Source organism: Typopeltis vanoorti, chromosome 17, assembly GCF_054136105.1.
Source record: "Typopeltis vanoorti isolate ZY-2024b chromosome 17, IOZ_Tvanoo_1.0, whole genome shotgun sequence".
Lineage (NCBI taxonomy): Eukaryota > Metazoa > Arthropoda > Arachnida > Uropygi > Thelyphonidae > Typopeltis > Typopeltis vanoorti.
The window spans coordinates 72,681,278-73,257,993 of NC_143565.1; the positions used below are offsets into that span (position 1 = coordinate 72,681,278).

At 34.0% G+C, this 576,716-nt stretch overlaps 1 protein-coding gene across 1 annotated transcript; it reads left to right on the forward strand.

Annotated features, from left to right (window-relative positions):
- The first annotated feature begins 6,619 nt into the window (after positions 1–6,619).
- On the forward strand, positions 6,620–402,846 carry LOC150097489 (cell adhesion molecule Dscam1-like). Its single transcript, XM_090407275.1, has 22 exons — positions 6,620–6,814; positions 113,489–113,794; positions 208,187–208,351; positions 222,925–223,071; positions 254,574–254,867; positions 271,813–272,082; positions 311,382–311,792; positions 315,323–315,484; positions 315,663–315,950; positions 321,904–322,023; positions 331,843–332,022; positions 338,496–338,643; positions 364,640–364,788; positions 367,008–367,139; positions 372,229–372,390; positions 385,887–385,957; positions 386,389–386,626; positions 389,663–389,749; positions 394,637–394,822; positions 394,923–395,216; positions 397,916–398,089; positions 402,257–402,846. Exons 1-22 carry the CDS (start codon positions 6,637–6,639, stop codon positions 402,508–402,510), a joined length of 4,416 nt encoding a protein of 1,471 aa, XP_090263401.1. The 5' UTR covers positions 6,620–6,636; the 3' UTR covers positions 402,511–402,846.
- The last annotated feature ends 173,870 nt before the right edge of the window (positions 402,847–576,716 follow it).

Sequence of the window (576,716 nt, forward strand, 5' to 3'; positions counted from 1 at the left end):
TCCATGATTTACTCGGGGATCCGACTGTTTCTTTTTCTGTAAAAGGCTGTGATTTGCGTAACTGATGTTATTGTGTTTTTGATTTGGCTGGTAAGGTTGTTTATGTCCATGTCTATCTCCTCTTTATTGTGGATAATAGATGCTGGGCCGATGTGATCTGAGAGAGCTTATCCCAAGATATAAAGGAGTGAGGAGGAGAGAATTGCTCTTGTCTGCCGAGCTTAAGCAGAATGGGGTTGTGATCAGAAAATAACTCGTTTAACGTTTCCAGTTGATATTGATATCTGATGTTTCTGAGAATTGCAATGTTGTGAGCATCTGCGCTTCCAGCTGGGCTGTGATGGGTGGGCTCTGTGGGTCCGGTTATAACAATAGAGTTTCGTGTTGTATAATTGTTTAAAATATGACCTTTATCATTGATTGTGGAGCTGTACCACAATCAAGCTGTATATGCTTGGCGTTAAAGTCTCCCGCCATAATGAAGGAGTGTGTGGAGCCGAGAATACAGTCCAAGTCAGATATCACTAATGAAATGCTGAGTGGATTGTATACAGCATAAAGTTAGATAATACCAACATTGTTTGTATGAATTTAAATACCTGTTATCTCTGGGTCCGTGGTTTGCGGATTGGTCAGGACGTTGTGGCTTAGATAGTTTTTAATGAATATCGCTGTGCCTCCTCCACTGGCGGTGGGTCTATCTGTTTTGTACGACACGTAGCCCCATAATTTAGGGCTATTAACTGGCCTGAGATGTGTTTCATTTACTAAGACTACCAGGATTGTATCTGTGAGTGAACTCTTGCAGTACCAGGATTTTGCTGCTCAGTCCATTTGCGTTCCACGCAAATGGCGGTCTTCAGAGCGGGTGTGGCCTACACGACCATCAGACCTCTTGCATGTTTCATGCAGAGGGAGGAGACAGTAGGAATCAAACTGTGTGTAGCGCAAGTGCAATGTGAGTTTCCCGAAAAACCGTGTATAAAATTCAATCAGGCACAGACTAAGATAACACGTACGATCTCCAAAACAGTTCAATCATTCCTCACTATACTTTTTATCTCTATATCTAAAATGTTTTCGGGTAGATGTGTGAAGCAAAAATGTTTTTCATATTCCCCGTTATCTATAGAGGACAATATAAGGATAGGGTGTTATTGAGCAATTAAAACTCTGATCATGGCAGGAGGGTAACAGCAATAGCCTAGCCTCAGTTAGAACTTAATTGGCTACGACATTGCCATCCTTCCTGGGTACCCATTTTAGTCGCTTCATACGAGATGCATGGGCTGCAGTGGAGCTATTCTTATCCCGGCCACCACACGGGACATATCTAAAATCTTAAAGTTCTTTAAAGAACTGGACGATGGACCGAGTCCGTGACTCTTTATCCGGTCATCTGAATGAAGAGAATCTGTGTGGATGGAGTGTTATCGAGCTAAAAGCTCCAGTCATGGCTGGGTAACGGGCAATAGCCGAGCCTCAGTTATATGAAATAAAAAGTTGAATAATTATTTATTATTTTCATAAGCATTCTTTCATATACTGTACTTATAACAATGCTACGGTATTAATGTTTTCTTCAACCTTATTAATAATTGAATCTATTTCTACAATCTATATTATTGTTGCAATCGGAATGTTTTTAAATTTATTAGCAAAAAAATAGATTTCTTGGCTTAAGGTAGTAAAAATATGTAACCAGAATTGCAGAGACTATGTAAGATTGAGGTTACTTGAATCACTACGATTCGTAGTCATAGAAGAAATATCTATTAAAAATGATCACGACAATCAAATATTAACATTGTGCAATTGGGAAACGAAGAAGGATCGATCGAATTATTTAAGAATCGCTTGAAATTCATTTTTTCCCTTGTAGTCCTTGATGGTTAGAAGTAACTACCAACAAATGATAATTAAATTTAATATTAATAATAATTAATTTTATATTAATTTATATAAGTAGCTTAATTTAAATGTCATTTAATTTATATAATAAATATAGTAAGTTTATAAGTTAATTTAATTTTTTAATTTAATTTAAATTCTTTAAAGTAACTTAAGAAATACAAAGTGAACGTGTGTTGTACAAAAAAAAAAAAAAGAGTTGAAAACTGACTTCTGTCAGATACTGAGCATGCGCAGTTTATTTAAGAATTTAAGAAAAATTGCCACATTTTTCTCAAAGTAACTGTTACGTATGATTTTTATTTCATGAATTGCAGGTAAAATTGAAAATGATTTAGACCTTTCTTAGCGTTACGTTTACGTTTTAAATATGTATTAAGGATCATCCATAAATTAAAAGACTATTTTCAGATTTCAGACCTTCCCTTTCATCACAAATATTCGCTCAGGATGAAATCTCCCACGCAAAATGTTCTGAAAACATAGAACCTCAATCCGAATTAAAACTACAACAACAACTACAACTACTACTACTAATAATAGTAATAAATTATATATTATAATGGTAAAGAGTAATAATACATCAGTAATCTGTTTTATTTAATAATTTAATATGTAAGAAATCGTTCTTTGAAATAGTTTTTTTATACAAGAAATTCCTTCTTTTAAAATCTGGAAAATCAACAAACTCTTTCGTGGAACTCACACGAGTACATGAAAATAAATATTAATTACGGTTAAGAATATTTGCATTTACTTAATGCGTGATACACTTAGTCTCTGTAATGAAAAGATGTGCAGTCTAGCTGCCCACCGATTTCCAAAACGTTAGGTTGAAAAGAATGCCACGTACTTTCTTTGAAGAATGAAAGCGTGTGAATAGATTCTATTTCTATTCGAAAATAATGCATTATTTAATATTTTTACTTTATTATATGTTACTTGATTGAGTTACCGGACATTTAAGTAATCATCCAGAGAATAGTGTATATTGAAAGGTAATATTAGATTCACTTTATAGTTTGCCAAAGTTTCAAATGCATCCAAAACCAATACTTTTTGGAGTTATAGAAAAATATGGGCCCCATTTATTTAGTAATATAGAGTGAAATCATCATCATTTCCATCCGTTCAGGACGGATTGAGTGTTCCATGCATTCTTTTTCTACATTGGGTTCTGTCGTTCAGCTTTGCCATCTGTTGGAATGAGGTCAAGTCTGAGTGGATCTTCACAGCTTCACGCCATCTTCTTCTTGTTCTTTCTCTGCGTCAGTCGCTCCCAACCATTTCGTAAAGAAGGACATAAAAGAGTCTTTCTTGACACATCTTGGCTATGTGACCAAACCATTGCAACTATCTTTTGTGTAGCCTATTTAGGATGTTATCAGTATAATCCAATTGTTCCTTTTATAATTTGCCTTTTTTTTTCAGTCCACTTTATGCCGTTAATTAAACGTTATATATCTATATAGAAAGTGAAATATGTTCTACGTGTTTCCTTTGTTTACTGTATTTCGAAAAACAGGTAAACTGTGTGAAATTATTAATTTGTCTTTGCTCTTTATTGAAAACCCATGCCTTTATTTTTCTTTTATTAAACTCACATTTCATTTTCAGTTCGACGTTCACATGTATTTTATTAAAATGAGATTTTATCAATTAAATAAGAATCTAAAGGCTAGACATGAAATTCAGGATTAATTAAATTTCATTTAATATCTTCAGGAGTCAAAATACATTCTAAATCAAAGAACAGTAAAACGGCTTTCATTTAATAATGTGTTTAATTTTCATAAAACAAATAAATAAATGTGAAGATTCTGTCATAGATTGTATTAGAAAACTGAAATGAGAAATTGATTGTTTTCTCTTTTATTTTCTTAGTTTATTTTTAAACTTGATTGTTACGTAACAATATTATTTTCTAACTGACATGGCCATAAAATAATAAATCATCCCTTCTTCTCCTCTTCCTCCTCCTCCTCTTCGAAGAGCCTACATAGAAATATTCATCCCAATAATTTTGCTCATTTCAGCCATTCATTAAAATCAAATAAGTGCAAGTAAATTCTCATTTAATTAAGTCAAAACTTGCTATCAAAACTTGTATGTTGTAATTTAAGTGATCTTAAATTACAACATACATTATTATTATTTTTTAAAATTTCTAATTCTCTAACATACATTCATATGAGCAGGAGAGAAATAATATTTTCTTCCAGTTCCTAAGAAAATTAATTTAAAATTATGAAAATTTTAAATTATTTTTATAATAAATTTTGTATCATCAGCACCACAGAGTCAACTCAACTTGAGTTCTCCTAACTTTGTTTCACCAACTTCTTTACTGCCTCATCTGTTCTCAGCAACATGCCTACTCCTCTCATGAATTAATTCTTCTGGGAATCATGCTGTATCCATGTCTCAGAGAATATTTCATCTTTGTCTGCTTTAATCTACAGGGAATTAGACTACTTAGAGAACCACTTTACACGTCAACGTAGACATGCTTTCACTTATTCTAAACACTTAAACTCGATTTTTCTAATAGAAAGTCTGTGAAAGCAAGTGTTTTAAATCTTAAACCTTTTGCGACTAGTGGATTGAAACTGCTTGAATGAAAGATTTCCGTTTTAAACTATAAGGAATAGAAGAAACATTTAAACCTTTTCAACAGACGCTGATATAACTTGTCTCTGTTGGAAAAAGGTGATGATTATTTTTATTTTATTTTTGTTGTTGTTTTTTTTTTTTTCTCTTCAGGAAATAGAAAAATCCAAACAGAGAATCTTTGTTATACCAGACTGAGAAGCGGAGTTGATATACAAGTATCGGCCTCCACAGATTGACTGGTTGATTTATCTCGTCCATCCCTTGAGGGCGGATAGAGCCCCCCCCCCCCTCAAGGGGCTTTCCGAAGAATTTTTGATGCAACCAGTTCGTCACTCCTTGTGCATCCGTAACGACAGTATTCATGACTGTAAATCCGTGAGTGTGTTCACTGGGGCAGTTTGCCTGTTCTTGTGGGACAAAAACCCCGAGTTTCCGGGTTAAAAAGAACCCCTACCTCCTTATGAAACAGGCTAACTCACCTTTAGTAGAAAGAGACCAGATAAAGCTTCCTCACGTCATAGACGGGAATCGAACCCAGTTCTTTCCGACCAAAAGTGCTTCATCTATACCGAATGAGCTTACGGAGGCTCCTCTACAGATTCCGAACAATAATAAGCAACAGTAAACTGCATCCCTATTGAGCTAATCCTTGGCACAGTGTTTATAAAATATTTGTTTATCAAATTTATTGTTATCAGCTCTCTATCAACTCTTATAGCCGTGATATCAATCATTCCTCTAATGGATAAACACATCCTTAATATTTACTTTATTTACCAGAACTCTCAGCTTTGTTTCGAACAAATTATCATTAATATCGTACATCGTGTTGGCTTTGTTTTGAAGTCATTGCGCATGTTTCATTTGCAGCGAAATATTTCATTCTGTTTCTCCATAACTGAGTATAGTTCGATTCTTTCCATCTGGCGAAATTTATTTCCGCTTCTTCGAAACAAATGACTTAATTATTATGCGCGGGTGCTGATTTGGAGAAGGCGAAAGCCGTTTCTTTTTGGGACACAACATGTTCTCCAAATGACCCATTAATCACAAAGGGAGTGATGATTGTTCGCCCCGAAGTCCACTACATAAGGAAGAACCACACATTAGATGGAAATCTATATTTATCATCCACAAATAACAGGGAAGTCTCCCCCCCCCCATTTTTATAAGGGAGTGAAATAGCACTTAAATATTGGCATATATTTGTCTTCTCTTTTAACAAAGGAATGGGAAGCGGTCGATAGTAGAGCTGAGGAGGAGGAGCCGTTCCAAATATCTAGGGCATCCCACTGTGTTACAGCAAAAGATAAAACATATTTGTCATACATAAACAGTTTACCAAGAAGCATCTTTTCTTCTTATCTTGCCAACTATGAAATGTTTCTATTATCTAAGCCTCCTTTCAAAGACACAAGAACGAAAAGAAACCGATCCGAGAACGTTCTGCTCCGCTAGGTCGAGCGCCGACAGCCGCCAACACGGTGGTGCTATAATTCGATATTTTTGATCGACACTCCGAGCAGAATAACGGGTAAGAGGTGGGGCGGATGGGGGGAATGCATAATCGCTGGAGTAATAGCTATTCATCCTTACTCAATTTTTATATCCATTCGTCTTCCAAAAAGTTCTTTTTCTTGAAGCTCAAGAGATGGAAGTGTTTGCAGAAAGAGCAGATAGATCCAGAATCCATTAACTTTCCTGATGCAGAAGTGCATCAGCCTCTGTTGATCCTCATCTTCTCTATCTTTTTTCCCCCTCGTTTTTTTTTCTTTCTTTTCTTCAATCTAAAAAGGTGTGCCGAAAGATCTGCTATATTTTAAAATAGACCCCTATTGGTTTCACTTGAGAAATGCTATTTCTCTCCATTTCTATTCCCTTCCCCTCCCCCCCAATTCCCCTTCCCATCTTCCGAACACTATAGCCGAAGTCAGCAAGTGTGTGCGTGAGTTTCCCGGAAAAGTTGCGCATGCGCAAAGAGTTACCTGCCCTCTGTGAACGCTACACAACTACCGCCTCTGAGCCATCGCTAAAGGTTGCATTGATCCGAACGGGCGCGTAGCTTTCTGTCCGGCACAAGAGTAGTGACGAAAGCGCGGGGTGGTGTAGTGCATGTGCAGCTGGAGAACCGAGATAGTAGCCGAACACGTGCAATACAGGTGTCTGCTATCTGCTGAAGACGAAATTTTCACCGTTTATGGGATGCGTACTCCAGTGGGTGAAACCATGGTGTGGCGTGAACAAGGAACCATCCTGTTGATAAGTAGTGTTTCTCTTGTCTTGGCAACAGGTAACATTAAATTGTTTTTAACCATAAACTTTATTTTAAAATCACTTGCCTCAGACTTAAACTTCTGCTTTTGTTAATGTAGTTACGAAGGTTGACTAGAGTTAAGTTTATAAACAAATGAAAAGGTTAGACTGATACACAAATGAAGTGTATCATGTTTAGGTTGTGTACTTTACAGTCATAATTACTTCTATTTGTTCGATTATTCAAGTCCGAAATACGTTAATAATTGAGGAAGAAATGTAAGAAGAATTGAATGCATGTGTTGGTTCGATTTCAGTTGAAGTTTGACAACAATAATTAATCCCGTCCATTCCGTTAAGTCCTTATAAGGACTGGCTTAAAGGGGCGAAGCAGAATGCTTTTCATCTTCCCCGTTATCTGTAGAGGACAGTGTAGGGATAAGGTGTTATTGAGCTATTAAAGCTCTGATCATGGCAGGAAGATACAGAAAATTATAATTTAAATATATGTTATTCAAACAGGTGTTGGAAACACCGATATAAAATTATTGTTAATATTATTCTTTTCTTAATTTTATTGTGGGGGTTCGAATTAATTGAAATATCCGAAATTAATTTATATACTTACTAAGGAATTTTATTTTAGAAAGTTTACAGTGAATGAAACAGTTATTGAAATACCAATTACAAGTTTAGCTTTGCTCAAATTGAAACGTGATATTACTTGTTCCAGCATCTAAATCTTCAGCTGATATTGGAAAATTTTAGATCACAATATTCGTTGAATGTGTACCATACACTGTATCATATCGAAGAAGGAAAAAAAAAGAATTTTAGGACTTCATTAATTAAACAAAAAGCGAATACTTCGGTCGTTACATTGCGAGAAGTTTATTAGCTATTACTATATCGCATTATTTTAATTCACTTGTAAAAGAGTTTAATAAAGATTGGAAACTGTATCGGAAAATTGGAAACTTATACGCCACTAATTATGTAGAAGATTTACGCCTTTAGATTATTGTCCTATACACCGATCGTCCATTTTCCGATGGCTATTGAAAGCATCCCTTTTTGTTTAATTTTCTGAATATTCATAATTTATCTTATTAGCACATTAATGGACACATATGAAGATATTCTCACGAAGAACATTCATCTCATAGAACATTCTTCGTGGAATGATCTCAGATGAAATGCATCTGTTGTCTGATGTTCTGAAGGAAAACGCATTATTTCCCAATACAGGGTATTCCATGAAATAAAGTGCTACCTCCACCCATATTGGCCAATGTAGAATTTTTTTTTTTGTTTATTATCTCAACATATTGCAGTCGATAGAAACTTCCTGGAATCCTTCTGTGTTGTTTTGAACCGAATGATCAGCTTTTATTTCTAGTGGAATAATAAGACATCAAACGTTAGGTTTCCCAAATGTTAATATCAGATTTCATCCTTTATATTAAGAAGCGGACTAAAGAAATACATTAGAAGAAATAAAGTAAACACAATTACCTGTGAAAAAGAATACTGATAAACTAGCTAATAAGTCAGAATAATGACACTGAAAAACAAGTAGCAAGCACTTCAAATGATTCGCTCATTATAAAATACGGAATAATGATCGTTATTTCTTCAGTATATAAACTTTTAATGTAAGCTCCAGTAGTCAATTCAGCATACTTTATCTATAAGAAGATTACCTTTATTAAAATAAAACAAAACATAACGCATATTGTATGAGAGAAGTTTGTTCACTACTTAAGGTCTACCGAGTTTAACGATCAATAAAAGTCTTCATGCATTTCTATCCTTTTATTTGTACTGTAAGTTTTGATACGGGAATGTTCCTTATATCATGTATGATTTTTTAAAAAACATTCGGTATCCTTTTTCAAAAAACATTCCGTATCCTTTTTCTTTACAATAATGTATAAGTTAGGCGCATATTGAAAGCAAATAGTAATGTAGTTATTTACTGAGCATTTATAACACACACACACACACACACACACACACACACACACACACACACACACACACACACACACACACACACACACACACACACACACACACACACACACACACACACACACACACACACACACACACACACACACACACACACACACACACACACACACACTTCATTAACTAAAATCGAGAATACTTTGATCTTTCTATGAAAAATAGCGCGACTCTTACGTTAGTCTGATTCAGCGTGAAAGAACCCAATATTCTTTCTATCCTTTGTGGAGAATCATATAAAAGAAGAAAAACACGAAAAAACATCAACCGGAATTTTGACTGAAAATTTAAATGAAGCTCAAAAAAATCATCATTTTTGAAGGATGAATTTCCTTGCTATTCGTCCAACAGACAAACTGGCCCAAATGCCCACGCTAGATGCTTCAACCTTAATCCACCTATAACCTTATCTGGCAAGTGATTGATAAAATTCGCTTGGTATACAAATCAGAAAAGATTTTGCAAAAGAAACATCGGAGTTAAAAATATTTACGTTATTTGACTAATGCAACTGCTGTCCTCATTCACAGTTGCGCTATTGGAATAACTCTTTCCTTTAGAGTATCTCCTGCTCTTCTTTTTGAACATCGGAGCAAATTAAATTCAATCAACCGTGAATTATATTACGGTGCATTTTACATGTACAAGAAGCATGCGCTGTTTTCTCTCAAAGCAGAAAGAAAACTATTTATTAGGTTCGTATTTTGTTGTGATATTTCCCAATGAGAAAGACCGCACTGTAAGGTGTTTGCTGGTATTTTTAATAGAAAGTTCGGGAAAAAGGAGACTTCAAATAAGAAATGCCTCCCTAAATGTTTATGCGTGTATGTGAAATGTATCATCTGCTTATAAAGTGGATAAATTCTAGTTAAAAGTATTCTAACATCGTTGCACAATTTATCGCAATTGTAAATAAACTAATTCGAATAATTTGCAAACACAAACATTTTTTTCTAAAGTTTTTCTAATCGATTTGTTAGAGGAAACATGTCAGACGTCTGACGTCACAAATTCCTCTCAACCCGTTCCGTTTATAATTGATTTCAAACGGGAAATTAAAATTTTCTCTGGGTGCTCCGGTTTTTTTTCAGTTATTAAATACGATACCCAGTTATAGCAAAAATTTCGGTGATATTTTCAAGAATCTGTTTCTTCTTCTAGTTCATATCAGAACTGAGAAAGAAAGAAAAATGCGAAATATATATATATATATATATATATATATATATATATATATATATATATATATATATATAACAGCGGACAGTTTTCGCTGGGGGTTCTTGGGCATTCTGATCTTTTACCATCTAATAAACTATTAGGTGGTTAGTGATAGATTTAGTGTGCACTGCGTGTTGTGGCGTTAAGTTCAGCTAAATCCATTGGTTTTTTTTTTTTATTCCCGTGATCCAATGGCTTCGTCTACTGCGATTTCTCCACAGATAGGAAGTGTTGATAGCTTACTTACATTGCCTTGTAATCAATTTCTTAGAAAGGTAGGTGGTCTTAGTACACAAGACAGCCAGGGCACGATTATATCTAGTGGTCAACGCTGCTAATCCATGATAAGATAATAATGACACCAATTTATGTCCAGTTACTCCCTAGCGAAGATGATTAGAAGATGAACGGTGTTTATGTCAAATCAGTGGTATACATATGGTGAATATATTGTCCACCAAATAATAACGAAATATGAACACATTTTATAACGCCTTTTATTCCCATAATGGATTGAGTGGAATTCTTTTAGATCTAACTAAATTCTAGACATCATCTGTTGTTTCTAATCTTAGTTGTTTCCGATAGCCGAGTTCATGGTGACCGATGATTTTGAAGACTTAGGATTGAGAGCACGACAGAAAACTGCTATCTCCAGGTCCTAAATCCTAACTGGTATTATTGCTGAAATAATATCGTCTGGGGTAGGTTTTTTTTTTTTTTTTTTTTTTTTTGAGGTTAAAACCAAAATATCAGAAAGAAGTCAACCTACTTAACTCCTGACGAGCAAAACTCGACTAACGTGGGAATTAGCTGAAAGGAGGCCTAAACTTTTCCTTAATGGCAACTACAATGGGATTTATTAGATCGTTTCATTCTCTTAGTATATTATTTTTCACACTAGGCAGGTAAGGCTTTTTAGCATCATGTCACATATCCGTCACGTTATCCTCATCGTAATTTTATAGTTATTTATTTATTTGAATAGATGGGTGAAGCAAGAATGCTTTTCATATTCCTCGTTATCTGTAGAAGAAAATGTATACATGGGGTAATATAATTGCTATAATATTATATTACCCTCCTGCCATGATCAGTGCTATAAGCTCTGATCATGGCAGGAGGGTAACAGCAAAAGAGCATCGTCAGAAAACTTCATTGACTACAGCATTGCCATCCATTACCCTCCCTGGGTACCCATTTTAGCCGCCTCGTAGGAGGTGTTGCTATCTTTATAAATATCAGTTACTATTAAAGTATTAAAGGTGTAGGAATGACATGCTATTTTTTTAGAAAAACATTTTTTTCAGAAAGATAATTTAATATTTTAAAATCAATTTAAATTCTTTAAAAATGTAGATTTAAATATGTAAAATTTATTTCACAATGAAAAACAAAAGATAATTTTTAACAAATTTTATTTAATGTGTTAAATTTAATTAAATTAAATATATGTAATATAATATATCGCGATTATTAATTTCTTAATTATTTAAATTAATTAAATTATGTATATCAAATATATTAGGCTTATTAAATATGAACTAATAATCGCAATAATAAATTAGATTATTTGATGACCACCTCCTACTTATTTGCATAGTTTTAAGTTTCACACGCAGTTAAAATTTCCTATTTAAAATGACAAGCATGAATGACCTTTATGACTTATAAACGATTCTATTCATCTTACATCATTCTGCTAAAACTAATCATGTTGCAAATACGTAATTCACACGTACACGCTGCGAGGATAACCAGTAAATTTCTCTAATTGAACGAAATGTCTTATTCACAGGACCAGTGTCCGGCAGTCTTACTTCTGACCAGTAGTCTTTAAGTAAGGATGGCTAAAGATGAAATTTCGTAATCATATGTTCCTAAAGTTCAAATTTAATTGAAAAGCAACTCTCTCGAGTTGCTTTTCAATTAAACTCTGTCTCTCTCTCTCTCTCTTTCTCAAAAGTGAATTTTAGGGTTAAACTGTTGAATAAGCAGATTGATGGCAGCGAATTCGATTCCTTCCTTTGATCTTACTGAATAGAAACGCAGTGGGTACAAATAACGCTTTCATCGGAAGTATGCCGCAGCTATGTCGATAAATGTCAATCGTAACATTCAAGGCGATCAAGGTAGTGTTGAGCACATCTTATTGTAAGATCGGGATGTATGAAGTTCTATCCTAAGTATATTTTCAAGACATTAAAAGAAAACAAAAAAAAAACTCTTTTCTCCTTACTCTTAAGCATATTAAGATTAAGAAAGAGAAGAAAATAAAGTTGTCAAGAGAAACAAAAAAGTAAAAGTAGTTTCCAATCTTCTTTATAATCGTAAAATAAAGTAAAATATTTTCACTTTGAGCAGCCTCAAGCTTATTACACTTAATGTAATTTAGAAAAAAAAAAAGAATTGAAATAGCAACAAAAAACCTAATTTTTTCTACACTTTAACAAAGAAAGCGAAGGGCAGAATATTCAAAGTAATCTTCATTCGTTCTTAACGAATCTTTCGAAATTCTCATTCCGTGTTCTAATTCAGTGACTACCCCTTTTGCAACTTCCCATTGCCTTAACGGTCGACTTCGTCGCCGCTGTTAATTTCACACGCCTGAACATCCGGATCACATAATAATCCACATTAGATTCCTGAAAAGTCATTTTCAGCGGGGACGAATTTCATCTCCGGACAGATTGTCAACCAGGCTTTATTTTATGGGATTTTCCGTTTTAGCGTTAGGACGATTACCTTTCCTAATTGGATTATTTCATGATGTACGAATGAATGTTCCATCTTCTACCTGATGCACTAAGGAAAAGTTCATTAAAGGATTTCTGTTTGTCGGACAAAGCCGATTAGAATGTCTTACGAGAGGTAGCGTACTCTCCCCCTCCACCTCTTAATGAAAAGCTGTTTTACTTTGAGTACGACACGGTCAAAAGTGCTCTTGACATTGCATTTCGCCTTGATGATCACATTGATTGTATTTATCCTGTTCCGTGCATAAGTTTTCTTCCGCTACTTCTTTTCCTTAAGACTTTGTTTATTGGAATCCTTCTCGGGGTGTGTAGTTTTCTGCTATCAGAGTTGATGCACCTTACGGCTGTTTGTAAGGAAACTAATTTCGCTAGTATCTTTCTTTCTCATTTTCTCTGCTCGTCTCTGTTTGGTCTTTATTTAAATAACTAAATGAATTATTCATGAATACCCCCCTCCCGTAGTAGATAACTATGTGTGTGCCTTTGCTACGAATCCTTGACACCTATAGCTGGTGTAATTAAGCAAACACTAAAATACTGTTGTTGTTCGTGTTTTTTTTTTTTTTAGGCCTAATGACTGTTATTTTTTTTGAAAACTAATAACTACTTTTCATTAGTGGGTTTAATTAAATGAGACGTTTTTAGTGTTTAGATGGCTACCACGTTAAGTTTTCCGAAATAGGTGCTGTCCAATCTTTGTAATGTATGCATGCGTAGGAAAGGAACTTAAGATTGTAGTAATAGCAGTTGTCTATGGATAGAACACGTAAATGAAACGAGAAATCCCACAGAAACTAGCTTCTCCTGTTACACGATTGAGAAACTTTTATTAGGCAACACGTTTTCATAACGTTATTGATGCTAAAACAGGTTTCCGTTTCACAAATCATTATTTGTAAGAAGTAACATAGTTTTACTAATTGCGGGGATAAATATAAGCGAGATATTATGTCATAAAGAAATATTCCAGAACACATTTGAACACTCTAAACTTCTGTTAAAGTCATGAAGTGACAAAAAAATTACCATTAAAACTGGAGTTTATCGTAAATATGATTTATTTTTCAGGTCTTAATTTCTCTGATTCTTACTTAGCACGTATTCCATGTGCTTATTTAATTTAAATATCGCATCTGACTGGGCCCCAAAAGACCCATCTTTAACTGCAGATAATTAACATTTTGAGATATTAAAGAGACTACAGGTAACATTTGAACCTCCATGGTAACTAAGAATACTCATCATTGCACAGGTGAAGCAAGCGTTTGATTATATAGGGAACATCCGAGTATTATATTAAGAAAAATTATTTGGGAACTCCACCAAAAGTACACACAGTCTAAAGAACACGTGAAGGTTATACAAATGACATCATTCTAGGAAGGTACGTATACAGAACTTTACTAAGCACCACATTAAGGTCGAAATATAATGGCACGGGAATAGATTAACAATTTCAAAAGTGTAAGAGTTCATGCTCAATGACGATATCGTGAGGTCTTCGCCATATTTAAAATACAAACTTTATCTTTTGCTCTGGATCAGTGGATAGAATGCTGAATTCAAACAGATTGTAGGTTCAAATCCTATTCAAAGATGTTTGTGATTATCTTTAGGTGGTGCATTAATTTCATCGCCTGGTATGAGGTGACTCTGTTTATTCAAGTCTTGAAGCCGTTTGAATAGCAAACATGTTTGATCTTTAGAAAACGATTTTCGGTTTATTCGCATGCTGCATTATAACATTTATATCTTGCAGGTTTACAACGTTTTATGAATGGGATTATCAGAGAAATTTCAGTTTTCGGCAGTATGGTGTATAAAAATAGTGGGATCTACTTCCGTTAATCACCAATGTCCACTACTTGAAATTGCGTGTGTAGCGTGTAGATGGCAGCACAGGTGAAGCTATGAAATAGTTGTTCATAAGTTTAAAATATGTACACAAAATTAGTATCATATTACGCTGGGCCTGACAACCCTTAGATCACGAACAAAGCTGTCATTATTACCACCTTCCAAACGTATATTCAGAGCAGCAAATTCTTTTATACTTCTTTAAATAACGTCTTGGCAGTAAAATTATACGTACTCAGTCCATGACAATGAGAAGACGACGTCGATTATTCTCTAGGACAGTGGAGGTGTTTTTTTTCGGCACGTTGTTCCGAATGGTGCCACAAAGCATCCCAAATACAGTTTAAACTGTGTCGAAAACGAACACATCAAGATTATACCAAAGGATAATAGAAGAATATAAAAAAAATCTTGCTGTGAAGAAGGTGTACCACATTTCCTTTAACCGTTAAAAGAAACAATTAAGATTTTTGAGTGAATTTTCCCTTTTGTCCGTTTGTGATTCTTGTTGAAGGATCTTCAAATAATGATTAATCCTGAACTTCATCTCGTAAGAGAAATCAACTAGCAGAGAACTTATCAAATGAATCCGATTATGTATCAATATCGTCATGGAAAAAAAGAGCCGTAGCAGTTTAACGCACTTACCGAAAGCAAGCCAGTTGCATCAAGTAAACAATAATGGCATAGATGAATGGAATTAAAGTGTTGCGATAGCGTATGTTGTAAACGAATCCGACATTACAGATAATCCAATAAATCAAGCGAAGCTGGAAAAAAAACACTCTCAAGAAAAAGAAGGCTTTCATTCGCGTGGATAAAAAAAATAAATATCGAGTTACTTCACTTGGCGGTAAAGCTGTTAAAAGAAACTGGAAGAGAATAAAAAAGGACAAAAGTTACATCTGCATAATTTTACGCTGCTCTTTTTTCAAAAAGAGCAGCGTAAAATTCATTCTTTGTTCATTTTGTTCCAAAAAAGGAACAAAATGAACAAAGCAGGATGATCCTTTTGATTTACTCATCCGAATCAAATTTGCTAATAACGTCAATAATCCAAACAGGAATTTCAGTATTAAGCGTTGTTTGATAAACTTTTAATCTGATGACACCAAAATACGAAGTTATTTATCCTTTAAGACCAACAAGCAGATTAGTGGCTGCACGCACTGGCACTTAGCTGTTGTACCAAGCAATGCACTTATTTACTAATTAGAATGTATTGAGATGAAATGAATCAAATCTAATTCTACTTATATCACATTAAAGTAATTTAATTACATCATAAATAGCGCATAGTTTTCCACGGAGAAGCCTCATTAGATGCCAAAATGGATTAACTGAACATTCAGTAATTGATGATGCAAAATGTTCCCTTTTTCATTTAACATGCACGCATGTAAGTCTCGTCAGTATTTAAAATGCTTCGTGGTAATCTCTTTAGCTCAACTACACCTTGTATATAGGATTTTTGTCTTGTAATTGCCTCACGTTCCTTACATTTTATGTATAAGTCGCTTTATTGTATAATTGTCCTAACAACAATTCTTAAAATCTATTTTTCGATGCAAATTTTATTGCATCTGACATTTGGGATATTATTTTGTCTAATTTATATTTATATTTATATATATATATATATATATATATGTAGGAAGTATTTTTACCTTGGGTATAAATATGTAAAAGATACCAAGCAATTTTAAACCTGCATCAATTGCAGGCGCAAACTTGACTTTTAGTCTGTTTGCTTACTTGGGAAATGGAGTAAAACCAGGTTTAAAATTGCTTGGTATCTTTTACATATTTATACCCAAGGTAAAAATACTTCCTACATTTATATCTCCTCCAGAGATTTATTTAATAAGGTTAAAACACCTTATGGTAACTTGTTTTGGCGAAATACTTACAAGCTCTGTATTGCTAAATCTTGGTATTTCTAGCCTAGCTCCCACTGACGAGACCTCAATAAAGGTCGAAACCGGTCTGGGTAGTGGCCCCTTGCCTTTAATACAAAACATCATACATCCCCTTCTTGGAGATGTGTTTTGGCATTAAGGGTAAATATTAAGACTAGTGATCGGAGCTTGTTCCACCTTTGCCACGAGTTGCCCTGGTCCTGCACTACCTGTGGGATCAGTTAGACTTGCATCAATTGCAGGCGCAAACTTGACTTTTAGTCTGTTTGCTTACTTGGGAAATGGAGTAAAACCAGGTTTAAAATTGCTTGGTATCTTTTACATATATATATATATATATATATATATATATATATATATATTTGTTACTGTATAGGACAATACCTGTTCTGGAACAATTCCCACAACAGGATGCCGGTTTGAATTCTGCTAGAAAAGCGAATGTTTGTCTTACTGATCGGCAAGTGTGAGGCTACCATCTCAAACTTGACAATGGCCCAAGTAGCTTGAAAAGGGTCCATGTTTGATCTCTAGAGAAGGGTTCAGAAGTATGAAAAACCAGCATAACTAATACTCAATTAAGGGAATTATGAAAAGCATCAGTTCACCTTCTTTATGAGCATCTATAAATGTTTTCTACTAGGATTTTTTGTGAATGTTAATTAAATAAATTTAGGCAATTCTTTTATTGCAAACAAAATAACATAAAATTGCTAAAAATAAACAAAACTATCCTTAGCTCACCTGCAGTCCTAGTGCACTATAGGTATACAACCTTTCTTAGGCAGGAATCATAAAAAAATGGTTTTATAATCATAAATAGAACGTGACGTCTAGAAACATTTAGATAGTCTAGGGATGTGGGATTAATAGTAGCAGTACTTTGTAATGTAAAGGAGCAATGTTGTAGTAGACAGAAGAAATAGAATGAAGTCAATTTCTGACTATAACAACGTGAAGTCATATGAGTTTGGAGAATTATGGTTAAGATTAGATAGCGCGCTCTTTGAAGTAATGAACACTAACTGCACTCCAGTTATTGTTCATAGCATGCGCTTAAGACCAATGATATCCCTTTAGATCACACAAAAATACTTTATAGATTAAATTTCCTAAAGACACAGACTGATAAGTAGGAAAAATCAGAGGCAATGCCTGATTAAAATTTGGTTTTAGTACGATTGTACAACAGGAGATATAGTATGTATATGATTTGATTATGAAGACTGGAAGTAGTGAATATTTCAGTACTTTAATATAGAATGTATTTTTTATCTAGAAAGATTATATTTCATCGTTATAACGGTGAAATATAATCTCTATTCCTTTCTCTTCCTGTCTCTCATCGACAACTATCTCATTAATGGTAATATTTTAGGAAAACATTTCATAATGCTGCAATATCAACAGTTCACTGTAATTCAGAAGATATATTTTTCTGTTTACTTGCGTTTTCTGCAGGCGATAACAAAATTCTTCCAAAAGGAACGAGAAAGATTAAATAAATATGAATACATACCAGGCAGCTGCTTATTTATGTAATTTAAACGAACACTAGTTGGGAAGTAAAGAGTCATATTTAGACACTTACAGAAAACCATTAGCAACAATCCTGAAAGGATAAACAAACAATTGAATTTGCTTTTTTATTGTTATTAATCAAACAATACCTACAGGAAGCAATTGTTAATTCTTGCTGAATGTTTGAAAAGTTAATTTCTATTGAAAGGCTAATCAAACTTGGTTACTAATACTCAATTAAGGGAATTTATGAAAAGCATAAGGTCACCTTCATTATGAGCATTTAGAAATGCTTTCTACTAGTATTTCTTGTGAATGTTAATTAAACGAATTTAGGCAATTCGTTTATTTTTGAAATTTGAAACTAATAATAGACATATCAAAAGAGAATATCTGTGGAGTAGTCTACTATTGACTAAATTATTCGAATAGTTCGCATATGGTAAGCATTTATTATTTTATTGAAGAATTATTCTGGGAAAAGTGAAAAACTATTATTACGATTAACTTTTGAGGTGTATTACGTACGTTCCGGATAGCCGAAAAATGTACTCAGTTAATATATACGGGTATCTTAGCTTGAGTTACTCTCATCGTCCCGAATAATCAGCGCAAGTTTATTATTATTATTATTTTATTCACATAATTGATACACAGTCAAAAAGATATCATATAAATAAAAATTTGACTGGTGATTCAGAACAATTCAGATTCTACCCAAGAATCTATCCAATTAACAACAACATCAACAACAACAACAACAACAACAACAACAACAACAACAACAATAATAATAATAATAATAATAATAATAATAATAATAATAATAATAATAATAATAATAATGATCATGATGATGATGATGATGATGATGATGATGATGGTGTCATCCTCAGATAAGCTTACATATAAGCTTCGAGGATGAAAGCAGAGAAATTAGTTCTCATCCAAAATGTATCATACGTAACCAAATGCATGCAATGTACATATCACATGTAAACTAATGTATGTAATGTAAGTATCATATGTAAACAAATGTAAGTAATGTATCATATGTAATCAAATATATGCAATGTATATAAATAACTGTAACAAAAGTATGCAATATAGAGTAATCATTGATATTGTATATATAGAGTGTAAAAATTGCAAAAAAACATCTGTAATAATCATCATTATGAATATTATAATAATATACGTTGTAAACAGTTATTGTTATTATTATTATTATTTAAAAAACTTCATGTACGAGAAAGTATTTGTTATGCATAATTATGTTCCTATAATGTGTGTAATTTATCTGAGAAATAATAAAAAATGTTAAAATGTTAAAATTATTACTATTATTATTATTATTATTATTATTATTCCACCCTACATAAAAAACTCCTATATCACGGTATCTGCGAATCCCTACTCAGATACGGAATAACAGTCTATGCAAATACATCAAACAGCCACCTAACAAAATTAGAAACACTATACAGGAAAATCGTGTCAACAGCGATTTGGACACCTTACACGCAACAACCAATATCCGACAAGCACATGGCGATACACAGAATTCTGAGCAGTAAAACCTGAAACACTACATGACATTAACAAGGAATTACTTCAACATCACCTATCGAAACAATAGTGACACATATCGTATAACACGACCCACAACAACTCTCTACATACCCACACCCTTCAACAACTCATACGGTTCTTTTGTGAGATCACATCAGATACCCACGCAACTCAAAAACCTACCAAGAAAGTTAAAACACGTAGATAACTACAGAACATTAAAAAACTAACTCTGGAAAATATACCAACAAAATTAATATACCATTAACACTAATATACACATCACAAATCACTAGCGCATCCAATGCCTACATCCCATACATAAACAGTAGCAACAACACAAATAGTGAAGGCTAAATCCCACTCTCTTCATAAAAGCTAACCTAGGCTTCGAAGTAGGTGGGATTAACTTGCCTTACTCATCTACAAGTAACCCTTATAAGCAAATGCAGAAATTTGTATGTATAATCACTCTTTCTCAAACTTTAAAAAAAAAACTCTTTCTCAAACTTTAGTAGTAGTAGTATTGTTATTATTATTATTATTATTATTATTATTATTATTATTATTATTATTATTTTTATTATTATTATTATTATTATTATTATAGCAATGACTGATAGCGTTGTTATGTATGCAAAGTCATATATAATTTCAATTATTTCTTTATTTTATTTTCATGTATTATACATCTGCTGATAGTTTGATATATCCTTCTCAGTATTTCCTTTGTTATGTTGCTCTTATACAAATGTAATTACAATCTAAAACATTTCAATTGACATACAAATCATAGTCCTTCAGTGTTATGCTGATTCAAGGTCTCAGCTATTAACTAGTTCGTATCTTTTAATTTTCTGTTGTTGTACAAGAACAAACTTCACCAATACGTGAATACGTGTTCAGGTGTTCAGTAGATAGGAAAATCTTGACATGAACTTGTACATATATTCACAAAAAATGTGGTTTTGAATTCACAAATTTCGTCCTATAGCTAGCGAAAATATGTTATATATATATATATATATATATAAACGTGATGTAAAAGAAGTATAGATTTAAAAATGACGTAAAAGATCCAATGCGTACAGAAATATATCCTTTCCTTACCCACTGCTACAGTAGGCATACGTTTGTTTTGAGGTTTTGCATTTCGTAAAAATATTCCAGATAATAGCAGTCGTGAAAATGCAATTAAATTTTCTTGAGAGTTTATTGGCAGAATTCTCTCCTTAAAATTTGTAGATATTCTTTTTTTTTTCGTAATTAAGAATCCTAATATCAATACTTCACCTGTTGAATAATAGTTAATGTATATTTCATTTTATTTTAAAAATAAAAATAAGAGTCCTCATCATCCAATTATAAAATTATGACAGGATCACGTGGTTAACTGATGGCGAAAGTTAATTTACTTTAATCATAGACCTTTGTTAGTAAATAAAAAAGGAACGAAAGTAATCAGATTACATCAAGCGCCTCCTACTGACTTTAACGTCTGCAATTTCTATTTTGCTTGTTATTTCCAACGTATTTTTATGTAATTTCGATAAACAGCAACCAGAATGCCATATCCATATTTTAATTAATAGTGACCGTTGAGATCCCTTGAACTCTCTTCTGCTGTTTTATTTAGCAACAGAACCTGCAACCGATCAATTTTCATTGTTGTATTAAAATATTAAAGCCATCCCTATCGTGTCTGAAATAATAACGACAGAAGCATACGTACCAAATTTCGAGCTTCAAGTTTTCCATTATTCCGGCTGGAATCACTATGGCAACAATACATAAAAAAAGAATACCTGTCGTTTAGAAGGCTCATAATTGAAAACCAAAACGGAAGCTGATATCCAAACCGTTAGGTTAATTTTTCATTTTCCATGTAACCTCACAACAGAGCAATATTTTCGAGAGCATTTATATATTTTGTATATTTTTTAATTGGAAATAAATAAATATATTTTATATTTTGGCAGACAACTTATTTACTTCAAAAAATTAATAAATTCAATCAGTTAATATTATACACCATTTTCTAGCTAGACAATTGAGGTCTGCTTTTTGTTACGAAACACATTTTTGTTTGAACTTGATTTAAATGCGCTTCTGATTACAAGTAATGCGACTGCCAATTCATTCTGCGATGTTTTTAATGGTCTAGCTCTTTCGGAGTTAATGGAACTTTATGGGGCATAGCGTTACTTTTATCAACGCGATAACATCATTTCGCATGCGGCAGACATTGTAAATCAGCGATTTCATGACAATAATGGGTCTTCTGCTTTTCCACGATCATTTTGAGAACTTTAGTTCTACTGACTCAACTTGAAGCGTACAAGAATTTCCAAGCTTGCTGCGAGGTAGTGAATCTCATCCAAATTAAGAGTGGAGGAAGTTATTCTCTTCTTTCAAGATTTAGACCATAAGGCTGTTTCTCCATCTAAAGGGCTATATTTTCTTAACCTACACCATCCTATTATCTTGTATCTCTTTAGGTTTATATTCAATTATTTCCTTTGTTATTCCGTTGTATATTTTTTCTCCGGTCATTTTTACATTTTTTTTAATATATTTTATGATTTATTCCGTTTACCTGTATTTCATTTCTTATATTAGAATTTCATTTTCTACGCTCCCGTACATTCCTTAATCGCTTCCTAATAAACATTCCTATCTTCAATATATATATATATATATATATATATATGTGAAACATAGTTCAAGTCTAAAGATGGTACAAGATCAGGGCTACTCATTGTAAAGGTGGATAAAGTTCTGATCACTATTCTTAGTATTTCCCATAAAGTAAAGCACATCTCACTAGAAGATGTATACTGCAATGCATTATGGGTGGGGTCACTACCCAGACGGGTTCAAACTTTTTTGAGGTCTCCTCAGTGAGTAGCGAGACCCTAAATACCAAGGTTTTATAGTCCTTATAAGGACTGGCTTAAAGGGGCGAAGCAAGAATGCTTTTCATCTTCCCCGTTATCTGTAGAGGACAGTGTAGGGATAAGGTGTTATTGAGCTATTAAAGCTCTGATCATGCCAGGAGGGTAACAGCAATAGCCGAGCCTCAGTTAGTACTTCATTGGCTACAGCATTGCTATCCATTACCCTCCAAGGCGGGGATTTCCAACCCTATGCCCGCGGGCACCATGGCTCCCATCGACCAATTTGTGTGTGCCCGCCGCTGTTGAGCCTTGTGCCGTATAGTTTGAAATAATCACGTAACAATTCATGGCATGCTATATGACGCATGCGTTAATGACACATGACGAGTATTAAACGCATACAATGTAAAGTAGACGCGCATTGGAAGTTGTTCATTCAAGTTAAAGAACTGGAATATCATCATATTCTCCTAATTATGAAGCACTAGCCAATGAAATGCAATGCCAAAGATTACACTAACTTACATATATATATTTAAATTTTTATATAATATAAACTTTTAAGTAATAAAACATTTGATTATAATGTAAACTTTGTATGTATTCATTTAACAAACGAATTCAAAAAATTTGCTTGAAAAAGTAGATGGTGCCCGTCGTAGAATGTGCTCTAGGAAACAAAAAGGTTGGGAACCCCTGCTCCAAGGGTATTAATCGCCGCATCTCTCGGTCGATTCTCTTCCTTCCCTTCATACCAAGGTTTAAGTAATACAGAGCCTTATCAACTTTACCTATACAAGTTGCTACAAGGTGTTTCTATTTTTAATAAGAATCTCTGGAGGAAATATAGATGTAATTGATTCTTTATTATTATTATTATTATTATTATTATTATTATTATTATTATTATTATTATTAGAGAGGGCGCTGTGTAGACATACGAACGGTCGCACGGTGATATCGCTACTCCAGTTTCTTATAGTTTTAAAGTGGTTCCAATTCCTGTTTTAAGTTGAAAGTGCTCCCAAGTAACCCTACTTATCACGCCGAAGACAGTAACATAAAATTCAACGAGATCGGCTAAGAAGAAACCAAATTTTGAAGTGTTGAAAAGGGAACAGAGAGGACCGTGGTCAACAACCAGCGAAGAACAAAGGACGTCGCCATCTTTATAATCACGCCTCACTGCCTAAGGGAAGAAAGGTGAGTCATGAAGTGTATCAAATGCCTGGAGGAGTTATCGTCCAACGGAAATAATATAACTTGTACGAAATGCAGTAGGATTCTACACTTAAAATGTGCCGGCTTTTCAGAAACAACCGGGCAACATAAATATGAACCCGATGTAACACGTGAGGAATGGAAGTGTGTAATCTGCATCAGGAACAAAGAAACGCACGTAAGGCAACCACCTACGATGCAGCCGATTATACCGGAGGCAAAATCAGATGACGAACTGAACAGACAAAAAAACGCAGGTGAGTCCTACAATTTAAACTCTTTAAGTATACTAATAGAAAACGGTCTAGTGACTATAAAAGCTAGCTTAGTAGATCTTGTGCAAGAACTCTTTAAGAAACAGAACGAACAAATAACAAAAAAATCTAGCGAATATGAAGATTTGGTAAAACATAATAATTTAGCAGTTATAGAAGTGTTGCAAAAGACGGTAAAAGACATTAAAATGAGCATTAACGCACTAAAAGACAGGCAACACAATTTGATGAAAGAGACATCCGAACTCCGTCAAGAACTTCATTCTCTAAAACTACAATACGAACGTTTAAATCAGCAACAACATAAAAAAGATCTTGTCATAAACGGTCTTCCTGAAACTGCACCTACAGAAAACCTCAGAGACGTGGTTTTAAAATTAGGCCATGTAATTGATATCCCCCTACAACTTAACGACATTCAGACCGTAAATCGGATTCCTAGGAAGAGCAAAAACCAAGGCTTCCCACGACCTGCACCAGTCATAATTCGTCTTAAGAGCAAGTCCACAAGAGACAATCTCATAAAAGTCAGCAGGCAGAAAAAACCAGTTGCCAAGGACTTGAATGCACAGCAAGACAATACACCAATCTTCGTATCCGAATATTTAACACCATTCAACCAGAATCTATTATACCAAGCAAGAAAAGCAAAAATGGAAACAAATTACCAATTTTTGTGGACCAGAGATGCCAAGATATTCATAAGGAAGTCACAAACTTCAAAGCCGATACAAATTAAAAGCACAGAAGACATAGAAAGGCTGTCACTGTGAAGAAAAAAGCCTCCTAAATAGTTCAAAAAGAAGCCCACAAACGATATATCCTGTGTTATTGCATCAAGACAGATGCAATAACACGGGATATATCGGCAATTTCACTTTGATCCGACCTTTCAGATTATTCATTTGACCTCCCAAAGATCTGCCTACTTCCAACACAGCAACCAAATCAATAACAAATATATGTATATATAACCAGTATCACCCTCAGATAAGCTAATTACAAAGCTTCGAGGGTGCAGTTGAGTTACATCCCAGTAGTAGTATTTATCTAACATTATTCATTTAACATTCTGTAATGAATTCTAGTAGTAAACAGAAAATGTGATAGTAATACTTCAGTTATATATTTAAGTTTTTTTAAAAAAATCAGCTAATGCCTTTTTATTCCCGTATACGGGAGTAGGCGAGGCCATTTAGCCCTATCTAACTTTTGGAGACCGAGTGGGCAGTTCAATCTCCACTGGTACCAATCAGAGATAGATGGCCCAAGGCTATCACTAATTAAGCGGTACTCAGTGAAGAGAGACTGCTCAAATGTGCCGCCATCTCGTGGTCCCTAACCCTAACACAATATATTTAATGTCTGAAATAATGTGGGTTCTACGGGCGATTTTCTTGAGTTTACAGGACGAAAAACCCGAGTTTCCGGGAGGAAAATCTTGCTTGCCCGTGCCAGAGATCGACTAACTCGGGAACCGGTCTAAAAAAGGCTTAGAAAAATTTCCTCTAGTCGCCGACTAGACTCGAAACCAAGTCTTCCTTCGTGCAGCCAAGCGCCGTGGTTGGCAAACGCCACATCCACTGAGCTACACAGGCTCACATATATATATTTAAGTTTAAAATTATATATTTAATTTACAATTTAAATTAAAAAAAATTATTATGATGTAAACTGCAACATAAGTAATATTGTTTAACTTGTGAGTCATTAATAATAAACACGATTACTATGATTATTATTAATGGTAATAATACACACTTTTTACTCTTGTGTCAATAAGAAATTCAGCAAATGATAATGATATTAAGAGTAATTATAATTCTTACTGAATCATTTTGCAAGAAAAAGATGCATTGTTGCCTAAATATTAGTATATTCATGTAATTATTTGAGAGATAATAAACTATAAAAAATTATTATTATTATTATTATTATTATTATTATTATTATTATTATTATTGCACCCAACATAAAAAAACTCCTCTATCACGGTATCTGCGAATCCCTACTCAGATGCGGAATAACAGTCTATGCAAATACATCAAACAGCCACCTAACAAAATTAGAAACACTACACAGGAAATTCGTGTCAACAGTGATCTGGACACCTTACGCAACAACCAATATCCCACAAGCACATGGCGATGCACAGAATTCTGAGCAGTAAAAACCTGAAACACTACATGACATTAACAAGGAATTACTTCAACATCACCTACCGAAACAACAGAGACACATATCGTATAACACGACCCACAACAACTCTCTACATCCCCACACCCTTCAACAACTCATTTTATAAGCTTGGTTATTTAACTCCTAATCTCAAGTAAGCAAACAGTTAAGTTTGCTCCTGAAACATAGTTCAAGTCTAAAGATGGTACAACACCAGGGCAACTCATTGTAAAGGTGGATAAAAGTGATCACTATTCTTAGTATTTCCCATATTGTAAAGCACATCTCACTAGAAGGTGTATAACCAAGCTTATAAAATTACTTGGTAACCCTAATATACAGTATCTCCAAGTTAAAGAATTAATTACACCTATATCTCCTCCAGAGATTCTCATTAAAAATAAAAACACCTTGTAGCAACTTGTATAGGTAAAGTTGATAAGGCTTTGTATGTATGTATATATATATATATATATATATACATACATACATATATACATACATACATACATATATATATATATATATATATATATATATATATATATATATATATATATATATATATATATATATATATATATATATATATATATATATATATGTCAGGAATTTGATGATGATGATATATATATATATCATCATCATCATCAAATTCCTGACATGTACCCTGAAGGGGTGTACAGGATATGATAGTACTATATGAAAAATTTACATCATTACTAACTTCCTATCTACAATTTTCCTCCAAATCAGTCTGTCTCTTGTCAAGACTCCAATATTATCATTATCAGATCTTATATTTCTATCGTCTAAGGCACTTTGTACCGTATCAATCCACCTATATCTTGGTCTTCCTCTGGGTCGTTTTCCTGCCAACCTGGCAGAGAACACTTGTTTTGCTAATCTTTCCTCACCCATTCTATTTAAGTGACCATACCACCTGAGATTAGCTCTGCTAACGCATTCCTGGATGCTGACAAAGTCAAGTTCTTTCCTAATTTCCTCGTTTTTAATATGATATTGCCATTGATGCCATCTGTTCACGCCTCTAATCTTTCTCAGGACTCTCATATCTGCGGTCTCTAGTCTTTGGTCAAGTGTTTTACTTCTGACCCAGCTTTCAGATCCATAAGTTAAAACTGGTTTGAAAACACTGTCTTGTATATATTTTGTAGAAATTAGCGTCCCGACTAATTTCTCTCTTATTCCATATGAATTTATTCAATTGACTTCCTACCATACCAGCTTTGTTGATTCTGTTGTCTATTTCCATATTAGTTTACCATCTTAACTAAAAAGCGTGCCTAAGTAGCTGATATGTTTTGCTTGTTCCACAGGTTCCCCGTTCACAACACAGTTGACATTTTCAACAATTCTACCTATTTTCATTGTCTTTTTCTCTTTAATTCTCACCTTCATATCATATCTATTAAAACAGTTATTCAATTCAGTTATTCAATTACATAAACAGTTATTCCACAGGTTCCCCGTTCACAACACAGTTGACATTTTCAACAATTCTACCTATTTTCATTGTCTTTTTCTTTTTAATTCTCACCTTCATACCATATCTATTAAAACAGTTATTCAATTTAGTCAGGGACGCTTGCAAACTTGTAGCGGATTTATTCAGAAGTATAACATCGTCCGCATAAAGCAAAGAGCTGGAATTAACATCTCCCATTCTGATATCATGTTTAATACCACTTTCCTTCATAATGTGAAACCATATAGATAATGAATAACAGAGGGGATAATGTACATCTTGTCTCACACCATATTTAACATTAAACCATCTTCCTGTACTTCCTTCAATTCTAACTGCTGACTCACAACTCAAATAAAGACTAAGTATTGCTTGATATAATGCCCCATTGACACCATATAACTGCAACGTATTGAATAGCTTCTCTCTTGGCACCTTGTCATATGCCTTTTCCAGATCGACAAAACTTAAATACAGATCTTTGTTACATTCCCATGCTTTCTCGACTATTTGTCGTAAAGTGAAGATCTGATCCTGACAGCTTCTATTTGGCCTGAATCCAGCTTGTTCTTCACCAAGCTTTTCTTCCACAATTCTTTTCAACCGTTTCTCAAGTATACTTGCATAGATGTTGCCAGGAACACTCAGTAGGGAAATACCTCTGTAATTCTCACATTCAGTTTTATTTCCCTTTTTATATATGGGTACTATCAGAGCTCTACTCCAATCATCAGGAATTCGTCTCTCTGTCCAGGCCTTCTGAACTATGCAGGGCAGCCACTGTAAGACTTTTATACCACCATACGTAAGCATTTCTAGTCGAATATCATCTACTCCTGCTGCCTTTCCACATTTCAAGCCTTTGATAGCTTTTTCTACTTCAGTATGGATATGTATTCCTGACTGTATGCCTGTTGAGTGTTTTTTACCACTGTGCTATTACTGCTTGTTTCATTTAGCAATTTTTGGAAGTAATTACTCCATTCTTCAAGGATATCTTTTCCTCCTGTTTTCATGTAACCATTATCATCTCTAACTCCTTTTACAGCACTCTTTCTTCCATTTCTAAGCTTTTTCAACAACCTCCAGAATATCTTACCACCTTCTTGATATTTATTTTCTAAGTTCTTGTAAAAGTCCTCCCATCACTTTTGTTTAGCTAGTTTTACACACTGTTTAGCTTTCTTACATTTGTCTCTGTATTCCCTAAGAGTACAAGCTGAATAAAAAATGATGGTACATATATATATATATATATATATATATATATATATATATATATATATATATATATATATATATATATATATATACAGGGTGTTCGGGATAAATTTGACAGTTTCGTAAGGAAAAAGAAAATCTTCTTTGTATCTATTAAATTTAATGAATTGACAAAAAAAACATTACAGGCAGAGTTAATTACAATACTATCAACAAGATTTACTCAAAATAACCACCATTAGCATCGATCACAGCTTCAATTCTGCTTCGGAACCTCGAACAAGCTGATGCTACAGTCTCCCTGGGAAGGGCCGCAAAAACTGTTTTAATTTTATCCATTAACTGGGCTTTTGTATTACTGGAAGTGCGATTGGTGTCTTTTTCAACTGCGCCCCATACAAAATAATCCATGGGGTTAAGGTCTGGGGAGTTTGGAGGCCAAACATTTGGACTGGTGAAGTCGTAGAAATTTTCAGACAACCATTTTTGACTTTTCCCAGAGGTGTGGCAAGGGGCCGAATCCTGCTGCCATACATACGGCCTACCATTGCCTACCCTTGTTATCCAGGGCTTGACTACAGTTAGCAACTCCACGAACAAAGCCCGAATTCCAATGCCAGGGTTCTTCAACACCTGTTCCTGCAGATTTGCGAGGAATTCTGCTGTACGAACGCAATCAGATCGTCTGCTAGGGATCTTTCTTCTTGCTACATCCTCGTAGTCACCATTGCAAGTCTCTAGTTCATGCCTGATTGTTTTTACTGTATTCAGGGAGCATTGGGCAGCAGTCGTAATATCCTTATTTTAATGGCGGGCACGAATCATCATGATACAAGTTATTCTCTTCCATGATTCAGGTGGGTTCCAGCTATCCATCCTTTCTGACATCTTGTATATGAATGAAGAAGGGTCCAAACTTTTAAATGAAGAGAAGTGTGTGTTAATACATGTAACTTACGGAAAAATATAATTAATTATAAATATGTCAAATTTATCCCGAACACCCTGTATATATAAACTATTTTAACACTACAATACAGAGATGAGACAACAACACCCAAAGAAAGAGTCCTTATCCTTATAAGGACTGGCTTAAAGGGGCGAAGTAAGAATGCTTTTCATCTTCCCCGTTATCTGTAGAGGACAGTGTAGGGATAAGGTGTTATTGAGCTATTAAAGCTCTGATCATGGCAGGAAGGTAACAGCAATAGCCGAGCCTCAGTTAGAACTTCATTGGCAACAGCATTGCCATCCATTACCCTCCAGTCACCCAAGCCAAAGAAAGACTGCTTCATTTTCTTTTATATAATAAAATTTGGTAATAATTAAAATGTGTATTAAGATTTATAAGTTTTTAAAATAAATTAATTTTTTTATCATCTTAGATTTAATATAAAATTAAAATTACAGATACAGATATTGTTTATTGTATCTTTAAATTTAATTTAAAATTTGAATTGCAGTATAAAACTTATGAAAGATTTGATTTTTTCCATACGTCACTGAATGTTTTTCTCATTCTAAAAATGAAGGGCAATTATTTAGCAGGGCGTCAGTGAAAATTTCATATTAGACAAGTAAGTTTTAACTTTAAATTTGCATGGAATAACCACATTAAACTTAAATGAACATATAGCTAAAAAAAGAAAAAAAAAAGAAAATTAGATTATAGTTGTGCTTGATACACACACACACACACAGGACTAACCACCTTATCTTCCATATATATATATTACTTGAACACGCTGCCGGTTCGAATCCCGCTGGGACATGAAATTCTTAGGAGGTATTGAATTTCCTCGCTCTGTATGGGACTACATCCCACTTACAGGAGACTGAAATGGCTTGAAAATATTACTGTTTAGTATCTGGAGCAGAATTTCCGCATTATGTAAAAATAAATAATAAAAATCCAATAAATTAAAAATAGCAATAAAAACGAATAAAAAATCCTACTGCTCACAGTACTCATGTAGTACATGTTTACAGCCGCCTTTCGTGTGCGAGAACCACATTAAAAAACGCATTGCAAAAGTTTCAATGTTGGCTATTCATAAAAAAACGTTTCAGCACAAAGTACTTCTCTAATCGCGTGTGGAAATGTTGGCAATTTCTATGAATGCTTTTTTTTTGAAAAGGTCATAACATATTTTGTAATTCAAAAACATACAAAAATAACGGTTTCGGTCTATGAACACGTTTTTTTTTTTGTCCATAACTGTGAATATGTGATTTTATGGAATTCCTTGTTGTATATCATCATAATATTCATTAAAATAATCACATAACCAATTTTAACAAGTCAGTTGAGGATAATCATTTAGATTTGTTGTCTTCTGTTTTATGCTTACACGCAGACCGGCAACATACCATGCAGACTTTCGAAACGCTCATCTTCAATGTCTGTATATTGCGAGTGTTCTTCTGGCTGATTAACCTGTTTTGCGGAATGAAAAAAAATAACGAGTTTACGAGAGCAAAATTCCTTCCAAATGCGTATGAGACTGGCTAACTTACCTTCAGATGGAAAGTTCTGATAAAGGTTCTTTTGTCTTAAACAGGATTCAGATTGAAATCAGATCTTTCCAACTAAAGGACCTTGTCGAAAGCATCTGAGCTACGGAGGCTCATCACTTACATAAAAAACTTATCTTATCGAAAAATGTAACTTGAGAATGGATATCGCTGTTCATCTCTAACCGTGGATAACTACGATAATTATAATAAAAATGTGCAATCTTCACCCATTAACTGTATGCGAGACATCAGAACATGTAATTTCCATATGTTCACCAAACGCTGTTTAATAGAATAATCCGAAGTATTTTTCAATCAATTCCTCATTTGTTTAAAGAAAAGCGACATTTTTTGGCCAACATTTTTTCTCGTCTTTAAGCAACTGAGGTATATAAATTTAAAATAATCTCTATTTATGTCTTATAAATGCGTATATATAAAACTGACATAAATACTCTCTCGAAGATCTATATGTGCTGAAATAAATTTCAAAATGTTGATATATATATATATATATATAAAAGCAAACGCTGACGGATGTCATTATTTCATCGCGTGTCACACTACATGCTTTGCGTGTCACCGAGAAGTATGCCAATGATTTGCTATCCCTGCCCAAAGTGTTGTATTTATTTTTGCGATAAACCAAGCAGTTGGCTAAGGAGAGTAGACGTCTAGAAAGCCACTCGACGGAAGACTTCTTTCCTGCCGCATCACTAACAGTTAACTTACCGATAAATGTTTGAAGTCTCTACGGTAAAGTAGATCGTAGTAGCTTTGTCATAAGTCAAGGATATTAATACATGATTTTACTTCTTAACTTTTTAACTCAACCTTTAAACAACACTAATCATTTAAGTGAATTATTATTATTATTATTATTTGGCTCCCTTCCACCAAACATTTTTGTTAACATTTAATACATTCATACAGTGAGCGGGCTAAAGATTTTTCAATTTTTTTTTATTAATTTATATATATAATATTTGCATTTTTATTTTATTTTTGCATAATCGGAAACCCTGTTCTAGAGACAAAACTTAACGTTTCCAAGCCACTTCAGGGCTCCAATGATTTAAGAAGGGTGGTGATCTCACTCCAGAGTTCATCTTCCACTACCCAATTGCTTCTGCTCTTCTAGTTTATTTACATGTTTTGCCGGAGTTTCCGTGAAGGAATAAACTATAATACCCCGGCATGAGATTGGCTAACTCACCCTCAACTGAAACTCTAGTAAATGTTCTTCATGTCTTCCAGGGAATTCGAACTTTCTCAAATAAGACGTTGAGATCGACTGAACTATGGAGACACTTTTTTACGGATGCAGTAAAGGTATTATTTTCTAATTGATAAAAAGAAAATCCTCTATATTGGTGAAAAGAAATACAACATTGTGATCATTTTCATTTATTGCCGTAAAGTGCTTTCGTATACTGGGAACTGGTACCCAGTCCCCAGTATAGGAAGGAGTAATGAGCAAGATAGTTTATCAGTAGGCATCCCCTCTGGATAACTCACATAAATTTTCTAATCCATGGTTAGGATCTCCTTTTATAATAAATAGAGATGCAGTGCTTATTACTTATTTTACAATAATTCTCCAGAAAATACAATTTTATGAGGAAAAAACGAGGTATTTAAGCCAGAATAAGTTACTTGGGTGGAATCTTGATATTCCAATGTCACATAACCATCCATGCAGGACACGTTCGTTAATTTTTAACTAAAATTGTTGGTTGCTATCTCTCTCTCTCTCTCTCTCTCTCTCTCTCTCTCTCTCTCTCTCTCTCTCTCTCTCTCTCTCTCTTGAGTGGATAGTATATTTCCTTCGTACTTGACTCCTAAAGGAATATGTGGGAAAGACAGATAATGATGGCTTTCATTATGCATGAACAGCCAGCTAGTTCAATTTCTCTCGAGGTCTCTTTATTGGCGTACGAAATGCGTGTCACTAGTCCGTACCGATATATTGAGAAATACATGGTATAGTGTGCAAAGTTTCTCTGTAATTACCGGCAGTTATAAATTGTGCGAGCCAAACTCTGATTGGTTGGCCGATGAGACTTTAGGATATACATGTACTACGGGCATATAAATCGCTATTTTCAATATTCACTAAAGTATTCAAAATTGTTTATTAAAAATAATAAAAATTATATTCATAAACAAAAGAAGGAATTTAAAAAAATAAAAGAAAATAAATTGGGGAAAAATACAGGATTTCTTTTTTTTAAATACTGTACCTATGACAATGAGTTACGAGAAATTTGCATTTAGATTTACAGAAACGTAATCGGGGTAAAAAACAGAGAAGTTCTTTTCCGAATAACTACGACAAAATGTTGACCTAATATGATAAGTGAGTAGCAAAGAACTGAACGAAGCATATAATTTACTTTGAGAAATCTTACAAGACACGCGATCGTGGTTAGTTTCAGTCTTTGGGTGACGCCTAATAAGTAAAGAGCAACCTCAGTGGCTTCTCACGCATATGTAAAAACCATTCGGATGCCGTGAACAAATCTAATGACTGTAAATGGTTAAAATAAGTCACAGAAGCGTTACAAGTATTTAAATAGATTTTGATTAGTTCAGAAATGGAGGTCTACTTGATATACATATTTAATTATTTTGGGGAAGAGTAAATGCATGAAACGTATTAAAAGTAGAGGAAGTTTAAAATCCAGAGGGGATTTTTTGAAGAGGTTTTTAACTCCAATCAATTCCTAGAATCCTCTACTTTGCAAACTCATCAGTTAATGGCAAAGACATGCAAAAGCTGATCGTGTAAGTTTGTTGCAAATAATGTGGATAAGCAAACAAACGCATAACAAACACAGCAACTACGATGGTATCTTGCAAAAACAGATTATCTGATCTTCAAAATAAATGGGTGAATTAATTGCAATACGCCGCCCCCCTTATATATATCATTATTGAAATGCGAATATTATTTTACTATTTTCCTGAATATCCTGAGTTCTTTATCTTTATGAGACTTTTTAAAAAGATCTTGAAGAAGAGCCAACGGCGATTTATATCAACAGCAATTTGCTAATGACAGTTGCCGTCTTTTTAAGTCGCCGTCAGTGCACTTTGGCGTCACGTGGAAGACGTAATTTTACGTGATTGTCTTCCTCGATTAAAGGAATGTCCCAAAGGATACCTGATAGTGGTTGGTATCTTTTCCTTTAATCATCTTAGTCAGATTCGATTCTTACATCGTTTCTACTCGGTTGGAAAAGTCTTGTGTATCAATTAGATTTTTTCCATTGTGTGTGTGTGTGTGCGTTTGAGTGAATTTTACAGCGATCTTAGAAATTCGTTGATTTTAGCGATCAATGAAGATGTTGTCTGCTAATGTTAACAACATTCTCGCGAAATTTTCCTTTGTCATTAAGAAACAATCGGAGTAAATTAACAACTGAACAATTTTTTTTTCATTTTCATGAATATTTCAAACTGGAATATGTAAGTTTCATTTACAAGTATCAGGGATTCTACATTATAATAAATAAATATTCCATGATGTAAAGAAGAGATTAATTGAATAGCTCCGTACGATGTGAAAAATAAAATTCTGTTGACCATAAAATCCTTTCTCGCTTGGAGTAAAGCATCACCATCTAAGTACTAACTACTTAGGCTCTTATTAAGTGAAAGATTCGACAATGCTCCAACAATATTTAGCTGAATTACGTACCTCTTCCCCTTGGTTTTACTGCAAGAAGAAGGTCCATCAACGTAATCATTATTTATTTGAAAACTTGAAATTCGACAGTTTATATCGAATAATTCTCTAGTGCCATATTGGAATTGTCATACCTGGCACAATTTCGAAATAATCTTCATTTTCACATTTAGGACATAAGTACATATCAAAAAGATGAACACTTAATTATTTGTTACTAAAATATCTCATTATAATATGTTAAATGAGCCGAAGTAGTTCTGTCCCCCCCCTCAACTGTGGATGGAATGATGTGGGTTAGAATCCTATCTATGGCTCAAAAAAAACCGTTCTGCTTTTCAATTAAAAGGTGAGTTAGCTATTCCTATATGGATATGGGGAAGTTTTTCAAATGAACACGCGTATCTGCAAACATAAATTATTGCTAGATCAGGAAACCAACGGATTTCCATCTTATTCGGGTTTTCCTAATATGGTAACAGTATGGATGTACTGTCGCCAGTGAGAGAGAGTGAGAGAGAGAGAATTGCATTCCAGCATACTTGTTTATGATTAACTTGATCTGAATGTTCCTCAAAGATTTTCATGGACAAAGATTTCCATGGCCATTGTGTTAGCTCTGGAGATGCCAACGTTACACTTGAAAACATTATTTCAGCAGTTTTAGTTCATTAAAATAATATTACGGTAATATGAACCTAACAATATTTATTTTTTATGAAAACTTCTCTGTCAAAGGTCACCAACTACAGCAATGTTTAATAAAGTTTGATAACCCTGGAAGCCTAATCTAGAGACCAATTAGGATAATTTTCGGAGCCATTTCACGCGTCCAGTAAACAGGATAGATGTTGTACATCTGACGATGAAAATCATCGACCACCTATACAACTTTACAAATATATATGTGGATTTAGAACTAAGGAGTGGTTAAATTTTCTTCTTGTTACCTCTCCCCATCTTCCTACGATGACACTGGACTCTCCTATACTCGTCTCCCTTAACTTCTGATTTGTAGTCTCTAAATCGTACCTCGTGCTCTATGGCTTCATTCCTGTATCAAACCTCGATTTATTAAGTTTCTATAATGTCGAAAGATTAGTGCTTTTTTAAAACAAATTCGCTGTTGGAGTACAATAAAAAAATGAAGCAGATTTAAGAATCAGGTGGGAGGGGGGGATCTCCAAACTCTCGCATGCCTTATAATCAATTACAAATGAAACGATGAATACTTTTGATTATCAGATTCCAAACTCCAGACGCGATACTCCATATTCGTTTTTAATTTCAAAATGCCAGTGTCTCTTTGAAAGTAATTAGAAATACAATAAATCTATGCATTGAATATTCGTCCATGATTTTCTAGTCCTTAAAGGCCTGTTTGTTTACTGAAAATGGAAGCCTGTTCTTCGAAAGATTTCTTATAATATATAAGCCATTATTTATGTGACGTGCAGTTGAATGGTTGCAGACTAGCGTAGTGCAACATGCTATAAATAAGTGTACAGTATTTTATCCAATATATATAGAGCGAAGGTATTTTATCTGGTGCAAATCCAATAAATCGTCACAATGTTCTCGTTAAAAATCAAAAGCATCAGTCGAAAGCAATTTGTCTAGATAGGAGATGGTTAGTGACAGTTTTATGGTACATTTATTGGCATTGCGGAATAGCGAAAAATACGAATGATTTTTTTTTCAATGGTGTGCAGTATTCGCTTCACCAAAACGGTCTTAATTAATCGACGTTTTGTCATTGCTTCAATATAAACAGTGGTTGATGTATTTTAGCTTTTAGTAAAGTGTCACTGTTTACAATATCCACAATTTATTGATTGAAATTAAAATAAGTTCGAGCGTTTGCAAATTCTCTTTATTCTCTATGGAAGCAGGGAGAGAATCTTTTGCGTCGAGTTCTTGAGAAAAGTAATAAGATTTTGATGAAAAAAAATATTTATCGTAAGGAATCTTCAAGAAAGTAAATCCTCATTCTAAGTTGTTTGGAATGTTTTCATTTTATAGTTTTATTTTCTGTTATTTATTTATGTGTTTTATAAAACTGGGCTTGGTGAAATCTCTAATCTAATTTAAGCTAAAAATTATTACTCGCTTTTATAAAAAAAATAACGATTATAGTAGCATCACTTTTAGTTATTTTTAAATTTAAAGTGAAGAGAATAATAAATAATGAGGATATTTATTTTGGCATGGTGGAAACGATGCAAACTAGCACAGACAGTAAGAAATATACATTTGGAAAATTAGTGTGAGTAAAATGTTGATTAACAAGGACCTGATTGGTTGATTTCCCCCGAATGCATCACACGTGATACGAAGTACTCTAGTGATTAGAAAATGTACCTCTAAGGTTCAAGTATTGCTATCTCCTTAATTTGGAATCAACAATTAGAAGAAAATCAGCCGTATTAGCAATACTTGCCTCCCGAGACAGAACATTAGCCAAAATACTAACTAATTTATCCTAAAATTATTACGAAGACCAACTTGGAGAGGCAGTAAGCCTCAAGGGCCTAAACGTAGTGCAGATTATTATTATTCATGTTTTTGTTGGGAGTTGACGTCACATAATGAGTACTTCTTTTGGCCATCTGTTTCCATTGGTTCTGTTTGTTATTTCTACCATTTGGGCAACCAGTTGTTTCAGACGAACGTTTGCAAAGAACTTGGCAGTTGCTTTACATAGAAATGTGTCGAAGTTAAAAAAAAAACAGCTTAGCGTGAAGTTGCGAGTTCCTAATGAATTACGAGGCATCAAATAACATACAAACATTTGTTCTGAATAGTATGGAGGTTTCCGATGTTGGAGATTGCCGTGTGATCTCCTTCTAGTGATTTATATGTCATTATTAGTCTGATGAGCGATCAGAGAAGTAGTTTATGCGTTTTACGTTTATGCGACTACGCTGATTGAGTTGACCAGTCTCCTTGCTTGCTTTATGGAAGATAGAACTGACTGATAGAATTGCCAACAATTGATAGAATTGTATTTTCAGCAACAACAACGGGAGTTGTTGTTGTGTCTTCTATCAGAGTCATTTGTGGAATGATTTGGGACGTAGCGAAGTGCAGTCTTTTGTCACGGTGTATTCCCCAGACAATTGAACATTTCGTGGATTTTCCACGAACTTGCTAGATTTTGTTAATCATGTAATTTATATGCCATTATGCTATTTATATAGAGTTAGTTTGCTGCGGTGGCTTTAGCCATTGAATTTGAGTACCGTAAGAATAATTTAAATATACCTCAGAAATCTCTTTGTGGATTCCTCTCTGGCGTCTAAATTCGATAAGCCTTGCTTACAACGTGGCTAGTTGCTTGGCCGAGTCTAGTTGTATGCTGTTAATCAGGTTGAGCTGTTTTCATCGAGTCTACTGCTTCTCATTATGTTTCGGCTGCTAATCTTTGCTTTTGGTGCCACTGGGGAGGGATTCCCGTGATATAGTAAATTCATGTTATCGAAATATTTTGTTAAGCTATAGTAGTCCACGACAATCTCCCTTTATTTTTTTTAGCCATTGGAAAATTTGGATATTTTGACTTTAATGGCGGTCGATACGGCTGTCCATTGATTCTTGGCATGAAGGATTCCTGGGGACACTCGCATCATGGTATTGCTGTTATTTGAGTCCGTAGTCGTTACAGTAGTGATACTTTCCGTCTCTTTTTTCTGCAAACCTTGTAATATCCGTCGTGCTTTACCGTAATATCCTGAGTTGTTACAACAGATTTGAAACAGGGCTCCTATTGGGTGATTTGATTTTCTGTAATCTTTCGTCCTAGTTTGGGGTGGTTGATGACGTAATGAATTGGACTCAGCTAGGTAACTTTATCTGCAGCAATTCGTCTAATTTACCAATAAGATAAGCGCCTGGTCAAGTTCGAGAATATTTTCACCTTTGTGATATGCACATCTATTTTTAAATAATTTCATAGTTTCTTTGCTCTATATGATTATTGTAGTATTAAGTAAATAGTTTAAAAGTGTATTATATATTTTTGAAATATAGAAAAAATATGCCGTATAAATAATAATTTGTTTTTAATTTTGAGGTAAAATATAATTAAAAATATGATTTTTATACAAAATTAAGGTTATTTGAATAATATCTTATATGAAAATGATATCTCCTATGCAGAAAAACTCTGTTGGTCATTAGATCGACAGCTGAGTTTTCTTATAAATCGTTCATGAACAACTAATGCGATAATCTGAAAGAAGTGAAATTGCTCATAGTAATTATGTCTCCAATTATTCTTGCTGCGTGACAAACGCCAAACAACAACTTTGCCATTTACATTTAGCAAGAGTTTAAAAGTCATGATATTAACAGCAATTTCCGACCATTAGCCGTGACAATTTTTTTTTTTTTCATTTTGATCTTAAATATTTTCGTTGAGATAATTAGCGGTTTGCTCTCCACCTTTCGTCAATGACGTACACGCAGCCTTGCGTGGCTTATTGAAATTTTCATTTGGCACACTTGCTTCTAAAAAATCATGTTTCCTGCTATTAAGTGAGGGTGATTGCCAGTTATTTTGGAGAGCTTCGATAGAAACCATTTAAGCGTAGGCAGCAAATACCTTCAAGAAATCATGTAATATCACCGTTCATTTTCTTAAAAGTAATTCGGAAGAGATGACTTTATAAAAGAATCAATGAAACATATGCAAAACGAATAAGATTAGCAAGTTTATAGTCCGAACGGTGTTAAATTGTTAATGTCGAGGACATTAACAATTTAACATGGATCATGATCTTTCGGAACAGTGGTTATTCGAATTTGTGTCACCAGGTGGCGCATATATATAATAAGAATCCCCGTAGCTCAGTTGGTTTATAAGAAGCCATTTGGCTACTGGAAAGAATCTGGGTTCGAATCCCGTGTATAATACGAAGAATATCTTTATCAGAGCTTTTGAAATCCTTTCTTTAAAAAAAAAGAAAACACCAGCGTAGCACTATTAAGTTACTAGGAGAAAATATAGTCTATCGTGTATCAATAGAAAAAATGTTTATTTATAAATGTATCTTCCTTTCACGAGATTAAAATCCACTTTTCACTCCATTTTTCAATCATCTCTGATGTTAATTTAAATTATAAAACCGCTTCATTTCTTGTGGAGAAATCTGTTCCTTTAGCAAAAGATTCAAACCAGCTCTTGTTTTTTTTTATGTACACTCATTTCTATTGTTAAAACGGATTCATTGTTGAATTGTAGCAGACAGACAGCCATTCAGGGCCGAGAATCAAAATGCAACTGTTACTGAAATATTTCATCTGCGGAGCTTTCATTTAATCGATTTAACAAACGTATGCTAAAAAAAAGATTTTCTGGCCATGTTTTCAATAACTGTCTTATTTATTTACTTTTCTCTTGGCATCGCCATCGAATATGCCTTCTTCCACTTTCTCACTTGCTAAACGCTTTTCCAATATGCGTCATTTCTCAAGTTTCTACAAAAGTTTCGATCGTGGTAAACTTTTAATGCAAGTGTGAAAGTCCCCTGTCGATTAAACTCAAGTTTCGTGTTTATTTGATGATATTCAAAGCCGTGGAAGCAAATAAAGTGAATCTCACTAGCAACGGGTCCCATGAATACTGGAGAATCCTTTTTCACTTTTTCTAGGCGACATTTGTCAGGAAAAGTAAACCGAGTAAGAAATCCGTGAAAGTAGATTAAAACCCATCTTGGCGAGCGATTCCTTAAAGTTAAAGATTCTGCTATTTCATGTGCTATCTAAATTTTTCCATGAATCAGACGATCTTTTATAAGTTTAACATATAAACCTGCTTGAATTTATATAAAAGTACCATAGGAAACATGAAGTAGTAGGACGATAATATATCTCACTGTAAATTATTTCTGTACTCTCTCTCTCTCTCTCTCTCTATCTATCTATCTATCTATCTATCTATATATATATATATATATATATATATATATATATATATATATATATATATATATATATATATATATATATATATATATATATATATATATATATATATATATATATATATATATATATATATATATATATATATACTGTATATATATATATATATATATATTTCTACATTATGTTCCTTTAATAATGTAAACTATGGGTCTCCTTAGAATACTCGGCATGACAATGTGACATGCATCCTTTGATTTGAAAGAATTAGCTTATATCTTAGATGTTATTTATCCATATAAGACTGGTTAACTAATTTATAAAGACTTTTTCAGTTAAGGTTAAGTTGACCTTAGCTGAAAAAGTCTAACCAGTCTCATATAGAGCTAACAGGGCTTCTATTTGTAATTTTTTCGATTTTTTTTCTCTCTTATAAAATAGGCAAACCAGCTTGAAAATACAAATAATTAGCATATATAGATTATCTAGAGAAGATTAACCTCTCTTTCACAGTATTAATTTAGGTTTATACTTTATCGCGGCATGTCTGAAGATGCAGATGATCATGTAATCTATAATGTCATATCATGTTGTATTCATTTTGATTTATTATCTTGCTCTGAGGCGAAAGAGTTACAGTCCTATCATTCATAGGTCATATGTTCACTGGGCATCGACAGATGCCGTTTGGTCACTCTGATGCTCGGTGATGTGCCACACCAGTCCTTCCCACGTGGTGCTATTGTATGCTTTTCTGGAGGCTTCAACTCTCTGAAGATCAGTCACTTGACACACACACCATCCATCCATCTCATTGACAGTCTACCCCTTCCTCTTTTCCCAGGAAATTTACATTCTAATAATGCTCTCAGAAGTCCTGCTTCCATCCTTTGAACGTGTCCAAAATACGCAAAACATCGTATCATTCAGTATACAAATTATAGTATGATTTAATCCAAGCAAAGTTTTTTGATAAGTCTTCATCAATATGACTTATCAAAAAAGACTAAGTAGTCTTTGAGATCGGATTTTTTTTAAAGAAAGATGAATGATATAAACGGCAGGAAAAAAACAACAGCCAACATTCAGACATATCCGTGTGTGAAGAAGATATCCGTCCACTATTGTTTGAGTAGAATTATAGTGAGCACGCTACAATGTCCTTCAGGGAGCAATTTCGGTTCTCTGTTAGAATTAGAATGAATGCCGAACAAGAAAGTTTATGTTTATGTCTATTTTCTTTGGTCTTTTTAATGGTATTGCGAAACATTGGATCGTTTATGACATGCAATACAGTTAATGATGCCATTGAGCTAGTATGTAGGTAATTATCACAAAACATGGTCTCATGTTTTCTCCTAAACGTTGCTTAAAACATTTCCTTTAAGAGTATTATCAATACAGTCCCTAGTGAGAGGATTCTCATCATGGTATTTCGTACTACTACCTACTATAAGGTATTTCATAACCGGTTTCAATGTTCATCTGTAGCAAACCAGGTCAGTATTGCTGAAAGTATCTTGCCAACAGTGGGTTCGATTTTGTAACTGTTCTGCGTACACGAAATGTAACTCATCGATTCTGAAATTAGACATATTATAGATGCAAATGCATTACAATGTCCATCCGAAAATACTGAACACTGCCAGCTGATTGCGCGTGAAGAGAGATATATGATTCCCCAAATGCCATATGAGTAATTTATTGTTACGCATAAATCACTCTGCATTTCCAACACTATTTTATGGAGATTGGCGCTTATGTTTCACGATAATGTCCTAGTCCATAAAACTAGGCCCGTTTCAGAATTGGAAAGCCAAGGTAACTGCGAAATGTTGTTCGGAATAGCGATGTGGATAATCACTAAACACATTATTGACGAAGATTCGGAACGAGGACGAATAAAGCCCTCTTAAAACTATTATGATAGTGACTGCGTTAAGGAATGGCGACAATTTCCAGAAAGTGATGGAAGCTGCAGCAAGAATGTTCCCCGAGGTGTTTTACAGGTGTGTAAGAATACGAACTGAAATAAAGTTGTATCAAATTGCAAAAAAGTATTCATAACTCCGAGTGGGACAAACGCTTTATTTTTCCAAAATTCAATCTGGCTTATCTTTGGCCATGATTGCAGATGCTTCCGATTCTGTATAGACTTTCCAGTCAATTGTGATAAACTAATATATTTTTGCCTATTCTTCCATCAAAATGATAATGAGTTAGGTGTGTTACTCTTATATTCAGCCGAAGATGTATCTCGCCCCGGAAAGCTACCTTAGATTCACCATTTGCACTACCCAACATAAACCTGAACACTTCTATTTCTTCAAAGCACGTGTCTACAGCTTTTCAGCTATGATATATATCACTGTAGAGGAGATGCTTTGAAAAAATGAAAAAGTCCTAAAGTTTACGCTGTCTCAAAAGTGTCCAGATCGACGCTAGACTGCACTCCAGAACGAGATACGTCTTTGATTGAATACAAGTTATAATAAAACCATCACTAATGGTTTTATAGAAAAGGTCCAATTGATAAGGATTATCAGTATGCAAATACAATGATTAATATTCGCCTTTTTGGCCGCCATGATAATGACAAACCAGGTCCAACAAAATATCAGTATTTTTAAATGCGCAGATCTCTCTCTCTCTCTCTCTCTCTCTCTCTCTCTCAGTCTATATGTCTTTACAGACTCGTACGTCAGAAGCCCATTGTGTATTATCCAACAGAAATATCAACTAACTCTAGGCCTTCTGCCTTTAAAAACTTCCCTAGAATTCGTATAACATCATAATTACTGTAATTAAGAATCCTAAAATTATTATTGTAAAGGAGGTACTCCGTTCATTTTAGAAGATCTTTGGGACGATCTGTAATTGCAAGAATGCAGTAATTCTCTTTCTAAGTGAGTCGACCTACGTTCATTTTAATATGCATAAAAATGTGAAATGCATCACCTCAAGAAGGTGACACCATTTGAGCAAAGTACCTTGAATTAATAATGCAGTAATAACTTCTGCAGATCATAATTACTATTATTATTATCAAATTGTAATATATCGTTTTGTTTGAATTCTCTGAAAAAAAATATATTCGATGAAAAAAAAGTAGCAGAAGTAAAAATGAAACCTTAGTAAATTTTTAATAGAAAATAATCACTCAAGGTTTTATTATTTTAGTTTAGTGGAAATTTTTTTAACGTTTCTAGCTTGAAAGGTTAAACAAACTGTTTAGTTTCATATTGTTATCAGTCGCTCGAAATGCTTTAACTTCATTCATTATATTTCAGTTGCAATTATTAGATTATTTCACATTACATGAACTGAAATACTGAGGAGAGTTAACTTTGAACAACAAACAGAAACATAATATACCCACTAGAATTATAAAAGAATACGAAGAAATAATAAGAAAAACAAAGATTCAAATTCACTCTTAAACTTCAGAGAACACATGCAATTGGCCAACTTGAAATGACGCAATCGTGACGCCATTGTGGAAACTGAAACCGAAGTCATTCATGAATTCATTTTATAATCCCCCCCCCCATTCACATTATACAGTTTTGTATGATTTAGAATTGTTATATTTAATTTTACCACCTAAACTATATGTAAACGAAACTTAAGGCAACCAGACACTGAAGATCCAAATATATCTTATTTCATTAAAATTAGAAGAAATGTTGGCACTATGCGTTCGTATATGTTTGAACGGAGAGACAAAAGTGAATTTAATAGAGATTCTTATGCAAAATACACCTGAAAGGGAATATTTTTTGTAATTGTAATTAGTTCACCAGAATGCTCTTTACTTTTGCTTCCGAAACAACATTATACAGAAAAATTAGTCCGTGTAGATTTGGTATTTAGGTTACTCTTCTTTAGTTCATTCAAGCAGTCGATTTCCATAAGATAGAGCATGATGGACAGGCTAAGTTCGATTATCTGATTTAAGACATTGTTTTCTATTTTCACAAGATGAGTCTATTCTATTATTTGTGGTTGTTTTATCATTTATCGAAGTCATTTGATTCTAACAATTTCAAAGTGCAATATATTCAAATACATCACACACGCATGACCTATATTTTTATATTTTTTAGTTCTTAATATATTCTACAATAGTAGAATTAAAATTTATTAATAGTTATTAGATGCTATATTATTATAACACATATACTGTTTACTTAGAAATATATGAAATATTGGCAACAACAAAAAAATCAAATAGTTCTAATATATCCGTGTGGATTATGGTAGGCAATTAACTTCCTAAATTTCGTGTTCCTAAAATCAATGGAACACGAAAAAAGCTTGGGAACATGACACGCGATCTATAACGAGACATCTGGACATTTAAGGAACACAGTTTTTTTATTATTATTTTTTTTTAGCTTTTCGTTAAGCTACCTTGATATCCATGATAGTTTTGATAGTCTTTAACTTCCTCATTAGATTGGGATATTCTGTTTATATATGATATAAACAATTCGAAAAAAGAATAGATCAAAATAGTATTCTATAGTAAATGGTTTGTAATCCAATGCTAACCTTAACTCAAACCAAAACCGTTTGGTAGATTTTGTTCAATTGCTTTTTGAGGTCATGTTAATTTTAATTTACTGAATTAAAATATACACTACTCATAACTGAATGCAAAAAAAAACTAGATTATTGTATAAATAATTACTATTGGCCTAATTATAAGAAATAGCGAACTTAGGAGCAGATGTCAATGACCGGTATTCTCCCTGGCATTGGTTCAACTGTAGTTGAATTCAACTACAAACAAGCAACAAGCAAGCAAGCAACCAGAATAAATCGTGATAGGTTTACTGTATAGGTTAAGTGACAGGTGTCTTTGGACGTCCACGGTGTATGTAATATCATCCCATTTGATGTGAGATTTACATGGATTCGCTACACTGTGTGCGTGTGTGTGTGTCAAATATTTATAGATGCACTTGCCTAGTTTTGCGTTCAACGAAATTCACATTCTCTAGCTTAACTCCTATAAAAGCGATTGAGGAGGCCGAAAATAGAGTTATAATGGATCTGAGAGGCTCTATTGCATAATTATGTTAGAAACAGTTCAAATATTTCCTTATTGATCTAAACAGAACGTCCCTAGTAAGTCTATAAAGAAATCAAGTTTGATATATGTATGTGAATATATTTAAGATGATCGCTAAATATATTTGTACACAAAATGCTGAGTTATTTCATGCATTGTAAAATATATCACGCTGTGGAATCTGCGGAGTCATGTACCTCTTGCAATTACTGACGATATTTGCTCGAATATCCAGCGGAGAATGGATATTATGCATTCAATAAAGTGTATGGGTTACGGGGAGTTAGGAGTAATCAAAGCATTTATTGAGTTACGAAGAATTCTACAATAACAACATTGAAATGAATTTGGAACAAACTGGAAATATTGTGAAAGACAAATAAATATAGACGGATTCTCTATTCTAATGAAATGTAATTAGATTTATAACTAACGCAAGATAAATTATAAATGTTTTAACGTTAAGTATGCATTTGGAAAGAAGACAACAATGAGAGAAACAGACGATAATTTTAGTAGCCCGATTGTTGGAAATTCATGACATGATATTGTTCTGAGGGAAATAAGTTTCGAATGTGCTTGAATTATGTATTATTGTTGCGTAGTAAATAATTTAAACGGAAATAATGTTTCTTATATAAAGACAACTTGACTGCGAGCTTTATTTTATCAATCAAATTATTTGTTGATTGATACAATACGAAACTTTTATAGAGATTAAAGATCTTGCTGATCTACGCAGAATGCACAAAATATATTCTGCGTAAAATTTACTTCTCAAGAGACCCATAGAAAGGGGGGGGGTTAGGGAAGAACAGCAAAGATTAAAAGCAATGCCTTATCGTTATTTCGATAAACCATCTCATTAATCATGTGATGTCTACCTTGAGGGGGCGGGAGGGGAAGGATGCTCAATATCTGATCGATAAAGTATCAGAAAAAAACTTCTCCTGTTTATTGGTTTTTCGATTCAGATTTTTTAAGGATTTTTTTTTCCGGTGGTGACAAATTGCACAGTATTGATATCTTCGGTGTTTTAAATAATCTATATTCTTGACTCTCTTATTTTTTGCTATTAACGAGTGTAAAATGTATTCGATATACGGTATCTACTAGCATCGCTGTTAGGATATTCGAAAACTGATATACTTTCAAAATCTTGCATTTATCGGACGAGAAGACAACCTCAGCTGGTTAAGGAATATTGTTTAGTGCATTGTTAACGATCCAATAGGCAATTAGTCACTGCTGTGCAAACTTCATCAACTTCCCTCTTCTGGGAAAGACATTGGTTACAGTAGTGCCAGCCAAACATGTCTGTATAGATTTCTGTTGGTCGTATTTTGATTCCAGATTCCGCTAGGAGATTAATGAAGAAATGGACTACCGTCTTGAATGTCTGTTCGATATATTGTATAAATGGTACAGACAGTCATCGCTTTTCTAACTTAGATTTGTTAGCGTAGAAGTCAATCTCTCAATACGTAATGAAGAGTTTCATAGTAACAGCAGTGCAAACTAACCCGTTTTTTACTAATGAGATATCGATGAAACTAACTGGTGAATTCCTATTGGTGTTTTTATTCAAACAGCGGCCAAATGACAAACAATGTTAATGTTTTTAATGGGCTTGTTCTCGAAAAGAGAAGACCATTTGAGAAAAACGTGTTGCTTATATAGCGGCAGTGAACTCTGGAAGCAACATTACACAGAAGACATTTTTTTCTCCTTTCTTGTTCTTCTTTATAATTAATTGTTTCCCGTTAATGTCAAGATTAGCTGGGGAAAGAGTAAGTAAAGAGACCATTGATTTATTGTGTGCATCTCATTAAGGTTTTATTCGATAACACTAGATGTCAGTAATGACACCCAGATGGGGTTAAAGATTAACTGTGTACTTAGAAACACTGTCGAAGTAATAGGCGTGGGAATAATTAAGAATGGCTAATGAAGAGGAATATAGTAGCATAGGATTTTTATTAGCTTGGCAAAGTGTCTACTTCTGAAGAATGTTAACTGGAAATGTTTGCCTTATCAATTACAATTGTTTACATCCGGGAAGTTTTGAAGTTTGTATATTCGTTATCAAACGAAGGTGATAAGCATCTTAGATATGTTCACGTAAGTTGCATGCATCTCCGGCTTGACTAATTATGATGAAATTTGAGATCGTGGTACTTTATTAAACTTTTTATTTTCTTAAAATTAAGCAGGTTTTACGAGAGAAGTTTGGATATAATGTTTGCATTTTTATTCATTTTTATTTTTATTCAATGAAGAAACTCGTTTTTGTGATCCTGAATTCATTTTCCTGTTTGTTTTCTTTTTATTCAAAATATATACTTTTTATATGATTCCTATCCACAAGCATGTAAAACCTCTATTGAATTAGAGCACAGTAGGATGGGTAAAGATTTTTTAATGTTTTTTATTATTATTATTTCATATTATCTCATATAATGTTTGCATTTTTATTCATTTTTTACAGCGTTTCAGGACTATTTAACTTTTTCAAGTCACTTCTTGTGACTTGAAAAAGTTAAACCGAGCATTTAACTTTTTCAAGTCACTTCTGGCTTCCAGTACGTTGGATGACGGTCTTTCACTAGGCGTTCAAAATTTATCTACCACTTAAAGACAGTCACAAACATTTATGTTCAGAGATTCGAACCCTCTGCCTGTTGGTTGAAGAGCGGACTAGAATATGTTTTTTTTTTTTTTTTAAATATTGTACTAGAATTAATCGTAGAATATATTTTTTTCTTTATAAATTTGCATGTACCAAAATTAAATTCCCCCTTTCAATCTAATGTTTATTTTTTTGAGTTGACATACCAGTTGGGGTTTGCTTCCATTCTAGCATTTTGCCTTTCCGAATGACTTTTCGAAGACCGATCAGAGAGACCACTTAATACCTCCGAGTGATTAAGGCTGATCACAAGCCAGTCACGTGATGCAAGGTTTAAAAATACAACGCACAAAAAGAATTAATAACATTCAACCATACAAACAGTGTTCGATAATAAAATATTTCTTTCTCCCCATTTTTTGACCTACACAGTCATGGGGGGGTCCGCAGAGGGGGGGAAAAGGGACACTTCCCCCCTGGGATCTACTTGAGAAAAATAAATAAATAAATAAATAAATAAAAATTTATTGATGTCATTATTTGTCTCCAAGCTCCCCCCCCTTGGAAAATTTTGCTTTGTCTTCCTCCCGTAGAACATCTTTTGCGGACGCCCATGTACACACTCGATGCGTTGACGATATTGCTCTGGGTTTTCAGCTACGGTATTGACTGTAAATATCGTAGAACCCCGCATAATACGTGCTTAGTTCATTCATCAGACGGTAGATTGCGATCTATTGTGTGTGTGTGTGTGTGTGTGTGTGTGTGTAAAAATCATACATATTATCATATTGTAATTTCATGTTTGGAATCTTCAGAACAATAACTTCTTTTTTAGCATATTCTGTACCAATGTTAACTAACAGCTGATATAAAAGTAGAGTGAACTGTATGAATATACACATTTTTGCTCATGAATATAAACAAAACATGTAATCCTCGCGTCTTAATTCCTCTAAGGATGATGAATCTCACTATTTAATTCTCATCTACGAGGAAATTTCATTTCAGCACTCCTATTCAGTAAATATGCTAGTGTTAGAATAATAAACATACTCTGTTTCAATATGTATTTATGATAGTTGGATGAATTCCACAAGTTCCCTGAACTTGGACGTAACAATGATATCAATAGGTTACCTTCTAGAAACGTTTCTAATACAGCTTTTACATCAGCAATTGACAACAATGAATGATAATAACATTGTTAAAATATGCGCGCTTAGATGTGCAGCAATACAAAATTGCTTTACAATACACTGCTGATGAAATCTGAAATATAATCAGGACTGTCATCAATGCAATATTGAAAATAATTCTATACCTTAGAGGGACGTATAATTCTACAATTATCTATAACAGTATTTGTATATTAATTTAGGGATTCCGATATTGTAGTTGTCATTAAATAAAGAATAATTATTAAAACTATATAATTTCAGTAATTTTTTAAGTGTTAGTTTTAGTAGTTCGTATTAAGAAATCAAGATCACACACAGTTAAATATAACCGATGAGCTAATGACAAAGAAAAAAAAAAGGTGAGAGAAAAAATAAAGCAAAAGCTCATTTCTAGATATCACAATTTTTATTTATTTCTCTCTTTGTCATGGGCAGTAATCGTTCATCATTGCACGAGTAAATCAGATAAAGTCCTTTTATTACACGATTGTTTTTCTAATATTGAAACAAATGAGCCTTAAAGAAATTAGAGTTCTCATAATGAGATAAAAATGTAATTTTCCCTTTGAAATATTGATGTACTAGCAGAAAATTACATTTTGTTTTTGTTAGGGAACGTACTTATACAAATGGATAAAATATCCATTAAGCTAGTAGGTGTATTTGTTACTACTAATTTGCAAAATTAAACTTTGTTTTGCGTAAATAAGAGAAATGCTTTCAATTTTTTTTTCTTAATAAAAAGAAAGATACGACTTTCTAACTTTGATATCTTATTACTTCTTTAAAAACGGAATAAATTACTGTTCGATGACAGTAAGAAATACAAAAATTAGTATGCAAGAGATTTTATGATTGCTCTCTGGCTTGTTTCATTCAATTCAACATAAATCGGAATATATATATATATATATATATATATATATATATATATATATATATATATATATATATATATATATATATATATATATATATATATATATACGAGCCTCCCCTATATATATAGGGGAGGCTCGTACATAGGCACTGCGGAAGTGCAGCACCCTAATTTTTTCTCGATATATAAATATATTAATTAATTTAATTATATTTGCTTGTAATATTTAATTTTATCATCAACAATCCTATGCCATTCTCTTATTTCGTATAAAAAATAATAAAAATCCATCTTGTAGCACTTTTGGAGGGCGAAGGACGCTAGCAGCACTGTGTTTACCACAGTGTCGTATTGCTATGCGCGCAAGCATATGCACGTCATAGTGAGATGCGAGCTATTAGCGTAATGAGGCACTGTCCGTCGCGCAGTTCCACTGTTGTTTGTATGCAGTTTGAGCCAGTAGTAGAGTGTTCGCAGTGCTTATCGTGTTTACTCCGTCTCTTTAAATATTTGGACATTACAATTAAAGACATAACATTTGTTATAGTTTTTATTTTAGAACATTATTGGGGTTATGATAATGGATGCTGTTTTTAAGTAATTTTGATTTATACTAAAGTGTATAATTTTATCGATAATAAACAATAATTTTTCATGAAACAAAACAAGAATATATTTTATTTTTAAGTAATTTTGAATTATACCAAACTGTGTGTGTATATATATATATTAAAGATACCAAGCAATTTTATAAGCTAGGTTTTTTTAATCTTTTTTTCCAAGTAATCAAACAGACTTGCTTACTTGGGAAAAAGGATTAAAAATAACCTAGCTTATAAATTTTGAAACGAAAGCCATACCTTCCTTCTCATTTAAACCAAAAGTTTGAAACCGATACGTTGATGATATTTTCATTATTTGCAATAACGGGCACACATCTCTCATAGATTTTCTTCATCATCTAAACATCCAACATCCTAATATAAAATTTACTGCTGATCTAGAAAATAATAACTCCTTACCTTTCCTGGGTGTCATGCTTACACGATGCTCTGAAAGACTAAACATCTCTATATACAGAAAACCTACTCATACCAATAGATATCTGCATAATCTTTCTCATCATTTTCCACCACAAAAACTTGGAAGTATATCTACCTTAGGACACAGAGCACGCTCTCTCTTGAATGAACTAGATGAACTACAAAAAGAAATAAATCACCTCATTCTTACCTTTAAACAAAATGGATACTCTGAAAAACCGATTAAGAAATTTCTTCTGGATCCTCCTAAGCAGTGCACAACAGGAACTATTAATTTTAAAGGTAGCATCTCCATTCCATACATTAGCACAATCTCTAAAAAATTAGCCACAGTCCTTAAAAAATACAATTTCAGGACGTTCTTCACCACAGTTCCTAAAATCCGTTCTCTAATCAGCCATCCAAAGCCTACTCATCACAACCTAAAATATCTAGGTGTATATAAATTATGGTGTGATTGCAATATCCCTTATTTTGGACAAACTAACAAATCTCTTGAACAACGTATAGAAGAGTATAAGAGATACAACTCTTACAAAAGATCTCATGCAACTGCGTTATCCAGTCATGTTCGTTTTTCAAATAATCCTAATGATGATCAACAAAGCCACTCCGTCTGCTGGGATAGATCAGAAAATATCTTTCGCTGTGATGATGAGTTTGAGAGGAAAATTGTAGAATCAAGGGAAATTCTGCTGAACCCTGTCCACTTAAACAACAATTTGAGTTATAACATCCCAGATACCCATGCTGCTGTTATTCAATATTGGCGTTCACGTGAGCCTTCACGCACACTTGCAATAGCACGCCTGTTGAAACAACTTGAAAAAATACAACTTTTTTATGTTTCAATTATGTGTGGCAATTTTACCTGTAATTTCCAGTTTTTAGATACTTCAATGTTTATTACTATTCTTTTTCTTTATGAATACCTGAGGAAGGCTGTTATAAGCCGAAACTAGTTGTATTATCTCATTAAAATCTTTATAAGTTATCTCGGTTTTTAAGTCGTTAAATCTATGTTTTAAAATGTATCACAACAACCGAGTAAAAGCCTATGATCACACACACACACACACACACACACACACACACACACACACACACACACACACACACACACACACACACACACACACACACACACACACACACACACACACACACACACACACACACACACACACACATAATATATGAGCCACCTGAAAGGAAGTTGGATAACTATTTGCAAATCATAAAGGCTGATCATAGGATGATAGTTTGCTGAGAAGACTGCCAAACCCGATTAAATGCCTTGATATGATCATCTGAGTCTCCTGAACCTTTTCATGGCGTGAGTCCCGAAGAGAGTGATAAATGCTGGAAGATTAGCTGTGGATCCAGAGTGGAAGAATCAATATTGCTAGTCAGAAATTAGCTCGTGGATCTCCTAGTGTAGAAGTTGACTGTCAATGACCTTCTCTATAGTTTTTGAGATTACGAAAGTAAGAGCAGTTGGAGGTTTTAAGTTGGGGTTTTTAGGACTGAATCTAGACTTGTTTTCATGCTATAGGATGAACCAATCGAGCAGGAAAGATTGAAGAGGCGATATAGGAATGATGTTAATTCCGAAAAGAAAATGTTTAGCACAGACGGTGGTTATACTCAGAACCCAGTGCCCCATTCGTGTCCAACGTATTTCAAGTTTAAACATTTCACTAGTTATTTATAACTTTTAACCCCCCCCCCAAAAAAAAAAAATTCTACTCATAGTTTTGCTGATGACAGGACATGCCATTTAATTTCTTCTTCGATAAACCTTGCAGTACTTAAATGATGCAAGCTTCAAGATCTCCTTGCCATTCTGTAACAAAGTCAAGTTCACAAAGTCAAGTGAACTTGCAAGCTGTCAAAAGACTTTTATTTCTCCTAAGAAAGATGTCACACGTCATTTTTGGAGGTGACACACCACCAGCCTTTTACTTGATATAAACAGATCAATCCATAGCTTCCTTAACCTAAAAAAAAGTGTTTACAAAATTCAAACATCCTTCTTTTCAATACAGAGGCCCAAGTCTAGATCTCCCTTAGAACAAAGGAGCTATCCGAAAGGACGATTCAGGGATAATATATTTTTATGTCCGCAAATTAAACATGCGCCCATATCAGTTTAGGCAAATGCACCGGTATTTCATTATGTCTATTTTTTACCTGTCCTTTCGACATAGGAAAACGGTTCTGCAATAAATCAGTTTTAGACCAAGACTGCTGCCCATACGACAGCAGTCTTGAAAACCTTTGAAAAGGACAACTTGAGTTTTAGAAAGCAACTACTATGGACAGCAGTCTTAGTCTAAAACTGATTTATTGCCGAACTGTTTTTCCTACAGAAAAATCCAAATAGCTAATAATGTCAACTAACTCCATTAAAACTTCAAGCTAAATATTTTGTTACAAAATATTTAGCTTGAAGAGTTTTCCCAGAAATAATATACATAATAATAATATTTCATTTCTCTCCTTACAGAATCCTTTCGATCTTTTGCCCTGATTAGGTCGGCAGAAAATTAAACTATTTTTCTTTACAGTTCATCTGCTTCAATTACTTGAAATGATTTCGATCGAAATATCCTTTAGCTGCCTTCGTCAGTTTTTATTCTTTCTAATTTGCCTTCTTTTCATCCCATCGAAGAACAAATCTTCATCTAAAAACAGATGTCCGTATAATTCGATGTCTTCAGAATACAGATTCTAGTTATCGGCCAAAAACAGAATTAGTATTAAACAGAATTAAAAAACAAAAAAGAAGAAGAAGCGAACTTAGAGTCACCGGATACACTAATTCAAATTACCACACACGACATTTTAAAGAGTTCTCTCCGAGTGTCCCTAACTTGTCTAAATTCTAGCGAGCCGTAAAATGGAATGTATAAGCAATTTGATGACACTAATGAACTTTTTATGAGTATTCTCCAGCTGAAAATACTTAGGCTGGTTCCGACGTAATCTCCGGTGAGTGTGGAGACTTGATTAGCTTCTCCTAGCGGGGCACTGCTCTGGCCTTCCAATTACACGATCATTCGTTTGCTTCAATCTTCATTCTTTCTTGTTTTCTGAGAAGAAGTAGCTTCCACTCTGAACAGAGAGAGAGAGAGAGAGAGAGACTCCAAATAAAAACAAAATACGAATGAAAATGAGCAGATACAAACATTAGGAATCTCATTTGCAAAGAGTTCAGTAATTCTAAGCAAGGCTATTTGGAAATTTCCAGACGACCCCTGCGATGTAAGGAGCTTTTTAAGCGTTTCTTTCTACGTTTCTGAAATACTTACTTGCATAATTCTCAAGTTTATTAGGCCTCGTTATTCTTAAATGCACCCTTGATTACTTTATAAGTAGAACTTATAGACTCGCGTGGAACGTTAAGATTCTTTATATCTAAGACTTCATTGAGGTTAAGCGATACAAAGATTTAAGTCTAATGTGAATTCATGAAATTTTACGTTTTATTTCGAAATGGACTTAATTTATGAGTTTCCGCATCATCATCATCCTCAAAGATTCACTAGGGATGAAATAATTTGGAACGTTGACAGTTCGAATAGTAAAATACATCATATTGAGCTACATAGGTAATGACATTCACATGTAATGTCACTCATCTATTTATAAAATATTTTAAATATTTAATTGAAACCTTTTAAATATTTCATTGTTGTATTTTTTAGACATTAATTAGACATTTGAATGAAATATCTGAAAATATTTTAACATATCTTAAGGAAATTTAGAAAACTGAAAAGTATTAAATACTAATAATAAATACTAGTAAAAAAGAAATATTTTATAAAGAAATAATGAATTAAAATATTTTTTTTAAAAAAAATCTTTGTTATATTTTATGTAAAATTAGAAAATTGATATAAAATAAGTGCACCTATTTTTGATTTTGAAAGAATATATATAAATATGACTGGATAACGCACAATTCATACAATGGATTAATGTTTCATTAATCTTTCTAATTAAATTATTAGTGAATCATTTTATTTGTTAATTGAATGGATGTTATCTGACGTAAAGACTTTATTTCATAAGATAAAAACAGAAAAAAGACGTTCACCACTGTGTGAGATGGAATAACTTAGTTTCGCCTGAGATATTATTATTATTTGACACCTCCATGGAGTCCAAGGATCATCGAAGGAGGGCACCTAGTCTCCACTTTGTCACCTCTCTGTCTCCACCAACTGCAACTACCTTCATCATGTACACCAACGCCATCTACCGCAGACCACCTCCACTGGTATTTTCACAGATAGTCACAAACATCCATGCCCACGGCGGGATTCGAACTCTCAGCCTTTTGGCTGGAGAGCAGATACGCTAACCACTCGACCAACCAAGCCGGTATATTCAATCTGATTTATTCAAAAGCAAGCTGCATTGTTTGGATCATGGAAGCATCTCATTAATTTATATAAGAATTATCGTACTTTTACTGAGAGTTCTGTTTTTGGAAATAATTTCCAAATCTTCCATACTTGTTCGAATTCCTTGAAGGTAGAATTCCTTACTTAGTTGACTCAGAGATACGCGAGGAATAATTTTATAACTACCAATAATCAGCTGTACTTATGGGCTCTTATAGGAACCAGGACCAGCACAGATTTTGTAACTAATACCTAAATATATATTTTTGTGTGTAAAATTACATGTGTTATTCTCATGATTAGCTTGCCTAGTTGCAGGATGAAAAATCCTAGTTTCAGGAGGAGCAAACCTTTGCATGAGACTGACTAACTCACCTTCGACTGAAACGTCCTGATATGAGTTCTTCACATTACGTTGGTTCGAATCTCATTTAGGATGAAAAATCTTTATTTTTTTCTTCCAGAAGCTCGTTTATAAGCTACAAAACAGGCAAACTAGCTGAAGAACAGATGCACTTAACAGACATAATATTAGTCGATTGTGTTGATTCGGTTTGTACAATCGAATTATTGAATGAACAATGAAAAATAAACCATATTTATACATTGTTATAGCTTGATTTTAACCTAACAATGTTTATTTAACAATTCTCATTAAATATGTAAAAAAAAAACTAAATCATCATTAAAATAAATTATTTGATTTCTCTTTATGCTGAGGATTTTACATTTAAAATATACTGAAGTATAAATTTATCTTATATTCAAATCAGGAAGCTATTTTTGTCATCTGATCACCGCACTACCATACATAACATGAATTTACAAACCTGTCACTCAATACTTACTTTCCTTGACATAGAGCAACTAATTAAATTTCAATTTCACACACGACCAGAGAGATTGAGACGTTGGGTTATTAATAACCTCGTGATTGCCGAATATGAAGCAGCCATGCGAAACAGAAAATTGGAGAAGTTAATGTTCTGCAATTTTTATGCTAAAGCTTTCCAAGTAGTCCTAATTGACCCTCATTTGCATACGTGATAACCCACAGGTAATGAGAAAGAGCTTTCAAAATCCTTCAGAGCGCAATGTATTAGATTTGCATACTAATGCACTCCATTGTTAAAAATATATGTCAGAAAAGGCTGTCAGTTTGTTGAGAAGTTCGATGTGTTTTTAAGAGAGCTGACATTCACTTACCTTATATTGGATAGTGTATATTCTATATTCGGACAACCTGTCACTTCAAGATCTAATCCCTTTCCTTTAAAAAGAGGTATCTGACATTATACGATGTACAAGAGAAGTTGCGATTGAATTTTGCAGCTCTGAGATGCCTGACAGTATACTGAGTGACAACAATCGACTGGATGACTGACGTCATCAAAAATGTAACACTGAATTTTGCAATATTAATGAGTACTTGATTGAAATTGATCGAGATCGCTCCATCAAAGATAACCAATGATTAGGTTTTGTTGTGCTTTTAGAAAATGAAAAAGTCATTAAAAATGAATCCACGTTCGGTTTAATTTTTGCGATGTCTTTGCTTTAATATTAAACTTAATATTTTATTTTTTAAGTAAAGCCGTATGAATTTTTTAGCTCAAAGACAATTTATATAAATGGGAATTTAATGGGTCTTATAAAGAAAGTGATGTTCATAGTGAATTTATATGCATATGGAATTTTTTTTTTCAATAACTCTCTGACACCAACATTCCATTTATATTTATATATATATATATATATATATATATATTATGAGATCATATATTCATTTCGTGAATTTGACTTATTTTACATGAATTCTTCATTTAGTTTAATGTTTCTATATTCCTAGATATCTCTGATAAATAAACAACTCGTGAACAATCTGTGCATCTGAGTTTGTTGCATGCTCTGTTCCCACATTGATTCGGACTTGTGCTCATTCTCGAATGAATAATTTCGATGGCACATTCTTCTGCTTTACAGGATCACGGACTGTTTTCAATTAAGGAGAAAAGAGGGGTGGGGGTGAACAACAGACACCGAGTTTTCTTTTAGTTGGCGCAAGTATTTAAGAACGTTTAAAGTTCTCGTACTTAGATAAAATATAAAATAAAACAACCAAGAAATTCTTTGCAAATGCAAAATACAAATAAATGCTTTGGCGTCATTGAAATACAGCAGAAAAACGAAAAGTTATTTCACTTTTTTCGTAGTGTTTCGCTCAAACTAATATAAGTATTTCGCTTTTTTCTTTTTATTATAATGTTTTGTATTTACAATTATTTTTGGTTGATTTGCAGAATTTCTGATGTTACTCTTGTAATCTATTTACTGCAGTAAATTTGATAAAATATTCAATTAGTGACTTATATGCTACGTTATTATATAAGACAATGCTTTATAATCTTCCATTATTTACACATTTCTGCACTAAATCAGTATCAATTACGAATATTGCTTCTTATCTCATATTACGAAATTTGCTTCTGATCTCATATATAGCAACATATTAATTTCATTTACTCGCTAACTTTATGCAATAGATGGCGCTGTTTTGGGAAGTCATTTGAGACTTATTTAATCAGCGTTATTAAATTGGCTTGAAATAACGCAAATGCTTAATGGGTATCATTATAAAATATGTCATTAGCGAATATTTGCTGTTATTTTGAATAACCTTTTTTTTACTGCCTAAATATAATCCAATTATAAAAAGAACAAATGCAAATTGACATTAATTAAACCGGTTCGTATTTAACTCGGAAGAAAAGACCATATCAATTACAATGAACTAGGGATAGCCGAAAACTGTCAGCTTAATTAATTTTTGCCATAAATTGTGAATAAACATTAACAAAGACTTCCAAATGAATTTAAGTCAAATTATGTAAGAATGAGAGAAACAAATTTAAATAAAGGGAGAAAAAAATTTTATATATCAGAATACATAGTAATTTACAAAACGAAAGACAAGAAAAACATTCGTTCTTCATTAATATAAACAAACTCGCGATTTGTTCATTTTTAAACATTCGTTCATCTCTGCTGGCTTATGTATGCAATCCAGAAGAAATCTGAATAGTTAGCACTCGCAAAAGTAAAGTAAATACAGACGTTTTTGATTAATTGTTTGAACATCACCTACGGAGTCAGAATTTAAAAACAGAAATCATGATGATGGCTTTTCACAAAGTTAAGGTCTTTTTTTGTTCTTTAGTTGGTATCGAGTGTGTTAGAAATCAACTGTGGCCACTGCTTTCGCGACGTGGAAGATTAAAGGGTGCCCCTGATCCCGACCATCGATCTGATAGTCCTACCCAATTACTCAAACAGACAGGCGGTTTCACAAACGGATTGTGAAACCGAACAGACCTAATCTCGAAGATCTTAAGCAAACATTTCGCGTGTAGTTAGTGAGTAATGTCAGCTGTAGTACAGGGAGTCAGAGATTACATTCCTTGAATTTCTGCGCGCGACCAGCTGAACCCAAGCCCTCTATTTAGTGTAGTAAATATAAGTCCAGCGATCCTCGGTGTTGAAAGAATAAATGAATGAGACTTGGGACTTGGAAAGTATTTTGGAGAAGGAATACTTGTTATATTCTAATAGCTGTTGTTACTAAGCGACCTTAAGAACGTCTATTCATTTTATATACGATCTTACATTTAATCTCTTGATACTTTTTCTGATATTTCGTGTCTCAGAGTCATTTTGAATTCTTCAGTTAAATGAGAACATAATGCTGGTTATTAACAACTTGCTTGAAGTTATTTAAAACTCAGTATGATCGGTCATTTGTAAAAGATTGATTTGAATCAAAAATAGCTTGAGATCTAGAAAAAAAATAACATTCAGTACTAAAAGAAAAAGAAATAAAACACATACGTGACTTTTTTGTTGTTTAAGGTAGATGAATAAATATTTATAACGAGCATTATATTTAACAGTCATCTGTTCTGCTTTATTCTTAGACCCCACACCATACTAAGAGTATATAGGCTTTTGAAACTATATTCGACGAAATAGGGGTCTTATTTCTTATTCTCTTTGTCTTCTACTTCCGTATATGTTGCTAACAGGTTTGCTTGTTTGAAAAAGCGGAGTTTCCAGAAAAGAAAAAAAAAAAACCATTCCCCCTATGAGACAGGCTACTTCGCCTTCACATTAAAAGGCTCTTTTCTCCTCTTAGACGGCATTCTAACCCCCGTATCCTTAACTAAAGTGCATCGAAATCGACTGAGTTAGCATTAATAGTAATAAAGCAAACAAACATAAATCGTCTTCCCATTTTCTTACTATCCAATAAAGTAATGACCTTGCTAACCAAAGATATGTTTCTGTGGTTATCAAAGATCATGAATTTATCAAGAAAAAGGAAACTATTACAATTACACATTAAGTTGCCTTGAAGCTTTACCAAAACGAATTATTTTTTCTTTAAAGATTTAACAAGAAAGTAAAAGTAATTTTCGAAGGTTATTTTCTTTATTATTTCATCTACTTTTTATGCAGTTACATTCACGACAATTTGTAAATCTATAGTGTAGTGGTGTTAGTAACTGACACGGTCTTCAAACAAGTATTCTCGCCTCTTATAAAATTGTTGGGATTGTCTTATTTTTAAGCTTAATAATCACTAAACGATGAGGTTAAGGTCCAGTGGATACCCAACATTTATACTCACAGAGCAGGAAGATTTTGAAAGTCTTTACGAGGTTGACAATTTTCATCACCTCATACGCGACCACCACCCTTGTTATTGGAAGCCTAAAGTTACATGAATCGTTGCATGTTTGGTCTTTAGAATAAGATTTCTGAATTATCTCAAGCATACTCACTACTACTGTATTGTAAGTGAGCCTTTAGTGGGTAGGAATCATATAGCAGATGAATCTGCTTATGGTTTGGATTAGTCTATAAATCATCTTCTAAACAGATGAATCTGCTAATGATCGATTATTTTTTGATCAGATGAATCTGATTTATGATTAGTCTATACAGACACATTCCGGTCATGCGACACGTTAGGTTTCAAATCATCGTCGTATAATAAATTTCGTCGTAAAGCGGATTTTTTAAAAAATTTTTCTCTTTTAGATGGATGGTCCGCGCAGTTAGCCTAGTGGCTATGCGCTTCGCAACCATATGCCTGGGGAAGGAGTGTCCTAGGTTCGATTCCCGTCGGAGATGTAAGGAGCTAATCCAAGGAGCTAATCCAAGTTAGCCGGTCTTGGGCGTAGACAGTAGGGTTTTTTTCCCCAGTTTATCTGGGTTTTTCATCCCACAAATAGGCAACTGGACCCGTGAACACACAGTATACAGCCATAGGATATAGTACGGCAAGGAAAGCAACGGAAAAACCACTTTGCTCATAGTCACTTCCCTAATATGGTAGCACCGCTGACCCTACCATCCGTATGGATGAAAGGAAACTAATCATCATGTAAATAGATGATGGGTTTATAACACTTTCAAGTATTTATCGGTTACGCAGATATATAATTACTTGAAAGTGTTTTATAACACTTTCAATTACTTGAAATTAAAGCATTTATGGAGATGCTTTAAATAAAACCATTACATCCATCTACAAGTGAAAAAAGAATTCGCTTTACGACGCAGTTTATTATACGACGACAATCATGACGTAATTAAAGAATTTATGTTAGTTACGCAAACGAAGAATTTGGAATAATTTTAAAAAATGAAAATGTTAAAAACGTTGAATGGAGATCGTATTTTCTTTTCTCATTATATTTCTCTATAAAGGCACATTGGTCTACGATATACTTGGTCACTAAATTTAATACTTTTAATTTTAGTGTTTAATGTAATAGGTTTACGAGACGAGGCTTTGTTATTTTTACTAAAAATAACATTACTGTTTATTTCGTTTTTATCTGCTATTATTAACAATAATAAAATAAGATAACATTTAGACCGAAACGCGTCCCCACGCACACACACGAAAATGCTCGTATGAACGACCGTCGTAAAACGAAGCGTCGTAAAGTGCAGCCTGACTGTAATCATCTTTTTAAGAGACAAACTAGCTTATGATCTGGATTTGTCTATAATCAAGTTTTGGATTAATAGAACGGACGTTGAGTATACAAGTATTACTTATCATGCAGGAAAAAAATATTAAGTATGCGAATTTCTTGGGGATTCTATTAAACCAGCTTATTTCTCTATCTTTATAAATAAAGAAGGTAAAATGCGCATAACATTTTACGTAAAACACGGTCTGAACACAGTATTTTTCATTGTATTCTTGAGCATTCTTTAGTTGAATAAACAGCTGGTTCACCTGAGAAGAAAATATATTTTTATGACAGCAGTTTGTGCTGGTTGTAAGCTGCTATATATGGAAAACGGAGACCTTGGTGCAGCGTATGAGATGCTGTGGTTGCCACGTGGGATTTAAATTTTAGATTTCGCAAAATATGAATAAATCAGAGCACCACCTTGTATTTTGTTATTCCGCCAAATTATTATGTCTCGTCATAGTGCAAAACAAGAAAGTTCTCTTTAAAACCAGGGTAGGTACTCTTAATGCATATATGTATAAGGCAGCGCACGTGATTAAATTCTTCATAAATAAAAATCTGTTTATAAAGTTCATCCACTAGACAAATTTGTAAATTTTTATAGTACAGCATTTTAAGAAAACATGGTTTTAAGAAAAACGTGTTAATCTGAAGAAGTGATGTTTTATGCTTATGAACTTTAAAAAAGGTTAGTTTAATCAATGAGCTGTAGGCAACGATCCATTTAGAAATGATTGATAGAAGAGAAAAAAATCAAGTCAGAATGCATTTTAAAGTTGATTTTAACTTTCTGGTTTTGATAATAGCTTTAGGGCAGATGTTATCTGAAACATTTTCAAATTTCGCAGGGAGATATTATTTTTTAATTATGGGGAAGTGCATATTTATTTGTTTATTTATTTATTTTATAAAACTAGCAACATATTGAGATGAAGTGCTTTTTTATTTATTTTCTTTACCGAGCTCTTAGCTTTTATGTAAGTTTTACGTGAATTCAAATAAAAAAGAGAAGAAATAAGTGAATTCTGTAAAGCGTTTTATTTTTCGAAAGGGCAAAATTCTTTACCAACTTCAACGTGCCTTAAAATTCTTTCTTTCTGTCTTTCTGTTTGAAATTGGAACTAATGTAGTAGTGAGTACAGCAGTAACGTATTCTGTATATCTAAATGCATTTTTTGCATTTAGATACACAGAATACATAGATATACATGATATACCAAATGATGATCCTAATCCTAACCAGTAGTATCGTTCGTGTATAGTCATGCCTGTTTCACGTCTGATATATGAGAATTAAAACTCAGATTTTTTTTTTCTAAGTAAGAAAGCGTACTTGCTGAGATAAGAATCTATCAATTTTAGAATCGAATAAAATTTGGCTCATAGGGAAAAAATCGAAGAAAAATTGGCTTAATGGAACTTATAAGAAATTCGTTTGCAGGCCTGAAAATCACCATCAGGTTATGCGCAAACCTTAAATAAAATTAAAAATCATTTATATCGTTTACTTAGAAAACATGTGCATGTATTCTTAAATTTTAAATTTCGTTTTTAAATTATTTTAAAAGTAATGCTTCAAGAGCGAACTTGTTTTAAAGACAAGTGTCTATATGAGTATAAATAAATCCCAAACATTCTTTAAAAAGCATTTCTTTGTTATAAAACAATCAAATATATTATGATTGGAAAATGCTCTTTTGAATAAGCCCACTTCATTGGATAAACTGTAAAGCCAAACTGTAACAGTTTTATCTGTATGTACGCTACTACAGACAAGAAAGCATATAATTGATGTGCAATTCACATCAATTATATGTGAATATAATTCACATATAATTGATGTGATTGTGAATATAATTCAACATCAAATTATATGTTTATTTTTTATTTGAAAATAAAAAATAAACATATAATTTTGAATCACAAAAAAAATGTTTATTTTTTAACTCTTGCTAAAAACTACTTAAAACTCAAACATTATTTAAAGCTATTTGCAAGTGCTATATTCAATTCGTTTCCTCTTCTATTTTAAAATAATTTAAAAAAAAATAATAATCCATTATATTCCCAGACTCCTAAGGCTTCCTCACCTGTAATATTGGCTTAAGTAATCATAATTTGATTACCTAAGCCAGTGTGTATAATTCGGATAAGGTGGTTAATGTTATGTCAAAATATACAGTACACTCATGAGCAAAAACAGTATGGCCACTTACCTTGTATCGGGTGTTTGGGCTCCTTTGGCTCCACGGAAGATGTCCTGAAGTATTCTGGACCAACTAGACGAAATAATGTCTCGGAGACTGTACGGTCATTCTAATGCAATTTCAATTTTCAGTAAGCAAGGTAATAATCTAAACATGTGCGAGGAAAGTCATTTCGGTTCCGATCCCCCCCCCTAAAAACCTACCCAAACATCAATGACATAGTAAGATTCAAATATGTGACCTGTTAGTTGTAAACACGTTACCATTCGACCATCCAAGCTCAAATATTTCTCTAAATTAATAGTGAAATCTTCTTTGAGTTTATGATTGCGAGGATATTCAGAAGATAGACGATTAGAAAAATAAATAAAACCGTTGAAGATAGTTTCTGACTTATATTACTTACTTAGGTTTAGACGAGTTCAAATCAATCATTGACGTCTATTTGAATGAACATTGATGTAAATATATCAAGAAGATTCATGCAACGAAAACTGGACATCTGTTTACAATGAAATACGAACAGGTGCAAAACATGTCAGTAGTCAACCAAATAGCTCTTTATATCTCTCTCTTTGGTACTGAGTTGCGAATTTTTAGGAAGCTCTTTGGGACGCCTAAAAGTCAAAACTGTATTCAATAGTAGGAAACATTTGTAATTTATATAAGTGTAAATTAACAAATTTCATATTTAAACAATATTATATTGATAACTAGTGCATAAGAAAGATCAGCAGAGCTGTGTGATACACATCCTGAGCTCCCCTCCTTCCAAATTGAAAAACTGCAACTGAATAATTTTTTACAGGCTGAAGATGATGTTAAGAAAGTTTTCTATGGAGTGGTCTGAGAGCCGTTTGGTTTTTAACCACTCTGGTTAATAACGAATCTCTTTTTCTCTACACTCAAATTGATAAGTATCGGAGTCCTATATAGACCAAATGAAAATAATAAAGTCAATTAAGTTACAAAATGCTACTTGGATTACGATTTTGTTTCTCAAATGATAACCTTATATTCATTTTATTTTTAATCAGGCTAACATTATCTTGAACTAGTCAGCATCTTATGATATGCAATTTCCCAAGCATTTTGGATATGCAATTTCCCAAGCCTAGTTCATGACCACGCACCGCAGTGGTCATGAACGAAGCAACAATCACGTCTCTTCTTCAAACTCGTTGACTGATGGTTCTTCTTGAAGTCATCGGCAAAGTAATATTTTTTTTGCACCTGAAACAAAATAACAATCATGTTTCTCGTTTCATCTTTCCCATAGAGAAAATTAGAAATCATGTATATCTCCAGATTAAAAATGTCTCACAAATTTTTCCTGTTTTTAAACATATTTTTATTTAAGAACCAAACTTAATATTCATTAGTATATAAAAATCATTTTCCCATTTATCAGATATTTATTCTCAACAGGTGTATAAGAATACTATACAGTACTATGCGATTAAGTATACATTATTACTAATCTTCGATCGACAATTTTTCTCTTAATCGTCATAACTGTAATATTGTCAGATCTTATATTTCTATATTCTAAGGCATTTCTCACTGCATCAATCCACTTGAATCTTAATATTCTTCTAGGTATTTTTTCTTGTCATCCTGGCACATTCTTGAATACTAATAATACCAAGATTCTTCCTAATATCTTCGTTTTTAATATGACTCTGTCATTGAATCCATATGGAGCTTATATTGCTCCTCATATGTTCTCAGAACTGTTTTATCTGTAGTCTTTGATCAAGTATTTTATTTCTAACACGAACATCTATTAGTTAAAATCGGTTTGAACAAGATCGTTATTTCTCATTTATTCTTTTGGCTAAGTTCTTTTTTATTCCATATACAGTTATTCAACTGAATTCCTACTATGCCAGTTTTGGTTATTTGATTGTCCATTTCCATATTTAATTTGCCATTTTCACTAAACATTTTACGCAAATAGCAGAAATATTTTACTAGTTCTATAAGGTATCTATGGAGAATGCAGTTGAAGTTACCCATGCAACTGCCTTCTTTTATAGCTATGCACGCTTATTGCTAATTTTTCATGACAAACTAGTTACATCAGTTGTTTAATTTTAGTTAAAGAATTTTGGAGAAGATTTGCAACTTAATGTCTTTTAGGAGTGCTTCATCATCACATGCATAAAGCCAAGAGATTCTGGTATTAAGTTTAATTCCACTTTCTGTCATAATATGATCCATAGATGACGAATAAGAGTAGACATAGAGCGCCCTCTTGTTACACACTTGATTTTAGATCACCCGCATTACTGTACTTCTTTTAATTGTAACTGCCGTCTTACAGCTTAAATAAAGATTATTTGTTGCTCTGTATAATACTCCATTTACTCTATTTAGAGTTTCTCTTGGCACCTTGTCATATGCCTTTTAAAGATCAACAATTTTAAATCAACTGTTTTAAGTAAAGATCGGATTCTGACTAACATTCTTTGTTCTGAAATCAGCTGACTTTTCATCTCCAACTATTCCTTCCACAATTTTTCTTAATCTCGTCTCAAATATGCTTGCATAAATCTTACGTAGAACACTTAAGAAAGAAATTCCTCTGTAATTCTCACATTCAGTTAAATTTATTTCCCCCTTTTATAGATAAAAACTATGAGAGCTCAATTCTGATCCTTCGAAATAGACGTCTGACTATGCCTTCTGAATTATTCAGTGTAGCCACTATAAAACTTTTATATTTCAACATTTCTGGTCGCATATCATCTACTCCAAATGTCTGTTCACATTTCTGGTTTTCGGTGGCTTTTCCTACTTCAAATATTGATGTGGATTCCTTACTGCATTCCTCTTACATATTTCCCACCACTGTTCTGTCACTTCTTGTTTCATTTAACAGTTTTCCAATGTAATTACTCCATACATCCAGAATATATTTATCGATAGTTTTCCTGTCAGCTTTATCATTCTTTTGCAGTGTGCTCATGTCCCCCATTTCCAAGTTTTTCAAAAAAAAGCCTCTTGATCTTCTATAATCCTTACCACAGTCATCCAATGACTTTTTGATTTTCTACTTTTACATATTGCTTCCCTTTTTACATTTTTCTTTGTATTCACTTGAGGAATATACCGATTATTTTTAGGACTTGGGTTTTCTTTCTTTCTTTCCAGGACCGCCTCTTTAATTTCTTGCGCCCGTCATGAGGTTCTGATTTTGCTATCCACGCAGATAATTTCACTACATATAATATTTTTTATACACTGTTGCTTGGGTTTTATTGCATCCGGTGAGAAACGGAAACTGGACCATTTTATTATTTTTTTTATTTTATTTTTAAGAGAAGTAAAAATTATTTTTAAGGGAAGTTTATGCAAAAATATTTTTCTGTTGAAAAATATTTTTGCAGAAACAAACCGTGTTTCTGAAAGGAACTATTGTTATGTTCTGGATAAGAAAGAAAGATGTATATCACCAAGCATTTGAATCACGCTGGTTAAATATATCTCAATCTATGAACTATTATACTCCGTAATATAAAGGAGAAAAATCCATCCTCGCACTTAGAAATAAATTAACCGTATTATTAAGATTTTTTGTTTGTTTATTTCCCTCCAACTAAATGCGTTATGTTGCTGTTAAACATTCGTAAACTGGAAACTTACAAATCGAGTAACCAAACTATGTTGAAATAAGCACTGAGACAACTGTTTCAAAATGAAACACATTGATATGTATATTCCTGTCGTTCCCAAGGGGCTTATATTGCTATATAAAGCACACAAATGTAATATATCTCGAGAATCTACTATACATCTGTATACGAGAGTGCAGCAGAACTTATGGTCTTCAAAAGAGGTATTATCGCTACATCATAGTTATAAATATTTGCTTTAAAATTTTAATAAGTAATTAAGAATACCGATTTACGGTGTCTCGAAGAGATAGCGGGAAGTTTAACTTATTTTTTATTTGAGATAACACATTTGGTTAACGACAAAAGTCTTTTCATGCACTTCTCTCTATTAACATAAATGAAACTTTTGAAACTGACAAAATTTTTTTTTCTGTTTTTAGAAATATGTCAAAGCATGTGCAGGCGTTTTGAACATTAATGATATTCCATTTGACCATAAGTCCCTAAATTCTCGGTATTCTCTTCAGGCTTTACATCTATCAACATAAAGGCGACAAGGAGATTGATTCAATGGCGGGGTGGGACAGGAGAATTGGAGTTAAACTCTTCCAGATCAGACAGCTGTGCTGCCTATTATATTATCCCAGCACAGATCATTATCACCGATATTAAAACTCACTACGACAGTTTTGTGCCCAACTCTTACAATATTTTTGGCACAGTCAACGATAGCGGACTGCCGAAGATTTCTTCTGCTCCGGTCCACTGCAAGGTGTACATGAACTACTCGGGCTCGTTTGTTCTATAAAGGATTAACAACAACCCTAAAATATTTGAACAAAGTTGCATAGGCATTACTGTTTGTAGAAGTTTCTTGCCAATATTGTTTTAAAGTTTTCGGTAATAGTATCTAACATTACCTAAGATGCTGATAACATAAATAGGTGGTCTTCGACACTAATTTTTGTTGTTTTTATAATTTAGACAATATTCTGGAAGTGTAACTTCTACTTCATTGTCTGGATGGTGATTTATCTCTAGACAAAAATTTAATTCTTCCTAATTTTTTCACAACAATAATGGTCGGATGGAAATCTAAATTAGGAAATTTTGATTGAAATCTTAACTACAAAATTTCATTAAATTTCATCCAGTGAAACTGCCATTCGATGAATTGTATTTTCGACTAATTGTTTTTCGGTAAATTGCCTTTCGGTGAATTGTCATTCGAAGAATTGTTTTTGAATAAACTGTTTTTTCAGTGTAGTCATGTATCATAAGTTCAATCTTTGTGGATGAAATTCTTATAAAAATAGGGTGCTTTGAATTCATAGGCGTGTTTCGGTATAGTGGATATGCCTGAAGAAGTGATCTTCCTATGAGCTGTATATGGTAATTTGAGGGTCGAACGTATCGACTGCCGACGCACGTGCCGTTCTCTTGTTTACTGAAGTGTGTGTGTGTGTGCTGTCTGGTCGAAAGAGTAGGACATACTTTATGTCCATTGTCCAGTTTGACAATGAACATAAAGTATGCTGTACACTTGTACAATTTCGCTTTCGGTTAGAAAAAATTCATGATGGTTTTTTATTATGTTAGAGCTCAACCACCCCATTTGGATGGTTAGAAACAAAAGGTCTCCTGGAAATAATAGAGATATTTTATATAGTTGAATACCAAGAGACAATTTAGGATATGTTCTCCAATGTTTGTTTGTTTTTTCTACTTCTATAGGATATCTGGAGCAAGATGAATAGTCATAAATGGTTTACCTTGAGCAGTTAAAATCCTTCCCTTATTCGTTCGATCTATTTTATTGTTCCTGAAAAATCTTAAAAGTATTTAACTATACCTCTACATCATTAGTTGCAGGTGAACAACTAATAGTGAAGCGTCATATGGTTGTGGACTGTAGGCAAAAACAGACTCGCGGAATTTTTTTTTTTTTTTTTTTTTGTACTCTGCTATAATCCTTGAATTACCAAACAATGGAAATGTACGAACAAGGACTCTCGCTCTTTATGTTGTTACGATACAACGTAAAAGGCTACAGAATCTACGTTTCTACAAAATGGCAGTTGCAACTAAACAAAATCTGTTAAGAGTACAGAGAACACTGGTGTAGAATAGAATACAGTGATTGTCAGTTAGGCATAACATATATCGAAGTTATCAAGTTTTTAAAATATATAAACGAGTAAAAATGTGGCAGATTTCTGGTTATAACCCTTTCACCAGCTATCTGCAACATCCATGTGTGTCTATCCAATCATGGAATTGAGTGATTGCTTGAAGTGCGTGAAAAGAGGCAACACGACAACGAACCAAATCACTCCACCTGGATTTGAGATATCTTAGTGGCCTGTAAAGTATTAATCACGATCCAAAATACTATAATAGCATTTAAATGAACTGAAACTTCATTTAAATGGAGTTATCCATGGAATTATCCTATTCCATGCTGATATGGAAGGGGGAATCCAAGAACTGTATATGATCTAATAGTCAGTTTGAAAGAGGAATGATCTAAAATTGGTGATTTATTTTGTCACAAACTAATGTAGAACACACCCTTATAGGTACAAGGAAATTATGACTAAAGGATGACTAAAGGAGTGTCCTGTCTATATTTTCAGCTTTTACCGAAATGTTGTGTTGTTACAATATTTATTTCAATACAGTGTATACATCAAGTCACCTGAATTTCAAATAGCGCCGCGCGTGCGAAGAAAAAAAAACTGTAACTGTAAAAACTATAAATGGTGTGCAGTGTCGCTTTCATTCAGACCCCCTAACAAATTGCTTAGTTTTTAGATTTAAACCTAAGCGATACATTACCTCGAGAAAATAAACTTGATATCTATCTGCGGGGAGAGAGAGAGAGAGAGAGAGAGAGAGAGAGAGAGAGAGAGAGAGAGAGAGAGAGAGGAAAGTAACTCCATTTTTCATGATTCCATTATAGCGACAAGGTCTTATTGAACAAAGTAAGTGGGGAACCGTAAAATATTCTTTGTTTTTCTTTACGAGATGACATTTATTTTTCGTAGCTATGAGAAATCAAATTTGTGCTGTCCCACGTGATGAATCTGGAGATTTTGCACTGCGTGGAATTGCTCGCTGTTTTTTTTTTCCCTTTATATTTCCTTCAGATTTTGCTCAGTAGTATTCTTGCATAGTTCATTTGAATAAATAAATGTAACTTTGGTTCTGAATAAGTCATTTGTTTTGCGAGAAGGGAAAAAAATAATTTTCTGCTAGGTTCAAATGCAACCGAGTACTACTCAAGAAATCAAAGATCGTTTCGTTTTCTGTATATACGACCGACAAGAATCTACTTATTTCATTTTTTTTTAAATCCATACAAAAGATTCCAGAAACAAGATTCTAATTAAGTATTTATTGAAATTAATTGTAGTTTTTATTTTACACTAATTAAGTTGGAATTAATGAAATCTGTGTCTTAATTAATAGTTTAATTTATGCTATTTAATTAAATTTTCTGTTTACATGGGTTTAGATGAAATAGTTTTTGTTCATTTTATTTTATTTTTGTAAAGAAAAATGACAGAATGCAGCATCTGATCAGTCAACATTAAATATATCTCGATACATTTCACCTAAGGGAAGTGCCATCTGCAGGTTTTGTAATTCAGGGAATAACAGAAGTGCCCCCAAAGTACGAAAAGTACGACAACCATAAAATAATCTTTTGATAAGGAGTGTTATCTGTCATTAGTAGCTTGACGCAATAAGACCATGATTCATCTACAATCGCGTCTCTAAACGTATTGATCTAGAATTCTATGCGTCTACTTTTGTGGTATTCTGAAGTCTTTATACAGGAGCACTATTCAGAATCCTGTTCTCCCTTGACTTGGCTCTAAGGGTGGTTAGAGTTTCCATTTTTGTTGCCCATGCCAGATGAATTAAGCAAACACAATGTGATATGACTTCGGATATCAAAACAGCAGGCTGGTTGAGGAATAAATGTGATTTTTACTAATTAAACTGAAAACTTTAAATTTTATTTGGAAAATTTCGTACAATTAAGACATGCGCGTAACAATTATAGTGAGTAATTATGTAAGAAATGTATTATTGTAAGTATTATAGTAAGTAATTAAAAATGTTTAATAATAAAACTTTTATCTCAAAAACGTTTTGATCTCCAATGCAAAGGTTTACAAGCTGGTAAACAGAAATATTTAAACACGTCATCGTTTTTTCCCTTTGGCAACTTCTGAATTTGTTCGTCTGATTAACTTATTTTTATTATTTAGTGGACTAACCGTTCAGATCATTAACTCCAACAGCTCGGAATCGGGCCATTAATTGTCAAACTGTTGATCAGGAGGAAAATGTATTATCAGTACGCATCTCAAACAACCTCGCATGTTACCTTTTTTAAAAGATCGATTTAGGGTAGTCATTCTCACAACTCTTCTAAAACTGCTGTAAGCAAATGCCACATTCGAAACACTTATTTGTATACATCCGAACATCTTTGTGAAAAGAGGCTCATTGCTAAGAGCAAATTGCCCTATTGATGTATACGACATAGAATAGTTTATTTTCTGTAGACATGAGTGAGCTAATATAACATTACAGACTACTATCAGTAAGGACAGTAGTAGTAGGGGAGGCACTCTGAGCAAGATCAAGATCAAGATAAGATAAGGAATCGTGACGTCCTTGTGTGATAAGATGACTGACGTCTTTGTGATGGAGGCGTGGCGTGACGTCATGAGATTGGAATGTTTGGAATTTCCCTGGGGGCACATATGTGTCAGTCACATTACTAGTGTATTTTTGTTTGCGTATGGTTCTGTGGTGATGGTTAGAGATAAGATATCTTGGAATTACCCAGGGTGACACACATCCGTCGTTGACGTCACTTTGTGTTTTCGCTTGTCTATAGTTGGCAATAAATAAATAAATTGTGTGTGAATTCACTCTGATTTTGAAGAAAAAAAAAGTAATCTTACTTAAATTTGCATAACACATCAACGACACCATTTGTTCGTTTAAGTCTACACATTTTATTTCACAGATATTATTTACAGTGTTATTTTTCTAAATATAACATATAGAAATAGGAATTTTTTGACATCACCACTGTCTGTGGTGTTTTTCTTGTCATAACATTTCTCTGATGAGACATGTGCGATTGGCTGATATTGATACTGATTCCCATATTAGTAAGAAATTTCAAAATACACAAGTATAATTAGTACTGCTATTAAAGCAAGCATCTGCCGCTTTTGCGATGGTTCTTGAGTTTCACCTGCAAAGAAAAAATCTTATTGTTAGTGATGGAAAAGTTAGCAGATTACTATAATCCTAATACAGTAATTAGTTTTGGAAGTATCAAAGTTTTACAGAAACATTAAAATTTGCCACATAAACCCGTGAAAAGTTGGTTAGCAACACAGCCTACTTATGTGACACATAAGCCCATTAGAAAAAAGTTTAAACGCAATCAAATCAAAGTCCCAACACTTTTACACACTTTTCAATGTGATTTGGCAGATATGTCATGCAAAAGAGAACGTGGGTGTGTGTTTCCTTCTTGTATGCATTGATTGTTTTCCCGATTTGCGTGGGTTCGAACACTGAAGAAGAAATCAGCAGACGATGTTGTTAATGCTTTCGAGTCTATTTTTAAAGAGGAAGTGCCATGTTACCTAAACACTGATCAAGGAAAAGAGTTTTTTGCAACAAGAAAGTTCGTGGATTGTTTAAGAACCATAATATTCATTTCTACACGACCAAGAGTAAAATGAAAGCACTGATTGCAGAAAGATTTATCAGAACATTGAAAACAAAGATCTACAAATGGATGACGTATATTAAAAGTTATACGAAAGTTTTGCCGATCCTTGTACATACTTATAATCTCACACCACACCGCACTATCGGTATGGCTCCTTCGCAAGTTAACCTTCACAACCAGGATCGTATTTGGAAATATTGGTACGGAACCCAAGAGGAGGCTAGCAAACCAAAATTTCACGTAGGCGATAGGGTGGTTTTAAGTGATGATACCCACAAATTTAGAAAAGGGGTTTGTGGTAACTGGACACGAGAATTGGTAACTATTGATCAGGTTATTAATAGAAATCCTGTAGTATATAGAGTTCGCGGTCGTGACGGAGAGATAGTGGAGGGAACTTTCTATGAAGCCCAACTGCAAAAGGCTGATATAACCAATTAACTTCCAGAAGACGTGTATCTAATCGAAAGAGTACTTAAGCACCGCAAACAGAAAGGAAAGCTTCAGTTTTTTGTTAAGTGGCTCGGTTATCCCTCATCGTATAATTCTTGGGTTCGTAGCGAAGATGTTTTACTTAACCCTTCCCAGTAATGCCAGTATGAAAATGTTTCCTACTAAGACGTAAACGAAGTTTCAAGTGGAATTACCACACGAGATCAGATTTAAAGGTAAATGGGAATTTGCTCTTGCCGAAATTCATCTTCGGGGAGAATTTAATAACATCGATTCCGGCTACGATGAGTTTCATATGATACGCGGAGGAGGTGGAGGAAGAGGGGTCAACACTATCGACAACAACAACAACATCATAAATAATGTTTTCGAAAAGCCTAAAGAAGGATTTTACAGTGTACAAGATTCCTCATGGCAGTTACAATACATCCTCTGAACTTCTTCAAGGAGTATTTGATGTGAGTTCTGTGATTACTGAAAAAAAGAACCCGAACAACAACATTTCTCTGACAGACCCAAAAGATTACAACCTGTGGTCTCCAAACGAGGCCTCAGGGTTGGGGCTTCTTCTGGGTTTTAATCAGATTGGTGTTAAACTGAAAGGTACAATCACTGGGAAATATCCAGTTGATATAAAGAGGGGTTGTAGCCGCATATTTTGTTCATTCTGATTTATTCCAAGAACAGATAGTTGGTGATACATGTGCACCATTGTTACGAGTTGTTCAGTGCACCACCAAGTGTTCTTTCATTTTTGATCACCCTGATTATTATCCGTTACGAAAACAAACATTTCAGTCAATTAGCTTTGAAATTCGTTCTGAAAGCGGCGAGTTGTTCCACTTTCGTGGCAGCAAGACAATAGTTAAATTACACTTTCGACAAGTGAAGGATGACTGATTATCTCATATAGTACACACTGCATGCTCAAGTGTTTACGGGGCCCCCAAAACAGCGTGGGTACGGATTAGGTAGCACTTTCAGAAGTGCCTTCTCCTTTCTAAGTCCACTTTTAAAACCGGCAGCTCAATTTGTCGGTCGTCAAGTCTTAAAAGCCGGTCAGCATATGATAGGAGATGTATTGGAAGGGGATACCTGTACGTCGAGCCTTTATAAACAGAGCATCAGAAGCTGGGAAAAACCATTGCTGAAAAAGCTCTGAGCCGATTATTTCAGAGAGGTCAAGGAAGCAAGAAGAAGAAAACGAAAACTAAAAAGCGCAAGCGAGATGACATCTTTTGCTGAGGATATGATGTCAGAGTCAGATCTTTTTTCCCACCCTCGTGTCAACTTGTGTGTGGAAAGAAGTTCTTATGTCACCTACCAACCAATATCCAGTACTGACAGTGGAGGTCCCGTGGAATTTTGCATACCAGGTACATCTGAAGAATACTTGGATTTGGGAAAATCATACCTACGCGTTCGTGAGCGCATCACTGACAATGATGGTAAGCCTATTGAATATTTTTCAGTTGGTGTCGTCAACAATTTTTCCATTCCCTATTCAGTCAAATTGTCTTTTTCCTCCAAGACAAACTAGTGAATGTAGCATCGGACATGTATCCTTATAGGGCTTATATTGAAAACCTGCTCAATTATGACAGAGATGCTAAACGCAGTCAACTGACAAGCGAGCTATTTGTTAAAGATGACGTGGCTGATGTTAGTGATATGTTTACCAAAAGTGAATGTGGGATGCGTAGACAAGCTCGAACTAACCAATCGAAAAGTGTTGAGATGCTTTTGCGAATACACACTGACATCAAGCATCAAGACCGGTACTTGATCAACAATGTTTCTGTCCGTGTTCGTTTGGTTCTCAATTCTCCCGAATTTTGTTTAGTCACTGCAAGTGCTGATGCTAAGGCTAAAGTGCAAATTGAAGAGGCTACTCTTTTTGTCCGCAAAGTAAAAATAAGCCCAAAGATTCAACTGGCTCACCTCTCTGGGTTAGACAAGTCAAACATGGTATATCCCATCAATCGAGTGCAAGTGTCTTATTTTTCGATTCCCAAGGGTATGTCAGATGCCACGCGAGACAATCTGTATCTAGGTGAAATACCATCTACATTAATTATTGGACTGGTCGCTAGTGATGGATCTAATGGCACTTTCAACAGAAATCCATTTAATTTTCATCATTTCAGTCTGAATTTTCTTGTGGTCACAGTTGACAGTATTCAGTATCCCTCGCAACCTTTGACTCCGAACTTCAAAGAAAGGCATTATAACAGATGTTACATGTCACTGTTCACATCGCTAGGCAAATGGAACAGAGAGTGTGGTAATGACATATGTTATAAGGAATACGTAAAGGGAAACGTTCTCTATGGATTTGACTTATTGCCATCTCAAAATGCCGTTGTCCCCCATGTCAGCCTGTTAAGAAGAGGAGCTGTGGGACTAGAAGTTAAATTTGCTCAACCTCTTCCTGAAAACATCACAGTGGTTCTTTATGCAGAATTTGAGTGTACTTTATCCATAACACAGGCTCGTTCTGTGTTACTGGACTATGGACACTGAACAATTAGTAAGCATACTAGAGTGAGAACCCACCACAAGAAAAGTGGGTTTAGGAGTTTTTGCTCGTGATGAATTGCCACAACATCCGATCAGACAACAGTCGATGTTCGTCGTGAACACAGATCCGACCTGGTTGCCAAGACAACATTAGCAAGCTATCTATATCAAAGACAATCCCGGCGATTTTTCCGATAGCTTCGGTCGTCCACCCGAAAGCGATATTGTTAACTTTCTGAATATCAACACTAATATATGGCATTGTAATAGTGTACCTGTACAAGCTAAGGAATCTGTCGCGTGTGGTTTGCACTGTGTATATTTTTGAATATTGAGATGTCGTGGTCTTTCTATGCAAAATACTATTAGCAAATGTTATTTTAAGTATTTGTGGCTAAATGATATTGTAGTCACAAATGCTGTAACAGATCATTTACTGAAAATAAAAGATAATTTTAAAAAATTGTTTTTTGTCACTTACCATTTTTTCCATACAGTTTCTTATTCCCACGCAGCTTTCGAGGAGATAAAAAGACGAAATTGGTACTGGTTCTTCGAGTTCTCCTGCGTGCGGGGAGTGGACTGGAAGCATTTTCCTCACTGGGAGTGGCTGTTGTTGATGGCTGACGGGAAAGGTTCTGGGTATTCGGTTTGCTCAGTGTAGATACCGGATGTGACAGTCTATGTTCCTGTTGCTCTCTTTCTGTGTGAACCAGTTGGTTTTTCAAACCTAAATACTTTTGCAAAGTACTTAAGTAAGCTTCTACATTTTCATCTGGATGTTTATTTCTCATTTTTAAAATGGCACTCATCTCATCATCTAGTGTGCACAGTTCACGCTCCTCTGGTGATTGGAGGAGCATAAATGTTTTAAACATACGATTCATTTGCTAATAAGTGAACTCAATAAAGGAACAATGATACTGTCTGATAATGGGAACAGTGCTCCCCCGTGCTGTAAAACCAGTTTTCTTCTAGTAATGAAGGGAGCCGATTTGTTGCTTAGTGCTCTTGTTATTATTTTTTTCCTTCATAGGCGTGACTTTTGGTGGTTATTTAGTGGAATATCACCTGGTATAACATTTTTGCAGATTTCACAGAGCATCGTGATTTGGCGGGAGGTGCAGTGTTTATAGAGCATCATTTGCCTGTTTGGGAGAGGAATGAGATAAGTACTTGATGAGATATTCATATCGTTTGAGTCTATCAGCCATTCAGGAATAAACACTGTGTTGGGTTCTTCTCCTGGAAAGATCCGCAACCTTAAGCGTAAAATATCAGGTGTTTCCTGTATAAAGTAAAATTAAATATGAGTAGGGTTCCCGTGTTGCATCTTTATAAATCTGAACTAACACATTCGTATGTCCTGGAAATACTTGGGAAGCTAAATGAGAAAACTGAAAAGAGTCTCAGGGATTTTTAAATGCAATAAATTAATGGCTATTGAGAGAAATTGTCTGAAAATGTGTTCCTTTACAGAATAAATGTTGTGTCAGTAGAATGACGCTGAGGTTACGGTGATGTGAACCTTTTATGAAAACATCAGCTATGTCCGTGCTGTCCTTAGCCTGGTGAACAAAATCATCGATTATGAGTAAATTTCTCATTAGAATCAAATTCAGGTAACTTAAACCATTCACGAATTCTATGTTGGTAATTTTTTTTAATTTATCCTGATTTTCACTGTAACACTAAACGATTCGCTCCAGTGGTGGTTTGATTAGTTCATTACAATGTTCTATGAGAGACAACATGAAGGTTGTTTTTCCTGACGGAGTAGTTTCGGAAATAATGCATGTAAATGGATGTATGAACATAGCGAAAATGATAACATAATTAGACTGTTATTTATTTTATATAATCAGAGATCATGTAAAATCAGACTTTACTTTACTGAACACAAAACGCCACAACACAATACGATAGCTGCACTGGATGAAAACGAATTGCCGTAACTGAAAAGCCACTCGACTCGATTATTTTCCTTATAGTACTGTTTGCCTGACTCTCACCCTGACCGTTCCTTCTAAAATGAAACTTTCACGCAGATGACTCACAGACATGTTTCCACATGCTGTTGGATATGATGTTGATGTGAGATTATCTTACTTTGTGACATCATTGGGCAAACCTTATATCTGTGGTTCGAAGGGTATTCTATATTATGTCCTTATTATGTTAAGTATTTCATCCTCAAACAGCGTTTTTGATGTTAGAGCATGTGATCTCTCACTCATATGTCCGAAATTGTTAGGATGGAAAAGAAATTATACCATTAGGTGGTCGTGTTGGTAAAGGGTAGTCGAGAGGGTGACAGTGGTCTTCCCTGCAATGCTCCCCACCCATCCTCCCCCTTCCTCCCTCCCCTTCATCACTCCCCATCCCATTCCCTCCTCCAGAAGATGTCCGCTCTCCCTAGTGGAGATGAGAGAGCTCGTCATTGCGGATATCTATTAGCGATGTCACTTTTTTTTTTTTAAATTTTAAAAATGAGAAATAAACATCCAGATGAAAATGTAAAAGCATACTTAAGTACTTTGCAAAAGTATTTAGGTTTGAAAAACCAATTGGTTCACAGAAGGAGAGCAACAGGAACATAGACTGTCACATCCGGAACCTACACTGAGCAAACCGAATACCCAGACCCTTTCCCGTCAGCCATCAACATCAGCCACTCCCAGTGAGGAAAATGCTTCCAGTCCACTCCCCGCACGCAGGGAGACAGTGGTCTTCCCTGCAATGCTCCCCACCCATCCTCCCCCTTCCTCCCTCCCCTTCATCACTCCCCATCCCATTCCCTCGAATGGGATGGGGAGTGATGAAGAACTCGAAGAACCAGTACCAATTTCGTCTTTTTATCTCCCTGAAAACTGCGTGGGAATAAGAAACTGTGTGGGAAAAATGGTAAGTGACAAAAAACAATTTTTGTTTTTAATTATCTTTTATTTTCAGTACATAATCTGTTACAGCATTTGTGACTACAATATCATTTAGCCACAAATCCTTAGAATAACATTTACTAATAATATTTTGCATAGAAAGACCACGACATCTCAATATTCAAAAATAAACGCAGTGAAAACCACACGCGACAGATTCCTTAGCTTGTACAGGTACACTATTATAATGCCATATATCAGTGTTGATATTCAGAAAGATAACAATATCACTTTCGGGTGGACAACCGAAGCTATCTAAAAAATATTTGCATAAAACATCAACGAACAAATGGTGTCGTTGCCCCCAGGGAAATTCCAAACATTCCAATCTCAGACGTCACGCCACGCCTCCATCACAATGACGTCAATCATCTTATCACACAAGGACATCACGATTCCTTATCTTATCTTGACCTTGATCTTGTAGAGTGCCTCTCCTATTACTGAGGACCAAATACATCAAATATAGTATAGGGGTTAAGTAAGACTGAAATATGAGGTCTAACCTACAAAATGGATGGAGCAAACTGAATCACAATTATTAATATACGAATAAATACATAATTATTTAAATGGAGTATGCCTCCTTAATTATTTAATGTGATTACAGCATAGAATCATTAATAATAATGGACATAATAATGTTGTTTTGCTGACCAGAAAGATAAATTAGTTCTGTGTTAAAAATAATTTCTTAATTTGTTGAAAGGATTGTTGAGGTATGGCAGCAGATGGGGATGGTTCTAATTCAGCAGTGTTATCAGAATATTTAAACTGTTTTTACTAACTTTAGACTGTTTAGGATATGATTACGTTATGATTATATTTATTTCACCATTATGATTACTCAACAACAACAACAACAATAATAATAATACATACATACATACATACTCTTAAAATATATTATATTTAGTATATAATAATACTTAAGAAAAACAACGAACGAAGTAGTATGCGCACGCATAGACACACACACAGGCACACGCGCGTGCGAGTGAAAAGTAAAACACAATTATTAATATACGCATAAATAAATCAGAATGATCATTAATTAAATCATGCACATTGCTTATTGCTCTAAAGTTAACATTTTTAGCGAATAAGAAAATAGGCATAACTTACGTATGTCACGTGACTATTTTTGATCGCTGTTACTGAACATGATATGTATAATATGAGAATACATCACTTCGCTCTCCGATATAGTGGGTGCTGCTGCAGTGAAATGTTTTATGATAAGCGTTTTATTTACTCTAATATTTTTAAAGAAGCATTTTCAACAACTATTTCAGCAATCGTGATATTTTAAATGTGACCCTTTCTCCAAATTGTTGAAAACCATCTAGCCGACACCACCGAGGCCATTATGTATGCGTATTTGAATAACAATCATTCTACATAATCATCTTCTCATATAACCTTAGACGTGAGTTAACTCTCATATTACTTAAGAAAACATATTTTGCCGAACTCACAGGGAAAACAACTTTCACACCAATACTTCAGGATGATGCGCTATTGAAATATGACGTCTACTAATCTGCATATTCCATTTCAGCAAAATACATTTTGATTGAAGGTCATATAGTTACACGTTTCTGAAAGCTTATGCTGTTAGGAAATAGGAATCCTAATCATTTCTTTATTTTCTTCTAGTTGGATGTTAACTTTTGTCAAGAAATCGATTATGTTCTACAATTTTGTGATAGTCTTTATTTTTGCATTTCTGTATGCAATGTTTGAGACTCGTTAAAGTGACAGCTTGGCAGTCAAATTGCCTTCCGTTTGGTTACTGTGACAACCATGAATATCATTCAATCATATCAGTTTTGTTCTTTATACTATACTTATAGTCTGTCTTTGTTTTCCATTATACGATGATGAAATATATAAAAACTAAACATTGCTGATGTAATTTTGGTAATTATAAATCTAATTTTGATATCATAATTAATCCTATCTTTATAATCTTTTATGTCTGTTATTGTTAGTGTGAGTGGGTTCTCCGGCTAGTTTGTCTGTGTTTTATGAGAAACATCATTCTTCTCCCATATGAAACAGATGAATAACTCATCTTCATTCGAAGGCTCACATAACATCGATGTTCCTCTCCTAAACGAGATATTGCTAATCAAAAGAAAACTGACTCGCTATCGACTGGTTCCATTTCCTGGTTATGGTTCTATAAAACTAATTAAAAGGTTAGAGGTTAGTATATTGCAGAAATATTCAAATATTCAGGAATATTCCACGTTAATATATTCATGGCATTAAATGTTGGATAGATTCACAGTCGGCGTGATTCACATAAATAAATAAAAACATCAAAAGAAAAGTTAACTTACTTGCCGCAAGAGGCGCTTACGGTTGTAGAATGAGATGTTAGAGCTCTATTGTTCTGTTGATTCAATATGAATTAGCGTGTTGAATATCGCCATTACGATGTGTAACTGTTTCATATACGTGCAGTTTAATTGTTGAATTTTGTTTACTGTGTCTTTCGAATAACGAAGGATGCGAAAGACCTAAGATTTTTTTTTTACATCGACAATGTAGTCTATTGGAGAAACAAACTCAATCTATATAGTAATAATAAAAATAATGAATTTAGAAATAAATAATCGAATATTACTTAACAATGAAATTAAAATTATATATTTAATTTCTAATCATTTATTCAAACACCTATACGGTAACTCTATGAATAATAATATTCTGAGTTAATATTTTAATACATATTTGTATGCTGTAGAATATATTGATTTTTCTGTCATTCGGATAGAACGATTTACAAAATTCCAAAATATATATCAGCAAACGTAGAAGAAATAAATATATCTGGGTGTGTATAGAATTCCTGTTCGCTTACAATGATTGATATTTTGTCAGACGTATTGAAACTGTGGCTCATTTCTATCCCGGGCTTTTCCTTTTAAATTTCCATCTTTGGTCTACCGCCCATATTTTTCTTTAAAGTCATTTCCATCAATTTTTGTGATTTATTGTCGTTCTTTCTTGGTGACTCTTGCAGTTGTTGGAAGAGATTTCTTTTTTAATAACTTTAATTTCTCTTTTCTACTTAGGTCTGTCCAAGGCTCATTTATCTGCGGCTTGCTTTCATTGGTTTCGTTTATCGCTGGGCCACGGTGTTCCTACTATAACCATGTGGTGTTTCCTTCTGTATCAAGTTACAGCGTATACACACTACCGACTTCATATTTTCTTTCAGATAATCGACTCCGGACGTCTGTTATGGATTCCAATGTGAATACAGTAATCTAACATTTTTTGGCAGAATGACAAAAAACAAATTAATCAAATTGATTTTCTATAGCTCGCTGTACTGTTCTAGAATGTCAAAGGAACAAATATTTCCAACATTTATAATAAATCATTCCGATAATCTACCATTTCTGAAAGAAAATCAAATACCTGTGTGACGTCACGCCCTACGTCATCTGCTATCAAATAATGTGTTTGCCACAGAAAACTGAAAAGTTGATAAGAGTCCAAGGAATCTGTCAGATTTACCGCTTTCATTTAAAGTTTTTCGCAAGAGTTACTTTAGCGACCTTTTTATAATACAGTAAGTTTAGAGAAGTTTTTCTTTTCTTAATATGGATTTTTTTCTTGTAGTGACAGTTCTTACAATGTTTTGCGCTACACAAATGGTGGAGCTGTTTTTATTACTACTGTAAATAAGTAGAATAGTTTGACGAGAGAAAAAAAAAAGAACGACAACTCTCTTTCTACTTATTTCAAAGCATGCAGGAAGGACAAATGAGCAAACAACGTCCTTCTCTATAACTTCAACTTTTCTTGATTTTTCCTCTTTTTATTTTATTTTTTTCCATTTATTTTTACGTGATGCTTTTAGTTATCTCTGTGTTATCTGTATGTTATTTGTTATATGCCTATTTAAAAAGTTTCAGTGTTATTCTCTCTCTCTCTCTCTCTCTCTCTCTCTTAAGATGACGCTGTTGATGTCGTTACTTGTCATTACTGCGGAAGTAATGACCCTCCGTAGCTCAGTCGGTATAAATGAAGCCCAGGTCGGAAAGACCTGGGTTCGATTCCCGTTTATGGTGTGAGGAACCTTTATCTGGTCTCTTTCGACTAAAAGTGAATTAGCTGGTCTCATACGGGGAAAAGCCGGTTTTTTTCCACTGGGAAACGCGAGTTTTTTAATCCCCCAGAACGGGCTCAACCCGTCCCAAGAGACGGGGAGGATATGGGGAACCCCACACAAAATAAATACATAAATTACTTCCGAATTACGAGGCGTAATTAAAGTTATAAAATCAGTGTATTATGTTTAAAAATTGCGTGTATTCTTGCGGCCGGTCTGTACGACGAGGCTTCTAACTCGAATTCCGTCTAGGATGCAAACTACGCTTATAAGACTTTTCAACCTAAAGATGAGTTAGTCAGCTTCTGAGACGCCAGGATTTTTCATTCCCGCCTTTGCCTATAGAATGGATTAACCCTATCTGGACATTTAATGTATTTCTATGAAGCTATGTTATTTAGCCATGACAGACTCAATGGCTCTTATGGACAAGTGAAACTTATGCCGATCATATTATATTCAAGTATATTTGGACAACAGAACGTTGAGCATAGTTATTTCTGTCATGATGTGATTATATCAGAATATTTAAACAATTATATAAAGTTATCTATATCATGAATACCCCGTTTCTGCGACCAAAACCAATACGGATCTTTTGTCACAGAAACCACAAGATAGATTATTTATTTATTTTAACAATATAATTGACATTTATGATCTTTAATTTTTACTAAATTATTTATACAATAGTTCCGTTATAAAAATTGTATTTTATTTTTAGAAATTTTATCAAATTGTAAGGTTTTTGTTCTCATATGGAGGTAGAGGGTCTTTTCACCCAGAAACTCGGGTTTTTCGTCCTGGGTTCGATTTCCGTCGCCGACGTGAGAATCTTTCTCAGACATAGCCAAGTTAGCCGATCTTGGGCGTAGATAGCAAGATTTTTTCTCCCCAGTTGATCTGGGGTTTTTCCTCACGCAAGTAGGCAAACTGACGCCATGAACACACGCAGCTGCAGCCATAAAATATACCGGGATGCACATAGGCTAGTCACCTTATCCTAGAGACTGGTACGACTTAGAAGGGCTTAAGATAACTCTGTAATAGACTAGTAGGCCTAACTCGTAGAAGGGAGAAGGAGAAGAAGAAGTAAAAAATCCGACAACACAAACATGAACAGTTCAGTGAAAATATATATCGTACTGATAAAGTAGAAGAAAAAGGAAAAAAGCCAGTATCAGACAGTTTTCTATGAGAAATGAATTTTCCTTCATTTTTTGTTGTAAAATTCTGTAGTAGAAATTTTAAGACTGTGGGTATATCTTAGATAGGATTTCAATCAATGTCAGCTATTAAAATTAAATTGATAAATCCTATGAAAACTTGAAGAAAACATTAAAAAGTAGTACTAACCAATACACGCCCTAAATTATAACACATAACATGGCTATTACTTAGCACTGTGAGATAGATCCCCGTATGGTTGCCGGGATAAAAATAGCACCAATGTAGCTCATGCATGTCGTACGAGGCGACTAAAATGGGTACCCAGGAAGGATAATGGATAGCAATGCTGTAGCCAATGAAGTTCTAGCTGAGACTTGGCCATGATCAGAGCTTTAATAGCTCAATAACACCTTATCCTTACACTGTCCTCTACAGACAACGGGGAATATGAAAAGCATTCTTGCTTCGCCCCTTTAAGCCAGTCCGTCCTTATCCTTATAAGGACTATAACTAGGAAAAGTGAAGAGAAAAAAATAATTAACTTCTAGTCCTTTTTAGGACTTCCAGGGTAACGGATGGAATACTGTAGCCAATGAAGTTTTAACTGAGGCTCGGCTATTGCAGTTACATTCATAACTAGAGCTTTTAGCTCAATTACACTCCACACAGAAATAATACTCCACATCGATTTTCTTCATTCAGATGAAGAGATAAAGAGTCAAGGACTCAACCCATCTCCTAGCCCTTTTTAGATTTTTTTTTTTTTTAACTAGGAAAAGTTTTCAGTACCAAGGAGTCGGAATACAACTTCCAAAACATGCGAATTAGCTTTAAGATAAACTGTCTAACCGATTACTTTGATTTCATTACGCTGTCATGATACAATATTTAACATTTTTTTATTATTATTATGGTATATTTCGTAATGGTGACTTTTAAACCATTTTCCAAGGCTTAGTTTCACCATACTTTTATAAATTTAGGGCATAAAAATATTCAAATCTCGTGTGTGTGTCTTGGAGAATTTCAGATTTTCCCTAAATGAAATTTCCTCAAGAGAGCATTTACCTAACAAGCAAAAGCGTCGCTTCCAGCGAACGGATAAAATAACTTTTCGAAGGTCGCATTACAAACTGCTGACACAACAGTTAAGTCGGACCATCAGCGTTGATAACTTATTTAGAGTGGAAATTTTATGCTAAGCTTTTGGCTGTTTTTCGAAGGCTTTATGATTGGATAAGAACCTTTTTATTAAAACCTTTGTTTTTATATGTGTCTACTCTCCGGTTTGTTCCCTTTGGCCTTTAGAATGATAAATAAAATGCTTTCTTGATATCAAATAGCGATGATCATTTCAAATTTTTTCTGTGCGTCGCTCATGCTTAGCTAATGAGACCATGTAATATTTTACACCTTCAACTAAGTTGTAAGTCAGATTGAGTAAAAATTCGTGTGTTAGTTATCTGATGTCCTTGTTTTGCAAATGAAGTCTTACTTCAAAATGAAGGATGAATCAATCGTAGAGTAGATATCGCGTTTTGCAAGTCAGTGCGAGACATTTTTTGACGTCAAGTATCTGAACATATGCAGCGCATTATATAAACCGATGGCAAGTAATTCCATATTTTTGTACTATTTAACAAGTTCTGCTGAAGTGATCCGATTTAGCACGAAAGAAGGGGTTTGCTGACAGGAATACAAGACTTATCCAAACTTTGGGTAACAGTGATAAGGCAGAAGGAAGATTGTATTGAAAACTTGTGAATGTATTTTGTTAAATAAATGCTGGCGTAACTACAGGAGCACAGTATGCAGAACTTGCAAAATCCACAAGGATTTGTGGATTTTGCAAGTTCTGCATACTGCGGATTTGTGGATACTGCCGTATGGGCTTCCGAAGTAGTTGACAAGTCGAGATACCATGCTCACGCCTAGTCCATAAGCACGCCTACAGTTTGCATATAACAAACTTCACCGGAACATTGAAGACGGTAAAAGAGCTGCCTTTTCGGATGAATCTCGTTTCCAGCTATGTCGTGAGGATGGTAGGCTAAAAGAGACTAGAGTAAGGAATTACTCCGATATCATGGTCCAGCAGAAAGATGCCAGAGACGGTAACGTGTAGTTATGTGGAATATTTTCCTGGAAATCTCATGGAGCCTTGGTAATGTAGACCGTACTATGAATGTCGCAAAGTATACCTATGCATCATGGCTAATCAGATACATCCCCTACTTCTTGGTGACTGTCGTCCTAGATGGAACAAGTGTGTCTCAGCAGGATAATTCGCCATGCCAAGTTGAGGAATCTTTCTAGAGTGATTCGCTGAAGTTTTAGGTATTACTATGAGCGTCAAATTCGCCGGAGTTGAATAATATGGAAAATATCTGCGATTATGTAGATCGAGAGATCCGATAATCTCCACCCAGAACACATGCCGTGAGGACGGCAGACTAAAAGGGGGGGGGAACTATATCACGGTCCAGCAAAAAAATATGTAGACTGTAGCGTGTAGGTATGTGGAATATCTTCCTAGAAATCTCATGAGGCCGTGATACCCTAGACCTTTCTACGGGAAGAAATCCTGGCAGCGTGATACTGTGTGTTTTGCGTAACATTGAAAGTTCTTAGAGTCCATGTTACGCTGCGTAGCAGCGTTCTGGCAGTACGAGCACCGGGCTACGAACTGCTAAGACGGTGGTCACAATATTTTGATTGAACTCTGAATTACAAATAGAGGCACCATTTGTTTGATTATAAACCTCCCTGCTAGGGTTAGTACTCGTACTTTGAAGATGCCCACATTGAAAAGTGTTTGTTCATCTTCATGGGAAGAATGTGAAAACAGCTTGGTCAAATTTTGGAAACTCAAGTTTTTCCACTCAGGCTTAGCATATGAATAATTTTATTCGTGTGTTAAGCATATGATATGGCGTTTGGAGATGAATTTTTTTTTTTTTTTTTGAAAAACGAAATGTCTACATCAAAAATGGAAACTTTTCGAAAGCTACAAAGGATAAGATAGTTGAGAAAGAAGAGAGTTCCCGTTCATTTCGTTTAGTGCAAGCTTTTCTAAGAGTACACACTGGAAAATCATATCTTGCTTTTTAAGTTAAAGGATCAAACTCATTTTTGGAAAATTTCTTGTTTTTTTTTTTTTCACTTGAAAAGAATTGCGGTTTCGGAATTTTCTGTCAAGTACAGTCATCGATGCCATTGGGCAAAAATTTCGCCTATCTTACTCTACGCAACGTGCGCAAATATTTTGATTTCCCACATCACGCGGTTAACACACACACACACACACTGGTGGCAAATTAAGGTCGTTAAAAGAATTGCAGCCACTCTTCGGGCGTAGTTGCAGCTATCGAATGTTATTGCTAACACACCTTTCTCATTATTATCTATCTGCGAGAATTTTGTTATTTTTATATGTGAATCCCGCCCATCTATCCATAAAAGGCTGTTAGCCTACGATGCCTCAGTATTAGTAGGTGAGGAGTAAGATATACTTGCTCTAGAAACTGCAGGAAGATTTCAAGGTTATTTCAGGCGTCCAATAAGATGGATAGCTGTCTCACACGGAGCGATGAAACACTTCTCCAAAACATCCACTAAACACCAATGCTCACGGTAATTCAAATCCACAGCGTGTTGGGTGGAGAGTAGGTACACTCTACTCTCCGTTGAAATAAACACATAATATTTTTTTAAAATGTTTTTACTGTTAAATATATCTCCCTTTTGGAAGCATTACATACTTTAATGTTTGTTTGTTTGTTTTTGCTAAAAGTTCACGCTAGTTTGTAAAGGTAATCAAAACTGTCTAATTGAAATTCTTCATCGGCTGATTTCACAGGCTTCTAAATTTTGTAAATACAATTTTGTGAAACTCTACTGAAGGAATGCTGGAAAAACTACCAATTCCTTTTTTTACAAGATTAGAATTATCAGTCTGGTGCAGTTAATACAGTAAGCAGTAGCAGAGTGCGCTGTGATTATATACTACTTGGAAAGAAGTCGGCGACACGCACAATTGAACAAGGAGAATCATGCACATAACGAGTCACGTGTTTGGAGGAAAATGATCCTCCTAAGTCAGGGAAACTGTGACCGGATGAAAGCGATGTGAGAATTCAACTGACGGAGTTTGTAAGGAGCATTGTGATAAGATGTCATGTTGCAGGCTTATCTGTTAGGAAAATTGTTGACAAATTGTGCCATTCCAGGTCAACAATCAGTGATACCATACTAAAATGGAAACGCAGGGTGTCTACTGCAGTTCTACCGACAGTGGACGACCCACTACTCGCCAAACGTGACCATAGGATGCTACGAAGGATAATATGCAAAAACCACCATCATCGGCCGATATGTTGAATGCGGAGTTCCGAGCATCGATTGGAACACGAATTTGCACAAAAACATTCAGAATCGAAGCTCATAACTTGAGGTTCCACGGTAGGACTGCAGTATGTAAGCCCTACATTACCGGAATAAACATGGGTAATGTGGATGATAGTGTCGTCTTCAGTGATGAAAAGAGCGTGTACAGTGTAACGTGGAAGCTTGGAAAGCTATGTTATGGAGCGACAAATCACACTACACCCTGTACTGAGATGGACGGATGTGTTAGATGCCTGGTGAACGTCTCTTACCACAGTCCGCAACCCCAACTATCAAATTCAGAGGTGGCGATGTAATAGTATGTTCCGGTTTTTTTCTGGTTCGGCCTCGGATCTTTGTTTGTGGTGCCACAAACTTTGAACTCCAAGAGGTATCCAAACTTTCTAAACAATGCAAGACTGCCTAATTTGTATCATTTCCATGGAACTGACAATTGTCTCTTTCAGCAATACACCATACAGTGATACCATACTAAAATGGAAACGTACTAAAATACACTGTCATAAGGCTGCTGCTGTAACTGCATGGTTTGGGGACATGAACGTCACCACACTTGACTGGACTCCACAGAGCTCTGATCTCAACTCTATTGAATATCTGTAAGATGAACTAGAGTGTCGGATGAGGGCAAGAGACGTCTATCAAACAACATTCCAGGATTTTATTGTTGGAGTCATTGCAGCGAAAGGAGGTCCTACATCTTATTAAGGTGGGAGCCATGGCTGTTTGTTCCTCACACTATGGTATAGTGTCCATTGACTTCTTTCCAACCAGTGTAGATGTACGAATATATACGCATACCGTGATGATCACTGAAGCTTGAGTGGGAAGGATGAATAGAACAGTAATTTCTTTCTGGGACTTGTTTCAGATTCCTTGTATCTTACATTAACTCAATCTACTAATTAATTGACACTCTTTTTGGTAATCACGTGTTCATTCATCTGCGCACATATGTTATTATATCTGTTAGGAATTATTTTATAGTGAAAATATTTTTGTTATGAATATTAGAAAGATTAAGAGAGCGAGGGGGGGATATGATTTGTACAGACAAGTTTCCTTTTAACCTTTTTAAGAGTTTTCTTTGAGAGCTTCCTTTACTCACTGCTTAATACTATGCTATGGTTACGACTTCTTGCGTGAAATTATTTGCGGTGAACAGGTGAGCGCTCACACAATCATTACACGAAGACCTTTGTCTTCGTGTAATGAATGTGAGATTAAACGCGGTTAACTACGTGTGCTTTGAAATAACTTCATATGACTAGAATCCTTACTACCTGTGTTCGACTACCACAGGTAAGAATTCTTACCTGTGGTAGTCGAAGATGACAGCTTTGGGCACTTTTAAGGTATATAATTGAATGAAATGATCACGTCTTGAGGGTGTTGGATGATTTAGACATCTGAAAAGAACAATGATGAAATAACTCAATTGTTATTGTCAGTACTTTAGCAGAGTTCAGCAATGCCAGCAGCTTTATATACCTTTAAAGTTCATAAAGCCATATACACACACACACAAAGTATGAAGCGCGAGGTGATTTGGATATAAGAAGCTGGTTGTTGGTTTAATATTGATTTTCTGTAGAAGAACCGCTCCAAGTTCTTCCCTTTACATTACGTAGGCCATAATGTAAAATGAGGTACACAATGCGAATTCGACTGCCATGGACCGACCTAGTTGGCTGTGTAGTTAATGTACCCGCTCTCCATCCAACAGGCTGCTTGTTCCCTCTTGGGTGGGGATATTTGTGATTGTCTTTAGGTGGGAGTTGAAGTTCAACACCTGTATGTGAGACCAATATCCTGCTTATCAGAAGCCCGAACCGGATCAAAAAATTTAGTTCCATGTTTGGTCTGTAGAGCAGGGTTTCTGGACTATGCAAAAATAAATTTAAAAAATACAAAAAAAATATAAAATTGATAAAAACAGAAAAAAAATCCTTACCATACCCATGGTGCAAAATGTGCTATAAGTTTCCAAATAACTTTTCATTAGTGGAAGCCAATGAAAAATCCAATAATTCATCTTCTGGGAGATACTCGCAAAAATAAGTGAAACTACGGAAAAATTTCTAAGTGAAATCGTATACGGGATGTAAAGTCGGCTATTGAAGATGGAGACCTTAATATATAACAGGAGATCCCGTCCAGGCTGTTATGGGGACGTATCATTTCGTGAAGAAAGTTGAGAGTTCATTCGCTGTAACCAAAGACAACGTTAATCACAGCAAGGTGGGAGCGACTGGGCATTTCAAACCTATTAAAACGAAATGCAAAACTTTACCAAATATGCAATGATTAACACCGTGTTGAAAAGAGCCACGAATGGAATTCTGATGTCACATTTTAATTTTTCAGCTAAATATACATAAACCGGTGAATATATTATTACCAATGTCTTAACAGCTTGTAGGATCCTTCTGTCGTCGCCACAATGCCACTACATAGCGTTGCATTGATTTAATAAAACCTCTGGACATCAAAAGATACTTTGTACCATGTGATCAGGATTATTTCTCATAGATCTGTGAGTATTTGCAGTCGAGGATTGGAACGTCATAGCTCCCGATTCATTGAAGACTCCTATGAAATTTAAATTCTGCGAATTCGACTGCCATGGTTAATATCTGAAAGTATCTCGAGTGATACCAGCAAAGTGACATGAATTATTATCATGCTGTGCCATCTGAGATGGAAATTACCGTGAAGGAGTGCATCTGATCGACCATAATGGATTGGTATTTTGTGGCATCATTCCTATTCGCAACCTATCAAGAAACGGAATTCATTCGAAGAGTAGTTTTTTTTTCTAGTCTTCATGGTTTAATGACGGTTCTCAGATACAAACTGACTGCAGGCTGACTAGTCTGATTAAGCATGAGTAACTTGACTGGGAGCCCGTTTCGGAGGCCCATACGGGAAAGCTACGTTGCACTGTAGTCTGAAAAACTCCGCGATTCGTCTTCTTGTTAAATTCAATTGTCAATTGTTCTACAGTTTTTCATTTATGGGCTTGAACGTGGCGAGGCAGCCTGGGTTCACCAGAAGAATCGATGAGACAGGCTTCCAGCATTAGCCTGGGGAATGCTGTTCTGTCTAATATCCTTATGGGATATCTTTACTGGTATCCTAGTGTATTTTTTCCGAAATCTGTCGGATCATATTCCATGTTTAAGTTGTTAATTTGCTTTAGTAAAGATCCGTTTGCTCTCTCTAGACCGCTTTCTTATGTTTATTTTAGATAAACAAATGCTGAAATATCTAAAACATCGAAAATTCAATGCCTCACTCGTGACTCATTATCATACATACTTGGTTATTCCTACAGATTAATACATCGAAAGAAACGTTGAATCTCAAAAAATTAAATACAATTTATGAAGAAGTGTCTATCAAAATAAGACGTTATATTTAAAATAAGCTTGAACTTTAATCTTAATTAACTTTTTTTATAATATGGCTATGAGAAACAGCACACCATAAATTAAATTAAATGCTAAACATTTTATTTGCCTTTTGCAAAGGACGCGCATGCGTTTTAGAATCAAATTCCTAATTTTTATTTGATCTTACGTTAGATATTGTACAAATGGAAAATTACCTTTCTTTAGATTCATTTAATAAAACTGATTTTACTTTAGCCTAAGCTACCAATACATATGTAAGAATTTATTCAAATACTAAAAAAAGGTATTGGGCGGATATATTTATTTCTTTAAAAATAAATACAAAGCGGGTTTCATAAATGGGAAATCAATGGAAGATAGTTTACCGTAAAACATTCCTATCCCATCATTATATTCCTCTTGACGATTGGTTCTTTCAAAATGCACTACTAATACGCTACGGAAAGCAAACGACAGTAGTTTATTTTAAGCTGAACCTGCTTTTTGTGTTCATAGAAATGCGTTTAACGGATGAGAAGAATGAAATTCTTTCAGAAATAACTTATAGTTGACACCTAAATAGTTGGAAATGGAATGGAAATTTAGGAATAAAAATAAAACTCCGAGGAAAATGAGATCAGAGTGACAAACGTCGGTTTGCGAAGTTTCAGTATCACGGATTCTAGGGCACTTATTATTTTCCGGTCCTCTGATGTTTGTGACAGGCGTGTAAAGTCACAAACTTAATGCAGCTGAAGATATCTGTGTTTTAAAACAGTCCGCCAGTTTTCTGTTTGTACGTGTCTAGAAAATTTGTCGTTTACTTAGGAATATTCTCCGCAATGCTCCAGCAATTTGATTAATTTTAAACAGTCCTTTTTGAGAAGATTTCTAAAATATTTGTGACAGATGGATGATCTAGGATTTTTCGCAGTTGCTAATCGACTTCATTAAAATAAAATTTATTCATTTTTACTTTTCTGCTAATAATCTTCTTTTAAAACTTTGTATTTCTTTAGAACTAGCTAGGATCTTGCGTTTCATGTATTTTCTTAGCTACAATAATTACAAATCTTAGGAGTTCGAGAACTACATTAATGATGCAGGAATAAGGAAAAAAAACTGAATAACATTATCAAGTGTTCCTCTTTTTAAGAATATGCAGATTTTATTGTTACAGAAATAAATAAGTCCTATAGGCATTGCCTATATTCCCAAAATAAGTAGCAGAGCTCTTTTCATTGTAACTTCTGTAAAATCGGCGGCATCCTTAGCCGTAACTGATAGCTGAATCTAAGGTTATCGGTGATTTCGGAGACATTAGCGGGGAGAATATGACAGATGGCTTATTTCAAAGTCTTCTACTCTAACAGATATAATTGTTTGAAATACTCACATAGTGTGAGTTATACAGTCGATTTTCTCGAAAAAATACACCTACCTGACTTTGTCAAAAATTGGCCGAGTGGTTAGCGCATCCGGTCTGCAGCCAAAAGGCTGCAGATTCGTATCCAGCCTTTAGCATGGCTGTTTGTGATTGTCTGTAAAAATACTACGGCGTTGGTGTAGATGATGATGGTAGTTGCAGTTCGTTGTAGTTGGTGGAGACGGAGACTTGTAGAGTAGGTACCCTTCATTCGATTAGTCTTTGGACTCCCTGGACGTGTCACGTAATAATAATAATAATGAAATTAATCATAGAACCAGCCTAAAAGATCTTGAAAAAAGTTCTAGACGGCAGTTCTAAAATCGAAATTATAGTAGCTGTTTTTTCTTCTTTCTTTCTGGTGGGAACAAACGCCATTTCTACAGGGTTACACAGACACCCATACAGAAATATTCAAGAAAAATATTTTACTTGCAACTAATATTGCATTTCGGTAACTATGAATAACGAATCAGTTGGTTCGTATTCATGGCTTATTTCTCTCGGAAGTTTCAGAGGTACTTATTATAGTGTAAAATTAGGAATTAACATCAACTGGGACTTGTGCAGTTGTATTCGCCATATGTCAAATACGTTAATATTTTATTGCGAAACCGAAATAGACTTCATAGACTTTATGAGCTTCACAATAGTCTTCTTTATTTCGATCTATAACAGTTGCCGAAATTATTTCAACAAAAAGTTATTTTATTTTTCCAATGGGGCGCAGTGTCACGAAAACTCAGAGAGAGAGAGAGAGAGAGAGATCTTCTCTGAATCTAGAAATCCATATTGCTGGCACTAATTAGCTGCTGAACGTCGAAGAGGTGAAGCACCTGGCTGATGATAACCGTCCAGATGACGTTTTAAAAAAATGAAGTGAAAGCACTTGGACGAAAGTTGATGGCTAACTTTGTCCCTCTTTTATTGGAATGATCTGAGTTTGGTTTTGCTTCCATACTGTAGGATAGATACCAGCCAAATAGAAAAAGTTGAAAATACTGTGCAAGTTAGGTACAATCTGAAAGCATGTTTTAAGCGCATTTGGATGATTACTATTAGGACGAGTAGAAGCCATTTTCATTGTCCAAGCTGTTTTGGATTCTTCTGGTTGCCTTCGGAAGACTAACAGGGTCACTGAGCGAACTGTTCTTGATAACGTGGGAAATAATTTATCGTAGACAAATTCTAGACAAAAGTTGGAAGAGAAGAATAATGCTAATATGAGAAGGGCGCCTTAATTTTGGATAATACTGCAGTGATTTCACATTATCTGGATGTGAAGAGTTCAATTTATAAGCTAAGTGCAAAAGAATTCTGTTATGGAACCATTTTTGATATGCTGAATTTTTTTCTTGGACTGCTTTGGTACATTTGTTGGAATGTTACGGTTTACATGATGGTCGTTGATTTAGATCCTAGCATTCTCATGATATTATATTTATTCTCGTATTTTATTTCCAGGTAAGAAAATCCCACCAGAACATCCCAAATATAGATTTTTTTCAGGAATCAGTGTGGTACGTAGCATTTGCATGGATGCTCAGCTAGTTTTAACTTTCAGTACACGATCAACTAGCGATACGTGTAGATCATCGCTTAAAGTTCCCAAACTTGCACTAATGCGCATGCGTCTCTGGTAGATCGAGGGACAATCCAGTTGTATTTGTGTTGCAGGACATGCAGTAAACGGGGCCATATTCCTGTATTTACACGTGACCTGATCTCAGGAGCAGTATTCATCCCTTGTCAATTTGAGAATCATGAGCTGCAGCCGAAAGAAAAAGCATGATTTTTTTTTTCAGTTTATTTTCAGAGAAATATTAGTTGCTGAAGCGGAACAGTTTAATAACGAAGTCATAATAAATATAAGAACAAATAAATAGTCATATGAGCGATGACAACAATAATTTCATAATAAGAAAGTAAAGCTAGTAAATCAACTGCAATGATATTTTAAAATACGAACAGTATGTTATTATGTTTTTTTTTGGGGGGGGGGATTTCCAAGGCTCGTAAAATTCCATTGGTTTCTATAGAAGCAATTTTTGTCGACACCCTACTCATATTTCTTTAAATTGAATTTGAACGCTACGTCCATATTTACTAGGCATATTATTTAAATCATCTTCACTGTGTTATTTGCAGTGAATTCTGGGAAATTTCCATTGTATCCGCCCTTTTTTGTTTGTGAACATCGAGCTCAACGCACGTTGTTTGTAAAATGCTGCACATATTGGAGAAATTTATTCATCAATTTTTTTCATAAGTAAAATATTTTTCTTTCTTTTGTGAATCCGTGGACCGTGAAGCGAAATGAGAGACACACTTTCATTCGATTTCATATTTTTGCGAAATCTTGAAAGAAGTGGCACATGCTTAGATTGAATTGGAATTGAAAATATCTATAGATGAAAGAAACAGCGAGCAAATAGTAATAGAGAACTAAAAAATTCTTTGAAAACATATTGGGATTTTATTTTCTAGCGAAAGATAGATATTATATTAAATTGTGTTTTAAATCAAAAAAGTCAAACTGTCCCAAAGTTTTATTATAAAGAGATATTTATTCACTATGAATTACTTATACGAGGTTCTCTTGATTTCGTACGTCAAATCTCCAACGAACCAGAAGAAAGTAAAAGGATTTTTATTATAATTTATGAAACTTTCTATCTTGTCATCGTTTGTAAAGAATTCCTTATAAGGACTTGCTTAAAGGGGAGAAGCAAGAATGCTTTTCATCTTCCCCGTTATCTGTAGAGGACAGTGTAGGGATAAGGCGTTATTGAGCTATTAAAGCTCTGATCATGGCAGGAGGGTAACAGCAATAGCCGAGCCTCAGTTAGAACTTCATTGGCTACAGCATTGTCATCCATTACCCTCCAAGGGTATTGGATTGAATGAATTAATCTCTTACTCCATCTCGAGTCTGTAAAGAATTCGCTTTTTTGTGTACTATATACCCCCATGTCTTTTTTTGTGTATTATATATCCCCCCCATGTCTAATAAGAAGGACCTCCATTGCACCACCACGATGCATGTTGCATGGACCTGTTTTGCACCACTGCTATCGGTCGAGCCCATTTCCTCTACTGATCAGGGAGCATTTTAACTGAAAAACGCATGGGGAGATGTAGGACCCGATTCCTCTACTGGACGTGAAAACGAATCGGATGAATGGGGAAACTGTCATGAGAGGTGAGTTAGTGGCAACTTTAGGACCCGGGTCGAGACAGATTCCTGTACTGATCACAACAACGGAAGAACCGTCTTCCAGAGGTGAGGCCTAATATTTTCCTCAAAGAAGCAGACCACACCACCAACGTGCGGTCATCCTTATAAGGACTGGCTTAAAGCGGCGAAGCAAGAATGCTTTTCATATTCCCCGTTATCTGTAGAGGACAGACAGTGTAAGGATAAGGCGTTATTGGGCTATATAAAGCTCTGATCATGGCAGGAGGGTAACAGCAATAGCCGAGCCTCAGTTATAACTTCATTGGCTACAGCATTGCCACCCATTACCCTCCAATGATATAACTTCATTGGCTACAGCATTGCCATCCATTACCCTCCAATGATATTGGATTGAATGAATCAATCACCGCATCTCACGGTCGATTGATCCCAATTCCGTGCGGACATCCTTATAGTCCTTATAAGGACTGGCTTAAAGGGGCGAAGCAAGAATGCTTTTCATCTTCCCTGTTATCTGTAGAGGACAGTGTATGGATAAGGTGTTATTGAGCAATTAAAGCTCTGATCATGGCAGGAGGGTAACAGCAATAGCCGAGCCTCAGTTAGAACTTCATTGGCTACAGCATTGCCATCCATTACCCTCCAAGGGTATTGAATGATAAATCTCCCCGTCACCCCTCCGTGCGGACATCCCCGGGGAACATTGAGATATATTTGCAACGTATATTCGATTTTATTGGGTGTACTTGCACATTATTATTAAATTTACTTATTTTTAAAATAAAAATAAAAATAGATTTCTTTAATGATATTATTTTACATTTCATAGAAATTTTAAGAAAATGATTATCTTAAATTGCTTTACTGAGAAGTACAATTCTATTATTCTATTTTTATTTTTAATATTTTAATTGTATGTTGAATTTGTGTAGAATTAGGTAGTGATTTTTTAATTACCTTCCTATGTACGAATCTGATTAACCATTGTTGAAAGCGGCTTCTAAATATGTCTGTAGATCTAGACGGAATCGAATGCTATGGTGTCGCTGGAAATCGCAAAAATATTTACCATTTCTATAATGCCAGACAAAGATTTAAATCTGAATTTTTTTAAGAAAGAATAATTTTATTTAAAAAATTCTTAATAAAGACACGAAATAGCACAGAAATGATTTTTAAACTCAAAGCTATTTATAATATAAAATATAATAACAATTATTATTATTTACGTTGGAATTTTGGAATGAATAAATACCAACGTACATCTCGAAATTATTATTTTCATTCGTATAAATACGAATAATAATAACACATCAACAAGTTTTGTTTGTTTAAATTGTACATGTTTTTGGTCATAAAGTGTTACAAAATAAAGCCTTATTGTTACATAGACCATATATTTGTAACGTAGTTAAGGTCTTACAAATTGCCTACCGGTTTCGCTAGTAACTGACTAGCTTTCTCAAGGCTTGCATAGTACAAAAAAAGGTAAATGCAAAAAAGGTTTAAAAAAATACAAAGAACCGTTAGTACCTGTTAGGTAGCTAGGGTGACACGTTCGCGTGACATAACTACACAGCATCATGAACACGCGTTACATGCAAACGCGTAATATGATTATTTGCGTACTGTAGCTCTCTTGAACTGAGGGAGTTAATTAGATTTTTCCAGGTATCGTTCAGAATGGCCCCTTAATTTCTGTTTAGGTTACTTCCCGTACATAGTACAACTGCCGCTTCTTTAAATACTCGATGTCTGTAATCCTCTTCTACGTAGGGCATGGAGCTGTTATTCCAGTCTATAGTGTGGTTCGAAGTTGAAAAGTGATGTGCCAAAATCGTGCTACCATTAACGAAGCCTGTTGTTGTTCTCGTTAGCTGGATGGATTTCATGTCCAGGAAAATGTAATCGTTTAAATACAAAATATCGCTCTTTTCCCTTGCTGAGCATATCGTTATAATTAAATAGCTGCTATCTATCTTCATCTATAACATATTATTGTTCCAAACCAGGCCATCTACGTGTCACGCATAAAACCTTTCATTGTATGTTGGAGATCGTGTTGTTGATCTATTCATAGCGGACTCCTTGCTAAGTAAAAGAGTAATAGTTTCGCGTCCTGTTTAAATAAGCTTCAACAAGCTGATCTTTATATTCTATTAAGAACTGTGTAAAATATTCATCACCTTTTATCGTTAAGTAATCAGCTCAGTGAATTTGGAAGGAACTTAGTTTATTCATGGAGTATTGTGGTGCATACAACCAGCACTATTTAGTATATAAGCTGCATTCAGTAAAATATTTATAAATTATTTATCGAGTATTTTGTGGTTCGGTAATCGGTAGAGGATGCATCTTGTAAAGCACTAATACTGTAATTGGAGTTTGGATCTAAATATTTAATGTTAATTACGCTCAGAATTTTATCACAAGAAAGGGAGTAAATAGTTGGAGAATGTACGACAATGAATAATCCTTTTCTTACTATAAAACTCACTCAGAATTTATAAGTCCGTCTACTCGACGTTTGCACTTTCATCAAACGAGAATTATTCATAACTTTAGCGGGTTATCCTATTGACTACACAAGTAGGACTACTGGTGATTGCTTGAACATAGATATGTGCGGAGTATTATCAACATACGTAAGAAATTGGACGCATAACTGTAATATATACGATAAGTTGGTCCTTTAAGAAAATGTTGAATGCTTATAGCGATTAAATTTATTCTTAGGGGGGATTCTGCGTTCGATTTCAATTCTGTAGTTGTGTGTAACGTTTAAGTGCTTGGTGTTTTAATCAATTTCTGGAAAAGTCGGCGAACATTCAATTTCTGACAAAGGCAGATAACGGTGTTGAGTAACATCTGCTTTCAGTTACATCGAACATTAATTCTTAACATGAGTTCCGCTTGTGCTGGGAGATTAGGAATTGTGGGAGCTGCGTTAGGTTTATTGCTGCGATTCTCAGAGCTGATTATGTGGTTCTAGATTAAATTATTTTCCTTCAATCCTGAAGAAAAACAAAGGAATTAAAACTTCTTGTTTTGCGGTTATTGAGTATATTGTGAGTTCCTGTAACTGCCTCTACAATATAACTGTAAATCGTATTGGTTTATTACAGTGGACAAAGGTCGACATTTGAATGATATTCTTATTCAAAACATTCAAAGAAACAAAAATTCAGCTACTGTTTTACCCATATTACAAAGTCGCTAAACTGATTAAAGAAAGTTTTAAAAAAAGTTGTTTTAATTATCTCTTTATGGCTTTAATTTTAGCCATAATCAGCCAGATCGCTGTCCATCATATTTTAAAATGAAGCGGACATTTTATATATAAAAATGTCTTAAAGGATATTCGTATACAGTTAGTTACATTTAGTGAAACAGAATTTTGGCAAACTGCCAATCCACTTAAAGCGATATTTCCTTTAGTGACAATGAAAGCAAAGTGTGACTCTATTTGAAGCTTAACCGAATGCACCAATAAAGAGACAAACCGGCTTCTCTTGAAAACCAAACTAATAATAAGAAGAAAAACTGCTATGCAACAAGCTGTCAAAATGCCCTCAAAAATACGAAACAATTTTCTTTGATATGGGTATAAGAAGAGGATGTGGGACACAAAAATAAAATCTTTGTTGGAAAAGACAACATGTCATCGCTTTTTTTTTTCCCTTCTGACTACAAAATTTTTACCCTTAAGAAACATTTTAAAGAATAAACCAGTTTTCTTTTATTATATACTTCTTCATGTATTTATTTCTATTTTAAAGAGATGCTTATATTATAAGGCAAGTGGTTCGCTAACGGGCATTGTATTCCTGTGAATTTCCTCCAATATTTAATGAGTAATGTTTGCCAATTTAAATGATGCAAATAAATCAAGGTTACGACTGAACAAACATAGGTAGTTAGCGAACCAGATTAGCTGCCAATGAAGCTTTATTGCCTAAATGAGATGGAAAATTTTATGATTAAATGTACTAAATAAATCAACCGGATCGAAAGTCCAGTCGCTAGAGAATGAAGGCAAATTACATTCGTCTCCTTAGGCTAATTTGAATTCCCATTGTTGAATTGCCATTCAACAATGGGCCATTGAATATTCAATAACAATTGTATGGTTCAGTTTAATTTCAACAATAGAATTTTTTAATTATTATTTTATCATTTTTATTTTTCGTAACTAAGAAAAAATCGAAATAGAACTAAAACGGACTTGTTTGTTACTTTTTTCAAAAATAATTCTGGAAAAAAAAATCTCTTGAATAAGACGATCTCCTTCTTTTATATTCTAGAATCCTAATTATCTGATTAATTTACGAAGTTTTTATTTCTTTTGAAAAATCACAAAATATTAATCGCATTTTCTAGTGGAAAGCATTAGTCCGTGTAATATTATTATTAAATATTCGTTAGTTTTCTTCCTAAATATAAATTTTCACCTTTAGCCTCAGCATAGCCAAGCCATTTATTCATTAATCTTAAGTAATTAACCGCCATATTTCACTGACGCTCTTTTTCTGAAAAACAGTCGTAAACGTGCAAAGTTTGGAAAATTTTAACCAATTAAGCGAAAGCATATTTTTTGTTATATTATGGTTGTTTTATGTAAAGTTTTCTATCGATTTCCTTAGTTGTAGAGAAGTTCGAGGTTGACAAACTACAAGCTAATTATTTTCGATTTTCGTGTACGTATTTTTAGCCAGGTCACTTGGCGATCATAGGAAGAATCGAGAACATTCAAGAAAAAAAAACACGTTCATAAAACAAAAATATTTTGTATAATATATGCATTGACTTTGTCACTAGTTGTGTTATATACAAAAAAAATATTCAATACTTTATTTACTTTTAAAATTATAGGTCGTTTAATTTTGGCATTGAGTGTTAAATGAACGTAAAGTTAGCAACAAATCAAGCGCAGGAGGAGGATGAGTCAAAAGAAGAAAGAAACAGAAGAAGACCATATGGTGTAGGGCTGACGGAAATGGATTACTGATCACCTTTTTAAGATGGATTCAGAGAGGAGTAAGAACAGGATTTCTCTCTCTCTCTCTCTCTCTATTTTTTCTGACACCATTCTTGAAAATAAAAAGAAAACGCAAGAATGGTGTCAGAAAGAAAGCGAAAGAGAAAGAGAGAGAGAGAGAGAAATCTTACACAATATTTTGAAAAAGCTTAGAGAGAATTAAAACAAATCCAAGAGAATACAAGAGAATACAATTATAAGACGAATATAACTGCTTGAAATTGCGGGTGAAGCAAATAAGACCCGCCAGTGTTGTAGTAACTGGGTATGTTTCTGGTGGGTTGCTTTTCAAAAGGAAAAAATTGGACTATCTGTGAGGAGTAACCATTCTACTTGGTTATGCGACTCGCTGGCCTACCTCACCTACAGTTGCAAAAACCCTTCTAAAAGTTCCCTTCGCGTGTGTGTGTGTGTGTGTGTGTGTGTGTGTGTGTGTGTGTGTGTGTGTGTGTGTGTGTGTGTGTGTGTGTGTGTGTGTGTGTGTGTGTGTGTGTGTGTGTGTGTGTGGTTTGTCTGTCTGAGGGTCGAAATACCCGAGCTTCCGAGTGAAAAAAAAAACCGGCTAACTCACCTTTAGTCGAAAGAGACCAGATAAAGGTTTCTTGGACGGGAATCGAACCAGATCTTTCCGATCAACGGGCTTCATCTATACCATCTACGGAGGCTCTATAACTCCTATCAGGGAGATACACAACGCACAAGCTACTTTGCGTTGTGTATTTCCCTGTATCTATAACCACCAAGACATAAACAAATTGTGAAAGGAATATTTTGAACACTATTCAATGAAGAAAACTAAAGATTTATACGAGAAGGGGGGGCATCCAGTAACAGAGGTGACTACGGAAATATCATTAATAAAGAACAAGTTGTCTAGATCCTCTTTTTCCCTATTGTCCCGATAAATTCCTATGGAATCGTGAGAGGCGCTAATTAGTGAGGACTTTGTAGTCTGTAGTATTAAAGGAGAAATGCATACGAGAAAGAAGAGGTGAATGAAAGAGGAGGTATTAACACCTGTTTAGGCAGAAAAGGAGAATGTGTAGAATTGCAGTAAATGAAACTAATGATCTTTATTTACCGAAAATTAATACTGAAGGTAAAAAATCAGCGCTAATGTAAACGTGATATACATTAGAGAATAAACAAAAAAATTGTAAATGACATCAGTGTTAAAGAAAGGTGAAGATGTAAACGGTGAAGTGAAGAGCAGGATTCGGGTGGAATAGATTAATTGGAGAAATGCCGTGGACGTACTCTTGATACGCGAATATAAATAAATGATGCAGAAAACGAAAGTTTTACAAATCGTAAATTATATGCAGCATTCAGAGTTTAAGATGATACGTCGAAAGTAGTTAAACTGGTAAAACCCAGTAAATGGAGTTCTTTCCGTACATCATTAGTGCTAACCACGGTGTTACTGCCGCTCTGAAACTCATCGCGGATGGTCTGTGCCGATTGTAGCCAGTTTTTGCAGTTTTAACACCTTCCCGTGCCTGTCAGTCATTTACAGCTGCTAACCTACGTGTTTGCCTGCACTAGTGATGCAGAACGTCTCCCTTTATTGATCACATAGCCAACCTTTGATTTTGGATGCTCCGGTTCAGCAGGAAAGACACCTATGGACATGTCACCAATGTGACAGCTCACGATGACACCTCTTTCGAAGTCACTGAGTTCACGTCGTGTTGTCATACCACCTGTATTCAACTGCTACCATGAAAAGTACTGATTCCTACTATTAGTATACCGGTTTTTATGTTATTAACAAACCTGGAGTATTCCATAACTTCAAATAACATGGATGTCAGGACAATTATTGGTAGATATCTTATATTTTACAACCCAATTCTACAAGACTAGTAATATTGCTTTTTTTTAAATTTTATTTTCATTTATTACAGAATTAATTGAGATTGACTCTTAGTAGAGTATTTTGTCATCATTATTTGGCACAAACTGCTAGTTCGGGAATCTTCCAAATTCATCAACGTTATAATAGCAGGCTATTCAATAGAAAACAAAAATGTACCACAAATCACCACAAGAACCACAAGAGAGAAAGCGTTATACGAGTATTTGGTAGAATCAGGACTCTTCTTGTAAACTCCATACAAGTATCCACAAATCATGTATTTTCAAAGGCTATTTGTTTTAAAAAAATGTACATTAGATGAACATTTTGATGTTGATTGCGGTTTCATTATTCTGACAATGCAGAACATGTTTGTGGACTTTTAGACGAGTTAAAGTTTCGAATGTAGAGCCAATCTGCTGAAGTGAATCGCTACAGTTAAACGGGGTTTTTTTATGACCTCATATTATATCTGAAAATACGGCCACTTATTTTATTAAACTTTGTTTTAATTTTTTATTTAACGGCTAGAGTGCTTCTGTCGATTTAATCGCATCCCAGCCGTTTAGCAGCGGAGGAGGTGAGTCAATAACATCTAAAATTGACAAAACTTGGAAATGTTAAGTTTAGGCCAGAAATGATCGATGAGTAATAGTATCCCGCGAATAGTAGAACAGGTCAAAGTTCCACTCACTCGTGACACTGAAATATAACCAAAAATGTGAACATGAAACCCATTGCAATGAAGTTCATGTTGCATCTCTATTTGGGGGCGCTTCCTTCTTGTGTGTGTGTGTACTGCACTTGGAACTATCCATCCAATTATTCCACGATTCAATAACTGCTTTTCTTACTCGAAGATATGTTTTAGGAACTTTGCTTTCTTTAACATTAATAAAAAAAGCGGTAATAACAACATTTCAGGTGATACTACATCCTTATGGAATTGATGTGGAACTTAATCAGCAAGCTTACATTAATACCTTCTTATATATGAAGAATATATTTCTCTTCTTACACGAGTTAAAAATAATTGGACAGTATGCAAGGAATCATATCTCGTAAGCCTTAGACCGAGATTTTTGTCATATACTAGTGCAATTAGGAAAACATTCTGCGTGACAGAATAAGCAAGCCGTTAACAACATTTCTTGGCGTGTGCTCCAGTGTCGCATATTGACTCTTTGTATAAACTTGGAGATCAGTGAAAATTGGATATGTTTAGGAAACAGAAAAATGGACTTTAAAAAGCTTACAAATGAAAAAAAAAAAGGATTTAGTGCATTCCTAATTTAGACTTAACTTGTTGAATAACTACAAGCATCCAGTTCTACAATCCAATGTACATAATACCATAAAGCGCTTTTTAGAATAAATTTAAAACTGACTTAGTAGTAAGAACAAAACTACCTCAGATGTTAAAAAAATGCAAAAGTCCAAGTAAACTGGATTCTCTGCAAAACTAAATAATGCTCTGCCAGAGAGGTTGATTCCTTCCTGTATTGTACATTACGACTGTCAAGGGAGTTTTTTTCTTCTAGAACACCCTAATTTTCGGGAATGCAAAAATACCCTTCTACTTTTGTATGAGCCCGGCTGATTCATATTCTTCTGAAAATCTCTGATAAATATTCTTCTAGACAGAGCTCGAACGGGTTCTTATATATGCACAGTACATAAACCGAATCTGTGTACAAGAATTTATGAGCAGCAATCATTTTATGTGGCTCAAGAAATTCCTCTAGACGAGACTGAACTATATTTGAATAGATGGTTCAGATTTAACAGGTACAAACTCCGAATATTGTCTGTAACATCTATATTTTCTTCTCGAAAAGGAAAAAAATACTGCGTAAATGACTTTGCATAATGTTAAATAATTCAATCTATTTATGCAAATTTGGAACAATTTTCCGATTTTTCATGTTTGGGACCTGTTGGATTCGTTAAAGGCTATGCAAACATTTAACTTCAAAGTACACATAAAGACTGAATTGTGGTTTTAAAAACTCTGAAAGATTTCGCATTTATAATAGAAATTAGACCTAGTGAAAAATTATAATTAATTAGATTTGTGGATTTTTATGAATGACAAATAAATATCAGGAACAATGAGATGTTTCGAGATTTGTGTGTGTGTGTGTGTGTGTGTGTGTGTGTGTGTGTGTGTGTGTGTGTGTGTGTTTGTGTGTGTGTGTGTGTGTGTGTGTGTGTGTGTGTGTGTGTGTGTGTGTGTGTGTGTGTGTGTGTGTGTGTGTGTGTGTGTGTGTGTGTGTGTGTGTGTGTGTGTGTGTGTGTGTGTGTGTGTGTGTGTGTTCTTTGATTTCAAGAAAGTAAAGAAAAGTGTTATTAAATAGGCTCGTGATTCATCTTATTGAATAGTGAAAGTGAAAGTAAATATTAGTATTTCAGCAAAGACCGAGAGTTTTCCACTTAAGTTTTCTACTTAGCAAGCATCTGTTATTCCCTCTAATAAATATTAATTAGCAAACATCTTTCAAAATTTAATACTAAAAGTCAATGATTTCTAAAATATTTGTATTTGCGTATTGAAAGTACATTAAAACTCTGTAGTGGATTTAAAATTAAATATGAAAGAGACATAACTTATGTGAGTACGAGGATGAATAAGTTAAGGATAATGTCAAGTTAAAAATTTTAAGAATAACGTGGGTGATCAATACCTTGCCAAATACTGACTCCCACCAAGCGGTTGGCTATTATGGATATAAACGTATGTTATAAACGTATTTCTGTCTTAGACTGTTATACTGCTCTGCATAATTCGGATCATCAGCCAGTCTTTTATGTTTCTGATCCATACGTGTGTCGATATCTTCTTTTCGTTCTCTTTATTTCTGTTCTTCCCTCTAATAAATATTTTTGAAGATTTCCATGCCTCCCTATGTGTGAATCACATATCATATTTTTCATTTCTGTATGCGTTTTTTTAATTCTATTTTATTACTAATCATCTACAAAACACTTTTGCAAGTCGATATCTCGAAAACGTCAGCCTAGTTTAATCTAGTTTTTGTTCTTTCTTGCGGTTGGTATATTTTTTATTCTGTTAAAATTTGATTCTGCAATTTTTGTCCGACAGTTCTCTTTTTTGAATTTTCGATCTGCTGTAATTCAATACCCCGAACAAGTGTAGCATTTGACTTGTTCTATAATTGAGTTTCCTATTTTAATTTTTAATTTTAAGATATGTTTTTCTCTGATAACTTTAGTTGTTGTTGTTGTTGTTGTTGTTGTTGTTTTAATTTAATGTAGGGCTATATTTTGTACTCTGTTTACTTATTTGCTATTTATTTTTGTCAATCTTTCTCCTTTTCTCAGCAATCAATACAGTATCATGTATGATACATAACACAGATGATTTAATATTTATTCCTCCTATTTTACTCCCTACAGTTCTTGCATATCCACAAAAAATTCTTCAGCGTAGGAATTGAACAGAAGAGGGGTTTTATAAACATTTGAACCTTCTCACAGAATACTACAGTGGCTGTCAGTAGCAGCATATTCCTGGAAGTTACAAATGGTTCCTGCAAGTTTCGTTAGTACAATTCTTTCCTTACAGGCCAATACGGAAATACTTTTTTTGGACTTTTTCTATTGTAATTCCATTTAAAACCTTCCTTTTATCCTCAATGACCCCAACACCTGCTGTGTACTCTTCACTTCCTGAACAGTTAAAGGTAAACTACCGCTTTCAATTTTTCAATTTTTCAATTTCTGTCTGTCTTTTCTAACTAGCTCAAACGATGTCTACACTCTAAAAAGAAGTCAGTGAACACTCTCAAATGGCAAGGTGCATTGTGCCATGTAATGGTCACGTGTTTGTAGCTGGTATTTTAGGATGAGGCTAGCTAGAGATCTTGGAATGTTAATAGATAAGAAGTTGAAGTTCAGGGGCATGTGGCAAAGATTGCAAATACAACTCAAAAAAATAATTGCAATGCTGAAAAGAACGTTCACGTGTAAAGATAAGGGTGTTATTTTGCTTCTTTACAAGGTCTTGATAAGACCTCACTTGGACTATTGTGCGCAGGTCTGGTCTCCTGGTTTCCGTTGTGATTGTGATATATTGGAGAATGTACAAAGGAGAGCATTAAAGATGATATCAGGATTGTGGAATACTGATTATGAAGACAGATTGAGGAGTTTTAGGCTGCAGACACTAGCAAACAGGAGAAAGAGGGGGTGATGTGATTTGACACTTACAAACTTCTGAAAGGCTCATACAGGATTTCTGTTAATGTAATTTTTCATTTTATGGAGGGTGGGGAAAGGACAAGAGGGCATCCTTGGAAGCTGAGAATGAATGCTGCTAGGAAGGGGGTGAGATCCAGATTTTTCTCTCATAGAGTAGTGGATGATTGGAATGGGTTTGCCATTGGATGTTTGTGTGCAAGCAGTGTGAATGAATTCAAGAACAAGTATGATAGCTGGTGCCTATTTGGCCTCCTTCGATGAGTTTCTGACTCCCTGGCGGTAACTCTTAATAATAATAATAATAATAATAATAATAATAATATTTATACCTTTCAGCTAAATTATAAAATATAACAATAAAAACTTTGACCTTTGGTAGCATTTAGTTGTTCGTTAAGTCCACCAACAGTCCTGTCTGTTGTATCAAAAGCAATTATAATTAAAAGTAAATAATTAATATTAATATTAATTACATTGTATGAATTAAAATAAAACATCTTTAATTATCTTATCTTTTAATAAATATTCCATAAGCGATTAAATGCCTTTAATTAATAAAATGATTAACATAATAATCATTACACACCATAATTTATCAAATATAAATAATTATTTAAACTCTTACATAATGATATATTTATTATAAATTTAGATGAAATGCTAACTTCTATATTGTTTCATAGCAGAATGAAATGCTCTGTTTGTAATGTACTAAAAAATAAATAACATAATGTAAGTGCATCGAAAATGAAAGGCACTCGTGCATTTGTCTTAGAAACGATTTTGAGAAGAAAGTAAATTGTAAATGAAGCAGATCAATGACCATTGCCATTTTATAGAGTGTTAGGTACCACCGCTGTATTAATAACGATTAATGACAATTTTAGTAATGTGAAAAAACAACAAAACCTAAACTAATTGTAGTTATATGATAATTGAATAATGTCTTAGAAAAAGCACGAGGGCAAATTGAAATTAGTCCAAAATAACAGAACTTGGGAAACATACCATTGAGAATGCATATGTTTTAATTACTCTCGTTTCTGATGCACGCCATAAACGTGTGACTTATAATAATAATGAGTATTTGGCCTTGACTAATCAGTTGTCGTTGCTGAATAATCTGTAAATATGAGACCTCTATTCCGATTCTGTCATCCCAAAGGAATGGTCTGTGATGATTCGATTGTGTGCTAGAAGCGTAACTGCTACAAAAGTTAGTAGAAAACTTGCAGCCCAATACGGAGATAATGGACATCACTTCTATGTATAGGTAAATGGTTCTCGTCACGTTCTCTCAGAAAGTAAGTTTTAACATTGGGAAGGGTTTCTGTGACTGTTTTTTCCTTGTTAAATTCGATACATGGGAATAACTCTTTAAAAGATTGCCATGCACATTTCAAAAGATACTACTAGCCATTATCACAATCTGAATTGATATGCGCAAAAAATAACTCAGTATAGAAGAATAGAATGCTTATTTTATTTTTTTTTAATTTTTTTATTATTAAATAAAATTTGTTGAGAAACATTGAGCATTTTTACCAAATAAGTAGCATTTTATCACACACAATAGTCTTTCAGTAGATTGCAATTCTCTTTCGCTGACTCTCCCGAAATATCTGAGCAATATTGTTTTATGACATCCCCTAAGAGATACTCATCTGGGTTCACTTTCCATACTTCAGGCTGGAAAGTGAACCCAGATGAGTATCTCTAAGGGGATGTCATAAAACAATATTATGATTTGCCACTAATCTAAGAACCTGTACATCTCAACCGGTTCAGAAATTTACTTATTTTCATTTACCTTAATGAGATAGCAATATTTCATCCGATCCATTAATGGAAGATCAAAGCTAAGAGTTGAGGTTAGCAACAACAGACCGTGTTTGCCGATTTAATTCAATAATAATAAACCAATTTATGTAATTCTGAAATTATCAGAATTACATAAATTGATCTAAGGTTTGATAGATCTGTAATTAAATTTGAAGTGTAGTACTGCACCTAAATTATTCACCTGTCCAAATACTCCCTCTTCAGATATATGACTAATGGCCTTAGAATTTCCAACAGCTGCATTATATACTGGTTATTCTCAAATCACTTCCTCTTTTCAAATCGTAATAAAAACGAATGCCATTAGATGCACTAACATTTGTGTTTTAAGGATACTTGTGACATAAGACTGAATGATGTATGCACGTAAACACAAGCAAGATATTTAATTAACCAATATTTCGGTCTGGAAATAGCAGACCATCTTCAGTGGTATTACAAGGACAGTTTTAAAAAATACAAGGTGGAATACTAACAATAGATCGTTAAAAATAGAACACTCCGCGTGATGTTATATCACTAAGTATTAAGTATAAAACGGAATATTTTGAAGTAGAGAGATGATTGGAAAAAAAATTAATGGGTAATCTTGATTAGAACTTTCCCAGATTTTTGATATAGATATACAGTCATTACGATTCAGGTTGGGACGATGGAGCAGGGCCTCCACGCTTTCCTTGAACAAACGTTCGAACCTATAAGGACTCGCCTCTTACATAGATCCCGTTATAGGTTAGAACGTTTCTTCAAACCTTATTCAGTACGTCATATATTACTAAAGCCCATACTCATGTCATAGTTAAGTTATCCTAGAAGATATCAGTGATTTGAGAACACTAAATGTTGTAATGAAAGCAGAAAATTTGCTCATGATCAACGTAGTCAGTTTTCCGACAGATTTGGGAGATGGATCGCGCAATGATAACCAGTAAGCAAGTTAAGCAGGTCAAGTTTTAGGTTAAAATGTATTATATGTAGAACTCCAACGCAAATAATTATGACAAACTTAGAAAACAAGTTACAACAGTGACATCATAAGCTTAAGGATAAGGCCTTTGCATTATATGAGAGATAGTCAAAGAATGTTTCAGAGAAGCAATATCAGATTATATTCTCATTTAATTCCCATCCGGATAAATCATTAGGAATTAAACGGATGAGCAGAATCATTAAGCATTAGCTACTTAAAAAGAAAAATATTATGACACGGTATAAATAGAAATATGATGACAAAGATCATGAGCAATACAAGGCAAACGAAAATCGAGTAATCAACTCCTCGAGCAAGGAAGAATTAGATAATGAGAGGGAATTAGCAGAGCTGAGTGAAGGAAGTCTCAAAGAGATCTCTAGCTACGCTAGAAGTAAAAGAAATGATTATTATAGTAGACAGCGTTGATGAATGCAGATAGCAAGAATGTGATAGCAGAAGAAATAGTTGAATTACTGAGTGATTGCTTTGCCAGTCCGTATCATCCAGGTGTATCTAACACAGTAACTGATGTGATGAGAAGGGATGTGAGAATAAAGGTAAATGAACTGGAGGTGCATAGGATATTTACGAAATATTCTCGTGAATACAGAAACCGAATTAGACGGAACATCGTTTCGTCTATTAAAATGACAAGAGACAGTGTCTATGATCTATCTTTTTAATTTAAATCTCACAGATTCCCAAAGGAGGAGGAGGAATGAAAGCGGGGCAGTTGTTCGCTGATGATTCTAAACTGGGTAGGCAATAGAAATTAAAGTAATGTAAAGATTTTGCAACAGACTGGAATACACTGATATTATGGTAAAGGATAACGATAACCAGATCAGCATGGCGAAGGACATTATGAGTTGTGTATTACATTGACTGGATTACACTGTAAGAAGCTAATGAGGGTAAGGATGTAGGGATGATGGTTGGCAGAAAGTTCGAGAGACGTGTTGGGAAAAATGGACAAAATAGCACAAAACATCACTTTTGGATATTGGAAAGCATAATAACAATTTAGGATAAAAGTATTGTTATTTTGAAGATTTGTTGCGATCACATCTGGACTCCAATGATGTGATTTGCTCTCCTGAGTTTCATGAAGATGAGAAACGACGGAAAGAATTCAAAATAATGTACTTAAAATTCAAGAAATTGTACATAATTCAAGATAAGTATAGAATTCGTACATAATGTACATAATTCAAGATAAATATAGAATTCGAGAATGTATAGAATTCAAGATAATGGAACATAAAAGGAAAATATAAGCAGCCATTATTAACATAAGTAGGTTTCCCACGATCAGTTCTAGGACTTCATGATAGTAGAGTATTTTTTGAAAACGGCTGTTTAAAATATTTATGGCAAAACTATCTCCGATTTCCGGATAAATTAAATATTTTGTAGCAGAAAATCATCAAAATATTTTATTTTTAAATAATAGAAGAATTTATGAAAAATTAGTGTTTCCCTTTTTATTACTTTGATACAAAAATGCGAAACTTTTGTTCGAGTTTCGATAAATATGATAAATAAATTCAGAATTTGGTGGTGAAGAGAAATTTTAATTTTTTTTTTCTCAATTATTTTAAATGATACACGATTGGTATCCATCCGATTCCATCTTAATTTTCGTGTTAGCCTCGATGGATTGTCCATGACCAAGTAACTTGGTATGTTAGAAATCTGCTCACTGCTGATGATAAGGCATCAAATTATATAGCAGATAGGATTAACTATCTGCTATATAATTTGATGGATTAAAAAAAAAGAGCTACGGAGGTTCCGTGAATGTTTTCAATTTTATAATTTAGAAAAGATCGCAAATGATTTAGTGCTTTATGTGTCAGCAATGAAAAAATATTTAGCGTGTGTTTTAACTTTACTTTCTTAATAACCTGTCTTGAAATAAGTAAACTATTGTGATTTAAAACCACATTTTAAAACCACATTTCTATTTCAGCCTCTATCCGAGGACCCATATTTGACTATGAGCCTCCAAATTACGTCCAATTCGATAACTCCACGGGTTCGGTCATTAGGTGTTCTGCGAAGGGTGTTCCTGTTCCCGATATACGTTGGGAAACGAAAGAGGGATCCATCGCTCGAGATGTTCCTGGACTGCGTTTCGTACGTCCGGACGGAGCTATTGTATTCTCTCCATTTCCAGCCGTCCAGTATCGTCGTGATGTTCACGACACGACGTATAGATGTGTAGCGTCTAATCTTGAAGGCAAACTTGGTAGCAGGGACGTCAGAGTTCGAGCAGGTAAAAAATCTTTAGAGTTTCTCTGAATTGTGAAATACCTTTAAATCTTGATTATTCTGTTCTAGAATTCTTTCGTATTCATTTTTCGATAGAACATTGTTGTTTAAATTAAGGGGATAAAAATCCCTTATTATTTTGCAGCAAGTATGCGAAACTCTGAGATCGAAAACTATGATCTAAGAGTTTCATGCCGAAGAACTATCGGCGAATCCAAGCGTAAGTGAACACCTGGTAGTACAACACCAAGGCAACTCCAAGCAAAGGTGGAGCAAGTTCCCTCACTATTCTTGATATTTTCTCATAATGTAAAACACAACTCCTAGGAGATGTAATACTGCCTTACATTATGAGGAGAGGTCACTACCCAGACCGGTTTCAACCTTTTTTGAGGTCTCATCAGTGAGTACGTAGACCTGGATGATATCAAAGTTTAAGTGAAAAGAACTTACATACCTTCACTATACGAATGCCAGAAAGGTGTGCCCATATATTATAACTAAGATAAAAAGCCAAACGGCTTTTTATCTTTTTTATCCCCTTAATTTAATTAACTTCGCCAGAAAAAATAGCCGTTTGTCTTTTTATCTTAGAACATTGTTGTATGTTGAATAACGACTTTGATGTTCATATCATCATGACGTATTTTTAAATGAAAATGTTTTTATGCATAAAATATATTTTACTTTTTAAGTATTTTAGCTTATATTTGAAATATTATATATTTCAAATATATAATATTTCAAATAAAAATTAATATTTCAGGGTTTTCAGTTTTTAATATTTTCATCATAATAAAAAGTTACTGAAAACATATAGTAAAAATAAATTAATTTTCTAAAACTGCCAAATATTGTACGAATTCCAATACAACTTTAGTCTTTGATATTTCTATCACAAAGATTCCGTTTTTATAAATTAAAATGTCTTCATTAGTATAAGATACTTTTTGTTTCAAATCTTTATTTTAGATAGTAATTACGAATTACCCAAGTATTATCGCTAAACTTTCGTATAATGTTTGAAATTTTCGAAAAAAAATTTCTTTTTTTACTTTTGTTTTCAATAACTTCTGAATATGACGAGAATATTAATTAAAAAAAACTGTTAACAAAAAGCATTTTCTTTTCCAACGTGCCTTTGAGAAAAGAAGATATTTATTATCGCAAATTTGGAAGTGAATTGAGTGTACTTGCAAAGTACTGAAGTACTCAGTGTACTTTGAAGTACTTTGAGCACTTCAGTACTTTCACTCTAAATAAACTCACTCGACTAATCTTCAATCAATGTGTACGAAAGAAAGTTTCGGTGACACAAAAAAGTAAATAGTAGCATTAAAACACGAATTTAAGAAACAAGATTTTAAATTACTACTATCAAGTGTATATTTAAAAATTATACTTTTTGTTATGTTAAATTTAAATTTGTTAAGATCATGAGTTTTCGAATATAGAATCGCATTAGAAGAAGGGTATACAAATCCATTCTGTTATCTTTCGTTTCAAAACCTGAGTCATTTTCGGGATCGTTTTGGTTTATTTTTGTTTCATTTAAATAGACTCACGTGCTGGAAAGAACCTCTCATGTTACTTAGGGGAAAAAAAAAACAGTACTAATGAAAACAAGTATTAGGTTTCACTTGAAAATTAAATTAAATAAAAAAGAAGAAAATTATTCTGAATCCGCCCATTTAGCAGACCCGGAACTTGTTAATTCTAATTCTCTTAAGCAAGTAAAAAAAAAAGTAAATCAAGACAATCGGAGAACAAAGATAAGTATCGAAGTGATCTTATCTTCAAATGTATCCAGAAACAAACTTGTATAATTCTAAAACAACTCTGTCATGTTTTTTTTCTTTAATTTCCTAACGAAATGTTACAAGTAATCTAAAATGTGACCAACGTGCTCGCAGTATCGCGTGCTTCGTCATTTGCCTGTAATGTTTTAGGTTTTCGCTTGCATAAGCGGTCGTAAAATTTAACTTGCGTTCTACAGAAACACAATCGTTCCTGTGTGTGTGTGTGTGTGTTTCATTCTGCAAGCAGATAGCAAAAGTTAAAAGGAAGTAAAATCAATCGTTGGGGGGGGGGGGAGGATAGAGATAAAGCACGCTAAGAAGTAATTTGAATTGTGTCCATTCGGCTTTTCACTGAATGCAAGTAACGTGTCGCACAGTTTTCCTTCGTGTGTTTCTTAAGCATTACGTTTCTTTCTTTCTTTCTTCGGACTTTTCGTGATTATTTCCCATCAGTTCAATGGATAATAGATTCTAACAGCTCTCTAAGAAAGTGCTAAATATAGAAATTAATCAGTAAAGAATGCGAGATAATAAAAGTTGAGCCGAAGCACAAAATTGCATTCTTGATGCTAACTGTAATGGAGTAAATTGCGAAATGGGAGAAATTATTACCGATGTGTCGTTTAAACTTTAATGCCTGAGAATGGGTTATGCACGAATTTAATTTTGTGTTTCTCTGTGTACTCACCATTGCAGCTACGATAGTTGAAATCACTGAAGAATTCAACTTATTAAATCTCTCTCTGAGCAAGAATACGTAAAATAGTACGACTAAAAAACTTTTCTGAAAATTGATATCTTTTAACTTTTTTGTCATTCAAAAACGAACTTTTAATTTATTTTTTTAAAGTATTGAATTACTCCTAATATATGAAATTTTTCTCATTCTTCTATCTTCTCTACAAGCTTTTGGCATCTCGGATTAGACCAAAGAAATAGTTTCTTACTTTATATAGTACACAGTGTATTAGATTATTTTCAGGAGATTTTTCCATCTTTGAATGAAGTTTATAATTTTAGGAAAATAAAATAAACAACATTTCTTGTGATTTTGCATTGCAGCTACCTAACTCAGTAAAGGAAAAAAAGTCTATAGAATTTCGTTTATTTTTTCCCTCAAAATTATAAATCGCTGTTAGGATTCACAAATTATACAATATAAAAAAACAGGTCAGAACAAGTTATCAGCAATTAGCGTAAAAATCTAGCATTCATCATTACCAGTATCTGCAGAAATAATCTATACAATGTAAGTGAATGAGTTGAAGTAATTCCTAATTTCTTTCAGCATAGATCCACCTTTATTAATTTACTCTGATCTTCCTGACAATTATTATTTTTCATAAGTTGAAGTTGAACGTGATTTCTCGATAATTCAGGTTATTATAGGTCAAGAAAGCAATTTTCTTTCTTCCTGAAGTCAATATGCAAATAGCCTTGCAAGCAGTCGGTTATTAAGATTGTCTGATGCTTAAAAAGAGAGAAGTATTATAGGAGTTTAGCAGGGGGGGGGGGGCTGTGTAATAGTACACCGATGGCTGTATTGCATCGCAATACGTCAATTTATCTTTGCTTTAATTATTAAGATATGAAAACAAACTGAATGTTGAGTTTTATTTAGGAGTTTAGCGATTTAAATTAACCATACCTGGTATAAGAAATATATATCAAAATAATCATAGCACCAAATTTTACTCCATTTTTAATTTTAACATGACTTTTTTAAGTTCCTTAAATTAAATTATGACAATTTAATTTCATTTGTCTGCTTGTTTTAATGTTTCTTATTTCGAAACTAATAATGGAGTTCCGTTATTAGTTTGGATGGATGATATGAGTGCCTGGACGTTGGTTCTTCTCTCTCACTTAAGTTCTTTAAGTTCTTTCACGAATTAAATTAATAAACGAATATTTTGCATTAGTCACCAAGGTATCTTCATGGGCACAGTGAAATATACTGAACACTTGCACGTAAGCACACTAGTAAGAAAGCAAACACTCTGTAAACTCCAACAGTCGTAACATCGCCCTCTATGGGTGCGGTGATGGCATTTGCTTAAGATCTCAAAATAACAGTCTCCTAGATTCTTGATAATTTAGAAGTCTGTTTTTGCCTTCCTACTAGTGTGTATCTTCTTAAATATATTATTGATAAATATATTTCCTTCTATCCATAAAGATACTTTGGTGACCACGGCTAAATATTGGCTTATTAATCTAATTAGCTAAATAAATTTAAGTAGTTAATTATTAGATTTACTGTTTTTCTACTAAATAATATGAGTATTAATGAAGCAACTTTTTTCATTAGTTGTGATAGCATAAATGTTCAATAAGTTGATCAAAGTTTAAAAAGTTTATGTAGAGAAACGAATAAGAACTTTCAGTTCTAAAGAATAATAATTAAATTCAATTATAAAATTTAAAAAAAATTAAGAACAAGTTGTAGTTTAAAAACAGCTGTGTGATAGACGAGAGGTGAGTGGTATTTACTGTTAGTTTAATTTTCAATTACTCCTTTGCTGTCATTTTTTTAAACTTTATAACAATAAACATTTTGAAATTTACACTATTTTACACAAGTTAAAGCAACATAATTCCTTTAAATATTTGTTAAAATGATAAATGTATAACTCTTACACCAAAATCTTTTAATACTATTGATTTATTATAAATCTTATAGTTTTCTGAATAACTTTAGATTGGGATCAATCGCCCGTGAGATGCGGTGATTGATTCATTCAATCCAATACCCTTGGAGGGTAATGGATGGCAATTCTGTAGCCAATGAAGTTCTAACTGAGGCTGGGATATTGCTGTTACCCTCCTGCCATGATCAGAGCTTTAATAGCTCAATAACACCTTATCCCTACACTGTCCTCTACAGATAACGGGGAAGATGAAAAGCATTCTTGCTTCGCCCCTTTAAGCCAGTCCTTATTATAAGGACTATGAGGAATAACTTTAAATCGAGAAAATAGAATCAATCGACCGTGAGATGCGGTGATTGATTCATTCAATCCAATTCCCTTGGAGGGTAACGGATGGCAGTGCTGTAGCCAATGAAGTTCTAACTGAGGCTCGGCTATTGCTGTTACCCTCCTGCCATGATCAGAGCTTTAATAGCTCAATAACACCTTATCCCTACACTGTTCTCTACAGATAACGGGGAAGATGAAAAGCATTCTTGCTTCGCCCCTTTAAGCCAGTCCTTATAAGGACTATGAGGAATAACTTTAAAATAAGCTACTTTTAAAATATCAAAACCATCGCTGATCTTTTTTAAATAAATATTAAAATACATGTAATTTCCGCCAAAATTTGTTCATATCTGAATATCTTCTAGTCATTTTTAATGTGCTATTTGCTTCATTTTTATATTTTAATCGGTAATGATTTGCATTTACATTTTGCAAACTGATAATGAAAATAACATTTTGAACCGAATCATTCAATCCAATTTCGTAGGCATTACCACGATAAAGAGAGCGAATAATCATAAAGATATGTGCATATAATTATTGTATTTAGACACCCTTTAGCACATAAAATTACGAATTTGAAAAATGACTCCCTGAAAAGTAGAAATTGATTCGAAATCCTAATTAATATTCTTAGTCTGGAGTAAAAATCGAGCCGACGCCACACACACAAAAAAATCTCTAGAATTAATTTTATAAATGTGAGGTGCGGCAGGGCTAATTAAATGTAAGTAATTTATGGGTTTGATACTTTTTTAATGCATTAGGAATGGCAGATTCTGAAATACCGAGGTTATTGCGGTAATTCATTTTATGTGCTGTTTGTCCTTGACTGTTACGTATAAGCAAGCTGTAGAAGAAGTGAACTGTTAGCTGCCGGATGAAAACAAGTATTTTTTTAAAACCAATCTGTGGAATGAAATCATGGCAAAATGATTCTTCGTTTGACATATGGAGTCATTTCAGTGTACACTTTCCATTACTTAGACCAAATACAACCTATTAAACTAAGTCATTTTACCCAAGATCGCTGAAAGCTTATAAGAAAGAATGTTTGATTAATTAAAGAAAATGAGAATATGTAGGATAATTCTTTACATATAATCATTATTTTTAAAATATATATTAAAATAAAAGTTTAATTCATAATTTAAAAATAATTTTTTAAAATATAATTTTGATTTTGGAAAAGAGTTACTAAATTTTAATTTTTAACATTATATACTTATCAAAATATTCAATAACTATTCAATAATCCTAATGTTTTTCCGTACGTTATTATTATGAGGAAGGAGATGCGGTGATTAATCCTTGGAGGGTAATGGATGGCAATGCTGTAGCCAATGAATTTCTAACTGAGGCTCGGCTATTGCTGTTACCCTCCTGTCATGATCAGAGCTTTAATAGCTCAATAACACCTTATCCCTACACTTTCCTCTACAGATACAGATAACGGGGAAGATGAAAAGCATTCTTGCTTCGCCCCTTTAAGCCAGTCCTTATAAGGACTATTTCGGACGTTATTATTATGGAAGGACGGAACTGAATGGTTCCTGACTGAAAAAGTCCTTTTTAGGACTTCCAGGGTAACAAATGGCAATGCTGTAGCCAATAAAGTTTTAACTGAGGCTCGGCTATTGTTGTTACCCAGCCATGACTACGAGCTTTTTAGCTCAATAACACCCCATCCACACAGATTATCTTCATTCAGATGACGGGATAAAGAGTCAAGGACTCAGTCCATCGCCCAGTTCTTTTAAGAACGTTATTATTACGAATTAATCGACCGTAAGATGGGTGATTAAAATATCCTTGAATGGCAATGCTGTTGCCAATGAAGTTCTAGCTGAGGATCGGTTATTGCTGTTACCCTCTTGCCATGATCAGAGATTTAATAGCTCAATAACACCTTATCCCTACACTGTCCTCTACAGATAACGGGGAAGATGAAAAGCATTCTTGCTTCGCCCCTTTAAGCCACTCCTTATAAGGACGTTATTATTACGGAAAGAATCGACCGTGAGGTGCGGTGATTAATACTCTTGGAGGGTAATGGATAGCAATGCTGTAGCCAATGAAGTTCTAGCTGAGGATCGGTTATTGCTGTTACCCTCTTGCCATGATCAGAGATTTAATAGCTCAATAACACCTTATCCCTACACTGTCCTCTACAGATAACGGGGAAGATGAAAAGCATTCTTGCTTCGCCCCTTTGAGACAGTCCTTATAACGACGTTATTAATGCGATTGTGTTATTGGTTTTTAATCAATAAACTAATCAATTGAGAAATTGGCTAAATTCGTGTACGTGATCGAAATTAAATTTACAAAGAATTTTCTTTAAATAACTATTTTCAAGTTTAAAGATGCTTTTGTGAAATCGAGAAGTTCATTACTAACCGTCAGTTACAGTTCCAGGTTTCTTGACATTATCTTCATTAAATCGATAGCTGCCAGACAGTTATAAGGATACGTCATAACTCAACTGCCTACCTTGACCGTATCGAATATAAGTTCTTACATCCGAGTTTCCATTTAGCTAATATACTACACTGAGTTTCTTACAGTGGTCGTTTATCACCGGGCTTAGGAAAGTCATTTTTATAACTGCTGTTAGAAGTTTAAAATGCTGACGGTGTTTGTTTTCATTTTCAGTTGAGATGTGAGATTCATCTCAGAAACTTATACAGAGAAGCTATTTGAAACAGGTTATGATGTGGAATACACGCCCAAATATGTAATTACTAGAGTGTTTAATATAAATTAGTCTCGGAAACATGTAGAATACATATTTCTATAAGTATTCAGAAATGTTTGCAATCAGGTTCAATTATTTATTCGCAAAACCTTCGACGTATGTAAAGATTTTTTTTAAATTTTATTTTGTTAATTTTTTCTTAAATATTTTGGCTTCTTAAAAATTTGTTTCGCATAACTGAAACATGACTCTATTTTTTATCGCAAAAAAACTCACTAAAGGCTTTTTATGTAAACTTGTAGTTGCATTAGTACTTAGGTTAAGAATTTTGTTTCTTTATTTTATTTTTGTTAACTTTTGTGATTTTATTCATATTTACATAATACGGAAACTCTGCTCTAAAGAACCAACCGAAGAATTTTTTCAGACACTTTATGCCTCCAATAAGGGGGGGGGGGCGGCGCTGGTCTAACACTGGATTATGAAATTCATCTCCCACATGAAGACAACTACAAAAATCTATGCTCACAACGGGATTCGATCCCGCAGTCTGTTGGCTAACCATTCGGCCAACCAGGCCAGATTTAATTTAGGTAGCAACAGTCCTTTCTGTTAGGTATGTCAATGTAAATATTTGTTTGTCGCTCGTAATCTCTATCGTCATCGCTGGTTCGAAATCTAATCTAGGCCTTTACATTTCTTTTCATCTGAAATGAATTATGCGAGGGAAGGCTATCTATTAATAGAGGCCAAAGATTTTTACCTTACTAAAACTCGGGGGTACAAGGTCAATTAGTCAAGAAGAACGAGTGATTAACAAACATAAAACACTGCCTCGTGTTCTGAAATATTCAGTGTAATTTCACCAAATCAAACCATTAAACCGTTAAGATTGCATTTTTTACACATTTATATCGTTCAAATGTAAATAATAATAATAAAAAAAAATAAATGATAAAAATCTCACCGATATTCAGAAATAAGAGATCATTTCATTTTCTCCCTCTACAAATAATGAAACATAGAAATTATTCTATTAATGAACAAATAATGCACTATGTGATTATAAAAAGAGCTCATCATCGTTTGTTCGATCTCTTGTAGGCTTTCCCAAGCAAATGAGAATAGTGTGCCACTCGAAGAAAAGCCATTGCACATTTTGCAGTAATTCCGTTGCTTATTTTCAAAATATATTTTAATAAGAACTAATTAGCATCATAATTTACATTATATTAAACATAAAAATCAATGGTTGTTTGTTTGTTTATTCTTAAAAAATATAGATTACTTTTTATATAAGAGACACACACACACACACACACTTTGTGCTTGCGTACGTAAGTACGCTTTCTCAGTTGCATATGTGAATATGTGATAGAGTTAAGAGTTATGGTCGGATTGCTTATTTTGTGGATAAGAAAAGAACAAGATTCTGGTGGGGGGGGGGGGGTAAAACCCGTCAGCAGTATATGGGACTGGCTAACTCAGTCTTGAATTCAAGAGTCCTTATAATGGATTCGAACCTACCTAGTTTTAACCACGTTTTTTTCCTATCATGACGATGCAGAAATCAAAAAAGCTTCCAAGAAATTATTGCGGTTCTTATGAATTTCAAAATTTCGGTTATTTTATTTTTATTTATTTTTTCTGAATAATATTTGGATTTAATAGAGTGGAAAAAATCAGCTTCAGTGCTTCCAGAGTTTTCTCGTCAATATAAGCAATAACCCACAAGTATTCATATTCCAATTTTCCGCCCCACTCCTCACCCAACATTACTATTTAATTTATCCGTTTAAAAAATGTATTCATGGTTATCGTGCATCCCAAATTCATTCAAGTATCAAACACGTAGATAATTGTTTTCTGCTTAAATCCTTCTTTATAATAGCAGAGTCTTTTACCATACACTTTAAGGCACTTCGAATTGCCTGAAAACACAGCGCTATGCTAAACAGGTGTTTGTCAAACACTATCTATATGTAAATACGAGCAAGTATTTTATATTTGGGTATACGAAATCTCCGAAAGGTCATGAATTATGTATTTGAATTTTCACGTGTTTCTTTACATTCGGTTTTCCTGTGAGACCTCATTTAGTTTTTTTTTTTTTGAAGTTGTCGAGATTCATCAGGTGACGATACTTTCAGAGAATAAGAGAATGAAGACAAAATCTTTAGAGAGACACTAATTGTTATATCTTTGATGCATAGGACGTTACCTGTTTATTTTAATTATAGTTGATGATTTCATAATGGTAAACGTAAATCTCAGGATTCACTAACCGATTACCAATCATTCGTCTCTCTCTCTCTCTCTCTCTCTCTCTCTCTCAACTTTCGTTTGTAATTGACAGTGTCCTCACTTGTATTATGTGGCCTTATATAATTCATGACCATGAGCCATCCCTCGATCTTCTACAGTTTTATAATGTGGAGAGATAAAAAAATCGTTAATCTCTCGAATCAAGGTCTGATAGTTTATATTCAACTTTTTATTAGATACAGCCAACATTTCTGTCATGATCTTTACTTTTGACTACTGTATATATATTTTTGATCATGAAACTTTTGGATCATAATCTAATTTTAAAAAAAAAATACCTGGTACTTGATTCTTGCAAAAAAAAATAAAAACAGTGAACGTAAAAAATGATTGCGTCCATATTGAATAGAAGATTATGATTAGCATGAATCACTGGAAAAGTGATAAGTTGTCACTGAAGTTTAAGCTTTCTGTTTATATATTTGACTGCTAACCCCTTTAAAGATTTTCTAGAAAGAAAAAGAGAATATATTTGTTTCCGTAGCATTTATATTATCTTCGGGTAAATAAATGTCTTTTTCTTGACATTTTTGAGCTTTCTGGTCTGATAGTCTCCTCATGCTCTTTTGGGTTCTGTTTTTTCCTTATAATTTAGTTTCTGAGATAAATCGGTTGCTCGTCGATGGCTAATGCATTATTTAAGAATAATGCATTAGTCATTTTCTTGAACATTGCATATCAGTGATCAATGATAATATAAAGGCTCGGAGCTCCTAGGATGCGGAGCGATAGCCTATGCTTTTTTTTTTCACCCCATCTTTGAGGATCTCATGTCCAAGTTGACTAAAATAGTACCCACCAGCGGTTCACAAACGCTAAACCGCTCTTCCTGCAGTCTGCGATGGTGCCTCTCTAGTAGTCGGTTAGGTCTAAACCATGTCTCCATTTCAGCATTGCCGCCAGTATATCTTACCGTTTAATCAACTGGAGTGAGAAAAATCTCAGATGTGTGAGCTCAACGTCATTAAAAGACGGGAGCATGATGGCTCAAAGCGACATAAGAAATAGACATACGAGTACTACAGAATCTGATGCAAGAGAAAAGCCATGAGCGTGAAGGTTATCCATTTCTCCTCTTCTACATCAGTGGATTTTTAACCACGAGATTTTAGGACTCTACAGTTGTAAACGGTTAGTATTAAAATCGCGTTTTACCTCTCTATGATAAAAATGAATTAAAAAGAAGGGCTATGATGGCAAACGATTCGATGCGTAGGCTATGTAGAAGGAATGGATGTGAATTTTCGGATGTGTGGAGTGAGTTTGAGGGAAAATTGTATTTGTATAAGAGGGATGACCTACACCTGAATGCGTTTGGTATCAAGAGTCCGGAAAAACTAATAACTGGTATGAGACCTAACACAGAGAGGCAGGGAAACTAAATTATAAACGGAGGAATGGTATGAATGTGAGTGTAAGAGCGACAATGTTTTATAACTGGGTTAATGAAGGGAATGGGTTTTGTCATGGAAATGTTGACGAGTGTTTGTATTCGTCCGGTTCGGATCCATCAAATGTGTGCAAAGATGTCTAGACGTGTAAGGCATTAGAGAATAATAAGATCTGCAAGTTGTCCAACTGTGTCAGGCAGACTGCAAACAATAGTATACAAAAGAACATTCAGGTAGATTATTATGTCTGTACACGAATGCTAGGAGTATCAGAATCAAAGGGATAGAGTTTGTTGCCTTAGTCAATATGTTGCGACCTCAGATTGTAGGAATTAGTGAGACCTGGCTATCAGAATCAGAACTACTAATTGGTATCGAGTGTCATGGATACAGTGTTTTTAGGAAGAATAGAGTGGATAGGAGAGGAGGAGGCGTGCTTCTAATGATATCGGATGACTTAAATCCAGTTAGAGTTGAGACCTATGAGTGTAGTAATACTACTAACAATATTTCATGTGGCAGTGAGTTTGAAGTCATCTGGTGTGAGGTTGAATCTAACAAGACAAATTACATAGCGGGATGTTGTTACATACCTGGTGGATCGGTTGCTGGTGATGAAGAAATGCATCACCAAATAGAAAAGATGAGCGTGAAAAGAGTAATCATAATGGAGGACTTTAATTATCCAAATATTGATTGGGTAGCAGTAGAATATCATGAGAAGAATGAAAATGCATTTATTGAGCTGTTGCGGGACAACTTCCTCAACCAGCATGTGACAGAAGGAACTCGACGGCGAAGAGTGTTAGATTTGATTATAGTGTCAGAGGGCGTTTCAGTTAAAGATGTAACTATTCTGGCTCCAGTTGGTGACAGTAATCATGCGGTACTCGCTTGAGAAGTGACTAAGTTTATGAATGTTCCATTCAGAAAAGGTTATATGCTGAACTACAAACCAGGAAATTATGACCAACCGAGTAGTATACTGAGTTCAGTGGAATAGGATCGGTTGCTGGATGGAAAGAATATCGACAGTGTATGGGAAGCATTTAAGCAATACTTAAATGATGCGATATCAGAATGTATCCGGAGAGTTTGCAGAATACGTTGAGTCAAATGGATGTGTAATCTTATTAAGCAAGATATTCGTAAGAAAAGGACGATGTGGAAGGAATACCGTTTGCATAAGGATGATGTCTGTTATGAACGCTATAAGCAGTAAGCTAGAATCGTCACAACTGTTGTACGGAAAGCAAAGTCTGAGTATGAAAAGAAACTGGTTCTGCCTGCTAAAGACAACCCAAAAGAATTCTATCGATATGCTGCAAGTAAAAGAAAGAATGAATATGAAACAATAACTCTTCTAAATCCAGATGGTGTGAGGGTTACAGATGCAGAAGAGGTTGTTCAGTTAATGAGTGCCCATTTTGTTAAAAGCTATCAACTTGGTGAACGCAACATTGAGCTCACGGTAACCTCTTCACTAGATGAATAAACCGAGGTGTGCGAGGGCGAGGTATTAGAGCTGTTGCACAAACTGAATAAGAATTCAGCAATAGGGACTGATGGAATATCAGCACTTGTTTTAAAAGAGTGTTCAGCTGAACTGGAAATTCCTTTGACCAGGATATTTAATATGAGTCTCAGAACAGGGAAGATTCTGCAGGAATGGAAGAAATGTATGGTAATTTAATTGTAGGAGGGTGGTGCAAAGACCGATGTATACAACTATCAACCAATTAGTATCTCAGGAGTGGTGGTGAAGATTTGGAAAAATTGGTTAGGGCCCGCAATGGGTTGACAGTGAATCTCTACTTTGTAATGAACAACATGGGTTTACTAAGGGAAGGTCATGTTTTAGCAACTTGCTCACATTCTATAACAATGTTATCATTGAACTAGACGAGAGGAATGGATACACCATGATACTTTTGGATTTTGCTTAGGCTTTTGACAGAATACAACATGACAGACTGCTGCATAAATTGGAGAAAATGGGTTTGGGTTATACAATATTAGCATTGATAAGAGAATGGCTGACTGACAGATATCAGAAAGTGGTATACGGGGGGGGGGGATCAGAGTCTGCAAAGTTTAAGGTAACAAGTAGTGTACCACAAGGATCAGTGCTTAGTCCACTGTTATTCAATCTGTACATTAATGATATTGGGAAGGATCTGAACAAGCGACATACAGCTATTTGCTGATGATGTAAAGATAGGTAGGGTAATCAGGAATGCTGCTGATATGCAGTCTTTGCAGAGTGATTTCAATAGGGTGGAATTGTGGGCATGGGAAAACGAGTGTCAGTAAATCTAAAGTCATTCACTTCGGCATGATTAGATATCCAATATTGTATTATATTGATGGGATTAGGCTAGAAGAAACTGATGCGGCTAGGGATCTTGGAGTGTTAATAGATAGGAAGTTGAAGTTCAGTAGCCATGTGGCAAAGATTGCAGATACAACTCAAAAGATAATTGGAATGCTGAAACGAACCTTCACATGTAAAGATAAGGATGTTATTTTACCTCTTTACAAGGCTTTGATAAGACTTCACTTGAACTATTGTGCGAAGGTCTGCTCCTGGTTTCCGTTGTGATTCTGATATATTGAGAGAGTACAAAGGAGGGTGTTAAAATGATATCAAGATTGCGGATACTGATTATGAAGACAGATTGAGAATTTGTAGACCGCAGACACTAGCAAACAGGAGAAGAGGGGGTGATATGATTGATTGAGACTTACAAACTTCTAAAAGGGTTTACTGATTTCAATTGATGGAATTTTTCAATTTATGGAAGGTGGGGAAAGGACGAGAGGGCATCCTTGGAAGCTGAGAGTGAAGGCCACTAAGAAGGGTGTGAAGGCGAGATTTTTCTCTCAGAGGGTGGTGCGTAATTGGAATGGGTTGCCATTGGATGTTGTGAGTGTAAGCAGTGTGAATGAATTCAAGAATAAGTATGATAGCTAGTGTGTATGTATTGAGTACATGGCCTCCTTCGATAAGTCTCTGACTCCGTGAAGGTCTCTCTCTATTTTTTCGAAATAATTTTTTTTGTATTGATTTCTGAAATATTTACACAATTCGAATAATCATCTTTAGTAATATTCCAACTTGTAATTTTAGAAAATTCAGCATTAAGTGCTGCATATGTGGTTTTTTTCTACGTTGTATTTGAATTAAAATTTTGATAATAATACTTTTTTGCATTTGTATTTACAACACGTGTTCTTCTTATATTAACAATGAAGATTACACGAAATTTTTAAATAATGGATAATAATAATAATAATAATAATAATAATAATAATAATAATAATAATAATAATAATAATAATAATAATAATATCTCAGATACATTACATACAGATGATTATTACAGACATTTGTTTGCATGTTTAAACATTATGTATGAAATAACAATTTTTCTATTTTCATCGTACAGAGTATTTACATATTTACAATTAATGAATATTAAACTTGATGCTTTGTACATTATACTGTACGCAGTTTAAGGCACATTATTTCTTTTCAGTATTTTTTCTTTGGATACAAATTCATATATATATATATATATGTGTGTGTGTCTGTGTGTGTGTGTAAAACGTTTTTTACCTTGAGTATAATATATGTTAAAAGGTAAAAAAAACTTTCCACATCTATCTCTCATCCTGAGATTTTTATTTAATAAGGTCAAAGCACCTTTTGGTAACTTGTTTTGGTAAAATACTTATAAGCTCTCTATTACTTAACCTTGGTATATTTCTAAGCCTGGTTCCCACTGATGAGACCTCAATAAAGGTCGAAACCGGTCTGGGTAGTGGCCCCTTGCCTTTAATGCATAGCATCATACATCTCCTCAAGGAGATAGGTTTTGCATTAAGGGTAAATATTAAGATTAGTGATCAGAGCTTATTCCATTTTTACCACGAGTTGCCTAGACCTGTACTACTTTACTGGTCACTTAGTCTTGCAATACATGCAGGCGCAAACTTGACTTATTTGTCTGTTTGCTTACTTGGGAAATGGAGTAAAACCAGGTTTAAAATAGCTTGGCATCTTTAACATATATATATATATATATATATATATGTTAATTTTGTTATATAATTTGCATTTTTGATTATGAGGATTACGTGTGGATGAATAATAATAATAATCTTAATAATAATAATATTTGTTTTATTACATATCATATATGCATTACATACATACATTACATACAGTTGTTTACATGTGATACATACTTTACATGTATCATATGTAAAAAATAATTTGAGTACTCGATACATACTTGATTACATATTTTTCTTTTACAAAACATTCAGTCCTTTTTTTTTAAATTAAAATTATGATTAATATTGTGATTACATATTTACAACACATGATTGCCTATTTACAACAGGTTTAATTCTGTTTTTTTTTTGTAACAATAAAATTCATACAGATTTTTTTCTTTCTTTTATTTTATTTCTGCGTAACGTAATAATAATAATAATAATAATAATAATAATAGTTTTTTTTTATTTTTTATTTTTATTGATTGCTAAAATATTTATACATACAATAAACATCTTGTGTGACATTGCATCGTATAATTTTACAGAGTTCAGCACTAAGTGCTGCAATTCCTACATTGGATTTCAATTAAAATTTTTAATTATATTTTTTTGCCTTTATATTATGTATTTACAACACATGTTCCTCTAATATTAACAATGAAGATTATACAGAATTTTTTATATAATTTTTATTTTTTTATTTTATTTTTATTTATTTATTTTTTAAGTTTGAGAAAGAATGATTATACATACAAATTTCAGAATTTGCTTATAAGTATTACTTGTAGATGAGTGAGGCAAGTTAATCCCACCTACTTCGAAGCTCCGGTTAGCTTTTATGAAGAGAATGGGATTTAGCCTTCACTATTTGTGTTGTTGCTACTGTTTATGTATGGGATGTAGGCATTGGATGCTAGTGATTTGTGATGTGTATATTAGTGTTAATGGTTTCTTAACTTTGTTGGTATATTTTCCAGAGTTCGTTTTTTAATGTTCGGTACTTATCTACGTGTTTTAAATTTCTTGGTAGGTTGTTGAGTTGCGTGGGTATCTGATGTGATCTCACAAAAGAACAGTATGAGTTGTTGAAAGGTGTGGGGATGTAGAGAGTTGTTGTAGGTCGTGTTATACGATATGTGTCTCTGTTGTTTCGATAGATGATGTGTAAGTAATTCCTTGTTAATGTCATGTAGTGTTTCAGGTTTTTAATGCTCAGAATTCTGTGTATCGCCATGTGCTTGTCGGATATTGGTTGTAAGGTGTCCAGATCACTGTTGACACGATTTTGCTGTGTAGTGTTTCTAATTTTGTTAGGTGGCTGTTTGGTGTATATCGCACCTATATCGCAGATACCGTGATATAGGAGTTTTTTATGTTGGGTGGAATAATGTCTTTAACTTGGAAGAGTTTTGCTGCGATGATCCGGAGTTTGGTGTGTAGGTATTCTATATGTTTTGTCCATTTAAGGTGAGAATCTATATAGAGACCGAGGTAATTTTCGTGTGTTACAGGTTTGATTTCGGAACATTGGCAGGTATTTTTGTTGTTAATGCAGCGGTATGTGTGAATATGTATCGATAGTTATGCGGGGCGTATGATTCTTGGGTTGTGTATTATCAACATCTGTGTTTTGGTGACGTTGATTAGAATTGCGTTTTGGTGGAAGTATGTTGTGATTTCGTTTAGGTCTCGTTGTGCTTTGCAGAGAGCTGTGTTAATGTCTGTGTGGATTGCTAGTAGTGCAGTGTCATCTGCGTATTGAAATATTTGACTTCTTATGGATATGTTATGAACATCGTTAATGTATATGTTGAATAGAGTGAGTGATAATATGGCACCTTGAGGTACATCGTGTTTTACTTATATACTCCGACTGTGACATGTACCTATTTTTGTTACTTGTGTTCTGTTTGAGAGGTAGTTCTTGAAACATGTATGCAGTGTTCCTCTTATACCTATTGAGTATAGTTTGGTGAGTAGTATGTCATGTTGAAGTGTGTCCAATGCTTTGGTTAGGTCCAGCAGTATAAGGACGGCGTACTTGTTTTTGTCGAGAGCTTTGTTTATTGTGTCGGCGTTGTCTTCTAATAAAGTAATGGTGCTTTTTGTTTTCTGAAAGTCGTATTGGTTTTGTGAGATGATGTTGTACTTCTGTAAATAGTTCTGTAGTCTGGTGTGTGTTATGTTTTCTAGAATTTTTGAGAGGATTGGTAGTGTAGCTATTGGTCTGTAGTTCTGAGTATCGTTTCTTTTGCAGTGTTTGTATATTGGCGTAATTACTGCAGTTTTTAGTTGTTGTGGAATAATGCTTGTGTCGAATATTATGTTCACGAGTTTCAAAAGTATTGGATTTATTTGTTCAAAGTGTGTTATAAGGTCTGTGAGTCTTATTTTGTCTATTACTGGAGTGGTCTTTGGATTTAGTTTTAGGAATGCTTCTTTCAGTTCCTGTTTTATTATGGGTGGAAAATAAGTTGTTTCTTGTTGACTTTGTGTTGGTAGTTTTTTGTTGATCGTTGGTAGTTTGTGTTTTTTGAGTTGTGTGATGTTGTTTGTGAAAGCATGGTTGAATGAGTCTGCTAGTTCCTCTTGGTTTGTGTCCTGACCGAAGCTTTGTGTTGGTAGTTTTTTGTTGATCGTTGGTAGTTTGTGTTTTTTGAGTTATGTGATGTTGTTTGTGAAAGCATGATTGAATGAGTCTGCTAGTTCCTCTTGGTTTGTGTCCTGACCGAAGCTTTTTGCAATAAAATCTTGTGCTGAAGTTTTCTTTTTTCGGGTTACTAATTCGTTGAGTGTAGCCCATGTTTGCTTAATGTTGTCGTTATATTTCATGAATTTTTGGAAGTAGCAGCATATTTTTTCCCCTACGAAGTTTTGTTGTTAGTTTATTTCTTGTGTTTTTGTATAAGGTTTGTAAATGTGTATTACTGGGTGACTTTTTAAGTTTTTTCCATAGATTTTCTTTTTCAGTAATAGTATTTAATATGTCGTCATTTATCCATGGATTGTTGTTTGTTTGTCGCCTCGTTTGTGTAGGTTTTGTTGCTTTTTTGTATATTTCTGTGAACTTTAGTTGAAAATTCTCGTATAATATTACAGGATCGTTTATTTTAAGCAGGGAATTCCAGTCTCTATTTTTTACTTGGTTATCGACAATGCTCTTTAGTATGATCGAGTTTTGTCGACTTTTGTGGTGGTGGGAGGGGGGATAGGAAACGTAATAAAACGAAGTTGAGACAAACTAGTGATCGGCAATTTTTACGTTAATTACTGATGATGTATATGCATGGATGGGAGCCCGTATATTGATATGATCAATGCATGTTGTGTTAGTGAGTTATTGAGTATTTCTTCTCTTGTTGGGGAGTTAATGGTAGGGTTTATGTTGTACTGACTTAGTATATCAAGATATGTGTTAGTGATTGAAGAAGCATGGTCAAGAGTATTTATGTTAATGTCTCCTATTAGGATGAGCCTGTGTGTTGTACGCGGTTCGATGCCGCTTAGCCATGTTTCTAACTCGTGAAAAAAACTGAGTGGATTATTATCTGGGGGTCTGTATATTGTGTTTATTGTGTATTTGATACTATTGTGGCTATTTGTTAGTTCCAAAATTAGTGTTTCCGCATGTTCGAAGTGGGTTTATTTTTCTGTCACATTGTATTTTTCTTTGATAAATGCCACAATGCCACCTCCTCTTTTGTTTGTTCTGCATAAGTTGTAGGTTTGATAATTATTTATGTTGTATGCGTAAATTTCTGTGTCGTTTATTGCAACTTCGATCAGTATTAGCGCATCTATGTTTATCTCATGGTATAATTGAGATGTGTTATCAATGTAAGCCAGTGTTTTTTTATACTTCTTATGTTTGTGTGTATGATTGTGAAGTTGGTGTTGGTGGAAATGTTGTCTGACCATTTCTTCAAAGAGTCAACGACCTTAAAGTTTATGTTGTCTGACTGGATATGTTCGCCTATTTTTGAGTTCTCCATTATATAGTTTTTAAATGAGTTCTAATATTATTCTTAAGGATGTAAAGAGTTAGTGTTTTATATTGGTAGGCTGTGTAAGTCGGATTCACTTGTAATTAAGTATACTCGAGTGTTTTCATTCTTTCTCAAAAATATCTGGGAATTCTTTGTCCACAGGAACTTGAAGTTTTCCTCTGTTTTTGTCTTCCTTGCTTGGTATAGAAGATTTTTAAAGTATGGAGTCCAGTGTTCCGTTATATAGATTGGTGTTGGGAGTTTCTTATCAGTTAGGATCGTTGTTGTCGGCCTTATTTTCTTGCTTGCTGTAAGAATGGAGTCTCTCAGATTTCTGTTGGTAAAACGAGCGATGATTGGTGGAAGTCTCTCTTTATTTTTTTGTGGGCCTCGGTTGATATAGGTGATATCTGTGGTTGCGATTTGAATTCCAATTTTGCTGCCGATCAGTTGCATTATGCTACTTAAGTCTTCTGTATTTTCTTTCGTTATTCCCTCAATTTTAAGTTCTTTTTTTCTTTCTTTTTGTAGCATGTGTTCCATTTGACACCTCAGTGTGTTTACTTCTTTCCGCAATTCTTGATTTTTGATTCTGAAATAATAATAATAATAATAATAATAATAATAATAATAATAATAATAATAATAATAATAATAATAATAATAATAATAATACAGCGTTTATTCATTTAACTTAACAATGAGTTATATATATATATATATTTATAATTTTGATTTTTTTTTTTAAATCTTGGGTGAGATGTAATTTCTCAGCTTTCATCCTTGAAGCTTATTTGTAAGCTTATCTGTGGATGACACCAGTTAGTTATTATTTATTGGTTTGTTTGCTGCGTTGGGAAGTTATGAAACAAACCTATGTTTAATAGGTTTGATTTCCAATGCAGCCGTTGATTGTGAAATTCGCGCCCGCCTCGCACACACGCACACACATGCGATAAGTTGGAATGTCTTGATGCGTCGCTGAACGGGAAGCCTGAACGAATATATTGTGTTTCATTGAGTTTGAATGGTATTTTGGGTGCGTGTTTCTTGTTCATAGAATGTCCTTAGAGCTCTTTTCAGGCTATTGTAGTTTGTATGGTTTCAGTATTCAAAAGATAATTTGTTTATCATTTCTGGGATGCAGAAGTTTCGCGTGGCCTTTCCGTAGTGATTATTGTATTTATATGTGATATAATTAGTTGTCTGAGGTTTTGTTATACGGTATGTATTTCTGACTGTCCTGTAATTGGCATCTAAATAATGTTTTAGCAAGGCTGCATAGTGACATAAATGTTTTGCTGTCAGTATTTTGTGTTCTGACATTGCAGTGTATATAAGGTCGTGATTTTCTCTTTGTTCCCAAAAGATCAGTTTTATCATTTTTTACTGTAGCGACATTAATCTATTTAGTTTGTAGCGTGTACAGAAAGCATACGCTGTTATAGCGAATATTAGTATATTTCGGCATAGTGCTTTGTATATTAGTGTTTTTAGGCGTGTGGAAACTATGTCTTTTAACCTGTAGAGTTTACCAGTTATTGTTAGGAGTTTGTTGTGTAGATGGTTTATGTGGCTATTCCAGTTCATATCTGGATCGCAGTAAATTCCAAGGTATTGCATTGTTTTAACCTGAGTGATTGTAGTGGTTTTTCTGTTTTATGTGTTTTTTTATTTTGGAGAGTGGATGTTGGATGGTTATATATTTGTTATCAACTGGTCGAATCAGTGGATTTCTGAATATCATTATTTTTGTCTTATCTGAGTTTAGGTGTATGGAGTTTTTCGTGAGCCAGCCTATGAGCAGATTTATGTCTTGTTGCATATTTGTTTGGGCTATGCTTGCTTATTATGGATGGTATTATAGCTGTACCATCCATAATAAGCAAGCATAGCTGATTAATATCGTGCGTGTAAATGTTGAATAGAGTTGGGTATAGTACAACTCCCTGTGGCACTCCACTGGTTACTGCAGCTCTCTATTTCGGCTTGACCCGAAAATTTTGATATGCTTTCTATTTTGAAGGTAGTTTGTAAACCATCTGTGCAGAGGTCCATCTATTCCAACATGCCTCAGCTTTTCTAACAAGGTTTGATATGTGAGTGTATCGAATGCTTTAGTTAGATCAATAAAGACTACAATGGCAATTTTGTTTTTGTCTAAGGCGGTATTAATTACGACTGTAAAGTCTTCCAAGAGAGATGTTGTTCCCTTATTTTTCTGAAAACCATATTGTGTTTTGGGGATAATATGAAAGGTCTCTGTGTATGCTGTGAATTTCTTTAGTACGATCCATTCCAAAGTTTGTTTGATAATTGATAATATTGCTATGGGTCTGTAATTGCTGATAAAATTTCTTTTTCCATGTTTGTATATGGGTGTGATTATGGCGGTCTTTGGCATACTTGGTATCTGTCCTGTTTTAAATATTTTTTATTAATTTTAGTAGGATAGGGCCTAAGCTAGTTGCATGTTACTTGATATCCTCAGTCTTATACCATCAATTCCTGGGCCTTTGTTTGGATTGGTTTGATGTATTACAGAGAAAAGTTCTGCTTCTTTTATGGTTGGGAACTATAATGTCTGTTTTGATTGTGGTCCAAATGGAGGAACACGTTTTGTGATTGGGGGAATATTTCTGTTCAGTTCGTAATAATAATAATAATAATAACATTAGGTACTGAACTCCGTAGTATGATTTCCTCTCTCTCTCTAAACACCAAACACGATAGTAAACAATTTGTGGCAGAGCCCACTTTGGTTGGACAGTAGATCCTTTGGAGAATTGTGGCCATACAATGATAAAGTACGATACACAAACCAGGATGGACCACTGAGTGTGATGAGAAAGGTTTCTTTATCTTGCAAAATAGACAAATAAGAAGGAGATTATATGCAGATAAATAAGCTTACCTAGCTCTAATTACTAAACATTAGCCTCATATCCTGAGTTGCTTCGGCATAATCTTAAACAAAACTGGCACTGCACATAAAAGTTATATTGCTGAATGAGTTATGTTATTATTTAGATTAATTTAAACTTCGTGTTAAATTGGAAAAAAATCATGTTTTGTAGATTACCGTTGCGCATCTGTAAATCAGAAAACTGCTCGATACAATATTGAAACATTCTTGAATTTTCAATATAGTGTGCAAAGGAGGTCATCTTCAAAACTAATGCTCATTAGTTTAAGGATATTACGAAAATTCAAATTCCTCTAAGGTGCATATATTTAATAAGTAATCCTCATTTGATTATAAAATGTAAGAATGAAATTCCAGAGAACTCACTGGTTATGTTTTTTATCGTTTGAATATATCCAGGTATCAAGATCTACCCGAAAAAATAATACAACTTATATTTCAACAAGTTTCTACCCATGTATTTATACATTTATGTTCGATTATCACGTGCATCTTTACAATGTTTACGTTTCATATTTACATGTACAGACGCTTTTAATATCAAAATAGATGAACACGCGCACATGAACGGGCATCTACAATTGCATCTAGCATACGTGTGGCAATATTAATTTTACTTGGATGTTAATAAAGTGTAACTAGATTTTTTATTGAGATTTGTTTATTGTAGCGCCTCTTACACACACATGCCCTATGACAACTTATTCGTTTTTTTATTATATTCATTCACTATTTTTATGTAATTTCCCTAATACTCATGACAAACTTTGTCAAGTGCCTTGTCGAATTGAACCAAGGCTATTATTAACATATATTCGTATATTTTCTCTACAAAGATAATGCTATTATTCACCATTAAACTAGGAAACACAAATCTGCGAATGTGCCGAAAGATCTGACAAAGATAAATGCATGTACATTTGTATACTATAGAGGACTTTTGGTGACGACCAGAATAATAATATTGTACTATAATTAACTATGCCTAAATTTGCTAAGATTCATTTAGAAAATAATCTTTTTTTGGGGGAGGATTACATGACAGTTTTCAACACTCCGCGCATAATACACTTTTATTTCATTTCGTTATTTATTTCTTTATTTATGAATTTCTTTCACAAACTGTTGACAATATAACTCTGCAAGACTCTATCATTTAAATGAGGATATTGCTGTGACAGGTGTGGCAGCATCTTAAGTGAGAACAGAGGTTGATGTATTAGAAGTACGTAGGATATTACAGAATTCCAATGCTAATACGGCAGTGGGATTAGACGGGATATCACCTCGTGCATTATGATAAGGTGCAAAGGAATTGGTATTGCCTCTAACTGAGCTGTTTAACTTGTCTCAGCTCTGGTAAAGCTCCAGGGAAAACTGTGGTAGCAAATTACAGACAAATCTCTGGAGTAGTGTTAAAGTTATATGAGAAGTTGGTCAAAGACAGAACTCGTGAATGAACGGATGAGAATATGATACCGGAGCAGCATGAATTTATGAAGATCATGCATTGATAATTTATTGACTTTTTTTACAAAAAAAATTATGGCTGAGCTGGATAAAGAGAATAACTATGATGGTGCTGCTGGATTTTGTAAAGATGTTACACAAATTGAAACAAATGGGGGATGGTTATGGATGATATGGATATGAATATGACTGACGGAAATATACTCAAGTGTAGTATATGGAGGAGCAGAATCCAGGAGGAAACGGTGTGCACAAGACTCTGTGCTGGGATACTACTTTTCATTTGTACATAAATGATACGAGAAACGATTTTGAGGGAAATATTCAATTGTTTGCTGATGATGCTACACTAGGTAGGTAGGGTAATAGAAAACTTGCAGAATGAATTAAATAGTCTGACAGTATGAGCAAAACATAATGGGTACCAATGTACTGTGGAAAAATGTAAAGTTATACATTTTGGAATGAAGAGATTACCACGTGTGCCACTCGAGGAAATTGATAGCGGTAGATTTTTGAGTACTGGCAGATACAGAGTTGAACGTCACATCTCAAATTGCTAAGATGGGAAAAAACACATTAATACGCAGAAATAAATAAGGTGTAATTCCTATTTACAAAACCTTGGTTCGATCGCATCTGGATTGTATACAGGATTGGTCACCTGGGTTTCGTTGGGATGAGGAAGTGGTGGAGAGGATCTCGAAGAGGGGACGAGTGATCAAGATGAGAAGTGGTGTGTGGAATGCTCCCTATGACGACAGACTGAGAGTTTCATAGGCCGACAAAGAGGGGATATGAAGAAGCATTGATATTACTGAAAGGGATGTATAGCAGTAATGCAGAAGAAATGCTTCGACACTTAAAGTGTGAACAGAACTATCGGTCATACCTGAAAATTTAATAACAGTGTGAAGAGTAGAGTTTTCGTTTGGACAGCAGTAAACGAGTGGAATAGGTTTCCAGAATATGTTGTGAGTGCTTTGTCTGTTAATGGGTTCAAGGAGATGTATGATAGATTTGCGTGAGATGTTCAAGGAGGCGTGGATAGTTTGGCTCCACCGCGATGTTTTAGGACTCCACTAAAATACATGTTTTGCAATAATACTTTTTTATTTTATTTTTTTTTTAACATTTTATTATTTCTCAGATAAATTACATGCATTATATTAACACAATTATACATACCAAATACTTTCTCGTACATAAAGTTTTTTTAAATAATAATAATAACAATAACTGTTTACAACGTATATTGTTATAATATTCATAATGATGATTATTACAGATGTTTCTTTGCAATTTTACACTCTATATATACAATATCAATGGATATAATCACTCTATATTGCATACTTTTGTTACAGTTATTACATACATTACATACATTTGTTTACATATAATACATAGATTATATACATTGGTTTATATGTGATACGTACATTGCATGCATTTGGTTACGTATGATATATCTTGGATGAGAAATAATTTCTCTGCTTTCATCCTCGAAGCTTAGATGTAAGCTTATCTGAGGATAACACCAGTTGGTTATTATTTATTGGCGTTTTTTGCTGTGTTGGGAAGCTACGAAATCTATGATTGAGAAATTTGCTCACGCACGCACGATATTGATGCATCGCTGAACTGGAAGCATGAACGAATATATGTTTGTATGGTATCAGGGAGTTTTAATGAAGAGTATGGCTGTGCTCTTTTGGGCATTTACTTGTAATCTCCATTTGGAGAACCATTGCTCTAGCTTTAAGATGTTTTCTTGACGTTTTCTGGTAACGAGGTTTGGCCGAAGAAATCTGACTAATATTGATTTATCGTCTGCATATTTTATATATATATATATATATCGGAGACAAAATCGGAGTCAGTAAGGATCGTCATAAACTCCAGTGAAGATATGGGGCTTGGTTGAAATCGTTTCATTTATCTTGACTTGCATGCGTCTATCCTGAAGATATGACTTGATTAGGTGTACCATTTTCAACGAGATGCCGGCTGAGGTAAGTTTGTGCAGAAATCCAAAGTGCCACATCTTGTCAAATGCTTTGTCTAAGGTGGCTAAGTCAAGAAAAACAGCTCCAGTATATTGATGCTAGTTGTAGCCGGTAGTGATGCATTCAACTAATCTGTGAACTTGTTGAGTAGTGCTATGGTATTGCCGAAAACCAAAGTGTTCTTTTGGAAGGATGTTTAGTTTGTTTGCTGAGGCTTGATTATTTGCTGAGGCTTGAAGTCTAGAGAGGAAGACTTTCTCTGCAATTTTACACAAGTAGAGATGAGGCTGATTGGACGATAATTTTGAGGCAGGTGTGGGTCCTTGCCTAGCTTATGTAATGGGATTAATTACATCTGCGAGTTTACAAGTGGATGGAAAATAAGGAAACCTTAAGATTGCATTTATTATGTTGGCCAGGTACACTATGGCTTTTCGGGGCAGCAACGTCATCACTTTGTTTGTGATGCCATCAGGCCCAGGAGCTTTTGTGTTCTTTAAATTCTTTATAATATCATATATTTATCCGCTGGTGCTGTAGGTGCGATTTGGTCAGCACAGGTATCAGGGAGTTTTAATGAATATCTGACTTGTCTGTGAATTTTATACAAATGGTTGAAGTTTAAGTTTTCATATGCAGGATTGCACTGCTTTTCTAAATTTTTAGCTATGGCTTTTGCCTTTTCTGCATCTGTATGAACAAGGCCCAGATTTGAATATAGAGGGGAAGGGATCTGCTTTTGTTTCTGATATTCTTCTGTAGTTCCCAAATAGAGTGATCAGTAGGTGAGATAGTTGCTCACTTTTCTTCCCACAGTTGATCTCTGCGAGCTTTGAGTTCATCTCTCACTGCACCATTTAGTATGTTAAGAATTTTTTAATCTTGTGAGGCGGGGGTGTTGTGAAATCTTTTTCTTTCTTTGTTTTTCCTTGATCAAGTTCATAATGTCTTCTGGCAGACGACCGGGCATGGGGACAGTTGTGGAGAAGGTGACTGCTATTATAGCCGAGATAATTTTTTGGGTAAGCTTATGACTAAGGTTTCGACATCTTCTTTTGAACTTATATGAGGAACAGGGCCAATGTAGTTTGGGAGTGCTTTTGATAATTTTTCCCAAAATATGAAGGAGTGAGAGGGAGGAAACAGATGTTTTTGTCTTCCCAGATGGAGCAGAATTGGATTATGATCGGATGTCAACTCATTTAATGATTTTAGGCTGCAGTGAAATTTAATATTTTGCAGGATTGCTGCAGTATATCCAGGATGTCAGCAGTGCCAAACGTACTATGATGAGTTGTTTGAGTGGGGCCTGCCACAACTGTATAGTTGGAACCTGAGTAGATGAAGAGGATATGGACGTTCTTATTGGTGATGCTACTGTTCCATGTAGGATGCTTCGAATTTAAGTCACCAGCAATAACGATTCGTTCTCTAGTGCCCAGGAGGAATTACGATCTGAATATGGCAGAATCTTTAATGGTGGGTTGTAGGCTGCGTAGATTTTTAGTTTTCCGGCCGAAGTTGTGAGTACTTTTATTCCTGTGAGCTCAATATTAGTGGTTGTAGGATTGGTTAAAGAATGGTGATTGATGTAATTTTTAATGAAGATGGCGGTGCCACCACCTCTGTAGTTGAGTCTGTCGTTTCTGTAGAGGAGGTATCCTCTAAGTTTTGGGTTATCTGTGTGTCTCAGGTACGATTCATTTATTAAGATGATATCGGGATTGTATCTCATAATGAATTCCTGAAGCTCCAGTACCTTGTTTTTAAGGCCAATCGCGTTCCACGTGATAATTTGTAGAGAATCTGGGGTGAGTTTTTTCCTATACATTTGTGAGTGCAGCTAAAATAGACTGGGTTTCATGTAAAAATAGTTTTGTGAAGTCCGATGAAGAGTTAGATTTACTGAAATCTTGCACCATATTTTCAAGAGAAGCTGTGATGGTAGCTGCTAGATTATTGTATTTATATGTGATATAATTAGTTGTCTCTGAGGTCTTGTGGTCTTGTTATACGGTATGTATTTCTAACTGTCCTGTAATTGGCATCTAAATAATGTTTTAGCAAAGCTGCATAGTGACATAAATGTTTTGCTGTCAGTATTTTGTGTTCTGACATTGCAGTGTATATAAAGTCGTTATGGTCTCTTTGTTCCCAAAAGTTCAATTTTATCATTTTGTACTGAAGCGACATTAATCTATTTAGTTTGTAGGGTGCACAGAACGCATACGTTGTTATAGCGTATCTTAGTATAGTTTGGCACAGTGATTTGTATATTACTGTTTTTAGGCGTGTGGGATCTATATCTTTTAGCCTGTAGAGTTTGCCAGTTATTGTTCTGAGTTTGTTGTGTAGATGGTTTATGTGGCTGTTCCAGTTCATATCTATATTGAAGTAAATTCCAAGGTATCATATTGATTCAACCTGAGTGACTGTAGTGGTTTTGCTGTTCTGTGTGTTTTTTATGTTGGATGGTTATATATTTGTTATCAACTGGTCGAGTCAGTGGATTTCTGAATATCATTAATTTTGTCTTTTCTGAGTTTAGGTGTATGGAGTTTTTCGTGAGCCAGTCTGTGATTAGATTTATGTCATGTTGCATATTTGTTTGGGCTATGCTTGCGTTATTATGGATGGATATTATAGCTGTGTCGTCTGCGTATTGGAATATCTTACCTTTGAGAGGTAGCTGATTAATATCGTGCGTGTAAATGTTGAATAGAGTTGGACAGAGTACACCTCCCTGTGGTACTCCACAGGTTACTGGTAACTCTCTGCTTCGGTTTGACCCGATACGTGCGATATGCTTTCTATTTTGAAGGTAGTTTGTAAACAACCTGTGTAGAGGCTCGTCTGTTCCAACATGCCTCAGCTTTTCTAACAAGGTTTGATGTGTCAGTGTATCAAATGCTTCGGTTAGATCAATAAAGACTACAATGGCAAATTTGTTTTTGTCTAAGGCGGTATTAATTACGTCTGTAAAGTCTTCCAAGACAGATGTTGTTCCCTTATTTTTCTGAAAACCATATTGTGTTTTGGGGGTAACATGAAAGATCTCTGTGTATGCTGTGAGTTTCTTCAGTATGATCCACTCCATAATTTGATTGATAATTGGTAATGTTGCTATGGGTCTGTAATTGCTGATAAAATTTCTTTTTCCATGTTTGTATATGGGTGTGATTATGGCGGTGTTTGGCATACTTGGTATCTGTCCTGTTTTAAATATTTTATTTATTAATTTTAGTAGGATAGGACTTTAGCTAGTTGCATGTTGCTTGATATCCGTAGGTCTTATACCATCAATTCCTGGGCCTTTGTTTGGTTTGATTTGATGTATTACAGAGAGAAGTTCTGCTTCATGTATGGTTGTAACCATAATGTCTGTTTTTATTGTGGTCCAAGTGGAGGGTCACGTTTTGTGATTGGGAGAATATTTCTGTGCAGTTCTTGGATAGAGTCTGCAAAGTATTGGTTAAAGTCATTTGCTAGTTATTGGATATATTTTGCGTCTTTCATGAAGCTGTGTGTTATGGTTTCGGAGATGATGGTGTTGGGAACACAATCTAGCATCTCATTGATCAGATGACAGGTTTGTTTCATGTTGGTTTGTGCAGAGGTTAGTTTGTCTCCGTAGTAGCTCCTTTTTGCATTTCTGATTTGTGTTGTAAGGCGATTTCTTGTTATTTTATGTTCAGCTTTTAAAGCTGTGTTATTTGGATATCGCTTTAATTCTTTTCATAAAGCGTCCTATCTGTGTATTTCTAGGATTAAATTTGTGTTATCCATGATTTTCTGTTGTTTATGAACGAATTCTGACTTTCTTTGTGGCTTTCTCATTTATTTCCTCCAGTGCGATTTTAATGTTGTTGTATAAGATATCTACTGAATCTGATGCCAGGTGCTCTCAGTCTGTTTCCCTTATTTCGTCGTTGACTATTTCTTTGTCTATTATTGTGTTCTGTCGCTTTTCTTATGCGGGACATTGCATGGATATTGTCTTTGTGTGCAAGTTTAGAGCGGTGAAGTAATGGTCTGCTACTTTGTACTTTATGACTGATGCAGTGTAACTGTTTGGTGGTGCTCGGACGTTTATATGATCCAGACAGGAGGCAGTGATAGTATTTCCAAGTATTTCTTCTTTGGTACATGATGTTATTGTTGGTATCAGATTATACATGGATAGCGTGTCTAGGTATTGTACAGTGTTGTTCTGGTTTTCGTTTGCAATATTTATGTTTATGTCGCCAATTATCATTAGGTATTCGGTTGAGCATATTTCTTGGCGTGAAAGCCAGAATTTGAGTTCATATAAGAATTTTATCATGTTTATGTTTGTTGGCCTGTAAATAGCATTTAGTATTATGGGATGCTGTCTGTTGTCGGTATTAGTGATTTCGAGGCAAAGAGTTTCAGCATGCTCAAACTGATTAGCCGTTTCTTTTGCTATTCATTTATGTTTGATAAATATTAATATTCCACCCTCTCTTTTTGTTTTGCGGCATGATCAATGTTGTTGAAAGCCTGGAATTTGGAAAGCAGTCGCTTCGTCATTAGTTATAGATACTTCTGTTAGAATCAATATATATCAATAATATCAGTGTAATTCCTCAGATAAGCCTGTAACAATAACCAATGTTTTCGGATGCTTCTGATGTTAATATGTAAGATTGAGAGACCTCTCGCTTGTATTGTGTGTTGTTTCCATGAATGAAGCGATTCTAAAGTACAATTACTGATGTATTCTGGTGTAAGTACATTTATCTGATGGTTCACATTCAATTTTGTTGTGTTGAGATCTGTTGGAGGCTTTTGTTTCACTCTGGCAACCTACTTATATCTTCCGAGCTTTTTATTTGTATAGACTTTGAAGTCTGTGACTTTCTCAAGAATATTTTGCCGTCTTTGATCCATAAAAATTGATACTTTTTTCTGTTTTTTCTTTTCTTGCTTGGTTCAAAAGATTCTGATTGAAAGGTGTTAAATACTGAGTTCGAAAGATTGGCATATTGTCTTGCGATGCATTTAAATCCTTGACAACTGGTTTTTTTACAGTCTGCCGGCTTTTATGAGATTGTCTCTTGTAGCCTTGCTTATCAGATGGATAATGACTGGTGTGGGTCGTGGCAAGCCTTGTTTTCTGTTCTTCCTGGGAATCCGATTTATGGTCTGAATATCATTATGCTGTAGGAGGATGTCAATTGCATGGCCTAACTTTAAAACTACATCTCTGAGATTTTCTGTGGATTCAGCTTTTGAAAGAGTGACCATTTATGACAAGGTCTTCTTCATGTTGTTGTTGGTTTAAAACTTCGTATTGCAGTTTCAGGGAATTAAATTCTTGACGGAGTTCGGATGTGTCTTTTATCAATTTGTGCTGCCTTTCAGTTAGTGCGTTAATGCTGGTTTTAATGTCTTTTACCGTTTGTAAGACTTCTTTGATATTTGAATTATTAAATTTAATAAACTCTTCATATTCGCTATTTTTTCTTATTTGTTTATTCTGTTTATCAAATAGTTCTTGGACAATATCTCTAAGCTGGCTTTTATATTTTATAAACCTTTTTCTAGTAATAAATTTATGGAACTCAAATTATAAGACTCACCGGTATTTTATTGTCTGTTCAGTTAATCGTCTGATTCTGCCTCCCGCATAATCATTTGCGCCGTAGGTGGCGGCGTTTCTTTGTTCTCTCTGCAGTATAAGCATTTCCATTTCTCTAGCTTGGCATTGGATTTGCGTTGCCATGTTGTTTCTGAAAGTCAGGAACATGTAAAGTGAAGATTCCTAAGGCATTTTCTGCAGGCTATATGACTTCCGTCGGACGATAATTCCTTCAGGCACTTGTTGCACTTCATGCCTCACCTTTCTTACCTTGGACAACTGTAAAGATGGCGACGTCCTTTGTTCTATGCTCGTTAGTGACCACAGTGAACTCTGTTCAATTTTCAGCACACTCAAAATTTGGATTTCACTTGGCTGATTTCGATGAATTATATATCACTCTCTTCAGCATGCCAAGTAGTTATTTTGTGACACTTTTAAATCAACAACAGGAGTTTGAACCACATTAAAGTATAAAAAACCTGATATAAAAATAATAATATTAAGCTGCGTACTTACAAGTCCATGACTCGCATAGATTGGCTTTCGAAGTCATTTAGGATAAGGATATTCTGCTAGGATTCGAGTTTTTGGAAGAGACCAGCTAACTCACCTTCAACAGAATACTACTGATGAAGGTTCTTGACATCGTAGACTGGATTCGAACCCAGATCATTCTAATGACAAAGCTTCATCGAAATTGACTGAAACACTGATAGTCTCTCTCTCTCTCTCATAGTTATAGATCTGAGCATAAAAAACAAGTTTTTTTTAAAGAAGATGACTTACTAATGATCGTGTATGTTGAAAATAAGAAACAATTCCACAGCATAATCACCTAGGAATTATAACAACCATTCACTCACCATTAAATACTCAGTGGCAAGTATATTGGCTTTCTGCCCTAGGAAGCAAATACTATCCTAAGAGGGTGCATTGCTCCAGATGATAATTTTCCAGAATGGAAACAGATTTTATGGAACAATGAATATTTTTGTTTATTGTTTCTCTCCTATAGAAATGTCGGATTTGGAGACATTACAGAAGTCTCTATTGAAATGTGTTTTGTGATTGCGATGAGGTGCGTTACTATGAAGATTATTTTCATGTTACATACTGGAGACTCAAGATATCACCGTTACACTCCGTTTTGGATCCACTCAATAAATTAGTTGTGATTTCATGTTCATAGCAACAAAGTAAAGAAAGGAAAAGAAAAAAGAAATAAATAAGTGCATTTAGTTAAGATAGAAATAAGTCTAGAAAAGAGCCTCAAGAGACTTAAAATTCTTTTACTTTTTCTTGGAGAGTCCTATAGCTGACGTTAATCCTTAATTGGATGTGTCAAGCATTCGACTAGGAAAACAACCTTCTAATGAAGAATCGATAGTCTGGGAAAAATACCTCACAATTCTCCAAGATAATTATGATTATGTTATTTATAATTGTAATTTCTGATATACTTCACACCAATGATAGGTCTAGTTTACGCCATATTATAAATATGTGGTGGAAGTATATCCGAAATTATAGGAATTTTTCTGGAATCTATATTTCCCCTAATTTTCTCTTTTAAAGTATAAAGTAATCACACAGATAATATTCTGAAAGCCTACTTATACATAAAGTACCATTTTCGGATCGGTAACATTAAAACAAAAAGTACCTTGTTATAACTATTTCGAGCTAAGCGGTTTTTTTTTTTTTTTGAATCATTGTTGGGTGATGCTAGTTTTTAAACATTCAAATATCATTTTACGATAATTTTCCTTTACTTTACACGAAAATCTGGTTTTTATATTTCTTCAACATTTCTGATATATCGAAAGCAGTCTTCGTATTCTTACGCTCAGTGTCCAGTCCGAGTGCTGTCACTTCCAGCATGAGTCCATCAAGTGAAAACCTCATTGTGATATGTGATTGACCGAGGACACTGGCAAAACAATTTTTCAGTTTTGTTTTAAATCGTTTCCTAGTGAGGTCTTCAGGTTCTGACACCATGCTGTAGTGTGCTAACCGATTTTTTGTAACTTCAATTCTTTCCTTTTGTCAATTTTTTCTCCTTAGAGGTTCCTTGTTTTCTGTGATGTATTTCACTTCCCGCCTGTTTTTTTTTTTTTCCTTTTCTTTTTTTTTCTTTCTTTCTGCAACTTAAATATGGGCGCATTCTTTTATGTTAGGCTATTGGAAACCGTACATAATCCGATTTTATAAAAGTGAAAAAAGTTTATGCATTGAGTAAATAATATGAGCTCAAGTTAAGAACACGCCTAGAAATGCGGCACATCTACTGGGTTATAAGGACATCCGATCGCTCCCGATCCAGACATGTTCTATTGTGATAGTGAGAACAGAAATACAATTATCCATTGCATCTCGATTTGTCATTTCCTGTCTTTTTTACGTTCAAGAAAGGTCTATATAATGATCACTTATATTACTGTATCTTCTTAATCGTGACATGCGCTTGCCCTTTATAGATTTCTCTCTTTCTTTCACTCTTTGATTTAGCTTCACTGTTCTTAAGCAATTTACACAAATGAATTACTCCAAACCTTTCAGCTACAATTTTCTATACACAACCATTATATACACGATATATTATACTGTAATCATCACGTGCTCTTTAGTTTTATCGTACTTTTCACTTTAAGCATTTTAAAGCCCAAGCTCAAGTGATTTTTTTCAATTCTGTGTTGAGCAGTTCATAAATCCGAATATTTATGATATTCGGTCATGTTTGTGCTTATTGCAATCATCCTCTCTGTTTATAAAAGTCTTAATGCGATCCCTTCAACATTTCGGTGAACGTGTTGAACCCGATGACTGTCATGGCCAAGTGTTTACGCAGGTTGTATAAACTCAATTATTGATTGATTATGACAGATACCATTTGCAGTCAATCTGTGGATTATGCGTATTCACATCGGATTTTCTGTCTTACTGGATGGAAACCACGCACGCACGCACGCACGCACGCACACACACACACACACACACACACACGTACGAAATTTAATAGTGTGTATGGACAAAACAGACAGAATTTGAACAAACTTTGCATCCTAGACGTATTCGAATTCTTGCTTTGCTAATCTTTGAAGCATTTGAAAATTCTTTTTTTTTTTAAATGTCTTTTCCTTTTTCGCAATACTTAATTGAAAATCATCCTAGTCATTGATAAAATTCTCACTTTAATCTTATGTAAATTGCTGATCTAGAGCAATAAAGTGCCTATGGCTTTAATGCTATCGATTGAGATGAATATAACCATTAATCTCTAGACAAACTTGCAAGTGGTTTCGCGTGCTGTACAGGGAAAAGTCTTTTCACCACCAGTACGTTTAATAATCTCTTAGGAACTCAAGTAGTATATGGGGGAAAAACTAAATCATGAGTTGTCATGCCATACTTCAGTGATTTCTTTCCCAAAAGACAAAGATTATTATTAGAAGTTAAGGAGCACGTTAGTATGTCGACATACCTGTTTAATTTAAGGGAACGTTTTTCTGCGAAGCCCATCACATTTGCTGTAACATGCCTTATAATATAATATTATAATATTAGCGCTGCATGCACTAACAAGCATTTTTTATTTTTATTTTCTGGGAGATGGACTAAGTCTATCTTACTACCTTCTATCCCTTCATCTGATTGAAGAAAATGTGTGGATGGTGTGTTATTTAGCTATAAGTTCTGGCCATGGCTAGGTAACGGCAATAGCCGAGCCTCAGTTAAAACTTCATTGACTACAGCAATGCCATCCATTACCCTGGATCACTCCGCAAATTCTTTATCCTAACAAGCATTCTTCCTTATACTCAAATTTCAAAGTAAATCATTATAAAAAGTAAAGGATGTTTGAATAATTTAAGAATTTGAAATTAAATATCTTTATAAGTTATATTTTCTTCTTATATTTTTGAAACAAAATAATTTTTAAATAACAATTAATTTAAAAGTAAATAATGAAAATTAAGTTTCGAGGTGATTAATTCTCCCAGTAAATTTGAACCTTTAACTAATAAACAGAACCAAGAAACAAAGTATGTTTTCCTTTAGTATTTGAATAACAGTTTATGCTCATGAGAAGGTTTCCGTGGCTTAATATTTCTATGCTTTTGTGTCTGGCGAGTACCAGCCTTTTTTTTTTTTTTTAAATTGCTATTTAATTATTAGTTTCGTGCAACATTTTTGTATACCTCCCCAGATTAAAAAAAAATCGAAAAAAGCATTCACAGATAAATTTCTGAATTAACAGCTGTTATTATTCAAATTAAATTTGAACTAGATGTTCAAAATCGTAGCTAAATATCAGACGCATGGCTGACATTTAGTTAACGATTGTTGCAGTGTCACATATGGCCTCTCATAGCCTAATTTATTAATATGCAGGCCTTATATAATCGGTGTGAGCCAGATTGAATTCTATCTGTGTTTAGGGAAAACGAGCTTAGTATGAAAGGACCGGTGACTATATTTTGTACGCTGACTATAGATGATTTAAGATTATACCTTGGTTTTTATAACACTGAGTAGAGAACATCGTATTATTTCGCTCGCTTATTTAAATCTTTACTTGGTACTCGTCAGGCACAAAAGCAAAGTTTATATTTGTTTTGATTCGAAGAGTAAATTTCATTTTTCCTACAGTTAAAATCAACGATTCCAGAAATTTCTTCTTTCAAAGTGTAAAATAAAATAAAATAAAAACAAGTTCGTGCTATTTTTTTCTGCACCTAGCGCGTTCATCCTATTAACGCGCCTAACTGCTATGTTAACGGCATCCGTAAGTTAGAATACGTGACGTGTTAGTAGATTTTGGTATATCTGAAAAGCTAGAAGGTCAAACACCATTATTGCCGTAATATTCTTCAATAGTAATATGCAACAGACAAACCACTGCAGTTTCTACAATTTTTAGTCAATATTTTACCCGATTTATATTATAATCTTTTTGGTGTGTTCCAATAACATTATTTTGAGAATAAACGTATATTTTTCTACATTCATAAAATACAATAATAATAATATTACCTTTTTAATAATATAAAACAATGAATTAGATCCTTAGAAGTAAGGCACATTCCACATGTTTCAGCACACTTGAAAAAACCAGTGTTTGAAATTATTAGGCATATAATCTTTTTTTTTTTTTTCATTTTTCTACATAGCAGCAACACTAGAGCCTATTTTATATCAGACGTAACAGAATCAAAGAGATCGAACTAATCAATTAGCAACGGAGATAAATGAATACATTGCCAATATTTCAAGTAAATTTAAAAAGAAACTTTTTTTTTCCATTACTTGAAATTTAATTGCGAAATGAATATTGGGAAAATTAGTCAAACTAAATATAGAATATAGAATCACCTAGAGCATATACTGGAGATTGTGTTCGTGTGTATTTTATTTGCAATCCATTGTTTTGTTCTTAACTTTTCACCCCCCCCCCACAAATGTTTAAGTTTTCACACACACACGCACACGCACACACACACGCACACGCACGCACGCGCACACACGCACACGCACACACGCACGCACGCACAGTGAAATTATATATTCAGATGTAGATTTCATTACAATGAATTTTTTTAAAAACTACTGAGATATGTTTTGATAAAAGCAAAAGCTCAAATTCCTGTTCTAAATGTAGCGTGGTTGCAGGATTCAATATGCAAAGTATATCAATGGTGACCGTCAAAAACTACTAGTTTCAGAGTAGTATCATCATAATTTCAATCGCGGGAGTTGTTATCATAATTTCTCTTGATATTTATCAACTAAGTGCCGCCTAGTGGCTAGTTATAAAGTTTAATTTTAAGAAATCCCGAATTTCCTACGCAAATGATCAAAAATTCGGAATGCCATGAAATTGTTTCACTTTCAGGGCGCCTTTAAGTCTGAGAAAGAGGGTGACTCTATCCCCTAGGAGAAAAATTTGGTGGGCAGAGAGTATTGGAAACTGCGTGGATGTAGTACTTGGGCTTTACAATAAGGGAGAAGACTTTATACGGATCGAGAACAAGATAACACAGGATCTTGGACAATCAGGTAGTATGGAAGAGAAAGAAATTATTTGCTGCTAGAAAACCATTTTGTGAGGGCACTGAAGAAAAACAGCATATTTGAAGGTCCGAGAATGGTTCTTCAGTCAGATTCATAACAAGCTGTCACCTTTTTGGCGTAAGCGGTGTCAGAAAATGTTTCCCATTATCTTGTTTAGTTGCCACTTCGATACTGTTGGTCATTCTTAAAATAAGAAAGCAAATAATATTTTCATTGTTTTTCTTATTTTAATAATGCCGATAGCAATTTACAATAGCAATGGATAAGTAGCTTTTGTGTCTTGAAGATATTTTTGAATTTCAATTCAATTCAACAAAGGGGAGCCTAATATTCTTTGCTAATCAGACTTTGTATACTGAGCTTTCTTGGTAAATAAGAAACGCTTTAGCGAAATAAGAAAAAAATTAGAATTGTCAACCGATACCATATAAGTTAGAGCAATCGAATACAAGACTGGTTTTATTACCAAGCTCAAGTAAACCAAAAAAGATTGTTCTGTTTAGACGAAACTCTAGTATTGGATATCCGATAGTGAGTGGGTATATTAGAAGTTCTCCTGCTTCATCAGACGTCTACATGTTGCCTTTCTTTGGAGAATATTATAGGGTTTCGCTCTGAAACCCTACAATCTCCTGTAAGGAAAGCAATTCCTTACAGTGAATCTTTCAGTTGTCTGCTTGCTTCTTAACACGATAGCAATTTACAATAACAATGGATAATAATAATATCAGTGTGTTCTACATTTAAAACGTTGATTCTCAAATAGTTTATTAAATTTTGGCGTAGTTTTAGCCATTTATATGGCTAAAAGGAGAGCATTTAAATTAAAAATAGCCTCTTGAAATGCTCTAAGTTTTATTCACATCTGCGGAGACTGCGCACGAAAATTTCAATGTTTACTAATGAAAAGGATTGCACGAAAACCAGAGAAGTAAATATATCTTAGATAGTGCATTGAGTTGTAGGTGATAGAGCTACTTTTCTCAGAATAAATGTAAATCGGTACATTGGTACATTTACACACAATTAAACACAGTATAACAGAATAGTAAGCCACCTAGAAATTATTTAAGCAAAATTATGTGAGTGTATTCTGTATTTTATTTATTTATTTTGGTAAATTACTATACTGATTTAAATTGAAAGTATACTTTTAAATTAGTTATTTGGCAATGAGATCTGCAGAAAGTTTTTCAACATTTAAAATCCTGTTTACGAATAGCTCACATTGAATTGGAGTATTGATGGATTAGTTGTAGATTCTGAATACTGTGATCTCATTGTATGGAAAGACTCCCTTGCAAATTTATTTCGTCAATTCTTTTTCATATTGAGATGTATGGTTAAGTCATCCTCTGTGATCAGCAATCATCATTATGCAAAATACACGCGCGGTCGCGGGCACACACACACACACACACACATATATACCTTGAGAGAATGCACATCTTAGGAGCAGAACGATTCCTTAATAACCCTTCTTTCCTACCTCAATTTGATTTTTTTTACTGAGGTAGGAATGGAAGGTTTCGTTTAAATAAACTCGGGGGCAGCGAAGGGTTACATCGAGGCGTTGCCTACAGCATTGAGAGCTGACTCACGTACGCTTATATACCGTCTATATATCTTTCCTGACTTTGTTGTCTTGAATTTTCAGCCTTTTATTATATATTTTCTACTACATATTTTAATGTCTATTTTGTTTTTTATTCATTTTTTCTATTTAATGTGTTTGGTATTCTCCTTTCCCCGTCCCCTGTTCGAACTTTCCTTTAAAAAGTGAAAAGTCAGGCGATTTTTAGAAGTACCCGCTGGGTCAACAGCTTAAACTAGTAAACTGATAATTCTTTATCTTCACTTTTGCTATCGCACATCCTTTTTAATTCCCCTTTTCTAACTCTTTACTGAAACTCAACCTCAGCACGTTTTTTTTTACTAGAAAGGTCCAAGATGAGAATCACTTTTGGGGGAATTATTATAGAAATTTTCCTAGGGGCTTTTAATTAGGTGGACTTGAACTCAAAATAAATCAATAAATATAATATTCAATCATTCTTTAACAAAAGGAATGTTAAATAAAGAATGATTTAGTCTTTATTTAATTATGCTACTTCCTATGTTCGTTGATGAAAAATTATTCGTTTTTTTTAATCCATTATGATTTCACTGCGCAGAATTAAAAACAACAATTTCTATTAGAAATATCAAACTTTTAAAGATACTAAAATGTGATTATTGAAATAAAATGGTTCAATATACTAATAAGTTTCATAACATTTCAATTTAAATAGAAATAGTTTAGTAAATTGATGAGTAATCTTCTGCACTGTCAAGTAGCCTACATAATCACTTTTGGGGGATGTACCATAGAAATTTTCTTACAGGCTTTAAATTATGTGGGCGTGTTCATAGGATGTGGATGTATTCAATAGAGCCTTCAGAGTAAGCAACATTCAAAAATATCCAATTAATTCGAAAAAGAAGCAGCTAATGAAGAAAAATATAGTTTTTTATAGAAGTAATGCAAATATTTAATAGCTTCTGAAGATGTTCGGTGCGTAAAATACAATTAGATAGACTAGAAATCGCGTTACTATAATCATAGCCAAGTATTATTATATATTTTTCATATTTATAACTCTGTATATGATCAATTACTCTTATTTGTAAGTACACATTTTGTTGGTTTATTCAGCCAACACATTTTGTTGGCTGAATTTCCTGGCAAGATGAATTGGGTACTAATGCAACAAGAAATTACTGTCAAAGATATGTGATGCGTGGGCTGAAAGCAGCCGATAATATCTACTCTAATTTACAGTATTCTTTTTAGGTACAAAAGAAGTGCGTTTCATAAATAACTTCGAATGTATTCGCATTAGAAAACTTCAAATTGTCCAATTTAAGTCCGATGTTACACAACTGCGTGGATCTCAAACCACACATATTCCCCATCGTTCTGAATCCCCCCCTCTGGTTTCCGTGAGATTTTCAAATATATCATACGCTATAAAAGGATGGAGAAACGTACGTTATGACACTTAATGGTGTTGCCTATCCTGAATGGTACGTCTTCTTTGAGTAAAGAAGCTTAACAGATTGCGTAGTTCAAGATGTTGAACAGATGGTTTCGACAGGTCGATATTTGTCTTCCTGCAGTGGGCCCATTTTACCAGGTTCTGGTAGTATTAAACGATGCTACCGTATATGTACATCCTATCTTCCTCCAAACCGTTTACCGTAATTGATTCTTGTAAATTGCAAATTTCCTTGGGTTTTACTACCTCTTAGAGGTGCTACCTTCAAACGCAAGACATTGGGGAAGTGCTTAATAACTTATAAGTCTGTGATATTGCTTCCTGGATACGCTTCACCGAAATAACATGAGAACTACTAACAATGGTTACCGGCTCAAATGAGAAATTTGATGTATATAGTTGCACATTTACGGTGAACCCTTCGGCAAAACTGATAATTAACATTCTAAAGAAATTTATAAAATAATCTCAAAAATTTAAAAATAAATCAAAATTAAATTTAAAACTTTTATAGTATTTTTAGCTTACTTTATAAGTAATAAAAATCTTTAAAATATCGTTAAATATAGAAGAAAATAAATTTAATATTTATTTTAAATTAAAAACACCAATATAAAACAAATATCGCTGATGAATAATATGACCGATTGAAGCTTCGTAAAATGGAGACCAGAAGAAGTTTCTTGCTTCTTTTTGAATATGCATGGTTGAGTCGTAAGATGGATAATATGGTTATGGAGATTGTAAGGTTTTTTATCTATGAAAGTAGAGAGGAATGCAAAACATGGATATGGAGATGGTAAGGTTTTTTTTCTCTATGAAAGTAGAGAGGAATGCAAAACAATTAACATGTTACATTCTGATTAAAATGATAGCGAGATGGAAAAGCAGACTTAATTATTTCGTACAGCATACATACCACTTTCCGAGTGTCATGTCCAGATATTACTATCTTCGTTAGTTGTGTGTTAATTTAATCCAATTTCCGTTAGATTAGATATATCGCTGCCAAGTTGGATAAAGTGCATAAAAAAGACAAACCCTCACCACTTTCTGCAGTTTAAAATTGTTTTTGAACATTACGCATTTAGTTAAACTGGAAATGCCTAAAATAACCCGATGGTTGACATCTCTTATTATATTCATTTCTCTTGCGTAACACAAAAGTAACTGCAACCTATGTAATCTCAGAAATAATCTCTATAACTTCTAGGTTTGCCAATTAAAAAAAAGCAAAAAAAATCATCCAGTCATATCTATATGAATCTGGTAACTCATCTTCAACTGAAAACTTCTTGTGAATGTTCCTCGCGTCCTATACGAGTTTCTAACCGATGTCTTTTCAACCCAAGGGTGTTGATCAATGAGTGCTTTAGAAGCTCAGCGTACCTATATAGTCCTTTCAGAATTTATGACATAATAGGTTTCGTCGACTTGATGGCATAACATTCACACAGAGAGACGTACTAAACATAGACTAGTTTGCATACGGAAATTAGCAGTCTTCATTATATACAGGTTTCAAACATTTTATAAAGGAGTAAGTTTTAATAAATATTAGTTTCAAACATCTTTTTATAAAGGAGTAAGTTTTAATATATATCATGAAAAATGCGGGATACTTGTAAGACGAAATCCAGCAAGTATCCACTTAATTTTTAACTACTAAATTCTAGTATGTAAGTCCCAGTTAGAGATTGGTTTTGAGCATCTTAAAGTTCTTAAAAGAACTGGGCGATGGACTGAGTCCCTGACTCTTTATCCCGTCATCTGAATGAAGAAAATCTGTGTGGATGGGGTGTTATTGAGCTAAAAAGCTCTAGTCATGGCTGGGTAACGGCAATAGCCGAGCCTCAGTTAAAACTTCATTGTCTACAGCATTGCCATTTGTTACCCTGGAAGTCCTGAAAAGGACAATCGGTTTTGAGCAAGTCCTTATAGTCCTTATAAGGACTGGCTTAAAGGGGCGAAGCAAGAATGCTTTTTATCTTCCCCGTTATCTGTAGAGGACAGTGTAGGGATAAGGTGTTATTGAGCAATTAAAGCTCTGATCATGGCAGGAGGGTAACAGCAATAGCCGAGCCTCAGTTAGAACTTCATTGGCTACAGCATTGCTATCCATTACCCTCCAAGGGTATTGGATTGAAAATCAATCACCGAATCTCACGGTCGAGATGCTGCTCTCGCTATATAAAATTTCAAACAATTTATATTTTGGTGTATCTAATTAAATGTTTTCGAGCCATCTCAATTTTGTTTCCAATGGAATTATTTTAACAAAAAATAATTAAATAATTCGTAATAACCAAACGTATATATGTTATAACTGACAATGAATAATTTATAGTAATATATAATTGTTGCTTATGATTTTCTTCAATACTATCAATTCTATTTAGAATTTTTACAGTTTTTATGAATATTTGATTTTTCGGTTCTTACTTTTTTTACTGTTTTTTTCCTTTTCTTAAATTGTTATCACTGATGACGACGATGTTGTGTTATTAACAGAATAACAAAAATAGAACGGAAATGACTAATTCCTCTTAATATCATATGCGAATTGAAAATATCTTATTTCAAGTTTATAGACATCTCGAGAAAACCTACTTCCACAAGTAACAATATACGAATATTCATTTGCAATTCCACCACGAACTTCTTCCTTTATTTGCTCTGCAGGAATGGGGAAAAACGGAAACTATCGTAAGTGCGAATACGTCTGGCAAGGGAGTTTGGATAAAGTTCTTTGAAGTAAAACCCTGAAGGCAGCGGACAAGAGAATATAGCTGACTCCAGTCGTTATATCTTCTCATTCATAAGACAATATTGAGCCACCGGCAAAGCTACCAGTTCTTTGAACTCCGAGAAATTTAAGATATTCATCACAGAGATGATGTAAGAGAATTCAAGTTTCTTCAACTTTTTGTCACGTCATTCCCCTCTCTCTCTCTCTCTCTCTCTCTCTCCTTTTTTTCTCTGATGGGGACCGAAATCAATTTCTGACAGGTGTGGAGCTAAGATAAGAATTCTTTGATTTCCGAGGCGATAGAGAGTATGCAACGCTCTTCTGGAGAGCTGATTGATGCTCTGTATACAGTCTTCCCTCTCTCTAGCGAAGGCCTTAGTGTTGTGTACACGTTTTTCTTTCCTATTCTTGAAAAAAAAAATGAAAGTTGTAGAAAAAATTCGCAATGGGTGATCAATGAAGTATATTTAATTTGAATAATGAGGTTTATATAACAAGAGAGGCTTTGTTTGCTAGAAGATTTAAGGATTTTTCATCCTCAGGTGTGCTGCCTAAGTGATAAGACGAGCTACAGACGATATCTAAAACATGCGTTGCATAACAGGCCCTTATTTTTTACGAGATTAGCTCTGAGTTAGAAATATTGTTTATATCGTTAAACTGAAAGATATTAAATGAGTTTCTCCTTATTTCTCTTTAAGAATGGAAAAGAAAATAAACAAACAAGTTTCAAGATCTTGATTGACCACCTTTAATCTTTTCTTTCTTCGATATTAACTTAAGGTAAAGAGTGATGTATTCTTATGCCTTTCTTATCAAGTGAAGCCCATTTGTTTTTTTCGTTGTTCAGCTTAAAATACTAATACTATAAACTCTTTTAAAAGGTATGATAAGGAAGGTAATTTAATTTAATTCATCCAATAAAATAAAATGGCGTCGTGTATTGGTAATATCTTCTCGAAAAGACGGTGTTACATATAAATGCTAAGAGAAATGAGTTTAAACACTCTAAATTCTGAGAAAAATGAATATAGACTGCTGTAGATGCTAAAAAATGAACAAATACTATCATTTTTCTATGAGAAATGAATGTTATAACATTATAATGCATGTCGAAATTCATTATAATAGGAATTAGAAATATTAAATAAATTATTATAAGAAATATTTCCATGTCCAAGTAAGGAGTGGAAAATAAGTCCATTGTTGAGGTGCAGTATGAACAAATACAAAGAGTAAAATGGAAAAAAACTGTCGCAAATAAAAATGCTGTAGTTCAATGATGGCTTGTTACCAGCTCGACTGAGGGAAGGTTAGGCAGCGATTCGTTATGAATCAAAAATGCCATCATAGTTATCTCTTTTCTGTGTAGCGCCATAGTGTCTAAACCCATCACTTCTAACCACGGCAAAAAGGCCAAGGATTTGTAGCGAATTGTCAGTTTTAGCGTTGCAAATTCCGTTTCTATTAAAATTCTAAAGTGTTTAAAAATTCGTGGTGAATGTGATAAAAAAAATGGTTGGAACACCACTGGACTGTAGAATTAGATTGTGTTTAGTGCAATATTTCAATATAGAATATTTATTCCATATTAAATGTTTCTTCTCTAAAGTTTTCTCACCATACAAACATCTACTGAGTTCTTTTGAGTACCGAGTACTGTACCCTTAATCTGTACCCTTTTTAGAAACAGAATGAAGTATAAATCACAAATTGCTATAAAACTAGGTATACAAGTACCAGCGACAAAACTTTGTTTCCATTCTGACTACGCACACTCTTTTAGAAGAGCATTTTTGAACTATGCCATTTTGCCAAACGTAATTTTATGTAATTACGAAAAACAAACTTATTTGTGAAAAATAATTAAATAAGCAGCGCAGCGTTGTCAGACGAATATTTTTACAGTTAGGGAAATGATCAAAAGAAAACTCATTACAGCAAAAACAAAAAATCGTCGTTCTTGTTATAACTGCAAAATATAATATTCAAAAATAAAAATATTATTGTAGTGAAGGCACATTAAAAACAAAACAATAAGCCTTTCGACTTCTAATTATGACCAGCGCAGCACTTGGTATATTGGATTTGTGGTGCATCTGTATGTTTGGTATATCCATGATGTTCACCACACATTTTATTCTGTACAGGTGTATTCTGGAAGTTAATAATATGAATCAACAATAGCTGATTTATGATTGACTTCATTTTTCAATTTAAATTTACTGAGCGATCTTAAGTGGGTTCCGCAAAATGCATGTGTCTATTAGATTTCTTTTATTATGCGCGCAATTATTCCAAGAAGTGGATTGACGAATTTTGCTGAAATTTCCTATTTGAAATATATTGGAATGTACCACACATTATTAAGGGAGTTCAGTTTTGATTTTATTCGTCACATTTTAATTAGCAAAATAATTCCATCTGATATTAATATTTTTACATTAGTTAATCCCAAAATCTTTGTCAAAATGTGTCGAAATGTTTTAGACGGAGCATTTTGACAGTATAATCCGTGGAAATTAAAAATACATCAAAAACTTTAAAACTTTATAAATTAAATATAATTAATTTGATCTTAAATTGTTCTTTATTTTTTTTTAAATAATTTAGCAACAAATAATTAGATCAGTAGAAAATCATATAAATATAACGAATAATTCAGCGACAATAATCACGATTTCGATGGTTTAAAAATGAGCTTTTGTTGTTGTACAAGGATCATTTCAGTTATGCATTTTATTTCGCTTGCACTGTATTCAGGTTAATTAAAATTTAAAACAACACTGTATGCTAAAAAATAAAATTTTAGTTTATATTTAATCTTTAAAAATGATTAGTAATTGTATAATTTCATTTGATTATATCCCAAATCATTACATAAAACGTAATCATTTGGAATACAACGCCTCTTATATTATATTATAGTATCCAACGGATAAATTAGAAATACGTTAAAACGACAATAAACTATTTTATTACATCTTTAAAGCTTTTTTTTTTCAGTTTCACAGAAACAATTGTAAAGCCTAGTAGGCCTGGAGAGAGTACTCACTTCCTAATATATGCTACAACAATTCCATACTTTTTTACACAAACATACATAAATATGTGTTATTTATGTTGATAATTATCCAGAAACGAGATGTTCGTTTAGACTATATAGATATCGCTTATAGACTACTTAAATCCTTAAAAGGACTGGCTAGATGGGCGAAGCAAGAATGCTTTTCATATTCCCCGCTATCTGTAGAGGACAGTGTAGGGATAAGGTGTTATTGAGTATATAAATAAAGCTCTGATCATGGCAGGAGGGTAACAGCAATAGCTGAGTCTCAGTTAGAACTTGATTGGCAACAGCATTGCCATCCATTACCCTCCAGGGATATTGGATTGAATGAATCAATCACCGCAACTGACGGTAGATTGATTCCCCGAATCCTCGACTATTATATATTATATTATATTATATACGACTAAATAAATATATATATATTATATATTATATTATATACGACTAAATAAATATCCTTATAGTCCTTATAAGGACTGGCTTAAAGGGGCGAAGCAAGAATGCTTTTCATATTCCCCGTTATCTGTAGAGGACAGCGTAGGGATAAGGTGTTATTGAGCTATTAAAGCTCTGATCATGGCAAGAGGGTAACAGCAATAGCTGAGCCTCAGTTAGAACTTCATTGGCTACAGCATTGCCATCCATTACCCTCCAAAGGTAACCATTCCTAAATTCCTAAATTTACAGAGAGGATCCCTCCAAGGGTAACCATTATATATATATATATATATATCCTTATAAGGACTGGCTTAAAGGGGCGAAGCAATATTGCTTTTCATATTCCCCGTTGTCTGTAGAGGACAGTGTAAGGATAAGGTGTTATTGAGCTATAAAGCTCTGATCATGGCAGGAGGGTAACAGCAATAGCCGAGCCTCAGTTAGAACTTCATTGGCTACAGCATTGCTATCCATTTAGTCGCCTTGTACGACATGCATTAGCTACATTGGTGCTATTCTTATCCCGGCAACCACACGGGGATATATATATATATATATATATATATATATATATATACTTTTTCTCTAAGAAAACAGCTGGTTTGAATTGTAAATACAAGATAATTAATTTTATCATAAATATTTCTTTATTTTTTAAAAATAATTTAGCAATAAATAATTAGATCAATAGAAAATCATATAAATATAATGAATAGTGCAATAATAACTCAAACGGAAATGCGATTTATTTGCCCCAGAAACTTTGGAAATGCGTTTCGCGTCATTATTGGGTTTTTCTTAGTTTGTAATGGTAAATTCACTGTTGCTTTTGTTTCGTGAGTGCGTGACGATTTCATTCTAGTCATTCTTTAGCTTTAATTATAATTATTATTTTTTATTAGAAAAATTGCAAAAGCAACTTCTCGTTAATGATTTTTTTTTGTGTGTGTATGTGTGTTTGAAAATCCCCTCTTAGCTATAACAGCATTGCGATTTCCACAGAGACGTTTCATTATTTCGTTGTGTCGGAGTTCTTCAACGCGGATTTTATATTAAAATTAATTTCTTTCAGGATTTACACTTTGCTTAACAAAAATGATTAAAATGGTTGTGTAAACACAAGGAAGTGGGTGCAACATGATGTAAGAATGCTAACAAATGAATATCGTTTATGTTAATTAATTAAAATGGAAACACCCGCGGGCAAATGAACATGCTATTCAACAACAAAAGATAAATAAAATTAAGTATTAAACATCCTATTTATTAAGATTAACCGGAGGCGATATCTAATCTCTCCATTAACTTTTCTGGCAAACCACTACAGTGAGAGAGAGAGAGAGAGAGAGAGAGAGAAATGAATTTCAAAAATAATTAATGAGAAATGAGGTATTTACTCTGTAATTAGCCTAAAGAATAATTAACTTTAAGGAGACATGCTTCTTATTATCTCCCATTAATCAATACTAATAACTATATATTCTTAATTATAGAATGGAACTTCGGCACACGATCCTCTCTGTAAATTACAAAAAAATTAAAAAATCCTGAAGTATAGTGTTCATCGCTTTAATCTTTACCCGTAAGTAATCGTTGCGTTCCAGTGAATTGTTCAATGGTAGAGATTAATACGGAAGAATGTGAAAATGTGCAGCAACATCAGCAAGTCGTTGTCGGCCTCTTTGAGTCAGCGCTGTTAACTGTTACATTTTGACATTTCAGACCAATTTTATTCTGGAGTGAAGATCACTGGAAGAGGAATCGTTAGTCGAGCTTTGCTTGATTCAACAGATTTTTTTTTCTCTACATTACAGAGGGCTGCTTGAAGTAAACCAGAAAATTTAAATAGTGAGTAGTAGTTTATGATAGATAACCACTTCATAGCGTGTTGTATCAGAAAACTCCTCCTATACGTCGGTACGAGATCCGATGATGTATTCTGCCTGAAAATGTCCGTCTCAGGATACTGCAGTCCATTAATAAACATGATAGCGTCTCTAGCAAGTTTATGTGCTCATTCCTGGCAGATTCTTGCCTATTCGTATGGCGCATTATCAGGAGAAAGAGCCCATCAGAAGTGGTATGAATACTGACTGGATGTATTTGGTCGTATTCACATGATAAATCTCCGGTTTAGATTTCTTTTTACTGCTTTCCTAAAATAACAGTGCTACTGCGATAGATTAGATTAATTGTACTGTTTACAAAGAGGGAGAAAAAAAGCACTGACATCACCCTGATTTATTTATTTATTGAAAAATAGTCAAGTTAACAAAGCTTCCGTAGCTCAGTCGATATCTATGAAGCCCTTTGACTGAAAAAAAAACGACGTTCAAATCCTGTCTATAATGCGGATTACGTATTTCGAATCTTTTCAGTTGAAGGTGAGTTATCCGGTCTCATACGGATGTGGGAGGATTTTCTTCCAGAAACTCAGGTTTTTCATCTCGGAAACTCGGGATTTTTATTCTTCAAAATAAGCAAATCGGCCGAAAGAAGAATATACAACATCAGATTTCTAAGAAGCCATATTGCTATACAGCGACAAGCCGTTAAGCTTACCACGAGAGGGAAGATGAGACAACTTTTGCCTTACATTTCTTCAAACTAATCCTCATCTGCTCAGATAAAGTCTTTCTATTTCCATAATAATAATAATAATAATAATAATTCCCTTTCTCAGAAGTGTGTTTCTTAATATGGACAAATGAGTGACCTCTACACGCTGAGCGCCGTCCAAGAGCTGTTAATTTGCAACAGAAAGGCAAGAAGTTACTCCGACCATTCCGCAGTAGACACACACACACACACACCATCATTGTAGGATGCATCCGTGTCGCTTTTTATTGTCAACATACTTTTCACAGTTTAAATATTTCCACTTGGCAATATTTCCTACATATTACGATGGGCGTCATAGCTGTTTTTTCCCTCAGTATGGTGTCCGTTGACTTCTATGGGAGCAGAGTATATGAGTGATCACTGTCCTGCTTATTGGAGGTTTGATGTGACTTAAAAAAAGTTCCATGCTTTGTTTCTAGAGTAGGGTTTAAGGACTATCTAAAAATAAATTAAAATTAACACACCCACCAGAAGGAGCATATTATAAACTCCTTTAATCCCATGTTTCACCAAATTGTAATAATTTGATCTTTTTCCTTTAGGATATAAAAGAAGACATAAAATTAATAATGTTTGTTCCAGGTGTTTATCAGAACTTTCCAGACTCCCCACCGTATATATATATATATATAAATAATTGATGAAATAGAAAAAAATCCTCAAACCATCCACGTTAAAAAAATGTACTATAGGTTTGCAAATAGCTTTCGTGAACCACATATTCGACCAATTAATAAAATAATAAACTAAATAACAAAGCAAAATAAATAAATAATAAACAAACAATAAATAAATAATAAATAATATTCGGTATAAAAAGTTATTGCATTAAAATGCGTACCATAAGAATGTATTAAATCATTCATTGTTATCTGTACGTTGTTTTCAAGAATAGTTTTATTGTATCTTTTATTGAAATCTATTATTACGTTCTCTAAATTATCTTGGTTTCTTTTTATTTGAATTTTTAATTATTTATCAAAGGAATACTCATTTCGGCGAAATTCGATTTAAAAGTAATTCTTATTTTAGCTGTTTTAAAATTTAACAAAGGACAAGCGTTTATGTTATAATAAGTCAGTCGATAAGTGGTTCCTTTATCAGTCATGTTCATGTGCTGCTTTCTGGAAGATGTCTTCATAAAGAAAAGTAATTGGATGTCCTAATGTCAGCAACTACTTTTGCCAATGAGCTTAATGCATCCACATATAAGCGTGCTACATTTCAAGGGCTATTATAAACTTCATCATATAAGTGGGTAAGTTAGATAAATTACTAAATGTCGTGTTCGGAGAACACACAGAAAGAAGTGAAATAAGAGGCTAACTCATTTCGTTCGTATATATAAAGGAAATATAAATGGATTTATTTATTTCTAGATTTTATCCACAAAAGAAGGGGAAAATGCAAGTCCGTTAAAAAAAAGTGTATGCAGTTAGTCTGGGCACTTGGGCACAAGAACTTAATATTCATATTAAGTTCTTGCATGCGAATCTCGTTGATCAATTTTGTGTTTTCCTTACCATTTTTTTAATTCTTTCCAAGGACGTACATTGTTGGCTATTATTATCAGCCAATAATATATTTGACATGTTCTGCTGTTAAAGTCAACGTCATGTAAAACCAGACCACGTGAAAATCTCACGCTTAACAATGTGGACAAAATAAATAATACTATCTTGAAATATAACAGGTATTATAAAGTAATGGATGAATAATGACCATATCCAGCATTAATCGTGCCTTTTCAACAATATAACGTCATTTTTGTTTCATAATGAATTGGACTATGCAAAATATGAACACTGACATCAACAAGCGTGCTTTGAGTGCAAGATGTTTGCTTATGATAGCTTTAACTTTGCTATAGAAGGTAAACAGAGCAGCAATTACAGCTCCACACGCTTGATAATGCCAACCAGCCCTAGGTCTTTAACCCTCATACATTACTGTATGGACGACCTAACTCATGGCTGAGCCGGTGTCTCCGTACGACAGGATATTAAATGGTACGCTTGGTTGCTGATAACGACGGTTACTGGTGACGGCCTGAGCGCTCTTGAACACAGTTGTGTCTAATTCTGAATTGAGGTTGTTCCTGTGTAAAGCCAGCCATGCAGTTACACTTCTAAATTGCTTCTACGATGTCAGCTAACACAAGATTGTTAATACACAGAAACAAAATAAGGTGATGTCATATTGCTTCGGATTATGAAAAAAACTACAGCTAAGTCTACTATACGTGTGAATGGTCATAAGGATTTCATTCTATCTAGAATAACAAAGAACAACCTGTAAGGCACACTCTTTCAGATTTAATCTCTGTTCTAGTGATATATAAAAACGAAGAATTTCAATAATTCACTTTTATTGTATGGTTGCGTTTATATAAAAAAATTTAAATGGAATCAATAGCTTAGTTTTCCCCACTCCCAAATATTTTTTTCATATTAATTGTTAATGGTTGAATCGATGTCGAGTGAAAATAACTTCTGTGGTTTATATTTATGTTGGTAGATGAATTCGTTATTAGTTTCTGTCCTAGGAAAATCTCTCAAGGTTCCTCGCATGCTTAACTCCTAGAGTCTATGCGTTTATTTATTTATTGTCGTTTTAATATTAATAGAAAAAGTTTAATAGAAGGAAACTTTTATTTGGGGGTTGTTTCATTGTATTAATTGACGTTAAAACTACATAAACTTTTTTTCAAGATATTTTTCGATTTTAAAATGTTTTAATTCAAATTATGAAATTTTAAAAATGTAATTAAAATTTTAGGAATTTAAAAATTCAAAAAATTAACCAAAACTTGTAATGTTACATTTTTAAGAATATAATTTTAAAATCACAAAATTAAGCTAGATTTTGTTTTCAACTTTCTATCCTTTAGAAATCGAAAATATCAAAAAAGAAATTAAAATGAAAGAATAAACAAATCGAAGCATCTTCTAAAACTCATTATACCTTTATACATAAAATCAAAAATCAATAAGATCCGCATATATACCGATGAGCCATAACTGCGAATAATTCAATTTGACTTCAAACGTATTCATGATCTATTCAGTCTTTTTCTATGACGATCACAGCATATCAGCAATGCATTAAAGTTATGTGCAGAAGTGATTATCTCAGGGGTAGACCCAATATAACAAAGTCCAATGTGCTAATGGTGTATTATTTTTTTCCATAACAGAAATTGAGGATACCTTGAAATCTAGTGATCGTATAACGCACAAACAGGCAAACTAACATTCATATTTTTTTATAAAAGAGCTTAGAATATATCATAAAAGCGATGAAAATTCATTGCAAAGAGATGTTTTTTCCCTTTATTTCAAGATATTTCAATTCTTAACGGTAATTTCAATAATATGGTTTGGATAAGCAATTAATAATTCAAAATGGTACTTAATTCTGTTGTTTCTGCGCAGAAATAGATGTTCTTCTTTTAATGCTTATTAACAAATAACAGACAAATGTACGCACACATACACATACAATCTGGATGCCCTATTTACCAAAACTTACCATGAATTGATCATTCATCTTAGCGAGAGATTCCAATGTTTGCAACTTTTAGTTCTCTAATTGTGCTAAGCCACGATTATCTCTATCTTCTAGAAAAATGAATAATTAAGAGGTTTTTATGTAAATTCCTTTCAACTGGCACTAAACAGAGATTAATTGCATCCGTCTGCTAGCCCATTGTTAGAAGTAACAATAGAAAATTAAAGAAAGGGACCGCTTTGTGCTCGAGCTCTTGATTCACAAAACTATCCAAGGATGCTTTTTTATTTTCTTTTTACTTGGGACGCTTATGTTCGAGACAAACAGAATCACAGGCAGTTCGTGGGCGTAGCGGTCTATTGTACTTAAATGCAAAGGAACTTGTAAGTCATCTCTGTCTGCACAAAGGTAAGAATTGAACAGAAACCCATCGAAGATGCACATGTATTTAGGAACGGACGTTTTCGAGACAGGTAAATTAAAGAATCAATCTAAGACTTAGCGACTAAAAAGAACGCATTCTTTTATATAAATTACGTTTTGCCGTTGAATGAAATACCATTTATTTGTGGATCGAAGAAGGCAGAAGCATAAATGAACAAATTAGAAAGCTCAGAAGCTAATGCAAACTGCGAATTCGAGAAAATTTAACTACGTTTTGCAAAACTTGGCACTGCTTTCATTTACCATAGAAATAGCATATCAGAGTAGGAAACTGCCGCTTGGGAAATGATATGCATAAGGAAAAAAAAGCAGCTGTTAGGCAAGAATTCATGAATAAAAGATTAGTTTCTGCTAATGTGTGTCTGGTGGGTTGGGTAAAGATTGAACGAAAACAGTGAGAGAGAGAGAGAGAGAGTGAGAGAAGAATGCATAGTCGAAAGGGAATTTGAGACCGTATATAAATTATTCAGACCTTTTAGGACGCTAGCTTTTGGTAAATAATTTGATGAGTGCAGCGCTAAATTAGGAATCCCGGATAATGATGGTCCCTGTTCACTAAAGAACACCGATATTGCTCTGCGAATGAAAAAAAAAAAAAAGAATGTCTCCCAACTGAAAGGAAAAAAAATATGGCATAAAATATATGATAAAGTTCAGGTACAGACGATGGATAAATAATTTAAAACATAAATAATAAAGGCAAACTACAGTTTAAGTGATGTCGAGTTACCAGACACATTCCCATGCATAGTAAATACCTGCGGGTGTTTTCATAAGAACTTTATCATGACTTGCCTTCTCCCGATCTTCCTTTCCCCCCTTATCTTTCCCCCTTTTTTTCCCCGTTTCTGATAAAGAGATTACGAAAACACCCCACTGGAATTTCTTATGCAGAGAAATGTTTTCAGACTCTGACATTCGCCATATCGACCGTCTTGAAGTAGTGGGGAAAAGTAAACGTTCGTCCTGTGCAGGCATGCGTGACCCATACAATGGTCGGTACAAGCATTGTTTTAAAAACGCTGTTCCCCCTTGAACGTAAATTACATTTTACAAGTGGTAGGATACTATGGAGAAAGAACGAAACTCTGGATGGAATAAGAAGAACGGTATTGGGGGGTAAAACAAAAAAAAAATCGACCAGAGTAACGAAGTGTAACATTTTGTTCGTTAGGACCAAGAAGAGAATAACACACGCACGCACGCGCGCGCGCGCACACACACACACACACACATACACGTGTGCATACTTTATTTTTTTATCCAATCTTTAAAGACTTTTTTTGAAGGTCTTTTTTTTTGGAAGGACGAATATATATTGTTCTGCATTGCAGAATGTACTTTGAAACTGAATTGCATTTGGTTTACGAAAATTTTATAACTATTATTCGTTTATAATTTACCGAATTTATGTGACCTTGAAATCTGTTTCAAGGTCATGTTCATCAGCAATGATGACATATTAAACATCACGTCATTACTGATAAACATCACCTTAATAATATAATATAATATAATATAATATAATATAATATAATATAATATAATATAATATAATATAATATAATATAATATTATGCTATATTTGGAATCTAGAGACTACATCCATCTATATTCAGTTTATTGCATATGATAAAGAGAACATAAGCATTTACAGTTTAAAACTAGTGGATAAAAATATATTAAAAAAATTGAATATTATATAATATAACATTTCTTGTTTTTTTCTTTTCAAAAACAATACCTTTTCCAATAGAAAAATGAAAATTGAAAATTAATTCCACAAAAAGGTAGTATAAATTGGTGAAAAATTAATTTATTTTATAAAACAAAGCATATATGACATAGGACACCATTTCCAAAAAGGATCGGCATCTAACATTAGGAATTTCTATAAATTTGGGTATCCTGTGGAAATCCAAAAATTCAGAATGACAGGGTCCTGTCTGTTCTGTAAGGGTGTCGAGATCTCGCTATTCTTGACACCAGAAATTGTGCACTTTTTTTTAATATCAATCCTACGTAAGGAAGGATGAAAAATCTATAGCACATCAATACCACGCGGATGAACAGATAATACTACGTAACACAGTACTGTAAAGACCCATCATGGGATTTTTGCAAGCGACGTTAGGCTTTAATCAGGTTGATGGTGTTACGCTGAGGGAAATTCGTTGTCTATCTAAACACATTAACAAACATCCATCTCCACCATGGGAAATTAAAACCACGGTGGACATGGATGGACACGGCGGACAAATATTAAAATACTATTCGTAGCAAAAGAAGAAGTGTCTATTATAATTTATGCATCACTCATACTCGTAGCATAGTGAATGGTGACTGATTAAATATTATAAAATATAATAAAGAGTAAATAGGACTTTTTTTTTATTTTAATTCTTAGCACTCCAAACGGAAACAGTTTAATAATTATGTTTACACGAAGAATAATTAAATGCATTATCAGTCATTGTGCTGAAAATAATAAAAACACGTGGGTGTTTATTGCGATCGACAAATGGAGCAGATAATAAGTCCGACTTAGGAATTACAAAATGCGGGAGTTTTGCGAAAGGGAAAAATTGGAGATTTTATTTTCTTACGAAGGGTGAAATCTTCTGCTTCATCGTACAAGAAAACTAAGATAATGTCAGCTCTGTTTTAGATTTTTAAGTTGAAAGATAAAAGATCTCATTTTATCTGTGTGTATCGATGTGACTGATGCTATAAACTATGGACTTAGTTTGACGGGAATAATCCTTTCGAAGAGCCAGATTTCTATCTGGAATACCACCTATGGGATTACGGTTATTCTGAAACCACGAAAGAAAAGTAAAGTATACCGAATACGTTCTGGCTACATCATTTGGTGCCAGTTTTATGTGCTGTTTTATCTTTCGAGACCTCTGTGATCCTTGTTTATATTTTGCTTTTCATTTTATATTTCTCTCTTGTCATATTCTTGCTCTCTATAAAGTATTTAATGGCATTCCTTGGTAGTCAAATGTTCATGCTTTTCTTTGGTTTAGTATTTTTATTTTTATGTTAACACGAAAGCAACTCGCAATGAATTTTAAAATGTTTTTTTTTCGAAATTGAATAGTAAGTTCAAGGATTATGTATTTTCCTGTGCAGTAATAAAACTGAGGCATCCTCACTATATATGCGCATTGATAATAATATTCCATAAATTCCGCACCTTTTTATAAAATTGGAGAATAGCTGAAATGAAAGATTCGTATACGTTTAGATATATAAAATAATCATTTTTCGTGATTTTTAGTAAAGAATTAAGGAAATACATCAACTTACAGAATACTCTGATCTAAAGCATTTGTTTAAATGACAAAGCTACACATATTTCGTAAATCCGGGCAGTCTATCTTACAATACGGTTTGCTGACATTCCTCCAAGGAGTAAATTCAGATTCAGCTACCACTAAGTCATTATGATCTGTTGTTTAATCGCCTTAGCCAACAGTTCCTGCAATTGATCTGCACCACATATCAGTTAAGCCTTGACTCCTAATTGTTTACAGAAACATACTACGCTATTAGTATTCTCTATCTAACCAGGAATAATATTATATTGTTACCTCTTTTGATAACAAGCTGGTTTCAAAGAATCTTAAAAATCTTACTCCTTGATTCTTCCATTAACTCTTCCTAAATTTTACCAAGAAGAATCTCAAGAACATATATGGATATTATTATAGAAATTTCCGAGACTGAAATCGCATTCTGAATAGGTCAATCTATTTACTAAATCCTGCTTGGGATGACGGAATTAAGCCGCTTAAATCTGGATTGTTTGAATATATAGCTGTTAATCCGAAACAAACTGCTTGAATGATATTTCCTAGTAAATACATTAATTAGTTAAATTAATAAAATATAATTAATAAAAGTAATACTTACTCAAAGGCAACAGACTCGCATTCCCTGGTGTATTGACCTTTGTTATTATTTAGTTCCTTCCACAGTAATAAAATGCGATAGGTTTAGAACCTTTCGCGAGTTCATTTTCCTTTGAAATAGAAAAATATAGAGAGATAAATAGAATGAAAAAGGAGGATGAGAAGTTAGTTCTAAGTTTGAACTGTATATTGGGCTTTGACAACAGCTGCTCGTCAATTCTTCCCTTTCTCCTAACCATGTAAAAACTTGTTTAGGAGAAAGAGAAGAATGATAGTGAAGCGGTGTCAGTGGCCGTGCAATATACCTGTACAAAGGTAGAAAAAGGACGTCAATGAGAGAGTAATTGGAATGAATAATACGTGAGCAGTGAGCATCTCTCACAACATTATAATGGTGTTTGATGTACCATCATCTAAAATGTGACAACTAGATTCTAATGTCTCTGAAAAGAAAAGGACGCAACTTTTAGAGAGTTGGTTGGATATTGATGTGATCCGTGTGTAGCAAGATAGTCTAGAGGTATAAGTGAATCTGTTGAAATGAATCTGTTGAAATAAATCTGTTGAAATGAATGGCCAAGACTGGCCATTCATTTCAACAGATGTATTTAAAATTATTTGTTTATTTTTTCCCAAAATCCCAAAAATGGATCCCAAAAAAAAATCCCGAAATTTTATTTTTATTCTTTTATTTTTAATACATAAACTTTTAAATACAAACACACAAAAACAGACTTTTAAAAATACAAAACGTTTATACAAAACGTCTAAGTGTTAGATCATCGGGAAACGCTGCTCTGAAACTTCTAAGCCACTTCAAGCATCCAGTAAGTAGATGGTGGTGGTGGTGGTGGTCAATCTCTCTCTCTCTCTCTCTCTACTTGCTTATCACTTATAATTGTAATTGTAATTGCTTATTACTTGTGTAGCATCTGTATTGTTGTTTTCACTTGTGACTTATGGTTTGGAAAATATAAAAAAACTGGTATGACTGGTATCAGAATGAACTATTTCATGAAGTAATAACGATCTTCTTTAAAAATGTCTTGCTTTTGTAACTTTCTGTAATAGAAATGCATTGGACCAAACACGTGTTTTTCATCATTCGAAAAAAAGCGACAACAAATGATTATCCGGAAAAAAAAATCCCAGATGAAGCCTTGACATTTTTGCTTAGTTTCACGTACGAACGACATGAAAGGAAATAAATACCCTTGAGAAAATAGGGGGGAATCCAACAGTAACCGCTGAGATGTAAACCAAGATACTTTTTCTATTTTTCACTCCGTTTACTTCAAATGTCTTAATAGCAAATATAAGAAGAGAATAGGCAGGGGAGTCAAAAAGAAAGAAAGAAAGAAAGAAAGAAAACCACTATTTCTAAAGAAAAAAATCCAGTTTTCTAATAGAGTCGTCCGTAGGAACGATGTTCACATGCAGCTGTCTCCGATGACACCGAAGGTTGTTTTCTATACGACCAAGGGATTGGAAAGAGTGAAATATGGAAATACTTTTGTGAAAACCCGTTTCGGTATCGAGTGACGATGAAGTAGCCTGCCATTTCATAAGCGTCAGAAGCAGTGAGCTATGAAAAACGGAACAGATCTATTCGTTGCGAGTCTTCATAGGAAAGAACCCTATCGGCCTACTAGGCAACAGGGTAGAAGAAACGATACTGTTAGTTCCAGATAAATGGACCAAAAACTTTTGCTATCCTCCTATCAAGGGAAACCGATCCAGGTGGAATCAACAATACAACTGAGAAGCTTTCTATACTCTCTCTCTCTCTCTCTCTCTCTTTCTCCTCCCAGTTTCTAGAGAATGTGAGATATAGCTTACGGCTCCTCGCACTCTTGAAATATAAACTCTAAGGTCCCAACTTTCATTTATTCTTTTCCTTTTTTTTTTTTGAATAAAAAAAGTATTCTAGAATATTTTATACTGCTTCAATGTGCATATATTTTTTGAATTCTTGTAGTTTTATTGATTAACATTTTAACTTTTTATTAAATAATATAAAATATTTACATTAATAATGTGGATGTGAATTGTCACATATCCTTGATTTCTTTAAAATAAATTTTAGTATGTAAAGAAACATTTTGATGTTTTTTATTATAATTCTAATTATGGTGGTGAAAAGTAATTCAAAAAGTATATTTTTTAGTTTTAATTAATTAGTTTAAGTTTAGTTAATTTTAATTTTAATCTTTTTAGTTGTATTTAATAATTTAAACTGGAAAATTGTTAATTATACAGTGTATTCATTGAATACATCTTTTAGGAACATCCAATAACAGAACTTAAAAGATTTAATATTTCATTTTATTAACTTCAAAAAATATTAGCCTTGTCGATATGAATAATAATCCTATTGTAAATCTCTATTAAATAAAATGTTGTTTGCAACGGTAATCATTGTTCTCATCAATGAACTCCTCACTCTCAAATAAAATAATAATAATAATAATAATAATAATAATAATAATAATAATAATAATAATAATAATAATAATAATAATAATAATAAGCAAGGTTAATAGCAGCTAAAATTATATTTACGTAATTCAAGCAAAACATAAATCTGACCATCAAACATGCACAAATGGTGACGAAATCAAAGCGGACGGTAGTATAAAAATAAAGGAATAAATTTTATGGAAAATAATAAATAGAGAAATATTGTCATCGAAAAAAAGCAGAAAAAGACAGGAATGACAAAGAGAAATATTGCCTGAACTAGCATTTTCAATATAATCGGAAATCGATCACCGGATAATCCTATAAAATGTGTGAATGGCTTTCTATGGGTGGAGAGGCCAAAATCTCCCTAAACTCTTAAACTAAATCATAACATAGAGAGATATTCAACGCACAGTATAATTAAAGATCTCTCACAATAGAATAAACCGGCTGTTAAATTTAATTTGACAATTTTATTTATTTACACAATTCTATTTATTTACAGAATTTATTTGACAAATAAATTCCAATATATTAATCAGCAACAGCCACTCCGGTTGTTGTCTACACATCAGATCCAGTTCAAAATCTATTGTTCTGTAACATTTATGGAAAATCACTCATTAATTAAAAATAAAACAGTTATGAATGTGACTGAACTAAACATGCAATTATTTGTACATGTTAAGCACTGAGTTGTACTACAGTTATAATACAAGCTGTCAAAATGAATATATATATTACATCACAAAATCCTAGGAAAGTTTGCTTTAAAACCCGTACAAGAAAGTGGTAAATATTGTGAAATCCCATAAATCTAAGTCTATTTTCAAACTTCGTTTAAAATTAGTACAAGAAACACGAAATCCTTGTCCATCATTAACTTAACACAGTACTGATATGGTTAGGCTATATAATATAATATAAGTAAAAACATAAATACCTTGATGAATTCCTTCTACATGTTTCAGTAGGCATTCACACTTATAAATTAATTAATATTAGTCCAGACTGAACTGGCTGCAATATGTTTACTGCTGACAAAGCAAACCTGATTATATACCCTGCTTTACATAAAATAAGGAACAAATAAAGGAATAATAATTACAGATACAACATACAAGCTTATTGTTTTAATACTGACCATATTGTAATGCGTACAAACATCTTACATTCTTTGCCTACCTGTTTCGCTAGCAAACTGTCTAGCTTTTTCAAGGCGTTGACGGAAAAGCATAAAAACGTTGTAAACAATCTAGTAGCTAAGGTAATTTAATTACAGATACATTATGACTCTGAGGTTGGTTATCGTATACAAATGAGTGACGCTGTCAGCAGTGAGCTAGCATGAAAGCGGGCACTGGGGATTGGTTTCTCATTTCGTGCTGGAATCAGAACAAGACATTTTGTAATAGCGAAGTTCTTGGATATGGCTGCAAGAAATCATTTAACCGACGAATTCAAATATCGAGCCATTGTAAGAGCAGAGGCCGGCCAAAATCAGGAGGAGGTAGCCAGAATATATGTGAGTCGTTCCATGGTTGACAGACTGGAACCAATTTCGACAGTCACAAAGAGCATCCCGGAGATACAGTGAAAGGCTGCTGGCTGCAACTGCAGTGGATGTCCGATATCTTTGATTACCTTCTCTCTGGAATAGGAGCGCTACCCCGATTCAGCTATGATATGACCTCGTCGGCTACAGGAACATTTGTATCTGCTTCCATTGTACGCTGTCACATTGCGGCTTCACTACCGGTAACCTGCGTGCTGCTCGTATCCATACACCACAGGAATAGAAGTTCCACGTCAACTGGACCCTAGACCAACGGAGGTCGGTACTATTACAGATGAATCAGATTTGCTCTACAAAGCGATGGCAAGCGTTCGCTGATCTGGAGAGACCCAGGGACAAGTGATCATCCCTCTGATATCCATGAAAGGCACACATGGTGCAGATAGTGTGAGGAGTTGGGGAGGCGTCTCGTTGGGTGGATGCACTGACCTGTATGTATTTCCTAGCGGACCATGAATGCTGCAACTTATAACGAGATCATGGATCCGTATATGCGTCCATATGCGGGTTCAATAGAGGAGATATAGTGTAACAACACGCCTAGGTAGACATGTTGTTGCACTCACCCCCTTTCACCAAAATCTTCAGGGACTTGGAAAATTTTCATGCTTAAGCATGAAAATGTTTCGAGTCAACTGAGCTCTTGGAGGCCATTATACACAGCATTGGTTGTGAGCGCTGTATAGCTGTGAGGGGTGACTACCTTTCGTATTGAGGCATTTTGACCTCTTGATCTTAACCAGTGTCTTCCCGTACTCATTTTTACTGAATTAAACTATTTATTTATTTTATTTATATATAATATGAATTAAACATTCATATTAGTATAAAAATTCTTGGAAGAATACCCTTATAAGTGAAATGATAAGTAGAAGTTTTCTTTACGAATAATAAATGAAACTACATGTCAATACATAAAACTTTGCTCAAATATACGTATATATATTTGAACAAATTCAAGTAGATATGTAGATATTAAGCCTACACTGATTTTCGGAAATTAAAGAACAAAGCGAGAATTGTGAAAAGCAGAATAATATGAGGTCTGAACGAAACATCAACAAAAAACTGTAAATAAATAGTTTAATTCTGTGTATAGTTTCATTATACACAGCATTGGTTGTGAGCGCTGTATAGCTGTGAGGGGTGACTACCTTTCGTATTGAGGCATTTTGACCTCTTGATCTTAACCAGTGTCTTCCCGTACTCATTTTTACTGAATTAAACTATTTATTTACAGTTTTTTGTTGATGTTTCGTTCAGACCTCATATTATTCTGCTTTTCACAATTCTCGCTTTGTTCTTTAATTTCCGAAAATCAGTGTAGGCTTAATATCTACATATCTACTTGAATTTGTTCAAATATATATACGTATATTTGAGCAAAGTTTTATGTATTGACATGTAGTTTCATTTATTATTCGTAAAGAAAACTTCTACTTATCATTTCACTTATAAGGGTATTCTTCCAAGAATTTTTATACTAATATGAATGAAGTAGAAAATTTATTAAAATTTCATCTATCATATAATTTGATTCTTCAAATGAATATTATTTAATTAGAGCTTGAACAAAAATTTGCATTCGTTATAATGATGTTTATTAATTTATCCAGAAGGATATTATTTATAATTCAGTTACAAAACAAATGCAATATTCGACATTAGTCTGAAAATTTTTTAAATTCTGTCACGTAACTCAAATATGAATAAACATAATTATAAATTTAATTTAGGAAAGAGTGTTATAGAAAATGCCCCGAGGAGATTTGCAGATAAATTTCCCAAGGAAAAGATAACAAATAAATGATATATCCATCGTAATCGAGATGTGGCAAAGAATGGTCACTGGAAACTAATTTAATAAAGCATTTTCAAAGAAGGTCTAATGAAAGTGAATACATTTGTTTTAATAATTAAGTAACAGGGAGTTTCATGCTGAGTGTATATGCTTATTATTAAGTAAACTTTTCCTAAAACTGAATTATAAATTGTGCAATTACGTATGCAATTTAGAATTCCTAATGACAATCGTGTATTAGGAATTGAACTAAATAAATTGAGGTGTTTCCAAGACAACTGTTGGCTTCGTCATTTCGTAAGTCTGTACTTCAGCATGCATAGATTTCAGAAGAATATATTATTCAGCAATTATTTTAGTTATTTTTAAATTCTGACATTTTAATATTTTAAAATGTATCAAACGTTATTTAAAATTTAACATTTTTTATTGTACTAGTGAGTTACCTATGGGCCCTGGTAATTTGAGCGCATCTCCCTCAGGATATTAACAGCGCACCTAATGTAATTTCTCTCTCTCTCTCTCTCTCTCTCTCTCTTCCCGCACTATTTTCTTACATCTTCTTCAATAAGTGACAGTCGTTAAGGGTTAAATTGATTGAAACTCACTCACGGCGAAGTGGCCAAGGCTATGAGGCTAATGCATTATGTAATAGGTGTTACGCAAAAGTTCAAGGAACTGAACCATAAAAATTTATCCTAATTCCAAGTTTCCAGCGCTTCTTTCGACATAGTCCCCTTAGGCATGCATACCAGAAGCAGACTTTCTATGATTCCCGGAAGTGCGATAATGTTCAGCACCTGCAATTTTGCCTGGATTATCTCAATCGCTTCAAAAAGGACCTCTTTTAGATGGAATTTAATTTTGGATTAGGAAAAAGACGCAAGGAGCGGGGTCACAGGGATAGGAAGGATGGAGAATAACGGCCATTTTTTTGGAAGCTAGGAATTTGGAAGTGTTATGCTGGAGAAGGGAATCGTTACTTTTCCACTTGTTTGGACGTTTGTACCGAATTACCGAATTCTCTCCCTTGTTCACTTCAAAACTTTATAGTAAAACTTGCCGTTGACATTTTGACGGGGGGTTAGAAATTTGTTTGTGAACAATGTCTTCCATTAAAAAAAAAAGATAAACATAGACCTGACTTTGCTGCAAACTCTTGACTGCGGTGAATTTGGCGAATTCCACTAACGACTGCTGCAGCAAATATATTGAGATTGAAGCAAAATTTGATACAATGTTTTTTTTTTACTCTTTCAACTGAAAAGTTGGAGAAGAAAATCACCGAACCACTGAAATATGACATTACAGGAACGCACGTAATCCAAGAAAGCAGCCTCTCAGATTACTAGCTGTTGGCATACTGACTCACAAAGGGTACTTACTGCTCATCTCTTATAACGGGTGAAGATCGTGCTATAACCAGTTCGCGCGTTATTCACATTCCCCGAACATTTGGATAGTATCTCGTATGTTAATTCCTGATATAATCCAGGTATTTGCTTACGCTTGGAATCGCTGAACTTTATATAATTTCAATATTCGGCATGAAACTCTTTTGAGTTTCTTATTTGGCTAAGAAACAATATGGGATGTAATATTCCTTAACTTAAACAAATTCGTTATTTTCTCTTTGTTCCCAAAAGATCCGTTTTATCATTTTGTACTGTAGCGACATTAATCTATTTAGTTTGTAGAGTGCACAAAAAGCATATGTTGTTATAGGGTATCTTAGTATATTTTGGCATAGTGCTTTGTATATTAGTGTTTTTAGGCATGCGGGAACTATGTCTTTTAACCTGCAGAGTTTGCCAGTTATTGCTCGGAGTTTGTTGTGTAGATGGTTTATGTGGCAACTCCAGTTCATATCTGAATCGAAGTAAATTCTAAGGTATCGTATTGTTTCAACCTGAGTGATTGTAGTGGTTTTACTGTTCTATGCGTTTTTTATGTTGGAGAGTGGATGTTGGATGGTTACATATTTGTTATCAACTGGTCGAGTCAGTGGATTTCTGAATATCATTAATTTTGTCTTATCTGAGTTTAGGTGTATGGAGTTTTTGGAGAGCCAGTTTTGAGCAGATTTATGTCCTGTTGCATATTTGTTTCAGCTATGCTAGCGTTATTATGGATGGATATTATACTGTAGCTGTAAATGTCTGCGTATTGGAAGATCTTACCTTTGACAGGTAGCTGATTAATGCCGTGCGTGTAAATGTTGAATAGAGTTAGGGAGAGTACAGCTCCCTGTGGCACCCCGCAGGTTACTGGTATCTCTCTACTTCGGTTTGACCCGATACATGTGATATACATTCTATTTTGAAGGTAGTTTGTAAACCACCTGTGCATTCCAACATTCCATCTATTCCAACATTCCTCAGCTTTTCTAACAAGGTTTGATGTGTGAGTGTATCAAATGCTTTAGTTAGATCAATAAAGACTACTATGGCAATTTTGTTTTTGTCTAAAGCGGTATTAATTACGTCTGTAAAGTCTTGCAACAGAGATGTTGTTCCCTTATTTTTCTGAAAACCGTATTGTGTTTTGGGGATAATAGGAAAGTTCTCTGTATATGTTGTGAGTTTCTTTAGTACGATCCGCTCCATAATTTGATTGATTATTGGTAATGTTGCTATGGGCCTGTAATTGCTGATTAAATTTCTTTATCCATGTTTGTATATGGGTGTGATTATCGCGTTCTTTAGCATACTTGGTATCTGTCCTGTTTTAAATATTTTATTTATTAATTTTAGTAGGATAGGGCCTAAGCTGGTTGCATATTGCTTGATATCCCTAGGTCTTCTACCATCAATTCCTGGGCCTTTGTGTGGTTTGATTTGATGTATTACAGAGAGAAGTTCTGCTTCTTGTATGGTAGGGAACCATAATGTCTGTATTGATTGTGGTCCAAGTGGAGGATCACGTTTTGTGATGGGGAATATTTCTGTGCAGATTTTGGATGGAGTCTGCAAAGTATTGCTTAAAGTCGTTTGCTAGTTGTTGGATAAGTTTTGCGTCTTTCATGAAGCTGTGTTTTATGGTTTCAGAGGCGGTGGTGTTGGGAGCACAATCTAACATCTCGTTGATCAGATGCCAGGTTTTTTTCATGTTGTTTTGTGCAGAGGTTAGTTTGTGTCTGTAGTAGTTTATTTTTACATTTCTTATTTGTGTTGTAAGGCGATTCGTTGTTATCTTATATTCAGTTTTGTGTTAATTGGATATCGTGCAAATTCATGAAGTTGTGTTATTTGGATATCGTTTTAATTCTTTCCATTTCTTATTTGTGTATTTCTAGGATTAAGTTTTGTGTTATCCAAGGATTTTGGGTTGTTCTTAAACGAATTCTGACTTTCTTTGCAGCTTTCTTATATATTTCCTCCAGCGTGAGTTTAATGTTGTTGTATAAGATATCTGATGCCAGGTGTTCCCAGTCTGTTTTTCTTATTTCGTGGTTGACTATTTCTTCGTCTATTATTGTTTTCTGTTGCTTTTAATCTGTGGGGCATTGCATGAATATTGTATTGTATATATAATATACAATACATATTGTAATATGTATAAAATACGGATAAAATAATAATAATAATATCAAATTAAAGAAATAAACTAGAGAACAGAAGGATTTTGTTTAAAAGAAATACATCCTGCACGAAAGCAGTGTAAAAGTAGTTTTAATCAATATGCAATAAAATTAAACAATAAATTTTGTTGATAGTGTAGAAATAATTTTCAAACTTTCTAAAATTACCGACTGTAACATGCATTATGAAACATGACATACATTACATTCAAACCAAATTACAAATCTGAATTTTCCATGTTTCATTAAAATTACTCTTTCACATTCTAGTTACCTTAACCAGTCATCTAGGAGAAGGTTTGCATTTTAATTCTAGCAAACATCTCAGAAGTTCCCTCAGAATAAGAAGAGATGTTCACCTGCGTGTTACTCGTTCCATCTAACGATGTCACAGACCTTGAAAACCTGAAAAGACGCACGCAACCACTAAGGTTAGCATCAAAATATGTCTTAAGATTCTCGCTGCTAACGTATGAACGGATGACGAAATCAAATTCATATTTCCGAAAGGGAGTAAAGGCTAATCTTGTAAACAGTCTAGGGATGACGGAAGGAGGATGGGGACACAATATACACGACACGGTTGTGGTTTAATATTCTAATGATGATCTCTTCCATCATGTAATGCCAGCAGGAAATGTTTAAAGAGAGTGGTATCTAGAGACACTCCGTGAACAATTTTGAATTACAGAATCGTGTTTTCCCCGGAGAAGACATTACCGCACAACTTGGAGTCTCCTATGAAAACGAAAATGTTAAGATATTCCAGTTAATTACCATTGAGATCCCTTTACGGATATTAGAATGCGTTTTTTAGTCACCAAGTTTTCTTTCTACTGTAAATTAACTTTAAAAAGTTTCATCTGTTGACCATTAATTATTTTTGGTTCAATGGCTGATAGAATTCATTAGGAAATGGTTATTCATCAGTATGGAATAGAGGATCGCAATTTAAATAAGATCGCATTTTAGGAATAACTTCTTTTTTTATGTGATGTCTCCATTAGATAAATTGCTTTAAGGAAACAAAAAAAAATGACATCGATTTAGAATTGCCATAATTCAAATTGTAGTTATCTTATTATCTACATTTTCTACATTTTGTATTTAATAAATCATCAATGCATGTGTGTGTGTGTGTTATTGCGATCTTTATCTCTTTGTAATGTTTATCTTTCTTTTAAGAAAGATAAACATTACAAAGCATTTATATATACTTTATTCGTTAAGCATTTTAAAAATAAAACATTTACAGAAGGCTTTTAAGGCGTTTAATATTTATTTACAGCGATAAAATGTGATGAATTTGCGAGTACTCAAACTAAACTTATTACTATTAATATAGCGTGAGATACACAAAAGCAATACTTATGTATCATTGATGTCATACCACAAGAGTAAAATAGTATTAGACCAGCAATTCATAATATGAGTATCCATGTGCAGAGGAGAAGGCCTACCATTTATGCTAAATTAAAGTTGTCTAAATGGTTTTCCCTGGCTTTCTTGAATTTGTATACGTTGAGTATACAATTTTTGATGTACATCCTACCCATGATATTCTATAGGTAAACCTATAGAATACTAGTACCGTAGCTAATGGATAGGTAATCTTGAAATTCTATACTACAAACAGAACTTGGAAATTTTTCAACCCACTTCAGGCCTTCAATAATTACTTGAGTAGTCTCACACCTGTCGATAAAAATCATCTATCACCTAAATGCTTCACAATCATCTATGTCCACAGTAAAATGAATATATGAATTTATCTCTAAACTTGTTATCAATATTGTTTAATATATTTTCATTGTATCAATTAATATTGATTAACTAAATGTATTGAATAGTCAAGGAATACAATCATATCTAGTGGAATAATTTTATTTAAATTAAATTTAAATCATTTTCACGATTTATTTACCATGAAAATATATTAGCATCTGTTATATTGCTACATTCGTAACCACATTAACGTAAAGATTTCTTTTGTCTATTGATTACTTGGTAAAGTACATACTAAATGTTCGCTGACTTATTGCAGTACCTATAATGATTGTTCCATCCTTAGCTGCAAGTAATTCACTGTAGTGTTATTGATATTTTTGGAAGTATGACCTTTGTCAATAATCAGGTTGTTAGAGAAGCATGAACGATCGCACAGGCCGAAGCAAATTACTGAACATCGGGCTCAGGGAAGCAAAAATAAGAGTTGAGTAGCAGGTAAGCAGAGCCTGTGAGTCCAAAGAACACCAAAAAAGATTATTATGTTACTATTTATGTCTTTCCAATAAGACTAGAACAAGTCACCTGCGATAATACATCTTCTTTTCCACTGAGAGATAATTTTGTAAATTATTCTATTGAATTTGATTCTTACCTTGGATAAGATTGGAATATGCATATTCTGGTAAGTGCGGCATACGAGGAATGATACCAACTTCGTGATACTTGTGTAGAATATTGCTTTAATGAATGTCAAGGGACAACGGAAACGTTACTCCAATACTAAATGCTAAAAGGTTTTTCGTATAGTATATAAAATTTTATATTTATAATAAATAGAAACTAAAATAATGTAAAAAATGTTTAAAATTTGAAAAATAAAAGCATGTTTTTAAAGGAATACTAACTACACCTTTTCATAAAAAGGAATCATTTGCTACATTAAAATTGAGAAAACATACTTTCTTTGTGGGTCATGAATTTTCAGAAATTGTGTGCACTTTTGTCACATTGCTATCCGAAACGTTAAATTTGAGATATTATGTTATTCTAAATTCGTAAGAGCTGCGTAATTGTGCTAGCTTTAAAGTGACACTGTTATTAGGCCTGGAATTTAAGTGACACTATATTATTAGACTAGAATATCCGTATTTCCACGACATTATTAATATGTCATACCACAGTCAAAGTTTCTATACATGTCAGGAGTAGGCACGAGTATTCATTTATCAACCTGTCTACAAAGTATTTCAAGGAAAGTACTTTGATTCTAAACCGTTTGCTATTAAAGATTACCACCTGCCCTCTCAAAATTAATAACTAACATTTTCCTCTTCAATCGCCACACACTTATATTTGAGAGCTCTCCACTTTTTTTCCTACATCTTTTGTTCCGTAATAATTAGATTTTTTTTTCTTTGTTTAAAATCTCAGCTTGAAGTTTTCTCTTACTTGAAGAAATTCTAAAATAGTCACAAAAGAACGGTTAATTAAAATACATATCTTCAGGATAGCACGAACTAGCTATGAAATAATAATATAAAAACATCATTAATTATCCTTACAAAAATATTGCCTGAAAGACAAATAATTACTTCGTTAAAAAGTGGCCTCTTGAAACACAGATAGCAATGCATTTCAGTATGAGAAAAACACAAATGGTAAGTTAAAAGGCTGCCAGTTACTAACAGTTCTACTTTTGAAAGTTAAACCAATAATACCAATAAAAAGATGCAAATACCTAAATGCTTATGGCATTGGATTCCAGAAGTTGTTATTCACAACTTAATAACACACCTCATTAATTAACGAAATGTCTGAAACTTTATTTTTATCCTCAAGAGATAGTCGAAGTTTAATTTAAGTTTTTTTAATATTATTAAATACTCGATCATATTACATGCGCTCTCAAAGCCCCGAACATTATATTCATTAACTTTTGCTTATCAGCTATCTTTGTTATATGACAACATAGATAACTGATAAGCAATAAAATAATAATGGTTAGTTATAAACAAATCATAAACATACCGGCCAGTGAATTAAAAACCTTTATGCAGATGTACGTAAACGTCACTTACGCAGCAGATATGTAAAATACTTGGTCACGTGCGTCACCAAGTAATCTAGGCAACTATTTAAGAATGCCGCTAGTCAGAAATCGTCAATAGTGTTCATTCACAATGGGAAAAACCAAGGATCCTTCTGAGTTCGACTGGGGCTGGAGTCACGATTTTGAAAACAGCATAGCTGACTGGTTTCTCAAAATGTGAGATATCCCGGGTGTTTAATCAGTGGAAAAATAACCCACTATGGTTGTCCAAGAGGCATAACTGTGGTTCTAAGACAGTCTGCCAGTAACGAGATCGCCGTAGTCTGAGAAGGCTTGTATAGACAAACAGAACTTCTTGTGTTGACCGAGGCATTTAATGAGGGCTCCCGACCCATATCTCGCGGAACTATGCGCAGTGAATTGAAGAGGATCAGTACTGATAGTCGCATGCCTATAGAGCACACACTGATTTCTGCGAAGAATTGGAAACTTCGTCCGCAGGAGTGTCAGGAACATCGTGACTGGACACCGGAAAACTAATTAATATAGTCATGTGGTCCAACGAGTCACAGTAAACCCTCTTCTGCACCGACAGTAGACAGAGTTTGGCGTGAGCCCAATGAAGTAATGAACTGCTTGCCTTGTAAACACAATTCAAGGTTCTGGAGGAAGTGTCATGGTGTGAGGCGTGTTCTGTTGGTATGGAATGGGTCCCCTAATATTGCTGGAAGTTCGGATGTCCTCCAAGGAATATCTGAATATTTTTCTGATCAAGTCCATCCTGCAATATTTACTTTTTATCCAGTACCTGACGGTTTGTTTCATGGACCACTGTCCATCGCTTACGAACTGTTCACAGAAAGCCTGGATCTGAACCCCATTGCGAATGTATGGGAGATGTTAGAAAAACAGATCTGGGAGGAAAGTTCTCTTCCATCAAATCTGAGCTAGTTAAAGGACTGTCTGGTGAACGGCTGATATGTTGTAGGTGCAATCCAACCATTTGCGGAATCTATGCTAAATGTGCTGCAATTCTGAATAAAGGAGGTCCAACAAGGTATTAAATAAAAGTTCGTAATTCAGTTGCTGGTATTGTAGCTCCACCTAGATAATTGTTTGCTTGTGTAACTGAATATTAATTTTTCATTAAGTATCATTTTCGTATCTTTAAGTTATATATCATAAGACATAAGTTATATATTATAAATCAGATCAATATATTTATTTTTAGTTGTGTACAGAACATTTCAGGGAAAAGATTTATTTAGTTTCAATATAAAGTTGGTTCACTTTATATTGGTAATATAATCAAGTAATAAATCAAGTTTACTTATTTTCATATTACACGTATATATATTTATTAATTTCTTTATTTACATATTTATATATATTGCAATATTTAAGAGAAAATACCAATTTCGATAAATAAAAATTGATTTTTTTAAATAAATTTTATAAATGAAAAATTATTTTTATTTGATGAAACTGAAAACCAGTATTTATCGAAGAGAATAAAATTCTGATAGCATAAGGACTGTGCACGCAGTAGGTTCTATTGTGTATTCTATAGTTATATATATCTAGTTTTTTGGCATTTATTTCAGATATTATTTACTTTATATTTTTATAATTATTTAACAAAATTAAGCAATTAATTAAAAAATTTTTACTAATAAACCATCTTGTTTTTTATATCAGCTTAAATATCAACCACATTATTGCTCATGCATTATCACGTTAGGATCGACGGTGAGATGCGGTAATCAATACCCATGGGGGGGGTAATGGATGGCAATTTGGAGGCTCGGCTATTGCTGTTACCCTCTTGTCATGATCAGAGCATTCATAGCTCAATAATACCTTATCCATACACTGTCCTCTACAGATAACGGGGAAGATGAAAAGCGTTCTTGCTTCGCCTCTTTAAGCCAGTCCTTATAAGGACGCATTATCATTCTGTTTTGCTGATGCATTATCATTGATAAGTTAACAGTATTTTCTTTCGTTATTCACTTCTGCGATAATTTGTAATGTTGCTTTTCAAAATGCTTGCACGTAATATTGAAAGTAATTGGTGATTTTATGCTAATCATTATGTTTTATATTCATATTGAATTAATATAATTAAATAATTTCCTCTTGCAAAAGAATTCGCTGTTTTCATTTTTATCTAGCTACGTTAGAATATCTTCATCACACTTTATTAATTCTTCTTATTCTTATGGCTATACAGTCCAAATCGAGCCTTGACCTCCTGGATTTCTTGCCTCCAACTCTGTCTCTCCAAAACTTCTCAAGTTTGGACATTGAGTAATAAATGTACTACTAGATGCTGAGTAATTAGCAGTATTATGACGATGGAGACAGTTAAGAAAATAAGTCAATTTGAAAATCAATATCTTTTTGCAGACACAAAAGGTGGCGCTGTGATCGCTTTTGATTGTTGATCAAAAGCAATCACAGCGCCCACTTATTTTGTTATATGGAAAATGTTTTTTTAATTAAAATTAAAAAAGTAAAATAAGTAAAAAAAAAAAAAGTAAAATTTCTTTCACTTCATTTTCTTCCACTTTCCATTTAATTGCTAGAAACTTTTGAAAAACTAATCTACTTGAAAGAAAACAGCGACACCTATCTAAAGAGTTTTCGTATGCTGAACTAAATGCTTAATGAACCTTAAAAAAGGCTACATTAAACCTGTTTAAAAATAATAAATTAATATGGTCTGAATATTGTTCGTACTTACTCTTGTTTAGTATAATACCTTATACTAAACACCAGAGGCAGATCCGATGTCATCTCTGAGGGAGAAAAAAAAAAAAACTTGAAAAGAAGAACAAAATTAAAGTTTGTGTAATGAATGAAGCCACGCCTACAAAACGTGAATGTCGCATAAAATGGATGTTGTGAATAATATGTAGAAGGGTAAAAACGCTCAGAAAGTTTGCTGGCAGTAATGCCAGAGCAATTACTAGGTAAAATTAGCACTTAAATATTTCTAAGGTCTATATTCTTGTAAGCGAAGCCATGCACTTCGTTGTCTGAGGTAATCTACCATTACTTGCGTTGGTTTTTTTCGGCTTTTTTTAAGAGAAGGAATTTTGCTTCATTTTGTTTTTCTTAGCTAAAAGTCTATTGTTAAAGATAGGCGAAGAGTGTACGCTAAATATTTCACTTTTAAACTCATATTGTTTGCAAGTTTCCCGAACTAGTTTAGTCTTTATAAGCCTAATAATTAACCAACTATTTATGAACTACTACTGAGTCAAGATATTTTTTATTTTATTTTAAATAAGATGAAGTATTTAGTCAACATGAAGAATATAAGGACAGAAAACGGCAATCCAGTATCACAAAAAAAAAAAAAAATAAATAAATAAAAATAATCGATTATTTTAAGTTGCTCCTTATGGATAGTTCTGTTTTGCATTAGTATTCATTTTAGCTTAGTTTATACATTTTAAATCGTTATTTTGAGAAAAACTAATAAAGACTATTAAATTCAACTATTCATTTAAATGCTCAATTAAGAATCAAAAATATTAAATTACAAAAGAACTTATAACAAATTAATTTACATTATCTTGAAATAAAGCATAAATGCGTTCAACTGAACTTTTAATAAATGTCGTTTACTATTAATAAATAAATTAATTTAATTATTAATTACCTTTTTATCGGCTTCTAAATTTAAGAGTTCCTCTGTTAAACGTGTGATTATAAATTGTCATATGAAATTGTATTTTGTTTAAAAAAAACATTAACAGCTATTTAAACGAATTAACTCTTTATTTTAACTTTAATTATGGATAGATTATTTTAACGTTTGAACTCGTACCTAATAAAGTGAGAATTAATTGTTCTCATTTGCAGTTTCCGTTTTGTAGTTACGTCATTTCCTTCCGATCATTGATAACTGTTTAGTATATCGCTTTAAGTAGTATCTATCCTTAGTCAAGTATAAATGCACTTTTCTCGAATAGAATATGTAATAGTTATTCCCTTCTCGATGAATGTAAGAAATGACAACTAGGCAGCTAGCAGTTTCAGACACTTTAAAGCCTATCAATTCTTATGCGCTATCATCAATTTCCATACGAGTATTATTATAACTTGACACGTATTGATTTATGGAAATTTCAAGTTAAGGTTTATTTTTTTTTAAATCTGTTATAATGTTATAATTTAAAACATGTTTTAATTCTTTCACCCCTTCCAGTCTATCTGCACGCACATAAACAAAGTCACTCCTAAAAGAGTTTGATGAAAATTTGTATCCTTATTGATATCAGACCACTTGGTTTCATTTTAGGTCATCTTCATGCTTGAGTTTAAAATGAAAAATAAATCCTAAATCGGATTGTGAAAAAAAAGGCACTTTATTAACTGAAAGATGATTTCCGGTGACACGAAAAGCAAATAAAAAAGTTTATTTATTCCAGGAAGATAAGAGAATATCTTTACAAATATTAAAAACTAGTTAAAATGCGAACATTGTTAAAACTTAGCTGAATTTTTAACAGTGTTCTAAGAATATCTTAATGTATTTACTTATAAACGAAAAAATTATTTTAAAATTATTGCAATATAATAGTATATTATTCGAAAAACAATGTTTTATATAATTATCAATGACTTTCTTATTTTTACTCTACGAATTAAACATTATTTCGAAAACCCAAAAATTGTGACCAGGGCCTTTTATACTGCAATTATTGTGCATTCTGTTAGCAATGCACAATAATTACAATTATAAGAGAAGACTAATCTATTATATTTTATCACATTTCTACAGACGATTTGCTATGTTTTTTCAGTTATGATGTTGGATCTCATTCCCTTTTCCCCTGAAACAGATTTTGACCCAAATAATGTATAAAATTTAAACAAAATAAAAGAGGAAACGATAGGAACTTATTTTCTTTTAGTATAAAACTAAGAAAGAGAGAGAGAGAGAGAGAGAGAAAGAGAGACTGTTTTTCAACCACATTTTTAATTCAAATTTTCCCTTTATGATGAAGAATTTAATAAAATCTTCTCTGATTTAAAAGAAGTCCAGAATTAGTTACCTTAAAGTTAAATAAAATTGTAACAGATATTACGATTCGTATAGAAAAATTCATTGGTGCATAAATTGCGTAAAAACATTAGTAGAAAAACTCCTCAAAAGTAGAAAGAAGTTACTATTCTTCTGTCTCTTTTTCCGACAGAATTTCTTTTATTAAATATAAGACACACTATTTTAAGGTAGTGATAGGATTATAATACATCATATGTAATTATAATTGCATGAGAAGATATTTCAGTTAATGTGACGAAAAATTCCAAGAAGTTGTCAAATTTAGGAAGTAAAATTCTTACCGCTTAGTTAGCAACAGGATTAAACATACTTCATTTTAGAGCAAAACTTGTAGACAATTTTGGATGGCTTCCAGTCCAGGGATCTCATATAGCGCCGAAATACACGCTTCGTTGCTTATGGCGTTGTTAGTGCTTAGAAATTACAACATTAGCGGTTTGGCTTTTCACTCTTGATGAAACGGGTGAGAGTTCTGTAAAGTGAATTTTTTTTCTTCATTATTAAATAATTTAATAACGACAGTTATTGAAGAATAGTAGTATTTATGTGAATACAATTCTAATGTTTTTTGAACAGTTGTAATGAATTCTATTCATGGGGATTGATCGACGTCATTAACAATTACTGCAAATAACTAAATGAAAGCAATTTCCAATTAAAACATTACTGCGCTAATGTTACGTGTTTTTGATTTTAAAATAACCTGGATGGAAGTATATTAAGAACTTTTAACACACACACACACACACACACACACACACACACACACACACACACACACACACACACACACACACACACACACACACACACACACACACACACACACACACACACACACAAACTTTTTATGAATGAGAAAGTAATCTTCATACATATTCAAAGGTCTAAAAAACTTTTCGAAAACCAACTAATATAAAATGTAGCACATGGGCCAACTGGCACTGAATGTGATATACAGTATACAACCAACGAAAAATTTACCGATTCTAACGAAAAAGTATATTTTGAGGGGAGCTTATTTATTATTAGGTCAACGCACATTACTAAGTAAATGGAAGAAGTTCGCTTTAAATTAAAGATGACTTCGGAGAATACGATAGAAATTCCAGGATGCATATCTAGAACTGTACGAAATTTCGCGCTTATTACAGCAAGTAGGAGTAAAATTCTAACAAATAAAATATACATTAAGGTGAATGAAAGTGCTGAATAAAATGAAGAATATTACATCTCTACTAAGAGAAAATTATTCTTTTGTATACTTTTATAGGTAAATCAATGTAAAAGAGTAGAATTTAAACTATATTCTTTTTCTTTTAAATAATCAGGTAAAATTGCTTGACATTATTCACACACCTTTTTTATTTCAGAATTAAAACCAATGCTTCTCAATAAAATAATGTGTTTATTGTTTCAGTTGGATCACTGTAAACTGCATAAAAACCAAGTTTAGATTTAACAAAGATGGTAACCTTTGTTTTAACAGAGCAAGCAAGTAGTCGGATAAGAGTACGATGGAATTATAAGAAATAAAACAGCCATGTTAGTTGGCTAATGAAGCAGATGAGAACGATCAGATAGAAATGTACTGCAAAGTTTCCAAAAATGAGTCACCAGAAGCCTGACAGAACTAACTTCGTGTAATAATGAATGGAGAAAGACATGAAAAAAAAAAAAAAAAAAAAAAACGATTAACAAAGATTGCTGGTAGTGAGATATGCAATGTAACAAATACTATATTTTATATTTATATTCCAAATGCTGAAGGTACTGCTAATTATCTAAATTTTAACTACATCATTTTTCATTTAAATAACCAGGTAAAATTGCTTGACTTTATTCACACTGAAATAAATGGAATCTGCCAGTATGCTTCTGACAGAGGCATACGTAATATCATAACAAGAACTCACTAAAGTTATTATTCTGCTAATTTCAGAAAATCCTAAATATTATTATTTCTAAATTTTCATTTCTGTCAAAGGAGATGTTTTTAATCAATGTAAACGTAAGGTAAATTGAATGTAAAATTATAAATATATTAATAATAACGGTATTTACCGGCCAGGACGTATATATACGTCCAAGTTACCATGGATGCGAAGTGCATAATAAAATTGTAATACCATTGACGTTACATTGAAATATATGATGGATACGAAGCAATTAAGGATGCGTGTTTGATCCATAATGGCCGGTAAGGTGGTTAATACAGATAAGCTTGTAGAGTATAAAATATAAAACTAAAATTTCGAAATTCTAACTGAAACATATGCAGAAATATAGAACATATGGAATGGAGCAGAGTAGAAAAAAAAAAATCTCCTTCCACCCCAAAATGGTTACCATCACGCAAACACACTAGTGCACGTCCGTCGGTTATTTGGTGCGCGTAGAAGTCTAGCTTTTCGAACGATGTTGATTCCCACAACAAGGCATCATTATATGTGGAAATATAACAAGCTAGTTACCGGAAAACAGGGACTAGGAGAATGCATAGGGAATCATATATAAGAAGGAATTATTGTGTGCTGCTTTTAACAATCTATAAGTCTTGGGAACTATATTTACTAGTACATAAAAGTCATATCATTATATAAAGTGATGCGAATTCAGGTAACCCCCCAAGAATTTCCGAAGCTTTAATGGTTGAATTATAGAGCCAAGCGCTTTCTACAAGTAGAAGATGCTGTGCTATGCTATATTCCTTTACTTTTGAAGGAATGAAAAAAAAAAAACACTACGGGTATTGAATTACATCATATACGGTGTCTCATTTTCGGAATTCACAAACCCCACGATAAACCTCGGAATGGAACATTAACATTTATTAGATACCCTTATAGTTATGAAAGATGATTATTTCGCTCGGATACAGAACGGCTTAATTCAGTCAAAATTACGGTTTGGTTAGAATTGTTACGAGTTACTGTTCGGACAATTAAGTATATAAGGCCAGTGTACTATTGGTTTACAACTTTTCGTGGATGCTATCCGTATAATAAAGCACATATTCTAAGTTTGATTGTTAGGCCAAATCAAAAAAAGTTTCCGAGAGAAAATATCTTGTTATCTCCGTGTTACATCTGTAAAGATCCAAAACACTAAGGACAGAATATGATGCCGTAACATAGGGTATTCTACGTTCGGTCTGCCAATTTTGTGAGATCAGAAAATAAAACGAGTTTTTTTGAGGAGAAATCCCATAATTTCATAACCGATCGGAAGTTCACCTTCAGCTGAAAAGTCCTTAAAGAGTAATAACAAAATAACCAATTTATAACTTTATATATTTCATACGTGAATTATTTGAAAGCAAGTCAAATACCCAAACTGTTAAATCTAAAATTCTTAGATACAATACACTTTTATCTGTTCCCGCTCACAAAGTATTCTTAACCAGTTTTATATCACACACACCTTGAAAGCGAAATCGCACACGGACATGTAACTATCGATGTGCAGAGATAGAATTAATAATAATAATAATAATAATAATAATAATAATAATAATAATAATAATAATAATAATAATAAAACACAGCCGAAGTTATTTTATTGACCATGTACATCACTGATCATCGTCACAAAAGCCAGATGCACCAAAAACTGGATACACCGTAACAAAAATTGTTTACATTTCTGAGGGCGTATTTTAAATTTCTTCAAAAATAAATCGAAATATACGAGGATATGCTAAAAAGGATCATTTCGAATTTCTTCAAAACCTATCTGACATGTCTTCTTATATAAAAAAAATTTCCTAAAAGCAAAAGAACAAATTATTACAATTTGATGAAACACGGGAGTTAAAAGGATTTTAAGATATGTTCTTTCTTGTGGTTATATCAGTTGCTTTAATATCATTTTGTTCAAGGTGTTTATCAGACCTTTACAGACCGCTCCCCCTCGAATGTAATACTGTAAGCAAAAGATAATTATTACACTGTTATTCTATCAAAATAAAGAAACATCGAGTTACGTAATCCGTCAAGTTATTCACATGTTATTCCCCAAATGGTCTTATGAAAAAGAAAAAAAAAAAAGCATTTCTTGAGTTTTTCATGTCATTAATAACTTAAATTAAAAAAAAAGTAATTTCTCATTAGGCTTGTATTCGAATCCATCTAGGATTTTGAGGAACCTGATTAGGTCTTTTAAAGTAAAGATCTAGACAGTCTCATATCCCCCCCCCCAAAAAAAAACAGGGGGATTTTTATGCAGCAAAATAATTGGGGATCATTTTAGCTGGCAGACATAGCAGAGTAATGAGATAAGATAAATTACTTTGTCCTTGTTAAATTAGATCTGGGGAAATGGAGTCTAATACGTTCAGAACATTAAGTTGAAAATCTATCTAATTTAACTTCTTTAAATCAGTAATTAGGCTTTGAAAGCTGATATCGAATGCCATGCATGTTGGCTATTGCTCGATTTTATAACAATGCAAATATGTATTGCATTGTTATAAAATCAAGCAATACATATTTGCATTGTTATTAAATAAAGCAATAACAATGCAAATCTGTTGCATATTAATATTGTTAATATGTTGCATATATTAGTTTCGATACGTAAATATTTTCACCAATCTTAAACTGTCATCAAAATTTTGAAATGTTTCATACCAAACAACTCACAATATTAGCATTTAGATAAGCCATCCGAAATACTGTAACATTCCGCAGTTAACACAAAGCCATTTGCATATGCACTATTTTACCAGTATTACTCAAACTGATTATACAAATAAAATACTTTCCGGACATGTTAAGTTCTGCACGAATTCATTCGGACTTTAGGGATGGGCAACAAAAGCATCTCGAACTTTAATGCAGTGTCGTTGCGTCTACTGTCTTGTAAAAATTTTACTGACAGTGTTCCGTTGCCAACTAGGAATATAAGTTGAGAAAAGGAAGGGAGCGAAGTTGTCGACTTTTAAAATCTCCCTCCCTCTTCTGCATGCATAATTAAAGAGTCATGTTTCCTGTTTGTTATTTATATATGAGTAGCGAAACAAATTAATAATGAAAGAACGTGTTTGTGTACAGAGGACGCCTTTAAAACTCCGGGGATCAGAAGTAGTTATGTAGAAGAAGTGTTCTTCATCTCGAGAGGACATGTTTAATGCATTACCCAAATATATGAATATGTGAAGGGCTTATTCCAGTAAAAATGATAATGTCAGCACATAATCCACGCTTGTTTGACGAAGAATAAAGCTTGTAAGCACATGTATTGACCTATGCATTTGTGCATAAATGAAGCATACTCTAATGTGGCGTGTGTGTGTTTTTTTGTGCTAGTTTTAAATAATGTGATGTTTTGTTTTATATAGCTGGTGAAAACACAACCATTAACTATTACGGACTATACAGACGCGCGCACACACACACATACACAATATTTAAAGTACACTATACTCTCAGAAGTGTTAGCATCATGTAATTGCAAACTAAAGTGTTTATTTAGAAAAAGAATAAATTCTTCGGCGTTTATTTGATATTTATTTATAATTTTACATGATATCCATGTACACAGAATTGTATAAATATGGTACCTTTAGTCTCGATAATAATTCTTTTGAACCATTAGAAAGACTTCCTAATAGGTCAAAAGCTACTGTTTTTATCCCCGCCTGCATTATACTTCGAAGCGAATAATGGTTTTATTTCATGTCGTACATGTAATTATCATAATGCTATTATTTACTGGTCCCATCCGTCCATATTTCTTGTCTTACACAGTGGTAAGTATCGATGAACACTTTAATGGGAAAAACTACATTTCTGGGCTAGTTCTAATGGGGTTGAGGATGGAGGGTAACATCAGGATTTCATTCAAGCGCAGTTTTGCCTAATTTCTAGTTATCACTGATATTACCTTATATTAAATTTCTCACCTTATATACCCAGAATACTGTGGCGGTTGAAGTCCTCTGGAATTCATGAAAACTATGTTTTTATGAATTCCAGAATTTGTGTACGAATACACAAATTTTGATTCAACTCGATTGAATGACGACTGAACCAACTACTTCAATGTGGCCAATTTCGTGAGGTCTCCGGAGTTTTCCTGCTTCAAAAAGTGGAAACGTCTGCACTTCTGTATGAGACCAAGTAAGTGACCTCCACCTTTAGTGCTCTTACAGAGTTCTTTACATGATTGACAGAGTTCGAATCCCGCAAGTATTTCTTCTTTCCCACCGAGGAAAAATGTCGAAATGTCCTCGCGACTGCGACAGGGATTCCCACAATATAAAATAATACACGAGACAAATTTTACGACTTCACGAAACATGAGATTACAGTGGCATTCTCCATTCCTCCTCTTCTCTATACTGTTCTCTATGGGAGCGATTGAAGATAACCTGATCACTCATAAAGGCTACTAAAACACAATCTTACTTTCTTTATCTCAACTCACTTTCACTTTCCTTTAATAATACGCAAATTGTCACACAGGATCAGGTCTCTCTCTCTCTTTTATGTGCATCACTCCAAATATGCCATCGGTGTTCTCATTCTTAGAACACCGATGGCATATTTGGAGTGATGCACATAAAACCTTTCTAAAAACCCTTAATACTGTCCAAATGAGACCGACTCAGCTAAGAGATGGTCTCTCCTTTGCTGACTCACTTCATCCACTATCTCAAAGACAGTTTGTTTGAGTTATATGTCACTTCTATAGGTACTTCCATGGATACAGCTCCACCGAAATGACAACCGTCATTTCGGTCGAGCCGCTGGACCGGTTAAAACAACAACAGTAGTAGTCCAAAATCCTTTTTTACATTTCAACACTGTATAAATCCGAATTCTCCTTAAAAACTTGGAAATATTGCTTACACATTTAGATTATTGTGCCTAAAATCTTCTTACTAATATGTGTGTCATACTACCCAGAAGAAGACACTCTAATTAATGATTAATTAATTAATGACCTTTCTTTCACATTTCCGCTTCAGTTATTATCTCATCGACGTTCTGTGCTTTCTCTCTCTCTCTCTTTCTAGTCATTTTCATGGAAAATTGTCTGTTGAACTGAACACGAATAGATGCTCTCCACCATCCGTTTACTGTTCAGCTTCGAAACAAACATACGAAGTTTTGTTTGGACCAAACCAATATAGACTAACTTCACGTCAACAGGTTTCTTCTTCTTCTTCTTCTTCTTTTTTTTTTTCTCAATCTCTTGTTTGCACAGGCCACTGATGTGTTACAGGTTATGCAACCTTTTATGTGTGGACCTGATATATAAAATAAATAAAACAAGATATCTACCTCGATTAGTTGCTCCTGAAAGTATTTACATATGTCTTTTCATCAAGCGATATTAATGTTACTTAATATTATTTTATTAATAACGCTGTTTTATCTCAATATTTACACATAAATCCAGTCACTTATAATATGCAATGCTGTATCCTATATTAATGAGTTTATCTCCTCAACCCCTACTTCAGCTATTTGTCTGATAATGGAGAATATACGAGTAATACACGCTTTATAAGAATTGTGATATGTAAAACAGCTATGAATGCAACATGGATTACTTCATGTTCTCTTCAGCCATCTCCAAAGTTTTCTGAAACAGATTATCAACAATAAAAGGTGGCCCAAAATATTTACAGAACAACAATTAAAATATCAGTATTTTATTTAATAGAGGCATAAAGTCTCACAATAACATGCAGCACTGTCCATACAAAATAAAGATGGCATCTGCGAAACAAACGCAGACCACATAATCTCTGTTCAGTTGTAAGCTATTTAATAATGCTAGGAAAATATAGACTGAATTATTTTACTTTTTTAAAGAAAATGAAGAATTCTAAAATCAATGAGTTTATCTCTCCTTCGCAACGTTAACTCCTGGACTTGAGAGCATCGTATAACTACAGATGACTGTAAACACTTAAGATGTGAGATTCAAAATCGATGTTTTTAATAAAACCATTTAAGAAAGCCTAAGTTAGAAAAAAATCATAAAAGTTTTAGAAGAGAAATATAAAGCCACTAGATAATTGGTATGCTCTTAGATAAGCTGCATTTAATAAGAGCGTCTTTGCCTTCTCTTTTCTTGCCTTTTTATGCAAATGTAGGATATTATTATTGCGAAAATTTCCATGCGTTTTATGAAATATATATTATTACTCTGATTTCTGCCAGACTGAGTTTAGTTCTTAAGTTGTACTAAAGGTCCCCCTTTTCATTAGTGAAATATTTTCTTGCTTTATTAATCATAAAATTCCTTATGATTATGTTGTTTCTCACCAACCTTCATCTGGCTCATCCCACGATTCCTTTGTTTATTATAAGGAGAGCGTGAAGTCCCATTCATGCACCCACTTCTACAATAACTTTTCGTCGCAACATCCACAAGTCACCCACAAACACACGTGCGCGCTGACTCATTAATTATTCCTGTAATGACAATCAATAGGTTGTGTTGTACCATTCTGTTCATTGTCAAAATATAAACGGTTGCCAAACCACATTGTCTCGTATTACTCTTATCTTGAAATAATCATTTAAAACACGTGCATCAATGACAAAGTATTCGTTATGTAGCATTCCTAATATTTTTTTTTGGATCATGATAGGCTTAGTAGAGACGCGACATATTTTGTTTTGTGCATTGGCATTATATATTTCTTTGCTAAGCAGGCTGGCAATAATAACACCTGACACTCATAATTATCAGTATGATAATTGAGATAGGCAATGAATTGAGTATCTAACAGAGAACAATAAAAGAAACGATTTAATGTATTTTAACGTTGACTAATCTAAGCTAAATGTTTAAAATTCATACCATATCTGAATTTTATATTGCTTCAAAAAAAATTCCAAAGTAATATCACGATGTGTTTTTGGAGAATCTAAGTATGAAGTTTTTCGCTGTTATCGTTTGCAGCTATTTTCATTTTTATTTTCAAATAATTATCATATTACTATTTATTAATAATGATTTTCATTGTTAGAAATTTAACAGTATGATGATTAAGAACGAAGAATGGAGAATGCCACAATCAATTAGACTTCTGATAGTTTTCATTTTTGATAGATTTTCATTGCTAAAAGATTTCTAAGTAGTTTTCATTGTGAGCAGGATTATTGCCTAGTTGTTTTCATTGTGAGCAGGATTATTGCCTAGTTGTTTTCATTGTGAGCAGGATTATTGTGAGCAGGATTATTGCCTAGTTGTTTTCATTGTGAGCAGGATTATTGCCTAGTTGTTTTCATTGTGAGCAGGAAGTTACCAAGAAGTTTTCATTCTTGATACTTTCCGTACTATCCAGAATTGTGTTACTAACCAACCAGAAATTTCATGTGAATTTTTATGAGGCATGCTACTTGGATAAATGCTACATGAAGGAGTGCGTAGCAAATTTGAATAAAAGCATAGACTTAAAGGAAGATAATATTTATACGTGTCAAGATTACCTGCTTTGTTCGTTGTAAGCTGAAAGTATTACAATAGGCTTAGAATTGGATGAATAATGTGACGGGCTGATACCCTTTAGTCATCTCTGCTTTTCATTCCTGGAAGTCAATATTTATTTTTCACTCTTTATTCGTGAAAAAAAAATGTAAGGAATATTTGTTGTAAATTTAATATCATGTTGCACACAAACACACGACTATCAACAGGTGATCGTTATCAATATTCGCCGTAGAAATTCCGATCACCTTTGACATTTGGATGCCTCGTGGACAATAGAAGTAATCATTCAGGGATTCATCCACTCAACTGTTAGAGTAAAGTAGACTCTATGCTATTTCTGTTGTGTTGGAACTTTAATATCGGATTTTGAGCAGAACGAAACACAAATCGATCCTATTGTAAGTGTGCCTAGGTGGAGTTCGCGTGACTGGAGCTAGCGTCGCCAACACTAAACTTTCCTGGGAATTCTGCGTCAAGTCCAGGTGCAGTGCAAAGTACATCATTCAACTTATGACAGGAAAGCTTTACAGGCAGTTCTCGCAGCTGACTGGAGGTTGTATTGAAAGCCAGTTGGATGTAGTTTTATTTTATTATTCCTCCTTAAGTACCAAAGGCAGTTAAGATGTTTTGCTTTAAAACAGAAATCTGAAAATTGGGTTTCTCAAGCTTCTATCGTTTTTTTTTTTCTTTTTATTTTCGGTCAACATTTCCAGAGGATTTATTTTTGGTAACAAAATAAAAATAAAAAAGTGACGGTATTAGGGTTAACGTTTCGCCCAGTAATGAAAGGATAATATCCTTTATCTACTTATCGTTATGTAAAATGCGAAACATTGAAATAATTATAAGCTTATGGAGATTCTACTCGTTTTATTTTCTTTTTATTATCCATTAGTGTGCCTAAATAACATTTTAATTATTTTAATTATATAACGGTCAAGAAATGAACTACTAGATACTTTCTGTCTACGCTTTGAATATATCTTTAATAGGATAGGCTGTTTTTCTCATATTTTAAGAAAGTAAAATATACTTTCTTAAAGATGAATGTTCGCTTTGGTTTCTGAGTTTTTTTTTCATACTAACCTTCAACTGAAATTTTCTAAATTTCTTTTTAATGTCATGAAATATGCATCTCCATCTGGCGATAAGCTGTTGTTGCATTAAACAGCGAACTATTAAAGTATATTGTTATTTTTTTTAAATTTATTATTTCCGATGAGTTGTTATTCATAGAAGCTTGTTAACCATTTTCGCAAGTCTTTATAAGAATTTTATTAGCGCTTGTTTTCAGAAGTGGAATTATTGATTGTCTTTTGTCTGAAGTGATGTTGACTTTTTATTTAAATGAGAAATGAATGAGAATTCCCAATATCAACTGAATGCGTTCAGGAAGACCTTTTTGAGAAACTCTAGTAAACTGACTCACAGGAAAGGAGGATGGAATAACTCTCGATGATCCGACAGTCCAAAGCTTTTTAAGTCACTTCAGTTCCCAAGAACCACAGTAGTGATTCCCATATCGATCGATGAAATTCATCTATCAGCTAAAGAGACATTCAACAAAACTCCATGTTCTCGGTGGGATTCTCACCCGATCAGTCAATCAAGACAACTTACAAATGACATTAGAGAGAAAAGTGTCTTTGATTAGAAAGATGTTTTTGGTCAGTTTAAAGATATGATTTAGTCTATATCACGTGGATACAGAAGGATTCATTTTCAGTAAAATTCAATGTATTAGGGAAAAAAAAACTGTCTGAGAATGTATGTAATGTACATACGAAACGCGATCATCTTCTTTATTAAATTTCGTTTTTAATTTATTATTTATTTATTACTCCTCTATTGAATATCTAAACAACTAATATGCTGCATAGTCCTTACTTTCACCTAATACTTTTACTTTTGTTTTAATAGACAGATGATCTTCAAACATTAATGCTCTTATCTTTGCTCAAAAGACAATATTTATCTCTTAAAGTTGTCACCTATATATCACTCAAGGCTGTCGCTCTATATTTATCACTATGGTTTTCACTGCATTATCGCGATAAACCTCAACCATAACTCATGCCATGATAATGTTTATCAGTCTGTAAGCATGAGTTAGTCATCTTTAGTCTAAGCTGTATGTCAGACTCTGCTATGCTGGCATATAAAGCTATTCTATCATAATCCAGTTTTGCTAAAATATGCATTAAATATACTGCTATCATACATCATGATTAGATTACCGCAGGCATGGAAAAATAAAAATGCTTACTCGTAGGGAATTAAAAGAAAACTGGATGACACGTGTTTAGAAATATGTTATTAACTGGAGCATAATTACGACAGAACTAATAAATAATAATCACTGTTTCATTCTTTATGAGCAAAGCGAGAGTGAATATGCAAAACTAAAAACCAAAACCATCCTCGGTTGTGTCAGCTAAGAAAGAAAAATCCCTTATGTACTGAACCGACATTATTTAGGAATGAATATTTAATGTGGTGGATCTGTATTTGTCATACTAGATAACCTTTAGATGAAGCAAGTTAAAAAGAAGAAAGTTAATTGTGCAAAGCCTGTTTCTATTTTTTTTTTTCATTAACTGTCGCGAACGTGCGCTTTCCCAAGATCTCTTTGTCAGTTAAATGAGATCAACGACCTCTTTCTATTAAAAAGTAATCTGTTTATTTTTCGGTTAAAGGTTACTCATTTGGAGCTTGTTATTAAATCATTATTTCAACATGGTTTAACTAGAAACATGCTTATTATTCCGTTAGTATAACATCATAATGTTTATCTTGGATGCATTTTTTCATATTAGTATGCTGCAGTACTTCGTGACATCACTTAGATAAATGTGTATTAGCGCCAATCAATGTGGAATATTTTTGGCACTAAATTAGCAGCTGTATATCCAAAAATTAGTACCCGAATAATTGTACTGTTCTGTATTGTTCATTGTACTCTACAATGAAACAATACAGTCTTTTTTCTAACTTATAGATCCATGGCCAGACCTTGTGCGTATCTCTCTTCTTAACAACGCTGTATTTCAAATCCAACTGGCAATAACTTCTAGAGAAGCTGCAAAGGAAAGAATTCCCAAGAAAGATGCTTTCTCTCTCTCTCTCTCTCTCTCTCTCTCTCTCTGTTTCTTTCTCACCATGCCAAAACATTTTTGCCTCTGGCGCATTCCGTTTTGATTTAGCGTGTGTAACAGCCTGAGCACAAGAAAAAAAATTTAAATAGATTTTTGTCCAGAAGTGACTACGAACACAGAATTCGTAGTCTGTTTCTTCCACTTTACCAAAATACAATTTCATGAATAGGGACTTCAGCTGCGAGTCTCATATTTTATTCTGCCTAGCATCGACAAGTTTGTGTGTGTGTTGTGATTTTTACGATATCACGAAGCCTTTCAGTGTTTTGCTGTTTCTGTTCCGGATCATCATATTTCAAGCTTTCTATCAAACTCTTTTATTGACTGATGTTAACATGCATTAAGGGATATTTTTTTGAACTCTTAGGAGGCTATTTAGATAGCCTCATAAAATATTTGAAATAAGAGAAAGGTGATGGGGGACCGATAAATATCTGCCAGACCAGATAATCTTAATTCAGAATCGCAAAAGATTACTTTTGATAAATTTCAGTATTTATTCAAACAAAGATAAATAGAAATAAATAAAGATAAATAGAAATATATATGTCAGCCGAGCTAAATAAATGATTATTGAAAAGATACAACCAATCAAGTGAAATGACTTGGATATTGCCATGTAATCTCAAGTGTAAAACCTTATAGTCCTTATAAGGACTGGCTTAAAGGGGCGAAGCAAGAATGCTTTTCATCTTCCCCGTTATCTGTAGAGGACGGTGTAGGGATAAGGTGTTATGAGCTATTAAAGCTCTGATCATGGCAGGAGGGTAACAGCAATAGCCAAGCCTCAGTTAGAACTTCATTGGCTACAGCATTGCCTTGCATTATCCTCCAAGGGTAATGGATTGAATGAATCAATCCGCAAACCACTCCTCAGTGTAAAACATTTGTATAAAACTTATAGTCCTTATAAGGACTGGCTTAAAGGGGCGAAGCAAGAATGCTTTTCATATTCCCCGTTATCTGTAGCGGACAGTGTAGGGATAATGTTATTGAGCTATTATTAAAGCTCTGATCATGGCAGGAGGGTAACAGCAATAGCCGAGCCTCAGTTAGAGCTTCATTAGCTACAGCATTGCTATCCATTACCCACCAAGGGTATTGGATTGAATGAATCAATCACCGCATCTCACGGTCGATTGATTCAAAAAAAAAAAAAAAAAAAAAAATCTTTCTCCATTTGTATAAAACATTTGTATTAACTGATATATTAATTACTGTTATTGAATAAAATATTAGCTTGCTAAAATTATATCAAAATATAGAATCTTATTTGGCTTTATTTAAGAAATTAAGAAAACTTTAAAGAATATATTAAAGATGCATAATATTTTTATAGTCAAATAAAATTAAATTTAAATTTTCGAATTTTACAAGAGTTTATAAGCATATAACCTACGGTAAAAGGAGGTGCCTTGAATTATATTTCTCTTTTTATTAAGCAATTTTTATTTGACACAAGTGTTGCAAAATGTCGTAAGGTCAGTGAAACTTAATGAACGTACTAATAAAAGATGAATCAATGGGATTCTGCGAAGAATCCGTGTCTTTTAAGTAGTGCAAGGCAAGGCAACTCCTATGACGAAGGTTGCATTCTCATAAACTCTCCGGTCTAATTCAAAATTGTATTTGCTATAGAGATGGTACTTAATATCGTGATCATGTATTAACTTGCTGTTTATAGAGCCTGTAAAGGGCAGTTAATCAGTTCATTATAGTTTTAAGAATAAATAATAAAATCTAGGATGGAAATTGGAAAATGAGTTACATGCTTTACATTATGGGACACAATTTTTTAAAAATTTTTATTGATATGTTACTACTTAATGAATTCCGTTTTTTCCCTCATTTTTATTACAGACACTATTTATTTATTCCTGACTTCAAATATTTTGTTTAAAAAAATCTTGCTTTTATCACATTATTCCCGTATTGTGTCCTCCTACATCACAAACGCTTTCTTCATTTGAGAAGATTTCGCCTTTTATTTACTATTTGCTTTTTCTCCCAAATGAGAGAAAACTTTTTTTCTTACAATTTTACTATTTAGACCGAATTAAGAATACTACGGAAACTCGGGGTAAGTTTGATAAAGCAACCTGTTCCAAGCTGAGTTTTTGGTAAGGCCCAAGCAGTACTGTATGCTTCGAGTCACTTATGTTCACGTTAGTGTTGCTGGAATCAAGAAATCTCAACACAACACGACCATAACCATGTTTTTAATAGTTGGTGTTCTTTGTGCGTGAATGGTGATTCGGGTTATTAACTTGAGAAATTATTCCATATTATGAGATAACGTACTGCCTGGTACATTCTCTAAATGCCATTAAAACATGTTTATGACCTTGCTAACATTCCGTCGTAAAGTATTCTTCGATCATATATTAAGTGTGAATTAATTTTTAGATGAGCAAACAGATCCTTTTGAACTTTAAGCGCACAGTGGGACAAATTCAACAATTCATTGCATTTTAAGCAAAAAAGATTGCTATCTACCGATAGCAATCTTTTTTGCTTAAAATGTTATAGTAATATTTCTATGGGTACATAGAAATATTACTCCTGGCAGGAGTCCTGATTTCGTCTGAAGTATAAGAAACACAAGTCCACCTGTATACCATTTCCAGTGAATGTCTTTCTTCCGTGGAGGAAGAATATTCACGAAAAATTATAATCTTCAGATTCCAATTTCTCTGTCGCTGTTCTAAGAATTTATATAGAGATAACATAGAGAACATTGGCATGTAATTTTTACGCTAGCGATTTTAGTTTCCGCTGTCTACAGTTAAACAGTAATGGTCTCCACTTATTTCACTGACATAATTTGCCAAGAAAAGAATTCAATTTTTTTTCCTTCTTTCCGAAAACAAGCGCATAATCCCAAACACGAATTATTATAATATTCCTAAACTAGTAAAGTTATGGTTTATGAATTTACACTTTATTATATTCTGATTTCTTCAATATATTTAAAAAATCTTGTGGAAATTGTTTAATATTAATATATACTACATTTTTTAATCATTGAAATAATTATAACTAGTTTTTTGTAAGAAATATCGAACAAAAATGAAACACATTTCATCAGTTTTTTTACACTACTTACAAAAATATAATAGTGCTTTAAAACGAAACATAAAATTAAACGACCATAAAATGGAATAGATTGAATGTTCCTGTTTTAACGCTACCAGTTGATTTGTGCAGGAAGGGGGGGGGGGAGTATAAGTTGTTCGCTGATAGAATTAATAGATGATTCTCACTAAAGCAACCATGCTTGTAAGGCATTTAGAGTTTCCCCTATGACACAGTAGAGATTTCCCGTTGCGGTGTAAATTGTCGCCTGTTTGTCGAAACGCGATAAGCGCCATATTGTTTTCGGTGCGTGAGTTGCAAGCAGACGACATCAAATTTTTTTGAAGGTTTCGCACAAATCCTCATTTCCGTAACTGTTTTGGGGCAACACTTGCAGCTGATTGCTGTAAGGAAATAATAAAATTATATGATTTCGCCATTGCGAAGAATTTCTTTTGCTGATAAGTATCATTTAGAGCTTATAAAAATACAAACTGGTATTTTTATAGTAATAATAGTTCTTCTATTGGTATTAATAACTTGCAACTTTAACTTTATAGCTTATTCATATAATGCTCTGTTGAATTGGTATTCTTAATTAAATAAGATATTAGCATATTATTAAATTGAGATTGATGTTTTAATAATATGTTGTGTTCCTACTCCAAAATAATAACTTTAAACAATGTTCTCTAAACAGAATATTTAGTCGGAAATAAAGCAACTCTAGTATTTCCTCTGAATAGTTTTTTCTTTAATTTTTTTTACTTCTTACCCAAGAAAGACTGTAAACCTATAGTACATATCCTTAACCTTGGACAGGTGAAGGATATTTTAAAAAAATATTTATATAATTTTTCACTGATTTTTGTATTTTTATTTATTTTAATATGGTCAGGTAACCTCGGTTTGGAGACCAAACACATAACATTTTTAAGCCACTTCAGACCTCTAATAATCGGGGCTATGATCTCACACCAAGCGATGAAATTCATCTCCTTCTTAAAGACAATCACAAGCATTCATGCACACAGCCGAATTCGAACCAGCAGAATACTGGTCGGAGAGCGGGTATGCTAACCACTCAGCCAACTAAGATGGCGATTAAATTGAAAACAAAATATTATTATTGGTGTATAATAATAATAATAATAATAATAATAATAATAAATATTTTAAAAAATATGGCTTCCCTTCTTCTGATAACTGGTGACAACATAAAATGGAGACAATATTGGAAAACGAAACGACAAAAATTCTCTGCGACTTTAGAATACAAACTGATCGGCATTTGGAACACAATACACCTGACATCAGAATTATCGAATATCGACAGTTTTGGATTATTGATATCGCAGTACCCAACGATAACAACATTAACAACAAAGAACGGGAAAAAATTCCTAATATCGAGATCTGACAATCAAAGTTGGCCGACTGTGGCTTAAACACACCAAAGTCATCCCAATAGTTATCGGTGCACTTGGTGCAATTTCATAAAAGCTATCCAACTATTTACAAGAATTAAACATCAACGAATGATCCCATATGACTTACAAAAACAGCATTACTTGGAACTGTCCATATTTTATAAAGCTACTTGACAGATTATTCTTAGATTCTTGGGTAGAATCTGAAATGTTCTGTATCACCAATCAAATTGTTGTTTGGGTGATACTTGTTTTAACTGTGCACCAATTATGTGAATAACATAATAATAATAATACTTTTTATTTTTATTTTTTATTTAAAATAAAAAAAAATAAATAAATAATAATAATAATAAGAAGAAGAAGAAGAAGAAGAAAATGCAGGATGGCCATAAAATAACTTTCCTTCTTTGGAAGCATCTGTAGCTAAAACCGATAAATCGAATGAGACCAAATTTCATATTGAGACTTTTGAAGGCATGGGGAAATGATTTCCGCGAAGAAAGATTTAGTATCAAAATTTCGCCGATAGGGAAAATGTTGACGCTAACCAAAACAAGCGGATAATTACATTAAAGGCAGATAAAATGGAATAATAACATTTCGACGGTGTAGGCGACAGTCTCGTCACTCATTCCAGCTGGATATGTAGCGCTTTACAATGATAATAAGAATAATCCGTCCTCTGCAGGATCTAACTCATACTGAACCAGTTTCTTCAAACTTCTTAATCATAGCTCTGAGTGCTACAGCTGACATAAGATGTGTACGCAGGTTATGAAGCCTTCTAAATTCCCGAAGGGCCGCTATGGCATTGCACTGTTTAAGGTAAAATAACTTAACAAGTAAAGCACGCTGAGGAAAGGTAGGACGCATATTGAGCACAATTTGTCAGTCATTCGAATAACTGCCTGAACGTTCCCAATCTCTTTTTAAGTGGAACTGGTGGCGCTGCTGTCACGTACGCACAGTAAAATTTGCATAATCTTTTTTACCTACGTTTACTGCAAGTATTTGACTGCTTTCGGCTCCTCCAGCGCCACAATTTCCCCTATCGGCGACTTTTGATACTAAATCTTTTTTTTTTTTTTTTTTTTTTTTTTTTGCGGAAATCATTTTCCCATGCCTTCAAAAGTCTCAATATAAAATTTGGTCTCATTCCGTTTATTGGTTTTAGCTACAGATGCCTCTAAAGAGGGAAAGTTATTTTATGGCCATCCTGTATATACACTAGAATAATGTTAATCTTTTTCAGAGATTGATTTAAAAGGACCCGACTGAGCCATCTCCAATCCTAATTTCATCTCCTTCACTGTCAGAACAAGATTCCTGTCCTTATTTCGTAGAGAAAAATAAGAATTTTATTTGAATAATTGAAAGAATTTGCGTTGTATTGCGAAGAATTGGTCCGTAAGAGGGAAAGCCATTTTCATTTCAATGTATTTTAATTTTTAAGCGACTGCTAAACATTTCAGACTCTGTCAACTTTATAATACTTGTGAATTCTTGTTCTCTCTCTCCCTCTCTCTCTCCACTCCTCTATCTATCTAAGAATGGCATTTTGCAAGTATTCGTTTTAATGTTATCACCGTATGGTTCCATGATATTTGAAATATTACTCGTCATATGAGTATAATGCGAGAAAACTGGATTCACCAATATCCTAATCGACTTCCGTTCAGATCCATACGTTCTCCAGGTAAGTACAGACTATCAGCACAATTGTTATTTTCGTTACCATTTAAAGTCCGTTTGTTTCAAAGGAAATGTTTGTGAAATCCATATGAACCATATGACTACAAACGTATCAACTTCAGCAATCGATTGCAGTTCTCTATTTCGCTGTCTATTTCCCTGATGCCGTCACCTGTATACTTCCAGCTGTGCTTCAAGACTACAAGGTGACAGCCTATGACGGTGAGTTCATCATCCGAGGAAATGTGGCGGTCCTGCGATGCGAGGTTTCAGGAAATGGAAAGGAGTTCGCCTTTGTGACATCCTGGTTTCGTGATGATGGGATTGCGATTTCATTAAATGACAATGTAGGTAGGTGAACGCACGCAGTGCTTTTTTCTTAATGTCTTGACTTTCATTTTCTTTGTGTGTGTGTGTGTGCGAGCGTGTGAGCAAAAAGTCATCTTGGGAACAGGTTTAAATAAAAAAAGGAATAGATTATTTTTGCTTTGATGACTTTTTTATTCTAGTTTTAAAGTTCTTATAATATTCCTACTCATATAACTTGTTTTTAAGTTTCTATTAAATAAAGCGAATAAAACAAATAAGTGATAAATGAACAAAGAAACAAAAATACTTACTGAAAGAAATCAAGAGAATGTAAATGGCATTTTGTACTGTCAGAAGCCAGAAGGAGTAATGGGTTAAGCACAAGCAAATTAGTGGGAGGAAGTAAAAGGAAGCCGTTCTAAACATCACTACGCAAAGAACTAACAGCACCGGACAGGCAAAAGTCTCCCATCGAAATCTTTACGAGATAGAAAGAAGTGAAGGATTGCTGCCCCCCCCCAAACTTCTAGACATTGGATAATAATATAAATCATATATAATGACATCTGAAGGAATGAATGAATGAAATTTATTAAATTCAAACCAGTTTATACACCTTCAACTTTACATATTTTCGTATTGGTTTGCTTTTCCAATTTTCATGATGATTTCAACGATTTAGAGAAATTGACGAATGAATAAAAGGCCGTAAAGCAGTTCTACGATTGATGAAACTATTGTGAAGGATTACTGAGTAGAGTGAAAGAATTTTGGAGGAACCAGTGCTTTATATTTGTTAAATGCGTGTTCAGCAATTACATGACATTACATGACTGGTTTGCCTATGTTATGAGATGACCAACTCTAGTTTCCTTGAAGAAAGTACTTGGATTGAAAAGTACGTTTAGTTTCTTCACATCTTAGACAGAATTGGAATTCAGGTCTCTCTCTGCAACGAAAGACTACCATCGTTATTGACCGACAAGAAAAGTAGTGTCATAAAAGTCTAATTGAAATTACTAAATCAAATTAATACTGGTGACTTTCAGAGATGGCTTCCAGACATAATGTCAAATGAATTGTCTCAAAATAAGTGTGCAGAAACATGAAGTCATACCGGTTATCTAAATTTCCAAATGGTTTCCAGAAGAGAATTCTGAAGGTCGTATTCCTTAATTACTTCAGTTATTGGATACAAATGATCTCGAGAAGTTGATTCATGCAGGCAAAGGAATTCGACACGTTACTTCTTTAGCACCAGTAGGAAAAGGCAGTGATTAACACATTTACTCAATCCCAGTTAATGAATAATTGACTAATAAAGTGATAATTTACTCTGAAATATTAAACCTTAATACCAAGGAATGCCAATTGGTGGTAGACTACTTTTATTTATAAAAATAACTATCTGTCATTGAAAAATAATCTTCATGAAATACCACCAAGCGAGTACATATGTTTACAGTTTACCCGTATAAAGCCAAATAAAATATCTAAATTTTATCCAGATTAATTCAAATTGAAAAATATAATTCATAACATAATTAGTTATATTTTAATAATAAAATATTTAATACCTGGACATAGTCAAAAAAGCTTAAGTTTGGCAAATTCCTTGTTATAAAGGTGTTATAAAAGTAATATGTAAAGAGGATATTAAGGATTCATCGTCTTTTTGTAGCAAATAAAATGAAACTTTAAAAATATTTTGAATTTTACCAGAAAGCTTACGACACCTTCGACATAGGGATCGTCTTGGCTTGCATTACATAAAAGACACGGACTCTGGCCAGGATCCGTATATTTTCCATTTAGAACAGTAAAACCTAATGAGTGTGCACTAATAAAAGATGAATATACGGGGTCTTGGCAAAGTCCGTGTCTTTTAAATAGTGGTAACCGAGGCAACTTTTATGCCGAAAGTTATAATTATATAAACTGCTAAAATTCTAAACTTTTCAAGTTTTATTTTATTTATAGCTATAAAAAAACTAATGGATCTTTAATATTTTCATTATGTGGTAAGACGTTTTTTTAAAGCTGTTATAATTTAATATGTGTTTCCTTAAGTATCACTACGTTACCACTTTTAATGACAATTATACTGTAGTACATGCACATAAATAAACGGGAAAAAATTATACTGAAATTAGCTAAATCGTTTGCATCTAAATCTTGAAAAAAGAAGGTTTTAGCAAGTTCACCGAGAAAGAACGCTACCTTCCACACACGAAGGACTAATTAAACTGTGTTATATCAAAGTGTAGGTCCTTGGTGACAACAGAGAACCAACGCCTTTGGGATGTGTCGATTAATTACTCTCCCGGTAACGACATGTACAAGACGAGTAGCAAAGTCGGATTCCAATCCCTCTGAGATACCGACGAACGATTTTCTTAACTTGCACTAAGTACGTTTCGGATGCTGATTGTATGGGTCTTTTTTACCTGAGAAAAATAATTTTCCCATTTTTTTTTTGTTCCGAAAAAAAAATCTTATAAGAGGTCAGCATTCAGCAGAAAATTGCTACCAACTGCACTCTTTAATGGCATGCATATTTAATGATTATATCAAACCTTAAATGAAAATATAAAACGAATTCATTTTTTTTTAAATGAGTCAAAAAAGTATATTTAGCAATTAGCTTCAATGAAAACAAACATTAATAAATCATATATTAAGATATAATTTTACTTTATAACCTCGTAATACAAGAATATACATTTAAAAAATGTGTTTCGATTCTTCTGGTGAAAGCTATTATCCGAAAATTATATTTAATGCACGTACTAACGAAAAGTCTGATTATACGACCAAAATCTTTTTTTTAACTCTACATGCAATTTTTAAATAAAGTTTATTTACTTATAATAACGATTTTAATTAACAAATATATAATTTTTTAAAGAAATTGCCAAAGAAAATATTTTACGCTCTTGTTTGCTATATGAATTTGCAACACCATTTTTGGTTTTATATATGAAAACAGGACCTACACTCTGGAGAGGGTGATTGATACATTCAATCCAATACCCTTGGAGGGTAATGGATGGCAGTGCTGTAGCCAATGAAGTTCTAACTGAGGCTCGGCTATTGCTGTTACCCTCCTGCCATGATCAGAGTTATAAATGCTCAATAACACCTTATCCATACACTGTCCTCTACAGATAACGGGGAAGATGAAAAGCATTCTTGCTTCGCCCCTTTAAGCCAGTCCTTATAAGGACTATTTCGTGATGAGGAGTTTTCACTGATACGGTTGTAAACCTTCTTCTCTGTAGAACGTTGTAATTAAATAATTAAATATGATGGTTTTGAAGTGTAGCTGCTAGATTAACTAGCAGAGACGCGTTTAAAGTCATTAAATTGCGGATTATACTGTATCTAAGAACATCAGCAAAGGTAAGTGGACGGTAATTGCAACGAGGGCGATTCGTTAGGCCTAACAGCCGATAGAATCGCCATTGTTAGCATATCTATTCCAGATAGATTTACTTGCGTTTATACGCAAACTGTCAATAATGAATGTGTCAGATTTGGACGCCCTCACAGATTCACTGGATGAAGAGCCAGCGTTCATACTTGTAAATAAACTTCAAAGGAAATTTAAGCTCAAATGGCCATCAAACTTGATAGATCCTAATACAATTATAGACTCTTATAGATAAAGGATTGGCTTTCAGCTTCGTAAAGAAACTCCTTAAGAAGTTCGAGCGTGAATGGCCCGGCTTCCTGAATCTTTACTCTTCACCTGAGACTGACGATGATCAAAATGAAGACACTCCTCAAATGGAGGAAAATTTAAATCCAGTCACCTCTGACTCTACTCATTCAGATCAAGGAGAGAGGCACGTGCGTAAAAAACGCAAAACTCTCGCCTCGGAGTCAGCAAACGAAAATGGCATGGATGAAGATGCCCCCAACATAGATTCCTCTGCCTCCACCAATGAAAAGGTGCCTCCAGTCATTCTTAGGGAAAAACAGAGATGGACAGCCCTAAGAACCACCATGGCCAACCTGCAAATAAATTACTCCACTGCCAAGAATACAGAGGGCATCAAAATTCAGCCCACTACAGTGTCTGACTAAAGAAATCTAACCAAGGAGTTGGACACAAGAGGTATACAATACCATACCTTCACACTTACCTCGGAGAAAAATCTTAAAGTGGTATTCCGAGGAGTATCTGAAGACATTGAAACAGCTGAAATAGCTGCTGACCTCAACATGCAAGATCTGCCTCCCATCAAAGTCAGTAGAATGTACAGATCTAACAAGACCCCTATGCCTCTAGTATTGGTAGAAATACACAACATCTATAAATATATTTACAATTTGAAGACAATCTGCGGGCTTAAGATCTCACCAGAGCCACTTAGGAAGAGGGCCTCTTCTGGGCAATGCCATAGATGCCAAAAATTTGGTCATGCCCAGAAGTTGTTCAAAGCCCAATACGGTTGTCTGAAATGTGGTGACACCAACCCCACATATACCTGCTCCAAGCCAAAAACCACCCCGGCTAAGTGTGCTAATTGTGGTGGCCCCCACCCTACAAATTACAGAGGGTGCATATGCCACCCAAAAAACAGACAAACTGAGTTAATCAGTCAGTCTACCTCACTGTCAGAAACGAAAGCCCCAGAAGCTCAAGTTCATCAGGCTCCTATTAACTTGAACAAGATGACAGGTGTTTACCCACCATCAACTGAGCCCCCTAAGAAAATAAATCTTCAACACCAAACAAGAACATATGCTGATGTGGCCCGCCACAAAAAAGCAATCCATGACCAGAATATGACAAATCCACATTCAAATATAACAGCCATCATCACCTCTTCTCTTGTAAATATGTTACAGGATTTCACTAACGCAAATCCATCACTGAGCACTACAAAAAGTTTCTTGCAGCAAACACAGCTCATTTTATCTGCACTCTCCAATGCATAGGAAAAAATTTACCCCAGATTCTCTAATGATTATCTCATGGAATGCCAACGGCCTTAAAAATAAAATACTAGAAGTGCAGGAATTCAATGACAGATATAATCCGGATATATTATTAATTAATGAGACTCATCTAAGACCTGCTGACAGTCCTAAATTCAAAGGATATCGACTCTACAGGAATGACAGACTGGATTACAGAGGTGGTGGCACAGCCATCCTCATCAAAAATCACATCAATCATCATGCTGTAGCCATTCCTACAACCACCAATCTCGAACTTACAGGTATCAATGTCATCACAAACTCTATCGGAAACATAAAAATATATTCTGCTTATAACCCACCATCAAAAACATTGCTGACCACAGATCTGGATGCTATCCTCGGCATTAAACTGCCGGTTATTATTGCGGGAGATTTTAACGCAAAACATCACGCCTGGAGCAGTAGGTCTATAAATAGGAATGGCCGCATCCTCTATAACTACACAAGCTCAAATTGTGCAATTGTGGCTGTCCCTCAGTGCCAACTCACCACAGTCCTACTGGCTCATCTGACGTTTTGGATATAGCTGTCCTTCAGAATGTTAACCTACAGTACTCTCTGGAATCATTGAATGAATTATCTTCAGACCACAATCCTATTCTGCTCCAACTGGATTATCAGAGGGATTTTCCCCATTCGCCTCACACCTTCATTCCCTGAGAAAAACTATCCAAAATGCTTCCAAACTACATTGATCCCATCCCTCATATTAATTCCAAGGAAGAAATTGATTCTGCAGTCAATAAACGTACTGATCAAATCAACACAGCTATAGCATCTATCACCTCAAATTCAGCTGCCGTCAAGCCTAAACGATTACCAGATAACATAATCAGGGAAAAAAATAAAGCAAGGAAAAGATACCACAACACCAGAGCACCCCAAGACAAAACATATCTCAACAACATGAACAGTGCAGTTAGAGATGCACTCAAAGCCCATAGAAACAAACTATGGGAAGACAATTTAGTCTCCATATCACCTGGTGATCAATCCGTTTGGAAGTTCCTGAGAAACATCAAAAACAAAAACAAATCTCTTCCTCCTCTCAAATCTGACCTAAACATTGTTTACACAGATGCTGAAAAAGCCGAAGCTATAGCAAAAAATTTAGAAAAACAGTGTAGCCCTTCGTACAAAAATCTAAATTTCAATCATATTTACAAAGTCCACCGCCACGTCAGACACCTGTTAAAACGGCCTGATACCTGTACCAGCCAACTCACACCTACTTCCCCAGCTGAAATTTACGACATCATAAAGAATTTAAAGAATAAAAAAGCTCCAGAGTCTGACGGCATCTCCAACAAAGTTATTAAACTGCTACCCCGAAAGGCCATCGTATATCTCACAACAATAATAAATGCTATGTTCAGGTTTAAGTACTTCCCCTCTGCATGGAAGTTGGCAGACGTAGTTCCTATATACAAGCCGGGCAAGGATCCACAGCAACCTCAAAGTTATCGTCCCATAAGTCTGATTTCTAATTTGGGCAAAATAGCAGAAAAAGCTATCCTTTCCAGAATTCAACTTTCAGTAAAAAAATTAAACATCCTTCCTTCAGAACAGTTTGGTTTTCGCCAATTTCACAGTACCACCCAACAAATTCATAGACTAATAAAATTCATTATCACAAGTTATAATTGGCATCAATACACCGGAGCAGTTTTTATTGATTTAGAGAAGGCGTTTCACAAGTTATGGCACTTTGGACTACTATACAAGTTGATTTTAGCTGGCATTCCATTAGATCTAGTTCAAATTATAAAGTCATTTCTTAGTGACAGACGAATGCAAGTCAAACTAAATGCTATATTATTATCTACCCAACGACGCATCTTGGCAGGAGTTCCTCAAGGGTCCTTTCTGGCACCGATACTTTTCGCGATTTACATGGCGGACATTCCGCACACTCCAATGTCATCCATCATTGCCCTATACGCAGACGACACAGCTATACTAGCCAGATCTATTAAACCGCACCTTGTCACCAAGAAACTGCAAGAAAACCTGCAGAGATTAGAGCAATGGTTCTCGGAATGGAGACTGCAAGTAAACCCTCAGAAGAGTATTGCCATGCTCTTCAATAAAAACTCAATATTCCCCAAAGATGATATCTTCCTATTTAATACCAAGATTCCCTGGAAAGCAGAAGCCAAATATCTGGGTGTACTGCTGGACAGAAAACTAACTTTCAGTTCACATATAAAAGCCTCATGTTCAAAAGCATCAAGAGTCATTGCACAGCTTTACCCTCTTATCAATAGGAATAGCAAAAATAAGAAAAGAACAAATATCCTCAAACTACAGAAAGGGCAAAATAAATGTCTCCGCATGATATTAAACACACCATGGTACGTCAGAAATGTCCAACTTCACCGGGATACAAATATCCCCTACATCTACTCTTTCCTGCAGTCTTCAGCAGTGAAGTTCTTCTCAGTGTCCTCTTCATATCCAAATGAATTAGTGCAACAAGCAGCCAATTATGATGAAACAGGCTTCTCAAAATATAGGAGACCGAAGGCCATCCTACTTCCAAATGAAGATCTCTGAATCGCACCCACTCAGGAAGAGCTCTTAGTTCATAAACTTTTCCTCACACAGTAATCCTTATCAGATAGCAGGGAATAAAAAAGCAGTTTGCTTCGCCCTTATAGTCAGCAACGTCTTGCGATTTCGTGATGAGGATTTTGAGACAGTCGACCGTGAGATACAGTGATTGAGATTGATTCATTCAATCCAATACCCTGGGAGGCTAATGGATGGCAATGCTGTAGCCAATGAAGTTCTAACTGAGGCTCGGCTATTGCTGTTACCCTCCTGCCACGATCAGAGCTTTAATTGCTCAATAACACCCTATCCCTACACTGTCCTCAACAGATAACGGGGAAGATGAAAAGCATTCTTGCTTTTCATCGCACCTTTACGCCAGTCCTTATACGGACTTCTTGATGATACGGGAAATATGGTGAAATTAGCTTAAAGTCCTTTTTTAGGACTTCCAGGGTAACAAATGGCAATGTTGTAGCCAATGAAGTTTTAACTGAGGCTCAGCTATTGCCGTTACCCAGCCATGACTAGAGCTTTTTAGCTCAATAACACTCCATCCACACAGATTTTCTTCATTCAGATGACGGGATCAAGAGTCAAGGACTCAGTCCATCGCCCAGTTCTTTTAAGACCTTCTTGATACGGGTGAAGTGCGGTGATCCAATACCGTTGGAGGGTAATGGATGGCAATGCTGCAGCCAATGAAGTTCTAACTGAGGCTCGGCTATTGCCGTTACCCTCTTGCCATTACATGATCAGAGCTTTAATAGCTGAATAACACCTTATCCCTACACTGTCTTCTACACATAACGGGGAAGATGAAAAGCATTCTTGCTTCGCCCCTTTAAGCCAGTCCTTATAAGGACTTCTTGATACGGAGAAATGAATTAATAGACCGCGAGATGCGGTGATTAATTAATACCCTTGGAGGGTAATGGATGGCAGTGCTGTAGCCAATGAAGTTCTAACTGAGGCTCGGCTATTGCTGTTACCCTCCTGCCATGATCAGATCTTTAATAGCTGAATAACACCTTATCCCCACACTGTCGTCTACAGATAACGGGGAAGATTAAAAGCATTCTTGCTTCGCCCCTTTTAGTCCTTCGTGTGTGGAAGGTAACGTTCTTTCTCGGTGAACTTGCTAAAACCTTCTTTTTTCAGGATTTAGATGCAAACGATTTAGCTATTTCAGTTTAATTTTTTTCCGTTTATTTATGTGCATGTACTACAGTATAATTGCTATTAAAAGGGAAATCCTAGAAGAATATGAAATAGAAGTATTTCATATTCTTCTAGGATTTCCCAACTCTTTCTAGGATTTACCAACTCCAACTCTTTAGAGCCTTATATAATATACATCATGTATATTATATAAGGCTCTAAAGATGGATGTATATCAAGGTAATAAAATATCCGTGAAGTACAATAATTCAGCATCAAGCTGGGCACCAATAAATCGAGGAGTACGTCAGGGTTGCCCTCTCTCACGGGTTTTATTTAATATATCCATAGATAAAATCATAAAAGAATGGAAGATAACTAATGAAGGAGGATTCAAGATAAACCGTAACACCAGATTAGCTACTCTTCTTTTTGCTGATGACCAAATTATCCTTGTAAATAATGAAGATTAACTACAAAAATCATTATGCAGTCTAAATAATCTGATAGAAACATATGGTATGGAAATATCAACAGACAAAACAAAAGTCATGGCCTTCAAAGGTGCTAATCCAATAAGAAGCAAAATAGTAATAAACAACAAAATAATAGAGCAAGTAAATACATTTAAATATTTAGGTTGCAGAATGTCATGTGAAAACGAGGCTGATACAGAACCAAAGGTATCAAACTTTTTAAAAGTAACAGGCATTATAAATAAAAATTTTAAACCCAATTACGTACAAAAACACACACACGAATAAGAATCTACAATACGGTAGCTAAACCAACCTTACTTTATGGCAGTGAGATATGGACAATAAAAAAAAGCAGGTGAAAGAAGAATTGAATCATCCGAAATGAAATTTCTACGCAGAACTGAAGGCGTCACAATAATGGACAAAATGAAAAGCAGCGAAATCAGAAAAAAACTTGGAATTGCAACCTTCCTAAATGAAACAATTATTCGCTATAGAGGTAATATGGAAAGAACACGTACTGAGAATGAATAGAAGCAGAATACCTAAACAAATTCTAAATTACCACCCAAAAGCTACTCGATGCAGAGGAAGATACTTAAAAAGATGGAATTGAGTCCGGAACAGGCCACTTGGCCTATAAGCCTGGAAAGGAAGAAGAAGAAGAAGACATATAATTACCATGAAGGACTAGATTTGGTATTCTGAATGAGCAGTTAGGATTCAGAAAAAACAATAGCACTGTACAACAAATACACCAACTGGTCGAATATATCACAAAAGGTTTCAACTGGAATCTCCACACAGCTGCGGTCTTCATAAATGCTGCGAAGGCTTTTGATAAGGTGTGGCATCAGGGTCTTCTCCACAAAGTCATCAAATTTAATACACCAATCAAGCTAATAAAAATAATTGACACATACCTCAAAGGCAGATACATGTAGGTCAAAATAAATGAAACTGTATCAACCAGACGCAGGATCCTGGTAAGTGTGCCGCGGAACTCACTTCTGGCCCCCCTGCGATTTTCCATCTACATAGCTGATATCCCTCTAAACCCAAGTACGACAATTACTGCATTATATGTAGACACTGATAAGCTTTACATGATACTGCTTTACTAGCAAGATCTCTCAGCCCCAAACTGGCTATCGCAAGACTCCAAAGCAGTATTCATACACTGAAGAAGTGGCTGATGGACTAAAGGATCCAAGTAAATCCCCAAAAACGTTCAGCCATACTGTTTTTCCAAAAAGAAGGTCCAGATCAAGCAGGGCACACACCTATTAGGAGTTAAGATTCCATGGCAGACTGAAGTCAAATATCTCGGCGTGACGCTTGACAAAAAATTCCAATTCAACAGTCATATAAAACACATAGGCTCGAAGACATCCAACGTAATCGCGCAGCTCTACCCCCTGATTAACAAAAGAAGCAAACTGGATACTCAGAACAAACTACTTATGTACAAGATGGTAATACGTCCAGTCATCACTTACGCATCTCCTGCATGGAGCCATACATCGGATTCAAATAAGCAAAAACTGCAGAGAATCCGGATTCAGAGAAAAGTCAACATTCCCTACATTTCATCCCTCCTCCATGATCTAGTAGAAAAATTCTTCTCCAAGACAAGCAATCATCCAAACCCACTGATCAAGCAAGCTTCCGACTACAATGAAGCAGAATTCTACAAATACAAAAGACTCAAGTCAGTTCTATGCTGAGCTGAACACAGCTAATCTCACTGCCCTTCCAGGGCGAACTTAAAGCTCAATAACTCTCCTCTCAAAGAACTTCCCTCTCAGACAAAGGGGAATATGAAAAGCATATATGCTTCACCCATCAAACCAGTAACGTTCTGCGTTTTTGGGTCATGAGGAAATTAGGTCGATTATTTTTCCTATATCCATTCTGCCCTATCTTCCAAGTGATGTATAAGGTGTAGTAACTGCGTAAGAGATATAATAAGATGTAACCTAATCAGATGTGAATTCTTTACGCGGAATCAGTCTTGTATCAATTTGTTCGACGAGATGGGGTAGATTATTCTTCGACATTCACTACCAAAATGTTTCTTTAAAAACTAGTTTCTAAAGCGGACTAGGTTTGTTCTTTAAATCAGAGATTCTTTAATGTATATTTGATACGCATTTTTCTAAAACACGATGGCTTAAAAGTTCCGTTTAATTTCAGTTTATGTATTAAATTCAGGATAAAACATCGGAAGTGTTTTTATTTTTGAACTTGAAGTTATAATCAGCTATATTGTGTCCTATTTTTATGAAACAATATTTCAGTGTTAGTGGCAATATGCGTAGTCATTTGAATAATTTGAAATCACATTTGAAGAAGATTGAAGATGGGGGGGGGGAATTATTTCGGAATTGCATGAGATAAAAATGCCCTTTCGTCATAATATAACATCAGCTAACTTAGCTCAGCTAAAAAGGTGAATATTCCTTGTATTCTGTGACTGAATTCGGACTTATTCTAATCAAATGCAAGTGTCTTGTTTTTCGAGTAGCGCTACAGAAGCATAAAGGGGACGAGAGTTGAATGATGCTTACGTAAGGAAAAACAGATGGTTTTCTTGTGATGTTAAACCTTGAGTTTCCTATATCTAGTTTCGGTTAGTGTAGATACGGCACGGATTTAAATTGTTAATAGTGACATTCCTAATATAGCTGTCAGTAGGATTTATAATGCATTTCTTTGCAATCCACAACAAAGAAATGGAATGGCAAATAACATTTATCTTTCATTGCTTTATGCGTAGGGAAAAAATTACAAGATTATATGAAATTAATGTCAAAAGTTTTGCAATTTCAATACACTGTAAAGAGTCCTTATTCCATGGGAAAATATTACCTACAAATTATTATATTGTGATTGAAAAGTCGACTTTTTTAAAGTCGAAAGATCAAGTGCTTCCTTCGTATGTTAATTAAACAATGATAAATGAAGGCTTATTTTTAAATTTAAAACAGAGACTTTTTATTGTTCATTTTATATTTGCGTGCCTTAAACAAACTGATAAATTGCAATGATTGGAATCTTTCCATGCAGCGGATGTTTTTTTCTTTTTTTAATGTCAAGAGACTCATAAATAACATTTGCGCTTTCCCAAGGCACTTATTAATCTGTACATTTCATTTGACATAAATTAAATCTCCCGATAAAGAAAATTGCATATGTCCCAATAAACAGCAGTTATGTAAGACATCGGATACAAAAAAATGAATGCGATGTAATAACCAAAAGAAGAACGGTTTTCTTTTCTTTATTGATATCATTTTTGACGGTTGAAGAGCTACTAACGAGATCTATAAATAGAAGAATGTCTGCATTAGCCTCAGTACAATAGATTTCATGTTTCGTTCCTAGAAAGCAAACATATAAGATGAAAAGCAGAGAACACGCGAATTGCTCATCAAATATACACCTTGTTAGTATCCACGGAATGGATGAAGAATGAGTTAGGTTGTGGAAATTCATCTTGAAGAGACCGAAGAATACACACACAGATTTGAACATACACGCAAAAGAAAACATATGCATGAAAATCGTTGGAAAGAAGTTCATGATCATGATGATTTCGGTGAGCCGGGATCCATTTCCATCAGTTACTTACAAATATATACAAGGATGGTATCTTACAATAGATCTAGATGTTATTTTATTACTACATACGTATAACTAGACTTCAATAGATACAGCTGTACGAATCATCATGCGCTGTGCATATTAGTTCATTTTTTTCATATAGATATTTAAAAGAAGTACATCACGATTTCTTGATTAAGTGCAGAGAAGGTTATTCACATAATAAGAGATAGAGAGTGAGAATATGCCCAGAATCACATACAAATGATGGCTTAAGATAATGATAGAACTTCCATGAATATAAATGCGTCCCTAATAATTATCGAACCGCAAGATCAATGCAAATTTGAAGTAATATATTCAGTTTTGTACAGTGGTATAGATATAATCTGACTGTCGGCGGATATGAAACTCATCTTTTAAGCGGAGCTATGAAAAAAAACGCATTGTTCGACCATATTTGATTAAATCGACAGAGGAGTATTAGAAGGAGTGAGAATGGTTTGAGTACGTCAGCTCGTCTATGATATGTTACTTTGCGAGGATCTGTCCAGATGACAAGATCGCGTGGCCTTTATATTACCATGATGTAATGGCGGACTGAAACAAGCGGGACACCTCCACCACCAATCTTGGCGGTGGAGGTGTGTATTCTGTAGCCGCATCTCCTGTTTTGGACTCAAACCTTTGGCTGTAGTGACAGAAAGAAGGTTTGGGATATTCATCACTTCTGGATAATGTAATGCTTTCTACATTTGGTCCGTTTTACGCAATTGAATATGTCATACTGTGGGCAGTATTCTGTCATGAGTTGAGGAAAATCACGTGGATTAGACTTTACTAGCTTGCGCTCTAGATCCACTATTAGTACAGCGCACACAGTATCGCCAAGAATCTATATTTCAGGTGTAGAAATAATCGTATAATTGTACGAATCATTGTCGAAGTTGAAGTTCAAGTTGTCTGACCGGAGACAGGATCATAAAATGACAGAATTATGGTACTATGTTACGACCTTGCAAGCTCGTTACACAGAAGTGTGCGAAATACTTTCTTGGCCAATGTTCACTTCCCTAACTCCGGTTGAGCGACATGAATAGCGTTCTGGAATAATACTGCACATTCATACGACCTTTAATATCTAGAGTTTATCCGACTGGTTATGAGTACTCCCTATAGTATAATGCAGCACCGTTAGTCGACCCATTCACAGAATGTTATTGCACGTGAGCAACTGTAGTATGAGGTAAAACTAGTGACTTTTGCAAAGAATCCACCGCCGTCCAGTTTGAAGCATGTGCGATCCATCTGAATGAGAAAATGAGGCTGTTTCGATCGTTAAGGGATATTCGCTCTTAGGTAGGTGTCATATATATATATATATATGCATAAAACAGAGAATAGTAAGAAATTAAATATGTAATTTAATTAAATTAGAAATAAATTTAATAATTATCAATTTTTCTTTTTTTTTCTAGTTATATTTCCATATATATTCCATGTTATTTTCTTTGTTTTATATCCTACACCATTTTATTTTTTGTATATAGAAAACTGAATTGTAGTTTGGAAAGCACATCATTTCAATAAGCCAGTCCTTATAAGGACTATAAGGACATCATTTCCATATTTCCATATTATTCACATTATTGTATGCTGGTTTATGTTTAAAGTGTTTACGAAAAGTTCATAAAACTACGCTTACAAAAGACTTTGTAAAAGATGCCCAAGTTTTACTACAATAATATTCATGAAAAGACAAACTTTTCTTCCTCACGAAGGTCTTTCCTGATAAGGCTGAAGACAGTCTCTCTATTTCTCTAGGCAAGTACGTTGTCTTCCTGAGTGGGGAACTTCACGTACGTCACGTTGACGAGACGGATGCGGCAAGAAAATATCGCTGTCAGGTACATGACAAACTTTCGCGTGCTACGAAACTCAGCGATCGATGGGCGAGGATTATCATGACAGGTAAGTGGAAGCACTTTGTTCTTTTCTACGTTTTCAGAATACCGTAGAGTGGAAACGACCCTATTGGTCATCTAGTCGGTAGAACGCACGAGGTAGCGGCGATATTTTGCCGGTATGAGTGTGCATGTGTGTGTTGTTTATTCGGAAAATTATCTACGATGCATTTCGCCGCTAAATACCTCACCGATAAATCAGATATGACAGCACAGTACAGCCAATCATTAGAAAAGAACTAATTGAATGAGTATCTGAATGTATTCCCAAATTCTATTCTCATAATGCATTCAGTAATGAATCACATTCAAATCAACATTAATAACACGTTTCTAATAGTTTGTAGAAATTGGATGAAGGATTGTATAACGCTCGAGTAGAAACTAATGTGATATTTAAGCATTCGATACGAAAGGATATTTTGAAATCCGTTTTGGAAATGGATAATTAATATATTAGAACAAAGCCAAGTAGTTATCAGAGAGCTATTAGGCATTCGTGTGTTTGTATCAGATGCCAGTAATCGTAGCCTCAGATTAACGAAGCGAGATATCTAAGTTAGTGAATTCATTTGCTTCAATAAATGCCAATTGTGCATCTAATAGCTCGTATTTCGCTGTTGGCCAATTCTATATTGTCAGTTAATATATATACAAGAGAGCTAACAAGCCCACTATCCGTTCATAATTGAATAATCTGTTCATATCAATTCCAAATAATGAACGGCCATCGAAATCAAAATCAAAATAAAACATTACACAATACTGAAGTACAAAATCGAATCTATGAATATAAAAGTAAATATTTAAATATTCTTTAACTGGATAATGAACTTGAACACATTCGTTATTGTTAATATGACTAAACTACGAAAGGGGAAAATTACAGATCGGTTGTATTTACTCATAGGTTACCTTCCAAAGCTTCTATAAATTCTATTAATATTAACAACAGATGATGGCTATTAACATATGCGATTAAGTATGTGGGAGGGTTGGATGTTGTTCAAACCTTCCTGAGCCGATTGCATACCTCAGTAGGTTTGTAACTGAATCGTCTCTGTTACCAGTTGTGTTAATCAATATTACTCCTTGATATTTATCATCTCAGTTCTTACGTGCCACATAATATTATAATTAATGGGCATTTTCCTTTCATGCATGTATGGTTCACACATTGGTTCATCTTTTATTTTGATTAAAATGTATTCGTTTAATAAACCGTGAAGTATTTAAAAGTTTTTTTCTGGCGTGTTGCAGTTGGCATTTACACATCGCCTTTCAAGACTGTTTAAAAGATATCTGCTCTGTTTGCAAGCAGAATGTGCCTTCTAGTTGCCTGGTGAGAGTGTGTCTGTATCCCAGTTGATCTACTGGCTATAACAAATGGTTCTAATTCCCAAAGGTTCTTGTCAATTAGGTACTTAAGGCACAACCATCGTATCTCTAGAGTCTAGAGTCTACGTATGCGTTACCATATATGTTGAAGGATGTACGAAAGGATATTTTTGTTGTTTTTGTTTTTATTTCAGTTTTCTATAGTGTAAATTTGTAGTGTAGTGTAGTGACCGAAAATATTTTAAACCCAGTTCTGATGCAAATCTACAGATTGATAAGGGTCTTCAAGCATAATGATAATTTCCCATGTGTAATGAATGTCTGTATTAAATTTAGGGTTAGTGACAACGGTCTTAGAAGTTGTTTTCCGATGTGATCCATCGATATAACAAAATTGACTGGTGGTTCAGTGAGCCTATTCATCTTACTAAATCATTCTTTTTATGTGAATAATATGACAACAAAAAAGAATATCAGAATAAAATAAGGTAACACTGAACTCTTCAATGACATCATTATAATAAGAATGCTCTTACCAACAAAACAGACCGTTTTTATAATTGCTTCTTTTCATTTCTCCACCTGCCAATATTGATGGGTTTATACTAAGCAATAAAAGCCGTTTCACAAAGCGCTTCACATTGAGAAAGAAATCATTTACTTACTGGTAGAGGATGAACAAATAAACGAGTAAAAATACAAAGGGCTTATCGAAACGTATTAAACTTGATAAAGTTTAATAAGTTTCGATAAAGGCAACACGGGATTAAGGCAATTCTGGAGAGAGAGATGTTTTCGTATCATCTTTAAATGGCAATCAACTAAGTTATATTGGAAGATATATTAATTACATGGTTACAGAAAATAAACAAGTGTACCTTATAGGAACATGAAATAAATGCTAAGTATGGTTTTCTCGGTTATTCTCATGAAATCAAACTTTTGTTTTATGTCTGAATGCAAATTTTTGCAATATTTTCTGAAACTTCTCATGAAACGTTCGGTATTTCAAAAAGAAATAACTACTTTATTGATGAATGTGGTAAATCTGCAGCATTCAAATATATTGCATATTATGTGAGATTTAATTTTCCTGAAATTGCAGAGATCCTATTTGCATGTTTACTAAATAAATAATGAAATCGTCTCAACTTACATTGATTTTGCACAAATTTTCATTGAAAATAACATCAGTTAAAAGTGAATGAGATGATCGTCTATCGTTTCAAGTATAACTGATGAAAGAGAACGAACACAAGGATGTAATAATACAACTACTTCAACTTCTGAAGAGGACGTCGCTTCTTTTTTTCTCTCCCTTCTTAGGAAAGTAGACGAATAGATGGAACAAAAAGCAAAATGCAATCAATAAAGATGAGCTCCTTTTGTAAGGGAGATGTTTCTTTTGAAAAGTACTTTATGTGTAGTCTGGAAAGCGAAGCATATACTGGATTTTACCACAATACCACTCTCCACAACTTAAAGTGTACTTGGATAAAGGATCCTCGAGAGTGATGACTTCGGTGCATATTTTAAATTGTATTTATGTTTCCATATTGTACTCTCACTGGAAACAAATGTGAAATACAAGATGTTTTTAACTTCTTTTTTTTATGTATGTCCAGTTAAAGAAAGCGAAAATATTTCGGTATGTTTGTGTCTCCACATTCTCTGACAAAATAACGAGTATTCTCTTTTATTTATGATAATACATACTATTAATGATACGCACAATAACATTATTGCTGTAAGTAATTAATATCCGTTATACGAGTATATACATCTTTCAATATTTGTTTTATATGAAGAGTAAAGGAAGGTGCCGTTAGAATCATAATGATTTTTATAACACACTCGCTTTCAGTAATACAGTGTGTGTGTGTGTGTGTGTGTGTGTGTGTGTGTGTGTGTGTGTGTGTGCAATTTTCAGCAGACGTGTAACTATCAATTCTGTTTATTCGTTTATTTATTTTTAAATCAGCACTCTCTTTAAGAATAAGTTCTGTAGATATATAAGTTTAGGTCCTTATTTTATTTTCGATGACTTATCATTGTCAGATTGATGCACGTTGGAACAAAACAGTGTAAGAACGCTTCTTTGACACATCTTCTAATATTTGAAAAACACGTGGCTTATCATTGTCAGATTGTGTATAGGAACTGCAAAGCCCACTTAAGTGCTGCATAGGAAGTCAGGTCTGGGGACGTAGAAATGTAATCGTTTCCTTAATACATGCTTTATTCTAACTACTTTTAATGCATATTATATGCTGAGGTCAGATTTGTTGTGGAATAGTTTGTCTTTTGGTATTTTCTATGGAAAAAACAGTGTATTATTATTATACTGTAGTGTCTAAGATTTGCTATAGTCAAAAGTCAGTTGCTGACATATACTGCTTGCTGCAAAAGGGGAGTGCGCTTTGGAACTTTAGAGTTTTTGTTGCAGCCAGTCTGCTCTGGTTTGCAATGAGTTTAGTTGCCTCATGAAATATTTTGGTGTGGAACCACAGCATGATATGTCGTATCTTAGAATAAACTCATCTAGAGATTTGTAGATGGGTTTTCCTATTTTATTATTATTATTATTATTATTATTATTATTATTATTATTATTATTATTAAAGATAATCCTCCAGGGAGTCAGGGACTCATCGAGGGAGGCCACATACCACATGAAACAGCAGTCAAACTTGTTCTTGAATTCATTCACACTGCTTTCACTCGCACAACATCAGATAGCATGTTCGAGTAGGTATTTCCTCGATAATGTTCCATGTTAATGTTACCTTTTTATTGTCTTATCATCATTTGTGGGAGAGGGTAGAAAGAAAGAAAGAAAGAAGAAAATATGTTTCGGGAAGGGTTGAGGAGGGAGGAAGGGAAGATAAGACCGTCCTCCCTCCCCAACCTACCAGAAATGCATGAACGATAGCAAGATTTTATAATTCATAATAATCGAACTTGTATGAAATTGGAGTCCAGGTCCTTCCATCCAAATGGTGCTGTCACTATGGAGCACTTCCCAATAATTTACGTACTTTAAAATTGCAAAGTATCTCTCGCTTGCATCGAATCGTGCTGCACTGCATTTTAATCCGCGTACAGAAATAAACCATTTGAAATATTATAATAATAATGCAACGCTTACCACAGCTGTTTGTTTAAGTTTAGAGATTCTCATTAAGTAGTTTCTTATCCTAAAATGCAGAATATATTTGACTGGCATTGTTTACTTTGATCAGATATTTTGTATTCAGTAATTCAAACGCAATTCAATAGTAATCTTCATATTTCATTATTAGACACGTGGTATGTTTTACGTACATTGAAAGTTGTTTGGAATAATTTTTCATTTAGGCTTAAATGCAACATCGTTATTTGTTTTCTTTGCAAGTTCAAAGGATGATTTCTATTTCTTTATGACTGAAATGGTATGTTAAGTGTAAGTTTAGTATTCAGTTTAGATGAACGTGCACAGTAATAGATATCTGTGGAACGAGAACATAAATCCAAAACTTTAAACGGTCGCATATGTTCAGTCCCATGATGCGATATCAGTCATCAGGACATAATATACGAGATACTGTATCACTCTAAACAAGACACTTAACATTTTACAAGGATTTTAACCTGAAACAATGCTAACTTATTATCGGAAAATATTACCATTTAGTAAACGAAGCATCACTACATGAATCTCAGTCTCTTAGCTTTTCAAGTAATACTACGTTACAGGTGCACATGAAAATTTAAGTATACTTTTATTCAAGCTAACATTATGACCACTTTTTTCAGTACGCTACCCTTTTTTTGGGGGGTGGGGGGAGATGGACCGAGTCCTTGACCCTTTATCCCTTCATCTGATTGAAAAAAATGTGTGGATGGGGTTGTTATTGAGCTAAAAGCTCTAGTCATGGTTGGGTAACGGCAATAGCCGAACCTCAGTTAAAGCTTCATTGGCTACAGCAGATATCCAACCTTAGGTAATCCGAGGGCCGCATTAGAAAAAAAAAAACTTATCAGAAGACCGCATCACAATGTGTATCTAGTAATTTGGGGAGTAGCAGCGACACAACCTCGAAAGCTGAACAAACGAACAACACTAATTGCGCACTAATCTCGCGCTCACGTTCCCCTTGAGCGCCCGGAGTATGCACGTTGGAACAAAACAGTGTAAGAACGCTTCTTTGACACATCTAATATTTGAAAAACACGTGGCTATATAGTGATGTAAAAACACAAATAAAATTATCAGCATCGAGATTATCGATAGAATTAAAATAAAATATCTAATACGCATTCGATTCAAATTGTTGTTTTATTTTTTCGCTCGTGAAAATCAAAACCCACAGGCATGCGTCCCGATGGCAGGGCTTTGGACAGCCCTGGGCTGCAGCATTGCTATCCGCTACCCTGAGTGGATTTTTCTCATATTATTATATTATATTTACTTTACTCTTCTTAAAAGAACTGGGAGATGGACCTTGACTCTTTATCCCGTCATCTGAATGAAGAAAATCTGTGTAGATGGGATGTTATTGAGCTAAAAGCGATAGTCATGGCTGGGTAACTGCAATAGCCGTGCCTCGTTTAAACTTCACTGGCTCCAGCATTGCCATTGCCCTAGAAGTCCTAAAAAGGACTTTTTCACCTGGGTTGATCTTATCCTAAACCCTTATTTTACTCTTAAGTTCTTAAAAGAACTGGGCGATGGACTGAGTCCTTGACTCTTTATCCCATCATCTGAATGAAGATAATCTGTGTGGATGGGGGTGTTATTGAGCTAAAAAGCTCTAGTCATGGCTGGGTAACGGCAATAGCCGAGCCTCAGTTAAAACTTCATTGACTACAGCATTGCCATTTGTTACCCTGGAAGTCCTAAAAAGGACTTTTTCAGTCAGGAACCATTCTTACTTTACTCTTTACACTTTCTGTAGAAATTATAAAAAAGTTATATCAATAAATAAAAGGTGTATTAAAGAAAGTTTAAAAAAATTAAAATTTTTAAAGAATAAAATTATATTGCATATAAAATATTAGTTACTTTTTTATATATTAATTTATTTACTTTGTAGATACATTTTCCTAATGCACCATCAATAAATCAAAATTCCCTTATTGATAGTGTATCTAATGAATATGTTTCATTTTGTCATAGCAGTTTGTGACGTAACAGCAACTGCCAATGTTCGATAATGTCACTGCGCATATTATCCTTATTGGCAAATTCACTTTGGGAGAAATGATATCTTTCATATTCTTATTAGACTGATTTGCGCGAAGGAATATTTTAGTTACATTAGTTTCGTAAAGTTGTCTCTGACAGGTTCGCTCTGATTGACATAATTAAATTATATATTAGTCCCAGTCAGCCTATAGCATTCGAGTGAAATTCATCACTGCCACTTAAACTAGCGGCTTAATTCAGATGCCATGTGTAGTCATACAGAGATGATGGATATCCTAATTAGCAACTACAAGAGTTCGTATAATCTACTATAAACTTCTCTAAAGTTGTAACATTAGCAAATAGTATACTTAAATAATTTGTAAGAATTAGGGGTGGTTCTTGAGGAAATCTTGCATAACATTTCCATTAATTTGCACACCACTAAGTTTTTTAAATACTGTGAACTTTAAGTGGATTTGTTTTGGCAATGTGCTATTTTTGTATCATTTGCTAAGCTTATAAAATCTACATGCGTGTTGTTTTTCGTAAGTTTTACCAAGTCGATGTTTTTCAATTTTCTGAATGAAAATTAAATGTAATACCTAAGAATAGCTTAATGATAACATATTAAGGTGTGCTCTCGCCATAAAGAAATCATCTCTTATTAAAAGAAACATACACACAAATTACGTGTTATTTTAAGTAAAGCTACTTAGCAGGGAAATTTGAAAGCAAACAAACAAAAAGATTTAAAAAAAAATAAAAATATAACTAGGAAGTGATTCTTACAAGAAGAACATCATGAAGACAAACTTCTTTAACTTTTTTGAGATAATTTCCTAATGACGATTTTACTCAAGGCCTAATAAATCATTTACAGCAGTTCATCTGAGAAAATGACTTCTAAACATTACTATTATTATTTATTTGTTTATCGAAAAAGCCTCTGCAAACAATAAAAAGAAATACTAAAAGGGAGATATATCATTATCTTCAAGAAATCTAGATTTGATCAGTAATATAAGGGAATGTGCGACTAAAGCACGTGATTAAGACCGTAAATTATGTTCTTAAATGTAAAGCTTTGATCATTCACTCAGTATATATCATTATTACACAAATATACGGGTGCACACCCACACACACATTCACCATTAAACAAAACGCTTAACCTATATAAAGGATAAATGATATTATATGTCAGAAATATTACTCTGAACTTTGCAATATAAATGTCAACTACATAATAACATTCCTTTGCTGTGCCTTATTGCAAATAAGCAACATCCTCTGCATACTGTGTGTTTGATATGTCATTGTTATCATCAATAGGTTTGCATTAACTACGCGCCATTCTCGTTAGACCAATCTTGAACAGATGAATGAAACTGAATTTTACGTAATAATATTCTGACTGTATCTCTGTGCCAGTGAAAATGTAGTAGTAGGAATTAGGGCCATGCATTTGCAAATTTAGGTTGTCTGCAATAATCGATTCTGTACATATTATGAAACAGTTGTTCTTCAGGGAGGAATAAGACCTAGAATGACCTGTTTCGGCACTTCGCAGAAGATCAATTTATCTTCATCTATACCTTTCCCTTGAAATCTAACGGTCTTATCATTTATGAATCGGTTGTCAGATATTTTGTCTATTTAATTTGACCAGTTTTGCAAATAAAAAAGCCATAGTAGCGAACATTGAATTATCTTCTTTTTTCCACATAACTAAAATGAAGTAGCATCTCGTATAATGTCCTTGATCACCTTCGATATTATTTCATTATATTTCAAATTACTTTTTTCTTTAACATTTCCTTTGTTCTACCCCGCGTCGGTCATCCTTATGGAGGCTCTGTGATATAATAATTAAAAATACAATAAGATAATGAATGCTTATGTACGTCGGTTAATAATGATGCCTAGTCTTCTTTATTTTACATTATAACCCCCCCTCCCGTGGAGCGAATTATGCATTCTTCGATATCTTTTTCAAATCCAAAAAATATAAATATCGAGTTAAGAGTCCTATAATTCCCAAGGATCTTCGTGTGTTTTGTGAATTCTTAGATGGTCTCACATTCAATCCATGAAGATTCAAGACAAGGCCTTGTTTTTTTCCTCTCCTCCTGGTTTGATAACTTTTTAACCTCTTCGAGAGAAGTAGGGGATGTTTCGGAGGATGATCTTTGCGCATTTAATCTTTTCTTAGAGTGTTTTGATCTAGATATTGGATATTCAAGAGGAGATTTTTATTTATTAACTTTGCGAATTGATTCCGTCATTAGTTTGTCTTTAATAACTTTTATGGATTTAATAAATACAAATTCTAAAATAATCCATACACAGTTTATCCCATGTTTTTAATTTTTTGTCAATGAAAAATGTTCCTTTCAAAAAGAGTAGAGCTTTTCATACTAAGTTCATTAATCCAAAGAAAGGACATCGTATCTTACTCAGTAAACATACCGTTCACATGTTGTTTATACTATAACTCCGAATTTTACACAACATTCTTCATCCTGTCCATTGTTTCATTCTGTCAGATGAAGAGCGTTGAGACATAACAATCAATTTCTTAACATTTACTAAACAAGTTTTAGAACTCAGTAATCCCTGGTAAAGTTTTGCTGTTTTAAGTATCCATTTATATTCAATAAAATGCAAATAGCGATGCTATTCTCCACTTATTTTTTATCACAGAAAGTAAATGTAAGACACATTTAAGTGCTATTATAAAAATTTGAATATTAAAGGTAGTAGACCACACATTTAACTCGATGAAGCTAGCTTATTACAGACAAAAAAAATGCATTTCCTATTCTGTTAACTTTACTAGCTAATTTAAGGCGACACTAAGTAGTCGGCTTTCTGAAAAAAAAAAAAAACTTATTAAATAATTCAACTGTAAAAAGAAAGGTTGATTTGTCTCTGAGTATATCATTAAGAGAGCTTTCCAAACAGTTTCCACTCACCTATCCAATAATTCAGAGACAATGACAAAGCAAATGCATTATTTATGCATTTTTTCCTACTTTCCAATATACAGACGATATTTTATTTACGTCCCTTGTTCCTTACTCTTCGTTTAGTGCACGTATTCAGCGAAATGGGATTGCCGAGATAGAAAGAAACATAAGTGTTTCCTACGGGAGCCAAGAGATGGATGACAACTCATTCAATCGTGACGCTCACAATCAACAGACCTTTGTGTTTTTCTTGCCTCTCCGATAGAGTCTATCCTATACATCCATAATGCTTAACAGCTTTGGGAACAAGTGCATTTGTATATATCGAAATCTTCTTTGAAAGTATTTAAGAAATATAGTTTTTTTTTCTCAAAGGAAAAAAAAAAACGAACGAAGAGAAAGTGCATTTCTTTTTCTTCTCCCCCCCCCCTCTAGTACTTATATATTTCGACCTTTTTTTCCGTGCAGGTGAAGAGTTGGAAAAACCGATTATTAAATGCAGATAAGTCTTCAAAAGTTCTGTTTTTACCACATTTAAAGATCTTTAATATTCCATTTCTATAGAGGATTCCATTACGTTCTTTCTTTGGTTATGACTGCAATTTAAAACTATCATCAAAGGAATAGAAAAAGAACTATTTATTTTAATAACTACACAACGTATGTGCTCTGGCTACATAGGAGAAAGATTATTTTTAGATGTATTTGATTAGTTGAGTAAAGTGATTACGGGGACTTCATTGGAATTTCAACTAAATCAACGTTTAGACTTAACTTGAGAGATCCTATTGTTATTAACAAGAGTCTTAGGCGAAAGCACTTGTTAACAAAAATCAAATACTCTATCACAGTTGATTTTAACAATAGACTCGACGAGTCAACCTATCTTGGGAACTCAAAAATAATAATAAAATAAATAAATTAATTAAATAAGAATGCAAAAGGTATTTTTTAAATTGCTCTTACCCCCTCGTTTTCATTAATCTGAATTATTATTTATTATTCTAATGAAAATCGAAATACAAGTGAATAACCAAAAGAAATTAATACCTTTAGGATTTTATATGAACAGTTAAGTTCTCGGTTTGGTTTTTAAATTGATCCGCCTTTCTATTCAGTTGGTTAAGTCTGTCATTAGATTCCACCTTATATCTATTTCTTAAGGTTTTTAATTGAATCCACCTTCTACCAAGTTGGTTAAGGCTGTCACTGGATTCGTAATCTATCCAGTTGATTTTTAGTTCTTGTTTTGATTGAACCCTCATTTGCTCACTTCATACGTTATATGTGTGAGGTGAATATAATTTTTGATAGACAAAGAATAAAGATCAGTCAGTCATTTTTCATGTCTAACGAACGAAGCATATATATAGTCTAATTTTGTATGTTACTATTTTATTTCATTTTACCGAGAAAAAAAAAAAAATTCCAAAAAATAAAATCAGACTATGTATCTGTATAATACCATCGTTTGTTAGATAAAAATAGCAGATTGATCGTCGTGGCACTGGCACCCCAACCATGAAAGAAACCCATTGTCGATAAGTATTTAAAAGTAATAGTTCATGGATTGAAAAATATTCATATGCGATTAATCTTGGCCATTCGTGCAACAGTTCGGTTTCGAGCAAATGCGTAGGTATAGAGTGGGTAATTTTTCTTCTTTTAAGAAATAGAGCTAGTAGCAGAAGAACTTGTAGTAGAAGAATATTCTCATGTTACTAATAAGTATCGTTGAAAAGGGAATAGAATAGTTCAGAATGTATGAATACGTGTCCATAAAACTTCTCTGAGTTTGACCAAAGAAGTACATTTTTCATGTAGAATGGACCACTAGAGCTACATAAATTGCTATACAGGGAAAACCACAAAAGCTTAAGACTAAGCTGAGAGAATATATAGTCTGATGACGTTTGTGAGTGAAGTGTGCAATACGTATATGGTTGTCAATGTATAGTACACGATAGGGATATAAACCTAATCAAAAGGTATCATGTGGGCCATCAGCATAAATGGATTCATTCCGAGGAGAGTCACATGAAAGAAAGTATTGATATTTTGCAGTATCGCATGCACTGTATTTTGATCGATATATGGAATTTCTGAGGATCAACAAACATGGAAGTCATCCGTCATGAAGTTTACTAAAAAATGTAATTTGCTTTTGAGATAGAAAAATATATGCAAGTAAGCGATTAGGACTCCCAAAATCTTAATTCTATATTCAACAATTCTAAATTATCTACTCCATTCAGGAAGACATATAAGAACTTTTCATTTTGAGATTACGACAAATTATGCTACAGATCCCAAATATTAAATGTCCTAGAACTATGCAGGATTCTTTATATGCCGTTCCCTTTATGTACAACACACAGAACGAATCTAATAGGTGTGGAGAGTCCCTGAAATGTTCATGATACTTTTACTTCAGTTACCAAGAAAAGACAATTCCGTGAAAGCCAGCATTAATTACAATTGAGTGTCCATTCCAAATAATTAGATACGACAATAAGGAAATCTCTTAGCAAGGTTTATAATATACGAGTTCTGAATGCCTATAGTCTTACGTTTCAGTAAATTAATTAAAGAATCAAAAGACATTCCTTAATTTAATATGGTAATGAAATAAAGCTATTATCATTTACTGTGTTAGCACGGCTCGTTATGTTGTGATTAATTTCCACAACTCTATAAAGCACACAAAGATCTCCGGATATTTTGAAAGCGCAGATTTTAATAAACTTTCACTGATGACTTAAATAACCCAATAATTGGAACACACGCAGAATGTAAAGGGTCACGTATTGTTATAGTGAGCAACTTTAGTTTTCGATATTTTTTTTCTTCTTTCAGCTTCGCCCGTAATTCTATCTCGTCTTACAACAAGATCATGAGATCTTACTTTCTTCCTGTCAAAGAAGGATTTATTTCATTCTTCATCTGTATGTGCTAGTAAGATAGGAACTGTCGCTTTAACACCTTTGGGGATTTCTAGTTTCGGATGACAAAAAAAGATCATTGAAAACAAAGTAAAAACGGGAGCTCATGGTAACCGTGGATCGCATTCTACCGAGGAAAGAATTTGTCAGATATGCGAAAAAATACAACATAACTTTTAAATATCTTCTCAATGATTCAACAATGATTGGTTGGGGATTTTCGATATCGTTGAATTAGAGGAATATATTTATGGAATAATTAGAGGATCCATTATTAATAAAAACTAAAAACGACAACTAAAATATTTAAGAAAAATCGGATATATTAGTAATATTGCACCCAAACTCATGAAATAATGATGACAAATATTCAATGATATTCGTTGCTTCTGGAATAAATAAAATTTGCGAAGAAATGTTATCTGCAACAAAATAATTCCCATGTTGTATTAGCTATGACATCGAATTCTTTCGTGGCTTTTGCATTATTTATGAAATGGAATCCTTTCTTCTTCTTCTTTTTTTGTTACCGATGAAATCGAATTCTTTCTTCGCTTTTGCATATTCTATGCCATCAAATTCCTTCCTATGTTATTGCTTATTGTCCACAATAACTCACTGATGTGTTAAGTTTACATCCAAGTTTATTCATATATAAACTACATCAGTTTCATATAGAGAATTTTTATTCAATATAAAACGTAAATCAAAATTCATAAAATATAATAAAATAATTTATATCCAAATGAAGGATGTTATGGATCCATTCATATTTTATAGCCAAATATAGAAAGAAACTTAAATATTTCAAAATTTATCAGAGAGCCTATACTCTGATAATTAATTGACATGAATATTACATTTAAAATTTCGTATCATTACATCATAATATATATGCACACATCTAAGTGGGTAAGTGACGAACAAGCTTGGAGATATTTATCTACTTCCCCTACGTTTAGGAAGTTCAAATTTGGCGCAAAGGCCTTCTGGGACTCGGTACGAAAAAAGAATTCAGAAAAATATTAACTTTTGAGTTGAAGAAGAATTTTTTTTGTTAATTCTTGAAATATGTATTTCTCTAATGAATAGCAAATAATAATCATAACTAGATGCTAATTTTTACGAGAAGGAAATCACAGGAATTGTCACTTAGCATATTATGTACTTTGACATATATACGCAGTAGAAGAACAAGAAGTGTTTAGAATTTAATAATAACCTAATAATTATTAGTTACTAAATCTCCTGAGTTTATAATTACAATATGGTATTAAAGAAACGGATGCCTCTAAAGCAGTTAGCTATTACAGAACACGGCGTTCAGTGTTCTCTAATGGCTAGCTGCTTTTACAGACCACTAAAAGCTATATAAAGTGAACTGAGGTGTATTTGTGGAAAAGACCCTAAACTCCAACTTGAACATCCACATCCACTTCGTCTGGGACTTCAACATATGGATATTGATGAGTTACTTGCATCAAAATGCGATCTGCTGATTCATCTGCACTCCAACTAGAGTTTACCTCACTTATTCAAACTATGTTCTGCAGAATTAATGCACTTCCTTAAGAAGTGCAGAAAAATGCATTTGTCAGAGTTGACCATGCCAGGGGTTACTAAACCTCGAACATGTGATTTGGTCATGCTCAAGATATTCTTTCTTCCTTTTGTTGCTTTCATTTGATGCCTTTCATGATTTCCTAATTCCAATCACCACGCTGATTTCTTTCATTATTTAGCTTAGAGAACTGTCTAATTTTCCACAGAATAAGATAAGTTTCCTTCTCAACTTAAACTTCATCAAGCAATTTGAATTCCCTTCTCCACTGCACATATTAAGTTAGAAAAAGAGAATTTTTCGTTGTCAGTGGTTATCTATCATCGATTGCCCATCAACAGCCATAATATCGATAATTCATATAATCTGTATCAGTTCTCTGGAACTTTCTTAGCCATCGTTTCCTCAAAATGCATTCTCTTTCCTATCTCACCTCTGGATAATTTACTACTAGCCATTTCCAGCTTCATATCTTTTGGCACCATATCAGTACAAATTTTAACCCCTCTTTTCCATGGTCTTATTCATATTTATGCTCTCTCTCTCTCTCTCTCTCTCTCTCTCTGAAATAATCTTTGATGGGATGAGGGCATTAAATCCTCAAAAACCGGTGACCACTATCCAAGCCTTGGTCCACCAAACAAGTACTCCAAATGAATAAAAGATAAAAATGAAGCTTGCCTCAAAAGGCTCAAAATCAGAAATCCAAGCTTCACGCTTAGGCTACGGCCCTCACCTGCAAATAATTTTCGGCAGATCCAAAAAGTCATACTTTGAGAAGAAAAATTAAAAAAAAAAAGAAGGAAAGAGGAATGAGTGAAAAAACGTTCATCATGGTCAGTTGGTTGCCAAGCTCTATGGTCACTCGCTAACACTACAGTGCATTTCTTGCCCTTCTGTGTCTATCAAATTCAGATGGTACCATCATAATCACCTAAACATAAGGCTGACCTTGTCATCAGTCTTTTGCAAATTTTATATAGCTAACCAAGGAACCTCATCTCCTCCTGTACCATGAAAACCATTAGCCAAATCTTCAGTGACCTAGATAATAATATTCCCATATCTTGGCATTCCTCCAATCGTATACTAAAAGCTGGTAATCCAGATTAACGCCTATCCTATATCGCATATGAAACTGTAATACTCATATAATATCTACTCAGCAGATGTCAGCTCAGGGGCGTGTGGTATTTAACCATTATTAAAACAATGAAGAAGGTCATGAAGAAGAGTGAAGAATGAAGATCATGAAGAATGCCAACCTCTCCGCTTTCTGGAGTCCTACCAGTTAAACAGTTATCAATCGCCATTATGGAATGTACCACTTGTTTTACAACAGATAAACTAGTCAATCCTTACATAACTTTGAACACAGTAATGAAAAATAGATGAGCCATTACAAAGCCACCATCTTATCCAAGCCTATATCATCCTATACCAAGCCACCAGTATCCCTTCTATTCTCTTTCAATAGGTGGTCATTTTTTTGGTCTGGTAGTCACCATATGTTATCATGGATTTTTTCTTTTCATCAGATTTCTCTCTAAATGCCTAACTGTTTCAAGTCTTGTGCCTTCGTTCACACTTTTCCTCTAAACATTAATGAGCCTTTCTCACTAATCAGAAATTCATAAATTTTTTGACGATAACACATTCACTTTATTCCGCGTCTTCATTCGATAAACACTGAGTTGATTAACTGGTACTGGCTTCAAACTCTGCCGTAAACAATGTTTTTTAAACACTGTTCTACTGATGGGTGATGATAAGCTAATGAACTTCAATACGACCCTAACATGATCCTGTCTAATTTTTCTGAGGCTCTTCTTTTTTCTTAGGTTTGATGATATTCCAATTTCCAGGCAAAAACGGTTTTCTCTTCTCAGGTTTAGTTTCAATCTATCTTTTCTTGACAAAAAAACCTCACACCCTTTGCTATCCTTCAAAAAAAAAAAAATATATATATATATATATATATATATATATATATATACACATTATATATATATATACTGTATATATATATATATATATATATATATATATATATATATATATATATATATATATATATATATATATATATATATATATATATATATATATATATATATATTCAGTGACCACTGATATTCCTGTGCTTTCTTATCATTGTATAAGAATGCTAGCAGCTACTAATCATAAGTACACAGGCCATCTCAGACTTATCGAATAAACCATTCACCCTATTATTTCGTTTTCCCACCTACCTGTGTTCTTGGGAAGCCTTTCCATACCATTTCTCAAATGAGTACAAACTCCACCTTTTCAAGAAATTCATTAATTTATTCCTTCTTTCTCCTAATCAACTTCCCACACTTGTAGTTATTGTGATATAAGTCTGGCGATCATGTCAAAGTAATAATAATAATAAAAAATGGAAAATCGGCACAGCAAATAGACTCTTTACTGAACACAGTTCTTAGTTTCAGGCAGGACACCAAAATGGAATTTGGCTTAGATAAATGCTTAAATTAAATTAAACAATAACTCTGAGCAAATGCTTCAAGTAATTACACAAGCGGGGCCTTTTAAAAGCAACAGGAATCAAATCCGATTACAAAATGCAACAGCAAAATAACCGATATGCGCTGTGAAAAAACAAACCCTTGCATGGCCAATTTCTTCGAGATACTGAGGAAAAAAGACGCGCAATGGCTAGAATTGGATATATTAAAAAAAGAAACATTTATTCTAGCAGATCAAGAACAGATTACAAACTAATGCAATGAAAGCAAAATTTTTTGAACATCGATAATAACAGCAAATGAAGATTATGCGATCATAAAAATGAGACTGTAGAACATCTAATCAGTGCCTGAAGCAAGATAGCTCAAGCTGACTATAAATACCGCCATGATCAAATGGCCAAAATAATTCATTGGCATGTATGAAAAAAAATACGGCTTTCCTACATCTGATAACTGGTGGAAGCATAAAATAGAGACAGTACTGGAAAACGATACAGCAAAAATTCTCTGGGATTTTGGAATACAAACTGATCGGCATTTGGAACACAATAGACCTGACATCACAATTATCGAACCTCGACAGGTTTGGATTATCGATATCGCAGTACCCAGTGATAACAACATTAACAACAATTATCGGTGCACTTGGTGCAATTTCAAAAAAGCTATCCAACTATGTTTTACAACACTACCTGACCGACTGTTCTAAGATTCTTGGGTAAAAAAGCTCTGTATCGTGAGTCAAATTGTTGTTTGCATGGTATATCTTGTTTTGACTTTGTGTCAGTTATGTGAATAAAATAACAACAATAATAAAGTCCTATGGAATTAGAACTTGAAAGGAAAAAAGAACTAAATCAAGCGGCACTATTCCTAAACAAAACTATCGAATATATTAATACAAAAGTCATTGAAGTAGCAAAGCTAATAAATGCATATAAGAAAGTACATCGAAATTATTTGCACAATGGAACGTTCTATTAAATCAAAAATACTGTTTATGTTCTGTTAAATCGAACAGTCTATCAATACTTGATTGAATGTTACTGGGGGTGATCTAAAATATGCCTGTAGGATAACAATGTTTAAGCCAGAGCTTGTGAAATAAAAATTGCTTGAATCCGTATGAACAAAACCCTACCTTATACACGGAGTCGCACAGTAAGAAATTAGGAGAGCAGAATTCTCCACATTAACACGTTCTGCCCTTGGAATATTAAGTTAAATTTCAATGTAAACTGCATTTGAATTCAGTTATTCCCATTCAGGAATTCCGAAAATGTATTACTGAATATATGTCTTCGTAGATCGAATGTTCACGACTTCAAACCATCTCGTATTCCGAATAAGTCCATTTAAATAAGATTCTTCCGTTAACTCTCAAATATTTTCAAGATATACACTCGAAATGTATAATAGTTTACATAAACATCTGCAGAACATCATTCTGTAATAGGAATAGCATATGTTACCTTGCTGTCGCGCTGCACATACCAGTATTCAATGCCAGAAATACTTTCAAGGTGGATTCATCAATTGACGTGTCGAATCTTTCAGACATCGGAGGACCTTTTGATTTAAAGCTCGTATTGCTATTGAAGATATAATAGTCAAAGATAGATAGTATAATTTACCAAACGGGTCGATCAACTGCTAAAATATTATGAAACAAGCAACTGAAGATGCATCAAATAGATCAATATTAATTTAGATCGTATTTAACAGAGAGAGAGAGAGAGAGAGAATGAAATGATTAAGAATGACAATATTAAATATATATAAAATAATACAACTCTGATAGATATAGATAACATTTGTTTTCTCATTTTTTTCGGTATTTTCTTTGGATTTGCTTTTTCTTATAACAAAGAGACCATTTATTTGTCTGGTGTTCTCAAAGGATAGAATGTATTGAATTCCACATTATGACTGGTGCTAAAGCGTGTGATTTCGATGATTTCCCTATGGGGATGCTGGATCAAATACCTATTAGATGAGATGTTTCCAGCTGTTTGTCAACCTGTTGGAGTTGGATATCTTTGTCGTTTTTCATTTTAATCTTGAAGGGGAAAAACATCTAATTTAGAAAATGTGTGAACGTTTTTCGATTAAAAAAAAAACTGATTAATTCTGCAAGTTAACATAAGTAAACCTTGTAGAGAAATGCTATCTATATTTGTATTAATCACCGCATTTTGATCCTTAGTCCTTATAAGAACTGGTTTAAAGGGGCGAAGCAAGAATGCTTTTCATCTTCCCCGTTATCTGTAGAGGACAGTGTAAGGATAAGGTGTTATTGAGCTATTAATGCTCTGATCATGGGAAGAGGGTAACAGCAATAGCCGAGCCCCAGTTAGAACTTCATTGGCTACAGCATTGCCATCCATTACCCCCCAAGGGTATTGATCACCGCATCTCACGGTCGATTAACTTATTCACCAGTCTCAGCCATTTTGGTTACATTATATGAAAATATCTATTAAATATTTATGAAAAATAAATAAATAAATAAAAATAAATAAAACAGGTGTGGATGGATAAGAATACGTTTTAATTATCATAAAAATTTAAGGTATAAAGCAAAATAATTTTTTTTTAAATTTTAATATTTAATTTTTATACACAAACAGATAATAATATTGTATAATAATAAAAAATGCGTTTTGTAGCAGCATTCGTACAGTGACATCGTTTATTTACCAATACAAGAACAGCGAGAATGGCGTTTCCTTGAGTGCCTTTCCAAAAATAGAATCGTTTAAATTCTGTTGGTTCTACTGTCACTCAATATACACGTTAATCCTCAATTGGCTACACGGTTTTTAATGAAATTCGGAATTTCGAATCTAGAACCAGAATCTAGAATTAATTGTTTGCAAAAGGATGGTCAAAAATATTAGTGTAAGTATTTTTCAAAACCTGCCTAACACGAATTAAAAGTCAATCCTCTAATGTACTGTATTTCGGAATTGTGATTAAATTCAAGTTTTTATTAATAAACACTAAAATAAAATAAAATAATAAGACAAATATATTAATTTCGCAAAATAAAGATGACCTAATAACTAATCAGTTGCATGGATATTAAGCAGGCATATGAATTATATCCTAACAACGGATTTGTATGTATTAGCAGCTGTTATACAAATTCATGCGAAGGAGCCTTATTTACATTCGATAAAATTTACATCCCTTCGTGGTTTGTTACTTATTGTTGTTTAAATGGAACACTGAGTGCGTAAAAATGCAGATTTTTGCGTTATTTCAAATGAATGTTATCATTTGGCGAATCCTTTGCAAGTTGTTTTCACAGTGAAACAACATTCGACATAAATTATTCAAATTTTTCAATTAATTTTTCAATATAAATGATTAAATTTAGAGTAATTTAATTCAAATGAGATTTTTTTTAAAAATAAAAAAAAGTTTTTTCTTCAAGTACAATTATCATTGCATTTTTTAAATATTGCAGTATTTATTGATTAACAGATTTTACTGTTAATGAACTCAAACAAAAATATATGTCATATAATAGATCCATGCAATAGAAATCCATTTAATATATCAAATATTATCGAATAGATAAATTAGAAATCATATTATTTATTTTTATGCTAAGACAGCATTTTGGGTAAGCAGAAATACTTTACTTATACAGAAACCATAAGTACGTTTGTATACAAAACTGTATAAAAGAAGAAGTTTGATGTTTCCCAAGTACTTTCGAAAATATGTAATTTCTGTAGAATTTCTAGTTTAAGTGATTGCAGTTCAACCTAGAAAGACATTTCTGAAAATTCTTGTTGAGTTCGGTAATAGCCAATAGTCGGTCCATGCTTACTCTATTCTGTAGTTATTCTTTCTCTCTATCTCTCCCTCCCTCTTTTTCTTTCTTTCCATGAACTCACCCAGTTAGAGGTGAGGGCTCTATGTTCGTGACTGTAGCTAAAAATACGAGTATATCACGCACTGGTCCTCCGAAAATGCAAAAAAAAAAAAAAAAATGATGCATCTCTCTTTCCAGACCTACCTAACAGATGATTTCATCCACTCGCTCCACTTCAGAACATCATTTTCTGTTTCATTGTTTTTGAAGATACCACCTGTATTAGGTAAGGAAGAATGACCAGCAGCACGCATGAAATGTTATTATTTTCAGTTGCAAATATTAACGTAAGTAAAAGAAAACTGTTATGAATAATAATAAAAAAAAACAGAAATACGGAAGAGAACAGATAACTTTACATTTTGTTTCTTACTAAAGATTTGTCGTAACATGTAACCACCTCTTTGTAAACTAGTTACTAACCTTTTTAATGTAGTCCTTAGAGATTTATGTTCCTGACGACATAGCATTAAGAAAATAACGACAATATTTCTAGGATAAAGATGTAATAAAAATGTTATTTCTTTACTGCCTCTATCAAAACTTTTTGATTTCTTCCTGAAAAGTGCCCAAAGAGAGAACGAGATGAAAAGTTTAGCCGACTAGATACCAGAAGAAGGAAAATTGATGGGAATATCTGATAGACCATACCGAGATACACTTAGAGAACCTTACAAAAAAAAAGGAAACCCGTGCTTTAAATCTAAAATTCGATATAGCAAGTACGGAAGAGAGACAATAGGAGAGATTGAAAGAGATGGTCGAAGAGAAAGCTTTGGGACTGAAACCATCGATTATTTTTACCTTATTGTCTGTTGCGTTGTTCCCCGTCTGTCTCCCTGGCTGTCCGCTTGTGCGTGACTCTGAGAGAGTGGAAAATATTTATTTGTAAGCTCTGTCTTTGATAAAAGCATTTTTTTTTCTCCCCTTGATAGAAACAAAAGTTGTAATGCGGAAAAAAAAGTCAAGGAATTTCACAACTTTTTAAAGAGGATTATTCCACAATATACAACTCTATTTAGAAATTTTTTACGCGATATTACACTCTATAAAAGAAAGATGATAATAAAAAGGACTAGCAGAGATCCGCTTTATTTGGTGATATTATTTGTTTCCTGCACTACCTAAAAATGGAATTTTATTGTCCTTGTAGATTTTTTTTTCTTTTAAAGAAATGAAGAAGAGAAAAAAAACAAAAACAAACAAAAAAAAACAGAAACGTCTGCGTATGATTACTTGTTGACTTAGTTTTATGATTCGCCATTTTGGAGAATACATTTCTTTCTCCCCTTATGTATATTTTAAATATTAATTAAATAAAAAAGTATTTTATTAAATAAATGTTCCTAATAAAATAGTTCAGTTTGTATTTCGGATATTGTAATCACTCCTTCTGAATGATTCACAAGCTTAATTCATCACTTCATTGTGCAAGATTATACTGAAAAATATTCCAAATAAAATTTGACAAGATACTTTAAAATGGAAAGAATGTTAAATCAGTGTGTTAAACCAGGAAGAGATAACGTTTCCCTAGTGGTTTGAGAATGACTAAGAACCATTGTTGGTTCACAAATAGCAGAAACATTGTAGGAATCTAAGATATTAATTAGGGTGGTGCCCTTCGTATTCATGCGTATATCAGACAATAATCACTCTGAAAATCAGAGTGATTATCAGTTGAACAGTACTGCTGCATAAAATCCTAAGGCCATCCTTACGGAAGTCACTCTCAACAAAGAGAGAGAGAGAGAGAGAGTCAAATTGTTAAAGAGTAGATAAGAAAACCGTTTATGAACACGAACTATCCTGCAGCTTTCCGATTCGTTGCAAGAAATGGGGAAAAAAAACTGAAGCACAATACCATGAGTCGCAAGACAACAGCATTCGTATTTGCAGACGAAGTACTCGATAACTTTTCTCTTCTAGTTTCAAACTGGAGTCGATTAATGCCAGAAAATGAAGAGTAAGTCAACAACAATCAAATCTGATTGTAAGTTGTATTACGGGAGTATCTCAACCACAACATATTATAGAAATTGCACTTCTTTCATTTCCCTTAACAAACCTTTTAATGCTAAGGTTTGCAAAGAAAACGAAACGAAATTTGTTTTGAGATAATATTTATTAAAATGTATTGTTATCTAACTATTATTATTTCTAATAACCCCCGCTACGAAAGTTTGGAAACTCTAATAGGGAATTAATATCATAGATGAGCCAAGAATCTTAATATGTAAACGTTCTTCTAGCGATGTTATTTCGTGAGATTTTAAGAGCCTAAATAAGTCAGGTGTAGGGTCAAATCTAGTAGTGAAAATCATCTCAACGTAACTATATTTGACATCGCGATGATTAAGTCATTTCCGAATTCATTGTTTACACATCTTCTTTTTATCGTTTCCTCAAGTAAGATGGTTTCATGGAAATGGTTTGCTTACTTGAAAAATGAGGAAAAGAAAACTGAATTATAGAAAAAAAAAAAAAACCTGCTCCAAATCAGACTAACACTCTTCTATTTGAAATCCCTGTATAAAAGTCCTCTTTCACCGCTTCATCGATAGGATTTGAACTCCGATGTATTTCTCGACTGAAAGGCAAGCATTACAACATCCAGAACTACGGAGGCTCTTGAAAAGAAAACAACAACAAAAAATCCCTTAATTCTTTTAAAGAAGAGAAACACAATTTGCAAATTTCTAATTATTTATATAAAAAGCTTCATTGTTAATAAATAAAACATGCTTGAATTCATTCCGGGACCTCTGTCTGTTCAAATCTGTTATTTTTTGTTCCCTAATACTTGATACATTTCGAAACTGTCGAACAGACCATTGCAAAGAAAACAATAAAACTCCTTCAATACTACAACAATCATTCTATTCATTTTTACTTAAGAATGCGCGCGCTAGTCAAGAGATTAGTCCTGAAACATTTACGTTTTAAATCTCACTAACATTGTAATATTTTAATATATTTATTTGGATCGAAATTTTTACTTTGTTCATTAGCGCTTTATGAAATTTTAAAATACAGTTTGGCAAAGTGGAAACGAATTTCAATGGAATTACCAGTATACCTATTATTCTATATCTTATTTTATTCTTTTCCCACCTTATTTTACAACAGTCATTATATCGATTTTATTTGCAAATGCATTAGCAGCTAAACCTTTTAAAACACAGTCTGTTAACACTCACTTAAAAGTGAGCTTTGCTTGCTACCGCCATGTATATAATGTTACCTCTAATACCCGAAGAGAACAGATTTAACAAAGGCCTTAAGTACGTTATTTTTGACTGCAACGCATGATAATGCAAATGTAACAAAACACATAACATTTAACTTCGTTCCAATCTGAAAATCGCATATTAAATAGACAATTTTAATTCGCAATTTACTCAGGAGATGGAACTGGAAAATCCTTATGAGTGAGGTTACTACTCAAAGAAATGCATAAAATAGAAATGGAAAGAACACAGAAGGAATGCTTGTGACTCTGACTTACATAACTCTTCTTTATATTCATAATATGTTATGAATATAAAGAGGAGTTCTTTATTCTAGTTATTTCAAATCATTTTTATTATTTTACATCTCATCTCAACTTTCTAGAAGAACACTGGAGTTCAGAAGTCCTCCTATAAAACACTACAGGAGGAATTTTACTCAGTTACTGAAATGATGTATTATACTACATAATTTTAGCAAATATTTTGGAGTAAAACTTAATGGGAAGAAAATCGTTCTGCTAATCTGGTCAGCAGAAGAAGAAGACAAACATTTAAGTCGAACAAGTAAACCTTTAAACGAACAGTACGAGGGTAGTCTGAAAAGTTCTCGGCCTAACAATGAAAAAACGAATTTGTAATTTCAAAATTATTTTTATTTTTCAACATAACCTCCCTTAAGACTAATGCATTTATTCGAGTGCCATTATCCCGTCCTTGTAGACGTTCTCAGTAAGATCTACAAAATACCCCTCTACAGCTGCAATCGCCTCTTGATTCCAAGAAAAACGCTGACCAGCGAGGAAGAGTTTTTTAGTTTTGGGAAGAGATAGAAGTCGGGGGGAGCTAAATCTGGGCAATAGGTGGGAAGTGCCAACAAATCATAGTGCAGATCCCTTAATATTCCCATTGCCTAAACACCTTTGTGGGCAGGTGCATTGTCCTGATGAACACTGATTTTTTCTTCTGCAAACCGGGTCTTTTCTCACGAATTTTTTCGTCTAGTATAGCTAATAGATAGGAATAATACTCCCGGTTATTGTTTTACCCTTTTCAAGATAATTAATAAACAAAATGCCTTTAGCATTCCAAAACACCGATGCCATGACCTTTTCTGCTGATGGAACCGACTTTCTCTTCTTTGGCGCTGAACAACCGGCTTCTGTCCACTGTTTTGCCGGCTATTTGGATTCTGGCGTGTAACGGTGAATCCACGTCTTATCCATAGTAATAAATCGACACACAAAATCAGTTTTATTCTTGTTAAAATGCTCCAAGAACTGTTCAGAAATTTTAATGGGAGTGCGTTTTTGATCTGCTGTGAGCAAACGCAGCACCCATCTTGTGCAAAGCTTTTTCGTTTTCAATTTTTCATGCAAAATATATCCTACACGTTCTTTGAAATGCTCACAATCTCAGCGGTTTGACGCACTTTGGCTTGACAAAGTCATCCTATACCATATAGTGCACTTCATCAATGATTTCTGGTGTGTTGCCTCACTTTTTTGGACGTCTTTCACGTGGATCATCTTCAAGGCTGGTATGGCTACGTTTATACTCGGCAGCCCTTTTATTAATTATCCAAAAGGAAGGAGAAGAGTGCCCATTAACTTTTATGAACTTCGAATGAATTTCTTTTGGCGTCAAACCTTCTTTTACAAAGAATTTTTTAACCGTACGATACTAAATTTTATCCATCTCACGGGATACAGACAACGCTTTTGTTTCAGACAGCTGTATAAAGCAAACTACTTGATAGAATGACTTGCAATTTCACATGGATACTTATGACAGATGTCTCAACTTTGAAAAAAAACAATATGCTGATAGTGCTGCCATCTATGGTCGAGGCCGAGAAATTTTCAGACCACCCACGTATATAATTAAATTGATAGACTATATAACAATACTGTTATTTGAGAAAGAGATTAGAGCTTACATCCTAGAATGTGACATTATGTAAAACAATTATGAATGCTTGACTTAGCAAAATATTCCCTTTATGGTCTTTTACGTGAATGGTATTTTACGTGGCTCATATATTTATTGAGCGATGTAACACCACAGATGATATTTTTTTATGAGAATCACTCACGAAAGGTTAAAAGCCTTTATAAAGGTATGTTAATACCGTGAGTGGGATAAGAATATTTCTATTTTTGTTTTTGTTAATATTATTCTTGAGATGAAACATGGAACTTATTTAAGCCACTTCAGACCTCCAGTAAGCAGGGCGGTGGTTATCTAATCTAAGCCCTCTAACAGTGCTCAAGTACGATGACCTAATAAAAATTATAAGAAATAACTGATATATAATTTATTTTTATGGTATGAATTTTTATCTTTCATTATTTTAAAGTTTAAGCCTTATCTTTCATTATTTTAAAGTTTTTTTCAAACACTTTTGTCTTAATTTCCCTTTTGAATTCAGTTAATGATTATTTGCATCCCCTAATGAAATAATACGAGAAATTTTACTCAAAATAGATGCATTTACAAACGAACCAGTTTACATTTATTTACTACTAAAGTTTAAAATATCAAGTGCAGAATTATATACGGGTACATAATAAAGAGGGTACATAATAAAGAATTTTACTGCAAAATACAATGAAATAAATAAATAAAAAAAAACATTGAGTCATCTCCAATGATATTAATAAAATGATATTAAAGTCAACGATTGCATATGTTTTCTCAAGTATTCCCTGGAGCGTTTTAAAAGTATCCCCAACGATAAGCTGGAAATACATAAAACTCACATTTTGTTAATGAAAAATAAATGGTGGATATTCCAGTAAACAAAGACTTAAATTCAGAGCTCAGACAGTTTCTAAAACCAAATTTACTGGACTTAGCCTTAAGCACGTTCTCATTTAATTTTAATCAGCGAAGGAGATGAAGAAACCTTTACACACACACACAGACACACATGCACGTGTGGTGCATGTATTTTTGATAAGCGTTGTCGAGTAAAAACTATGCATAACGAATAAATATAATACCGTATGAAGATGCTAGTAATGGATAATATAGCTCTCGGCAAACATTAATGGGGGAAAAATGCAAATTTAAACCCGAAATGCAGGTTTAGAAACATTAGAAAAATCTTAATTAATAAATGAAGTAGCATTTTCAATTTTTAAAATGCAGATGCCCTTGTACAAATAAAACTCCACACCGCCGGAACTTACGATATCTGTAGAAAACATGGTAAACTTATAATTATCATCTTAGAGTTAGCATCACCATTTTCTTTTATCCAATCAGTATTTGAAAAAGTCAGTTTCAAACCGTTTGAGTAAGTACGTCAGCGTAAGATTCAAAATAAGCACATAAAGAGTTTCATTTGTTGTAAACCGTATGTGACGCTTGGCTTCATGTTTCCATGGCAACATCAAGTTCTGTTTACGGACGGTAATCAGAAACTCATGAAATCAAAGTATGTAGCCAGCTACTCTCCGAAAGAAAAGCTTATTAAATGATTCTCTGGATTTCAGTTAGTGGTTGCTACTGGACGTTTATCAATCAGTAACGAATTCAATAATTAACTACGTCGTTTGCGTATTCAGTGATATGACATGCGATTGTCAGCGTGTAAACGAGAGCGCGCCGTGTGCCTATTTTAGGCCGGGATTGCCTACGCCTTGCTATGTTACTCAAACTAAGGAAATGTATTCCACAAGGTATGAATGGAGGGAGGGATTAACGAAAAAAAAATAGGGATATTTCTCGTTCTAAAATATGAAGTTTTAAATTCATCAAAGATACTTATTTTAACAGTAGGAGCAATACCGGTCATTATACTTTTAAAGCATTCATAATTAGTTGAGTTGTTTCGGTAAAAAAGTCATGATCGTAGAAATCACGTGGATTTAACATAACATTTAGGAAGATCTGGGATCGAATTCTGTCTAAAAAGCGAAGAACGTTTGTAAGAGGTTTTTCATCTAAAGGTGTTTTCGCATTTCATATGGCGATGACATTTTTTTTTTTTTAATCTAGGAAATTCGAGTTTTTCATTTTGGCTAATCGGTCAAAAAGACACATGGAATATACAGACCTTACAAGCTACCAAATAAAGTTTAATCATCCTATTCCGTCTAATCCTGTCTCAAAAATCTGCATGGTTAAACATGTAAAGGTTGTTCCGTGGCCACATTAATTAGATAAACTGTGCACGAAAACATTGGTTTCCCATGTATAGATGACATCCTTCAGTTTTTCAAAGATTCGTTTCCTACTACGAAATACAATACTTTTTAAATCCAAATACTTTAAAAACTGGAAGATTGAAGTAGGTTTTAATATTGTAATCAACGATATCATCGATTTGCTGGAAGATAAATTTAGAAATATAAAAAACCATAAAATGCTTTTGCATTCTCTTCGCAATTACTATCGGATAACCTCCAGGTATACTTGAGAATGGAACAACCACGGTTATCCTCTAAGGAACAATAATAGTGAATTTATTGCTTATGAAAATACATTAAAAGAATCATAAAAGTATTGTTACTTTGCAATCAATGCTGTTTAATCAATACATGTTTACGCTCGTTCGTTTTATGGTTGTAAGTTTAATGGATGCCTCAAACACTTGTAAAGAGAATAAAACTAACAAAACGAACAAAATTCGAATAAAATTGTTGCGGAAGGGTATGGAACATAACAATAGTTGCAGTTTCTCCAAGAAAAATATTTTACAGTATTGTTACATGTTAAACTATAAAGTATTCCAGCAGATAATTCAAATCTTTGTTTTAAAAATTTATTCGTGTAATTAAGTTGTTTTAAATTTACTCTAGAAATGTAATCTTTATCGCTGACTAATGACCAAGAGAAGTGCTCTGGTGTAATTCCGAGAAATTTATAATTTTTCCCTTGTGGCAAAAATGTATGAAAGTCGTATCCTATGGAGATAACGATCTGATTAATTTGTAGCAATAGATAAGAGAATATCTTTCTTAATTATAATAGTTACAAATACATATTCACTATCCTCTAATTATTTTGAGCAGTCGCTGTAGGGTGTCGAGGTCAGTGTGGGTGTGCGCGCGAGCGCTAGCATGCGTACGCTCTCTCTCTCATTCATGAAAATTAATAAATCGGCTACGAAATTTTTTTTTCAATTTAAATTCCTATTTGTTATTCTCGGATACTTCTCAAGTAGAAGACTTATACATGGATACAATACAGGCTGCTCAGTATCAGCAGTTTCTAAGCTATGCCATTAAATGTGTTATTACCACACATCAACCTTATTTTCTTCCTGTAGCTGCGTTTCTTAGCTGTCTACAATTATCGATAATAGCAAGCGTGCTGTAGTATTAGTGTCTAAAATGCATCAGTAATAGTTGCTTCGCTGCGAGATCACGAGCAAGATCTGAAGATACGCTTGTTGTTCATTGTTGCCAATAATTATCTGTTGTAACGTTACTGTTTAAAATTAAACAATACTCTAAAATACAATTATATTTAATGCTGACCATAAAAACAAATTTATAATATAGCCTACCAGTTTCCCCAGCAGACTGTATGGCTTTTTCAAGGCGTTTAAGAAAGACATAAAAACTAGTAAATACAAATTGAAAGGAACATAAAAAACGTTGTAAACCAACTAGTAGCTAAGCTTACACGTTCGCGTGACAGAGATGACTTATTGTTCTTATTCATTATCACGCATGCGTGTTTGTTGTAAACGTGTAATGTGATTACTGGCCAGCTGTAATTCAGCTTGATTAAGAGAGAGAATAAGGTTTTTCCACGAACTGTTTAGAATTACACCCCGATTTCTGTTGAGGTTTCCGCCGGTTATTGACACTATTGCGGCTTCCTTGAATAAACGATGTCTGTAGTCGTCATCGAGATATAGCATGGAGCTGTTTTGCCACTTTATCGTGGGGTTAGACGTACAGAAATGATGTGCTAAGCCGGAAGAGATACTTCTGTTGTGGTTTACATCACCAACATGTTCTTTTTGTCTGATTTCTAAACTCCGTGAAGTTTGTCCTATGTAGGCAAGACCACTTAAACTTTGTTATCTTCCAGGTCTACCTACTCACTGATGAGACCTCAAAAAAGGTTGAAACCGGTCTGGGTAGTGACCTCTCCTGGGAGAGGTCACTACCCAGACCGGTTAAAAATGTTTTCCATTGTGGTTAACCTCTTTTCCATTGTGGCAAAACAACTCTATGCCATATCTCGATGACGACTACAGACATCGTTTATTCAACGAAGCTGCAATAGTGTCAAATTATCTATTTACAGAAAGCCCACAGATACTAAAAGATATCTTCATTATACTTCAGACCCTCACAAGACACACAAACTGAGTATTATCCACATGTTGAAATATAGGGCCAGAAAGTTTATATCAGAAGAGGAGGATACTCAGACTGAACTCTCACTAATAGCCAACACATTATCACAAAATGGATATCCTCAAAACATCATAAAAAATATCTATACAGTGACAACCCCAGACAAGAAGAATCACACTCCCAGCATATTTCTACTGTAGTGATGCTTTCATCAAGTCAATTTCTTATCAAATAGCAAGAATACTAAGAGCTTATAACATCAGAGTGATCTTCAAACCAACCACCGGCATCAGACAAGTTTTAGGATCCCCAAAAGATAAGGTGCCATTCTACAAATATCCAGGAGTATATTACATTCCCTGCTCCTGTGGTCTTGCCTACATAGGACCAACTTCACGGAGTTTAGAAATCAGACAAAAAGAACATGTTGGTGATGTAAACCACAACAGAAGTATCTCTTCCGGCTTAGCACATCATTTCTGTACATCTAACCACACGATAAAGTGGCAAAACAGCTCCATGCCATATCTCGATGACGACTACAGACATCGTTTATTCAAGGAAGCCGCAATAATGTCAATAACCGGCGGAAACCTCAACAGAAATCAGGGTGTAATTCTAAACAGTTCGTGGAAAAACCTTATCCTCTCTTTTAATCAAACTGAACTACAGCTAGCCAGTAATAACATTACACGTTTACAACAAACACGCAGCGTGATAATGAATAAGAACAATAAGTCCTCTCTGTCACGCGAACGTGTAACCTTAGCTACTAGTTGGTTTACAACGTTTTTTATGTTCCTTTCAATTTGTATTTACTAGTTTTTATGTCTTTTCATAAACGCCTTGAAAAAGCCAGACAGTCTGCTGGCGAAACTGGTTGGCTATATTATAAGTTTGTTTTTATGGTCAGCATTAAGTAAAATTGCATTTTAATTATAAACGACCAAACATGTTTAGTTTAAACAATACTCTGTTTAAACATTTTTTGCAACAATGCATTATTTATGCAACTGATTGTTATATTAACATTCTAGAATTCAAATAAATAGTTTAGTAATCCCAAGTATATTATGAGAAATTTGTTGCTTCCAAAATGATCGTATTTTTAAAACGATAAAAAGTACACAATATATCTGAAGCAAGAATTACAGAGATTCAGATGGTATTCTAAATCTATGATATTCCAAGTTCCATATATCTGATAATTATTTTCGATATGTCAACTCGCTTCTATTAATTCATTTAAATATCGATTAATAGTGGTTTGTAATTTATTTAAATATTGATTAATACTGGTTTTGTAATTCATTTAAATATCAATTAATACTGGTTTTGTCAAGGATGCTGATGCTGTCACCTGGTGCGTAAAGTAAGCGAAGATACCACTTTTCCGTGGTATATGCAGTATAACGAAAGGTTGACGAAAAATATAAGTAAGTTTTCTGATAACGGTAGATATAGACAAAGACACTGTTTTGGAATCTTTGATAACTCTTATTTTGTATGTTTGTGTTTTAACATGTTGGTTAAGACGCTTTACACTAAGGAAACTAATTCTTTCGTATCAATTACAGAACCCCACGGTCCAGTTCCTCCCAGAATAATAAACTGGGTAAGGGATATGCATTCCCAAGAAGGGGAGACAATATGGATTCCTTGTGCTTCACACGGATATCCGGTTCCAACGACAAGATGGTACAAGCAGGACGGGGGTATTTTAACCCTGTTACCTGTCGGACACAAACAATCAGTAACGGAAGGAACTCTGGTAATACATCGTACAGGAGTACAAGACAGTGGAAAGTATGTCTGCATGGTCAACAACAGTGCTGGAGAGGAGCAAATTCAGACAACAGTATCAGTAAGAGGTAAAAAGAAAATTCTAAGTAACATTTTGAAAGATTTGTATCAGTTCATTATTTTGTTTACAACCTGGAAGAAAAAAAGCTTTCTTATATACAATTTATTCTCGAAGATCCCTTCTAGAAATCAAATGAATTCATTAAAAGACTACCTCCATCACGGAAATAATTATTAACATCCATTGACAAAATAACATAACAGAAAACTAATTTTAATTAAAACTGCACTATTTTTCTGTATTAAACCGCAGTTCATCTCATTAAGAATGGACGAATGAATTTACAAATGTTGATTAGAGTTGCTGTTATTTTGAGTTTGTTTCTAATTAAAATTTTGTTCTCGGTGCATTTTCAATCAATATACAGTTAATTTAGACTCCTAAAACATGATTAAACTATTGTTTTTAATATTACATTTCTCAGCAATAACATACATATTAATAGAAAAGATATTTACTTTAGCTTTTTTTTATTTAGAATGTGGGTAATGCTTTCCTATAACAATGTTTAAATGTCCTCTTTTAACTAACGATCCTATTAAAGTTTCGCAAATGATTTTATCACAATAATGAGACCACGCTTCATCATTACATTTGGATTTTCGGTTGTTATTCTCAATGGTATTAGCATTGAGTTTTCTATTTTACCGCATTAGCTTGTCACAATTCCCTTCACGTTGTTAAATCAAACCTCAACAATGTGGTGACGTAATAATTACAACAATTCATAACAACCGAAGAGCAATTATATACCGCAATTTTATGCTTAAACAATTCGTTTAATTGGGAATTATATTAATCTCAGTTGATGGTCTGAAGTGATTGGAACTCTATTTTCCATCAGATATAGTTAATTTGTACCCCAAAACAGGCTTTAAATAAGCAATTATTATTGTTGCCTATAATAAAATATGTACAATGGGGAGGGGAAAAAATAAAGATAATTGTTAACGCTTTAAAATCTCCGCAGTTTTGAAAGAAATAACGATCCATTACTTTAGTTTTATTCATTAATGAACTGGGGAAGAAGTAAGAAATGTTAAACTAAAATTAATTTTTATAATTAAAATATGTTGACGAACGAAATGGAAGGAATATTCAGTTAAAATTAATTTTGGATTCTGCATTGATAATAGAATTTTAATTTTAACAATTTTTAAAAAATTCCAAGTGACGTCTCTAATGCAGATTAGCTTTTACTAACAGCATCCTTTTATAAATTCCATAAATGATTCAATCATTGCTGGAGACAACTTCGTTATGAAGTTTTGTCTTCGAAATTATCCCAAGTCATTTAGCCCTTGGAAACGGATTTAGATATTAAGTTTTTATATGCTTGTTTCCGGGGGGATATATATATATATATATATATATATATATATATATATATATATATATATATATATATATATATATATATATATATATATATATATATATATATATATATATATATATGTTAAAAATACCAAGCAATTTTAAACCTGGTTTTACTCCATTTCCCAAGTAAGCAAACAGATAAACAAGTCAAGTTTGCGCATGCAAGTGATGCAAGTCTAGCTGATCCTACAGTAGTGCAAGTCCAAGGCAACTCGTGGTAAAGGTGGCATAAGCTCCAATCACTAATCTTAATATTTACCCTTAATGCCAAAACACATCTCCAAGAAGGGGATGCATGATGTTTTGTATTAAAGGCAAGAGGCCACTACCCAGACCGGTTTCGACCTTTTTTGAGGTCTCATCAGTGGGAGCTAGGCTAGGAATACCAAGATTATATATATATATATATGTGTGTGTGTGTGTGTGTGTGTGTGTGTGTGTGTGTGTGTGTGTGTGTGTGTAAATAAGTTTTTTTTTTTTACCTAGGCTAGGAATACCAATATATATATATATATATATATATTAGGGTTACAACAGAAGAAGTCTGTTAAATATTAGTTTTATTAATGATATAATTTTTTCAATCCATATTATTTTTTTTTTTTTTACTTTTATTACTACAACCCCACCACACAGCGGGGGAAAATCATTTATATTTTTGCAAGCTATTTACAATGAAGTCGATTAAAATAATATATTTATAAGGCAACATGATACTTCGGTGCAAACTTTAACTGCACTACCTTAATAGAATTAAAAAAAAAACATGTCTCTTAACGTCAACTAAGAGAAGAAAGAATTTATCAATTATTATAATAATCGCCAATAGTATTCCAAATCTATCGTATTTAAAAATTAAACGTGATTTTTATTCTTTTACTGAACCACCCTTTTCCAGTAAAGTCGATTTTGCTACACACGCAAGCACAGAGGAGGAAAGAAAGAGAGAGAGAGATTATGCATTGTTGCCGCATTAATAATTATAAAACAATTATGATTGTTTGAGTGTCACGTGTTAAGTAGTGAATTTGTAATTAAGAACGATGTGTCCTATGAAACAAGGCTATCCTTGAAGAAGTAGAATTGTTTTAATTTTCCTTTTCTCATTAACCATGTTAATTAAGGTATATTCTTCAAATTGCATCATTAATATTACGACTGAAATCTTTAATAATTGTGCATGATTAAATTCATCCTGAGGATTACACATTAAACGCTTACAAAATACTGTATAATCTTTTCATCACACAGTAGATTAATTCAATTGTTACCTCCATTCATTAAATACACACACACACGATTCTTAAATATTTACATACATTAATTGTGTAGGATAAATTAATGTGTATTAATTAACATATGCTTACTTAATATTTCGTACTTTTCATGATAACGTAAAGCCGACTAAATGATAAAAATAAAATGTCTTGAAATGGTTAAAGAAAAACATTTGACAACAACAACGATCATAATACTCATTCAATGAGATTTTAGGAGTTTTTTTTAATTCCTTAATTAATAAATGAATATATTTATTGAGTGGGAAATATTCCATAAAATTCAGCTGGTGAACATCATTCAGCTTTGGTATATCGGATTCAGATTTTGTCACAACTTGTTTTAGTTGCATAGTTTTAACAGAACGATCTCGAATAGCTGTTTTAGTATTTTTATAAGTTTCTCCTTCTGTTCCTTCTTAAAAATTTCATTGATCTCAAGCATTGTTTCGAATAATTTAATAACTATTCGGATAATTTAGATACACAATTTAGATTTTAATACTATTTAAAAGATTACTCAGGAAGCGGATAAAACCTAATTATCATCCGTTACAAGTCTCTGATTGCTGGATGAAATCACATGCTATCGAATATAAACAATATATCAACTACAGTAGTATAAATAAACAATACTGAAATCTTATTAAATAAATTAAGAACGTTATTTATTTTCGTATGAACTTATTTTTCTATTAATTTTAAATTAGCAGAAATATAAGTTATTTTTATAGTTTAATGTAATTAAATAAATGTAAAACTTTTCGTATTCGTATAATGAAAGCTTTTGTAACATATTATCTATCATTTTTATATATTGGATAATACACAAAGTGTATGCTGGGCTTCTGTTCTTCATTGATATACTTGTAATCAACTTTTCTCCATACAGATGAAATAACGCAGGGAGAGTGCTTCATTGTTTCAAAAATTCGCCTATTGTGAATGTAAAACAACAACAACAACAACAACAACAACAACAACAACAACAACAACAACAACAACAACAATAATAATAATAATAATAATAATAATAATAATAATAATAATAATAATAATAATAATAATAATAATAATAATAATAATAAAATTCAAGAGGACATTTGCACGATTTCAGTAAGTCAGAATCTTGCATCTGCTCACAAATAGATTTTCTTCGTCCTGATAAAGTTTATAATGTTTTAAGGCAGCTTAGTGCATTCCATTGTAATGTACATGACTTACAGCGTATGTTATACTTGACAAGAAATTATATTTTTTTTTACTCAAGCGTAAGCAAACGTTACTTGGATAAAGAATAAAAATAAGAATGCAATTTCTTCTTTAATATGGTATACATGTGTATCTACTTTTTATTACGAAAAACGTTACAATAATTATATTTAACACATTTTAAAATTATCTGTTTACAATAATTTAGCTTCACAACTAAACTGCTTATCAATTGCCTGATTATCTTTTTAAGTATAAAATCTTTATAATTGAATGGGGAAAAATCATCTGTCTATAATCCGGAGTGTGTAATACGATCATGCACCATTTTATTATTTGCATGTATAAAATATATAAGCATTGATTTAAGTTTTTCTTTAGTCTAACTCACACTGAGCGTATTTGTAATTTAACAACGCTCTTTTGCGAATTATTTTGGAGAAGGTCCGTCCTTCACTGATTTCGATTCCCCAATTCGTAACCCAGAATATATTCTAATCCTCAGCTTTACTTAAGTGACAGGCAAAAACCCAGCACCGTGCGAAACCCTAGCTACACAGAGTGATGAAGGAGGGACCTTTACCACCGTTAAACCCTTACAGAGGTTTATGAACGGTTCTGCTTGCTAACAGAACCAGGAGAAAGATCTTTGATGATCTCTTATAGAGTGCAGAGAGGGTTCTGTAGAGCGCTGAAAGTTCAGAGACGGAGTTTTGTTGAGTAGTGAACTATTCCATAATGCTTTTGCATTGTGGGATACGTAGGCAACGGATGTGAGGTTGGCAGCTTCTATACACAAGTAGTCTAATCATGGAGATATACCTCACAGAGAAACTTTGTTTGCATACGCTTGGATAAAGAATAAAAATGCATTTTCTTCTTTAATATGATATACATGTGTATTTACTTTTTTATTACGAAAAACGTTACAATAATTATATTTAACACATTTTAAAATAATATGTTTACAATAATTATTCCTCAACATAGTTAACATAGATATATGTGCGTATCTGGGTTAACTATGATATTAATTAAATATTTTTAATCATTCGAATTCGTTATATCTAACATTAATCTTCTATTGTTACTGACAAAACAATTTTAACAATGCATTGAGACTTTTTAGCCTATAGTAATAGATCGTTTCGTGTTTTCATTGTAACTGTTAATACTTCGCTTAAGTATGACAGAAGATTGAAGATGCATAATACCTACTCAGAAAAATTGTGCTACTCCAGAATGAGGATTCAAAATTTAAAATGTAATAATATTAAGTAAAACTGTCACTACGAGTCTAGGTTGATCTTAGCACATCTATGACACCTGCGTGGATGCAAGTGTATGTGAATACACTTTCTTCTTTGTTGTCTTCCATAAATAGGCCTACAAACTGACTCCATATCTTAGATGAGGATAAAACATTTTCAAGTATTGCACTATTTCAATTTTTATCAAAATTTTCCATTATTATAGTTTTTGTTGTTGTTTTGCGTATGGTAGAGGGCCTATTTCAAAATTAAGTTTATAATACTTGAGGACGTTAGACTGTTAATATTTTACAAATTATTGTAAGATCATTGTATGTAGTTCACGAATTTAAATGTTTGTATATTCCAAAGGGCCCACATCTCTCATCAAAAATATTAGGTTATAGTTGCCATAGAATCAATATTCAAACGGAAAAGTAGAACCACATTATTGTGTGAAATTGCGACATGGATGTTAAAGGCCTAGATAGGCCAAGTCAGATTCACGTTATCTAACTTGGCATGTTAAACATGTCAGTGTTCATTATTATTATTATTTTGTATTTTAATCTGACCCATGAAAAGCTGTACTACGGTACTAATACATTAATACCGTGTGTGAGCGAAGGATTTTTTCTATTTTTGATTACTTTTTTTTTATAGTTTGTGTATGGTTTAATTCATTATTACCTGGTCCGGAGACCAAACATGGAAAATTTTGAAGCTTTAAGTGGTTGTGGTAGTCTCACACCGGATGACGAAATTCATCTTCAACCTAAAGATAGTCAAAACATTGATGTTCGCGGTGGTATTAGAACCCGCATCTTGTTGGTCGGAGAGTGGTTGTGCGACCCACCCTGCCAACAAATGCGTTATGTGATTTGTATAAAAAATGCACGGGGAAAAATTAAATGTGTGAAAATGAATGATAGAAAGGTATAAGTGAATAAATAGAAATAAATAGAATGATAGAAAGGTATGCTTATTGGAGGCCTGAAGTGGCACGAGAAAGTCAGTTCTCAGATTGTCATATCTTTACCTCCCCATCCACACACTTTACCACTAATAATATATTACAGATGTAATTCGTGGATTAAACAAACAGAAAAATATACGTAGTATTGAAGTTCATGGAAAGCATATCCGTTTGGTTATAGGGGTGATTTAGAGGTGAAGTTGGCCGATAATAATAAGAACAATATTCTCAGATATCTCTATATTTTATTCATGGAAATTCCATGTCGACCTATCCTCCACCCCCAAGAAAGTCAGAACACAAGTACTTTGGTTAATGACAGGCTTCTTTGAAGCTGCAATGGTTTCAATTTAGGTATAAAATTCAATATATTTCCTTTTTTTTTTTTCTTCTAGCAATGAGGTAATCAGTCTCACATTCTGGCTATGCGGTTTGGTTTCCTCCAGGTAATGTGGAACCTCCTTCACAAATAACAATAAATAGAGAAACATGAATATAGTTGGTAGTAATGACATGTGCATTCAGAAATGAAAAATGAATTTGAATAATACGTGGAGTTTATGCCATTACCATCTTGGTGATGGACTTATGTTCTCGTGATAATAGGCAGATAATAATAAGAACAATATTCTCAGATCTCTATATTTTATCCATGGAAATTCCATGTCAACCTATCCTCCACAAGAAAGTCAGAATACAAGTAGTTTGGTTAATGACAGACTTCTTTGAAACTGCAATGGTTTCCATCCTACATATATGTAGGATAGTTCTCCTTATCCATAATATATCTCGTGATAATAGGCCGATAATAATAAGAACAATATTCTCAGATCTCTATGTCGACCTATCCTCCATCCCAAGAAAGTCAGAACACAAGTAGTTTGGTTAAATGACAGACTTCTTTGAAACTGCAATGGTTTCCATCCTACATATATGTAGGATAGTTCTCCTTATCCATAATATATCTCGTGATAATAGGCCGATAATAATAAGAACAATATTCTCAGATCTCTATGTCGACCTATCCTCCATCCCAAGAAAGTCAGAACACAAGTAGTTTGGTTAAATGACAGACTTCTTTGAAACTGCAATGATTTGAATCCTATATATATAGTTTGGTTAATGACAGACTTCTTTTAAACTGCAATGGTTTCAATCCTACATATATAGTTTGGTTAATGACAGACTTCTTTGAAACTGCAATAGTTTCAATCCTACATATACGTACATATGTACAGTATATGTAGGATAGTTCTCCTTATCCATAATATCCATAATAACAATATTTCTCTGACGCTAACGACCCAAAGAAATCATTTTCAAGTATCAATATCGGATATAATGTAATGACAAGTCAATTTAAAGCTATCATTAATAAATTTTTGCAGTTGTGTGTTATAAGAATATATCTTATATAAAAAAATAATTGAAGTTAACGAATATAAGCAGTATATTTATTTAATATTAAAAATATTTAAAATTACTTTACATTTTCGTATTTTTAATAATAAATGCAAAAATATTTTTATCTAAATATAATTTTATGCTTTATATTATTAAAAAACAATCTGTTATCTAATAGTATCATTGCGCATGCGTCACATCAGAAATGCCGATTGCCATACTTGCAACAATCTTAGTAAAAATACTACGATTAAAAATTTGAGTTTTTACTACCAGTGAAATAATCACCGAAATGTATTTAATTACAGTGAAATCAATGATTCTCTTAGTTTAACAAACAGCTACCATTGAGGATGATTTAACGTTCCATTACTTAATCCGCGAAGTCAAAAACTTTAATAAAACATTAATTATTCGTTATTTTCTTTACAAAATAAATTAATAACTAGCTTAAAACTTCTTGCTAAATGTATTCGATAATAAGAGGGTACTTGAGTTTGATTTTTTTTTCCCGCATACTTCATGATTACTTCGCAAAGTGGAACGAACCTATTTAAGTCTGCTTAAACGTCCTATTTACACGACGTCGGTGCATTTTGCAGGGAAATACTTTTCCTTTAACGACTAAAGGGATAAAATCATTTGAAGCAGAGAGTACTCTGTATAAAATCAATAAAGCTATTTTCGCTAAGCCCAGAATTTCTTCTCTTGCTTCCTTAGAAGGTTATTTTAATTTCCTTGATGGTGGGAAAAAAGGTAATATGTGCAGTTGGTATTGGGCTACAGTGAAGATATTAAATATCGTGAGTTTTTCTTTACTGTCTTAAGTCTCTTTCATTACAGTGTGGTCGTTAAAAACTATAAGAGTACGTATGTTGCTAATCAGATAAGATCAAGTCTGTCAACATTAGACTCTTCAAGATTGCATGCTGAATCGAAGCATTTTCCCCCCCATTTAATATCGAAAGAAAATTAATGAAAATTTATTCAGTGATTAATGAAGCTATATTAAATTCGAACATTGGAAAATGACTTTTCGTTATTTTAATTCTTTCTTTAAGTATCGTGATGGATTTAGTAAGAAGAGTTATGGACTGGTGGATAGTTAATGCAACTACCTGTTAACGAAAGTATTATTCCAAACTAGAAAATATAGTATATATGAAAACTTTTGAAGTAACAATAAATATAAATAAATAGTATCAAAAATATCCAAAACTCGTTAAACGCAGAAATATGAAGACCACAAAATTAACAAAAAAAGAGAAACAGTAATATAATGATAGGAATGATATACATTGAAGGAGAGCAATGAAAGGGCATTTTTGATTTACAATATCAACTGACCAAGTGTCGGTGGCAGAAATGAATAAATGCAAAGAAAACGAGTCAACTCGTTGATGCAGGATTTAATGACGTGTATGTAAGTGTAGACTGCGTTTGAACGTTGACAAATAGAGTGGAAGATGACGCAAATTCACACGATAATCGCTTAAACAATGATTATTTGACCTGAAACAATAACAATAATTGATACACTATCTTCCAAATTTGAAAACTTATTAAAGTTTTCAAATTTGGTAAAGTATTCAGGAATCTTAATATTTGATCAGTAATAATATAATAATATATATATAATATATAATATATGACATAATATATGACATAATGATTCAACACCACATAATATATTAATCACGGCATCTCACGGTCGATTCAACACCCCATAATATATTTCTTAAAAGAACTTGGAGATGGACTGAGTCCTTCACTCTTTATCCCGTCATCAGAATGAAGAAGATCTGTGTGGATGGGGTGTTATTGAGCTAAAAGCCCAGTCATGGCTGGGTAACGGCAATAGCCGAGCCTAAGTTAAAACTTCATTGGCTACGGCATTGCCATTTGTTACCCTGAAAGTCCTAAAAAGGACTCATTCTGATCAAAATTCCCAACAGCACCACATAATATATTTTATGGCTAACATAGTATAAAATAAAAGTTATATAAAAAACTTTGTGGTATTTTAATTTATCAAAGTATAATTAAAATAAATTTAATTATACTTAAATTATAATTAAATTTAATAGTCCTTATAAGGACTGGCTTAAAGGGGCGAAGTAAGAATGCTTTTCATCTTCCCCGTTATCTGTAGAGGACAGTGTAGGGATAAGGTGTTATTGAGCTATTAAAGCTCTGATCATGGCAGGAGGGTAACAGCAATAGCGGAGCGTCAGTTAGAACTTCATTGGCTACAGCATTGCCATCCGTTACCCTCCAAGGGTATTGGATTGAATGAATCAATCACCGCATCTCACGGTCGATTGATTGAATCATATGTATGGCTAAAATAGTATAAAATAAAAGTTATATAAAAAATGTTGTGGTGTTTTAATTTATCACAGTATAATTAAATTAAATTTAATTATACTTTGTATAATTAAATTTAATGTATTTAATTATTAAATTTAATAATTTGTTATTAAATAACAAATTAATAACAAAATATTATTTGTCAATTCAACACCACATATATTATATAATATATTAATCACCGCATCTCACAGTCGATTCAACACCAGAACGCAGGACATATATGGAGCAGAGGGTGAAGCTTGACGCTTTTCATATTCCCTGTTGTCTGTTTCGGGAGCAGTGATGGGAGAGATTTGTGAGCTATTTCAGCTCGCCCTTAATGTGCAAAAGTGGTTATTCGTCGTTGAGTGTTATGATGGCTTTCAGTCTTTTATGTTTCCAGTGGTCATTACCGTCATAGTTTCTGGCTTGCTGTATTAGTTGGGGTTTGGATGCGTAGATGTCTTCATAAAGAATTTTTCTGCTAGGGAGCGTAGTAGTGGAGAGATGTAGGGGATATTTATGTCCCGGTGGATCACGGCGTTCCTGATGAACCACGGGGCGTCCAGAATCATTCGCAGGCATTTGTTCTGTAGTCTTTGTAGCTTTAGGATGTTTGTCTTTAAGGTATGGCTCCAGGCTGGAGAGGCGTATATAACTGTTGGACGGATCACTCTCTTGTACAGTAGAACTTTGTTTCTTGAGCTTAGTTTGCTGTGTCTGATCAAGCAGTATAGCTGGGCGATAACCTTTGAAGCTTTGGTGCATGTGCTCTTGATGTGGCTGTTGAAGCAAAATCACTTATCGAGAAGTATTCCGATGTATTTTGCTTCAGTTATCCAGGGAATTTTAGAGTTGAACAGGGTGATGTCTCGTTTGGGGGATTGCTCGTCTTCTTGTGAAGAGTATCGTTTTGCGTTTCTGGGGGTTTAATTGTAGTCGCCAGTCTTTAAACCATTTTTCTAGATTCAGGATGGTGTCTTGTAGTTTTTTTGTAACGAGATATGGTTGGCGAGATCTGGCTAGAATAGCCGTGTCATCTGCATAAAGGGCATGGTGGATGTGAGAGGAATTTGAGGGATCTCTGCCATATAGATGTTGAACAGGATCGGGGCTAGCAGTGATCCTTGAGTAACTCCAGCGAGGATTTTCCGTTGGGTTGAGACTGTTTCATTGATTTTGACTTGCATCCTCCTGTTGGAGAGGTATGTTTGATCAGGTGTATCATGTTTAGTGGAAGGTTAGCGATGGAGATTCGTTTGTAGAGGAAGCCTTAGTGCCAGATCTTATCGAAGGCCTTTGAGATGTCTAGGAAGACGGTTCCAGTGTGTTGATTCCAATTCAATCCTGTGGTGATGTATTCTACCACTCTATGGATCTGTTGGGTGGTGCTGTAATTTTGATGGAAGCCAAATTGTTCTTGTGGAATGATATTCAGTTGGTTGACATGATTTTGGAGTCTGATGAGGATGATTTTCTCAGCAATTTTCCCTAAATTGGATAGCAGGATGATGGGACGGTAATTTTCAGGTAGGTGTGGTTCTTTGCCTGGTTTGTGAATTGGGATGATGTTAGCTTCCATGACTGGGGGAAGTGCTGCCATTTGAGGATGGAGTTTATGATGTTTTCCAGATGTGCTATGGCTTTGCGTGGTAGTGCCTTGATTAGTGATGCCGTCAGGACTTGGGGATTTTTTGATCTTGAGATAGTTGATGATGCCGATTATTTCGGTGGGTGAAGTAGGCATTATAGGGCTTGGATTGACATCGGGACGATTTACTGTGAACCTGACTTTACGATGGATGTTATATACATGGCTGATGTTTAGATTCTCATATGCAGGACTGCATTGTTTCTCTAGGTTTCTTGCTATGGCTTCGGCTTTGTCAGCATCTGTGTATGCAAGGTGCTGTTCTGCTTGCAGAGGGGGAGGGATATGCGCTTTTTCTTGAGGTTGTTTAGGAATTTCCATATGAAATGATCTGCTGTGGAGATGGAGGTGAGCTTTTTGTCCCATTGTTGATTCCTGTCGTTCTGAAGAGCTTCTCGGACAGATTTGTTTAATCTGTTGAGGGCTAAGTAACAACATACGCAATTAACAAATATACTTCACAGCCTTCCCGATATTAATGAGCTTCCTGTATAACTTCCTGATTTTGAAGTAATAGTTTGATAAGTTATTATCGCAATATGTGTTAAAAATATTTTCATTTGGAAAACGGGATGCAGAAAAATGTTCTATTTTTTTAATATCAATAATTTGTTCTATAAAAAATTACTTACAGTAGAAATTTACATCATATGATTTTTATTAACAACGCTGAGTAACTTTCAAATAAGATATCGTCATTTTCTTTCGTACAATTTTATACCTTCATTCTCTCGTGTATACTTTCATACCTTGATGGCCTATTAAACATTATGGCAGTCTCTAAGACAATATTTAATATGTATGTTACGATCAAAACTATTCTTCGTTGATATTTTTTTTTTTTGTATCCGACTTTATCAGTCGCCACGTTTCGAGATAAAGAAGAAGAAGAAGAAAATAAAACATCTGCATCATAAATAATTACAAGAAATATTTGTGACAGGCAGTGGGGCTGTTTAGGTAGAATTCATTTATTTTACAACATTTTTGCCTTCCTTAGAAACATTCTTGTCTTAGCATAATCAAAGTTATGATCAAAGCTGAGCAATTTGACTTCGACTATGAAAATTGATCTTTTTCAGACATAAAATGCATTTAAGTGGTCGTTTGGTTGTTAATAAGAACCGTCAGAAACACAAGACGTTGTCTGCCATGTATAAGTAAGTTTACATTTAGGAATATATATTATATTTCGCACTTATTATATATTATCGGCTAAATACTACAATACTTCGATACTACAGTTTTACTAATAACAGAGAGATTGTTGTTGTTGTTGTCTTAATTGTGGCAATTATAGGCATTGAGGAATTCATTTTCATATACATACGAGAGTTTATATTTTAATATGGTCGCAGTAATATGTTCATTGTCATCTGCTCCAGATCTGTTCATGATCTTAAGATTTTAGGGAAAAAACAAATATCTGATATAGAGAAAAAGTGCAAATATAATATTTATTAGAAATTAAAATTAATTAAGTTAATTTCTAAATATAAAAGGAAATACAAGCTTAGTTTTAACATATTTAAAAATTTTTTCATAATATACATTTATCAAATTAATCAAGAAGAAAAATTACAGATGATGAACGAAGAAATAAATTAAAATTAAATTAAAATAAAAAATAAATTAATAAAAGATTGTTTATAATTGTTTTCGACCTATGACATTTTAATAATTTTCTTAATGGGAAGCGCTTGCTTAAAGACTTTCTTATAGTTGTTACTCTTTTCGCTGACCCCCCCCCACACACACACATACTTATTTCGGTGAAAGTTTTGTTTCGTATATGTTTCCTCTTTTTTATTGAAAAAATTTTAAATCCATAAAAAAGGTTACGATTTGACTTCTAAATCAATAATAATCACGAAATTGCACGACCTTCTTACGAAAAGGAAACGATTTCTCTACATCTGCAAGTTGGTGTTGTTTACAATATTGCGGTTTCTCGCTATTGACTAAACTGACCATTAATGGAAGCAGCATGGTCCTTTTCGAGAGTAAGAGGAACCACTGTCAACAAGGAAGTCTGAATGCAATAAGAACATTCAGAAAAGTGGATTAAAAGGAAGTCTTGTCGTTTTCTAGAATAACATTAAATTTGGCTGTTTGCCAGTACAGATACGGTAAACGTATTGGCAGGATATACCTCTTTTATTCTCTCTTTCCAACATCCTGAATGAATCTCCAGCCGCTTTGATAATTTGTTTTGGATGAAGTCATTTCCCTTGGAGACATTCCAATACCGGAACCTTGGAGCAGTTGCTTTCGATGGTCTAATAGCGAACGTTAGTTTTGTAGAAAACAAACTTCGAAAGCCTTTGGTTTTAGAAAGAATACAGTATATAGGATTATGGAAAATTCTTAGAAAATAGAGAGTAAATACTTAAATTAAAATGATTTCAGGGTTAGCCTATTATAGATTGTGAAAGTCCTGTTATTCTGTTTGTTGGTGGTGACGGCAGGTTTATGTGATGGAAAATCCGATTTTGATCCCACAAAATCAACATTCCACCCAAGGAATACACACACACACACGGTTAAAAGGATGCAGATTATCGCAGGTTATGAAAAAGAGTGACATTAAGAGAAAAGAAGGCAATCTTTTAATCTAATTCTTTAATTTTAGATGTTTTAGATTGTATAATTAATATAGCCAAAATCCATTGGGTGTGGTATTTTATTAAAGAATTGGCCTTCAATTTCAAAGGGACCTTCAACGTGCTCTAGATATCATCAAGAAAATTTAGGACTGTCAGTTTCAGTCTTTACAATTTCGAAGTCTTAACTTCGAAAATGTCGTATGGATGACTGGAGGGTAATTAATGATATTATGACATCATCCGTTTAGAACTGATCTTGAGCTTTATACATAACACGATGAACATATTTTTCAGATTTTTAATAGGACTGAAATCTTTTACTGTAGTAAACAATCGACTGGATACGTTTTCAATCATATTCTTCAAATCCCTTTACAGTTATAACTGGTATAAAAATTATTTTCATTTTTAAAACTTTTATAATTACTGATATCATTAAACGCACACCTTAGGACTTTCCGATACAGTTTTTCAGTTTCACGGGGTATCTATATCATTCATGTGATGTGTATTTTAATATAAGAAAACGGATATTAATTTCAGAAGAAAATCCTGTCACCTCTGTAGGGGAGCAGTTTACTCACCACTGGATGAAAAGTAATGTCCTTCGCATCCTAGAGGGAATGCTAACTTGTCTTATCCAATCGAGGAGACTATGCTGGGAAGCCGTCTGTCATATAAAAAAAAATGGAAGAGCTCAATCAATAAATGCATTTTATAAAATGCCAGACAAAGATATGCTGGTAGTAAACGCTCAGTTCGGGGAGGTGGAGAGCTTAGTGAAACTTTCATATCCACGATAAACTGTAAAAGGGGACCGAATCGTGTTAGTTGGGAGGGGAGACTGAAATTGACTTGTCAGAAAGCGGAAAATTCTGAAGACACTTGTTAAGTGGCGTGTATATATATTGCAATGTAAGCATTGTTTTTTAAAGTTTATAAAAGGCTAAGTGCGAAGGACTTTATATGCGTTAATTTAATACACAGAGGATAGTTTATATTTATTATATTGATTTCTGTATATCATCATTAATACAATAATAGAGTGATATCAAAAATTGTGCGATAATATATATATATACATACTCGTGGAGCTCCTCTCCCCCCCCCCCCGACGCCTACGGCACCCAACCCCTCCGAGTTTCCGGACTGGTAAGCTGGTTCTCCTTGAATTCTGATGACTCGAATTCTGAAGACTCGAAAGGGGGATCCCTCCCCCTGGCCCTGGCGCCTACGGCGCCCAACCCCTCGAGTTCCGGACTGGTAGGCCGGTTCTCCTTGAATTCTTATGACTCGAATGAAAAAGCCCCTGAGTTTCAAAACGTTTCAAATAACTTGACAAAAGACGTTACAAAAAAAGCTTGTCATTTTATATTATAGACTAGATATACATGATGAAAATCCTAAGCGATTATCCTCTGTAAAGTACAAGCAACACTAATGAAGGTGTACTTTTATTTTTTTAAAACATTTGATTATGTATAACAATGTAAATTCTCTACATTTAAAAGAATGGATATTTACTTCTCAAAATGGATATTACATTTATACAAAAACAAATTTTAATTCTAAAATATATCTCAATAAGTATTGTTTGTCTCAGAGAACGATGAAGTTTCTTGTGGCGCTAGGGAGAGCTTGCATTTTCAGTACTATTCTTCGTGGTATGAACGCTCATCTACGCAAGAATGCCCGTGGCGTCTTTCTTCGATGTTAAAAATGATACCAGTTGGGTTCCATTCTTCAGCGAATTTAGATAGATCTCCTTGTTCTCTGTGACAGGTGAGGAAAGATCTGCTAGGCAGTTTTCTACGTATGCTCCGCTTGAGGTTATTCTTAGATTGCTTGAGTAATTGCGTGAGCAAAGAGATAGATAATTGTTGTTTTTGTGTGTTTTAGATGAAACTTGTAAATGATGGCTTTTGAAACGAGGAATAGGTAGTTACACATTCTGCCTTTCTACATATTTTGCATTTATCGCTCTACATCCTTAAACTCAGGCATCATGCATACTTACCTGACTTGCACTGTAAATAATACGCGATTGCCAAATATGCCCTGGACACATTGCCAGAATCCAGATGTATTCATATAAATCCAAATATCAGAATTTGAAATTGAAAATGCGAACATACATAATCACGAATCAAAATAATATGATCACCCAGCCTATTTCGGGTCAAACAGCCTTGCACAAGTGGCGGAAAGACGCCGGTTGTGGCGGTATCCTAGTATGGGGATTGTTCTCAACGAACATCACTGTATCCCCCCCCCCCACACACACACACCTAGAGATTGGTTCGGACCAGGTATTTTCGTACCCTACGAAGCGTCCGTCGCTGGTCGCACGAGAGTGCTTCGTTCGGTCGCTAATATCGAATATTACTCTGTCTAGTTGTTACAGAAATTCAAACCTGTTAATAATCTTGGTTACACAGCACTTTTTGAAGCAGTGATAATCAAATAATTGTTTAAATTATTTGATTATATTTCCCCATTAATAATATGATGAATTAGTTAACCTTTAATTTATTCTGGTCTAAAAATAATTTGTGTAAAATGTATTTAAATAATGATTGTAAAGAATGCTTCGTGACTGTGAATGGATATATTCGCTCCCTCTTTCTCTTCAATGAATGGATCTTCCTTTTTAACTTACATTTCTTTATTGATCTCTATATAAACTATTCAAAACAATGGCGAATAAAGAAATATTATATTATTGTTCTTAATATAGATATGGGTGTAGGTCTCCGTTTTCAAACGCGTGACTTTTATTTGTCATCCAATATTTATGTAATATTACCTTTACCCCTCTTACCTTTTTGCTTAATATTTTTCTAGCTCAACTTAAAGCATCAGTTTCCCCCTCGGAGCTAACCGTGACTGTCGGTACCTCGCTCGTGCTCACGTGTCAGGTCAGCGGTTCACCAATTCACTTTCTAGAATGGAAGAAAAATACCAGAGCGTTGCAAATGGATAGTCGGATCAAACAACAGAGTAATAATGTTCTTGAAATTTCTCCTGTTTCTATAGGAGATGAAGGCATTTACCAGTGTTTTATCTACAATGTCGATGAATCGTCTCAAGGGAGTGCTTCTGTTACTATACAAGGTAAGATAATTTATTCGATTGTAAAATGACGATTTTTTTTCTTCTGTTTTTTTAAAGTTTCTTTTTTTCTTTTTCTTTTCTTTTTTTTTTTAAGAACTGTGTCCACTTTCCTGTGCAATAACATTGTCTTATACTGCTCAACTTCATTATTGAGCTTAACTGAGTATTATTGAATTAAGAGCGCTGATTCGATAGGATACGTGATTAGTTGCTTAAGTTGTTGTCAAGAAGATGAATGATGTCATTCAATTATCGAATTCATTTTAGAAACTAACACAAAAAAGGACAATTTATAGGATCACATCAATCATATATTAATGTTAAAGCCTCAGTATAAGTAAACTGTAGTGAGCTAGTCACTGGCACGAAGAGTCAGTCTTGTTAACTCTATATATACTGTCCGACCACAGATGCGAGTAACCTAGCTGGCACAGTGCCAAGAAGAGTCGATTCACGTTGAAGGGGAGAAAGGAATAAGGCAATGTACGAATTCGTTACGCGAAATCACGTGCTTTATACGTAACATTTTCCGACTGTTGTACAAGCAAAATAGTTACCACTTTAAAAACTTCAATGATCATAAACGAAAAGCTAATTTTACGACGTATAATAATAAACACTCATCCCACGAAACGCATTGATTACCCTATTATCGGAATGGATTTGCTTTCTTCTTCCATGCGCAGAACTGTGGAGGGGTCTCGCTTCTGTGGTCGCACAGTATATATATATATATATATATATATTTTTTTTTTTTTTTTTTATATTATATTATGTTATATTTAGTTGCATATATATTTCTGACTATATTTCATCAATGCATTTGAATTTGATCGACAACATATTGATATGTAACAGCAGATAAAATTATAAAATTATGTTGTTGTTTTTTAAGTTAGATTCTTTCGCGTTTAGTACATCTAAGAACTGTAGTGAAACCCGGTGCAGTTAGATATTTCTAATTTCTATTCGTATCATAAAAATGCTTTGCAGTCGCATTTGTATTAATTAACAACTTTACATGCCAGTGCTGCAGCTCTATAATGTCCTAGTATCATATTCAGGAAGCCTGGGATGTAAAACGGACAAATAAAAAAAAAATACTCTATGTAAACGATCAAGCGCAGTTTGAATATAACAATTGACCAGCTGGGCCGATAACTTCTCGAAGGTAGTACGATAATTAGTGTTCTTTGTGTGAGGTTCAATGTACAGTCATCCCTTGACTTACGTCCGTTCGAGTTACGTCTGTTAAAAGATACGTCCCTGATCCCATAATGGAATAAATAACATTTTCGACTATACTTTCGAACAAGACGCAAGCGAGTGTAAAGTAAAAAAGGTTTTTATTTAGCAACAATGCAGTGGCAACAGCGCACTCAGTGGCAACCAGTCAGCACATGGCTTCAACAGTTCCTCTGTTGATTTTGTGTTCAAAAAATTGGCTATTTGTGTATTTACCGTTAAATATTTTGCGGTATTTGGTGCAACATGGCCTCTACACGCCAAATTAAGAAACCTAATGAAGAATTGTTTCTTCATTAGGTTTCTTCATTAAGAAACCTAATGAAGAGGAGAGCAATTGATGTTGAAACGAGGTTGCAAATTCAACGATAGTGACGAAGCAATGACAAGGTCTTATCAGTGATTGGAAAAGCTACTTCCATCATGCATAGTAGACCTGAACCAAAAGCGCACACCTCTTAACACTATGACCATAACCGCTAAGGCACTAAGTCTCTTCAGCATGTTGAAGAAGAAAGCAGATCCGAGTACGACTACGAATTGAACGCTTCTTCCGGTTGGTTCATGAGATTCGAGCAGCGTTTTGCACTGCATAATGTGAAAATGTATGGTGAATCTGCAAGTTCCAATGAGAAGGATGCCAAGGAGTTTGTAGAGAAATTGGATAAAATTATTACGGAGAAAAATTATTTGCCACAGCAAACATTTAATATGAATGAGACCTCCTTGTTTCGGAAAAAATTCCCTGGCGGACAATTCATCAACAAAAAGCTAAAATATTTGCCTGGTTTCAAAGTTCTTAAAGACCATGTTACGATTCTGTTATAGAGTAATGTGGCTAGATGTAAACTGAAACCATATGTGATATAGCACAATGAGAATCCACGAGCCTTCAAAAGCATTACGAAGCATACTCTTCAAGTTCATTAGCGGAGATATAAGAAGCCGTGGATGATTCAAAAATTGTTTGCGGATGCCTTAATCAACTGTAATGCGAGTGAAATGTAAAGCTATTGTGTGAAAGAAAATGTAGAATTTAAAATGTTATTCATTCTAGATAATGCTCCAGGTTATCCATCTTACATCGGTGATCTTCACCAAGTTCAAGGTCATGTTTCTCCCTCCAAATACTACCTAATTGATCCAACCGATGGATCAGGGTTCTTGTAGTGTTTAAGGCTTATTATCTACGAAGAACTTTTTCACAAGCCATTTCTGCTAATGAAGGAAACGACCAGACTCTCATGCAATTTTGGAAAGCATTCAATATGTATCAGTGTATTGAAACTATTGCTGTAGTTTGGGACGAAGTGATCTCTTAATGTATAAGTGGCACATGGAAAAAGGCATTGAAAAGGTTGGTGCACGATTTTAGAAGTTTTGAAAAAAACGAAGAACTTTCTGAATTGAGTTAAGAAATAGTGGTGGGCCTAGCAAACAATCTGAATCTCGAAGTGAATGATGAAGACATAGTTCAACTCAATAGGAAGTGCCCCTGAAGAGTTGACCAACGAAGAATTGGTCGAACTGGAGGAACAACTGTTGCAAAAGAGGAAAAACGAGAAAAGGGAAAAGCGAAACAATGAGAGGTAGTTAAACAATTCACAGTGAAGGGTCTTGTAGAAATGTTCTCTGCAAATAGCGATGTTCTCAAAATGATTGACGACATGGACGCCAATGTTGAATGCTACTTATTAGTAGAAAGGAAAGTACATGGTGCGTTTGCTTGCTATAAAGAAATTTATAATGAAAAGAAGAAGAGGAATAAGCAAATCACATTGGACATTTTCATCAAAAAAACAAGGGTTACACCAGAAGAGCCGCAGTCTGATCGTTCACATAGGGAAGGTAATGAAGATATGATTGTGGAGGAAGATTTGGGTGATGTGATTATTCTCCCGTTTTATAGTGGCAGTAATGCACAGGACAGTTTTATAATAAGGTTTAAAAATTAAAATGACAGTGTACTTATTACTATTGAGTCCCTAATTCCTATAACTCTGTTGATTTAATGTATCGACCTACGTCCGAACTGACATATGTCCTGCCGGATGGAATGGAACCCCGACATAAGTCGAGGGATGAGTGTATTTGAGATGAATATTCAGATCCAGTATTGAAAACTAAATTACTCTCAGGTCCAGTCTTCCTTAACAAATCTTGCATGAAATATTGTAAAAAAAATATTGTGAATCTCCCTTAGGAAATACTAGTGATCTAACTATCCCATAGTCTTCGAGAAAATCCAAAATTCATCAACAGTTTAGTAATACAAGTTTAAAAGATAGAAAAGAACAAAAGAAAACAAATTGAACTTTCATTAATGCTTTAAATAATTACGGATATTTAGTTATGCACATAGAAAGTCCTTTCGTAATTGTTGGTTAATTGACCATGTCATTGGTTAAATCTGTAGGTCATGCAGCATAAGTCGCGCCTTTTAATCACGTTCCAAAACTACTGACGAAATAAAATATTTGATAGATCACAGGAAGGTAGCTTTAATTTAATTACGCAATTTACTAGGAGAAAACACAAAAGCCGACCGCATTTGTTTGAGTATGTGTAGTTCTTTTCCTTTTTTCTTTTATTTTCTACATACATATATTTTTTAACTTGAAAAGACTCTAAGGATAACGAGATGGCACGTTTTCCAATTGATAGAGCTTTAATGGGGAGAAGGAATAAATGCCCCGCCTTATACTAATTGCTAGCTAGTGTATTTTCTGAGGCAGCGTAATTCAAGATAGTAAACTTTGAAGCTCAATTTTTCGAAAATACTATGCAGGCTGATCTTCGCAGACTAGGTAGTATTTTCGAAAAATAATGCCAAAAAAAGTTATTTAATTAATTCAGCTAGAGTAAGTGGAACAGAAAGTCGAGTTTTAAAACATCAAAATGTTAGTTTCACACAGTTTCACCAAACAGTTCACTCACACGTCAACTTTCGAACTATCCATTTGTGAGAATGCTTTCTGCACCAATCTTCAATGAAACAGCTGTCAAGCGAAGCCGATGAAATATAACAAATGCGGTTTATGTTTATATAAATTAATGCGCTCTATGAAACATTGTATTAACCTTCTTCTTCTTCTTCCTATCCAAGTTCTAGGCCAAGTGGCCTGTTCCAGACTCAGTCTATCTTCTTCTTGGTCGTCCTCTATTCCTTGTTCCTCTTGGATTATATCTTAAGATCTTTTTTCGTAATCTTTCTCTCTGTATTATTGATAGATAGACTAGCCAAGTTTTCCTATATTTAATCATTGAGTCTGTTATGGAATTAATTTTAAGATTTTTAATTATTTCACTATTTCTTTTTCTTTTAAATTTAATATTGTTAGTTTTTCTGTTTTCCTAAGGAATTTCATTTCTGCTGCCTGAATTTTCTGTATATCTCTTTCTCCGAAGGTCCAGATCTCACTTTCGTATAATAGTGTTGGTTTGCTATTGTTTTGTAGACTCTTCAAGTTTTGTGTGTTTTTATACGTAATTAGGTTTGAAGGTTCTGTTAATTACTCCAGTGATTTTTTATGAAGTTTATCATCTTAAAATCAATATCTATTTCATTTATGTAAGATAGTTTACAGCCTAAGTATTTAAAATTATTAACTTGTTCAATTATTTTATTATTTATTACTATTTTACTTCTGACAGGGTTATTTCCGTGAAAAGCCATGACTTTAGTTTTCTTTTCTCCGTTGGCATTTCTAAGCCATATTTTTGTATAATATTACCCTTTGACACACATATCATATGAATCGCCATATCTGGTGGTACGTCCATCTCGTGAAGGAGAAAACGTATTGACGGGGAATTATTGGAAACATTATTACCACAATACCTGGAAATTGAGAGAAAAAAAAATCAGAAATACGTTTATCGATGCTACCTCACACAAACTCCCTTCTTTCCTACTCTGGTCGATTATGCCAGATTGTGTGTGTGTGTGGTTTCCAAAAAATTGACAATAACTGCACTGCTCTTTTGATTTTCTTTTCTTTACATTCTAGTCAGTATACGTGTGCTATTTTTCTTTGTCTGTTAAGACTCTGGTCACTGCGATTAAGAATCCTAATCCTCAGGCATTGTACTTTGTATCTGAATTGTGACTTGCACTTGAGCCTGGCTTGCCCGCTGGCATGCATTACAAGTTCCTAGCTTTAGGACCTCTACACTCAGAAGAATTACTAACAGAAATCAACACCTACAAATATTGTCAAATTTAGAAACATTCTAGCTATTATTATGATGCCTGGGGAGTTTTTTATTCTACATAAAGTGAGATATGCAAGTTCTCTTTCATGGAATTTAAGTCCACAAAAAACTTACGGTAATTAAAATTTCGTTTGTAAATATGCAACATTTTTTGTATATCTTCCATGATACTGCATAATCTGCTCAACAAGAGGATATCCCTATGCTGAAAAATATTCAAATAATTGAATAATAACGATGAATCGACGCAGTTAGAACAGAATAGAAAAAATTCCAGTATCGAACTCAGGAATTTAAATAGTTTCAATATTACGACAGATTATTGCATTATGATTAGGTAGAGTCGCACTAGCACACGTCATATTAGACTCAAACAAATAAAGAATTAAACAAAATGTTTCATCTATAGAGAACAAAATATAAATGTTGAAATACTTGTTTTTATCACAATAGTTTATTGTACAAATATTGCGTTCGGTTAATTTAGTTGAGCAAAAAGAAAATAGTGAAGAGCAACCTGAATATAAGATCATTATAATTCTGAAATCAAAGAGACATTTATAACCAACTATAATTAATTTATGTTGTTGAAACAAAAATCTAACTATTTCTTTATATTGTTAACCAAATACAAAATATAATCCGAATTATAAAAATTTGAAGTAAGAAATTTAAAAATCTGACAATTTTTCAGATTGTTAAAAGATAATAATGACACAGTCGATAGTTTTCCTGTATAGCCTGAAAACAGTAAGCAGTTCATGAGGTGAGAGTGTGTGTGTGTGAAGTGAGAACTATATTGCTTTACGGCTTCGAACAATCTGTCAGAATTCTGAGATACGTTACCAGTTATAACATATCGATTACGATATGTTATAACTGGTACGACCTAAATCCTAATTGAAGTATATCCAAGAGAACAGATTGTAATTGACGATACAGTGGAATGTAAACAATTAAATATTTCTCTTGGTTTCAGAAACAGATTTAATTATCTGATTTTAAAATATTGGTATATCGTCTGATTTTAATTTGTATTAATTACACCTACTGGAGAAAAGTCTTTGATGATAACATAAATTATAATTTCACGGTCGGTTTTCTATGGAAAATGGACGATGCTGAATTAGCCGAAATTATGCGGAACAGTTTATCGATCCAACTTTCTCTTCTGCTTGCAAATTTCCATAAGATATTTAAAATGACCTGTAGGCTTGAATGCCTTATTATTTCCAATCAGCGTTGGTATTGTTATATGTAAGGTAATTGTAAGTTCTGAGCTTGCATTCTAAATTAACCTTAGGGTATTGCTCTTATCTTATGTGTATTAGTATTATTCCTTTTAAAGTACTTAAATATTCTCTTAATGACACTTATCAAGTAGATATTATAAGTATCTTCCGCATCGGTCTCCATTAATTTTAATTAGTGTTCACTATAGTAGACAACACTGTCATTGATTTTCACCTCCAGCCTAAACAATTATTACTTTTGGAATCTTAGGTGAATTGATTGATCTGCTAATATCATTTTGTCGATAGTGGGATTCGTTTTAGCTGTAATAAAGCTTCTATAATATTCACTGACAAGGTTTAAATTAGCACAGAAAGCATGATTTAAATAGATAGACAGATTACGAAGGTAAGAATTCTAATATATCATAAAATTTTGCGAGAGATAAAAATCTTGCCTGCCCTGACTGAGACGGGTTTATCCATTTTAGTAGAAAAAAAAAATATGATAGTTATTATTTATTTTTTTAATATTTTTTTTTGTAGCAAGGTGCTAATTATTATACTGATTTCGCAGGCATATATATATATATATATATATATATATATATATATATATATATATATATATAAAACAATGAAACAAATTAAAAAAATGGTTGGATGAAGTCTATTTTATAAACTTTTTTTGAAGTGTCAGTTAGTTATTCACATGTGACGTCATTTGGACGCGCAGTGGTCTTACCCGTATACCATATTCGGTTGGGGAATGAAGCCATCTGCTAGTAGAGGTGATACGTTCGCAGATACCCTTTCCACAAACATCCACACCCCTGGCTGGATTCGAACCTACAGCCTCTTAGCTGGAGAGCGGATGCACTAATCACTCGGTCAACCAGGCTGGTTTCAAGTTTTGTTGTTGCTAATGTTATGTGTTTCTCAATTTTTAGATTGAAAATTTCATTCTCAACAATTAAAACAATTGTCAGCCATGCTGCGCTTCTAAATTGGAGCCAGCCAATCACTGTCTCACTCAATTCTGTGTATGCTTTATTTATACAACATGTTTTATGAGATATCTTTAATGATGCAATTAAAACAGTCCAAGAATCGTGTTCGAAATCTGTCAATGAGGTCCTTTGTAGTGAATGTGGTATTTTGCTTTCTTCAACATTTACAACGGCACCTTCCTCGCCGAAATTGTCTTTGGATTTTAACCAGCCACCGGCCAAGACATCAAGGTTATCATAAATGAGAAGTGCATATTAAAATTGTAATACCATTGATATATTGAAATATATGATGGATACGAAGCGTATGAGGATGTGTACTTGATCCATAATGACCTGTTATTAAGCAACCTAAGAAAACAATCACATTCCAAATATGGTTGAACAATATGATGTAGAAAGTGTGCGATTCTGTTTTATGCTTAACTATGCAGGCTTTCGAAACATTCGACGGAATGCGATAGTTAATCCTTATTTCCGTAGATTCCTGTCTGTATATTTGCTTGCGTTTCTCTGGAGGGTTTGCGGAAAGAAAAGCCGAGTTTTCGGGAAAAAAATATCTCCGTATTTGATTGGCTACCTCATCTTTAAATGAGAAGTCATGATGAAGGTTCTTCTCGTCCTAGACAGGATTCGAACCCAGGTTTCGTCAGAGTCGAAACTGATTGAGTTACGGAAGGTCTGTGAGTCTGAGATAAAGGAATAAATAAAGGATAAATTATTATTATTATTTGTTCCTTTATCTTTGAACTAATAATTTCGAGAATAAATCCTGAAATCCAAATATTTGGTTTCGAGGTTATCCTCGAAGCTCAAACTGGTTTTCTGTGATGAAATTCAATTTTATGACTTGTTGAGTCATATAAATTTGTTATTAGAAGTAAAGCGCTGCCTAGCTTTTATAACTACCCTAGCAGATGTCCTACTAGCAACACTGCGGTGGAGGATTAGTCAGGACTCGTGCATGAATCTTGCGACTGGTATCTCCCTTAATTAAAACCACGCTTATCTCATATGGGACTGCGTGCTAACGTTGCATTAGCAGCACCATCACGTGGCGATTAGTCAACCTACTACATTTCACTCATCATCTAAAATCAGCACCTGCTGTGCTCTTAGTCGTTTCGCTGTTACTATTCATGTAATAGCGGCGATAGCATCAATACATTTTCAGATGTGTTTCACGAAATGCTTCAGCACCTACCAGCGCAATTATAAATCTCCAACAATCTCAAGTTTAGCTTTATTGGCACAAAACAAATAATAAAAATATGTTGTACTACATTTGTAAAACGTTATGCAGCTTTTACATTATCCGTTTATTAGACAAAGAGTCCGATCAGGATTTATGACTGTAGTCATAATAGAAGGATTTTGACCCAAAAAACTTTACTTTTCCAAGCAGTATCTTCGACCAGCGATGTCACCGCGACCAGCTTAGCTACGCTGTCATAAGAAGTTTTGAGACAATGCAAGACAATCGATATTAGATGATTCAATCTCCTAGTAGGATCGATGCGCGCAGGAAGCAACATCACTTCATATGACAGCTTTCTTTCTCGTAATATTGAACTAATCGTTTTTATTCTCTTCCTCACAGATTAAATTGTACAGTTTCCTAGATTAAATAGTGCAGTTTACTGGAAGGTTTTTAACGTACTAATTGTAAAGTTGTCCGATTCTAAAAATGACATTTAAATAGGTTACTAAAAAGAAAATGATGTTTGAACAAATTTTAAAGTAATTTTTACAATTTCCTATAATCCTAAATATTCTCGAAGTTTTGTTGATTATTATGAATATTGCAAATTTATATCATAGTTTAAAGATTAATTTTAACACTAATAAATTTGCAAAGAGAAAAAGTGTCATGTCGTAAGAAGATAATGAAACATGTAGTTCATTTTTTCTTTGGGAATCAATGTTGTTAAAACAACATTGATTAATCAAAGTAAGATACCAGCAAATACGAAAATTTGTCAGATTAGATTATTAGGTTTGTTATGAAAATAGTAAAGGCTAGAACAGCAACATAGTTACCCGAATCGCATAAAAACACCCTGAGATGTGCAATTATATCGAAAACAAACAAGTTTACTTTCATGGGCGTAAGTCTATGTAAACGTATATTTGCATTGCCTCCCAAGTCGCCAAAAGGAGTCACAGCAGTCCTTTGGCTCATTTTGAGACGGTAAAACTTCTTAAATCAATAAAGGGAAAGCAGGAGGAAGTTAAGCGCTGAATGAATAATTAGATAATTTAACTAGCTCACTTGGAAAGAAGTCGAATAAATTAGCTGGGTAAGTAAAAGCCAATTAGGAGTATTGATTGGCACAAGAAGTAAATAATGAAAGTTTCTAAGAGTAGCTGCAAATTACAGTAATCAAAGAATATGCAAAAACGATGGACGACGGGAAAAAAAAATCTTTTAACATTTAAATAACCGTGCAGGAAGAAATATGTGCTCAAGTAATATCTTCTAAGAGTGACATGGGAATAGTGAGATAATGCGTAACTTAGTTAGTAAATGTGTGAGTTAAAGACCATTTATTTCTGATTTTTTCTAAATACTTATTAACCGGAAATGACTGGTCGTAAATTTCCTAGCAAAATATTCCAGTTTCTGTTTATTAGATGTAATTATACCTAATAAATTATACTCAGATCCAAATTAATGATAACTTTGCAATCAATGTAATTTTGTAAAGTGTTATATAAAAACATGTATGACGTATTATTAAGAACTCTTATTTATAATGTATTATCATTATATCAGTCATAATAATGAATCATATACTATAAGATCATATAGAATACACTAAGATTTCTTAAGTTGAGTATATCGCATTTGTATCACATATAAATTAAAGTAATAACATGTGCTATACGACATAGATCGTTATAAAGTACAATAATTTTGTTTGCCCGTGTTCGGTTTGACATGATGCTTCCATGTTTACATGGTTTATTTATTTATTCCTATGGGGTTCCCCCCTTTCTTTCCGTCCCTTTGTGGAGGTGGGTTCAGCTCTGCTAAGAGGGATTATGTGTATGTATAGTCATAAAATACATACACTAATATGTATTTTAAATCCTGTAAATCCGTGTTTGTTCACGGGGTTGGTTTGCCTATTCTGAGGGATGAAAACTCCGAGTTTCCGGGTGAAAAATACCCCCCCCCCACCTCCGATCTTATGAGACCGGCTAACTTACCTTTCGTCGAAAAAGACCAGATAAAAGTGCCTCACGTCATAGACACGTATCGAACCCAAGTCTTTCCAATCAAAGGGCTTCGTCTATACCGACTGAATTATGGAAGCTTTGATTACATGGTAATAACATGTTATGCATCCATGGAGGAACCGTATATGATTTCGCTGTCAGCAGCCCAGGTTACGTCAAGAAAGAAATAGACGATCTTTCTGCACTTTAGTATAAAATGATCAACTTCTGTGTTCCAGTCCAACGTACGCTATTAATTATACATACAGCGATTGATACTGGCCGATGCATTATACGACCTCGGACAAAAAATTAATTCCAAAATATATCCTTTCTGTGAAAAATCCATTCTTTTGAATACATAAGAAAACGAAATTAGTGATATTTTAGCGTACTACTTTCTAGCTTCCTTGTAAAATAAAATTGAACATGAAATTAGCCCCCCCCCCTCCAACATACACACCAGCATAGATTTCCTTTAAGCTTTGCGGCCTACGTGCGAGTTATATTTCACTTGTGCTCAAATTATACGCAAGGACCAGAGGAGGTATACAAAAACAAAATAATAAATAAATATAAAATAACATAAAACAAAATAAAATATTGACATCAGATAAGACAGTTACTAATTACTATTTCAGTAACTAAATGGAAAGTTTGGTTATCATATATATATATATATATAACGAACTCCTCGGGGGGGCTGTAACCCCCTACAGAGCGCGTCCCCTGGGTGGCGGATAGGGGAGCCCACCATGTGTGTGTGTGTGTGTGGTGTAGTGGTCCGAATATACTGAATAAGAACCCGTGGACTAACAGGGCCATAAGGGGCAATCATCTTGATTGCAAGGGAAGTGGCACTCCCATGGACCACTAGCTGAATCTATCCTCTTCTTCTTGTACTTTGAGGAAGATCCACTTACTTTAATCTTTCCTATAAGGCCTTATCAGCCAACTCTTCTTATTTTATGACCCTTATGCAATTAGAGTACTCGAGGTCCATGGGGTCTTTTCATTTCTGGCCTTACAACTATGCCCTCTCTATAAACCTTACTATAAATCTTCTATAGTCTATTCTTTCTCCCTTCAATATACCCTATTCCTCCTATGGGTTTGAATTCGGAAGAAGGCTAGTTCAGAAGCCTTAAGGTAGCAGCCCTACCACTGAACTATTCCATCGTCAGGCTAGTCCCCTGACATGGAGAACATAATTATACTTGTAAGCTGACAGAAAAAGATAATCGGATTGAATCTATGGAAAACGCCCTAGAATGGAAAAGATAAAACAAAAATGGAAACGACAAAATATAATACACATAACAAACTTAATGTAAGAGGAATAGCATATAAAGAAATAGAATTAGACCAACTATTAAATGAAAGAAATTTTAACATAGCAGTAATCACTGAAACAAAAAAGAAATTAAAAGGAACAATGAGAACTGAAAATTTTAATGTGATATACAGTGGAGTCGACGGAGACCAAAGAGCACAAGCAGGAGTGATGATTTGGATTCATAACTCCCTTTCAAAACAGTTAAAACATTATAAATTATGGAATGAAAGAATAATAGAAGCTAGAATAAAGATAGATAGAGGCTATTTAACAATAATTGGTTTATATGCCCCAGAAGAAGGAAGAGAACAGGATAATATTGATTTTTATAACCAGCTACAAAACATATATAATAAAATAAATAAAAATGATTACATAATTTTAGCAGGAGACTTAAATGCAAGAATTGGAAACACGAAAATTAATAATAATATAGGAATACATGAAGAACATACTCTAAACAGGAATGGTAAAAATTGATTGACTTTGTAGTTTATAATAACCTAAAAATAATAAATCCCTTCTATAAACAAAAAGACATACATAAATATACTTGGGCAGCAAGAGGATGGAAATCAATATTACATTATTTTATATTAAATGAAACGACATCAAAATTTTCACTAGATGTTAGAGTTAACAGAGAATATGAAATAAGCAGTGACCACTTCCTTGTTAAAATAAAATTAAGATTACCACCTAAATGGCTACAAGTAACAAGAACAGAAAGAAATTTTGAAACATTTGTTTATAAAACTAGACTATTGAATGACACAAATGTACAAGGCTATATGAACAAAGAATTAACCAATATCTAGATAAAATAAAACAAAATGAAGAAATAGAAATAGAATGGCTTAATATAAAAACGATACGAAATGCAGCAGCAAATGAAAGCTTAGGAAAGACCAAAAATTCAATAAAAGGAAACAACTGAAGATTTGGGATGATACAATCAAAGAAATTATCAAAATGAAAAAAGAAGCCTATCACAAATGGTTAAGCAGTAAAAGATTAGAAGATGAAATAGAATATAAAAGAATAAGAGCCATAGCTAAAAGAGAAGTCAGAAAAAGACATAGAGAATCATGGAACAAATTTGTTTCTAATTTAGAACATGATTTATATAAAATAAGACCAATGTATATAAGATTTTGAAACACTTAAATGAAGATACCAAAGAAAACATAAAATTAAACACTGAATTGAAATTAGAAGAATTTCTAAATTACTACACAGAACTGTGGACAGACAAATATTTTAAAAAAGACAACTGGCAAACAATTAACGAAAATGAAAAGGAAATAACTAAAGAAGAATTAGAAATCAGCCTGAAAGAAACAAGAAACGGAAAATCACCTGGAGATGATAAGTTAGGTTCAGAACTATATAAATACGCAGGAACAAGATTCAAAGAAAGAATCTTATGATTTTTAAATAAAATTTACTCAACTGGTATCACCCCAATAGAATGGAAAAAAGCAATTGTGATTCCTATCTTTAAAAAAGGTAATAGAGGTGACCCTAAAACTATAGAGGTATCAGTATACTAAATTCCTGTTACAAAATATACAGCAGCATCTTAAATAGCAGACTAATGAGATTTTACGAAAACTTTATTTTAGAAGTACAGAATAGATTTAGAAAAGGACGATCATGTATAGACCCGGCGTTTTGCCTAAAATTAATAATAGAGAAAATAAGAGAATACAATTTAGAAACACATATTGCATTTATTGACTTTGAAAAAGCATTTGACAAAGTTAAAAGAAACATATTATTTAGCATATTAAAAGAAAGACAAATACCAAATAATATCCTAAAATCTGTCACAAGTATATATGAAAATAATCAAATACAAATAAGATTAAATCACGAGCTATCATATACGAGAGAAATAAATCAAGGGGTGCGACAGGGATGTCCCCTCTCAGCAACTCTTTTTAATATTTACTTAAATGAAATAATAATAAAATGGAATAAAAATTTACATCAAGGTATTAAACTTTCTCCTACAGTGAACTTAAACACTCTCCTTTTTGCCGACGACCAAATAATAATTACACATTCTGAAGATAACTTACAGAAAGCTACTTTAGATCTAAATGAGATAGCCAAGGATTATGGTATGATAATATCAACAGAAAAATCAAAACTTATGGCCTTTAAAGGACAAGATCCAGCAAGAACTAAAATAGTAATAGATAACAAGATCTTAGAACAGGTGAATTCATTTAACTACCTAAGATGTATGATCACATATGAAAATAAAAAAGATATAAACGTAAAAACTGCAAAATATTTAAAAATAACAGGTGTAATTAACTCTATATTTAAACCAAACCTAGTTCAAAAACAAACCAGACTAAAAGTATACAATACATTAGCCCTACCATTCTTAAGGGACACGATCAACTGGGCGACGGGATAAAAGATCAAATATGCAATTCAATTCTGTTGATCTATTACCAAGTAAAAATGAGTTAAAAGAACGGTATAAATATAAAATTTGAACAATCTCGTTGATAATTAAGTTTAAGTTTATTTTTATTGTGTAGTTAGGTTAGATTAGTTTAATTTCTAATTAATTTCTTTTAAATTTTAGGTTACTAGAAATTAATTTTTTTTTTTATTGTGCAGTTAGGTTAGGTTAGGTTAGATTATTTGAAAACTCTCGCTTATAATTAAGTTTATTTAAGTTTATTTTTATTGTGTAGTTAGGTTAGGTTAGGTTACTAGAAATTAAACTACAAATTATGTTTGTTAATTACAAAATAACATTACTAAATGAATTAAAAAACTGTATTTTTTTTCTTTATTTTAAATTGTTCAATTATACCTTTTCATTTTTAAATCGTTTTCGGACCACTCTTTTTAACCATCTCTTTCTGAAATGATCCTACAAATTTTGATATATGATATAAACGAAAATATATAATATAACTATTTACTAACTAGCTGACTCATGTTTTGTATGGGAAATTCCAATATAACTTTTATACAATTCGTAATTCTACACATTAAAATAGACTTAATTATAAGCGAGATTTTTTCAATTTTATGTTTATACCGTTCTTTGAACTCATTTCATAAAAAATAAAATATTATTTAAATATGCCTGGTAATAGATCAACAGAATAGAATTGCATATTTGATATTTTATTCCGTCGCCCAGTCTTAATGTAGGGAAGTGAAATCTGGACAATAAAACAAAAAGACAATAAAGATTAATAACAGCAGAAATGAAGTTTATGAGAAAAACTGCAAAGTATACCCCATTTGATCACAAAAGAAACGAAGAAATTATGAAAGAATTTAACCAAGTACCAGTAATAGAAAAAATTAAAAAATATAAACATAAATGGATGGAACACGTTCAAAGAATGAAAACAAAAAGATTACCAAAACAAGCCTTAAAGTACAAGCCATTAGAAAAAAGAAAACCAGGACGTCCTCTTAAACGATTCAACGATGACTTCTAAGGCAGGAACAGGCCATGCTAGGCCTACTTCGCCCCTTAAAGGGGCGAAGAAAGAATACTTTTCTTCTTCCCCGTTATCTGTAGAGGACAGTGTAAGAATTAAGTGTTATTGAGCTATTAAAGCTCTGATCATGGCAGGAGGGTAACAGCAATAGCCGAGCCTCAGTTAGAACTTCATTGGCTACAGCATCGCCATCCATTACCCTTCATGGGTATTAATCACCACATCTCACGGTCGATCCTATCCCACCTGGATACGTCCTATTAAGGACTGACTTAAAGGGGCGAAGCAAGACTGCTTTTCATCTTCCCCGTTATCTGTAGAGGACAGTGTAGGGATGAGGTGTTATTGAGCTATTAAAACTCTGATCATGGCATGAGGGTAAGAGCAATAGCCGAGCCTCGGTTAGAACTTCATTGGATACAGCATTGCCATCCATTACCCTCCCAGGGTTTTATCGTTCTCCTCCACCTACCTTTCCTGGATACGCAAGAGGCAGGACATATATGGCGCAGAGGGTGAAGATTGACGCTTTTCATATTCCCTGTTGTCTGTTTCGGGAGCAGTGATGGGAAAGATCTGTGAGCTATTTTTGCTTGCCCTTAATGGGCAGAAGTGGTTATTCGTCGTTGGGTGTTAGGATGGCTTTCGGTCTTGTATGTTTCCAGTGGACATTACCGTCATAGTTTCCGGCTTACTGTATTAGTTGGTTTGGATGCGTAGATGTCTTCATAAAGAATTTTTCTGCTAGGGAGCGTAGTAGTGGAGAGATATAGGGGATATTTATGTCCCGGTGGATCTGGGCGTTCCTGATGAACCACAGGGCGTCCAGTATCATTCGCAGGCACTTGTTCTGTAGTCTTTGTAGCTTGAAGATGTTTGTCTTGGAGGTAGGGCTCCAGGTTGGGGAGGAGTATATAACCGTGGGACGGATCACTGTCTTTTACAGTAGAATTTTGTTTCTTGAGTTTAGTTTGCTGTGTTTGTTGATCAAGAGGTATAGCTGGGCGATAACTTTTGAAGCTTTGGTGCATGTGCTCTTGATGTGGCTGTTGAAGCATAATCGCTTATCGAGAATTATTCCGAGGTAGTTTGCTTCAGTTTTCCAGGGAATTTTGGACTTGAACAGGGTGATGTCTCCTTTAGGGGATCCTCGTCTTCTTGTGAAGAGTATCGTTTAGCTTTTCTGGGGGTATAATTGTAGTCGCCAGTCTTTAAACCATTTTTCTAGATTCAGGATGGTGTCTTGTAGTTTTTTGGTAACGAGATATGGTTGGCGAGATCTGGCTAGAATAGCCGTGTCATCTGCATAAAGAGCGATGGTGGATTTAAGAGGATTTTGAGTGATGTTTGCCATATAGATGTTGAACAGGATCGGGGCTAGCAGTGATCTTTGAGAAACTCCAGCGAGGATTTTCCGTTGGGTTGAGACTGTTTCATTGATTTTGACTTACATCCTCCTGTTGGAGAGGTATGATTTGATCAGGTGTATCATGTTTAGTGGAAGGTTAGCGATGATAAGTTTGTAGAGGAGGCCTTGGTACCAGATCTTATCGAAGGCCTTTGAGATGTCTAGGAAGACAGCTCCAGTGTGTTGATTCCAATTAAATCCTGTGGTGATGTATTCTACCAGTCTATGGATCTGTTGGGTGGTGCTGTGATTTTGACGGAAGCCAAATTGTTCTTGTAGAATGATATTTAGTTGGTTGACATGATATTGGAGTCTGATGAGGATGATTTTCTCAGCTATTTTCCCTAAATTGGATAGCAGGCTGATGGGACAGTAATTTTCAGGTAGGTGTGGGTCTTTGCCTGGTTTGTGAATTGGGATGATGTCAGCTATTTTCCATGACTGGGAAGTGCTGCCATTTGAGGATGGAGTTTATCATGTTTACCAGATGTGCTATGGCTTTGCGTATTAGTGCCTTGATGACCAGCTTAGTGATGCCGTCAGGACCTGGGGCTTTTTTGATCTTGAGATGGTTGATGATGCCAATTATTTTGGTAGGTGAGGTAGGCATTATAGGGCTTGGATTGACATCGGGACGATTTACTGTGAACCTGACTTTACGATGGATCTTCTATACATGGCTGATGTTTAGGTTCTCATATGCTGGACTGCATTGTTTCTCTAGGTTTCTTGCTATGACTTCGGCTTTGTCAGCATCTGTGTATGCAAGGTGCTGTTCTGCTTGCAGAGAGGGGGGGATTTGCGCTTGTTCCTGAGGTTGTTTAGGAATTTCGATATGAAATGATCTGCTGTGGAGATGGAGGTGAGCTTGTTGTCCCATTGTTGGTTCCTGTGGTTCTGGAGAGCTTCTCGGACAGATTTGTTTAATCTGTTGAGGGCTGTTTTGTCCTGGGGAGCACGAATGTTATGATATCTTTTCTTTTGTCTGTTTTTTTCCTTTATTAAGTCCATTATTTCTTCCGGGAGACGATCTTGTTTGTGGGTAATCGTGGATACCGTGGCTACTGTTATGGCTTTATTGATTTGATTGGTGAGGTTCTTTATTGCCGTGGCTATTTCTTCCTTGGCTTTTATATGGGGAACCGGACCAATGTGTTCTGGTAACACTTTCTTGAGTTTCTCCCAGATGATGGAGGTTTGGGGGGGGAGGTGACTGATCTTTGTTCCCTAAGTGAAGTAGGACTGGGTTATGGTCTGATGATAATTCGTTCAGTGCTTGAATGCTGTGCTGGTATTTGACGTTGTGTAGGATGGAGATGTCTAGGATGTCGGCTGTGCCAGTTGGGCTGTGGTGGTTTGCTTCAGTGGGTCATGTTACGACAGCGCTGTTTAATCCTGTGTAGCTGAAGAGGATACGGCCATTTTTATTTGTGGTTCTGCTGTTCCAGGAGGGATGTTTGGAGTTTAAGTCCCCAGGGACGATGATGGATTCATTTGTGCCTTGTACAGCATCCAAGTCAGAAAATAGGATCTTAGCAGGGGAGTTGTAGGCGGCGTAGATTTTAAGTCTTCCAGTTGAGTTTGTGTGGACTTCGACACCGGTGAGTTCTAGGTTGGAGGTTGGGGGGTGAGTATTCCATTGTGCCTGATGCAGTTCCTGATAAATATGGCTGTACCACTACTTCTGTAGTCCAGTCGGTCATTTCTATATAGTATGTAGCCTCTCAGTTTTGGATTGTCTGCAGGTCTTAGATGAGTTTCATTAATTAGGATGATGTCAGGGTTGTATCTGTGAGAGAATTCTTGAAGCTCCAGTGTCTTGTTTTTTAGACCATTGGCGTTGCAAGCAGCGATTTGTAGTGAGTCTGGGAGTAATCTGATTTTATACATTAACAAGCATTGATAATATGGTTTGTGTTTCGTTTAGAAAACTTTTTGTGGAGTTTGGTGAAGGGTTTGACTTACTGAAGTCTTGAAGCATGTTTGTCAATGAGGCTGTGATGACTATTGTCATGTTTGGAAGAATTTGGTCCTGCTGGATATCTTTGTATGAGTGGGCTACTTCGGCGTATGTCCTGCTTTGACGGTGACTTTCCAGACTGTTGATATTTTCCATTTGTGAGAGCTGGTATTTTGTTGTCTTTTGTTATCAGACAACTGGGGAGCCGTCAACTCTGGTGCCTGTGGGCAGGGTTGAGAGATCTGTTTCCTTTTGTGGTCTGTTTTATTCTTATGGTAGTGACTGCAGCCTCTGTAGTTTGTCGTGTGGGGGCCCCCCGCAGTTCGTGCATTTGGCTGGTGAGCTCCTGGGTTTTGAGCAGGTTGTTGTGGGGTGGTTTTGCCCACATTTGAGGCATTTGTAGTCTGCTCTGCAGAGTTTCTGTGCATGTCCGTACTTCTGACATCTGTAGCACTGGCCCGACGCAGCTCTTTTCTTTAGTGGTTCTGTTGTGATTTTCAGACCACAGGTCGTTGTTATGTTGTATATGTTCTTATGTGTGTTGGGTATCTCAACAAGTACTAGGGGCATTGAACTCTTGTCAGCCCGCAGCATTCTGCAAACCTTGACAGGTGGGAGATCGTGGAGGCAGAGGTCTTCAGTAATTTCATCTGTGCAGATGTTTTCTGTTACTCCCCTGAGTACAACGTTTAGGTTTTTCTCCGACTTCAGTGAGTATGATATTTAATATTTGACTCATCCATGGTTTTTGTGAGGAGTCTGTAGTCTCCTATTGTGGCAGGCTGGATTTTAACTCCGTCGTCTACTTTTTTTCCCATGAATAGGCAATTTGGTGGTTTTGCATAATAGGCCTAAGGGCCGTCCAACGTTCTTTTTCCCGCAGAACAACTGAGGAACTTTTTCGTTGTTGGGTGTGGGGAGGTCAGTGTTTGGAGTTATCTTCTTCCATCCCCTCGTTTATCTGAGTCTCCGGTGTTTTACGTTTTTTCCGAGCATGGGTTTCTGTATCATATTTTGGAGTGGGAGCAGAGATTATCAGGTTCGTCTTCCCTTCTTCCCCTGGTATTAAGTTGTCCCCTTCTGTGGAGTCGTCTGTCGCTGAATATAGGTTTAGAAACCCTGGCCACTCTACCTCAAATTTCTTCAACAATTTTTTGAGGAGGTCGAGCGCCAGCTTCTTATCCAGCGATTGGATAAAGTCTTCGGGACTTAAATTGTTCATGTTTAAAATATTCAAATATGCTTACCTGAGCTGGATCTCAAGGACTACCGTATATCGTATAAACACAAAATACATCACACTAAAGGACTATCGTGAGACCGAAATCAACACTCAAAACAGCGCGACTTGGAAATATAGACTTTACAGCGAATTCTCATGAGAAACGAAGTCTTTACATGTTCCCACGATAGCTCAAAGACCAGATATCACCACTGAATAACATCTGACTTACGGTACGAATGCACATCCTATAAAATCTTAACCGAACTGACCAAAATCACTGTCACTCTCAATCACCGGTCCCTAAAATCCCCCATTTCTCCTGACTACGCATGATGATGATGATAATATATAATGAAATAATATTAATAATATTAGATTATAATATATTATAATAATATATTATCATAATATATTATAATAATATTATAAATAATATTAATAATATGAATAAAATTTGCTATTTCGTTCAGAATATTTTTCAAAAATTTGAATTATTTCGAAAAATAAAATATATATATAATTTTATTTTATAATTTATGCAAAATACTATTATTATTATTAAAATAATAGCTGTTTTAATTTTAATGACTGAACAAAGGTTGAGAATTGTACGTCAAAAAATTAAATTCTTTCTATCTTCATATCCTAGATTTATATTGCATTCCTTCGATTTATTAAACAGAAAGTCGGTGGTAGTCGAGTTTATAAACATAGTGACGATAAAATAAAGTGTTGTGTTTATTTTGCTAGAAATTATCTTTTCAAAAATTGCGATGTAAGTAGTATTTCACAATGAAATATAGTTGTAGTTTAAATCTCACAGATGCTCTTACCACACAATATTTAAAGGAACATTCTGATATCCTTCATGGTAGCCTAATCCTTCACGATGAAAGAAACTTATCCTCATAATCTTCACATTAAGTGTCATCTGATTTTGCTTTCTAAAGTCTGGTCTGATTAAGCTAAACGGAGAAAGGTGATCTATCTGAAGAACATTAATTTTCAACAGCTCTATTAAATTGGCTACAATAGTGGTAAGAAGATGAAAATGAGGATCGGTGGTTTGGAATCTAGGGTTCCAAGAACATGTAACTCTGTAGAGTATTTTAATGTCTATGTATATGCATGTCTATAATACAATTCTATAAGTTTGGTTTTCAAACATATTAAACAAACAAGCCCTATAATTTAATACTACAGTGGAAGTGCCACATTAATACCTATATAACCAAGCGGAATACGGAGACATACTTTGCAATGTATGCAATGCAAAATAATTTCTACTTTTAGAATTGTTTTAATTAGTGCTGTCCCTATCTGATTATGCACAGTAAATGCCTTATTCATTGCCATATGCTCAATATTCTATATTTAGTGAAGTTTCGAATTCTAGTATAATGCATAACATACAACGAGAAATAAAGAGACATTTTGAAATATCTTACGAAATAACAAATAAGCAATACATTTCAAAACTTACTTCATAGTTGCCAATTATAGTTCTTCTTCAACAAACGCACTGGTATTCTCTATTAAAGAGGAGAAGACTAGAGTAACGATCTCTAAAACGAATAACGTTACACTCATGCAATACTTTTTAAACCGATTGAGCCAAGCATTGTATGTAGTTGGGATCTCAAAATTTAATAGCACGCCAGATTAAATTATTGCGGCATAGCAGTTGCATCCTCAGTTTAATAAACAATTCCTTTTGGAATTGATAAGATTAACGCTAGTCCAAGCAATTGTTCCAGTAAATTATTCCTTCTAAAATATTCTCCGTAAACTTACAATATAATAGGGGTTGAGATATGTGTACAACTTCGGAACTTCATTTTGGAAACTTTAGTTCGTAAATCCACTGAAGAGAATGTACAATAATTATCTCTACTAATGCAATCAACAACACCTGTTCTCTTTAATAAGTAGAGCTCTGATGGAAATCCTTTACATTGGAATGGAAGTTTGCAGCTTGTGTATTATTGTGTGAACCAGTAGTGAGTAATCGATCTCTTAACAGAAAGAGGTAACTATGATCGTATAAGTGATGTATTCGCACACTGTGCACGCCCTCTTTCTTCAATATTATATAATTCTGACGTATCGTGCGGTTAGTTTCTAGATCTATTTTTTGAAGTCAAGAAATAGAAAACTAATGAATTTATGAGAATGAACGCATCAGTTGTTCTCAAAGAAATTATTTGTTTTTCAGTTAATAATAACACCTGATATAATGATCTTGGACTTCCACGACAAGAGAAATACCAAGTATCAATTGCATATGATATGAAATTTAATATTTCTTATGAAATACTAATATTTTAAGGAAATTTTACAAAATTAAGATTAAAATTCAATAGCATTATATTTTTTCATTAATAATTATAAATAATGTTATAACACAGAACACCATAATATAAATTGAATAAGTTTTATAGTTATAATTAGACTGCTTGATGGGTTACGTTTAGAGTATTGAGATTGTTTCATTCATTCAATCCAATACCCTTGGAGGGTAATGGATGGCAATGCTGTAGCCAATGAAGTTCTAACTGAGGCTCGGCTATTGCTGTTACCCTCCTGCCATGATCAGAGCTTTAATAGCTCAACAATAACACCTTATCCCTACACTGTCCTCTACAGATAACGGGGAAGATGAAAAGCATTCTTGCTTCGCCCCTTATAAGGACTATAAGGGTTACGTTGAGGATTTCTAAACCTATATTCAGCGACAGACGACTCCACAGAAAGGGACAACTCAACATCAGGGGAAGAAGGGAAGACGAACCTGATAATTTCTGCTCCCACTCCAAAACATGATACAGAAACCCATGCACGGAAAAAGCGTAAAACAGCGGAGACTCAGATAAACGAGGGGATGGAAGAAGTTGCCCCCAACACTGACCTCCCCACACCCAACAACGAAAAAGTTCCTCCAATTGTTCTACGGGAAAAAGAACGTTGGACGGCCCTTAGGACTATTATGCAAAACCAACAAATTGCCTATTCTTGGGCAAAAAACGTAGTTAAAATCCAGCCTACCACAGTAAGCGACTACAGACTCCTCACAAAAACCATGAACGAGTCAAATATTAAATATCATACTTACTCACTGAAGTCGGAGAAAAACCTAAAAGTTGTACTCAGGGGAGTAACAGAAAACATCTGCACAGATGAAATTACTAAAGACCTCTGCCTCCACGATCTCCCACTTGTCAAAGTTAGCAGAATGCTACGAGCTGACAAGAGTCCAATGCCCCTAGTACTCGTTGAGATACCTAACACACACAACTTAACAACGATTTGTGGCCTGAAAATCACAACAGAACCACTAAGAAAAAGAGCCTCGTCAGACCAGTGCTACAGATGTCAGAAGTACGGACACGCACAGAAACTCTGCAGAGCAGACTACAAATGCCTCAAATGTGGGCGAAACCACCCCACAGCAACCTGCTCAAAACCCAGGAGTTCACCAGCGAAATGCGGGGGCCCCTCACACGGCAAACTACAGAGGCTGCAGTCACTACCCTAAGAATAAAACAGACAACAAAAGGAAACAGATCTCTGAACCCTGCCCACATACACCTAAGTTGACTGCTCCCCAGTTGCCTAACACGCAACAAAAGCCAACAAAATACCAGCTCTCACAAATGGAAAATACCAACAGTCTGGAAAGCCACCGTCGAAGCAGGACATATGCCGAAGTAGCCCGCTCATCCAAATATATCCAGCAGGACCAAATTCTTCCAAACATGACAACAGTCATCATAGCCTCATTGGCAAACATGCTTCAAGACTTCAGTAAGTCAAACCCTTCACCAAACTCCACAAAAAGATTTCTAAAAGAAACGCAAACCATATTATCAATGCTTGTTAATGTATAAAACTAGATTAATGCCAGACTCACTACAGATCGCCGCTTGGAACGCCAATGGCCTAAAAAAACAAGACTCTGGAACTTCAAGAATTCTCTCACAGATACAACCCTGACGTCATCCTAATTAATGAAACTTATCTAAGACCTGCAGACAATCCAAAACTGAGAGGCTACACACTATACAGAAACGACCGACTGGACTACAGAGGTGGTGGTACAGCCATATGTATCAGGAACTGCATCAGGCATAATGGAATACTCACCCTCCCAACCTCCAACCTAGAACTCACCGGTGTCGAAGTCCAAACAAATTCAACTGGAAGACTTAAAATCTACGCCGCCTACAACTCCCCTGCTAAGACCCTGCTATTTTCTGACTTGGATGCTGTACTAGGCACAAATGAATCCATCATCGTCGCTGGGGACTTAAACTCCAAACATCCCTCCTGGAACAGCAGAACCACAAATAAAAATGGCTGTATCCTCTTCAGCTACACAGGATTAAACAACGCTGTCGTAACATGACCCACTGAAGCAACCCACCACAGCCCAACTGGCACAGCCGATATCATAGACATCTCCATCCTACACAGCGTCAAATACCAGCACAGCATTCAAGCACTGAACGAATTATCATCAGACCACAACCCAGTCCTACTTAACGTAGGGAACAAAGATCAGTCACCTCCCCCCAAACCTCCATCATCTGGGAGAAACTCAAGAAAGTGCTACCAGAACACATTGGTCCAGTTCCCCATATAAAAGCCAAGGAAGAAATAGACACAGCAATAAAGAACCTCACCAATCAAATCAATAAAGCCATAACAGCAGCCACAGTATCCACGATTATCGACAAACAAAATCGTCTCCCGGAAGAAATCATGGACTTAATAAGGGAAAAAAACAGATAAAGAAAAAGATATCACAACACTCGTGCTCCCCAGGACAAAACAGCCCTCAACAGATTAAATAAATCTGTCCGAGAAGCTCTTCAGAACCACATGAACCAACAATGGGCCAACAAGCTCACCTTCATCTCCACAGCAGATCATTCTATATGGAAATTCCTAAACAACCTCAGGATCAAGCGCAAATCCCTCCCCCCTCTGCAAGCAGAACAGCACCTTGCATACACAGATGCTGACAAAGCCGAAGCCATAGCAAGAAACCTAGAGAAACAATGCAGTCCTGCATATGAAAACCTAAACATCAGCCACGTATACAAGATCCATCGTAAAGTTAGGTTCACAGTAAATCGTCCCGATGTCAATCCAAGTCCTATAATGCCTACCTCACCTACCAAAATAATCGGCATCATCAACCATCTCAATATCAAAAAAATCCCCAGGTCCGGATAGCATCACTATCCAAGTCATCAAGGCACTACCACGCAAAGCCATAGCACATCTGGCAAACATCATAAACTCCATCCTCAAATGGCAGAACTTTACCCAGTCATGGAAAATAGCTGACATCATCCCAATTAACAAACCAGGCAAAGACCCACACCTACCTGAAAATTACTGTCCCATCAGCCTGCTATCCAATTTAGGGAAAATAGCTGAGAAAATCATCCTCATCAGACTCCAAGATCATGTCAACCAATTAAATATCATTCCAGAAGAACAATTCGGCTTCCGTCAAAATCACAGCACCACCCATCAAATCCATAGACTGGTAGAATACATCACCACAGGATTCAATTGGAATCAACACACTGGAGCTGTCTTCCTAGACATCTCAAAGGCCTTCGATAAGATCTGGCACCAGGGCCTCCTCTACAAACTTATCATCGCTAACCTTCCACTAAACATGATACACCTGATCAAATCATACCTCTCCAACAGGAGGATGCAAGTCAAAATCAATGAAACAGTCTCAACCAAACGGAAAATCCTCGCTGGAGTTCCTCAAAGATCACTGCTAGCCCCGATCCTGTTCAACATCTATATGGCAGACATCCCTCAAAATCCTCTCACATCCACCATCGCCCTTTATGCTGATGACACGGCTATTCTAGCCAGATCTCGTCAACCACTTCTCGTCATCAAAAAACTACAAGACACCATCCTGAATCTAGAAAAATGGTTTAAAGACTGGCGACTACAATTAAACCCCCAGAAAAGTACAACGATACTCTTCACAAGGAGTCATCACCCTGTTCAACTCTAAAATTTCCTGGAAATCTGAAGCAAAATACCTAGGAATACTTCTCGGTAATCGATTATGCTTCAATAGCCACATCAAGAGATATGCACCAAAGCTTCAAAGGTTTTCGCCCAGCTATACCCCTTGATCAACACACACAGGAAACTAAGCTCAACAAATAAAATACTACTGTACAAGACAGTGATCCGTCCCACAATCATATACGCCTCCCCAACCTGGAGCCATACCTCCAAGACAAACATCCTCAAGCTACAAAGACTACAGAACAAATGCCTGCGAATGATTCTGGACGCCCCGTGGTTCATCAGGAACGCCCAGATCCACCGGGACATAAATATCCCCTACATCTCTCCACTACTACGCTCCCTAGCAGAAAAATTCTTTATGAAGAAATCTATCCATCCAAACCAACTGATACAACAAGCCGGAAACTATGACGGTAATGACTACTGGAAACATAAAAGACCGAAAGCCATCCTAACACCCAACGACGAATAACCACCTCTGCCCCGGTTACGTTGCGGGGGATTTGTTTGGTTGTTGAAAAAAAAGCCCTTTTTAGGACTTGTAGGGTAACGAATGGCAATGCTGTAGCCAATGAGGTTTTAACTGAGGCTTGGCTATTGCCCGTTACCCAGCCATGACTGGAGCTTTTAGCTCGATAACACTCCATCCACACAGATTCTCTTCATTCAGATGACGGGATAAAGAGTCAAGGACTTAGTCCATCGCCCAGTTCTTTTAAGAACTTTAAGAACGGTTACGTTGCGGGATGGTTAATCAATCGACCGTGAGATGTAGTGATTGATTCATTCAATCCAATACCCTTGGAGGGTAATGGATGGTAATGCTGTAGCCAATGAAGTTCTAATTGAGGCTCGGCTATTGCTGTTACCCTCCTGCCATGATCAGAACTTTAATAGCTGAATAACACCTTATCCCTACACTGTCCTCTACAGATAACGGGGAAGATAAAAAGCATTCTTGTTTCGTCCCTTTAAGCCAGTCCTTATAAGGACAGTTACGTTGCTTAAAGAAACGCGTAATGTGTTATCTGTTTAGAAGCCTCTCTTTCCTAACTTGGTAGCAGTAGCAATGCTATTTTTATAAGGATTTATTATAGAACAAGGAGATTTGTCTAATAACCGGTATTCCGTGCCTGTACATGTAGATATGTGTGATCATGGAATTGGCTAGCTGATCTTCAAATGAAAAACCATGATAACAGTTCTCCCTGTTCTAGATTGGATTCGAACCCCAGTCTTTCCGTCCAAAGGGCTTCGAAACTGACTGAGCTACGGAGGTTCAATTTTAGGTTAGGTATACCAATTAAAGCATTTTAAATCACAGTTTGAATTTTTTCTGATGAATTCGTAGTATGAGTTAATAATAACAGTGCAATATTAGTAAGTGAAAACTTTTCAATGAATGCAGAAAAAATGAATATATCAATAACGAATAATTTTTACTACCCCGAATAAATTTAAAATTTTGACAATCGATACTCTGTTCAAAATTTCAAGCGAAAACGTTTTTCCTAAATACTAGTCATAATCGCTGGGGATGTCATTTGATGACGTAGGATGAATTGCAGTTTAAGATTAATCTTCAGATCGATATCTGCTATCTATCCTCCGTATTATGTCACTACTAAAAGTGCAGCTCGAAGAGGTTAAATCATCCGTTGGAGAACCGACGATGTCATTAAATTGACAAGAAATACTGTCACACAGCTGTCAGTTGAAAAATTGTTCGTACCATTAAAATGTCTAAAAATATTATAGAACTCTCTTCGCAAATTAAAACTGGCTTTCCAAAGGAAAAAAAAATCAAAAGAAAAATGATTTCGTTAACGAAATGTTTGCAGTGTTTTAACTAAATAAAAGGGGAAAATTAAATTTGATGACTTTCATCTTGAAAGTCATTACGTTTACTTTAATATCCGGAATGAATATTAGCATCAATTTTCAATTTTCCTCACGATCTAATAAATGTTAACATCAAACAATTTCTGCTGTTTCCCATTGCAATGGTCTCTCAAATAATTATTTGAGAGAGAGAAATAATTATAATTTCTAACTTTAGTAGTAAACAGCGACTGTTATTTGTGCAAAGAAGGTGCAAGTCTTAATATACTCTACTGGATAACGTCCTGAAGTTATTTAATTCCTGTGGAAGATGCTTCTTCGATTAATCCTCAAGTCCAGCATCGGTTTTAATGTTTGTAGAGTTGAAGGATGTTACCTGAATCACCACTTCTTTTCTTTTATTTGCATCTGTAAAAATTACAGAAATTTCACTCGCTGGATATATTTTTATTACTAGTTAATTTGAAATGTAATTTTGTTCCATGTTTTGAACTATATGTGCAAGTGTGTTCATGGGTATGTTTGGTTTACGGTGTAGATAAATATAGTAAGCTATAATAAAATTTTTCAAGAAACTAGTCACGGTTTATTTCTGTCGAAACGTATGCATTAATATCACGATTATTTATTAATATATTATCAACGATCATTCTTCTACTATGGCCACCATTTAAATACCATTTGAGCATTCTTGAATGCCAGTTTATCATTACATCAGCACGATGAAAATTTTGCGTGTAGAACTCTCAGATTATAAAATGGAAGCAAATGATGAAATTTCACTTAACGATCGAGTTTTGATTTTCACAATCCAGTCGTTAAAGGAAAGTTAGTTGGTTGGCGTTAAAATTACAACGAAGTATCTAAGGCCATGAGGTAAATGTTTGTGTCGTAATTGCACGTGTGTTAATGCTAACTAATATTTAGTTGGAAAGTTATTATAAATGGTTCTCGTTTCCTAGACAGCGTTCAGACTCATGTCTTTTCGAACCAAAGAGAAAGTGATGATCCTCTGACTGGTTACGGCTGTCGTTAAAGAAGACTGTAGGTGTATTTTCCAGAGATATCATAATAACATTTATGAATATGAATGAAAGTTTTGAGATGCAAAGTTTTTCTTTTTATTTAGGATGAAAAAAGTCAATTGCGAGTTCTGGTCGGTTCGCCTGTTTTGTAGTGTGAAAAAACTCGCGTTTCCGTAACGAAGAAAACCCATTTACCTCCGTATGAGACCAACTAACTTACCTTCAGATATTCCGATGAAAACCCTAATAGAGGTTCATCGAGTCCTAGAGGGGAGGGGGTTCTTTGCTTAGATAGACCAAACCGTGGTCTTTCTAAGCAAAGAGGCATAAACCGAATGAGTCAAGACGTCGCCACAAGAATCACCGAGTTAAATTTATTGAGCACAGTAATCTTTGTTTGTCAACGTGTCGCGATATGGGAGCCTACGGATAAAAATGGTATGAGTGAGCATGCGCACAAAACCTATGTAGGTGAAGAATTACATTAGGTAAACATCTACCATTCAGTTGTAAAAATATGGTCATCTAAAATACCTGCTTTCCCGCTGTGAAGAATCCGTATTTTATATTCATAATCGTTGTTGTCGTTAGACAATTTTGATTTATTATGTCCTTCTCAAGAAAAAAAAAAAGTGAACTCTCATAAACTAATAAAGTTAGGATTAGAATTTATTGATAAAATGTTTGAAATAAAAAAAAATATAGTTTAGTATCTTAAAAAACGAAATTTACGTCTAATTTTTAAATGTTCCTTCTCAAATTACACACGTCGTATTAACTGATCAGGCCTAACTTCTGCCTACTTAATATCCTTGGATTTGACATCATTGTAGTCATGGTTTAAGAAGTTCCATCAGATCAAAAGCAATTACCCTAATTTTTTAAAGAAGGATTTTTTCCTTATTTTTTTTTTTCTTCGTTGGCAAAGATTTATTACTCTGTCAGGTTATCGATTGAAACGTCCAATAGTTTTCTACACGATTTTGGGGACAGCTAACATTTAAATTCGAAGTTTATTCTGGAGAAATGTTCAAGCGCGTACGCACACATACAAACAGCAACTCTCCTCGTGCACTTCTTGTTCACCTGAAGTAACGGGGCATATTATGAATGCATTCTCTCTTTGTTTACGTGACTGATGCGAACTGGAACGAGAAACAAGAGATCCAAGGCACACAAATGGTTTTTACTGTCAATGTCAAAACTATCCAGAAGGCAACAGATGGATGGGAGAGAATCTCAAGGAATAACATTTTACAGATCTATGGAATAGGAACACAGGTGGCTTATGAGTCTCTTTTCTACTTTTGTAAGAAATGTGGGGGAGGAAGTGGGGATGGATAGAAATGCTAGGCTACTAACTAAATGTCTCGGAAAAATCGATTACTTCGTCCTCCGTTTACGAAACGTGAGTACGTTTTGTTCCACCGTCAAAAACATCAGTCTGTTGCTGTCATTTTCTCCTCCCTCCTTCAATGTCTTAGATCTGGGCATTAAAAAAGGGACTAAGAAGAAGAAGAAGAGTGGGAGAACACCCGTGGGCAATGAAAGGCAGTAGCAAAATAATGGCTTGGATTTTGAACGGCTCATTTAGGCTCTCGCTCAAATTTTACTGTAGTAGGTGTAATCAGAAAATCGTTAATAATGATCAAAAGTTGAGAATAGCTCCACCCTCCTTGCTGAAATATTTCGTCTCTCGAGAGAGAATGTCGCTACCGTGGACATTACAGAATAATTACGCTAGAGAATTCTTCTAGAAATTGTTCTAACTTTTGTGACATTTTGGCAGGTGTACTTTCAGAAAACCTTCAGCATTCAAAACAGAGCATTTTTTTTTTACTTTTATAAGTAAACATATCTACGGTTTACATATATATCACAATAGTTAGTAACCTTCTAGTATTTTTTTTAGAAAATTCAACGTATTATCTGTGCACTATTTAATTTTTGTTTGATTGTTAATGAACAAATAACAGAATGCCTTTTAATCAAAGAGATGACTGAGAATTATTATGCATTAATGATTAAGAAATGCGTGAAATAAAAGTGTTTACTTTATGATCTAATTTAGCAGATTCGTTACGAAGTACTCTCAGATTTCTAGGTGCTAATCCACTAAGAGTTACAGACCGTGTCGAACGCACATTTTTCATTATCATATAATATTTATAATGACTAATTTGAGTAAATTTATTTCTCAAATAAATTACACGCATATTTATGCAACAATGTAACTTTTTCTTACAAATGGATCAGCATAGGTTACAATTAATATCGTTATAATTTGCCGTGATAAAAATATAATTCATTTAACAACAACAACAATAATAATATACCGTAGTTTGTTGACTGTGGTCTTTTTATTTCATGTTGTTCTTGTTATTCTGTAGGTTGGACTGAAGTAGTGTTTTAGCATGACTGTAGAGTGACAAGCCTTTTATCTAAAATGTTTTGTGTTCATTGATTGCAGTTTGTAGAGTGGGACCTTTGTTTGTTCTCAGAATATCAGTTTTTTACCATTTTATATTTGCGCACATATGCGCAAATATAAAATTATATGTGCACATATGCGCATAAAAATACACATTTTTATGCGTAATACTGTATAAAATGTATTATCATAATCATGCATTGATTTATATATAATTAATGCATTATTATTTTTTCTCCCTGTTGGGATCCATTGTGATGAAACGGAATTAGATTTTATTTTCAAACATAAAAAAAGTGTTTTCTTGCTGAGCACGATCATCTCATAAAAATTTCATGGATTCTGTCTTAAATTTCAAAATATTTGTTAGACGATGTCGGTTAGTTAGTCTCTTGTGTCAGGTGGTAACATTTCAAAGAAGATCACATTAAACAGACTTCGCTCCTCACCATTAATCGCTCTGAAAACCTCTAAAACTGAATAATAAAAACGTTTTATCATATTTTCTGATTTTTGGTTTATTTATTCCACAGCTCAGATGCTCTTGAAACTCGTAAAGGAAACAAACAAAAAAAAAAGATAATTAAACTGATCTGAACTAAGTAACTAAGAATCAGGAAGCAAATTTTAGAAAAAATATATTTGCGTTAATATGCTGATAAAGAAATCTGTACTAATATTATGGTCCATAATCGATATTGCAGAAGTAAACGAAAGTAAGATGTATGACAGTTCATACATGCAAAAGAACTGTCTGGACATAATATATGATGTACGTAGAGATTCCAAAAAGCACCTATGATAAAACCAGACGGTCACGTAGAGAATATAAAATCAGTCATATAAAACTGTATATCCCTCGAATAAGTTTCAGTATTCATTTATATTTCCTCTAGATTGAGTAAAATAATTTCTAATCAATACAGCCCTTTTCATACAGTGACAGTCTGAATCGCTATAGAATTATAAAATGGGTTTCTCTCAATGCCTAAACAATAAGAGAACAGATTGATATTTCTTTTCATAAAATTTGTTGATTCACAGTATATATGGTTGGATGCATGTATGTGTCAGTGAGCGCAAACATCATATGTAGTACCTGACACTGATTTATGCATTGTGCAAGAGGCGTTGACAGCCATAACGATGCTTGAAATAGATGAAATGCTAATGAACCAAAATCTACAAGCAAGCTTCCGTCTTTCTAACACACACACACACACACACACACACACACACACACACACACACACACACACACACACACACACACACACACACACACACACACACACACACACACACACACACACACACACACACACACACACACACACACACACACAATCTGATCTTTAACGCTTCAAACTAAAAGTACTGATAAATTAGCTGTGCCACGTTTGTTTAACTCAGAACTTAAAGAATTCTCTACCCCCCCCCCCTAAACAAGATATGGATTAAATTCCCTTCCACTTAGAAACAACTCCAGGATAAGGTGGTGTTTCTTATTTCATACGTATGGAATCAATAGAAGTTATGATACCATTGTATAAATCCCAAGTCAGACCAATTTGGGATAATGGGTCACAACTCTATTCACCCAGGATTTTAATGGATCTCAAGAGAGAATAGATAGTATTTCCAGAGGATTGATTAAGTATGTGAAATGATTCGGCCACACACACACACAAATATATGTATATATATATATATATATATATATATATATATATATATATATATATATATATATATATATATATATATATATATATATATATATATATATATACAGGGTGTTCGGGATAAATTTGACAGTTTCGTAAGGAAAAAGAAAATCTTCTTTGTATCTATTAAATTTAATGAATTGACAAAAAAACATTACAGGCAGAGTTAATTACAATACTATCAACAAGATTTACTCAAAATAACCACCATTAGCATCGATCACAGCTTCAATTCTGCTTCGGAACCTCGAACAAGCTGATGCTACAGTCTCCCTGGGAAGGGCCGCAAAAACTGTTTTAATTTTATCCATTAACTGGGCTTTTGTATTACTGGAAGTGCGATTGGTGTCTTTTTCAACTGCGCCCCATACAAAATAATCCATGGGGTTAATGTCTGGGGAGTTTGGAGGCCAAACATTTGGACTGGTGAAGTCGTAGAAATTTTCAGACAACCATTTTTGACTTTTCCCAGAGGTGTGGCAAGGGGCCGAATCCTGCTGCCATACATACGGCCTACCATTGGCTACCCTTGTTATCCAGGGCTTGACTACAGTTAGCAACTCCACGAACAAAGCCCGAATTCCAATGCCAGGGTTCTTCAACACCTGTTCCTGCAGATTTGCGAGGAATTCTGCTGTACGAACGCAATCAGATCGTCTGCTAGGGATCTTTCTTCTTGCTACATCCTCGTAGTCACCATTGCAAGTCTCTAGTTCATGCCTGATTGTTTTTACTGTATTCAGGGAGCATTGGGCAGCAGTCGTAATATCCTTATTTTGATGGCGGGCACGAATCATCATGATACAAGTTATTCTCTTCCATGATTCAGGTGGGTTCCAGCTATCCATCCTTTCTGACATCTTCTATATGAATGAAGAAGGGTCCAAACTTTTAAATGAAGAGAAGTGTGTGTTAATACATGTAACTTACGGAAAAATATAATTAATTATAAATATGTCAAATTTATCCCGAACACCCTGTATATATATATATATATATATATATATATATATATATATATATATATATATATACAGGGTGTTCCAAAATTCACGCAAGAAATAATTTTGATAGAAAACACAGGTTTTTAATTAAAAATTGTAATTTCTTATTGATTCATAAAGTATACAGTATAGGGTTATGCATGGAATAATATATCGAGTAAATGGCCTCCATGGCTTTGCTGGCACATACGCACTCTTTTATCGAAATTTTCCATGACCGTTTTGCATAAATGTGGCGAAATTTCGTTGATACAGCGCTCAATTTCCTCCTTCAAGGCGTGGGTGGTCGTGGGCTTGTTGGCATAAACCTTAGAACCCAAAAGAAAAAAGTTCAACAGCGTTAAGTCACATGATCTGGGAGGCCAATTCTGATCACCAAAACGGGAAATTACACGACCAGGAAATGACTCATGCAGTAATTGAATTGTTTCTCGCGCTGTATGGCATGTGGCACCGTCTTGTTGAAACCATATGTCGTCCACATCCATATCTTGCAATTTAGGCACAAAAAACTGGATTATCATGTCGCGATATCGAGCACCATTAACTGTTATTGCCTTACCAGCCGCATTTTCGAATAAGAGCGGACCGATGATGCCTCCAGACCAAAATCCGCACCAAACAGTGACACGTTGTGGATGCATTTGTTTCTCAACAATCACTTGTCGATTTTCTGAACCCCAAATGCGACAATTTTGTCGATTAACGAAGCCATCAAGATGAAAATGAGCCTCATCGCTGAAGATGATTTTGTTCGAAAAATAAGCATCCACTTGTTGTTGTTCCATAATCCATTCAACGAACTCTCTTCGCTGTGTGTGATCAGTAGGCTTCAGTTCTTGAGTCAATTGAACTTTGTAAGCATAAAGATGCAAATCTTTCGTGAGAATACGCTGTAGAGAGCTTCTCGAAATGCCCAATTCAAGACCACGGTGCCGAATTGATGTTCCTGGACTCTCAGCAACACTCTCTCACGAACTGCTTCGATGTTTTCTGTTGAACGACTTGTTGAAGGACGGCCGGAGTGTATAAGATCACTAATTGATCCAGTTTCCTTGAATTTTTTAATTAATCTTTTCACAGTTGATGAAGTTAAATCACTATTCCGACCATATTATGTAATGAAAATTGCGAACTGTAGCTTCCAAACCTTCATTATTTTTAAAATATTGCTCAACAATGAAAATGCGTTGTTCTTTCGTGTAGCGCTCCATTTTTAATAACCCTGAACTGTCAGCTGTCACGCTGTCTTTTTTTTCTCGTTGGCAACACTTTACCGCACAAATGGCGCTAAATTTAAATCTTGCGTGAATTTTGGGACACCCTTTATATATATATATATATATATATATATATATATATATATATATATAAAGCCTGAGTTAGAACTTCATTGGCTACAGCATTGCCAACCATTACTCTCCCAGGATACCCATTTTAGTCGCCTCGTACGACATGCATGAGCTAAATTGGGGTTATTCTTATCCCGGCCACCACACGGGGTCTATTAAACAGCATTATTAGATGCATTAATAAGGGTAAAATATATGAATTAAAATAATTGCTGAATTTAAATTAAATCTTTACCAATAAAATTAAAGATATATAAGTTCTTATAAAATGCTAACATTTTTATGAGTTATATAGTTTTTTAATTTATAACATTTTCTAGATGTAAATTAAATTATATTTTAATTTATGTAAGCATACCAATAACAGAAATATGACGTTTTATTAAATTTATATATAGACCAACCTAATTGCGATTTTCAGTCAAGTCATACCACTTAATATATTATATCGATAACAGCAGTACGTTGAATTATTCTTATGCTGTCCATTCTGATTTCAAAGAAAATCACCGACTACACCTTTTTGCGTTATCTAATAGAACTCATGTTCGTCAAACAACATTTTTCTCTGTCTTGGAAAAAGACGTATAACCAATTACGGAAAAATGATTGTGAAGTAAATTGTAAAATATGACTTCACTTCCCATCTTCTAAAAACGACTTGGGAAACGGAACTTATCAAAGTCAGCCAGGTTACACTTCAAGTAGTGTAAGTGCAAGAATAATAGGAAAGAGTTCTAGTTGTGTCAGTTTAGAATCGATCTTTATGTTATCTGTCTTATACAGAAAGATGCAGGATATAAAAGATTTTGTTTCTGGCTAGGACATAAGTCTAGGTGGGCAGTAAACATATGTTCACATTTTACGGACTTCAGTAGCGAAGATCCATCAGCTATGCTTTATAATACTCGAAATGGGATGAGATGTACTACAAACATTTTCTCGTTTGTTGCTGTGGTCTGTATTGCTTCTTCAGTACAAAATAAAACTGCGACTTCTTTAAGGTAAAACAAAATAAAATAAAAAAAGACTAAGAAATATGTAACATGCTTGTTGACTTGAAAAAATACTTTAGAATGCTGTGTGAAGCAGATCTTCTAAGAACTGCTCTAAGTTTCAATTCCCTTGTCGTAAAGGGCAGAATCAGTCTGAAGACATGATGACGAAATGGAATATTTTCTGTTTTTTCCCAGCAGTTTATAGCACTTATATTCAGCTTTTAAAGTACACTGGAAAGGGAACTGTAGAAGCGGATTGAGCAGTTCTTCTGCTTCAGGTGTTTTTCTTCTGTTTTTAAAAATGAAATTCTCGATATGCTGTAAAAAATAGAACACTAAAAATTTCAGTGATTAAATATTTTTATTTCTCGCCTGCCATAAAGGGATTAAAAATCAATTAATTATTTTCGATAATATATTATCGGAGACTTTAAAGTGTTTTAATAGTTCTATGCTTGGTATCTAGAACAGGGTTTTCGGATTATGTGAAAAATAAATATAAACTTGTATAAAATTAATAAAAATAGAAGAATTAAAACTGAAAAACTAAACTCAACTTATACGCTTTACATTTATATCTTTCGTGGAGGAAGTCGCAAATAAAAAAAAGGTCTTTACTGGGGTGTAACTGTTAAATGATTTTGTCACATTTACTATTTAATCTGCAATGTTTTGGAAATAGTATAAACTTGAACTAATTTTAGGCTATTCATTTAGACTTTCTAATAAATATAGAACTTCAGATTATTTTCCCCGCCAGCCATAGCTTTGTTTATAAGTTTTATAATTTTAAGGCCAATATATCACTTGTATTACGCTGCTTGGAATGATGGCTGAGCTGGGTACAAAGAGGAAACATTCATATTAGGTTTTAATATCGTTGGGTTATATATATTTCAAAAGCAAAATATGCATACAAGTTCTTCGAAAGAAACTGGATAAAGAAATGAATGAGTTTAAGTATACGCTAGTCATATCACTATTTAAACTACTAATAAAACTCACACAGTAAGATATAATATAATACTTACACAGAATGATAAATAAAGAAATCAGTTAATTTTAAAATTTAAACGAGCAAAACATAGTTTGGGTTCAGATTGCTTCCGTTAACTCACAATTTTTATTTATTTATTTTTTTATGTAGCTCCCTCTCACGAAAGGTATTTCTTTAAACTTATAGTACATTTGTGCTGTACTTCGGATAAGTATTATTTTTCAATTAATTTTATATATTATTGTATTGTTTATTTATTTTTACATAGTTCGAAAACCTTGCTGTAGAGACCAAACATGGAACTCTTTCAAACCACTTCAGGCCTCCTATAAGAGTGATGTTAGTCTCACACTGGGTAATAAAATTCATATCCTACCTAAAGACAATCACAAACATCCATGCCCACGATGGGGATCAGCCTAATGTTGGGGATCAGGTACACTAACCATTGAGCTAACCAGGTCGTTGGGGATCAGATACTCTAACTAGGTCGGCAGTTTGTAATATAGAGTAGTGTTTACATTGAAATTACCAAAATAATTAAGTAATATTATTTAATTATGATTTACAAAAGAAAATTTATTTACAATAATAAGGGAAAGCCATACGTCAAAAGACTTTTCCTTGCTCCTGTTTTTTCTTAAAATATCGTTGAAATGAAAGTCTCAGTAATTCCTTGAAATAATCATTTCTTCATTTCTTTTCTTCTGATGAATATCAACTGAATGTAAGACTCGAAAAGAATGCAGATGCGGTGAGTACATTGATTCGTTGATTATTGGCATAGCATTTATAAATTGTACTGAATAAATAATGATATTAGATATTATTAAACTTAGATAATATACATATTTCAACAAACGATGATTGATATTAAATGATGAACTTTTGATATATTTAAACATGCTTAAAAGCGTGATTTTAAATAACAATATTATTTAGAGGCAATACAATAACGATTGATCAAATCCACTAAAGAATTTTTAACTATAGTTGTTCTTTGACATTTAGACACTAGCTCATTTCGAATCTCCATTATCCGAAAGAAAGAGAGAGAGAGAGAGAGAGAGAGAGAGAGAGAGAGAGAGAGAGAATGGCTAGCGTGTTAAACATTAGCGAAACATCGCAACAAATGTACCTAATTCTAGTTTCTGTGGTCATTAGTGGTAATGAAAACACCAAAATGATTACTTTCACGCGAATATCCAACGCTAATTCAAGTGTGTGTCTTATAGCTTTATACCAGTCCCGCATTAATGATCAATGAACATCCGGGAACTTGTTACTGATTATAATGCTCTGCGGCTGTTTTGTTCCTTTCTGAAGACACACCTTTAAGGCTGACGTTATCCTTTTAGAATAAACCACTTTTGACAGAAAATACCGAGGGTGTGGTTCCTGGCGTTAGCTGCTGTATCGATGGTTTATTTATTATTTAATATATTCCACAGTTATTGCCGCAGGTGTGACTAGAAGACTTCATTAATATTTCACCGTTTGTCATTTTCAGCTGATCCTCCGCAGTTAATCTCCGCCTTCGAGGAACAAACATTCCACCCGGGATCTCCGTTATCGCTGAGATGTGTGGCGAAAGGTCATCCGCTTCCGAAAATCACCTGGAATGCTGACGACGAACCCCTCCCTATTTCTAACAGACTTAGATTAGGCGATTTTGTCACACAGGACGGAAGCACTGTCCACAGTTTCTTAAATCTCTCCAACTTGAAGGTAGATGACGGCAAAGAATACGCCTGCAATGCTGAAAGCGAGTTTGGGAAAGTGGCAAATCGTGCATCCATTTACGTTCTTGGGCCTCCTATAGCAAGAGTGACAAGAAACAAAACTGCCCTTGTTGGAAGTACAGTAACGCTAAGGTGTCCCGTTGCAGGATATCCCCTGCAGACATTCTCCTGGGAAAAAGGTTAAGCATTAGTCGTAGCTTCCAAAATGCTTTATTATGTGCATGAATGATGATGATAACTGAATTTCTTGTTTTATTATCAGTTTCTTGTTATAAAAGTTAACTGTTATTACTCTAGTATCATATGATTAACTCCATTGCTATTAATTTAATTACTGAAGGTCCCTTAGAGACCTTTATTAGAGACATTACTGCAGCAATAGGAATCTTATGTCACCTTGATGATAGTTTCCCGTGCTTTCCTCAACAACAACAAAAAAAAGTACATGGAGATCTGATGCTCATCACTTAAATTTCTTATTAAAATATTCTTACGACATTTATTACAATAGCATTTATAATACATTCATATACATTTATTTGACATTTGTTCATGCATTGCATTATGATTTTGAGCACATTATTCGACATCCCTGAAGCTTTATCTACATTTATTATTCAATGAGAAGGCTATGCCAACACTGCATTCAAAAAATGTCTTCTATATTAATATGAAAATAAAAAATATATATAATTATACTACAAGTAAAAACACTTATATTTTAAATTCTCTGTATTTTAAATGGTAATTGTAAAGTATTTTTAAATACTAGGGGGGGGGTTCCGCCACCCTGACGCCTACGGCGCCCAAACCCCCCGAGTTCCGGACTGGTAGGCCGGTTCTCCTTGAATTCTGATGACTCGAATTTTGAAGACTCGAAAGAGGGCTTCCGCCCCTCTGGCGCCTACGGCGCCCAACCCCCAGAGTTCTGGACTGGTAGGCCGGTTCTTCTTGAATTGTGATGACCCGAATTTTGAAAACTCGAACTCGAAGAGGGGGGTGGTGCCTTGCCCCTGGCGCCTACTCCCCCCCCCCGAGTTGCGGACTGGTAGGTCGGTTCTCCTTGAATTCTGATGACTCGAATTTTGAAGACTCGAAAGGGGTGCCCCCCCCCGGTGCCTGCGGCGCCCAACCCCCCGAGTTGCGAACTGGTAGACCAGTTCTCCTTGAATTCTGATGACTCAAATTTTGAAGACCCGACACTCAGGGTAGCCCCCCGAGTTTCAAAACGTTTCAAATAACTTGACAAAAAAAAAGTGACACAAAAACGTTACAAAAAGGCTTATCATTTTATATTATAGAGTAGATTAATATACCAAGAAAATTTATTATTAATATTATATCAATATTTAAGGAGAAAACAGAATTTTTCATACTTTATGCCAGATTGAAACCCAGAGGTTTTTGTGATAAATACCGAGTGACCTTTTACGAACTGAGCATTTAAATTCATGTTAGTACTTACGCTCTTCTTGATGATTCGTGTTCAAATTTCTTGAATAAAACGTAAACCGAACTGGAATGAAAATAAATAATACAGTCTTTCATACATATTTATTTGAGATCAACTAAATTATTTAGTTAATAAATTATTTACACGCCAACTTACTGCCAGCTGAAGATAGCGTTGTCAAAGGCACTCAGGCCCCAAAAATGAAATGATCTTAAGAACAAGAATAGTCACGTGTATGCTAGCTTGAGTCGTTGAAACACCACCATCTAAATAATCAATTAAATTTGTAAATTATTAATTTCATTTCCTGTTCACTTCCAGAAACGTCAACCGGAATCACTATAGTACCTACAGAAATCTGAATAATAAAATTAAAGAGAGAACTTGTACCTGCAGAGATTGATTATTGAGAACTCTTCGTTTACTATCATTAAGGAAATACAGTTTGTAATAAATGTTGAATGCTGTTGTGCATCAAGATCTTGAATCTAAAACTCGATTATAGTAAAAGCAAGAAACAAAGACATGAAACGAAATGACCTGGAAAACAAAGATTTTTGCAATTGCAACGTTGAATGAGCATCGTTTTCTAAAACCCCCTAAACAACTTTGATAAGACAGCTGTATTATGCTCTGAAATACTCATATTATGCAGTAAATTAATTTAAAAAATTAAAGTAAATTGATATTTAGAAAGAATGTTACAACTATAAACATCATTAGACTTTTGGAAGTATGGGAGTGGGGAAACATTTTCATTCATCGTATCCACGTAACAGTAAGCAGCTACATTTTAGAGATACTTTAATTTGCAGCCTACACAGAGGAGTAAGATGGGTTGAATCCCCTTCGGACACGGTACAAGAAAATTTTAGGAGGTAGAAACAAAATTCTGCTTAAAGAAAACCTGAAATGATTAACTATAAATATAATCACACTGAGGAACTTTTCCTAGCCTTTTTTTTCAGCATATTCCTGAGTTAGAGAATCTCTAGCACAGGCAAGTTTTTCTCCCTAAAGAAACTTAGGTCTTTAATTCATTTCAGCAAAAAATAATCTTAAGGTACTTACGGCTACATACAAATAAAGCTTGTTAGGGATAAGAATGATTGCACATCTTATCTTGCTTATATAACAGTAGAAAACGAAACCTCGTTTTATTCCTTAATAAAGGATATTTCGTTTTCTACTGTTTAATCACATATTCATCACAGGTGTATCAGAAACGGATAGATCTGTTCACAGAGCCAGAAAGTTCATTAAATCCTTCATTTGAATTTTCAGAAGGGGAATGTACAGGATACAAGGATACAGGATACACCATGTCGCTATTGTGCTGAATTGCATATACCCATAAATAGAGAAAGGAGTAAAGGATAAAAATACATGAATATGTTTTGAGAGAAAAAAAGGACCATTACGGAAGAGTTGTATTTAACTAAGACTAGTTTTATTTCTAAAATAAGAAAATCGAATGTCCTTGATTATATTTAGCACCATAATAAATGTGAAATAGGGGAATGCTGCTTATGAAGAGTTAGAACTTTTGCATGAAAAAAGAAATAATCGTCTAAGTCTAAAAATTCACTTTATTTGATTTTATTTATTTATTATTTTTTTTTAGAGTTCACTTTGATACCACTAGACTTTGCAAACATAAGTGATCAACATTCTATGCGGATCCTTAGGAAATTTTATGCAATTCAGAAATGCTTCAAGACAAGCACAGTTACAAAAATATCGGTTATTCATTGCTGGGCACAAAAATGAGTAGTTTCTTGGATAATATATAAATAAGTGAAAAATAAAATAAATAAGTAGTTAGGAAAGTGAAAATGAAAAGCTTAACGCGATACAAGGAAATAATTTCCTTCGATTGTATCAAGTTTTAGATCAGTTTATTTTGATCCTTGCGGTCCCACATTCTCTTGCTTGTTTGTTTGTTTTTTTCCGTGCCATTCTTAAACAGTTATCACCAGGAAACTGACAAAAAAAAATTAACACGACTAATTCCCCATTTCAGTGTAAAACCCCTATAAACAAAATGCTGATATAAACATTTCTTGCAATATTTCTTAAAATATAACGAAACTTTTATTTATAAAGTTCTAATATAGATAAGTTAATAAATCATGATTTTAATGGAAATTCTGATGTAGTACTCGGATGCTGCTGGTATTCTGTCTTATGAATCCACATTTATAACTAGAAATATACATCAAAAATAATTGCTAACTTAATTGTATTTATTCTTAGATGGAGAAAACCTCCCGAATAGCCATAGGCATGAATTGAAAGCGGATGGTAGACTAGTGATTCATTATGTGGAAAGAAAGAAAGACGAAGGGATTTACTGGTGTTCGGCATCTAATCCTCGAGGGGTTACAGCTAAGGGAAAAGTTGATATTTACGTTGTAGGTAGGCGATTGCTTCTTTTTTGTTGTTATTGTTTTGCCAACTGTATAAACGATTTCTAAATATTAAAAAAATGCTAAAAATAGCGTTTAGACAGTTATTAATTACTATGGTTACAAATATTCTAATTATTTGAGCGAGTGATCGTATTTGGGTTCTGAAATATTTTTATATGTTTCAGCGGGCCCTGTGATTGATCCTTTCTCATTTCCTGGACATATCCGCGAAGGTAGGCGTACTAGTCTCCAGTGTGTTGTCTCAGCTGGAGATCCCCCTGTCAGTTTCCAGTGGTTGAAAGATGGAAAGCCCCTTGACCCTTCGGGACTTGGAATAACAGTCGAGGTTATAAACCAGTTTGCGTCCACGGTATTTTTTGAGAGCGTCAGTCAGAAACACAACGGAAATTACAGCTGCGTTGCTGCTAACCCTTACGCTTCAGTCAAGCACACTGCAGAGATGCTTATACAAGGTAAGAGCAAAGGCTTACAGTGTATACACAACGGGTTAACGATATAATGATCTCGAAACCTGCTTCTATCAGTGTTATATTGGCTCCGATTGTTGAAATACGTATGGCTAGAGGGTGAGGAAGAATAACTAAGTTAGCCTAGTTCATGCATGATGTTGACGTAAGAGATGATATGTATATAATATGTAGTAATTAAATAAATTACTACTTTATTTTTAAGAAAATAAGTCAATGTTTATAAATATTAAGTTAATTTTATTAGTTTATTAAAGACACCTCTTTTTGTTTTGTATTTTAATAAAGGAAGATACTTCTCGGCTGTGCTGTTTCATCGAAATTTCTCGAAGTTTAATTAACAATGCATCGCCAGCGGATTTCATCATGTTTAAGTAAACATAGAAGCAGTTCGCTAGCTTTGGTTGCGCTTAAATCAATACTGCACTTCTGGGTTATCAGCTATCCATAGGAAACTGCATCATGAATATTTATTGGCATTTATCATAATAAATTCAAAATGGAAAGATTTCTTTTCAAAATTCGGCAGCGCGTTTCAAACCCACAGGGTATATTCTAATGTTTCTAGATTTAAACATATTAAAAAAGCAAATTTAAAAATATTTAAATAGAATGTTAGCGATAACAAGCCATCTTAACTGTATTTAGCCTAAACTTAAATGAATACAGTTTACCATCAAAAATTTATGAATTTAATATTCGCAATTGAGTAGGTGGTATTTCTAATTTTTCTTGCATGTTCCGATATCTGTAAGGTTTTTTTTTTTTTTTTTTTTTTTTTTTTTCACAAATAGATATCCGTTATTCTGAAGTAGTAAGGATTAATATAAGAATAGACGATGACCATGAGTGGTTAGCTTCTAAACACCTAATAAAAATTACAATTCCGTTTTTATCGACACGAAGATTTAAAATGATCATTTTATTTAACTTTATTTAATTTCTTTTTTTTGCTAAAATTGGACTTTTCAACTAATAAAACCAATTAAATAATAACAGTAATTCTTCCCTACCTTGTGAGAATTTAATTATATTCATTTGGGACATTTTAATGACAAAATAAAATTATGTTTGCAGTATATTAAACCACAAAATGGCGGCTCTGTGTTGAGTTTTTGTGACAAGGAATTATATTACTATATAAATAATACACTTTTTTAAAATAATTTAATCCTCGATTTCTATAATTTTAAGATTACTTTACTCTTTTATTTCAAATCGAACGCACTTATACGTTTTTTTTTTTTGTTTTTTTTTTGTTAACAAATTTCACCAAGCTGTTTATAGAAAATAGAAAATAACTTCCAAATTCTTCAAAATATTAATCAGATGACGTATTACACCTTTTTTTTGTATCGAATGTTATCTGTTTTTATTTTAAATTATCCAAAGGCTTATAATTATGGGAATCATAGGCTCTCAGATTTTTGTGTTCATCTGGTTTGTTTTATTTTTACCGCTTGTCACAACCTTGGTCATTTGGTCTTTTGGTGACCTATTTACATGAGGACCTTATGCTGAGGACAGAAACTAGTGTGAGAAAGTTCACTACAAAGAAGTTTAGCTGAATTGTTTGTAATCACAGCCCATTCAACTTAAGGCGCTGCGAACTATGTTTAGTGAACTATGTCCAGTTAGTTCACATGATTACCTAATTTTCATGACGAAACCTGACTTTTGCTGAGGGAAAAAAAAAATCGCCTCTGTATGATACTGCCGGGCTTACTTTTGGTTTAAAATCACTTGAAGATTCATTACGACCTAAACAGAATTAAAAACCAATTTATCCAACCCAAAATCACATACCCTAATGTCCTTGATCACTGGTCGGGTATCCTGAAATATAATGAAGAGTTTCTTATACCATAAAAAGGAAGGAATTGTAACAGATGTTTAAAATTATAAAACTTATTTGGTTTGTTCATATGTTTACAATAAGCACTTCTAGGAGAGAATAAGCAAATAGTTACACTGCATACAATCAGTGGGGAAACCCCCCCCCACATAACTGGTTTAACATGGGTGTGGTCCGAAAACAGTCTATCGAGAACGAGATTGCCGTTGTTTGTCTGAGAAGGCTTGTACAGACAAACAGAACCTCCTTCAATTGTCCGAAGAATTTAATGAAGGCTGTTCACCGAACTACGCTCAGGGAATTGAGGATGACTGGTATTGGTAGTCGCATGCCAAATAAATAAATAATTATATAATAAATAAAACAAACAAATGAATAAATAATTATATGTTATTTTAACAAAATAAATTAAAATTTACAAAAAATAGTTCACCACGAACACGCACCAATAATAAAAGTCTCCTATACGAAACCTTTGATTTCTGCGAAGAAGCGGAAAGTTCGTGTACAGTAGTGTCAGGAACAAACAACGTGGTTGGACACTGCAGTACTGGAAAATGTCATGTGGTCTGACAAGTCACAGTGCACCATGAACCGTCGGTAGGCAGAGAGCTTGCCCCCATGAAGCAATGAACCTTGTAAACATACTCAAGATTCTGGAGGTGGCGTCATGGCGTGGGACATTTTCTGTTGGCGCGATACGGGTTCCCTTATATTGCTGGAATGTTGGGTGTCCTTCAAGGAATATCTGAACATTTTTTCCAATCAAGTCTATCCTGCAATGTGGACTTTTTATCCAGCTGGTAACGGTTGTTTCATGGAAGACAATGCTACTGTCCATCGTGCAAGAATTGGTCAGTAGTAGTTTAGCGAGCATGAGATCACTTGTTACATAAAATGATCAGAATTCAAATTCGACCTTCAACCTGTTAATAAAAATTCTTCTAATTTGAGCCGCAGTTAATAATTGATAATGAATATTAGCAATCTATCACTTTTATTCAACAGCACAAACTCTGCTAAATTTGAATAATTACATCTCACTTAATGAAAAAAAAAAAAAAACTGGAGTACATTTTAAACAGCATAGACGAAGTCAAACAGTTATATCTCCTTTTTTCCTCTGGATGTTTCGTCACCTCAAACTGTCCTAGCGTTGCAGCTAACTTCGACCAAATTATGGATATAGTTGGTCCTTTCTCGCTAATGAAGCTGTAAGAACTTGGTAAAACTGAATTAAAATAAAATGAGATTGGACGGTTGTATGTTTGGTGTGGAGAGTTCATCGCTATCTCAGTAGACTCATTTAGGTTGCGCATTTCAACTAGTTTTGACGTCAGTTTGAATGAATCATAGTCATTCTTATCTTCCTCAGGTTTCCTTAAGAATATATATATAATATATATTCTTAAGGAACATATATATAATGACATTTTTTTAAAAAAAAAGTACTATAAGCTTAATGTAACAACAACGTGTAATAATAAAAATAGCTAAGCAACCGCTTCTTAATTGCAGTCTGCTTCTTTCTCAGCCCTTATCACGCATTATCACCACATGATAAAGTGATTAATAAAGTGTCCCAATAAACGTAGCAAAAGATTTTTAAAAATATGAACGTTTATGACAATATAATCGGAAAATATTCAAGCAAAAACGTTTCTTATTTTTTTTCTTCCCTTTCTTCTTTATTTTACTTTAGTTTGCATAAAAAGTGTAAAATATAATACTTCAATTGTTAGTTACTTCATGTTTTTTTATCTTAAAAATTTACTCACATATTTTCAAGTCTTATAATTCGATATTTCGAGAACAAATGATATCAGACTAAGCATCGACTATCACAGTTTGCTGGTGGTTAATGCTTAGTCTGCTCATGGTTAATGCTCCAAATTCAGAGCCATAATTCGGAGGGTTTGAAACTCTTTATCTTAGTGCTGCCTGGAGGGAGCAAAGTATCCGAAGGTGTATGCTTGTCTAATCGCTCTATTTTGCAGGTACATAAATAAATAAATAATAATATTTGCTTGTAACTTGATTATATTTTATATTTCATAAATAATGCAACACATTATTCAAAATGCTGAACATAAAACTGGCCAGGCTCGTTCCAGTGTCGTAAGAAAAGAGTTTCCTATAAAAACGGATCTAAAAAAACTGGGTTCTCTGCCTATTTTAATATTATTTTATTTTTCATTGTAATAATAGCTCACGGACCTCGTTGTTTCGAACATAATCAAACCAAGTTAGAGAATGTTTATCAAGTTATTTGTGATGACTTCAATAATGAGATAATGAGAAAACAAATAACAAAGTGGAGAAACATTTCTCTTTGGGATGTTGGAGTGAATCAATATTATGTGTGTGTGTGTGTGTGTGTGTGTGTGTGTGTGTGTGTGTGTGTGTGTGTGTGTGTGTGTGTGTGTGTGTGTGTGTGTGTGTAAAGATATTGGAATAGTTTGTGTATTTTTATATTTCAATATTAAAACAAAGTAAAAAACACTGCTTAGTCATTAGTGTCGGCCGGTGGAAATTTTAAGTGCGGTTGCTGCATATGCAAAAAAAAAAAAAAAAAAAAAAAAAAAAAAAATTGTTCCTAATCAGTAACGAATTTATTAATAAATAAATTTACATATTAAAAAATTGCTTTACTAAAAATATTTCATCCTCATCACGAACAAACATCAATAATAAAAGTTTTGCATCTCACAGAAATAATGCGCGCATGCATACAGTTTATCTGTAAGCGACACTTTCCCAAAGAGCAGTGTCAGAATCACTTGTAACATGCAATGACAAGCGCAAACGAATATCGGCGTTAGATCGCAGTGCATTTGTTTCGTGTAACGATAATTGAAGAAATATAATTCTTTTCGTTTTTTCAACAGTGACAGTCGTCATAATTCAGCCTTGTATCTATAATAAATAAATAATTATATGTTATTTTAACAAAATAAATTAAGATTTACTAAAAATAGTTCACCACGAACACGCACCAATAATAAAAGTCTCCTATCTCACAGAAATAACGCGCGCAAGCATACGATACACTGCCCAAACGACAGTGTCGGAATCACTTGTAATGTGCAATGAGAAGCGCAAACGAATATCGGCGAGTCTAGATGCAATTGGCCGAATGTGATGATTCTGACACTGCGTTAGATCGCAGTGCATTTGTTTCGTAATCTAAAGCGTTAATAGAACAATTCCAATTATTAACTATTCAATTAATGTCAAAACATAAACTGTAAACCTTTAACATGTTGTATTGCATTTATATAATGTTGTAAGCATTGTTATTATTTATAAACAAACAAAATTTAATTTTTTAATTTTTTCCATGAGGGTGCTGCAGTGTCGCAGTGCTTGTGTACGAGCCGCCACTGTTAGTCATACTATATTAGGGTGAAAAAGGTAATTTCAGTGAAGTAGCATGCGAACAGATTTAAACTAAAGCTCTGATCCTCGGAACGAAATCTGTCATGTAGCTAAGCACAAACCTACTTTGAATGAAGGCCTGCTGATCTGAAAATCGATAAATTAGAATTTTTTTTCCCTGCAGAAATATCTATATGCCCGTCAAATAACAGTGTTAATAATCACTATAATTACTAAAAGCGATAGTTATAACAGGCTCTCGCGTCTTCAAGAGCTGATGAGATTATGGATGGTTGATCAATCATTTTTGTTGCTTATAATGTTCCTTTACGCTATATCACGCATTAACCATTATACCATTAACTTTTTTTAGATGTATTTATTTTTATTTATATAGAAAATCAATCTCTTATAATCTAGTATTCAAAATTTTATGAATAATTGAAGAAAAGTAAAAGAAATGAATTGTTTATTTATTTATTTTTATATTCCTATAATGTTTTACAGAATTTTTTGTTCAGATTCCATTTGCTTAGAACGTGTTATTTAATATTTTGCATAACCTTTTTTTTTTAAAATCTCTCTTGAGTTAAAAATAGCCTGGTGAGTCGGTAGAGGTCTATCAATACGCTAATTATGTTTTTAAAAAATCAGATACTCGGAAGGTAAAAGCAATATAATAATATTGTATTATTGTCGTTTTAGTTCCTCCTCGATGGCAGATAGAACCACAAGACAGCGAAGTAGTTCAAGGAAGTTCAGCTCGTATAGACTGTCAGTCCGATGGCTATCCCCGTCCGGTTATCAGATGGAAGCAACTAACAGGTTATTATAATCTCTCTCTCTCTCTCTCTCTCTCTCTCTCTCTCTCTCTCTCTCTCTCTCTCTCTTCTGTATGATATGTGTGGTTTGGTGGGTGGGTGGACGTACACATCGTTATCTCGAAATTACGATACGCACAGAGTATTGGCAAAATAGGTCGCGCTCTACTACCACGCCTATCTCAAGCAGAACCAATCAACATTGTGCAGAAGGTTAACTTAGAAATGATAAAGGAAAAAAGACCACCAGATGCGGAAGCCAAAGAAGGGGAAAAAATAGCATAAAGATAGTGAGGATGCAATGAAAGCTTGGAATGACTACAGATAGCGAGAAAGGAAAGACGATTCTAGAAGCAGAATATGTTATTGACGATGGCTGCACCGAGATGTGCTTGTTTGTTGTGATGTATTGCATTTGTTTCTGAGTGTCGTGGCATAACATTGTTGGGTAGGCTTTGGCATAACCAATACTATTCCCAAATTTCTCATAACTTCGTGGATCATGAATTTATTTAATTCCATTAGGGTGATATCAAGAAGAGTATTATATCTAATGTTTCAGTGATAGTAAAATATTCAACTGCATATTGTAATATGTATTGAAATGGCATGTTCGGTTTACTTTGAATATGTAATTTTATAATAATTTATTTCTTATTATATTAGTACACGATTATTACTAAAATAAAAAAAATCAAAATATAAATAATCAAATATTTATATTAATATTTTATTAATATATTAATAAATCTGAACAATTTTGTTCAGATTGAAAATAAAAAATTGGTGTATTATTGTTTTTTAATAAAATTAAAACATTTTAGAATTAAAAAAAATAAAAATATCTTATTTGATTTAACTTTTATAATATTTTAATTTAAGATAAAATCCAAACATAAATCATTAATTACGTATATAAGTTAACTCTTTTTGCAAAAATCAAATTAGTTCTTCCTTAGCGAGTGTGAATAAAGAATTGTTAATACCACTGTGCACAGATTGGTTTTTTCCCCCTCTGAAATCTTCAATCATGATTACTTTTAATAACTTAAACTGTCTATAAATAATAAACAAAATAGCATATAAAATTAAAATTACAAGTCAAACGATGTACAGAAATTGAGAACAATAGATTTTTGTGGAAACATGTGTTTATGAAGTGTAATGATCACACATCACTACGCGCGGTCACTACCTGGTGGCGCTGTAGTAGGTTTGTTGTATAGTTGAGTTTCGTGGATAAGTGTCATGTGTTGAAAGAACTGCATAGGCGTAGAGAGAAAAAAAATACACGTGCTTTTCCTTTCACCAAGACACCGCAAATCGATTCTTGCGCAGGAATGGTATGTTCTGTAATATCGACAAATATTAGTTTCTGTAGATAAACTATGTAGCGATTACGACGTATATTATAATAGCGTGATTGGTTAAAGGACTGGAGTGACTAACCATATAGTTCATAGATATTATGACATCACTTTACGCGTGTTTTTTTTTTTTTAATATATATTTATTCGTGCTTAAAGATTCTACAGAAACTCACATGGGACACACTCACTTACAGAAAATGCCAAAAGAAATCTTCTAGAGTGATGTATTGCAATGTATTGTTGATAAACTAATCAACGTAAGAAAGATATTTATTTTTTTAAACATCGTTACCTTTCTTAATAGAGCTTATAAATTCTCAAATTTCCTACCGGTTTGGATTTCAATTTGCACACCGAGAGAAGATATAAAACTTAATACGCTTTTCGGAAATAAGTTCTCTCAGAAACGAGTCACAGACCGGTTATATCTTCCCTCGCACTTCGAAGGATCTCCCTATCTACTATCCCACTGCGGTAATTTATATACTGAGAAGCTTAATAAGTTACGCTTTATGACAGGCAGCGCTGGTAAACACGGAGTTGTTTTTCTGCCTGGCCGCACAAGTATGTGTTAATAAAACTTGTTTTGCTCGATTTTGCCGCGTTCATCGATGATCACCGTTATGTTTATTACTGAGACGATGTAATAGAGAAGTTTAACACTGCAGAGAGGATGAGATGCTACCATTTGTTTTAGTTTCACGGATGTGTATTTATCACTGACATAGAAGCTTTTTATTTATTAGTTTGTTTAGGTATTATGCAGGAAATATATTTATATGTTTTATGATTATCTTAATAATAGGATGTAGTATTTTCTGCAATTATGTTCTTGTTTGATTGTTTGTACATAGGTGTGCACAAGTATCGATTATGCGATAGTTATTCACAATCCATACTTATTATTGTGACACTTCAATATTTATATTTAAATTACTATTTTGTTCTGCATTATATTATTTCGACCGTAAACTGTCATTTTCCTTTGCTATAACTCTATCCTACGAGTACTTAATCTGTACATTCTTCGTTTCGCTTTTCATATATATTTACCGACAATATGCAGTCATAGCCTTTGAATGTAATGCAGTAGAAAAATGTCAACTATCGTAAATGGGATAATATTGATTGAAAGATAAATTTATGAGTTCTTCGTAGCTGTATTATTCCAATTTTAGCATAAAAAGAAAGAAAGAAAAAAGAGAGAAAACAGGAAAATATAATTTAAATGAAATAATTAAATGCAATTTAAATCATACACCATAATTGCTTGTGTTATTTAGTGTAATAATAGTTGTTATTATTAATAAAACTTGTTTTGTCTTACATGGGCTACAGTGGGGCTATTTACCCCGTGTGGTGGCCAGGATAAGAATAGCCCCACTGTAGCCCATGCATGTCGTAAGAGGCGATTAAAATGGGACGCAGAGTTTCGTTCTCTTAAGTTTCTTCCGGAATTTTGCTCCCGGTGAGGGGAACTTAGATTTTCGGGGGGGGGGGGTTGCTCTGAGAGAGCATTTTTGAGTCCCTGGGGAGGGTGTTCTCCGGAATGGCCCGTGAGGGGTCTTGTCGGTGGATGCTTTTTCTTGGAATATGAGCGGTTCTGCTCAGTGTTGGTGGTGGGGGGGGCGTCACTGAGTTCGACGATCTTTCTGCCATTCGTAGGGAGTGGTCCAGGGGATCATGTTAAATTTTAGAGAGGGCTTTACTTACATATCAGCCCATGCATGTCGTACGAGGCGACTAAAATGGGTACCCACGGAGGGTAATGGATGGCAATGCTGTAGCCAATGAAGTTTTAACTGAGGCTCGGCTATTGCCGTTACCCGCCTATCATGATCAGAGCTTATTGTTCTATATTACCCCATCCATACATTTTCTTCTATACATAACGAGGAATATGAAAAGCATTCTTGCTTCACCCATCTAGCCAAAAAAAAAAAAAAAAATTGTATGAATCAGCGGGCCATTCCCTATATTTTAATAAGTAATTATCTCTGAATTATCAAAATATGCTCAGTTGGACCGATTGTAGATTCTTGATTATAGACCGTATTCATTTTTTATATATTTTTTCAATTATATTTATTTAGCCTATTAATTTTTTTTCTTTTATTATAGATCCAAATTCAAGTTTAAAAAAGTAGTGAAACAAAAAAAAACATGAAAATAAACAATAAAAATAATTAAATTAAATTAAAAAATAATGAACTAAGAAATAACAAATAACTATAATAATAAAACTAGTAAAAATAAAATAATAATATTATTATTTATTCTACCCTCTGCAGAAGTAGCTTATTATGCACTATCATGTTAGCACAACCTACTCGTAGCCTGTTATGGTTATTACATTAAAAAATAATATATCATAAAATAAAAATATTAAATTAAAACTAAAATAATTCTTTTAATATTTATGCAGTTGATATAGAGTTTGGGTTTAAGGTATTTCAGTTTTGAAATGATGGATTCTAAAATGGCAACCTTCAAGTTATCACGCACTCGCTGGTTGGGGGGGGGGGGAGAATGCTGGCTCAAACCCGACATGAGAAATTTCATATCTGCACATTATCTCAGTTATTCAGTTAACAATTTTTTCATATTTGCCTCTACCAAATTTTTTATTTAAAGTTACTTTTTTTTAAGTTTTGTGTTATTAATATCCTTCGAGACAAGTGAGACTTTTATTAAATCCGAGTTTTTGCCCAAAAGGGAAACTGTTCTGTTGCTATCGTATAACGTTTGTATCTCACCAGCGCTATAATGTTGTTTTGATTTTATTGACGGGTTTAATTCGTAGCTTGAAGCTATATTTACAAAATTCCATTACAGTTTTATAGCCTTCTAGAAAGGGTCGTTAAGTGGCTTGCTCCAAGAATATACACGCATTATTCACCTCGAGACACAGCTGGATGCTAATAAAAGCGAACGTTCAAATTTACAATCCGAAATCTTCATGCAATTCCCTGCACAGTTCAAGACGGAAACACACGTTGAGATGCCGACGTTAGTGTGTAATTGCACTCGATCATATCCGATATTAGAGACGTAGTTGAGAGAACAGCAGCAGCAGCAGCAACAACCGGGATCAAGGATCACAAAATGGACATGCTATTAATTACAGGAAACGTTCTAGTGAAATTATAATATCTTTACAAATGCTATAATATTAATCTGCTAGCGCAATACTGTAGCAATATGACATAAAAGTGTCTGTGTGTGTGTATATAATAATCCATTGATAAATGGATTATTTTAAGGCCACTATCCCGAGTTTTTTTAATGCAGGTAATTAGCACATTAGAAAGGCAGTTTGAATTCCTCTTGTGTTATTCCGCATCCTCGTCTTCAAACTTCTCGAGTCCACGATCGGATGACGAGGAATTTAACTAATAGCAAATGATTTGCAGGGAAGGATGTTGGGTGTAGAACACGAAATAATAACAATTGTAACCAATTGTTTTAAGGATATGTGAACTAGGCATATTTATAAATATCTACAGGGCTTACACATGTAGGAAAAACATAATATTTTATTCAACAACTCATAAGGATTTTTCAATAAAATTCTATATTTTTTTCTATATATGTAAGCCGATATCTATAAACAACAAGTTTGCTCTCTTACACCTACTGAACTTTATATACGTTTGGAATAAGTTAATTTAATATCTACTGTGCATCGGGATACCAAACCGAAGGTCGGTGGGATGCATTCTTCTTTCAGATGAAGTAACCAGAGGTGGAGACGGAGAGTTGTACAATAGGTGTCCTCCCGCGATGAGTCTTCGGACTCCTTGGCGGTGTCACGAATAATAATAATAATAATAATAATAATAATAATAATAATAAAACCAATATGTGGTTATTGTTGTTTAGCTATTAAAGCCAGTTGAAGTTTGTTTGTTATTTGTTCATGTCACTTCTAGCTGGTTTGCGTATTTTGTGGACAAAATCCCGATTATCAGAAAGGAAATATTCTACCACCTCCATATGAGACGGGCTAGCTCACTTTTGATATTAGATCTAGATTAGCGTTTATTATTTTCATTATTACTGTAAGAAATTTGGAATATTTGGAAAAGACTTGAATTCAAATTTTGTCACGACGTTAGATTCATTTATATGGACGTTTCATCTGAAAGTGAGGTAGACTGTCTCATAACATAATGTAAGGGGAGTTTTTCCTCCTGTAAAATAGGCAAATAGGCCTTTGAACACACAGACACACACACACATAAAACATAATGTATAATAACTTCCAGTGTGAGTTGATCAACGAGTGGCTACGATTAACGTGTGTGTAGCAAAATTGTGAAAAGCTTCATTAATAAAGAATGCAAGGTCATTGTTAGTTCTTGAAATGTTCATATATTTCATGTCTCACCAAGAGTTCCTAAATTAAGGATTTTTCTTGAGAGATGAAAAATTTTATGAATTATTTTATGAAATTATTTTATGAATTATTTTATGAAACTGAGTCATACAAAATCTACAAATATATTATTTTTGTACACATTTCTTTTGTGAGTATTTCTTTATATATATGTAAATTATATTAGATATTTAGTTATACAAGCGACGCAAATACTTAACTTGGATGCTTTATTTTAAATGATTATCTTAAGAATAGGCAGATCATATTATATTTCCCAATGGATTTTCACGTATTCCAAAACTCTTAAGCGAAACATTCCAGTCAGATGCAGCACAGTTCATACAGTTTCTGGCCACTATCATTTTCCTGGCAGAAATTAGATTTAGAATATTAAGTCCCGCTAATCCATTCTCATATTTTCTCACCTTTCCTTTGCGAGTAAATATAGAAGGAATTACTGCCAGCTAACGTTTGTGTCGTCAGTAATGGGAAAGCAAGGCTTTTCCTCAGGATTTCTATAATTGAATGGAATTTCCATTTTGAAATAAAACTAGTTTCCGTAGTTTGAGCCAAAGTTTTCAGTCTTAACAGAATATAGACTGTGCTAGTTTCATGTTATAATGACGTTGCAGTCTTTCACAAATAGTTTTCTTATTCCATGATTATATTGCAAATATAATCATGGAATAAAGCAGAGGAAATGTGAAGAATACAATTGTTAAATAGATGACGTGATTTTAAATAATATTTTCTACGTATATTTTCTCCTTTTTTAAATTCATTTATAATTCGTGCGATATCAGTTAAATGGAAAAATTAATAATTTCTTTATGGCAGTGGTTCAATCTTCAGCTACCCGATTTCCCTCGTCTATTTCATTCTTGATGAACTAAATCAGAAGATATATCGCTACAGAAATATTGTCACGTCTGCCTGTGACATCAAACGAATGAAATTATTTAATTATGTATTAAGAAAGCAATACACAGTAAAATTTCGATGATTAGATAATACTAAGAAAGGCTCAGTAAGGGGAATCTTATATACTCAGTTCTATCCCTGCAGATGAATAAGGAAAGAAGGATTTGTTCTTCTCTTCTTTGTATTAAAAATCCGATTTTTACACCTCCGTATCATACAGACTTGGAAAGGATTTTTCACTTGTGTAATTAGACTGGCTAACTTACCTCCAGTTGAAAAGAAGCTCTGATAAAAAGAAGTTCTTCGCGTCCCTGAGAGAATTTACATCTTTCCAACCAAAAGACATCGTCGGCAGCGACGAAGCTACGACTCGCTTTAAATAACATCGCATCATATATGCAAAATACTTCGTCACGTGCGTCATCATGTAGTCTAGCCAACTATTTAAGAATGCTGCTGGTCAGTAATCGTCAGCAGTGTGATTACAATGGAAAAAACAAAGGTTCTTTCGCAGTTCGATAAAGAGTGCCCTTATTGTGTAAGCCTGTCTGGCCCGAGCCACGATTTTGAAAACCGCAAAGCTGACTGGTTTCTCAAAATGTGAGATATTTCGGGTGTTTAATCAGTGGAAAAGTAAGCCACCATGCTTGTCCAAGAGGTGTAACTGTGGTCCTAAGACAGTCTGTAAGGACGAAGATCGCCGTCGTCTGAAAAGGGGTGTAGGACAAACAGAATTTCCTGTATTGACCGAAGCACTTAATGAAAGCTTTAATGTGTAGTTTTCAAATAACTGGTGACGTTAGCATTTAAAAATACATCTTTAGCTCTGCAGTATTTGTAATATTTGTTCATGATAGACTTTTAATTACTATATTCTCCTACATTTCCATGAAAAGACACAAAGTAGTTCCCCCCCCCCCTGACATGATGCGAAATGGCATTCGTATCATTTCATATAATGATACGAATTCCATTTCGTAACATTATATGCCATTTCAGAAAATTTATTTATTTATTGCGATTTTTGTGTGTGCGATTTTTCAAGCAACTAAACTTTTCATAAACAATTATATACACTATCTACCAATAATTATCCGGACACTTTAGCAATTTACAATTGATGCTAGCAAGCGAATTGTAATATCGGGCATGTCCACCTTTGGCTTTCGTGACCTTCTGTACCCTTTGAGGGAGGCTTTCTACCAGTGTGTGTGGCAGACATCAGGTGCAATTTGTCTCCATTCCACCATCAAAGCAGGACTGAGTTCAGCGACAGATCGAGGACGTGCTACTCTAGACCTCAATCGCAGCTATAATTCTTCTCAGATTCGTCTCGTGTGCTGCTGCTCTTCCGTGGAAACTCAGTAAGTGGAGTTCTTTTCGTACAGTATTAGTGCTCACTATCGTGTTACCGGCGCTCTGGAACTCATCGTGGATGGTTTGTGCCAACTGTAGCCGGTTTTTGCGTGTCACTCGTTTAAACACTGTCCTGTGCCTGTCAGTCATTTTTGGAGGCCGCCATCTTTGTTTTCCTGCATTAGTGATGCCAGAAGGTTGATTTTGGATGCTCCACTTCAGCGGCAATGGCATATATGGACATGCCACCAGTGTGACAGCCCACGATGACACCTCTTTCGAAATCAATGAGTTCACGTCGTGTTGCTATACCACCTATATTGAATTGCTACAATGAATACTGCTTTCTATTATCTGTACACCGGTGTTTATGTTATTAACAAACCTGGAATGTCCCTTAACGTCAAATAACAGGGGTGTCCGGACAATTATTAATATATAGTGAATTGGTTATTAAATTTTTAATTTTGCATATTCTTCACAAATTCGTTAACTCTAGAATTTGTTATTATAAAATGTATTATTCAGTTAACGTAAAACTTAAGCAAATTAGAACATAAAGCACAAAGATATTCAGAGAGCTAGATAAATGCCTCGCGCTATATTCGTTGAATTTTACATTTAAAAGCAGGTGTAATTTTCGTTTAATATTTTGAATAATTGATGAATAGTAGAAATGCCTATATGATTGAAACAGTAAAAAAGTGAAATATAATAGTCGTCAAACTAGATCAGAAAAAAAAAAACAACCAGCTACTTGTCTGCTGTTAAAAAAAAGAAAAAGATGATTCATGTTGGGTTGTCAGGATTCTGCAGATCGATGTGTTTAGAATATCTCTAAGACGTGAAGGAAATGTTGAGGAGTTTCTGCTGTTGGAGAATATTTTTATCGAACAACTGAATGATCGAAATACTAACCAAAAATATTTTTAAAAGAGACAAATTACGTTGTCTAAATTACTGTAGAATTATATATGATTATTATGGTGACATGTTCTTTCTGAACAGTTTTTAAATTTGTAGTTCCATAAGTATTCGATGGACCGACATTGTGCCAGGATAATGGATTTTGTCTTCTGTGCAATTTGTTAAACTTGGCAACAGTTTCGACTAAAATTTTGTAAATATCATGCATAGCGTTTGTGTTATTCTTCGAGAACATATGAGATTGTGATGATAGTATCCGATGCTGTAAACTTCTTAAGGAAACAAATTAATTAGCTTTGCATTGCGGATTTTCGTCTTATAATGTAGCTAGGGCAAAATATATTCTTGTTCACAGTATTCATCGATTGAATGCTAAATATAATCTGATGAGATCGAAATTAACATTCTAAGTGAAAGGCACTAATTCTCTTTGAAACACATTGCATTTAATGATTACTTTAAATCTATAAACGCCATAAATGTGAAATGAAGTGATTGGTAATGTTAAGTATATGTATAGTGAATCCTAAGGGTAATCGGTCAGAAGGACCATAATAAGGTATCGGATATCATAAAGCAACTCGATATAGACTGCAATTATTTAACAGTGAATTAAATAACTTTACCTTGCTGATTTTTGTTCAGTAAATTTTCTCTCGTCATTGATTGGATTTGCACCTGCGTTTCTTCCCCGGACCAAAAACAAGATTTATAAACACGCTATTTTCTATTTATTTATTTTTTATATATTTTTATTTAAAAATTCGCTTTATTTTCAAATATAAAATATCACATGTAATCAAATAATATAAAAATCAAAAGGGTAAATGTTGGTAATATTTTTTTAAAGTAAATTATTATCTTACAGGTGCCGGAGGTTCGCCAGAGGGATTTCAAACAATCATGAGCAGTGCTCGTTTACAAGTATTAGAGAACGGATCGTTGTTAGTGCTTGAGGCAGAACCATCGGATGGTGGCTCATTTCTTTGTCAGGCATTTAATGGAATTGGTCCTGGCCTTAGCAAAATGACCAAGCTCACAGTCCACGGTAATGTGTGTTTTATTATGTATTTAAAACAGTTTTATAAATAGGCCACATTCAATACGTTCTCTGGCTATGGTTTGCGAACGTATTGGATCTGTTCAGCGGCTGAAACTGAAACATTTTAATTTCATATCGATATTGACAAAATTAACAAACATATTGAAATTGATAAAATGAACAATCTTCTATAGATTAATAAAATATAACCTGAACTGAACTCCATTTCGGTTTACTTTAATCCAATACCATTTATAAATATATATATAAGTGTTAAATATAATAATTTAATCTTTATACATTCCTCGTAAAATGCTGACTAACCATTGATTTGATCATTCATAAAATAAAACTACAGCAATTTCAATTACAAATAAATGTTCATTTACAATTTTAAATCACATTTTAAACACATTCTTTTTAAAAGATTAAATATCGAAAATTCATATTCATTTTAACAAACGCAAAGGCTGAATAATCAAAGTTTTCCCAACCCATTAACTTTGTTTTTAAGACTGAATTTGTTATCATTTCGCATAGAAATCCGTTTAGTATTTGACATTTTTTTCCTAGATGGGCGAAACAAGAGTGCTTCTCATATTCCCGGTTATCTGTAGAAGAAAATGTATGGATGGGGTGTTATTGAGCTATAAGCTCTGGTCATGGTGGGGTAACGGCACTAGCCAAGCCTCAGTTAAAACTTCATTGGCTACAGCATTGCCGTCTGTTAACCTCTGCAATTCTCTCATCAAGTATTTGATAGTCCTTATAAGGACTGGCTTAAAGGGGCGAAGCAAGAATGCTTCCTTTTCATCTTCCCCGTTATCTGTAGAGGACAGTGTAGGGATAAAGTGTTATTGAGCTATTAAAGCTCTGATCATGGCAGGAGGGTAACAGAAATAGCCGAGCCTCAGTTAGAACTTCATTGGCTACAACATTGTCACCCATTACCCTCCCAGAGTTTTTGGTTATATTCCCAAGTATTTGATACGTAAGATGTTGCTGACTATAAGGGTGAAGCAAAATGCTTTTCTAATCCCTGCTATCTGATAAGGATTGCTGTGTGAGGAAAAGTTTATGAGCTAAGTGCTCTGCCTAAGTGGGTGCGATTTAAAGATCTTCATTTGGAAGTAGGATGGCCTTGGGTCTCCTGTATTTTGATAAGTCAGTTTCATCATAATTTGCTGCTTGTTGCACTGCTTCATTTGGATGTGAAGAGGAGGCTAAGAAGAACTTTACTGCTGAAGTCTGCAGGAAAGAGTAGATGTAGGGGATATTTGTATCCCGGTGGAGTTGGACATTTCTGACATACCATGGTGCGTTTAAGATCATGCAGAGACATTTGTTTTGCACTCTCCGTAGTTTGAGGATATTTGTACTTGAGGTGTGGCTGCAGGCTGGGGACGCATAAGTAATAATGGGTCGAATCATCAACTGATAAAGGATCAGTTTTATTTTGGTATCCAGCTTGCTATTCCTATTGATAAGAGGGTAAAGCTGTGCAATGACTCTTGATGCTTTTGTACATGAGGCTTTTATATGTGAACTGAAGGTTAGTATTCTGTCCAGCAGTACACCCAGATATTTGGCTTCTGCTTTCCAGGGAATCTTGGTATTAAATAGGAAGATGTCATCTTTGGGAGATATTGAGTTTTTAGTGAAGAGCATGGCGATACTCTTCTGAGGGTTTATTTGCAATCTCCATTCCGAGAACCAGTGCTCTAATCTCTGCAGGTTTTCTTGCAGTTTCTTGGTGACAAGGTGCGGTTTAATAGATCTGGCTAGTATAGCTGTGTCGTCTGCGTACAGGGCAATGATGGATGACAGTGGATTGTGCGGAATGTCCGCCATGTAAATCGTGAAATGTATCGGTGCCAGTAGGGACCCTTAAGGAACTCCTGCCAAGATGCGTCGCTGGGTAGATAATATATCATTTAGTTTGACTTGCATTCGTAGTTACTAAGAAATGACTTTATAATATGGACTAGATCTAATGGAATGCCAGCTAAAATCAACTTGTATAGTAGTCCAAAGTGCCATAATTTGTCGAACGCCTTTTCTAAGTCAAGAAAAATTGCTCCGGTGTATTGGTGCCAATTGTAACTTGTGATAATGAATTCGATTAGTCTTTGAATTTGTTGGGTGGTACTGTGAAATTGGCGAAAACCAAACTGTTCTGAAAGAAGGATGTTTAATTTTTTTTATTGAAAGTTGAATTCTGGAAAGGATAGCTTTTTATGCTATTTTGCCCAAATTAGAAATCAGACTTATGGGACCAACAATAATAAATGCTGTGTTCAGGTTTAAGTACTTCCCCTCTGCATGGAAGTTGGAAGACGTAGTTCCTATATATACAAGCCTGGAAAGGATCCTCAGCAAGTATTTGATAAAGTCTAATTTCATTATTAATAATATTAAAATATTAATCAAATAATGGTGTAAGAATGAAAGACATTGGACTTTATTAATTTTCTGCATTAATAGATATAAAAGTTCAATATCTACTTATTAGAAGAAAAATAAAACAAATATGTATAAAAATTTCCTAGAAATAATAAAAGTAGTTTTGCAGTCTTGCGTAATCGAAAAGAAAAAATAATATGATAAACGCTTCATTAAAATGAATATACCAAATGTTATTTTTTTCCATGTGTTTTAGAATGTAGTGACAGTTTCTACTTGCTTCTTTCATTATTGCAATCTGCCCCTGTTATTAATCAATACTGTATATTTCCGTTACTACTTGGTTGAATGTTTACTAAAGAGCCTCAATAATTGTGAATATTTGATTATGTGGACCACATCGCATTGGACTTGAATAAACAGTTGTACTGCATGTTATAGCCACATTGTTCGTGTGTGTGTAGACTATGTGAACAAGTATAGTAACGATGGCTTCAAGAGTAAAACAATAATTTATAAATAGAAATGAAAAGCTTCATTATTTTCTAATAGTGCCGAAAAAAAGTCACATAGAAATAAAACATTTGTATTAAAATAGAGCCGGTGCGTAAGAATGAAAATGGCTGAAGCTGAGCCACGTTCAGAAACTAAATCCTTTCTATGGCACGGCATCCTTTAGCATTGTTGTCATGAAAGTAACCCTATGCCATCAGGTAAGTGCAATATTATCGGATATAACACGATCGCCAATGATACTCAAGTAAATTCGGATATTTGTTTTTGCTTCTAATTCGATCAAGAACAAATAACATCCAGTAAAACGCCATCCATTCAATGGCCTATAACATCAATGCCACATGTAAGTTAGGCTGCCGTTGCTTTGAGGTTTGTTTTTCTTTCTTTCTAAATTCAATCTCCTCTATCTGTTGCAGAAAAGCATGAAGCGTGACTCATTCTATCACATACCATTCTTCAAAACCGTATTAGCAAAATGTTTGGAGTTCCAGATTGCCTCTTTCTTTTCCATTTCGCATCTGAGATTTGTGGCTTAGGCAACAATCATTCGTATATTTCATTGGTTTCAATTAGGTTTCTATTTTCATTGTCATTTAAACCAATTCAAGAAAACTACAAGTACTATGCATACAATATAATTATGCACAAGAAAATAGCGAACTATATTTTAAAATCCTAATTTAATAGTAAATTTAAGAGCAAAAATATACGGTGTGTACTCTATTTTTAAATTATGTTTTATTGTTATAAATTTATAAATTGATGAATAATCCTTTTGCTAATTATTTTATTTGGAATGGGCATAAGCTGAATTGCATGGCTTCGTAAAAGGAATTTTGAATATAAAAATGCATTAATATTATACTAGAAAATTTATGGCGAGCCGGCATAACTCGATTCTCGGTATAGACTAGTTTCAGTCCCTTTTTTATTTTGTCGCATTTGTTTATGGTTGCCATTTCCTTTGCTCTGAAATAAGTACTCGAGTTCAGCACCACCTGTTCACTCTCCACCCCAACCGCTAGCAAGATTTCTATGCGTTGGTCAACAAAGCATATCCCATGAAATATCGAGTTCATTTTTCTCTTGTGTACCGTAACGTTAAGTAATTAAGAATAGCTTCCGAAATAGCCTCTTCAGGTTGATTGTGGCTGGGCGTTCTTTCTTCCTTTCATAAGTTATGCGCAACTTCCAGTACATTGCCTTTTCCAAACTACGTCTCCATCAAGAGGGTGTCTTCTTTCCATGCATCTACAGAAGAATGATGCAATCTGGCCTCCTCTCTTATCAGTGTGTTGTTTATTTTCTAGAGTACAACTGAAGGTCGTTTACTTTTAGGTAAACGACCCTCACTTGGAAAAATGCTTAGGAAGAAAATATCTTATTTCACAGAAAACTTTTTGATTCTCAGAATTTCATAGATTAAGTCAGAATTTTAGAGGAGCTGAGACAGTCATTACTTGTTTACTATATGAATATACGTTTCAAAGTGTGCGAGCGCGCGCCTGTGTGTGTGCGTGTGTGGAGAGAGAGAGAGAGAGAGAGAGAGCCCAGTTACACCAAAATTATTCTGATTGGTGTTTTAAAATTACTATTATTTTTTTTTATGTTAATCACACCCAAGATATGTTCATGTATTTATTTTAGGAGGTTAGAAAATCAGTTATATAGAATAAAGGATAAAAACGAGAATAAGGTAGTGTATTTAATGTATATGCATATGAATCCCACCTACTGTACTTTATAAACCTATAAGATATTAGTATTATTACCGTTAGTGGGTTAAGTGTGAAATAATCTAAAAACCTTCTAGAGGAAATATGGAGCTTTCTCAAGTCACAACAGGTCTCTAGTAAGCTGAGTGTCATCCCAAATATTGCTGACATTCATCTCTTACCTAAAGTTGTTAGATATTCTACGTATACAGTCCAAGTGATGATGATGACAAAGACAGGATACTAGAAAGTGTGCTGCTAATAGATACCATCCCTGTTTACGATAGAGATAAAAGATTTGAAAGTCGAAACATTCTCAGATTTTTACAGCTTTTTGCTAACCGCCCTTCTTATTTTTAAAAATATTATTACTAATGGAAACTTAGGACCATCAGTACAATTGACGACGTAAGCGCCAACTAAGCGTAATACAATTATTTCCCTTACAAGAGCAATGACAAAACTCTTTCCATCTCAGGAAAGAATTCTTAGAGACCACCATACTTCAGTATTAAATTGTTAGATGGTGAGCTATATTTACAAGGATTTTTGAACACGTATAGAGATCTAATTTGAAATCATTAGACATAATCTTACAACACAGTAATATTGTACCATATACTGCTCACCAGATTTTCTAGAATGCTTTCGACATCTGAGATCAACCTTCGAAAAACCACAATCAAGATGGAAACTGACATTCTATACTATCAGTATATACCATTTCATTTATTTAAATATTTATGTTTTGAGCCTTCGTAGCTTAGTCGGTATAGAAGAAGCCCTTTGCCGGAAAGACGTCGGTTTGAATTCCGTCTAGGGCTCGAAAAGAACCTTTATCAGAGTTTTTCAACTGAAGTTGAGGCAGAAGGTGTCATAGGTCATAGTCCAACCTTCAATAGTGATCTCCATGTGAACACGCAAATCTGCAGACATATGATCCTTTAAAATACTTACCCTTCGAGAGATGTAGAAGAGGAACATCAAGCTGGATGCATTACGTTTCCTGAAACCTTTAATTAGGAATTCCATCCGTCTTGGACTGACGAGAGACTTAGATTTCTCTCTTATTAAAAAATTCAGTTTCAATAATTTTACAAATCATAACTAATTGATGTTTTTATAGAACTCTTCATTTACTTCAACTTTATAAGATTTATATCAATACGAATGCCGGTAAATATCAGATGGATACGTATAAACGAGACCAGTGAATTCCTCATATCATTTCAGTAAATACACATTTCGATGTGTATTTACTGAAGTGAACCCTTGAATATTTTCAAAAAATATTCCACTGTTTAAAATGTTACGGCATATATTCGTCATACGAAACTTTAGTTCAAGTACGTTATTTTCGCATATGCTATTATGACAAAACATACACAACTTCAGATCGTAAACAGAGAGTTAGAATAATGTGACTTTTTTAAAGCACTCTAAGGAAACATTGAAAAGTTGCTAGGGGATATATATCCTCGCCTTCTTCGAAAGGATGCTAAACTTAAGTACAACAGGGAATTGAATGATTTTGCAATATAAAGTCGTAAAATAAAATGGGCAAATATATATTTTTATTTTGTAAAGTAGAAAAATCATAAAAGTTTTAAAAATTAACAAAATACACCATTTATTAAATACATATAATCTCATTATGGTTGTATACAAATATCCGTATATTCATTCTAATAAGGATTTTCATTTGTCTTTTGGATTTTACGTTAGCAATATTACTTAATAACTGTTAGTGGCAATTTATAAGTGAGTAATAGCTGTTGCTTTTATGTGTCTCATTTGTATTTATTTGGTACTTATTACTCGTAAGTGATAGCTTTGTTTCTTTAGTTCCAGCCCACTTCAAATCAAAATTCATTGCGAGGAAAGTGAAAAAAGACGAATCGGTGAGTATGGATTGCAAAGTTTACGGAGATAAGCCTCTATCTATCACTTGGTTCAAGGATGGCAAGCAGATCGCCAATTCCTCCATTCCCAGGTAATCCTAGTGTAGGTTGTGGTCTTAAATTGCTTCAACTTTCTATCTCTCTTTCTCTTCCTTGTTCTCACTTACTGCTGGGGCCCAGGTGTGCTAGGATTTAAAAGATATCTCCCAACGCCACCAGCGGAGTATAGAGAAAATCGTAGAGTTTTGGGGAGGCTAAAAGAAATAGATAAAGGAAGAGAGTTAACGGAAAATGTTTCTACAAAAAGGGACGTGATCATCGGTTAACTGTCTCTGTTTTCAGAGAATAATAATTGAATCATTGGTCTTTAAGCGTGCGGTACTTAACACAGTCAACGCGTTATGCGAGAATTACATATGAGCAGATTTTCACGTCGTTTGCGAAATGAAATGCGTAATTTGTTTTCGTTTATATCTTTGCATAACATTCGAAATTGGATGTCCTGAGTTTTACTTTCAACACTTAAATTAATTTTTGTTTTCAACACTTAAAATAATAATGTACAAACGCTGCACTTATAGGGTCATTGATATAAATGCACGTGTAAGATATGTTTTAGCAATTAGATATTTAGTAATAATTATAATAATAGCAAAATAAAATAGAAAGTAATTACATATTGATAATACAATTGCTTTCTATTTACTTTGGATTAAATACGAATATATAGTACAGAGTATCATAAAATTTCTTTGGAGTAAATATCCTTAAAATCTTTTACTGAATTCATAAATAAAACGCATGATTTTAGAAAGCTACATATTTTCTCATAATTGATTGATAGCGGGTTTCATTTAAATTTTATTATTATTATTACATGTTAGGTATTTAGTTCTACGTATTACCCACTTCTGATTTTTCACTAAAGTAAAGGTAACAAAAAAAAATTGCTTTCGAGGCCCATTAATGTCAGAAGAAACCTGGAAACCCCTGAGAAAAAATCAACTGGAAAAACAGATCCCAAGTGATTAACACATACTGAAAATTAAACAGAAAGTTAGCCAAATACTGACGTGGTAGGCAATATAAGGATTACTTCTTTTTTTTTAATACATTGTAGTGATAGTTATACCCATGTGTGTTAGTAGTTAGGAGGTCACTATAAACAAGATCAAGATGTAGATAAGATAAGAAAACGTGACGTGATTGGTCGATCAGATTGACGTGATTGGTCGATCAGATTGACGTCATTGTGTGATTAGATAAGTGACGTCATGATTTTGGAATCCCTGGAATTTCACTGGGGGATGCATCTCTCTGTGACGTCACTTTGACATTTGGTTCGAGTATGGAATTCTTGGTATTGTTCGTTCGTGTATGGAATTCTGGGTGATGGTTACAGATAAGGTAGGATAAGTGACGTCATTCTTTTGGTTCGAGCAAGGAATTCTGGGTAATTGTTCTCATATGAAATTATGGGTGATGGTTAGAGAAATGATAAGGACAAGTGACATCATTGAGCTGATGATGGTTAGAATATGAAATCCTTGGAAATTCCCTAGGTTTCACATCTCTCTTTGATGTCATGTTGTGCCTTTTGTTCGAATGTGATATTCTGGGTAGTTTGCCTGTGGAATTTTAAGTAATGGTTAGAGATAAGATAAGGGTAAATTATGTTATTGATGATGATGATTGGAATATGGAATCCTTGGAATTTCATGGGGGAATACATCTCTCTCTGACGTCACATTCTGTCTTTGGTTCGAGTATGGAATTCTGGGTAATGGTCAGAGCATGGAATTCTGGGATATAGCACTATTTGTCAGTGATGTGAGATCAACTTTTGTTCGAGTATGATGGGTGATGATTAGAGATTGGAAGTCTAGGAGGATGTTTGGTCAAGTGTTAGGATCTTTGGCTCGATTGTGGAACTATAAGAAAATATTTGTCAATAGATTGCAGTAGACATTTTCTAAAATAATTAACTAGTGGATATCAGTGATGTCCCACTGACACCCTCAAACCCTCACACACATTTTTTTTCTTTCATGTTCATAACTTCTAAAAGAATTAATTATTGGAATCTCAGTTTTTACTGCTTCTATGCCATGTTTAAGATCTTAAAAAGTTCATTACTTTTCTAATTAAATATTAACTTTATTACAAATTCTAAGCAGAATAAATATTCTTATTTAAATATGGAGAACACATCAATGACACCAAAAGTTGTTCATTTAAGTTTAGAAACACATTTATTTAACTGAAATATTATTTGCAAGTATATTCACATGAAAATTCAAACATGTAATTACCTAGAAATATTCAACAAGATTTGTCTCTCTTGCTATTTTACTGAAGAAACTTTTAAAAATTTCAAAGACCTTTGGGTTCGGTCATTTTTTTTTTACTTTATGGGATATACAAAACCGTAGAGTACAGCATAACACATACATAAGATGAATCTGCAGCCTGAAAGAACGAATTGCTGTAAATAAACTGAAAATGCAATCGATTTTTGTTCCTTATAAGTTTCTGTCCATTTACTTCATATTGTAACATTCACACTGTGACTCGTGGTGATGTTTTCCCACGGTTGTGGATGTGACCTCAAAGCGACGTTCTCTACATAGTGATGTCATCTGGGCAAAGTTTATTCATTTGTGTGTCCGTGGGAATTAAGATCTTAAAGAGTTCATTACTTTTTTTAATTAAATGTTAACTTTATTAGAAATTCTAACCTGAATAACTGAGCAAAAAACTGAGTGAATTCACTGTGACTTCAAACTTAGACGTGGTATTACTTTAATCTGGAGAACACATCAATGACACCATAAATTTTTCATTTAAGTTTACAAATACACATTTTATTTGACTCAAATATGATTACAAGTATATTCACAATGAATATTCGAACATGTAATTAACTATAAATATTTCACAAGATTTGTCTGTCTTGCTATTTTCCTGAAGAAAGAAAATTTCAAAATGTTTTGGCCTTGCTCATTTTTTTTCTGGATATCAGTTTTACCGTTTTTGCATTTTGCATGCATAATTAACCAGAAATCTGTATGTTTACAATAATCTTTTTTATATATATACATAACTCCTCCAAATATTATGATTTGTCTATAATCAACAAATGCTTGTACGTCATGTTTAAGAGCTTAAAAAGTTCCTTACTTTTTTTTCTCATTAAATGTTAACTTTATTACATATTCTAACCAGAATAACTTAGCAATAAAAAGTTGTGTGTGAATCCACTGTGACTTCAAAAATAGACGGGTTTTTTTTAATCTATGTTTGAATGATTTTCCATTTTCTTCACATTATTATGTTACGTATTTTCCACCTACAAATAAATAATTATTTATTATTATTTCAACTAAATATTAGGTCTGGTACTATAATGTTCAAATTAATTCCTCTCAACTTCCAAAGATCATACTTTAGAACTTTAGAACTGCCGTATTTATCTTTAGCATTAGTAAGTTTTGACTAAAGGAAATGAGACAAACAAGAGATTGGACTCTGTGTTAGCGTTTTCCTATTAGAAAGGCCCAGTTATCCTGTTCTGTTAATTTCACACTGTTGTGCTCACACACTGTGTGAACATATGGCACTACGACTTGGTAATTTGCACTCGTAAATATTTTTCCCTTTATTAAGGAAAATCCCAATAATCTTTTACTATGTATTAACAGACCACTGTTAGTAGGATATTGTAAGCTTAATTCTAATAATGGGTTAATTTGTCTGAATTAATAGTCTGACACGAGGGAAAACACCTCAACATTTTTGCAACAGTTTAAGCTGCTGGATTCATCATAGAGTGGCCTACTTAGCAACTTTAACTTAACAATTGTCTGAAAGCAGGGTTACAGGTTTAATATATTTCTTGAAAACAATATACGACATCAATGTTTACCATAAAAAATTGTAAAGAAAAATGAAATATTTACCTTAAAATAAATATTTATTAACTTTAATCATACCATTCATATTTTTCAGAGGAATGAACTTTCTTTAAAAAAAGTGTGTCATTTTTATCAGTTCATAGAACTTTGAGCAATTCACAATTGAATTCACTTATTTGAAGGAGACGATTAGTGTTTTCAGTTAAAAAGCAAAATAATTACTAGATGTCAGTTTTCCCTACTTTTTTTCCTTTCATTCGCTGCATTAATTTCACAGTACTGATAACACATGGCACTACGACTTGGTAATTTGGTGACTTTAGTGTGTGTGATATTTAATATCTACATCTGATAAGAACATACAGGGATAACAGTGATATTCTATCCCAACTCCTTTACACTTACTTCTTTTTGGTTCTTAGTACCAGAATTGTATTAAGGAATAAAATTATGAATTGATGTATCAATTTCTAAGCAGAATAACTGAGCAAAAATCAAATATTTTTTGCATTAATAATTAAGCAGAAACCTATGTTTCCAATAATCCTTTTACATATATAACACAACCAATATTTTGATCTGTGTTAAAGAATCCTTTGCACAATATACACAAACAGTCCTCATATAGATGTAATTTTATAGATTTTAAAACTTCATTACTTTTTCCTAATTAAATGTTAACTTTTTACTATAATTAAACAGAATTGCATTAAGGTATAAAATTATGGATTTAAATATCTACTTCTATGCAAAATAAAAAAATTTCACTGTGATGTTACTTAAATATGAAAAACACATCAATGACACAAAACTTTGCTCATTTAAGTTTACAAGTGCATATTTTATTTTTCTGAAATATTATTTACAAGTATATTCACAGAGAATAATTGGAAACATGTAATTACCTACAAATATTTCACAAGATTTAGTTTACACTATTAACTTTTCCAATGAGTAATAAAGAAAATGTTTGTTACTCACTGTTTCTTGGTTACATTACATAAAATTAACTGGTCACATAAAAGAGTCTTACGATCGGACACCATAGGAAGCACAGCACCATGCATTTGATATGGTGTTAGTCTTGAAACGACACCATTCCTGTTTATCGATTCCTCATATTCTTTTGTTACCAGATATATACAAGAATTCTACGTATGGTGTTCATAAATGCCCCAAAATAAAGAATCTTTATCGAATTGAATAAGGACTTGAAGGTCTAATTTAACCATCGATGAATTTAAATGGGTTGCGATAATTCTCCCATGTGCAACGAATAGCTGGTAATTCACTCTCAAAAAATAGTAAATGATTACCAATGTCGTACATTTTTGCTGAAAATCGTTCAGCTTCTTCGCAGCTAATAGAGAAAAGTTTACTTACGTCACCTCCTCTATCATTGACAATTAGTTCACCATCTTGGCATTTGAGAATATAACAGTCTCTCATATCCAATTCGTACTCTACTCTTATTTGCAAGTATCCAAGGATATCAGACCACTTCCAGCATAACTTTTTCCAAGTGCTTCTGGATAACCACATTACAATGTACGTATTTTCTGAAATAAAAATCGGTTTCCATCCTTTTAGAGGTATGTTGAATGTCTTGTCTTGTACTATTTTCCTGAAGAAAGAAAATTTCGAAGGCTTTTGGGGTTCACCCATTACTTTGCCAGACACAAAACAGCACAACACAATGCGATATCTGCACTGTATGAACGAATTGAAGTAAACTTAAAATGCACTCGAGTGTTATTTCTTATAATACTGATTACCCTGATGATTTCTTTAAAATGTAATATCCACTTGGTTGATTCATGGGCATGTTTTTTCATGCAGGTGGATATGACGTTGATGTGATTTTGTCTTACTTTGTGACAACATAGGCTTATCTCTGTGCCTGGGATGGTTTTCTATATAATTTATCCTTATTATGTTAAGCATTTTTTTCAACACAAATAAAGTAATTTATTATTATTATTATTATTATTATTATTATTATTATTATTATTATTATTATTATTATTATTATTATTATTGGGTTCCAAAGTATAATTTTGTTCAATTATTCAGTTCTAAAGTATAATCTTTGGAAGTTGTAACAGAGGAATTAACTTGAAAATTATAGTATATGACCTAATATTCAGATGAAATAATAATAAATAATTATTTATTTGTGGTGGAAAAAATATTTAACATAATAAGGATGAAAAAAATAGAAAACCTTTCAAATATAGATTAAAAAAACGTCTATTTTTGAAGTCATGGTAAATTCACACACATTTATTTTTATTTCTTTTTGTTAAGTTAACTGGTTAGAATTTTTAATAAAGTTAACATTTAATTAAAAAAAAGTAGTAAACTTTTTAAGATCTTAAACATGACATAGAAGCGTTTGTTGATTATTGAAAAATCAAATATTCAGAATCAACATATTTGGATAAGTTATATATATATATATATATATTTAAAAATTTATTCCCATATATATATTTATATATATATATATATATATATATATATATATATATATATATATATATAAAATTATTGGGAACATACAGATTTCTGGTTAATTATGCATGCAAAAACGGGAAAGCTGATATCCAGTAAAAAAATGAAAAAATGAGCGAAGCCAAAACAATTTTTAATTTTCTTTCTTCAGGAAAATAGCAAGAGAGACAAATCTTGTAAAATATTCCTACGTAATTACATGTTCGAATATTCATTGTAAATTTACTTGTAAATAATATTTGAGTCAAATAAATTGTGTATTTGTAAACTTAAAGGAAAAAATTATTGTGTCGTTGATGTGTTCTCAAGATTAAGTAATACCACATCTAATTTTCAAGTTACAGTGAATTTGCACTTTTTTTGCTCAGATATTCGGGTTAGAATTCGCATTAAAGTTAAATTTTAATTAAAAAAGTAATGAACTCTTTAAGATCTTAATTCCCATGGACACACACATGAATGTTACGATATGAAGGAAATGGACAGAAACTTATAAGAAACAAGAATCGATTGCATTTTCAGTTTATTTACAGCAATTCGTTCTTTCAGGCTGCAGATTCATCTTATGTATGTGTCTGTGTTATGCTGCACTCTATGGTTTTGTGTATCCCATAAAATAAAAAAATGACCAAACCCAAAGGCCTTTGAAATTTTCTTTCTTCAGGAAAATAGCAAGAGAGACAAATCTTGTGAAATATTTCCAAGGAATTAGATGTTCTCTAGATAATTTTGCATTGTGAATATTCTTGTAAATAATATTGCAGTGAAATAAACGTGTATTTGTAAACTTAAATGAAAACATTTTGGTGTCGTTGATGTGTTCTCCATATTTAAATAAGAATATTTATTCTGCTTAGAATTTCTAATAAAGTAACGGTGAATTTAAGATCTTAAACATGGCATAGAAGCAGTAAAACCGAGATTCCAGTAATTAATTATTTTAGAAAATGTGAACATGAAAGAAAAAAAAAGTGTTTGAAGGGGTCAGTGGGGACACCACTGACCCCCTCAAACTGACCCCCTGAGTGTTTGAGTTTGAGTTTGAGGGGGTCAGTGGGGACACCACTGATATCTATTAGTTAATTATTTTAGAAAATGTTTACTGCAATCTATTCACAAATATTTTCCTATAGTTCCACAATCAAGCCAAAGATCCCAAAACTTGACCAAATATCCTCACAGACTTCCAATCTCTAATCATCACCCATAATGCCATACTCAAACAAAAAGTTCATTTCGCATTGCTGACAAATAATGCCATATCCCAGAATTCCACACTCGAACCAAAGACTCAATGTGACGTCAGAGAGAGATGTGTTACCCCATGAAATTCCAAGGATTCGCTATTCTAATCATCATCAGGTCAATATCGTCACTTACCCTTACCTTATCTCTAACCATCACCCAGAATTCCATTCGCGAATCATTACCAAGAATTCCTAACTTGAACAAAATATACAATGTGACATCAAAGAGAGATGTGCACCCCAGGGAAATTCCAAGGATTCCATACTCTGACCATCATCATCTCAATAACGTCACTTATCCATCTCTTATTTTTCTGACTGTCAGCCACAATTCCATACGTGAACAATTCCGCAGAATTCAATATGTGAACCAAAAGACACAACGTGGAGTCACAGAGAGATGCATCCTCCCAAGGAAATTCCAAGGATTCCATACTCTTGACGTCACTGATCTAATTTACCACCACCTCACGTTTTCTTATCTTATCTACATCTTGATCTTCATAGTGACCCCCTAACTACTTGCATTGACTGCCACTGCTATGATAATCAGAATATCGCTACTGGATCACTTGACATATCCACAACATTGTCTTGTATTTGCTCATAACGACTCATTCTCTTCCCTTTTATTCTTGCTGTTTGTTGATTATTACGTACACAACCCAAAGCAACACAAGCCTATTAAACAGTGATAAATGAATTACCACTAGTATTTAGTCTATTCAAAATACTATACAAAATACAAAAGTATTATTTTGTAGTTGGGTCTATCCAAAAATCTCTGATTTTAAGATTCTGTTCTAAGATTTAAGATTTTATTTTAACATTTTTAAGATTTTATTTTAAGATTTTTTTATATTTTGAGATTTAATTCTGATTACAAGTAAATCACTGGATGCCAGTAAGACTGTCCACTGAAATTACGGTGTAATCTGTTCCATTTAAGATGGAATTGGAGATTAATATTTGAGGTAAATTCACGTCTCCTAAAATGTTCTAATGGTGTTGTTTAAAAATGCTTGGACAGTGCATGTTGGCATCAAGCAGTGCCCAAAACAGAGATGAAGATAATTATTTTCACCTGTTGACATTTTAGTTTTCCGCTTGTAAATACGATATGTGGTCATTCATCTCTTTTATCAGTTATATTATATTTAATAGTCATCTGTTTGTCCATGTTTATTCAATATAAATAAGATTGTGTTTCTTCAATATATTAAATTTTTGTAGACTCTGTTTAGAGCTTTTCCAATCAGAATCCACTTTATGAGAGAGAAATAACGTTCTTACGTTTGAGTAGAAGTCCTTATAAGCTCGATGAATGGCAGTTCATTATATTCCGATTTTTGTTGTTAGGGGTTACTGCCAAAGCAATGACGACTATAACACCAATCTATTGCCTCTATTAATTGCATTTATTCTTCTCATTTGGATTTTTTGGAATGAAAACCCGAGGTTTCGTGGCGAAAAACTCACTACTACCGTCGAAGACCCGCGAATTCATTTTGATTTGAAAATCTCTTATAAAGTTATTTGCGTCCTAGACGAGATTCAAACCATTGCATTCAGAAGGTGGTGAATGTTTAATTAGTGATTCCCTCCACACAAACGGCATCACACAAATATATCCACAGAGCACGAAAATTAGTCCTCTCGCATACGTTGTATCATTAGCCAGCTGTTGACTATTTCACTTTCGCTGCCTTCTACATATCATTTATATTCAGTGCTGTGATAAAAATCCCGCCAGTTGCGAGGTCCGTGGTGTGATACGGTTATATATATGCGTGAATATTTTTCTTGTGAATTGATAGCAATAAAAACGACTCCCTGTCTTTTAACATTTACAAGCACTTTGTTTATGTAGGCTAGTCTATAAAAATCGTCGAGTGATTCATGTAATGGCAACTGTATTCAAAGGAATTTCTTTACTGAATGTTTCTGGTAAGGATTTATGCAAGCATAATTGAGAAAAGGCTAAGCAAATTTGCGAAAGAGGAAACTTGAAGAAGAAAAACCTTTGTTTAGGAAACAGACGTTGTCAGGATCAGATTTTTACTTTATAAGAAATCTTTGAGAAATCACGAGTATATAACAAGGATTTGTATTTAAATTTTTACAGATCTGGAAAAGGCATATAACACTATGTTAAGAAAAAAAGCTGTTCAAAATGCTATAATTATATGATGTAAATAATGTTACTTTATATCGAATAACACACAGTCTATATTTGAGATGTAAGTCAGCAGTTGGAGGAGGCACGGGACGATGTTTAGATGTTAAATCAGGCTTGAGACAAGAGTGCACGTTATCGCCGCTGTTATTCATAAGCTATATGGATATCATTATAAAGGAAACCAATATTTAACCTGATAGTAGAATTGGAGATGTTGACCTAAGCTCTTTACTTTATGAAGATATTATGCTCCTAAATAAATCCAGTACAAGTCTGAAGATTCCTTGCTTAAAATGAATAACTACTGTAATAAATTTGGCATGAATACCATCAATAAAAAGATCAAAGTTTTGAAAATAGGCAGAAACATTGAATTAATCAGATGCAACCTGAATGAATAAGCTATAGAACAAATAAAGTATTTCAGCTACTCAGGCACACTTTTTAGTAAAGATGGTAAAATAAATATGTAGATAGGAAACAGAATTAGCACAACTGGTATGGTGGTGTAATAAGTTAACTAAATAAATGGATATGGAATAAGAGAGAAATTTAGTCAAGACAGCAATATACAAAACAGTGTTAAAATCAGTTTCAAAATCGGATCTGAGAGTGTGAGATTAAAAAAATAACTTGATCAAAGGCGCAGACTACAGCTGAGTTCACAGAAAGAATAGGGGAGTGAACAAATGATATCAATCATATTTATAAATTTAGGGACACAAAAACACAAGTGTTGAACAGATTATTTTATTAATTACTAATAAAATAAAACTTGACGTTTTGACCCTTGTATCGAGGTCATAATCGGAAGGATACAAGTGTATAAGGAACCAAGCTATATGCTCTAGCCCTGTATACCGGTAAACTAAATCTACGTAGTTAATTAATCCTTTTTCCTAGCCTGACCTCTAGTGATAAAAAATAAAATAAATAAATAAAAATTTAAAAAAATTAAATAAAAAAATACAAATACAACTACAACAAACTGCTAAAGTCGTTTTATTGTAGTTGTATTTATATTTTTTTAAAATTTTTATTTATTTATTTATTTTTTATTTATTTATTTTATATTTTATTTTTTTATCAATAGAGGTCAGGCTAGGAAAAAGGATTAATTAACTACGTAGATTTAGTTTACCGGTATACAGGGCTAGAGCATGTAGCTTGGTTCCTTATACACTTGTATCCTTCCGATGATGACCTCGATACAGGGGTGGAAACGTCAATTTTTTATTTTATTAGTAATTAATAAAATAATCTGTTCAACACGTGTGTTTTTGTGTCCCTAAATTTATAAATATGAATGCTGATTACCGTGTAACCTTAAAAGAAAAAAAAATGATATCAATGGCAATATCATATTAAAAACGAGGATATTAGGAAAGAACTTGGCATTGTTAGCATCCAGGAATGTGTTATCAGAGCTAATCTCAGGTAATATGGCCACTTAAACAGAATGGGAGAGGAAAGATTACCCAAACAAGTGTTCTCTGCCAGGTTAACAGGAAAAAGACCCAGAGGAAGACCAAGATGTAGGTGTATTGATACAGTAAAAATTGCCTTAGAAGACAGAAATATAAGCTCTGATAATATTGGATTCCTGACAGATAATACATTAATTTGGAGGAATCCTGTGGATAGGAAGTTTGTAATGATGTAAGTTTTTCATGTAGTATAATTATAATATTATCTACATCCTGTGGGCATAGATTAGGAATTTGATGTTGGTGATTGATTTTGTAGTACCATTCAGTGAATAACGCATTCATGAAACACTGAATTTAAAATTTTGGAATTGGCGAATTAAAATCGCTTCCTTGTCCACGAAGCGCATTCACATGCGTGACGTGCCATTTGCCCTTCGGTTGGAAATATCTGCTTCTGAATCATATTAGGATGGGAGGGCTGGTTTTTTTTTTTTTTTTTCAGCTGAAGGTGGGTTAAACAATCTCATAGGCAAGTGTCGCTCCCCCCCCCCCTCCACACGCTAGAAATTAGTACTTTTTATCCGGCAAGACAGGCAAACCGAAAAGCAAACAGAGTCAATTAACAGTCATAAACACCGGCCTCATAGCCTTGGTTTGCTTAAGCTATAATTCCCAACAAAAGCTTTATTGCTTCGGCCTGGTCCAGGTCTTCCACTGAGCTTTTCGATTTTATCTCGAAATATTATTTATTTTGTTGATATAAAACACTAAATAAGAATAATATTTAGTATTTTATATCAATTAAGCAAATAATATGCGCTACAAAATGATCTACGAAAAGTTATTTGCAAATTTATAGTCATTTTGATTATAAATAATTTTCCATTTTGATCAATTTTATATATTTTTCGCATTTTTACTTGGATTATTTACATCGCCCGGAAATCCTGCTCTATAGACCAAACATGGAACTTTTTCAAGTCACATCAGGCCTCCAATAATTGGAGAGGTGGTTTCACACCGAGGGATGAAAATCATCTCCCACCTCACGACAATCAGTATAAGTAAATGAAATATATAATATGACATTATTACATAATTTCTATAATGCTACTAGGTATTATATAAGAAAAATATGAAATATTTTTATGAAATAACATTAGAATTTTATTAAAATAACATTATTTTATGAAATAACTTCAAATAAAAAACAACTTCATTTTTATCATATATATATTTTCAACGATTTGATATATTTAGTTAGCATAATATATATGTGAATTTTAAGTTCAGTTAGCATGATATATTATATATTTAATATAACATTAAGGGAACATGATTTTTCTTAAATGTTGGAAGTTATTATACAAATGGGTATATGAACGATTTTGATAGTCAGGAAAAACTAATAAAAAGATAACCATTTTAATTTATTTTTAAAAAGTTAATTTGGATCCCTTTTGTAAAATAAACAATTAATCTGTGTATTTCTTTTAAGTTAATATAACTGCATGTATAAATGCAATTATCTTATTTTGCGTATACAGATTTTGTAACAAAGTTTATAACTGGTTAATAAAGTATTATTCCATTACTCGAAGAAATGTGCATTTTTAATATAAATATTCACGAAATTTAATTTTTGTTTAATAATCCAACTTTCTTCTACCATACTGTGCGTGTTATTAATAATTATTGGAACTTAAATTATGATGCGGCTAATGAAGATAAAATGGAAAATTCGGCAGTTAGTGGAAACTTTTTTTTTGCTGTTGTTCAGAAGTGTTTACTTCTGCAAAAATACTTGCTCCCCCCCCCCACTTTTTTTTTCAAGTGGTTACTTGTTATTTATTAATGAACCAAGAAAATAAATGTATACTCGACGCGTTTCTTTAATGTTCTAGTTATTTTGACAAGCTCAATGACCTAACTACGTATTGGGAATGTTTGCTCATTCTGTAGTGAAGCGTGTTTTTGGCTTCGATCATTAGTCCTCACCTTTCTAACTTTAAACATCAATAAGACTTGGAAGTACTGAAGGGTCATTAGCTTTCTGCCTTTAGTCTCTTAAACTTTCTTGCAACTTTACTTACCTTAATTATATATTGATTTTGAAGTTTTTTTTTTTTAACTTGTAATTAAATGGGTGAGAGACGGGATAAAGAATAAGAAAAAAAAAAGAGAAATACAGATGTGTAGTTTTGTAGGTAACATAAAATATAGGAAGAGAGAGAGAGAGTGGAGTAAACTAAATCATTTAGATTTACTATAAAACAATTTATAATAATTCTATTATTAATTATTATTATACAACCATTGAAGATTCTCAGCTATATTTGGAGAAACTGACGCTATTACTGGTATAAATATCATGCACACTGAATTTCTATTAAAAAAATTCCTGTTGCACTTGTTTTTTGAAATTTTATCGATCACCTGCGAGCTCCTTACAAATATACATATACATATACATATATATATATATTCAAACTTCATTCATATATGCTAAATAATTTGGTATTTCATATAAAATATAGTATAAAATGTATATAAAATTAAAATATAATAATTTTCTTTTTAATATTCCCTAAAATTTTAAAATAATTTTAAGAAAGCTTCATCTACCTTTTAAAAATAAACATAAAATTTTTATATGTATATATAATTTGTATATTTAATTTGTAATATATATTATATTATATTATATTATATTAAAAAATGTAATAATATATTATATTTTCTAGACCCAGTTTAATTTAAAACAATCATTTTTATTTGTGTTATTATAATATATTAAACCAAATCTACTGTTAACTTTCGTTTCCAATACGTATGTTTAAATTTGAATTTTGTTTTCGTACCACCTAAAATTCTTCAAAACGTTTGATAAATTAAAAAGTGAATTCGATTTTTTTATTCATGTTCATATTCACGAGAATTTTATAATATTCTACATTTCTTTACTAAAATTAATTCAGAACAGAATCTCATTTGATTAAATTAAGACTAAAAAAATGTAACCTGCAATATTTTTTTAAAGTTATAAGCATGCACCGTCGTTAGACTCTTTTCAATAGTTATCCCATTTTAGTGTATTAATCTTCCTTTCAAGCTTTCATAATTTAGCCTCTGAACATATTAATTTTGAAGAAAAAGTAGTCATGTAAGAAAATTTTCATTTCACAGCAAACATGCTACACATATTTACGTACCTAAAAGCTCAGAAATCAAAGCCTCTTTCCTCCCTTTATGTGTTCCTATTTTCTTTATTCTCTGCATTCTGTTGTTATCCTAATGACAATAGCGGTGCGGTAGTAACACGTGTGCTGTGATTATGAAATATTGCAATAATTATTTTCCAACATTATAGGAACGTTTTATTTGGTGTTGTAATTGGAAAAGTGCTTCAGAAGCTGACATACAACTCGTCTTTCATGAAAGTCTTAGCAAATTGCTATTTCTTCAGTTTAATCTCGTAGGAGTCACGGGTATTAGGCTTAGTCGACAAACACGAGATTCAATTAATAGATGGAAATGGCTGCCCCCCCCTCTCCTCCTCGAACTAATTAATTACACTGAAAAGGAAAGTTAAGTCTCTTAATCTGTTTTCTGTGACGCAGGTGGCTAATGTTAATGTCATAAAGACTTTCTCACTATTAGTATGATATTAATCTTTCGGTTGTGGGAAACAGGGAACATTTCCTTTTGTTAGGAGTTTGCCATTTTCCTAAGTTCAGCAAAGTCTAAACATTAATTCTTCTCTCCAAATTTTCCTGAGATATCGAAAAATCGGAACATAACATTAATATCCTGCACCATCCTTTGCTTCCAAATGTATTGCTTGATTTATTATGACAATGTTTTGGTTTCCAGTTTAACTGGTTAATGTATATTATGCGCTAGCGTGCATAACATACTTGCAACTAAATGTGCCAAGACTAATTGTCAGTTACGTGAGCGGGAGAGAAAGAGTTCGCCATAAATAAGAACAAAATTAGTATTCCTTCTGACATATCTGCTAAGCTTGGTTGTGACACAAATATACTTGCTTATAATAAATATTCCTACATGAATAATATTTATCTCTTTCTCTTGAAATGAATCATTTTTTACTCTTCTTCTTCTTCTGGTGCAATGTACTAGCAACTCTGTATCGCGTTCGTTTCATCTCTGGTACTGGAAGAAACTTTTCTACCAGATGGCATCAAGATGTTTCCATAACGACCACCACTAGATGGCACTGCTGCAGTTAACATCCCAACTGCATGCCACTACTGTTTGTTTCCTGAATCGGCCACCTTTCACATGAAAGTTAATCATAAAATACTAGCGTTTTAGCTGCGGATACAAACAAAAAAACCCATAAAAAATAAATAAAAAATCCCCAAATATGAAAATTGTAACAAAAAATTGTAACAAGAAATAATAAAAATACGCTTTAACCCACCCAAAATAACACCAAAACCTTTTCCCATTAAAAATGCTCCATTTCATCATATCCATTTCATCAGCATTCGAGGAATGAAAACAAACATTGGCGACATACACCACCACTTACAGTCATCAAACTCGGAACTCTTTTTTCTAACAGAAGCTTAATTGGAATCCTTCAAGACCACAGTCTACTCAACTGTCCTAACTACATCCTGCATGACGCATTCCCCAAAAAGGGCGGAACATGTGCTTTTTTTTTAAATCTGATATCCCTTGTCAAAGACTGTCCAATTTGGAATCCACACTTTTCGATATGCTCTGACTGAAGAATTTCTTACTTCACTTCATAGCTTCCATTTGATACCTTTACCGTTCTCCTAACTATAACAATCCTGCTGCCTTTTTGACTACCTATCACCACAATTGATCGATCTCTTACAATCTAATTACCCAGATTGTGCGATTGTCCTCCTTGGGGATTTTGACTCCCATATCACAAACTGTCTCCCTCTACTCCAACCTTACAAATCAAGCTGGAAGGGAAGCTGAATCATTTGTTATCATTAATTACCTAGCAGAAATAGTTAATCTCCCAACCAGAATACCAGACAATTCTATTTATTCTATCAATATATTTTCCCCTTGGGAATTCTTACCACATTCTTATTCAAGTCTCCTTATCCACAGCTCCTCCTCCTAGTCAATCTAAGCCTCGTACCCTAAGCACTATATATGGGCCAAATGGGATGAGCTGCTGAATTTTTATGCTGCTTTTCCATGGTCAGATTATTGCTTTCGCTCTTATGATCCAAATACCTGCACTGAACTAATAACTGAAATATTCCTCACTGGAATGAGAACCTTCATTCCCCATTCCACTGCAAGTCCCCGATCTGTGTGTCTAAGCCTTACTTCTCAAAAATGTGCCACTGCAGTCCATGATTAATATTCAGCTTATGTTCAATGGCTAAAATTGAAAGTTCCAGCTTCTCATTCAGTTTACATAACAGCCAGAAACATCTCTAAAAGTTATCAACGATTCCAAAGCAGACTTTATAAGAATCGAATGCAATAAAATTGCCTCCTACTCAACTTTCAGTCAAACCTTCTGGTCCCTTGCTAATGCTGTTGGGCGTAAATTGTGCTCTTCCCTGTTGCCACCTCTATTGCATCCTGATGGCACTATGGTAACCTCACCCAAGGAAAAGCAGACCTCTTAGCATCCGTTTTTCTTCCTCTAATTCACCTTACATACTACTAACTACAAATTGTCCAAGGCATGCTTTCTCTGAATTTTCGCCAAAAAGATTAGTAGAACCCTCATTAATCTTGATACTAAGAAGGTTCCTGATCCAGATGGTATTCCTCCAATTGTGCTCCATAACTGACATCCATCCTGTATCTCCTATATAAATGATCATATTCTACAGGTATCTACCCAACAGCATGGACTCATCTACATCCAGTTTGTACTGAAAAACGGAGATAAAAGTCAGCCATCTAAATATTGACCTATTGCTTTCACCTCAGTATTTTCAAAAATGATGGAGGTTATCAACAACCAGATTGTTCATTACCTGGAGACTCAACAGTTCATTAGCGATCACCAATATGGATTCCGTCATTCTCGTTCTACAGCCGACTTCCTTGCTAATCTCACCCAACTTTGAACAAGACCATGGAAAGATTTGAAGAAACTCAAGTTATGGCTCCAGTTATTTCAAATGCATTTGATCGTGCCTGGCACCGAGATCTCCTGAACAAGGTGCAGTCTTATGGCCTCCCTCCTGCTCACTGAGATTAGATTTTCAGCTTCCTCACTGTTCGTTCATTGTCTGTCATGTTAGATGGCTTCCTTTCATCAGATTTCTCCATGTTTCTGCGCTCTCACCCACGCTCTTCCTCCTTTACATCAAGGATTTCCATTCTCTGACTTGAAATCCTATTCACAGTTTCGAAGATATCAATTCTCTCCATTCCTCTTCTTTATTCAATAAACCCTGTAGTAATGTAATGTTAGAAACCTCAATATCTTCCATAACCAGATACTTAAACACTGACCTCCTCAATATCCTCAAATGGGGGTGAAAACAACTTAACTTAGTAAATTTCAATGATGCAAAAAAAAAAAAAACCTGTTCCAGTTTCCTTTCGAGATCAGCTTTCTCTCTTGGGTTGACTGTCACATAATTTTATCCTGTTCATAAACATATTACTTACATACCCTCCTTAGCCTCTGAAAATATCGGGTGTTCTTTTCTGTATTAAACATTCCTTCTCTTCCTCTCAACTCCTAACACTTTATAAGTCTTGGATCCGACCAACTTTGGAATAATGTTTCCATATTTGGAGCGAAGCACCCCCCAACGCCTCCCTAAGCATTCTTGATGATATTCAGAAGAGGGCAATCCGCATAATAGACAACTCTTCCATCACAGACTTCCTTAGTCACTTTATCATATTTTCAGGCTGTGCCTGTTCTATAGGGTACTTTCATAGGCATTGCTCCTCTCAGTTGGTTGCTACCATTCCTCCACTTTCTTCTGACCATAGAATAAACTAGAGAAACCACTGGCCAACACTCATATACTGTCCAGTTTTGAACACACCGAACTAACTTCGCATCAGCTTCATTTATCCCGTCCATCTCTATTCTTTGAAATAACCACCATGCAATTTATTTCTGAGTGAGTACAACCTCTCGACCATTAAGAAAGAAATCAGTAGGATACATTTACTTCTTAATCACTTGTACCCACACACATGCCACTGCAGTATTATTACTAACGGATTATCATAAAAAAAAAAAAAAAAAATACTCATTGGCAACAAACTTCTAGTCTGAAGTGGGTGGGTGGGTTGTTCTCACAATCCAATCGTTGGTAGTGTAACAATTCCACTTTACTAGGATATTAACGTAATATTTTCAATCAAAGGTGAGTTAACCGGTTTCATACAGAGCTGGACAGGTCCAGGAAATTGGGGTTTTTCCATCAAAACAGGCAAACAACCTGCATCGAGAACACACATTATTGGACAAGGAGAGCAACGAGAAATACCCTTGTTCTATAGGTATGTATGTTCACGATGCAGGTTGTTTGCCTGTTTTGATGGACGAAAAACCCCAGTTTCCGGGACAAAAACCAGTCTAGCTCTGTATGAAACCGGCCAACTCACCTTTGATTGAAACTTCTTGATAACGTTTTCGTCATATACAGTTTCTAACTCATGTATTTCAAGCAAAGGGGCTCCTTCGAAACCAGCTGAACTGCAGAGCTTTATAGTCTAAAGCGCAAGACAAATAAATTAAATAATAATAATAATAATAAAATTTTGGGCAACATTTAAATTTCCGAATTCAACAGGATGTCCCTCAATTGCTCGAATACTGGTATTGTATCATGAAATAGCACTCGTATGCCTTCTATTTCATGCTATTCTGGTGAATAGAATAATGAAAACAATAAGCGAAAGAAACACCTCATTGGTTAAGAAATTTATGGTGTGAAGTGTGTGTGTGTGTGTGTGTGTGTGTGTGTGTGTGTGTGTGTGTGTGTGTGTGTGTGTGTGTGTGTGTGTGTGTGTGTGTGTGTGTGTGTGTGTGTGTAAATAAGTTTTTTTTTTTACCTTGGGAATAATATATATTAGGGTTACCAAGTAATTTTATAAACTTGGCGATTTTACTCCTAATCCCATGTAAACAAACAATTAAGTTTGCGCCTGAACGTAGTTCAAGTCTAAAGGCGGTGCATCACCAGGGCAACTCATTGTAAAGGTGTTTAAAGCTCTGATCACTATTCTTAGTATTTTCCATAATGTAAAGCACATTATGGATGGGGTCACTACCCAGACCGGTTTCAACCTTTTTGAATGTAAAAGTGAAACGGGCTCTAAAAAAAGACGATCCCGAAAGATCGCCCAACTCTGCGTTGTTCTACTGAATAACAGGCTCACCCTGTCACCGAGAAGATCCTCTCAGCATTGGCTCTACCCAGTGGCAGGCTCACCCCACCACCAAGCAGAGCCATAATCTCAACGGTGGCCCTACTCAGAGACAAGCAAAAACCTATCCCCAAGCAAAGCCTCATGGAGCCACCGGTTTCAACCTTTTTTGAGGGCTCCTCAGTGAGTAGCTAGACCCTAAATATATACCAAGGTTTTAGTAATACAGAGCCTTATCAACTTTACCTATGAAAGTTGCTAAAAGGTGTTTTTATTTTGAATTGAATCTCTGGAGGAGATATAGATGTAAATAAGTTTTTTTTTTTTTACCTTGGGAATAATGTATATTAGGGTTACCAAGTAATTTTATTCCCAAGGTAAAAAAACTTATTAACATCTCCTGCAGAGATTCTTATTCAAAGTAAAAACACCTTGTAGCAACTTGTGTAGGTAAAGTTGATAAGGCTCTGTATTACTAAAACCTTGGTATTTAGGGTCTAGCTACTCACTGAGGAGGCCTCAAAAAAGGTTGAAACCGGTCTGGGCAGTTACCCCACCGATAATGTATTGCAGTATACATCTCTTAGTGAGATGTGCTATACATTATGGAAAATACTAAGAATAGTGATCAGAGCTTTACCCACCTTTACAATGAGTTGCGCTGATGTTGCACCGCCTTTAGACTTGAACGACGTTCAGGGACAAACTTAATTGTTTGCATACTTGGGATTAGTAGTAAAATAACCAAGTTTATAAAATTACTTGGTAACCCTACACACACACACATACACTTTTATACTAAATCTGTTGATGTAATTTTATCATGTCTCTGTTATTTCATATAATTCTTTGCTTTTGATACCTGATGAAGTTGATTTATTCAACGAAACTAGTAGTATCTTAACATTAAACCTTATTCTTTTTCATTATCGGTATATATATGTGCGTGCGTGTGCCACCTCATGTATTCGGTGGGTTCAGAATTCGTATTATATTTCCGAAGTATCATCGTACACTGTGATGACTAGAGATGAAAATAATATAAAACATAACAAAGAGAATAAAAAATAAAACTAAATCTGGCTTTATGTTCAGCCTTATTTAATTTCTATATAGAGGATAGTGGACTGCTCTACAATTACACAATTAACAAGTCCTTAAAAGGACTGGCTTAAAAGGGCAGAGAATGGGGAAAAATTGTATATAAGTAATATATATTAAAAAAAAAGGGTATTTTTAGTTTATTCTATATCATGCTTAAAATTATTTAAAAAATTAAGAATTATCTAAGAATTATAATACTAAATTATATTTATAATTTTTCTGTATAAAGATAATAACATAACTACTTGCCTTTTTTAGTTTAAAACTATTCACAGTTGTATACTTATCGTTCTGTAAGCTGATATTGAATTTTGAGTGTTTCTATTAATTAATTCAAACAGCGACAACATTTTCCTTTGCTAGAATATTGCCCTATTTATAAATTATTTATTAAGTTGGAATTTTAGAATAAAACAAAAGCAATGGAAGATTTTCCAATGAAAATTCAAAATCTCTGATAATTGAAGACTTAGTACTCGACAAGGTTGGCTTGTCGCGAATAGTCTTGAGAAATACTACCGTAAGAAGACATCATATCGAATTCATATCAAAAGTAGGCTCGGCTGCTAGTACAGAATTCAGATTTCTTTTGCTCCAAAATTCTGCAAAATGTTTATTAAACAGCGAGGTATATTGTGCTTATATTAGCTGAGTAACTGAAATTTTTCACACAAACGAATATATTCACCACTAAATCTATCTCGCTAATGCCACCTGCAGCTGTCGTTGATTTTCATTAAGAAATATGCTTTATTTTTTATTCTGTGAAATTTATAATCAAACGCAAGATTTATTAGCCTCCCATAATATCTAGTTGCGAAGACCTGAATAATAGACAAAAACAGTAGTTGAAAAAATAACTTCACCTCCGTGGATCAGAGTACTTAGATTTTTAACATCTCCCTAATTTACTTTATATGTGTCAACACAGTAACACGCATTGGCTGCTAGAGATAATACTACCGGCTGAGATTTTTTTTTTTTTTTTTTTGCAAGGTCGATTAAGAGAGACAAAAAAAAAAAAAAAAAGGGTTCTAAAAATCTAGGATAACGGCATCATTGTGATTAATTTTCATTAGAGAGTGTGTGATCGTTTCGGCTAATTCCTTGCGCTATCACGAAGGGCATTTAACGAAACGAAACTTGTGTAGAAGCCGAGACTCATGTCTGGAGATAAACTCTCTTAATCATACTTTATTAGACTGTCTCTTAGATGACACCGAAAGGTTATTATTTACGTTTTTGCTAGCGGAAAGTGGACTATGATTATTTCCTTCTCTTTTTTTTTTTTATCCAGTAAAATTCAGATAATGATTAATATTCGACATAAAAAGTTACTTTTTTTTTCATATTTTAGCGAACTAATAAAGATAATTTGCCCTTACATGAGATGGAGGGAGGCGAGTGTTTAACACAGCTTTTAATTCAGGCGCATTGTTGACATTAGATCAATATGCGAAGAGCAATAAATAGGGCTTCAATGTTTATTTATTAGGAGACAATACTTTCCCGATTTTAGGTGCAGTTCTCAAAATGCGTCTTATACAGAGACGGGTGGGTTTTTTTCTTCCCAGAAACTCGGGTGGTTTTTCATCTCGCAAAGCGGACTTACCTGAAAGAAGAACACACAACTGTCTTGTCTCATAACCTTACATGCTTCGTCCGTAATTCAAAAAAAAAAGAAAAAAAAAAGAGCAAAACAAACAACTGAAAATGAATACGTGCCAGAAATGCCTCAGTATCAGATAGGATAGTATAACATTTCATAATTAAAAAAATTATATAATTCGTATTCTTATTGTACAAATCATAAGAATAGTTTCTGATCTCCATTAATATTTGTTAGATATAAAATGTCCAGAATGAACATATTTCTAATTAGCTTAGAAATCTTGGCATTTTTTCTCAGAAGAAACCTACAGTTATCAGTTCTACAACTTAGCAGAATCTAGTCTCATCCCGAAGTGGAAGGATTTTAGCTCATGAAAAGTGGGTGTTTTAGCCCTCAAAACAGGCCAGCCACTTGGGTCAGAAGAACACGCACAAGAAACAGACATAACACACTGACATCATGGCCTAATTTCAACCAGGGACCCACCCGATTTAAAATAATTTCTAGGAACAGCTAGGAGTTAGAGAAAATCAAAACCAACTTTTTAGGATGATTTATTGATAATTAATATGGATTCAAAAATGCAACCAAATGAAAAATAGAGTGTAGGATTTTAGATTGTAATGCAACATCGAAATAATATTATTATGTTATTATCATAACTTCACTTGAATACCAGTAGTCTATACGAGGACAAAAGTCCTCGTATAGACTACTGGTATTCAAGTAAAATAATTTTTTTTTTTTTTTGAAAATCTGAAATTAATCTACTACCAGGAGACTTTTGCACACATCCATACCCACGGTCGTATTGGTTGGGAAAGTGCTATCCTTCAGCCAATCTAGGCCAGTAAGCGAAAACTTGAAATCAATAAAAATTATATTTCTGTTTGGCTAATATATCTTGCTCTATACTGATTATCGACTGCTATGATAAGCATACCGCGCGATTATTTTGTCCACTGTAGTCATTTATTAGACTTTATGATCCTGCCGGTGCAATTGATATTACCCAGTTTTCTGTTTATCAATTTATGTTCGGTATACTTCAGAGATACCGATATGAGTGTGTGTGTGTGTGTGGGGGGGGTGATTTTCACCAACTTCTCTTACTGGCTTAGATCTGAATCACAAGAATATCTTCTGTCGAGAGTTAACTTATAATCTTAAACAATTATCACACACACACACACACACACACACACACACACACACACACACACACACACACACACACACACACACACACACTTGCTAAATTAGAACTAAATTTCTTGAAGAACTGCAAAGTTTTTCGCAGCTGAAGTGAACAACTTTGCAGTACATTTAGGAGAAACTCTTATATGAGAACAATAACACAGAGAGTAACCTACCTGCAGAATACTTGTCATCTACTACGATTACTTAATCAAGCAAAAATAAAAACCGTATTTGCTCAAGATATGTAAACTTTATTTACTTTAAAATATTTTTGGCTTAGGTTATCAGAAGTCAATCCTCGCCTGAGTAATATGCAACGGGGAAGGGGCAGTTGTTAAACCGTCCACTTAGCATGCGAAAAATATTTTTTGCGGCGATTAATTTTTGAATTATTATTCTGTTCTAGAGATCAACAGACATTGACATTCTAATAACAGCCAAGATAAATTCTTCCGTAGCGCAATTGGAAGAATAGCGGAACATTGCACCCTTTGATTGGAAAAAACCTGAGCTCTATTCTCGTCGTTACGAGAGGAATCTTTATATGGGTTTATTCTACCGGAAACTCGGGTTTTCATCCAGCGTACAGGTTAATCGGCCTTCATAAAAGATGCAATTTACAAACAAAAATAATGATGGTGGCGGGCGATAGATGGCGTTAATGGTAGTTATGTGTAGTAGGAGAATAGTAGGAGGGAAGGCGGTTAGATATGAATAGCTAAGTAGAGTAGAGTGCCCTCCCGTGATGAATCCTTGAACACCTTGGAGATGTCACATTAATTAATTGTTAATTTAGCTGATTTGTTTATTATTAATTAATAATTGATCATTAATTAATAATTAATAAAACATCAATTAAACCTAAACATCATTAAATTAATTTGTGCTGATTTTCATCGACATATTCCATTCTGATCACCAAAAAATTATAATATTATTATAAGTACTTAAGAGTGAATGCAGACTTTTTCTCCTGTGTGCTGGTAGTTTTCCTCTCCTTTTGTACATCCTGGAGATGCTTTGTAGGCTGTTGCGTCACAAACACCTTCACTAAGAGATTTCTTAATACCAAAATTAAACAAAGTCCCTTGTCTCTTATTCATATTAAAATTTAAATCTGCAGGTTTATTACTTTTAAAAAATCACGGCACTACGGTTTCCAAAGTTTCGCTCCAATACGAACTTGAGAAGAAAATATTCAGTATTACTAGATTTGAGAACCGGATACAGACTACCTTATTCTTCAATTTTAGTGGAAAAATTTTCTTTATATTTCCTTGCTGATTGGTCATTAACATTTGCAACACAGATGTTATTTCTTTCAGTTTTGAGAACAGAGCATACGCCACCCATTGTTGTAATCGGCTTGCAGGCAATTTTTATGATCGGACATAAACAGCGGTATTCTCTTTCCCGATTGTTGAAAGATTTCGATGTGTGAAAATTAACGATAATTCATGAATATTTCCACGTTTAAAAATATGCCTCTCGGTCACTGACATTTGCTACACAGATGTCATTTCCTTCAGTTTTGAAAACAGAGGATATGCCACCCATTGTTATAAATACAATTGTAGGCAATTTTTATGAAGCGTCATAAACAGCGGTATTCCCTTTCCCAAATGTTGAAAGGTTTCGATGTGTGAAAATTAACGATAATTCATGAATACTTCCACGTTTAAAAATACACGGCTTGGTCACTAACATTTGCTACACAGATGTTATTAGGCGTTCTGGGTCTGAGCTTTTCGACATATTCACGAATATTATTCTCCTCGGAATATTTCCACTATAAAATATTTATTCATGAAAAATGCTTAGAAAACTAAAATGACAAATTCCAGAACTTCTAGTGGAACACAGTTTGGGAACCCTGCTCTATGGTGAGTGTACGAAAGCGTAAATGAATATAATGGTTTCCCAATTTGTAACATTTAGCCGGATATGGCTCTTTTCAAAAGATTATTATCAGCCATCTAAATTTATGAGTGTTATTCATTCAGTGCAGTATCATAGAGTTATGGAATTTAAGTGCAATGAAATACATAATATGCACTTATATGGAACTCTTGGGAGAGTATACGCCACTAATATTATTAGCAACATGTGACTAAGATGCATAGCTTCGACACACTACGTAAAATCGATTTATCATGTCATTAAAGCAGCAAAGTATCCCCAGGGGACTTAAGGGAGGTGTTTCTAACCACACAGTTAATATCAGTGTGATGCCTTCAAGCACCGTGAGTAAAGGCGTAAATATCTACTATATATTTAAGCATTATAAATGTCATTAAGAAACCATACAATACAATACAGTATTCACACACACACACACACACACACACACACACACACACACACACACACACACACACACACACACACACACACACACACACACACACACACACACACACACACACACACACACACACACACACACACACACATTCATAGGATTTATTCGTATTCATGCATTTTCACCCTTTCCTGTTTCTTCAAAGCGCAGATACACTAAAAGGCTCTTCGAACATCACGAGGGCGTGACGTCACAGTTGACTTTACATGCAGTGAAGCGAGAAGATTCTGCCGTCTTCACATGCAGAGCTTTCAACGAATACGGACGTGATGAAGCTATAATTGAGATGATTGTTCAAGGTAAGTTTTTTTTTTTGGTATGATCAGTTATATATATATATTATGTATTATTCTATTCCTTTTAAATGTGCTTTTATTATCTGCGATATAATCACAACAGATGGCAGCACGATGCTTTCAATTTTGGTAATTTTTTATTTACAAAAGAAAGTTGGTTGGTGAATTGAAACTAATGAAAAAAAGTAGAAAAAACTTCTTGAACGATATATTTCAAAATACTTTTGTGGAAAAGTTTAAACTACGAAGGAAAGTTAAATGTTTGTTGTTCTGAGTAAAACAAAAAAAGAAATAAGAGAATCTTAAAAAAAAAACAGAACGGGAATAATTTTTATATGTATAGCATTATGAAGTATAAAACCTTTATTGATATTGTATTATTCAGTTCGTTTAACGTTTTCTTTGTTATACCTATTAATAAGCACTTTTTCACAAATGCCAGCCTCACTACATCCAATCCAAAACTATCCCCCCCCCACACAAATACAGAAATAATTATTCACTTTTTTATTGCAAAATTTATTGTAACAAGAAGATACAGTAGTATAAATAATTACTTTATTTTTGTATTCTTTACTTGTAAAGTTTGCATAGAAACGCTTCCCTATATTTGAGTTAAATGCGGTATCTAAATTTGAGATTGTGTCCTTTATAAATAAATTTATTAATAAATAAATGTATTTGTGCGTCTCGAATTCAGGTACACAATTTAATTCAAACAAAGAAAATCATCTGCCTGCATATATCTGTATAACATTTAATACTGGCACCATTTTTATTTATTTATTTATTTTTAGGGATTCTGGTCCAAATTAACAAAATATTTTTGTGCACCTCCCTTTCTCTGTCTTTACGCTAGGCAGTTTAATTATTATTACACTGTTAGAGGTCGGTACAATCGATGTTTTCTTGTGAAGAGATGATTATATTACTGTATAATATTTTCCAAATTTCTCGCTATATTTGATACAGAATAAGAAAAAATTAGTTAGATATAAATAAAACTATTCAAAATATTCCGTAGATTAATTAAAGCTATAAATGCTTAAAAAGATTTTCAAATAAACATTTTTGTTATTGGAATAACTTTTACATTGCATTAAGCGCAAATCAAAAAGTATAAAAACTAATAAAATAACATAATACGGGGATAAATTTTAAAATATATTGGGAAAACTAAAGTAAGATATCATATAATCAAATATTATTATGTATAATATAATGTTACATATAAAATATATATACTTTGAAAAATCTTTTGAAAATATTTTATAACTAACGAAATATATTAATATACCGAACTTTTTTGAATATATATTATAATAATATAAATTTGGTATTCTGACAACAATGCTTTTAGTATTTTTTTGAAAATTATGGAGACAACTACCGTGTTTGAATAAAAACTTTAGTTTAATATAACTAAAATCTACATTCGACGTTTCGCACTTTATGTCAAGGTCATCTTCTGGAGCATACAACTATACACAGACAACAAGCTACACTACAACCATACTGGTTTGTTAAAGTTACTGACCAACCGCTACAACAATTGTTGGTCTGACCTCTGGTGAAAAAAAAAAAAAAAGTATACATCAACGCTAGAGTCCTATTATTAGTGTTATTTGTTGGTTGTAGAAATACATTGGGCGCAACAACAAGTTTATGTATCTATCTATATAAATACATAAACTTGTTGTTGCAGTTTATGTAACACGGTAGTTGTCTCCATAATTTTCAAAAAATGTATTCAGATCACCGTGTAAGCTTAAAAGAAAGGCTTTTAGTATTTATTTACAGTAAAGCTAGTATGATAATTATTGTGATGGCTAGAGCCAAATGATAAATTTATAGCCATGGCTCTGCTTTGCTGTATTAACTGGTGGTCGCTTTATACTAATGGGCGACGTATCCCGTTTCTGGTTACCAAGAGTAGCCTACTTAATTGGCTGCAGGCGCCACTGACAGCTTTTCCGTCTGATTTTCAAATGAGAAGCAATTGAACCTGTGTGAAGGCAGAGGCTTAGCAAGTCCAAACACAATTATTGCTGAATTATACGTTACTTACATTCTTCCTTTCATAAACGGTATTTTATGAAAGTCTTATAACAGAGTTTCTATTTCTTAAAATGATTTTCTGAGAGGGAAAGAGAGAAAGGAAATAAATCGCACATACACCGTGATCCTGCTTGCTTATGAAGAAAGTATTTTGCTTTTTTCAGAGCCTCCAGATCATCCAGGACAGATAGAAGTAGTCCACGTTTCTAGCCGCTCAGTTCATCTACGCTGGTCACACCCTTTCAGTGGCAACAGTCCAATTACAAGGTACTTGGTGGTTTCCGAGCTAACGAAAGGTTTGTAATTACTTTCTCATTATAGTGAATTTTATATTAGGTTTCGTGCAAGGTTTTACATCTCTGGTGTGTTCATTACTTTGTACATGCGTTAAATTAAATATTCTTAGGCTATGAGCCAAATTGTAGTTATTTTTATACACAGCAGAGACTTGAAAAGCCACGAGAGAGGGACCCCAAACGAAGCAACCTTGACCGCAGTATTTTTATGCTATAAAGTATTTTTAAAATATGACAGACAACATGTGGCATAATATATTTTCCTAATTCTGTTAATTAACAACGGTTTGCATGGGTCAGTCGATAAAGGATATATCCTTTTGTTGGAAAGATCCGAGTTCGTATCTGGTCTAGAACTCGAAGAATCTTTAGAATCAATAATTCTGTGAAGGGTATAACACAATGGCTCTTAGGGAGACGTGCGGAGGAATAACAAGATGGTTACACACTAAAAATTTCCACAAACATCTAACCACAGATAACTCAGCAAATCCTTTGATGAAAGAGATAAATAAACGTCTTGAAACTTACATAAGCAGTCACTCTTTTAGGGCTTCATAATATAAGGAATGTAATTACAGGATTTCAGTCATTCTCTATCCCTTACTCTTTCTACCCGTATGGGCTTTTCGCAAAATGCATAGCTTAGAATGACGATTGAAGGGCTTTATTGATCAATTGGACTAGTGGCTGTGGCACAAAATAATAACACTTGTGAAAATTATACATTGTAATAACTTCCAGCTAGCTTGATGTAATTTTAGAGTTAAAAAAAAATTCAAAATCCGAAATTTGAATTTGGATGTACGCAAAAATATGCCTAAGTAAGCCACGTGATTCGATTTTCATTTGGCTGGATGGAATTTAATATTTGATATTTAGGATCTCATTTAAAACTTATCGAAGTTTTCAATTTTAATGTGTTGCTCAGTGGAAGTGGCGCTTAAATCGTCTGCGCCTGGTCTCTTGAAGTTTGACTTAAGTTCAAGTCTAGGCGCCGACTGGAGGAACTTTTTTTTCTAAGCCTTTCTTTGATAGGTTCCCGAGTTAGTCTATCTCTGGCATGGGCAAATGGGTTTTTCCTCCCGGAAACTCAGGTTTTCCATCCCGGAAACTCAAGAAAATCGACCATAGTACCCACATTATTTCAGACAGTGGCATATCTTGTTAGGGTTAGGTACCAAGAGATGGCAGCACTTGTTTGTCAGCCTCTTCATCGGTGGCTGCTAGAATTAGTGATAGACATAGGCCAGCTATCTCTGATTGGCTACCGGTGGAGATTGAACTGCCCACTCAGTCTCCAAAAGCTATATAGGGTATAAAGGCCTCCCCTACTCCCTATAAAGGAATAAAAGGTGTTAGCTTATTTATTTATTTATTGATAATTGCATTAGTCGAGATGAAGGTACGCTAAAAAAATTGATGGTTTTTAGAGTATGCAAGCTCATAATGGGGTAAATTAATAAAATGTGTCGTAACTTAAGGCACAGACATCCGTTATTTTGCAAACGTTTGTATATCTGTAACTGTGTAACAACCATTACTTGCTGGATAAAAAGTCAACATTGCAGGATGGACTTGATTTACAACAAAGTCCAGATATTCCTTGGAGGACACAGGACCTTCCACCAATATCAAGGAACCCCTTCCGTATGAACAGAACATGCTCCAACCATGATGCCACCTCTAGAAACTTGAGTTGTGTTTACAAAGCAAACTGGGTTCATCGCTTCTTGGGGGCTCCCGCGGTACAGAACAAGGTATACCTTGACCAGTCGAATCGCATGGCTTTTTTCCAGTGTCCAGTTACGGTGTTCCAGACACCACGGTAGACTAACTTTCCAGCTCTACGCAGAAATCGGTGATTTCTGTATAGGCATGTGACTGTCAGCCGATCCTTTTCATTTCCATACACATAGTTCAGTGAGATATGGGTCGGGAACAGCCTTCATTAAATGATTCAGTCTATTACTACACACAGCAAGTTCTGTTTGTCGGTACAAGCCTTCTCAGACGACGGCGATCTCGTTCCTAATAGATTGTCTAGTACCAAATTTACGCCACTTAGAAAAGCTTCCACCGATTAAACAATCCGGATATCGTACCTTTTGAGAAACCAGTCAGCTCTGCTATTTTCAAAATCCTGCCTCCAACCAGACGGACACCCACAATAATCCCTTTTCGAACTCCAAAAAGATCCTTTGTTTTTCGCATTGTAATCAACTTAATTGACTATTATTGATCATCATCATCATTCTTAAATGGTTTCCTAGTTGTTGACGTTTAATTCAGCGACCAATATATGTACTGTTAAAATTTCCTCGTTTATTACTGGATCGTATTAATGAAATATTTAAGTAAAGCACAGTTATGTCAACAGTACAAAAATAAAAAAAAAAAAAGCTCCATTATTGGGATAATGAATGAGCGTCGTAACTATTCAAGAATGCAATAAGAAACACACATTGCAATTATTATCTGCTATTCCACTTCTTTACTTCTATAAAAAATTATGTTATTTTTGAAATATAAGCATTGATTATTGCATTATAATATTTACATTAGCCATAGAAGAAATTTAAAAAAATGGATTAGAAAAATAGAGGAATTATGGTAAATGGGAAAAAACTGAACTACCTATGATTTGCTCTTTATTAAACGCTGCAGAACTTCAACAAATGATCACTGAATTGAATACAGAAAGTAAAAAGGATTAAATATGAACAAAGATAAAACAAAAAGTAATGTATAATAAGTACATAACCATGAAAGTCAGTATTTCATGGTTATTTACAGTGGCGGCTCGTGGCTTGAAATCGTGGGGGTGCTGCAACGTTCGAAATATACATAAAACACTGTAAGCACAATATACGTGTTTGGACGAAATATCAAAATTATGATAAAATTTAAAAAAAAAATTAATCATAAAAAAATATTGTTTATTATCGATAAAATTATACAGTTTAGTATAATTCAAAATTACTTAAAAATAAAATCCATTATCCTAACCCCAATAATGTTCTAAAATAAAAACTATAACAAATGTTATGTCTTTAATTGCAATGTACAAATATTTAAAGTGACAGAGTAAACACGATAAGCACTACGAACACTCTACTACTGGCGCAAACTGCATATAAACAACAGTGGAACTGCGCGACGGACAGTGCCGCATTACGCTAGTAGCTCGCATCTCACTTTGACGTGCATATGCTTGCACGCGTAGCAATATAACACTGCGATAAACACAGTGCTGCTAGCGTCCTTCGCCCTCCTAAGTGCTACAAGATGGATTTTTATTATTTTTTATAAAAAATAATTGAATTGTATAGGATTGTTGATGATAAAATGAAATATTACAAGCAAATATAAATAAATTAATAAATATATTTATGTATCGAGAAAAATTGGGGGTGCTGCAGTTCCGCAGTGCCTATGCACGAGCCGCCCCTGGTTATGTACTATATCAATTTCATGCAACTCCATGAAATTGATATAGTAATCTCTTATGTTTACCTAGGTCAAAAAGTTCACAATAGAGGGAGTTTGTGAAGAAGAAATTATACGTAAATTTCAAATTAGCTGGCTTTGGAAAATACCGTGAAGCACTTAAGAGAAACATTCCATCTCCCTTAAAAGAAAAATATTCGACAGTTGTATACTTCCGGTCATGACATATGGAAATGAATCGTGGACCTTGACCAACACGTTGAGGATTACCCAGAGGAAAATGGAAAGATCGTTACTCAGTATTACCATTCTAGATAGAAAGCCTCACGCCTGAGTTGGAGCTCAGACTAGAGTGAGAGACATTATAACAGCCATTCAAATTTCCAAATGACGATGGAAAGGTCATACTGCAAGAGGCAACATTCAAAAATGGACAAAGTTCATATGTGAGTGGTATATCAGAGATGGAAAGAGAGATAGACGAAGACAAAAAGAGACGATGGGAGGATGAAATTAAAGACTTCGCTAGAACTCAGTGATATAGAAAAGCTCAAGAAAGAAGTGAATAGAGGACTTAATGGAGAACCTCCATTCCGCGGCCTCCTAAACGGATGGCGATGCGATGTTCGTAATCCTAATCAGTATTTAATTGTATGTACGAGTGCGTATTATGTGTGCGTGTGTGTTCTACACTAATTTCAGAAACGCATGTTGAAACCTGAGTTTATTCTGAGATAAAATTTTACCTTTGAAGAAAATTGCTTATGTTCGCTAAATTCGAGAATTCTGGAATCAGTTGCAAAATAATAAAACAAAATCTAGAAGAGAAGTTCCTCTAACAGGTGATATAGACTTTTAGTGATAGATCGAATCATCTGAAGGTGTTTTGCTGGAAATAAGGTTACCATAATTTCCTTTATTTCTCACTCTTGAAATCGAAGTTTTTGTTAAAACTTACAACTTTCTTGAGATTTATTATTATCTTACTTGCATTTAAATTCAATATGCTGAAATAGCCAGATCCTGGCATTCATTGCCTTTTTCCCAGAAGAAGAAGAAGTGTTAAGACTCCCCTCTTAACATTGACTTGATCGTAATCTACCTATGAACAAATCTCTATCAAACTTCGGCAGCAATTTGGAACTATTTAGTCAGTAAGCTATTATGGAGAATGCTATCACAGGATTGGCTGAAATGTCATGTCGCTAATGAATTCGTTAATAATTCAACATGACCATTTTAATCGCTCTGCTCTCCACTGGTCGATAACTTTTGCATATGACGAACCTCTCTTAGCATTCTGAAGATCGTGGAAATATTGTTATTTCGATGATCTTCAGAGGAGAATAATATTTTAAAAAAGTTTTCATAGTGCTATGTTGATCAGATCACACGTCATGCTGACCCTATCTTGACGACGAAATGATCAAGATCTGACCATTTCGTGATCAGGTCTTGACCACGTTACAGTCAAGATCTGACTGCACCGTGGCAGATCTTGGCTACACAGCATGATACAAAGTCTCAAATTCTAGCTGTTAAAACCCAAAGTGGTTGTCTGAAGTATATATCACTTTTAGTTAAAATGCAACTTTCTTACATAATAGTGATATTCCAGTGCGATTTTTTTTTGTTAAAGGAAGTGGTGGTGTCACTACAACTGATGTTCCTGGAACGCAGTCTGAAGCAACGATAAGAGGTTTAAACCCTCGAATGTCTTATAATATTCACGTACTAGCTGAAAATGCTTTTGGAAGAAGTTTGCCTGGTCAAGTGCTTACGCTTGTTACAGACGATGAAGGTAAGTCTTTATGAAGTGGATGCTTGTAAATGAGCCAACATGATATTTTTGGAGTGCATTTATTGGTTATTCCATGTAGATGTTTATGAAATTCAGGCAAAGTATTTTAACGTTAGTTGAAAAGCTTCAAACCCATCACCAAATAAAAGAAAAATCCGTTATGAACAGCAATTTTAATTTTGGCGGGCAGATTTCGTGTTCTTTAGAAAAAAAAAACATTTTTTTTTTTTTCAATACTTTATAAAATTTATATTGAACTAAATTGTAAAAGAAACATTTTAATTTTTAATGAGAATATTTAGAGAATATTTGCAATAATTTATTTGAAATTAAAAGTTAATACACCATTTTATAATTACTATCAGTTTGTGGTTTTACTGAAGGTTTTGTTTGAATTAAGGATTGGGTTGAAGAATCAATCGACCGTGAGATGCGGTGATTGATCTTCAATCCAATACCCTTGGAGGGTAATGGATAGCAATGCTGTAGCCAATGAAGTTCTAACTGAGGATCGGCTATTGCTGTTACCCTCCTGCCATGATCAGAGCTTTAATCAATAGCTCAATAACACCTTATCCCTACACTGTCCTCTACAGATAACGGGGAATATGAAAAGCATTCTTGCTTCGCCCCTTTAAGCCAGTCCTTATAAGGACTATAATTAAGGATTGATTCATTCAATCCAATACCCTTGGAGGGTAATGGATAGCAATGCTGTAGCTAATGAAGCTCTAACTGAGGCTCGGCTATTGCTGTTACCCTCCTGCTATGATCAGAGCTTTAATAATAGCTCAATAACCTTATCCCTACACTGTCCGCTACAGATAACGGGGAATATGAAAAGCATTCTTGCTTCGCCCCTTTAAGCCAGTCCTTATATAAGGACTAAGGTTTTGTTTGGGAGATAGAATGACTAGGATTGATTCATTCAATCCAATACCCTTGGAGGATAACGGATGGCAATGCTGTAGCCAATGAAGTTCTAACTGAGGCTCCGCTATTGCTGTTACCCTCTTGCCATGATCAGAGTTTTAATAGCTCAATAACACCTTATCCCTACACTGTCCTCTACAGATAACGGGGAAGATGAAAAGCATTCTTGCTTCGCCCCTTTAAACCAGTCCTTATAAGGACTATAAGGTTTTGTTATGTTAGAGGGGAAGGCATTTTACCGCTGGATTAATACCCTTGGAGGGTAATGAATGGCAATGCTGTAGCCAATGAAGTTTTTTTTCAAAATTTTTTTTGAAAAAAAATATTTTTTCAAAAAGTGGTAGATAAATTTAACTGTCGGGTACAACACTTTTGTCTGTTTTTTTGAGGCTTGAAAATTTGAACTGAAAAGTTCTGTGGCTGGTTTTACACCTTACCCTCACTGTAGCCCATGCATGTCGTACGAGGCGACTAAAATGGGTACCCATGGACGGTAATGAACTGCAATGATGTAGCCAATGACGTTTTAACTGAGGCTCGGTTATTGCTGTTACCTTCCTGCCATGATCAGCGCCTATAGCCCTATATTACCCCATCCATACATTTTCTTCTACAGATAACGGGGAATATGAAAATCATTCTTGCTTCACTCATCTAACCCAAAAAAAATAAAATATATATATATATATATTGTGGTTTAGAGTAACGTTTATTGATTCAAGCATCATCAATGAATTCAATTTTTAGGTATAGAAATGCGACTCCCATATGTTTGAGATTAGGATGTTTCATTGCTACTGTTGTCTCCTAAACAGTTTCTTATTTGTAACATGTTTTATAGCATAATTTTCTTTCATCCGATCATGTGCGGGATGTCCAAAGCTTGATTTGGGTGATTATCTATAGGAGTGTTGACTTATTATAAATAATAAAAAAGAACGGGGACTCAAGCGTCAAGAAAGAGCAGGCATTTATCTGATTCATTTTCTATTGTGAATTGTATTTTATGGTTCCATTTGGCCCCATGGTCAGATGAATTACTTGAATTTGATGTATTTGGTCCATAGGGTCAAGTTGCAAACGACATTTACGCAACTCAGCCAAACTAAAGGTCGTAGAGTAGCTGTGTTGTGTTGAGTGCTTTGTTCTATATAGAAATTAGCCAAACAATGGAGATCGGAGAACCCATTGTAGTGGCATTTATTTATTTATTTGTATATTTTTCGTTTCCATTGTAAAACAACTTGCTTATACTGTAAATTTGAATAATTCAAATATGTCTGAAGGGTAGGGAAATAGGACTTTATTTAAATCAAGAATCTCCATTAGTGGTATATTAGTAAAGAGAGAAAAAATCTATCAAAAATAATCGTGAGGTCTGAATTTTTATGGATGCCAGTTTAAATATAGAACTGAAATGAATAGATTTTAGATAGTTAACCAGTGAGTTAACAGTTATTACTAACTGATGCCAGGTTTGTAAGCGATATGGTGTACACTAGAAGTTGCAAACTCATGGCACACGAATTTCAGAGCGTCCTAAAAAAAAAAAAAAAAAAAAAAAATCCAAACCTCGAAACATCACGCCAGAAATCCACCTTGAGTAGCGAACTGCGCACGCCCGTTCTTTATGTTAGACCTATGACGTCACCCTATTCGGTAAACAGGTATAATCATGCAGAGATTTTTTGGAGGTCAGAGTGATGAGAGGTACTGACGAAATTGTGACTAAATGTCTTGAATATCGTCTCAACAGTTTTCATGAAAGATTTTATTATAATGACCTTATCAAAGCATCTTTGAAATAATGTTTTATTTCGTTTATTTTTTTATTACGCTTTTTTGTGAAGCAAAGCGTTGCGAGAAAAATAATAGTCATAACGTGCAAAATTCCTACGGCAGGCGAGGGTATTTAAACGATTTAGCCTTTGATGACACTATCACCTATAGAGTATAAAGCAATGGTCCAGATTGTGCGCCAGGGTCCCTGCAGCGATTATTATGCATTATTTTTTCAAAACTTTACTAATTTTTTAGGACAAAAATACTTATTAAGCAGTTTGGATAGAAGTACTTAATAAACGGTACTTTTAGGTATTTCGTTTAGTCTAAGAACGCCGTAAAAAATTACTAAGTGCACCACGAACTGAGAAAGTTTAGGAAGCTCCAGTATAGGGATATTGGAATTCTAAATTGTTGGTTTTGCTTTTTTAGGTTAAGAGGGTTTTCAGGAATTTAAAAACTTCTTTTGGTTTTAATGTTAGTGGAAGTTTGATTTATAATCTTGCTAGAAATTATTATTTAGAAGATACCGTTTTATTAATATTAAGAAAGATCTTAATGACATTAGCATTATCCTTATCATCCTCAGTTATAATGGTTTTCTTATTGTTCTATACCCTTTTATGGTATAGAAGAAAAAAAATATATTTTTTATTTGACGGTTTGGATTTGATTAGGATTGCTATATAAATAGAAGGATATAGATTTCACGCTATTCTGTCATTTTTTTTTCTAATATTGATACTTGTTCTAGGTGTGATAGGAAACTCATGACAGGATTAAAGGCTCTGATAGCTTCTTCACGAGTCTGTGACGATAAATTAAAAACAAAGCGCGATCTATAAGACGATGCGTCATGCGATATTGGAAGATTTAATTTTTTTTTTTTTTTCCATCGGTGTCTTTTTACTTTTTTTTTTTTTTTTTTATTTGTTTGTTTTTACTTCGTAGATAGGATAGGCCACAGTTCGGTATTTAAAACAGTTATTAGTTATTTATGTAGAGAATTGGAGATTTTATATATTTGTGAGCTTTATGCATGTAGTATCAATTTGCTCGTGCAAGAGAGATAAACTCTCTTATTTGGCCGATTGAAAATTTGTTAAATTATACGTGTTATGTCATTCTGTTGGAGGATCAACAACTGTGTAGATAGGCTTAGACGTTGACCGTTATTCATCTTTTGATGGTATTAAAAACCAAATATTACGCAGACGACATATCTCTGGATTTCAAAAAATAAAAATAAAAATAAATAAATAAATAAATAAATAAAATCTTTAAAGAAGAAACTGCTTTTCACAATAAACGAGCAATGACAATTACTATTAAAATGAATTGAATTAAAAAGAACAAAAGAACAACTAAATTCTTAATATTGTTATTATAAAATGCAATTTAAATAAAACCATAATTTTCAACAATTTTTATTATCTAATGTAATTTAAAAGACATAATTTTACGTTTACTATCAATTTATTTAAAGTTTCTATGTGCTGTATTAATTATTTTTATTGTTAATAACAAAGATTATGGCAAATAAATATATTAATTAAACAGCTAAAGTGTATAATTCAGTTCTATTGCACGTTTTCCGAGTTTGTGCTTTCAAAAACCATTTAAGAAATAGCCTTAGTATTGAAGAAAAAAAAATCCACATACATTCCATCTTAAAACCTACAATCTTATGATGTACTGTGACTTAATCGTTTATTATCCTGGAAATCAATAATGGATATATTTCTAAAATACGTACTGTGGCTTTCAAGGTATTGTACATTGATAGTGTAGATAAATTAATTGTTAGAAATAACAGAAAATCCTGCTTTACATACCAAACATAAAACTTTTGAAGTCATTTCAAGACTATTAAAAAGCAGAATGGCAGTCTCACACCTGGAGATTAAATTCATGCACCTCAAGATACATCCATGATCGTAGTCGGATTCGGACCCATCGCTTGTTGGATGCAAATAGAGGCGCTATCCACTTGGCCAACTAGCCCGGTTAATGCTATTGTTAACCTTAAAAAAATGCAATCATGTTTCTAGAAGAGAATCTTCATTTCTAGAATCTCCTCTAGAAGCGAATCAATTTCAATCTTAAAATAATTCAGAAATTAAAGTTCACGACAGTATAAAGTATGGTATGTCTTACTTCCAGAATCACCTTAAGATTTCAATATATATAAAGCTCTAATTCCTTTTTAAGCAAGTACATTGTTTGTAGAAAACTCCCTGCAAAAGTCTGTAATGAGTTTCGAATTGTGCACATTTTCCAAAGGATACAAAAGTCTATTTAACATAAGAATTGTAACAGCATTCCTGAACTCGCTATAACTTCGTTTGCATACTGATATTTTTAACTTCAACAATGTGCATCAGCCATTCCCATTGTAACAAATTAACTGTAGTCTTTTCACCAGCAAATTTAACACACGCAACATTTGTCCCAATTACGATGTGTTGAATGTCTTAGTCACAATATCCAACGTTTCAAGCTAAACGAAATAAAAATGCAATGAGATGCAAGTTCCGAGTGGAATGTCGGTCTCACTGTAGACGTTGCATTTCTATTAATTCTTGGAGACTAAATGGGACTACAGTTCCACTGCTCAAAAGCTAATTAAATTAGGCGCATTGTTTGTGTCTGTAGTAGCTGAAAAATATTTACTTAATATAACCCGTAATCTCATTAATTGAACAATATTGCAAAGGTGTTCTGCCTAAAGCTTAAAGAGCACGTGCTTGTGGCTAATTCTCGCAATTCTGCATTCCACATTAAATAGCTAGGGAAAGTAGTGAAATGTGTGATATGTTTTTGAACACTGCATGATTCTCTCTCTCTCTCTCTCTCTCTCTCTCTCTCTCTCTCTAACTTTACAATTTTACCTACAGCTATTTACATTAAGCACGCAAGCGCACATACATACACAAGTTAAAAGATATAACATATTAAGGTAATATGTTATAGTTAATATATGATAGAATATTAATTCATTATATAGATATCATTGAAGTATTAGCTCAATTATATCGGATTCCAAGAAATATTTATCAAAGCTTCATTATAAATGAAGTTTTGATGAAGTAAGAACAGTGCACGGTGATATTACAGCCTAAAAGCAAAACAAACAATATTAAAACAGAAAATTTTATACAGATTTCCGGATACATTTGTCTTATAAAAACCTTTTTAGTTTGGGCCTTTTTATAGTTTATATTGGTTTTAATAACATCAATTATTTTATCTCGAATTCTATGACTATTTCTAATAAAATCTTATGAAGAATTTTGTTTTGTAATTAATAGTTTAGCACACCTTTTTACAGTTCATATAGGAGACAATAACATGCATAAGCTTGTAAACTCTGATTGTAAAGGTTTAGGCTGGATCAATCGACCGTGAGATGCGGGTTTGGTTCATTAATGCCCTTGGGGGTGATGGATAGCAACGCAAAGCTGTACCAATGAAGTTTAACTGAGGTTCGGCTGTTGCTGCTACCCCTTTGGGCGAGGAGTTTTTGAGTCCGCTCTCTTAAGGTTTTTACCTTAAGGGAGCACTTTGAGTCTCCGGGGAAGGTGTTCTCCGGCACGGCCCGCTGAGGGGCTTTGTCGGTGAATTATTTTCCTCGGAATTTGAGCGGTTCTGCTCGGTAATCGAGTTTCACTGAGTAGAACCAACGCTGAGATTTGGACGGTCTTTCGCCCACGAATGAGTGGCCTAGAGATCGTCCATATTTTTGAGATAGAACCTTTACTTACATAGTCGATTGGTTCATTAATGCTCTTGGGGATAACGGATGGCAACAATGCAATGCTGTACCAATGAAGTTTAACTGAGGTTCGGCTGTTGCTGTTACCCCCTTGGGCGATGAGTTTTTGAGTTCGCTCTCTTGGGGTTTTTGCCTTAAGGGAGCACTTTGAGTCTCCGGGGAAGGTGTTCTCCGGCACGGCCCGCTGAGGGGCTTTGTCAGTGAATTATTTCCTCGGAATTTGAGCGGTTCTGCTCAGTGGTCGGGGAGCTCGTCACTGAGTGGAACCAACGCTGAGATTAGGACGGTCTTTCGCCCACTATGGAGTGGCCTAGAGATTGTCCGTATTTTTGAGATTTCACCTTTACTTACATAGTCGGTGATTGATTTTATATGAGATGCCCATATAGGGTAACGGATGGCAATGCTGAACCAATGAAGTTTAACTGAGGTTCGGTGTTGCTGTTATCCTGGGTAAATGAGTTCGCTCTCTTAGGTTTTGCCCTAAGGGAGCACTTTGAGTCTCTGGGGAAAGTGTTCACCGGCACGGCCCGCTGAGGGGTACTTGTCGGTGAATTATTTTCCTCGGAATATGAGCGGTTCTGCTCAGTGGTCGGGGAGCCCGTCACTGAGTGGAACCAACGCTGAGATTAGGACGGTCTTTCGCCCACTATGGAGTGGCCTAGAGATTGTCCGTATTTTTGAGATTTCACCTTTACTTACATAGTCGGTGATTGATTCATTCAATCCAATACCCTTGGAGGGTAATGGATGGCAATGCTGTAGCCAATGAAGTTCTAACTGAGGCTCGGCTATTGCTGTTACCCTCCTGCCATGATCAGAGCTTTAATAGCTCAATACCACCTTAATTCCTGCACTGTCCTCTACAGATGGCGGGGAAGATGAAAAGCATTCTTGCTTCTCCCCTTTAAGCCAGTCCTTATAAGGACTCTGATTGTAAAGTTCTGATTACTCTAGGTAACCAGAACTATAGAACATCAGAAAACTATAGTTGCAATGATTTACTAAGCCTTATTTTTGCTTCTGTTACGTACCGTCGTTAGAAGCGCCATTGTTGGCTTATATAATAGATTATTAACTACTGTAGTGCAGTCATCACCATGAGGATGATGATGCTTATATTGAATCGCTCAACAAAGGGCGGGCGCTCAGCATTCTCAAAAAGATTGGAAGAAAAGTCAAATGCAAGTGGCCTGACATCCTTAATTATTTCTACTCCTTGCCACGAGAAGTTGAGGATCGAAGACGCTGCCCATATGTAGGAGAAGCTGGATTTGGTGGTGTCCACTCCCCCAGAATTTGAAGCGGTCCGTGCAAGCAAGAAGCACAAGACAACAACCACAGAGCCACCCAAGGACAACGGAATGGATGAAGATGGCCCTATTACGAATTCCTTTGCCTCTCTCACAGAGAAAGTACCTTCGATTATTATCCGTGAAAAGCGCAGATGGACGTCCATCATGTCCGACCTGTAAATATCACACAAAACAGCCAAAAATATTGACGACTGCATAAAGATCCAGCCCGCCACTGTAATAGACTACAGAAGATTGACCAAAGAGTTAGACTCAAACAGTGCACAATATCACACCTTCTCCCTCAGCTCGGAGAAAAACCTGAAGGTGGTTCTTCGAGGTGTTTCTGAGGACATATCTACAGATGAAATCGCTGCTGATCCCTGCTGTCAAGACCTACCACCCATCAAGGTCAGCAGAATGACCAGAGCTGACAAGAACCCGATGCCTCTGGTCTTGGTCGAAATCTACCAGCCCTACAAAAACATCTATGACTTGATATCGATCTGTGAACTTAAGATCAGTCCTGAACCTCTTAGGAAAAGGGCTTCAACAGGACAGTGCCTCAGATGCCAGACATTTGGCCATTCTCAGAAACTGTTCCGAGCAGAGTTCAGATGCCTTAAGTGAGAGGGGAACCATTCCACCAACACCTCCACCAAGCCGATAACCACCCAATTATAAGGGATGTACTCAACACCCGAAGAACAGACTGTGGGAGACAGCTAAGCAGTCTTCTTCCTTTAGTACACGAATACCAGAAGCCCTGCACCACAGTCAGAGGCTCAGAGGCCTTCAAGAATAGAGAATACCACTGGCAGACAAGAAGTTATGCAGATGTGGCCTGCTCAAACAAGTCAACACCAGAACAGAATCAGCCAACAGCACCTACTAACCTGATCGCTGTTATTACTGCCTCTCTAGCAAACATGCTACAAGACTTCAGCGTGTCAAACCCTTCAGCAACCTCCACTAAAAGATTCTTACGTGAAACACAAGTCATCCTCACAGCACTTTCTTCAGATCGTTGCATGGAATGCAAATGGCCTCAGAAACAAAATTTTAGAGCTCCAAAAACTTTACTTAGAGATATCAGCCAGATGTTCTAATAAGCGAGACACATCTAAGACCCTCAGACAGCCTAAAATAAGGGGATATCTCTTACACAGAACAGACAGGCTAAGGTATAGAGGCGGTGACACTGTCATCTTCTTTAAAAATTATATCAAACACCATTCTGTAAATAACCCTCCAACCACATCTTGAGGTCACAGGCGTGGAAGTATTCACTAGCTCGGCTGGAAGACTAAAAATCTACTCAACCTAAAACCCATCCTTAAAAATCTACCGAATTCTGATCTAAATGCCATCTTAGGTATTAGAGAGTGCATCATTATTGCCTGAGACTTACACTCCAAGCACCCTGCCTGGAATTGTAGAACCACCACAAGAATGCCTGCATCCTTTCCAACTTCATCGGATCAAACTATGCTGCTGTTGTGGCAGGCCTCACCGAACCAGCTCATCTCATACGTTTGGCACTGCCGACATCCTGGATATAGTTATCCTGCAAAATATTAAACTTCAGTAGAGACTAAAATCATTGAACGAGTTGTCATCTGATCATAACCCAATTCTGCTACAGCTGAAAAATTGCCAAAAGTACTCCGGGATTACATTTGACCTATTCCTCATATAAGTTCAAAAGAAGATGTTGAAACTGCAGTCACAAGCCTCACCCAACAAATTAACTCCGCTATAATGGCAGCCACCTCCTACAAATCTGTCCCGAAGCCTTGTAGGAGGCAATGTCGTCTATGTCTAAAATGTCGTCTGTCAGAAAACATTATGAACTTGATCAGAGATAAAAATCAGACCAAGGAAAAGATTTCACAATACCCACGCGACAAGACAAAACAGTTCTTAACAGACTAAAGGGTGCAGTGAGAGATGCACTCAAAGCCTACAGAGATCAATTATGGGAAGAAACGTTATCTTCTATCTCACCTACTGATCTATCTGGGGACTACTGAGGAATATCAGATACAAAGGCAGATCCCTTTCTTCCTATACTTTCTGACCAGGGCCTTGTTCACACAGACGTAGACAAGGCAGAAACTATAGCAAAACATTTAGATGAGCAATGCAAACCTCCATATAAAAACTTAGACTTCAATCACTTGTATAAAATTCACAGACAGGTTAGACACTCATTAAAACTCCCCGATACCGGTGCTGATCATATTGCACCCACATCACCTACTGAAATATATGATATCATTAAAAACTTTAAAGAACAAAAAAGCTCCTGGTCCAGATGACATCACAAATAAAGTGATGAAGCTGCTGACCCGAAAAGCAGTAGTTCACCTGACCATAATAATAAATGCAATCTTAAGGTTTCACTATTTTCCTCCCATTTGGAAACTGGCTGATGTAATCCCAATACACATCCTGTCGTCCTATCAGTCTCATCTCCAACTTGGGTAAAATTGCAGAGAAAGTTCAGTAAATGAACTAAACATCCTTTATAAAGAACAATTTGGTTTTAGGCAATATCATAGTACTACCCAACAAATCCTCAGATTGAATATATTATCACCAGCCACAACTAGCATCAATACACTGGAGCTGTTTTTCTTGATTTATCCAAAACATTTGATAAAATTTGGCACTTTGGATTGCTACATAAACTTATCTCAGCCGGTATCTCACTAAAAAATGGTACACCTAGTCAAATTATATCTACAGGATAGAAGCATGAAAGTCAAGATAAATGGTACTACCTCATCCCAGCGCCATATCTTGGCCGGTGTACCGCAGGGATGCGTACTGGCTACATTACTGGTCTCTATATACGTGTCAGACATTCCACACAACCCATTGTCATCCATCATGGCCCTATATGCGAATGATACAGCATTATTAGCCAGATCTCTTCAGCCACATCTTGTTACTAAAAAGCTTCAAGAAAACCTTCTAAAGTTAGAGATTGTTTCTCCAAATGGAGACTACAAGTAAATCCCCAAAAGAGATTAGCCATTCTCTTCACGAAAATATCGATATCTCCTGCAGGAAACGTCTTATTGTTCAATGCTAAAATTCCCGGGCAGACAGAAACAAAATACCTTGGTGTTGTCCTCGACGAAAAACTAACTTTTAACCAGCACATCAAGATTAGGTGTGCAAACTATTTTTAAAGCCATCGCCCAGATATACCCCCCCTCCCCCACACAATTAACAGGAACAGCAAGCTAAACATCAGAATCAAATTGCTTTTATACCAGCTGATGATTCCTCCCATAGTCACTTACGCCTCTCCAGCCTGGAGCCATATCTCCAACACTAATATTCTCAAACTGCAACGTGTACAAAACAAGTGCTTGCGAAGATTCTAAACGCTCCATGGTTCGTATGAAACAATCAACTTCATTGAGACACAAACATTCCTTATATAATCTCTCTTTCCTACAATCTTTAGCAACAAAATTTTTCCTAAAAACGTCCATACACCCCAAGGATCTAGTTCAGCAAGCTGTAGCCTACGAGGCAACGGATATATTTAAACATAAAAGATCAAAAGCCATTTTAACTTCCTGTAGCGATACATAATCTCCATGCCCATTCATGTCGAGCAAACTGCTCATAAAATTTTCCCCACACTGTAGCTCTAACAGACAGCAGGGAATATGAAAAGCATCTTGCTTCACCTCTAAAGCCATTAATGTCAATTGTCAATTCACTGGTGATTGGGATTTTTAAAGTGACTTCCAGAGTTTAAACAAGTCAGTACTTTGTGGTGAAGAAATTTGTTATTATCACTTACTGTCGTATTCGGACTCACTCATTTTTATATTTTATTTTTACTATTATTAAATAAATATTATATTTCTGATGACTCGCTCATTATTATTATTATTATTATTATTATTAGAAGAAGAAGAACACGTGTTATAAATATAGATGCAAAAAGTATTATTATCAAAATTTTAACGGAAATGCAATGTAGAAAATGAATCACATATGCAGCACTTAGTGCTGGATGTTGTCAAAATTACAAGTTGGAATGCCACTAAAGACGATTATTGTAATTGTGTAAATATTTTAGAAATAAAATATTTAGAAATTTAAAAAAAAAATTAAAAATTATTATTATTATTATTATTATTATTATTATTATTATTATTATTATTATTATTGTCACAGTTAAGGTCCTTGTGAGAGGATTATTTTTTTATACCAATAAACACAGTTTTCTTTGACGAACTGATATGCCTGTGAGTTCTTACAGCTATTTTATATATATTTTATATATATTTTATATTCTAATATATATATTCTAATTTAACTTTAACATTAAAATATATATATTCTATATATTTTAATGGTGCTAAAATCATACCGTGATTATCTAATTTTCTGCAATAAAACACAGAATTCCGAAAATAGAAAACAGCAACTCGAAACCGCAACATTATACCATCATTTATCTTTTAAAATGAAAGCAATTCATGTGGCGCCATCTAGAATGCAGTCATTGAAATATATCTGCTTCAATTTTATTATAGGTTTTGCTTAGTAATATATCTATGCATTGCTATAAAAAGCATTTATTTGATATTTATGAAAAATGTCAGATTTGAAATTAAAATCACGAAAATTTGAGTTTATTTGAATCTGATTATAATATATATATATGACTTATGAATATTTGTATATGACAGTTTTTTTTACTGAAATTGTTTTTGAATGGAAAACAGTTGCTATAAGTATTGAGCTAATTCAACAAAAATCAGTACTCGTAATGGTTAAGGTAATTGGTTTACTTCAGAAGGGTTCCTTTTTTTTCCCCAATCAGTTGAATGTATTTGAAATTATAAATATACAAGTATATTCATTACTTTCACTGTTTTATAGATATTACACATCAGTCCTAAACACTGGTAAGACCGTAATAATATATTCATTATAATAATGTTATTAGTTATGATTACTTAGCAGTAATCCAAATGCAACTCATCCGACTTCCTTTTGCTGCAAATTCGATAGCAACATTAATTAATATCATTATTATGTTTATTACACCATTACAAGCATCTGTAAATAATTAATAACTTTCATTATGCAAAATATATTTGATGACGTTATGCATTCTCTCAAAATGTCTCGCTGGGTTTCCCCTTAAAATAATATATATATATGTTTAGTTTCTAAACTTGATAGGAGATGGCGCCAGTTCTGTCGACTGTTCATAATCATTGTGTTAAAAATGCCTTCATACAGTTGATTAAATTTCAATGAAAACAAACTTATCTGTTATCAGTAGCAACGAATTTCGTTGAATTATTAAAATTAATAAAAATTATTAACGTATTTATTGTTATAAATTAATATTTTTCGTCTAAATAATACTTTACTGAGAACTAAATTTCGTATCTTGGAAATTATTGGATGAAATGGCGCTGCCCTCTATAGTTAAAATGCGTAATTAAAGTCATATTACGCTACTCGTGAAATATGCATGGCAAATATAATCCTGGAAATAAATAATATAATTAATACTGTCTAGAAATATATATGTTTAAAGGTTGATTTATCTCATTAAAATTTTACAACATATTTTAAGTCCTGAAATTATATTGTATTGCTATTTACTCGAACATTATATTTCGGATATGTTTTATTATAATTATTTTTCTCTTTTATATTAGTGCCAAGGAAACCACCTCATCACGTCAGGGTGGTCCCTAGATCTTCGACCTCTTTAAGGGTGACATGGAAGGTAAGAAAAATAAGAACAATTATGATGAAAAGACAAACGGCCCTTAATTTAAGAACAATTATATTGGAATATTAATTTTTAAAATTAATGTTTTGAAATTGACCTTTTAATTCAAAACAATATACGTTAATAAAGAAGTGTACAACAAAACAGGTATAAAAATAGAAAAAATTCTTTTGATATAATATTAAATTGCCAGCATGTATTAATATCAGTTTTTTCCCCCGTTGTTTTCTAAATAAATAACGCAATAATAACAATGAATAAATAAATTAGATCGTTTACAAGATTTGCAGCTTGTGTGTAAAGTGTAAACTTCTAATTAGTTTACCAACTTTCTGTTTGAGTTTTAATAAAGTAATTAGTTGAGTTTTGTTTCATATAAAATAATTAATGTTTAATCATTTATATTTTTAATATATTTGTTCAAGGCTCCTAAAGAAGAATCGGAAGCGAGTTCTATCACCGGCTATTACGTTGGTTATAAATCAGTTGGTACAGAAGAGCCTTATTTATTTAAAACTATTAAAGTTACCAGCGATTTTCAAGAAGAATGCCTGCTAACGAATCTAAAGAGCTCTACCAAGTACAGCGTCATAGTGCAAGCTTTTAATGACAAAGGTCCAGGTCCACAGTCCGACGAAGTGGTGGTAGAAACACTTAAACAAGGTAAACAAATAAAATCCAAGTATTAGAACCGTTGAAGACTAGAAAACACTTATGCTGAAGAAAACACATTCAACAATCATAGCTTTATGCGTTGTTTGCGTATAATAAAAAAAAAAATAGTTATCCTTTGGACGATATTGCACTTGTTTCATTTGTTATTACACTATTTTTATTTCATTTTTATTTCATTTTATTTCTTTAGATAGGTCCGCGTAGCTCTTTGGAAATGGTGTTTGCGTCCATAGCGCTAGGCAGACAGAAGAAGGACCGTTTCTAGGTTCGATCCTAGTAGCCCATTAGAGGAACTTATTCTAAGAGTTTTTTCTTCGACTGGTTAGTCGATCTCTAGCAAGCTGACTTTTCTCTGGGAAACTCGGGTTTTTCATTAAACTCAAGAAAGTCGATCCTAGGATCGGCTTTCTTGGATTCATACAATTTAAGACAATAATAGTAGAATTGCAGAAATAGTGCACTCGCTAATATATAATTATAATATATAGTGTTAGGGACCACGAGATGGCTGCAATTGTCTACCATACAATTGTCTATCTCCTCGAGTGTCTGTTAAAATCACTAACAGTGTTTTGCCTGCTATTCTCTGAATGGCTAAGAATGGAGGCTAGTTTTCCATCAGTCTCCAAAAAGATAGGACTAAATAGCCTCGCATATCCCTTTGGGAGAAAAAAAGGGTTAGAGGATTTTATTTTATTTTATATTTGCAGATGAATTTTATAAATAATGCAGAAATAGCACACACGCTAATATGCAATCATAATCTCGCCTTTCCTAAATCGTTTGTTTAATTTCTTACATACTTCTTTAAAGAAGGAAGTAAGAAATGTTACTCCTCGAGTGACATAGTTGTATATTATATCAGTTGATTCGTGGTCTCTTAGGCTGGGTTGGATGAGGAATTACAGTTTAGCTGAAAGGCTATGAAGCCATCGTTTTATGTCTGTTAAATGCGTGTTTTCTCTGGTTTGTTTGTCTGCAATGTCGGATGAAAATCCCAGTTTCAGAAGCATAATATATAATAATTAAGAACTACAACCTCTGTGTGACACTAAGACTTGTCTGTTAACATTTCTAAAATTTCTTTCATCATAAATGTGATTCGAACTTGTGCTCATAGGCTGAGTACTTCTTTTGTAAAAAAAAAAAAAAAAAGTTTTATGCTGCATCATAAATCCAAGTGTGGCTAATCATTTAAGTTTGAAAGAACCAGTAAAATTCATCCGATCACAATTCATTGATTGTAATTGTCTTTCCCAGGCAAGTGACAGGCGGTTAATACGACTTCTCGGATTTGTTTTTGAATTTTAACAAAAGCATTGTCTGTTAATTGTGTGTGTGTTCTTCTAGTCAGTCATCCTGTTTCGTGGGATTAGAAAATCTGACTTTCTTGGTAAAACAATCACAACCATACTTAATTTTATTAGCAATAAAAACCATTATTATATTTATTGATTTGTGAAGTTGAACAGGTTATGTTTCTCCCATTAAAGAACGGTATGGAGATCAGCATTTAAGAAGTTGGCCCATAAACGTTCTTAACGTTCGCAGTGAACATTTTATTGGGAGGAGGATGAAAAATCTGTCATCTCAAAACCATAAATTTGAAGCACAGTTATAGAAAGATAATTTTGATGTTCACAAGGAGCAGAGTAGATCAAAGACTTGCTGCAACACAGAGAAGGCTTATGATTAAAAAATAAAAATAAAATAACAACAAAAACAAAACATGTTCATGAATAACAAGCGACTACAAAAGAAAGTAGATTATATTGCAGACAGCAACCGGTATTTGGCTAGTTTACTGCGAAGCAATTATTCGAAAGTTGACGACATATCCTCTTTCTGATAACGGCTTTCATAATCTACAATTGCAATTACTGTTTTGAAGGCTTCAGCGTCGTGATGAAGTTGATTATCAATCGATTTCTCTATTAATTTTCAACGTCCTGAGAAAATGACAGTAAAGATGTTATATAATTGGAGGATATAGTCATCACCTTACAAAATGGGAGAGAACCTTGCCTTTTTTTGGGAAGATGGTTACGAAAGACAATAAGAGTGGAACAGGATAAAAGGAAATATACGATAACACTATTTCTGTGATCATTTTTGCAAATACTTTGGGACTTACTACCAGGAACTTCAGTTTCTCTTGATATTTCAGTTGCTCACGAACTCTTTCCTCTAATGATAGAGAATAGAGTTTCTTAATGATACATATTTGATAATTCATAATGAAAAGAATGGATTATGGCTGTAGACAAACATATAGTTGAAAATTTGTCATTGATTTGATAATCACTTTATAATCTAAACGTTTGAGGAAATAAACAGGTTCACAACGGTTGATATTAACCTCATTTCAATCAGGGTTAATGTTAAATCAAAACTACCATCTATTTTGTAATAATCACTGTTTCTTTTGAAACGATGTGCAATAATTGCTTGGATAACACGTTCGTAACATTTACCGCTTGTTTTTCTTCAACAGGGTTTAGAATTTAGATTGTAGAAGAAGAAAAATGAACGTTTCCGGCTTACATTAGCAAAGAAGTAAATCTCCTGTGAAAATAAAAATGAACTCGAGTCAATGCATCCTTATACATGAAGAACGTAAGCAATTACTTAAGACAAAAAATAGCGAGGATAAATACAGTAAATGATGATTACTTTTACTACTTTTCATTCAGGTTAAATTTACCGAAAGTGTTTTAAATGAACGAATATAAAATCCCTTTCAACTGTCTCTAAATTCGAGACATACAAGCTTCCAATTCAAACTGATGAAAAATTCAACGCTTTCTCTAGTGTTGATGAATAATTCAAGGTTTCCTTTCTCTTCTAATCTCTTACACGCTCGTAAAGGGTAACTGGGAATGGCCTCCGACTATATTTCTTTCTCTTGAAGATAAAACTTTTTTTCTGCGAATTAAATCGAACCCTATCCTATTACTACCGTCATAATTTTGTTATATATTATGTAGTTATAACACTTTAAGAATGTCTGCTTAATTTCTTCAGATCCTCCGGGTACCTCGACAATGAAGATACTCAAAACGACGCCTTACTCTATTGAGATTACATGGGATACAGTTGGTCCAGTAGATGGTAAGTGAATATAAGTTTTTTTTTTAATTTATTTCTTTTTAACATTAAGCCTATCACACAATAAGTTGCAAAAAAAACCCTATAGTGCATCCGTGCCATGTATCAGCAAGTAGAATAGAAGAAATAAGGCTTGCAAAATGAATTATTATCTTTCACATAATAATCATCATCATAACATTAGTATGCTGTAAATTGGATACCTTTATGGTGAATCATTGTACTTCATAATAGGTGTTACTGTTTAGAATTACGATGGAAGCAACTAGGCTACGATGTGGGTGTATTATTATTATTATTATTATTATTATGTCACACCTCCAGGGAGTCCAAAGACTCGAGGGAGAGTGTGCACTAACCGCGCTCAAACTTGCTTAACTTTTTGCGAGCCATTAGTAGCAGAGGCTCTACCAATCCAACTAGTTAACTCACGTTCAACTGAAAATTCCCGATAAAGATTCTTTGCATGTCTTAAACGAGATTGAAATCAACATCTTTCTAAATAAGGGGGATCGTTGATCCTGAGTTTCATAACTCAATGAAACAAAAGCTCTCCTTTTGTTTCATTTATATTCAACTGATGTTGTTTAACATAAATTGAATGATGGATTGGAAGAGCTTTTTAATTTCAGCACGATGATAAAATTCAATCACACTTTCAGAACGAACGCAATCTAATGTTTCTTTATTCGTCTGTAAAGTTTGAAGAAAATATAGAGGGAAGACAAATCTGAAATTAGAACATCCACCATTAATGGCATCTATTTCATATTTATTTAGTCATAATTTAATATTAAATTAAATAATTGAAGCTAATCAATCATTTATCAACCCCCTTTCCCCTTATCGACTCACTTCCACCTCTATCTCGGAGATGCAATGTTTCAACTCTCTGTCCTTTGTGCGGGTCCTCTCTTGTACTAAACTGGCAACCACCATTCCTCTACTGTCTGTTGGGTCTGAAAAAACAAAAGTTGCAGCTAGCCCAACATTCCGATTCAGTACAATAAACACACATAATCTGCTTCTCCTCTTCTTTTTCGAGAGTCGTCCTAGTTCATGAAGTGTTTTCAAACACTTCTAGCTCTTCAAGAAAAATGTCAATAATTTCCTTCTTTATCAACCGTCACCTACACTGATATATTATATTTTTTTCTACCCCTCGTGTATGCGATCGACATAAAAATTTTTAAAAAAATTTCCAGGCACCGCAACTTGCAAAAATAAAAAGAAAGAAACAAAACAACAATAACTTGGAACGTGTGCATGAATATAAATTATACCTAGATTCCGTTTATCACTATTATATCGAGAATTGAATTATGTAAACTCTCAAACAACAAATATCTCGTCTCTTCCTGGACAGCAAAGTAGTATTCTTTGCCTGTGTGTATTTTTTGATGATTTTTCGCCACACTTAAGATTGGTTTTGTTTGCGCGTATGAATATCACGACTCCGTAACGGATGGCTGCACGGATTTTCATTAAATTTGGTTAAACCATTTCGTTTTTCAAATTATATCATTTTAATGGAAAAATGAGTTGAATCTATACCTATTTATATGTTTAAAATAAAAACTAAAAAAAAAAAAAAACTGCCTTTACTATACGCATCAAACGCGGTCTAAGTTCGCTTACTATAGTCATGAATGACGTCACCGCACTACACTAACACTTCCTTGACAAATTTATGCAAGCCCAGGCCACTTACGATTCCACCGTTGTATTCTCAATAGTTTGTGTTGTCTACTTTGGGAACTCCCTAAGTTTCAATTGAATATTTGGCTACGAAATAAGGATGACTTTATATAGTACGCCCGCCCCCAAATAAATAAGTACTAAATAACTACAACGATATATATTACGGAATAAACCGGTTTGTTAACAAAGAAATATATGTTTACATATGATTATATGTACATTCACAACTATCGGTGGAATCTTGGTCAAATAAAGCATTAACGACGGTGGATTACGTGCTCGAAATAGGCACCTTGTCTTTCAAGACAGCTGTCGTAGCTCATGCGAAGGTTCTCTGTCATCTTGGAGATCAAGGGTCGAAACATCTGTTTGACATGTCGTGTAATTTTATCCCTCAGTTCATTAAGGTTTGAAGGGAAGATCATAGTGGAATACCCATTCCTTCAACATACCCGAAACGAAGGCATCAGTGATGTAAGATCGAGAGAACGTGAAGGGTACGAGAATTATGTGAATATCGAAATGAGTCTCCCTGGAAAGTGATCTGATAAATAAGCTCTAGAGCCACGTGATATGTGATAGGTTGCTCCGTCCTGTTGGAATACCTGTGCACGAAATGGAATGTTTTTTGCACGACACATCACATGAAAATCGTGGGTAAACGGAATCAACATATTCTCGATGTGGCGTTCGCTATTGAAGGTCACGGTTACACCGCCCTCTTCAGTGAAATAGGATCCAATTATGCCATGGACGGAAACCATACACAACATACAGTGACCTTCTCGTTGCGAAGAGGTTTCTTTGGACAAATTCAGGTCTCGAGAAACCAAGACACCTGTTAGTTCGTCTGTTTACATGCTTAGATGAAAATGCGCTTCTTCCGAGAACCAGACAATATGGAGTAAGGACGAATCTTCATAGACATTGGCCAGAACGCGTGCACAGTATTCCTGCCGTGCAGCGTAATCCGTTGTTGTTAAACATTGACCCTCCCAAATCACGTACGAAAAGGCACCCAGCTTCTTAAGGATTCTCCGTAGTGATCACCTCAGTATCCCAATTTTCCCGCTGTTTGGCGTCGACTGCGTTTTGCAGCCTGTACCACTTGCTTCTAGCACACGCCCGTGATTCTCATTTGTGTTAACAGTTCGTGATCTCTCCGAATGCCCTTCGCATTGAGGCAGAACACTTCTGGTACGTCGGAACCTCTCGATTAAGGCAATGATGGCACTGTTGCTTGAAGCACGGTTACGGAAACGACGAAAACAAACATGTCGTAGGCTTGAGCCATTTCCTCTACCAACTCCGTATGAACGTAAATAATCCTCAACAATAAACGTATTTTCTTCCAATACCAACATCATTGCTGCAGCTAAATGGAATGGCGTAGACCCCACACGTTCTCTTCTATTAATGTGCATGCAGTCGAACGGCAAATCTCATAGCACGTGTACCGAAGGGGATGTATTTTCAGTACTGTTTTTTCCCCCCTCGCTATACCGTAATATCTCCTATTTCTATTAATTCACAGCGACAAAATAATGAGCCTTTATATGTATATCTGAAGTAGATTAAATGACTGGAAACCGAGGTATAGCACATATTTTCCTGCACCGTCTTTAGTCCGGAAAAATTACGAATTCGCACCTGAAATTACCATAACTACTCTACTAGTTCACTGGGCCACCACAAATAGTCCTACGTGTGGTACAATCCATCTAAATTATTTATATCTGCATTTGGTGACGATCCCTTGATTTCGAGTTATTCTTAGCTTATTTTGCTTACATTTTCCCTGAACGGAGTATCTCAACACAGTCCAGTTTAATGCATCTCATGGCCTTCGTGATAATTAATAATTTATCAAAATTGGGTGAAATTTTGGCAATGGCTTTAGAGGATGTAATGGATCAAAGGAGAAAGAGCTTGTTGTTGAGTTGCCTGCGTATGAAAAAACTGTTAAAGCAGGGAAAAATCAAAGTACATTAAACAACTTTTCTTCAAGATAAGCTGTTACTCTTACAACGTCAAAGATCTATGATGAATCAGTTAGCTATGAAAACAGTAATCTGGGAGGCCCTTCATTGCTGGACTTTTGCGATTATAATCCCAGAACAATTCTAAATTTTCGACTTTGAGAACAGCATAGATTAATATAAATATTTTCATTTATATGTACCGATTAACCTGTATCATTTCTGTCTATATTAATGTATGTATATCATTCTGTTATTTAATTTTCATTTAATTACCGTATATCCTTTCAATTAACAGTTCTGTTTCATTGATTCTAATAAACTTGTATATTATTTAATCATAATTCATATGTATTTTATATTTAATAGTGTACTGATGAATTATTGTTACATGACTCGTTAGTCCGGCAAATCTCTTGAATCAAGGGTACCCAAAACCGGCGGTGTACCTGTATACAATTCTTCAGAGTAGATGTATTGTAAAATTCCTCTCAACTAACATAAACTACCATTATAAACAACTCCATAAACAAATAAACGCATTATATCGTTTATTTCTGTTAAAAAAGTCCTTAAAAGGACTGGCTAGATGGGCAAAGCAAGAATGCTTTTCCTATTCCCCGTTATCTGAAGAGGACAATGAAGGATAAGGCATTATTGAGCTATATAAAGCTCTGATCATGGCAGGAGGGTAACAGCAATAGCCGAGTCTCAGTTAGAACTTCATTGGCTACAGCATTGCCATCCATTACCCTCCCATGATACCCATTTTAGTCGCCTCGTACGACATGCATGAGCTACATTGGAGCTATTCTTATCCCGGCTACCACAGGGATCGATCTCTACTGTGTATATATATAATCAAAGATAATTTATATTTCTGAGAGGTGTGTTTGTACATTATAGTATATTTGAATAAACGTCCACTCTATTATATTATAAGAATATACATTTTATACAAAAATATTAATTATAAAATATTTCATATCAAAATATTTATTAATTTTAAGGTAAAATATATAAAAATTATGAAATAGAATTCTATAATGTTCTGCTATACAATGTTCAATGAAGATTCACATCAACTAATATATTAAGTGAATTCTACGTATAGAAAGATATTTTCCACTTTTAGTTCTACATAATGTACAGATTTAATTCCACTAATAAAATACTATATTAAACGCCCAAACTTTTTTACTTTCTTCAGGATATCTTGCTTATTTAAAACAAGAAAATGGCGACTGGAAAGAGGCAACAATAGCGCACAATAAAGGGAGCTATTCGTTTGATCATCTCCAGTGCGGCACAGCTTATCACTTTTATATCGTCCCTTATACCACTTTAGGAAAAGGAAAGCCAAGCGAAGTAGCCTCTGTACGAACCGAAGGATCAGGTAATTACAAACGACAGCTTAATAATTTTTTGTCAGTAATAACTACTGTTCAAAGTAGGATTATGAAGAAAGAAAATGATTTTATTTCTTTGATTTTCAGTTCCTGTTGCTCCTCCCAAGGAATCTTTCTTGCAGAGTAACCTTACGACTGCTTCCATTAATCTGTCTGCTTGGGAAGACGGAGGATGTCCAATAACACAGTACATGATTAGGTACCGAGCTCATTCAGAGCATGCGTGGACGGTAGTAACAGATGGCCAACCACCTGAAGGATCAAAAGTCACATTGACTGGACTGAGGCCAGGTCAGTGGTACAAATTGGTTGTTGGAGCGGGCAATGGCGCCGGTTTCAGTGAAGCTGAATACGATTTTTCTACACGAAGGCTCGAAAGTGGTACGTTTCAGTGATTTCTCTAAATAAGACTTTTAAGCTATTCTTGAAATAGAACCCTTCCAAATTGTCTTTCAGTATTAGTTACATTGATTACATTTTTTATGGTAATCTTATACACGAGAGGTTTATCACCTTATACGACATTAGTACGAGTACTTTGTGGAGAGTGAAGGAACTTATTAACATTGCATTTGAAAAACTGTAGATTGCACTCTTCAGATAAGAGTATACAATCCACATAAGGAGGGGGGGAGACTACTGACAGAAACACAAGGAATGAATGAAGAGAAGAAAAAATTTATTCTTTGAGTTTAGAGTTGAACTGTAGAGTGTTGAATTGCTACTGCAGTAAGTAAAATGTAACCATGGCAAGATTTGTAAACATCTAATAGACAAAGTGACTGTTTATATTAAAGAACGTTCAGTGAATTCGTAAGAGATTGGTTATTTACTGAACTTACTTCTGATCTCTCCACTATTGAAACAAATCTTCTTTAGAAAGCGGCTAGGTACGCTAGCAAAGTTAGTTAGTTATTCGCATGTGACGTCATATGCTCACTCCTCCGTATATCATTGGGTTTTGATAGTGAAGCCTTTTGCTAGAAGAAATGGTAGGATTGCAGATGTCCTTTTCACAAGGAGATAGTGGGACAATCACAAACGCTTTCGCATTTAAAAAAGAAAAAAAAGTAACTTTTTAAATGATGCAGTTAGAATTATCACAAGATGAGAAATCTTTTTTGAACAGAGATTTTGGTGTTGTAAAATACTTTTTTTTTTAAAATAAGACAAATTGAAGGCAATAAGATAAAATACAATCAAGATTAACTTTTCCTGCCAGCATTGAAAATAACAAGATCATCAACATCACGGTGAAAATAGTTGGGTGAAAAAATTTGTCTGATGTGGCGATTTGTTTAGTTCGCGTTTTGAAAAGTGAAGGGTGCAAGAAGTCTAAACTCGATAACGACTGTTAATATTTGAATAAATCTGAATATATGAAGAACATACAAGAAGAGAAAGAAGTTTCACAGATTTTTTTATTTTTTATTTTTCCAAAGTAGTCGCTTTTTTTCTCCAAATTTTTTATTATCCAAAGTAGTCGACTAGTTGCAAATTACGATCTGGAGTCCAGAGTATATACCATGATAGAGACACGCCTACTCTTCCTTCGACGGCGTTCAGTATTATCTGTCTGGATTTCTCAAATGCTTTGAACCCTTCATCCTTTGACAGGCAATTTCATCTTGGAGGATAAAGAGAAGTCCCATGGAGTAAGGTGTGGGATATTGGTATTTATCAAAAACTCTTTGGTCTTTCTTTCCTGTTCTCTTAAATGCCTACAGAACCTACCAATACCTAAATATTGTAGATTGAGAAGCTTGACCGCAAGGACATATCTTGATGTAGAACTTCTTATCCTGTTCAGTTTTAATTAACATTTTTCCATTCTTGAACCTAGTAATAATAATAATAAAAAGAAAAAACAGTCGAAATTCTGTATCTTTTTTTTCATTATCCGATCTTCAAGTGATGTTTGTCGTATTTCAAAGGTGTCAATGAAGCAAATTTAGCGAGTTTAAAATAAACCTTTCATTTCGAAATTCTCAGAATACAATAAACGTCCAACAATTAAACAGTAAACATACACTTGCATTGTTGTGACCGCATTTCACTTATGCAGTGAATATTATAGGCACCAATATCTTATGTTTCTATGGCAACAATATGACGGTATGTTTCTCTTTTTTAAAAGATTAACGGCAACGAAAGGTTGTAAATCTATACTACATTAGTACCATGGGTTAAGGATTTTTTAATATATATTTTTTAGTGATTTTGTATTTTTAGTAGGTTTCATTTATGTTTTTTTACCTAGTCTGGAAGCCCTGCTTTAGAGACAAAACGTCGAACTTTTTCAAGCAGCTCTCCAGTAAGACGGCGGTAGTAACACACCGGGTGATAAAATTCATCTCCCCTTTCACAGCCAAACGGGTCGGAGCTTTTGCGCATTATAATATATATTGCATTTCTGATTTCGTACATTTATTTTTCGAAAATAAAAAAACGCTATTTTTTTATTTTTGCATTTTTTTATCCCTATAGGGGATAATTGAAGTCGTTTAAGTCTCACTTAAGTAAGGCTTAAACGGGTAGTTCAGTTTACACTGGTAGCGGATGTGAGAGAGTTGGTCCGAGACTGTCACTTATTACACACGGCATTCGGTAAAGGGAGGCGGCTGATAAGTGCCATCGCCTGGTGTTCTCTAATCTTAACACTATATTTATTGTCTGAAAGAGTGTGCGGATTCTACGTTCGATTTTCTTAAGTTTACGGAACTAAAAACCCGAGTTTCCGAGAGAAAATCCACTTGTCTGTGCCAGAGATCGACTAAAGTGGGAGGCGGTCGAAGAAAGGATTAGAAAAAGTTCATCTAGTCGGCGACTAGAATCTAGGAACGCTCTTTTTTTGGGATGGCGTAGCGTTGTGGACGCACATGCTACTTTCTTCTTCTATTTAGCTGCACAGGCTCCCTCTCTCTCTCTCTCTCTCTCTCTCTCTCTCTCATTTCAAAATTCTATTTCTAGTGTGCAAGGAGTGTTATATAATTATACTGTAGTTAGTATTTTAATAATTGATTAAAATCAAAAAAGTTAAATAATCATTAATATAACTGTAACAATTTTCAATTATACAGAGACAGCTGTCCGCCCTGCGGTCTCCGAATCTACGAGCATGGAGTTGCAAAGAAAAGTAGCAGTCATAACCTCCGCCGTTTGCTCATCTGTTGTGTTGGTGGTGATTCTAGTGGCCGCCTGTACCGTTCTTACAAGACGTCGGAGGCAGAGACCAGATGCTCAAGAACCTTCTGGTATAGTACTATTAAGAAATTGTCTCATTGTAGATTAATATCTTTCTTATTACACTAGGCTGCAAGAAGCTGAAATATCTTATAAGACAAGTAACGGGATTGATTTTATATTCTGATAAGCCTTTTGAGATCAGTTATAAAAATATAATAGTTAAGAAAGTTATAAAAATAAATTAAGACAGTAAAGTTGATTATAAGGCAGTATAACGAATATCCATTGTAAATCTAATTAATTATTAATATTGCTGGAAGAGGATTGAACTAATTGACAAATGCAGATTCCCATGAAGGACCAGGCACAAATCCTGAAATATACAGGATTTGTGCCTGGATTATTTTATCAAAGTAATTCATGCTGAAAAAGTTGTCATTTTGCATGAATTATTGTTTCAGTCACAAACATTATTGTCTTCTTACTTGTTATAAATGATAATGGATATTTATTATTATCCATTTAATTATAATCGTATTTTAAAAACGTTTTATAATTAGACTTGATTATAAAATCATAAATTATTTATTTTACTTTTTTTTATCTAAAAACTAAGAAAGTTTTTAAAGAATAATAAAAAATATATTTCAAACTCATACAGTAATATAATTAATAAATATTCTGCTTTAAAAAGTTTAATCAATACCTGAAGTTTACAACCGGGTTGGCCTCCGGGATAAGAATAGCCCCACTACCAAAGTAATGGGTACTGTTACATGCATGTCGTATGAGGCGACTAAAATGGGTATCCAGAGAGAGTAATGGATGACAATGCTGTGTAGCCAATGAAGTTCTAACTGAGGCTCTGCTATTGCTGTTATCCTCCAGCCATGATCAGAGCTCAGAGCTCAATAACACCAGGAAAATATGAAAAGCGTTCTTGCTTCGCCCATCTAGTCAAAAAAAAAAAAAAAAGTTTTTTTTTTCTTTTATTTAAGTACACAAGTTCCGGTAAAATGAATATATGAAAACAACTCCAATCAGAATAATTTGAATTAGTTCAGCAGTTATTCAGACAAGCGTAAGCTTCTATTCTTGATAATTGGCAATCGATTTTCAGCCCAAACGCATTTCCATGAGTTTAATAACTTCGACCATTTATACTTCTGCTTGTTAGTGCAAACATTGGAACAAATATGACACCTTTGTGGACAATAGTGAAAAATATCAGTTACTATATACCATGCGTTACTTTCTATTTTACTCTCTTAAGTGCTTGTTATAATTTTGATGCATTTACATTAAGACAAGCAACTGTACTATTGCCATTCTTAATTTCCGACGGTGACAATAGAACATTTACTGGAGATCACAGGATGATGAAACACAGAGTCAAATTGTTTGAACAGTCCCATAGAATTAATTAAAAGTGATTAATTATGAGTACAATTGGGGGACACTTTCCTTAACGCATTAGATAATGAAATTCAAACCGTTTGTCTCTAGGAAAAGAGCGTCTTTTAAGCAAAGCGCAATATAAAGTTCTACGACTAACACCCAAGATAGAAACATCAATCGAATGTTCTTAAGGACTGTCCACTGGAATATAGAAGTTATTAAAAATTATAAACTTTCGCCACGCCAAGGACACGTCTTGTTTACAGGAACCTGAGGCTATCAGGATATTGTGACGAAAGAAAGGAGATACAGGAAATCACTTTTGACAACATTCATTTGGATTGTGAGCATTTCAGCAGGCCAGACTGAAGACGTGAAGCTCTTTAGTTGGAAAGACGGATTTTAATTTAAAGTCTAGGATGCGCGGCGAACCTATAAAGGATTAAAAGTTGCATGTTTAGCCGATTTCATGCGTACGTGGTAGCGCTGTTCTCTCAGGATCTTAAGTATTTCTTCCCGAAAATCAAACAAACTGGTAGGAGGACATACACGCACACACATACATACACATATTGGCCTAATACGTAAAGGAAGATAGCAAGAGATATAATAAGCTGGCGGTGGATTCTCTGCAGTACCACACAACACGTTTTGTTCACTAAATGGAAGAACACAGTATTATAAATGTAAAGTACTAGAATGTTAGAAGCTCTTGTAAAAAACGGACAGAGAGAGAGAGAGAGAGAGAGAGGGAGAATTGTTGAATGCTTCAAAGAGTCCAAATGGGATGGATTATTCGTATTGAATTGTATTGAATAAGAATTAATGCTAATTGGTTGTGGTTCTTATTTTTATCAGTTGATTTTTGCAATTTAGATGTATCATGTAAAATTTGAAGTCTTCCAAAACAGTTACGGTTAATCAATTCACCCTTTTAAAAGGACTATTTTATCGGACTCAGAAATTGAAATGCAATATACCAGTTCATCATAATTGAACACAGGACATTGATTTCGTATACTTTTCTGAGAAGGCACTATTATGAGGGAAGAACGAAAAAAAAAAAAACGAAGAGGCAAAATGAAAGCAGAAACGTACCAACAATCACAAAACAAATAAGATACAATAAAATGAAGTCAGAGTGACATGTAAAAACAAACACATAAAATAAAAATAAATAAATAAACAAATCCTTTACGAACTTTTCATCATAGAAGGAGTAGGTGGAACTCTTATTCTTATGTTAGTAAGTAGTCAGTTTGTATGTTTCTATATTTTTTCGTATGTAACTATCAATCGTCTGGGGTGTGTTCATCTCTAGCATTGTTTCTTAGACGAAAAAGCGGCATCAACCCAGCAGAAAATAAGTCTTCCATGTAGTATTGTAGTATTCTTAACTAGTATAATTGCGCGATTAATATAGAGTTCCGGGTTTAAAATTCTGCGTTTATTCCTGGTGGAGAAAGGGTAAAATTTTACTGTTCATCAGTGATCCACTACCTAAGAAAGAGTGAAAAATAAGTCCTGGAAGAAATCTCTATGCTTGTTTTACCCTTTCGATTTCCTTATATCAGTTAGCACGAGGTAATAAAGGCACCTAAAGTAAATAAATAAAAAAAAAATTAAAATAACTTTTCGAGGACCAGCGCAGAAATGTGCAACGATGGCGAAAACCATACTTGTTGCAAGACAGATACAATAATTAAAATAATATAGAGAAGAATTCTATTATAGTAGAACAATCTAATAATAATAATAATTATTATTATTATTATTAATTATTTTTTTAACATTTTATTATATATCAGATAAATTACCTTACATACATAGATACAATAATAGTTGTATATATATATATATATATATATATATATATATATAATATATTACAATTGCGAATAACAGATACTTGCGAATTTATAATATTTTTAAATAATAATAATTATTATTTTTTAATAATTATTATATATATATATATATATATATATATATATATATAATACATTACAATTGCGAATAACAGATACTTGCGAATTTATAATATTTTTAAATAATAATAATTATTATTTTTTAAAATAAATAATATTTTTGTTTATTGCTAAAATACATATATACAATAGTTATCTTGAGTATAATTTTACAAAATTTTTCTAGATTGGATTTCAGTTAAGAATTTTAATAACACTCTTTGTCTCTGTATTGTGCATTTACAACGCATGTTCTAATATTAACAGTGATGATTATACAGATTTTTATTTATTTATTTTATTTTTTGACTGAATAACTAATATAATAATAATAGTTTGGGAGGCATTTCTGATTTCTTCCTCGAAGCTTTGCAGAGCTTATCTGAGGAAGATAATAGATGGCGGTGGTTATGTTTCTATACTGGTCGCAAGCCAGGTATTAATTTTACTGTTTGTTGGTACGTGCTTGGAAGGCTTCAACTACTATTACACAATTTAACTTTTTTTTTTTTGCAAGTAGGGTTGGATTTGGACATGGTGTGTTTGTTTGTGTCCTTGTAGTGGTGTTTTTTGAGAGGAGTTTGTCATAGGTCTTGTGTGTGTGTGTGTGTGTGTGTGTGTGTGTGTGTGTGTGTGTGTGTGTGTGTGTGTGTGTGTGTGTGTGTGTGTGAGGGAGAAACAGGAATTTCTTTAATTTTCCTTCTCGCTATAATATTTAATAATAATAATAATTTAATAAAATAATAATATAATTATAAAATAATAATAATAATAATAATAATAATAATAATAATAATAATAATAATAATAATAATAATAATAAATATATAAATAATAAATTTATATAATATTTTCTTTTCTTATATTTAGGGGAACGTAGAAGCATAGATATTCCAAAGGCAGAAACAGTGGCCCTAAGTGGATGGGAAAAGAGACCTCGAGACAACAGAAGTACACAATGCCGAGAGTCCCTTTATCTTTCTTGTCCGTACGCTACTGGAAGGTTATCCCAGTTCTCCGCAGATGTCGAAACTGACAGCGGTTTGGTACACAGTGGTGGTGTACCTACGTTTGGGACCGAACATTCGTATGATGTGCCTATTCATTTGCTTAAACAACATTAAACACATGAAATGACTGTAGAAAAGATTTTTTGTCGGCATTTGCCAGCGAAATGATAGCATTGTGTACATAAACCACAACAAAAACGGAAGTAACTTCCGTACAGGCTGTATAGATGTCGCTGCCTGCAGTCCATCTGTGTGTGTTGCTCGAATTTTTTTATTCCAACGGAGGCTGAAAGATAAAACAAACATTCTCATTCCTGTAATTTATTCTTCGCCAACATATTTTGTAAATTGTAGAGAACAGAATGAAAGAGAGAGAAAGAAATGAACAGAGAGGAGTGCCACGAGATATACACATTATGAAGTACAATGTTAATAGAATGTGTGTGTGTGTATGTGTGTACTGGTGAGCGATTTTATATTTCTCTAAAAGGAAAAGTTTTAAATCCTTTGAGACGTGTATCAAATAAATCATTGACTTTTATCATCAAAAATATTGTTGTATGACGAAATTGAGACATTTTATTTATTGATATAATTTTTTATTTATCTATTTATTTTATTTTTATTATTTTGAAAGAAATTGCTCTGCTGGAGCATTGAGCAATGCTAAAAGGGTTTTATAAGTGAATTTCCTTCATAACAGTCACTTTTCTGACTACTTGAAAATCTGAAATTCATACCACACACACATATTTACCTTCTTAGTAGCCATGGAAACCGACACACAGCCAATCATGATTAAAAATAAATAAAAGTTAAGACAAACGAAGTGCGATTCTAATTTCAAAAAAATATTTTTCGTTCTTTGAATAGCATTTTCAGTTTTAAACAAGACATCTTACTAAATAAAGGAAACTAATCTCATTATTTAATTTATATTAAAATCTTAGCTAAAATATGATACCAATCTTAATATATGCGATATGCAAATTTTAATACACTACTAATCATATCCAGATGTCGCTTCTTAAGAGAAAAAATATTCTAAATAATCTAAATAATAACAGCTGTTTTGAATTTATAACAGAATAATTAAAAAAAACATTAAAAGTATTTTATTATTAAAGCTTATTAAAAGTAAAAATAAACTTCCATTATTTATTAAATCCATAAATTCTATTTACTTTTTTTTTTAATTTTACATAAAACTATCCTTTTCGTGCATTCCTAATATTTGTTTCGTATCTCAAATTGTTCTGACAATCAACAATACTTGAAGAGAATAAAATGTGAACGACATTGCATTTGTACAGGGATCCGTATGGAAAAAGTTTCTGGTGGAAAATTTAATGATATTTAACACAACGGTCCTTGTGCCAAATGGAAATAGAGTAAATCAGACTTTTATGTGTTATGAATGATTTAGTAGAAATATTTGGCTTCTAAAACATGACCTATGATTTGCATCCTTTTCGATTGTGGTGGAAAATTAGAAGACTTCAAAGATAGTATCACGTTAGCACCATGTCCTTCTTGGATTGAAAAAAATAAGTTACAAATAGAAATGGTGAAACTTCTTTCGAAGTAAATAATAGGAACAATTAAATATTTAATTTGATGATGAACTGAAGTTTCAAGACCTTTATTGAGAAGTTCAAAGGATGAAAATGCAGAGGAATCCAGGAATATTTCCATTAAAACAGATGCGTCACTAATCCCCAGTGAGAGATAACAGCTGAGAATCTTATTTTGATAATTGGGATAGTATTTGGCACATTCTAAGAACAATTTGCGAGAATATTTGAAGGACGATTACAGCAAAAACCTACACCGAGTGGTCACTTTATAGGAACAGCATTTAATAACGAGTGGGACCTCCTTTTCTTCCCTTAAGAACGGTTTGTATTCTCTGTGTCTAAAACAGTCCTCTTGGAATTTTTTCCATTCTATCACGATGGCATCGTCCAACTGTTGCAGATTGGATGACAGAACTGTGCTGCCGCATCGTTCCACCTCATTTCAGACATGATGTATTGGATTGAGGTCTGAGGGTTGAGCTGGCAGCTAAAGTAAAAGAAAGTTGCTATCATGTTCCTCGAACCGCTTCAACACACTACCTGCCTTGTGGCATGAAGTGTTGTCGTGCTAGAGGTACCCATTTCACAAACGATAAACTACACCCATGAATGGGTGAACATGATAAACGACTATATTAAGATAGGATGTGGCGTTCAGATGATATCAGGGGACCTAATGAGTGCTAAGAAACATTCCACACACACACACACACACCATTACATTCACCATCCTGAGCTGTTGCTGCTGGAAGGAAGGGCGCATGGCCTCATGTTGTCTCGCTGCCATCATCATCATACAGTACAAACCGGGACTCGTCAGACCAGATGACATTTTTTTCGGTTTTCAACTGTTGGTGATCAGTTTCCAACTGAAGTCACATCTTTTTGTTTTTACCTGACAGCATTGAGATCCTGCATGGTTGTCTGTTCCTGACAGCGTACTCTGCACTCTGAGATCATTTTGACACCACCGCACGACGAACTTTGCATTCTGAGGTCGTTTTGACACCACTGTTTTACCGAGCTGTGATTTGACTTCTTGTGGTTCTCACGTGTAACAACCTTTCCATTCTTCTTCGTGCATCGATGAGGCGTTTCCGTCCGCAGCACTGCAACTAACTTGAATTTATCTGATTATCACACCACTCCTGGTACACCCTAAACCCTAAACACCCTAAATGGAGCTGACTGTTGTGAGTGAGCTCAGAAGAGTTAACGTTTGTGAGATACTGGCACCAGCATTTCTGGCAGGAACAGTCAGACCATGCTCAAAGTCAGTTTAGTCACATTTTTTGTCCATTCTAATACATCAAGCACAAAAACCCTCGGCTGCTTGTTGCCTGATTTACATAGCAAATTTATATAGACACATACTCAACGTCTTTAGTCTAGTTTAAGAAATGGGGAGGGTGTTTCTAATAAAGTGGCCACGGTGTATATTTTGTCTTTACAGAAATTTCTAGCCAGTAAAATTTCGAAAATTGCGGGTTTTTTTTACGCAAAAAATAATAGGCTATATTTGAAAACATGCGTTGAAGTCAAATACAGCCTATTAATTTTTCAGGTGTTATGAAAAATAGGAAGAATATTTTTTCTTCCTACTTGTGTCGATTTAAGTGACTTTGAACATGAATTGTAGGTTCATGTTAAGAAGTCAATGAATAGCGTGGATTAGTAAACGCTGTTATTTATATAATCTAAAAGTTTAGCATAATATTCGGATTACAGAACACTTGAAGCAAATATTACCTATGACTTGATACGCTGTTACATTTATTATAATCTAAGTGTCAGTAAGTTGGAATGCATGAACGATTATCTGAATACAATGAAATTTCTTTGGGCGGATGTTCTAAATGCTAGTTAACATATTAGGTTTTCGCTGCTATTGTACATGTTTTAAGGGGAATTACTTATATGATTCTATAGTCGAATATTAAATTGGAAAATAACCCATTTATTTTTAAAGGCGCTACTAGTTTAGTCTTTATAGAAGACTTCATAGAGTGGTAATATATAGAAGAAAAAGAAATGCACACACACACACACACACACACACACACACACACACACACACACACACACACACACACACACACACACACACACACACACACACACACACACACACACACACACACACACACACACACACACACACACCATTACTTTGGTACATCCCTAAAGATTTAAATTTAACGGATTGCTCACATTGCAATGCATTCAGGGGCTGTGCAGTGTTGTTCTCGTGCTCAAGGACGTGGTCTCCAGACCACCACAAATGAATAGCAGAGAAGTTACAATCAAAAAGGGTTAGGGTTGAGGTTGACATTAATGTGCACATGATTTAGTGCAATTTTTGTTGATTCCAAGATTTTGTTTTCAACTTTATCAGCGCATTTATGAATAATTTCGGATCTATCCCAGTTTACTGAGTGTATAATGAATTGAATGGTGATTGGGATCAGAAGAATTAAGCATTTGACTAGTTAAGACTGTGGTCCTGATTCTAGCATAGGTTTCTCTGAAGAAATTTTCTGAGATTTACTTCGCTACGATTGATTTTTCGGTTTGTCCATAACATGGGGAATTACAGTCACACCAAAGACGGTACACAACTGGATATTTCAAACTGTTATGTTTAGTTTTTACTGGACGAAGCTTTCTTAAGGGGTCAAATAAGGTACGAACTTTGTATTTCTTGGAGAGTTTTGCCAGTTTGTTAGAAATGGAGCTGATATGAGAAATGGTGATATACTTTTTCACATTATTACTCTCCTCTGTATGATGTGTAGAAGGATTAAAGAAGAGTTTAGAAATCTTCTGCTTAGGATAATCATGCTTTTGGAAAATTGATAAAAGCAATTTTATTCTTTGGCGATCCCCTCCTCTTATTCTGTAATGAGAGTTGGTGCACGGGTTTCTAAAGTTGAAATAATACCGAACTTTTGAAGTGGATAATGATGGGACTGAGCGTGAAGATATCTGTTGGTATGTGGAGGCGTTCTGGAGATGGAGATTTTTATGTTTTCTAATAAATGAGTAAGTTTTACACCAAAAAATGGAAGCGAACTGTTAAGTTGTTAAGAAGCGACCTGTTAAATCCACTGTAGTTCAGCTGTAAATTGTATCCCAGGATGTTGGTTGTTAAGATGTTTCAAGAACTCTTGGAGCGAATCTGGACCATGGTTCCAAATCAAGAAAACGTCCTTTATATCTTTTCTATAATCTTAGTTTAAATGGAAAGGAGTTTATTTATAGCGTTTTCTTTGAATGGGTAAATATTCCCGAGTAGAGGAGAGAGGATTGTCCATGGCTAACTCGTAATTTTACGTGTAGATCGTGTTTCCTAAAATGAAATATTCTGAATTTATACAGAATATTTCAATTATCATGTATTTTTATTAATATTTTAATTACCATGTCCTTAATTCCTGTGATCTTGACTGGGATAGATCTGAAATTATTTATAGATGCTATGGTGAAGCGAAAAGAAAATCTTGGAATCAACAAAAATTCCACTAAATCCAACCACTGCCATAACCTTTCTGATTGTTACTACTCTGATATTCAGTTATGGCGGTCGCGAGACCACGTCCTTGTGCACGAGAATAACGCAACTGGTAGGAGAATCCATTCTAATTTGGGCAATACGTTAATAATTTAACTCTTTATTGATGTACCTAAGTAACGTTTTTTGTATATCGTTTTTCTTCTTCTATGTATTATTCACCCGATGACGTCTTCTAGAAAGATGAAACTAGTCGTGTCTTTAAAAAAAGTAGTTATTTTCTAATTTAGCATTGGGCTATATAGTCGTATAAGTGATTCACCTTGAAAAAATAAAAAAAATAAATAAGGAAGTTCGCAACCATATGCCTGGGGAAGGAGTGTCCTAGGTTCGATTCCCGTCGAAGACGTGAGGATCTCAAGGATCTTCCTCAGCCATAGCCAAGTTAGCCGGTCTTGGGTGTGGCAGCTGAGCCCCCCCCCCCCCCACACACATAAACACAGTTTATCTGGGGATTTACATCCTGCAAGTAGGCAAACCGGCCCCCGTGAACACACAGGCTACAGTCATAGGATACCTCCAGGAATAAGGAGTAATAAACTTATTACGGTTCCGAATGCCTACACGGCAAAATATGTAGGTCTACGAGTGAGGGTAAATTAGGATAGGATAGGATATATTGTATTAGGAAGCCTTCGATTTTCCGGTTTGGCAAAAGCAGGTAAATTTCATAAAATAAATAACAATCGAACATGGATTTGGAGAATTGTTTGAGGAAGAACATGTTAAATGTTTGGGCCATTTAACATATTGTTTATATGTTAAAGGGCCCAAAATTAACCAGTTGTTTGACTTTTTTACGTATGCATTCTTCTTATCTCCAAAAGGAAGAAAGAATGAATACCATACACTTGTGATAACTGATCATTAATACATGAAATCTTGAACCCAGAAATACCTTAGATTCAGTAAAAGACAGCAAAGATAACAACAATTATATAATTAAAATTGTTTATATATTTTCTGACCACGAGGGTTGTCTGAAACGTTCTCATCCTCGACCATAGATTACAACACTATCGGCAAGATTTTTTTTTCTTCTAAGTTGGCACATCTGTCATAAGCATCGATGTGAAATTGCAAGTTATTCCATCAAATAGTTTTATCCAGCTGTCTGAAGCAAACGTGTTGTCTGTATCCCTTGAGATGGATAAAAATTGAGTATCGTGCGATTACAATATTCTTTGTAAAAGAAGGTTTAACGTCAAAAGAAATCCATTGGAAGTTTATGAAAGTTTACGGGCACTCTTCTCCTTCGTTTTCGATAATTAAGGAATCGGCTGCCTAGTTTAAGCGTGACCGTATGAGCCTCGAAGATGATCCGCGTGAAGAACGTCCAAAAAGTGTAACAACACCAGAAATCATTGATCAAGTGCACGGTGTGGTATTAGATGACCTGCGGGTCAAAGTACTTGAAATTGCTGAGAGTATAGGCATTTCAAAAGAACGTGTACGATATATTTGGCACGAAGAATTACAAATGAAAATGCATTGCGCAAGATGGGTGCGCCGCTTGCACACAGCAGATCAAAAATGCACTCGCATGAAAATCTGGGAATAGTGCTTGGAGCATTTTAACAAGAATAAAATAGTTTTTGTGTGTCGATTTATTACTATGGGTGAGACTTGGATTCACCATTACACACCAGAATCCAAGCAGCAGTCAAAACAGTCGAAAGAAACCGACCAGTTATTCAACGTCAAAAAAGACAAAGTCGGTTCCATCAGCAGGGAAGGTCATGGCATCGGTGTTTTGGAATGCTGAAAGCGTTTTGTTTAATAATTATATTGAAAAGGGTAAAACAATAACCAGGGAATATTATTCCGAACTTTTAAACAGACTAGACGAAAAAATTCGTGAGAAAAGACCCGGTTTACAGAAGAAAAAAAATCTTCTTTCATCAGGACAATGCACCTGCCCACAACGGTGTTTTGGCAATCGGAAAATTAAGGGATCTGCACTATGAATTGTTGGAACATCCACCCTATTCCCCAGATTTGACTCCTTCTGACTTCTCTCTCTTCCCAAAACTAAAACTGTTCCTCGCTGGTCAGCGTTTTTCTTCAAATCAAGAGGTGATTCCAGCTGTAGAGGGGTATTTTGCAGATCTTACTCAGAACCATTGCAGGGACGGGATAATGGTTCTGGAGCATCGCTGGAATAAATGTATTATCTTAAGGGAGATTATGTTGAAAAATAAAAATAATTTTTTAATTATAAATTTGTTTAAATTATTTAAATTAAATTATATTATATTAATTTTAAATTATAAATTCGTTCTTTCATTGTTAGGCTGAGAACGTTTCAGACTACTCTCGTACAAATTTTTTATACAAAAGTTTATATAAGAAAACTTGTTCAAAGAGCGCACACCAAGAAGTAACGATTCTAAGGAACAGATAAGCAAAGCACCGACCCAAGTCACAACACTTTGGGGATGTCGATTGATCAAGAGCACACTTATTTGATAAAACAGTCACATTGAAATAGTTTATCTTCAAGTAGACAATCGTACAAAACAATTAGACAAAAGTATAGTCGTACATTAAAATATGCAAGTAAGAAGTATTAAAATGCGTGAATCATAAGATAAAGACTTTGAAGCTGTACAGCTATCAACAGTCAAATCCTTTATCTCCTTTTGATCATTAAGTCTCCTTTTGACACATTTGCCTAAGAAAATGCAAAAATGTAAAAAACATTTTTTTGGGGTAACAAAGCTTTTCAGGCTTGAAAAGCCGTTTAAACACTCGCAATTATTTGCGGACCTTCTAGATTCCCTTGTAGTATATAGTATTTTGCTGTGCATAGTGATTACATCTTAATTAACATAAGGTGATATAAAATGTATTATGTTGTATATGTTGTATACTATTCCCAAATCTCTGAATCCCGTTTTCTCGACTCCGCATAGTTGACCAACTACAAAACGCAAAAAGGGATGAAATTTCATTCGAAAAGACGTCATTCAAATATGGAAACGCGATGGTGGAAAGAAACTGAAAATAATCGAGTCGCATAAAGCGATGGAAAGTGGTAGGTGATTACTAAGAAGGGTTGTTCTTTTCTCCTAGTGCAACAATGGATTGATTATCTTACCAGAATTAGCATCCTCAACAGGTTTGAGGCAGAATTTTGCGGCTGCATTCCAGAACTTCATTTGCCATGGAAAAGATCTTGAGTACAATTTCAGATATTTAAAATGATGCTCTGCTTAGACTTGCTCGGTGCTATACGGTTCGTAAAAATATCTGATGTAAGACACTGACGATGTCAAATCAGTCCTATGGATATGTTCAGTTATGATGGACTCCAGAAGATTATTATTAAGCAGACAGCATCTTGCCATCTGATAAAGCTAATGTCAGTGATGGCAGGAGGATGCTTCTAATTTTGACTACGATCTTGCACAGAAAAATAAACAGGGAACGTTATATTAAAACTCTCTTTTGCTAACGCTGTGATATTTCTTTAGAAACGACCCGAAATTATGCACATCATTATGATTGAAAGAACGGTGGCGACGAATTTGCAAAAAATAGAATTGCAAAGGCTATTCTATCCAGAATAGCCTTTGCAATTTTGCAACGTCTCCCACATTGTAAGCACAGAAACTATCAAACTGTAATATGTTTGATAAAACAGTTTGATAAAACACACACACACACACACACACACACACACACACACACACACACACACACACACACACACACACACACACACACACACACACACACACACACACACACACACACACACACACACCTATTAGCAAAGGACGAGTCATGTTTGTAACCGGTATAAATTGAAGAAATACGATGTTCCCAAGTCAATGCATCTCTGCCCGGGTAAAGCGACAGCGTGAAGGTAATTGGCAGAATTTGAAAGAGGCGTTGTTATTCGATGCCACGTTACAGGCTTATCTGTTTGGCAAACTGTTGACAATTGGGCCATTTGAGGTCAACACACTTAATGATACGATGCTAGGATAGAAGCGCAGTTAATCAACTGCAAGTGCTACCAACAGTGGACCAACTCATCGAATGCTACCGAACGGTGCTATTCTACGAAGGATAATATGTAAAAACTGACATTAGTTGGCCAACACGTTTAATGCGGAGTTCCGGGCATCGACTGGAACAAGAATCCGCACAAAAACATTCAGAACCGATGATCGCAACATGGATTTTCATGGTATGACCGCAATATGCAAACTCCACATTACTTAACCAACATGTGGCGTCATCTTCAGTGGTGCAAAAAGTGTGTATGAGACGTGGAAACTTGGAAAGCTGTGTTATGGAGCGACGAATCACGCTACACCTTCTACAAAGCAGATGGACGTGTGTGCGTGTGGCGAATCCCCGATGAACGTCTATTACCAGAGTGCGTATAACTAACTATGAAATTCGTAGGTGGTGGTGTGATGGTTTGTTTCCATTTTTCTTAGTTTGCCCTCGGACTTCTGTTTGTGGTGCCATAAACTTTAAACTCGGAGAGATATCTGAACATTCCGAAGATGCGCTACGCTTCCTAATTTCTGGCGTTTCTACGGAATTGACCATAAGAATTGACGCGGTGCATTGTCTTAATGCACCGTGTAAGGCTTCTGCTGTAACTGCATGGTATCTGGACATGAACTTAACCTCATTTGATTGGTCTCCTCAGAACCATGATCTCACTCCTATTGAACATCTGTGAGATGTACTGGAGTGTAAGGCGAGGTCAAGTGCCTTTCGCATCACAATAGTCCAGGACCTCGTTACATGCCTTCAGGAAGAATTGTCAAAAATTCCCATTAATCGCTACCAAACACTTGTTGGAAATAATCCCTTTAAGATTGTTGAATTATCGCAGCGAAATGAGGTCATGCATATTATTAAGGTAGACGCCATCGCTGTTTGTTCCTCACACTATGGTGTCAGGTGACTTCTTTCCATATATATATATATATATATATGATGATATTCAGTCGGTTTTACCAACTACAGGGCGAAGGCCTCTCCCATAGTGGGAGGGATGAGTATACTACCCCCCCCCCATTGTGACCCAGTCCAGCTTATGGGGGGGGGGGGATGTTTATTCACTTGTATGAATGAAGGTGAAAGACAGTCACAAATATCCATGCCCACAGCCGCTCTGCTGGAGAGCGGATTCGTTAAGCACTTGGCCAACCAGGCCGTCCCATATATATATATATATATATATATATAATATATATATAAACGAGGGTGGTCTGAAAAGTTCTCGGCCTAACAATGAAAAAATGAATTTATAATTTCAAAATCATTTTAATATTTCAACATAATCTCCCTTAAGACCAGTACATTTATTCCAACGATGCTCCAGCGCCATTATCCTGTCCCTGTAGGGGATTCTCAATAAGATCTGCAAAATACCCCTCTACAGCTGCAAACACCTCTTGATTCGAAGAAAACGCTGACCAGCAAGGAAGAGGTTTAGTTTTTGGAAGAGATAGAAGTCAAAGGGAGCCAAATCTGGGGAATAGTGTGGATGTTCCAACAATTCATAGTGCAGATCCCTTAATTTTCCCATTGTCAAAACACCTTTGTGTGCAGGTGCATTGTCCTGATGAAAGATGATTTTTTTCTTTTGCAAACTGGGTCTTTTCGCACGAATTTGTTCGTCTAGTGTGATTAAAATATCGGAATAATATTCCCCGGTTATTGCTTTACCCTTGTCAAGATAATTAATGCCTTTAGCATCCCAAAACACCGAGGTCATGACCTTTTTTGTTGATGAAATCGAATTCGTCTTCTTTGGCGCTGAGCAACCGGCTTCTGTCCACTGTTTGACTGCTGTTTGGATTCTGGTGTGTACTGTTGAATCGAAGTCTCATTCATAGTAATAAATCGACGCACAAAATCAGTTTTATTCTTGTTAAATCACTACAAGCACTGTTCAGAGATTTTCAGGCGAGCGAGTTCTTGATCTGCTGTGAGCAAGCGCTGCAACCATCTTGTTCAAAGCTTTTTCATTTGTAATTCTTCATACAAAATATATCCTACACGTTCTTTTGAAATGCCCATAGTCTCAGCAATTTCACGCACTTTGACTCGCCGGTCATCCAATTACCATATCGTGCACTTGATCAATGATTTCTGGGTGTTGTTACACGTTTTGGACGTCATTCACGTGGATCATCTTCAAGGTTGGTACGGCCACGTTTAAACTTGGCAGCCCATTTCGTAATTATCGAAAACGAAGAAGAGTGCTCATAAACGTTTGTGAACTTCGAATGAATTTCTTTTGGCGTGAAACCTTCTTTTACAAAGAATTTTATAATCCCACGATACTCAATTTTATCCATTTCAACGGATACAGATGTTGCCGATAGTATTACCATCTATGGTCGAGGCCGAGAATCTTTTATGCAACTCTCGTATATTATATATATATATATATATATATATATATATATATATATATATATATATATATATATATATATATATATATATATATATATATATATATATATAGAGAGAGAGAGAGAGAGAGAGAGAGAGAGAGAGAGAGAGAGACGGAAAGAGACCGTTCGACGCTTGGCTAACCGAGTCTTCTTGCATAAAACATTCTATAAAGAAAAAAAAAGTAGCATCTGTCGTATCGAACTATAATCAGAGTCAACGTATTCATCTCCCAAAGGGAATTTTGTGATAGGATTGAATCTGAGCTATCAAAGCCTTGAGGTAAGATAAGAAATGAAATATTAAACATTCGAAAGGGGGGATGAACAAGAGTTACTCAGGAATCGTTCGTAGGTTTTCTATGTAATCGTATTCTCCATTTTCGTTCTTAGATTTTATATACACTCTTATCCCCTATTATACTGTAATATGTCGGTTTTGGTATTGATTCAATATCAGATGAAATATGTGCGACTGGATTTATTTGAATTTAGATTATATCTACTATTGTTATGCCTCGTACTGATCTCTTGCATGACTGGTATGAATGAATTCTTCTTCTTCTTCTTCTTCTGCAGCTTCTCTAACTTAAGTAGGGTCACTTTTGTAATGAGTCTCCTCCACACCTTCCTGCCTTGGGCTGTCACCACATCCAAGTTCTTCATCTTGAAGTCCTCTTCTACCAGCTCCCTCCATCTCTTCTTTGGCCGCCCACGCTTCCGCCTTCCTTGCACATCCATCTGCATGGCCCTTCTTCCCACATATTCGTCCTCCCTCCTCATCACACCAAACCATCTCAACTTTGCCTCCTGTATTTTTGCTCCTAAGTTCATAACTTTCACTGTTCCCTTGACATAGTCATTTCTCAGACGATCCTTTCTGCACACATCCACCTAAGCATTCTCATCTCTGCTACTTCCATCCTGCTGATGTTATTTTTACTCAGGGCCACAGTTTCTATAGCATATGTCATAGCTGTCCTCACTACTGTCCTATAAATTTTGCCTTTCAGATTGATCGGCACCCTCTTATCGCATAACACTCCAGCCATCTCCCTCCAGTTCCTCCAACCCGCTTGTATCCTGCATCCCACTTCCTTCTCAGCTCCTCCATCTCTTCTTCCACTGTTGAACCTAAATATCTAAAGTCTCTCATCTTCCTGATGACATTTCCTTCCAGCTCCAGATCTGTCTCCTGGCCGCTGCCGCCCACTGAGCAACACATATACTCTGTCTTACTTCTGCGCAGTCTCATACCTCTCTCTTCCAGTACTTTTCTCCATCTTTCCAGTTTAGTTCCTGCTTCTTCTCTTGAATCCACACACAGCAAGATGTCATCTGCATACAACATTGTCCAAGGCGCATCTTCTCTCACCACCTCTGTTACCACCTCCTTCACAATATTAAACAGAAACGGACTTAATGCTGATTCTTGATGCAAGCCAACTGTTACTTGAAAACTTTCTGTCTGTCGCAAACAGGTCCGAACACTTATCTTCACATTTCTGTACATTTCCCGCACCAACCTGACATATATCTTCGGTACCTTCTTCTCCCTCAGACACCTCCAGACGTCTTGACTTGGCACTCTATCGTATGCTTTCTCCAGATCAATAAATACCAGATGTAGCTCCCTTTGTTTCTCTCAATATTTTTCCATCATCTGTCGTAACCCAAAGATAGCATCTGTTGTTGATCTACCAGGCATGAAGCCAAATTGTTCCTTTGCAATCTGCACCTCCTTCCTCAATCTACCATCAAGAATCCTTTCTAGGATCTTCATTGTGTGGAACATCAACTTTATTCCTCTGTAATTTTTACAGTCTTGTGCATCCCCTTTACTCTTGTAGATGGGAACAAGAGTACTCTTCCATTCCTCGGATATATTTTTCTGTTGGCAAACTTTCATGAACAGGTCCCACAGCAGGTCAATTCCCTCTTCCCCCAGTGCCTTTTCCGACCGGATGCCCTTCCTGACATCAACCCTCGCATTTATCCGGGCTTGAGACCGGCACTTATTGAGACTAGCTTGCCTCCTTCGGTGGCTGCATAAGACGAAATGACTTAGTAAGATAGGAATTCACTCTTAAAAAATAAAATAATTATATCTTCCTTGTGCAATAACGGGAAGATATATATTCAGATAAATTCACAGAACCCTTACACATCAAACTGAATTAAGTGTAGGCAGCAATTAAAGATTTGGAGATAATCTCAAGGACATTTGGTTTATCTTAATATGAATATAATATGTTCCTTATTTTAAAAACACTAACCTTATCCGCATGGAATTAGTAGTAACAGATGCTATTTCTTTATCACCTTAATTTAATCTTATAATCCATGAAAAAACATGAACCAGCCTGGTTGACAGAGCGGTTAGTGTATTCAACTCGCGAGTCAGAAGACTGCCGATTCAAATCCCACTTTGGGCGGGGCTGTTTGTGATGTCCTTAATTATTCGCACGTACAAAATATACCCAATATAGGCATTAAGACAATACTACGAAGTGTGACGCATACATTGCCAGTTGCTTCAACTGTGTGCGTTATACTTCTTAGTATCAGTTCAAGCAACTGGCAATTGACGATAAAATTATTTTGCGCAGAAGACTCCACACGTTTTCTTCAGAACTTAACTTCAAATCACGTGATGTTTTACAGTATATACATTTTAAACGGCTAAACAGGATTCATATTTATCGAAAATGGAGTGAGACTAAATCCCATTGCTACCTCATTATTTTATGACCTTGAAACCGCTGCTATTTTATGAATTAAAGACTTGTGGAGTAATAATCAGACTATTGCTTAACAGGAATACACATACTTGCCACTGAATTAGAAACCTTTATGCAGATATATGTAAACCTCACCTACGCAGCTTATGTTCAAAATACTTGGTCACATGCGTCACCATGTGACCAAGTATTGATCACAATGGTATTGATCAAAAGATCGTTCGGATCTTTTGGTCAATACGGAGTTCGATAAAGGACTTATTGTGGGTATAGGTCTCGCCAGAGCTACGATTTTGAAAACAGAGGAGCTGACTGGTTTCCTCAGAAGGTGAGATATCCTGGGTGTTTAATCAGTGAAAAAATAACTCACCTACATCTTCAAGAGACGTCACTGTGGTCTTAAGGCAGTCATCCAGGAATAAGATCTCCGTCATCTGAAAAGGTACGTATGAAAAAACGGAACTTCTTGTGTCCTGATGCATATCTCACTGAACTATGCACTGGGAATTTAAGACAATCTGTACTGGCAGTCGCATGCCTATAGAAAAACTACTGAGTTCTGCGAATAATCGGAAATTTCGTCTACAATGGTGCAGGGAACACCGTGACTAGACACTGGAAGACAGGAAAAAGTCACGTGTTCCGACGAGTCACGGTAGGTAGAGAACTTGGCGAGAGCTCCATGAAGCAATGAATCCGGCTTGCCTTGTAAACACAACTCAAGATTCTAAAGTCATGGTGTGAGGAATGTTCTGTTGTTGTCCTCTCATATTGCTGGAAGGTCAGGTGTCTTCCAAGGAATGTCTGATCATTGTTGCCGATCAAGTCCATCCTGCAATGTTGACATTTTATTCAACAAGTGTCTCTTGTTTCATTGACGACAATGCTACTGTCCATCGTGGAAGTATTGTTGAGCAGTGGATCAGCAAGGAAGACAGCGACTTCTACCATGTTCTCTGGTCACCACAAAGCTCAGATTTGAACCCTATTGAGAATGGGATATGTGAGGAAAACAGATTCAGGAGCGAAGTCCTTTTCTTTCAAATCTGAACTAGTTAATGAACTGTCTGGTAAATGCCTGATATGTTGTAGACGTACATGCAATCTAACACCTTGCTGAATCTATGCCAAACCGCAAATGTGCTATAATTCGAGCTAACTGAGGTCCAACGTAGTATTAAATAAATGTTCTAATGGTTGGTATGTGTTCCATTCTGGGCTGCATGAAACATTACTTCAACTGCACATATCACTGTGCTACCTAGCAACAAGCAAACCTAGTGATTAAGTATGGTATCTTACTCTGTTCTAAAAATAAATACCTCGGTGACGTACAGAAACTAATTAAATACTGAAGGAATCATTCTTAATATATTTTTCTTTACTTGTACAATCTCCTCTGTTACTTTTCCGGTAGCTGAGAGTCTTAATTAGAAAGATGAGTGAGTTAATTAGACAGATTCATGAACTGAAAGTGCCTGATTGCTTCTGAATGATTTCCCGCACTTCCTCTTTCTTTCTCTCTTTCCACGTGTGCTGAAAGCAATAAAGAAACGAAAGATGGTATGGTTATCAATAATATTTCTGCTTTTCTCATAATTTGTTCTAGTCAGAAATTCTCTGGATTCTCTCGTGCAGTTAATTAAGTAGACATCATTTGGTAATTAAATTGGTGACGCATATATTGAATGTCTTCCGTTATTTTGAAGCGTAATAATTTGCACGTGATCTACGTCAACTGACTAGCTGAAGTAGAAAATTCCTTAATTTGAAAACCCGCTTTTATTTATTCAGTTTTTGATTTCTTTTGGAGTAAACAGGTATCAGAAAACACACAATAACACAGATTTGAAAGCGCGAATACCTTCCCAATACGACCTACTTTCCAGCTATTAAAATAATAAACAAACAAAATAAAATCGCAGCAGTTCTATTACCAGGGAAATCCTAACCATTGCCTAAATATACGAAGGAATAACGAAAAAGTCTTCGAACAAATCCTTTTTTTATTATATGAAGAGACGTAGTCACAGCCTCTGGTTTTTTGCAAATGCTTAAAATTGTTTCTTTTAAAACGTGGTTAACTTTCCTTTCAAATCTTAACATTTTCAGGTGCTCTCATTATCGAAAACCTTTCGGTTCCGTTGTCATTTAAGAAAGTTTCAGACGTCGTCCTTTCATCGTGATAGATGGGGTTGTTTGATTTAAATGAACTGAACGTGGTCTTTCTCGAGAATCGATCTTCATCCCACAGATGAACAACACCTATGTTGGAATGTATCGAGAAACTTCTTTGTTTCTGAGCATGCGCTTACTACCCATATTAGTGGGAAATTGAAGTGCTTACCACTCTCCATGATGAAAACGAATCACACCTCTCGTTCATGATTGTCCTACTCTCCAATCGCGTATATCTAATAAAAAGAAATCATAAATGTAATTAATTAATAATTAAACAGAATTAATTAAGACTTAAAATGAATTTTCATATACATTTACACAAGTATATACATAGGAATATATCATCCGCCACTTGCTCAGTACAATGCTCGTTAGTTGAAAACAACCCTTATTTAAAATAAAAAAAATGGCTTTTCAGTTGAAGATGAAGCACCTCATAAGGATGTGGCAGGGTTTTCACCCTGAAAAACAGGTAGACTTGCTAGTAAAACGAATGTCACTAACAGACTTAATACACTTGCGTCATAGCCTTGGTTGCTTTCTGTGCTAATTCAATGCAACAAAGACAATATAAATATATCTATAGTATGTTTGCTGTACATCGCTCATTTTTACTTTAATATCACTGTGGTTGGTAGAAACGTATGACACTGATGGTACCGAAATTACTCTCTTCATATTTGCACACTTTTCTTCTTCCCATTAACCAATTTTTTGACACTGCATTTTTATATTTTTATTTTAACGTTACTAAATACATTTTGTTTTTCGATGTATTTCTCAATGAAAAATAGCACCTGTTAAAATATCTTCAGTCTATTAAATTCTTGGAAGACCATATACATCCAATTATGAGTAGTTTCTGAATAATTAAAGTGACAAATCTAAACACAGCCCAAATTTTCGAAAATAATCTTCGAAAAGAAGGTGAAAAAATAATTGAGTAAGAGAAAAAATTTAGTGTCTTCACTCGTTAAATTAATGGTCAGTATTAATCTCATTTTATTACTAAATTAAATTAATTTGGAACAGAAATTACTTATGTTATTTAATACTCTTTCATAATAAAATAAACCTGATACTGAATAGTTTATCGTTGTTCATGAAATGTACCAAGTGGAGTATTTGTGTTAAATGAATCCAGAAGTGCATTAACAGGAGTTCAAGTGAGTAGTAAACACTTGATATCAGCAGTTGTTCTGCTGATCAAACAAATCAAACGATCAATTAAAGATTATAATTGGTCAGGGCAATTCATCATTTAATCGCTTTCATTTATTAATTAAAGTAAAAGGATACAATTGATTACCATCTCTCATTGAAACAGCATACAGAAATAAACCTTAAAACAAACAAATATAAGCCATATCTTCTTTGAATTCTTTAATTGGCCTTAGTGGAATTTAAATGGTAGAACTTGAAAGATTTCAAAAACAGTGATATTTTGTTTGAAGATTTATTGTTTTCACCAATTATAGTACTCGTGTAAATGTATACTTTAAAGCAGCGCTTCCCAAACTGTGGGCCGCGGTCCCCTTGGGGGCCCGTAGGTTTTGTTGAGGGGGGCCGTGAAATAATGAAAACAAATTTAAAATATTTTAAAACTAAGTAGATTTTTTTTATTTTAAAAGAAACGTATTTAACTTATTTATTATTTCTTTTTGGTTATTTTTTATATTTTAATGGAAAAATTCACACATTGGTGTTGGTTCACAAAACTTTGCTTCTTGCGTATTTCAGCGCTTAATGAATATTAGTAAATATTGCTAATTCATATGTTTCATTTCAAAGCAGTGGTTAATTGTATTTACTTCGAATGCTTTCCAAGGAAGCTCCAAATCTTTCTGTCCCTTTCATCACGCGTTCGTAATCAGGCACTATTGATATTGACTTTATATACATATCAAAACTCGTTTTATATTATCACTGTCATCCGAGCTAGTTTTCTGTTACCAATAAAAGTTTCGCATATACTTCACACATGAAAAAAAGCTTAAACAAGTTCATGTGGGGAGATAGTAACTCGCTTGCAGTGGTAAACAACACGCCCTCCCTAAAAGCCACTATATTGCAGAGGCAATAAAACAAATACTTTTATTATGCCAGTGAATAAGATATGAGGAGTCTGTGTAATATATTTCTCAACAAATAGTGCAATTAGAGACAACTGGGATAAAAACACACTAATTAATGAATCACATGTCTCCCCCATACAGAAACTATGCTGTATAGACTGAAACAAAACCATATGTTGCATGGGCAAACACAGTATCTAACTAAAAACTATTGTTATTAATTAGATGTGTGTGAGTTCGATTTCCCAAGGCAGCAATAAAATTCAACCGAACGTGTTAAAATTCGTAAAAGTGTTAAAACTAAATAATATATATATAATGAATGTTATGACAGTTTCACATATGGAATTCGGTTGAAGAGAGTTAGCATTTCAACTCAATTGTCTGCTATGCTTTTATCTTTCGGTTGCGCGATCTTTTGTTAATACCGCACCAATCATATGCACGTTTTAATAACCTGCCTTTGCTGTCTGTTTTGCGTTAGGTTTAATTACCGTAAAGGGAGAAAAGTCACAAAAGAGAAAACTATTCCTGGTCCAGGGATTTCGTTATTCAGATAATATTCACTAATTTCATGTTATCAGTCTGTGGTGTGCCAGGTATCGGTAAGTGGTGATATTATTTGATCTATTCTACGTTAAAAAAATTTAAACTTGAGATGGATAAGTGGTTGATAAAAAACAATAATCCCGCGAACAATCAGAAGCAGAAACAGACTAAAAAAAAGGACAGTATTTCATATTTTACCAGAACAGTCCGCATCGTCTTCAGAACCAAACAGAAAGAGGCAAATAATGTAATATATGCATTTGAGTTTTGCAATACTCGCTGTGTATGTTTTGTATTGAATATAAATACAATAAATATTATAATAATATATCTCTCTATTACGATTTTTTTCGAGGGGGGCCGTGGTATATTTTAATTTTTGCAAAGGGGGGGGGCCCTGACATCCAGAAGTTTGGGAAGCACTGCTTTAAAGGACGTGACTTCAAGAATTTCTATACAGAAAACCTAATTTATTAGACCATATTTGATCCTCAGCAGATAATACGATTGGTTATTCTACTTTTGTAAAGTAAATAAACACTAAATAAGGGTTTAATTACTCAATGTTTAGCTACTTTCTCTTACATGATACTGTTTTATATTCTTACAGTCTTAATTGCGCGGATTCTCAGCACTAATATTTTATCAATAACTAATTTCTCATTTAATTAATATTAATTTTTTGTATATCCACCTGTGGAAATCACTTCACCGTCAGGGCTCTTTCCTAGAGGAAAGTTGACATTTACAATTGGAGAGAAACCGCATTCATCATACGTAAATCTAAAATAAAGCAACACCATAACACACGAATTTATGGTTTATTAAGAAGTTGACTTTCTTCAGAATATGGGAAGAAAAAAAAAGCTTTCGTATGTGCCTAGAAGCTGCCTATGATTCCGTATTGATTCATTAACTCAAGAAGAGTTAACAATGAATTTTTCCTACAAATGAAAGTAAAGCATTAATTTTTATATAATATCCATTCAAAATTAATATTCCTTTATTAAGTTGTTTTCAATACTTTTTAAATTTTAAGGAATTTAAAATAAAATTACTTGATTTTTATATATAATTTTATTTAAGTAATTTTATTTTTATTTAATTTTAAAATTATACTTAATATTTTAGTAGAAATTAAATTATTTACACATGGAAATACCTAAAGACAAACTATCCAGAAATTTATGATCCTAAAATCAACTGTAACGTTTTAGTACATCATCCCGTTACTAGATGGCACCACATAACGCACGCATTTTATTCCTCAATACTAATGTTTGTGATCTTGTACAAGCATGTGTTGTGTGTAGAGAATAGTGGTTTGCTACTTCTGTATGAACGAAACTACATATCAGTCTCACAGTGGAGAATTGATATAATAGAACTGTGATGTTGGTTAGTGTGCGAGAATAAATAATTTTATAATAACCCTTTGATTATTCATGTTACTAAAACGGGTCGAAATTTATTTTACAAGGTTAAATTTCGACACTTTTTAATAATTTCTGGGTACCATCATTGTGTAATACAAAATCCACATATTCAGTGGAATATTTGGAGTTATATGTTAAGACGTTTTACGAGGATTTCAAATTTTCAGTAAGTTTCAATAAACAGAAATATCACTACCAAAATGCGCTATTTCACATTTACCTGGGTTTTCAAGGATCTTCAGTTACAAGCACAATAGTCGTACATTTGGTGCTCTGCAAAGTTTTCCTCTTCTATCTTTAGATGCATCTTGAATGATTTTAAATGTCTCAGATATACTGTAGAACTAAAGACCAGACCAAACCGTATTTCAAAGACATTTTCAAACACGCCTACTGCAGATGACCAATAAAAGGATCGCTTGAATCGCTGTATACAGTCAGAATAATAATTTGAAGAAAACAAATTAATTTTCTTGTACTTAATTCTTCCTGTTTACGCCATTTCTTGCATAATATAATCTATTTTGATATTAATTGGGAAAAAAGTTCTTAAAAGAACTGGGAGATCGATTGAGTCCTTGAATCTTTATCCCGTCATCTGAATGAAGAAAATCTGTGTGGATGGAGTGTTATTGAGCTAAAAGCTCTAGTCATGGCACGGAAATGGCAATAACCGAGCCTCAGTTGAAACTTCATTGGCTACAGCATTGCCATTTGTTACCCTGGGAGTCCTAAAAAGGACTTTTTTGGGGAAAAAAGGGGTGTTACTAAATCTACATACACAAAATCATCCAAATTATTATGGTGTTAGAAAACAGTGAATCTTTGTTTTGTAATATTTTTTAAGTTTCTTAAACATATTTTTCATTTATTACCAGATATGGAATTGCATATAGGTACTTTATAATAACTGTAATAAATTAAAAACGGATTGTGCAAACCATCACAAAGCGGTAAAAATAATTTTGAGAATTACTTAGGGAAATGTCTACACAAATAATGCACAGAGAGCGGAGCTACTGCGCACATAAAAGAAGACTGCATTATGGAAAAGTTTATTTGCAAACTAGCTATGATATTATTTACATAGGAATCAAGAAATCAAAGTATTTTCAAATACTTAACCACTTGCAAATATTGATCCTGTTTAGACTCAATAAGTATAAGTGTTTGAGCATTTATTCTTTATGTTTTATAAACGCTTATTTTTTGTTGTTTTATGTGTTTCTAGTGAAAACCAGTTACACCACAAATATGTATGAGAGTGATTGAAATTCTTAACTGAAATGTAAAAAAAGATAGGGACCGTGAGATGCGGTCATTAATACCTTTGGAGGGTAATGGATGGCAATGCTGTAGCCAATGAAGTTCTAACTGAGGCTCGGCTATTGCTGTTACCTTCCTGTCATGATCAGAGCTTTAATAGCTCAATCAATAACACCTTATCCCTATACTGTCCTTTACAGATAGCGGGGAAGATGAAAACATTCTTTCTTCGCCCCTTTAAGCCAGTCCTTATAAGGACTTAAGGATAAGAAAAGATAGGGGAATGTGGGGAGTTCGACCGTTAGATGCGGTGATGATTAATACCCTTAGAGGGTAATGGATGGCAATGCTGTAGCCAATGAAGTTCTAACTGAGGCTCGACTATTGCTGTTACCCTCCTGCCATGATCAGAGCTCCAATAGCTCAATAACACCTTATCCCCACACTGTCCTCTACAGATAACGGGGAAGATGAAAAGCATTCTTGCTTCGCCCCTTTAAGCCAGTCCTTATAAGGACTTAAGGATAAGAAAAGATAGGGGAATGTGGGGAGTTCGACCGTTAGATGCGGTGATGATTAATACCCTTGGAGGGTAATGGATGGCAATGCTGTAGCCAATGAAGTTCTAACTGAGGCTCGACTATTGCTGTTACCCTCCTGCCATGATCAGAGCTCCAATAGCTCAATAACACCTTATCCCTACACTGTCCTCTACAGATAACGGGGAAGATGAAAAGCATTCTTGCTTCGCCCCTTTAAGCCAGTCCTTATAAGGACTTAAGGATAAGAAAAGATAGGGGAATGTGGGGAGTTCGACCGTTAGATGCGGTGATGATTAATACCCTTGGAGGGTAATGGATGGCAATGCTGTAGCCAATGAAGTTCTAACTGAGGCTCGACTATTGCTGTTACCCTCCTGCCATGATCAGAGCTCCAATAGCTCAATAACACCTTATCCCGACACTGTCCTCTACAGATAACGGGGAAGATGAAAAGTATTCTTGCTTCGCCCCTTTAAGCCAGTCCTTATAAGGAATATAAGGAAGAAAAGATAGGAAAGGAACAAATGCAGAAAGTGAAGACATAAGTAGCTTACGAACATAGAAAAGAAAAGTATTACAGAAGTATAAAATGTGAAGATAAAAAAAAGTGAAAACTCTAGAGGAAACAGATGTTCTTACTGTGAAATAGTCCTTATAAAGATGAGTTTATGATGGGTGTAAAAATATTTAAACCGTGTTTTATCGCAGAGTACACTAATAATAATAACCAAAGAACCGATGATGGAATACTGATGGAAGAATGCATTAAAATTTAAGATATATTTGCTCTTCAGTGTACTGGGAATAAATGGTAAGAATGATATATGAAGTGGTTCCCTTAATGTACATTATGTTGTAAATTTATAACAATTCACGAATGTTATATTTCCAATAGTTATTTCTTTGAAACACGTCGCTTATTCAGTTTGTCGTCTGATTAGCATGTGCTTCATGTGAAAAATAAAAAAAAGTAAAAAAAGTGTTATTAAAACGTTTGTTATCTGAGGAATAAACTTCCCCGGAATTACCAAAGCAAATCTAGCAGAAAGCAAGTAGCTACTATCTATGACACTCACTAATTATATCTTTCTATCACTCTCATGGGTGGTCCTACCTACAAATGTGACGGAGAGGTAAACATAATGGAGGAGCATTTATACTTTATCAAATTTACCAAATTAAACTTCACAAGATTTTTTTAAAATTCTTTTTTAAGTGAAACTAGCAACTGAGGCAGAATCATTTTTAGCTTCTTTTAAATGAGTCAGTGAATAAATTTATTAGTTTGTTTATATACTTCAAGAATTAAATTACATTATACCACTATATTAATCGATTCTGGTGAGGGTGGTAGAGGGTATTAAGCCAATGAATCACAGACCGTATGGCATAGGGATGATGTGAATAGTAAATGTGGTTTATTTTTTCCTAATGTTACATACTTGGGCATTAGTAAAACCAAATTATCTCTGTAGCTTTTCGGTAAACACCACAGTATCAGAAAAGCAAAAAGAAAAAAATATTTTGTTATCTTTAGTTCATTTTGCTGATCGCAAATTTGTAGAGAATAAAGGTACAAACTCCATTTTGGCCAATGAACAGCGTACCTTCTCTTCAGCCAACATGGAAATGAATACAGCTGCTTCAGGCCTTCTGGCTTATATGAGATGAGATTTATCTCCAACCTAATCACATTCTCAAGCACCCATCACCTATATTCACGACGAGATTCGAACCAGGTTCGAGATTCGAGATGCGAACTCGTTTTCTTATTCGATCCCTGAAGTGGCATCAACGTGTTCCTCTACGATACTGCAGAGTATTTAAACCTTATTCCCCAATGGGACTCATATTAATGTACAATCGGTTTTCAATTTTCGTGGTAAAGATTCAAATTACAAAATCCTGAAGTGTGCGACTTTCTGTGATTTTTAATTAGGAAACCAATGCATAAATGATTTTATTATTATAAAGATATACAATATTTTGTGAAGATTTTGTACATGACAAAAAAAGTTGTCATTTTTATGTTCAGTGTACATGACAATTTTTCCCCACATCCGATAAACAATGCAGACCTTTGCAATCGTTACTGATAATGTTAGCCTTTATCTATTAAATAAATATAAATTTAAGCAATTTCTATTTAAATAAACAGCAAATACACTATGAGAAAACATATCAAACGTTTTTTAAATGTGACAATATTGCCTTCAATTGGTGAAAGTGACCATGCGGTCTTGCCTTGGGAGATTGTAAAACATGAAGAATATTCTGTCAAGAAGTGGAACTACAAGGCAGTGACATGCCTAGGAAGAAGCGTAAATATGTACCATGGCATAAAACTTTCAGAGTAAGGATATTAGTAGTGCCTGGAATGGTTAAGGGTTATCAAGAGGAAGCAGTATTAAATTGTATACCTAGGGTAAGGAGGTTTAATCGGGTAGGAGTTAGATGGATGAATAATATCATTGAGCGTGAGCTACAGAAGAAGAAAATGTTGTGAGGGTATAGAAACAGAAAGGCGACCAGCAAACTCATGAACAGTACAAGGCTCAGGCAAAAAAGGTGAGGAGAATGGCAAGGAAGGCAAAATTATGAGAAGAATTTAGCCCAGCATTCCAAAAAATCCCAAGGAGTTTTTTCGTTGTGGCAAGTAAGAGGAAGAATAACTATGGAAGGTTAACCTTAATGAGTGGTGATGGTTATGAGGAGAGAGAAGCGGAAAAAATAGTTGAGTTACTGAGTGACCACTTTGCAGTTACTGCTTTAACCTATGTGACAGACAGTAGTGTGGAGCAGAGCTGGATGAATTGGAGTTTCTTCCCATATTGTAGAATCTCAATTGAAATACAGCTGTGGGATTAGATGAGATATGAGCTAGCGTTTTGCGAGAATGTGCACGTGTACTGGCAATCCCTTTGACTAAGCTGCTTAATTTAAGTCTTAGCTCTGGTACAGTTCCAAGGGACTGAAAAGTGGGCAAAATTATTCTTTTGCATAAGGGAGGTTCTACGAATATTGTAGCAAATTATAGACCAATCAGTATCTCAGGCGTGGTGATAAAAGTACTAGAAAAATTGGTAAAAATGAGAATTCAAGCATGGGTAGATAAATGTATGATACTCTATGAAGGTCAACATGGCTTTGTGAAGGGTCGGTCATGCCTTAGTAATTTACTAACTTTTTATAATAGAGTGACAGCTGAGTTGGATAAAGGAAATGGAATACAGTGATTTTACTTGGTTTTGCAAAGACATTTGATAGAATACCACATGAAACACTGTTACACAAATTAGAACAAATTGGGTTGCATATATGACACTGGTTAAGTGGATAAGAGGATGGTTGCTGGACAATCAAAAAAGCGGCATATGGAGGACAGAATCGATTCGAAAACAGGTGACTAGTGGTGTGCCACAAGGTTCAGTGCTGGGAGCAATGCTCCTTAAATTGTACATAAATGATGTAGGAAATGACCTGAAATGAAATATTCAGTTGTTTGCTGATGATACGAAATTAGTTAGAGTAATAGTTAATCAAGGCGATGTGGAGGGCTTGTAGGAAGATTTAAATAGGCTGTCATTATGGGCAAAAGATAATCGGTGTCAGTTTAATGTGGGGGAATGTAAAGTTATGCATTTTGGGATAAATAAATTACAAGCCGTGTATCACTGGCACTGTACTCCAGGAAATAGATTAAGATAGAGATTTAGGGATGGTGGTAGACAGAGAGTTAAAGTTTAGAGGACATATTGCTAAGGTTGCCCATAAGGTTACTTAGCTCTTGAAGAAACATTAACATGTAGAGATAAGGAAGTTGTTATTCCTCTTTATAAGGCTTTCATACTCCCACATCTGGATTTCTGTGCTCAAGTCTGTTCCTCTGGGTTTTGGGGATGAGGAAGCGGTGGAGAGGATACAGAGGCGAGTGACCAAGATGCTGAGTGCCCTGTGGAATGTTCCTATGACGATAGATTGGGGATGTGTGGATTGCAGAAGTTGATTAATAGTAGAAAAGGAAGGGATATGATGGAAATGTTTAAGTTACTTAAAGGATTTTATAGGATAGATGCAGGAGAAATGTTTCAAAACTTGGCTAGAGGGACCAGAACAAGGGGTCATCCCTGAAAGTTGAATAAAGGTGTGATCAGTAGGGGTGTGAGGACTAGATTTTGTCATAAATGATGTCATTTATGACAAAATTCAAATACTTGGATAATAATATAAACGAACAGGTATATTTATATCTGAGATTATTTGGAATTTTAATAGCTCGCTACAAATTAATTCTATATACTTTTATCAAAATATTTAAATTCCCCTTTTCTTAAATATAAGATTTTATGAGCTAATTTCTCAAGTCTGTTTCTATACAAAGAGAACTGGAGCATATACACTGATGTGCTACACTATAATCAATTGATATTTTTTCCATCTGATACTCTGAATGAATAAGGAAATCTATGAAAATAAGAACATTTATATTATTTTTTAAGAAATTGTGTCCATTTAAGTTGTATTTTTATGTTATATGCTTTTTATTACGGCTATAAAAAAACCATCTTCAACTTACAGAGAAACGTAAAAGACATATTTTGGTGTCAAAATATAGTGTTCATTTTCATTGAAAAATAATTAATTCGTTTGATGAATCTTTTAGCCACCTGAATAAAAGAAAAACAAATATTAGGAGACTAAAACATATATAAAATATTTCGATTAAAAATTAATATTTTGTTTAATAATTATTTTAAAATATTAGTAAAAAATAGAGTAGTTCTATTAACCACTTAAAACAAAGATAAATTAAATATTTATATATATACAACTATATGTATACTGATTTAAGTATAATTACAAGATATATTAATTATATCTGCCAAAATATACTTTTCGTTTGATAGAGGTGACTTTGTTTCTAGATGTATTTCGATAGAGGTATTGTGTTTCGGTATATGTATTTTGTTTTCTTATTCATTCAGTAGATGGCAGCACCGGACGTCACCATTTCAAGAGCAACCGCATTTACCAAGTTTTCTGGATCACTGTTGGAAAATATATTTTCATTTATTTTTGTGTTGTTATTGTTTTGTTTAAGTACACTAACTCCAAAATAAATTATATATTACAAAAATAAATATTAATGTCATATTCGAGGACAAACGCAATAAACAGAAGTACAGAAGTGAGATTGAGCAACATAATTATTCTATTGGGTACGAAGATGCAGTTAAATTATTTTGAGGCATTATTTTTACCTAAGTGTAAAGTAGCATTAAATATTAAAGGTCATAAGGCTATTAGCGGATATTGGAATATTGATGGAATATCAAATTCTTGATCATCGCATTCTTTTTTGCCTCACATTATCTATTTATTAATTTGTTGTTCCCATATGCTAATACCTGTTATAGAGATCCTAGCATTTAAGGAACAAAGAATTATTATTATTATTATTATTATTATTATTATTCAAGGGGAACCCTCAAACTGATATTCTCAGATACTATGATTTTCATAATATTTATTTATATTATAATTATTATTATTTAATAATGGAATTAAATAAATTAATTAAATGTACTTTAGGTTGAATTATCCTGATTAGGACAAGAGAACTGAAATTATAACGTTTGCAAATAGAAATGCGGCTTTAAATTAAAATCAGCTAATCCAGATCATATAGCAAAGTCGGCTAATTTCGTAATATTCCGGAAATAAAACTGCATCGTGAAATCAAAATATCTTACGAAAGTGAAAGAGTGCTATCTGTGATTGCTAAAACTATTTAATTTATAAAAATACAAAAAAAACCTCCAATTTAATCTACCTTTTACAATATTTATTCAGAGCCAACTAATTTGTTACTGGAAATCGAACTTTTTATGAATGACAGCGATTTTTGTATGTAATAAAATTCAGATATAAAAATGGGATAAAAATGAGATAATACAATAAAAAGTACAGAGAAACCTTTTGATATTGAAGAATATTGTACAAAATATCCGCATGATATCCCTTAATAGGATAAAGGACGCTACATATTTTGATTTTAGTTTCTGTTGCAGAAGAAAATTTATATTCTAAGTGAAATTTATTATTAATTATGCAGCTATTTTTGGTTTTTATCTTCTTTTAGCGTTGGAAATATCGTATTAAAATGTCCGTTGTACACAACGTATTAAAAACGTTGTGTAAGGAGCCTTATTATATTATTACGCGATCATAAGTATGCTTTAAATATACATTAATTGACAATTGAGGCAATACAGTATTAAACGGCAATGGCTTGCCGTTTAATACTGTATAGCTGTTCTCATAGCTAATGTTCATCCACATACGGATCTTTCTACTGGAAAACACTCAATTTGAAATACAATAAACTTGTGTCATAACTGGGTAATCTCGACTCAAACAATAAATAAATGGAAAGACTAATGATATTCGATTTCTGCTATTCAGAATTTGTATGACATTCTCACCCATGAAATATGGTAGCACAAAATATCGTTTTCAGTGGGTGAGATGTCATTAACATTTTGGAAAGTTATGGATTACAAAATATGCATGCAGCAAATGGGATTCACCGAAGAAGACCTAGGACCTTGGAAATTACAGAATTAATAAAAAGTGTAATGGAATTTTATGACACGAAAAAAAAAAACAGCTTCCATCTATACTCATCTTTATATATAAATTCCAATTTAGATATCGAAAACCAAGTGAAGTAAATGGCCGTAGTTACCAGATAGGTATAAATGAAGTCAAGCAAGTTATTTTTGGTACACCTTGACCAAAAAATGTTATGCACAGAATGATATATTTTTATTTATTTCTAGAAATAAGAATGCATGATTTTAATTAACCAGCTGCTAATAATTAATGACCTTATTGTAATGGTTTAAGTGCTAATGAAAATTTTATGAGTTTAAAGTGCTGTATTCCCGCTTTTTGCGTTTTGTTCTCTTATTTTAAAATATTAATGCGAGTTATGGTATTTAATTGCTGTTTCTATCATTCATAGACATTCAAATTGAACAAAAACAAATGGAAAAATTTCAAAAGTTATTTTCAACAGTAAAATCCATTCACCTTAATGAGTTTTATTTAGACTACTTTAAAAATAGCACCTGCTGATTTCACCATTTCACCATTTAATGTCTTATTTATCCGTATTTGACGCCAAATATTTGTCAGAAATAGCATTGGTAGTTCAAGAATACGAACGTAACCAACCGTAACAATCCCACTTCTGCAAGTACTTTTTATTCAAAGTGAGCACCTTGCACTTATTAACACTGTGTAACTTACACTTGTGTAACTTACACTTGTGTAAGTTACACAAGTGTAAGTTACACCTTACACAAGTAAGCATCCCTAAGGCCAATGGGTAGTGCCTTTAACACCGAAGAAGGCAATGACATGCCAATTTTGTATATAATTTGACAGGAATATCCTATGAACAGAGGCTTTTGAGATATGATGTTGAAAGATGGGACACCAGGTCACTGATGAAAGTGCACGTAAAGTTCCAGTGAAATTGAGTTGAATGATAAAGCGAATTAAAGCCTTCGGAAAGTTTTTGTAAGAGAGTTAATTTCAGAAGAAGATGCTTCCGCTTTACTCATTTAGATAAATGAGTAAAGCGGAAGCATCTTCTGATGAAAGGAAAAATTTCATGTTCCGTTTTAGATAAATGAGTAAAGCGGAAGCATCTTCTTCTGAAATTAACTCTCTTACACAAACGTTTATGGTTTCAAACTCTGATTGAAAATTTTAGGAAGTATTAAATTTATATGGACAGGAATGGTTGACTTTGATTCTGATGTCTTTGGAATTTATAACTTCCGGAAATGCAAGTTTTAGCAGAAATGGAATACCGTTTATGTTTAGAAGAGACTTTGAAAATACATTTTGAGATGCAATCTGGTGTCTGAGAGAATAATGCAAATCAGAATAAAGGTGAATGTCACGTGTGTAGTGAATATGCGAGTATGCACTAAGGATAAGAATAAGCAAAAGGGATGAGAATGAAATCATACAAAATAAACATTTCAAGTAGAAGTTAAAAGTTTGGATAAGACAGAAAGAGAATTAGTAGAACTTTGGAAAGAAACAAAATATACACTATAAAAGCAAAGAAAGAAAAATTGTAAATGGCTGTCAGAGAATGTTATTCAAATAGCAGAGTGAAGAAGAAACTTGGAACTGCAGGGAAACAAAGAAAACGTAAGACAGTTGAGTGCAAATGTTCAGAGACAATCTAAAAAAATAAGGAAAACGTCTGAACTAAAGGTCGAAACCAATTGAAAAATTGCAGAGCAAGTAATCTGCTTAGAAACATCTGCGTAGAAAGCAAGATAAATGAATTGTTGAAAGTTTTTCACTTGGTTATATTATAAATTAAAGAAACCAAGAAATTATATGCTCCGTTTAATCCTTCATCCAAATGTAAGCAAACAAAGTTTGTGCCTGAAGTATCTTTCAGAACTGGGGCAACTCGTGGCAAAGGTGGTATGACTTCACATCACTTGCTTCAGTATCCCATAATGCAAAGCACATCTCCTTGCGGACATATATATATAATGCTGTGCATTAAGGGAAGGGGTCACTACCCAGACCGGTTTCGATCATTATTAAGGTCTCATCAGTAAACTGGTCTGGGTAGTGACCCCTTCCCTTAATGCATAGCATTATATATATGTCCGCAAGGAGATGTGCTTTGCATATTTTGGTATCTTTAATTTAAAAGATAAATGAAATTAGAGCAATGGTTTTCCCTAAATTGGGATTAGTAACAAGCAATTCTGAAACAAAAATGGAAGTAGATGAAGAAGAAGGAGGAAGTAATAAAAGATGGAATCCCTTGAATAAAGACGTATGTCTTGAATTTGTACAAAGAAGTATATTAATATTAAAGAAGAATTTGAAAGGAGAGAATTTCATTAAGGAATTTACGATAATGAAAGGTGAGACGATGTGAAAAAGGGAACTTCTGGCAAAAAGAAAATCTCCTGTAGCTGAAGATGGGTCAGTGAATTGTTGATAGCAGCTGGGGACAAAATGAGAATATGAACTGCAATCTGTCATTCTGAAATCTGAAATGTGGAAGAATTTCAAAACGAAGTGGTCATCTGTGTTATTAATTATCAGAAAGCATTTGATTGTGATGAGAGCAATGGGAATACCTGAACATCTAATATTTTAATCAGAGAACTGTATGACAATCAAGAAAATTCAGTTAACCCAATCTTCAGAGAAACGGACAGTGCTCGCATGGAAAAAGGGATGCAGCAGTGGGGATGCATTGTCGCCGTAGTTTTTAATATTTATGGCGAATATGTTATCAGAATGGTTGGCTTAGATAAAGACCCAGCAGGAATTAATAGTGGAAGCAGACAAATAAATAATTTAAGATTCAACCATCATGGCAGAAACTATGAAAGATGTATAACTTTTTATGAGGGAAAGCAAAAATTGGAGTGAATTTAAAGATTAGCAAAACAAATTCATCGAAATGGCTTCTGGCCACTTGAATGAATTTATGATTGAGGTAGATGCAATAGAAATGGTTGAAAGTTATGGCTTTCTGGAGCTCAGAATAAGAAACAATGGTCAATGTGAAAGTAAAAGAAGGATATTTATGGCAAATAAGTTATGTTAAACTTGATAAAAATTATGAAATACAGCAGTTCAAGCATTGGTATTTCTACTAGTGGTGTATGAATGTAAAGGCTGGATCAAGAAAGACACAAAGGAAATTGATTCGGGTGAGGTGATATATGTAATGCTCCTTGGAGGCGTTGATAGCTAAGCAGAAATCAAGGTGTGTTGAACATTTTATGCGAGCAGATGGATCATTAGAAAAAACAATTATGTTGGAGAAGGTTACGGGCGTCAAAGAGAGAAAGTAGGCAAAAGAGTTAGCTCGCAACATAATCGAATTTACCATCATGAAATTGCAACTGCTGAAAGAAGATACGAGTGAGACGAAGAGGCTTGTAGAAAATCGAAATCGCCGATATGGCATGTAACAACAACAAGCAAAATTGATAAAATAGCGAATTGCAAGTATAATCACAAAATTACATTAATAGAACTTCGTTATTTAACAAGACTTCGTTTTGTGTATCGTATATGATACTGACTGATGATTCCTTGTTTTTGGAGAATTAATTTTTATCAGGAAATCGATATAATTAGTCTGGTGGAATATTCGTCATCTGTATGTAAAATCATCTAGAAAAACAAAAAAAAAATTAAGCGAAAAAAAAAACTTATCATAAGGGTAAACATATTTAGACAGAAATCATCTCCTACGATTTGTACTGCGCGCTCCAATGAACTGTCCCCAAAAGGATTTATTAAACATTTTAGGTATGTTCTTGGGATGATCGGCAAGGAGATGTGACGTTTAAAAATATGGCATTAGCATGAATCGAAGTGTGTCACCGCGAACATAGAACGCATTTTCGCTTTGCAACGGGTTTGCCTTGGAGGTGTCACTTAAAGATATTCTCCTCTTTGACACGCTCGGGAAAAACGTCGTTACTTCCGAACTCCATCACCTGCGGCTATAATGATCCTCTTTCTGACTTCTATCGTTTGGACCTCGGTGGTCGGTCGTTAAGAAAACCACATGTTAGATTTGTGCAGTCAGCTGGGTTAGCTATGGCCACGAGATAACGTTCGGCGCATTGACCAGAACGATCGATAGGCGGGCCTGTGGCATTGCGTAGAAATCGCTTTAATTATCCACGTTTCTTAGTAATCTCTTCTCCCGTTGTCGCTACCTGCGCGAGGCAGTACTATTAAAAAGGAATGAATTTTTCCTTGAAGAAAATTATCAGCAACTTCCTTCTTCGTTATTTGTAAGGGGAGCGAGTTTTCTAATGTGATTTTATTGCTTCAACGTTTGGGACTTATCTCATTTGGAAAAGTTGTGGTGAGGATATGCAAGCTCAGCTGATATTATCTTTCATTTCCTTTTCTTTCTTTTTTTATTTTGAGCCTCATGACATATCAATCATTATATGCATACACGTAGACCTTCACAAGTTGAATCCGAAATGATGTTTGTAAGGAAGTAGAAAAAGAAAGCTCGTCATCATCATCATCAGCATCATCATTATCATTAGCTTTTGTTATCCACTACAGGACAACGGACAACCAAGCTTTCTTTACATATGGATCCTTCTCTGACTTTCTAGATCTTTCTCTGACTGATCTATGCACATGTTTTGACTTCTGTCTTTACTTCCTATCACCATATTCTCTTTAGTGATGCGTCAAGAGGCGGAATTTTAGTTTCATCCAGGAGAGTTTCAAAACAATTTAAATATAGCTCACTTTATTTTTACAGCGTTTATGTATGCGATGACCTTTTAATCGGTACACATATTCAGACAAGATAGATGAAGGTCTACGTTTTTATCATGACTGATAAACGTTAATAAGCCGCTGAACCATGAAAATGTCATTTTAATTTAAGTAGGTCATCTGTTAAATGAGATTACATTGCTATGATGCCTTCGAAATAGCTCTCTTGGTGGAAGAGTTTATATTTTTCCTCTCCTATCCTTTTATTTCCTCCCTTCCAATATTTTCCTAATTCATTCGTAGATCTTTCTTTTTCATTCAAGATTCCATGTTATTGTGGAAAGATATACGTAGGTCAAACTGGGAGAAGTTTAAAATATGCAACCAAGAACATTGAACACCAATTTACCGTCAAAGAACATCATACGGTAAATTGGCGAACATCTTCCATGCCCTACTTCGAAGAAACATTTTCGACAGGTTGTTCACGGAATCTTCCGAGGTCATTCACTAAACAGAAATCAAGAAATGATCCTTCACGATATGTGGACGTTAATAATTAACATGTTTAAAATTAAAGACCTTTTCTATGTCAGCAATCGCAGACAGTTGACACAACAATGTCGAGACTGTACGTATCATTGCAGTCTTTTTAACTCATAGATATTAACTGCTGTTGGAAAAAGTTTAGTTTTTTTTGTCAGTTTTTACTCATGTTAAGCAATCTCCTGATGATACTGTTAGCCATATATAAACGGCGAAACATGTACAGGAAATACATCGAGTATAAATGAATGAATGACACATACTTTCTCAGTTGTAATTCTTCTTGAGTTGTTCTTAGAGTAGTCCCGTCTGGAACAGTGACGTTTCCGATGTTCAAAAGTCTTTTGGGGAAAATGTATTTTCCCCAAAAAATTTCCCCTATAAAAAAGATGATTTTATAGTGATGTCAATAAAGAATCATCATCCAAATCTTTCAGAAACCTATCCTATTAATTGGTTTACAACGATGTCCACCGTACATTTACTGGAACCAGTGAGGAACTTCGTTTCAATGTTGCGTTTTCAGCAAGACCATAAAAGCTCATTACGAGTTTTATTCATTCCATCTCTAAAGTTAACATCTCTTCATAGGAGACGAAAGTGTTCCTGCAAGGATTAAGATTTACGAACATTAAATGACAAATATCCTCATGCGACTCATGATCTGGCTCATCAAGGTGCTGTACTTATTGCAAATGCTATGTTATCATCCTCCAGAGTTGTTTTAGTAACTGCATGGCATGTGAACATTCGATGAGCAGATGCTCTCAAACTGAGTTGTTGCACTAATCGAAGCATGCTCTTTTGCGAGCTTTCAATAACGTAACATTCATATAGAACACCAACTGGTTTAGTTTTCTGCAAAAATTGGTGAATACCAATAAAACGTTGTAGTTTGAGGACAGTATTTTTAGAATTGCTGTGAGTGTTCCTCAACAGAATTTTTCGTGTTGCTTCAATTGAAAACATCATAAAAAAACTAAACGTCAACATACTTCTTGTTTAAAAAGTAGTCGTACTTGTTGAACATTCAATCCAATAAAATGCAAAGGAAAAATTTTTATTTATCTGCAGCTAGTTTATTTATTGACGTTTAACATCTTTTTGCATCGTTTACGCAAAATCTTTCACTATACGTGGATTGGCCTGAATAAATGCAGCATTAAGATCATCGAACAAACTCCTGCGGAATAAGTACTACATTTCTATAAATTCAAAATAGCTAGAATGATATATTACTCCGCACCATTTGAAAAATGTACCAAATTTAGCAACAAAAATCTTTCGATTTAAACCAAAAGACGATTTTGGTTTAAATCCATAACATAATATTATTTCAATCAAATCCGTGTAAAAATAGATTACCTATTATACATATACATCGGAAAGATAAAGGGACCTCCGTCGATAACACCTTTTCGATGAAAAGACTTTGGTGGCCCTTCTAGTAGAAGGGGAAATCCTTATTAGGGCTTTTCTACGAAGATGATTTAGCACACGTCCCGGAAACTCCAATATTTCGTCTAACGCCACAGAAAAACAGGCTGAGAATAAATAAATACATAGCAGACTATATAGATAGGATTAATCGTATTATCAAGCATTAACAATCGCGGTTATGGTTGGCCGAGTGGTCAGAGTATCCGCTCTCCGACCAACAGGCTGAAAGTTCGAATCTCACCGTATGCATGGACAAATGCGACTATCTTTAGGAGGTAGATGAATTTAATTGCCCAGTGCGAGACCTCCGTCCCACTTAGAGGACCGAAGTGGCTCAAAATATGAAAATTTCATATTTATTCATTTAGGATATCTTAAAACATAACATAATGCGAACGTCCGTAGCTCGGTTGGTAAAGACTAACTCTTTCGTTACAAAGATTCCTAGTTCGAATCTTGTCAAGCACTTTTACCAAGTCAATTCAGCTACAAGTGAGTTAGCCAGTCTCATACGGAGAAGCCAGCAGATGATTGTTTGTCCTGAACTCGTTTTTTATCTCCCAAAGCCGCTCGTGACCATGCATATTTATAGACATTAGCACTTATGTTGGGTAAGGAAGACAACGGGAAACCACGTTGTTCTTAATTATTATTCACTAGTAAATTAGCATTGGTAACCCACTAGTTTAAAGTGGGTTAGCAATGGTTCCCAACCTAGTACTAACTAGGTTGGGAACTAAAGAAAAAAGTAATATATTTTGATGTGATGTTTCTGAAGTTGCTAACAATCATACAAATGTTATATGACGTTTATACGGTTCTAACTCATAAAATTAGTACCAGCAATTTTCATTTCATTTCAATGATTGTAATTACTTATTTACGTCTTAAAATAATTATACTAAATTATTACTCGAAGTGAGGAATGTCTCGTATTTACATCAGCGCTGCCGAGGAATGGTTTTAAACATGTAGTACTATATTATTCTATCTTATGTTGGTTAAAGATAATAATTAGGACAACTAATCTGGAGACAACAGTGGGACTTATTGAAGCTCATCAGGTCTCCATTAAACAGGATGGTGATCTTAAACAAAGCAGTGAAAACATCTATTGGCTAAAGATACTCACAAATATATTCATTCCTTTGTGGGTGCCTACATCGTGTTAGTTGCAAAGCGGTACTCGGTCATCTATGCTACCTTTAAAGTATTTCAAATATTTAAAATAACCGATCTAGGAAGAAACGAAAATAGAAGAAAACCTAATCAATATTTCTGTATTTTGTATTTCGTAGGTTGATGGGAGATGTCGATTTTATTTTTAGAACATTCCCGAAAGAAAAGATGCTCACGAAAGTTTGTTGTATCATTGACAGGAAACTGATTTTATCGTTAGTTTATTTTGCGTGGAGCTGATATTAAATCATTTAGGAAAATATATTGTTGTTTAAGATTTTATTCTACAATTGAACACGAAACCAGAATTACATTTTTCTACTACGATTATGACATAGCGTTCGAAATGAATCATTAATAACGCAAATAGTTTTAGAGCAAATACTTGCAAAAATATTTTTGTAGTTGAATTTTGTTTTAGTAGCTCGGTTGCCTAGTTACCAAGTTGACTTAAAGAGAAAAACGACCCAATGGAATATCCCATCAACAATGGCGTAGTCTGGTCTCCTGACTTTGTACATTATTAAACGTGAAAATGGACCGTCTAACTTTGATCCTCCCTTTACCATTACTCAGTAATACTGAAGATACCGAAATCTACTGTAACGTCGCCGTATTTCTTAGGAACTACTGAATTTTCTTATAGGCCATTAGAAGAAAAGGTTTGTGGCTAATGCGCCCATGCAAGAACTAAAGAATGAGAAATTTTGTGTGGGACTTTACGTTCTTCATATATATTTACCATTAGGTTTTATTAGTGTTACGCTACAGCTTCTGTCAACATTCCAAAAGAAACCACGATCGAATTACTCAGTTTTGTGCTGCATGCTCTTATATTTGGTTATAAAGATTTTTCGTGAAACTTTCCTTACCACATCAACATTGCGGTGTTCATGGGGTGTTATGAAATTTTGGCACTTTGCCAAATGTCAGTAACCTCAGTTTTAAAATACCTGAATTTTTGATTAGTTCTGTTACTCGTGAGACATTCTTACATTGCTAATGGATGAACATCCAAGATTTCATCAGACTGCAATGAGGTTTAATGGAAGAAGTATTTCGCGCAGACAACATGAAATTTTTCAAGTAATCGATCCGTTTTTTCTATGTAATTTAAACATGGAAACCTTTACATTATGATATGTTAAAGTTACTAAACTATAGAAATATTTCATATAAACACACTATTAATGTTTCAAAAGCTGCTCTGTTTCAATTTGAAATTGAAAAACTTTAATTACCGAATGTTTAACCCTATTAAAACATTTTAAACAAATTGCTGATATGAATTTCAGAATATATTTTTCTAATCTGTGAGTACTATTTTTGTCCAACTTGATTTAATAATTATTATTTATTATTTATTTCTGATCGACTCATTTTTGAATAATTTCCCCGTCTGTCTATCTCCATTCTATGCGTAATTTCAGGTAATCTCCTTTTTTTTTTAAGAATTCCAGAATATAGGGCGCTTATTTTATTTTTAAATATTCTCTAGGTTTATTCATTCATTTATTGAATACTAATCCAGATTTTCTCTAAGTTTGATTAAATGATAGAATGCTCAGGTTTTATTTTATGCATGAGCGTATTGTATTCCAGTACCTTCATAACATAATTAAAATAATCTGACGCTTTTCGTAAGAATAAATAACCACATATCCGTTCGAATAATATCTTTTCTTTGTTTACTTGTTTGGGAACTACTGACTTATTTTATTTAATAAAAATATATGGTGATACGAATGTTATTTTCGACCACAAAAGTAATGTAATAAAAAAATAACATTGGGTTTATTGATCGTAAAGATTTGATACTACTAGTTACCTACTAGTTTCGCATGTAAACAAGGTACCCTAAACAGAAACCAAGGGATGATTCTGTGTGGCATTTGGAAGTCACTCATCAGATCCCTAAACACATCAGAATTTAATTTCACTGCTAACTAATGGACGCGTCCTACGCATTCGGTATTTTTAGTAATGTATTAATTCATAATCAAAGCTTGTTGTTTATTTATGGCTGTATGTTCATCCAAACCCAGTTGAAGCCATCAGCTTAAGTGGCGAAACTAGTAGGTAACTAGGAGTATCAAATCTTTACGACCAATAAACCCAGTGTTAGTTATTTTTATTAAAATATATGGTATATGCAAGGTTTTCTTATTTAAAAAAAGCAGTTATTTTTTAATGAGATTATAATTACAATTAAATTTTAATCTTTATATAAAAATTTTAAATCTTTATATTTTTATAGATAGCAAATGAAAGCAACGAGAACAACTGAATCGTCTAGTTTAGTTATGGACGCTGTTAAAACATTTCCCACTTAAAAGTCAGTTGAAAACCGAAACAATGCAAAACAACATAAAATCTTTAGCTTGGTTCACTGACACAGTATGTTAAAAACGTTCCCTTGTACGTTAAGCGTTTTATCAGCAACTGAAATATAGGAATAAATAGACAAACGAAATGTGTAATATATAAACTATATAAACTAAATACCTAAAAGTAGTATAAACTGAAAAATTGTATTAAAATAGCCTTATTTAAAGGTAAAGGCGTCTCAAAAAAATTCGAACGATCCCTAGGCCACTCAATCGTGGCCGAAAGACCATCCATCTCAGCAGTGGCTCCACTCAGTGATGGCCTTCCATCTACCACCGCCGAGCAGAACCGCTCAAATTGTGAAGAAAAACATTCAATGTTTTATGTATGTTCATCGGATGTCCCTATAAGGACTGGCTTAAAGGGACGAAGCAAGAATGCTTTTCATCTTCCCCGTTATCTGTAGAGTACAGTGTAGGGATAAGGTGTTATTGAGCTATTAAAGCTGTGATCATGGCAGGAGGGTAACAGCAATAGCCGAGCCTCAGTTAGAACTTCATTGGCTACATCATTGCCATCCATTACCCTCCAAGGGAAAATAAGTGAGCTTCATCGGATGCCTTCAATATGTAATTTACATATTTATTATATTTAATAAAATATATGGTGTTTTAATCTTTTTAAGATATTTGTAAAGTTTTCTTAATTTTTAGAAAGAGTTGATTTATTTTTTCGTGATATTATAATTACAATTAGATTTTAAATATTTATATTTTTATAGATAGCAATGAAAACAAATGAATCGTCTCGTTTAGTTATAGAGACTGTTGAAAGATTTTCCACTTAAGAGAACATTACCAACGTTATAAATTCGTGTTGTTATTATATGATGTGTGCGTACATTGTTCGAAAAGAAGCACGTGACTTTTCCCTACTGAATGATGTCCCTTAACTCTTCCAAACTATTTCAATCATATGAGCACATCAAACTACTGTAGGAGTTTGGTGCTCTTTGAAGATGAAGCTTATCAGTAAATTATGCATGAAACCAGTTTCATGAAGGGATAAACACATTTTACGACCCATTAGCTGTACGGCTCGGATGTCTAGCGTGCTTTCAGGTAATTGAGTAATCAGCAGTTATTATCAGAATGTGAGCTGTTTATGGGTTCTGTACGTTTTAAAAACTTAAGGTCAGGAAAAAAGAATTATTTATAAAATGAAACACATTTCTGTCTGCAAAATTTTGCAAAGAAATTCTCATCTCTTTGACTTCGTAATTATATTTTGTACGGGGATTAGAAGAAACGTTTGCTATTTAAGACGATGAACAAAGTAATCACAGATGATGGAAATGAGGAAGCAAGGAAGAAAAATAACACACGCACCGCGAGGCGCTGTTATTTTAGGGAGTAGCGTACACACATTAAATGACGCAAGATGAAGACCTTGCATTATCTAACTCACTTTTTTTGTTCTTTTTCAAGCCTATTAAAATGCATGCTACATTTAAGTTTTCAACTACAGAGCCAGATGGAAATAATGGTAATTGTTTTTCACTTTTTTCCCCCCTTGTCTGGACGATCACTGACGACATAGTAAACTTTACAGATGATATCACCGTAGGAGAAACTTGATGAAGTTACAATAGTTTGTGCACGCAGTTTGTTGATATTTAAATGGCTTGTTAGTTATAAAGATGCATGTCTGAATGAAGTCAGTTTTGTGGCCCGTGGTCTGAGTTCAAACTATGGTCGAAAGAAAAAGTAACAGCTATTAGACATGTAAGTATGAGAAACAGTTTTAATATGATTTAAGTTGTTTATATTTGTTTCGTTTTGCATATTTTGTTTTTGTTTAAGAGATAAATACTAATATTTTTTCATGATCTATGTTCATAATCATTACCTTAACTTTCTAACCATACAATAGTTCCTTCGGTCATAGTTATAAACAAAACAATTAACCCAAACCGTAAATGTTCATAAATTCAAATTGATTTTTTTTTCATACTAGAATGGTCATTGGACAGGACACTTACTTACTTTGTAGATCATGACATGGGTCATTCTTTATGATAAAATATAAAAATTTACAATTGCGCAGCATTTTATTTTTAAAGCAAGATGCCAAAAATAGTCTCCGAGAAATATTTAACAGTTTATTTTAAGATCGTGTTTTAAACACAATTGAGTATGCTATTTATAGGATTTCATCGGAGTTTTACGTTTTTATTTCGTGATCGTAAAGGTTTATCATATTTTCTAATTGAAACGCTAACAATATTTCTTTACAGAACGATATTAGCTTAACTCACTAGCACAGCCATATGAAGTTGGTACATATTTTATTTTCTGTGGGTTAGAACCCCCCCCTCCCCCCCTTTGGAATCGCTCACAAGGCCGTATACAAACTTTATAAGGACTTTTCAGCCGAGGGTTAGTTAGCCGATCTCGTTCGGGGGGGGGGGGTAAAAGGGTTTTCTCTCTTATAATGTCATGTGATTTCTTCCCTTAAAACAGATTAATCTTTTAGACAACACACACACACACACACACACACACACACACACACACACACACACACACACACACACACACACAGAGAGAGAGAGAGAGAGAGAGCTATACCATCCTCATTGTCATAGTAACAACTGGCAGTAATCCAGACCAATGCTATTTTGAAATTAGCTGCTGATTGGCGTAGTAATCAATAATAAGAAATTTTATGCTTACTGACAAATAACAAATCCTGCGTAAGAGCTGAAAACTAAAATTGGACATACAACAATCGAGATTCTAAAAACCATTATACCAAATTTGGTAATTATTGCTCTAGAACTTAAAATGGAACTTCCTCTAGAACTTAATAATATAGTACTGAAAAAAGCAGAATTCACGCAACAGCAGTTTCAGATAATCTACTTTACTGTAATCTGATTCTTTAGACGAGGCCTTACAAAAGGGATGCGCAGGTTTCATCATAACGCAGATGTTTAACCTTATATCCGGTGGAATCTTTGAATACTTTCAATGCAATAACTTAGCACTTGAACTGTTTTAACTCTAAGAGAAATTCCATCTCGTCCTTGTTCTAATGCTTAAACAGCTCGGGGAAGTTGTTCCGTTTATTGCATTCTTTCATGGCAATCACGTGTAGGAAATAAACTAGTAACACAGCCAAGAGAGAGACTTGGAATTCTACACTCGATAAAATTTCTTCTCTGTGGGCTTAACAATTCTTCTGATGGGTGAGGTTGTAATCTCCCAAATAATCAGAGGGATATCCACGCGCTCTAGAATTCTTTATAGCAGAACAATAATGACATTTATTTCCTTCATCGTATGGGCTCTATCATACAAGAATTTTTCACATTCCCAAGCAGTTGAAGTAAAAGAAAAACACATAAGGAAAGGAGAAGATAAATATTGGGATGTGTGTGTTTATCAGGAAAGAACTGCTGCAAATTACACCACGAATGGATTTTTTGAAAATGTTGTTGATATTAAATATATTGTCATGCTAATTTCTTTCTTAGAAATTATTACAATTTTGGAGATCAACAAATAAGAGAGAAAAATTATTTTATTTCTCAAAAATGAGTCACTTCAATTCATATTATTTAAAAAGTCATTAAAAGTAGGATCTCTTACTAAGATCAGTGCTTTAGCACCATCAATTAATACCATAGAAACCTAAATACTAGCATAATAGGGCGATTAATACTGACTCCATAATCCATTATGTTTGCTAACTGCATGTGTTCTCTGATTCAGTTTATTTGTTCATGCAGGATGAAAACACCTCCTGGAAAATTTCAAAGAAAACCCTCTTCTACCTAACTATGAGACCAGCTCACTCATCTTCAGTTACAAAAAGTATTTTTAACGGTTCTTTATATGGTAGACGTCATGTGAACCCACGATGTCTGTCAAGAAGGGAATTGTCGGTATTGGCTCCAATACAAAGGCTCAGGTTGCGAATTCAAGATTTTCTAAGAGCGAAATGAAATCGTCACTAACGGCAGCGCTACCCAAACACTATTATTATTATGAGATTTAAAATTAAATATTTTTATTATTGATAGATAACTTTCTACAACTATATTTATCGAGTATTACATATATATATATATATATATATAAAATTTTTCAGAAAAACTCATTCTTTACTTATCGCATATTACTTCATATATATATAATTTATAAATAAATAAATAAAACCTTTATGGGTAATAATACAGGATAATCTGTGTATGAGAGAGAGAGAGAGAGAGAGAGAGAGAGAGAGAGAGAGAGAGAGGAAAGAGAGCCTTCCTTCCGAAAGTGTACAGTTTGTTTGCTTAAGTCCTTGAAGTATGTCCTCATGGACTCTGGTGTGTTATCGGCAATTTAAGTTCTGTGAGTATTTTCTCTGGTTTCTAAATGGCAGCTTTGCTCACAGCAATGCGCCGGAACTGATGACCATAAACTATCCGTGATGTACGACTTTGGCAAGAAAAGAATTTTAGAGGTTCCAACGAGCGCAAAAAAAAAAAAAAAAAAAAACGCACTACCAGAAGAAGCAATTACCATTTGTAACCGAGTCTGATCAGCTTTGTTGAACAACCAGAGTGTCGTCTCAAGGAGTTTTTTTCCCCTGTACAATAAATAAAACATACGCTATTAATCAAAGTATCGTTAGAGATGCCGAAGGGGAAAAAAGTAATTCAGACAACCCTTCGGAATCTTCCAATACAGACTATAATTGACTAACAGGGAAGCAGTGAAAGAGTCATTTTGATTGCTTATTCCGTAACATTATCGTATTTCGATTTCGAACCTAAAATTGCATATAAGGAAGAGTCACAAGTTTTTTATTTCTCGTTGTTTTGTTTACATTCTACTCCGCAATTGAGTACTTTCACCAAAATATGCTTAATTTCAACTTATCTACGCATAAATATTGTAGAAAATTCTTTAGGTAGGAATAAATTATGATCTTATCTTTTATTTTATTTTTTTTTTCAGAATCAGTTTCACCTTCAGATGAACAGAATAAATCATTCTAAAGGATCAAAATCACTCTAATAAATCATTATTTGGATACTTTTATCTCTAGTTTAGTTAAATACACATTCGTTATTATATATGAAAGTAGTTTAGTAAACTTGTTGGCATTCGGAAATGCCAGGAAGCATTTAATCCTTGAAGTGGTATAAATAAGGTAAAAAAAAATCTAATTAGACTTTTAGTAAATTACGAAGCTGATAACTTGTATAGAAATTCCATATTAGAATAAATACAACATACGCTCAAGTTTTGAAAGATAATTTGACAATAACGACATTATACTAAATTATCACTTCTGTATGCTAAACACTGAATACAAGTATAAAACTGATTAAATAAATAAAATGGTATATGATTAATTTGTGTAAATTAAATATAAAAATTTAATAAATTAATTAAAATTCATTTAAATCAATAATTAAATTAAATATGAAATAATAAAAATAAAAGTAATATGCTTAAGTAAATAAAATTATTCACAACAAATTATTTTACCTAAGTTTAAACCACAAGGATTATAATTAACCTTAATTAGTGTTCCTTTCATAGTTTTCAGTTTACATTTTTTCAACAGAGTAAGTTATCATTAGATTCGTGCTACCTAGATGAACTTTATATTATAAGCAATAAAATCGCGACTATTAAAACTTTATTGTTAAGCACATTTCTCACTACGGTATCGTCAGCCAATCAGGAATTAATGTAATTTCATGATCAGGACCATTATTACTGGAGAGATGCTGAAATATGATGACGAGATGGGTCATCATAGACGAACTATACCGGCAGTATAGCATTGCATGGGGCGAAGGCAAAGCAACAAAATAATGGACAAAATCAATCCTGATACCCGTAAAAAATAAACAGATAAAAAAATAAAAAAGGATCGCAAAATGGATTACAAAATCTAAGGACCAATTGCTTTTAAGGAGTCATGTGAAAAAAATACTTCTGATGATAATTTCTGTAGTATCTGTCCTTCGTATAAATTCTTAATATAAGGATGAACCCGATGTATCCGTTAGACATGTTATATTAAGATTCTTACTATGGACGATTAACCCATACTCGGGAAGAGTATAAAATTTATTTTGATAATCCCAGTGTTCATATAAAGATTTATTCATAAATAAACAGAACTATTTATAAGTTTTCTAGAAATCTTTATAACTTTCGAACTGGAATGTGTACAGATTTAAATAAATATATTCTCTTAATTTGAAATGAAGTTATCATTCCAGTCAGACTAAATACATTTCCATAGTTTTTCTAAAGAAATCAATTTAGCGGAGAATCATTCGAATTGTTAACTTCATTAACTGATCTCTTTGGTCAAGTATAGTGTCTTCTATCGCCTACATCCTCTGTCCAAAAAGAAACGGAACTTTTCGAAAATATAAGAAACTAGTGGCGCCACCTGTTGTATCTTTTTCTTGTCGAAAGCGGCACCCTTCATTAGTGTTGAGTCAACTGTTTATGACTTTTGTTTCATTAGAAGCCGAGTTATAGTGCTAAGAGTGACAGTGTTTTGACGAACGGTCGGTCATCACGAATAACTATCAATAGCTTCGAAACTTCGAGATAAAACTCACCATTGACTGTTTGGCCAGGCGGAACGAATTCTTTGTGGATAATTCCCTTGGAATCGTAGAAACAAATCAGCATTGTCTTTACTTTTGACTTCTCCAAGCGACTTTGTTTTTCGGATGGTATTAATGGTGGCTGAGACCACCAGAAGAGGGTCTCAGCACTCTGTTTCGGGCTCATACTCAAAACGCCAACGTTTTGTCACCAGTAATAATCGTTTCAAGGAAGTTTGAGTCCTTACGGCGGTTTTAATGAGGTCCGTGCAGTGTTCAATTCGATACATTTTTTGGTCGTCGGTCAACCTGTGGGGAAGAAATCGCGAATTCAATTTACCAAGACCCCAACTCTAGGTCGAAATGTTGTGCACAATTGATTTTGGAATCCCCAATTCATCTTCAATCAATCTCACGGATGATTTTGGGTTTTCTTTGATGAAATCAAAGAAAACCCAAAATTCAAAACACTCTTTGAATGTTAACTTCGCTCAGTCCAGTTTTTGGAATGCCCGGCTTTTCGTCGTCCTCAAAAGCGATTTCAAAGTGGTCTCACGACCACTTTGAAATCGCTTCTTAAACCACTCTCGTAAACTTGAGTACGGGATAAGCATTCACCACCGTATGCTTTTTGAAGCATTTGATGCGTTTCGGTAAAACGTTTACCAAGTTTAACACAAAGGTCAATCGCAGCTCTCTGTTTGAAACTCATTTTCCAACCGTTCGTCAAAACAGTGTCACTCTTGGCACTATAACTCGGCTTCTAATGAAACAAATGTCATAAACAGTTGACACAATACTAATGAAGGTTGCCGCTTTTGAACAACAAAAAGATACAACAAGTGGCCCACTAGTTTTTTCTATTTTCGAAAAGTTCGGTTTCTTTTTGGACAGAGGGTGTAAATATTCTAATACCAGTTTGTATATGATTATATCATATACATCAGATTGTATATGATTATACATCCTTTTGTACCTCATAAGGAATTCAACATTATGTTAGCCCTGTCTTTCTGAAGACGTATTATGGTCAGGTAGTCTTTGGATTTAAGGCAGGATATGTTCGACAAATAGTGACTTTCAGACCTTGGTTAAGTAAATGAGTTCTTTATTTGCAGCAGGATCTTCGGGATATAACCGCTCTTAGTACGTTGTTCGTTTTAGCACGTGTGAATCTTCTACAATTATTTACGACATATACGAGCTTAATTTCAGCTCTTGTTTAGAACTATGAAATGAATAAGAATATATAACCCAAGGGTATGAATGGCACCAACACTCTGGCGCAGTTTTCCTGGACATCACTCAAGCATTTGAGAGAGTGTGGCATCACGGACTCATTTTTAAATTACACGAAGTTGGTATTCCATTACCAATAGTTTTACTTATCAAATCACATCTAAATAACAGAAAATTTAAAATAAAACTCAACGGGATCAGATCCACAGAGAGGAGAATCACGGTCGGAGTCCCTCAAGCTTCTCTGCTATCTCTTCTACTCTTCTCCATATACATGGCAGATCTCCCCAAACTGTCCTCATCTATTACCGCTCTATATGCCGATGACACAATATTTATAGCCAGATCCCTTTGGCCACAATCAAGCTGCAGAGAGCAGTCAATGTATTGGAGGATTGGTACACCAAATAGCGTATCGCAATCAATCCAAACAAAAGCTCTGCAGTACTTTTCACCAGACGTAAAGTAGAACCGAATACAAGCATACAAATAGTTGGTAAAATCATCCCTTGGCAAAATTCCATGAAATATTTGGGAGTTCATATGGATAGTGTTTTGAATAGAAACAGCTTCCTAAGCATAAGTAACAAAATTCTCCTTTACAAATCAGAAATCAGACCACAACTAACTTACGCCTCTCCAACCTGGGGTCACACAACTAAAATCAACATCAGTAGACTTCAGATAATACAGAATAAATTCCTAAGAATGGCATTTGATGCCCCGTGGCTCATCAGAAACATCCAGTTACGTCAAGAAGCCAATCTTCCAGATATCAAGACTTACATGACAGGTATTGCAGAGAAATTATTCACAATCACAGATAATCACCCAAATCAGCTAATTCGACAAGCAGCGGACTACAAACCCTCAGATCGTTTCAAACATAAAAAACCGAAATCCTCCATCGCAAGAGAAAGCTGATACAGCCTCAATGCTCACAATGAGCGGGTAAATTACCCACAATAATCTCATCACCCACAAACTAAAATCCAGATGAAGGGATAAAGAGTCAAGGACTCAGTCCATCAACCAATTAAGTTCAAAGTTCAAATGGATAAAAAATGTAAGGTACGAGAACCAGGGTAACGGATGGCAATGCTGTAGCCAAAGAAGTTTTAACTGAGGATCGGCTATTGCCGTTACCCAGCCATGACTAGAGCCTTTAGTTCAATAACACCCCATCCACACATTTTCTTCAATCAGATGAAGGGATAAAGAGTCAAGGACTCAGTCCATCCCCCCCCTCAAAAAAAGGATAAAATATTTCAAAACTCGTGGTAATGTCATCTTTCCATACTGCAATTTTGCATTCATTTAATTCACTTCGTGAAAATCATATGCTGTAAGGAAGAATGAACACAGACTTTTTTTTATTTCAAATCAGTTCATTTTAGTATTAAAACAGGACTAAAGTTATATTTACTTGAAGTACATCAGGATGTTTTGGGCAATTTCTTTCCTTTTCTGAACAATTTATCTGAACAACACGATTTAAGAGAAACGAAAGAAAAAAAAAACTCATATGATTGAAAGGCGAAATAAAAAATCGTGCTTACACTTGTCTGTAGTTCAATTACTGTACGGGTAATTCAACCATATGGCAAAAGTATCCGAGGAGGTAAAGAAAATACAATTTTCCCCTTGAGTAATTCTTATATATATTATGTTCGGCTTCCTTACGGATGCTTACTGCGAAAGATGCGATTTCTCTAGCAAGAATGACTCTCGTTTGATCATTCCGGTTATCACAGCACCGAAATAAAGACAACAGAATTGATCATTATGCCTTACTAGAAGATTCGCTTTGTTTCGTATCTCAAGTGTGCCTTCTTGACTTTCACTGGGCTGACAGGAAATTCTGAAATGGGGTATTACTCTGTATGAGCATCTTTCAAATGGGCAAAGTGAGTTTGGGCTGTTAAGTGAATGAGATAAACATGAGCACGTCTTTTACCATTAGTTTTCTGCTACTACTTCAGGAAATTACACGCAGTTGACATTGAATACTAAACTTGGGCAGTTTGTTACATGATAAGGTAGAGCAAACGACAACTATTTACCGAATATTGCTACTTCAGTATGTTTCTAGGGAGATATACAGATAAGAGAGCGTACACACAGGAAGGAGTGATGTAATAGGGATTCACATTAAAAACCTTAAAAGGGACATATCCTGTAAATGATTACATTTTTAATAAAAGAAGAAACTGGAAAAATATTTTCGATTTCTGGAATATAGTAGACACAATTTAAAATAATTTCGCTGGTGTTTTAAATATAAAGTTTATGGAGAAAATAAAACAGGGTGGCTTTTAGGTCTGTAATACAAGGGAAGATTTCATTATTATTTTTGTATTCTATAGTTAAGGCACAATTGAACTGCATGAAATTTTAGGTGGTACACGATTTTCATCGCTAGCTGTCCGATCTCTAGCCTGCTGACTGAAGACGTCAAGTACAAGAAAAAGTTTTGCGTGATTGGTCTCCTAGAGCCGAGTTTCCTGATTACACATATCTTAGCACACTCAGACGGTTTAATCAGTTATAGGTATACAGATTATCGTATGCATGTGGGATGGTATCAAATATTCAAATATGGACACTTCAATGGTTTCTGTATTTATCTAAATGAATTTATTTTTTTGAAATGTTTGACATATTCTTATTTAGATTTAAAAACGTCAATAATGAAATGATATTAAGTTTTTATATCTAAACATATAGGCATAAAAGCAATATAAGCAATATCAAATAATGGACAAATAACCTTTAAGAAGGGGAGGAGGAGGATGTAAATGTAATAATTTTAAAATTGTATTATTTGTTATATATGAATGTTGGCTATATACATTTCAATTCTTAAGATGTTTTTCTACATTTGGTAAATTTCGCAAATAACATTGGTGAAACAAATTAAACCTTTTTTTCTTGACAAATGGGTTTTGGTAATTCTAATGTTTTTTCGAGGTGCTGACTCAAACCTCAGCACTTCAGGGTTTTTGTACAGTTATATTACGCTTTTAATATGTTTTGAAATATTTTATCGCGAGTTACCACTAGTAATACTAAAATAGTTGTCACTTATCTTCTCGTCTGCAGCTGTTGTGATTCCCAAGGCATATTAAGAATAATTTGAAAATTTTACTGTAAACATACTGACATTACATTGTAAATATAGAAACGTATGCAAACATATTAGAATACTGTTTTTCAGTCATTTGTTTATAAAAGGCAATTGACATGCACTAAAACACAGCGTGAGGTTTATTTTAATTAATTTTAGGATTGGTCTATTTACAGTTGTAAATTTCTAACACTCTTAGCTTCAACAAGCAAAATTAAACTCTAATTTGATAATATCCTAGTTTTAGGCTTTCTTTTCAAATTTAACGTGGCGAAATAACGCTAGCACTTGCCATTTGTCCACGTTTGGCGAATCTTTTTAAGCTTTACAATTTCAATTAAAATGAAGGAAAGTAATTTTGTGAAACATTAAAACAAAACATGCTTATCCTCTTCAACACGTTTTCTTTTGAGATATTTGTTGTTTGGTTGATTTTATAAAGGCGCAAGAAAGTCAAAAAAATTCTGAAGTTTTTCCTGCAGTAATAAAAGAATGAAATAATTGCAAGAGATGTGCCGCTTTTAACTTCTTTTGATACTTTTAAGTTCACTGCGAGTTTTATACCGCCGACGTTCAAGATACTTCCTAAAATGGCTTCAGAATTCAATATTTGCGACCAGTTTTGACAGAAGTGATAAATCGATGATAAGTGTGAACTTGATAAGAGTTGAGAGGATTATATCACTGATAACATGAAAACATTCATTGATTCGGACAGTTTCCTTGGAACAACGATCTTTCTACTTGAAACTGTTCATTTTTTAAGATAAAATGGTTTCCGCTTGGTTTCACTAAGTTTTTATAGAGCTCTTTTATTTTTTGTATTTTTTTTCGTATCTTGTCTTTATATTTTTAGTGCCAAGAAGGCTCAAGGATGGTCTTTTAATGTGTGTTTCTTTTCTTTTTCTGAAGATATTATTTTTCTAATATGTGTTCGGAAGATATGAACGATCTAGCATTACCGATTACTTTTAACAGACATTTCCGTGTATTTATCGTATTAATTAAATAAATATGGTAGTAACTTTTACTTTTAAATTAAGCTTGTCAACTTATGATGACAAAAGCAACGTTATGACATTGATAAAATCAATGATTTAGGCAATAATTTGAACCGTTAAATAATTCATCTGCTATTATAAAAGTGCAGTATTTTCAATTTACATTCTATTTACTAATTCACCACAGTGAAGAAATTTTAGAACACAAACGTCTTCTATTTATTAAAAATAAAACCCTATTTATTGACATATACGCATATTCTCACAAAATATGATCCGTCACGTTATCGGAGATTGGTTTACTTTCCGGGAAGAGTCGATATATTACGAAGATAGTTGTAAACCTACAGCGTGGGTGGGCTAAGGTTTAGATAATCTAGGAACCCTGTTCTGGAGATTAAACTTGGGACATTTTCAAGACACTTTAGACTTCCAATAAGTAGGGGATAGTGGCTTCACACCCTTTATCAAAATCATCTATCATTTGAGAATATCTGAAACATCACAGCTTATTTCATCCAACGGCCTATTAGTTTGAAAATGGAAGCGCTTTTCACTTCTCCAACCAAGTTGTTAAAGAAGTGGTTAATTACTCACCATTCACATAAATATGACATTGAAAAAATTCTCAACCGCTTTCTGAATCATTATTTATAAATGATTTATATAAACTTTATGCACTTTGTTTTTTCAATGTGGAGCTTCCCAAATATTTTCTCATCGCTTGTACTGAAACATAAAATTTTACATGTGCATATTTTCGTCGTTTCTTAAACAGCTGCATATCCTTTAGACCCAGATTCTTCCATTGTTACTCTTCTATTGTTGACTTGATAGAAATCAAGGCATTATAATATTGAAAGCAGGTTTTGTTGTTCGTTGGCTTTCTTGTTATCATGTTCCCGAACATCACCGGCCTCTACTTTTATTCGCCTTTATGTGTCCCTTTGATGATTTCAATTTGCATTTTGTTTTATCCTATCTTAGTGAATTCGTTTCTATGAAGTATCTTAGAAGAGCGTGAACATAATAACAGCCTTTTAGTAGGTGTGAGTTGACCAGATGCAGAAATTCATCGAAGACCTGCATGCCATTACCCTGTATTTGCGCCTCTTATTGGAGTTCTTGATTGAATATGCGATCAGGTCTGATTTTCTTGCTTTGAAAGATGAAAATTCGAATTATGAGGTAGAAAAATATGCCAAATCATTTTGAGGCCGGATAATTCACCTTCATTTAAAAAACCACATTTTTTCATAGAATGTTTCCTTATGTTTATCGAGTAAAATCTGAGCCTAGGCGATGCGTGTATAGCATCCTTCCAGCTACGGTATGAAGGTGCCTCTCAGGATTACCCTAATGCACGTCACATTTTCCAGCTGCATGCCCTCTTTACTAACTGAAGTCAGAGCTTTAGCGTTGCCCTCTCGTTGTAGATCGCATTTATTTACCATTAGCAGTAATCTAATCTTCGTTTGGATCGAATGAGTGTGTACTTATCTTCGAAACCGAGAATTAAGTTTATAGATAATGACAAGGTCGTGTAAATTATTCTAATTATTTTCTAGTGTTTGGCAATTAAAACATATTTGGAACTTTCATTTTAATTTCTTCGATCTAAGTTTCAATTAATTTTCATTATTTTAAATTATATCTAATAGCTCGCTCTTCATTATAAATAAGATTAAATCAATTTTAATTACTTTATAATTCAAGCATTCGTATTAAGTTGTTATTACTATAAACTAATCAAAAGTCCAGAAAAACACCTTTGTTGGACTTCCCAGAATTCCCTTTCGTAATTTAATAGTTTTGGAAGTTTGTTTAGCGCCAAACATCCACAAGGAGGAGTTAGCGCGCATGCATGTATATCAGTTGGTAGTCTTTTCTTAGGTGTGCGTGTTTCCGGTTTGCCAGAAAGGGAGTGGGGAATTTCACAAAGGAAACATTTTGGGAAATCTTTTTCAGAATGATATATTTAATACATAAAAAATCCAACATTTTGCATGTTTTTTTTATACTTGAATATGTGAAAGTTTTCAGGCTTGTTTGTTTAACTTGCGTGAAATAAATATATATTGTTAATATATTTATTTCCTTTTTTCGATGTATATCTCACAGTGAGTGGCCAGGTTTACCTTCTTCTTAGGATTGGCATCTCATCTATAACCTGGAGATAAAGGATAGTTTTTGTTTGGTTCAATTGTAAATTCTGGCCTTACGTAACAACTTAAATAGCAGACACATATATTGAAATTATCACTGATTCATATGCAAATAGTGCTTAAATATCCTTCAGAGGATTGGACACATTTTAAAAATTTCATGCATCTCATGAAAAGAGCTTTTAGATTTTCTATAAATGATGGGCTGTTTCGATGAGAATTTTTTTGTTGCTAGAAGTGAATGATCCCAATGTAGAATAGCCAAGAAAGATGACAAGTTGCAGATTCCCTTTCCACACAGAGTTTGCAGGAAAATCAAACATCCATGCCCATGGCGGGATTCGAACTCGCATCCTTTTGGCTGTAAAGCAGACACTCCAATCTCTCTACGAACCAACACAGGATTATGTCAATGGGAATATAACTTTGATATAGGATTTTGAACTAAAGATAGAGCACCTGAATTACGGAGGTAGCAGAAGTTTTATTCTAGAAAAATTCGAGAACTTAAACACTGGAAAACAGATGAATTGCATGAAAATTGTTGATTGTTTGGAATTATGCTCAAAGTAACAACAGGTTACGAGGAAGAGAATTATGTTTGTTGACTGCCTGTTTGTCTGTTTTTTTTTGGGGGGGGGCAGGTTTTCAAGAGATAAAAAATCCGACTTACGTATCAAACAGGGGGCAGAGAACATATTAATGATATACTCTCCTCATTAACATAACTTCCTTAGTGTAATTAATCACAGTATCTTTTACACAGTAGTTTTTGCTTCCAAATTTCTTGACATTTGGTAATCGAAATAAAGTATTGTTCCTTTCGAAGATTCCACTCTCGTCGTAAAGTATCCTCATCTAACAACATGGCATATTCCATATCACACCAGTGTGCAGACCAGCGTTTAATGCAAGTATTTAGAATTGATTAAATTTCTACGTAAACGCCTAGTACCAACCTCATTTTTGCAATTTTAAAAAGTAACATTCAATGCCAAAATGCTTTCAAAAATATTTAAACAACTAAAACTTTATTGTGATTGCAAATATTAGTGTAATAATATTACACTAATACTTGCATTATATTATTATTACACTACTTTTATTACACTAATTTTAATATTAGTGTAATAATATTACACTAATATTGGTGTACGGTCTACTGATTATAATCTACTAAATACGCAAAATCCCTAAGTAAGAATTACGGATTCCAGATTAAGGCAAATTACTACGTATGGGAAAATTATTTAGAACTTCACAAATGAAACGAATTAATTTAGAATTTAGAAACAAAACTGCAATCATGTCTGTTAAAATTGCTTGCTCCCAAATAAGACGGTAAATCCACAGATAATTCTGTTTTTTTTTTTTTTTTCATAAGTCATTACTTTAGTATGATATTTTCATTAATAAAATGAAAACTAACATCCTAGCCAAAATGTGCTTCGGACTTATTAGTAGTTTCATTTGCTGCTATGCTCTATGATACGTTTGGAATTATAATTTTAATTATTAGTTTTATGGAAAAGAATTTTTCACAATATGAGTGTTGTAAATTTCTGAAGATAAAGCCATTGTTGGCATTATTAATAAAGGTTTACATGTTACAGGATCTAACTTGGTATCGCGCAGGAACTAACAGTCTGAGGGTACGTTTGCAATCAAAGCTAATCTGGACGAATGCTTTTTTTCAGACACTTAATCAATTTATAATGATGGCAAAATTATTTAATCACATTCTAAAAGGAGATACCATGCTTAGAGAATGGAATCTTGCTTATATTTCGCATATTCACAAAAAGGGGAATAAGAGAGATTTAAATAACTACAGGGGAATATTCGTAATAGCATCTATTTTCTGAATTTTCTGTAGGATAAAGAACATCCACAGTTCTATAAAATATTCACAGTGTAGTTTTTGAATAGCAGATTGTCTTAACTGGATAGCAGTCCTGTATGAAAAATCTTCCAGATGTCAGAGAAGATTAGTTGGAAAGGACGAGAACTCCATGTAATTTTATAAACCTGGAAAAAGATAAGATTCAGTGCCATGTACACAATTGCAGACGCCATGTAAAAATCATGGAGTGGGTAAAGCAGTTATTCAACTGACATTCCAGGCAAAAGTCATAGTTTGGTGGACTATTTCCGACATTTATTTATTTAGCGCATGGCTCACACATGAAAGGTTACATTATAATAATCATTTATATATATAAACATAATACTTAAGATACATATGTACAATAATAAGACATAATATAGTCATAAAAGAGACACTCAAGAATAGACTACAACTGAATGTCTAGATTGATTATCCAGTCGACTGTACTTGGTGTAACATGGATGAAGTCTGACAGGTTTCCACTGTATGCACGTTGGGCATATTATGATGTAATATGATTAATTGTCTGGCGGGGTGATCCACAGTTGCACCTGGGTGAGGCAATCATGCCCCATTTTTAAAAGTGGTCTGCACGTCTTCATGACTGATGCGATTCTGTTAAGGGTAGACTAAGTTTGCCGAGGTAGGTCAACACCCGAAGGCATCTGTGTTGGTTCGACTAATCCATGGAAGTCCTCTGCTGAAGTGTTACATCAAGACTCTTTCCACTTCTTCTTCATGTTAAAACGTGTCTCAAGATTTTTAGCTGTTAAGATTAGAGGATGTTTTGACTTTAGCCTATTTATTTATAGGGGTGGGATGTCTTCGTGGATTTGGAAAGCTTGGGTTTCCATAATTTTGCTGTATTCGTGTAGAAGAAAATTGGATCTGCAGAGGTGTGGAGGTGGGATGTTGCTTAGCACTGGGATCAGTAGGTTAAGGTTGATTTCACTGTTCCAGAAATAAGGCACATAGTGGTGTTAAGCTGAGCAACAACAAGTACACATGGGCGCTGTTCAGCCATACGGGTGAGCAGTATTCATCTGCGGAGTAAACGGGACCAAGAGCACTGCAGCGAAGTGTTGCTGCTCAGACACACCAAGTAGTTCCGCATAGTTTTTGCAGTATAGTTTGTGGTTGAAGTAGACCATCAGTTCTTTGTTAGCGTGGTTGTTGTTCAAGTGGAAGCATGAGACTTCTGTTTTGCTAGGATTTGGGCATAATCTCTATTTGCAGAAGTATGCATCCAGGACTGCAATGTCATTTGTTAGTATATCTTCCATTTTAGTAAAGTTGATGTGTCTGATAGCTAGTGCAATGTAATCAGCATAACAAAACTTCTTGGAAGCTGTATTAGGCAAATCTGAGATGTATAAGTTAAAAAGGAGAGGAGGGCCAGAACGGATCCTTGTGGTAATCCATTATCCAGTGTTCTTTGTTTACTTTTTTTCTCGTCCATATACACTTGGAACAGGCGGTTGCTTAGCATGTTTTTAGTTAATTTAGCTATTAAGTTAAGATGATAATAAATCCCTCATTATTTTAAAGCCGGATACGAAACTCGAAGATCGAAATCTAAGAGTTTCATGCCGAAGAACTCTCGCCGATAGTTCGTCGGCATGAAGCTCTTAGATTTCGATCTCCGAGTTTCGTATCGGGCTTTAGAATAATGAGGGAATTATTATCCCCTTAACTTAATTTACGCCGCTGGAAAAATCGCTTCTTGGCTCTTTATCGATTTAGCTATTGTTCTGCATGGGACTGCACGGAGTAACGTGTAGAATCTCGCCATGCCTCCAGACTGTATGATAAGCTGCGATAAGGTCTACAAAAGTTACAGCTGTTTTCGGACATTGTTGGTAGCCTGCCTCTATATGTGTAGTGACAGAACCTGATCACAGCAGCTTCGCTTATGTCTGAATCCCGCCTGTTCCACTAGGACTTGTTCTATTATCTTAGGGGAAATTCTATTGCCCCTAACATAATAGAAGATGACTCTTTCTAGGAACTTATAACAGACACTAAGCAGGGCGATTGATCGCTAATTTTCTGGTTGGTCATTGGTTTTTCCTGGTTTTATGATGGGAAGTTTTGTCCTCTTAAACTCTTCCGGAAGCCTACCAGTCTGGAGGATATGTCAGAGAAGAAGCAAGCCAACCACTGTCTACCTTATTGGCTTGACTTCAACAGGAAATCAGGGTGAATTCCATCGAAACCTGGGGCCTTGCCTGGTTTCATATCCATTAGAGCAGAGTTAATATCTTCAAGAGTGAAAGGTCGAGAATATGAAGGGTCTGAACGTCTGTTATTTTTAATGTGTAAGTTCTCTTTTTATTTGAAGAGTGTGCTGTTTGTCCTTGGCAGTATATCTTGATGTGTTAATAATATGTGATGCATATTGGTTAGGAGAAATAGCTGACTGTTACGGACAGTCAGGGTGCCATTACCTAGTTTTCTTAGAAGCTCCACGCTTTTCTACTGGAGTGCCGAAAATCGTGCCGAAATAGTGTACTAATGCGTAACGAAACATTTATAATTTTGTCCTCAGTCATGATACGATTTACGAGTAAACCGGGCGTGATATAATGTGACAATCATTAAAGGAAATTCAAGCCAGCATCAATATGAATTAAATTTTTAAAATCATACTGACAATGAAACACAGCTTTTTTTCTGACAAATGTCAACTTATTTCAGACAAATACAGAACAAAAAAGAGGACTGCGGTAGGGATATAGAATATCTTCAATTCTTTTTAAAATTTATTTAGAGAATATATTTAAACAAAGGTATACGCTTTATCGAGGGAGTCCCTGTCCCAGTCCAGTGACAAGTGATGCATTCTTTACTTTTGGCGACGACCAGATGACAATATACCAATACAAAGATGATTCAGAATATATGAATAAAAATATAATACTGGCATATAAGTTTGGAGAACTTAGATAAATCTTCAGAAAATAGAATACCTGGTAATAGAGTATGATTTCAATATACAACGAGACGTTAAAGCAAAATCTGTTGAGCATATTCATTTCTTGGAACAGTATGACATAAATGTGGTGAGAAATACGTTGATTATCGCATACGTAAAGAGAGAGAGAGAGAGAGAGAGAGAGCAATGCATATGATAAATGAGATCCTATGGAGTAGAGAAATGCATGAAAGAACAATGATGACTATTATGAGAGTCATCATTGAAAGTAGTTTGATACATGGAGGTGAAGAATGTTTACTAAAGAAAGTATTTGATTGGTTCAATTAAAGGAAAACGTAGAAAATCTTGAGTAATTGAGAGAGGAGGAATATTATAAGCTATGAGAGAAAGCTATTTGGATGACGATCTGTGGACGGATAGTAAATCCGGGCATTCGACAATAAAATACAACCACTGATAAATGCAAAAATCTGGAAAAGTAAAAGTAAGTGATCCATTTATCTTTGAAATTCCTGGCTAAAGAAAATTCTTAACTGATCAAATATGAATTTAGTCCGAAAGAAGCAGAGATTAACTGAAAACCTTCTTCATAGTGGGAGATAAAACATGAAAAATGAAGTCCTAAATGTATTTGAGGTAACTTCCATCCAGTTTTAACGCTGAGTTTTCACCTAGTTTTTAAACAAAGAAAAATTAAGATAATTGATTATACAAGAAGAATGCATTTATTTATTTATTTAGTAAGCTAAATAAAGATTGATGACGGCTGGTATCCAAAATCACTTGGGGTACATGTTAGAAAGAATAAATAGGGGATTGAGAGCTAAGCAGCCGAAGCTTTAAGTGTTCTTATTGATTTTTATATAGTCCGGTAACGCTACTCTTAGAGACCAAACATTGAATTTTCACAAACCACTTCCGGCCTCGAATAAGTAGATGGATAGGCTCACATCGAAGGATGAAATTCATCTACCACCTACATTCACGACGAGATTCGAATCTGCTAACGAAGCGGGTACTTACTTTGAAGGATGTGATTAAGTATTTTTTAAGGAAATTAGAACTGCGCGGAGGTTCTGCAAAAATTAAAAAGATCTGAAACAAATGAAAATAAAATCTACGATTATACAAGGGGTTAGGTGAAATAGTGTACTAATGCAGATGCGTAACGAAATATTTATATTTGCCCTCAATCATGATATGATTTACGAGAGAACCGGACGTAATGTAATGTGACAATCATTAAAGGGCATTCAAGCCATCAATATGAATTAAATTTTTAAAATCATACTGACAATGAAAGAGCTTTTTTTATCTGTAGTAAGTCATCCTTCACATGCTTATTTCACAATTAAAGTATTTAAACTAAAACACTGAAAATACATATTTCTTGATGACATACGTGGCATTGAACGTAAAACTGTGCGGTCTAAAATTGAATTCATTCAATTTTAGACCGCACAGCTTTTCCAGGAAAATCTTCGACCTGACACAAATGAAAATTTGTGTAAAAGTGTTCACTACATTGATAAACAGAATAAAAATAATACATCAAACATCGAATTTGGGTTTTCTTAGTGAATGTTTGTTCACTCTTGTCGAGCTGTTTTAAAATTCTTTCTTTAGAAGCGGGGGGGGAGGAAGGGATTGTCATAAATCCTAGGCTTGGGCGAGCCGATCTATTTCTCATACATTTGACTTTCTATTGAAGGAAAAGACAGAAGAGAGAAAAGGATAAAAACGAAGGAGAAAAAGTTGAACCTTGGAAGAGATGTCATGTGGCGTGATTGATGGAAACTTATTTCCAACTTCACAAGAACTTAGTTCTCTCCCCCCCCCCCCCTCTTTTTTGTTCTCACATAAAATTCCAGGTCTCTCGATAGGCCTGGTCACGCGCGTGCACACCTCGTACACATTGTCGTACACTTACACACATACCCCTATTTATAAATCATTGAGGGATGTCTGGAAGAGGCAAAAGAAACTAGCTTTATTAAATGTTTTTCTTCCCAACCAAGACGGACTTTTTATGACGTGTTTTCTGATTTTTTTACGAAAATCAAACGAGCATTTCAGTCGCCAGAACTCTTTTCGTTATTCTTGTATACGCAGGAAGAAGAAGAAAAATGAATTACTTCAAAAATAAGTTCAAACTATATATTTAGTTTGATTCCTTTTATGGATTTTGTTTAATGACGCACACACACACACTCGCTGGAAATATCTTCTCCAATGCTTCTATTGTTCATTTATTAAATTTAAAAATATTAAATGGTAATCAAATTTGTTTCTAATCCTTGATTATTGGTAAAATCACCGTATTTATTATGATTAAAAATAAATTAGAAAACTTCGAATTATATTGGTTAACTAGCAATAATAGTAACTGAAATTTTCATTTAACTAGAAATCCATTATATGAAAATGATGTGAATCTTTTGTACTCAAATTTTACAATTGCACCATGCGTGACTATTGATTGAATAACCGCCAAGCTTTATTCTATACACCAAACATGGAACTTTTCAATCCACTTATAGCCTCAAAAAGAAGGTTCGAAAATAGTCTTTAGGTGGGAGATGAATTTCATCATCCGATATGATACGACTTCTCCGCTTATTGGAAACATGAAGTAAGTTGAAAAATTCCGTGTTTGGTTTCCAAATCAGGATTTCCGGACTATGTAAAATAAATAAATAATTGATAAAAACAGGAAAAACGTACTTGGGCCACCCAAAGTAAAAGTGCACTATAGCTTTACAAATAACCTTTCGTGGGTTGGGAACCGCAAAAAAACAGCCTGTCAAGGACGAAAACCATTGACCACCTAGAGATATCCAGAGACATCTATGTCGTAGTGGAATGCAAACACACGACAGATTCAACAGCGGAAATACTCTCTGTTCACCCAATTAGGATAAGTACAGCATATCCCTTTTCTCCTTTCAATAAGGGTACATTATCTATTTTGAACTTATAAATATTTTAAAATAAAAAAGCGAGCACTTCTGGACAAGGAAATAGTTTATATTAGATACAGCATTCTTAAATAGAAGTCTCCCTAAATCGGGGATACTCATAATATAGGTGTTATTCTAAATAGTCCTTATATGCAACATAAGTTATAATACTTATAATATAAACAAAATAGTTATAATATAAACAAACAACCCAGAACAGTTTTTGTGCAATATGTACTGCAAATTGAATTATAAAGTATTATATTTACGGCTATTTTGCCTGCTTCTGTTTAGGAGTGCCCCTGTTTAAATGCCATTGGCTTTTTTACTCACGGATTCTTAGGGCATTGTAGATGTATATTTACAAATAAATATATGTAGCATAAAGGAAGAGAAATTTACACATACCTTTTTATGGGTGTTGTGGCGTTTCTTCTTTCTGCGATGTCCAAACTACTGTGTGTGTGTGTGGGGGGGGGGAGGTTTGGCAATGTGGAAGAATTAAATAGAAATGGAAAAAACCCGGGTTTTTTGAATAACATATATATTATATTATTAGGGATGGGCGGAGTTTTTTTTATATTTATATAGGGTAGGAAAGGGTGAAGGGGTTGAAAACAGCAACCGATTTTTAGAGGGGCGAAGGGGGGTTGACGGGGTGCGGTCCGTTTCGACTATGCTTGGTCGTCGTCTGAACACATGGAGGAAGTCTTTTAGTCTTTATATGCAACCTTTTATATGCATTTATAATGAATTATAAAGATTTAACTGACCATTGGGAAGATAATCATTGTTGAGATCTGGAATGGTTTTGGTTATTATTAGTAAGCATTTTCATCTCAATATAGTTTTAGGTAAACCAACGTTTAGATGATAAATAGACAAGTTTTATAGCGAATTCAACAGTAAAATTTATTAATCTGCATTCAGCCAGAGAATTCTTATACAAGCAGACAGACGAATAGAATGCCTTTCACACACATCCATTTTTCGTTCGTTCAAGACGATCGGAGCCCTCTGATTAAGAGTTTTAAGCAAAAATGCAGCCGGCTTACCATTCGTCAACTGCATCCCTCTAAGGGAAGTAGTTTATGTTCGATAATATGTATGTGTTCAGGGTTTGCCTGTTTACGGAACGAAAAAACAGTTTCTAGAAGTAAACCTCCTCCTCCGTGTAAGGCTATATAACTCACCTTCATTTGAGAAACTCTTTTAAAGCTTCTTCGCGTCATAGATGAGAGTCGAATCCAAGTTTTTCCGAACAAATGGCTCCGTCTAAATTAACTGAGTTACGAAACCTCAGGTAGTGTATTATAATTGTTAATAGAGTGTATAATTTGTATATTCTACAGGATGAAAAATACAGTTTCCATTAAGAAAATCGACACTTTTATATATATATAAGTCCACAAACGTTCTTCAATTCAAACAGTGCGAAGGAATTCGATTCTGCTTTTCCAAACGAAGACGTTGCGGAATCCTAGCGACTGCGCTGAAGAAATGCTTCAGTGCTCAGGGGATCCAATGAAAATTTGAAGAAGAAATGCTAGTTTGGGGAGAGAGAGAGAGATCTCTTCGCTTTGTTCCCAACACAATTATTAAGGAGGGGGAACGTATATTGAATATTCCTGTACTGTGGTGTACCTTGGGGAAGAGCAATAACGTTTTTTAATATAACAGAGAAATACCAAATTGCATAATTAGTATGAAATGTCAGTAAAACGGTTCAGAGAGAATTCGAATTAATATTATAAATTCAAAAAAATAAAATATTCATCAATTTTATAAGTAATTAAAATTTTGCTCAAATTCAATTCAATGAATATAACTAATCATTTGTTTGAGATTGGTTGAAACTGTGAAATGTCAACTATGGCTATGAGACAGTGTATTATATTTGTTCAAGTATCAATACGCTATTACTGATACTTTATTTTAATGACATTAGTAATTATCCCCCGTCAGTGTTTTAAAAATGAATTTTCTTAATTCACCCAATTTCCTCTCGATATGATCTTTAACCATATTAAAAATACTAATTTTTATAAATTACCAAACTTTTTTGGGCTGACTTACAATATTAATAATGCATATGAGTTTCACTTCCTGGTGTGAAACGATCATTATATGTCGAGCATCTTAAATGACTTTGAAAGGAAGACAATGAAAAATGTTACACTTTACCTTGCTTCTAGAATTTGATTAATGTTCTATAGTTTTTTCCGCCATGAAATCATGCAGATTTATCTAAACACTGGCAGAACAGTGTGAATAATCTTGTTAGAAAGTCTGTAATGGTGAGTTACCTGTTCTCCACTGGATGACATTTTGATGGATATATTCTGATGTTTATTGTCTTACTCATTATATTCGTCTTTGGCTGTTTCACTGTTAATGAAATATAACTGATAATTAGATTAGTTTGAGATTATTTGAAATTACGAAAGGGCAAGTAAGGCTATGAGATAAGTGCATTTTCTGCCGAGTTTGTTTATTTTTGTAGGATTGAAATCCCATTTTCTTAGAGAAAAACTGGGCGACGTCTTCATGAGATCGACTAATCACCACTTTTGAGTGAAACCTCTTATATAGCTTCCTCATATCCTTGACGGTATTGAAATCTAGGTCTTTTCAATAGGAGAGTAGATGTCGCATCATTCTGGAGCCCGTGGTATGGAAATAAATAGGTTTATAGTTTTATCTTGTTATAAACACACAAAACTCATGGTATGTACTGAACGATAGATTTCATTATTTTGTCAGGAAAACCTTCAAAATTTGTTTTATTATATGCTCTTCAATTAAATTAGCCATGCCTCTAAAAGAATATGTTCTGAAATACATTTCAGCTTTACATACTTTATTCAAAGAACTTCCATTTATTAAAAAAGGAAAAAAATTGGCTATGTCTCCTCGAAATGGAGATATGTAAAGTTTTCACTAGAGCTTATAACGCTCCCTTCCCCACCACTATTATGCGAGACAAGCATTCGCTCTTGAATATGTATTGGGAATTCTCCGGTAAGAAAATGTTATGGTTATCGGTTTAGTATGTTAGTGTTGCCTGGATAACTTCGCAAGGGATATAATAATAAATACATACTTTGCCATTTCATTTTGCATTAGCCAACTACAAACTTAGTTTGTTTTCAAAAAGTAGAAATGATTTTAGCAAAGACAAAATCCCTTAGGTCTCTTCGGAATCACATTAAGAGCGATACCGTTTTTACCTTATTCTTCGACTTCATACAAATTGTACAGCGAAAGGCTTTTAGGCTTTACACAAACCGTTTCGTGGGTTGCATATAAAGACTAAGTGACAAAACGCATCTCGATCTCCCGACAGTTTACAGCCGCAAGCTGCCAATATTGATCAAATTAAAAAGTTCTTAAACAGTTTCCGCCAGAACGAGCTTGTATATAACATTTACTGCTTAGCACATTCCGTCCCATTTGACGGGAAAAAGAAATTCCGTGTCGAAAATGTAAAAATATTTTTCAAAAGGTTCGCATTCCATTTTGCAAGCACGCCTCGAAAAGCCATTCAGCTGCACGGGACGACCGTGAATTACTTCCAGCAACCTCCGTGGGCATCACGGAAATGTCTCCAGCGCTCTTGGGGGGAGGGTAAGAGCGTTGAGGGGGGGGGGTGAAATAGTGAAAAGCGCAGACGATAATAAAAGGAAACTTTGTACTCCGACAGAGTAAAGTAGATTGTCAGATCACGTCAAACATCCAGAGAAGAAGGTGTACTGGGGTCACACGACAACGAGAGAGAACGAACATGGGAGCGAGAGAGAAAATAGCGGTTGCGCCCTCCTTGGGCAGCACGTGACGCACATAAAAGCTCCTGTTTCTTTCACATCTTTTATATCTGCCGCTCGGAGATGAAAATTTTAAAAGGTTGTATCTCTTTGTAATGATCGAAGGTACTTCTGAGGAGAGGTGGGACAGCGATGGGATGGGGGAGTGATAAACAGTACATTATCTGATGTTCTTGGTTTCGTTACATTCGTCTTCAAAGAACGAACTTTCTCTAAGAAGGTAATGTTTTCTTCTTCTTCTTATCTGAAACTGGAGTTTTCACGCAACTCGTTTTCTCTAAAGTGATGATCTGGCCATTTGGAGAACTACGTTAGTAAACACACTCTTCTATACGAGTGTTAGCAACTTCTTAATTTGGAAAGAAATCAATATCCTTTTAAGGTGAGCAGAAGAGTTCGTTAGAGCTGTGTCAACAGTGAATAAAACCAGGAAGACGAAATTATTCTTCAGCAAATTATTTAAAATAAAACAATGCGGCCTTATAAAACACACGCACAACGTTCTCGTGTCTTTTATGAATTAAAGGATGCAGAGCACCACCGCCACCACCATCATCATCATCATCATCATCACATCATCTTTATAAATCCCGATATCCACTGTCATTACCGGTGTTTAACACCTTTATTTCGATATTTAACATTTCTATTTTGATATTTAACATTCAATATTCGAAAAGTGTATTTGAAATATGTTATGCACTATGCAAGGATCAGTCAGTTTTATAGGAAGGCAAACGTCGCTAATCGAAAACTGAATACATTTTTTTTCAGGACCAATTTAATGAATACAGAATCGGAAATATGGCATGGCCGGCAGTATTACCACTTTTAGCAGAAGAATATATTCTGGCTTTCAGTTGGCAACTATTCACTCGTCTCTAAATACACAGTAGAACTGGCATTTCCAAAATAATAAATAAAAAATTGGAATTAAATCTGAATAGAAATAAGCATGGAAGTAATCACTAATAAAAATACAGTATGGAAATAGCATAATTATAACATTCGTCATCACATCAATCTAACGGAGTTGAGGGCTTTATATCTCGTTTAGTGCAAATAATTTATTTAGAATAACTTGTTATGTATTTGTTGCATTATTTGGAATCGTTTGCCTCATTTAGGTAGAAATTGAAATTGGTCACTTTCAAAATTGAGTGTAATTAACAAATTATAATGAAAATCCCAAATAGCATTTTTTTTTCTTTTTCACATTAAAATAATTTTAGAATCCTTGTTTAAAATAATTTCACAATCATCATTGTTTAGAATAAACTTACTACTAAAGGAAACCAAATATGAAGTACATCGTTAAAATTTCGTAGGGATATGAATTAAAGTAAGGACCAATAAAGAGTGAGCACAGATTTGTTTATTTTAATTAAAATTGACAAGATGCTCAAAAATATCGAAACAAGAATAAAAATCATAATAAAACTTGCTCGTGCGGTAAAAAAAGTAGCGACATTGAAAACTGGTGAATTTCGCTTTTGCCGAGATATATAGTAAAGTAAGAAACTCAGACTGGAGTAGCAAGCTCTTTGCAGTAACTTTTCTCCGATAACCCATGGGTTGCGATTATTGCAGTGGAAGGCTTATTTTAAAAGCGAGTAAGATTTATGCAGCGAAGAGTAGAGTTTGTCGAGTATCCGACCTCATTCTTGGACCGAAAGTATGCTACGAGATAGTTTTCGATACAGGAGAGCTTCAGATATTTTGCTTGCTCTATACAAAGATCTCTCGCATGAAGAAAGAAGAGTCTTTGATAAATATTTGATTTCTTTACAGATATAAAATACCTAGCACGATCCGATAGCTTTATTTGAAACATATTTTAATCGCTGATCGTTCTTTCTATGTTATTATAGTTCATTCAGATCATCCATAAAAATTTTATAGTGATGGCAGGGTATGAATCAAGGCATGAATCTATATTGTCACATTTCTTATACAATATGATTAGATGTCATATGGTCTTAAAGTCACAAAATTACCGTTCAATACATGCATAAGCCATTTATTACAATCATCTTCGTTTTCAGTAAAAAAAAACCAAGAATTTTTTCTAAGGCAAGGTTTCGCCTAAATTATCTTTCTTTGAATAAAATTAGTTCTTTAAGAGGGAGATGTTAAATCCCGTTTTATTTTATAGCCGGGTACGAAACTCAGGTCGAAATCCATCGACCTCCATAGAGTTTCAGTGCGAAAAAACTATCGGCGGAACCAAGTGAGCTGGGTTAGGAGCTGAGTTTTACATTATAAAAGAATATTAAAGTTAGTGAGCGATCTTGCTCCACCTTTGCATGGAGTTGCCCTCGTGTTGTACTATCCAAGTGATCATTTTCACTTGGTTCCGCCGACAGTTTTTTCGGCACTGAAATTCTATGGAGGTCGATGGATTTCGACCTGAGTTTCGTACCCGGCTATAAAATAAAACGGGATTTAACATCTCCCTTAATTAACAAATTCGCCGGTAAAATAGCCTTTCGGCTTATTATCTTTGTAGTTAAAAATAGTTCTTATTTAGATATTCTTACATAAAATTCATACGTTCGTCTATCATTTTCCTACTCTTATCAGCCGTATTAAACTTTCAGAATATTTTATTAACATTTAATTTAGAGATTTTGTACTTTTCACAGGATATATTAGTAGGTTACTTTCTAGTAACCTACTAATATATAAGGAAAATATAAGGAAAATATTTTTAATTTGTCCATAACAAATAATCAGCCCAAAATAAATGTAAAAAACAACAGAAAATGTTGAGAGTATACTTGAGTTTATAAATATTATACACCATATATATAATGAGAATAATAAACTTTGCCATCGTAAAAAAGTGTGGTCTTTTAATGGATAAATAATTAACAAAAAAGTATATAATATCCACATTATAAATAAATATGATATCGAATTAAGAAGTAAAATTAATATTAATTATTAATAATATAATATACGTATTATTTTATTTAACTTTTAAAGGAATATTTGAAAACAGATGTAATGCATATCATTGTGTTTTATTTTTCCATGACCAATTCGATTTGCTTCATAAAATTATTTCATTGGCTTATTCTAAAATCATTTTATTTGCTTTCGAAGTCGATCTCTTCCTTATGTCAAGTTTTGATCATCTGAAATGAGTAATGGAAATAGGGAAAACAGAAACCAGGTCGGAAATTTCACCCCCCCCCTCAAAAACAAATAGCAAACCGAAATACTGTCTTCCGATTCCGACAGCTCGTGCGTTTTCATTTTTCACTGTCATTTACCGGATGACAATGAATAATTCTTATTTTGTCTGTTTAAGATTATGATTAACTACTTTGGTAAATTGCTTGGTAACCAAACAACAAAGAACGAAATAGGCTAATAGCTGCGAATATTTTCTGGTTATACCTTCTCTTAACTAATAGTAAAATAAATTAGCCTAATTTTTAACTTTATCTGAATGTAATAATCATTATGCTATATTTTACTTTATTCAATCAGTAGGTACCACGATTTATCTGTATATAACAATATTAAAGAAGAACATGTAATTCTTTTCAAGAATGTTAGTAGTTGTATTAATTGCAACTATTCTTTTAAAAAATATTACCGTTTCGATTATCTAATTAATGTATGGAGAATTACGACTGTGATAGCTTCTGGACAGTTCTTTATGTTCTATTAAAAATAAATATAGTGTCGTTTTAAATTATTCTTTCAAAATAGATCAAATAAATTCGACATATCGCCGAGGAAAATAAATTAGAACGATTCTTGATGTTATGTAGCGCTCTCTGGACTTGCCAATATTTCGAGTGGCCTTTCAGTAGGGTACTCGTGTCCGATATTTTGCCATGAAAGAATGTAATGGACAGACGAAGTTCCAACTGATCATTCTACCTCAAATGGAATGCGAACAAGTACAAAGAGTTCGTTTGACGTAGATCGTTCTCTTGTATTTCAGACCGGTGGTAGAATAAAATGCCACCAAGAATGCCCCTTTGTGTTTCCTGCAAGTTTATCTTGTCTCACTACAGAGAATGGAATTACCAAATCGACTTTAAATCTGGAATTTTTTAACTTTCTCTGCCTCTCTCTCTCTCTCTCTCTCTCTCTCTCTCTGTTCTGGAGGATGTTCTTTTAGCCACAGTTTTGTAAAGCGGGTATTTTTGTTTTCTAACTACTGTCCGGGGAATTTTCTGTCAGTCACAGAAAAAAATAATAAAAAAAGCTGCTGAATTATGGAATGCAGGCCAATCTTTTAGGATTACATTCCATGAGTTACACATTGAATAGTTGAATTTAACGGTTAGTAAAGAATATAAAATAAAAACTATGAGCTAGAGACTCAGAGGATACAATCGACGATTTTTATTTTCTATTAAAATTCATATTCCTCGTATTATACTTTTACATATCCATTTTTCATAGCTGCATTCATTACAGAGAAAGGGCAGCAGAATAAAAAGGCAAAAAAAAAAGAAAGAAAAATGGTTTTTATAGAGAGGACTAAACAGCAGAGTAGGAAGTGAATCATAGACTGGAGGGAAATGTTTTAGGAAAATTAGGAGGAGAAATAAAACTGATAAACAATGAAAACGCTAGAAATAGTAAACCTAATAACCTGATGGATTTCTGTTCACGATATGGAGCATACAGATCCGTAAACGTATTATGTTCTATCTATGTCATTGTTATTGTTGATAGTCTTATCTTCACTCTTGTTTAGGACACAAGAGTATGAAGAAGATTTGAAATATGCAACAACCACGGTTTAGTTTTGAGCAGGGTAAAAATGACTGTTATATATTGAAAAGATAACTGCTGTAGACAGTTTTAAAAAATAATGAAAGTCGATTAACTCTCAGTGGAATATGAAGTTCAATATACAGATATTATTGAATAAAACTAAAAGAGTTTGAAACCGAGACGAAACCTAATCAAACGCTAATTTTAAGGAATAAATTGATAAATATAAATTAAAATTCATGTAGTGAGGTTGGCTGCAAGGATAGAAACATCCACACATCAACGTATTTTAGACTAAAAAGCTTAACAATGGATAATAAAGTACTGCAAAGTAATCCGAGAAAATAACTGCCAAATAAAAACTGAAGAAAGGATATTTTGAATATATGGAGCAAATGGTTTTTAAATTAGATGATATAAGTTAAATGACATAAGCACAAATGTGATCTATGAGGAAAGCATTAATATGGATATTTTAATTTTGGAGGGAGATGAAGCTATGAGAATCCAAAATGTGGAAAAGAAGGTGGACTGAATAATATTCAGTGGCAAATGTTCAAATACAGAAGTTAAAAAGATTTATAATGGCCACATTGCAAATTTCGGAAGACCTCAAAAGTTCGAATTTTGAATGTTGGTGTGGAGATCTCATATTATTCAACTTTTTAAAGGGAAACCAAACTAAATGTGCTGAATTATATAATCAGATACACAGACGAAAGGCCGTAATATGTATAACATATAGGTGCAATGTGTGGATAAGAGTAAGAAAAGAAAAGAACATGTTTTGACATGTTCCTTGAAGGGCTGAAGGCGGAGATAATGAGAAAAGCTGTTCCGAAGAAAATAGGTAGATGAGATGTAAACAAGGAATTGAAGTTAGTTCGATAAGTTTAGAGCTGCACTGTAAATTGATTTTACTGGAAGATGCTCTTATTATTAAGTCTTTGAAGAAAGAGGAGGAAAATGAATTGCTGGCTCCGGAGAGCAAAAGTAACTAGAGAAGAGACACAGCGAAACCGAACGTCTATGACTGAGTGATTGGAGCGAATCCATGAGTGCGAGGTAATCGATTTCTTAGACTGCCTTCTTCTGTATAGCATCGAGCAATCTTGGGGATGTTTTGGGTGCACCAGCACGAATCTAAGTCGTCGTTCATGCTCGGAAGGATATGGGGTTTATGCATTGGTACAGGAAAGCAATAATTTATTAGTCAGTGAAGGCTGAAGAAAGTACGGCAGAGATGTACACTGCCAGGAAAGGTTAGAAATTAGCTAATGAAGGGAAATCTGGTCCTATCGGAGATTTTGTATAACTAAGAGTAAGGGGAAGTGATGGATGATCTTCCGTGAGAAATTAAATACGTGTTTTGATAGCATTGAAGTCCGCAAGGTTATCCTCACTAGACTGTAGAATACTAGGGAGATGAGAGAGGACTTTTTGTTATGGAAGAGCTTTCAAGCTTATAACAATAACAGATGGGTACTACTTCGGTTATAAAATGATGAAGTCGAATTGAGTGTTCTGTGATCAGCAAAACTATCCATAGGATTTGAAGCTAATGAAAGAAAATTATTTGTCTACAGAAGAAGAAAATGTGTGAAAGTACAACCCGGAGTATTTCTGCATTAATGGAGAAACCTCACGAGAGAGAGAGAGAGAGAGAGAGCAGTGAGCGGCTAGGGAAGAATGTGACGATAGTATTGTCATACAACACTAGTATACTTTATTATCTGGTTGAATAATTCATCCGGAAATTTGAAAAGATTTATAGTTTCAAGTTGAAATGTATAGAGAGAAAGACGAACTTTTTTGCAGTTTATTTAATTGTGAAATACATTATTCATTATATACCTTAGAATCTTACCATCCAAAAAGTTTCTTGTATGGTAAGAAATTATTTGTCACGTTTTCAGTCGTAACTTTAAGAGAAATGAAAAACAAATCTAGTAATACACCAAAGAACTCCACTTAATTGTTTAACAGAAGGAATCCACAGAATAGCATAATGAGTATTTACGTACTACCAGTGAATTTTGTTTATACGAATGTAATCACTGGGATTTCTGATTCATCACAGCTTTACAACGGTGTTCTTTCTTTCTTTTTTTTTTTGCAGTCAACATTTGTGAAATTAGATATGCGCGTATGTATTTGTTTTTACATTGTGTGGTTAGCCAACATATTCAGACGTGCTCTTGGTAATTCTATACTTTTGTACAGTACGTAGTCAGAAGAGTTATGCATATTTGATTGTTTTATTTACTCCAGACGTTAAGAATAAAATTCTAACACAATGGAATTGATAATGTTTAGAGCGATTGCATTTCCATAAACAGTGGGAGGTATAAGAGAAAACACATAAAACGCAAAACGTAAGCGAATAAATAAATAAATAAATCCTAGCAATTAGTCTTATTCCTTCAACAATTTGTTTGTTTCTACAGGCAATTTGCATTTATCTGAAACATGCTGACATTTATTTCTGTTTAATTAGAAAAAACGTTCATGTGCTTTGAAAACAATAAACATGTTTTGTTAAAAATCAGTTCATTATACAGTCACGTTTATCTTTCTTAATTAATAGAAATATTAACAATGCAATTAGCAAAAACTGAAAGCCATCTTAATGTGTCTTATACTTGTTTACTTTTTGAATATTTTAAATAAAAGTAACCCTCTTAAAGATATGAAATTTGTTTTCTTCCTACATTATACATATCTTTAAAGCAGTTTGAATTCAGTAAAAAAATGGAGGACATTATTTCTTGAGTTTAAAGAGTGTGAACATGGAGTACATTGATATTATTACGGTGGGTGGGCTAAGAGTTTGCTTATTGAGAATCCTGATCTAGAAACCAAACACAACACTCTTTGAAGGCACTGTAGAATCAAGCCTCTAACAGCCGTGATAATGGTGGCCTCACACCAAAATTCATTCGCAAAAATTTATGCCCAGAGTGGGAATGGAACCCACTGTCCATTGCTAGACTGCTTGTTCGTTTAACTTGCAACTCAGCTTTTCCCAGTTTCTCAGCAGTGGCTAGAGGTTCTAGAGATTGTCTTTTAATTCTGATAGCGAAGAGTTAAAAGAAGTTAGAAGTGCATAGATAACTTATATCCATACGTTTTAAGTCATGATAGAAAAATAATAACTAAGAGTGTAAAGATGATTGTATGAAATTGGTTATGTTTTTTTGTTTACGTTTATTATTTTCTACGTTACGTATTTTATTTTCAAATTATTATACTCCCTAGAATCTTTGTGAAGAGATTTCTATGCAGACGTGACAGTTGCAATTTGTCTATAAATCAGAGATATCTGAAAATTATCTGACTTAACATTTACAGTCATCTTTGCTACACTGGAATATGAACCCATAGTCTATAGCAGTGGTTCTCAACCGGTGTCCCCCGGAACACTGGTGTTCCGCGAGAAGTTCTGGAATTTGTCATTTTTCAATTAATTTGTCAGCACAAATTAATTTAACGATGGTTTAATTGATGTTAATTAATTATTAATCAAGAATTAATATCAATTATTGATTAATAATAAAAAATCAGCTAAATTGCCAATTAATTATTAATTTATACATTACAAAATAACCAAGGTGTTCCGTGAAAATTTCAGGATTTGTGAACTGTTCCGTAGTCGAAAAAAGTTTGAGAAACACTGGTCTATAGGCTGGATAATGGAAATGCAACCAACCTGACCATCAGGTTACAGGAGGATACCGCTTCTGTAGTTCACTATCACTCTATGACCTTTTATTGAGAGTGAGCGCTGTAGAAAGATGATGGTAACTGCCAATATTTTCTTTCTCTTTTAATTTCCAAGTTCTTTTAATTCAAGCTTATGCTTACTTTTTGATACGGGACAAGTACGGCGGTGCATGAATCCCGTGGAAGTTTCGAATTCCCTGATATTAAATATGTGTACGGCTCTTAATTGGTGCAAAGGCTCTACTATGGGACACTTGGCAATCTATAAAAAAGTATATTGTGAGTTTGGGCGATATCTAGAAGGAGAAATGTGACACTTGGGTGGCATATTTCGCCATTTCAAAGTGATCTAATATTTTTAATTAATTGGACTTAATGCTTCAAATTTGACAGCCTGTGTTTATCAGCTCTGTTGTTCTCTGTGTTGATCAGATCAACACAGAGAACAACACTCAAAATTTAATAATAACAATTAGAGTCGGAGCTACCCAATTTCTTTAAGGTTAGGCCCAATGCTTGTTACAAGGCAAATAACTCGACTTCTCATAAAGCTAATAATGATAATAACATAGCACTTTTGACCTAATTAGTTAGCATATCCACTTTCCAATCAGCAGCAGTCTTCTGGCGTGGATTCCTCCGTTGGTGATAGATGAATTACATTTGCTTATTTGTAGAATCGTATTTCACTGTAATGAAATATTTACCTTAAAATTAAAGTAATACTATAGTCATTTTAGCTTCGATACTAAAATATTCACATATTAAAATAGGTAATGCTTTTCTACTATTTATAACCAAAACGATGCTTGCATAAATATAAATATTATTAACAATGATTATACAAAAAGATGTATTTATAATTAATTACTTGTTTGAGATAAACGATAAACTTAAAAAAAATAAAATCTTTTTATAATTTTCCTTTATGATTTTTATATTACATTTTTATTTTAGATTTATTTTGCATAATATTTAGTCTTTCTTTTTCTGTTTGTTAAAACACCTAAGCTCGACACTAAAACAGAAATTAGATGTTTCTATCATATATTTATATTTCAGAGTAGATGAACGCTTTGACGTTTGGCAAACTGACAATGTGTTACGATTGATAATATTGAGTCAACGTATATTAAAAAAGGCTAAAAATACAGAAATGAACGAAGGCTTTAAAAGTAAATCGAATCAGGGCCGTCTTGGTAAAAAAATATTATTATTAAAAGATGTTATTGACTTAAAGTTACTCAAATATACGACATGGGCGGTTTCTAAACCAAACAGATTGTTTAGAATTATTTATTCCTGTGTCTGTTGGAAATGCTTTTTTCTCACGAAATCTCATCATAACCTAGAAGACTATATGAGAAGTTGCTTAATTATTCACGAATATTCTCAGTTATCTTTTATTTGTATATTCGATTTTGTCACCTATGAAAAGTGTTAATACAAAGATGTGAAAACATCGCACACGCAACGATGACTTAGGTTTCAATTTTCTGCAATTGATTTCCCGTTTCTTCTTCCAAATACACGGACGAATAGAAAGCTGATTTCAGATTCACACTGCCATTATAGCTTGCTCCCATTTCAGTTATCTCCATACAAACAGGAAGTGCTCTTCGCTCAGTTCACTGTAAGGCTTCCAAAGGAAATTGCCTTGGCCACATGCCAAGTACCACTGATCTCTACCGGAACTGTCTTTCTCAAGCTTCAACAATTTTCAACTCGACGTGATTTCAAAAGTTCGCCGCATTTTAGCGTGATTTCAAAATACAGCAACCACAAAAGGTTTGCCTTTGTAGAGAGAACTGAAGGAGCGAGTTAATCTCCTGGGAAGTCAACCTTGCTCCGGAGTAGGGAACAGATGGAGATGGATGTTGTTCGCCACTGATTATTACCTCACGTGCAGTAGCATAAGCAAACATATACTCCCTTACGCAAGAAATATATAATAGATTTCGTTTTTTTTCACTCGAATCTCAGCACTTTCGTAAAATTATATACGCCAGCGATGGAGAAATAGTATCAATGCAAGGACGCTGTATCAGATATTTTTGGTGAATAAACAAGATAAATTCGAATATCAAAATAGGGAAAAAATCTATAGAGAATATTCTGGAGCTCTTTCCAAAATATTGCGTTGCATTTCATATGTGGCTGAATATCGTGTTCATTTAGAAAATTGTAAGAATCAGAACTCACACGGAAGTCAATTCGAGTTTATACATATCATTTACGTAATTTCTTTTCGTTTTCTAGCTTATTCTTTTAATCATTGAGAGGTTGTAAATCATCAGTATAAATAAGTCAAATTCTTATAGAATAGCTTACATAAATAACGAAATTATGATATGTAAGGCTCCTATGTAGACATTTATGTTGTGGGATAAGATGAGCCAAACGGCTTAGAGATTAATTGACCTAAAGTATTATATAAATTAATTTCATATAATATTATGTAAATACGGATGGGGGGATGAAAATGTCTGATAAACACCTAGAACAAAAATTATACTAAGGCAACTGATATAAAACAAGAAAGAACATATCTTAAATGCCTTTAACTCCGATGTTTCATCAAATTATAATAATTTGTTCTTTTTCTTTTGGATATATAAGAAAACATGGTTCTACCGCAATTCCTTCATGGGCTAAACTTTTTTTTACTAGGGTGTGCTAACTTTTTAGCACACCCTAGTATATAGCTTCCTTTATTAAACGTGGTTTTACTTTTTACCGTACTATCCTTTTCGTATACATATCCGAAAAGAATACTTTTATTTATAAATGTACTAAATGTCTTAGTATCACTTTTCCTGGAAAGTCGTTTTCATAGAGAACATTCGATTGTTTCATTCCAAAATAGACATAATGCAGTTTGCACCTTAGTATATTATTATTATTATTGTTATTCTATATGTCTCACTCACTAATTTTGTAAACCTAATGACATCCGCACTGTAGGTGAACCAAGGAATACATACTTCGGAAATCCGTCTCTAGAAACAGTTAAATATGAAACGTTTTCAAGCCATTCCACTCTGACAACTAGGTATCGAAGTTGATGGCGTGCTTTTATATTATTTATACATTTTATTTAATTGGAATCTGTTACCTGAATTCTACAATATAATGTTAGTCAGTAAGTGAAATAACTAAGTAAAATATTGTTTATATTTTACTTAGTTATTTAAGTGATTTTTGTCTCATTATATTGACTGCAAAAACATTATCTAACGTTATTTCTAATGGAAAAAATTCGATCTTAGAATTTGCAGCAAGGGATCTCGGAAGGCATTACCTGTTGTCTTAAAGATAAAGACGACAGTAATACCTTTTTATTTTCGACCAATATATCCTCCTCTCAAAATTTGTACCTTAAACTGCACTCGTAAATTCACAGTCATCAATTGTGCCAACTCTGGCAATCCTATCTTGCAAATATTATTTAGCCACACTCTGCTTTAACATTCCGGGGTTTTTATTTAAATCATAAAAGAAGATTTATGAAACAAACCATACTTTACTCCCCTGAAGAAATAACAAAAGTCTACATTATATCAGAAGAATGAAGAACTTTCTATTTTCACTTAAATTTATACGCATTCAAACAATAAATATGTATAGAATCAACCCGTATCAAAGTTTTGGAGAAATTTTAAATTTTATTCAAGAACTAGTTCTAAAACTCTCATAACCCAAATAGAATAGAATTGTTTTAGACAACAATTTTTAAAAGGAAACATCAGGACAACATAAATCAATATTCTGCAGTTTCTGCTTTGGTCTTAACCATCATTTGACATGAGAGGTAAGATTCGGATTCATTGTTTTGTTTTATCGATGGCGTTAGTCTATTTCTAACCGTGGTGTGAAGTTGTGTACTAAATAAAGACACGCTACTTCTTAAATATTCTTTATAAGAATTCCTCTTTATTATTCATAAATTAAAGCCTGCAGCTTGCATGTGGAAGTTTCACTGTTCCGAGTTATGTTCTTTGAATAAACCTTTGAAACTATCTAATTTCAAAGGTTTATTCCATTTTTCAGTATTTGTTTGGTTATTAATGAGCGTCGTAATTTTCTCTTTGAAGTAATTATCTTTTACAAAGGAAGAATGCACTCCGAATGTTTAATTTTTCTCTAATCTTTTGTAAACGCTCAAAATCAACAAAGAATTGAAACTAATACCTGCAGCACTTAAGATCTGTTATGTCACGAAAATTAGCCTGCAGGAAAGACATTTTAATGAAAACTACTTCCAAAGAAAAATCTCCCAAAGAAAAGAGAAACAATTTGAGTTATTAATTAATTCCCAGTTCTGGGTTAAATCTGATTCGAAGCAATTAGCAACATTTCAATACAATTCAGGATAACAAATCTTTCTTTTGAATATTAAATTGTTTTGCAGTAAAAAGAAGTAACTCTAAGGACTTCAGTTGCAACTGTAAAACTATGATACAGAAAATTTTAAATAATTATAAATGGAATTACAAGGTGGTCTGAAAAGTTCTCAGCCTCGACCATAAATGACAACATTATCGGCACGATTTTTTTTAAGTTGGTACATCTGTCATAAGTATCCCTGTGAAATTGCAATTCATTCTATCAAGTAGTTTGGTTTATCCAGCTATCTGAAGCAAAAGTGTTTTGTGAAATGGATAAAATTGAAATGGATAAAACTGAATATCGTGGTAAGAAAATTCTTTGTAAAAGAAGGTTTAACGCCAAAAGAAATTCATTCGAAGTGCACAAAAGTTTACGGGCACTCTTCTCCTTTTTGTCTAGTTTAAACGTGGCTGTAACAGCTTTAAAGTTGATTCACGTGATGGACGACCAAAAAGTGTAACAACACCAGAAATCATTGATCAGGTACGATATGGTATTGGATGACCGGCGAGTCAAATTTTCATTTTTAGGCCGAGAACTTTTTAGGCCACCCTCATAAATATCCTTAAGATTTCATTTCGTTTATCTGTATAATTATTTTAAATTTATTAATTCCATTTGATTATTTTTGAAATAATAAAATTATTTATGTGCTAGAACCTCAACTGCTATTTAGTACAAATATCAAGCTAATTTTGCTGCTTATAGTAACATTCTCATAGGCCATTTCGTGCAGTACCAACGAAATTACAAAGATTCTATTCCCATAGACTATACATTGCAACACCAATACAACTCTGATGACAAAGGTTTTAGTGTCATAAACGTTCTCTGGTTAGTATTAAAAAGTTTCTCGTTTTAAACCCAGTTATTTTGATTATGATATGATGTTTAACACATTTTAGGTTTTTATTCTTTAGTCTTTGAAGTCTAATACACGGTAAAGGAATTATATGAATACAAACTAAATAAAACAAAATATACAAAGAAGAGATTTTTCCTTAAGTTTGTATTAATAGATAGAATAAAGGATATACTGCCGTCAAAACATTATTCACCTACTCAAATCAAAGTGCGTAGTTCATTTTTTGAATATCATTCTCTGCTTTAAATATGTATTTCTATGGCCTCTCCCATGAACGAAAAGTTAGACACTTACAAGCCATCAATATCGTGGGTGGACTGAGAGCTAGCTAATCTGGAAAACCTGATCTAACGATTAAACCTGGAACCTTTTTTAATCCACTTCATGCGTCTAAAAGTAGAATGGTGATTTTGCATTCTACTTCCTAATATACTACCTAAACTACTGCCTGTTTAGGTAATAGATTTACACTCGAATTTACATTTACAATCAGCCACTCTAGAATAGCCGTCCTGGTTGGACGAGTGTTCAGCGAGATATCTGCTCTTCAGCCTGAGGGTTAAAATCCCGCCTAGGGCATGCATGTTTATGATTTTCTTTCATACAAATATGAATACACTCTCCAGAGATGGACTGGATCACTATGGGTAGATCCAATTCTCCAGCAATGGGAGAAGCCTTCATCCTGTAGTGGTTGAAAAGACAGGTTGCTCGTCATCATCACCCTAGGACAGGGGTCAGCAAACTTTTTAGGCAATTCACCCATTCGTGAAATCCTTGATCCCTCACCGATCTCCATCATGTTAAATAAATGAATAAATGTTATCAATAATAAAATTTCTCAATTTAAAAACAACAATTCACATAATAGGCACATACGCATTGTTTTATTGGTAGCTGATGGTATAAATCCAAATATTAAATATTCTTGCTAATACTGTCTGCACGTCTTACTATCATGGGCCGTCATTATGGGCACTATAACTTTAAAAAAATTACACCGTAATTTCAAAGTTATCATATAACTAAACACACTTTTGATAGCAATGGGCGATAAATGCGCACTTGCTCCGATTGTCTCTGTTCTGGATGTCTTCATCGGGGTCTCGTTGGCTCAGACGATCAGCCAGTTGTCGTGGCATGTTTACTAGGTGTTACTCAAAATCGTTTTAAGTGTTTATTAACCCTCTTTTGACACCTAGACATTTATCAACTGCTTGAATAGACACATCGACCCCCAAGAGGATTGATATCGACCACGTGCCGACCCTTGCCCTAGGTCCAAGGATAACAGGCTGCGGGTCCGATTCAGACATATGACCTGTTAGTTGTAGTGAAGACATTTTTTCTACTTTTTGTGGTTTGTGTTGAATTATTTTAATAAATTTTATTAATTTTATTAAAATTCGAAATAAATAGTAGGAATAATGATTGAAATTGCAACATTACAATTAATGCGATTCTATTAAGGTTCGAATAATGTGTTTCCTTATAATACATTTGATTATTTCATTAGAAAACTGCAGCATTTTTCTGCATGAAATAATTCGACAGTTACTAAGACAGGAAGCCTTAACAAATAATACTGCGATCGCTTTAGCCCTCTTGGTTGTTCGAGAGGTTAATGTAACAGCTTTCCAGCTAAAAGGCGACGGGTTTGAATCCCACTATGGGCCGGATGTAGGTGATTCTCTTAACGTGGGAAATGAATGTCATTAACCTGTGTGGGACCACCTTTCTGCTTATTGGAGGACTCAAGTGTCTCAAAAGAAGTCTCATGCTTGGACTCTGTAGAAAGTTTTCTGGATCAGTTAAAAATAAATTTAAAAAATACAAACAATATATAAATTTGAATATATAAATAACCTTTTGTGGTTGGGAGCTTCATTAAAAATAATAAACAAATATAATATCCTGGTAAGAAAATTTCTTAGAATGCATATACATGTTCTGTTTCAAGTTTGGTTTCAATATTTAGTGATTAAATGAAGAAATATTCATTGATATCGAATTATATTATTATTGTTATTAGAATAAATCGAATATTTGAGCTAGTTTTTCGTATTGCATGGCACCTTAATTTGCCTTTGTTATCTTGTTTTATTATTTTTTGTAACACTAGTTTTAAATCGAAAAACCATATGAGATAAAACAATACTACTCCCGTTCACGGAAGATACATCCCTGTTTCTAATTATATTAACTCCAGCAGGGACTACAAAATCTATAGTGGATGCGTCATATTGGAGCAAATGGTTAAGAATATAGAAAGGATCTATTACTTCTCCCATCGAATGGGATTATAGTCCTTTGGGAATGAAAAGTAAAAAAAAAATATCCAGAAGATAGAGATAGAATTAAAGAAGCAGTGGTAATATGAAGTTAGACTTTATATTCTTAAAGTTAATGCCTAGTCCTTTTTGTGTATTTATGTGTATTTAATTTCAGATTATCAAATATACGTAAATACACAAAAAATGTCTAGGCATTAACTGTAAAAAAAATAAAGGAACATGAACGAAAGTGAGAATGAGATGGAATCCATCTATACGTGGTGTAATTTATGTTTGTAAGGTTAAGTACAGAAACAGAAATCAACTATCGAACATCGTGTGATTCTTTCGTTTCTTTCATTCTAAGATGAATTCAGGTTTACAAACAACAAAACAAAATCTAAATCCGGATTTTCCATTAGCGAAATGAATTTAAAACAGGCAATGCATTCACTAATACAAAATACTTCACACATGGAAAGAATGAAAAACGGACTAAATTGTAAGATGCAAATTTGTTTTCCAAGTAATGCTTTCTGTAATCTTTTGATGTGTGCTGTTGCACAGTAAACATTAAAGGATTACAGAAAACCTTCGTTGGGAAACTAGAAAACTTTCTTGAGTTAAAGACATTCATTTTTGTTTAAAAAAAAAAATTAAATAATCAGTTGTGGTTCGGATTCTACTGTTCTCTGTTTGCAAACTTATCTCGTATCAGAAGTTTTTCGTCTATGTTTGTGGTGCGTTCTTTTTATTTTTCTACTGTTGGTAAAGCCTACATCCACCATAAGAAAGCTGTTACCAGTTCTTGACGGAAGTAATTAATGTAGCTAGTGTCAATGTTTACTTCTCATTCTTAATTTACACTTCATCGATTTAAACATTGGTAGTGAAACATTAATTACATCATAAGTCGCTACGAATCTTTCTGATCTCCCTTTTTTTCACCTTGAGTTCGGTAAAATAGTTGCAGTCATGGATCTATTCCTACAATAAAGTTAATGTTGATCTTAGTATAATTCTATTCTCGATATTCTTGCATTTCAAGTTGAAATTGAAATTCTGTATTGTACTATCTGACCCGATATCACTGAGTTTTTCACTATACCACAGAAATTATAATATTATTCCTGAAGTTTTTTTGATAATCAATTATTTAATAAACTCAATCATTGTTTAAATTCGTTCCAGTGTTAAGAACAGCATTATTTGTTGAAACTGTTTGTTCGAAACTTTAATAAAGATTACGTACAGAAGAATAACAAAAATGAGATTATTTAAATTAAGAGGATATTAAATCCCACATTGTTTTAAAACCGAATAAGAAACTCAAAGATTGGAATCAGAGAGTTACATGCCGAATATAGTCAACTATAAAAGTATCGGCGATTACTAGCGTGAGCTAATGCAAGTAGTCCTAGTACGTAGTACAACTCGCAACAAAAAATGAGATGAAATATTAACAAAGAAAACAAACAGTTAACTTCTTAATATTTATTTACCTTTTTTCTCATGTTCTCTGAAATATAATGCCACCGAACAATTTTGCATTCCATTTATTTAAGCTGTACAAACAGGAAAATTTTCTAAACAAATGCCACTGAATGACGTTTCCTATTTACAGTGAGATAATATAGTCCACTTTCTACCTTATAAAGACGGTTAGCGAGTCCAACTTTTCATTTATCTTCAGCTCTTACAAGAATTAAAGTATAAAGTCTAAGTAAGAAAGTTACTTAGTGTACTTGACAGCAATTTCCTGTTCTTTATTTGCGCACTTCCGCTTAGTGAAGAAGATAAAGACTTGAAGGTTTTGTCATTTTTCGTAAAAGTTTTCTGCAATCTCCACTACACGTAACTTGCCTTGGCTCTATTATTAATCACTCGATAACAGGGTAACCATACATGGCGAAACATCAGCACCATGAAAAGAATAATAGTTTCAAAAGAAACAGGTCCAACAATAGCCTAGTGAAAGGAGAAACTTCCGTACAGTGAGGTATCCTGTAAAGAGAAATCAGTTTACCAAATATATACAGTAGATTACTTAGCTACAGTAAGTTAAAAAGCAGGAATGGGAAATATTTCCTTGCACTCTTTCTATTGTATAATCAGTAAAGTTTGTTAGATAGTGATTTTTATAACTATTACAATATACATAGGAATTTTTTACTATAAACCATGTGCTAATATATACATTTTTCATTTCGTTCTAGTTTTGCCAAGCAAAATTGTAGATTAAACGCTACCTCTCTGTCGTTTAATTAATTTTTGCGTATTTAGTTTGACATTGTCATTTTTTATATAACATTATACGTATCATTATGGTTAACATTGAAATTTGGATGGGTTTTGTATTGTAGATCCTGCTCAAGAAACTAACCAAGCCTGAACATGTATTTTAAAAATAATAACAATTCAATATCTACTTATTGTCCATAGTTTGATGAAGTGCCATTTGACATTTCGATAACTAATATATGTAGAGGTTTTAATCTACAACGAAAGATAAATTAGATACATACTAAAAGCATGTTAATGTACATTGAACTCAACTGAAATAATAACAGTTCAGAAATAAAGTACATAAATGTAGTTCAAGGCAATACCTAGAGTATTATAAGTTAGTAGAGAAATGATGTGAAAATACAAAGCTACAATCTAACCTTGATATAGCATGAGACACCGCGGAATCATAACTAGTTATGATTAGCAATGGTTTTCATAAAATTTCCACGGCCTCCTTGAATCGTCGATTGAATAGTGTAGATAATAAAGAGGATTAATGAATTTAGAGGATTAGAGAAATTATTATTTTTTTAAGTTATTCTTCTTTTTCTTTATGGATCTGAGAAATCTTTTCGAATCTAGTATTTAATATATGAGTTTCATTATATATTAAATACTTTTTTAATATTATATATAAGTTAATATATATATATATATATATATATATATATATATATATATATATATATATATATATATATATATATATATATATATATATATATATATATATATATATATATATATATATAAGCATGGAAAAACAGAACAGGATACATACGAAAAAAACTTTTTCCCAAAATTTCTAAAATTTAAAATTTATACAAAATTTATAAAATCTATAAAATACGACTGGATCCATAATACTTACATTTTAGTATAAATTTTATATTTATTTTATTTCATTTAAATTATAAAAAGTAATGGCCATTATTTCCGACCATCAATGGTATAACTACTGTAGATATTTTCGCTTAGAATTAGCTGGTTGGAAAGAAGTGGATACACGATGTGTACTGAACCGAAGTTAGTCACATGGACAACATACGTTTGAGAACTGCTTTATTAAATAGTAAAACTGCTTGCAGTCTATTCCCTTTATTGGGGAAAAAAAGAATACCGATAAGCATAAAAGGCTTTTGGCCACCAAAGAAAGTGCTCTCTGCTCGTTAGCTGAGAGTCATTGAAGTTGTAACAGTAGACAAGCGGCAAATGCTTTCACCAAATTACCAAGATGCTACTGCCGTGATCACAATAAACTTTCAGTTAGATGAAATGCTAAAAGCAAAAGAGCAATAAGGCCTAACGATATTGGTCTCTTACGAAGAGCCGTGGGAAGTTTTAATTGCATTCCTTCTAGATATCCCCATATATATATATATATATATATATATATATATATATATATATATATATATATATATATATATATATATATATATATATATATATATATATATATATACAGGGTGTTCGGGATAAATTTGACAGTTTCGTAAGGAAAAAGAAAATCTTCTTTGTATCTATTAAATTTAATGAATTGACAAAAAAACATTACAGGCAGAGTTAATTACAATACTATCAACAAGATTTACTCAAAATAACCACCATTAGCATCGATCACAGCTTCAATTCTGCTTCGGAACCTCGAACAAGCTGATGCTACAGTCTCCCTGGGAAGGGCCGCAAAAACTGTTTTAATTTTATCCATTAACTGGGCTTTTGTATTACTGGAAGTGCGATTGGTGTCTATTTCAACTGCGCCCCATACAAAATAATCCATGGGGTTAAGGTCTGGGGAGTTTGGAGGCCAAACATTTGGACTGGTGAAGTCGTAGAAATTTTCAGACAACCATTTTTGACTTTTCCCAGAGGTGTGGCAAGGGGCCGAATCCTGCTGCCATACATACGGCCTACCATTGGCTACCCTTGTTATCCAGGGCTTGACTACAGTTAGCAACTCCACGAACAAAGCCCGAATTCCAATGCCAGGGTTCTTCAACACCTGTTCCTGCAGATTTGCGAGGAATTCTGCTGTACGAACGCAATCAGATCGTCTGCTAGGGATCTTTCTTCTTGCTACATCCTCGTAGTCACCATTGCAAGTCTTTAGTTCATGCCTGATTGTTTTTACTGTATTCAGGGAGCATTGGGCAGCAGTCGTAATATCCTTATTTTGATGGCGGGCACGAATCATCATGATACAAGTTATTCTCTTCCATGATTCAGGTGGGTTCCAGCTATCCATCCTTTCTGACATCTTGTATATGAATGAAGAAGGGTCCAAACTTTTAAATGAAGAGAAGTCTGTGTTAATACATGTAACTTAGGGAAAAATATAATTAATTATAAATATGTCAAATTTATCCCGAACACCCTGTATATATATATATATAGATATATATATAATTTTTCAAAATGTACACGAATTGGTTAATCTTAATATAATATTAACTAATATTAAAATTAATACAATCTAATACTAATTATAATTTTAATATTTAAAATAATAATATTATAAATTAGTTAACAATTAATTTTAAACCCCCAAAAACAATAAAAATGGTATAAAAATCCCTTTTACAGATACAGTATACAAACCACTGATCAGGCACAAGCTGAACAGCTAAAATAATATGAAGGAACAATTTAATACTGTATTATTTGGTCAATTTTAATTGGTACTGAATTGTTTATTAGGAATATATAGTATGTAAGTCCGCGCGGTTAGCTTAGAGGTGGCTTTGCGCTTCGCAACCGTATGCCTGGGGAAGGAGTGTCCTAGGTTCGATTCCCGTCATCGATGTGAGGAGCTCAAGGATCTTCCTAAGCCATAGCCAAGTTATCCGGTCTTGGGCGCGACAGAAGGATCCCCCCTCCCCCCCAGTTTATCTGAGGGGTTTATCATCCCGCAAGCAGGCAAACCGGTCCGGTGAAGGATATAGTAAGGCAACGGGAAACCACCTTGCTCATAGTCATTTCCCTAGATGGTGGCGTATATATAGCTGCCTCTGAACCGTCGAAAAGCTATAACCACAACATGGTATGTGAGTAGATGACAAAGTTGGCTGTTGTAGTTTCATTTGCAATAGCGGAATATTATCTTCAAGGATATGCCGCTATTTCATTTTCTTTCTTTATACTTAGTGACAATTAATGAGAAAGCCTCCGCAGCTCAGTCAGTATAGAAGAAACCCTTTGGTCGCAAAGACCTGGGTTTCGATTCTTCATTGATGTGAGGAATCTTTATCTGGTATCTTTCGATAAAAGGTTAGTTAACCGGTCTCATAACGAGGAACGGTTTTTTTTTTCATCCGGAAACTAGGGTTTTTCGTCTCCAGTCCCGTGAACACACGCATCTGCAGACATAGGGCACACCGGGAGACATAGAGCCAACCACCTTATCCTTGTATAACAGGATTTCCACTTCCGGTTATGCAAGCATCCCCTTCCTATTGTTACAATAAAAATGCTTCTAGTTAAATGTTATAAATTTCCTTTGGTTTTGTTTCTGAATCTTTTATAACGCTAAACATTTTAAACTTTATTCATATCTACCAGTATTTTGAGTGGCCTCCGCTACCAAATCATTTCCAGTTATTAAAAACCGAACTCATAAATTAATAAACTGCACCTGCTTCGAATCAAATTAATTGCATCTGCTATGACCATAGATGTCTCGCTTCAGACATCTACATTTCTTTAATGAAATTAGCTTTGTTTACGTTTGATTTAAAGGCTAATATATGAATACCAAAATCGTCCTGTAGTCTTTTAAATAAATCCAGTTATAAAGCATCCGTCTCTCCTAGAAGAAACTCTTTCGATGTTTTGCATTTTCGTAACACAAAACGTATTTTAGATCACTCACTTGAGCTCCGTGCAAACATATTCGAGTTATTAACAGTCTTGTTATTACTATATTAATTAAATAGTACTTGCTTCTCTTACTTGAGCAGCTATGGGTTTTAATCCAAGTATTCAAAGGGAAACATCTGTCATACCGGGAGATTTAAACATATAGGATAAGATATAACGTGTGTTTATCGTGCATGTTTATCTCCGCATGTATTCAGAATTTACCTTAATTTTCTGCCCATGCCACGAGTTATTATTACATATTAACCCCTCCCCCCCGAAACTATCAGCTTCCTGATACAATGAAATAAAATATATCAAGGGTGAAAAATTCTACACATGATATCTATAGAATTTTTTAAATTTTAACAAATCTTCAGTGGTGATAATATAAAGCATGAAATATTTGCATTCTACTCTAACTATTACTTACTATTACCAATCCAACTAGCAGTTACTCTACCACATACATATTACGCTTAGTAATTCTAAGTATTGCCACTTAATATTGCTTACTTTACTTACTACTCTATCCCTCATGCACTAACATTACAGTGATGTTATCTATATTATATTAATGTTATTCCTCACATTATCTTTCAGTTACAATTATTTGTATCATTCTTAAAATGCTTATAACTGGTAATCTGTTTCGTTTAATAAAAACTAAATATTTCAGATTAAATGAATTGTAATTCCTCACCAAAACTAACGATGCCGATTCTCATTAGTTTTTTACGGCAATCTACTTTCTACTAATGGAACTACTGGTTCATTTTCTCTCATTACGTAGAATATTTTCCGGTAATGGATATGACTAAGTTTAAACATATATGAGTATCTGGCATGCTGTAGATCTGCTGTTTCATTTTCGGAAAAAAGGGTAAATATTCTCGACAGAATCCCGGAAGAAATAATTACAGTAATTTTGTTGAAGCGAGTGATTTCCTAAGTAATGACTAAAAATGATTCTCCGCATCAGTTAGTTTCATCAAATTTGTCCATTCAGCCAAACTTCGTTATTTTCGTCTTTTCTATTTCAGGAAAATTGCTAGGTTTTTAAGCAATAAATAAAGGAATGGATAATTTTATGTTTTTGTGCAAAAATGCAATAACGTGTACCCAGTTTGATTGAATGGTTTATATATTTCTATCAATATAGTAAGTTTTAATTTAATTTGATTAATGTAGTGTAGTAGTTTTACATTTTTAGCCCAGCTAGCTAAATTCCAATTAGGAATCGCTAATCGATGTAGCTTCTATGTAGATGTTTATCAATTATGTATCATTGCATTAGTAGAGCGAGTATGTTGTATTCATCATCTCAGAAACAAAGTTTCTTTGCTATGTATTAAGCCTGTCATGATCAGAGTAAGAGGGTCCGGTGACCAGCAGATTACATTGCAGAGCGTTTGATTAGCAGTAGATTGTCAGTACATGCTTACTTTCTTTTTACTCGTGTGTGTGTGTGTGGGGGGGTAATGACACAGTATTAATAATGTAAGCGAATGCAATCTATTGGATGGGGACAAATGAATATAAGTTCTCCGTCCATCCTAATTAATGAATAAATGATTTATTTTGATTGTGTTTTTCTGTGGATGTAGATCAAATCAAATGTGTCTGATATGGGACTTGGTTGTTACACCATTGCTTAATTCATTCTCTCTAATTAGAATAGCGTAAAACTTAATAAATCAAACTAAGAAAACTCTCAATAAATAAAAGTGATACAAAAAAAATGAGATCGTTATCGCCATTCCTCGTCTGTCAATCTTGAACAGATTTTGTGCTAATACTAGTCGACAAGAAATTATAATCTCATTAAATATATTGAATAATTGATTTATTCAATTACTTCAATTTCTTGAATTTATTTAGTTTATTCAATTACTTCAATTTCTTGAATTTATTTAGTTTATTCAATCTTATTGCTTTCGTCATTAGATGAAGACAATATGATTAGTATTTTCCAAAGAATGAAATGAAGATGTATCATATAGAATTTAATTGGGTTTCTTATTCTTGGTAGAGCCTTCATTGCTCAGTCGGTTTCGACGAAGAATTCGTTGTGGTTCAATAAAGTCGTTCGACGAAGAACTATCCTTTGCTTGAAAGATAAGGTCTTGATTCTTGTTTAGGAAGTGAGGAACAAATCGATGTAGGTCTCAAAAATTATGGAATAATAAAATTTCACTCTCCTTGTCGCTAAGTAGTTTGGCATAATTATAAACATCATCATGCTTATCAAGAATTTAGGCCTGAAGTGGCTTGTTCCGGCCTTAGAGGTCATCGTTGACTCTCTTATGATGACGTCCTGGTTTTCTTTTTCCTAATGGTTTGTAATTTAAGGCTTGTTTTGGTAATCTTTCTGTTTTTCATTCTTTTAACGTGTTCCATCCATTTATCTTTATAGTTTTTAATTTTTTCTATTATTGATTCCTGATTTAATTCTTTTACAATTTCTTAATTTCTTTTGTGATCAAATATTTTGCAGTTTTTCTCATAAACGTCATGTCCAGCGTAAAATTAAATACCGAATTGAAATGAAAAGAATGTCTAAATTTCTATACAGAATTGGGAAGGGATAAATATTTTTAAAAAAGATAACTCGCCAACTTGTAATGAAAATAGAAAGGAAATAACTAAAGAAAAATTAGAAATCAGCCTGATAACAAATAGCAAATATCATAATAAATCTTGATTTGGGAGGAATGTCGATTGACACGTTGAAATATATAAATAGTTAGAGTACTCAGAAAATGAACAAAAATAAGTATAAGTGGGATATAAGTATTTATTCATTACTTTTTTTGAGCGGATCCCTCCCATGAAAAGTTGTAAATCATTTGATCTCATCTCATCTTCTTTATATCCTCTTTTACCTTGCAGTGTCGAGGGTTTAATAATGAACGGACCTCAAGCCGTTCACAGGATAAGGTGGTCAGCCCTACGCCCGGGTGTATCCTATCTTGAGAACTCAACATTACAGGACATAGGATACACCATGTCCTGTAGTGTTGAGTTCTCAAGGCCGGTTTGCCTCCTTTGGGGGGAATGAAAAACCCCAGGATAAACTGGGGAAATAACCCTAATGTCTACGCCCAAGACCGGCTAACTTGGCTATGGCTGAGGAAGATCCTTAAGCTCCTCACGTCACCTACGGGAATCGAACCTGAGACACTCCTTCCCCAGACATATGGTTGCGAAGCGCACAACCACTAGGCTAACCGCGCGGACGTTGTAAATCATAATACTAGTTAATTATACTAATACTGGAATAATAATAGGTTATAAAATTTATTTATAACTTTAGTAATATGCAGAAGTTTAAAAAAAATAAATATTTAAAAAAAAAGCATTGAGCTCTATATTTTGTTCGTTATGAGAACAGTAAATAAAACTAAATTTAAAAAAAAAATGAAATGAAAGAATACATTTCTGTTGATGATTGAAAGTAATGCAGAAATATCTATTAAAACATGGTAAGATAGAATTAAATGAAAGAATTAAATTCTTGAAACATGGTTAGGCGAAATGTAACACTGAATATAAGAAATAAGAAAATTATATTCATTGAAAAATACATACTTGCTACTGACACACCAAAAAGGAATAAGGTTTATTATTTTTAATGTAGTTATTTTATTTCTTTTAGACACTCATCTGTGTGATTTACTCACTCTTAAATGTAAATTCACAGAAAAAAATTTATCGTTCTATTATTTTGTATAAAACTAATTTATACTAGGTTGTAGGCTCAGGATGAATTAGTTTTATACACACATACCTTTTTATCTCACTAACATTTTATTACCCTTCTGTAATCTCACATTCATACTATCCCAATCATGTTTACCTTTTGCTTCCCTGAAGCATATTCAAATCGCAATTCAAATTAACCCAGATGTTTAGACATGTTAGCCTTAATGATTGTGTAAATATCTACATTCACAATCAAATCAAAATTTAAACAATTCATTGCAAATGACTGAATTACACAGATGTAGCAGTCATGCAGTTACATTCTAGCTGGATAGCCGAGTTGCATCTGAAATTATCCAGATCACCGCAACAGTTTTCGTGCAAAAGATAGATAGTAACAGAAAGAAATCCAACAATATTATACCAGGTTGCAGCCAGCCTATGAAGTTAGCATAATTTCCAGCATTGTTGGAAAGTAACCATTTCATTATTTTATTTTTATTTTCTTCTTTGTTACTTCACTCTTTATTTTTTATTTTTTATTTTTTTTAGAAACGTTAACGTATCTTGTTTGCGTTTCTGTGTAGCATGACATGCAAATAGATTCACGTGATAGATAGTCGTGATGAACACGCAAGGAATATTAGCATGTTTTGTGAGTATAATAAGGTAATACCAGAAGAGAAAATAATTAAAGATGGAAACTGCAGTAATAAAGATAACGTTGTAGAGACACGCATCATCCTAGTGCCCAAAATTAATAAAACTGACAGAAAAACGAAATGAATAGGTTTACGTATTTCGATGAGAACATTCCATTTATCAAGAAATGCATTATGGAATTCCAAAAAAAAAAAAAGAAAAAAAATTCATTCGTGCTTTCCCACTTTTAAAGTATTTCATATATTAAAACATTTGATATGAATGTATGATTATAACAGAAATTTCTCTGAAGTAATTGTAAAGAAGTCTTCATGAAAACAAATAATTAGCACCAATATTAATCAGTACTACAGATATAAATGGGTACTACAGATAAATATTATCGTCTAGAAGGTAATCTCGTTTTTAATTAAATAAATTATTAATATCCGTTTAAAATATAAAACAAATATGTTTTAATAAAAAGATAAAAAGATAATATTTAAAATGAGTATATTAAGTTACAAATCTTGAATATATATAATTATTTTACATATTTTACTATTACACCTTCTCAAAATTATAATGCACGAATTTTATATAAAACAGAGATATATGAGCAAAATAATGGATTAAAGTTAAGGAATCCAATACCCTTGGAGGGTAATGGATAGCAATGCTGTAGCTAATGAAGCTCTAACTGAGGCTCAGCTATAACTGAGGCTCAGCTATTGCTGTTACCCTCCTGCCATGATCAGAGCTTTAATAATAGTTCAATAACCTTATCCCTACACTGTCTGCTACAGATAACGGGGAATATGAAAAGCATTCTTGCTTCGCCCCTTTAAGCCAGTCCTTATAAGGACTATAAGCAAAATAATTCAGGAAGAGTTACGCGGTCCACAATGCATTGTGGTTGTGTGCATTTTTATACCTTCATTTCCTATCTGATTCATGCTTCTCTTTTCGGTATTCGAACTGCATTTTTCTATATAAGGAATACAAAGTAAGAAAGGAACGTTAGATAAAAATATACTTGTCTTGAAGCGTAGAGAGAAACAATCATATGAATTATCTACACCCACCGTATATCTTATAACTAGCCACCAATCTTATTTTTTCAACATGAAAACGATTTTCCTCTGAAAAATTGTCTTCTTATCTCTCACGAACATGCATACTAAGTTTTCTTTCTTATGGAATCTCTGACGTCTTTTCCCGGAAACTTGTAGAAGAACTCACAGGTTCCTTTCATTTGGAAGTAAACTGTAAAGTATTGCGTGGACTAGAGGTTAGTAGCAAGCCTCGAAAAGATGATTTATTACCGCGATATCATGTTTCCAATATGGAGTTTTTTGCTTTTTCGGTTTCAATATATCAGATTTTGTATGTTCAAAGTGGATTCTTTGCCGTAAGGTAGGAATCTCTTCCAATGCTTCCTCGTGACTTAACTTGCACGTTTTTCATCCTTGCATAAAAGGTATTATTATACTTTTTAAAGGCAGTGTTCACAGAGCCTGAGGTATAACTAGGAACCGTTGGCTTGTTAAAAGTATTACGAAAAGTTCTTAAAGTTAATTTTTATAAATAGTATAATGCGGAGGTGCAGCTCGGGAGCCTCTAGAGGAAATAAATGACATCTGCGAACATAGGGTATACAAATATGGCCTTTAGAAAAAAACCGTAAAGTTATTTAAAAGGTTGCCAGCTCTGCATCTGAGAGTGGTTACCATAACTTCTTTTAAAGGCGTGGAAAAATATCTTAAGGAGAATTATCGTGACATATTTACTAAATGATTATTTACAAAGAAGTTTCTTCGTGGATCACATAGTTATCTTAATGCTGTGCTTGAGAGAACTTTGTCACGTAGAGAGTACATATTCAAGCTTAAAAAAATAAATAAAAACTCACGAATATCTACAATCAACGGCTCTATAGCATACAATGATCAAACTACATGATTACGTTTACATCACTACTTTCCTGTTAACATTCTTCTTTCAAATTAATATGTTATTTGACAAGCAACAATTTTGTCAGATCTGGCATTTCGGTCTTCTAAGCCATCATAATTTCTTCAAGGCACCTTGAGCGTTGTGTCTTTTTCCTACGGTTTTAGAATCGAACAAGTTTTGCTTGCCTTTTATCTCTCGTTTTACCACCTTAAAACATCCATTATTACTCACTTACTAAATGATAATTCTGTCAAGTTCCTTTTTAATATCTTCATATTAAATAAGATTCTGCCATCTCTTCACTCTTCCTAACTTTTTATTAGAACTCTCACACCTGTATTCTGGAGTCCTTGATTTACTGTTTTCCTTGAAGTATCAACACAGCCTCTCAGAATGCTCAGTAATTTATTAATTCTAACCCAACTGCCGTCTTCATAACTTAAAATTGAGTTAGGAGTATTATATACTCTGGCTTGGTGTTTTGACTAATTTCCGTCTTCCTTCATATAATTTTATAAAATTGGATCTCCATGTTTCTTCATTCCAATATCAACTTTGTTCGTTATGTTGTCTATTTAAAAGTTAAGTTTCTATATTCATTAAAATTGCGCCTAAAGAGATGAAACATTTAAAATTTTTCTATAGATTCACTATTGAGAATGCAGTTGTTTTCTATTACTCGTATTTTCAGCGTTTAATTTTCATTTTTTAATGTCTTTTAATAGATGATTTTCATACCAAATGCGTTATAGAAATTATTTAATTTATTTATTTAGATATAACAGAAATTCAGGAACCTGGGAGCTAGTGATGGATTTATTTAGGAGAATAAAGTCAGCTGTATAAGGTAAAGAATAGAGTGGAATTATGTCTAAAAGTAATAAAAAATTTCATGTGTTTAGTGGAATCTAAAGAATTCCATTTCCTGCATAATAGAACCCATACAGATGATGAATAAGAGTGGATAGTACGCATACTTTTATCATAGATGGTATTTTTTAACAAAACATTTTCTTGTACTTTTTTCGATTCTAACGACTTACAACTTACAACTTGGAGCTATTTGAATATTTTTTTTCTCGGTATCTTATCATGTTATTGGTTCTACTGGCACCTTATGACTAAATAAAGAAAACGTAAACAGGCGTGTTGCTAATACAATAATTTTCTGAAACTATAGTTTCATGTTCCTCCGGTAATTATAGTAATAATAGGAATATCTAAATTCATTTAGTGATGGAGTTACACAATTTACCAAACCAAAGGTAAATTTACATATAATATAATTATAATTAAAAATTATAATTAAATTATTATAATTAAAAATTATTAAACCTAAAATCTTAAAGACAAAAAATAAATTAATTAGAAATAAAATTAGAATTTAATAAGAAATGAAAATAAATAAATTAGAAATTTTGTAATATCTCTAAGATTTGACTACTGCTTATCTCAATCTAAAAACTGTTTCTGAAAACTAATACTGGTGCTAAACACAACTTTTGTTTTTCCCAGTTTCTATTTCGCAGTTTGTATTAGTGTATTTTCAAATATGCTTCCAAAATATAGTACTTTCTCACGGAGAACTTACTTGTCAGAAACTTTCTACACGATTTCTTCTTTTCCAGGACGGCCATATTAATTTCTTCCGTCTAAAATGAAGGTCCATTTTTTTACGTTTTTGCAGTATTATCATTTGTCTCCTTAGCTGAATGAATGAATGTTTCTTCAAATTTTGCCGAAAATAGCAGGAAATGAAGCCTCAGGAATTTGATGTTGTTTTCAAACTCTTAAAATGTTCCTCCAACAATATTCTATATATCGGTTTGAATTACCGTTGACAGATGGTTGACTTCGATTTCTACTAAAACTTTCTTATATTTCCATTTCGACTTTTCAAATAGCTTCAAATAGCTTGAAAACGTTTCGTGTGTGATCTCTAGCCCAATACATAAAAATTACTGTAGGTTTTTAACCTTTAGTGGTAAGAGACACATAGTATATATTAAATATTATATTCGTTTTTATCGTTTTCAAAAAATTATGGAGTTACGTCTAATTTGAAATCTCATGTTTCTTGTTTCATGGATCAGTGTGAAGATATCACAGTCAACAATAGCATAGTTAATCAGACTTTTCTTACATATTGTGAATTTGCGTACATATTTGTGTTGGAACGTGTTACTAGTCCATGTCCTGAATAGAAATCTAGCAGGTACTTAGCTCTGAGTTTTTTCTTTATGTTTTTTTCCCAAACATTTCTCTATATCTCGAATTCATTTCCTGTTCCAATAAGAAGTCCATTTTGTTCCAGCAACCTCACTTTTCACTTTTCGCCTCTGCATTCTGAAGAAGAAGTGAAGGGGACTGCAAGACGCCGATGTCCTAGGGCGCATGAACATTTCATCATGTAAGATAATTTTGCTTATAGTATAAGGTAATGGAGAGTACAACTACAAATTACCAGATGTTTTCGTTGGTTCAACATTTAAGTGGATATTTACTAATGGCTTGCACAAAGATGAGGATTGTACATTCAGGAGAATCCCTGGTCAGCTCTCCGAATCCCTGTTGAACTCTCTTCAGGTATCTAGCTCTGATCCTTCAGGTCTGATCCTCCATTTAAAGTAAACTAATTTTACAAATTAGTTCTCTTTAAATGTTAATTTCTTTTTTTCTTTTTTTAGAAAACAGTATTTCATAATCATGCACATACTTTCGTTATACAGTTCAACAAAAATGGAAAACATTCTTGTTTTCAAAATAATTATTTAAGTACAAGTTTATATCTATTTTTAAATTTAATATTTACACGTTTCCTATAATTCATACGAATTTGGACCATTATAGAAACACACGTCAGAGATGACGCTATTCTATCATACACAGATTTATCTATCAGATACCTGATAGATATGGTACACTTAAATCATAACTGTTCATATAGAATCAAGAAATGCATATCAAACAGTGAATTGATAATATGTTTAGTGTTTTAATGTATCTTACTTCTTCCGGCTGTAGAGTATACATCAACACGAAATGGTGTGATTTTTAATACATATGATTAGCGTTATTCTGCACAAATATGTTAATACTGTGCAAATCACGAATAAAGTGCTGAATGGAAACTTGTGACATTGACTTTTAAGGTAAACGTCATTAATTCCTGATGTTATTCACTTTCATTTACTTCCCTAATCTTATATTACGAGTATCGCTTTTAGAAAGATTCACTGCGCATTTCTAGAATTACTAGAGCTACAAACACTGATTATATTAGAGTCTTATTTTTTTGAGATATTAAACTATGCATTCTAAGAAGACAGAAAAATTTTTAATGATATAAAACAGCATGTTGACTTTGCCGGGCAGTAAACCGAAATAAGATATAAATAATTCTAAACGAATCACATATATAAAAATAAATTAATAAGTTATATATTATATCTTCCAAATATAAAAAAAAAATGTCTATTATTACATAAAAATATTTCATTATTTTTATGTAATTTGTGAACTTATAACACACCAATTACAAAATAAAATAACTCTTGATTATTAAATGCGCCTCAAGGAGCATATCTTGGTGTTTATATGAATAAATATGCATCAATCCTTTGATATATCAAGCAAAACATATGGAAAATGGAAAAAATATATATCATCCTATTTTCGCAATGGAGTTTTGCACTTGCTTTGTAGTGATCCAACGGAAACCTGAAGTATCGATATTTTCAACTACAGATGATTTTGTGTGTTGTTGGGTGTGCAGAGAATTTCATTTATTATGGACCATTATTCCTAAGGCCGTACAATTTTTGTTGTTATTATTTAATATTTTATTTCCCTTAGTAATGCAATTATAGCGTTCCGATTAAGATTACGTAGACACACATGTCATACGAAAGATAGCAATTTGCACAGATTGCATTAGGCTTTCCTGTGAAAATTACTGCTGTAACTCGATTATTAACTAAATGTTAAATTTAATCATTCGAACTAAATTGCACTTCACGCTATACGCTGATTCATTTGAAATATTTGATTGTAATTGCGCAGTAATTACAACTTGTCGAAATTGATTAAACCAAAATCTCTATACGAACAATTTCCAGATCTGATTTTATTCTATCGAGATCTTCTAAGCAAAAATTGAAAAGATGTTCTAAGTGCTAGTATGCAAGCCTGGCTTGTTTACTGCAATTTATTTTCTTCTGAAAACATGATTAAACTGAATTAATCTGAATTAAATATAAAGCTCTGTTATCATACTGCTTTCACTTTCAACAGGAAGAATTCCGTTTTGGAGCAAACATAGATTTTGTTTCGTTAATTAGAAAGGATGCAAAAGTTACATTTGTTAGTCCTAAACCTGAGGGGGGAACAAGGCATATTAAATGTTTTGTATGAATTTCATATTCGCACTGAAAGTAATAGTGTTTAACTCCCACAAGAACTATGGTTAGAACTAATTAATGAATCGTTATTCTGTAGGTTCACCTTCGGTTTATTGGTATGTTTTATGCTCAGGTTCCTGATTTCACATAGCAAAATATGAGTAGTTTCTGAGTATTTTTCATGTATCTTTCCTCAAAGTCGAACTCACGTACTTTCCAAGAGTGTGATTCTGATATTGTTTAAAAAAAATAGTTAATAGACAGTTATAAAGATAAAAGAAACACTTTAAATGCAACCTTGGGGAATGATGTACTTTACTGACGAACGCTTTAAATAATTGCTGAAAAAATTGTTACGATTCGGAATGTGTTTTAACATCATTATTATTATTTTAATTTCATCATCCTATTAAACTGATAGCAAGATTATTTTGTATTTTAATTGCTTTAACAATAATAAATTGTTAAAGTTAAACCACTTAAACTAGTCTATGGTTTCATAAATTTCTGAAAAGAAATAGTGGGAATAGTAAGTCTGAATCAATTATTTTTTTAAATAAATTAAGTGAAAAAAGCCAATTAATATTTCAGTGCTTATAATAAAATAATCAATCGCTTAATCCAGTACTGTTAATTTTAAACTCTAGAACTTGTTTGAAAAAACAACAATTAGACTTAAATAATTAAAATATAACTGATAACAGTTCACTCAATTTTAATGGACAATCGAGTCGTGGATTCATTCAATCCAATACCCTTGGAGGGTAATGGATGGCAATGCTGTAGCCAATAAAGTTCTAACTGAAACTCGGCTATTGCTGTTACCCTCCTGCCATGATCAGAGCTTTAATATCTCAATAACACCTTATTCCTACACTGTCCTCTACAGATAACGAGGAAGATGAAAAGCATTCTTGCTTCGCCCCTTTAAGCCAGTCCTTATAAGGACTATAAGGACTTTTAATGGAAATATTATATGATTGTTTCAATGAAAATTAGCAGAATGCCATTCATTTATTTTATGTGATGGTCGTATTGTACATTATCATCAAGACTGGGCAGAGGGTTTTTGTATTTATTTATTTATATTTTTATTACATAATCCTGATTCCTCTGTTCTAGAGATGAAACAGAACTTTTTCAAGACCCTGACATCTCCCTCCGAGAAAAAATCACAATCACCCATGCCTAAGAAGGGATATTAGAAACTGCAGCATTAATTGAAAATGCTAGTATGTTATGCACTTGGCCGACCCTAACGAAAGATCTACCATACTTTGAAATGTTTCAGTACTATTTTATGTTTGACTTAACGTTTTGTTTATTTATTCGTGTGCCCCCCCGTTCGTCGACTGCCCTTAGGAATTGTTGAGCCCTCCTAATGAAGAATTAAGTACTATATCCTATGACATATAGCCTGTATGTTCACTGGACACCAGTTTGCGGGATGAAAAACCTCTGATAAACTGAGGGGGGGGAACCTTGCTGTCCACACCCAAGACCGTTAACTTAGCTATGGCTGAGAAAAATCCTTAAACTCCCGACGTCGGCGACGAGAATCAAACCTAGGACACTCATTCCCCAGGCATATGGTTGCGAAGCGCATAGTCACTAGGCTAACCGCGCGGACTTTGGTACACTGAAAAAGGAGAAAATAATAGGATCAGTGAGCTCTGTTGAGACTATCCATAATTTCAGTTGTTTTAAATATATTTATTTTGTTGACTAAAATATCTTGTTTAAGATATTATTTGAATTTTCAGTTTAAACTAATCAAACAATTTAAGAGTGTATTTTTAAAAACGTTCAGTTCCGGGTTTAAATTAGAAACATTCTTTCAAGCTGTATAGGGATAATACTCATGATTATAAAGTTAAAACAGAGTTTGACAAAACTTTCAAAAATTAGGTGAATTCCTCCAATAGTTTCTTAAATACTTCTACCTTTACAGATAGAAGGATTTAAGAAATCAAACTTTACTAGGTTTCATTTCTTAATAGAAATCAAACCTAGCTGTTGACCAGCACAAATTGAATTAGGTGCTCGTTTCAGAAGTGAAAGAGGCGTTTCAAAAGAACTAAAGTCCTAAACCTTAGTTAATTTTCTAAACTTCAATTATAACGCCCGCATCATTGCTATCATCTTCTTCAAGAATAACAGTGCAGTAATGGATTAAAAGAAATACAAAAAAATCCTACATTCACTTGTTCAGTTTAGTTTGCTCTTTTCCTTTGATCTTTGTGGTCATCACAAGTTCGGTCGATAATCACTTGATCCGCTGTTTTAGCTAACACCTATTGAAGAACTGATCTCTTTTACAATTTGTTTATTTTTACTGTTACGTCTTTCATGCAAATGAAATACATCAAACTGATACCACATAACCTTATTTGTCTTGATGGCATTCTAAATCTTTCTGATCATTAAATTTTAGTCCAAATATTCCATTTAACTAGTTGCACAATTAATTTCATTACAATTAATTGAAGATGAAAGGAAGTGTTTATAAAATCTACGGATAGTATTAATTGTATTTATTTAAATAGCATTCTTATCATGGATAACAAATCATTTCAATTTAACCGAAGATATATCAAAATTACAATTTGTTTTATTATTATTATTATTATTATTATTATTAAATGCAACCCAAACAAACATTTATTATTATTATTATTATTATTATTATTATTATTATTATTATTATTATTATTATTATTATTATTATTATTATTAAATGCTACCCAAACAAACATTTATTATTATTATTATTATTATTATTATTATTAAATGCCACCCAAACAAACATTTATTATTATTATTATTATTATTATTCGCCTTCTCCCGTCGTAGTGCGACTCACCAACAGCCTAACAAAAACTACACTTATAAAAGCTAGCAGGATTAAAAATCCAGTAGTAAAGGATCTGAAAGGAGACCACGACAACACCCCAATATACTTGTCTGAATACCTTACTCCACACTATCAGAAAATATTCTACCAAGCAAGGAAAGTAAAAACAGAAAACAATTACCAGTTTATATGGATAAGAGACAGCAAAATATTCCTTAGAAAGACACAAGACTCAAAACCAATAGAAATAAAATCCGTAGATGACCTCAACAGGCTGTCACATTGAAAGGAATATTGACAACTCGTAAAGAAGGACTAGCACCCCAACCAACATGAATGCACACCATCAAGCAGACGTAATCACCCCGGAACATGATAATTGCCACATTCTGAAATCAATATCAAAATGGAAACAACTGACAATCCCCAAAAAAGGACTATCTATTCTCCACATCAACATCAGAAGCATTCAAAAATACTGGCTGACCCTGCAAGCTTATCTGAAGGAAGATATAGACGAAATAGACATTTTAATACTGACTGAAGTATCTACGACAAACGAAGAGGCATCCTCCTACCAAATGCCACACTTCCAACAACACAAACACTGCAGACAAACAAAACGAGGCGGTGGTATAATAATATTTACCAAACATAAACTAGAAGTAACAAAAATAAACTATAAATTAGAATACGCAGAAAACATATGTATCGAAATTAAAAACATCAAACAAGAAAACTCCCTGATATTAAACGCAATATACAGACCACCCAACTTAAGCACCACAAAATTCCTAGAAGAACTAAACAGATGGCTTTCAGCCACGAAAGTAGGCACCTCAAAATACTTGATAATAATAGGAGACATTAATATAAACATTAGGAACATAAATAACAACACAGAACAATACCTAGACCTATTATCGGCATATAACATAACCCCATCCATACAGTCGTATACACGAGAAGAGATAATCGGAAACACAACAACCTCAACCTGCATTGATCATATAAATATAAGGGCCCCTCCAAACAGCCACACAGCAGCCGTCATAACATGCAAACTAGCAGACCATTATTTCACAGCATTGCAGTTACACACTGAACCAGAACCCATAAAAATCACTGAGACTACAAAACAGTATCATAGCATTGTAAACGAAGCAATAGTGAACGATGAAATCAGAAAAACAGACTGGATGCAGATAGCATCTTTAGACTCTGCTGAAGCTGTATATAATAATCTTAAACTTGCATTAAACAAAATATACAACAAAGCATTAACAAAAATAAAAATACGCCCCCAAACGAAACAAAATCCATGGATAACAGACAACATACTAACAGACATACAAAGAAAAGATGCCCTATGGAAACAACTTAAGAAGTCACCGAACAATATCGCTTTAAAAGCTGAATACAAAAGAAAACGGAATCTCCTAACAACCCAGATTCGAACGGCAAAAAGAAACTATTACAGCAACAAATTAACAACAGCACAGAATGACATAAAGGAAACCTGGCACCTGATTAATGAAATGCTGGACAATATACACAGAACCACTGCCACAGAAACAATAAAACACAGCTTTGCCTGCGACCCCAAATCCCTTAAACAGTTGGCAAACAACTTTAATCAGCACTTTGTGAACTCTGTCCAAAAGCTACAAGAAACAACCTTTCCTCACACATACGAACATTCTCCACTAGGTCCACGAGCAACCCAGTCGATGTGGTTCCCCACAGTAACAAAAGAAGAACTATCACTGGCAATTCAACAAATTAATCCTAACAAAGGACCGGGGATAGACGGAATCAGACCAAAAGACATCAAGAAACACTCAACCGACCTACTTCCAGTTATACAAAAACTGTTAAATAAAATCTTCGAAACGGGACACATACCTGAAACACTGAAGACTGCACTAATCACACCCATACACAAACAGGGAAAAAGAAACATAATAAGTAATTACAGACCTATCGCCACGCTGCCTGTAATCAACCAAATCATGGAGCGCATTGTACATCAGAAACTCTCCACATACGTTGAAAAATTTCCAATCATACCCAAAACACAATATGGCTTTCAAAAAAATAAAGGAACAGCAACACTCCTGGAAGACTTCACAGATCTAATAAACGCAGCATTGGACAAAAACAGAATAACATTAGTGGTATTCATTGACCTAACAAAAGCATTTGACACACTAACACACAAAACCTTGTTAACGAAACTTACCCATATCGGAATTGGAGGTCGTCTACTCCAGTGGTTTAAAGCATACACGAAAAACAGAAAGCACATCACACGTATAGGATCAGCACACAGCAAAGAGGTACATGTAACCTGTGGAGTACCGCAAGGAGCTGTCCTATCTCCCATTCTATTTAACATATACACACACGACATAAGCCAACTCCCCCTAAAAAGTAAAATCTTCCAGTATGCAGACGACACGGCCATAGTATCCATTCACAACAATGCAAATATCGCTTACACAAATATGCAACACGACATCAATCAAATCACTAACTGGCTAACCGAAAACGGCATATATATAAACCCTGGAAAAACAAAGCTAATGATATTCAAAAACCCCCAAACCCTGCCCTTAGAAACTAAATATCTCACTATCAAACATTCATCCTCCTATACACAAAGTGCAGAACCTAAAATCACAACCATCACACAGGTGAAAACAACACGCTACCTTGGACTTCACTTCGCTGCAGATCAAAGTTGGAATAGCCATACAAACTACCTACATACCAAGCTTAGGATAATAGCAAGCAAACTATACAGATTAAAAGTCATTGCCCCAACCCACATAAATATACTAATCTATAAAGCATTATGTGAAAACATTTTAAGATATGCAATCACATCATACGCATTCTGCGCAGACTACAGACTTAACAGGCTACAATGGTTGCAAGATAAAATGATAAAACTGATATTCTGGGAACAACCCACTCTTATGCAGGAAGCATGGACAAAACACAAAATATTTAAGGTGAAACACTTACGCCACTACACATTCATGTTAAAACACTACTACAGCCCAACATATAGAGTAACCAGAACAACATATCAAATAACAAAACCACAGTCAACAAACTACATAACATATAAGTACAACAATCACAATGGCAAAGCCACCCGAAACTTCTACGTACCTGACATGATAAACAAACTGCCGTTCGACAACAGAAACCTAGGAACATACAGAGAGCTGAAACAGGCACTATATAAATATTATAGCGAGAATGAAAATTAGAGCAATTCCTGTTTCTCTCTCCCCCACCACACATACACACACACACAAACCACGACAACCTCCCCTCTCAAAAAACTACCACTACAAGAACACAAAGAAACAAACACACCATGTCTAAATCCAACCCTATTTGCACAAAAAAAAAAAAAAAAAAAAAAATTAAACTGTAATAGCAGTCAAAGTCTTTCAAACACGTACCAACAAACAGTAAAATCAACACCTGGCTTGTGACCACCATAGGAACACAACCATGAAACCACCACCCTCTGTCATCTATTATCTTCCTCAGATAAGCTCTGCTAAGCTTCGAGGAAGTAAATTACTAACTTGCAAGTATCTGTTATACACACTTGTAATGCGTTATAAATATTATATACATATAATTACTCCAGCAACTATGTATGCAATTCATCTGAGACATAAAAAAAAAAAAATTCTGTATAATCCTTATTGTAAATACTGTAAATATTATTATTGTATGTAACTTATACTGAGACAATAAAATGTAAAAAAAAAAAAAAAATTATTATTATTATTGAAGTATGTGTGTATGCTGCATTACTGCATTGTATCGTGAATTGTGTGCACATTGGTGCCAATCCATATTTAGCTAGTTTAAAAAAAAAAAAAAAAACTGTATATTCATATTTATAAAATGGACTCTGCATTTTGTATATCGAATTTTCGTACTGTACAGAAAAGATAATATGTTTTTCATTGTGTGTGTGCAGATACTCTGTGTGATAGTAAACCTTATCATTTTCATTGTAAAAACAAATAAGTCGTATATAAAAAAAAAAAAAAAAAAAATTATTATTATTATTATTATTATTATATTCTAAATTCAAAAATTCTGTATAAACCTTATTGTAAATATTGTAAATATTATTATTGTATGTAATTTATACTGAGACATAATAAAATGTTTAAAAAAAAAAAAAAATTATTATTATTATTATTATTATTATTATTATTATAGAGAGGGCGCTGTGTAGGCATACGAACGGGTGCACGGTGTATCGATGCTCCCTTTTTTTATAGTTTTAAAGTGGTTCCAACTCCTGTTTTTTAATTGAAAGTGCTACCAAGTACTCTAGTTGTCACGCTGAAGACAGTGATATAAAATCCAACGCAATCGGCTAAGAAGAAACCAAATTTTGAAGTATCGAAAAGTAAACAGAAAGGACCGCAGTCAACAACGAGCGAAGAACAAAGGACGTCGCCATCTTCACAAATACACCACAGTTGCTCAAGGGAAAAAAGGTGAGTCATCAAATTTATCGTCCGACGAAAATCAACTCACCTGTACGAAATGCAGTAGGATTCTACACTTAAAATGTGCCGGCTTTTCAGAAACAACTTTGCAAAGTAAATTCGATGCAACACGCGAAGAATAGAAGTGCATAATCTGCTGGAGGAACAGAGAAACGCACCTAAGGCAGCCACATACGACGCAACAGATTACACCGGAGGCAAAATCAAACGACGAACTGAGCAGATAAAAAAATACAGGTGAGTCCTATAATTTCAACTCTAGAATATACTAATAGAAAACAATCTAGAGACTATAAAAGCCAGTTTAGTATATCTTGTGCAAGAACTCTTTGACAAACAGAACGTACAATAACAAATAAATCTAGCGATTATGAAAATTTGATCAACCATAATAATTTAGCCGTGATAGAAATGTTGCAAACGGTAAAAGACATTAAATCAGCATTAATGCACTAACTGACAGGCAACACAATTTGATGAAAGAGACATCCGAACTCCGTCAAGAACTTGATTCCCTAAAACCATAATACGAACGTTTAAATCAGTAACAACATAAAGAAGATCTTGTCATAAACAGTCTTCCTGAAATTGCACCTACAGAAAACCTCAGAGACTTAGTTTTAAAATTAGACCATGCAATTGATATCCCCCTATGGCTTAACGACATTCAGAAATAATTTCTAAAGAAATAATTCAGAAGGAATCCGTAAATCGGATTCCTAAGAAGAGCAAAAAACAAGGCTTGCCACAACCTGCACCAGTCATAGTTCGCTTTACAAGCAAGTCCACAAGAGACAAGCTTATAAAAGCCAGCAGACAGTAAAACCAAAGACTTGAACATATTGAAAGACAATACATCAATCTTCCTATCCAAATATTTAACACAATTCAACCAGAATCTGTTATACCAAGCAAGAAAAGCAAAAACAGAAACACAATTACCAATTTTTGTGGATCAGAGATGTTTTTGATATTTTTGAGGAAGTCACACACCTCAAAATCGATACTAATTAAAAGCTCAGAAGACATAGAAAGGCTGCCACAGTGAAAAACAAAAGTCTCCTAATTAGTTTAAAAAGAAGACCAAAATAAAAATGAATATGAACCAGCAAGACAGATGAAATAACACCTTAACACGTTCATTGCCAATCACGCGATATCGCGCGATGCGAGTTCTCACCAAACGGCCGATCACGCGTTATCGCGTTGACGTCGCTAACTAAATAAAAAAATAAAAAAAATTGGCCACCACACGAAATTCCAATTTTCAGCTTGGCAATGAACGATAGCGCGCGATCACGCGATGCGAGCCCTCACCAAACGCCTGATCACGCGTTATCGCGTGAACATCGCCAACTAAATGAAAAAATAAAAATAATTTGGCCACCACACGAAATTCCAATTTTCAGCTTGGCAATGAAAGTGTTAATATGTTGGCAATTTCACTTTCATCATATCTTTTAGATCAGGGGGTCGACAAACCGGCGGCCCAAACGTGCATTTTTGGTGGCCCATAAAAGGTTGACCATGCGTACGTGGCATGTGGCCCATATGTTGAATTATTTAAATAATACATTTTATAATATGAATAATAAATTAAAAATAATTTTATACTTCTTGATATCACATGTGCAACTTGGAAATACAAACAATGTTGGTATTATTGAAGATTTACAAACGGAAGTTTCAACTGGATTTGTTGATTTTCATAAAAAAAGCATCGAAATGCGATTATTTTTGAACACTTTTAATGTCGACATTGATGACGTATCGAGCTAACTACAGATGGAAGTTTTGGAATTACAGCACAATGAAACATTAAAGAACGCATTTTCTAATGAAAATGTCCGAAAATTTTATCGATACTTACCAAAAAAAAAATTGAAGTTTCGCAAAGAAGATAATAGTCGCATTTGGAAGCACATGCATTTGCGAATAAGAATTTTCTTCCATGAATTTTAGAAAAAATAAATTTTCTTCTCGACTTGACTGATGAACTTTGCATGCTTCAATTCGAATTTGCATCTCAGGTTGTAAAGTGGATCTAGATAATTTGGCTAAGGGAAAACAATCACAAAAGTCGCGTTGAGCAGGGAGACACCCGTATTGTGATGGATAAAGTACAGTATATTACTATGCTCTTATGTGATCATAATTTTTCATTGAGTTTCGTTTTCATGCTTGTTTCATATCTCGTACTTTAAATATTTCTATGTTTTTTTTAAATTGACTACTATTTTCACTCACTATTTTCTCTTAATTAAGATAACGCTTGCGGCCCGATTATTAAAAATAAAAGTTGAATGTGGTCCGCGAGTCTGAAAAGGTTGCCGATCCCTGTTGTAGATCATTCATTTGACCCTCAAACATCAGCCTACTTCCAACACAGCAATCAAACCGATAAAAATTATCTAACCGGTGTCATCCTCAGATAAGCTTATTGTAGAGCTTCGAGGATGCAAGCCTAGACATTATATCTCAACCAAGATCAACAGAAAGGGGAAAAAAAAATTTAAAAAAAAATATATATATATTTTATATTATATAGTAATATATAATATAAAATATTACTATATATATATAGTAATATTTTATATTTTATATATATATTACATTGAAGTGCTGTAGTTATTTAAATACACTAAAAGCAAAAAAAATTCTAAAAAAAAATAGAACCACACGTTTTGTAAATTAAAAATGTACTATGATTATTATATGTATGTAATTTTTAGAAAAATTTGTAAATTTAGTAATTTCTATAATTTTATAATGTAATTGTTATATGTATGCAAGGCATAATAATCATGAATACATTACAACGTAACATGAAAAAATAATGTAATAAAACATTATTATTAAAAAATTATGTAAAAAAAATTATTAATATTGTTATTATTATATTATTATTATTATTATTATTTAGAGGGCGCTTTAACAGTAAGCGGTCGCCGGCACGCTATTTCAATGCTCCCATAATTTAAGTTGCAAAGCAGATGTTTTCTTGTGAAATAAAATACATCAGTGAATTCCGTTCTTCAAGACGAACCTATTGATATAAAAACTGCAAGTATCTGTTAAGTAATAAGTAAATTATAAGTATTCAAAGTTCGAAGTATACGTTGGTCAACTAGGCGAGAAGAGAAAAAAGGAAGTCGCCATATTAGAAATTACAGCAAGATCGTCAAACAAGAAATATGAAGTGCTACAAATGCCAAGAAGACAACGGGGGAAGAAAACCACATAACATATAGGAACTGCCAGAGAAACATGCATTTTCTATGTTCAGGATTGTCTGATGGCCACTTGGCAACAAAAATCAAACAAGAATCGTGGCGAGTGGAAGTGTCCCCATTGCAGAGACAACAAAGGAATCGACTTCGACCGCAGGCGGAAAACAGCTAATGCAGAAAACAGCCGCAGGCTGTAAACAGCTATCAACATCAGAGGAAATTAAAAACAAAGAAAACAACAACGGAAACCCAGGTGAGCCAACTTTAAATGCGTTACTTGAAAATAGATTACAAAACCTAAAAGACTGTTTAATCGATTTTGTTGGAGAACTATTTCAAAAACATACCGCACAAATTACAGAAAAATTCAACCAATATGAGTAATTTATTAAATTTAATAATAAATCGGTAGAAGATGTATTACAGATAGCTAGAGAAATTAAAAACTGCGTTAAAGAACTCACGGAAAGACAGCATACTTTAATTAAAGAGACAACAGAACTACGAACTAAACTCTTTAAAGCAACAGTACGAACTCTTAAACCAACAGCAGTACAAAAATGATCTCCTCATAGATGGTCTCTCAGAAATTGCTACGGAACATCTAAGAGACACCGTAATACAACTAAGCCGAAAACTTGGCTCTCCCATTGAATCAAAAGACATCCAGTCAGTACATCGGTTACCACAAAAAAGGAAAAGAGAAAATAATTTCCGTCCTTCTCCCGTCGTAGTGCGACTCACCAACAGCCCAACAAAAACTACATTTATAAAAGCTAGCAGGATTAAAAAACCAATAGTCAAGAATCTGAAAGAAGACCACGACAATACCCCAATATACTTGTCCGAATACTTAACGCCATATTATCAGAAACTATTCTACCAAGCAAAGTAAAGTAAAAAGAGAAAAATATTACCAGTTTATATGAATAAGAGACAGCAAAATATTCCTTAGAAAGACACAATACGCAAAACCCGAAAAAAATCCTTAGAAGAACTCAATAGGCTGCCACATTGAAAGGAATATTGACAACTCGTAAAGAAGGAACAGCACACCAACATGAATGCATGCAGACCATCAAGCAGACGTAATCACCCCGGAACACGATAATTCCAACATTCTGAAATCAATAACAGAATGGAAACAAGTGACAATCCCCAAAAAGGAGTATCTATTCTCCACATCAACATCAGAAGCATTCAAAAATTCAAGTATTTTGAGGCGCCTACGTCCGTGGCTCTCAGCCACGGACGTAGGCGCCTCAAAATACTTGATAATAATAGGAGACATGAATATAAACATTAGAAACATAAATAACAACACAGAACAATACCTAGACCTCTTATCGGCATATAACATAACCCCATCCATACAATTATATACACGAAAAGAGATAGTCGGAAATACAACAACCTCATCCTGCATTGATCATATAAATATAAGGGCCCCTCCAAACAGCCACACAGCAGCCGTCATAACATGCAAACTGGCAGACCATTATTTCACAGCATTACAGTTACACACTGAAGCAGAACCCATAAAACTCACTGACACTACAAAACAGTATTATATAGCATTCTAAACGAAACAATAGTAAACGATGAAATCAGAAAAACAGACTGGATGCAGATAGCATCCTTAGACCCTGCTGAAGCTGTATATAATAATCTTAAACTTCCATTTAACAAAATATATAACAAAGCATTAACAAAAATAAAAATACGCCCCCAAACAAAACAAAATCCATGGATAACAGACAACATATTACCAGACGTACAAAGAAAAGATGTCCTGTGGAAACAACTTAAGAAATCGCCGAACAATATCTCTTTAAAAGCTCAATACAAAAGAAAACGGTATCTCCTAACAACACAGATCAGAACGGCAAAAAGAAACTATTACAGCAACAAATTAAGAACATCTCAGAATGACATAAAGTAAACCTGACACCTGATTAATGAAATGCTGGACAATATACACAGAACCACTGCCTCAGAAACAACAAAACACAGCTTTGCCTGCTATCTCAAATCCCTCAAACAGTTGCCAAACAACTTTAATCAGCACTTCGTGAACTCTGTTCAAAAACTACAAGAAACAAACTTCCCTCACACAAACGAACATTCTCCACTAGGTCCACGAGCAACCCAGTCGATGTGGTTCCCCACAGTAACAAAAGAAGAACTATCACTGGCAGTTCAACAAATTAACCCTAACAAAGGACCGGGAATAGACGGAATCAGACCAAAAGACATCCAGAAACACTCAACCAACCTACTTCCACTTATACAAAAACTGTTAAATAAAATCTTCGAAACGGGACACATACCTGAAACATTAAAGACTGCATTAATCACACCCATACACAAGCATTGAAAAAGAAACATTATAAGTAATTACAGACCCATCACCACGTTTTCTGTAATCAACCAAATCATGGAGCGCATCGTGCATTACAAACTCTCCACATACGTTGAAAATTTCAAATCATATCCAAAATACAATACGGCTTTCAAAAAAATAAAGGAACACCAACACTCCTGGAAGATTTCACAGACCTAATAAACGCTGCATTGGATAAAAACAGAATCACATTAGTGGTATTCATTGACCTAACAAAAGCATTTGACACACTAACACATAAAACCTTGTTAACGAAACTAACCCATTTCGGAATTGGAGGTCGTCTACCTCCAGTGGTTTAAAGCATACATGAAAAACAGAAAGGACACCACACGTATAAGATCAGCGTACAGCAAAGCGGTACATGTGATCTGTAAAGTACCGCAAGGAGCTGTCCTATCTTCCATTCTATTTAAAATATACAGACACGACATAAGCCACCTGCCCCTAAAAAGTAAAATCTTCCAGCACGCAGACGACACTGCCATAGTATCCATTCACAACAACGCAAATATCGCTTACACAAATATGCAACACGACATCAATCAAATCACTAACTGGTTAACCGAAAACGGCATATATACAGTATATATATAAACCCTGGAAAATCAAAACTAATGATATTCAAAACCCCCCAAACCCTGCCCATAGAAATTAAATATCTCACTATCCGATTCATCCTGCTATACACAAAGCGCACAACCTAAAATCACAACCATCACACAGGTGAAAACAACACGCTATCTCGGACTTTACTTCGATGCTGATCAAAGTTGGAATAGCCATACAAACTACCTACATACCAAGCTTAGGATAATAGCAAACAAACCATACAGATTAAAAGACATTGCCCAACCCACATAAAAATACTAATCTATAAAGCATTATGTGAAAACATTTTAAGATATGCAATCACATCATACGCATTCTGCACAGACTACAGACTTAACAGGTTACAATGTTTGTAAGATAAAATGGTAAAACTGATATTCTGGGAACAACCCACACTTATGTAGGAAGCACGGACAAAACACAAAATATTTAAGGTGAAACACTTATGGCACTACACAATCATGTGAAAACATTACTACAGTCCAACCTATGGAGTAACCAGAACAACATAACAAATAGCACGACCACAGTCAACAAGCTACATAACATAACATATAAGTACGACAATCACCACGGCAAAGCCACCCGAAACTTCCAGGTACCTGGAAGTTTCGGGTGGCTTTGCCGTGGTGATTGTCGTACCCCCCCCCCCGCACGCATGTATGCGTGCGCACACACACACACACACAACATATGACAACCCCCCCTCTCAAAAATCATCGCTACAAGAACACAAACACACCATGTCTAAATCCAACCCTACTTGAAAAAAAAAAAAATTAAATTAAGGGGATATTAAATCCCACATTGTTTTAAAACCGAATAAGAAACTCAAAGATTGGAATCAGCGAATTTCATGCCGAATATAGTATAATAAACTATAAACGTATCGGCAACTACTGGCGTGAGCTAATAGAAGTAGTCCAAGTACGTAGTACAAACTCGGGCAACTCGCAGCAGAGGTGGTAAAGTTCTGATTGTACTACGTACTAGGACTACTTGCATTAGCTAACGCTAGTAATCGCCGATACTTTATAGTTTACTATATTCGGCATTGAAACTCTCTGATTCCAATCTTTGAGTTTCTGATTCGGTTTTAAAACAATGTGGGATTTAATATCCCCTTAATTTAAATAATGTTTATATCGCAGAAACGAAGCCTATTGGCTCTTTATATTTAAGTAAAAAATTTATTATTATTATTATTTAAAAATATTATTAACTTGCAAGTATCTGTTATTCACAATTGTAATATATTATAATTATTACTGTATCTATGTATGTAATTTATCTGAGACATAATAAAATGTTTAAACGTGAAAAAAAATATTATTATAGTCTCCGTAGCTCAATTGGTACAGGCGAAGTCCTTTGATCGGAAAGACCTGGGTTCTATTTCCGTCTATTATGTGAGGTATTTTCTCTGGTCTCTTTCGACTAAAGGTGAGTTAGCCAGTCTCATACGAAGGTAGGTAGTTTTTATTCACCTGGAAAATCGGGTTTTTCGTCCCCCAGAACATGCAAACTAGTCCCATGAACACATGCATCTACAGGCATAGGGCTAACCACGTTATCCTCGGTTACGGTTCGTCACAAGAATAATTACCTCGACACCGGAAAGACAGAAGAGGTGGATTAAGAAAAAAAGGAAGATTATTCCTTTTAACAAACAGGAATTATTCCATTAGTAATGGTAAAGGTACGAAGATAGTATTAGCACCCAATTATATATATTTTTTTATGTACGTAAATATGATGACTACACAAGTGTGAGAGGAAGGAACGTTTTATTTCTGAGGAGGAAAATCGGAACACTAGGGGAAAATCAATTCAAATTCATTGTCGATATCAACTAAATCACGGTTGGAGAGAAAACAAAATCCAGACCAAATTGTTTCATAAATTCATTTCATACAACTGTTATTTCCAGAAGAAAGTGTCTATTGAAGCCAATACTGACTTACGTGAAAAACGCATGCACTTGGAAAACAAACATACTGTATTTTTATGATGCGATTTAGAAATTTACAAATGCTGTATTGTATGACACATTTTCCACAAAGCAATTATGCTGTGAGTAGCCATTTGAGTTTGTAGTTTCACTGCCTTACTGATTCTCAATTTATCGCTCCACTCCTATATTTTTGTAAATATTCAAAACATACATCGTATATTGTGTTATATTATAATAAATAAATTATATAAATAATAAATTACCGTTTGTATAACTGTATATGAGGGAAAAATGTCTAAATGCAAAATATTTCTTGAAAGATTTAAGATATACAATCATCATCATCGTCATTTGTGTCCTTAGGTTGCGAAACATTGATATTTATTAGGATAAGGCTGTTACGTTTATGTCTATTGAATATATTTGGTCTATTCTGTTGGCTGGTTTGCATCTTTTGAGGATAAAACAAACCAAGTTTATTAGAGAAAACCCAAAACTTGGATATTCAAGTATGACAATGGCTAATGCTATCTTCAGTTGAAAAGTCATTATGAAGGCTATCTATAATGACAGTTGAAAAGTCATTATAGATAGGATTAGAGTCCAAGCCTTTCCAGATGAAGGACATCGTCGACACTGCGGATTCTTTAGGATAAATCAGTAACATCCAGTTAATGACAGTGTTTTTCAATAAATAATCGAATGGTATCTTCGTGTACAGCGAGACATCAGCCTGTAACTCAACCCTTGCAATCTGTCTACATCTCTATACCTGTATAGCTCTACAGAATTCTCTACTTTGTCTTTTCATTAATTTAGCGAAGTCGTTTTCATGTCAACTCCACAGGCAAACCAACATTATAAGATTAGGCTAGGGAGGAGGCAGTAAATCCTTTTCTAACTACCCATTATTTCGGTAAAAATAGGCATCCCATGTTCTAGGGCATTCTGTAGAAATTGATGGTTTTTAAATATCGGAAGATTATTTAAATTTATAATACCACTGCATGATATATTTATCATTAGGTGGATTAGCTCGAGAGTTTCCCTTAATTCTTGTCGCATACAAATTAACTCAAATTTTGCTTACAAAAAACACACCGACATTAATCATGATATTTAATAATAACGGCTTTTATATAATCATCACTGATAGAAGACGAAGGAATTCCAAAACAATGAATGAATATGTTGTTTCGTAGTATATTTTTCGTATTATATTTTTCAAAGGAAGTCGTTCAAAAATCCTTTTGCTTTTCCGACAAAACTTTAGTGTTGTTTTTTAACTCTAGTGTTCTGAATTTGTGTTTCTAAAATTTAGAGCACGAAATTAAAAATAAATTTGGAGGACAGAATACGGAAAACAATTCTGCGGGACGGTCATGTGATTTTTCTCTAATACTACTATTAATAACGATTTATGTAAATAGAAGTAATCAGAAAGACATAGCTGCAGAACATTTGATGTCTTACATAAATCCCCTGACTGCTTCACTGATTTTGAATGCAACACGTTCACAAGATGGAAAACGAAATATATCTTTCCGTTTTTTTTTTTACTCTTGAGAAGGGAATTCTTTAGCTTTAAACGCGGAGAAATTTCAGCTAGTACTTAGAAGTATGAGTCTGCCAGTGTAGATCAAGTAAATATATATATCGTATTTGTTTATTTGTATTATACACTTGTGGATATTTCTTAAGCAAAATAAATATCATGAATCTACTGGAAAATATCGTAGAGAAATCAAAACAACATCCATATTATTAATATGTTAAGAATTATTTCGAATTTTATTTTATATTTGAGATCAAAACATATTTTAACGTATTTGCATTTTGTTTTATCTTATGAATTTAAAAAGTATTCGTACGATGTTTATTTTGTAGGATGCAACTTTGCAACAACTTAGTTTAGCATATTTATAGATGAAACTGAAGCACAAAAATTAAAATTGACAGTTTAATCTGGATTAAATTTGTTTTCCTGCTTAAATATTGAGGATTTTGTAAAGGTAATTTATAATAAAATAGAGGATATTACTTATTCATCCATATTTTATATCTAAAACTAAAAAAGAAAACTTAAAACAGATTCGAAAAGGCTTACTAAAGAGCTTTTGAGAAGAACGTGCACCTTTCAAGCAATGCAAACCAAGACGCCTCCGATGGAGAAGTTTACATTCTTGTAAACTTTACGGTAAATTTTCGAAATTTAAAATTTTGTTTTCTTCATTCTTTCTACAGCTGACTATAAAATATAGATGGATCCATAATAACATCTATTTCAGTGTGTTACTTATGATAAATTTAAGATTTTGTCTTTTCTACTTCGGGAAGCTTTATGTTTTATTTAATAATTTAAAATTAAAATCAAAATTACGCCTATTTATTTTTTTATTTCTCCAACTGATTACATATTTGAAAAGCATTCCGCATTAAAATTAAACTGACATTTTCCCACAAGATATGAAAATAATTTTTATTCGATGTCTACTAATATCATCATTTTCGGTTCCTCCTCCCACCGTCAACTTCCCCCCCCCCACAATTTTCAACTTTTTGCAATGCTGTTGCGAAAGTCAAGGAGTTTTAGGGCAAAGCATGTATTTGTATGAATATAAGTCGATAATACTGCTTTATTAACTGCTAAATAGATTCAATTATTAATTGCTTGATATTTTAATTGATTTCAGTTTTAGGTGTTATTCTTATTTGTTTATAGAATAAACTACACACACACACACACACACACACACACACACACACACACACACACACACACACACACACACACACACACACACACACACACACACACACACGTATATTATATAAAATCTTTACTAAAAACAAATAGCACTTTTATTTAGAAAAGAAAACACAATTATCTTCTGTCACGTTCCGATAATCAGTCAACCAGCATGTACTGCATCAAACCATGGTTTGAACTTCACACAAAGCATTGCATTTCAAACAGTTCGCTAATAGAGTTTAAAAGCATCTCAACAGGATTCTTCCAGGAATTTAGTCATAAGGGAACCACATAATCCGATTACTTATTGATCCATTGTCATTCAGTGCGGTGTGTTGCTATTTCAGTCTATCTGGGAATAGCTCAGATGGTTTTTATATTTCCAATGCCTTCCTAACGGTTTATTGATTCCCATACAATACCAAACCAGGAAATTAATGACAATATACCGAGTCGTAATGGCCGTGCGTGCGTTTCCTGCCGCATTATATCTGACAGAAATGAACATCAGGACCACCTGTGCTTTAGGTGTAATGTTCATTCTCTTCTGTGGTGTCTCCTTTAGAGATTCAGTACAACAGGTTATTAAAGGGGATTATCTGTCATAATGACTGTGATGTAGTGCAGGCCGTTAACGTCTTCGGTTTTTCATTTCAGGGAAAGTATCTGAAAATGATTTATTTCTTCTAGGATTTCTGATAGGAAGCCAATTTCAACATAAGATACGAGTTTCCAATAAGTTACTAATACTTTTAGAAGTATTTTAAAATAGCGAAAAACAGCTGTCAATTTCAAAACGGAACTCTTTTCTTTCAAAATTTTATTTCTAGACAATAAGGATTCGAAGTAAAGTGTATTTAACTACCACTTAGATTTTCTAATATCGATAATCTTTTATCTATTTAGAAATGTCTGTAAGCATTCTACATTTCAAAAAGAATAGAATAATTTGCAGTTGAACTACACAATCTACTACATTGTTTCTATATGAGAATAAGAATAAATAATTATAACTATCCAGAAGTACTCATTTAAAATAGCTTCGCTCAGGTCCATTACGGTGGTGACATACACTCTCAAAGAGTAACATCGATATTATAAGGCAGCAACTGATAACGTTGTAACATGCCTAATAACAATCTCATTATTACCGTATGATGCTGTATGGCTCTTTTTTTGATAATTCCCTAACCAGTATTAGATTTCTGTTTTAGAGTTAACGATATGATAATTTTGCAGTAATTAAGATCGGGAAAATTATTTTCATTCCGAAAAAAAGTGCATACATTCCTCACTTTGAACACTGAGCCTTCTAAGTCTGTTCCTTTTATAAATTAACTGTGTTGTCGGTGTATTTTATTACGAAGCAAACATATGATCTATAACATGTGGTATTCATTGATCTATATAAGACAATTATGAAACAAAGGCTAAATCCTCTCATCCCAGCAAGGATAACTTTAGTTATTAGATTAGAGCAAGTGCTTGAATCGGGACAGAGTTGCATTGATCAGTCTGTAGAAAAGAAGCACAGGAATCCTGAAAATAATCCCAACTGCGGTTCCATAGGATACAGAGTTGAGATTGTTTTGGAGAATGATCTTTAGAGAATGAAACACGGTGATGGTTATGGTCAGTTTTGTCAAGAATAGTGCTAACGTCATCAGTATATTTGGAGGGATAGCTAGTTAAGAAAGGCCCAGAGTGTTGAAGAGAATGACGGGGATTATTTGGAAATCTGGTATTTATGTCACATTTTGGGTTAGATCATTACTGACAACAACAATTTCAGCTTCTAGTCTAGCTTGGTTTATAATGTTGAAGAATTGGAAGCCAGTCGGAAGTTCGGATGCTGAAATATCCATGGAAGATTATCTCACTATGATCTTCCGAGATATATTATCAAACTTGCTTGTCAGTATAATCAGAATTAGAAGAGTAGTAAAGATAGCAAATGAAGGCAAAATGAGGAAGAAAATCTCGAGCCTATGGAGGTCATATCAACGGGATTCTATGTCTGATAACATTTGACATGAGTTATCAGACTTAATAACGACGCATGTTTTGCTATTCTAACGGAAGTCATCTTGTAGCGTAGTAGTAATATTTGTGAAAGTTTAGGTGAGGTGTAGTCGAAAGAGCTACCAGCGATGGTTCAGTAATGAATAACAGATCGGGTTTGGATGTCTGTAAATGGTGGATGGTGCGAATTGATGATGCTGGTAAAAAGTTCTAAATGTTAAGAAATTCTATCTAGAGGTGTTGTTTACATGAAGTTTTGTTTTTTGTTGTTAGGTTTTGGGTATATTTTTATTTTTTATTTATTTTTTCTTCTTTGCTGTACTTTTGATATATTTTTAATTTTTTTTGCTTTGTATGGCAAAACAAAACCGCATAACACTATCAATTTTATGACGTGTTTCATATTATTGGAATACTGATAACACTTATAAGGCGGGGACGCACTAGTGGACCAAGACCAGATGGACACGACTCCCATTCACGGATTGCCCAGACCCAATTTATACAAGGCTTTGACACTGCTTCCTGCAATCTGCTCTAGGCACAACCTAGTAGAGTAAGCAGCAGAATGTTTATTTGTCAGCTGAGTTGGAAGCTTCTAGAAGTATTATCAACAAGTTTTATTCTGTGTACTATCTGGAGGGTGGTCTGTGGAAACCGCTTTACTGCTGCACGATATAAATGAGTAGGTGCTGACTCCGTTGTTCAATAATTACGGTGTGGAGAGCCTCCTCAGCAAAGACATAACCAGCACTGCATATAAGAGATGGGAATAGAAACCTGAGACCCTACTTTAAAGATAAACACGGCCATTTCATTTCCCCAGTAAGAAGGCGAGGGTGATAGTTCACGGGAGATGATAGCCATCTCTCACCTACAGGTCAAGTTTTCATTTTCTTCAACTGGGAGAAAACTTTTATTTGAGTAAACAGACCAAATCGCAGAAAGATAGATTTGCGGTGATTAGACAGACTATATATTGTTTGTCACACCAGAGCATTAATGGACCAAATATAAAATAAATTCGTATATAATGTATGTGATTTATTAATACTTTTTGACAACTACTTTCTGTACGAAAATGTATTTAAAAAACGGAAAGTATCATTTAAATACTGCATTTAATTATCAATGAACTGTTTTATGGGTAATGCAATGCGAATTAACAAAGTAGAGTATAACAACATTGGCTGGTCTTGTTTGTAATGCGAATTTACATGTTACGTATAGGTTATAAGCAATTTCTTCTCTCTCTCTCTCTCTCTCTCTCTCTGTTGTCCTTTGTGTTCGATTGCACAGTGTAGGTTTTTCTCCAACAGGCTGTGACTTTTTATCGCACAGAGTGAGGCCTCCTATTCCATTGACTATGGCGTAATATACCACAGACTCTTGCTTCCTATCCCACCGATTATGGCTTCCTACCCCACGGACTGTTCTATCTTCCAATTTCGGATAGAAGTTATCATACAAAGAGCATAGAAATAACAGTGTTTAAATGCGGAAAACTGTGACAAACACAACTTACAACAGTTGATAGAAATCAGGTTACCAGAGGTAATATTAAACAAGAAAAAAGAATAATCCATGTTATCAGCAATGCTAATCAATTATAGCATTTGTTAACATTTAATTGCAAAATATCATTGAACATTTCTTGTCATTGATATACAATAAAAAACGAAGCATAATATAAGAAAGACAAGACATCATACAAGGGCGTCATGTAAAAAACCGAAGAAGGACATTGTGGCTAATGAAACAACGAGATGATTCGGTGGGTGCTCATAAAAATGCCTATTATATTTGAGCACCGCATTTCTATTTCTGTTAAGTAATAAAACATCTCCATTTTGAAACATAAAATGTAAATAACAGTGTTTTAGTTTATCTCTTTGGGGACTTTATTTACATCTTGTCTATTAAACAAGAAGGACTACGCACAAATCGCAGCATACAATTTTTATAAACTACTTTATTCATAAACCTTTTAAGTGCCAACATCCTTTTCTCATTTCATATACAGTTACGCAAAATAATGCAAGTGGTTTAATATTGCTTTATCGATTTTGTATTTATTAAATGACATTCTATTATGTTTTTTTATCAAAAAAAAAAAAAAGAAAACGAAAAATTCGACTTAGAATACTAAAGGAACGATTTTATTAAACGATAAAATTTCTTCTTTATATGGTGACGTTTGACATTCATGAGCGTTCTCGTGGTCATAATCTATTTGTCGTTTTTCTCTATGATTTACTGATTTCATCAAGCATGGCACTAACTATGAAGTAACGACTTTTACGGAAGTTATAGTGACGTCTGAAGGCTCTAAATCTTCAAGAACGAAATTATGTTCTTCCCTTCCCACATTCTACCTCTTCTAATATGTTTCCATCGCTTTTCTTGTGACAGGAGCAATAGCGGATAAGTTAGAGTTTTGTTTTTTTGTTTCTTACAAATACAACAAAAATTTGGAAAGCTTTGGCAGTTTCCTTCACTAACCAGTCGAGTAAGAGTTACAATAGTCTCATGCTGGAAAACAATATTATGTTTTCTTAAAAAGAAGAGCAGTAACTTTCTTACTTTAGTTTTTTTCAAAGATTACGAAAAGAGAAGTGTGTGTAATGGTAAGAAAGCACAAAGAGTCATAAACTTTCTGTAACAGAGCCAAATTCTTTATTTCATAAGTATTAATTCCTCTTCTCGGACTACACTCTCTCCTTTCTGCAGTTTTGTATATTTTTTTTGTTAAAATATTTCTATAAAACTTCTCACTTATCTTAAAAGAGATATAGTTTGATTTTACTGAATTGCTTGATTTCAACACCAAATTTTATCTTTCACTTTTATTTACGGATATTTAGAAAGTGTAATAACTTTCAAAAGTGTTTTCTAACAGTACGAAACTCAATGTTTGAAAAATACGCAATCCTAAAGTTCCTACGTTTTGGTTTATTTTCTCATTTTGAAAGCAGTCGATTACGAAATAATGATGGAATTATAAATGTTTGCAATACAAATCAAGATATAAACATAATAAATGTTAAAATATATTACTCATTGAATTATAATACATTATTTTCTACAATTGCTTTAGTTTTCGTTTGAGTGCAGCTTGCAAAACTACTCTTAAAATGAGTGTAAGAAATGTGCGGTGAGAAGGATGCAAATTTTATTATTATTATTATTATTATTATTAGTAGTAGTAGTAGTAGTAGTAGTAGTAGTAGTAGTAGTAGTGGTGATAGTAACTCCAACAAACTAGAACTATAATACTACTCAAAATGTTATTTTTTATTTAGTGTACAATGGATTAAATTAGATGGCATGCCTCTGACGTAAACTGGATTTGATGCGGATGGTTTTATTATTTTAAAACGAAAATTCTTGTTCTTATTTTTCTTATATTCTATATTCTTGTTTCAGTTGAAACACAAAAGTAAATCAACGCATTCACCTTAATGAAGAAATAAAAATTATTATATGATATATACCATAGGTGGCCAACAGCAGGCTCATAACGTGATTTTGTGCGGCCTGCTGCAGGATAAAAACTACATTAATGTATTATCAATTTAGCTATTAGTTTCGACCGCAGATTTTCTGATTGATATACTAGTCATGTTCATTATTTCTGATGACGGAAACAATTTATGCTCAACACGGAATCAAAATTGCTATAAAAAGATTACTCAATTTATAAAATGTACTGCTTCTCTGTGCGAGTTGTAGTAGTGGGAGTGGTAGATTTCAATGCGCTCCAGAGTAACGCATCATTGAGAGTCACTTGCTCTGCTCTAGTTACAGAAATATATAATTAAATTTAATTTAACTACTTATATTTAAATCAATCAATTATTTTATATTGTTCTCCCAGTAGTAAAATGCAAATACAGTTATTCAATATATATAACCAAGGCCTTGAAAAAATGCAGAGTTTATTTTTATTTAAGTTCTGTCTAAAAGTGTGCTGCCCGTGACGCTACCACTCATCATATATTGGCCCTCGTATAAAATGAAGTTGCCCACGCCTGATATATATATATATATATATATATATATATATATATATATATATATATATATATATATATATATATATATATATATATATATATATATATATATATGTACAAACAAATAGTAGAAAATCTTTATACGCTGGCTTTATTTATTTTGTTACAGAGAAGCTTAATTCTAAGACCAGCTAAATGAGATTCCATTGAAAAGATTTAGGAGATTATTATTGAGTGCATTAGTCGCTTTATTTATTTATTTTTTCCGAATGTACTTTTTCGAATATGTTTGTTTCCGAATTTTATGACTACACAGCCTAAAAAGGCGTACTGCTGGAGGGAAATAAAATTCAATAAACTGAAATCATCAGAGAAAAGATGGATTTCATACTCCATTGCATTGTATGGGTGGGACAGGCTTGGTCCTACTTATCGAAACTGAAACGTCAAGTGCAAGGAAGTTATTAAGCATGTTAATTGCGTGTGTTCTAATGGCCGGTTTGTTTGTTTTGCGAGATGAAAAACCCGAGTTTCCGGGAGGGGAAACCCTGACCGGCTAATTCACCTTTAGTTGAAAATCCCTAATAAAGGTCCTTTAGGTTCTGGAAGGGATTTGAACCAAGGTCTTTCTGACCAAAAGCTACAGAGGCTCGCATCAAGGAATGAAGCCATTATTTCACATCACTTGGTTTCATAGAAGATTGCATCACCTGCCAATAAAACTGAGCTCCAAAAGATGTATGCTGGATCATCAAATGATTGTCAAAAGACTTCTGAAGATCGAAGGATTAGTCCTATCTCTCTCTAATAAGAGTCCCACAGACTTGGACGTATTCCTTAAGGTGAAAGTATCTTTCCAAAATTAGGTAATTTTGGACTCTAGAGCAGAGTAGAGTAGAGTAGAGTAGCCCGATTCAGTAAACCGTAGTCCTCCCATGGCATTTAAGGCACAATTAAATGCTTACAGCTTTTATTTACTAAATTCGTTTACTCGTTTATTTCCTATAGGCTAAGCTGCAAGTTCTCTAGAGAATTATTAGCATTCAACAAGTTAATTAGTGGAAACATTTAGTCAAAAATTCCCAGCCATTAATTAACCATTAGCCATTACGTACATGAAGTTTCAAGTATGACAACTACTGGTGTATATCATTAGCTAGCACTCTTCGGGTTGGTCATATTTTCTAATATAAAAGAGAAAATGCAATATGTAATGAAGTATTTCTGTAGATATAAAGAGTTTGGTATACGAGCCAGATTTTGAAATGATATTGGGGGACTACTAATCGTATTAATCACTGTACTATACCCAGTTTTCGCTATTCCCATTCCATCAAAGTTAACTTCTCTCTCTCTCTCTCTCTATCTCTTTCTCTGATTCTTTCTCGGATGAGAGTTGTTCCCTTTGATAGAATGTCGTCTCTGGATAAAATAGTTCATAGAACTCCTCTTAACACAGGTGAGCTGATTTTAAGAATTTTCAAGAATATTTGTACTTATGTCCATCTGACATTCTAAAAAATTAAAGCCGTTGATCAAGATAGGAAACATGTGCAGCCCTGAGGAGCCCCATTGCTTCCAATGGACTATGTTCTATGGACGGCGAAGAAAATCGAACTCAGAGTTCGATTGTCTTCGCCGAACGGAATGAGAAGTCTCCAAAGAAAGATATAACAAAACTTCCAGGATCAGAATATAAAATTTTTTTAAAAAATAAATCGGAACCTAATGTGTTCAGTTAATTATAATGAAGAAAATAACGCATATTATCTTATATAAATATGTTAATTCATTAAAGAAGTTCATTTGCTTTAACCAGTAAATTAATGTGGATATCTGATTTAGTGATAAATAAACATCTTGAAAACATTATTTTAATTTGGTTTCCCAGCTATACAACATTGTTCCTGACACGGAACGAGTCTATGTCGAAACGGGATGAACTAATATTTTTCTTCTCGAGTGACTAATTACCAAGAGTGGTTATAAACCTATAAAACAATAATATCTAGATGGGCTAAGAATACCCTTCTGTATAATTTATTTTTATATATTACTTACCTTTTACATAATCCTACCTTTCTCGTTATTTTACCAGGAGAGTGGTAGAATACCGATCTCATAGATTCGATTCAAAACCGACTAACGTTTTTCAGGATGATTTTCAGAGATTTCTCTAATTCGACGATCTTCCTCGCAAGTACACACACACACACACACACACACACACACACACACACACACACACACACACACACACACACACACACACACACACACACACACACACACACACACACACACACACACACACACACACACACAGAGGGGGGGAGGGAAATTTGGAACTCGCGATAGTAGTAGTAGGTGCCAGCTATGTATGTTCTTGTCAGTTTATCATCTACAAACTGCAAGTAGAAATTAAATAACGTATGGACCAGTGGCTGCAATAGATTTCTAAAAGTTTAGGCTAAAGATTTCAATGGATAAAAAGGCCTTTGAAGATTTAAATATATAACTTGTGAATCATTTTTCACATAAAACGTAGTACAACTCACTGTTATATAAATGTAATTATTTACAAAGTAACATTTTATATAATTTACCTTATAAAAATTTTATCTGTTTATAAATTTAAATCTGTCATAAATTTAACTATTTACAAGGCTAAATATTTATCATTTCAGTCATTTAAAATTTTTAGATTTTAATGAATTACGGATATACATATATTTGATTAGATTTTAATGAATTACGGATATACCGAAATTTGCATCTATTTTTCTTTTATTCATATTTTTAAAGATGAAAATTCAGGTGAAATAATTCAGGGATGTAAATTTCCCTAAAACGCAGAATTTTTGATGAAGGATTTTCCTTCCCCTCCGAATAGATAGTACCAAAAACTGGGATTTCATTTAAAAGAATTTCATTAAGACTGAATTAAGGACTCAGTAAGAGAACAAAATTGCTTATGGGATTCCTCAGGTTCAATATTCTGTTCACCCTCATCGAACAAGAGAGAAGAAAAATTTAGTCATTTTTGGTTCCGACGTACTCAGAATGTAAATGCATTTTAGATCATGATTTATTTTGCATTCCATGTGCTTTCTTATGTGAAACCAGTTAAAAATAAGCTAGTTATGTACAACTATATCCAAATATGAAAGAATTAACAGATAAGCAAAGCTAAATTAAACATAAGACTTATTCAATGTAGTGACTTAAATCGTAAAAATGCTATTGTTATAGTATAGCCAAAGTTCTTTCTTAAACAGTGGAGTAACACATTCTGAATTTGTGTACGATCTCCAGATGTTTCTGTCTGTTTGAAGCAGAAAAACTCGAGTTTTTTACTACACAATAAAGGATATCATATCAAAATTCCTGACAAGTATGTGCCTGCCCTGTGAATCTAAATGAATGCCTCCATGTTTGAGGAATCTATTTTTAAGCTGAATAGGAATACATTTCATTTGTACAAGTGCCTCCATCATAATATAAAATTTTGAACTGGTTACCGCATTACTACCTCGTTATACAAAGAAGCTACATTTATAGGGTGTATTGCTGGGTGTTGAAACGACAATTGAAACAAAAGTCCAGCCAAATATACGATAACAAAATCTTTAAAAAAGTGAAGTCTCTTGGAGAAATTTAACCATTCTTAGGATAATTCAGTTCATATAAACTAAATTCATAAGATGAATTTACTTCAACCAGTTCAGCTGGTTGCAGTGTTGCGAAGGAAAATCGCAAATTCAATTTACGAAGGAACAAACTCTCAGTCAAAATGTTGTGCACAGTTCATTTCGGAATCCCCAATTGATCTTCAATCAATCTCAAGGACGATTTCTGGCTTTATTTGATGAAATCACGCACTTATTTGGATATTAACTTCGCTCAGTCCAATTTTTCGACGGCCCGGGTTTTCGTCTTCCTCGAGCGTCTCACGACCACTTTGAAATCGCTTAAACCACTCGTAAACTTGAGTATGGGATAAGCATTCATCAGCGTATTCTTTTTGAAGCATTTGATGAGTTTCGGTAAACGTTTTACCAAGTGTAACACAAACGTCAACGCAGTCTCTCTGTTTGAAACTCATTTTCCGATCGTTCGTCAAAACACACTGTCACTCTTGGCACTATAACTCGGCTTCCGATGAAACAAATGTCATAACAGTTGACACGCTACTAAGGAAGGTTGCTGCTTTCGAAAACAAAAAGATACAACAGGTTGTGCCATTAGTTTCTTCTATTTTTGAAACGTTCGGTTTGTTTTTGGACAGAGGGGTAGAAGCAAATACCAAAAAAGAAAATGAGGGAAAAATCATTTAAAATAATTTTAAACCTTTGTAACCTATAAATATGGTGTCTTCATTAAAGCAAATAATGAATAATTAACTTCGCTCAGTCCAGTTTTTGGACGGCCCAGCTTTTCGTAATCCTCGAGCGTCTCACGACCATTTTGAAATCGCTTAAACCACTCATAAACTTGAGTACGGGATTAGCATTATTTTTTGTATACGCAAAGCCACTAGGATAACCTCGCGGTTAGTGGCTTTTCGCTTCGCAACCATATGCCTGGGGAAGGAGTGTCCTAGGTTCGATTCTCGTCGACGTCGTGAGGAGCTTAAGGATCTTCCTCAGCCATAGCCAAGTTAGCCGGTCTTGGGCGTGGAGAGCAGGGTTTTCCCCCCGCAGTTTATCTGGGGTTTTCCAAACCGGTCGTGGGCACACACGGATTACAGTCAGGAATACTTAACCAGCCAATAACACTTATCCAATATTAATTTATTCAACAATTAATTAAAGCAAATATAAACTGAATTTCAAAATGGGGTTGAAAGAAACAGCCTGTAAATTGAAAAGCAGAGACTCCTACCTCTCAGTAAACTAAGGCGAAGACATTTATTTCAATGTGATTATTTTTCACACATTAATGTGGAAGTGGATCAGTTCATCACAATGTTTGAAAGAAAACTCAATTTTCAAGAAAATATGTGTGCTATATAAGGTCAGTATCGTCAACGAAATCCCAGCTCTCTTATCGGTTTTTTTTTAATGCTTCAAGACATGAATATATCTTTTATATCATGGTTATAAAGTAAGTTTTAATCATGATATAAATCCCTTAATAATTCATTACTAGCCTGACGAAATTTTAGATTTCCTTTATTGATATTATACAAAGTCTGAAACTAACAAAAAATCACTTCATTAACATAAATACTGATGAAAGTATACAACTCTAGCGCTCACGTGTTTCTTTCTTAAAGATTCAAAGCTATATAAACAAAACACGTTGTTTAATCCGGATGAAATTCCGTAGAAGTGAAAATATAATCATATCAGTAGAAAACTGCCTTTTACACTATTTTGTCTTCACTCTGAATCTTGGTAATTCGCCAATATTCTTTCTAAAAACAAAATCAAGCTTTACCTTTCAATTATCATCATTCTCTTCTTTCTGAAGTAATCGAGAAATCCATTAACATTCAAATTTAACACTCCTGTTCACACCAAATTAACGTCAATATCGATTCTTTTATTGTCAACACACGGGAGATCCTTTGGGAATGCTTCAGCGATCTATGGACAATGCTACTGAAGAGTCGAGAGACACTCGGTGGCTTGGTTGCGCTTGACAATTCAAAGGCATTTGATCAGCCTTTGCATAATAGCTATCTGAATAAGCTTCCCATTTTATGGCCTTTCTTCTTCATTTCGCAACTGTGTTGCTAGTTTGCTTTCTGGCCATTCACAGCATTATCCAACTAAAATGAGCTAGCATTATATTTGGTTCATTATTCTCAAACTTTTCAACAAATACCGGAGACACTTCTAGTGACTCCAATATTTGTCCTTTCACTTTTCAGTTAACTGCTTCTCCAGATTGCAATTTTCAATCTTGATATTATTCGTGGCTTGTCGGAAAATGGCAGACCATTTTATAGCATACTTATTGTTCAATCATTTCTTTCTGCTAATTAAAATTATAATTGAGGTTAAAGAAAAATATTATGCTTTTTTCGGGAAAACAGATTGTTTAAGCAATGCGGTGCGAAATCGTATTGCCTACATGAAATAAAACTATCATTTAAACATATTTAAAATACCTATTGGAATGTTAGTTTGAAATTTTTAGCTAAGAATACACAAAGCATCGATTATCCTTCCAGACTTAAAAGTTTGTTATTTTCGGGAATTAAACAGAATATCTACTCATCGAAAAAAGGTACAGTTCTCAAGGAAAAAAATCATTATACATGCGACCTGTATCTAAGCTGCTGGTATGTTATCTAACACTTTCCGATTAAATACTCGTATAACTTGGCTACCGCCTCGTCTAATTTTTCATTAAACTGAGGTATTGTCCATGTAATTGTAATGGAGTCCCACGAAATAAAATCTAATGGCTAAGAAGGATTACGAAGTAACCAAGAAATTTTTCATTCAATGTTTATTTAAAAGTAGAAATCCCACAAGCTGAATATGTTATGCAAATCCATCAAATTTGAGAAACATCTAATGTTCTTATATATCCATATACACTAGTTCGTTATTTCCTTTGCACTTATGAACGAAATCTTGTGTCTGTAAGTCGATACAGACACAAGATTTTATTTCATTGGTACTTCCCTGCCTATATATTCGGAAGAAAAAGTATGAACATCAAATTTGATAACGTGCCTATTTACTTTTTATTAAATGTAAGATATTACTTCCTTTGAATATAAATCCAGCGTAAAAGAATTGTCATCCTCTTTGATCTTTTCATGCAAGTGGCAAATTCAAATTCGATACATTATGATCAAATGTATAAGCATGCTATACTTGCATACGTTCTAGTTGCCCACAGATTACTAACCCACTCTTTGGATATCATAAAACACAGCGAGCCTTTTTGTTGAAATCCCGCTATCTTGATACTGATTGATTATAATAAATGGACGCATACATTCGTATAAAACCTTCATTAGACGAACCGATATGTTAGATTACATTACATTAAATAATTCTGTGTGACAAATATTCGCATTTATATCTCCGGAATTCTGTCAAGGACATTTCCCTGTCGGCCGTGTTAGCAATATATCCAGATAAGGGAATCCTCGTTACATGAAACCGGTTGAATAAAATCTCGACACTTGTTCCCTAAAATATTCCACAGCCACAGTTCCTAAAGTAGCTATAATGATACAAACGATCAGTTCTTCATAAAAATATTCTAAATCATCGTGCATATCCACTTAATAAAAGGTTTGGCTCTTTGGATATACGACCGATGCAACTAACAATATGAGGCCAGTGTACTATATTATGAATGTTAATTGCAAGTATTCTTAGGCTGGTTTAACTGATTCTATACAGATACATTCATTTTTTTTGCTTATATTTTAGCATTAAACATTACGGTACAATTCTTGATTAACATAAAATGAATAAAATTAATGTTAATGTTTCCTGCTTAACCTTCTACTAATATGAATAAAAATAGTCAGAAAAAAGAGTGACGTATAGTCAGTCACTCTTTCACTTATGTACATATATATATAAACAATGTATGTAAAGGTATACAATAGATTTCTCATCCAGTCAGTAGAGGTCGCTTTGATTAATTTTTTTTTTTATTTCACAAGCTGTTTCTGTTTCATTTCTACATCAGCGATACATTTCAGAAAAGCAAATCAATGCTAAAGTATATAATTAGTACGTAATTATATATTAATACTGATTTATAATTAGATGACATTTAAATTTACCATTTTGGCAATGCATCAACGTACAGTGAGCGAAAGTCATGGTTAGCCTATGGGTCCACACCCAAATCATGTCTGAATTTAGTTCGGGTGAAACTGCCTGCTCCCAGACAACTACCGAGCTCGCCACTGCTGGCAATCATTAGAGGACGATATCGTGATAGTTAACATTAATTATCTCAACAGAGATGTCACATCCGCATTCCTACTTATCCCGCACGTGACCACTCTCTGAGATTAATGCATTTCATTAACGAATCCCACTGTGTCGCACATTCAATTAGATTTCCTACCGATTGTCTCTTCCTTCTGGAGACAATCAACTTGTGCTTTGGGTTTGTCATTTGCCGTACAATGCTAGAATAGCGGACCAAATGTCCGTGACGCCTAAATATTTACGACTGAATTGCTCTGATTTTCTTTAAGAGAATAATGTTTAAGACGAGAGAAACAAATGTTTCTTAATATCTATGTGGCTAAAGTATCGAAACAATCCGATGATATCTTTTCGTAATTGCCAGCATAATTCCACTTAGGATAATCATCCTGAAATAATCTAATTTAGTAGACTGACTTTCGATTTAATTAATTAAATTAATATATGTGGTAATTTGTATCGATTAGTTATTAGTAGCTTCAGAAAAATGAAGTACATGCTCTGCGAAATATAATGTTAAAATTCTTTAACATGTCAAATACATAAAATATTTAATGTACTTGGACAATTACAGTGTCCGTTCAAGCACCCTTAAAGAGAAGCAGTACAGATAAACTTAAAAGTGTGTGTGTGTGTATGTGTATATATATATATATATATAATGTGTATATATATATATATATATATATATATAGTGCATTATACCTTGTTTCGACATTCTGTCGTTAGAGGGCGCTATAATCGAACTAATGTTGAATTTTTTAAAAATGTGCATATCACCCGATTAAGTTCTTATTAGCGCAGTTTGATAGGTAGCAATGCCCCATATAAAAAGTTTCATATCGCTGGAAGCATTTTCCAGCGAGTATCAGCCGATTAGTGCTGTAATGGTGAAAACAAGCAGTTTTTGACTAAAAACACGAAAAAATTCACTTTTTGTAAAATTTCACGGAAACGTTATTTTCGTGTGTATATATATATATATTATATTATATTATATTATACTGTGTTAAAAAATAAAGATTTAAAACAAATAGGTTTGTACACCATTAAAAATTCTATTTCTGTTAGGATTTAATACTGTAAGGAAATTATTGTTGATGAGGGTTGGAAGATTAATCGACCATGAGATGCGGTGATTAATAAAATAATACCCTTGGAGGGTAATGGATGGCAATGTTGTAGCCAATGAAGTTCTAACTGAGGCTCGGCTATTGCTGTTACCCTCTTGCCATGATCAGCGTTTTAATAGCTCAATAACACCTTATCCCTACACTGTCCTCTACAGATAACGGGGAAGATGAAAAGCATTTTTGCTTCGCCCCTTTAAGCCAGTCCTTATAAGGATTGTTGATGAGGAGTCTTTAAAGAGAATTCCTCTCATGTCTACATGTCTATTATTTTCGGGTTGAGTAGAACTTTGGAAATCAAAGAAACAGCTATACTTGTATATATGTCTTTTATTCTGATACAGTATATAAATTTATAATTTTCCTTTACGGAACATGTTTATCGCTTGCTCATATTTTTTTTAAATGTTAAACGTCCATAGGATTGATCCGTAAATTTCATTAACTAACACAAAATGTAAACTGTTATAATGAAATGCAAGTTGTCAGTTAAAAAACAGAGAACTTTTGCTACTGCATAGCGTTATAAGTAGCATAATGGGATGATTCAGTATCCTCTTTATGAGGAAATATCTAGAGAAAACTGCGTTTCTTTCTCTACCAATTGTTTGATCGCTAAATGCAATCGATATTCTTTGTCTCATTTTATATTGGAATATTTTTTAAAAGTGTAGAATATAAATATATGTAATTAATGTTGATAGGCAGTTCAGTCAATTAACTAGTTAATGGCGTTAGTGGCTCTCTATTAACTCATAACTAGTAGTCTTCTTTGAAAATAAAAAATAAGAACTTAGTTCGTTCAGAATATATTTCCATAATGTGACACTTTGCGAGATCATAGAATATCTTGCAATATTAAGAATCACAATTCAGTTCGAAATCTATATTCGGGCGACGGAGAAATGTGCTAATTTTATACACCTGGTAGCGATTATTATAAAGATCATTTTCCTATTAATAGCATTGCGTATACATATTCTAGTAATATGAAAAATATGCCGCGTAACAGTAGTATCATTTCTAGATTTCAAATGTTGCAAATTTGTCATTTTCTGTGCACTCTATTGAATGTGATATTGATCCTAAATTAATAACAAGTTGCTTATGGATAATGCAACAATCTGAAAAAGACACTTTACTTCTCCCGTAATTTTTGGACAGTAGTTCTGTGATATCCGGCAACTTTTATGTTCAGTTATTTTTGCTGATGGTATTTCAGGTTATACTTATTAAAAAGTGGCCATCTCTCCGTTGCTTGGATATAGATTTCGAGCTGAATTGTGATTCTTAATATTGCAAGATAATCTATGATCCCACAAAGTGTCACATTATGGAAACATATTCTGAACAAACTAAGGCTTTTTTTTAATCAAAGAAGACTACTAGTTATGAATTAATAGAGATCCACTAACGCCAATCCACTACTTAATTGACTAAACTGCCTATCAACATTAATTGAATTTATTTATATTCTACACTTTTCAAAAATATTCCAATATAATTGAGATAAAGGATATCGATTTGTGAAGAATAAAAAGTTTCGGATAAAGTAACTTATCTTTAGATGAATCTTTTGTTCCAAGTTCATGATTTAAGAAAGCGTGAATTTTAATATGGAAACACGTTGAAGAAAACTGTGATTTAAGATGAAGAATTATGTTATGGATAGTTCTATATAATTGCCATTCAATCCACGTTAAATGAATAGCATTTAGCTTAGCTAACATCGATGATTTCGCCAAGGAGGAAACCAAATGCGGACCTTCTTGCTGCATTTACCTCACGCATCTCTGGTGATGAAAATACAACTATTACTGATACACAGGAGGTGAACAGGATATGCGAGTATGAAAAAAGTATCAGCCGAACATTTTTATTGGAAATCACAATGAGGGAAAATGTCTGAAGGCTACCTATGTTGTTAGATAGCATAGCTTTCAGCAACAGCTTTCCGGCAGTATAGAAGAGCATTCACATGAAAGGCATCTTTGGTATTGCCGGAAGGCAGTCACAAAATCGATCTTGTCTAGCGAATATTTTTATTTTTTTATTTTCTACTTTGTTAAAATACTACACATGAAGAGTTAAAATCTAATCAGGAAAGCTCGCAAATTAAATTATTGCATGCAGTCATGAAGTTTAGCTATCAGTTTTTTATAGTTTGTTTTAATTTTCGCTTTTCTTTCTTATCTAACATGAATGAACAACACATATGACTCTGGATACGCTATTAACTATTTATACTATTTAAAAAACATTCTATTCAAAGTTAACGAGACCTTAGATAAGGCAAGATAAAGTGGTAAAGCCGCATATTTCTATGTAGTTTCAAATATAATGAACTTCAAATATTTACACCATTTCCGTTTTAAGTTTCGAATTAAGAGTTTCATTTTTTTATGTTTCAGTTGATTTTTTAATCATACTTTTATTTAATTCAGCAGTGTCTCTTCTTAAACTAATAAAGGTAATTTATTTATACTGATCGTACAAGAAAAAAAAAGAATAGTTTGATATCATCCCAAAAATATTAATGGAGTATTGCGCTTATTTTCGGTAGAATGTAATATGCGAAAATTTAAAAAAAAAGGGAGAAATATAATATATGTAATATTAAATAATCTCTTAAACTTTCCTTGATATTTAAAAATAAAAATATAACGCCCTTGTCTTGTGTTATTATATGTAATCACATCCAGGCAGTTAAGGACTCATCCAGTAGGTCCCTGGAAGGTGTAATGCCTTGGTACCCCCATCACATATCTTCTTATAAACATTACATATCTTCTTATAAACATGGACCCAATCAAATTGTTTATTGGCAGGTTATTCCATTCACTCTCTACACGGTATGGAAATAACCCACCTCACATTCCTCCTGGTCACACTTTTCTTTAGCTTTTAGGGATGACTCCGACTCATCACCTTCTAACCTACTATGAGGTACGAAATGTCCCTTATATCTACACTGTAATAACATATTTTGTTTCAAAAGTTTAAAAAGGTTGATTTAAATTTAAAAAAAATATAGAAATAATATCAAATCCACTGAAACTGTCAAGAACGATCACAAGCACTTTTCCAAATCTTTCGAATCCAAAAGTCTGAGATTCGCTAAGGTAAAATCCATTGTGGTTAAAAACGATGACTCCTGGATTAGTGGTCATTAATCAATTTGGCGTGGCGTGCCGAAACGAATCAACTCAGATTCTTGAGGTCTGAGTTGATTCGTTTGATTAAGACCGTTACCATCTGCACTTTATACACGGTTCCGAATAATCGGAAGTGGTATATACTATACATTTATCAAATTAGATTTAAATAATTACCATAATAATAGATTTACTTAACTTACTGTAATTTAATAATAAAGCTTTTATAGGAATTCCACTCACGAAAGGTTGTAAACTAATCTTGCATTAATACTCTGGGAATTAAAGGTTAAATACCCCGGCAAACTTCTCTAGAGATCAAGTCAATTCAGGCATCTCATCTAAGTAGAGTGGTGATACACCAAGCTATGAAATTCATCTACATCTAAAAATATTCACAAGTATTCACACCCTCTGTGGATTTTGAACAAACACGATCTATTTGTAGTAGAATCCGAAGCGCTGTTCACTTGGGCGAAATACATCTGAAAAATTGGTATATCAATTTAATAATATTAAATTTGGTATTAAATATATTAAAATTTAAATTTCTTATAAAAATGTAATAAAATTAAATTTAATAAAACTTAAAAATTCTTGTTAGTAGATAATAATATTAAATTTGGTATTAAAACGTAAAGAATATTCAATTTCTTATAAAAACATAATAGAATTAAAATTTCATATCAAGTTAATAAAACTGCATATTCTCTACAATTTAATGAAATTAAATATGATTGCGCAATATTTTGGATAATAATTGTTAAAATCAGTCTTAGTATACAATTATTTTTATATCAATTAATTATCATATTAATATTCAACAGGATATTTAATTTTTCAGGAATCGAAATAATGCATTTATTTCCACGTGATACTGTGTTCACTCTCATTTACGTATCTTCCTAATTAACGAGGCCCAGACCTAAGTTGCAAGTGTTAAATTTCTCTTATGTGGTTAACTTAATATTAGACAATGAAATGTGTCATATCTGGAAATCATATACTGGAAACTCTAAACATTAACCAATCAGCAGATGTTTACTTGTTGATTTATGAACCGGGTCTGAACATGGCCATCGTGCTGCCGAACAATAGTTTTAGGTAACTATAGTCCAATAGTAACTTATTATCTCGCGTTATCAATTTATGACCGTTTTCACTTGACGAATGAACAACTATGCAAATGAAGTGGCTCATAATTAGAAACATGCATCCAACAGGACAAGAGATAACGTCGGCTGTTGTTAACACCATTATCTAACGCGCGTTATATCTCGGTGCATCGTTCGCCTTTGATTATTAATGCCGTGTGTTGTGTCGAAGCACGTGCGCATCCGTTTGTATAGTCGGGTATGTCTTCATCGAGTTGCCCCTCATTACCTTAGCACAGTCCCAGACGCAACTGGGAACCAATTTAATGAATGTCAGACTCCGAACTTAATTGCCTCTGGCTGGAAAGCCGAAACCTAGAGAACTTTGCAGGGCCGTGTGTTCGAAAAGTCTTAAGAGACCGCACACCGAGAACTACTGATTAAGTATTTATTGCGATAGGCAATGATGCAAATTCGTGCACTTCCTTCTGGTTTGATTTAGTGAGCCGAACCCGTTTCCTATCATTATTGGGTGTGTTGTATATAAAGTCTAATCACTTTTACACGGAGCGGGGGATGTTCTAACAAAGGTAAACATCTGCAGGAATAATCAAACGCACGCGCGTATAGTAACTTTAGACAAGTACACAGCTTTGGTGGTGTATACACGTTTGGGCTACAACAGTCGACTTTCAAGACCAGCTGTTTTCTCTTCTTTACTTCCATTATCGTTTATTACCAAGAGATTTTCATCTTCTGTAGAAAACCCCGAGATGAAAATAACTATCTGGTTTCGTGTAAAGGCAGATTTAAGGGAAGATGTTTCTGAACAGATGTTTCTGAAAGACCAACATTAATTATGTGGAATAAACTTTACATTTTATGTTAGAAAACTTCAGAAGAATTTTCTGCTTTCTTCATAGCCCCTAGGGTTGCTAAAACTGATTTATATTTTCTACAAAGATCGAAAAAGTCTGAAAGGGTTGAATCGCTCTGTCTCTGGCTCGCTCCCTGATTTAAATAATGCATATTAATTCCGCGTTTTTCTATTCTTATACTTTTTAATATTTCATTTTAAGAAAAGTCTGACTTCTTTGTTTTATCTTCCTAAACTAGATAATTTGCCTTCAGAATACTCTGTACATAACATCACTCAGAAGTACTGGCGTTCTCTGTATAAAAATGTGATTCTATAGTATTCTTTTATTTGCTTTCTGGAAATAGTTTAATCCAATACTGGTTCGAGACAGATTATTTTCAATTCTGATTACTAAACTTTGTACCACATTTAATTTGTAGCGTTGTTGATTAGCAATCAATAGAACCATCAATTGATTGTTGCACAAAACATACTTTTTTACTCGACAGATGGTTGCATCTGGGTAATCATGTTTAATAAAATAATATCCTTATGGTGCTAATTACTCCTAAAAAAGTTCACTAGAGATTAAACCAAATCGCATATATCACATTAGTAGATTTCGTTTGATGTAACTGAATTCCTTTTATTGGTGATTACCAACAAAATATCGATTTCGATAATAAATTTGCTAACTCACATTACATCCATTACATCCAGTAAAAACAATATTATTAAAATTCTGGTATATGCAATATAAAAATATTTATTTATACATTTTTGCAACGATTTTGAAATACTATTCTTAGTATTTTCAAAAATATAAAGCACTATGTTTTTATAAAAAACACAAAACAAACATTCTATTCTATTTTATAAAAATAAAAACACTTTGCACCATAGAATAATAGCCTAAATAATTTTATCAATGAAAGTTTCATTTAGTTTTAATTCAATTTAATTATACCAGCGGGTTCCCAACCTGTTTGATTCGCGGAGCCCTTTTTAGAATCAATTTCTATGGTGGAGCTCCTTAGGTGCATACAATAAACTCAGTTTCCTCCAATTTAATCCTTACATCCAATTCAATTCAAATACATATTCGTTCATTAGTTGTTATTCGAAATTTTTATTATTCATTATATAAGACAATTCCTATTTAATTTTACTAATTACAGTGCGACTAGAGTGCAACAGTAGGCCTAAATTAAGACATAACTTAAATAACGTATAAACGAATGAGACACCTGTGGTTGCATTTTTTTTTTTTTTTTGCAGAGTTTCTTATTTTTGGTTCAATTGATGATAATTGCAGGCGAAAGTCTGGTTCTGCATTTAAGCAGCTTTTTATTTTGTTTTGCTACCTGTATAGGCGGAGAATCCCGCTTCACAGAGATATGTAGTTGAGGAAGGCAGCAATACTAATTTTGCTTTCTCAGACAAGATTTTGAATTCATCTTGTAAATGCAGCCAAAACTCCGGTAGACTTTGGTTTTGAAACACGATTTTTAGTTCCCTGTGAGATGTCAAATCTATCAGGACCTCGTATTCCGCTGAGTTAAAGCTGGGTGGTTTTTTGTTCACGCTGAACACATTGAGTACAAATATAAATACAAATACTTAACTACTTGAAAACCAATAAAAGTACTTGAGTCAATCAACAATGTAACGTTTTTCTACCGGAAATGTATCGCAGTAGTTCTGGGTTCGAACTACTGCGAGTACAAGTAGAACAAAACACAACACTTTATTAATGAACACTTACTAAAACTACACAACTAAATACTCACAAAGAGGTCAAACGCACAGAAAACTCGCTGAAGAATAGCTAAGAAATCACAATGTTATCGCTATGAAGATGTTATCGCTATGCTATCGCTGAAGAATAGCTAAGAAATCACAATGTTATCGCTATGAAAATTCACTGTGAAGTGATTGATTCTACTTATTGTTTCTTATTCTTTAATTTCATTCAATTTTTATTTATTTTATTTTCCTGGAGTGGCCGCGGAGCACAGGTTGGGAACCACTGAATTATACGTTTATGAAAATTATATTACAACAAAAAAAAACTGTTATCAAAGGAAATATCTAACGTTGTCGGCATTTCCTACCCTGTAAATCAGCAGATAGGTTCTTATTTCTGTTATTATTAATAAACTATTCCATTATTCCATAATAATTGTATTTTATTTTTCGAATAATTACTATTCTGAGGTTAATATTTTGGAGTTTATAGATTATAGAGAGCTCGCGTGTTACTATCGTTCGCATAGACGGAATTATTTACGCCATAACATTAAAAACCTACGGCAATATAATATTCGACTCACTTTTAGTGCATTTGTATCTTTAAAATGTCTGCATGAAACAATAGCTGGGAAACTAATAATTGTTTAAAACAGGACAGAAAAATGCCTTTCGGCTGTTTAGACAAAGTCAAATAATAGTATCTCATCTCCCATTCATTGGCGTGACGAAAAACATCTTAATAACCGACAGATGGGAAATGAAAGTGGAAACTGCTAATTTGAGAAATCAGCCATTGCAGATTACTGTATTAAATCGAAGAGAGAGAGAGAGAGATACGAGTGAACTAGAAACAAAAAAGAGTTGAAAAACTGTAGCAAAGGCTCAGGCTCAGTGAGCCAGCGAGGACACACACACACACACACACACACACACACACACACACACACACACACACACACACACACACACACACACACACACACACACACACACACACACACACACACACACACACACACACACACACACACACACACACACACACACACACACACACGTGCGCGCGTGCAAACAAACATTTCTGAGTGAACAAAGCTTTCCAATATGAATCACGAAAAATCGGTTCTAAGATTTCTACCATTATCACAAAATAGCTGAAAATTCACTGCTTCCAGATAAAAATGAAACCAAACTTAGAATAACAACCTGCTAGAACCCTAATGCGAAGTGTAGACAGGAGAAGGGATGATCGAGGAAATGTGCTATTGTTCTTTTACACGAAAATAAGCAATTTTTAAAACTGGGTCAGTAAATGGGAAGAGAAAAATTGTTTTGATGTTGAAAAGAAATCAATTCCTTGCTCTGACTTGTTCGTGTGTTTGTTCCTAGTGGTAACTGTCCGCCTTTTAAAGGGAGATTTTATGAATAATGTTGTCTCTAAAGAGATATGGCAATCTTTCGTGTTCCGAATTATATTAATGTTACTAGAGTTTTGGCATTCGTGTACTGTAGATCTTGGACATATATAGAAATATAGCGAACACTCGCTCAGCTGCACTTATGTCCGTAAATAGTTTACGATAAATATATGCCTACCCTTATGCGTTAACGGTTATTTATTAACTATATAAATAGGAGCTAGAATCTGTCTTTATGAAAACGGTTTAAATAGTGATTAGCTAATTGTAAACAAATACATTTTTTGTTTCGAGTTAATTATTTTAAAACTCGAAATAAATATCAACTTTGGGTTTGATTGAAGTTTTCGACAGATTTGTGTTAATTAGAATTACGAGGAAGCAACAAAAGCCACAAGTTTTAGCATCTCATATCTGTTACCCGCGAGTATTCTCGGGTTTGTTTATTTTGTGTTCAGGGAGGAAAATACCGAGTTTGTGGGAAAAATCATCTGATTATGTATGAAATTGGCTACATCATCGTCAACTGAAAATGACTTCATAACGGTTCTGAAGTCGTATTTGTGATTCTAAAAGAGTCTTCCCAGACGAAGGATAACACATTGTATAATTATGATTGTACTAACTGTCCAAGTACACAAAATCCATGAGACCTAAACGTCATCTTGCTTTTACAAACATGTTGTGTGAACTGAGTGTTCGAATTATACATTTAAAAATACATAAGGTTAAATATTTTATGTTTTTCCTTCTTTTTTCATTAATCTATAACATAGAAATATACATAAAAGAATAAGTGCAAAAAAGGAGAATTCGAAAAGTGCTTTTACCAATATTTTATTTATTTCTATTGCAGAATTATAAATATTCGGTATATACAAATGAAACAAGAACATCTAGTGTCCTTGTCATAAATTTTTGAACAGCTATTACTAGTGTTTCGCTTATCCTTTCTACTCCGAAAGAATAACAAAATATTTCGCAATTTTGTGGAGAAAGACTGTCACGTTAAGTGACATTTATCCTTATGTCGTCCATATATTTTGGGAGAAATGGTTATCAGCAGCAAGATAATTTGGTGGTGCGAACCGTTTAAACATGGATAAACAGAACTGAACAAGTTGGAAACTGTTGAACCAAATCTAATGTAGAGATCAGCGCTGTCCTGGATAATAATATTCAGAGTAACGGAAGTGGAAAAATGAGCGACCTCGATGATTATCAACATGTTGTATACAACCATCCACAGTATCATCAATGGTTACCTAGATTTACAACTGTCGCAGCACTGTGGCTAGAAATTGAAAAACGTCAGAGTATCAAATAGCTATGCTGCATGCAAATATATACAGTGTGATACGCATTATGAAGAGTTATTTGGAATGCAGCGAGTAAGAGAGAGACAGACAGACAGACAGACAGAGAGAGAGAGAGAGAGAGGGTGGTATTGACTGTAATTAAGATTGTTAACTAAGGCAATGATGCCGACATTTACCTTAACCTTGGCAAGTTTGTCTGTTTATCAGGGTGGGGGCAGTCTTCCTAATTCATATGAAGCCGGCTAAATCCTTCAACTGAAAGGTTATGAGAAGGCTTTCTCTTATCATGAAAGTGATTCATGATATTTAAGTGAACCTAGATATTTTCGAACTGAAAGAAAATTATAGCGAGGCCTTCGTGACTGCGCAGCTGAAGCATTTCCTCCAATTTCTGGCATCACAATGTCAATCTGGTATCACATTGCAATACACGATGTTTTGTTGCTGTAAATCGATCACACAGACAGGCGATTGGATTCAACACCACAGTTGTCGCTGTTTGGATATGCTGGGTACGATACTCCGTAAAACATATACTAATTATGAATATGAAATTAATAACCTATAAACTAACATTCTCTCCATATGTATAAAAGATTTCCATCCATATGTGATCTGCGTGTGAAATTATTAATTATTAAATGGATATTTTATTTAGATTATTTTTTCTACTCTCTGCTAATTAGCCCTTGAAGTGAAAGTCTTGATATAGTTTTAAAGTAGAAGACTGAAAAATTATAGTAAAAAAAGAGTAAAAAAATCTATCACTCACTTCTTCAAAAATCGGGACTTAATGGGATGAAGAGTAACCTTGGAACAGTGCTTAGGAAAATTAGCTTTAGAGCTGATATGAAACGATTTTCACTTTTTCTAATATTAAATAAACCCGCAGTAAATACGTTTCAAGATAGACATTAAAAAATTCTAATTTTCACTTCACTGATGTCTTATAGAAGCTGAATTCTTCCTCTTGACTACTTCAAGTTTACTAAATTAAGTTTTCAAAAGCGCATTTATATCTATTTAAAGTAACCTTTTCGACTAAGTTTATATGATTCCATATTTCACTCGAAGAAGAAAAGATTCTAAGATATTTATAATAATTTTCAGCAGTTGAAAAACCGAAAGTGTCGAGAAACCAAGAACTACTTAATGGTGAAATATGGACGCAATTAAGACAGCAAATGTAGGGAAACATACGCGTATTCTACTGCATGCTATTCATTTCCTTGCATACGTGCAGAAGAAGTAATTTGTTTCTCATTTGCTTCTTTTGCACTAAAAGTTTAAGAATTAGACAGAAAAGTTTGCTAAATTTTATTATATCATTATTCTAAGTGACAGTTAAAAAGCACGGGCCATTCTCTTTTTCGCGTATGCATTGTATCAGGACAATGAATCTATACGATTGATAGGTTTTTAACAACAGCCATTTTTAGTTCCCTCTTTGACCTAGATGTGAGGATAAGTGCAAAGGATTTCAAACACAATGCTTCAATTGACACAATGGAGGATATTTTAGATCTAACAATAATCCGATCTTTTCTGTAAAGTTTGAGACAAGAAGCAGTTATGCGCTGAGCGCTTATAAGCGAATGAATGAAAAGATTGTCGTCGAATAAAGAAGAATGTCACAGAATAGACAAGAAAAGAAATAACACTCCATATTTATGATTTAAATCTAAAAAGTAAAAAAGGACTCGAACTAAAACAAATGCAAAGAATTCTACTAACCTTTCAATGACAACTGAAGATAAACAAAGCATTAATAACTCTGTTCCGACGTACGTAAATAAAATACAATAAACATCTGCCATGTGATCCACTTGCCTTTCTGTCTGACTGTTTGCCAGAGATATGATTAAAATGTATTACAGTCAACTTCATAATGTATGAGAATTCATCAGAAAAATATTCTCGGCCCAAAGCAATATCTCCTAGCTAACGTCACTCATCTTTGAACATATGCCACGAAAACGTTCGGAGAAACTCAAATATTCGTTCTTGTGGAACGTTTCCTATTATCAGTTTTTTGTTTCATTCCAAGTTAATGTTCCCCAGGATGAAATGAAAAATGAATATCAATGATCTTTCCTCTCTAACACCAAATCCTCTTCATATCTTTGTATATGCTATTTCCCACAGTTCCCCGTTTTCATTTATAAAATGATGCAGTGTTCAGGTGAATTCAGCTTCAACATCTTCTATGACCAATGCCTCAAGCACTGATATTCTTGCTATTCTCAAATGGAGTGAGGATTTTTCCCGGAAGAAAGTCCACGCATCTCTCTCTCTCTCACTCGCTCACTTCTTTCAGTATTCTGTTCACCAACCGGCATAATTTGTCTTTTCTAGGGCTAACTTTCAAAAGTAGTCTATCCTGGAAGAACGCATTACGTCCGCAGCCTCTTCAGCCTCCAAAAATCTTGGTATTCTTTTTCGTTTTAAAGAATACTTCTCAATTATTAACATTTTATAAATTTCAAATCCTCTCGTCCTTAGAATATTGTTCTCGTATTTGGGATGAAGCACATAATACCCGCCACCTTCAGAATACTTGGTTGTATTTTCAGAAGTGAACTATTAGCCGAACATATGATCCCTCTCTTACTGACTTCCTGCAGTCGATTTTCAGTAGGCTCTCTGTTACAGCATTCTGTGTTTTGTATAAATATTTCCATGAATGCAACTCCATTGAAATTCTGCCCACACGCTTCCCTCAAATTATGAACGAACACAGACAGTTTTTGATGAGCACCAAAAACAGTACAGTACCAAATTTATCAAATCATCTTCTCTCCCCTCCTCATTCATTCCGCATATCTCTGTTCTTTCGAACATCCTTCTTCACACTTCATACTTCATAACGATTACCACCCCCATTATTCGTTTCTCTAACCACTTGCTCGCAAACAGTACTGTTATTTAATCGATCTTTGGGGTCCTGTGGTGTAGAGGGGCTGATATAAAAATATCTAGTTCAAACCCGTCTGTATTACACCTTACAGTTTAAAACTGGCAGTCTCATCTAATTCATATGAAATTTCAGTGGTATTTATATATAATCCTTGAATTTATATTTACTTTATTTTGATAAAGATGAACTAATGTTAGCATATGTAGATATTTAATGTGGAATGGCAGAAGGAATAGATGAAATACCTGCAGAATTCCTGAAACAACTTCAGAAGAAAGGAACTGAAGAAATAATCAAAATAATAAATTTAATTTATGACAAAGGAGAACTACCAAAAGATTTTATGACCTTAATATTTATATCTATATCAAAGAAAAGTAATGCAGTGAACTGCAAGAATTTTAGAACAATAAGCCTCATTTCCCACACATCAAAAATACTTATGAGGATCGTAACACGAAGAATTGCATCTAAAGGGGAAGAATTTCTTGGAGAAGATCAGTTTGGTTTCAGGAAGTGTAGGGGAACAAGAGATGCGATTGGACTGTTAAGAATAGTAAGTGAAAGAAGTCTAGAAGTGAATAAAGAAGTTAACATCTGTTATATAGATTTTGAAAAAGCTTTTGACTATGTAAAATGGGATAAGATGGTGGAAGTAATGGAAAAGATTGGTATAGATTGGAAAGACAGGAGGCTAATTATCTCACTATATATGGGACAAACTTCCATGGTGAGAGACATATATGGTACAACAGAACCAGGTATCATTGGACGAGGAGTAAGACAAGGCTGTTCGCTGTCACCAATTTTGTTCAACATGTATTCCGAAGCAATGTTAAAAGAAGCACTGGAGAATTGGGAAGAAGGAATAAAGATTGAAGGTGGACAGATATTTGCAATAAGATACGCAGATGACAGGGCATTACTATCAAACACTGAAACAGGACTACAACATCTGTTGAACAGATTACTGGAATCCTGTATCAATTATGGAATGAAAATTAACATCAGAAAAACATAGGTGATGCAAATAGCAAGGAAGAAGTAAATATGGATATCAGAATAAATGGGGGGAAATTGAATCAAGTAAAGACATTTAAATATCTAGGAAGTGTTATTAGCAGTGATGGAAGATGTAAAATGACATAAAAGCAAGAATAGCGATGGGAAGAGATGTCTTTAATAGAAAATGGAATTTATTCAGAAGTAAAATGGATAGAAATCTAAAGAAAAGACTAATAAAATGTTATGTGTGGAGTGTTGCCCTCTATGCATCTGAATCTTGGACATTGAAGAAAGAAGAAATTAAGATTTTGTAAAGCTTTGAGATGTGGATTTGGAGAAGGATGAAAAAAATCAAATGGACAGATAAAATAACTAATGAAGAGGTCTTAAAAAGAGTAGAAGAAGAAAGAAGTCTGTTAAGAAGAATAAAAAGAAGCAAGGGAAACTGGATCATACATATTCTGAGAGGGAATGGAATCATCAGAGATGCCATCGAAGGACAAATAGACGGAAAAAAAGACCCAGAGGAAGAGTAAGGAAAACAATGTTAGATGACATGATCAATGGAGACAGGTACACAACCTTGAAAGAGAAGGCTCAGAACAGAAGAGAGTGGAAGGAAAGTTTCTGCTAATAAAAGAAGAACCTGCTCAATTGCAGACTACTAAAGAAGAAGATATTTAATCAATTTTGGACATCACATGCCTGTTAGTTTTCCTAAAATATCATATCTTTACATCCGGTCTAGTTATCAATTATTATTATTTCCTTTAAAGCTGCTTGCAATGTCAGTTACCTTACTATAAAGAAACTTTATTTATTTAAGAAGACGTTAATTCTCTGTGCGAAGAGATCTTATTACTTTTTTAGAATTCTTTAATGGCAAAAGTTTGTTTGTTTGCAGTGTGAACCAGTATCTGACAAAACATGTCTTCAGCAACTATGCTCTGGAGAAATAAAATACTACGGAAGTTATGTAATAAAAAATTTGTAAAATGTTTAACCCATTCCACGTTTCTTCAAGTAAATATTTAAATTTGAATGATCTGATCGTCATTACATACCTTTTTCACAATGCTTCGATTTCTCATGAGTACATTAAAGTTAATAGAATTTACAGAGATGATCTAGACTTCTAGAGGATCACAGAATAGGGAACAAATATCCATTTCTATTCGATAATACTACGTCTTTTACAGCTGTTTATAATTTAAATGAAGTTTGTTTCTCCTTTTCCTTCTAAATAAAAGTAAGAAGAGACAGTTGAGCAGGAGATATTAAATTATTTTTTTTAATGTTTGCTTTATTGAATAAATAAGTTTATTTGAATTCCACACAAATAATATAACATGGCTGAACTCACTATTGAAATAGTTTTCGTGTATGCAAAGAGATATTTCTATATATATACCGAGAACCTACATAAAATTCGAATAACAGAAACCGAATGCATGCAAACTAGAATTTTTTATGAATTCCGAACACTGGATAATCGGAAATATGGCGGTCATATATACATATATAAATGTGCTAATGGAAGACGTCTACGTACGAATTTTTCGGAGTTGCCGAAGAATAAGATATTTCACATTTCTTATTCATGATACTTGGATAATATTCAACTTCGAACTCAAATTTCAAGAAAAAGTATGAAATAAGATTTAGTAGAAGAGTAAAGAAATACTTTACGTGTTTATGATATCAAAAACAGTATCCGGCAAGAATATTTATGTAACTACCAGTAAAGATATTAAATGAATTATTTCTATTCTACCGTAATAAAATTTACATTATGTAGGAATAAATCCATAGATCATACACGATTTAATTACAATACCACTGATAGAAATATCGTGTCGCTGGTTTGCTTTGATTATAAATCCATTTGCACCACTGTCGTACCGAATACTGAGTCAGAGAGATAAATCATTCGCGTACAGAGCTGGAAACGCTGATGAGGATGGGGAAGTGATTTGAAATGAATAAGAGTTTGCTCATTCTAGAAAGCATAAAATTATAATGATTTATTTTTTAATATATTTATAAAAATGATTTTAGCGTATTAGAGGAGTGATGTGGAAACAGAGACTTTTTGAATAGAAGAATGTAAAATTACTAATGGAATTTTTTTTTTTCTTCAAATATTTAATTGAAAAAAATGTCCGAGATTCAGTGTCGCAATAATACAGAATATGGATGCTACTGCATCTTGGACTCTTTGTCTCTCCCTTAAAAGGAGCTCACATGTTATATATTTTATGAATTACCTCTAAACTGGTATCTTTGCTTTTCTGTCCTGATTTGTTAGATGCCTTCGAGAACTAATAACATTCATCAGCTTCATTATAGCTTTCTTTAATATAAATCCTACCAAAAAAACGTTGTAAGCCTACCGTACAATTTTTACCGTTGACGGTAAGGGATAGAAACTCCAAAGTCCAGAAACTTTACAATATGAATATGAAACTTCTTTCAATCCACTTCAAGTCTCCAGTATGTAGTGTAGTGATCTCATATGGGAAAATGAAAATCGTCTAAGGACAATTATGCACATCCATACCTACAGTAGGATTCGGACCAACAGGCCGTTGATTGATAGTCTGTCCGCCCGTATGTAACAGTTCAAGAACCGATAATTGATTCTAATGAAACTTTGTAATTAAGCCTTCAAAGGAATATTGTCGATAGATCATAATTTTTGCTACAGTCGGAACAACAATAATGCCAGTTTACATTAAGAAAAAAAAAAAAAACATTTTGAAAGCAGTGGAATTACATTTCATTTCCGGTGTATGAATATCTAACCCAGTGAGGGTAAACTTGATTATCCTATCTTTTGCTCATTGAGGAATGGTCATTACTTATTGGCTCTATCACTCCCACCTCAATGTAATACTCGTTGTAATTGAATAATATTCCATCACTCTTCTTTCTTGCTTTTATTAGCTAGCATTCTGTAACTCGAACGTGAACTGCATTGTTAAGTTGTTACATGCGTTTGATAAAAGTAGTTAAACAGTTTGCGAAATGTTAATAGATCGAATACAGGAATAGACAAGTATAACAATGGCGAGCACTATGAGTATAAAAAAGTTCTATGTAAAAAATAATGAAATATTACTTTTTATCTTTCATTTAATTCGTATTACCTATTACTCACATGATGAGCTGTGAATAATATCAGCTTCCGATATACGTGACTGGGTTAGAAGTAAGAATAATGCCTTTTATCGCATTAACTTTAAAGGTTTAAAGATTATAAATTATAACAATAATTGCACATTTTATTATGTATAAATCGCAACTACTTTATAATAAGAAACATGTCTTAAATCAATAATTTTATATCATAAGAATTTAGATAAGTTTCTACATGAATTACTGAATCGTCTCTAAGGAAAATATAACCCTTGATGGAAAAATCATAATATTTTGAAATACTTGATACTGGAAGTATGAAGTACTGTATTTCAAATAGTTCACACATCTCCTTCAGGAACATAAGGGTGACCATGCAGTCTGCATGTCACTAAGTAGGTTATACATTTTCTGATCGGAAGCTTCAATTATCTTTTGATATAAACAGGCCACTTCATTCAGTGCAATTTTAAATCACTACATATGAAATTCAGATCCAAGCCATTATTTCTATTGAAAAGATAAGAAAACATTGATGGATCTTTAGCTCTTTCCTTCTATAAAATTTATGAACAAAGGCCATAAATTGAGCTCATACCAAAACGTTTTCAAAAAACATAAAGTAGCTATTATCATAACGCTGAATAAAAGATTCAAAACCTAGCATTTAAAAGATGAATCAACTCGAAAGAGGAAGTGGACCATTTATTTAGCTTTCGATGTGGAATCAGATCTTGCCTTTTGGTTTCTATAAGGATACGCCTTATCGCGAAGTTATGGAAGCAACTCATTGATAAGATTGCACGATTAAGTCTTTATTTTAAACTACACAACTTCCATCATAAAATTATTTTAACATTTAAAAAAAACGTCGTTATTCCTATGGAATCCTAATACACCCATGAACCAATACGTTACCTGTTTCCGGCCAACCAGCCTGCACAGGTAACAGGGAACAGGCCGTTGACATTATCTTAATACGGAGATTGTCCTCAATGACATCACTGGATCCTCTTGTCCCTATTAAATACGCATTGACCGCTAATCCTTACCTTGGGATTGTTTCGGACCAAGCATTGCTATATATAGTGACAAAGCAGATGTTGATCTGGACACCTTTTTATCAAGACAACGTTCAATCACAAGGCTGACGTTGTGTAAGGATGGTTTGAAGAGCATATCCAAGAATTTTGTGCGATCCCTTGGCCGCTTAATTCTCTTGATTTGAATCCCATTGAATATTTGTGGGATCATGCAGAAAGTAGCATCCTCCGTTCGATGCCAGTACTCCCCCTCTCGTGGACTTCTGGGACGTTATTCTGTCCGGTAGGTTTAGAATACCTCAGGAAACCTTCCGTGGACTACTGGAGTTAATGTCAAGACAGGCACAAGATATATTGTCGACCAAATGAGGCGCCTACACGCTGCTAGATAGGTGGATAGGGAGTTCTTCCTGTGAAACCATGAGAGGAATAACACAAGTTCTCAATGAGCACGGTGTGTATATAGTACACTGTATGTATGTATGTATATATACATATATCGTTGTGATTCCACCAAGATACTAAACTTCATATCTGCCATATATATATATGATGGTTTGGATGTTTCCATTGGTGACAGTATAAACCTATGATTTATTCATAGTCATACTTTGTGCTTGTAGAGTACAAGAAGCATCTACCAAATGTGTTTGCGAGGGAAATTTATGTTTGCAAGGAAGATTAGAGAGGACCCGTAGGAAAACGAACTCGTCAACTAGTCCGAAACGGACTAACGCTGCAGAGAGAAAATGAATTGGTTAACTGCATATTGCGTAGTCACCACTGTGTCCAAACCATCCGACGTATAGGTTGGCTTGTATATATTTATCCTCATGCTTATAGCCTCCCTCGCATTCATTTTATCACATATTTTTCTTTCTTTCTTCCCTTTCGTAAATTTATTTTTACATGCATATTTATACACAATACATAGCAACAACAGTCATGATCAATAGTACTTAATTCGGTAAGCATTATACAGAAATTTTAATTAATCCGTTTTCCAGTTATAATAACAATCCAAATGCTTCATAAATTTGCATAAATTCGCAATAAACTCCCAGTCATTTACCCACTGTCGAAAGTAATTTCATATGTTTACAACATCTTAAGCAATGTGCACATTTCATAAGTTGGAAATGAATAATGCACTATACTTATGAATTAAAATGATTAAACGTTGATTGAGCCTGACCTATATAATTACCAATGAAGAAAACATATCGTCCTTAAACAAACACATTTAAGAAACCAAATTTCTCTTCTTCTTCTACTTCGTTTGCTTGAGAATCAAGTTTTACCCTAACTACACAGTGTTTAAACATATCCTTGTAAAATACTTATTAAACTCTTCCGAAATCACAGTTGAATAATTCAAATTCATTCCTTAATAGGACGTCGAAATTTCAATTTTTATTCTACTTTAATTCTGGTTATTGCTTACTTACCATAGCAAATATTTGATTTTTCATATTGATACTCTTTCCAATTTTTAAATAAACTTCGTTGAGAACTAATTAAATTATTCCTTCCTGTCCACTACAGATTTATAATGAACTTTAGTTCTCGGAATAAATTTAGGCATTTAATTATGCAAGATGCATAATTAAATGCCTAAATCTACCACTAATGCTAATCGTTACACGTTTAGTATTAGTGTCACTTTTTAAATAATGTCTGCCAGTTAAGTCTTCTTTCTAATAGTTTAAATATTCCCTGATAATTCATTATTCACTAATTCTGTCTGATCTTCTCTCCATTGGGTCAGCTCTGCAACCAACAACATTGTAATTGCCGCCATTTTACAGTTCAATATGAACTTCTTCATGGAGCCACGATACAGAAATTCATGCAATATTCAGCTGAATTTTTTTCACTATATAATTAATGATTTACTGTATTATTTATGCTTGAAGTAAATAACTACCTGATCAAAATAAATATTTGAATAGTTTATTTTTAAAAATAAATATGTTACAGATAATAATAACAATAATACATGGCCGGTGTAAGAGTACTAACAAGAGTACTTACCGATTAACGAATCGACTAGTAACCAGTTTTATAAACCTAGCCAAGGTTTAAAGAAAAAAAAGTGATGCGTCTTTTATTATTATTATTATTATTATTATTATTATTATTATTATTATTATTATTATTATTATTATTATTATTATTTAAGCATATCCAACAGAGCAAGAATAGGTTGGGAAAATACGCATCTTTATATTGCGAAATAGAATTAAATTTGCAGTCCACGCAACCGCTAGACTGATTGCGCAGAATCGGGTTAATGAAGAGTTTCTTTATTAGAAAATCTCTTGATACTTTCTGGATTCTTACCGGCAGAGCCAATTTCTCGAAAAATATTTTTGTTCCATTTTTATTTTATTTTTATTTTATTAAGAACATTTTTATTCCACCCTATTGAATTGTAAGGACACAAGCTAAACTTCAGATACTCGACACTACCTATACACAGATATATTATTGATATTTTCATTAAATGTCTATAGTTTCATCAAAAAAAAAAAAGAAGATGAATACAGTTATGAGCGTCGAAGAAGTCTGTGAATCATTTGTTAGAAATTAGACTAAAAAGACGAGAGAGAGAGAGTTTACTGTTAAGTATGAAACGAAAAATATATAAATAAATCAAATGTTTATATTAAAAGATCCTTAGTTTGCTTTAAAACTGATTTCTTTTAATTCCGGAAGATTCCATTTTATATTCAATTGCTTATTTGATAATACGATGCAATCAGCTGCTTTTCGTTTAATAATATCTATGAATTCGATAAAAAAATGTTTAATCTTAAATGTCTAGAGAAATGTCAAGAATCGATTCCTGAAATGATCATCACAACGTAGAAAAGTATTTTTAGCTGGCATATTTTTATCCTCTGCCATCGTTCTCTTTCTAAGATATCATCTGTACTCCACAATCTTCGGTCCTAAATTACCCCATTTGGACAACTCATATTGGGCAATCAGGCAATCATCCCATTTTAAACTTCTGTCAAACCACATGAATTTGTATTGCTGCAGATTGCAGAGTTACGAAACTGCCTTAAAACTTTACCAAGTTGCTTAGTTATTCTGTTTCAAGTTTTAGTGATTTTGCGTACCTACAGAATGTAGAGCGGAACTAGTATTAGAGAAAAAAATAGCATTAGTCTGTTCGTAATTTCAAGTAAGATCAATCTTAGCATACCAAACATGCCAACTACGATTATGTTAGATTTTTACCAATGCGTTTCTCTCAGGAGAACCAACAAGTTCGAAAGAAGCATGTTAGTAGAATTCTCACTATAAAGCATCGAAAAAAATATGAAAATATGACAGAGATTTAAGTATTGTCTTGCTGAACTCGGCCACTGAAGTGTGTGTGTGTGTGTGTGTGTGGTGTGTCAATGAAGAAGATACATGCAGCGTTACAAAGATTTTATGCGCACTAATTGTAGAATAAACCCTGTTATAGTTTGATTATTAATATTTTGGAGACGAAATTAAGTAAATAAAAATAAATACTGCATGAGTGTAAGCAGATAACTCAACAAACGATGCTAATGTTCCTTCTCGAGAGACGACTTCACAACTGCTAAATCAGTCTTCAGTGAAACAGATACCACTGAGAATCTTAATGATATTAAGATTCTCAGCAGTATCTGAAATTTATAAGTGCAATGATGAAGAATACGCTTTCCCTGTTCAGTGTTAAAACGAGTACACTGAACTCATAACTGAACACTTTCGATTATTCGATTTCGATTTTCGAAAATATTAAGCATAATGACTGCAAAATTGAACTTGAATTGTACTTCATTAACTGCGGCTTGAAATTTAAACGTGTTCACGATGTACACTAGAATGACATTAACTGTAGAAGAGAGAGGTCAGACACAGAGAGAGAGAGAGGAAGCTAGGCGTGCAAATGCATGCATTGATTCAGAAAGAGAGGAGATGGCCATTAAATTGAGTGGTTTTTTTGTTGAATAGTGTGAGCAGAATTGTTCGAGAGATTATGGATACCTTTCCAGACAAGCATACAACATTCCATACTAGGTTGGAATTTGGTTTTATAGTCATTTGAAAAAGAAGTAGTGTTTGGAGCAAAGAAGATTATTCGTTTTATTTTTCTAATTTTTTTATTAAATGTATTTATTTATTTATTTATTAATACTGAGACTGTTGAAGATGTTTAGCAGAGAATCTTTACGTTGTTTAAAATCAATAAATATAAAATCGTTTGACTAAATTATCCTGGTGATATGAATTGTGAGAATAATCCAAATAGATTAATTTTCATTAGAAGTCAGTTAAGACTGAACTCAGCAGAAGAAAAATTCTACGTCCATATCTTTGAAGTCAGTTCATCGATTTGCAATGGTGATCATTATTTAAAAAAGTGACTTAAGGAAAGATTTCTAAAGATAGAGTAGGGAGAGCACGTGTACTGTCAAGTGCAAAGCTATGATTGTAGTTTGCACTCAGTAAAATTAAGTCTTTACTACACATTCAAGACCATTAACGTACTCGTATAAAAATGCGTTTTTGCATTCACTTGAAGCCACAAGTCGAACATTAATTTTGCATCTCTGAGGAAATATGATATTTAAAATATCAAAAGTATTATTTTGGATGATCTACATATCGGTAGAGTATAATGTCTTTTTCAGGTTCACTAAATATTTGAACTAGTTAAAAAAATAATAAAAGCTTGATTCAGTAATCAAATAGTTTTACGCTTGAATGAAGAGCTGTTTGCTGGCATACGGAGTATATCTGAAGTCAAATATTAAAAGAAATATGTATTTTTGAAGGCTGTATGTTTTCTGATATTTACTTTGGACGAGTGCATTTATGATTCACGTGCATTTGAGAGGAAATATTTACATTGCAAACTGCATAAACGGTCCAGAAATTCACTTTTATGAAATGTACCAGCACATTTTATCCAAAAGATTTTATTTACAGTGATTTCCGTTTTTTAGAAGTTAGCAAAATATTATTATTTAACATATATCACTTGCAAAATATTACAATTTACTTTCATTATGCTTAGAAATAAATTAAACCACTAATGTTCACGTAACAACAATAGAAATGAATTGGATAGTAATATCGACAAAGGCAACGACTGTAGTATAAGAAAAGCATTAGAATTAGCAGAACGGATGAAAAAACATTATGTGGTAAACACAAGAAAATGAACATAGCGAGAATTACAATCACCATCCCCACAAAAACTTCACTCTCGTAGAAAGAAAGAAATGCAATCAGAGAGGAAAACAGGCAGAGTGTTTCCGTGCAAAATTTAGGAAAATCGTGCTGGTATTTCGAGAAACAATAATTGCACAGAATAAGAATAGCACAATAAACAAAAACTATGAGGGATGAACTCCATTTGTAAATGATGTGGTACTTAGTCTTAAAATGAGGGAAGTGGACTTATTAAGATATTTTGCGACCGAATATTAGAAAGATGCATTAAACAACGGCGTATTTTTTGAATATTTTAAAATTTTAATTCACTGTAATTTTTAATTGACTTTACATTTTTCAAGATATAATGCTTACGACATTACACTTCTAGACACAAGAAAAACATCCCTCCCATCGACATTAGTAGTATGTAAGGAATCGTACTTGTCGGAAATGAAAAGTGCATGCCGATAATACCACAATCCTTCCTTTGATGGGTCCGCATAAGTATTTTAAGTAATGCACTTGTTGGTGTCTAGCCATCAAAGGAAATTTGAAATTGAGGGAAGAATGAGATATGTTGTTTTTAAAACAATATTAATGCAAAGAAATGATGAACATGTTTAGATGTATGATGTATTGCAAATATAGACGCCTTTAAAATCTAGAAAGTTCCGCAAATATTATATCGCGAAAATAGCAGAGAGAGAAAGAGAGAGAGAGAGATAGAGAGAGAGAGAGAGATGAGTTGGGTGTGTATTTTGATGTTAGTGAGTTTTAATTAAAGACAAAATGATGTTCATTTCTAGAAATGTAAAATGTGTTTTTAATTATATTACAATATTTAAATATTTCTTGTACGATACATTGAAAAAAATGAGTAACAAACAATATGAGTATTCACAAAAGGCTTAGAGATCTTTTGTGAATTCGTTCTTATAAAAACTTTGCACTGGATGAACCAATTTAAATGAAATTTCGTCTGTAAGATTTCTAAATTTATTCAGTCTACCTTCATTGAATTTATTGATTATTTTTATCAGACAATTATAATGTTAAAAGTAGGCAAAATAAAGCAATTCTAAATCATATTATAAATGTCAATAAAGTAACTGGTATATAGTGCAGAATTCAAAAAAAAATGACTCTGGATTCAATAGCTATATTAATTAATGTAACTTATGAATAACTATACAAAAAATGTTATTATTGTCTCCTGTGTGACTACCTGGAATCAGTTCGACGTATAGTTTTATAATTTTGTGAAGAGAATAAATCTAACTCTTCATTATTGAAACCTGTACTCACAACAAAACCAACGAACTTATCAAGAATATACCAAATTGATCTGAGGAACTCAAAAGAAATCTACAATCCAAATACTGACTGGTACCTAGAATATATGGAGTCCCTAAAATTCATAAAAAAGATATACCACTAAGACCGATAGTGGACGGAAGGGACTCGCCTACCTCAAACCTGGCAAAACACCTTACAACTTGATTTTACCACACATAGGAAAATCACCATCGTTCATTAAGAACAGCACAGACTTCATAGAAAAAGTAAAATACAGGGTGTCCCAAAATTCACGCAAGATTTAAATTTAGCGCCATTTGTGTGGTAAAGTGTTGCCAACGAGAAAAAAGACAGCGTGACAGCTGACAGTTCAGGGTTATTAAAATGGAGCGCTACACGAAAGAACAACGCATTTTCATTGTTGAGCAATATTTTAAAAATAATGAAGGTCTGACAGCTACAGTTCGCAATTTTCGTACAAAATAGGGTCGGTCGGAATAGTGATTTAACTTCATCAACTGCGAAAAGGTTAATTTAAAAATTCAAGGAAATTGGATCAATTAGTGATCTTATACACTCTTGCCGTCCTTCAACAAGTCGTTCAACAGAAAACATCGAAGCAGTTCGTGAGAGTGTTGCTGAGAGTCCAGGAACATCAATTCGGCACCGTGGTCTTGAATTGGGCATTTCGAAAAGTTCTCTACAGCGTATTCTCACGAAAGATTTGCATCTCTTTATGCTTACAAAGTTCAATTGGCTCAAGAACTGAAGCCTACTGACCACACACAGCGAAGAGAGTTCGTTGAATAGATTATGGAACAACAACAAGTGGGTGCTTATTTTTCGAACAAAATCATCTTCAGCGATGATGCTCATTTTCATCTTGATGGCTTCGTTGATCGACAAAATTTTCGCATTTGGGGTTCAGAAAATCCAAGAGTGTTGAGAAACAAATTCATCCACAACGTGTCACTGTTTGGTGCGGATTTTGGGCTGGAGGCATCATCGGTCTAATCTTCTTCGAAAATGCGGCTGGTAAGGCAATAACAGTTAATGATGCTCGCTATCGCGACATGATAATCCAGTTTTATGTGCCTAAATTGCAAGATATTGATGTGGACGACATGTGGTTTCAACAAGACGGTGCCACATGCCATACAGCCCGAGAAACAATTCAATTACTGCATGAGTCATTTCCTGGTCGTGTAATTTCCCGTTTTGGTGATCAGAATTGGCCGCCCAGATCACGTGACTTAAGCCCGTTGGACTTTTTTCTTTGGGGTTCTAAGGTTTATGCCAACAAGTCCACGACCACCCACGCCTTGGAGGAGGAAATTAAGCACTGTATCAACGAAATTTCGCCACATTTATTTATGCAAAACGGTCATGGAAAATTTCGACAAAAGAGTGCGTATGTGCCAGCAAAGCCGTGGAGGCCATTTACCCGATATGCTATTCCATGCATAACCCTATACCGCATACTTTATGAATCAATACGAAATTACAATTTTTAATTAAAAACCTGTGTTTTCTATGAAAATTACTTCTTGCGTGAATTTTGGGACACCCTGTATATACACATAGATCCTTCAGACATATTAGGGAGTTTAGATATAGTCAGCCTTTTCACTAAGATTCCAAGAAATGAAACAGTTAATATTCTAGAAAATATCTTCCCCCCGGACATTGTACAGCTCTACAAACATTGCATAACAAACACGTTCTGCCTTGACCAGGACAAACTCTGGGAACAAAAAGAAGGACTAGCAATGGGTTCACACCTCTCCCCAGCTCTAGTAAACCTCTACATGGAAAATTTTGAAAATAATGCTTTACAAAACTGGCACAAAAAAAAATATGGCTCCGCTATGTGGACGATATTATCTTCATCATTTGGCCAGGAACAGCACTAGAACTGACTACATTTCAAGACTATCTTAATAACTTACATCCTAACATAACATTCACTCCGGAACTAGAAAAAAAAAATAAAAACCTTCTTTCCTAGACATTCTTATAGAAATAAATGAAAGGAAAAACAGATTATCGTTCTCCATCTATAGAAAACCAACAAACACAGAAAGATTTCTGCACGCTACTTCACATCACCACCCCAAGCAAAAAATAAGCCTTAAGGGATAAAACATACAACATCCCCAGTACAGAAGATAAACGGAAAGAAGAAATACAATACTTAACACAGATCCTACAACTGAATGGTTTCAATACTAAGTTAATTAAGACCATTCTCAATACAGCACCTACAAGAAACTTAAATAAACAAGATTTCAAGATCGCAGTCACCCTTCCTTATATCAAGAATGTAACACATAAATTAGCCCAAACTCTCTACCAGTACAACATAAAAGTGACTTTCCTGCCACTTGAAAAAATATCAAGATCTCTTCATCCTCCGAAATCTCCACATCACCCAATTAAAAAAAAAAACAGGGGTTTATAATATTGACAGTTTCTGTGGCATCTGCTATGTGGGCCAACCGGAGAGATCGGGAGAAATCCGCATGAGCGAACAAACACCAAAAAAACGTACAACATAAGAGAGAACATAAATCTGGCTTAGCATATCACACAGCTTCTATCAGTCATAATGTACTCTGGGATAGAACAAACATGTCATATATAGATAACAATTGTTTCACAAGAAAATTCAAAGAGGCAGCAAATATGATTAAAATTCCTACGCAATGCAAGAAAAACCAAGGTTTGATTTTAAATCAAGTTTAGTCATCGTTTATTAAAAATTTACCAATTTCAGACCTCTGACAGAGTGAGCGTGAACCACAGAAAGCGACAACAAATAGCTAACACGCATTAACGGTTGTATAGATCTGTTATTCGTTTTTAAACGAACTGTTTAGATGTTCACAATACCAACAAATGAACTCATTTTCGCAATTTCTAGTAGTTTGTGCTTTAAACGTTTAGTTCTCTTTACCCTTGAAGCTGTTAGTCTTACGACTAACGAAACTTGTTGAGTGTTGTTTTTTAGTACTTGTTTAGTTTTAAAAACAGTTTTCTTTAATAAACATATGGTCACAAAAGCGGAATAATTATATTGAAGTTATGCAAGTCGAAGTTTGTTCCGAATAATTTTTATAATTAGTACTCAGCGACTCATTGACTGGGTATTTGACTTAGAAATCAGTCTTTTGATTAGCACTTACTATTCAATAGAGATCTAGAAATTTACATGCTGTTTTTCTTTCAAATATTATTTTTAAAAAAATTAAATGTTTTTCATATATACTTGATTTTTATTTTTCTGCTTGACAAACATTTTCCTATCAAATGGAATCCATTTATTACGCTAACTTGCTTATTGAGTACTTCTTATTTTCCGTGATTCAATTGGTATTTTTTTTGGTTTTATTTAATTAGTTATTGTTTTTTGCATCGACTTTTCCTGTACATTTTTAACTGATCTTCATCTGTTGTAAAATAAATCCTGTTTTTTCAGAAGATATTTTTATCAGCAAATTCAAATTTACTCGAAGGATTAAAAAAGATAATCATTCACGTCATTAATTATCTCTATTATTTATAAAACTCATATTCGCGCTATTTTTATGAAATAAGCACACGACAGCACTTGTAATAATGACTGGTACGATGAAAATTCAGTGATTATTTCAAACAGAAAATGACAAACATCTGAGAAGTTTTTTTCATCAGACATGTCATTCATCATTGCGTGTAGTTTGTACTTTAGCGTATAAAAGACTTGAGTTTGACGGATAATTAGCATAAACAGGCTCTTTATTTGTAATATATCAAGTAAAATAGCAAATTATGTTGGTAAAAGAGCAAATATTCATTTATTAAAAAAGGAAAAATGAAACATAAAGCACCTCAAGTTTCAATAGTACCAAACATGAGCCTCACATTTCACGAACGATGTGAAACAAAGTAGTAAATCAAGATATAAAGGCAGCTATTACGAGTAGCATTTCTGTGGTTAGAATTCGGTTGACAACGAGACAACACAACTTGTCATAATTTAAAAACGTTTTAAAGAGAAATCTCCGAAATCAATGTTCGTTTTGGAAAAGCAAAATAAAACGCTTTCTACAAGTACATAGATGGGCTAGTCGTAAAACGAAGGAACTTAGAGTGAAAAATCAATAAATCTTGAAGATAAAACTTACTGAAATGAAACTGAATACTACCATCTACTACACGCAAGAATAATTCTTCAAATAAAAAATAAGAACCGTGTTTTGAGAAACGATTTTCATAAATGGACATCCGTGCACAATATGATGCATTTTGTAAACAGAAATAAATATTGTTTGGATAAATGACTGTTGAAGCTAGGAAGTAGTGAATCTACAAGACTCGTGCTGTCTTGGCTATGCGGTATATGGAAATTTATAGTTTATTGTGTCACGAGTCATATTTACTAACAATCCATACCCGAAACAGAAACCGATTATATGTATAGGAAAAAAGTTCGATACTTTAGTTTACTACGATCGTATATACCTCAGTACAGCGGTTTGTTATTATTAACTTAAAATCATATTTCAATTAAATTAAAATTATTATTATTATTACTTCATTCTTCTTCTGACTGAGCACCGGCAGAATCATCCTTTCCTATATACACGTACACTGGCTTGGAAAGAGGTCAACGGACACCACATCAACAAGATGCATCATATCATGTAACGAGTCACGTGTTTATAGTCGGTATGAATTGGAGGAAATGAGGCTCCCAATTCAGTGCAACTGTGTTTGGTTGAAATGGCTTAGAGAAAGGAGCTACTGGAGTGTGAAGGAGAAATTGTGATTGGATGCCATGTTGAAGGCCTATCTGTTAGGCAGATTGTTGACAGACTGGGTCAACAACTAAGTGTTGATATCATACAGAGATGGAAGGCCAGGAAATCAAGTGCAAGTGCCACCTGCAGTGGACGACCTACCACACTCACAGAATGTGGCCGTAGGGTGCTACGAAGGATAATATGTAAAAACCGTTGTACGTCGGCAGACACATTGAATGCGGAGTTTTGGGCATCGCCTATAACACGAATCTTCACAAAAACATTCAGAACACCGGTTTCCATGATAGGTTCACAACATACTCCCGCATTATCCGAACCAACATGCAGCGTCGTCTTCAGCGGTGCAAAGGGCGTTTACAGTGGGATGGACTCAAAAATCGGTAATTATCGGTAATTGAAAATCATGATAATGTTGGTATTCTCATTTCGAATTGGGAATTGCCTTGAAGCAGACTTGGATTTCGTTGTTTAAAATTACAGACGAAGCAAAGAAAGACCAAAATTACGAAAAAAATTTTTTTTTTCGTAATTTTGTAATGATTTCTTAATGATTTCTTCCCCCCCTCTCTCTCTCTCTGTGTGTGTGTGTGTGTGTGTGTGTGTGTGTGTGTGTGTGTGTGTGTGTGTGTGTGTGTGTGTGTGTGTGTGTGTGTGTTTTAACTTTTCAGTATATTAATTGCATTTGTATAAACGTTTTTGTTAAAATTAAACTAAGAAAAAATATCGAAAAAGCATTTTCTTAATTATTCCTACAAAGTTCTAGTTGTGGAGAATTGTTCCCTTTTTGCGGACTTTAACCCCATTTCTTCAACGCAAGAATATTGACATATGCAGACTGCAAGTTTATTGCATTATCCCTGAGTTAACCACCGACTGTATTTTTTTTTATCGAATATTGTTTTAAACAAGAAAAGTTTGAAAATATAAAAATAGAAGTCTCCTACCTCTGCAGCTGTCATCTCTCGAAATACGTGTTCTTCCGATGTTATTAATGCTCCAGACAACGAAAGTTGACAGGCCAATGCATGCTCTTCCTGATATCGAGCGATACGACATCAGCGGTAAATATTTTCTTCTTTATATTAGTTTTCATTTAAAAAGAAAGCTGTCTTAAATCTACCGTAGTGACTACTTAATAATCTGATTTCCAGAAGAGCTAAATTATTGAGTTATGGAGTTCTGATGAAGTTTCAAAAGAACCTTCTTTAACAATTGCAAACAACTTCTGAAGATCAATAGTTTAACTTTAAATGTGGCATATAAAAATTCTAAATTTAGTGTAAGAATTGAGCAAAATATGCATTTAAGAAATATAATAAATTACTTCTCATAAAAATAAAAGAAATAATGAAAAATAGTGGGATGTAAGATGAAAATGTATAAAACAAATATGCTTAGATATTGTACACCTTTTTAGTTTTATTATAAATATTTACTTTATATAAATGAAATTGCAGTTGTCAGTTTTGGTGTCCCGTTGGGTTTCAGGATACCTGAGTTTAGCTGGTAAACTTAGTGATGGGATTATACTGCCTTTCAAACGGCAGAGTCCTGTTTGTAGTTTGATGAAAAGATGGCAACAATACTCAATCTACCCTGTTTGGAGAACTAACTTTACTCAGATAAAAAGCCTCATAAAATCCAAGTTTTTTACGATCAGTTACAAAAAGGCCATTGTACCAGGCCTCTCGGATAAATGGAGCCTTCCGAAAGAACATAATACCGTACGGACATTGTGTTGCATCCTTTTAAATCAGGCCATTTAATTTCAGTGCCTCTTATCACGGTGTTCTTTTTATGATACACTATATCTGAGGCATATCTTTTGAAGCTTTATCCGAATTTAATAAGTAACGAGGCTTCTTATGTACCTAATTCTGACAATAACGAGGTGATTAATGTAGTCTCAGTAGTATTTTCTCTATTAATCCGTTTGTTTATCTGTTATTAAGCTGAAAAAAATGCCCTTTTTAGTCCGTATCGAGTGGGCTAACTATCGGCAGTTGACATTGTTATAAACCCGTTCTCGAATTCTATACGGATCGGAAGTCAGTTCTTAAAAAAAAAACTGAGGGTCATGGTTCCCCTCCGAGTGCATTGCGTTAGATGCCTACATTTAATATACTGATACAGGAGTCTCCGTAGTTTAATAATGGGAGGTATGTTAGCGACCTGGGATTGTAAAGACGAAAATATCAATAATCCTAACGAAGAACCAAATAGATCCCGTTATGTAGAAAGTCTTCTGGAATTAAACTTTGACAGTAAATTGTAAGCTTGAAAATCAAATGTGTACGAAGGTAAATATAAATAGAATCTATGTATGAGTGTGATTTACAAATGAAGCTAACGTCACCATACCGCAAATGAATTCTGTCACTTATAAAACTAAAGAAATGGAAAAATGTTTGTTCTTGTTAAATTCAATATTATAAGAGCATTTAATAAGGGATAACGTGGAAATACCTATGAGTTGCACATACATCGTCCCATGTATGTGCAACTCATACCTATGATTGTGGAAATACTCACACAATAGGTACAATCGTTTATATGTTACTTCTTATCTCTTAGGTAAGTATGTTGGTGGTTTGTCTATTTTTAAAAGTAGGATACCGTCCACTTCCTCCTGAGAACAGGAAAAATTTGAAAGAAAGAAATTGAACACGAAGTATTTTTTTTTTTTTACAATTTTGACTTATAAACAACGCTTCAGTATTTATTAACTTACAATAAAAAGAAATCTGGTAATTTATTTTTCACTTTCGATTAGAATATAAATACGTCTTGATGAAGCTGATATGCATTTTTGACTTAAAGAAATCTTTTAAGCTAAATAACAGAAAGAACTTTCCAAATTCCACAGTCTGATGGGTTCTCCTTATTATATTAGCGTAACTGAGATAATACTTAATCTTAATATAAAGCAAAATCAATTTAATAGATATTACAGTTGAACTATAGCGAATGATTTCAGATTTCAGATAAAGCACATTTCACATTACCGAATGGAACAAATTGAATTGGTTTGTCGAATCCCTTCGTGCTTGAAACCGAGTGAAAAATGACCTTGTCCAGATAACACGAAGTTTTATCCACATAATAAGAGACTACGTTTTATTTCAAAAAAAGAAAAGTTCTTGCCGACATTGAGAAACAGGAGAGGTGGCTAATATTTCTTCTATATTTATTATTTCTTAGCAAGAACGGGTCTCCGAATTGAAAATATTACGTTACTTTGACCATGGACGTTAATCCAAAAAGTAGATTTTTTTTTACTATCTAAAGCGTGCTGTTTAAAATCGAAAGAAAGAACTGAAAGTAAAACAAGGCTATTTTTTGTGAGTCCATTTATTTTTACTTCGCTTCAACGCTCAAATAAAATAATCGAAGCTTTCTTACGAAACACATGTCTCAAAGTTGATTTTCAATTTTTCTCCCAGACTTGTTCCAGCGTAAATTGAATGAATGGGAAAGCACAAGGAAAAAAAAAGAAATGTTTTCAGAAAAGTTGTACATCTCATCTGCACGTATACTCCCTAGAGAAATATGGTAAAAATAAGATAGTTTCCAACCACTGTGTAATCCGCGGTAGCAAATTGTATATTTCAAGGTGGTTGACCTGATATGAAAGGAAATACACAAAGCATCTGTATGTCAGAGGCAAATAATTCAATTTCTAATCTTGCTGCTTGATAAAAGTATCTTATAACACTAGCTAACTTATTTATGTTCCGCACTATTCTTATTTTCTTTCTTTAAATTTTATATAGTTAATAATGCATTTTAATATTAAAGGGGAAAAAAAACGCAATGCATTCTCCTGTTAGATAAATGACTAGAATTAACAGTACGACTTAATTATTAAATGCAGTCAGCTGTGTAATAATGTGCTGCAGGTTCGCTTCAACTGAAATCAACAATGCTGTAGATTCGTATCAACTGAAATCGATAATGCATTAGGTTTGCATCAAATAAACAATCGCAGTTTGCATATACTGAAATAAATAATGCTGTACGTTCGCATCAACTGAAATCAACAATAGCGTAGGTTCGCATCAACTGAAATCAACAATGCTGCAGGTTCGGTTTGTTGATTTCAGTTGAATAAATCAATAGAAAAAAATCAAACAATGGCACTATACCGACATACAGAAGAAAGAATGAAACATTTGTTTTAGCCCTTTTCAATAGTGAAGAAAACTATGTAGGCCAAGTATGAACCGCCTCTGTTTGTATTTCCGCTCGTCGCACTTTCAATAAAGGGTTCTTAATGCAGCTCATCAAGGAAGTCTATACGTATTAGGTATACTGCTCACAACACTAATGAAATCTTAAAGAAGAAGAAAAGACGTTGCTATTCGGAAGACACAGTCATCTACCTAGTTGATTCTTCTGCAAGCGTTGTTAATACACGGAGGAGTTCATTCACTTTTGTGTAATGTATTAGTTTCTAAATAGCTTCTCTCTGTGACAAATGCATTAAACGGTAAGAGTAATTTAGTTAAAAGTCCTAGCTATTCACTTGGGAGTTCTGCGTTAAGTCTAAAGCTTTCATCTCTTAATAGAGTCAGACACAGAACATTAAAAAAGTGAAATTGGATTCCCTGTATCAACTTCAAAGCCTTTTCACGCCTTGCATTCAGAGTTCGTGCCGTTACAGGGCTGCTAATGAGAACTTGCTTGATCGATATCTATTCTTACTGTCTAACAAATATTTCAAAGCTCTTTCAGAAATGTTCCAGTTTTTAATGAAGATATCAGAGAGTCACGTGCGTGTTTTAGCACTCAAGTAAAAATTCCTAATTCCGGCTTTATTCCTAGTTAATGAAATTTGTTTTTATACTTGAAGCAACAGAATGGATCCAAAATGAAGTTGATAACATTTATTGCACTGGAAAATAAAAAAATACAAAATTTCAAATTAAAAATTCGACGTCCATTTGTTTCATTGTTGATATCATTATCTAGACTGTTTTGAAATAGGGAAACGTAATGCAGACTGTGGAACAGCACTTATCGCTTGTAACGATGTTAAGTGAACCAACTGGTTTAGAAAGAATACAAAGATTGATTAAGACAAGTATCAGTTTAAATAATGACTCAAAAAAACGTGAGCACCCACAATTTAAAAAAAAGTGCAGTCTGTAGTCAACAGTAATCGATAAATGATAAATAAATCCGTCATGGTAATTATTAAATAATTACTTAAATTAAGGGGATATTAAATCCCACATAGTTTTAAAACCGAATAAGAAACTCAAAGATTGGAATCAGGGAGTTTCTTGCCGAATATAGTAAACTATAAAGTATCGGCGGACACTAGCGCTAGCCAATGCAAGTGATCCTAGTACGTGGTACAATACTGGGCAACTCGTTGCAAAGGTGGAGGAAGAAGTTCAGATCGCTATTCTTAGGTATTTTCCATAATGTAAAAACACATTTCCTAGGAAATGTATGGTGTTATTACATTATGGAGGGAGGTCACTGCCCAGACCGGTTTCAGCCTTTTTTGAGGCTTCATCAGTGAGCAGCTAGACCTAATACCAAAGTGTATAGCGAAAAGAACTTATATACATTGCGAACGAGTTTTCCAAACAGGTGCAACCATTAAGTTACTTAAGTATAAAGAGCTAATAAGCTTCATTTCGGCAATGAAAACATTACTTAAATTAAGGGGATATTAAATCCCACATAGTTTTAAAACCGAATAAGAAACTCAAGATTGGAATCAGAGAGTTTCTTATTCGGTTTTAAAACTATGTGGGATTTAATATCCCCTTAATTTAAGTAATGTTTTCATTGCCGAAATGAAGCTTATTAGCTCTTTATACTTAAGTAATTAAATAATTATGTTGTAGGTAGCAGATAAATTTTATCACCCCGATTTCAGACTACACTTTTCAAAACAATTAGGGGATATTTTGGTTTTCTTGTAAATTATAAAGTTATAAAAATAATTTACAAATGTAACACATGTATTTTAAAATATTCTTAATATACAGCAGTGTAGAACATGCAACTGAATAAAAATCATGTTAAGACTTCTCAAAACGTGTTTTAGCCGTATTAGCATGTGTGGGATATTAAAGCATAGCTTGTTGCGCTCACTTCAACAATGCATAATTGTCACTTCAATTGTAAACTTGTGTCATCTACCACTCATTATTTTGTTAAAAATAGCAGAGCAACATGATATCCCGGAAGCCATGGCTTGGAGAGTCATTGGTCGATTTGAAGCTGGACAAACGCAGCAAGTTGTCGCTGAAGCGTGTCTTGTCTCTCAAGGCGTAATTTCACGACTTTGGAATCGCTTTCTGGAGATAGGAAATGTTTGCCGAAGACAAGGTCAAGGTCGCTCATCATCAACAACTTCAAGGACGATCGGTATTTGTCATTACTTGCCAGAAGAAATCGAACACTCAACGCAACACAACTTCGAAGCGAACTTGCCGCAGCAACAGGGAGGGTGGTATCGAAGGCGAATGGTTTGCATTCCACTTACTGCAAATCACAAAAGAGCCCGAAGAATTTGGCACAGGAACACCGCAGTTGGTCAAATAAGGATTGGGATCGTGTACGTTTTAGTGACGAGTCCGGGTTCAGTCTGCAACCAGATAACCGATGTACTTGATATGGCGTGAAAGTGGATCAAGAAATAATCCACAGTTTATTCGTGAAAGACCCCAACATCAAGGTGGGAGTTTTATGGTATGGGCTGGAATAAGTATAGGTGGCCATACTGATCTCTATTTTATCAGAAACGGTTCCTTAACAGCTCAAAGGTATCGCGATGAGATTATGGAACCTGTAGTTCGTCCATATGCTGCTGCAATTGGCCAAGAATTCATTTTTATGGATGACAATGCTCATCCACACAGTGCAAATTTGGTACCAGAGTGGTTTGAGGAAGAAGGTATTGAACGAATGGACTGGTCTGCCTGTTCACCGGATTTTAATCCAATCGGGCATGCCTGGGATGCTTTAGGTAGGCGCGTTTCTGCTCGACTGGTGCACCACGATCGCTTCAATAGCTCGAAATTGCTTTCACAGAAGAGTGGGGAAATATCCCACAAGAACTGTTTGATCATCTTATCCGATTTGATTATCTTATCCTTTCCATGCAATCAAGATATACCGCTGATTTGGCTGTTAATGGAGACCATACGCCCTATTAAAAAAAAATTAACAAAAGCGTTTTAGGATATTCTTGTTAAAATTATTTCACGCTAAAATGTATAATTTGTTAAATTTGTAATAAATATCGATTATTTAAACAATATCTCGTCAATTACACCCTATCCGTATGTAAGAAATATTTATTAATGTATAAAGTATCCAATAGTTATAATTATTTGCAGAAATTTATAATTATCCGACAGAAACTAAAATATCCCCTAATTGTTTTGAGCAGTGTAGTATGAAACGGGGAAGTCTCATGCGATTTGGAAAAAAAAAAGCTTCTCTAGAGAAGCTTTTTTTAGAGATTTCTAAAAAATCTCTAGATCTCTAAAATTTAGAGATCTAGAGATTTTCTGGTTAGATTAACCAGAAAATCTCTAGAGATTTTCTGGTTAATCTAACCTTTGACTCATCTGCAGTAATAATACTCGTTTTGATGTTTATAATTTACCTGTGTTGACATAAAAAAAAATCTGAGCTTTCTACATGACTAAGTTCAGAAAGTTTAGATTGCGTTAGGAATTACGGGCTTGTTTAGATAGTTATAGATAAGATGCATATGATGTCTTTTATTTTTATTTTATTTTAAAATAATTCTTGCATTTATTCAATTGTCAAGTATAATGCTGGAAAACGTTTGGAGCGAGCGTAAGAACTCAATATACGTCTTTAAGAATTTATGCTAATTTACAAAGACTTCAGCATTTTGAAGCAAGAAATGGATGTAAGAACAAGATTAAGTGGAGAATTAATAATTTATGAAAGACAACGATGATCAATCGTCTGGCAATATAAACTGTCCTCGGAAAAATATCCTCTTTGCCATTCGGGAATCATGTAGAGTCGAATCGTACGAGATTGTATATAGAATTTCATTGATGGTTGACTAATTAACAGAAAGAAGAAGAATTAACGTGCGTTGTGATTTGACCCAAGTTCAAAGGATGTTTAGGATACGTGAAACATTTAAAAAATCAGTAAACTGAACTAGAGTGAGCTGCTTTGGTTGTTATACAAAACAGATAAACCAGCCGATGAATACAGTTAACAGATAAAGTATATTTAATTTATAAGATTAATGGAATGTTCATAATTGTAAGGATTTTTATAACAAAGACTTGCGAATTCTCTTTAAACTGTGTACTGGTGGCGAGAAGGCGCTGCAGTCGTGACAGAAGCAGACGATGCTTAGGACTTCATTAGCAAAGTTTCCGCTGTGTGTGGTATCCATTTTTTTTTTAAATGTGCCCGAAGTGAAAGAATAAGTACAACATTAGTGTTTGAAAGCAAATTACAATGTTTTTGTAGTTTCAAGAATCTTGTAAAGCAAGTTTGTGTCAAGTTTTTCAGAAATAAATAACATCACTAGAGTTACATCAGTGAAATGCGTATGAATGTGTTCTAAAAGTCTACTTTTAAGCGAGCATTCATTCTGCGTAATGATCAAGACTTTCACCAGCTTTACCACTCATCACAAGTCCGAGTTTTACTGGCGCAGTCGATAGGACCTACAAGGTGAGAGCAATTCATTATGTAAATGCATGCTCCCATGTTTTAGAGTTCTATTTTGATTATTTGGGCGAAAGTCTGTTTTAATACAAAACAAAAAAAAATAGTGTTCGGAGTTTGTTCCATCCTGGAACAGTAGTACAACAGTTTGGATAAATGAAAAACACGCCAGTGTTCAAGCTATATTTTCGTCCCAGATAATTCAGAATAGTTGTGGTTTTTTTTTTTTCATTTTAAATTTATTTTGTTCTGCAGTTACCGATTTGTCCTGTTTTGCATGTTAGTTCCATCTTGGAACAGTCAGTACTTGTGATTTCTTGCCAGAGAAAGAACACGACAGTGTTATCATAGTTAATTTTTGCATACTGTTTTGATAGTTCTGTTTCGAGATTTCAGTTATTATATAGTAGCGGTGTAAAATCGGAACTATTTTTTTTTGTTTTGGTTTTGTTTTTATATATCCACACAGATATATATGTAGTAAATTGTGTAGTTGAAGTTTTTATCTGATAATATTGTAAGATTTATCTATGTTTACAAATGATATGTTGAATTTAATTATGAGTCCCATAATCGCCAAATATATACATCTCTTTTTGGGCATTTAAAAAAAAAAATTGCAATTGATTTTTTTTAAGGGTGATTTTTTTTTTTAATCAGTAAAGAGAGTTTATTGTTTAGCGCCATGGCTTATTTAGCCAAAGGTAGAAAGGAAGATTTACGTAAATTGGCTGAAGAATTGGGAGAGAAGCCAACTGTTGAAATGAAAGTGATAGATCTTAAAATGATTATTACGGGAAGTAAATTTTATAAAGAAGAATTTGTTAAAGGGATGTTGGAGACGATTATTAGTACCAAACTCGAGAAAGAACTGATGAAGAAAGAAGAACTAGAAGTCCAATGCCGGAAAGATGAATTGGGAGCCCAACAGAAAAGAGAACAAATGGAGTTCGAGTTGAAGAAACTGGAAATTGAAGCGCGTGTTCAATCAACCTCAACTTCAGTATCCAGTGACAATAAACCATATTGTCTTGAACTAATTAAGCTAATGCCTAGGTTTAGATTACGAGAGGATGACATTGTGATATACCTATCCCTGTTTGAAAGACAAGCTAAGAGAACCAAAATATATGTTAAAGACTGGATATCATGTCTCTTGACTTTGTTACCATTTGAGATTGTCCAATTAATTGGTAGAGAGTCAGAAGAAAATTGCGAAGATTATGAATATATTGAAACAATCCTACTAAAGAGATTTAGACTGAATCCTGAAAGTTTCAGAAAAAAGTTTGTGATGCACCAAAAGGTTGCTGAAAAATCTTGGAGGGATTTCTGCTATGAAATAACTAATTATTTCGAAGAGTGGATTGGTGGCCTTGATATCAAGGATTTTGAAGGATTAAAAGATCTAATTATTACGGATCAACTGAAGAAGAAAGTACCACATGAAGTGAGAGAACATCTTTTAGACGACTGGGAAAAATTCGTTTCTCCAACCAAGTTAGCTGACAGATTGGACGAATACGACAGTGTTCGTAGTACATCAAGGAAGCCCATCGGAGCTATTCCGAAGGACAAGGTTACTGAAAAGTTTAGACCTTATACTCCACCTGCTGAGCGAACATTCAAGAATAAGTTATTATCTCCCTCTCAAAGTCCACCGAGATGGTACCAGCCGCGGCGAATTGATGATTCATACAAGCCTCACTACAAACCAACTTGTTTTACTTGTAGAAAGGAAGGTCATATCGCCAAGTTTTGTATGAAAATAGTCAGCCAAAAGGTACTCCTGCTACAGCACACAGTAACCTAGTTCAAACGTCTACCACTGGGGATGACAATAAATCAGGTGTGTTGACCGCCAAAATTTCCATTCCAGTATCCAAATCAGTGGACATTGATCGAAACGTAGATGATTTGAAGGTCATCAAAATCAAATGTGGAAGTAGGGTTTTAAATGGAATAATAGATACGGGAGCGCAAATATCGGTAGTGCGCGAAGATTTAGTGGCAGATACGCCCCATGATGGAGAAAGTAAGATAGAAATATCTTCTGCTTTCGGAGAAAATGAAATAACACCCTTAAGGATTTTTGAAATGAAAATTGATGATAATTTACATGGTAATGTTCCAGTCACTTGTGCCGTCTCAAGAAGACTGGTTACCGATCTGCTACTGAGCTCCTCTGCCTATGAAATGCTGGTCGAAAGCGTCGAGCTACATGAGAGTAGTCATCATTGGGAGACACCGGTTCTGAAATCAAAAGATTTAAGTGATAAACGGTCAGAAGATGATGAAGACGAAGACATGCCTTCGAAAATAACCAGTACAGCATTGGCAGTAAGTACGATAGAGTCCCCACCAGGTGCAGAAAATGAGTGTATACCAGAAAAAACAAAATTCGAATTCGGCAAACTTCAAAATGATGATGAGACGCTTCGAAGGTGTTTTGAATGGGCAAAAAGGCAGAAAAATTCCTATGCGTTTGACAATGGGGTTCTGCTTCATAACGAACATATTTGTGGGCGAGAATATTAGACAAGTAGTGCTACCGCGTGTGAAACGAGAGAATGTCTTAAAGATGGCACATGAAATCCCTCTTGCTGGCCATCTCGGCAAAAAGAAAACCCGTCAGCGAATCAAGTACTCATTCTTTTCGCCTACCATTAAACAAGATGTGAAAAAATATTGCGAAAGCTGCAAGGAATGTCAAATGAGGACTGCTACATATAGAGATAGAATCCCCATACGACCTATCGTCAGACTAGAAACTCCGTTTGAGGTATGGAGCGTGGATTGTATCGGACCGTTAGAACCTCCATCGGGAAGAGGACATCGATTCATAATATGTGCTGTTGATTTATGCACTAGATGGGTCGAAGCCATACCTGTCAAGGAAATAAGTGCTAAAACCACATGTAACGTTCTAATGAGGATTTTTACTCAGACTGGATTTCCTAAAATGGTCTGTACCGACCAAGGTACGAATTTCACATCTAAACTCACTCAAGCTTTTGAAGATCTGCTAGGCATAGCTCCACGTTTTTCCACTTCAGGACATCCTGAGAGTATGGGCGCTGTTGAACGTTGGAACAGAACTTTAAAAGAGATGATGAATAAGAATATACAGGAACATGGAAGAACCTGGGATTTACATCTTCCCTATCTTCTATTCGCATACCGAGAAGTACCACATAGCACTACTGGGTTATCACCTTTCCAGTTGGTATATGGAAGATTACCTCCAGGCCCCTTATCTTTGTTAAAGGAAATTTGGAGTGGTGGACGAGGCATCCCAACCACTGCCTCTCGCTCGATTGAAGATTATTTACAAGAGCTTCTTGAAAATCTAAGAAAAGCTCATGAAATTGCATCCGAGAATGTCAAAGGGTCTCAAGAACAATACTCCTCCAGATATAATCTTCGTTCCAAAGAAAAATCCTTCGTTGTTGGTGAAAAGGTTTTAGTATTGTTACCTTTATCCTCTCATAAGCTTCTAAATACTTGGACAGGACCTGCTACAGTCGTCCAACTTACTAGACCACATTCTGCGAAGGTTGAGATGAAGGATGGAAGTATCAGGGAGCTCCACATAAATAAGCTTCGACTATATATTCAAAGAATTAATTATGTCCGTCTAGTTTTCGAACTAGATGAAGATTTTGGAACACTTCACTATGCACCCGCTGACAAGATGAATAAATCACTTGAAGATATTAGGAAACACCTTGAGGATATGAAAGCTTTCTTGACGGGAGAACAAAAACAAGAACTTTTTGACATCCTCCAGAAATATGCAGATGTTTTTAGTTCCAAACCTGGTCATGCCAAAGTTGATGGACACTCCATCAAAGTTACAGAGAACTGTTTCCCTAAGAGACTAAAACCCTTTAGGGTGCCAATCACTCTGCAAAAGGAAGTAGATCGACAAATCAAAGAACTGTTAGATATGGGTCTCATTGAGCCAAGTGTCAGTGAATGGGCTCATCCCGTGGTTTGTGTGGCTAAGAAAAATGGAAGTGACAGACTATGCATTGACTTTAGATTGCTAAATAGTTTTACTATTCCAGATGCTTATCCAATGAAAATAGCTAGAGATTTATTATTTGAGGTAGGACAAGCACGATTTATCACTGTAGTTGACCTCACCAAGGGATATTGGCAAATCCCTATGGAAAAGGAAGCAAAGCCCTTCACCGCATTCGTGACGCATTCTGGTCACTATCAATGGAACGTCTTACCGTTTGGAATGAAGAATGCTGGAACACATTCCAGAAATCATTAGATAAAGCACTAGCTCCTCATAAGGCAGACTGCCGATCTTATATCGACGATTTGGCTATATTTTCTAAAACATGGTCTGAACATCTCACCCATATAGATGAAGTCTTCAAAACATTAAGAGAGGTGGGTTTAACAGTAAACCTAGAAAAATGCGAATTCGGGAAAAATCAAGTGAAGTTCCTAGGTCATTTGATTGGATCCGGTCAACATTCCCCGGACCCAGAGAAGGTCGAGGTTATAAAAGGTTTAGCGACAAAGAAGGAAGTAAGAAGTACTACTACCGTGACTACATACCACGATTCTTCCAAATTGTATTACCACTGACAAATCTGACTAAGAAAAGTGTCCCAAACAACATTCCTTGGACTACTGATACTGATGAAGCTTTTACGAAACTCAAAGAAGAGCTTATAAAAATGCCTTCTTTGCATACTCCAGATCTCGACAAGCCGTTCCAGTTGTATACGGATGCATCAGCAACAGCAATTGGCGCATGCTTAGCTCAAAACAACGAACAAGGAAAAGAATTGCCCATTGCTTTCTTCAGTAAGAAACTAAATTCCTGTCAAATGAAATGGTTAACCATTGAAAGGGAAGCTTTTTGCGTCTTGGAGGGGTTGAAAAAGTTTGACACATGGATATTTGGTGCTGAAATACAGGTAATTTCAGATCATAACCCTCTGACCTATCTAACTAAAAGTTCCCCTCATGGTGCCAAGTTGTCCCGATGGGCTTTAGCCCTACAACGTTATAATCTGACCGTTACATATAGAAAGGGTAGTCGTCATGGTAACGCTGATGCCCTTTCCAGATTAAAAACTGATATAATTAATTAATGTTATTGGCTTGTTTCTTAATAATGATTATATATTTTCTGGATGTTTAGTTAATGATAATTATATAGTTTTTTTTTGTATGTGGGAGCTGCATCGCACCATAAAGCTCTCACCTCATTTCTTGTATTTTAGAGTCAATTACTCGCCTGAGTTTTTTTTTTTTAGATGCAACATCGACACTCCTGTGACGGATATGCTTCCCCCAAAGGGAGTTGTAAGGATTTTTGTCACAAAGACTTGCGAAT

Excerpts from the sequence above, each read along its gene's own strand:
- LOC150097489 (XM_090407275.1), top strand. The coding sequence starts at position 6,637 with ATGTGCAGCTGGAGAACCGAGATAGTAGCCGAACACGTGCAATACAGG. Across the intron at positions 322,024-331,842 it reads CAGATGGAAGCAACTAACAG|GTGCCGGAGGTTCGCCAGAG; the intron begins GTTATTATAATC and ends ATTATCTTACAG. Across the intron at positions 372,391-385,886 it reads GCTTGTTACAGACGATGAAG|TGCCAAGGAAACCACCTCAT; the intron begins GTAAGTCTTTAT and ends CTTTTATATTAG.